At 45.1% G+C, this 501,043-nt stretch overlaps 4 protein-coding genes, 1 long non-coding RNA gene and 1 pseudogene across 9 annotated transcripts; 3 read left to right on the forward strand and 3 right to left on the reverse strand.

Moving 5' to 3' along the window:
- Positions 1-15,490: 15,490 nt before the first annotated feature.
- Positions 15,491-35,977, reverse strand: LOC119952110. Of its 2 annotated transcripts, none has more exons than XR_005457767.1 (4): positions 35,587-35,977; positions 22,041-22,150; positions 19,200-19,266; positions 15,491-16,170 (listed from the first exon to the last, which is right to left on the reverse strand). It is a non-coding gene; the product is annotated as an uncharacterized LOC119952110 (long non-coding RNA). The 2 variants fall into 2 exon arrangements; XR_005457766.1 differs by having other exon boundaries at positions 15,491-16,173.
- LOC119952109 (ecto-NOX disulfide-thiol exchanger 2-like) lies at positions 35,937-372,848 on the forward strand. The gene is made up of 18 exons (XM_038775673.1): positions 35,937-36,069; positions 80,442-80,520; positions 164,460-164,550; positions 220,848-220,991; positions 266,398-266,529; positions 271,951-272,103; positions 289,218-289,424; positions 289,966-290,192; positions 299,743-299,962; positions 311,022-311,128; positions 314,193-314,307; positions 345,349-345,524; positions 347,054-347,161; positions 348,375-348,563; positions 355,971-356,021; positions 358,701-358,806; positions 364,265-364,350; positions 368,988-372,848. Exons 3-18 carry the CDS (start codon positions 164,508-164,510, stop codon positions 369,123-369,125), a joined length of 2,202 nt encoding a protein of 733 aa, XP_038631601.1. The 5' UTR covers positions 35,937-36,069; positions 80,442-80,520; positions 164,460-164,507; the 3' UTR covers positions 369,126-372,848.
- LOC119952505 lies at positions 94,235-94,466 on the reverse strand (annotated as a pseudogene).
- Positions 372,849-386,961: 14,113 nt separating the features above from the next.
- nsdhl (NAD(P) dependent steroid dehydrogenase-like) lies at positions 386,962-453,801 on the forward strand. Of its 3 annotated transcripts, XM_038775099.1 has the most exons (8): positions 386,997-387,087; positions 387,198-387,248; positions 441,635-441,796; positions 443,372-443,518; positions 443,606-443,734; positions 444,393-444,535; positions 445,522-445,624; positions 450,415-453,801. In XM_038775099.1, exons 1-8 carry the CDS (start codon positions 387,025-387,027, stop codon positions 450,745-450,747), a joined length of 1,131 nt encoding a protein of 376 aa, XP_038631027.1. In that variant the 5' UTR covers positions 386,997-387,024; the 3' UTR covers positions 450,748-453,801. The 3 variants fall into 3 exon arrangements, with proteins under 3 accessions (XP_038631028.1, XP_038631027.1, XP_038631029.1); XM_038775100.1 differs by lacking the exon at positions 387,198-387,248 and having other exon boundaries at positions 386,962-387,087; XM_038775101.1 differs by lacking the exons at positions 386,997-387,087; positions 387,198-387,248 and adding an exon at positions 436,267-436,383.
- LOC119951764 (centrin-2) lies at positions 391,249-421,864 on the reverse strand. The gene is made up of 5 exons (XM_038775104.1): positions 421,712-421,864; positions 411,832-411,990; positions 409,651-409,779; positions 404,099-404,236; positions 391,249-396,066 (listed from the first exon to the last, which is right to left on the reverse strand). Exons 1-5 carry the CDS (start codon positions 421,721-421,723, stop codon positions 395,977-395,979), a joined length of 528 nt encoding a protein of 175 aa, XP_038631032.1. The 5' UTR covers positions 421,724-421,864; the 3' UTR covers positions 391,249-395,976.
- A 2,724-nt stretch (positions 453,802-456,525) lies between the features above and the next one.
- Positions 456,526-488,147, forward strand: zgc:66447 (SLAIN motif-containing protein-like). 2 transcript variants are annotated; one of them, XM_038775097.1, is made up of 8 exons: positions 456,527-457,093; positions 463,239-463,384; positions 471,477-471,626; positions 477,867-478,007; positions 479,289-479,594; positions 479,964-480,101; positions 482,239-482,572; positions 485,788-488,147. In XM_038775097.1, the coding sequence occupies exons 1-8, from the start codon at positions 456,624-456,626 to the stop codon at positions 485,852-485,854; spliced, it is 1,752 nt and encodes a 583-aa protein (XP_038631025.1). In that variant the 5' UTR covers positions 456,527-456,623; the 3' UTR covers positions 485,855-488,147. The 2 variants fall into 2 exon arrangements, with proteins under 2 accessions (XP_038631026.1, XP_038631025.1); XM_038775098.1 differs by lacking the exon at positions 471,477-471,626 and having other exon boundaries at positions 456,526-457,093.
- The last annotated feature ends 12,896 nt before the right edge of the window (positions 488,148-501,043 follow it).

Genomic DNA, 501,043 nt, shown 5'->3' on the forward strand with positions numbered 1-501,043 from the left:
TGGATAAAAAAATAAGATAATAATAATCTTTATTATTCCTGCAAGTAGGCTTACATTACCACTGCAATTAAGTTACTGTGAAAATCTCCTGTTCGCCAAACTCCGGCATCTGTTCAGGTACACTGGGGGAGAATTCAGAATGTCCAATTCACCTAACAAGCACGTCTTTTGGGACTTCTGGGAGGAAACCAGAGCACCCGAAGGAAACCCACGGAGACAAGGGGAGAACATGCAGACTGTGCACAGACAGTGACCCACCCGGGAATACACCCGTGTCCCTGGAACTGTGGAGCAGCAAATATTATGCATCTGGTATGCATTACATGAGTGCCTGTTGGAGGCAGAATCAAATCATGGACAGGCACCTGAAGAGAAAAAAGACTGCAGGACTACTTGCAGAAGGAAGGGGCGTGGACTAGCTGAGTAGCTCATACAGAGGGCTGGCATAGACATGATGGATGGAATAGTCTACTTCTGTACTGTGACCTTTCTGTAATTCTATGATTCCAAAGATTTTAAATTGGCGGAATATGGTTATGAAGAAATGGAAACGTGTTGATCCTATATTTTATAAATAGGGACATTGGATTAACAGTAGTTTTGTCCTCTATGTAAATCATCAGTTAGGCTCCAGTGGGAATATTATGTGCAGTTTTTGGTGATCTATTTCACAGAATTAAAATCACAAAATTGTTATGTCGCAGAAAGAGGCCATTTGGCCCATTGTGTCTGCGCTGGCTTTCTAAACAAACAGCATGGAGTAGCACCATTCCCCTGTCTGTTCTCTGAATCCCTGCACATTATTTCTATTCAAGTAATCACCTGATGCCCTCTGAAATACCTCCACATTAAGGCAGCATTTGACGGAGTGTGGTATTAAAGAGTCCTCGCAAAACTGGAGTCAATGGGAAGCAAGGAGAAAAGCATCTCACTGGTTAGTCATACCTAGCACAAAGCAATAGGATTGTAGCTATTGGAGGTCAATTAGCTCAGTCCCAGAGCATTGATGCAGGAGTTCCTCAGGGTAGTGCCCTAGGCCCAACCTTCATTCGTATCATTTAGAACTTCTCACATTGAAGTTGTCCATGTCCATATGTATAATTGCACTGTATTTTCTATGATCACGGAGCTGGCAAGCCACTTAGTGGATGTTTAACTCTCCTGCTATAGCTGGAATAAATTATTTTTAAACTGAAATGCTCAAGTGATGTCTGTCAGTTGGGGATGGTCATGGCCCTCGTGGTTGTGGCCGCCCCAATCACGGCAGATATGCTAACTGGGGTACTGGCTACTGAATTTGAAAAGCAATTTGAAAAGCATTGTGACAGGAAATGGAGAGCAATGTTTGATGCTGTACGTAAATCGATTGAGGTGGTGCTGGGTTCTGTCTGGGAAATGTTGAGAAGACTTCAGAAGTTGTGAAGGAGGACTTCCGGTGGCGGCTGTGAGGGAGTAGGTCGCACATTTGGTGGCTCCCGTTTCAGTCGGACTTTTGGACCTTTCCACCCGACTTTTTTGTGCTTTTGAGCACGGAACTGGAAAGCAATAGTACTCAGGCACAGGATCCATAGAGAATTGTATGGACCTAAGAAGCCGGAGGGACCATAAACAACAGAAGAAGTGGTCGAATAAGGGCACAGTGGAGGCTGTGAGAGGGACCAGCATGGCTGGTGTTCAGAGCAAGGCGCCGACAGCCCAGCCCACAATGGAGCAGCTGCTGCAGACTATGCAGGAGGGCTTTTTGGCTCTGAAATGTGACAACTTGGAGCTGCTACAGAGTCGATTGACCGGATGGAAAAAAGGCTAGATGATCAGGCTGAGAAGTTGGGGAAGTCAGTGGAGGAGCAAGCTGACTTTCAAACGGTGGCGGATGTGGAGATTCGGAGGTTGAGGGACCAGCAAAAAGTGCTTCTGGAAAGGCTGGATGACCTGGACAACAGATCTCGTCGGCAGAACATGAGAATCGTGGGCCACCCGGAGAGGGCCGAGGGGCGAACGCTGCCCCGTTTGTGGAGGGTATGTTTCAGAAGTTGCTGAGGTGTTCCCGTGCCCGCCGGTGGTGGACAGAGCACACAGAGTGCAGGTGAGGCAGCTGTGACGAGGGGTTCCCCCACGTGATGGTGGTACGCTTTCACAGGTACCTGGCCAAGGAACAGGTGCTGCAATGGCCAAAGAGCACACAAAGCTGCACTTGGGACAATACCACTCTGCGTGTTTACCAAGATTTGAGCGCTGAGGTGGCCAGGAGGAGGGAAGGCTACAGGCAGGTGAAGGAGATACTGTATAAAAATAAGGTGAAATTCGGGCTGCTTTTTCCGGCGCGACTGTGGGTTACGTATGAGGGTCAGCACCACTATTTCAAGGAACCCGAAGAGGCGATGGATTTCGTTAAGAAGCAAGGGCTGGCCCTGAGCTGAGGGCGTTTGGACTCATTTTAGAACTTGTAAGTATATGTGGTGTCTCTCCCGTTTTGGAAATTGCCTGTATGTTTGGGTCCATTATTGTCGTTTCTTTGCGTGCTTTGTGCGTGTTTCACCTGAATGTTTCCTTTTTGGGCTCTTTGATGAGTTGGAGCTTGGCTGGGGGGAAAATAATAAAGAAAACAGTTAAAAGGGTTGGGTTAAGAGGGATGCTTCAGGGAAACTTTGTGCAACCTTTTCTGTGTCTGTATGGGAAGGACTGAGAGTGCCTGTTACTTCTTATCTCTTTCTTTTATTTTTTCTTGTTTAACTTGAATTGTGCTATTGTGGGGGCTGTTTATGACTTGTATAGAGTGTTTGCTTAAGTAGGGCTGATCTGGGGAAGTGGTGTGGAGGGGTTGGGGTGACTGGGAACAATCGGTGGGAGACGCGCTGGCGCAGAGGCTGGAGCCCTAGACTAGCTGAGTGGGGCTAGTCAACGAAAGCCGAGGTGGGGGTGTGTGCATATAGTTAGATTAGAACAGGGGTTAGGTAATAGGGTGGTGTTGCTGGGGGAGGGGGGGGGGGAGTCGTTCTGCTGACGGGGATGGAAACTGGGCATGGCAACAGTGAGGAGGTTATGGGTGGAGCTGGTCAGGAGGCGGGCCAGATGAAGCGCGACACATGGCTGGGGAGCTGGCCAAGGAAAGAGGATGGCTGATCAGCAAAGGGGGGGGGCGGCGTGAAGTGCTCCCCAACCAAGCTGATCACCCGGAATGTTAGAGGGCTGAACGGGCCAGTGAAGAGGGCGCGTGTGTTTGCTCATCTGCGGGTTCTGAAGGCGGACATAGTCATGCTGCAGGAGACGCACCTGAAAGTGGCAGACCAGGTTAGGTTAAGGAAGGGCTGGGTCAGTCAGGTCTTTCATTTGGGGCTTGATTCTAAGACGAGGGGGGTTGCGATCCTGATTAATAAAAGGGTACAATTTGAGGCAGGGGGCACAGTCGTGGATGGGGTGGCAGGTTTGTTATGGTGAGGGGTAAGCTCGAAGGGGTGAGAGTACTACTGGTCAGTGCGTATGCCCCTAATTGGGACGATGTGTATTTTATTAGGAGGATGCTAGGGAAGATCCCCGACTTGGACTCGCGTAAGTTGATCATGGGCGGGGACTTTAATACAGTCCTGGACTCGAGCCTGGACCGGTCATGTTCAAGAACGGGCAGGTTGCCAGCAATGGCAAAGGAACTGATAAGGTTCATGGAGCAAATGGGGGGAGCAGATCCGTGGAGATTTAGCCGGCCGACGGCAAGGGAGTTCTCATACTACTCCCGCATCCACAAAGTGTATTCCCGAATTGACTACTTTGTTGTGAGTAGGGACCTGCTGGCCGGAATGGTGGGGGCAGAATGCTCGGCTATTGCCATATCGGACCATGCTCCGTACTGGGTAGACCTGCAGTTTTGTAAGGACAGCTTTCAGCGCCCACCATGGAGGCTGGAAGTTGGATTACTCGCGGATGAGGCGGTGTGTGAGAGGCTGAGGAAATGCATGCAGAATTACCTGCAGGTGAACGATACTGGAGAAGTCTCAGCAGCGATGCTCTGGGAGGCACTGAAGGCAGTGGTGAGAGGGTAGCTGATTTCAATCCGGGCGTACAGGGACAGGACAGACAGGGCAGAGACGGACCCACTGATTAAGGAAATTCTACGGACAGACAGGAGTTACGCGGAATCCACGAGGCCAGAGTTACTCAGGAAACAACAGAGGCTGCAGGCTGAATTTGGGGTGCTGACTACAGGCAAGGCTGCAGAGCAGCTTATAAAGGTAAAAGGTGTGATTTATGAGCATGGGGAAAATGCCAGCAGAATGCTTGCACAACAACTAAGGAAGAGGGAAGCGGCTAGGGAAATCAAGAGGGTAGTGGATGGGGATCGGTGACCCGGCAGGGCTGAACAAGGTCTTTAGGGACTTTTATAGGAAGCTGTACACTTCGGAACCCCCCGGGGGACCGGGTTGGATGAGGCGATTCCTGGACGGGCTGACCTTCCCTAAAGTGGGGAGGCGATTGGTGGAAGGACTGGGGGCCCTGGTCAGGATCGAAGGTCATGCATTTGGGCAAAGCCCCGGGGCCGGACGGGTATCCAGTGGAGTTTTACAAAAAATTTGCCGGGATAGTGGGGCCGGTGCTGGTCAGGGTCTTTAACGAGGCAAGAGACAGAGGGAGTTTACCCCCGATGATGGCGCAGGCCACCATCTTGCTTATTCTGAAATGGGATAAGGACCCGGAGGCTTGTGGGTCATACAGGCCGATCTCTTCGATCAACACGTAGAAGTCAAGTTACTGGCCAAGATTTTGGCGACTAGAATTGAGGACTGTGTACCGGATGTAATTGTGGAGGACCAAACTGGGTTTGTAAAGGGGAGGCAGCTGGTAGCCAACCTAAGAAGGCTGCTCAACGTGATTATGATGCCCCCAGAGAGTAGGGAGGTAGAGATAGCCATGGATGCTGAAAAGGCTTTTGACCGGGTTGAGTGGGATTATCTGTGGGAGGTACTAGGACGGTTCGGGGTCGGGGCGGGGTTCATCAACTGAGTTAGGCTATTATATCAGGCTCTGGAGGCGAGTGTAAGGACGAACAGGACGATGTCGGACTACTTTAGACTGCACCGAGGGACAAGACAGGGCTGCCCTTCTCCCCTCTGCTGTTTGTGCTGGCCATAGAGCCGCTGGCAATTGCACTGAGAGCTTCTAGGGGCTGGAAAGGGCTGGTCCGGGGGGGAATGGAACATAGAGTCTCGTTATACGCAGACGATCTGCTGTTATATATACCGGACCCAATGGTGGGGATGGACGGTATTATGGAAATCCTGAGGGAATTTGGCCGGTTCTCAGGATATAAATTGAGCATGGCTAAGAGCGAGATGTTCGTAATTCAGGCGGGGGTTTTTTTTTTTGGGGGGGGGGGGGGGGGGGGGGGGACAGGAGAGTAGGCTGAAAGGGTTGCCGTTCAGACTAGTGGGGGAGAGTTTCCGATATTTGGGGATTCAGGTGGCATGGGACTGGGGCAAGTTGCATAAGCTCAGCCTGTCCTGACTGGTGGAACGAGTGAGGCAGGAGGTCCGGAGGTGGGATGCGCTCCCACTGTCATTGGCGGGGAGGTTCAGACTGTTAAGATGATGATTCTCCCACAGTTCTTGTTTGTTTTTCAGTGTCTCCCCATCTTTATCCCGTGGTCCTTCTTTAAGAGGCTGAATAAAATTATTCTGGGATTTGTCTGGGCAGGGAAGTCCCCGTGGGTGAAGAGGGTGATGCTTGAAAGGAACAGAGAAGAAGGGGGGCTGGCGTTGCCGAATGTCAGCAACTATTACTGGGCGGCCAACATAGCGATGATAAGGAAATGGATGGTGGATGCGGGGTCGGTTTGGGAGCGGATGGAGGCTTCTTCGTGCAGGGGGACTAGCTTACCAGCCCTGGTCACGGTGCCTCTGCCGCTTCCGCCGGCACGGTACTCCACCAGCCCGATAGTGGTGGCGGCTCTTCGGATCTGGAGCCAGTGGAGGAGGCATGTAGGGGAGGTAAGAGCTTTGGTGTGGACCCCAATCTGCGGCAACCACCAATTTGCCCCGGGGAAGATGGACGGGGGGTATCGACTGTGGAGGAGAGCAGGGATTGTGAGGATGGGGGGTCTGTTCCTGGAAGGGGACTTTTCGAGTACGAGGGCGCTGGAGGAGAAGTTTGGGCTGGCGAGTGGGAACAACTTTAGACACTTACAGCTGCGGAATTTTGTATGCAGACTGGTGCCGTCCTTCCCACGTTTCCCACCGAAGGGGAGGCAGGACAGGCTCACAAGCTAGCAGCACAGCATTCTGAAATGTTTTTCAGTAATGGCAGCGTCTTCTTAGAGGAGAAAGTTCCGGTTGCCGCTCTTTTTCCAAAAAGACAGGAGACTTCCAAAAAAGGTGGGAATGTTCCTGCAGCTCCTTGCACACCAACAAACAGGTTAGTGATCAGGGCAAACTATTTCTGTGTAAAAGATGTGGTCACAGGCACAAATTAAGGCAGTGTCCAGCGTTTGCCAAGTTTTGTTCCAGATACAAAGAAAAAAAAATCACTTTGCTCAGAATTGTTACTCTGAGCTCAGCCCCAGACCACAGTCTTCAGTGAAGAACATCATTGTTTGTTGGAGTAATATCGAAGAGGAAAATGTTTTTGGAGACATCAAAAGATTCTCCAGCACTAAAAAATGGCAAACTGATGCTCCATTTAAAATAAATGCAGTTGATGAGGACAAATGGCTGCTGCCACTTGAAGTGAGTGGTACAGTGGTTCAATTCAAGTTAGACACTGGTGCTAAAGCCAATTTAATCAGCATGACTGATATTTAAAAAATCTAAAAATTCAGCTGATTAGAAGAAATCACAAAATATCTCTGAGAGATTATAATGGTTCAAGCAATAAATGTTATGGTGCTTGTGACCCAAGTGTGGGTGGTGAACAACAAAGTTTATTCCATGCCATTCTGTATCGTATCCGAGGGCTTGGATTCATTATTAGTTCAACAGTCCTGTGAAGAATTAGGTCTGGTGTAGTTGGTGTATAGCATCCACAACTGATTGGATAAACACTCCAATGATTCTGAGAACATTATCAGCAAATTCAGCGATGTGTTCACAGGTTTTGGTACACTACCATTCACCTACAAGATACAACTCAACGAAGATGCAAAACCTGTGATATAGACACCCAGAAGAGTACCTGCACCTTTTCAGCATTGCCTCAAAATTGAGCTGGACAGAATGACAAAATTGAAAGCAATCAGAAAAATAGTAGAACCTAGGGTGATATGCCTCTGCACAGTTCTATAGATAGTTAGCAATTCGACCTCCAACCAGCTGGTGGCGTCAGAGATACATCACATGACTGGAGATACCGGGCTGTTGGTAGTGGGAAATACGAAAGGATAGTCGCAGTTAGAGTAGATCCAGGAAAATTCATGGAATTAATTTAGTAACCTTTGTCTGCATTATAGTTCCTGTGTTATCTTTCCACATTTTGTTAATAAATCATCTTTCTAGTTAAACAACTAGATGTTCTATGTACACCATTGCAATGGTCATAGCACAGAACACAACAGAACCTACCGACTGGGTAAACTCCATGGGTTGTGTGAAGAAAAAGAATGGCAAAATTTGCATATGCATGGGTCCTAAAGCTCTTAATAAGAATATGAAAAGAGAACATTACCAAATACTAAAGTGAGAGGAAATCACATCTGAGATGGCTGGTGCACAATTCTTTATGAAACTAATAATAATAATTTTTACTGTCACAAGTATGAACGGCACTGGATGTCTGTCCTCTTCTCAAAGGCATTGGCACTGACCACTGCTGCCACCACCTATCATGTTGGACTGGTCACCTTGAATGAGGCTCTTCACCCAGATGATGGGTAGAATACATTGTGGTGGGCCTCCACTGCATCCAGCAGGTACTTGAGGGAGGCACTGGCGAATTTTGGGCAGTATGCTACTTATTTTTGGTAGGCATGACTTCCCAGTAGCTTACTCTTACTTGAAGTGTGCTAGTTGGGTGCAAGAGCAGCCTTTTAACAATAATAATTTTTATCATTGTCACAAGTAGGCTTACATTAACATTGCAATGAAGTTACTGTGAAAGTCCCCTAGTCGCCACATTCCGGCGCATGTTCAGGTACATTGAGGGAGTATTCAGAATGTCCAATTCACCTAACAGCATCTCTTTTGGGACTTGTGGAAGAAAACCGGAGCATCCGGAGGAAACACACGCAGACAGGGGGAGAATGTGCAGACTCCATACAGACAGTGACCCAAGCCGGGAATTGAATCTGGGACCTTGGCACTGTGAAGCAACAGTGCTAACCAGTGTGCTACCATGCCATCCAGATTATATATGATAAACATGGGGCCCGGATTATTGAAGTGTTTGTTTGGGGTGGGTGGGGCAATCAGAGGCCACCTCCCAGTGATCCAATGTGAAATCTGTGCCTCGGCATTTTTCTAATTTAATGCCACACAAATGACGTTAAAAGCCACCATTGCCATCAGTGGGTCTACACCACTTCACCCAGCCGTCATCGGACTGTGAAGATTCTGCTCATAAAGTATTTAATGGCACCATTCAAATGAGAGCAACAAAATTCTCTCTGTACTGACCAAAATTTATTCCTCAAGAAATACCACCAAAACATTTTGAGAAATCTTTTAAATCATTGCTATTTGTGAGATTGTGATGTGCACAAATTGTAATAGTGACTTGTTTTCCATTCTTTCATGGGATATGAGCATCACTGGTAAGGCCAGTAGTTGTTGCCCAATCCTGATGGTAAAACCCCTCCTTCTCAAGGACAACTCTAATTGGGCAACAAATTCCAGCCTTTCCTAAGATGCTCTCTTGAACAAATAACACAATTCAAGCAGTTCAAAAATTAATTAATTGGCTTTGAAGTACTTAATGACATTCCGAGGTCCCAAGTTTTATTTTTACTGAGAAGGTACCTACAAAATCTGGTTTTAATTATAAGAAACTTTGAAAAATTCGGTCTGTTTTAACTAAAACAAAAATTAAAGGGATATTTTTTTAAAAAATAATTTTTATTCAAGCTTTTTAATAACAATAACAAATTTTCTCCCCGCAATTTAAAACAAACAAGGCGTGTTTCCACGCCAAAACAAAACAAAAAAAAATGAACTCTCCCTCCCCCAAAATAAATAATAAAAAATAGCAATACAAGAAAGAAAATAACATAACAAACCCACCACCGCAAAACCCCCCCCCCAACCATCACCAACCCCCCCCCCCCCCCCCCCCCCCCCCCCCCCCCCCCCCCCCACGGTTGCTGCAGAGACCGACCACTCTCTACCCCTTCGCCAGGAAATCGAGAAAGGGCTGCCACCGCCGAAATAACCCCTGTACCGACCCCCTCAGGGCAAATTTCATCCTCTCCAACTTGATGAACCCTGACATGTCGTTGACCCAGGTCTCCGAACTCGGGGGCCGCGTATCCCTCCACTGTAACAGAATCCTGCGCCGGGCTACTAGAGACGCAAAGGCCAGAATGCCGACCTCTCTCGCCTCCTGCACTCCCGGCTCCGAAGCTACCCCAAAGATCGCGAGCCCCCAGCCCAGCCTGACCCTGGACCCAACCACTTCCGACAAAATCCCTGCCACCCTCTTTCAAAACCCCTCCAGAGCCGGACATGCCCAAAACATATGGGTGTGGTTTGCCGGGCCACCCGAACACCTCCCACACCTGTCTTCCCCTCCGAAAAACCGGCTCATCCTTGCCCCCGTCATGTGAGCCCTGTGCAGCACCTTCAGCTGAATTAGGCTGAGCCGTGCGCAAGAGGAGGAAGAATTCACCCTCTCCAGGGCATCCGACCAGGTTCCATCCTAAATCTTTTCCCTTAGCTCTTCCTCCCATTTTGCTTTGAGCTCATCTACTGAGGCCTCCTCCTCCTCCTGCATCAGTTGGTAAATAGCCGAGATCTTCCCTTCCCCGACCTACGTCCCCGAAAGCACCCTGTCCTGCACCCCCCTTGGCGGCAGCCGTGAAAACTCCGCCACCTGCCTCTTAACAAAGTCCCTGACCTGCATAAACCTAAAAGCGTTCCCAGGGGGGAGGTTCCACTTCCCCACCAGCTCCTCCAGAGTCGCGAACTTCCCATCCACGAAGAGGTCCCCAAACTGTCTGATGCCTGCTCTGTGCCAACTCCCAAATCCCCCAACCGTTCTCCCTGGCGCATAACAGTGATTACCCCGTATCGGGGCCCAAACTGAGGCCTTCACTTCCCCCCTATGCTGCCTCCACTGTCCCCAGATTTTGAGAGACGCAACCACCACCTGACTCGTGGAGTACTTTGCTGGGGGGAGTGGAAGTGGGGCCGTCACAAAGGCCTCCAGATTCGTACCCGCACAGGACGCCACCTCCAGTCTCTTCCATGTGTCACCCTCCTCTTCCGTCACCCACCTACGAATCATCGCCACGTTCGCCGCCCAATAATATCCACACAGGTTGGGTAACGCCAGGCCCCCTACCTCCCTTCTTCGCTCCAAAAATACCCTCCTTACTCTCGGGGCCTTCCGCGCCCACACAAACCCCAGAATCGACTTATTCACCCTTCTAAAAAAAGCCTTCGGGATCAGCATGGGGAGGCACTGGAAAAGAAACAAAAACCTCGGGAGCACCGTCATTTTAACCGACTGGACCCTGCCCACCAACGAGAGCAGTAGCGTATCCCATCTCCTGAACTCCTCCTCCATCTGCCCCACCAGCCTTGAAAAGTTAAGCCTATACATATCCCCCCAGGTCCTAGCCACGTGGACCCCAAGATACCTAAAGCTCCCCTCAGCCCTGCTCAACAGAAGTTCCCCTATCTCCCTCTCCTGACCCCCTGGGTGCAGGACAAACAGCTTGATTTTCCCCACATTTAGCTTATATCCTGAAAAGTCCCCAAACTCCTCAAGTATCCTCAGCACTTCTGGCATCCCCTCAGCAGCAGATCATCTGCATACAGCGACAACCGGTGCTCCCCCCCCCCCCCCCCCCCCCCCCCGCACAATCCCCCTCCAACCCTTCGAGTCCCTCAGCGCCATGGCCAGGGGATCAATTGCTAACGCGAAGAGCAGGGGAGACAAGGGGCACCCCTGCCTCGTCCCTCTCGAAAGCCGAAAGTCCTCTGACCTCCTCCCATTCGTCACCTCGCCACCGGGGAGCTGTACAGCAACCTCACCCAGCTAATGAACCCCTCACCAAACCCAAACCTCCGCAACACCTCCCACAGGTAACTCCACTCCACCCTATCAAAAGCTTTCATGGACGCCACTATTTCTGACTCCCCAGCCACCGGCGCCATCATCATAACATTCAGGAGCCTCCGCACGTTGGCATTCAATTGTCTCCCCTTTACAAACCTCGTTTGGTCCTCATGAATCACCGTCGGGACCACATCCTCCACCATCCTAGACAGCACCTTTGCCAACAACTTGACATCTACGTTAAGGAGCGAGATCGGCCTATAAGACCCACACTGAAGGGGGTCCTTGTCCCGCTTCAGGAGCAAAGAGATAATTGCCCTGACTTTGTCCCTGTGCGCCCGAATAGATACCATTTCCCATCTAACTACTGCCTTTAGCGCTTCCCAAACCATCCCAACCTGCACCTCCCCGTTGTCATTGGTTTCCAGATACCCCTCTATACCCCTAAGGATCCGACCGCACACTTCCTCCTCTGCCAAAAGCCCCACATCCAACCTCCACAGCGGGCGTTGGTCCTTCCCCTCCCCCAGCTCCACCAAATGTGGAGCATGATCAGAAATGGCTATCGCCGAATACTCTGCCCCCACCACTCTCGGGATCAGCGCCCTGCTAAGCACGAAAAAGTCAATCCGGGAGTACGACTTATGAACTTGGGAGAAAAAGGAGAACTCCCTACCCACCCGGCTTCAAAAACCTCCAATGGTCCACCCCTCCCATCTGATCCATGAACCCCCTCAGCACCAAGGCCGCTGCCGGCCTCCTGCCCGTCCTAGACTTCGAGCGGTCCAGAGCTGGATCCAGCACCGTGTTAAAGTCCCCACCCAGGATGAATCCCCCTGTCTCCAGGTCCGGGATCAGGCCCAGCATACGCCGCATGAAGCCCGCATCATCCCAGTTGGGGGCATAAACATTAACCAAGACCACCCGCTCCCCCTGAAGTCTCCCACTCACCAATAGCGATATTGAAAAAGGTGAAATTTTGAGGTAAATAGGGAAAATAATTTCCACTACAGATGCGAAAAACAGAAAATGCTGGCCTTACTAAAGAGGCAGGGCAGCATCTGTCGCTTGAGAAACAGAGTTCATGTTTCAGATCTGCGATATTTCATCAAAAATATTGGTGATTTGGTAACTGGAGATTTAGGATCATCACTAAGAGGCAGAGAACATTTTACAAGAAGGGTTGTTTGGGAATGGAATGCTCCCTAAGGGACAGTGCTGGAGACAAAATCTAAAACAGCTTTTCATAAGACAGTGTTTTGCAAAAGATCAAAAATGACCATAGAACATTACAGCGCAGTACAGGCCCTTCGGCCCTCGATGTTGCGCCGACCTATGAAACCACTCTAAAGCCCATCTACACTATTCCCTTATCATCCATATGTCTATCCAATGACCATTTGAATGCCCTTAGTGTTGGCGAGTCCACTACTGTTGCAGGCAGGGCATTCTACGTTCTTACTACTCTCTGAGTAAAGAGCCTACCACTGACATCTGTCTTGTATCTATCTCCCCTCAATTTAAAGCTATGTCCCCTCGTGCTAGACATCACCATCCGAGGAAAAAGCTCTCACTGTCCACCCTATCTAATCCTCTGATCATCTTGTATGCCTCAATTAAGTCACCTCTTAAACTTCTTCTCTCTAATGAAAACAGCCTCAAGTCCCTCAGCCTTCCCTCATAAGATCTTCCCTCCATACTAGGCAACATTCTGGCAAATCTCCTCTGCACCTTTTCCAATGCTTCCACATCCTTCCTATAATGCGGCGACCAGAATTACATGCAATACTCCAAATGCGGCCGCACCAGAGTTTTGTACAGCTGCAACATGACCTCATGGCTCCGAAATCCCTCTACCAACAAAAGCTAACACACCGTACGCCTTCTTTTAAAAAAAAATTTGGATTACCCAATTATTTTTTCCAATTAAGAGGCAATTTAGCATGGCCAATCCACCTACTCTGCACATTTTTGGGTTGTGGGGGCGAAACCCACACAGACACGGGGAGAATGTGCAAACTCCACACGGACAGTGACCCAGAGCCGGGATCGAACCTGGGACCTCAGCGCCGTGAGGCGGTTGTGCTAACCACTAGGCCACCATGCTGCCCACCGTACGCCTTCTTAACAACCCTCAGGAGTCAATCTTTAATGGTAAGAGATGAGGAATTATGTAATTTTGGAAGAATGTTGTCAGAAAAGGTGGTGATATGTGGAATTCAGGGTGAGAAGAGTAGCGTTCCATCATATAAGGTAAGGTTGGAAAGTCCAGTGAAGAGTCAGTGGTGAAGTGGTAGTAGGAGTAATAGAGAAAGTATCTTGTCCAGGAATACAGTTTATTTTGGGTAAAGATAGCGCTGGATCGCAGGTGGGAGTGATGCCTACTGTGGTTGATAAGCCAGTGGAAAATCAGACAACTGAAGTGTTCAAGGACGAATATCCTGGGATTTTTTCGGATTGTGTAGTTACCCGGTCGCAAAATCACAGGTTAAGACAAGAGTAGAAATCAAAGAGTTTAAGTTAAAGTGAAGTTTAAGTGCAATTATCAGAAACGATTTTTGATCAGATGGTTGAAAAAGAACAAGAACAGGTGGAGGATGAGGCGGATATTTTTAGTTCAGGAAAATTGGCGGAATTACAACAGAAAGATGTAGAAATAAAACGGATATATCAGAAAGCATATACGGAAGAGGAATCTGAGAGTATACCAGAGTGTTATTACCGTAAAAGTGATGTTTGATGAGAAAATGGGGAAAGGATTTGGGAAAATGGCAGAGAGATGGGATTAAATGGATAGCTGTTTCAGCGAGCCAGCAGTTTGTTGGATTGAATAATCATCTTCTAGACTGTAAAGTATTTTGATGAACGGTTTCAATTTAAACATGGAATTGAATAGATACAATTAATAGTGTCAAGTACATATAGATTCAGAAAGTTCAAAGATGCATTTGCACTCTCACAAAGCTTTGCAGCAAAGTGAATGCTGTAGCATTATTAAAGTGCTTTAAACTTTATCAAAAGTAAAAATCTCCATACCCGATTATTTTGAACCCAAACTGCAGATCACAAACCATAATGTAAATATAACCTGCTGTGGTTTAGATTTGGAAATGCAGAAAAGAGGGATGGTGTGGCTCACAGTTTGCCAGAACAGGTAAAAAATGGAAACTGAAGTTTGTAGAATTTGTTGTTCCTCTTGGGGTAATTCTGTTTTTAATTGCTTATAAAATTCCTGAAATATCCTTTGCGAGTGATGTTATGTTATTCTGCACAGGCAACATTATCATTTTGTACCTTTTTAATAACCTGTCTAGTCTGGAGGAAAGTTGGGGTTCATTTATATTGGGCTGGTGTGAAATTAATTTTGTTTAAATGGGTGTTAACATTAGGAAACAAGTTATTTGGTATGTTATTTTTGGCAATTCACTGGAATACCAGCTGTATTAGAATTCTGTTCCTCAGTTCAGATTAACTTGATGCAATGGTTGGGGTGAGGGTGGTTGTTCGCACATTCCCAAAATGGTGCGCATCTATAATATTTAATAATTTTATTTGGTCAGCCTAGCTAACCAGACAATGCAGTTGCCATGACTCCCGCACCAAAGGGATGGGTATGGAATGGAGTTGGGGTGGTGGTGTTGTTGTTCATTTGAGTTGGTAGTGTTTGATTTTTTCAGTTCAGTGAGCCATTCCTTTGCGAAAGATATGGTAGGCAGAAGTTAATTTTTCTTTTTTCTCTGTGTGCACAAAAATGAAAGTTCAGAGCAATGGGTCTGGTCATGATGATGCTGTGTGTTGATTGTTATTGGGGCCACACTCACCCAGGAAAGTGGAGCGTATTTAATCACACTCCTCACTTGTGTCTTCTAAATGGTTGACAGGCTTTGAGTCAGGGGCAAGTTACTCTCCGTTGCATACCGAGACACTTACCTGCTCTTGTAGCCAAAGTACTTATAGTGCTCCAGTTCAGCTTTTGGTTAATGGCAACCTCACAATGTTGATATTCGGGGATTCAGTGATGAAAATGCCTGCCGTTGAGTGTCAAGGGGAGATGGTTGGATTATCTCTTGTTGGAGATGGTCATTGTCTGTCACTTGTGTGGTGCAAATGTTACTGGCTTTACAGATAGGACAGGGATGAATGCAAATAGCTCTGATTTCTCCTCTCACTGCCCATAAACAGAAAGGCTTTATTTGATTTTCGATTTCCCCTTTTATAAGAGATGGCATATTTTCCCCAACCCTTAAATTTGGAGTGTTCCAATCCTCTATGAATAACTTGCAAAGCAAACTCGAGATAAGACAAAATAAGAGGTTGGTTTATTTCACACACACAGCACGTGGAAAGGGGGTTCACAATGTTGGCCCCTTTTTGCAATCATACAATAAAAGAGGGATAACGGAAAGAATGGGGTACAGGACCAGATCACAATAAAATAGAAGTTAAGGTTTTACATGAGTCCAGAATCAAAAGTCTAATGAAGGGTTTCTTCCAAGGGCAGGTTGGGTGACTGTTGCAGAATGATCTGTCTTTCCAGAAGCAAGACTTCCACGACAGGAGAAGGCATATAGTGTTGAATTAGGCTTGAAGGCACCAGTTCCAATGTTCCTGTAGTCTGCAGTGTACATGAGAACCAGGTAATTGTACCTGGACCAAGTTCTTTCTGTTGCTCCCGGTTTGATGGTAAAATGGCAGATTGCACAGGCTTTTGCCTCGAGTCCTGTTCTCTTCGTAGGTCAAACAGTAACTGATGATAACTTCCAACGGCTTATTAATTAAAGGAATTCTCACAGCTCAAGTCGTAGTCATGTGACAGCTTGGCTTTGGGTAACTAACAAGGCCCTCTGGTTGAAATCCATTGTGCTTGAGAGCAGGTAACAACTGGCCATTAACATCACCGTGGGAAATAGGAGTCACAAATAGCTGCCTTTGTCCAGAGCTGGCTGATACAGACATAACATCTCCGAGGCTGGAGCTCTGCTGTAGAAATGGAAAAAGGGTTAGTGTATTTCTCTGGAATTCCACTGTCGGCAGTCACAGAGGCAAAAGTATCTCTTTTAAAAATAATGAGCTCCCTGCTCATTTTTTGATGGTTAGAAGTTCCTCTGGTATGAGTCATGGCCACGCAAGGAAAGCCTTGTCTATTTTAAAAATTTTTACAGAGTGACATTGATATGTATTTCTTTCTGTCCCATCTAAACTGGGACACTTGCAACTTATTATCCCAAGCCCGAATGTTGTTCAGGTCTTGATGCACGTGGACATGAACTGCTTTGGCATATGAGGAATTGCAAATGTTGTGAACATTGTACAATCATCGGCAAACAACCCCACTACTGATTACGGCAAGGTTATTGAGGAAGCAGCTGAAGGTGGTTGGATCCAGGACACTACTTTGAGGAACTTCTACAGCTACGTCCTGGTACTGAGCTGACTGACTTCCAGCAACCACAACCAACATCCTTTGTGCTATGACTCAAACTAGTGAACAGTTTTCCCCCAATTTCCATTGACATCAGGACTCTTTGAAGCTGCTGCCATGATATCACAGGCAGTCACTCTCATCTCACCTTTGAGTTCAACTATTTTGTCCAGGTTTGAACCAAGGATAGGGTCAAAAGCGTTGTGGCTGTGGCAGAACCCAAACTGGGGAGAGAGCAGGTTCTTGGCGAGGAAGTGCAGCTCAATAGCACTGTTGATGATACTTTCTATCACTCACTTTCTTGATGATTTAGAGTAGACTGATGGGGCGGTAATTAGCTGGGTTGGATTTGTCCTGCTTTATATGGACAGGATATACCTGGGCGATTTTTCACATTGCCGGATAGATGTAGTTGTACTGGAATAGCTTGGTGAGGGGCGCAGCAGGTTCTGGGCACAAGTATTATTGCCAGAATATTTTCAATCCCTCAGTGTTTGCAGTATCCAGTGCCTTCTACTGTTTCTTGACATCACATGGGGCGAATCGAATTGGCTGAAGACTGGCACCTGTGATGCTGGGGACCTCAGGTGATGACCAAGGTGGATTATCCACTCCACATTTCTGACCGAAAATGTTTCAGCCCACATAATGTACTTTGCTCCCCCATCACTGAAGACAGAGACATTCATGCATAAATGGAAAAGACCAGAAAGGAAAAGTAAAATGAACAAATCAGAAGAGGAGTACTTTGTAATCCAGTTGTGTATGGAATTGTATTAATTTTTGAGGAGTAATAGAACAGTAGGGTCAGTGTACAAAATGGACAAACATTCGGACTTCCATCCCAAAACCATTTTTAAGTGATGTGGAGATGCCTGCATTGGACTAAGTTGAGCACAGTAAGAAGTCTTACAACACCAGGTTAAAGTCCAACAGGTTTGTTTCAAATCACGAGCTTTTGGAGCACTGCTCCTTCCTCAGTTGAAGGATCTCTTTCACCTGAGGAAGGAGCAGTGCTCTGAAAGCTAGTGATTCAAAACAAACCTGCTGGACTTTAACCTGGTGTCGTAAGACTTCTTCCTATTTTTAAATTAATCTAATTCATTTGTGGTCAAAACTGCTTTGCAAACTGAAATTGATTGCCTCATGATATTAATAGGAAAGCGATAGAAAAGAAAGACTTGCATTTTTGTAGTGCTTTTTCACCGTCTCAAAGCACTTTACAGCCAATTAAGTACTTTAAAAAATTTAGTTACTGTTGTAATGCAGGAGCTAATTTTCTCTTCACTCGAGCAAACAGCAATCTGACCAGATTGACTCGAAATGTTAACCATTTCTCTCTCCACAGATGCTGTCAGACCTGATGCTATCCAGCATTTCTGTTTTTGTTTCAGATTTCCAGCATCCACAGTAATTTTGCTTTTATTACCAGATAATCCATTTATTTTTGGGCTGTTGATTGAGTGGTAATTTTTGTCCAGGACAGCAGGGAGAATGCCCCTGTTCTTCAAGACAGTGCCATGGGACCTTTTATAACAACCCGAGCTGACGGGCCTTGCTTTAATATCTCATCTGAATGATGATAAAATTCCCTCAGTATCGCACTGGACTGTCAGCCCTGGAGTGACACTTGAACCCATAATTTTGTGATTCGGGGGCCAATGTGCTGCTAAGTGAGTCCCAGCTGACACAAGAAAATACTCTCTGATAGACGAAAGAAAAAAATAAAACCTGGAGGTATAATTTACTGCAGTGAAACTTCACAGCTTCTTTTGTTTCTTTTCTGACCCACCAATGTTGAGTTTCATGTCAATACCATGGAACACGTTTATTGGTCGTTCTGACATGAATTAGCAGCCAAAATGGTATTAGCGAGATTAATTTGTTTTGAAGAATGCAGCGACATGCAATTAATCTCAATGGAGAGCTTCCCATTTTCCGAGCTGGCAGGGGAGTGGCGCAATCATCCAGCAATTTGTGGAGAATAGGAATTGATGGCACTTAAGTTTTGTGAACTAATAATGACATTTTCTGTTAATCTGCCGTTATATATTCAGCAATGCCTGGGCCATTATTTACTTTCTAATGCATTCACAGATTGCTGTTCAAATCGCATGTTAAATGTGTTTGCTGATCAGGACTAAGAGGAATTTACGACCCGTGCAGCCCCAACCGCGACTTTCATTAAGTCTTGATTTAATCATTGATGAGAAAGTTGCTCTCGAATAGCCGGGTGGATACGTTAACGTCTTTGCCTTACTGCCATTTAATTTTAAAAACAGATTCCTCGATGGGTCGTGATCAACTTTCACGTCCAACAATCCCCCCACCCCCCCACCCCCAATTTCACATGCAGAAATGTAGTTTACATCTGAATCTTGGTGCCGCCAGTACAATACTGTGTTTCAGTTACAAATGCAGGATGTTATAGGTCGACCAGCGTATTAAGAGTACGAAATATACAGCACGCGTTGACGACCTCTCCTTGGAAATAGACACTGGAGTATATCACCCGAATATTTCCAGATGCTGTACATTAATTTTGAAAGCGTATGTATATCTATTGGAATCGCTTTGATCTTACCCGCCTCTTTTGCAAAAGGGATGACTTATTTCCAGTGTATCTATCCGGCGAGTGTGAGCTTCGCTTCCTACAACACAGATAGAGGGTCATAAGCAATTTCAAGATTCCTTGCCACTGAATTTAACTGAATTGCTTGGGCTCGCCAACTGGTATGAGCCTGGAGTTTGAGCTTCATCCTGGTAGAAAGGTGGCTTGTGTGCAGGGAGAGTCCGTTGTGTGAAAGAGAGAAGGGCTAGGGAGCAGCCCTGGGGGCGGCGGGGACTACACAAAGGATTGCTCTCTCTACCCAACAGAGATGAGAGATTGTTGCGTCAAACAAGCGCCCAGTGTCATATCGCTCGCTGCTCAACACCAACACAGAGATCGCTCCCAAAGTCAAGGGGTGAACCGGGAACAAATAGGAGTTCAAAATCAATTTTGTCCAAATACAGTTTTTTTTAAAGCGACAATCATTCACAAATTGAAACATCCATTTGTCGAATGCGCAAATAGAGATTCACAAAAATACTTTGAGAACATAAGCTGCTGAATTGACATTTTCTAGGGCTGTCTGGATATGTAGAAGTATCCAGGAATTAGAAATTCATTTATCTTTCTGGTTAAAATAATACCATCGGTAGGTCGGGATCATTGTAAATCGGACCAGGAGAAAGTGGGGATCACCACGATTGGGAGAAGCGCACAACAGGTAAAAATCACTTCGGGAGCAAGGTGAAAAAAAACATGTGCTGTGATAGGAAGCCCGAGTTGGTGGCTACTGCTGTTCCCTTAACTAGATAGTTTAAAAAGCTGGAAAATTAAATATTTCATTTTGAAAATAATGATGAAGTAAAGCATTTCAATTAACTTCCCCATGTTTAAGTGACAACAGAAGAGTTAACTCTTTTCTCTCCGTACAGATGCTGTCAAACCTGTTGAGATTTTCCAGCATTTTCTGTTTCATTTCAGATTCCAGCATCCGCAGTAATTTGCTTTTATTAAGAAAAGCTGGTGAGTCTTTTCTTAAATAATATATTTTGTTCTCTGATAGATGGAAGACTGGCAGGACAGCTCCAGCCCCTGGAATGAATGTGCAAGTATAGAAATAGAAGGACAGAGCAGATGAACAACTGCATGGCTGGGGAGATAGTGCAGGTGGGAGGGCTTGAGATACTTCAGATACAGGGATCAGTTCCCTGGAGATGGGACCTGAAAAGGACAGATGGGCTTCAAACAAAAAACTGCGACCAATTTCCTTGAGGGGCAATTTGCTGGTATTATTGAGGGGGTTTAAACTAACTTGGCAAGGCTGTGGGAACCAGGATGTAATTCTCAACAATGATAGCAAGGTGCAAATAATATTGTGAAAGTCAGAGTAGGATATATTGTGAGCAATTTTGGCCCCGTATTTAAGGAAGGATGTGGTGGCCTTGGAAAGGGTCCAGAGGGGGTTCACAAGAATGATCCCTGGAATGAAGAACTTGTCATATGAGGAATGGTTGAGGACTCTGGGTCTGTACTCATTGGAGTTTAGAAGGATGAGGGGGGATCTTATTGAAACTCACAGGATACTGCAAGGCCTGGATAGAGTGGTCGTGGAGAGGATATTTTCACTTGGAAAAACTAGAACCAAAGGACACAATCACAGACTAAAGGGACAACCCTTTAAAACAGAGATGAGAAGGAATTTCTTCAGAGGGTGGTGAATCTGTGGAACTCTTTGCCTCAGAAGGCTGTGGAGGCCAAATCACTGAGTGTCTTTAAGACGCGTCTAAATTAGGGTTACTGTGTAGGTTTTTGTGAATGTGTGGGGTGAGGTGAGCATGATTGGTGAGTTGAGATAGCCATGTGGAAATAGGGTGTTGTGGCTAAAACAGAAATTGGCTCAAAGAAGAGGTGGAGTGGGTATTAGATATTCCTGGATACAAGGTATTCAGGAAAGAGAGAAAAGGAAGGAGAGGGGTGGCAGTTCTGATTATGGAGAATATTACAGTGCTGGAGACAGAGGAAGTTCCAAAGGGACCATGGACAGAATAAAATATTTTTGGCTAGAAATAAGGAGAAATGTTTTTCTTATATTTATTTTTTGTTCATGGGATGAGAGTGTCGCTGGCTGGGCCAGCATTTATTGTCCATCTCTGAGGGCATTTTCTTTTTAGAGTCAACCACATTGCTGTGGATCTGGAGTCACATTCAGGCCAGACTATGTAATGATTGTAGATTTCTTTCCCTGAAGGATGTGCAGTTACATTGCTCAGTGTAGTTTTTAGGTAACCAAGTAGTGGGAAAGATGTAGAAAAACAAATTTACAAGAAAATAACAGAAATGGATGAATTACAGAGTAGTTATGAAAATGAAATGAAAATCGCTTATTGTCACGAGTAGGCTTCAATGAAGTTACTGTGAAAAGCCCCTAGTCGCCACATTCCAGTGCCTGTTCGGGAAGGCTGGTACGCGATTATAATGGGGGACTTGAATTACCTGAATATATTCTGGGAAGGTAGTAGCGCAAAGGACAGAGAGCGGCAAGATTTTGTAAAGTGTGTTCAGGAGAATTGTATTCCACCAGTTTGTTTCCAGTCTAATGAGAAAGGAGGTATTGTCAGGCCTGGATTTGGGAATGAGGTGGATCAAGCGTTAGTCGGAGAACATTCAGGGAACAGTGATCATTGTACAAGGTTACGGTTGGCTATGGAAAAGGCCAAAGAGCAATTCAGAATAAGAATAATTAACTCAGGAAAACTAACTTCAATGGGGTAAGATTGGATCTGGCACAGATAAATTTAAGTCAAACATTAGCAGGCAAAATGGTAACTGAACAATGGGAGGTCTTGAAAAAAATGATTACAGTAAATTCCTCACTAAAAAGTCGTGGCTGCCTTCTTGAAAATTGCGACTTAAATTGAACGAATCATAGGGTCCCATGGGTATTAATGGCATAGCCAGCTGTAGCTTCCTTGGACATTTCTTACCTGGAGAAAAACAATATATAATTTCAAATATTGTACCATAAATGTGCATTCCTAACTGAAATAACTTGCAACACCAATCAGTAAATATAAAAAGACAATGTACAATATTGTACAATGTAAAACGTTCAAAGGAATTACAGTATACCTCCCGATATCTTGACCACACTCCATCTAGTGGCAGACATTGGCCATTACGTGCAGCAGCTGAAGTCCCAATTGGAGTCCAGAAATTCAGTGCCAATTCAGCAGCAGAACCAGGAGCAAAGCCAGATGCAGAGCAGCAAACCCCGGGAACTAAGGTAAGAATGGGGGGGGGGGGGGGGGGGGGGGGGGGGGGTGGGGAATGGCGAGTACTCAGTGCCTGCCAGCCAGATAATCAGCAGGGAATGCATCCTCCTCAACTGTGACAGGCATTCTGCTATTTATTATACACTCTTGGTTGGAGGTCTTGGAGAGCTGTAGGTTTATCAGATTTCTGACAGTTCTCCAGCCGCTCCAGGCACAGCGGTGTTGTGGTTATGAAGCGTCGTTCCTGAGCCTAAGTTGTGGGACTGCACTTGAGGCAAATACCAGGGATCTTGGGAGTGGCAACCAGACGTTCTCGGTGCAGGTGGGTAGGCCTGGGGGTACAGAGGGCCTGAACTCCCTGAGAGGAGGGCGCCTCAAATCTGAAGGGGTCTTCAGATTGGGCCCCACTTGCCCCTCCCTCCCAAGATAGAGGGATAAGACCTTTTCTATTTGGCACCCTGATTCACCTGAACCCACTAGCCTGAAAATTGAGGCTGGGTGGGAAAAGGCCCTTAAATAACCATTTATGGGCCTTAATAGGGACAAAGGTAACCTTTCCCATCGGAGGCCCTGCCCGTTCCACCGTAAAATTGCATCCTGGTCAGGGCGAATCCCTTCCATGCATTTTTACACTCCATCCCGCCTCAGAATCTGCCAGGAGATGAGCGTACAATTCGGACCAGAGGCCTCGGATGACGAAACAGATCGAGATTAAGGTGAAGCAGAAAAAAAGTGTGCCGATGACAGATGTCAGGTGGATAAGACAGTTAAGAATTAGGTCAAATAGAGAAGATTCAGAGGAGAAATTAATAACCAAATAAAGAGAAACAAAGAGAAGAGACTGACAGCGAACATGAAAGGGAATCCAAAAGGTTTTCTCTTATAGAAGTTCAATAATAAAAGGGTGGGAAGAAGAAGAGGGGGATCAATTGGGGATCAAAAAGGGGATCCGCGCATGAAGTTTGCAGCTTTAAATGAATACTTGGCATTTGTCATTGCCAAGGAAAAAGATGGTGCCCAAGTAACAGTGAAAGAGCAGGTAGTTCAGACATTTGAAGGCTTTCAGATTGATGAGGAGTAGTATTGGATAGGATGTTTGTAATTAAAGTTGATAAGATATCAGAACCAGATCAGATACATCCAAGTGTACAGAAGAAAACGACAATGGAAATCGTGGAGGCATAATTTGGCCATTATTTTCCAATCTTGCATCAGCTCAGGGGTGATGCCAGAAGACTGGAGAATTATAATTGTTGCAGCCTTGCTCAAAAAAGGGTGATAGAGAAGCAGCAACTACAGGCCAGTCAGTTTGACTTTGGTGGTTGGTAAGCTTTTAGAAATTATAATTAGGAACAAAGTTAATAGCCATTTGTGCAAATATGGGTTGAGGAAAATCAGCGTGTATTTGTTGAATGGCAAATTGTATTTTATTGTCTGGCCTGAGTTTGTTGATGAGGTAACAGTTGACAGTAATGCTGTTGATATGATGTACATGGACTTCGTCAAGGCATTTGATAAAATGCTCCCAAAACTGACTTGAGTGAAGTTAGAACCCATGACAGTAGTGATATGGATATTAAATTGGCTTAGTGACAGGAAACCATGAGTAGTGGTGGTTTTTCAGACTGGAGGCAGGTTTATAGTGGAGCTCCCTATGATTGGCTGTTAGGACCACTCCTTGCCTGATATATATTAATGACCTAGATCTGTGTGAACAGGGCACACTTTCAAACTTTGTGGATGATACAAAACATGGAAGTATAGTGAATCATGAGGAGGATAATGTTGAACTTCAAAAGCACAGAGGCAGGATGGTGGAATGCATGGAAAGTGGCAGATTAAATTTAATGCAAGAAGTATGAAGTTCTTCATTATAGTAGGAAGAATGCAGAAAGACAATACAAAATACAGGGAGCATTTTAGAAGAGATGTGAAGGCATTTGAGAAGGTGCAGGCATTTGAGAAGGTGCAGAAAAGATTCATGAGAATGGTTCTAGGGATTAGGGACTTCAGTTACCTAGAAAGATTGGTCAAGTTGGGACTGTTTTCCATGGAGAAGAGTTTAAAAAAAATAAATTTTGAGTATCCAATTCTTTTTTCCAATTAAAGGGTAATTTAGCACGGCCAATTCACCTATCCTACACATCTTTTTAGGTTGTGGGGGTGAGACCCATGCAGACCCGGGGAGAATGTGCAAACTCCACACGGTCAGTGACCTGGGGCCGGGATCGAACCTGGGTCCTAGGGGTTAATCACTGCACCACCATGCTGCCCCTTTGGAGAAGAGTAGGTTGAGAGACGATGGATAGAGGTATTCAAAATCATGAGGGGTCTGCAAAGAGTAGATGGGGAGAAACTACTGCCGTTGATGGAAGAATAGAGAACCAAAGGGCACAGATTTAAGAAAATTGGCACAAAAGCAGCAATGGTGACATGGGGGAGGCGAGGGGGGGCGGATTTCAAACAGCAAATTGTTTGGATCTGAAATGTACTGCCTTCAAGTGTGGCAGAGGCAGGGTTAATTGAGGATTTAAAAATAGAATCGGATATCATCTAAAAGGGAAAAAATTGCAGGGCTACAGGGAACAGGCAGAGATGTGGCACTACTTGACCAATCCTACAGAGGGCTGGCATAGACACAACAGGCTGAATGACCTCTCTTTAACCATTTTCTGATTTATGATCTTATTAATGTTTCATTTATGGCAAACATTTCTCTATTATGGTCCCAGTCACCAGTTTTATTGGACCAGCCTAATTAAATTTATACAAAAAAATTATATTTGGAGTACCCAATTATTTTATTCCAATTAATTCAGCATGGCCAATCCACCTACCCTGCACATCTTTGGGTTGTGGGGGCGAAACCCACGCAAACATGGGGAGGATGTGCAAACTCCACACGGACTGTGACCCAGAGCTGGGATCGAACCTGGGACCTCGGTGCCGTGAGACAGCAATGCTAACCACCGCACTGCCCCCTAATAAAATATATACATTTAAAAAAATATTTTCTTATTCTTCTTTTTTCACATTTTCTCCCAAATTTACACCCAACAAACAATAGTCAGTAACGAATGTAATGTCCATCCCCATATCAATAACAACGATCCCATCCTCCCACCAAACATTAGCCCGCATGTTAACATAAACAAATGACAAAAAGGAATCAGGAATCACCCATAGTCACCATTAACACATACAGTCCCCCTCCCCTCAACCCTCCCAGCCCCCAACCCCCCTGATGTTCAATGTGATCCAATTCTCAAAAGTGCATAATGAATAACCGTAATGAATTTGACCTTTTCAAGCGTCAAGAATTCCAGCAGGTCTCCTCGCCATGCCAGGGCACAGGGTGGAGAGGTTGATCTTCACCCTAACAGGATCGGCCTAATAAAATATTTAAGTGACTTTCTTCTGTTTTACAGAATGAGCAGCTCAAACATACTGGTAGGTCGTGAGTTTTCACATTTGAGTCTTCACTGAACTAGTTCCAAATCAACATTGAAAACCTTTGTTGTAAATTTGAAATCGCTATTTAAGCCATAATTGTTCAGAAAAGTGGCAAAATAGCACCCAAGACCCCATGCCATTGCTTTTTTAAAAAAATAATTTTTATTGAAATTTTTTACAAAACATATAACAAACAGTAACAAGCAACAATAAAACAACATAGTAAGTATAACACCCCCAAGACTGTAGCAACGCATATATCGCACCCCCCCCCCCCCGGCCAAACCCAGTAACCCCATGCCATTGCTGACCGTCTTTTCATTCTTTCTGTGCAGCGAAGGTTGAGGAGCCTGTTCCCAGTGGTGAATAGTCATGGCCATTTTTTCCTTTGAGAGAGAATATGGGCAATTCTCCCCAAGATATTCGAACAAATTAGGGACACATATTGATCAGGGAAGAGGTTGGAGAATTGTAACTCAAACATGGAAAAGAATAAGTAAATTTATCTACTCAATCCAAGAAGCAATGGGTTGAAAAAGCCTAGCACATAAATTTGAAAATTGCCCAAGAACCATTTTCACTGCTTAATTTTTGTATATGAGCAAGCAGTTTAAAACCTGCCTTAATTTTAATACCTCTCGTGCAAGGATAGGCAGGTTAGGTGGATTGGCCAAGCTAAATTGTCCCTTAGTGTCCAAAAAGGTTAGGTGAGGTTATTGGTTTATGGGGATAGAGGGGGCATGGTCTAGGGTGCTCTTTCAGAGGGCCGATGTAAACCTGATGGCCGAATGGCCTCCTTCTGCACTGTAGTGATTCTATAAATCTATCTTAGCGTTTCCTTCACTTTAATAATTGTTATTTCAACAACAGCACATTTGCAATCTCACTAATCCATCATGTAAATTATAAGCCTTCAGTTCTTGCATCCTAAATACATCAATTTGCTTCTAATCACAAAATTAGCATTAATAAGGGCTGTTGCAATCTGATGCAGCTTTTTGAATATAACATTAATTCAGGATCACTACTGCATTAATATTTTACTGAAAATCCAAAATGCAGTAAATTGTGATGACAGGAGTATTGCCAGAAACAAATGCAAAAAGAAATATTGGAGACATAGATGTGCAACAGAATCATTGTTTTATTTGTCCAGAACAATGGCATTGCTGTTAATATAGGATGTCTACTGACCTGGGAGAGCATCAAGAATAGTTTATACTCAAGAGTTCCTGTTTTTATACCAATCTGAATATATGAGCATACTCAATGATAGATCTTGTATAGTTTTTAAATATGCAAAATTTACACATTTGCCCAGAACACAGTGATTGCTAGATTACAGATTTATGATACTCTCAGATACACATGCTGAAAAATTTAAATTTAGTTCAGTACATCTGGGTGGCAGAAATTGTTGGAAGGGCTGGTTCTGATTTTAACTTGATATTTTTAGCGGGCAACAAAGACACTTGTCTTAACCCAACGTGATTCTTCTTTATTAAACAGATGTTGTCACTGGGTTCAAACTGCAATTTTAATTTGGGGCTGAGACACACACGGACAAAGAATGACCTTATTGTGGAGTACCTTCACCACAGAAGTCAAGGTGACAGCTTTCCAACACTTATTTTTAAAAAATCATTCATGGGATATGGCATCATTGGCAGGGACAACATTTATTGACATCCCTAATTGCCCTTGGGAACTTGGTGATGAATTCTTCAACTGCGTTATTCCAGGCGGTGCTGTTAGAGAGTTCAAAAATGTTATCTTAGCAATGATGAAGGAATGGTAATATATTTCCAAATTAGGATGGTGTGTAACTTTGCATTGGATTACATAGGGTACGTGGCAAGTAACAGACTATTTGTCCCAACAAGTCCCAAGTCCATGCTCCACTCAAGCCACCTTCCATCTTTTTTGATCTAAATATCCCATTACAACCATTTGTTCCCTTCTCCCTCACTTGTCTAGCTTCTCCTTAAATGCACCTATACTATTGATTTTGACCACACTCTGTGATTGAGAGTTTCACATTCTTACCACATGGATAAATAAGCTTATTCTGAAAACTCCACTGGGTCTCTTGATCATTTTATATTAATGTTCTCTAGTTATTGGCTTCCTCACAAGAGGCAACATTCTCTCTTTATCCACTCTATCACATCTAATAATAATTGTAAAGACTTCCATTCTGTCACCCCTCAACCTTTTTACAAGAGAGAAGATCCAGCCCATCAGTTATTTCTTGATAGCATACCAATACATTTCTGCTATCATCCTTGTAAATCTTCCCTGCATCTCTCTCCAGTGAGTATGTAACATTGTTATATGGAGACCAAAATTTTACATAGTGCTCTCAAGTATGGTCTAACAAAAGTTCAATAGATGTTAAGCAGACGTTACCTACTTTTCTATTTTATCTTCCTAGAAATAAAACCCAATTTGCTTTTTATGACCGTGCTCATTTGTGTTGAAACTTCTAATGACTGGTGTACTTATATTATTGAGATTCCTTATTGCTCTACCCTACCTAGACCAACATTTTTCAACTAATAAGTGAATTAGCTAATCTTCCTACCTACATGTGCTCCTCAATTTATGTTGAATTTTCTTTGTCAATTATTTTCCCTTTCCTCAAAATTATTAATGTCCTCCTGTAATTTGTTGCAGCCCTCCTCAGTATTGGAGGGGAACTTGGAGATGGTGATGTTCCCACCCGATTCCCTGTCCTGCTTAGATGGTAGAGATTGCGGGTTTTTTCCCCCCGTGGGCGGAGGATAAGTGAGAGTGTTATTCTCGGGGGTTGGCGAATCATACACACATGTTCAGGTCACGTCCGAAACTTGTAAGCTTTTGGGTCTCCTTCTTCAAAACCATGTCAGGGATTCTTGGGATTGAGCTGGAGCCTGGCCCGCTGGTGAGCATCTTTAGGGTCTCAGACTCGCTGGAGCTCCAGATGGGAGTGAAGGCGGATGATCTCGCCTTTGCCTCGTTGATAGCCCGGAGGAAAGTTCTGTTTGGGTGGAGGACTCCAGATGTGCCCAGTGCCTTGTTTTTGTTGAGTGACCTTATGGAGTTTTTGTACTTTGAGAAAGCCAAGCGATAGGTCACAGATTTTTTGCAAGCTGCTGGCTACTTTCCACCTGTTGCAGGGAACATGGTAATGAGACCAGGCAGTTAAAATCCCTGTGGATCTGTGCTGTGCAGACAGGAATCTACTCACCTATGTAGCTCCCCAACACATACTTGCTTGGAATTAAACTTCATCCCACATCTTCAGATTGCATGGAAGAAGTTTTGATTTGTTTTCTCACATGCTATTCTTAGATTGAAGGTCATAATTGACTCAACAGATTCAAAGATTTTATTCCATCTGCTCTTTCTATCAAAGTGTCATCTGATGCTGTAACATAGTTTCATGGCATTATTCACATTCGAAACAATACCCAAGTAACCTTTCATAAATTGTACGTCTCAAAAATATATATTGTAAGACATTGGGCGGGATTCTCCAACGCACCAGATTTCTGGTGCGGCATGCCACCGGGAGTCTCCGTCTCGCCAGCCGGCCAATGGGGTTTCCCATTGTGGGCAGCCCCACGCCCCGGGCAGCCAGCGCAACGGAGAATCCAGACAGTGGAAATTCCAGCCCATTGTGTCCATCACTACTCACTGAAATCAATAAACTGAACATAGACTGGGGATCAAATCTTGGTCTGTGTGACATTGATCCATTCATATCCAAGTCATTGATCCAGCGAGGGATCAGGGCAGACCTAAAAGGTTGTGTTGGAGATGAATAATAGTGACATATGCTGCTTTGTAACACTGAAAGTTAAAGAGAGGGATCAATGGGATGGTGAACATGGAGGGGAAGAAAAAATGGCCTTGGGATAAGAAGTCCATATTTATTTGATATTCATGGAATCCCAACAGTGCAGGAGAAGGGCTTTGGCGAGGCCACATCTGGAATATTGTGTGCAGTTTTAGTGTTCTTACCAGAGGCTACAACGGGAGTGGAGAGGTTTAACAGACTGATTCCTGGGACGGCAGGACTGACATACGAGGAGAGATCGAGTCGGTTAGGAATATATTCACTGGAGTTTAGAAGAATGAGGGGAATCTTATAGAGCCCTGTAAAATTCTAACAAGATTAGACAGGGTAGATGCATGAAGGATGTTCCCGATGGCTGGGGGTGTCCAGAAACAGGTCATTGTCTAAGGATAAGGGGTAAACCTTGTGGGATTGAGGAGGAGGAGAAATTTCTTCACTCAGAGAGTGGTAAGTTTGTGGAATTTGCTACCACAGGAAGTAGTTGAGGCCAAAACATTGTATGTTTTCAAGAGGGAGTTAGATATAACTCTTGGGGCTAAAGGGATCAAAGGATAGAGAGGGAAAGCGGGAACAGATTACTGAGTTGGACGATCAGCCATGATTATATTCAATGGTGGAGCGGGCTCGAAGGGCAGAATAGCCTACTCCTGTTCCTATTCTCTATGAGGCAATTCGGTCCAACGAGTCTGCACCAACCCTCCGAAAGAGCACTCCCCAGCTCTATCCCGGTAACCCTGCTCATTGATCATGCCCAAATCACCTATCGTGCACATCTTTGAAGACTATGGGGCAATTTAGCATGGCCAATCCACCTAAGCCACACATCTTGGGACTGTGGAGGGAAACCGGAGTGCTCGGAGGAAATCATTGCAGTCAGGGTGAGACATGTAAACTCCAGTCATCCAAGGCCGGAATCAAACTCAGTTCGCTGGCACTGTTGAGGAAGCTGTACTGATCACTGTGTCAAGCTCATCATATCCTGTATTATTAAGTTTAAGGTACCTTCCTGTAGATTCCCTTTTCCCCCCTTTCTTTACTTTGCTATCATCATTTTGATCCATGGACATTAATGGACATTTCTTTAAGTCGAGCAGGGGAAGTGAGGAATTCAAAAGTTACAAAGTTACTTCCGGTAACGACATGTAGGAAGAGATCGCATACTGAGGAGCTCCCGCTAGACTCCTGGGTGTTTGTCCTTTCCACCTGTTTTTTTTTTGGGGGTGGGGGTGGGGGAAAGATCTTCAGCAAATTTGTCCTGGGTGAGACTTAATTGGCAAAGAATGTCCAAGAACCAGCAATGGAATATTTCGAAGAAGGATTTGAATGCCAGACCGCCGCCTACGTTGGCAGGGAAGATGGCAGAGGAAAGCTTGCGGTTGGGGCCGCCTTTATAATGGTAGACACACTGGTGGCGGAATTTGAATGGGGGAGGGGAGTGTGAGGTGTGTTATGGTTAAGCAGGTGTTGAAGCGTAAATCAGTGGTTTTGGCGAGCATTTATGTTCCTAACTGGGATGATGTAGATTTTATGAAGAGGAAGGTGGTGGCTATCCAGAGCATGGACACTCATTGGTTGATCTTTGGGTGGTGCTGCATACAGCCTTGAACCTGAACCTGAAGTCAATGGCCATTACGGGGGGGGGGGGGGGGGGGGGAGTATTGGCGACATTTATGCGATGAGGGAAGCGGACCCATGGTGATTTTGCACAAGGGGTGAAATGGGGGGGGGGGGAAGAGAAAGAGTTATTTTTTTTCCACCCGATGTTCAAGGATCTATTCTCGGATCTAGTTTTTTAAAAAATGCGGAGGTCTTTGTTGCTGGAGGTGAGGAAAGCGGAGTATTCAGCGATTGTGATCTCCGACCATGCTCTGCACCTGTTAGATCTGGTTGTGGAGAGGGGGCCGGCCCAACAACCAACGTGGAGTTTGGATGTGGGGCTGTTAGCAGATCTGGGTTGTTGTATATGGATGGCCAAGATGGTGGATGAGTATGTGTGGTTTACCAAGAAAGGGGCCTTTTCGTCCTCCATAGGAAGCTCTGAAGGCAGTGGTGAGGGGGGAAGCGTTTGCACTGCATACAAGGCGCAGGTAATTAGGGAAACAAGAGAGGAACTGAGCAGTGGATGAATGAGATATTGGAGGTGGATGGGAAGTATTTCGAGGACCCTACTCCAGAACTTTTGGCCAGTAGGAAGCTGTTGCAGACAGTTTGATCTGGTTTGATAAGGCAGTAGTTGAGACGGGTGAAGTGGGTAGTATATGAGTACGGGGAGAAGTCCAGTTGTGGCGGCAGGCGACTTCCCGGGAGTGTTTGAAGCTTGGAAGGTGAGATACAGAGTATGCAGTCAGGGAAGGCACCGGGACCAGATGAATTTCCAGTTGGATTTTTAAAAAGCTTGCAGGATGATTGGTGCCGTTAATGATGAACGGCAGTACCCCAAGTTAACCCCCTTTCCTGGTGGAGTGACCGGAAAGCATTCGCTTTTTTTCCAAATTTAATTTGTACCTGGAGAAAGCCCCAAACCGCCTTAACAGTCCCATTATATCCCCCATCGCAGGAACAGGGTCCGCAATGTACAACAAAAGGGTATCAGCATAAAACAAAACCCTATACTCCTCCACCAACCCCCCCCCCATTATTATCCCCCACCACTTATTCGAACTTCAACAGCTCAATTACCAGCGCGAATAGGAGAAGGGACGGAGGGCACCCTTGTCTCATTTCCCCAATTAAAAATAACCCGAGCTAACATTATTCGTCCAAATATTGGCCCTTGGTTCATTGCACAACAGTTTGACCCTTAACACAAACTTAGGCCCTATCCCGAACCACTCCAACACCGCAAACCAGTACCCCCACTCTGACATGTCAAAAGCCTTCTCAGCAATGAACACCACGATCACCTCTTGTTTCCCCTCCCCATGCCTGAGAGGGGACCACATTCAGTAGGTGCCACACATTGGAAGATAATCGCCTAGCATTCAGAAACCCGTTTGATCCTCCCTGACCACCTGTGGGAGAACCCCTCCAAATTGAGGGTCAGCACCTTTGCCAGAATCTTTGCATCCAAATTTGCCATTTGTGCGATTTACCTTTTTGTATGCATAAACTAACTGCCACATCTGCCTAGATTACTTCAAAAAGAGTGACTTTATGAGAGACACTATAAATGGTTTGTATTTTTTGTGTTAATTAAAAGGAATTATAAAGTTAAACACAGACTAAGACCTTTTTTTGTACAGGGGATCGGACAGTTGGACTACTGAGGTGCACTCTATTCTCTTATTCACTCTCACAGATGTCTTGGTTAAATATTATTTGGGAATTTGGTGCATCTTACATGATGTAAGATTGAGTTCACTTTGAAACATTTTTAATTCCTTTGCATAAAACACATCTAAAATGTGTTTTTAAAAATATTGTATATTTGAATATTATTATATAGAATCATAGGAACTTAAACACGGAAGCAAGCCATTCTATCCAATATGTCTGTGCTGGCACTTTGAAACAGAAGTTCTACTAAGCCCTGCATTTTATCCATAACCCTGTAAATTCCTCATTCTCAAGTAAATGTACAACTTACTTCAAAATGGTACACAGAATCAGCTTCCACTATCATTAAGGTAGCATATTCCAGATCCTGACATTGCAGTGAAAAGAGTTCTCCTCATTCCACCTTGGATCTTTTGAGAATGATTTTAAACTTTGACTTCATTTATGTCACTGTCCATAAAAATATAAAAGTAAAGTATGAAGACATTCAGTGGTTTATAATTCCAAACTGATTTGCTGTCTGTGAGAATACTTCAATGTGATTGGCTGCTCAACTAGCTTGATGACATCACTGTTAGGGGATCCCTGGAATGCCTCTCGATTTGATGCCAGAAGCAAATTGCTGTTGCGAAAATGAAGAGTCCATGCCCAGGGATTATTAGACCTACACGGCTATTTTCCTTAAAGGTGAGTGTTGAACAATCGTGCTCGCTGCTGGCCCCAAAATCTGGGCCATTAAGGTTTATAATAATTCTTGATTAGCAGCAAAATAAAAGTAGCATTCCAACCACAATCCCACCATCTATCCTTAACATTTTGATTTTGTGGTTAGCAAAATGAAGCAACCCTAATACTTTAGTATGTTATGAAATTGCATGCTGATCAACAAATACAGGATTCTGAACTTCGGATATTCTTGAAATTAATGATAGACAAATCAATCTGCAATATTGCCACAGCACTTAATAGAATTCATATAATTCCGTCAGCGAACGAGGCGGATTTTTGGCCCATGGAGTTTGCACCGATCCTCTGAAAGAGCACCCTACCGAGGCCCACCCCCTGCCCATCCTCATGACCCCAAGCTTTGGACATGAAGGGACAATTTAACATAGCCAATCCACTTAACCTGCGCATCTTTGTGGGAGAATGGTTTCATTGCCATCCCAATCCTCGCACAAGTGTGGTGATATGCCTATGGGCTATATTATAGATGGATGGTGTGCGACCTCCAACCAGCAGGTGGAGGTGTAGACACACCACGCGGTTTCAAGACCAAGGACCAGCGACTTCCATATAGGGGCGGGGGGGGGGGGGGGGGGGGGGGCACATCCTGCCATCTTCAGAAGAAGATTGAGAGGGTGATAAGACATACAAGTGAATGGTCGGTGCTAGGTGCAGATTACGTGCTCGGTAACAGATTGCTATCTTACCACACGAGACTCAATAAAGAATCTGGTTTGGACAAGTCGAGGTGTTTGCTGGATTTCTTCGTAAGGTATAAAAGACCAAACACAACAAGTAATTAATATGTGCAATCACTGTTGTAGATAACCAACAGCACCAGTTACTGTAGACTTTCCATATTATGCGTATCTATATCACTTTCAAAAACTGAAAGCTGTATTTCTGTTTGCAATGGATATTTGACCCAGCACAAGTTCTTCCCATTCTAAGTCTCTAATGTTATTACCATATATGTCATCCATTAATAAGTCATTTTGGGAGATCTGATTAATTACGTCACAAAAACAGCAACATAAATGGTAAACTGTCACCTCTGCTTCAAACTTGCCGATTGGTGCATTAAATTAACTTCAACCATTTGTGTTTCTGACACTTTGTTTTCATAACCGAACATTTGTTTCTTTTACACAATTCTGCCATAAAAAGGATATATTCCTGTTGTTATCGTACAAATAATCCCAAAACACATGAAAAATGATGGTTACTTATTGATTCTGCTGCTTGTAGTGCATATTTTAATAATAATAATCTTTATTGTCACAAGTAAGCTTACATTAACACTGCAATGAAGTTACTGTGAAAAGCCCCTCGTCGCCACATTTCGGCACCTGTTCGGGTACACAGAGGGAGAATTCAGAATGTCCAATTCACTGAACAACACGTCTTTCGGGACTTGTGGGAGGAAACCGGAGGACCCGAAGGAAACACACGCAGACACAGAGAGAACGTGCAGACTCCGCAGACAGTGACCCAAGCTGGGAATCAAACCTGGGACCCTGGCGCTGTGAAGCAACACTGTGCTACCGTGCCACCCTTAAAAATAAGTCTTACAACACCAAGTTAAAGGAACCTCGTGTGACTTCTTACTGTGCTCACCCAAGTCCAACGCCGGCATCTCCACATCACCCTTAAAAGTGTAGTTGAATGAATCACTTAAGTGAATAAAACTAAACTTTTCCTGAAAAAAACTCTTGCCAAACGTCTGGAGAAGAATCCAAATTGAAATGCGTGTTTAAATAGGTGGTACAATACAGAAGGAAACGTAAAATGGGCATTCAGGTGTATTAACCCTTTTGTGGTGTCGCAAAAACGTTTATAAACAAATTCTCACCTAAGAAAAAATACAACGAGGTGAAAGCCGCTTTACTGCTTCCTCACGTCCCCCTTCGCACAGTCAGAGGCGAGCGGCTGTGTATATTCACCGGAATCATATACAGCACGAAAAAGTTACTGAGCACGAACAAAATCAATATGATGAAGATTAATAAAACAGGAACCATTCGGTGGAGCTCTGCGTCCACCGAAAACATGTCCGGGCGGGGCGGACAGGCGGCCTTCCTGCTGCTGCTTCTCCCCGGCCCAACCGTCACCAAGGCAACCAGACACTCTCCCAGCTCGCCCAGGTGCTGCTGGGGGCTGGAGCCTCTGCGTCTGCGCGGGCCGCTCCAGCTGAGGGGCTGGCGGGTAGTCACGTGACCCCCAGGTTGGCGGGCGGGCCATCTTGTGCTTCCATAGCGTCTTGTCGTTCAGCTGCATGGAAACGCGGAACAGTCGGTAAGGTCGGCTGCCTGTGCTCAGTGATCGGCTTCACCAGGTAAACTACTGATTGTAATTATTATAATGGACGTGTTTTGTTGGATTGCGATCCATTCGCTTTTCATGCCTTATTTTTCTTACTGCCACGCATGACGAAGTTCCCGCATTTGACAGTTACTTTTAATGACAGACGGTATTTTACAAACCACCCTCCTGACTACTCATTTTTTTTCAAAATCTGAAACTTGACTAGCTGGTATTTAATTGTTTTGATCCCACACATCGAACCTGGATGCAGCACCAAGCGCCTCCTGTCGGAAAGTTGGCTGTTAACCGGAAGCGGCTGGTCACCTGCACCACAATTGACGAACTGTTTCAGTTATTGGTCATTACACAGGCCGAAGGTGCAAGAGGATGTGCCTCCGCAAGGCTGGCAGACAGTAGTAGCGTTAACGTAAATAAAAGCAAAAAGCTGCGGATGCTGTAAACCTGACTCGAAATGGGCGTTTTTTTTCGGGCTGGGGGAAGGTTTATAGTGATGTTCGCCCAAGGGTTGGTATTCGGACCCTAATCTCTCCCGCAGGTCTGGCAGCATCTGGAGAGAGAAACTGTTGACGTTTGAATCGCAATTGTTGCAGCGCAGGAGGAGGCCATTTGGCCTGTCGTGTATGCACCTACTCTGAACATTTCACCTTGTGCCCTGTAACTCTACTGATTCATCACCTAATTTCCTCTTGACAGCCTCCATTGTATTTGGGTCCACCACACTCAGGCAGTGAGTTCATTTCAGACCCTAACACTTGCGGTGAGGAAAAGTTTCACATTGCTTTTGCTCCTTTTACCAGTTATCTTAAGGAATCATTCTCGAACCTCTTGTTCCCAAAATGCAGCATACAGAACCGTATGTAGTATTCCAGCAGAGGTCTAAGTAGTATCTTACACAAGCACAGCACAACCTCCTTATTTGGAGGATTTCTGTCACTGTGGTTGTCAGGATAGTTTACCATATCTGCCCCATTTTCTTGACTTTTGCTCCCACTCCTTCCTCTCCCTTCCAGAACTGCAATAGGGTTCCTCTTGTCCTCATTTTCCACCTCACGAGTTTCATTCAGAGGGTCATACTTCGCCATTTGTTATCTCTATCCTAATGCTATCACCAAACAGATCTGGCCATTGCCTGCAGTTCTGGTCACCACATTATCAGAAGGACGTGGTAGCTTTGGAGAGAGCGTATAGAAGGTTCACCAGGATATTGTCAGGTCTCGAGGGTGTTGGCTATCAGGAGAGGTTGAATAAACTAAGATGGAGGCGGAGGGGAGACCGATAGAGGTGGACACAATTATGCGAGACATAGACAGGGTGGATAGAACATAGAGTGCAGAAGGAGGCCATTCGGCCCATCGAGTCTGCACCGACCCACTTAAGCCCTCACTTCCACCCTATCCCCATAACCCAGTAACCCCTCCTAGGGGGTAGTCAGAGGCTTAGGATTTGGCTCCTCACTCTAACTGGATCCTTGACTTTCTGGCCCATAGACCACAGTCAGTAACGATAAACAACAACAACCCCTCCATGATAGTCCTCAATACCGGGGCCCTGCAAGGCTGCGTCCCTAGCACCCTACTATCCTCCCTATATGCATACGACTGCATAGCAAAATTTGGCTCCAACTCCATCTGGGATCAGGTAGAGTTTGGCTCCAACTCCATGTCTTTCAGGACTTGTAGGAGGAAACCCATGCAGACACGGGAAGAATGTGCAGGCTCCGCACAGGCAGTGACCCAAGCCGGGAGTTGATCCCAGTACCCTGGTGCTGTGAAACCACTGTGCTAGTATAAAACTTGCTAAAAAAAGAGAGATACAATGCCAAACCTTTTCATCTTGTACTCATCAGGACAAAAACCAAGATTGCCAAATTTCATCTATCACAATTGATTCGACAGGAGAAAAAGATGCTGATTGGTTGACAAATTGACTCGGATTGGCTGAGTTGTTGCCGTGGACATTCAAAAAGGGCGGAAGGCTTGAACATCTTCCTTTTGTTTGCCGAGAACGGATCCCTACACAAATGTCTGTTGCTTCAAGCAGTTGTAAATTAGGTCAACTGACTTTCTTAAATTGTTTGTTAGTGTAGCTATTAGTACACTCCGGATTGTTCAGCAAGTGCTGCCCAAGTTCAGAATAAGATCTATCTCTGGAATTTTGTTTTTGAGTTTTGCAAGCACCAACTGGATGAATAAGGTCTGCAAACTATCTATTATGAGCAACTGAATGAACATGTTTGATTCGATCAGCCAGTCACTGGGATTGTGTACCTGATTAACTTGTACTTTTAAAAATTTAGTATACAGTATTCCCTGTTCCCAATGCGGTCTCCTCTCCATTGGGGAGACCAAATTGCAGATTGGATGACTATTTTGCAAAACATCTCCCTTCAATCTGCATACATGCCCCAAATGCTTAGCATTTTAATTCACCATCTTTTCTTACACTAACATTTCTGCCCTTAGCTGCAGTGTTCCAATGAAACTCAGTGTAAGCTTGATGAACAGCACTTCATCTTCCCAAGAGGAATTTCAAAGCCTTCTGGAATTGCCGATTTCAGAACATGAATCCTGTCTCCTATCTTGTTTTTGTTTTCTCTTTGCCACATGCTGGTCTTAACCTTGTGTTTCATGTTTTTATTTTTGGACAAAGCTGTTCATTATTCTGCCATTGACATTCACGCTGGACAAATGCTTTGTTTCTTTACTGCAACCATTACCACTCCCTTTGCCTTTTGCTACATGACACCTTTGTCATTTAATCTCTCCTACCCTCTACCTGATCCCAGACCTTCCCATTTGTTCTTTCCCTTCCTTTTCAATAAAACCCATCATATTTCTACCTTCATTCTGAATAAATGTCATTTTTAACTCAAAACTGTTTCCCTCCATAGATACTGCCAGACTTGCTGAGTATGTCCAGCACTTTGTGTTTTTATAGTGGAGTTAACTTTTCAAGTTGCTGACCATCCATCAGAACAGTTTAGCATGAGTGGTCATGGCTGTCATGTTTTTCAGTGATTCTATACATTGTACTGTGTCTTTAAGGTCGAGACCGAATAAATGTTTCACAAACCCCAACACTAAATATTATGAAATAAAATGAAATGGGAAATTATCCGGTAAATGTTCACTGAGATATTTGCGCAGGTGCAGTTAGAATTCAGGTGCAAAATTATATTTATTCTCAAATGGATAGTTATGCTTGTACTCTTTAATCATTCATGTCACGGTTACATGGTTTGAAAACTAATTTCTGGTCAATGTTTGCATGTTTTATCTTTTAAAAGGCTTTAGAAGAGTCGAGATTAGACAATATAGTGTGTTACAAATCTTATTCCAGATGTAAAATTATAATCATCCAGTCTCCTATTGGGCGAATGCTGTAAAGCAAATACTACAAATGGTCTTTTTTTAAAAATCAAATTCAATATAGAACAATGACATAGATTCTTTAACATGACAAAAGAGGGTAACTCGGATGTTTTGTCGTGATATTCTAATTCATAAAATTGTGTTTGGTTCATGTTATTGATGGATACTGTTACGATCCCAGTTGATATAACTGGATGGGGAGATCCCAGAATGGAATCTTGGCTCAAAAGACCGTAATTTTTATTTTGATTTTAGAAAACCTGGAGGAACAGAGTCACAGGACCACTAACTAGTTTTAACAATAAGAAAAAAACATTCATCAAACATGAAAAGTTGGATTATGATACAGTACTGCGGACTTCCGCTGATGGCGGGCGGGAGGCAGCTGCGCAACGGAGGGCTCCCGATCGGGAACAGCATTTTCCGGGCTTTAGGCCCGGTCCCAGGGTCTACGGAGGCGTCAAAGGCAGGGAGAAGGTACGGACGAGGCACAGTGGAAGATGATGTCCAGGATCAGCAAGAAAACGGCTGGTAAAAGAACAGCTGAGGGCCTGTCGGGGAGTGGAGAGGTCACCAGGGAAAAAGGAGGCTGGAGCACCAGGGGAGGTCGCATTGCTGAAGGCTGAAGAAATAACTAAGGTAATGGCTGCAGAATTCGAAAGGCAGTTTACAAAACACCTGGAAGCGATGAGGAAGGAGATGAGGGAGGTTTTGAGTGTGCTGGTGGAGGAGGCGAGTGCAATGGCGGAGGTGCGGGCGCAAGGGGAGGCGCTGAAGGTAGTGGAGGAGAAGGTGGCGTAGCATGGTGATCAACTTACCTCGATGGGGAAGGAGATGCGGAAGGCGATGGAGGTGAACAAGGATCTGCGAGGAAAATTGGAAGACCTGGAAAAACAGGTCCAGGCGACAAAATGTGAGGATTGTGGGGCTGCCCGAAGGAGTTGAAGGGCCGAGGCCGGCGGAGTATTTTGCCGCTATGCTGTGGGGAGGATCCCTCCCGATATGAACTGGATAGGGCTCATCGGTCGAGGAGGCCTGTACCAAAGGCGGGTGAGCCACCAAGAGTAGAGACTTTGTGCTTCCGTAGGTACTGTGTGAAAGAGAAGGTCCTGTGCTGGGCCAAGCAGAAGCGGGTGGTGCAGTGGGCTGGAGCTGGTATACGTGTATACCAGGACTTTACGGTGGAGCTGGTGAGGAGGCGGGCTGCTTTCAACCGGGTGAGGAGGCACTGTACATCAGCAAGGCGCAGTGCGGCATTGTATATCCAGTGAAGCTGAGGGTGATTTATAAGCTCAAGGACTTTTATTTTAGAACAGCGGAAGCAGCGGAGGAGTTTGCGAAGGCAAAAGGACTGAGAAATTGAGAAATGGCCATGTGCCGATTTAACCTCAGGACTGTATTCTTCTTTGTCTCTTTTGTGTTTCTCTGCGTCCGGGTGTATGGGCTAAAGGAGCCAATGGTGTATATATTTGGACAAGGGAAGTGATGGGACTTGCACTCGAAGTGAGGGCTCTTTGGGGTGTAGGTGGATATGCGGGGTGTGTGTGCTAAAAGGGTATTTCTGGGCTTTCCTAGGGCCGGGCAAGGGGAAAAGGGACCTGGGCGGGGGGCCTCCGCGCTGGCTGGTTTAAACCGGCCAGTGAACGGGAGTGAGGTGGGGGGAGGGGCTGCGGCCATCGGAGCCTGGCAGAACAGGATACGAGTGGTCTAGCCAGAGTGGAAAGTTGGGGGGGAAGGAACCGAGGTTGGGGGTGGGGGAAGGAGTTTTACAAGAGGCAGTGGGCGGGAGGAGTTGGGGGGGGGGGGGGGGGTTTACAACTCTTGGGTATCACATACGGTACTCTTTCAGAGGTTGGACGGCGTTGAGTGTGGGGGGGGGTGGATTCTAGGGTGACCGGGGTGGGGAGGGAGGGGGGGGGGGGGGAGTGGATTCTAGGGTGACCGGGGTGGGGAGGGAGGGGGGGGGGGGGGGGGAGAGAGAGAGAGAGAGAGAGGAATGGACTTTAGGGTGACCATGGGCGGTCCCGGACTCCTTTCTTTTTTCTCCTTTTTTTTGTTTCCACTGTGGGAGGGTTTGTTTTATTGGATGCATATATTGACAGGTGGGCTGTTGTTTAGGGTGGTGGGAGGATGGGATTGTTGTTATTGTTAAGGGGATTGACTTTGTATTTGTTACCGTTTACTGTTTGGGGGTGGGGTGGGAATTTTGGAGGAAAATGTGAAAAAGGAGAATAAAAACTTTTTTAAAAATATGATACAGTACTGCTCCCTCTTAGCTTCACAAATATACACAGATTTTAAGGTTAACATGGATTACAAGGTATATCTTAAGCTCCAATGGTCTCAGTAACACAAGTTGCCTTAAAACACATACTGGCTGTGACAAGACGCAATCCTCTCTGAACTCAAGTGAATGACTGTGGATTTCTCCACAAAATCCCCACAGAGGATTGTCAAATGAGAGTTTCCAAACTCCACTCCCAAAAAACATGCTTTAACATCTTCTTTCGCAACAATGTTTTCCATTAGCCTCAATGACTACCGCCCGGTGGCCCTGACGTCAGTTATAATGAAGTGCTTTGAGAGGCTGATCATGAAGCGCATCACCTCCATACTCCCGGAACGCCTTGACCCACTTCAATTCGCATACCGTCGCAACCGGTCCACATCAGACGCCATTTCCCTGGCTCTAAACTCATCCCTAGAGCATCTCGAAAACAAGGACTCCTACATCAGACTCCTATTTATTGACTACAGCTCCGTCTTCAACACCATAATTCCAGCCAAGCTCATATCAAAGCTCCAAAACCTAGGACTTGGCTCTCCATTCTGCATCTGGATCCTCGATTTTCTGACCAACAGACCACAATCGGTAAGAATGAACACCAACACCTCCTCCACAATAGTCCTCAATACCTGTGCCCCGCAAGGCTGTGTTCTTAGCCCCCTACTCTACTCCCTGTACACACACGACTGCGTGGCAAAACTTGGTTCCAACTCCATCTACAAGTTTGCTGACAATACGACCATAGTGGGCTGGATCTCGAATAACGACGAGACAGAATAATGGAGGGAGATAGAGAACCTGGTGGAGTGGTGTAACGACAACAATCTCTCCCTCAATGCTAGCAAAACTAAAGAGCTGGTCATTGACTTCAGGAAGCAAAGTACTGTACACACCCCTGTCAGCATCAACGGGGCCGAGGTGGAGATGGTTAGCAGTTTCAAATTCCTAGGGGTGCACATCACCAAAACTCTGTCCTGGTCCACTCCCGTCGACGCTATCACCAAGAAAGCACACTCAGGAAACTAAGGAACCACGTCGACTGGCGCGAAAACCGGCACCAGCAGCCTTTCAGGCCCCGCGCCGGGGCTGGCCAAAAGGCCTTCGCCAGTTCGCGCATGCACCGGTGGTGACATCAGCGGCAGTCACCACTGGCGCATGCACGCTGGGGGATTCTCTTCTGTCTCCGCCATGGTGGAGGCCGTGGCGGCGGCGGAAGAGAAAGAGTGCCCCCCACGGCACTGGCCCGCCCACCGATCAGTGGGCCCCAATCGCGGGCCTGGCCACCGTGGGGGCACCCCCCGAGGTCCGATCACCCTGCAACCACCCCGGGGGCCCGCTCACGCCGTCGATCGCGCCACCACCAGAGGTGGTTCAAACCTCGGCGGCGGGAGAGGCTTCCCAGCGGCGGGACTTTGGCCCATCGCGGGCCGGCGAATCGCCGCAGGGGGCTCGCCGCTCGACGTGGCGCGATTCCCACCCCTGCCAATTCCCGGGTGGCGGAGAAATTCTGCCACGGTGGGGGCGGGATTTTCGGCGGCCCCGGGCGATTCTCCGACCCTGCGTGGGGTCGGAGAATTTCGCCCCAGTACCTTTTTAAAAAAATAATTTTTATTCTCCTTTTCACATTTTCTTCAAAATTTACACTCACCAACAAACAGTAAACGGTAACGAATACAACGTCAATCCTCTTATTAACAGCAACGATCCCATCCTCCCACCAACTCCCAAACAATAGCTTGCATGACAACATAAACATCAAATAAAAAAAGTGTCTCCCCCCCCCCCCCCCCCTGTTACTATTCAAGGCCATCCAATCTCCAAACGTGTACAATGAATGATACCCATGAATTGTTGAACCCACCCACCTCCCAGATTCCTCCTCCATTTACTCAAGCACCTCACCCAGTATCGGTCCCCTCTTAGAACTTTTCACCCCTCCTAGGCTCATCGAAGCCTGTTCTACCAGACTCTGATGGCCGAGAGGGATCTTCCCCCTTCCCCAACAGCTCCACCAACATCTTGCCAAAATACTCCGTCGGCCTCGGGGCCCTCCACCCCTTCAGGCAGACTCACGATCCTCAGATTTTGCTGCCTCGATCTGTTTTCCATTTTGGCTCGCAGACCCTTGTTGGCCTACACCACCCTCTGCAGCTCCTTACCCATCGAGGTGTTGCGTTAATGCCTCTTCCACTTCCTTCAGTGTCAAACCCTGCTCCCGGACCTCGGCCTACGCTCTCGACACCGCCGCCCTCACCGGGACAATTGCCTCCTCCACCAGCACCTTCAACATAGCCACTATCTCCTTCCACATCACCTCTCTGTGCTTTGTGAACAAGTTCCACAACCATCACCTCGGTCATCTTTTCTGCCATGAGAAGTGGGGCCTCACCCGGCAACCCAGCCTCCGCCTGAGCCGACCCTTCCACTCGACGGCGAACCTTCATTTGCTCCCTTCTTTACGGCCGATTTCCTTTGGGTTTTCGACATCTTTCTTCCTTATGTCTTCCTGCACTTATTTAACCAAAACTTTTCCCTGGCACCGGGCATTAAATTCTAAAAAATCAATCCTCGAGCAGGAGCCCTCCAGTGTGCGACCTCCTCTTACATGCCACCACCGGAGGTCCCTCTGAACAGTACCTTGTTCAACTTCTTTGTACCTGTTTCCATAACTTCAGTCTTTCTAAGACATTCTTTCTGTCCCAGTTTTCTGGATTTTATCTGATTCTTTGGGAAGTCTGAATTTTGCCTGTCCAATCTTTTTTGTAGAGTTGCGATATGGTTACTCCCTGGTGGCCTTTCTGCTTTAAAAGGGCCCCCAGTTGCTAAGTAACAACCACATGCTTCTGTTAGATCTTATTTATTCTTCACGCCATAATCCTCTCAAAGCATCTAAAACCAAAAACCCCCACACGTACAAACACCGTTGTCCAGCATGAATCTAACTCTAGGTTAACTCATCCTTCATCATTACACCGAAAAATTAAATTAAATCCACTTAAAAGTTTACCTTATTTCTAATGTTTACCAAATATAAATCCCATAAAACAACCTTTGTTTTCTTGGCAGTGGAAAAAAATCTTTTGAGCTTGCTATAATGTGTTTTTTTTTTGCATTCTTGAAGTGTGTTTAAAATATCTTGCCTTGCATCAAATGGCAAACAGCCTGTTCCGGGTTTCGATCAACTTTCTGAGAGTTTGACCATTGCCATTTTAAAATTTAGTCTTCCTAAATCTTCGGGGCAGCACGGTAGCATGGTGGTTAGCACAATTGCTTCGCAGCTCCAGGGTCCCAGGTTTGATTCCCGGCTTGGTTCGCTGCCTGTGCGGAGTCTGCACATTCTCCCCGTGTGTGCGTGGGTTTCCTCCGGGTGCTCCGGTTTCCTCCCACAGTCCAAAGATGTGCAGGTTAGGTGGATTGGTCATGCCAAAATTGCCCTTGGTGTCCAAAATTGCCCTTAGTATTGGGTCGGGTTACTGGGTTATGGGGATAGGGTGGAGGTGTGGAATTGGGTAGGGTGCTCTTTCAAAGAGCCGGTGCAGACTCGATGGGCCAAATGGCCTCCTTCTGCACTGTAAATTCTATGATTCTGTGGCCACGTGCCTGGACCCATTCATAGCTAATCTGCTTCAGTTATGTATCTGTTTAGTGACACTGGAACACCTTGGCATTGTCTGGGTGGTTAATTTTAAAAAGGGCATAATCTCCATTTAGTTTATTTACCCAATGATTCCAAAAATGTGGTAACTTGCTGTGTGGTGTGACAACTTTTGTAGGCATCCTCCTACATCATGGCTTAGTTTATTGGGGTGCCACTGTCTGGTTGTTACTTAACCTGTTGTGATAGTAAAATTGTTTTGACTTCTTTTCTCAGTGTGAAGTTAACAGCACTGTTATCTGTAAACTAGATTGTGAATCCAGATAAATTGTGAAGTGATTGCTGCAAATTGACTTCAATACATGAACTTTTAATTTAGTTTTGGTGAGTGCCAGTAATTAAGCAGAAAAAACATTGCTTCTATAATAGACATTAGGCAAAAGCATTTTACTCAAACGAAAGAGAAAATGCTGGAAAATCTCAAGCAGGTCTGGCAGCATCTGTAGGGAGAGAAAAGGGCTAACGTTTTGAATCCGATGACTCTGTCAAAGCTTTACTCTTTTGTTTCAGATTCCAGCATCCGCAGTAATTTGCTTTTATAAAAGCATTTTACTGCTTCTTGATTTCGCAGTTTAAACTTTCACCTTGTTTGGTATTTGAAACATGACAAATTTTCATTGTAATTTGGCTGAACATTTGTTCTTTTTGTGGTACTAAGTGTTCTCTGCAAAGCATGATTCTAAATTGATCTGAACTCTCAAATATTCAGATATGGGTTGGAGCATCTTGGAATTATTATATCGATGTTTGGTGCCAAATCCAATTTGTCCAATGACAACAACTTGTAATGCTCTTACAGCCATTTAATATAGTAAACTGTTCCAAGGCTGCATTACTAAACACCAATTGCCCCTAAATGCATCAGATATTTGTGCAGAGGGCCGAAAGCTTGGTCAATGAGGAAGGTTTAAAGGAGCATATTGAAGGAGGAAAGATGCAAAGGTGACAGAGGTTTATGGAGAGAATTCCAGTGTTTTGGGCATTGAACAGTTGAAGGCATGGCTGCCAGTGGTGAAGCTATTATAAAATTGGGGATGCGCAAGAAGATCAAAATTGAAGGAATGCAGATATTTTGCAGGATTGTGGGGGGCTGGAGAAGATTTGAAAACAAGGATGAGAATTTTAAAATTAAGTCATGCTTATTTTTTAAAAAATTTTGGAGTGCCCAATTTTTTTCCCAATTAAGGGGCAATTTAGCGTGACCAGTCCACCTACCCTACGCATCTCTTTGGGTTGTGGGAGTGAGACCCACGCAGACACTGGGGGAATGTGCAACTTCCACACAGTGACCTGGGGCTGAGATCGAACCCGGGTCCTCGGCGCTGTGAGGCAGCAGTGCTAACCACTGCGCCACCATGACGCATTAAGAAGACCAAAATTGTACACAGTGTGCTAGGTGCGGTCTCACCAATGCTCTCACCGTAGTTTCACAAATGTCCTCACCATGTTGCAACCCCCTTGCAATTGGGTACTCTCTAAATTTAAAAAAATCTATACAAATGTTGGTCTCCTTGCACAATGAAGGATAGACTTGCATTGGAAGCAGTTCGGAGAAGCATTACGAGGCTGATATCTGCAATGATGGAGTTGCCTTATGAGGAACGGTTAAGCTGGTTGCGCCTATATTCATTGGAGTTTAGAAGAACAGAGGTGATCTTATTGAAGCTTATATGCTTCAGAGGGGCCTTTACAGGGTTGACACTGAGAAGATGTTTCCCCTTGTGGGTGAATCTAGAATTAGCGGGCAGAGTTTCAAACTAAGGTGATCTCCCATTAAAGACGAGATGAGGATGAATTTCATTGCTCAGAGCACCTTTATTCTTTCTCTTCCCAGAGACTAGTAGAGGATGGGTTATTGAATATATTCAGAGCAAAGTTAGATGATGCACACTGGAGTCGAAGATTATGGGGGTGGCAGGCAGGTAAATGGATTTAAGGCCACAATCGGAATAGCCATGTTCTTAATGTTGGAGCATGCTCGATGGGCCGAATGGCCCACTTCCATTTGTTATAGTCTTAGAATGCACAGCACAAGTTGGCTCTGAATCTGAGGTCAAAGGTGAAAAAATGACGCTCGCTGGTGACCTTGAAGAAAACTGCTTAGAAAGATTTTGAGATTTCTATAGTACAGGTGTCCACTTCCCAATGTCAGTTTGAATCTGGTGTCAACTTAAGGGGATCTCCAGGCTCCGTGTTGCAGTGATGTCATAAAGTAGAGTAAGCAGGCATGGATGAATTATCATAGCAAACCAGGAAGTGAAAGGCATTGATTATCCTTAATATTGTTTACAACATTTGTACAGAGGGTAAAAAAAAACAATTGGGACAAACATACATGAATAAGGTATAAGCTGAAGTATCATAAACTTCTAAGAAGAAAGTATTTAAGAATTGTGAAATTTTGTTTAACCTGATGGAAACATTTCTCTCAGTTGTGGAAGGGTGCAAACTTGCTTTCTACTCGTTAAGGAGGACTTGTGTAATTTCTATTGAAGTTTTGGAAAGGCTGCACTGCTGTACAGCACCTCTGTTGCTCAAGTAGACTTCAACTCCAAATCTCAGCTTTTCTTGTGATTCAGCAAGAAGGTTACTTGTTGGCTGTTTTACTTTGCTTTGTATCTTTGAATCTTGCTAGGGGATGCGATGGATGTTTCTTGTGAGCCACCGAGTGGAATGGGGTGGCATTCTTACTACGCGAGAGAGGGTGTTGACTTCATTTGGTGTTCCTTTACCACTAGATTTACTTGTGTGTATTTAATGATATAACATCCATGATAAAAATACTTCTGACACAGAGTTTCCATTTTTCTTCAGTTAAATTTTAAGTTTCATTCCCATCTTTTCCATCTTCATTGCAGATTTAGGTGTGAAATGTTTTTGCTCAGTGGGTTGGAATTGCAATTCCACCTTGGGCAATGTGGATGTTTGATTCCTGCTTTCTGAAGCATTGATGCCATTGTTTCTTGCTCAGTGGATAAGAGTGGCTTTTAATTACTCATTTTCCAGTTCTGTATGCTCATTCACAGGTTCTCTGCTGTAAAGTCAAAAGCTTACAGTTTTCCTTCATAATTCCTTGGTATTCCTTAGTTTGGCATGTTCTCCATTTTAATTTCTGGTTTCTGGACCACATTTTGAACTGACAGTCAAGTGTGTAGCATTAATTCCATTAAGGAACTGCTTGTTCTTGAAAATCAGTTTTAAAAAGATATATAAATATATATATATTTGTCTGAGCACAAATATTGTTTTTTAATACTTGGTGCTCTGTTTAATGTTCAGGGGGACCACAACCCCCTATGATTTTTAAAAGCTTTTATCATAATTTAGGGTTCTGACTGGGGTGATTAGGTAACATAAATCTATGCACCACTGTTTTCAACTTGCCAAATAACATTATGTACAAAGCACCACTTACTGTTGTACAAAAATGTATTATTTCATGGGAGTGTTCATCGCTGGCTAAGCCAGCATTTATTGCCCATACATAATTTCCCTTGAGAAGGTGCCTTTGTCATTCTAGGTGGTAGAGCTTGCGGGTTTCAAAGGTGCTATCAAAGGAGCCTTGAGTGTAGTGCATTATGTAGATGGTACTGTTGCCATTGTGTGTCAGTGATGGAGGGAGTGAATGTTTAAGGCGGTGGATGGTGTGCCAATCAAGCTGCTTTGTCATGGATGATGTCATCCATCTTGAACATTATTCGAGCTGTGCTAGTCAAGGTAAATGTAGGGTATTCCATCATACACCTGACTTGTACCTTCTAAATGGTGGACATGCTTTTGGGAGTCAGGAGCTAAGTTACTCACTACTGAACCCATCTGCTCTTACACCCACAGTATTTAAATGGAAGTCCAGTCAGTTTTTGGCCAATGGTAGCCCCGAGGATGTTGATGGTGTGGTATTCAGCGATGGTAATGACATTGAATGTTGGGGGAGATGGAATGTTGGTATTCTGATACCACTCACTGTCCTTAATATACAACAGATAAAGATTTTGTAATTTTAAAAGTGCATTTTGCATAAAACTAGAAGGCATGGGAGGGTTTTTTTGGCAGTTCACTGCTAACATTACACTCTCTGGACAGATGATTATGAACTCCTGTCCCCTATGCGCTCCACCCTTGGCTCAAACACGAAGTGGAACAAGCTCATTGAGCAGAATCAAAACCACCAAGCAGTTGGCTACTTTGCATTCTGGATTGGATTTGGATTTGTTTATTGTCACGTGTACCGAGGTACAGTGAGAATTATTTTTCTGCGAGCAGCTCAACAGATCATTAAGTACATGGGAATAAAAGAAAATACACAATAGGGCAACACAAGGTATACAATGTAACTAGGTAAACACCGGCATTGGATGAAGCATACAGGATGTAGTGTTAATGAGGTCAGTCCATAAGAGGGTCATTTAGGAATCTGCTAACAATGGGGAAGAAGCTGTTTTTGAGTCTGTTCGTGCGTGTTCTCAGACTTCTGTATCTCCTGCCCGATGGAAGAAGTTGGAAGAGTGAGTAAGCTGGGTGGGAGGGGTCTTTGATTATGCTGCCCGGTTTTGGACTTACCTGATCAATATTACACCCTGTATGCTTCACCCGATGCCGGTGTCTATGTATTTACATTGTGGACCTTGTGTTGCCCTATTATGTATTTTCGTTTTATTTTATTTTCATGTACTAAATGATCTGCTCGAGCTTTTTTAAAAAAAATATTTTTATTCTCCTCCTTATTCACATTTTCTCCCGAATTTACACCAACCAACAATAAACAATAATCAGCAACAAATATGTCAATCCCATAACAATAACAATGATCCCATCCTCCCACCAACCCCCAAACATTAGCCCGCATGTTTACATAAACAAATGACAAAAAGGAATCGGGGATTACCCATAGTCACCCTTAATACAAACCCCCTCCCACCCATTCCCCCAACTAATGTTCGATGTTATCCAGTTCTTGAAAATGCATAATGAATAATGCCATGACTTGTAGAACCCCTCCGTCCTTTCCCTCAGTTCAAACTTAACCTTCTCAAGAGTCAAGAATTCCAACAGGTCCCCTCGCCACGCCAGGGCACAGGGTGGAGAGGCTGCTTTCTATCCCAACAGGATCCGCCTTCGGGCGATCAACGAGGCAAAGGCTACGATATCTGCCTCCGTACCCGTTTCCAATCCTGGCTGGTCCGACACCCCGAATATGGCCTCCCGGGGACCCGGGTCCAGTTTCACATGCACCACCTTGGAAATTACCCTAAAAACCTCCTTCCAGTAATCCTTTGGACAGGACCAGAACATATGAACGTGATTAGCGGGGGCCCCCGCACAACGTTCACACACATCTTCTACTCCTTCAAAGAATCGGCTCATCCTTACCCTCGTGAGTGGTGCTCTGTATATCAACTTCAGCTGTATCAGCCCCAACCTCGCACATGAGTACTCTCCGGAGTACCTCACACCAGACCCCCTTCTCTATAACCTCTCCCAGCTCTTCCTCCCACTTTGCTTTGATCACTTCCAGTGGTGCCTTATCCTCTTCCAAAATAGCTCCGTACACCGCTGACACTACCCCGTTCTCCAGTCCCCTTGTCATCAGCACCTCCTCCAGCAATGTGGAGGCCGGTTCCTCCGGGAAGCTCTGTATCTCCTTTCTGTCAAAATCTCAAACTTGCATGTATCCAAACATTTCTCCCTGCTCCAGCCCATACTTCGCTTCCAGCTCCCTCAATCCTGCAAACCGACCCCCAAGAAACAAATCTTTTAGCGTTTTAATCCCCTTCTCTTCCCATTTCCAAAAACTTCCATCCCACCTCCCTGGCTCAAATCTGTGGTTCCCCCGAATCGGCATTTCCCTTGACCCTGCCCCAACCTGAAGTGTTGCCGAAACTGCCTCCAAATTCTCAATGAAGCTATTATGACCGGACTCCCTGAGTATTTCCCCGGAGCTATCGGGAGCGGCGCTGTTGCTAGTGCTTTCAGTCCCGACCCCCTGCACAAACTCTTCTCCATTCTGACCCACTGGGAATCAACCCCTCTGACCCAGCTCCACACCTTCTCTACATTCGCCGGCCAGTAGTAGTACATCAGGTTCGGAAGACCCAAACCCTCTGCCTGCCTTCCCCTCTGTAGCAGCACCTTTCTCACTCTGGCCTCCTTCCCTCCCCATATGAACGAGGTAATCCTTCCCTCAATCTCCCTGAAAAAAGCCTTTGGCAGGAAAATCGGTAGGCATTGAAAAATAATCAGAAATCGCAGCAACACATTCATTTTAACCACCTGCACCCGACCCGCCAGTGACAGAGGGAGACCATCCCACCTTACCAGATCGGCTTTCACTCCCCACCAAACTAGAGATTTTGTACCTGCGAAGCCTACCCCACTCCCTGGCAACCTGCACCTCCAGATACCTAAAGTGAGTCCCTGCCCTACGGAATGGCAGCCCCTCCCAACCCCTGCCCCCACCCCCAGCAGAGACACCACAAAATACTCACTCTTGTCCAGGTTCAGCTTGTACCCCGAGAAAGAGCCAAATACTCGTAGTAGCGCTAATATTCCCCCTATCGACACTTGGTTCCGACACATATAACAGCAAGTCATTGGCATATAAGGACACCCTATTCTCTATCCCCCCCCCTGCACTATTACTTTCCATGCTCCCGAACTTCTTAATGCGATGGCCAACAGTTCAATCACAAGTGCAAACAGCAGGGGGGACATAGGGCATCCCTGCCTGGTCCCACGGTGGAGAGAAAAGTATCTCGAGCTGATGTTGTTTGTGCGGACACTCGCCTTCAGCTCCTTATATAGTAGCTTTACCCAGTTCACAAATCTTGGTCCAGTCACAAACCGCTCCAGAACTGCCATCAAATACCCCCATTCTTGCCGGTCAAACACCTTCTCGGCGTCCAATGCCACAACCACCTGTTTCCTTCCCTTCCGCCGGTGCCATAACGATGTTCAAAACCCTCCTTAAAAAAAAAAAGCCTCCCTCTCACGAACCCTGTCTGATTCTCACCTATCACCTTCGGGAGGCACTCCTCCAGCCTACCCACCAGTACTTTCAACAATACTTTTGCGTCCACATTCAGAAGTGATATGGACCTGTACAACCCACACTCCTTTGGATCCTTATCTTTTTTTAGCTACAGTGAAATCAATGCCTGCCCCAAGGTTTGTGACAACTCCCCCTTCCCTATCGCCTCTTCAAACATCCCCACCATCAGGGTGCCAGCTTATCCTCAAATTTTTTATAATATTCCACCGGAAACCCATCTGGCCCTGCCACCTTACCCGACTGCATCCTCCCAATCGCATCCTTTATCTCCTGCTCCACTATTGCTCCTTCTAATGTAGCCCTGTCGCCCTCCCCTAACCTCGGGTACTCCAACCCATCTAGAAATTCCTGCATCTCACGGTCTCCCCCGGGTGGCTCTGACCTGTACAACCTCTCATAAAACGCCTCAAAAACCTTGTTAATCAGCTCCGGAGCCACCACCAATTTCCCTGCCCTATCCCTCCTGTTCGAGCTTCTTGCAGAAGGATATATTTCACTGTACCTCGGTACACGTGACAATAAAAAAATCCAACCCAAAAGCTGGGGATGGGGCTGGCCGAAGGATAATGTTGCGAAATGCTGCAAAGGGGCAATGCCTCGGGTATGAGGGGGGTGGGGCCGCATCGGGTACTGTTCATTTTCAAGAAAAATATTTTTCAAAAAATAAGGACGTGGTTAAACTTAAAAATGAATGAGACGAGTGTGAAAGTTGATGTCAATCGACAATGAGAAAGAAAAGGAGAAATAATGAAAAGGAATTTATATGTTGACAGGAAGAAAGGCAAATGGAGTAAGTGCAAACAAGGAAAGGAGAACATAGAACGATACAGCGCAGTACAGGCCCTTCGGCCCACGATGTTGCACCGACATGGGAAGTCAAAAACTAAAGGCCATCTAACCTACACTATGCCATTATCATCCATATGCTTATCCAATAAACTTTTAAATGCCCTCAATGTTGGCGAGTTCACTACTGTTGCAGGTAGGGCATTCCACGGCCTCGCCACTCTTTGCGTAAAAAACCTACCTCTGACGTCTGTCCTATATCTATTACCCCTCAATTTAAGGCTATGTCCCCTCGTGCTAGCCACCTCCATCCGCGGGAGAAGGCTCTCACTGTCCACCCTATCTAACCCTCTGATCATTTTGTATGCCTCTATTAAGTCACCTCTTAACCATCTTCTCTCTAACGAAAACAACCTCAAGTCCATCAGCCTTTCCTCATAAGATTTTTCCTCCATACCAGGCAACATCCTGGTAAATCTCCTCTGCACCCGTTCCAAAGCTTCTACGTCCTTCCTATAATAAGGCGACCAGAACTGTACGCAATACTCCAAATGCGGCCGTACCAGAGTTTTGTACAGCTGCAACATGACCTCATGGCTCCTGAACTCAATCCCTCTACCAATAAAGGCCAACACACCATAGGCCTTCTTCACAACCCTATCAACCTGGGTGGCAACTTTCAGGGATCTATGTACATGGACACCGAGATCCCTCTGCTCATCCACACTGCCAAGAATTGTACCCTTAGCCAAATATTCCGCATTCCTGTTATTCTTTCCAAAGTGAATCACCTCACACTTCTCTACATTAAACTCCATTTGCCACCTCTCAGCCCAGCTCTGCAGCTTATCTATGTCCCTCTGTAACCTGCAACATCCTTCCACACTGTCTACAACTCCACCGACTTTAGTGTCGTCTGCAAATTTACTCACCCAACCTTCTGTGCCCTCCTCTAGGTCATTTATAAAAATGACCTAGAGGAGAAAAATAGAAGTTAGACCACGTTCCAACATAATATCCTATGAAATAAAAAAATGAAATGAAAATCGCTTATTGTCACAAGTAGGCTTCAAATGAAGTTACTGTGAAAAGCCTAGTTGCCACATTCCCGGCGCCTGTTCGGGGACGCTGGTACGGGAATTGAACCGTGCTGCTGGCCTGCCTTGGTCTGCTTTAAAAGCCAGCTTTTTAGCCCTGCGCTAAACCAGCCCCCACCTAAACCAGCCCCTATGGAGTGTGTCACGGGCAGGAGGGGTGTCAATTATATCTCTCTTGATTTCCCCACTCTCTACTCATCCATAAACAGAAAGGTGTTTTTAATTCTGAATTCCCCCTTTTATAAATGGTGCCCAGCCCTTAAGTTTGGAAATGCCCCAATCCTCTTTTTTTTTAAATAAATTAACAGTACCAAATTAATTTTTTCCAATTGAGGGGCAATTTAGCATGACCAATCCACCTACCCTGCCCATCTTTTGGGTTGTGGGAACGGAACTCACGCAAACACAGGGAGAATGTGCAAACTCTGCACGTGACCCAGAGCCGGGATCGAACCAGCGATCTTGGCGCCATGAGGCAGCAATGCTAACCACTGTGCCGCCTTGCTGCCCTGCCCCAATCCTTTCTTAATAACTTGCACAGGAAACCCTAGGTAAGGTGAAAATAAAAGGATTGGTTTATTTTTACACATGCAAGAAGAGTTTTGCACCATCCACCCCTTTATATACTCCCACAATAAATGGAGAATAAGGAAAAAGGAAGAGGGTTCAGGGCATGACCGCAATAAAAATACAAGTATTAGTTTCACATGTGTCCAGAATCAGAAATTAACTGGAATTTTCTTTCTGAGGGGAGGTCGGCTGATTTTCTTCCGAGAGTGAGACTTGCTCAACAGGAGACGGCACGTAGAATGAGTTAGTCTGGAGGCTCCAGTTCCATGGTTCCAGCAGTTGGCAGGTTTGATGAGGGGCCGAAGTCTTTCTGCTGCTGCTACTGGCTAAAAGCACAAGCTGTTGCCTGGAGTTCTGTTCACTTTGAAGTCAAACAGGAACTGACTTCCACAGCTACCTCGACTACAGCTCTTCACACTCCACATCCTGTAAGGACTCCATCCCATTCTCTCAGTTTTTTTGCCTCCGTTGGATCTGTTCCAATGGTGCTACTTTCCAAAACGTTGCTGCTGACATGTCTTCATTCTTCCATTAATTGTGGTTTCCCACCCACTGTGGTCGACAGGGCTCTCAACCGTATCTGACCTATCTTCCGCACCTTGGCTCTCACCCCTTCCCTCCCAGGATTAGGATAGGGTCCCCCTTGTCCTCACTTTTCACCCCACCAGCCTCCGTATTCAAAAAAATCATCCTCTGCCAACTCCAGCATGATGCCACTACCAAACACAGCATTTTGCAAGGACCAATCCCTCAGGGTACCCTGGTCCACGGCCCCATCACCCCCAACATCTTGCTACCTTCCTAAGGCACCTTACAAGCAATCACAAAATCTGCCCTTTTAACTCCTCCCTGATAGCCATCCAATGGTCTAAACCAGGGGTGGGCAAACTACGGGCCGCATGCGGCCCGCCAAAGGTCTTTATGCGGCCCACCAAGATCAAGTCATTAAAAATTTTTTTATAAGGTTAATGGGGGGGGGGGGGGGGGGGGGCTGTTGAGTTACTGGTATAGGGTGGATACGTTGACTTGAGTAGGGTGATCATTGCTCGGCACAACATCGAGGGCCGAAGGGCCTGTTCTGTGCTGTACTGTTCTATGTTCTATATGAGGTGTCCAGAATCATAACCGGGTGAAGCGCCATTTTTGAAAAGTAGAGAAAAAGAGGCTAAAGGCAGGATGCCGCCGGGGGAAGCGCTGAGGTATATGCCGCACGCTAATTGGTTACAACCGGGACTATTAATTAATATACTATGCGGCCCTTTAAAATTGTGAATTTCTGAATGTGGCCCTTGCACGGAAAAGTTTGCCCACCCCTGGTCTAAACACTGTTTTCAGAGGAGGCAGCGCTTCACGTGCACCTCCTTCAATCTGGTCTGTTGCATTTGCTGATGCCAGTGTGACCTACTCTACATTGGAAAGACTAAACGCAGACTGGGTGACTACAGAACACCTCTGGTCTGTCTGCAAGCAGGACCTAGACCTTTGTATTGCTTCCAATTTCAATTTCCCATCCTGCTCTCATGTCCGTCCTTGGCCTGCTGCAAAGTTCTAGTGGAGTCCAGCACAAACTGTTGGAACAGTACCTCATCTTCCGATTTAGATATGTTACAGCCTTCCGGACTTAACATTGAGTTCAACAACCTCAGACTGTGAACTCTCTCTTCCACCTTTTACCCTATTTTTATTTCTATCATTTACTTTCACTTCTTCCATCGATCCATTTCCCCCTCACCATTGTCCCCTAACCAACCCCCCACCATTTGAGCCATCTGTTCCTAGTTGTCCTTTACGTAAGTCTTACAGCACCAGGTTAAAGCCCAACAGGTTTGTTTTGAACCACTAGTTTTCAGAGAGAAGCTCCTTCATCAGGTGGGTCTGCGCTCTGAAAGCGTGACACACTCCATAGGGGCTGGTTTAGCGCAGGGCTAAATAGCTGGCTTTTAAAGCAAACCAAGGCAGGCCAGCAGCACAGTTCAATTCCCTTACCAGCCTCCCCTGTTGGACCTGGTATAAGACCTACAACTGTGTCCACCCCAGTCCAATGCTGACATCTCCACATCATAGTTGTCCTTTGACACACTGCTGACCTTTTGTTCTGCCATTAACACAATCTAATCTCTTAATGTGCCACTATTAGCACCCTCCACAGCCTTTTTAAAAAAAAAATGTATTCAAATTTTTGCATAATATCAACAACAAAAAGACAGAATTTAAAAAACAAAACAAAGAACAGCGCCCCCCCCCCCCCATACACAGCGGAAGAGATAAACTAACACCCATCATTCCCCCAAAACATCTGCCCGTCCCTTCAATACACCCTCCTCAGCCTTGATCAGCGCATTGACATCCCCTTTGCCTTTCTGTCCACAGCATCTGTGTCAATCTCCACCTATTGCTGGCCCTCTATCCAGCACCACTGCTACAGGTGCTACCCACCAACCCACAGTATAAATCTGACCCTATTTTCAGTTCTATCCAGCTTTGACAGTCATCCAGATTTGAAACGTTAGCTCCATTCTCTCTCCACAGATGCTGTCAGACCTGCTGAAATTATCCAGCATTTTCTGTTTTTGTTTCAGATTCCAGCATCCACAGTAATTTGATTTTATCTTGAACTGCTGGAATTAAATTCAAATAGACGAGAACACAATGCAGCTTGGGGGAGGTCATGTGACATACATCTTCAATGTTGGACACGGGATATATATTACCACGTCTGGAATCCAAGTGTTTAATTTTCTTTTTAGAATTCCGGGTGTCGGGTTAACTTAATTGCCGCTGTCTTTGTCAAAACTGTGGGGTTAGGATTGCCAATGCCCTGGCCATTAGTACCATTATAGGAGATTACAATTTGCAAAGATTTTCCTTTGTTTGGAGTTAGCTGGACCAGACTGTTCATCCGCGTGACCATTGTTACCTTGAAACTGTTTATCACTTATTGTCACTAGTAGGCTTCAGTGAAGTCATTGTGAAAAGCCCCTAGTCGCCACGTTCCGGCGCCTGTTCGGGGAGGCCGGCACGGGAATTAAACCCGTGCTGCTGCCTTGTTCTGCATTACAAGTCAGCTATTTAGCCCACTGTGCTAAACTAGCCCCAAGGCATTAGGTGACTGGTTGAGCCATTTGTAGCTGAGCAATTCTCCATTTTTAGCCCAGAACAAAAATTGCTTTATAAAATAGTCCAGTTGGTGAATATATATATATTTATTTTCCATCGCATTTCAACTGTGACAAATGTGTAGAACTCCCATTTATAGCATGAATTCCCCACAAAACAAGCCTGTCATCTCAACCACATCACCAGTGATGGCACAGGAGCAGATAAGGCTGCTTTAAAGTAATTTTATTGGTTGAAGATGGAAGTGAATCCTTTTGTAGAGAGGATACCTTTCAGGGAAATATTTGGATAACTGACTTTTCAGAGTGTTTATGTGTGGATTGTCTTCAGAACATGGTAATATTGCTGGGAAATGTTACTATATTCTTTGAATTAATCCTAAACACCACAAGGATGTGTGCTCTACTGTATTCCCTATACGCACATGACTGTGTGGCAAGATTTAACTCCAACTCAATCTATAAGTTTGTGGATGATACGACTGTGGTGGGCCGTATCACAAACAATGACGAATCAGACTACAGGAGGGAGATAAATCATTTGGTTGCATGGTGTATCGAAAACAATCTCTCGCTAAATGTCGGAAAGACCAAGGAACTGATCATGGACTTCAGGAAGCGTAGCATGACACACACTCCTGTCTGCATCAATGGCTCCGAAGTGGAGATGGTCGATAGCTTTACGTTCCTGTGGGATCACCATCACCAACAGTCTGTCCTGGTCCACTCACATTGATGCAACAGTCAAGAAAGCCCAACAATGTCTCTACTTCCGACGGAAGCTAAAGAAATTTTGGCATGTCTGCATCGACTCTCACAAACTTCTACAAATGTGCGATAGAGAGCATCCTACCTGGCTGCATCACAGCCTGGTATGGCAACTGCCCGGTCCAAGATCGCAAAAAACTGCAGAGTGGTGTATTCAGCCTAACTCATCACACATATGCTACCCCCACATTGATTCTGCATGCACCTCCCGCTGCCTCAGGAAGGCAGATAGCATTATCAGAGACCACTCCCACCCAGGCATTGCCTTCTTCCAGACACTTCCATCAGGCAGAAGTCTGAAGACCCGCACATCCAGACATAGGATGTTCACCTGAGGAAGGAGCAGTGCTCCGAAAGCTAGTGTTTGAAACAAACCTGTTGGATTTTAACCTGGTGTTGTAAGACTTCTTACTGTGCTCACCCCAGTCCAACGCCGGCATCTACACACCATCCAGACATAGGAACAGCCCCTTCCCCTCAGCTACAAGACTCCTCAACGACTCCCCCTCGGACTGATCTGTTCCCTATAAGAACATTATTCACGACGCCCTATGTTGCTCTTGCTCATGTATTTGCTTTGTTTGGCCCCTTGTTCCGCACTGTAACCAATCACTGTCGATGTACCATTGACAATGTTCTCTGTTGATTATTCTCTTTATCTACTATGTATGTACTGTGTACGTTCCCTCGGCCGCAGAAAAATACTTTTCACTGTACTTCAGTACATCTGACAATAAACCAAATCAATCAGTTTAACTTGTAAGTTTGAGCGTCAACATATTCTGAGCCACACTTCTATATATCAAGATTTTTAGCCAGCAGAAACCTTTATTCCATAATACGCATTTGGGCTATTTCATCTGGGCTGAATCTCTGCTAGAATTATTCAGTTTATCCGATTCCCTGCCTGTTCAAAACAAAATGCACTTTTCACATATTATTACTTCCACCACTGTTTCTGGTGAAGTATTCCATGTGTTAATGGCTCACAACTGCAAAGTATTCTTCTAATATATCCCTTTGTTCTTTCGGTGGTGACCTGAAGTCCTGTTTTATTTGGTGTTTTATTAATTAGTGGAAATACTGTTTTTCACAACTTCCTTCATCAAAGTTCCTTTTTCACCATTAACACTTCATTTTTTTTTCTGTGTCCGTGGAGAAATTCTTCCTCTCTCTATGGAGAATCTTTGTTTCTCTAGTTTCTTCTATATAAAACATCATCTCTGGTGTCACAACAAGACTTCATAAATTAAAGGATCCAGAACTGGTAAATTAGGCCTGGATTTTGCCAGGAGTAGAGGGAATTGACAGCAAACTTTCAGTGTTCACTGTCATTATCCCTCAGAAATTGATCACAATTTCAGATTTGTGCAAAAATCCCTTTGTTGCAGTTTGCCACTTGGCCCTGATGAAAGTGAAGCTCTACCCACAATCATGAAAATCAGCAAGAACTTCAATTTTCCTCCTCCCACTTTGCTGTTAGAAACCCCATATAAAGGTGCACCTTGTTAAATCAGGTGTTTAAGGGCAGCACGGTAGCATAGTGGTTAGCACAGTCGCTTCACAGCACCAGGGTCTCGGGTTTGATTCCCAGCTTGGGTCACTGTCTGTGTAGAGTCTGCACGTTCTCCCTGCGTCTGCGTGTGTTTCCTCTGGGTGCTCTGGTTTCCTCCCACAGTCGAAAGATGTGCAGGTTAGGTGGATTGCCCATGATAAATTGCCCTTAGTGTCAAAAAATATTGGGTGGGGTTACTGGGTTACGGGGATAGGGTGGAGGCATGGGCTTAAGTAGGGTGCTCTTTCCCAGGGCCGGTGCAGATACGATGGGCTGAATGGCCTCCTTCTGCACTGTAAATCCTATGATTAATTGTGTTTTAACAACGATGGAATCAATCAGATTAACAATCGAACTTGTCCTGAAAATATAATTTGATGTTCATGGAGTGCTGCTAAGTGATGAATTAGATGTTTAAACTAATTTCAGTATTTCAAAATATTTTACCGTCTGCCTTCACCCCACGTGTATGTCGCAAACGTAACTTTTTTTTAACATTAAGCAAATTAAATGGATTTTTTTGTTTCCTGTTTGCACGCCTGTGAAAATTCTTTGATATGCTTGGCTGTTTCTTGGACAGCTTGATGGTATCACTGTTCCACACGGTAAATGTCCAGCAAAAACTTCTGCAGTCAGTTACAGTTCCACTGCATGACAATAGACATGAAATTCTCACTGGTGAAATTTACTTCATGGTCAGCAGCAAGCTGCAGTGTTGCATTCCCTGGCTGCTGCCTAAATTTTTAAGATGTTTAATGTTGCCTCTTGATTTGCACTTGTGTAAAATCCAGGATTTCTTTCAGAAAAAGATTTATCACATTATCCTTCTTAAAAATATTTAATATAAATACATTTTTATTCTTCCACGCAATGGTCCCAAAGCTGACCCCTGGAGGATACCAGTGTTCACATACCTGGCATTCTCTTTTCTTTCAGTGACTCAGGTCCTCAAAGAAAACTTGTTCATGCACCTTGCTCTTTACAACTTCCTGATTGTTAACACATTTAACTATTTTGTCTTGTTTTATGGCCAGTTGTAACTTAAATATATTAATATTAGACTGGATGTAGGATTCTTTTAGATTTTTTTTAGGATTCTTTAGGATTCATAGCCTTTGCTCGATCAAACCAGCAAGGTATGCCTGTGGTAGCTCAGCATTCTTGTCTTGAATTTTGTACATCCTTTAATTTTTTAGTCATGACAAGAGTTGGACGCTGTATTTAGTATCTGTCACTTGAAAATGATCAGTGACAGATACTTGAGATCATGAAGCTAAGTTAAACAATCAGAGTTTCAAATATTAACTTAATCTGAAATTGAAAATATATTTCTAAAACTAAACCACAGTCTCACACTCATTTCTCACACACACACGCACATGCACTCTCACCTCCCTCCCCCCCTCTCTCATCTCTCTCTCTCTCTCTCGGCAGTATTTTCACAAAAAAATGCCAAAGTAGCATTTCGGCACAAAAATCATTGCAACTCAGTCCAGCCCCAGCAGATGGCAGCTAGAAGACCAGCTCTCACTCCATTGTTGGATGCTGTGGAGGAGAGGCTGGTTTAGCTCACTGGGCTAAATCGCTGGCATTTAAAGCAGGCCAGCAGCACGGTTCGATTCCCGTACCAGCCTCCCCGGACAGGTGCCAGAATGTGGCGACTAGGGGCTTTTCACATGAAGCCTACTCATGACAATAAGCGATTTTCATTTCATTTTCAGTTTACTCATTGTTTGGCAGGAGACTTTCCAGCAAAGGCAGCAATCCTGTCTGGGAGACGGTGGCAGCATTGGTTAGTGCTAGCAGCCTGAGCAAGACGACAGGGTTCAATGTAGGAAATAACGGAATGACCTACTACGATCTGAAAGTGTAAGTTCCCCCCGTCTCCCCTTGACACTTCACCATTCCGTTAATCACTGGAATGTCACCTTGAAATCACAACCTTGAACCTCGCAGGTTCCCAGCACCTGACCTCCCAACATCATCCTCAAACCACGCCCTAAACTGACACTCCTCATCCAAACTCCTCCCTGCTTAATCACAGTGACAGTTGTGCTTTGAACTGCTAGGCATCCGGCTCACATTATCCTCTTTTGTGTCCATGTGGGAGTAGATTGCCCATAACCGCAGAGAAAGAGATGACGAGCAGTGAAATGCCTGAACTCCGGATAGAACCGTGAAACTCACAATGGAGAATCAGAGGGGTGGCACAGTGGTTAGCACTGCTGCCTCATGACACGAGGAACTGATTTGATCCTGGCCTCTGGTTACTGTCCCTGTGGAGTTTGCACATTCTTCCCGTGTCTGCATGGGTCTCACCCCCACAACACAACATTGTGCAGGGAAGGTGAATTGGCCATGCTAAATTGCCCCTTAATTGGAAAAACAAAATTGGTACTCTAAATTTATGGAAAAAAACAATGGAGAACCAGGAGCTGGCCTACACAGAGAACGAGGTTGACCTGCAATAGAAAAGTGAGGAGCCGCTGCACCTACATCCAGCCGACCAGTCTCAAGTGAGTTTTCTGTTGTCCAAACCCTTGACTACTCTTGACAGTACCTCGGAGGATACTAATGATGTGTCTCAACTATTTCCCGCAGCATCCACCATCACAGAAATGAGCACCTCGGTGGGTGAACTTAGCAGATAGGCCTCTGGGTTTTTGATGAACATCACACTGCTTCTGGTGCTCATCAGGTGGAGTCAGGAGCGTTCTAGCGATTGGACAGTTGATCTGCTGGATCCTAGGACTGAACTGTGCCCCAGCTAGGTGTCGTGCCTTTGGGAATGTTTGCTCATACTTACGGAATCATACTTTACAGATAATGACCCGCACATCACCATCGCTAACCCTGGCTGGAAAGACCAGTCGTGGCACTGTGGTATACAGTCGGGAGGGATTTGCCATTATGAATCAGTACTTCTCCTTGTTGAACACCATTTGGAGGAAACACTGAGAGTGACAATGGCAGAGAATGTATATTGGGTGGGACACTTCAGTGTCCATCACCAGGAGTGTCTTAGAAGTAACACTACTGGCAGAACTGGCCGATTTCTAAAGGAGACAGCTGCTAGACCGGTGGCGAGGGAACTACTTTAAGAGGGAAAAACCTACTTAAACTTGTCCTTACCGACCTGCTTGCCGCAGATGCACCTTTCCATGACTGTATTGGTAGGAGTGACCACTGCACAGTTCTTGTGGAAACCAAATCCCATCTACACATTGCGAATACCTTTCATTGTATTGTGTGGCACTACGATCGTATAATGTATAGATTTTGAACAGACCTAGCAACTCCTACTGGGCAGCCGTGAAGTGCTGTGAGCCATCAAAAGCGGCAGAATTGTACACAAACACATTCTGAAACCTCATGGCTCAACATATCCCCCACTCTACCATTACCATTAAATCTGGAATCAATCCTGGTTCAACGAAGAATTTGGAGAGCATGTCAGGAGCATCACCAGTTGTACCCAAAATTGAGGTGTCAACCTGGTGAAGATAAAACACAGGACTATTTGCATGCCAAACTGCAGAAACAGAATGGAATGGACAGAGCGAAGCAATCCCACAACCAAAGGATCTGATCCATGTTCTGCAATTCTGCCACATCCAATCATGAATGGTGGTGGGCAATTAAACAACGCTCACTGGAGGAGGAGGCTCCACAAATATCCCTATCTTCAATGATGGGGGAGGCCAGAACATCAATGCAAAAGACGAGGCTAAAGCATTTTCAGCCATCTTCGGCCAGAAGTACCGAGGTGGATAATCCATCTCGGTCTCAGGCCCCCAACATCACAGAAGCCAGCCTTCAGCCTATTCGATTCGCTGCATGTAATGTTAAGAATTGGGGGAAGGCACTGGATACTGCAAAGACTCTGGGCCCTGACATTATTCAGGCAATAGTACGGAATACTTGGGCTCCATAACTAGCTGCGCCCCAAGCCAATCTGTCCAGTATAATTACAACACTGGCATTTACCTTGAAATGTGAAACTTGCATAAATATGTCCTGGCAACAAAAAAGGGAGCAAATCCACCCTGGCCCATTACCACCCCATCAGCTTGCCTGCGATCATCAGCAAAGTGATGAAAAGTGTGGTCAGCGGTGGTATCAAGTGGCACTTAACTCAACAGTAACCTGCTCACTGATGTTCAGTTTGGGTACCGCCATAGCCACTCCGCTTCAGACCGTCTGACAGCCTTAGTGCAAACAAAAAAGGAAAACTCGAGAGGTGAGGTGAGCATGAGTGACTGCCCTTGTCGTCAAGGCAGCATTTAACCAAATGTGGCATCAAGGAGCCTTGGCAAAATTGAAGGAAATGGGAATGAGGGAGAAAGCACTCCACTGGTTGGAGTCATATCTGCCACAAAGGAAGATTGTTTTGGTTGTTGGTGGTCAAACCACCTCAGTCCTGGAGCATTGCTGCAGGAGTTCCTCAGGGTATTGACCTAAGCTTGTCTTCAGGTGATTCATCACTATCCTAAAGTCAGAAGTGAGGTCTTCGTGGATGATTGCTCTATTTTTAGTACCATAAACTGAACATGCTGAACCAGTCCATGTCCTTTTTTTTTTGGAATTTCGAGTACCCAACTATTTTTTTCCAATTAAGGGGTAACTTACTGTGGCCAATCCACCAAACGTGCACATCTTTGGGTTGTGGGGGTGAAACCCACGCAGTCACTGGGAGAATGTGCAAACTCCACACTGACAGTGACCCAGGTCCGGGATCAAATCCAGGTCCTCAGCGCGTAGGCAGCAGTGCTAACCACTGTACCACCATACTACCCGCAGTCAATGTCCAAATGTAACAAGATCTTAACAATATCCAGGCTTGGACTGACAAGTGGTAAGTAACATTCGAGCCACACAAGTACCAGTAATGAATGAACTCTTCCTGCAAGAGGGTATCTAACCAAATACAACTTTCAGTGGCATTACCAGCATTGAATCCCACACAATCAACATCCTGGGGTTCCCGTTAACCAGGAACCAAACTGTACAAGCAATCTAAATGCTAAGAGCAGGTCAGAGGCTGACAACATTTTGTGCGTAACTTGCCTCTTGTCTCCTCAAAGCTTGTCCACTAGTGACAAAGCGCAAGGGTGTTATGAAACCCCTCTGCTGTTATGTTCCGACGTGAAACACTGGTTTTGCATGTATTTTTTTTGGGGGGGAATATTAGTGAGAAATGTCTGTGGAAATGGTGAGAGCTCAAACCTCTCTTTAATTAAACAACAGTAAAAGTATTCATTAAAGTAGAAGGAAGGTAATGAAACACTACAAAGAACATAAACAGTAAGCACTTAGTCCTTCGAAGACTGGAAACCCAAATGCAGCAATTCTCCCGTAATCCTAAACTCCACTGAGACCCTCCATTGCCCAAACAACACCATAAATCTATTGGTCAAGACTAGCCAGTGGCTATCACACCGTACGGCTGAAGTAACCAGAAATTGGGAATAGTCTTTGGTTCAACAAAGAAAGCTAAATTTGCGCAAACTGGCTTTTTGCCTTGAGCATTTTATCTCTATCTAAGCTGTTTCTTGACATTGGCTGCCTCTCTTGCTCTAGCTTCTTCAACATCTCATCTGTGACTAGCCTGCTTCTCTGACTGATAAATGTATCAATTGCAAAGAATATCCTGTTCCTTCCTTTCTCTTAGTTGCTGGCCAGACATGGTTTATAAAATACATGGCAGTTTGATTTTACTTGCGGCATGGTGCAGGTGCGAATGTGCTGTTGGGGGAGGGGGCGCGCGCAAAGGGGTTTGTAGGAGGATTGGTCCAAAGGGGTTGCGGAGGGAGGAGTTGTCAAAATTAATTTCTGTGGGATGTGGGATTCGCTGACTAGGCCTGTGTATCTTGTCCATTACTAGTTGCCCCATAGGAGGTGGTGATGAGCTGCTGCCTTGAACCGCTGCAGTCCGGGGGGAGGGGCTGGTGGTTGAGGGGGGGTTGGTTGAATGGAAGGAAGGGGTGTGGTTGAGGGCACGTGTGGGGGGGGCTAGTTGACAGGGTAGGGGTGTGGTTGAGGGAAGGGCTGGTTGTGAAGGGGTGTGGTTGAGGCCATATGGGGGTGTTGAGGCCATATGGCTGGGGTTGAGGGCAGGAGGGAGAAGGGGTGGTGTAGGTACACCGCTGTGCTGTTAAACATGGGAGTTCCAGGACTTTGACTCAGCAACAGTGAAGGAACGGTGATATATTTCCAGGTGAAGATGCTGAGTGACTTGGAGGTGAATTTGTAGATGGTGGAGTTCCCATCTATCTGTTACGCTTGTCCATCTAGATGTTAATGGTCATGGGTTTGGAAGGTCCTGGTAAGTTCCTGCAGTGCTCCTTGTAGATGGTACACACTGCTGCTACTGTGCATTTTTGATAGAGGGTGAATGTTTGTGGAAGAGTTGTCAATCAAGCGTGCAGGGGTAGTGGTTGGGAGGGGAAGGTTTGGTTGGGATGGGGGAAGGGGATGGTGATTGAGGGTGGAGGTTGGTTGAATTGGGGGGAGGCTGTAGTTGAAGGCATTTGTGGGAGGGGCTAGTTGACAGGGGAGGGGTGTGGTTGAGGGAAGGGGTGGTTGTGGCGGGGGGGTTGAGGCCATATGCGGGGAGGGGTTGAGGGCAGGAGGGAGAGGGGGTGGTTGGGAGAGGTGGTGGTTGTTAAGGGAAGGAGGGTTGTGGTTGAGGGCACCTGGCGGGTCATTGAGGTGAGGAGTGGGTGATGGTTTTTGGTGGAGAGGTGTGGTTTAGGGCATGTGGGAGGGAGCAGTTGAGGATGAAAAGTGGGGTGGTTGAGGGCACAAGGGGGAAGGGGTAGTTGGTTGAGGGGGAGAAGGGAGTTCTTGACGCGGGGAGGAAGGCAGATAGTTATTGAAAAGGGAGACCCCAGGTGGAACATCAGTCTTAAGTAGGATGAATGAAAATTGGAAATGCTGTGACTAGCTAATGGAAATTTCTATTTTTAATGTGCATTTAAGTTTAACTTTGAATAACTTGACACAAGCCCAGCTAGTAACACATGTGATGTTTTCCTGACATTATTAAACTGATAGGAAAAAGGGTTCGGCGAAGTGATAGTGAACTTGCATTTCATTTAATTAATTCTGAATGTTCCAAAATACTAGGGCGGTGCTTTGAAGTCTGGGATAGTGCTTTGCATTTTAAAGTTCTCTGTTAGATCTAGGTTAGGACAACAAGACTTCCTGCTAAAGCAATTTGTCACAAGGATACTATTTGTGGCATTGCTTGTTGTTCAGAGATTGTATCTAACGAGGTTGCTCTCATTATAAATTGTTTTGTGCTACCAGCCTTTTCTTCCTTTGCATCCACCACTCCTATTCCTTAGTCTTTCAATTTTAGCACTCGGACTTGCAAAATGAAACATTTTCAAGCATGTTGATGCAAGCAATCTAACTGATCAGTATAGATGTTGCCAGTTTTAGATACAGCACTATTGAAAAAATGTCATGGGCAAAATTTTCCGTTTGGCAGACTAAAGTGTTGACATTGGGACTGAATTGCATGCGGTTCCCATTGGGAGCACTATTTCCGGAGCAATTCAGGACATTCTAATGGGCCAGCAATCTGCCCATGTGAATCTCGAACAATTTTCATTCCTGCCGGTGTCAGATTCGCTGGTGTTGGAATTAGCATTGGAGAGCTTGACAAGTTGGAACTGCTTATAAGCACTCCAATCCCCCCACTCACTCATTCCAGCAAAGAAGATGGCCCACAGAAGAACAACACCATGCTTTATGGACATGAACCTCAATAGCATATTGGATGAAATGGAGTAGAGGCAGAAAACCCTCTGGGTACTGTGTTGCTACTCGTGTCTTAATAAAGCTCGTAGTCTCAAGTGTGGAGAAGATGCTTTATTGTGAGTTCGTTCAGTTTCCAGAGCTCGACCTAGAACGACCTTCCAGTGCTAACTACCAGCTTTGCTTGCTGTGTGTGTGTCCTGCTTACCAGCCCGCCTGCTGTGAAGTGTGTCCTCACTTCCTGTCCTGATCTATTTATATGGCTCTCCCGTGCTCCCTCTAGTGGTTGCTCAGTTGTGTTGCATCTGGTTAACTTGTGATCACCACATCCCCCTTTTTCTCTTAACATATTTTCTGTACATCGTTAAAGAAAATTGTACATCCTGTCCCGGTGTATTTGTAGCTCTCCCGCTCGTGTTTGCTCTGTTGTTCTGTATCTAGTCAATCTACGATCACCACATCCCCCTTTTTCTCTTTACATAGTTTCTGTACATCATTAAAGAAAAATTATAGAAAACAGTTACTTATGATATGCGTATCTATACAGGTGATGGTGCTATTGCATATTTTACAAAGCCAATGTAGTTATATGTCCAATCTTAATAAAAACATTTATGAGTCCAAACTTGATGAATTTGTTCAGAGCTTTTTTTCTTTTTTGTTGTTGATGACGTGGTGATATTGATATTGCAAGTCCGCTGTGAATGTTGTTGGTGTTCCTTGTTATTTTAAGTACCCAATGCATCATCCCGAGGTGTTTGCATGGTCACCTCACTGATGTTGACTGGCATGGACTTTTTTCTGTGCTTGTGGTATTGATTTATTGTCTCATCCGCCTTGGATGCTGGTGTGCTTGCTCGTTCTGGAGCAGACGTGAGTTTGTGCGATTCGTTGTCATCCCATGACATGTTTGTAGTCTTGTCATCGTTTTGCAGTGTGCTGTGGCATTGTCCTTCATGTGCCGAGTAGTACCATTGCGTACAAGTCGTTGTTTCATTGCTGTTGTTTCTGTCGTTCCTGTTTTTGTTGTTTTCGTTGCCGTACTTGTTGCTGTTTTTGTCGTTTCTGTCTTTGGTGTTGTCGCTATCTTTGTTCCTGACTTTGTTGTTTTCGTTGCCGTTCTTGTTGTTGTTTTTGTTTCTGTCGTTGTCGCTGTCTTGGTGCCTGACTTTGGTGTTTGTCTTGTCGCGCTTCATGTTGCTTTTGTTCTTGCTGTTGTCGTTCTCGTTTCTGCTGTGCTTCTTGCTATTGTTGTTGGTCTTGTCGCGCTTCATGTTGTTTCTGTTCTTGCTGTGTTTCTTTTGACTTTTGTTTTTTTTGTTATACTCTATGAGTGTCCCGAGTGGATAATTTGAGTCATTGAGCATTTCGTCTTGAGAGTGGTGCGAATGATCTGATGTTGCATCGGTGCAGGTGACCTCAATCATTTGTGGAGAATTGGATTCCTCATCTTTGCTTTTGTTGTGCTCCTCTTCCGGAGTCAAATTCTTCTCGATTTCGTTTGACGTGGTGTCTCTGGATTCTTGGCGCTCCTCTTCTGGAGTCAAAACCTCCATGATTACAATTGACGTGATGTCTGTGGACTTCTGGCGCTCCTCTTCTGGAGTCCAAATCTGCATGATTTCAGTTGACGTGGTGTCTCCGGACTCTTGGTGCTCCGCTTCTGGAGTTGAAATCTTCATGATTTCCGTTGATGTTATCTCACTGGACTCCAGGTGCTCCTCTTCTGGAGTCAAAATCTGCATGGTTTCTTCTGGCTTGGTCTCTCTGGACTCCAGGTGCTCCTCTTCTGGAGTCAGAATCTGCATGGTTTCTTTCGGCATCGTCGCTCTGGACTGTTGGGTGGCCCGACTCTGTGCTTCTGTACAGACAAGCTGAGAACTGTCAGTCTCGCTGTGATCCTGTACGTCGAGTGCGATCACCTTGTTACTGTTCTCGCATGCAGTGGGTAGAGGTGCATTGTCTTCTTCTTGTTCATGTGAGCTTGTTAGACTTTCATAGTCTGCTTGTGGTTGCTCAGATACTGCGGGTTGACCTTCATGGTCTTGTGCATGCATGGTGTCAGTGGTGAGATGTACGTTGTCTTCTTCTTGTTCCTGTGAGCTTGGTAGACTGTCATAGTCTGCTTGCGGTTGCTCAGATACTGCGGGTTTACCTGCATGGTCTTGTTCATGCATGGTGTTCGCCAGGGAGTGTTTTCTTGCATCCCTTTTGGAGTCTTTCATTACTCGCACTGTGGAGCCTGTCATCGCTCGCTCTGTGGAGTCTTCCTGTGCTCTCTGTGTGGCGTCGTCTTCGTCTTGGGTATTGCTGTCATCCAATGTATCGACGAGCTGCCATGGCCTCATGGTGTTGGATTCATCTACCATGAGTAGAGTCGTGTTGAGCTTTGCAACGGTGTCGCTGATGCTGTGATCAGCATGTCCAAATAACTCCTCCATGTCTAAGTAGTATTCTTTGATAGCCATTTCATCTTCGTTGGCTTCTTCTACCACGAGTTGATTCGTGTTGAACTTTGCGACCGTGTCGCTGATGCTGTGAGAAGCATATCCGACTGACTCAGCTGTGTCTGAGTAGTATTCTTCGAAAAACAAATAATCCTGGTTGGATTCTTCTACCACGAGTTGATTCGTGTTGAACTTTGCGACCGTGTCGCTGATGCTGTGATAAGCATATCCGACTGACTCAGCTGTGTCTGAGTAGTATTCTTCGAAAAACAAATCATCTTTTGTTGTTTCGGAATTCTTTTTGTTCTCTTCACTTTGGGTGGTGCAGACTGCTTTTTTCAGGGTGTTGTGCAAGTTGTTTTTAACTGTTGGTGTAAGTTCAGGCGTTTTGTTGTGTTCTGAGGCAAGAAAATTTGTGTTTACCACTTTAAGTGTCTTATTTTCAATTTTCGGGCAGTTCCCTTTTAAGTGGGCGTGGTCGGGATGCTCAGACGTCATGACGTCACGCGCAGGAATGCATTGCGCATGCGCAAATCGGCCTTCCTCCTTCACTGTGCGGTTTTGTTTCCATTGCGCATGCGCGTCGTGCGCATGCGCATTACGATCCGCGACCAAAACTTTTTTTGACTGCGCATGCGCGGCTTGCGCATGCGCATAACGATCCGCGACCAAAACTTTTTTTTGCTGCGCATGCGCGGCTTGCGCATGCGCATAACGATCGGCACCGCGATATTTTTTAAACTGCGCATGCGCGGCTTCCGGTTCCGGCGCATGCGCAGACGCCATTTGTAGTTCTTTGCTTACCGGAGACTGCAAAATGTGCTCCAACGCCATTTTTTGGCGTTTTTCGCGGATTTCAGGGATTTTTCTTGCCCACCAGGACTCTCTCTCCAAAACTCGTAAGTAATTTTCTCTTCCCGATTTGGACAGGGTTTCAGCGTTTTGGCTTTGTGAGAAATTCTTGTCATTTCTTCTTTTTGATCTGTACTTTTCATTCGCGATTTCTTGCTCTTTTCGTGATTTTTTAAGTTTTGCATCACTCCGTCTCTGTGCAGTTTGGACTCTGAGTATGTCTTGCTGTTCAAATTTCTCACAGTACTCTTCAAATTTGTTTAGTACCGTTTGTAAGCTGTTTCTGTCTTCACCTTTTGAGTATTTAAATCCATTATAAACTTTCGTAGCTTCATTTCCTTTGATGAGAATTGCTATTTTAATTTCGTCTGAGGCTGCTGCTGCATCATATGCTATGATACCGAAATCGAACATTTGTTTAAACCTTTCCCAGACACTTCTTACTTTTCCAGTCGTGTCCAGGTGAAGTGGGTATCCAAGGCACATCCTCTCATCAGCAATGTCTTCCCAAGTCAAATGTGCAGTAGGAGATTTCCATGCCATTCTTGGTTGAGATTTCCATGCCATTTTTTTTTGTTTTCTGTATCTGCAGCTGAGTTGTCCTGTCATAAGCGTCTGAAATCACTCCTGGGTACCATGTGTTGCTACTCGTGTCTTAATAAAGCTCGTAGTCTCAAGTGTGGAGAAGATGCATTATTGTGAGTTCGTTCAGTTTCCAGAGCTCTACCTAGAACGACCTTCCAGTGCTAACTACCAGCTTTGCTTGCTGTGTGTGTGTCCTGCTTACCAGCCCGCCTGCTGTGAAGTGTGTCCTCACTTCCTGTCCTGATCTATTTATATGGCTCTCCCGTGCTCCCTCTAGTGGTTGCTCAGTTGTGTTGCATCTGGTTAACTTGTGATCACCACAGGTACCTCGCCCCAAGCCACAACCCCAGCACGGCAGAACTCGCCTGGGGATGGCACCGGCGTTCGACACTGCATTCATCTGCATCCTCCACCATTGCAGAGGCTATCACCATGGCGAGGAAAGTAAAGAGGGTCTTGGGTCACCTTTTGGTCCGCACTTCACACATGCTGCAGCACATCAGAGGTAGGGACTCCCAAGGGAGCCCGATTCCAGGAAACCGCTGTCGTTCAGATAGGTATCGTGCTTCGGAAAATGTGATCCCATCTCTGGTGGGGATGCAGATACAGAGCCAGGATCTACAGGAGGAGCTGTCAACAACTTTCCAGCGCCTGCAGTTGCAGGAGATTGTGCCGACAATGAGTGGTACCCAGGCCAAAACTGAAGGGGTGGTGTCCGGAGTGGAAACCTTTGGTCAAAACGCCATGGGTCAAGATGTCCAAAGCTTCGGACACACTGTACGAGGCTCAGGACAGGGGAGCCCAATCACAGGCAACCATGTATTGGGCCCACATGGACATTGCTGTGGTGCTCCAGAATTTGGCTTAGTCACAAAGAGTCATGGCTGAGGTCATTGGCTGGGCGCTGACTGACCTGGGCCAGTCACAGGGGGACATGACTCACTCACAGGGAAGTGACCCAGTCTCTCTGTTATGTTATGGACCAGAGTTCAGAAGTGTATTCTGAAGTCTACCTGACCTACAACGTTTATGTTGAATTTGGCAAAGATGAGCATAAGAGCCTTCCATTCAGGTGTGATTGAACAGTCTTCCTAGGCACTTCAATCAAAATAAGCTTTATTCTGAGGACTTAGTTTACATACACAAACAAACAGCAATATTTTTTATCAATTACAAACATAAAGACACCACCCAGCGAGTAATCTATGTATAACACTTAATGAATTCCCCCTTAACTTCCAACTCAAAACCCCTTTTCAAGGGTCTGGCCCTGCACTCTGCATTCTCACTTGAATAAGGCTGTCTTTCCCTGAGACTCTTACCCTGTCTCACCAGCAGGTGTAAACCCTTCTGGAAACTAAACCATATCGAAAGCCACCACCAAGGTGATTTTTACTGGAACAGATATTTAAATTGAAAATAGAGAGTAACAGACCAAACACTTCTGTTCTCTGTCTGAGTCCACAGCAGCCAAAAACTGCGAAAGTAAAACTCTCAGCCACAGCTCAGCTCCACCCACAAAAATGACATCACTGATGCCATGTGATAAGACAAAAACCTTTCTTAAAGGAACACTGCCATGACAGTTCCATGGTTAAGGGCATTGAGACCCTAGTTGAAACAAGAGCAAACCTCCAGGACTGGCAACGCCAGGTGATGGTGGAGCCTCCGTAGCTCTCTCCAGCCTCACCTCCGTCACATGGAGTAGCCCGGGGACATTGAGCACCTCGAGGTAGGAGGAGGAACTGATGGGGTCAGTATCTGCCTCCTGCAAGGGAGATGCTGGAAAACCTCAGCACTTCTGAATCCCCCCCCCCTCCCAAAACCCACCTGACACTGGCGCATCTGATGTGCAGGGAGCAGAACAGGATGGCACCTTGACACCTTTGACAAGTCAGCCGGGCCCGTCCAGACCCTTGAGAGGACGGCTGCCAAAGGCAACTCCGGTTAGAGGATGAGATGCGCAGGCTGCCTCCATGTCTGACGTGCTGTCTAGGGTCGCATCTAGAAAGAGTAGTTACCACGCAAAATATCGTAGTTAGACACCAGTTAAGGTGGCAAGTGTGCAGTACATACGTTATAGGTATGGGTCAGGGCATGACAATTGTATATAGTCACGATTAAACGCTTTCACACCAACATCCCGACCTGCTTCAATCCTTTGCCTGAAGCATGAACTGGGCTGGGTGTAGAGCATGTACTGGGTGGAGGGTGTGGGAGGTTGGTGATGTGGGTTTTGGAGAATGGTACAGGGCAGGGCCCCCAGGACAATTAAACATTCCACCTGGGGTCACCCTCAGAGGTGGCAAAGAACGAAAACAGAGGTGTGAGGCCACCTTTTAGGACAGCTTACCCAGTGAGTGACCCATCACCACTCACCATCTCCATAACCCCCAACCAACACTAGCCAAAAGAATATGTGGGCCCATGAGATGGACGGACAGTGGAATGTGATCCTAAAGGCAGGAGTCAGACAAAGGCAAGGAGCACTTGAGCTCATCTCGCAGCGAGTCATCATTCTCTGTCCCATGGGCAACATCATCTGATGCTGCATGCCCGGGGCCAACACCCTGTAGTGACACTGGTAGGACCCTTGAAGAGGAGGGGGGGAGGTGGGATGGAGTAAAGGGAGGAGTAACAGGGGAGGATGTGAGCTGCTATAGGGTAGGGGGCACCACGTGCAGGGGGTTTTGGGGAAAAGAGTATGGAGTGGTGGAACAGTGTGGCAGAGCTGCTGGTGGCAGCCAGGTTCCAAGTAAGCAATCTGGTGAGGTTGTCCCTTGTGCAGCGGCTCTGGAGCACATGTTGGGTGAACCTCTGAGCCAGCCCATGCTCCATGCTCGTTTGTTCCTGATCCTCATCAGTTGAGGCCTGGCTTTCTTCCTCCTTCTCCACTATGTCCCACCTCTGCTGCGCTATGTTGTCCATGACACAGCAGGCCAACATGATGTTTGAGGCCCTCTTTGGGGGCTATATTGGAGCAGTCCACTGGAGCGGTCCAGGCATCGGAAGGGCATCTCGGGGATGCTCCGTGACGCTCCTGATTGCTGTATGGGTGTTTTTATAGCATTTTTCCTTATCGGTCTGCGGCCTCAGGACAGGTGTCATTAACCACAACCACAGCGGGTAACCTTTTGTCACCCAAGAGCCGACTCCTCACTGAGGTAGCCGAGAACTGATGAGTGGGCCAGGATGTATGCATCCTGCGCACTGCCTGGGTATCTGGCACAGACATGCATGATGTGCATGTGCACCTGGTGGTTACACACCAACTGCACATTCATGGAGTGGGACTGCTTCTGATTGATGAAGGAAATCCCTAATGAGTTGGTGCTCATAAGGAGATAGATGTGCCATTGATCACCCCTGGACCTGGGGAGTGCCTGCGATGGTGGCAAATCCTGCTGCCTGAGCATTCTGGTGTGCCTTGGCAGACTGAAGTTTCTATAGCCCCCGGATGCACCACAGATGTCTACGAGATCCCAGACAGATCCCCGCTTGGCCCCTAGAAAGACTCAGAGGTATAACAGTTCAGGGCGACAGTCACCTAGACAGCCACTGGGATCATCCTCCCGGGATACCCTGCAGTGCCATGTGTGCCAGCATCTGCCACAAGTGATGCACGGTCTCCTTGGTTAGCTGAAATCTTTGGTGGCACAGGCGGTCTGGCATCTCCTCAAAGGACGGGACTCTTTCACTCCTCATCTTCGACATGTTGGACGGTCGGCGAACCTCACTGGCGGGCCCCTGTTCTGGGCATATATTTCTTGTGCAGGGTCCTCCCCACGGATGGCCTGGTATTCTTGGTTGTACTCCGAAATTCATTTGCTGCAGAGGTGGAAAAGAGAAGATCTGTTCCCTTGCCCATCCAAACCCAACAGGGTACATGGTGAGTCTGTGTTGTACTTCAGCTCCATCCTCCATGTTTCCCCACACCCACCCCCACCTGTCAGCCATTCCCCCAATATGTTGCCTTCCACGCTGCACCCTTGTCCCCATCAGTGAGTTGCACTGGGGAGCCCCTATCCTCACTATCTGTCCCTGTCAACATGATGTGTGACCCATCAATAGGATGGATGTGGCCAAGCTCAATCTATGGTTCTCCAGGTGCTGGCACTCCTTAGTACTGGGAGCGTAGCTGCAGTGTGATGTGGGTCCTGTGTGTGACACACAGGTTGTCACAATCCATCTGGGGGAAGGTTGGATGGGAGCAAGGATGCAGTGAGCAGGCAGGCTTGGAGACAGCTGGTGGTCCTGTGGGGTGGGCTAACTGATGGGGTCACTGGTGAGGCCTCTGCCCTGAGAGGGGCAGTGTGCCGTGGAGGGTGCCAAAGGCCACGGTTCATGTGTCCTTTGTTTGGGGTGAGCTCTGCTATTCCCTTGCAGTGGCATATTGCTTCTGATTGCACTGAAGAGTGCCAGTACCTGGAGAACCACTGATTGTGCTTGGTCGCACCCATCCGATTGATGGGTCAGCAGGGTTATGAGAGTATACAAAGGGGTGGCTGGATGGGCTCCTAAATGACCAGAGACTCTGTGCACTTACAGGGCACTGAGAAGTCAGCAGAGTGTGCAGCCAGGGGCCTGTAAAGGTGTACCAAATGCATTTAAAATGAATACTGCAGCAATGGCAGCCTGAGCCAAGCCATCCTGATCCCGAGGGGGGTACCCCAAATCCACGGAGCTGACATCAAGTCGCTCCCCGCTACTCCCCCCAACACTGGCAGCGACCCCCCAGGAAGCACTACAATCTTCAACCATTTTTTAAACTTTGCTTACCCTCTCTCTCTTTCTCTCCCCTCAGCAACCATGACACTGAAAGAAACCACCTATTTTTGATAGGTAAAAGGATAATTGATTTAGCTATTTTGTTTTAAATACAACCCAGTTTAAAAACCCATTTTAAAATGGTTTCTGTCCTAAACCACAAGAGTTGAATCAGTTTCATTACAATAAAAAAAAAAACACATAGCTTACAGAGAAATCCGCAAAGCATACAGAATTCATTTGAAACATTTGCAGTCTAACTAGAAGCAAATGCAACATTTCTACTGAAGGTCAAAATGAGCACCATAGTTAACATGAATCTACCATTATTCAAAATGTGAATAGTATAGCAGTCAGCAAATACCAGACCTGATAATAAGTGTAAATTTAAATTCCAACACACTGAAGACACCCAAAGATGCAACATACCCATACCTATGTTGCATATTGATGATTGACAACTAATCATCCAATCAAATTTATTGGGAACTCACCCAAACTAATCAGCATGTTACAAGGGTAGGAACAGATGGACTCAGATTGATAACATTTTCCTTAAAGATAGTGTTCCGGGTAGCCATTATCCATTCTAGAATCAGTTTATACTATTTTCCTTCTACCTTTATTTCATATTTTTATATTTCCACTCTTAACTCTAAGTTTGCACAAGCTGTTTTGCTTTGAACAAGAAACCATTACTGCATTTTGAAAGTTCAGATCGTTTGTACGCTACTAAGCTAAATTATATCTCTTAACGTCTTCTGCTGGCAGGGGCTTTATTGAGAATATTTGATTTGTAACCACAAGAAGATTTCAAACTCTCAATTATAATCACTAGACACCCAATAAAGATTACATTTTGCATCATAGATGTGTAGTGCAAATTTCTACCAAGTTAAAGTGTGTACGAGACGACACTTAACCGCAGGATAGATTTCACCAGGTGCCCAGTCCCTGTTTGCAAATACCTTAGGAATTTGTACCCGTATGACTTCTACCTGAGCGGAGCGCAGCATCGTGGAGGCTCGGAGCATAGTGGGTCAAATGCACTAATCATACTTAAATGAATGCAAATACCGGTTTTGCATGCTGCTGATGACGCGTGATGCAGACCTCGTTATTGCCACCACCTATGCATGGACCTCTATTTTGGTTCATGCGGCGGGCATGGACCTCTATATTGCCAGATGCCCGATCTCGGTTCATGTTGTGGCATCGTGAGGCAGAGAATTTCGCTTAAAGTCTTCAAGAGGGTGCAAAATAAATTTCCTAGAATGGTGCTAGAGATTAAAGGTTTTGGTTCTTCAGATCAGAGAAGTTTAGAGGGAGGTTGAAAGGATATTCAAAATCATGAAAGTTTTTGATAGAGTAATTAAGAAGAAACTGTTTTCAGTGGCAGCAGGATCAGTAATCGGAGATAAATTTAGGGTGATTGCAAGAATAAACTTTTTAATACCAAATTATGATGATGGAATGCATTGCCTGAAAGGGAAGTAGAAACAGATTACCAATTACTTTCAAAGAAACTTGGATGAATACTAGAAGAGGAAAGTTTTGCAGAATCGTGGGAGAAGAGCAGAGGGCCGTGGGACTAATTGGGTAGCTTGTTTAAAAGGAAGGAATCTCCGTTCTCATCCGTGGCAGCACCGGAAAATCTCAGCCACAAATGAGGACGGAAAACTTTGGCCAGTATGGATCCAGTATGATGTTTCCAATGTATCATTCTGATGTGCTCCAAAAATGTTAAATTCAGAATGATGCAGCTAAGAAAAACAACAGCTAAGAAAGACAAACCTAATCACTGTGATATCTAATTTTGCTGTATTTGTGCAGAAATGGAAAAATGCAGGTAGAAATGCATTTTGTACAAGAGGCAAGACTGAAACAATACATTTATTCAGGCACCATTGGACATTATCTACAAACCTGAAAGAAGAATACATAATTAGTGGTAATGATAATGTATCACTGAGTGAAATACCTGTAGCCTAAATTTTGTCCTTTATAACTGTCTGATAATGGACCACAAGCCCAAGTAATGTAGCTAATCCCTGCCAATTCTGTCTGCATTTTTACTTTTTGCTTGTTAGTTTGCCCCATGTGAATTTTGAGAGCCTCGAGATCTAAAAGCTGTTCCCATCACTTAATAGTGAGCAAGCAGCAAGGCATCCAGGCGACAAAAAAGGACATAATGAATTACTATCAGGGCAATGCTCCCAACACAATTATATCCAGAATTATAGTAAGGAAATGTAGCATAATGCACTTCATGATTCAGATTTGGTGTTATTAGGAGAATTAGCTCAATGAGCCTCTACCGTTTGTATGTGCAACAATGTAAAAAAAGTGCAGTTTGTATTTTTTGATGCTGTTTAATTTTTACTTGCAATAAACTTAATTAAAAGTTGGTTATCCAAATTGCATGGCCTTCAATTTTACTTGCCTGTGTTTCTGCCTATTTGATCAAGATAGGTGGTACTAATATTTCTTTTTGAGACCTCCAGGCCAGTTTTAAATTTAGGTTCAACCTTGGGGAACAGCTTCATGTATTTTAAGCCTTCGAGATAAGACTTTCTGTTTTTGTTCAGTTACGTTTTTAAAAGTTTCATTATTTTAAACTAACACTAACTTATTCACTTGGCTGCCCACTGTACTTCCCAACCCTGGGAAGGTGCTGTTGTGGACATCCCATCCCTTGCTATTATTATTTTCTTTTCAGATCTTTCTTTCTTTTAGGGTCAGTTGGTTTTTATTCACCGTTATTACAACATTATTGGGAAATACATCAATTAAGCTGTTGTCCATTCTGCACATCAAGCTTCGATCGTTCACGACAATCACGACAGATCTTCAGCTTCAACTGCATTTTTTTGCCTTCTCCCCATATCTTTTGATTCCCTGAGATATCAAAAATATGTCCATTTCACCTTTAAATATGCTTTATGACAGAGCATTCCCAACCCATTGGGCAGACAATTCCAAAGATTCACAACTCTTTTGAGTGAAGAAATGTCTCCATCTCAGTCCTAAATGATCAGCCCCTTATTGCCACTGCTGCTGAAATTGGGCAGAGACAATGTTTTTGTTGTTGTTTGCTAGTCTGTTGTCTGCAACAGAAAAGATTATCTCCAAAGCTAATGCACATATTTCAATCAAATTTGGTACACAGGAAATGGCCCACTGAAGAACGGATTTATTGTTAGCGATGGTAGTCTGCACGTCCTCCCCCTGTGTGCGTGGGTTTCCTCCGGGTGCTCCGGTTTCCTCCCACTGTCCAAAGATGTGCGGGTTAGGTGGATTGGCCATGCTAAATTGCCCGTAGTGTCCTACAAAAAGTAAGGTTAAGGGGGGGTTGTTGGGTTACGGGTATAGGGTGGATACGTGGGTTTGAGTAGGGTGATCATGGCTCGGCACAACATTGAGGGCCGAAGGGCCTGTTCTGTGCTGTACTGTTCTATCTATCTATGGTCCAGATCCTGAAATTTATTACATGACTTTGAAGGATAGGAAAATTTGACATGTTTTTAAAATTTGTGGGTTGTTTGATTTAAAATGTTGATTGATTGTCTCAACTGCTGTGGTGCAATTTGTCATAGCTGTCAGAATGTGAGCAGGGTTTTCAGAGCAGGTTGTTGGATGTAGATAAGCCTGAAAACTTCTCAGTGAGATGGAAGTTCTTATTAAAATGATTTTTTTTTTTCCAATTTTGTACAGAGCACAATACAGGCAGGGAAAAGCCTCAAGGAGGAGCTGTGTAATTGTAATAACGTTGAGTTAACACTGCATGACTGAGGTATGTGCTCTATTGAATGCCAGCTTAATTGGTCCTGAGAATGTGCATCCTGTGTTCTAGATACTCTAGCTGGGGAAACCACTCCTCAGGGATTCTATACAAATAATATTAAAAAAAAGTTCATTCAGGTCATGCATAGTAGGCAAAAATAACTCTATTTTCAGTCTGACATAGTATGTTGGTAACAGTGAGAAGTTTTATCACTATCACTGCAGCCTTGGGGCTTGCCACTCTGCTTTTCAGGCATGTTAATCTGGGTTTTCTGTCTGTTGAAAGTAAGTGGGTGAAAATCTAGCCTAATTTTGTTTTCAAAACCATTGAAAACATCGAAGGAAATGTTATTTTGACAATTAATATCCGTCTTTGGATGCTGCTGCTTGGCACCTTGGTGTCATGCATACTTTAAAAAAAACATCACTTTTATTGGATGATTGCTCACCATTTTGATCTTTTAATATTCTGATTTCTAGTTCCTGTATTCATAAGATAGATGTTATTCTGGATGTGTATTTCGGATTTTACTTTGGCAGTGGCAGGGATGTGGAAATAGTGTACGTAGCTCGTGGATTGTTTATGATTGCTTAAGTTGCGATATTCCAGTCCATTTGGAGGTTTACTGCCAGTTATTCCTCAGGTTAACTTCAGCAAAACGGGCCGTTGTTTTAAAATCTGCATCAAATATTCTTTTCACAACAGATATATTTCAAACTGTCGGAAGACATGGCATGCTTTCCTATCCGGTTAAAGTTCCAGTTGATGCAGGGTTCAGCATCACTGATTTGATGCATGCATTAGTTCCTTTTGGTATGAACTCACACACCATTAGGTTTTGTCCATGGCTGTGTAGTTAGCAACATTGTTTAACTCCAGCTAATAGAAAGAATTTATGAAAAATATCATGTGTAACAGCCTCCCAAACTTGGTATTCCTGGTATGGACTGGCTGGGTCGTAAGGTCTTTTTTTGTTTTGTATTTTCTATATATTCTTTGGTAAGATTTCCTTGAGTTATGCAAGAACACTTTAACTCTTGTCGAAGGTTACCATATTAAATGCCCTGCAGAGGGCACTGTACCAGAATGGCTTTCTAGTCACAACCGGGTCCAGTGCAAAACCCATGGGACCAGGTTTTCTGGTCAGCTGTGAAGGAATGGTGTTGACCTGTGGGGTTTTCTCCGGTCTCTCAATGGGACCAGTGTGAATATGCCATTCAACTGTGTATCTTCTTAAACAATCAGATTAAAGAATAGTTATTGATTGTCATGGAGTTGAAGTGTGAAATGCAAGTTAGAATAGTTAATTCAATGCAAATCACGTGCAGTAAGCAAAATAGAAAAAAGATGGGATTCAGGGATATGAGATCAAAGTGAAATTACTTGTATTTAAAAAAAAAATCTGTATCAATACACCTCCGCACTTGTAAAATTAACTTCATTACCTGAGGGTTTGTTTGGCAGTAATTAAGGCTGGTCATGCTTTTAAAACTTTCTTGTGCTGAAATAGATGAGCATAACATTTTCTGGAGGTTCAATGTCTATCATGTAAATTACAATGCCATGCCTTCCATTTCTTTCAATGCTTTGTTTATTTGCCACAGTATCAGTACAACAAAGCTTTTGGAGGAGCAGCGGAATTTACTAATAACTTCCTGATTTCCTTGATAATGTACAATCACTGGAAGTTGCCAGATGATTTATATTGTAATGGACAAATGAACACTTAGCCTCACAAGTTAATGGTCCACTTAACAAGGCCCCACGGGCTTCATGCCGCAAATGATGGTCCCACTGCTGGCTGATTCACTGGGACAGTGCCTGCCAACAAGGGGGAACAGCACTTAAACCGATCCCACAGAACAACCCCCACACAGTGTGTAGCCATGCCACCGAGGAGACCAGCCCCACAATTCGGGATGTCGACCTGGCCAGATTGTTGGACGTGGTCAAAATCAGATGGGATGCCCTGTGCCCCCACAGGGGCTTTTCACAGTAACTTCATTTGAAGCCTACTTGTGACAATAAGCGATTTTCATTTTCATTTCCGGGCTCGGAGGGTCAGCCGCAGGGCAGGCAATCTTTCCTGGAAGGAAATGGCAGCGGCCGCCAGCTCATGGAGCATCATCAGAAGGACTGGCAACCAGTGGCATAAGAAGATTAATGAGCACCTGGCCGCAAAGGTGGGTTGGCACCAGCACCACCCACCCCCATCCCCCAAACGACTATGCACCTGGCAGCGGCACCACCCACCCCCCTCCCTCCGCCATGAAAGACGCGCGTGGTTCAGGATGCTCTCTCGTGTCCCTGCAGGAGAAGTTGGCCCGCAGCAGGCGGGAGAGGGCCCAGACGGGTGACTGAGTATCGGGCATCAGAGACCTCACCCCCGAGGAGGAATGGGCCCTGGAGTTCATGAGGGTGATTGAGGGCAAATCGGTCGGTCACCGACGTAGAGGTTTGCGTACTGGGCAGAGGTGAGGATCCACTGGCCGCCACCCAGATGACCTGTCACACGGGAGTTGTTAATGCCGTACAGAATGATCCACCCCTCCCACTGACCACTTGTCCATTATTCCGCAGGATCTCTACCCAATGGTGCTGGCCCATGCGCGTGTTCTCCCAAGAGAACATCTTGGAGGGGAGCTCATGCACAACAGGTGAAAGGCAGGAATGCCAAGACAAGATAGCAGTTGGAGGTCTGCTGGGTCCCAGTCAGATGCTGAGCCTCTGGACCAGGTTTACCCGGAGCTGATGCAGTCAATTGGGTTCGGCTATATTATTCAGAGGGGGACGTCAGCGGCACTCCGGGAGTCCCAGAGGCCACGCGCGCAGGGGATACCCTGGTGCACAAAATTAGCAGCATGAGTGATGGAGTCCAAGGCGTGGTTCAGTCCGTGATGGGCATAGCTGAGGGCCTCGGTAGCATGTCCGATTCGCTGGGGGACATGTCCCAGTCACAGGTGGACCTTTCTGAGGCACTGCAGAGAATGTCTCCGTCACTATGGAGGAGGGGGGGGGGAGTTGCTGTGTCGGCTGACCCCCAATCTCTTGCCCAAACCCCCAGGCATGCTGGTTCTGGTGTTCGGATGTTGGCTGCTGCATCTGTGGTGTTGCTTCCTGCAGTGCTCAGGCACAGTCTCCAGGCATCATGGTTTGATTAGGATGCTAGACAATAACTGCCACATTGGGAGGTGTGAAATGTTCACTTAACTACGATTTGAAATTCCTAGTAACAATAGCCTTCAGCTGTGCGGCCAGAGGCCTCTACAGTCAGTGGGAGTTATGAGTGATCGGTGGGACAGACTGGTAGGGGCTGGGGTTGCCCCTGTTATGGGTACACACGATCCACGGGCTGGCATGGCCATGGGCACTTAACCCCCCCCACCCATTGGATGACTGCCCCCACCACTTTCTCCGAGCATTGGGGCAGCAACCCCAGTGTCCCCGGGCTCATTGCCCAGGAGCAAAGATGGCTTCTCACTTGCTCGGACTTCCACAGCAGCCAATCCGCAAGTTCAATTTAAAAAAGGTGTACTAATCGGTGCCCACGTGACCACTTGCTGGGGAGACAGTTAGATCACGGGATGCTATTAGATAGGGTGTTGTTCCCATTAGTTGTATGGAGATCGGCTTTAATTGGTGATTACTGGTTTCTCGCCACATCACGGCGAGGTCCAGATTTCGCCAGTGGGAGCAGGCGGTTAGATTGCAAACCGATCGGGATCTGCCGCAGTTCCCGATTTTGGCCTTCCCTGCAATCTAATGGCCGCGTCGCGCTATCGCTCAAGCATGACGAGCCTTCAAATCATGCCCATTATGTTTGTATGAGCTTCAACAAAATTGTGAAGTCATTCTTTACAGATATATTTGTGTTTTCTTGTATCAAGCATTGGAAATTCCTGTAAACCAACCCTTTATATTCATTGCTGCTTTTCTGCAAACATGTGTCAATCCATTGCATCCTAGATATTTAACAGCCTGTTCCTGCTTTTTCAGTTTGTTCTCAAAATGGCTGCATTGCAATTAACGAGGCATGCTAAAAATATAATGTACCTTGATTCACATCAAAATATCTGACAAGTATAGTAAAGGCACTGCAAAGCTAAATGAATGGGTAATTATTGCCTTGCCATTCATACCTTTCATTTGCACTCTTTGCATTTTTGCTGATCATTCACTGTTAGTCAACGTTGAGACTTTTAGGGCAGCACGGTGGCCTAGTGGTTAGCACAACCGCTTCACGGCGCTGAGGTCCCAGGTTCGATCCCGGCTCTGGGTCACTGTCCGTGTGGAGTTTGCACATTCTCCCCGTGTCTGCGTGGGTTTCGCCCCCACAACCCAAAAATGTGCAGAGTAGGTGGATTGGCCACGCTAAATTGCCCCTTAATTGGAAAAAATAATTGGGTAATCTAAATTTATTAAAAAAAACATTGAGACTTTTACAAAGTGTAACGGAAAATGAATTGAGATCATAGATCTGCTGCTAGCAGTTTTTGCAACCAAGCCTTATTAATTTAGATTGTAGTTTTAAAATGAAAAGAAAATGCCAAAGGGAGGAAAAAATGCTGGCTGCTTTGATATAAAGCATAACTTGATGATCTGCTGAATCAGGGTGATGGAATCTGACAGCTGTGTTTAGATCTAATAGGTTGGATACAACACAGTTGCTGACTGATGATGGGGATTGAAAATCCGATCTTCCAGTCAGTGAATTGATGTTTTTTGAGAGTTCAACCAAGATAATGTTGTAAGAGTGAGTGTGTTGAGCAAAAGCTCTCTGAAATTATGCCCTATCTTAATAATGTGCGGTCCTGTACAAACAATGAACTGGAGTTAGATAATTATGTAAAATAGATGCAGGGAGGAAAAAGAATGAAAAGCAACTCTATTGGCTCCAATAATGAACAGACAGAATACTTTGACGTGTTTCTTCGTAAATTTTGAACAGCAGGAGATGTGAATATTTGAAGACTTTCTTTTGCACCTTGGTAAATGATAGAACTGCTGACATTAACTGGCATTTCAACACCAAAACTACTTATGCTGATATTAAAATGAAAGGATAAAACTCGGAATATTTTCCTTGCGCAAGTTGTTTTCCTACACCCTAATTATAATGGCTTTTAATACTCACAATTTCTATAGTGCAAAGAAACTGTAGGCCAGAAAATACTAAGTGAGACTAGTATAGTGAAAGGATAAGAGATAATTCTTACTGCTGACCCAAACAGTTTTATTCTGCTTCTTGTGCTCTGAACACATGACTTAGGGTTTCTTGATGCTGATATATAATGAAAGTGTAGAAATGGATTTCATTCGTGGTACTGACGTCTCATATTACTGGTCGATGCAGTTTCATCCTGCTTTTAAAAAATAAATTCTTTCTAAATAGTTTGAGTGATGGATTTTGGATGGAATGTTGCCTCCTGTTGAAAACAGTTGACATTTTAGTGTTGTTTATACTCGAGGCAAGATAGTTTCCTACCCTCTCCCCCGACAATTGCGCTGGGGCATTTATACCAATGCAAATTACAGACATTTCTAAAATACTTTTTTTATGTTCAATTTGCAAACTGAATAAAGCGGTAATTTCTTATGAATATTACAATACACCCTGTGGATCAGCAAAATGTCTTTAAATTAATGTATACATATTTGATTTTTGCTTTAGATTTAGAACAGTACAGCACAGAACAGGCCCTTCGGCCCTCGATGTTGTGCCGAGCAATGATCACCCTACTCAAACTCACGTATCCACCCTATACCCGTAACACAACAACTCCCCCTTAACCTTACTTTTTAGGACACTACGGGCAATTTAGCATGGCCAATCCACCTAACCCGCACATCTTTGGACTATGTTAGTATTTGTTAGTATTGCTATGTTAGTATTTGTTGTAACTCGATCCAAGGTCATGGGGTCTGCACCATTAGTTGCCCAGTAGCCTCACCTGAGTATAATCTCCCCAGATGTGGGGGCGGAGCTACACCCTTAACCTAGAGGACACTGGGACATAAATACCCCGGCCCAAGTGTGGGCCAGGCGCAGGAGCACTTCATGGAGTAGGAGTGTATTCGAATAGGTAAATAAATAGTGTACTTTTCTAAACCGTCATTGCTTCTGAGTGGTTGCTTGCCTGGGACTTTACACTGATGACGAGGATGGGATTGGCCAGGCCGACTGTGGTCCTGTCTGCACATGGAGTTTGCGGGACCTTTACAAGAAGCAATGTTTTTACTTGTCGTGAATACCCATTCAAAGTGGATGGACGTCCACTGCATGTCCACTACGTCGCGAGCCACAATTCGGAAGCTCCGCCAAACTTTCAGTACCAACAGACTTCCTGAGGTTTGGAGTCAGACAGCAGCATAGCTTTCACTGGTGCGGAATCTGGGGGTTTCTTGAAAATGAACGGTGCCTGCCATGTGAGGACTGCTCCTTCCTGTACTCCAGTGGGTTGGCTGAGTGGGGGCGGTGCAGACTTTTAAGTTAGGGATGCGGAAGCAGACCTCTGGTTCTCCGGAGACCCATCTAGCCCGATTCTTATTCTACTACTGCGCTATGCTGCACGCCACAACCGGAATAGCACCCTCGGAACTGTTAATGGGTAATCACCTGGACACGTTATGGAGCCTCATCCTACCCGATATTGGGGGAAAGGTCTGCGATCCGCAGGAGCACTCTGATGTGAGGCGACCCAGGTCCTCAGAGGGCAACGTGGTCTATGTCCGGAATTTTGCGCGTTATGGATCCTGAGGATTAGACAGGGTAGATTCAGAAACAATGTTCCCGACGGTGGGGTAGTCCAGAACTGGGGCGGGGGTGTCATAGTTTGAGGATAAGTGGTGAATGTTTTAGGACTGAGGCAAGGAGAAATTTCGTGACCCAGTGGGTGGTGAATCTGTGTATTTCACTACCACAGAAAGTCGTTGAGGCCAAAACTTTGTGTAATTTCAAGAAGCGGTTAGATATAGCTCTTGGGGCTACAGGAATTAAGGGGTATGGGGGTGGGGAGGCTAGTTCAGGGTATTAAACTTGAAGACCAGCCATGATAATGAATCGCGGAGCAGGCTCGAAGGGGCAAATGGGCTCCTCCTGCTTCTATTTTCTATGTATGTTAAAAGTTGTCTCTCGGTATCTACACATTGACAAAATCGAGACAACAGTAGTTCTACTAATATAGATTTTTAAAAATCAACAACTTTTTACATACAGTTTGTGAATCTGGTGTAGGATGGATAGTTGTTGGATTCTGATGACATTTTAATGATTTGTAATCCCTTGAGCAGAGACATGAATCATTTTATTCTGTTACACAAACTTCTGATAAAGTTTGTTGAATTTTGGAAGAAGAATAATGAAGTAGTGGAAGCGAAGGATGGAAACAAGGCATGTAATTTTGATCGTATTCAAGATTTTAAAAATTGAAACGAGGTACAAGGAGAGGCGAGGTATAAGGAGAGGCATTGATCTTAGGAAAATGGAAGTCATATGTGTTAATTGAGTTGTTAAGCTCATTATTGCTACCATTTTCTACTAATAATGATTCTTTATGCTGTTGTGAAAAAACATTTCATGCATTCTTCCTTGACCTAGAAAAAGCTCATTCTCCCATACTCCAATATGGTTTGCTAGATTATTGTTTCCTGTTGAAAATAGTTGGCATTCTAGTGTTGCTTATGCCCAAGGCAATATGGTTTTCTGCCTTCTTCCAAAACAATTATGCTGGAGCATTTATACCGAGGTAAATTACAGACATTTCTAAAATGCCTTTCTTATGTTCAATTTGCGAACTGAATAGAGCAGCAATTTGTCATAAATATTGCAAGACACCACATACATCAGCAACATAAAGATTGCTGTTAATACCGATGACACATCTGTTTAGAATTAATTGTAAGTGGCCTGTGGTACTCTAGATAAAACTTCTCACCATTGCCCACACCTCTTTTTTTTTCCCCCACCCCCGATGCATGTGCACACACATGTCCCACACCTCCTTCCCCCTTTGTCCACTCTCCCAAATTGATAAGTAACATGCTTGTGCTTGACACTGCTTTCTCATCGAAGACCAGAACCATGTAGAGTATGCACATTCCACAAGTCTGGCATTGTGAGATTATTGTACATTTTAAATTAGTTGATGTTGACAATTTCAACATCAGAAATGGTACAAGAGCTTTGAGAGAACTAATGCCATGTCTTTGTTATGTATTAATGAATTCATCTATCATTCTAGTGTGTGCTTGTGTGTGTCAAATGGAAAACAAGCATGTTAAAGAGGAGGTGAGCAAAGCTAAGATATGATACCAGTAAGCAGCATGAATAAAAATTTGAATTGGATGATATGGGGTGAATTGAACTTTAGCTATTCTATTTCAGAAGGAAAGTTTGCAACTGGCAAAGATCATACATGAGTAAGTGTAAAGCAAAGCATTACACTTATTTTTACCCAAAAGCCATAAAAACAAGATAAATTATTTTTATATTTTGGGAAGGGGACATCCAAAGAAATTTAGGAACAGTACATTTAGGCCTGAAAGAGTAAAAACATATTTGAAGAGAGATTGGAAGCTGTGTGGGTTGGAGTGGCCATAATATCCTGAAGAATGTGCTGTGCTTGGAGAAAGCTGTAGAGGAAGCAGATTGAAAGCTACCCGCCCTCACAAAACACTTTTTTCTCTGTCTTCAAGGTTTTGATACGTCTAGAATTTCTATTATCAAGTGAGTGAGAAAGAAGCCCTGTGAAATACTTCCCTTTATAGCACCACGATGTCCTGCGGTAATCTTACTGGGATTTTCAGAGATTAAAAATCCATAGCAACTGTTATCTGAAAAAAGGGTGTTCAGCTCTGAGTTTAACCAGCCAGAAATCTTTTGGGAAATGTTTGGCAGAACAACTTTCAACTGTGTGAATGTGACCGTGTGTGTTTAAGTTTCCTTTTCGTTAATAGTTTTATTTAATATTTAAAATCTCAAAAAGTGGTTTTGCAGTTCTTGCTCCTGACTTTAGAATACATACCTCATTGTAACAAAAAACAAATAGGGAATTGTTGTGATTGCTTATTCAAGTTGTCCTTTAGGCGGCGTGGCAATTGCCACCTGCCATTTTGTAACTTATTTGATGGTAATGATTGAGATTAAAGTTTGTGCTGACCTACATTTTACCATGAGTTAAATTATCTGTTGGTATGGTTTATGGCAGTACTGCCTCCTATTGAAAATAATTGAATCCCTTGCATAATTTCTTGTATGCGAGAGAAGACATACATTTCTAAAATGGCTTTATTTATGTTCAATTCCTGAATGAAGCAGCAGTTTTCTATAATTATTGTAATATATGGTTTAGATGAGCAAATATCTTCAAGCATCTGTAGGTTTTAATGTATGCATCTGCATGTGAATTGAGGTGAATAGAGCACTTTTGTAACGTAATGCTGAAGTTTATTACTAAGCTTCAAAGCTTTCTTCTGCCAGGCATTAATCAAAGTTATTTATGAGTTGCTTGCAGCAACTTTCCTTTAATAAAATACATGGCTTGTAAATGTTTGGTGAGCTGAGAATACTTAGGTTTGGGTTCTGTGTTTTCTAGGTTGCTTGTTATGTTTTTAAAAACCATTTATATGAAAAGAAATGGAGAAGCATTCTGATGGTATGAATTTGCTGGAGCCGGTTATCCCGCAGCCAACTCCAGAAGATTTTCTCTTACCCTCTTTTGCATTTCAAATTGGAAGTGCAAGCTGATATCTTGAGGAGGTCAACAGCATCTGCGACTCTACATAATACTAAAACGGCTCAAGGCACAGGATACTGCAAAGGTTTCAGGCCCAAGCAACATAGTAGTGAAGGCTTGTTCTCTAAAACTAGCCGCTTCCCTAACCAACCTCTGCCAATTAAGCTGCAACACTGACATCTACCCAGCAATGTGGAAAACTGCCCAGGTGTCCAGTCCACAAAAAGCAGGACAATCAAACCCAGTCAATTACCACCCCATAGCTTACACGTTATCATCAGCGAAGTGTGATGGGAGGAATCATTGATGAGAGTGCTACAAACAGCACTGCACACTAATAATCAGCTTACTGATGCTCAATTTGAGCGGCCACTGAAACACGCTGGAATATACATTTTAAATTACGAGTACCCAATCATTTTTTTCCAATTAAGGGGCAATTTAACGTGGCCAATCCACCTACCCTGCACATTTTTGGGTTGTGGGGGTGAAACCCACGCAAACATGGGGAGAATGTGCAAACTCACACGGACACTGACTCAGAGCAGGGATTGAACCTGGGACCTCGGCACCATGAGATCACAATGCTAACCCACTGCGCCACCGTGCTGCCCCATTCATGTACTATTTTTGATTTCAAAATGAGCATTTTAAATTTAGCATTCCAGTGTGAAGTCTTTTTGATTCTTCATGCTTTGCAGTAAATGTCACTATTATCTGTTGTAACATTTGAAACAGGAAAGGATTCTATTTATTTCAATTATTGGTTACATTTCTCCATGCACTTTATATAAAAAGAAAAAAACTGACAGCGCACATAGATATACGTAATAACGATTTAATAGCCATTATGAAGACATGGCTGGAGTAGGACATTGATTAGGACCTAAATATTGAAGGGGACAGGATGTTACAAAAGGACAGGAGGCGAGGAAAAGGTGAGGGTGCCTCTGTTAGGTAAAGATGGTATTAGCACAATCCCGAAGGAGGACCGAGGTCAGGGCATTTGGATGTAGAAGCAGTTTGGGTGGTGATGAGAAGGGGTAAAGTGAAGAAATAAGTCACTTGTGGGAGTTGTGTACACTCTCCTGACAGCAGCTACCAAGTAGTATAGAGCATAAAGGAAGAAATAATTGGAGCAAGTCAGAAAGGTCCGGAGATAGTCGAGGGAGATTTTAATTTAAGTGTAAGTAAGACCCTTTTGGGTTTGTAGGGCATTTCTGGAAAGGGATAGATAATTGGAGTGGGTTGGCACTACCTAATCTGCTGTGTTATTACTGGGCGGCAAACATTGAGAAGGTGCGGAGGGGGGGGGGGGTTTAAGGATCTGGACTCTGTATGGAGGCTTCGTGCATAGGATTGAGTCTGAGGGCCCATGTTACTGCTCCATTCCCGTTCACTCTGGTAAAATATTCATTGAGCTTGGTGGTAATAGCTTCTTTGAGGATTTGGAATCAATTTAGGCAGCATTTTAAATTAGGCTCTATGTCGCTGTTGGCACCAATTTGAAGGAACCACAGATAGGTGTGTGCCTTCTCATTTAGATTCAACGTTCAGAGCACAGGAGAGGGAGCGGTTGGGGAGATTTAAGGATATGTTTTTGGAAGGTAGGTTTGCTGGGCTAGAGAGATTGTACAGAGGTTTCGGCTCTTGAGAGGAAATGCATTCAGATATTTTCACGTGCCTGATTTTCTACGTAAGTAGCTTCATTTGTTTTCCCCTGGTACCGGCACCCTTGCTCATTGGTAGAGTCCTGACCTTGGACGAGCACGGGGAGGGAAGAATCTCAGACAGACGTTTATGGGCAGTTGTTGGCGACTGAGCAGGCATTTTTGGAACGGTAGCACAGTGGTTAGTACAGTTACTTCACAGCTCCAGGGTCCCAGGTTCGATTCCCGGCTTGGATCACTGTCTGTGCCGAGTCTGCACGTTCTTCCTGTGTCTGAGTGGGTTTCCTCTGGGTGCTCCGGTTTCCTCCCACAGTCCAAAGATGTGCAGGTTAGATGGACTGGCCATGCTAAATTGCCCTTAGAATCCAAAAAGGTTGGGTGGGGTTACTGAGTTACGGGGATAGGGTGGAGCATGCTCTTTCCCAGGGCTGTCTCTTGATCCCTTTGGCCTCAAGAGCGATATCTAATTCCTCCTTTAAATTGCATAACATTTTCGCCTCAACTACTTTTTGTGGTAGTGAATTCTACAGACTCACCACTCTCTGGGTGAAAAAATGTCTCCTCACCTCAGTCCTTAAAAGGTTTACCCCTTATCGTCAAATTATGACGTCGGCTCGACTCCCCCACCATCAGGAACATTCTTTCTGAATCTATCTTGTCTCATCCTGTCAGAGTTTTATAAGTTTCTATGGGATCCCATCTCACTCTTCTAAACTCCAATTAATATAATCCTGAACCGACTTAGTCTCTCTTCATATGACACTCTTAAATCAGCCTGGTAAACCTTTGCTGCGCTCCTTCCATAGTAAGGACATGCTTCCTCAGGTAAGGATACCAAAACTGCACACACTACTGTCGGTCTGGCCTCGCCAATACCTTGTACAATTGCAGTAAAAATTCCCTGTTCCTGTATTCTATCTTTGCTACCAAAGCAGATAACATCGCAGTTATCCACATAATACTGCATCTGCCATGCATACGCCCACTCACTCAGCATGCCCAAATCCCGCTGAAGCATCTCACAGGTCACCCTTCTACCCAACTTTTGTATCCTCTACAACTTTGGAGATACTACATTTAGTTCCTTCGTCCAAATCATTGATGTATAATGTGAACAGTTGGGGGTCCTAGCACAGATCCCTGCAGTGCCCCACTAGTCACTACCTGCCAATTAGAAAAAGACTCATTTTATTCCAACCTTTTGCTTCCTGACTGCTAACCAGCTTTCTATCCATCTGAAGACACTACCTGCAACCCCAAGCGCTTTAACTTTACAAAGTAATCTGCTATGTGAGACCTTGTCGAAAGCCTTCTGAAAGTCTAAATAAACCACATCCTCCCCCTGGTCAACTCTACTAGTTTCATCTTCAAAGAGTTCAAGTAGATTTGTCGAGTATGATTTCCCTTTCGTTAACCCATGTTGATTTTGTCAGACCACTGCTTTCCAAATGCTGTGCCATGAAATCCTTGGTGATGGACTCTAGCAATCTCCCTATTGCCGACATTAGGCTCCCTGGTCTATTGTTCCCTGTTCTCTTTCTCTGCCTCCCTTTTTGAATAGCGGGGTTATATTAGCTACCCTCCAATCTGTGGGAACCACAGAATTTTGGAAAATGATCACCAATGGGTCCACTATTTCTAGGGCCACTTCCTGAAGTACCCTGGGATGAAGATTATCAAGCACTGGTGATTTGTCCACCTACAATTCCATTAATTTCCCCAAAACTATTTCTTTACTAATATTAATTTCTTTCAGCTCCTCACTAAAATTTATGTTTCTCAGAACTTCCGGTATTACATGTCTTTCTTTGTGAAGACAGAAGCAAAGTACAAATTTAGTTCCTCCACCACTTTTTTGCTCCCTGTTATGAATTCCTTTGTTTCTGATTGTGACGGAGCCTGTCTCCATTCTTGGGTGTATACACATCTCTGCTCAACACAATGCTTACTTTACAGTCAGTCTCCATTGTCTTTACCCAATGCATTTTGAGTTTACTTCATGTCTTCCATTGGCATCAGTCCCATACATTTACATTGTTGTTACTACATTGTCACTATTACTACTTTTGAATTATCTCCCCTCCTCCAGTTAAGTTCTTGAATTTAAAGGTTCAGACACGGGGCTGGAGGCTTTCTAGCCCTTTCATGTCTTATTTGACGTTTTGTCTGAGGAGTGGTCGGCTCTGTTGTTGCCGATTCTCGCTGTTGGTCACAAGGTTGAGCTGGCATCTAGAACGCTTTCCTTTTCTTCCATTCCTTCATACTGAACTGCACTCGGCCTGTCTGGCTGTTGTGTTGATTTTAAAAAAAAACATTTTTTAAAATTACTTTATCTGAGTTACAAAGCCAGGGCTCAGAATGTGGACAGAGGCAAACCTCTAATCCAGCTCCTTGCCTGCTCCAAAAACCAATTCAAATTGAATCCAATTCATGGTCCCCATAAAGGAGACATACCAGATCTGAGCCAAAAAGCTCAATCTATGCTCAATCTTAGCCAAAAGGCCGAGAAGCGATACTACACTTGATCTTAGCCAAAAGGCCGAGAAGCGATCAGCTGTTGTGTTGATTGGCGGTTGCTGCTACTCCAACTAATTTTTTGAAGGGTGAACAAACATGCTTGACTCGTTGTCACTTATTTTGCTTTTTCCATCGGTGTGTGGATTATCAAGTTCCTGCATCTCTTGTGACTTCTTCGCCTCCCACTGCCGGTACAGTAGTGGGGTTCCCGATCGGGTGAAGAAACCAGTGTTAGCACCAATCACGTTCCGATGCTACAGTCCCCGGCTGGAACTACATGACCTGTGCCAGCCGGAGGATGCTATGATTGACAGCCTCTCATCACATCAAAACAAGCCAGCTGTTTAGCCCACTGTGCTTAGCAAAAGAGTCCTCAAGACTGGAAACGTTAGCTCCTTCTCCATAGATGCTGTCAGACCTGCTGAGATTGTCCAGGATTTTGTTTTCATTTCAGCACCCACAGTAATTATCTTTAATTTATGTCAAAACACTTAGCTGCCTTTGATGTGGTGAGTGGCTACCAATCATAGCAAGTGTTTTTAAACATTGTGGTTAGCATCAAAGCAGGGTACTTGCTACACCCTTCCAAAACTCCCCCAGCGCTGGGCACGCCCAAAACATATAGGCGTGGTTCGCTGGGCTCCCCGAGCACCTAGCACACCTGTCCTCGCCCCCGAAAAACGTACTCATCCTCGTCCCAGTCATGTGGGCCCTATGCAGCACCTTGAACTGTATGAGGCTAAGCCTCGCACAGGAAGAGGAGGAATTCACTCTCTCCAGGGCATCCTCCCACGTCCCCTCCTCAATCTCCTTACCCAGCTCCTCTTCCCATTTACCCTTCAGTTCCTCCACCGAGGCCTCGTCTACCTCCTGCATCACCCGGTATATGTCCGAAATCCTCCCTCCTCCAACCCACACCCCCGAGAGCAACCGATCCCGCACCCCTCGTGGGGGCAGCAAGGGGAACCCCTCCACCTGCTGCCCGGCAAACGCCCTCACCTGCATGTACCTAAACATGTTCCCCGGGGGAGCCCAAACTTCCCCTCTAACTCCCCCAATCTCGCGAACCTCCCCTCCACAAACAGGTCCCTCAGCCTCCTAACCCCTGCCCTGTGCCAGCCCAGGAATCCGCCATCAATGCTCCCTGGGACAAACCGATGGTTCCCCTGTATCGGGGCCTCCATCGAGCCCCCCACTTCTCCCCTATGCCGTCTCCATTGCCCCCAAATTTTGAGGGTAGCCGCCACCACTGGGCTCGTGGTATACCTCGTTGGAGGGAGCGGCAACGGCGCCGTTACCAGCGCCTCCAGGCTCGTGCCCACACATGATGCCGCCTCCATCCTCTTCCATGCTACCACTTCCTCGTCCATTACCCACTTACGCACCATTGCTGCGTTGGCAGCCCAATAGTACCCACAGAGGTTGGGCAACACCAGCCCCCCCTATCCCTGCCTCGTTCCAGGAACACTCTTCTCACCCTCGGAGTCCCATGCGCCCACACAAATCCCGTGATACTCCTGTTGACCCTCCTAAAGAAGGCCTTCGGGATAAGGATGGGGAGGCTCTGGAACAGGAACAAAAACCTCGGGAGCACCGTCATCTTAACGGACTGCACCCTCCCCGCCAGTGACAGTGGTAACATATCCCACCTCTTAAACTCCTCCTCCATCTGCTCCACCAACTTTGTGAGGTTGAGCTTGTGCAGGGCCCCCCCAGCTCCCAGCCACCTGGACCCCTAGGTACCTAAAGCTCTTCCCTGCCTGCTTCAATGGGAGCCTACCAATCCCCTCCTCTTGATCCCCCGAATGCACCACAAACAACTCACTCTTGCCCAGGTTCAACTTATACCCCGAGAAACCCCCGAATTCAGTAAGAATCCTCATCACCACCGGCATCCCCCCACCAGGTCCGCCACATACAGCAACAGGTCGTCCGCATACAGTGACACTCGATGCTCCTCCCCACCCCGCACCAGGCCCCTCCAGTTCCCTGACTCCCTCAATGCCATGGCCAGGGGCTCAATCGCCAACGAGAAGAGTAAGGGGGACAGGGGGCACCCCTGTCTCGTTCCCCGGTACAGCCGAAAGTACTCCGACCTCCTCCTATTTGTGGCTACACTCGCCATCGGGGCCTCGTAGAGCAGCCTCACCCACCGGATAAACCCCTCCCCAAACCTCTCCAACACCTCCCACAAATACTCCCACTCAACCCTATCAAAGGCCTTCTCCGCATCCATTGCCACCACTATCTCCGCCTCCCCTTCCATGGCCGGCATCATAATGACATTGAGGAGCCTTCGCACATTCGTATTCAACTGCCTTCCCTTCACAAACCCCGTCTGGTCCTCGTGAATGACCCCGGACACGCAATCCTCTATTCTAGTGGCCAGGATCTTTGCCAGCAGCTTAGCGTCAGCGTTCAGCAGCGAAATCGGCCTATATGACCCGCATTGCAGAGGGTCCTTGTCCCGCTTCAGGATCAAGGAAATCAGAGCCCGTGACATAGTTGGGGGCAAAGACCCCCCTCCCTTGCCTCGTTAAAGGTCGGACCAACAGCGGTCCTACAGGTCCAAATACCTTTTATAAAAGTCCGCCGGAAACCCATCCGGCCCCGGCGCCTTCCCCGACTGCATGCTCCCTATCCCTTTGACCACCTCCTCCAGCTCGATCGGCCCCCCCAGTCCCTCCACCTGCTCCTCCTCCACCCTCGGGAATCGCAGCTTGTCCAAGAAGCGCCCCATTCCACCCCCCTCCACAGGGGGCTCCGACCTGTACAGTTCCCCATAGAAGTCTCTGAAGACCCCATTAACATCTACTCCCCTCCGCACCACCTTCCCGGCCTTATCCGTCACTCCCCCAATCTCCCTGGCCGCGTCCCGCTTTCGGTGCTGGTGTGCCAGAATCCTGCTCGCCTTCTCCCCGTATTCATACACCGCCCCCTGTGCTTTCCTCCACTGAGCTTCCACCTTTCTGGTAGTCAATAGGTCGAATCTGGCCTGAAGGCTACGCCTCTCCCCCAGAAATCCCTCCTCTGGAGCCACCGCATATCTCCTATCCACCCGCACCATCTCCCCTATCAGTCTCCCCCTCTCCCTATGGGTTCGGATGGAGATCAATTCCCCCCTCATCACCACCTTCAATGCCTCCCAGACCGTCCCCACTCGGACCTCCCCGTTGTCATTGGCCTCAAGGTACCTCTCGATACACCCCCGAACCCTCCCGGCCACCACCTCATCTGCCAGCAGCCCCACCTCCAAGCGCCAGAGCGGACGCTGGTCCCTCTCTTCCCCCAGCCCGAGGTCCACCCAGTGTGGGGCATGATCTGAAATGGCAATGGCGGAGTATTCCGCATCCTCCACCCTCGAAACCAACCCCCTACTCAGGACAAAAAAAATCAATCCTCAAGTAGGCCTTATGTACGTGGGAGAAAAACGAGTATTCCCTGGCCCTTGGCCTCGCAAACCTCCAGGGGTCCACACCCCCCCCCCCCCCCCCCAAAATCTGGTCCATAAATCCCCTCAGCACCTTAGCCGCCGCCGGCCTCCTACCCGTCCGGGATTTGGATCGATCCAATGGGGGATCCAGTACCGTGTTGAAGTCCCCCCCCCCCCCCAATGATCAGGCCCCCCACCTCCAGGTCCGGAATGCGGCCCAACATACGCCGCATAAACCCCGCATCGTCCCAATTTGGGGCGTAAACATTCACCAACACCACCCGCTCCCCCTGCAGCTTACCACTCACCATCACATATCTCACGCCACTGTCAGCCACCACATTTAACGCCTCAAACGACACCTTCTTCCTCACCAGGATCGCCACCCCCCTACTCTTCACATCCAGCCCTGAGTGAAATACTTGGCCCACCCATCCCTTCCTCAGCCGAACCTGGTCCACCACTCTCAGGTGTGTCTTCTGGAGCATGGACACATCCGCCTTCAGCCCCTTCAGGTGCGCAAATACCCGGGCCTGTTTGACCGACCCATTCAGCCCCCTCACATTCCAGGTTATCAGCCGGATCAGAGGGCTCCCTGCCCCCCTCCCCTGCCGATTAGCCATACCCCATCCCTTGCCCACCCCCGGCCAGCGTCCCCCGCTCTGCCAGTTTCCCACGGCGGGAACTCCTCCTCCTCCTCCTCCTCTCCCCCCCCCCCCCCCCCCCCCCCCCTCCAGCACCCCCTGCGTCCTCCAACTCCTTCCTGACCGTTTCAGCAACCCGGTACAACCCCCCCCCCCCCCCCCCCCCCCAGGCTAGGACCCCCTCCTAGACGCGCCCCTCCCTCCATAGCACTCCCGTGAGCCAGCTAACTTCTGATGACCCCGGCGACTCCCGCTCTATCTCCGACTCCTCCCCATGTGGGACTACCCCTCCTCCATCGTGCCCGTCAACAGGTCCCCCCCCCCCCCCCCCCCGCGCCGCTCTTGCGCAGGAAAAGAAAACACTTAATCACAACTTTAGTAGACATTTAATCTGAATACTTTCACATCAAGTTATTTTAATAACATTACTGCAACAGACATATAATACAATATATATATAAACATTTCCTACATTCATCGCACTATTGACCGAAATATCCACATTGCAAAATGTGAAAGCAAGATATTTGACTTTAGCCAGGAAACATGATTGTGTCTCTTCTGGGTTTGCAGTCTCGACCTTGTGGATTATCATTGGGCCGTACATATGTTTCAGAATTTTGCCTTGCACAGTTTCCCAAGTGTCCAATCCTGTTGCATTGGAAGCATTGAGCTGCACTTGCTGGATATTGGTCTTACCTCATGAGTGTGCTTCGTTCCACAGTGCTGTCATTGTCACTTTGGCCTGTTAGGGAATTGCTTTCCCTGTCTTGGATTGTCCCTCTGTCTTTTGCCTGACAAGCTGGATGGAGAGTTAGCCTCTGTACTGTATTTTATTCACTCCCCTTAAGATTGTCCTGCGTTGCTCACCGAGTTCTGACTGCCTGTGTTTCTTTTCGAGTGTTGGATTTTCCTTGCTTGTAGAAGTTCAGAAAGAGCATTGTCTGTTATCCCTACCACTATTCCATCTCTGAGTTCAGATATTAAATCTCTGAATTCACAACCGTCTGTCATTCTGTACTGATCATGGATGAATGAATTAAATGATTCCCCAGACATTCTGATTAAATTAGGCTCTTTTGAGTATTTTATTGTTTCTTTGATTGAAAAAATGTTGAATGATTTTAGTACCACTATGAATTTTGCAGGTGTTAAGTAATTCCTTGTCATATAATTATGTAGTTTGCCATCAGGCATTTAAAGCAAAGCAACATGTTCATCTGCTCGTCACCTGACGTTTTATACAAACCTGAAGCAAGGCTGTGTCTTACAAATCCTTTTTCCAATGTCTCATTAGTGATTGGTTTTGGCCTTGGATCAGTGCGAATTGACTTGGAAGTGTGGAATTGTGATCCATGTAAAAAAAATTTAAAGTTCTTTAGAATTGTGCAAGCGCAGTTAAGAGCTGTCAGAATTTTAAGATAGCATCGCCATTCATTCGGACGGATTGCCACGATTGCCAGTTTTAGCAGTCTCCACAAAATGATGATGGCACCTTTTTTGGAAAAAAAAGTGAACAATGTCTGCCTGGACTGGCTACCTGCCGACTTCTATTGTTCAGCGGTTTACTTTGTAAACTGTTCAGTCAGTTGAGTTGGAGCTGTATGTGTTTTTATTTTACTGAGCTGGGCTCATGCAACGTTCCCAAAACATTTAAGTAATTTGTTCGATTTTCCTTTGGACGAGCTCAGATGCCATGTGCTCGGACTCGGGGATTAGGGTTTAGCAATGAGTTTCTTTCAACTACCATTTCAGACACTGAATTACTTTCGTGGAGTGTTGCAGCCAGGAGTTTTAAAAGATTTAACTCACCCCTGCAGATCTGTCGACTCTGCACTCTAAAGCTGGATTTCCAAAGGAGATTCAATGGACTCTTCTGCGGCAATAAGCAATTGTAAAATTTTGCAGTCAGCTTTCAAGCCTTTCTCTGGAGCATTTTCTGACATTTTTTTCCTCTGCTATTTTAGTAACTTTTTTTTAGTTCAGAATGCTTTGTTTATTTTTTCTCAGCCTTCCAGAATTTGGGTTTGTCAGAGCGTTGTAGTGATCTGGGTTTTTATTTCATTGCTGCCATAATATTGGGAGGGTTTTGGTTACAGATCAGTATGTTTTAAATCAGTCGCCATAATCTTCTGTGGGATAACTGTAAGTCTTTATTAACTGCTGGAACTATTTACACATGTATAGTAAAGGGGACAAGCTTAGCGCTGTTTCCATGTTTAGGTCTATACTCATTTCTGCTCAACAGCACACTGACCCTGGGTCTGGATCTTGTGACCTCTAACATCACTGTGGGGGCGGTAATGTACCCAGTCCCACATTACCCCTACATGTGCCAGACCCTTTTATTAAAAGTTTCACTGAAAACTGTGGCATCTAATACTGGAGTTTATACGTCATGTTCTCTTGGCTCCTTTGTGAGGCAAAGATTTCCACACTGATCTATGTTTGCCTGCTAAATCTAATCGATTTGCAGGCCATTAGGATACTGGACCAGACGCCAACATTTGTTAGGATACTGGATGAAAACCCCAAACAATTTATTTTAATTTGTGAGGAAAGGATACTTCACCCCAGGAGTGATGCTTCTGAACAATAGGTATCTTTTATGTTCAAACAAACTTTAAATTGCACACAGAATTAGTCACCTAAAACATCAAAGAAATAGCTTTACAGTGATCAGTCGAACAGGTCTGCAATAAAAGGAAGTTACTATCGAAACTTACAATTGATATGTGTTACTAACTTCAATTGAGCAGACCAGTATAGTTCAAATGCCAATGCCATTTAAAAAGAAAGTTAACGCAACAGGTTTACTTAGCTTTGTGGAGATGTTTGGAGAGAGTTCCTTTCATGATCCAGTACACTTCAAATCAAACCTAACAGCATTTGGCAAAACTGTTGTTCCATTAAAATCCTATAACAGACTGATAAAATACAGGCATGCCTAGCTCCTCCCATCGATTAGATTTAGCAGGCAAACATAGATCAGTGTGAAAATCTTTGCCTCACAAAGGAGCCAAGAGAACATGACGTATAAACTCCAGTATTAGATGCCACAGTTTTCAGTGAAACTTTTAATAAAAGGGTCTGGCACATGTAGGGGTAATGTGGGACTGGGTACATTACCGGCCCCACAGTGATGTTAGAGGTCACAAGATCCAGACCCAGGGTCAGTGTGCTGTTGAGCAGAAATGAGTATAGACCTAAACATGGATACAGCGCTAAGATTGTCCCCTTTACTGTACACGTGTAAATTACATCATCTGTATTCCATGACCTGCCAGCTGGGATTCAGCATCACTTTCCAACCCCCCCCTCCCATAAATGATCTATTTTCCAGGAAATATCCAGCAATCAAAACACTATTCAATTAGCCCTTTAGCTGTAACCAAGAAAGTGGTTGCAATCATTCATGACCACCCCTTTTATGGCTCCTTAATTTCAGCTTGAGCAGACAGACTGCCTGTATGTATTTTAAGCCAGAGTTTTTAATAACATTACTGCAATAGATATCTATGACAATTTCTACATTCATCAAATGTAAAAAAAAATACACAGCGAGATGCACTAAGTTGTTTAAAAGGACAAACAGTAAGGGATGAAATAGTATTTTAGAATGTGTTTCTTTTTTAGTTTGATAACTAATTGGAGCCTTTTCATTCAACCAACTTTCATCAATGTTCATGATGCAATGTTGAACAACGATGATATGATATAAATTTCCTGTCCCCATGGAATCCCGATCTCTTCAATAGGGTTTGGTTCTCACAATTTTCCTTGACTTAAAACCACTGAAGTCACACCTGCACATATCAAAAAATAGAAACATTTCTTCATCATAATGCAGTTGATTTATTTCTTGATGAAGATGTGAAGCTAATTATTATACAGCCTATTCCTTTGTGGTTTTTTTTAGTAGAAGTGCAGCATTTGCCACCCTCTAGTTCTTTGGTTCCAAAGTATTTTTGATAGAAATTAGTTTCTGTCGCTGTTGTTTAATTACTTGCATGCCTCAATATTCTGGAGTGGAACCTAGTGATTTGCCAATTTTGCCACTACCTGGTTAATTACTCTCCTTGTCATAATTGCCAATTAGCACTTTGTGCACCTTCCTTTCAAGTAATCCGGAATTCTTTCATTCAGTTTTCCCTCTAAATATTCAAGGTAAGTATTTTTGCCATTCTTTTATACTGCACTATAAAATAGCTTTCTTTTCCCGTTCATTGTTCCACAATTTTCACTACCCCTTTGCTTACAAATGCACTTAAAATATATTTCCTGTTGCTTTTAAGTTAGCTATCATCCTTTTTGAGAGTCCTTCTTAGTCAACCTCTCTTTGTGCTTCTCTTGTGTGCTTTTGGCATTTCTCCAACTTGAATCAATAATGTCAGGAAACCGAAGGAGTGGGACTATTTGGATAGTTCCCACAAAGAAGCTGTATGATTCTAGGAAACTTGTGTATAAACAGAATCCAGATGAGACCATAAGTAACTCATAACAAAGGACTAAAATAAATTTGTATCTTGTTTTGGAGTGAAGGACTGCATACTTGGTTTGATCAGGGTGTATTATGGAATATATGCTGCAGTTGAAATTGACCATTTAAAAATTGAGAACGACAAAAGAAATTGCAGCTAAATTGAGTTTGAAAGCTACATTTGAGAGAAGAATGCTCTTTAATGCATGCAATTTTTACAATAATAATCTTTATTCGTGTCACAAGTAGGCTGACATGAACACTGCAATGCAGTTACTGTGTAAATCCCCTAGTCGCCACAGAACGGCACCTGTTCAGGTACACTGAGGGAGAATTGAAAATGTCCAATTCACCTAACAACACATCTTTCGGGACATGTGGGAGGAAACCTGCGTGCCCAGAGGAAACCCACGCAGACTCGGGGAGAATGTGCAGACTCCGCACAAACGGTGACCCACGCTGGGAATCGAACCTGGGTCCCTGGCGTTGTGAAGCAACAATGCTAACCACTGTGCTACCGTGCCACCCATTTTTGTTTTAATTGCCATTTCTGCTTAAAAAGTCATAGTCTATGAAGTTCCTTAAGGTAAACTAAAGCCTAATTTCAGGATGAGAAATTAAATAACTACACAAGCATTCGGGCATTGATGAAAGAAATACAAGTTTTAGCTGGGTCAGATGTTTCTTGTCAGCCCAGAAGCAACCATGAGATTGATTTTGTACTTGGGAGAGAAAAGTGAATCTGGCCATACATCATACTAAATATCAGATGACTTGCATGTAACCCATGTAATCATGCTGGAAGGTTTTTATTAACAATAAGTGCAATTGATGAATAGTTTCTCTCTCCAGTGTTGGGGAGATATGTCCTTGGGATATTTGAGACATATATTGCTAACTGGATTTTAATGATGTGTTCATTTTTTTTAACCGAAGTAAGAATTGCTGATGGTATCTATTGTGTTTTAGTGGTGGAGGTCGCTTCCTTAAGTGGTCTCTTACCTGTATTCTTTCTGCAGCAGCATCTCAATCGATGACTGGGATGACAGGTGAGGGGAGAGGGTGTAAAATTGGGTGCCATGGAAGTTATATAGGTGTCAGATGGTCTGTGCACCTATCGGCCAGTTGAGGTGAATCATTGTGGGAGGGAGTGTGTAGAGGCTGTGCCCTCATCTTTGGACCCATCCGAGGCCCCCTCGAAGCTCATCTCTCCCACATTTTCCCTCCCCTCCAGCTCTGTCAATCCAGGGACTACCCAGCCCACCAAGACATGGCAGCCTGGCTTCAGTTAGACCTTATACTTATCTGCAAGTCCATGCTCCATGGCGTTTCTTCTTTTTGGGCTGGCTTCAACACCACCAGTGGCCACTGCTCCTGGTCCCACTACTGAGACAGAGCTGCCAACAATTAGATTGACCTGCAGCTCTCAGTGGTGGAACTTAGTGGGATTGAAAGACTCGCTTCAAGCTAATTGACTAAATGGCTGTGGGGTGAGTTGGCAATGGTGTGGTGTGCTCACCCTGACATTTACTGAGGAAAGTGAGCAAGGCCACTGCCCCTCTTGTAAAATTCAGCCATGAGTACAAAATTAACAAAACATACATGCTAGCTAATTGGTCAGGCTATGGTGGTCCTGAAAATTGAAATACAATCAACGTGACCAGACTAGTGACTCCATGCTTAATTACTGCCCGTGATATCTTGTACCCCAGATAATCCTTGAAAATGCCTCCCACCAAACACCAACAATAAACAAAATCTATCCACACTTAAGGTGTTGGATATTTCTCAAATGGCTAGACATTGCTGATGAGTCTTTGTAATCTGTGCAAAAATAATTGCCTAGCCAACATTTAAATTGTCTACCTTCTGGTAATAGGTGGCCAATCTGTTTGAGATGAGTTTTTACCAACAATACACATTGGCCAAAATCTTATGTCCTCGTTCACAGCTTGGACTTTCTGGTATCGCTGAAAGTGAATGGAGTTTTAGCTGGAACACCAAATTTTTCGTTCTCGCCTGCAACAGACGAGACTGGAGAATCCCACCCAATATAATAGTTTGTCATATTCTTGAATAAATATGGCCATGGAATCTTGAACTATGAGCCATAGTATAGGATAGAGCAGTTGAGTGATGAAAAATGGATTCCAGTTTCTGCTAATATGAAAATTACCATGTCACGGGTTGATAATGTGACCTGTGTAATAGTAAGGCCGACACATGGTGAAACAGAGAGACATAGAAAATATGAGCAGGACTAGGTCATTCAGCCGATCATACCTGCTACACCATTCAATATGATCATGGCTGATCCTCTATTTTAGTACCAAACACCTGCTCTCGCCCCATACCATAATGTCATTAGTGTCTGGAAATCTATTTCTTTCTTAAATACATGACTTGGCCTTCAGAGCCTTGTGTGGTAGAGAATTCCACAGGTTTACTACCCTTTGAGTGAAGAAATTTCTCTTAACCTCAGCCCTAAATGGCCTACCCAGAATCCTGAGGCTGTGACCCCCTTGTTCTAGATTCCCCAGCTGGGGGAAACATCATCCCTGCGTCCAGTTTGTTCAACCCTGTCTAAATTTTATGTTTCAATGAGATCCCCTCTTATTTTGCTATACTCCAGTGAATACAGGCCTTGCCGACCCAATTTCTCCTCGTATGACAATTCTACCATCCCAGGCATCAGTCTGGTGAACCTTCGCTGCACTCCCTCTATGTCAAGTATATATTTTCTTGGGTAAGGAGACCAAATTTGCACACAATACTCAAGATGTGGTCTCGCCAAGGTCCTATACTTTCGTAGCGAGACATCCTTGCTCCTGTACTCAAATCCTTTTGCAATAAAGCCCAACATACCATTTGCATTCTTAACTTCTTACCGTATCTGCATGTTTGCTTTTTGTTGTCAGCAAATTTGGAAATATTACACTTGGTTCCCTCAACCAAATCGTTGATACGTATTGTGAATAGTTGGGGCCCAAGTGTTGATCCCTATGGTACTCCACTCATCACCTTCCGGCACTCTGAAAAAGACTCTTTCCATACCAGCCTCCCCGAACAGGCGCTGGAATGTGGCGACTAGGGGCTTTTCACAGTAACTTCATTGAAGCCTACTTGTGACAATAAGCGATTACTACTATTATTATTATTATTTGTTCCTACTCTGTTTCCTGCCTGCTAACCATTTTGCAACCTCATGCGGTTTAATTTTGCACTGACTTCTTGCATCGGACTTTCTCAAAATCTTTCTAAAACTACATCCACAGGTTCTCCCTTACCTATTCTACTGGGGATGTCTGCAAAATCTCCAGTAGGTTTGTCAATTATGATTTCCCCCTCATAAGTCATGTTGACGTTATCTAATCCAATTGATATTTTCTAAGTTTCCTGGTGTCACATCCTTTTTAATAGGCTCTAGCATTTTCCCTACCACTGATGTTAGACTAACCGGTCTGCAATTCTCTGCTTTCTTAAATGGTGGGGTTACATTTGCCATTCTCCAATCTGCTGGGAATATTCCAGAATCTACAGAATTTTGGAAGAAGACAACCAACGCATCCACTATTTTCCTGGCCACCTCCTGGGGAATCAGCTTTTAGTCCTGTTAATTTCTCAGGACTATTTTTTTTTTTGTTGCTAGTACTAATTTTCTTCAGTTTCTCTTCACTAGACCCTTGTTTCCCTAACATTTTTGGGAAGTTATTTTTGTCAACTTCCATGAAGACTGGACTAAAGTAGTTACTTAATTGCTCTGCCTCTTCCTTGTTTTTCATTATCGACTCTCCCGTTTCAGACTGTGTGAAACCTACATTTGTCTTCACTAATCTTTTTCTTTCTACATGCTTGTAGAAGCTTTTACAGCCCTTTTTATGTTCTTTGCAAGTTGACTGTCCTACTCTCTTTTTCCTCTTTTAATCAATCTCTTGGTTTTTCTTCGCTGACTTCTAAAACTGCTCCCAATCCTTGCTAGTTTTTCAACATCTTTATATAATTCCTATTTGGATCTAATACTAGCCGTAATTTATTTTGTTAGCCGTGGTTGCGCCAATTTGGCTGTTGTTTTTGCACCAGAAGTGGACTTATTACTGTTCCATGTATTTGTTTCTAAATATCCGCAATTGCCTGTCCACCGTCATGTCCTTCAATGAAATTACTCCATCGCAGCCAACTTACCCCTAGTACAAACTATCTTTGTAGTTTCCTTTGTTTAGATTTGGGACCCTAGTTTCAGATTGTACTACTTTGCTTTCTATCCTAATGAGGTATTCTCATCATGTTATGGTCGTTCTTCTCTAAAGGACCCCGCAAAGCAAGATTATTAATAAGCCCCTTCTCATTGCACAATATTAAATCTAGGAAAGCCTGTTCCCTAATTGGTTCCTCAGCAAACTGGTTCAAAAAAGTCCTGAACGCTCTAGGAATTCATCCAGCACAGTATTATTGCTAATGTGGTTTGTCCAGTCTATATGACCACCCACACAGTGATGTAAGAAGGCACATAACCCAGATCCAGAGGCAGTCTTGAGATGTGTAAAGATATATGAGGGGTTCAGCTCCATACATGTATCCTCTATTATATATATGTACAATATATGTACATTGTTAGGAGTTGTTAATAAAGGTGTTGTTAATAAACCTGAGACTCAAAGCCCACTTCATGGCCTATGAACTTGTAAAAAGAAACAAAAGGGGCTAGATTCTCTGTTTGGGTTACTAAGTGTTCCTGCTGGAATTGAATCGCGTGCAATTTGGGTTTTCGCTGAATAAAATTCAGTTGATACAAATGGGCTGGATCTCTGTCAACATGAATTGCAAGCAAATCCCAGCCTTGCTGGCATCAAATTCATGGTTGCACAGTGGCTAGCACTGTTGCTTCACAGCCAGGGATCCGTGTTTGATTCCCGGCTTGGTCACGTTCTCCCTGTGTCTGCGTGGGTTTCCTCTGGGTGCTCCGGTTTCCTCCCACAAGTCCGGAAAGACGTGTTTGTTAGTTGAATTGGACATTCTCAATTCTCCCTCCGTGTACCCGAACAGGCGCTGTAGTGTGGCAACTAGGGAATTTTCACAGTAACTTCATTGCAGCGTTAATGTAAGCCTGCTTGTGACACCAATAAACATTATAGGTATTAGATTAGACTGGGGCCAGAATTTGTGTTGAAGAGCCTGACGAATTAGAGCTGCTTATAAGTGCTCCACTCACCACATATTCGCATTCCACTGGGGTGTTAGCCTAGATGTGGAGGTGAACCCACACCCATCAGTCTGATGTAGATACAAGCACGTTACCCATTGAGGAAAGGCTACAGAAATGTAGGTTTAATAGCCCTTAATCTTAAAAGTAATCTCTTGTATCTCCCCTCACAAAAGCAATTTTTGTGGCACTCTTTCTGTTTGCCATCCTGCTGATTTTACACAACCAAGGGCCTGTACATTGCACCAAAGGGTTGCATTTAAATAACACACTGCTGCAATGGTGGTCTGAGCCAGGCCACCCGATCCCAAAGGATCACCCCAAGTACACGGACCTGGCACCAAGTTGTTCTCCACTACTGCCTTTGGTCCAGGCAGCCACCGTCCAGCAGTATGACACGTTTCAAGAGTTTTCTTATCTTCTCACTCCCCCTCAACTGCCATGGCACCCAAGCCACGCTTGTAAATACTGGCTCCAATTCACGCCCGTGGAGGGGTGGAACATGTGGTATTCGACCTTGTAATCTTATTCAAATCCATGCAAATGCCAGATTGTATTGGGCTGCTAGCATGGGGTACGAACCTCACTGCCACCGCCAGCGGGGAACCATCACATCAGAATCAGCACTGGGAGCAAATTCACAGTTTTGCTACACCTGATATTCTCCGCCTGATCGTGATTCTCGCTGCCAGTGTTGGGCAGTGGAGAATTCAGCCCAAACTGACTTATTTGTTTAATGAAATGCTATATTTTGAGGGAAAATCACGGTATTTGGTTCTACTAAACTTTGCAGGATGAGGAAATGTTTCAGTCGGCTTTATAAATCTTGGCTGTGTTATAGACACGGGAGGGAGACAAAACTGAACGCCTTTATTTTTGTGCTGTCTGTAACTAGAGGTGTTTTTAATTTTTGAAATAGGCTGCGGTGTCTCCCCAAACCTTCTGATTAGACTCATAGAATTTACAGTGCAGAAGGAGGCTATTCGGTCCATCGAATCTGCACCGGCCTTGGAAAGAGCACCCTACCTAAGCCCATGCCTTCACTCTGTAACTCCGCCTAACCTTTTGGATGCAATTTAGCATGACCAATCCATCTGACCTGCGCATCTTTGGACTGTGGGAGGAAACCGGAGACCCGGAGAAAGTGCAAACTGCACACAGTCACCCGAGGCCGGAATTTAACCCGGGACCCTGGAGCTGTGACACAGCAGTGCTAACCACTGTGCCACCATGATTGTGAGGTCAATTTTTAAAGTGACTCACAGCAAACTCTCTGGGTTAAATCAGAAATATAGTATATATAGTAATTAGGAAAGAGGACATTTCACAACTGGTGATCAGTTCACGTGATTGCCAGAGATGAGAAAGTCAGAGTCCAGGGAGATTTCCTTCACAGAAGATATAGTTCAGCTAGCTCGAGCAGGATTTTGCCGAATTCTAAGTTGTTGTGATGCAGCGAAATGGGGTTGATATACAGAGACTTTGTATGCGATGGCACAAACCGTCCGAGAAACAGACTGAGGAGATTCAGACTTGATGGAGGTTGGTTTGCAGCCTCGAATTTAAAAAAACAGATTGAGTTGCAAGTTTGGAAATGTAATATTAAAAATTTCCAATGGCCGGAAAGTTAGGTCATGTGATGTTACCCATTAATGAGTCAATTGCAGGCTGATGAGCAGTTTCTGTGCCTCTGGTCAAAATCCATTGCTCAATGCAGGCGATAACGGTAGCATAGTGGTTAGCACAGTTGCTTCACATCTCCAAGGTCCCAGGTTCAATTCCCAGCTGGGTCACTGCCTTTGCTTTTGCACGGTCTACTTTGGTTTCTTCCGGTGCTCCGGTTTCCTCCCACAGTCCAAAGATATGCGGGCTAGGTGGATTAGCCATGCTAAATTGCCCTTAGTGTCCAAAAAATGTTACATGGACGATACTGGGTTACGGGGATTGGATAGATACGTGGGCTTTAGTAGGGTGCTCTTTGTAAGGGCCGGTGTAGACTCGATGGGCCAAATGGCCTCCTTCTGCACTGTAAATTCTATGTATAAATGATGGATTTTAGTGTGTCTGTAGGTATAATGATGGTTTCCCCTTTGTTATAGGACCAGGCTTGGGGGGGGGGGGGGGGGGGGGTGTGTGAACCGTCTTTTGGTCCCTCGTTTTGTTGATTGTAATGTGTCCATATATCGAGAAGTGCGAGGTTCTACAAGGATGAGGGTTGCGCTTTTGTGCTGTAACTGCTGTTGGAAATTTCCAGGAACTATAGCCAACTTGGGAATCCTGTGACTTGTGGCCATCTTTTGGTTCAGCAATTGAATGAAGAGAATGTAATGTTGAACATTTTCTGCTTTTTTGAATAATATTTTGTAATGGGTGCCCAAAATATATCTGTCCCATTCATATTAATAAAAACAATCTACCCTTTCAATATACTATGAAACCGCAATAGTTTAAATTCTGTGAAACTGCAATCGTTTAAATTCTGTTATGAGCTATACTCACAGTCCTTGAAATTATCATAATTTATCTCTCGTTCAAAATCTCTGAAATGTTTGGTATCTCTGGGGTAGGAACTCATTTTGTATGAGTTTGCCCTAAATATCAGTACTGTAGCCAAATTACAGAATATGATTTTCATTACATGATTTTATTCAGCATATTTGTTAATGGCTGCAGCTGTCATGATCTGGCATATTGGGGTTTGAAACTTCCAAACCTTATCTGAAGCTACAGGGTGGATAAATTGAAATCATGGTTGGCTCGGTGTCAAATTGCAGACACGTGTCCCATGAGAATGGGTGAAATCAGGAAAGTAATTGGAATGAAAAATTGCAATGCTGCTCGATCATCTTTCATTTTAATTTCAGAAAATTTGTATTAGTTTTGGGTACAGTTGGGTTCAACCCAGAATGAAATGGACATCAGCTATAATAAGAAAAACTTGGAAGAAAAACTGTTGCACCTGCTGTCTGAGGCTGTGCTCTTAGCTACTGCCAGGAAATGACTATTTAGCATAGGTCTACTCATGAGACCAGGCATGTATCAAATATTGTGGGTATTTAAAATGCAGGCAACAAAATATTTCAAGAGATATTGCAATTGTATTTTAGTTTTCATTTGGATATCCTAGAGTCTGTGCAATTCACTTAGGATATGTGTGGTGTAAAATGGATCCTGTACATTTATAAAATTGGGCTTTTTGTGCAATTTGAGCATATTTATGAGCATTGTTGCGCATATTTCTTTTTTCTCTCTCTTCCTCCTGTGGGTTGATTTTAAATGGATTTTTCAGAAGAGGTAGTGAATCAAACAAGTGCTATATTTATTTCGTCATCCCATTTTAAATCACAGTTAAAACACAGTCCTTTGCATGGATCACAGCCTTGAAAAGTTAATTTTTTTTTATGCAGGGATTCCAGAAGACAAAAATAACATTTCAACTCCACTTTCAACACCAGAGTTTACCACAGATAATGATGATGGTCTTTGAGGAGGTGGCATATAATTCTGGTTGTTAGTACTTTATTTTTTCACGAATAATCTTTGCAAAACCCTGTGTTAGAAATGGAAAGAGAAGCTAGCAAGGGAATAGATACACAAGTATAAATGAGGTATGGGTCAAAATTGGAAACTTAGTTCACTTTTAAATTCCCAGAGGAGTGAAGGCAGAAAGTGCCACCAATGTAGTTACTTATGAAACAAAGGCATGAGGCTAGGAAGGGGCCTGAGAAGCAGAGGACTTGAGCGTGGTTCCTATATTGATTGGCATCTCTTACCTGGAGGAATTAAGAAGTTATTCAGATGACATTAAGCTCAGTTATGCCCAGGAGGTCCGTATTGAACGTAGAGCGGCTGGACTGTTGCTCAAGGAGAGAGTGTGCACGTGTGATGTAAGGATTTTGAAACTATTAATTTTGAATCTACCAACATTGGTGTATTTTGAATTTGTGTTCACTTGAGACTATAATATCCAAGGATATTCCATTGGGTATCGGCTGTCACACATTGGGGCATATCTCAAAGTTAGTTGCAGCTTTAGATGAAATGAAATGAAAATCGCTTATAGTAACAAGTAGACTTCAAATGAAGTTACTGTGAAAAGCACTTAGTCGCCACATTCCAGCGCGGCTGGTACGGGAATTGAACCATGGTGCTAGCCTGCCTTGATCTGCTTTAAAAGCCTGCTCTTTAGCCCTGTGCTAAACCAGCCCCTGTTCAAATATGACTTCAGGCTGCTGTTCTGCAGAAAGAGGTAACTCATACCAGGGCAAGTTAGCATAATCCAATGCATCCATCATATTGCACAGACCAGAAGATTGAATTTATTACCACAGCCATGTAAGATAAAACAGCAATTATTAGGATCAAATTTTGAAATTTAATTTTTGGGGAACAGGTGGAAAAGGTGGCATTGGGACTTCTCCATTAATCCATGCCACCTCTGGTCTTGCATCACTAAATTATTGGATATTCTCCTTTTACTTGTAACCCAAATTTGGAGGATATCTACAAAAGAGATTGTATGAGTAAAATTAATTCCTAAATCAATTCCTGAAAGCAGGTAAGTTCAAGATGGTCAGATTTTCAAATTGTCCAAGCATTCCACTTTGTTGTTGGCCTAAAGGAGCTGTACTTCCATAAGGGAACTGGAAGTTCCTTGGATTCCACTCCATCCAGTCTGTAACCTTTGTAACCTTGCATATCCCTCGCTCTTCCATCACCATCTAGTTATATGAACAAACTTGGCTTAATGACGAAGGTAGAGGAGTCAGCAACATGATTGGATCGCCTGAAAATTATTGCCCACCTGTTGAACATAAAACACAGTAGTCACAAGCATCCCAAACAGTAAAAGCATCATGACAGAGCGGAGTGGATCACATTAAAGATTTTCAGCCCTGTGTCATGGGCCAGGGTTTAGAGAACCCCAAAGTGTATCATGGAGTTCACCTGACCCACAACATTTAATAGATTGTGGTATGGGGAGCACACAGCCCACTGTACAGGTGTATACAGCAGAAATTGGAAAGTATTTTTTTAAAGCAAAACAGTGTTTATTCTATGAATTAAAGTTAACCTTTTTAATAATTCAAATACAACCTCCAAAGAATACAACACTAAGTAATCCGTAAGTTGTCCTTTTAACATCCAGAAGACTTTTTTAAAAAAACCTTTAAACAGAAGCACATCAGGTTAAAGTCACTACTGCAAGCAGTTATTTGTTTTAAAACACCAAAGAGTCGATTTACATTCTTTAGATTACAGAGGGGGACTCTAATACACCTTCTGGCTGTGACTGCAGCTATCCACCTTGGAAAACAAAACTAAAACAGCAAACAGCCTAAAACGAAAGTAAAAAGTTGTCAGACAGCCCAGCTCCACCCACTCTCTGACATCACTGCAGTAATAACCACCCATTTCTTAAAGGTACTCTCACTACAGATATTTATATACACACCCATTTGTAAACACTAATTTCTTAAAGGTACTCTCACATGACACCTGGAACTTCCAATTGTGAATGGTGGACAATTAAGTAGCTAATTGGAGGCAGAGGTGTCATTAACAACATCATATTCAGTGCTGATGAAGTCATCACATGAGCATAAAAAAAGCAGGGCCTGAAAAATTTGTAGCCAATTTCAACTGGCAGAATTGATTGCCTCACCATTACAGAAGCTTGTCTTCAGTCAATTTAATTCAGTGCAACATGGCATCAATAATCCACTAACCACAGCAAAAGACATTGGGCCGGACCACAATTTGGCAATAGTGCTGAAGGCAGGTGTCCCAGTTTTGCTACAATACTGCCTTCTGCCCGACTGATGGGAAAATTGCTCGGGTATGTTCTGTCTCGAAATCCTGCCATGCTAATTGCCACTTTGTCATCTTACCCTTAATTATCAGCACAGTAAACTTTAACAGCGTTGTCAAGTGGCATTTATTCACCAGTAATCCGCTCACGATGCTTAGTTTGTGTTCCTCTAGAACCAGACTTCATTATAACCATTATCCAGACATAGACTCATTTGGCCCAGATTTTGAAGTCGGTGACAAAAGAATGTCTTTAGCAGGTCACTATGCTGATGGCTGTCCACAAAGTCTCTGCAGGCTTTTGGGTGTCTACCATCTACCAGGAAGTAAAATTAGATTTAAATCATGAACAGGAATTAAGAGGGGAAATGCAGAAGAGACTGAAAAATGTTTTAAAAAATAATAATTTTTATTTTAAAATCTACAACACTTATTCTGAAGGAATGAGACTCTATACAAAAATTACTTTTCTCATTGTGGTAAGGTTTTGATGAATTATTGCATCATGCTTTAAAGAAAAATACGTACTCCTGAATCATACTGAACTTTTCCCTATTATTAATGAGTAAGTAACAAAACGAATTGTGTGTGGATCTATTGGCGAGTTGTTGTTATGGTAGAGCCTGCAGAGGAGCAGGCTGACTTTGATAGCAACTTCCAGACTTCCATATTTTAAATAGGTAAGTGGTTATACCGGAAGTTGTTGTCTAATTTGCTCAATAATAATGCTGAGTGCTGTTTGCATCTCGAATGCAAAATCTGGACCGAGCTGACTTCCAGAGATGAAGTGAACGTTGACTACCTTTAACATCAAAAAAGCATTGCATTGTATGTGACACCAAGGAGCCTAGGTAAAATTGAAATCAGCGGGATCAGGGTAAATCCTCAACAGGCTGGAATCAAGCCTGACATGTCATCGCTATAGGTGTTCTTTAGGTATTTAGTGTCCAAGACCCAACTATTGTTAGGAATCCTGATTTAGCTGATCGAGTGCCATCCAGGGATCTACAGGTCCCAGCATGCCACGGAGGTTTCGCGCATACACTTGACTGGGAGCAGGTGGCGCATGCACCAGTGCATTATTTGGAGTTCTCCAGACCAAAGGCGAGCTCCCAGTGTGCCTGCCTGAACAGGTTAAAGGAAAATGGTGTAAAAATCCTAATCTTGGGACCTAGGCCATATTGAGATTGTCCCAGGAGAGGGAAGGGGGCATGGGATATGGTCCAAAAAGAGGGACCGAGGGAGAGGTATCAAAGATTGAATGAGCCTCTGAGAGAAAGAGACCACCAGTAGGAATTACTGGGGAGAGGAGCAAAGAAAGAGGATCTGAATAGTAAAGTTGGTAGGCTTCAAGTAGTTGGGGCTCAGGAGAACTGGAGATCTGAGAAGACAGCAGAAGTTTGGTGACTTCATACTGCGGTCAAAAGTAACCGTTTGGAACTGTAGTCCACTTCTCAACGCTACTGAAGAGCTAGAATTGTTTGTGATTTGGTGTTGGAGTGCAGACTCAGGAGATGAGATTAAAACCCTGCAAAGTGACTTCTCCTTGAGGTAGTCCAGTTTTGGAGAGAATTCCAAGGCTAAATCTTTGAAGGCAAAAACGGGAATCCTTTGTGTGTGAGTCTTTAAATGAGATTGGTTGACTCAGTGTTTGCTGGCGTCTAGGTGGGCTGCTGAGAAATCCGTGGGATCTATCTTGGTCACATTTGACATTTATGATACACTGTAGTGTTTGAACACAGCCTGTTAATTCACATATACTTCATATTAATGTTAATGTTAGAACATGAGGCAGATATTGTAAATTACTTTATCTTTCTTTTCGCAAACTATTTTCACAGTAACTTAATTGCGGTGTCAGTGTAAGCCTACTTGTGACTCGAATAAAGGTTAATATTATGTTGATCTTGTGGCATTATTCTCTTAGCAAGTGACTTGAATCAAACTTTGTCTATTTTAAACAAAAGTTCGTGGTCACCAACTGGATTTTTTCAAAAACTTGTGGTTAAGACCTAGTCTATAAAAATTGGGCTGGATTCTCCCTTCTTGAGATTAAGTGTTGATGCCAGGACAGGATTAGTGGACTTCTACGACAACAAAAGTGGCACTGCACCTGGACCAATTCGCTGACCGTTAAGGGGCTAGCACTGGCGCTGTGTGGAACATGATCGATCCCACGGCCCATCCCTTGGTTAAACCCCCTCTCACCCCCACCCCAAACTCAGCCAGCCCGGCCAGTGTCAGGACCAACAGCCCACGATTGTACCTCGATGTCCTACCTCCTCTCTCTCCCCCTCATTAGCTGCAGCAGCTGTTTCCCGATTTTTACAAACACAAGTGAACCTCACCGTCGGGAATTCCCCCCAGCGGAGGCAGGGGATCACGGAGGCCCTGTAGAATACCAGGTCAGGCCCGCTAATGATATGCCAACGCCATTTATTATGCATGTGGAATGGAACACATTGATGCCGCTGTTGAGGCACTGGAGAATTGTGATTTGGTGTGACCCTGGCACCGACCACAATTTCGGTGACAGCTGACAGAGAATCCCACCCACTATCTTTAGCTGTTTCATCAATGATCTTCCTTCAGCATTAGGTCAAAGGGGAAACATTTTGTTGATGAATCCACAGTGATTATCCCCATTTGCAACTCGTCAGGTACTGAAGCAGTCCATGCCCACATGCAGCAAAATCTGGACAATATCCAGGCTTGAACTGATGAGTGCAAATCATATTCATGCCACACAAATACCAGGCAACTCCAATAAGAGAGAACCCAACTAGGTTGCTTTCACTTTTAATTGTATTATCATCGCCCAGTCTCCCACCATCAATATTCTTAGGAGTCACCATTGACCAAAAACTGAACTAACTACAAAATGACTTGTATCTTAAACTCCATGTTCAACATTAATTTGGAACTTGGATCTATTCAGAGTCATGTTCTGCCTATTTAAGTTTTTTGTGACCATTTTAGACCTAATTTGTTTAAAAGGCCAGACATTGTGTTGCAACTAAGATTTATTTGAACTTAAATTATGGGGTACACTTGTTTGCAGTAACTCTTCAATTGTAAATCGCATCAGGTTTTACACATGGCAAGATTGAACACTTTAAATGGTGAATTCAGAAAGTTTATTAAGTAATCAAAAGGTTACAAGTCAGAAAGATAAAAAGCAAAGTCTCAAATAATTATTATAAGCCCCACTGATGTTCAATGTGAGGGCACCCGAAATCCCAAAGGGAAACTTGAAATGCCGGTTCTTAATGACTTATTTTTGCGATTTGGAAAAAATATGGGAAAAGAGATGAAACCATGTGAGGAAAAGAAGTTGGTCATGTTATGAATTATTCAAATAACAAAACATTTATTAACAACAACAAAAAACAGTGAAGAACAGTATTTGCACGTAACTACAGTAATGGTTACCCAGCATGGCTGCGAGCTGTGTGACGTCGGCTGTGCAGGAAAGGTTTTAAATGCTGCTCTCCCTTGTTAGCAGGGGCTGGTGAGCGCCGTCCCAGCAAATCAGCCAGCTGGACAGTCATTTCGGCTGATTAATAACAATCTTTATTATTGTCACAAGTAGGCTTACATTAACACTGCAATGAAGTTACTTTGAAAAGCCCCTAGTCGCCACATTCCGGTGCCTGTTCAGGTACACGGAGGGGAAATTCAGAATGTCCAATTCGCCTAACAGCGCGACTTATGGGACTTGTGGGAGGAATCCTGAGCACCCGGAGGAAACCCATGCAGCCATGGGGAGAACGTGCAGACTCTGCACAGACAGTGGCCCAAGCCGGGAATCGAAACTGGGACCCTGGCGCTGTGAAGCAACAGTGCTAGGAAGAAATAAAAATGAACTTGCATTTATATGGAGCCTTTCATGACCTCACCAAGGTAGCATTTTACCCGCACCAGGGCTTGGGCCTGGGAGTGCCCTGCCCTTGTGAAGGGTGGGGTTCGATGACCCCCTTATAGGTACGTTGGTGGGAGTCCGGAGGCCATGGGGGGACGGGGGGGGGGGGGGGGGGGCAGGGGAGTCTAAAGATAAGGCACCATTGGTGATTAAAGCCTGTCTTGAACTTGAGACATCAAAGACAATAATGTTCAATTGCATAACAATAGTGAAAATCCATTGCTCCAAAATCCACGACCCGTAACTTCCTGTAGGATCCTAGACTTAAGTTGCTGTGCCGCTGATCAATGCGACGACGCGGAAGTGCAGATGTACAGGCATGCACACTAGAAGCGTGTGGCGTTCAAACCCCTGGCCTGTTTTTTGTTTGACCGATTGGGTGAAGCACTGTGCTGGGCATCATGTTAATGTTTGGAGGGGTAATTGTTCTGCAATAGGTTGATTTTTCTCATGCTTGATTCTTGGTAAAATAGCTCCACAATTCAATACGAGGTGGATATTCAATCTCCAGAATTTGTTTCTCTGAGGCAGTAGAAATGCATGCATACAGTCTGCAAACAGAGGAGAGAAAGGAAATACAAATATAGATGAAGAAAATAATGCCAACAACTGCCTGAGGATGAAAGCCTTCATATTCATTTCTAATGGCATTTTTTCATTTTATAAAGAAATATGCATCTTTTTAAAAAGTTCTTTCCTAGGATGGGCATTGCTGGCAAGGCTTTGTTGCTTACCTCTCATTGCCCATGCAGTTAGTGTTGCGTCACATTTTGACACTGGAAGGAGTGAATGCTAAAGGTGGTGGGTGGAGTACCAAGCTGGCTGCTTTGTCCTGAATGGTGTTGAGCTTGAGTGTTGTTGGAGCCACACTCATACATGCAAGAGAAGAGTATTCCATCACACACATGACTACCACTGAAGGTCATACTGCCTTGGAGGTGGTGAAGAAGCTCTGAGAAGTCAGGAAGTTTGATTTGATTTATTATTGTCACATGTATTAGTATACAGTGAAAAGTATTGTTTTTAAATTACTCACTGCAGAATTCCAAGTTTCTGACCAGCTCTTGTAGCCACAGTATTTATGTGGCCTCTGGGTTGACATTATTGTAGTTTCCTGATAATTTCTGATTGAATTTTAATTAAAAATTGAAATATCATGAGCTAGGCACACAACTTCATCGTAAAATTAAAACAAGCTGTGAGAAATTAGTATAGATACTTTCCTTATTGAGCAGTAATGTAGCATTTGTTTCTTCATATACACTTGCATTAATTTCTGCTGGGATCTGGTGACACCGGTATAATCAATCAAGTGCCCATTTTTTGTGGGCTATTGATGATTGAATATGAGCAGTCTGTTGAATTGGTGATCTTTCACAGACATGCCTGACTAAATTGCCTACTATATGCTTTATCAAAGCTGTCCAAGAAGAATTTATTACTGGGAGGGAGTCAATAACGACCAAGATTTTCAAAACTGCTAGTCATTTCTTGCCTACAAATATATACAAACTTGCACACACCCTCTGCATCCAGTTTTCAGTCTCTTACTAGATACTGAACAGATCTTTAAGGCAACTGAATGGAATTGCAGTATTGTATTCAATGGGTTCCTCCTTCATTTCAGGCCTTTATCATTAATATTTACAAATGTATTATTCAATTGTTTTGACTTGTAAACTGGCAATGTTGCCCATTTCCTTTGGACCATTTGTAAGGCGATTTATTTGTTGCAGCGTGACATCTCACATCAAATGCTATAATTTTCACAGATGATAAATGGCTCAATTTGTTTCTTCTCACTGGTGGTTCAATTTTAATCAAAAGCTTGTTTTAAAGTGCAGACAAATGACATCACAGCCAGTACAATAGCCAGTTTGTCTTATGGTTGACAACTGTTCCACTTACTACTCCTCATTGAATTGAATTACCAGTGAAGAGTGTGGAGCTGAGCATCTGCTTGGCCTCAAAGTCCAGCTGCTATGTTACTCGCTGGAAACCATTCATCAATGTACTTGATGGAGGGAGGCAGAGCACCAGCAACAGTGACAACAACTTGCATTCATATAACATCTTTAAGGTAACCAAAACACACGCTTGTTTTGAACGTATGCTTTGTTAAGGAGGTATGTTTTACATAGTGATTTACAGCGGAGCGAGGTTGAGGGTCTTGGAAGAAGTGAGAAGTTTGACATCGGTTCTGTCCACCATTTTGAGTTTTTTTTTCTCCCTGTATTCTTTGTTCCCATTTTATTTTATTTTTGGTCCCTGCACCCAAATTTGGAATTTACCTTTAAGCAGCGGACTCGAGCTGAAGCAGCCTGCTTGTCGGGGCATAGTGTTCTCAGGTTTTATGTTTGGAGAGGAGAGATCAGACGCGTCTGTGCTGAATGAATCTTGGGAACTAGCTTTGGAGAAAGTCGGTTCAGTTGGCTAACCGTCGACAGGTGGGTGGCGAGGGACAGCTCTCTCTCGCTCTGTCACGCTCTCCCGCACTCTCACAGCTTTGAAGGATTCTAACCCCTTTTTATTCCCTTTACTTTGTTTTCTTTTGTTTCGGCTTTTATAATTTTTGTACCTGGACAATTACTGGGACCTACACCTTTAATATGGCCTTTACCTTTAATAATAAAAGGTTTCCAACAGGATGTGTTGGCATCGTTAATTACTCACTTTGACGAACCTCGCTGTTGGCAGTGAGCTGCTAACTTTGCTGGGCTCTCAGCTGATAGTCTATGCTGATTGGTGCAGAATATTCCAGAGTGTTCTGCCAGGGACAGGAAGGCTTCATCTGTTTTTTAGTTTTGGTTCGATCAAGAAGCTGGAGGAGCCATTGCCCTGATCTTTCTCTATTATCTGATTGACTCTGTCTAAATGTTCAAAATAAACACATTTCTCTCTCTACAGTCAGATTGACCTGCAAGGAAGTTCAATCCAGCTGCAGGTAGGGACAGTTGTTTAAAAAAACCCTCTTTAAAATCTTGTGAGGGGAACTCTGCTTTTTCTCAGTAAAGCTAGGGGACATTCTGGTGGAGTTGGAAATAAATAAGAACTACACAGGCCTGAGGCGGAACTTCTGAGTGAAGGCCCAGGTTAATAAAAGTGAAAGTGACTCCCCAGTGGGAATCCCACAGACTGAATGTTCCAATCAGGAGATCCCCTTTAGCCACCCAACGGTGGTTCTCAATCACTCTGCATGCTGGAAGGACAGTCAGCTGACGAAAACAACTTCAACATCCAAACAAAGGCCAATCATCTTCCATTTATCCTCTTTTATTTCTCCCTTCCTCATCCCTCTACATGTGTATGTCTTTGTGTGTTCAGGTAGAGGGAGGGACCCTTTCCTCTTGCATTATATAAGTGTGTGTGGAGAGAAAGTGGAGGTAGTTAGAAAGTGGCTGGGTTGGAAAAGGGAAATTAGATAGTCAGTTTCATTTTTCTGTCAATTTAATTAGAACTGTACAGCACAGTACAGGTCCTTCGGCCCACAATGTTGTGCCGAACTAGTCTGAAACTAAGATCAAATCAACCTACTCCCAATCATTCTAGTGCACTCCATATGTCTATCCAATAACCGCATAGAACATACTGTACATAATAAAAATCGAAGTATTAAAGTTACAAACCTGGTGATGGCAGTTTATTGGGCTCAGCCAAGGTATTTCAAAATTACATCTAATTTCACTTTTATCACGACTTTGGGTCAAGTGGGGTTGGAATTAACCACACAGTAGCCTCGGATGTCGTGACACCGCGCCCCCACCCCCAAGTGTCAGTGAGTATCTTGTTCTCATGTTTTTGCTTTCAGATAGTGCTGACCACTTTCTCTGCTATTAACAGATTCTGCTATTTTGCTTTGAGACAATTCTGAACTTTATTCTGCTATACCCTGGACTAAAGCTTTCATCTTTAAATTCCCACTCCCACTCCTGTTGTCTTGTGTTCTGTGATATATTTGTCATTTAATCTCTCCTGTAATACTTTGGCTCAGCGGAGGAAGCAGTGGACTTCATGAACGAGAATGGACTGGCAGGTGAAGAAGGACTTTGAACTTTGATGGAGGAGAAGTGGAGTGAATGTACGATATTGCAAGAAACTTTGTTTTTGGTGTTTGTTTTTTCGTTTTTCTGCTTTTTGCCTTTAAGCTGGTTTACAGTTCTTTATTAAGAGATATGGGGTGGGTCTATGTGTTAGGGCCTTGGGAGGGACTGTTTGTTTGTTTTTACTTCTTGCCTTTGTCTTGATTGTTTGCATTAATGTTTGTGGGGGGCAGTTGGGGGGGGGTAGGATGCTTGGTGCCATGGGCGGGGGCTGTCAGGCTAGCGGACGGGCTAGTTCACGGAAGCGCAGTTGGGGGGGGGGTGAGCTGGAGATCAGTGGGGGGGGGGTTGGAGGGGAAGTGGGGGTATTGGGTGGGCGGGTGCATTATTGCTGACGGGGAGGGGACTTACAAAGTGGAGGAGGAGGAGGGTAGATGACGGTAGTTGCCCGAGGGCTGACCAGGGGAGATGTGGGACATGGGCCGAAGAGTAGCCTAGGAGAGGGATGGCTAAACGGCAGGGGAGGTGGTGGGGCCCCCCTCCGACTAGACTGGTTACGTGGACTGAATGAGCCAGTCAAAAGGGGCCGTGTGTTCGCGGACTTGAGGCAACTGAAGGCGAATGTGGCCACGTTGCAGGAGACTCATTTGAAGGTGGGGGATCAGATTAAGCTAAGGATGGGATGGTTTGGGCCTGTTCCATTCTGGGTGAGACGTCAAAATAGGGGTGTTTCAATTTTGGTTAATCGGTGGCATTCAAGGTGGGGAATATAGAGGTTGACCCCAGTGGGGTAGATATCTTATGGTTAGTGGGAAACTGGAGGGAATGGCTGTGGTGTTGGTGAATAGATATGCCCCGAACTGGGACAACGTGGAATTTGAAACTCGTACTGGAGAAGGTTCCGAGCCTAGATTCGCATCGACTGATTATGTGGGGAGATCTCAACATGGTTCTTGATCCAAGACTGGATCGGTCGAGTTCTAGGTCTGGGAAGGGATCAGCTGTGGTTTAGGAGCTCCGGTGGCTCATGGAGCACATGGGGGAGAGGTTGATCCGTGGAGATTCGGGAAATGAAATGAACAATGAAAATCGCTTATTGTCACAAGTAGGCTTCAAATGAAGTTACTGTGAAAAGCTCCTAGTCGCCACATTTCGGCGCCTGTTCGGGGAGGTTGGTACGGGAATTGAACCATGCCACTGGCCTGCCTTGGTCTGCTTTCAAAGCCAGCTCTTTAGCCCTGTGATAAACCAGCCCCGAGGAGGCCGAGGAGTAAGGAATTTTCATTCTACTCCCATGGCATAAGGTGTATTCCCAGATAGACTTTTTTTGTGATGGACAAAAGGCAGATGGCAGAGGTGGTAGATGCTGAATATTCAGCAAAAGTGGTGTCTGTTCAAAAGTGTTAAAATTATAAATGCCTTAATAAAATATTTTCCAAAAAAATATATAATCTCCCCTGCCCTCCAACCTGTCTGTTTTTCGCCTCACCTGTCCCTCCCCATTTTTCAACAGCATAAAACCCATCACATTTCTACCGCTCTCCAGTTTGGGAGAGGATTCATATTGAACTTGATGTGAATGCTGTTTCTCTCTCCACAGATTTTAAGAGTGTGAAAATAGGTTTTGGGTATGTGAACTGAAAAGGCTTTTGTAAATAATAAGAAAATTGTTATCTTGTTAAAGGTTCATTATGGAAATTTGCACATGGATAAACAGAGCTCGAATTAAATGTTTGTGAACATTCTTTATTGAAATTTAGCCAGATGTGACACTTTGTTCTCCCAGTATGTTGATGATTTTTAAAGATGTTATTGTAATCAACACCACAATCTGCCTTGTAGAGACAGTAACCTCAGTAGCTATTCTCCTTAACCAATGAGCGCAATGAAATCCAAGATGTAGCTTGGTGTGCTAGATAGCATTGATATAAATAGCATGGCTCTGTTTTAGGGCGGGTATTTACAGATCTCTGAGACCAGCCTAAAGTTGATTTCTTTGCAGGAGATAAAGCACTATTTTCTACAATTTAGCACTTCAAAAACCTGCAAGAAGAACTAGTTATACACATAACTTGTGTATTCCAGTTTTGTTTTAAACTCAATTGTTTGGCCGGTAGGTTTCTGTGTACATAATTGAAAATAGACTTATGAAACTTGAAAAGCGCATTAGATTCTGTGTTTTCCTCAAACAGGGAAGAATACCAGTAATGCACAGGAAAAATTGTTTTGAACAGCTTTGGAGTTGGTTAAGATGCAGAACTTCACCTCAAGCAGTCAAATAAAGGGGATGATCTCATGATCGTAGTCTATTCATATTGCACATAGTTTGCAAAATGTACAGACCCTTTTTCTTTACAAGATTATGTTCTCCTTTTATGAAGCTAGGGATCACTACTATGAGTTTGTTGGTTCGGAGCAAGATTTGTATGATTAGCCAGAGATGCAACACAAAAGTGGAGATATTGCGGGTGCCAGAAATATGAAATAGATGTTTAGAGAAAAAAGGTTCCTGTTTTAAGTTGACCTTTCATCAGCAAATTGGGTACACTATGACCTCTGTAAATATTTAACCAAATATTTTCCCTTTTTACTAGTCCCCCAACGGTTATAGACTTTCTAATTCATAAGCAGTTTCCTACTCTTAAGCAATTTCCTCCACAGACTGTCACTGTTAGGTGCCTGGTGTCGCTGTGAGCCACCATGAAAGCAGACGGCTTTTCTGGCATCTTCAGATGAGCACACCACTTTGAACATCTGGGGTTTGTGGGATTCTAATTGCTGTGTAGTCCTTTCCTTTTAGTGCCAAAGTTGGCTTGGAATGTCTCTGTTTACTTTCCTCTTGCACAACTTGTCATTTTACTCAGCTGAGGTATGGGATTCTCTCAGGCTGATTGTTTGTTTCCAATGCCAATTCAGTTATTAATTGAAGTGCAAGGGCTTCTATGCTTTGCTGATTAGCTTTGGCTGCTCAGAACTGATTAGACGGAAAGAGTTGCGAACTTACTGCTCATGTGAATCAGTTTGCATGAATTAGTTTGATTTATTCAAAAGGAATATCTTGTTTGCCTGCTGTTTTATTGGACATTAAGTTTGTAGAATGTGCATATAATTGTTAAGTTAATTTCAGTACAGATTAATATGAAGTGGTGCATTTTGGTAGGAAGAATAAAGAGGCCACATACTGCTTGGTGGAATCTGAATGGGGCAGAGATGCATATTAACCTCTGAGTACATATCAATAAACCACCAACAGTAGCGGCGCAGGGTAAGGCCGTAAAGCGCTACACTTAATTTCCAGAGAGATATAACTGAAGAGCAAAGAAATTATTTAAAACTTGTATCAAACCTTTGTTGAACCCCACTTTGAATTTTTATTTTTGGTCTCCATGTTGGAAAACAAATGAACATTATAATCTTTTGTTAGAGCCCTGCAATGTTATTCAGACTTTCTCCTCTGCATACTTGCAGTTTGACCTGCTGAATGCTTTGCAGCATTTTCTGTCTTTATTTGATCTTTCATTACTCCCAATCCAACACAATGGACGAGGTATTTCCACCATATTGCGCCCAGCACTGATCCCGTTGCGGCGAGAGTATCGCAGGACAGGCCCAAAATGGGCTTTGCGCTGGCGCTGAACCGTGCGCGAGTCGACCGACCTGCTTCAAGTGGTGCGATCTGGATCATACCCTCACCAGGCGTGATCCAGATGGCTCATTTAAATATGCAATGCCAGTTTGAAGCCACAGTCCTCTGTCTCCCGGGAGTCACCGACCACACCGGCGAGGCCTCACCTGGACAGCAGTTAGTACTGGTCTCCACAAGTGGAGACCAAGCATGATGCCCACTTCGGGGGTCTCGGAGGCCATTCTACTCCCCTGGATGGTCAAGGACTGGGCCAGGTTGTCAGTGGCAATGGATGGGGCCTGGAGGCTACGCCCATGAAAGGGGGGTGTATGAAGGGTGAGGGGGGGGGGGGGGGGGGGGGGGGTGGTGTGAAGTGGGGTATGAAGGGGCATCATGAATGTTGCGGAAGCCTGAAAGGGGGGATTGAAAAGCGGGAGCTCTAAAGGCGGGGTGCCCTCAGCGAGACCATAATGGGGTATGCTCATTGGGGGGTGAGCAGGTTGATGCCCCTCAAGGATGGATGTCAGACTCTGTACCACATGGATGTGCTGGGAGATAATTGGTTTAGAAGAAACCTTGAGTACGATCTATCAGCCTTGCCGCCGCCGACTCGGGACGTGATGAGGCCGGCAATCACATGAGAAGCCTCTCGCGTTTACCGGCCTTGTCATGCCTTGCGAGATTTCGATCTGGATCCCACCCATTGAGGGCTGGATCCAGATTTGCATATTCAAGTGAGCAGCTAGTCTCATTTGAATATGTCTATGCCGGATCTATCAGCGCTGGGATCTAATAGCGCCCCCCCCCCCTCGGAGACCACGCAATGGTTGTTGAGGGCTCCCCCTCCCCCACCTTTAGGGCTCCCGCTTTACAATTCTCTCCCCCCCCCCCCCCCTTTTCAGGCCCACCCCACCCTCATCCCTTGCCCGGGTTTTTTGGGGGGGGGGGGGGGGGGGGGGGGGGGGGGCGGTGGCTCATGCGGACTTTAATGATTTTGTTTTGGGGTGGGGGGGAGGTTGGATATTACTGGGTGGGACTGCCAGAGTGCCAAGATGTCAGTGACATGGTGCCTGTGTGGCAACAGGGTGCGCCAGGGTACCACCCTGCCCAGAGTCCAACCACCCAGGGCTCCCCAATCACCTGGGAGACCTCAATGGACGTGATCCAGCTCGAGATCTCACTAGGTGTGACAATGCCAGTAAATGTGCAAGGCCTCTTCGTGAGATTTATCGGCCTCGTCGCCTCTTGAGTCGGGTGCGGCAAGGCTGATAGTGTTTTTGCTAAACATATTTATTTCCCAGCACATCTCTCTGGCGCAGAGTCTGACAATTTAGGTATAAGAATAGTGAATTACAAGAGAAGTGAAAATCAGAGCCTCTGGTTTATAGCATTTGATTTATTCAGCTACTACTCCTAGTTCATGTAAGTCCTTAAATAATGTTTGATATTTTCATCATTTTTGTTTACATGAAAACAGATTAATATTCTCTGCAAGTTCCCTTTCAAGTCACATACCATCCTGACTTGGAACGGCATCACTGTTCCTTCAATTGTCGCTGCATTAGAATCCTGGAACTCCTTTCCTCACACCACTGTGGGTATACCTACAGCATGTGGACTGCAGTAGTAAAAAAAGGCAGTTTTTCTGAGGGCAATTAGGGATGAGCCATAACTGTTGACTTAGTCCTTGACGTCCACATCCCATGAGAGAATTAAAATATTAACAATTACACACATGGCACACAGGCAACATTTTAGCACTTGCTGACATATTTTCACAAGTGAATTTGACCTTGATAATTGAAATAAAATCTGATTTTTTAATAGCAAGCAGTTCTGTTTTGCCAATCACTGGTATCTTGCAGTTTTTTTTTTAGCTATGAGACTGTGTCAGCATTTACAGAAAGCATCACTGCCAGGGAGAATTTTCTCTCACGAGACATTCAAACAGGCATGATCTCGGAGGTTGCTGCTGGATAGTGATTGATTTTCCCATTGTTGGCTTTATGTAAGAGTAATTGTAGCTGCCCTACTGCATATCTTTTAATTGAGCTCAACTGACTTTGCTCAGTAAGGAAATTGAAGCTCATAACCTTCCTGGTCTTTGCTACTTAATTTGAGAGTGAATTTTGTGCCCATTTGTTAGCGGGAATGAATCTGAAAGAATCATTCGACACTCGGGTCTGCTCCAAAAGTCAATCAGTTTATTAATTACGCCGGCGGGAAGCAAAATGCTGGGTACAACATGCGCTCCTTCACTGAACAAGGCAAATCATAAACACTTATACATTTTCAAACAGTTACTCAGCCCACCTTGGCTGGACACGAGCCAATGGTACAGATTATAGATTCGTACAGATCCAATGAAATTACTTGTTAGACATGCTGGGGCTGCATGATCAGCTCGTGGACAGGCAGAAGTTTCTTAATGATGTTATCCAGATGCCTTAGCAACTGTCCTCTGTCTTTACAATACCGCACAAGCTTTTCTTAACTTTGTTAGTTGGTTCCATTGTTTGTATTCATGCCGATAGTCTGGGGGCTGCTGATACAGGATATTTCTACTAAACAGGCGGTTTCCGTCTGATTCAGTATGGATCTGCCTTCCCCAAGTAATGTGGTCAAGTTAGTTGGCCACGTTCCACCATGCTTTGCATATGTTTCACTGTTACCAAAGGTTTGTATGTTTTTTAACTTGAGAACCTATATTTGCTCATTGATACTTCCTGCAGATATTACAGATATTAAAACACATTTGATATTTATATCCTATTAATTCCGCAGGTGCTGCTGCCCGCGAAGTGCACTTTTAACACATTAGTCTATTGATGTAGTACATCCAGTTACCAATGTGATTTTATATCTTCTAAAAATCACGAAGCATTGTTTATAATGTAAACCACTGTAGACAATTGCTTTGCAACAGGGCACACACAGTGGGCGGAATTGTCTAGACCTGCCCATGGGTTGGTGGGGGTGGGAGCAGAAAATCTCTCTGAATATTTGGAAACCAACTGGCAGAAAATCATGTTGCAATTTGACCAGTGGCGGGTCAGCCTTCCTGCTGGCTGGTGGCATGAATGTCACCTAAATCTCAAATGCTCATTAAAACAGCTATCTGCCAGTGTCCCATCATGCCTTCCGATCTTGCATCATGCCAACGTGAAATTACATTAATCTAAAACCCAATTGCTAAAGAGTGGCATGCACAAGACAATCCTCAGTTTGCAAGAGACTTCAGGTTAGTGCTGCACTGCTTCTGATGTGCTGTACACCATTCTGCTGGAGCAGACCAGTTCCTGCCCTCCATCACCTTGCCAAGCTGCTCTTAAGGGGCAATTTAGTGTAGCCAATCCACCTAGCATGTGCATCTTTTGGGTTGTGAGGGAGAAATCCACGCAAACATGGGGAAAATGTGCAAACTCCCCACAAACAGTGACCCAGAGCTAGGAGCGAACCTGGGACCTCGGTGCCGTGAGGCAGCAGGGCTAACCCACTGTGCCACCATGCTGCCCTGAAGACCTTTTTTATACTATCAATCTTTGAATGTCTTTTTTTTTTGTCATTAGGAGGCAAGGAAGTGATAGAAATGAGTTTCATAATTGTATGTTTTGTGAGTTGATTTTAAAAGTTCTCAAACTTCGACTGCTATTTTAGCATTCCTCATTCATAAATTTATTTCGTTGAATATCACAATAGCATCATATGCGCTGCCCCAGCTGTGATATTTCTGTTTTGCTGAACAAAACATAGTTGCTGCTAAAGTTTTCGAAGTACAATTCTGGTCTCAAACCACAGGAATGATGAATAATTCACATAATCTCAATGCAAGGTTTTGCCAAAATTGGGCAAGTTTGATAAATTAATGGTAATTGGCGTGCCTCTGCTCTGACAGTATCACTTCCATGTTCAGAGATTTATCTTAGCCGGACTTGAATTGTAATCAGACATCAATAGCTACCACAGTATCTTGTCATACAGCCAGCTTTTCAATTTAGTGGAACTGAATGTTTTAATGTTCAATTGATTTGGATGTTTGTGCTATTGTGATTTTTCAACTGGATGTGAAGATCACAAAATGGAACCCTGGCTCAAAAGACCGTAAATTTTACTTTTTTCTTATAAAACGTGGAGGAACAGAGTCACGGAACCACTAACTAGTTTTAACTGGGGAAAAACATTAATTAAACGTGAAAAGTTGGATTATCATACAATATTCCTTTTTCTCCCCACTTAGTTCAATGAATACACACAGATTTTAAGATTAACATGTATTACAAAGTAAATTTTAAACTACAGTGGTCCTATTAACACAAGATCCCTTTTAAGCTCACAGATTAGCTGTGGTCAAATACACACTATACGCTCTGAACCCAAGTTGGTGTCTGTAGTTTTCTCTTCTGAATTCCCTCAGATGATTGTCACATGAGAGTTTCCAGACTCCCCTCCCATAAACACTCATTAAAGTCTTCTCTCACAATAATGCTTTTCCTTCGTGGTTTGCATGCTGAAATCCAGTCAGGTTTTACAAATTACTTTTAAACCGAGCTTCCACTCCACTTTTAACAGCGGATCCAGTCCAGAATTTTACACTAATTCCTTTAGGATTTCTGTGTCTTGACTGCTGTACATATTGTTCACAATTGCTTTAACTCTCAATTCTTCAACTGTATTAAAATGACATCAAACATTCCATATATCTCTGCTGTCCGACTTTAAATCTATTTACTGCAATTGTCTCTCACTCAGAACACTTTATTTAGTCTTCCTTGAATTCTTCTGAATAATACCTTGGGTTCTGTTCTCTTAACATCAGTCGTCTTAAGAAATTTTTTTATGTCCACATTCCCTGATTGTATCTTATTCCTTGTAAGCTTGCAGCTTTGCAAGTTCCTTGACCTGTCCAGCTTCTCCTGGCAGAGTTGAGAGCTGTTCACTTCTCGGTGTTCTGTCCCCAACTACAATCAAATTAGCTAAACTAAAACTAAAAAGCTTCTGTAGTTTACAAGGGCCCAGTTGCTAAACCACATAGTTGCTTCAGCTTAATCATTACACTTGGTGCCTCCCAAGGGTATCTTGGGAAGGGATACAACACTGCTCTCGACAAGATAAGGGAAATCCTCCAGAATTAAATATCAGGTGTACCGGCATCTCTCCTACAGAAAGAAAACCCCAGAGAAAGAGAGGAACACCGGGACCAGCTAATAGAAGTCAGACACCGTCCAACAACGTATACTTTCGCAAAATGGATATCAGGAACAGAACAGCATAACTTATAAGAAACAAGATACTGCTTTGAAATAAAATGGATGAATTAGATGCGCAGATAGACATAAAGGGGTATGATATGGTTGGGATTACGGAGACATGTCTCCAAGGTGACCAAGGATGGGCACTATAGATTGAGGGCTATTCAGTTCTTAGGAAGACCAGACAGAAAGAAAAAAGTGGAGGAATTGCATTGTTGGTTAAAGAAAATATTGGTACAATATTGAGGAAAAATATTAGCACAGATGATGCGGAATCTGTATGGGTCGAGCTAAGAAACACTGAGGGGCAAAAAAATATTCGTAGGGATGGTATAAGCTACCAAACTGCAGTGGTAATGTTGGGAATAGCATTAGTAAGGAAATCAGAGATGCACGTGAGAAAGACTTCTCTGATCATGGGTGACTTTATCCTGCATATAGATTGGGTGAGTAAATTAGTCACAGTACAATAGAGGCGGAATTTCTGGAATGTATACGGTTTTCTGGACCAGTATGTTGAAGAACCAACAATGGATCAGGCCATCTTGGACTGGATGTTGTGCAGTGAGAAAGGATTAGTTGGCAGTCTAGTTGTGAAAGAATCCTTGGGGATGAGTGACTATGATATGATAGAATTCATTATCCAGGTAGAGAGTGAGGTCGTTGATTCTGAGACCAGTCTTGAATCTCAAAAAGGCAACTATGAGACATATGAATCTATGAAAGAGCTGCTTATGATTGATTGGGAAACAAAGGACAAGTGGACAGGCAATGGCAGGCATCCAAGGAACGAATAGGGGAACTCCAAAAGTTGTTTATTCCTATTTGACACAAGAGTAGAAGGGGAACTGTGGTCAAACCATTTGAAGAAGAGGCATATAAATTAATGTGATAAAGCAATAGACCTGAGGATTGGGAACAGTTTAAAATTCAGCAAAGGCGAACCAAGGGATTGATTAAGAAGGGGAATTAGGTAATTTGGACATTCTGAATTCGCCCTCTTTGAACACTAACAGGTGCTGGAATGTGGCGACTAGGGGGAATTCATAATGGTGAATAAAGAAATGGTTGAGGAACTAAATTTGTACTTTTCTTCTGTCTTCACAGAGGAAATCATGAATAATGTACCGGAAGTTCTGAGAAACACAAGTTTCAATGAGGAACTGAAGGAAATTAGCTTTCGACAAGGTATCACAGAGCAGATTACTATGTAAAGTTAAAGTGCATGGGATTACGGGTAGTGTCGTGAGATGGATAGAAAGCTGGTTAGCAGGCAGGAAGCAAAATATTGGAATAAGTAGGTCTTTTTCTGATTGTCAGGCAGTGACTAGTCGGGCACCGCAGGGATCTGTGCTAGCACCCAAATGTTCGCATTATATATTAGTAATTTGGATGAGGGAACTAAATGTATTATTGCCAGATTTGCAGACGGTGCAAAGCTGGGAGGTAGGGTGAGCTGTGAGAAGGATGCAGAGGTGCTTCAGTGGGATTTGGACAGGCTAAGTAAGTGGGCATGAGCATGGCAGATGTAGTATAATGTTGATAAATGTGAGGTTATCAGCTTCGGTAGCAAAATTGGAAGGCAGATTATTGTTTGCATGGGTGTAAATTGAGAGAGGCGGATACTCTGAGACCTTGGTGTCCTTGTGCATCAGTCGCTGAAAGGAACCATGCAGGTAGTAAAGAAGGCCAATGGTATTGGCCTTGAGGATTTGAGTACAAGAATAGGGATGTTTTATTGCAATTTTACAGAGCATTGTGAGGCCACACCTGGAGTATTGTGTGCAGTTTTGATATCCTTATCTGCGGAAGGATGTTCTTGCTATGGAGGGAGTGCAGTGAAGGTTTAAAGGTTTACCAGGTTGATTTCTGGGATGGTGGGACTGTCATATGAGGAGAGACTAAGTCGGTTAGGATTATAATCATTGGCATTTAGAAGAGTGAGAGAGGATCTCCTAGAAACTTATAAAATTCTAACAGGATTAGACAGGGTAAATTCAGAAACAATGTTCCTGATGGTGGGGGAGTCCAGAAATAGGTGCAATAGTTTGATAAGATGTAAACCTTTTGGGACTGAGGTGAGGAGATATTTCTTCACCCAGAGAGTGGTGAATCTGTGGAATTCACTACCACAGAAAGTCATTTATTTCCCCTCACCAAAGAAACCCTAACAGGATGATATGCCCACTGTGCCTTCCATGAGCCAAGTAATTGAGTAACCACTGTCATTACCCATGCAGCCAAGTAAATATGGATCAACCCAAGAAAGAATAAATGTCCAAGGATTAACTGAGCAAGCCTTGGTGTGCACAGGTACATATTTACTCCTACTCCTACTCCAACAGCACCAGAGGTGCTAACAACAGGATGTATGATCCGTCTGTATATTCATAGGAGACAAGCCAGGATTCCTTTATCCTAAAATTACAAAAGCAAAACACGACACCACCAGGGGTTTTAGGCCATACAACCGCCTTTATACCAAACCACCTATCTGCTTCTCTGCTATAGCGCTACTCATTTTATCTATAAATAAAGTGAACGGCACCAAAAAATGTACTCCATGTAAAAGCAAGGATTACAGCACATTTTTTTAAAAAAGGTTGATACTTCAAAGCCCTCATGTCATGCAACCAATTCAGCATGATTTTCGCAGCTAACAGGCGACAAATGTCTCAGTGCTCATATATCATACATCCTTGTCAGGATAAAAGGCCATAAGACAAAATCAGGAGCATAATCATAAGGGAATAAAGTTCAGTATTAATGATGAACTGCAGGATAATATAAACATCCACGGAGCTTGGAAAGCCCAAAGCTATGATGGGATCGTTAAGCATCATCCAGGATCCATCCAGAGTTTCACCGAAGCCCCGGCGGATGGTGCAGACCAGTCACGTCTGGCCACCTCCAGCTCCTCTCTACAAACACCGAGGACAAAACCACGTAAAACAAATGGTCGGAATCTGTGACTGATCCCAGGCCTCAGGAGACTGGATACAATGTGCTCTATCAAACTCGAAGCGCCAAGCCTTCCAACCAAGATTGCAAAAGCCTGGCAACCAGTTCTCATCTGGTGGGGAGTTTATCCCCAGTTTCCCTCGGGAGACCAGGCGAATGCACATTCCTTCTCCGGCCCTACCTCCCCAAATCAACCAGGATGTTTGACATACCATGCAGCAGGATTTCCAAGGACTGAAGGTGAACACCCACCCAGGAAACTGCCCTCCCTATCGACTGACCAGATTCACTTATTTGCTTCGTCTATTTTCTTCAGGATATTCAATGTGAACACCAGTAATCTGGGCAGGGGAGTCAAGACCGGTGTCCACAAGTTCACTCACAGTGGCAGTAATTACCTTGACGCCAAAGCCATCACCGACACATAGGTCCGCTAACAAGCGAAACTGCCAATGTAAACTGGGCTCCATCTGGTCACCTCCAACCACCTCAATTAAACAAGGATTTTCTTGACTTCACTCGGCTCCCCATGACCAAACGTTAGCCAGGATCATCCATGAACAGAGCACAGATTATACACATTAGGATCAACTAATTATGAGTTGTACATTGGGATTTTTAAAAAAAGGATTAAAAGATGAGTAACGTTAGAGGTCGCGTTTATTCCTAATTATTTCTCATGTTTACCAATACAAATATAAATCCCTTTAAACTACCTTTCCTAACCGTACAAATATAGTACTGTAAATTCACCACATTAGAATTTAAATCATGGTGTTCCTTTTGGATTAAGATGGTCCTTTTGGATTAAGACGGTAACTAAATACAGCTCCCTGGGGGTAATTTTATATTCTGTGTTGACTGAGACAAGAAAACCAGCGTGTGCAGCCGGGTTTTTCCTCCAGATCATCCGGCACCCTGTATAGAAAAAATCTGGAGGCGGGGCCCACGCCATCATGCTGGCGGAGAGGGAAAAAGCCGTCAGCCGGGAATCCGGAGATCGGGCTCCCTTTGTAAAGGGCACCCTGATCTTGGATACAAAACCAAGGAACCCCCCAAATACGTGCACAAGGAGCGTTCCCCCAATGCGTGAACAAGGAGAGCTTTTGTTTCCTTCTAACTCTTCAGATAAACTATTGATGTAAAACTGGCAGAACCATGTGACATTACCAATTGTTGGATGCTTCCCAGCTCAGTGAAATGTCATGGGGAATCTTGCACTTCTGGGCAATTGCCGAATAAACTCTTAGATGGAACCTCCAAGAAGAATTCCCCAGCAAATCATTGGAGTACCCCCGAAATCTGACGCTGGGGAGCCAAAGTTATCGCCCATATTGTATTATAAAGTTTCAAAGATTTAACTAAAACAAATGTCAGTGCAAGTAACAAAAAGGATAAACATCATATAATTATAACTCCAAATCTGCATTTTCCCCTGTGCCTGTTATTTAACTTGGCGAAGTATGGTTAGTCCACATCTCGACTACCATCCGTTTTGTTAGCTCTACGTGTGATTCCGTGTTTTAACTCATTTTACGAACTCAAATTTGGTAAAATCTCATTTTGAGACATGAGGTCACAATGACCTCATTGTGTGCCAATAACACATTTCTCCTCTGATCAAAATCTCTCAGCTGCTTCAGGGATGCTATTGAGATTTACTAATGTTCACACAAAAGGGTTTAGTATCATTATTATTCCTGTTTGGCTTGAACATCTTAAAGATCCTGCAGTTTCTCCTGATCCCATTCTAAAGATCCCATCAATTATTTTCCAACAACATCTACTGCTTCCTCATTCTAGACTTCTACTTTTCATTCCTATACTTCCACACAATTCTCGAACCACGTCATCCCAATCCTCTGAATTTTGAGTGGTCTTTTGCAAATTGTCTGGATTCCGGCTGCTTTCTGGCCCTGTTGCTCATCACTGGAAAGCACCTGTAATTCGATGTCCACTGTCACTGACCTTTCTTTGCAGTCTCGATCCTTTCTGATGACAATTGATAATTCTGTAGGCACTTCTGTTGATCCTGGAATGTCCATTGCTCACATCAGTATTGTTACTTGGATCAGGTATTTTGGTAACTGGATTTCACTTATGCAAGGTGTTTTATTCACAGGAATAACTTTGGAACTATGACACTCCATCCCAGGCTGTGAAAAACCATACTGCCCACCAAAACGTTTTCCAATATCAAGTCCACATTTATAATTGGTAATTTTGGGCCCCTTCATCACAAGGCCCCTTCATCAGAGCAGAATTTAAATTTGTTTTAGTCAATGAGTAAGGCATAGTCTTTCGCATCAACACTCCATAGGAAAATATCTCAATCAGCAAACTCTGTGAAGAAAGTTCCATTGTATTGCCAACAAAAAACTCGGAGTTGAACCAGTACCTCTTTCTTCGACAAAACTAGAGTGACTCTTCCTTCCAACATAAATCCCTTTATATATCCCTTTCAGTTCCATCTATTCCTACTGTAAATACATATTGATACATTGGGTTTCTCACAGGTTTTACTTTCTGGTGCAGCTTTCTCTGTGGAAATTCCTGTGCCAGTGTCACTGTTTTAATATCTGTTCCCTTTTCTTGTACTGTCTTTTCTGGAGACTCCTGGAGCGTTCCTATTACTGCCACCTGTTTAGCATTCAGCTTCCAGCAGTGAGCTTCAAAATACCATATCTAATGTTAAATAAAACATATTGGTTTCTTCACATCACTTTTATCCTCTATGCTCTCATTTCTGTTGACGAGAACAACTTCTACCTGCAACGTGACCGTATTTTGTTCCTCCAGCTTCCCTGTAGGTTTACAAATGGAGATACATTATCCGCTAGCTGCCTAAGGGATAGTTCATACCCATCTGCCAGAACCTTGGCTTCCTGTACCTTAGAAATCTTACGGTCTTCCACATGTGACCTAATCGCTTGGGATGCTGTTTTGAAATTTTTCCAGTGTCACTAACTCTGTAACACTCTCAGAATTTTGTTCCAACTTCAGTGATCAAAACCAGCAGTCTCATTTTTTTTATATAAATGTTTTTTATTGGGTTTTTGAACAAAGTATATATACCGTTATGTACACAGAATAAGAAATGTATACATATATAGAAGAAGAGCATACCCAAACATACCAGAAAAAAATAATAAAAAAGAAAATAAATAATATAGAATAACTGGTAGGGTATTATGCACCAGCTCAACAACTCTATACAACTGGCAAAATTATTTACAAGACATAAGTAGGCAACTGTTTGGGGGTGCGGCGGTGGAGACGGGGAGGTAGATATACATTTGGGTGCCGGAGAAACAATTACAGTGGCCAATACTCGAATAGGTTTGGTGTTGGTGTTGTCAAAACCAACAGTCTCAAACATTTCTTTCTACCAAATTCTACAAATTTTTCACTTGTGCTTTTCTTTAAAGCCTGCAATGTCAACTGATGTGCTTCTGTGAAGCTCATAAACATGAAGAGCTGCAGTTTTAACTCCCTCGTAACCACAAAAAAAATCACACCATTGTTACGGTGCAGAAGGATTTCCCATGGTGTCCGCACCAGATCTGTAAATCATTATTCTGAAAGGCTAAAGTAAACGTCCATTGTGTTACTGTCCAAAGTACTTTGCAATATTAGAGACAATGAGGCCTTTGGCCACTTCAGCTTTGTAGCTACCTTTTCAAATTAGATTCAATTTCTTTCAACTCTATCTTCACTAAATTTAGAAAATTGACAAACACTTTGTTATATCAAAGCTTGAAATGGAAATAGTTTCCTCATCCAGACTACTGGACTTTTTTTCACCCCATAACCTCAGCTGTTCTCAAGCCAGTTCATGATGCCTAAGTTATTTCTCTATTTGGAGCTCAAACCCAATCTTTCACATTTTGATTTATTTTCTTTTTTTCAAAGTGAGCTCTTTCATTTCGTTTTCAATTTCAAGCAACTGAATCCTAGCCAATTCCGATGAATTGCTATTGAGATTTAATTTTTCTTCTTCCAATCCCTATTACCTCAATTCTGTCTGCTTTCTCGGTGCTTTTAACTCAATTTTCAACTTTTTGGCTAATGCGAATAATCTAATCCATCTCTTTGTTCCACAGGACCTCCCAGTGTGGCGGCATTTATTGAATATTTACTTGTCAAATTACTCCTTCCAAAGTGTAACACCTCACATTTTCAAGATTAAATTCCATCTACCACTTTTCTGCCCATTTGACCGTCCAGTCTATATCTTCCTGGAATCCAAGACTCTCAACCTCACTGTGGTGCGCCACTGGACACTGAATTCCAGTCACTAAAGCAGCCATCTGTCATCACCCTCTGTCTCCTACAGCTCATCCATCATATCAGGTTCCCCTGTATCCAATGTGCATTTGGCTTCTTTATAAGTCTCCCACGTGGGACCTTGCCAAATGCTTTGCTGAAATCCATGTAAATTACATCAACTGCGGGCAGCACAGTAGCACAGTGGTTAGCACAGTTGCCTCACTGCTCCAGGGTCCCAGGTTCGATTCCCGGCTTGGGTCACTGTCTGTGGAGTCTGCACATACTCCCCGTGTCTGCATGGGTTTCCTCCAGGTGCTCCGGTTTCCTCCCACAGTTCAAAGATGTGCATTTTAAGTGGATTAGTCATGCTAAATTGCCCCTAATGTCCAAAAAAGGTTAAGTGGGGTTGCTGGGTTACGGGGATAGGGTGGAGGTGTGGGCTTAAGCTCTTTCCAAGGGCCGATGCAGACCCGATGGGCCGAATGGCCTCCTTTTGCACTGTAAATTCTATGATTCTATGAACTGCACTATCCTCATGTACGCACTTGGTCACGTGCTCAAAAAATTTCGTCAAATTTGTTAGGCGTGACCTCCTTCTGACAAAGCCACGCTGACTATTCCTGATCAAACTGTGCCTCTCTGCAGGGATTCTATGTTTCTGTCATAACCTCGCATCAAAGTCAGCTAATTCCTTAACAATGTCTGAGCTGTAAAATAGTAAACCTATGGTCCTTCACTGTAATAAGTTGTGGAACGCAGTCAAGCATTAATAATACTACAATGATAACACTTAGAGTTATGTCAACACACAGCTATTGAAACTGCTCAAATCAAGTTACTTCTCTTTCATTCCCCCCACGCAAATCCTGCTCGCGAAAATAGTTTCTGCCAGATATGGGAGCAGACCTCTGGACTGGGTGTTCGTCTGCCATTTTGGATGCAAATCCAGGTCAAACTCTAATAAAATCAGCTGGGGCGATTGTCTGCCCATGTTATCCGTCAGTCAGAACGGCAGTTGAAAATAACTCTGGTTTCCTCCCACAAGTCCTGAAAGACTTGCTGTTGGGGGAATTGGACATTCTGAGTTCTCCCTCTGTGTACCCTAATAGGCGGAGGAATGGGCTGCCCAGGGGATTTTCACAGTAACTTCATTGCTGTGTTAATGTGTGCCTACTTGTGACAATAAAGATTATTATATTACCATGTTTCCTGATTTTCTTGGTCCCTCGTCAGTGACGCAATGAGAATCCTGTCACGGAAGGAACCTCATTTAAATACATCAAGATGTCATTAGTGAGCCCTCCTACAGGGACTCATCTCTCCCCCCCCCCGACATTCTCTCAGTCCTGTGGTGCCTGCGTGAGGTCATCATGATGGTGGCGACATTATGGGTAGGGCGCTAAAGGGATTGGCCGGCCACTGCAGGGGAATAATGATGACTCAGTGAGGACAGAACAATGAACAAAGCAAAGAAAAGTACAGCACAGGAACAGGCCCTTCGGCCCTCCAAGCCTGCGCCGATCATGCTGCCTGCCTAAACTAAAATCTTTTACACTTCCGGGGTCCATATCCCTCTATTCCTATCCTATTCATGTATTTGTCAAGATGCCGCTTAAAGATGTCACTATTGTCCCTGCTTCCACCACCTCTTTTGGCAGCGAGTTCCAGGCACCCACTATCCTCTGTGTAAAAAAAACTTGCCTTGTACATCTTCTCTAAACCTTGCCCCTCGCACCAAAAACCTATTTCCCCTAGTAATTGACCCCTCTACCCTGGGAAAAAGTCTCTGACTCCCATCCTGCCTATGCCCCTCATAATTTTGTAGACCTCTATCAGGTCGCCTCTCAACCCCCGTCGTTCCAGTGAGAACAATCCGAGTTTATTCAACATCTTCTCATAGCTAATGCCCTCCATACCAGGCAACATTGTGATAAATCTCTTCTGCACCCTCTTTAAAGCCTCCACATCCTTCTGGTAGTGTGGCGACCAGAATTGAACACTATATTCCAAGTGTGGCCTAACTAAGGTTCTGTACAGCTGTAACATGACTCGCCTATTTTTATACTCAATGACCCGGCCAATGAAGGCAAGTATCTTTGACTATCTTCTCCACCTGTGTTGCCCCTTTCAGTGACCTGTGGACCTGTACACCTAGACCTCTCTGACTGTCAATACTCTTGAGGGTTCTACCATTCACTGTATATTCCCTACCTGTATTAGATCTTCCAAAATGCATTACCTCACGTTTGTCCGGATTAAACTCCATCTGCCATCTCTCGGCTCAAGTCTCCAGATGATCTAAATCCTGCTGTATCGTCCTCATCGCTATCCGCAATTCCACCAACCTTTGTTTCGTCCGCAAACTTACTAATCAGACCAGTTACATTTTCCTACAAATCATTTATTTATACTATGAACAGCAAAGGTCCCAGCACCGATCCCTGCGGAACACCACTAGTCACAGCCCTCCAATTAGAAAAGCACCCTTCCATTGCTACTCTCTGCCTTTTATGACCTAGCCAGTTCTGTATCCATCTTGTCAGCTCACTCTGACCCCATGTGACTTCACCTTTTGTACCAGTCTGCCATGAAGGATCTTGTCAAAGGCCTTACTGAAGTCCATATAGACAACATCCACTGCCCTATCTGCATCAATCATTTTTGTGACCTCCTCGAAAAACTCTATCAAGTTAGTGAGAAACGACCTCCCTTCACAAAACCGAGCTGCCTCTCGCTAATACATGCACTTGCTTCCAAATGGGTATAGATCCTGTCTCGAAGAATTCTCTCCAGTAATTCCTTACCACTGACGAAAGGCACACCGGCCTGTAGTTCCCTGGATTATCCTTGCTACCCTGCTTAAACAAAGAAACAACATTGGCTATTCTCCAGTCCTTCAGGACATTACCTGAAGACAGCGAGGATCCAAAGATTTCTGTCAAGGCCTCAGCAATTTCCTCTCTAGCCTCCTTCAGTATTCTGGGGTAGATCCCATCAGAACCTGGGGACTTATCTACCGTAATATTTTTCAAGATGCCCAACACCTCCGTCTTTTTGGATCTCAATGTGACCCAGGCTATCTACACACCCTTCTCCAGACTCAACATCCACCAATTCCTTCTCTTTCATTTAGTGCCTTGCCCATTTCTTCTGACTCCACACATAGATTCCCTCCCCTGTGTGCCAGCCTTCAGTGGGCCAACCCTTTCCCTGGCTACTCTCTTGATTTTTATGTACGTGTAAAAAGCCTTGGGATTTTCCTTAACCCTGTTTGCCAATTACTTTTCGTGACTCCTTTTAGCCCTCCTGATTCCTTGCTTAAGTTCCTTCCTACTTTCCTTATATTCCACATAGGCCTCGTCTTTCCCAGCCTTCTCGCCCTGACAAATGCCTCCTTTTTCTTTTTGACGAGGCCTACAATATCTCTCGTTATCCAAGGTTCCTGAAATTTGCCGTATTTATCCTTCTTCCTCACAGGAACATGCCGGTCCTGAATTCCTTTCAACTGACATTTGAAAGCCTCCCACATGTCAGATGTTGATTTACCCTCAAAGATTCGGAGCATTTTAAAATTCAGCACAGAAGGGCCGAGAAACTGATAAAGAAAGGGAAAATAGAATATGAAATAAACCAAGAGAGAAACATTAAAAAAGATTGCAAAAACTTCTTTAGATATGTAAAAAGGAAAGGATTAGCAAAGAGGAATGTCAGCCCACTATAGGCGGAGACAGGACAATTTATAATGGGGAATAAGGATGTTGGCAGAGAAACAAGCAAATACTTTGCGTCTGCCTTAATGGAGGAAGATACAAAGAACCTCCCAAAATTATTAAGGAACCAGGGGACTAGTGAGAATGAGGAACTGAAAGAAATTAGTTTGCAAAGAAAGTAACACTGGAGAAATTAACGGGACTGAAAGTTGATAAACCCCCTGGACCTGATAAACTTCATTCTAGAGTGTTGAAACAGATGTAGAGACAGCAGATGCATTGGTGGCCATCTTCCAAATTCTATACATTCTGCAGATTGGAAGTTAGCAAAAGTAACTCCGCTATTTAAAAAAGGAGGGAGAGAGAAAATGGGGCACTGTAGACCTGCTAGCCTGACATCAGAAGTAGGGGAAATGTTTGAATCTATTATAAAAGATGTGATAATTAGTCGTTTGGTCGTACTGAACTTGAGTATTGCTGATAAAAAGGGACATTTTGTCAAAAGGGTTTTGTTTTGTACAGATATGGACATTTGCAGGACATTTGCAAGAATACAATCAAATTTATACCGTATGACCAGTGGACTCCTATTGGTGGAACTGCTACCATGGAGAATGTATCAGTTGATGGTGACTGCCAGTTAACTGCCAATATTGTTTGAAATTTAAAACGGGCAGCTTGACTCCGATTGGTTAAGGCATTATCCTGAGTGAGCACTTGCGGTTGCGGCGATGCGGAGCTAAGCCGCACGTTCGGCAGCTCCCTCTATTAAAGGACTTTCGGGCCTATTTTAGGGCCCCAAACGGCGCTGTTTCGACGATTCCTGGTGGGGGAAGGTGTTTGGAGGAACATTCCCCGAAATTTATGGTGCTTACCCGGAGTGGGGCAAAGGAAAAGGCTGCAGCAGCTCCCCAGGAAAAGCGGGGGTAGGAGGACAAAATGGAGGCCGGCGGAGCACCGGAGGACTGATGGAAGTGGGCGCAGGAGCAGCAAGCTGCTCTTCTGCGCTGTTCTGCGGAGCTGAAGGCTGAGTTGCTGGACTCGCTGAATGCGACTACCAACAAGCTGCTTGAGACCCAGACGGCCCAAGGGGTGGCCATTCGGGAGTTGCAGCAGCAGGCCGCTGAGCAGGAGGAGGAGGCCGTGGTCCTCGTGGGGAAAGTGGAGTTGCACGAGGCACTTCACAAAAAGTGGCAAGACCGCTTGGAGGAGCTGGACGTTCTCACGAGGCGAAAGAATTTGAGGATCCTGGGCCTAGCGGAGGGGCTGGAGGGGCCGGATCTTCCGTCTTATGTGACCACGATGCTGAGCTCGTTGATGGGAGCGGGGTCCTTCCATTTGCCCCTGGAGCTTGAGGGAGCCCACTGAGTGCTGGCCAGGAGGCCCAAGACAAATGAACCCCCGCGGGCGGTACTGGTGCGGTTCCATCGTTTCAGTGAACGGGAGCCAAGAAAGAGAGGAGCAGCAGGTGGGAGAATTCGGTAGTGCGAATCTACCAGGACTGGAGTGCGGAGGTGGCTAAGCAGCAGGCCGGGTTTAACCGGACGAAGGCGGTGCTGCATGCCAAGCAGGTCAAATTTGGAATGCTGCAGCCTGCGCGTCTGTGGGTGACATACAAGGACCGGCAGAACTACTTCGAGTCCCCGGAAGAGGCGTGGGCCTTTGTACAGTCAGAGAAGCTGGACTCGAATAGGGTCTGGGGGCTGCGGGGTCCGGTGCACTATGGTCGTTGCTGTTTTTGCTGTTGCTGTTTTTGTAACTTTGACATGTGTTTTTTATGCTGGTTTTTTGCTGTTTCCGGGTGGGTCTGTTGGGTATGGTTTTGGGTTATGTGGGGAATGTTGGGGGGTTTTTTGTTTTAATTTTCTCTTCTGTACGGGGCTGGGGGATGGGGTGGAGCTGGAATTTGGGGAGCTGCGTCAGAATGGTGGGGTGGGGCAGTGTGAAAGCGCGGGCTTTCCTCTGGTTTCCCGCGCTGCGGGGCAGGGGGGGTGGAGCTGGCAGTGGGGGCGTGGCCTCTACTGGTTTTTTCCCACGCTGAAGCGGTGCTAAGGAGGTGTGGCAGGAGGGGGGATGACCCCATGTCGGGAGGGGCCGGGTTTTGGCGGGAGTTGCCAGGGTCAGCAGAAGTCAGCTGACTCACGGAAGTACCATGGAGGGTGCGTCGCGGCTAGGAGGGGTCCTAGCCTGGTTCGGGAGGGGGGGGGGGAGAGAACCGGGTTGCTGCTGGAATGGCCAGGCAGGAGCTGCTGTGGGCCGGGGGGGGTAGAGGAGAGGCGTCATCGTCATGGGGAACGGGTCGGGCGGGGTGTGCTGGCCTGGGGCGAGCAGTCGATGAGCTATGGCTAGTCGGCGGGGGAGGGGGGCGGGGGGCGGGGTGCCCTCTGATCCGGCTGATCACCTGGAACGTGAGGGGGCTGAATGGGCCGGTTAAGAGAACTAAGGTATTTTCCCATCTGAAGGCGGACGTGGCTATGCTCCAGGAGACCCACTTGAAGGTGGCGGACCAGGTTCGTCTGAGGAAGGGGTGGGTGGGGCAGGTTTTCCACTCAGGATTAGACGCGAAGAACCGGGGGGGTGGCGATTCTGATGGGGAAGAGGGTGGCGTTCGAGGCGTCTGAGGTGGTGTCGGACAAGGAGGGCAGATATATTATGGTGAAGGGTAGGCTGCAGGGAGAGAAGGTGGTGCTGGTTAATGTATATGCCCCGAATTGGGATGATGCTGGCTTTATGAGGTGCATGTTGGGCCACATTCCGGACCTGGAGGCAGGGGGCTTGACTTTAACACAGTGATGGATCCCCCACTGGACCGGTCCAGTTCAAGGATGGGTAGGAGACCGGCGGCGGCCAAGGTGACGAGGGGGTTTATGGACCAGATGGGAGGGGTGGATCCCTGGAGGTTTGGGAGGCCGTGCGCGCGGGAGTATTCCTTTTTCTCCCATGTTTACTCCCGAATTGATTTTTTCGTCCTGAGCAGGGGATTGATCCAGAAGGTGCAGGATGCCGAGTATTCGGCCATAGCAATTTCAGACCATGCTCCGCACTGGGTCGATCTGGAGATGGGGGAGGCGCGGGACTAGCGCCCGCTGTGGTGCCTGGATGTGGGGATGCTGGCTGATGAGGAGGTGTGTAGGAGGGTCCGGGGAAGTATTGAGGGGTATCTTGAGGCCAACGACACGGGGGAGGTCCGGGTGGGGATGGTCTGGGAGGCTCTGAAACCAGTGATCCGGGGGGAGCTGATTTCCATCCGGGCCCATAGGGAAAGGAGGGAGAGGGAGAGACTGGTGGGGGAGCTCCTGGATGTGGATAGGAGGTACGCAGAGGCCCCGGAGGAGGGGTTGCTGGGGGAACGGCGTAGTTTGCAGGCCAAGTTCGACTTGTTGACCACCAGAAAGGCGGAGACACAGTGGAGGAGGGCGCAAGGCGGGGTATATGAGTATGGGGAAAAGGCGAGCAGGATGTTGGCACATCAGCTCCGTAGGCGAGATGCGGCTAGGGAAATTGGTGGAGTGACGGATAAGGGTGGGAATGTGGTGCAGAAGGGGGCAGAGGTGAACGGGATTTTTAGGGACTTCTACGAGGAACTGTACCGGCCGGAGCCACCGATTTGGGGGGGGGGGGGGAGGATGGAGAGCTTCATGAACAGGCTACGTTTCCCAAAGGTGCAAGAGGAGCTGGTGGAGGGGCTGGGGGCGCCGATTGAGTTGGAGGAACTAGTCGGGGGGATTGGTCAAATGCAGTCAGGTAAGGCGCCGGGGCCGGATGGGTTCCCGGTGGAATTTTATAAAAAGTATGCGGATCTGGTGGGCCCCCTGTTGGTGCGAGCCTTCAATGAGGCATGGGGGGGGGGGGGGGGGGGGGGGGGGGCTTTGCCCTCGACGATGTCACGGGCGCTGATCTCTCTGATCCTGAAGCGGGATAAGGACCCCTTGCAGTGTGGATCATACAGGCCAATCTCGCTCCACAATGTTGACGCTAAGTTGTTGGCGAAGATCCTGGCCACCAGGATAGAGGACTGTGTGCCAGGGGTGATACACGAGGATCAGACAGGATTTGTCAAGGGAAGGCAGCTCAACACGAATGTGCGGAGATTGTTCAATGTTATTATGATGCCGGCGGGGGGGGGGGGGGGGGGGGGGCTTTGCCCTCGACGATGTCACGGGCGCTGATCTCTCTGATCCTGAAGCGGGATAAGGACCCCTTGCAGTGTGGATCATACAGGCCAATCTCGCTCCACAATGTTGACGCTAAGTTGTTGGCGAAGATCCTGGCCACCAGGATAGAGGACTGTGTGCCAGGGGTGATACACGAGGATCAGACAGGATTTGTCAAGGGAAGGCAGCTCAACACGAATGTGCGGAGATTGTTCAATGTTATTATGATGCCGGCGGTGGAGGGGGAGGCGGAGATAGTGGTGGCGCTGGATGCAGAGAAGGCGTTTGATAGAGTTGAGTGGGGGTACCTGTGGGAGGTGCTGGAGCGGTTCGGATTCGGGGAGGGGTTCATCAAATGGGTGAGGTTGCTCTATGAGGCCCCGATGGCGAGTGTAGTTAACAATGGAAAGAGATCAGAGTACTTCAGGCTCTACCATGGACCAGGCAGGGGTGCCCCCTGTCCCCCCAGTGCTTTCTGCACTGGCGATAGAACCTTTGGCTTTGGCGCTGAGGGAGTCGGGGAGGTGGAGGGGCCTGGTGCGGGGTGGGGAAGAACATAGGGTAAAGCTGTATGCGGACGACCTGCTGTTGTATGTGGCGGACACAGAGGGGGGAATGCTGGGGATGATGGAGCTGTTGACTGAGTTTGAGAGCTTCTCGGGCTATAAGTTAAATCTAGGCGAGTGAGGTATTTGTAGTACACCCGGGTGATCAGGAGGAGGGAATTGGGAGGCTCCCGTTTAAGAGGGCAGTGAAGAGTTTCAGATACCTGGGGGTGCAGATGGCCAGGAGTTGGGGGACTCTCCATAAGCTTAATTTTACCAGGCTTGTGGAGCAGATGGAGGAGGAATTCAAAAGGTGGGACATGGTACCGCTATCGCTGGCGGGTAGAGTGCAGTCCGTCAAAATGACAGTTCTCCTGAGGTCCTTGTTCCTCTTTCAGTGTTTGCCCATCTTTATCCCTAGGGCCTTTTTTAGGAGGGTGACTAGCAGCATCATGAGCTTTGTTTGGGCGCATGGGACCCCGAGTGTGAAGAGGGTCTTCTTGGAGCGGGGTAGAGATGGTGGGGGGCTGGCGTTACCCAATCTCTCGGGGTATTATTGGGCGGCTAATGTGTCGATGGTGCGCAAGTGGGTGATTGGGGGGGGGGGGGGCAGCATGGAAACGGATGGAGAGGGCGTCCTGTGGTGATACAAGCCTGGGGGCCCTGGTAACGGCGCCGTGGCCGCTCCCTCCTACACGGTATACCACGAGTCTGGTGGTGGCGGCTACCCTCAAGATTTGGGGGCAGTGGAGGCGACATCGGGGGGAAGTGGGGGGCTCGATGGAGGCTCCGTTAAGGGGGAACCATCGGTTCGTCCCGGGGAACATTGATGGGGGGGTTCCAGGGTTGGCACAGAGCGGGCATCAGACAGCTGAGGGACCTGTTCATTGATGGGAGGTTTGCGAGCCTGTGGGAGTTGGAGGAGAAATTTGGGCTCCCCCCGGGGAACATGTTCAGGTATCTGCAGGTAAAGGCGTTTGCTAGGCGGCAGGTGGAGGGATTCCCTTAGCTTCCCGCTAGGGGGCTGAGTGACAGGGTGCTTTCGGGGGTCTGGGTCGGGGAGGGGAAGATATCTGATATCTACAAGGTAATGCAGGCGGTGGAGGAGGCGTCAGTAGAGGAGCTGAAAGCTAAGTGGGAGGGGGAACTGGGGGAACATATCGAAGATGGGACATGGGCTGATGCCCTGGAGAGGGTTAACTCTTCCTCCTCATGTGCGCGGCTTAGCCTCATCCAATTCAAGGTGCTGCACCGGGCCCACATGTCCGGGTCTAGGATGAGTAGATTCTTTGGGGGTGAAGACAGGTGTGTCAGGTGCTCGGGGAGTCCAGCGAACCATGCCCATATGTTTCTGGGCATGCCCGGCACTGGAGGAGTTCTGGAAGGGGGTGGCAAGGCCGGTGCCGAGGGTGGTAGGATCCAGGGTCAAGCCAGGCTGGGGACCCGCGATTTTGGGGTTGGGGTGGATCCGGGAGTGCAGGAGGGGGAGGGGGAAGGGGGGCAGGGAGGGGAAGGGGGGCAGGGAGGGGAAGGGGGGGGGGGAGGGGAAGGGGAGGGGGGGAGGGGGAGGGGGGGAGGGGGAAGGGGAGGGAGGGGAAGGGGGGGGGGAGGGAGGGGAAGTGGGGGGGAGGGAGGGGAAGTGGGGAGGGGGGAAGGGGAAGGGAGGGGAAGGGGGATGGAGGGGAAGTGGGGGGAGGGGAAGGGGGATGGAGGGGAAGGGGAGGGAGGGGGAGGGGGAGGGGGGAGGGTGGGGGGGAGGGGGGAAGGGGGGGACGTTGACTATGTTTGCTTATTTAATTTAATTTATTTTTAAGTTCTCTTGTTACTGGGTTTGTGGGGGGGGTGGGGTGTGATACATACGTTGATGCGGTCTTGGTGTTACAGTTATTATGGTGTTTTATTGTTGCTTTTCATTGTTTCTTATATTTTCTGTAAAAAATTTCAATAAATTTTTTTTTAAAAAGGCATTATCCTGAGTAATGAACTAATAAATAGCTGTCACTTAGCTAAAGCAGGCGCAATGTGTACATGTTCTTTCTATTTGCAAAGAACTGGGCTCTGTGCATTAATATATGTAGCTTCCAGTGCATGCACATATGCCACACTACAAGCCCAACTGATGATCCTCAGCGTAATTCTTAGCACACTGAGTATTTTTTATAAAATGTTATTCAATTGCGCCACATATAATGTTAGACACTGCTTTGAATTTTGCAAGCTAGGAGTGGTTGAATACAGTTTTTACCTTTATCTATTGTGAACAGTGAAAGGGACATGCTGGTTGATATGAGCAGAACAGTGAAAGGGACATGCTGGTTGATATGAGCAGAACAGTGAAAGGGACATGCTGGTTGATATGAGCAGAACAGTGAAAAGGACATGCTGGTTGATATGAGCAGCCGGTCTCCGGGGTGTATTGTCTGCATACTGAACATCACAATGAAATTAATTACTTACTTGTGTGATAGAATTCCACTCTATCCCCGTAACCCAATAACCCCATCTAAGCTTTTGGTCACTAAGGGCAATTTATCTTGGCCAATCCGCCTAACCTGCACGTCTTTTGACTGGGGGAGGAAACCCATGCAGACACGGGGAGAACGTGCAGACTCCGCACAGACAGTGACCCAGCGGGGAATCGAACCTGGGACCCTGGCACTGTGAATCCACAGTGCTATCTACTTGTGCTAACGTGCTGCCCAGGCGAAATGTCTTTTTTGTTTGATGGCAGCATCCTGTTTGTGGTGAATACCACATGTGTTGCTACTGCGTATTTTTTTTGAGGATGTAACTGGAAGAATAGATGACAAGGAAATGGGTTGCGGATGTGTATTTGGATTTTCAAAGGGCTTTCGATAAAGTCCCACACGGGTGGTTAGTAAGCAGAATTAAAGCACATGGATTGGGTGTAATAGACTGGTATGGATTGAGAATTGGTTAACGGACAGAAAACAATGTAACAAAGAACAGATCATTCTCAGGTGTTCAGACTGTGACTAGGGGTGCCACAAGGATGAGTGTTTGGGCCATAGAAATATACAAACGATATACTGATTGGATGTAGGGCCAAATGTGTTATTTCCACTTTGTGAATTACACAAAACTCAGTGGGAATATGAGTTGTGAGATGCAAAGAGACTTCAAGGAGATTTAGACCAGCTAAGTGAATGGACAAGAACATGGTGGATGGAATATAATGTGCAAAAATATGAAGTTACCCACTTCGATAGGAAACACAGAAATGCAGAATATTTTTTAAATAGTGAGAGAAGGTTTTGATGTCCAAGGGGACCTAGGTGTCCTTGTTCATGAGTCACTGAAAGCTAGCTTGCAGGTGCAGCAAGCAATTAGGAAGGCAAATACTTTATTGGCCTTATTGCAAGTGAATTTGAATACAGGAATAAGAAAGTCTTGCTGCACTTATGTAGCACCTTGGTGAGACCGCACTTGAAATGTTGAATACTTTCACCCCCACAACCCAAAGATGTGCAGGTTAGGTGGATTGGCCACGCTAAATTGCCCCTTAATTGGAGAAAAAATAATTGGGCACTCTTAAGTGTTCAATACAGTTTTAGTCCCCTTGCCTAAGGAAAGAAAGGCTTGCAATAGAGGGAGGTTCACGAGTCGGATTTCTGGGGACGCCAGGGTGGCCCTATGAGAGACTGAGGGGGCTGGGCCTATTTTCTCCGGAGTTTAGAAGAACGAGATGATCTTATTGAAGCAGACAAAATTCTTCAGGGCTTGACAGGTACATGACAGATGTTTCCACTGGTTGAGGGCTGTGGAACCCCAGAATTAGAGGTGAGCTATTTTGGTCTGAGATGAAGAGGAATGTCTTCATTAAGATGGTAGTGATGATGGTGGTGGTAAATCTACTGAATTCTGTACCCAAGAGGGCTGTACTAGCTCAGATGTTTAATAACTTTCTGGATATTAAATATATCAAGTGATATGGGAATTTTGTGGGAAAATGGCACTGAGGTCGAAGATGAGCCAGGATCTAGCTAAATAACGGAGCAGGCTTAATCAGCCAAAAGGCTTACTCCTCCTATTTCCTGTGTTCTCCAGATTGGAGAAGTTACAATGTACTCAGAAAAGAAGGGAACTTCCAGGACTGTCGATTTTGATTTTTCTTACCATTTTGTGTTGTCGAATGCTAATCCCACCTTTATCAGAAACTTAAAAATTAGCTGGATGTGGAATAGGCAGCTTGCAAATGAGGGCGGCACAGTGGTTAGCACTGCTGCCTCGCAGCACCAAGGACCCGTTCAATTCCATTCTTGGGTCACTGTGCGGAGTTTGCACGTTCTCCACCTGTCCGCGTGGGTTTCCTTCGGATGCTCTCGTTTCCTCTCGCAGTCCAAAGATGTTCAGGTTAGCTGGATTGTCCATGTTAAATTTCCCCTAATGTCCAAAGAGTTATTAATAATCTTTATTGTCACAAGTAAGCTTACATTAACACTGCAATGAAATTACTGTGAAAAGCCCCTAGTCACCACATTCCGACGCCTGTTCGAGTACACAGAGGGAGAATTCAGAATGTCCAATTCTCAACTAACAGCATGTCTTTGGTACTTGTGGGAGGAAGCTGGAGCACCCGGACGAAACCCACGCAGACACAGAGAGAACGTGCAGACTCCGCACAGAGAGTGACCTAAGCCGGGAATCGAATCTGGGATCCTGGCGCTGTGATGCAACAGTGCTAACCATTGTTCTAAGTCTGTATATTGCAGTATTCACGTATGATTGCAATAATTGCTGTTCATTCATGATGCATCAACTTATTTCTTGTGTGAAGCACCATAATTCAAAACCAAAATTTTATATATATTTCTTTAATTTTAATAATAAAATGCAACTTTGCTAACAGATGTAACTATGTGGGGTTACTGGGTTATGGGGATGGGGTGGGGGCATGGGGGCTCTTTCAGAGGAGTGGTGCAGACTCGATTGGCCAAGTGACTTCCTTCTGCACTGTAGTAATTCCATGATTCTAAGAGCCCATGAAATAAGCAAGCTCTGTGAAATAGTAAATTGGTCATTTATTAGCCCATTTGTTGCCTTCTTGAAAGACCTGTAAGAGCACTGAAGAAGACTAAAAGCTTGCAAAATGCAATGGCAGTGTAGTGATATGATGATACCAACAGTACATCAAAATAAGATAGTTTTATTAATCAGGAAAGACTTTTAGAGAATTTTGGTTGGACTAGAGCTGATAGCTTTTACTTGCTTAGAATTATCGTTATCCTTGCTGTGCTGTGGGACAGGACAACAACGCAATAGATTTAAATTTATTGTCACGTGCACCGAGGTGCAGTGAAAAGTATTGTTCTGCATACAGTCCAGACGGATCGCTCCATACATGAATGTATAGAACATACTATAAATACACAGTATAAATACTTAAACATAGACATCGGGTGCAGCGGACAGAATACAGTGCTGCAACCATAAAGAAGATGCGTAGAAAGATCAGTTCAGTCCATAAGCGGGCCATTCAGGAGTCTGGTAACAGCTGAGAAGAAGTTTTTGAATCTGTTAGTAAGTGTTCTCAAACTTTTGTATCTTCTGCCCGATGGAAGAAGTTGGAAGAAAGAATAACCCGGGTGGGAGGGGTCTTTGATTATGCTACCCGCTTTCCTAAGGCAGCGGGAGGTGTAGGCAGAGTCAATGAATGGGAGGCGGACTCACGTGATGGACTGCTGTGTTCATGGCTCTCTGTAGTATATTGCGGTTTTGGGCCAAGTAGTTACCATACCAAACTGTGATGCAGCCAGATAGGATGCTGCCTATGATACATCTATAAAAATTATGGACATGCCGAATTTCCTTAATTTTCTGAGGAAGTAAAAGCACTTGGCCGTAGTGTCGACGTGGGTCGACCAGGACCGGTTGTTTTTGATGTTTGCACCTAAGAATTTGAAGCTGCCAACCATCCTTGACTGGTTTAGCTCAGTGGGCTAATTTGTGATGCAGAACAAGGTCATCAGTCGGGTTCAATTCCCGTACCAGCTTATCCGAACAGGGGCCAGAATGTGGCGACTAGGGGCTTTGCCCAGTAACTTCATATTTGTGACAATAAAAGGTTATTATTATTATTATTTCCATCTCGGCACCATTGATTCAGACAGGGGCATGTACGACACTTCACTTCCTGAAGTCGATGACAAGCTCCTTAGTTTTGTTGACATTGAGAGAGAAAATGTTGTCATTGCACTACTCCACTAGCTTCGCTGTCTCTTTCCTGTATTCTGACTCATCGTTGTTTGAGATCAGACCCACTATGGTCGTATCATCAGCAAACTTAGATGGAGTTGGAGCCGAATTCCACCACATGTCGTGTGTGTGTGTATAGAGAGTACAGCAGGGGCCCCGGTATTGTGGACTAATGTGAAGGAGGTGTTGTTGTTTATCCTTGCTTATTGTGGTCTATGGGTCAGGAGGTTGAGGATCCAGTTACAGAGTGAGGGGCCCTAAGTTTTGGAGTTTGAATATGAGCGTGACTGGGGTTATGGTGTTGAAGGCAGAGCTGTAGTCAATGAACAGGAGTCTGACGTATGTGTTCTTGCTGTTGAGATGCTCCAGAGCTGAGTATAGGTCCAGGGAGATGGCATCTGCTGTGGGCTGGTTTTGGTGGTAGGCAAATTGTAGTGGATCAAGGCAATCAGAAAGGTTGGAGTTAATGTGTCTGATGTGTGTGATGACTAACCTCTCGAAGCACTTCATAATAATAGATGTCAGATGTCAGTAGTCGTTGAGGCATGCTGCCTGGTGCGGTATGATAGTGGTCATCTTAAAGCAGGTGGGAACCTCTGAACAGAGTAGGGAAAGGTTAAAGATGTCTGCGAACACACCCGCCAGTTAGTCCATGCAGGATCTGAGTGCGCGACCGGGGACTCCATCAGGACCCGTTGTTTCATTATATCTTTGACAATTATTTACTTGAATAGCCCTGTGCAGTTTCTAGCTATTAGAGACCTCATTAATACAATTAATGAGACTATAAAATTCCTTCACTGCACAGATTTGTTTATTGAAAGTCTCTTTTTTTAAAGTTGAATGCAGGTGAATTATCAATTTTAAATCAGACCTCACCTTTTGAATAGTGCAGGTGAGGCTCACGTTTTGAAATTTCCGTGATACTTAAGCTAGTTCTAGTTTTGTTGTTTTGTTTTTGTATTTATTACTTTTGCTCCTCCTTGTTGATGTTAAATGCAGGAGTAATGTTGCTGGGATATTGGATCCTAACCAGGGATCCATGTTACAATGTGCTTGTCTTTCCCCCCCCCCCAGTCAGTTGGATTTCAATCTCTTTTGTTGCGCAGCATGAAATTTGGCTAAAATATTCCACATTATTGTTGGTTCTCTCGTTTTAAAAAGCTTTGACAAATGGAGAAAAAGATTGTAGCCATTCCATTTCCCTTTTAAATGAATAGAAAATGAAGCTTCACCCTGATATTGAAAGCAGCAGGAATTCCAGCTAGAACCATTCATATAAACTTCTCATTGATTTTCATTCTGCCATTGAAGCAAAGAAAGCTCAAAGCTGTAGCTTGTCATTAAGTAATGAATGATTAAAGAAGCTTAATCTGTTTCTTTTCCATGCAATGTAAATCATGAAAATTAGTAAATGCAAGCATTTAAATGCATTTGTTTCACAAAGTCCTTCAATCTGTAAAATATAAGTGGAGCTTGTAAAAGCTTTTTTTTTTCAAGCTGTGCATTTTCTTGGCACTAGTGGTTATTTACCTGGTCCTGCACAAGTTGAGTATTTAAAACAAGAGGCTTATTGGACTATTTGTGGTTTACTGCTTACAAATGACAGAAATGGTGAAGCAAAAAAGGCAGCGTTTCTTTGGACAGACTAAACACAAGAATGTTTGTGGTGCATACAGTCATGATAAAGATTTTCAAACTAAATTTGTTATCACCAAAACTAAACTGGTTTTGACTTCGATATATATTAATTAATTAATTAATTAATTGAATTTGAATTCTCTAATTTTAAGAACATAGGGCGCGATTTAGTGAAAATGTTTCTAACTGCGGTAGCGAGCGATAACTGCCGTGAACTTCCTGACACTTGGCCTGGCAAGACCATCACCGCAATCCAATATTAATTGGTCCACTTAAGGAGGCTTCACGCTGCAAATCAAGGCTCGGCAGCAGATTCGCCAGGACCGCACTTGGCAATCCGCTGCTAACAAGGTAGGGCAGCCCATAAACTGCTCCTGCACAGCCAACTCCACGAAGCTCGCAGCCAAGGCGCCGAGACGACCAGCCCCACCATTCTGGGATGTAGACCTGCGGAGGCTCCTAGAGGCGGCCGAGGCCAAGAGGAATGTGCTGTTCCCCCGAGAATCCTGAAGGGTAAGCCATAGGACAGCCAATGCAGCTTTAATAGAGGTGGCAGTGGCTATCAGCTCAGGCAGGGTCACCAGGAGGACCAGCACCGAGAGCAGCAAGAAGGTCAACGACCTACACCGGTGGCCACACGGGGAAGTTGACCCCAGAACCCCCCCCCCCCCCCAATGGTATGTAAGCACAGTGGGTAGCACTGTTGCTTCACAGCGCAAGGTCCCAGCTTCGATTCCCGCCTTGGGTCACTGTCTTTGCGGAGTCTTCACGTTCTCCCCACGTCTGCATGCGTTTTCACTGGGTGCTCCGATTTCCTTCCTCAAGCCCCGAAAGATGTGGTGTTAGGTAATTTGGACATTTGAATTCTCCTTCCGTGTACCTGAACAGGCACTTGAATGTGCCAACTAGGGACTTTCCACAGTACCTTCATTGCAGTGTTAATGTAAGCTGTTGCTCGTTTTGGTGAGTTTGCTTTACACTCAATTGGCTCTGTTTTATTCCCTTGCTCTAGAGTCGCCAGGTATCTTTATGATACCACCACGAGGTTCAGGTTCAAGTGCTGATCAATAACTCAATACACCAGTTAGTAAGGTTCAAATCAAAACACATTTATTATATAGACAGTCAATCGCTACTCATGCATAAATACTACAAAACTAAGCTACTTCTACCGCTACAGGCCAATACATATCTTTGGAAAAGAACCCACTGGGTCAGGGAACAACGGCCTCTTGTTTAATCCTGAGACTGCAGGCTTCCAGCTGGTACGGACTAAGGGTCAGGAGCGCCTATCTCGTAGCGTGCATTGACTGGACACTTACTTGGTGGTGCAGCTGCAAGGCAGTTCAGGGTCAAGTGTTGTTTTGAGCTGCTGCGTGACTCTGCCGAGAAGTCTATCGAGTGAAACTGCCAAGAGAGCGAATTGAACTTGGGACCTGTCTTTTTTTTTAAAAATAATTTTTATTGGAATTTTTTACAGAAAATATAAAATCTAACAACAAACAATGAAATGCAACAAAGTAATCCATAAAAACTGTACACCCCCCAAACCGTATCAACACATGTATCCCCTCCCCGCCCCACCCCCCCCCCCCCACCACAACAGGAGAACTTAAAAATAAATTAAAATGAAATAAACAAACATAGTCATCGTCCCCCCTTTACCTTTCCCTCCCCCCTTTCCCTCTCCCCTTCCCCCCTTTCCCTCCCCCTTTCCCTCCCCTTCCCCCTTCCCCCTTCCTCCCCTCCCCCTTCCTCCCCTCCCCCTTCCCCCTTCCCCCTCCCCCTTCCCCCTCCCCCTTCCTCCCCCTTCCCTCCCCTTCCTCCCCCTCCCCTTCCTCCCCCTCCCCCCTCCCCCTCCCTCCTCCCCCTCCCCTTCCTCCCCCCTCCCCTTCCTCCCCCCTCCCCTTCCTCCCCCTCCCCTTCCTCCCCCTCCCCCTCCTCCCCCCTCCCCCTCCTCCCCTCCCTCCCCCTCCTCCCCCTCCTCCCCTCCCTCCCCCTCCTCCCCTCCCTCCCCCTCCTCCCCTCCCTCCCCCTCCTCCCTCCCTCCCCTTCCTCCCCCTCCTCCCCTCCCTCCCCCTCCCCCTCCCCCTCCCCCTTCCCCTCCCCCTCCCCCTTCCCCTCCCCCCTTTCCCCCCTTCCCCTCCCCCTTCCCCTCCCCCCTTTCCCCCCTCCCCTTCCCCTCCCCCTCTCCCCTTCCCCTCCCCCTCTCCCTTCCCCTCCCCCCTCTCCCTTCCCCTCCCCCTCCCCCCCCTCCCCCTCCCCTTCCCCTCCCCCTCCCCCTCCCCCCTCCCCCTCCCCCTCCCCCTCCCCTTCCCCTCCCCCCTTCCCCTCCCCCCTTTCCCCCCTTCCCCTCCCCGAGCACCTGACACACCTGTCTTCACCCCCAAAGAACCTACTCAGCCTCGTCCCAGTCATGTGGGCCCGGTGCAGCACCTTGAATTGAATGAGGCTAAGCCGCGTACACGAGGAGGAAGAATTAACCCTCTCCCGGGCATCAGCCCATGTCCCATCTTCGATCTGTTCCCCCAGTTCCCCCTCCCACTTAGTTTTCAGCTCCTCTACTGACGCCTCCTCCACCTCCTGCATAACCTTGTAGATATCAGATATCTTCCCCTCTCCGACCCAGACCCCCGAAAGCACCCTGTCACTCACCCCCCTCGCGGGAAACAAAGGGAATCCCTCCACCTGCCGTCTAGCAAATGCCTTTACCTGCAGATACCTGAACATGTTTCCTGGGGGGAGACCAAATTTCTCCTCCAACTCCCCCAGGCTCGCAAACCTCCCATCAATAAACAGGTCTCTCAGCTGTCTGATGCCCGCTCTGTGCCAACCCTGAAATTCCCCCATCAATGTTCCCCGGGACGAACCTATGGTTCCCCCTTAACGGAGCCTCCATCGAGCCCCCCACTTCTCCCCTATGTCGCCTCCACTGCCCCCAAATCTTGAGGGTAGCCGCCACCACCGGACTCGTGGTATACCTCGTAGGAGGGAGCGGCCACGGCGCTGTTACCAGGGCCTCCAGGCTTGTATCTCCACAGGACGCCCTCTCCATCCGTTTCCATGCTGCCCCCTCCCCCTCCATCACCCACTTGCGCACCATCGACACATTGCCCGCCCAGTAGAACCCCGAGAGATTGGGTAACGCCAGCCCCCCCCCCCATCTCTACCCCGCTCCAAGAAGACCCTCTTCACCCTCGGGGTCCCATGCGCCCAAACAAAGCTCATGATGCTGCTGGTCACCCTTCTAAAAAAGGCCCTAGGGATAAAGATGGGCAAACACTGGAAGAGGAACAAGAACCTCGGGAGAACCGTCATTTTGACGGACTGCACTCTACCCGCCAGCGATAGCGGCATCATGTCCCACCTTTTGAATTCCTCCTCCATCTGCTCCACCAGCCTGGTAAAATTAAGCTTATGGAGAGTCCCCCAACTCCTGACCACCTGCACCCCCAGGTATCTGAAAGTCTTCACCGCCCTCTTAAACGGGAGCCTCCCAATTCCCTCCTCCTGATCTCCCGGGTGTACTACAAATACCTCGCTCTTGCCTAAATTTAGCTTATAGCCCGAGAAGCCCCCAAATTCCGCTAGCAGCTCCATCACCCCCGGCATTCCGCCTTCTGGGTCCGCCACATACAACAGCAGGTCGTCCGCACACAGCGATACCCGATGTTCCTCCACAGCCCGCACCAGACCCCTCCATCTCCCTGACTCCCTCAACGCCATAGCCAGAGGCTCAATCGCCAGTGCAAAAAGCAAGGGGGACAGGGGGCACCCCTGCCTGGTCCCACCGTAGAGCCTAAAGTACTCCGATCTCCTTCCATTTGTAACTACACTCGCCATCGGAGCCGCGTAGAGCAGCCTCACCCATTTGATGAATCCCTCCCCAAATCCGAACCGCTCCAGCACCTCCCACAGGTACCCCCACTCAACTCTATCAAACGCTTTCTCGGCGTCCAGCGCCACCACTATCTCCGCCTCCCCCTCCACTGCCGGCATCATGATAACATTGAGCAGTCTCCGCACATTCGCGTTGAGCTGCCGTCCCTTGACAAATCCTGTCTGATCTTCGTGTATCACCCGGGCACACAATCCTCTATCCTGGTGGCCAGGATCTTCGCCAGCAACTTGGCGTCAACATTGAGGAGCGAGATAGGCCTGTATGATCCACACTGCAAGGGGTCCTTATCCCGCTTTAGGATCAGAGAGATCAGTGCCCGCGACATCGTCAGGGGCAAAGCCCCCCCCTCCCATGCCTCAGTGAAGGCTCGCACCAACAGGGGGCCCACCAGATCCGCATACTTTTTATAAAATTCCACCGGGAACCCGTCCGGCCCCGGGTCCTTACCTGACTGCATTTGTCCAATCCCCCTGACTAGCTCCTCCAACTCTATCGTCGCCCCCAGCCCCTCTACCAGCTCCTCTTGGAACCTTGGGAAACATAGCCTGTTCATGAAGCTCTCCATGCCCCCCTCTCCCCATCAGAGGTTCCGACCGGTACAGTTCCTCGTAGAAGTCCCTAAAGACCCCATTTACTTCTGTCCCCTTCTGCACTACATTCCCACCCCCATCCGTCACTCCACCAATTTCCCTAGCCGCATCGTGCCTACGGAGCTGATGCACCAACATCCTGCTCGCCTTCTACCCATACTCATATACCGCACCCTGTGCCCTCCTCCACTGTGTCTCCGCCTTTTTGGTGGTCAACAAGTCAAATTTGGCCTGCAAACAACGCCGTTCCCCCAGCAACCCCTCCTCCGGTGCCTCCGCGTATCTCCTGTCCACATCCAGGAGCTCCCCCACCAGTCTCTCCCTCTCCTTCCTCTCCCTCCTTTCCCCATGGGCCCGGGTGGAGATCAGCTCCCCCCGGATCACTGCTTTCAGAGCCTCCCAGACCATCCCCACCCGGACCTCCCCCGTGTCATTGGTATCAAGATACCCCTCAATAATTCTCCGGACCCTCCTACACACCTCCTCATCAGCCAGCATCCCCACATCCAGGCGCCAGAGTGGGTGCTGATCCCGTGCCTCCCCCATCTCCCCCATGATCAGGCCCCCTGCCTCCAGGTCCGGAATGCGGCCCAACAAGCGCCTCATGAAGCCAGCATCATCCCAATTCGGGGCATATACATTAACCAGCACCACATTCTCTCCTTGCAGCCTACCCTTCACCATAATATATCTGCCCTCCTTATCCAACACCACCTCAGCCGCCTCGAACGCCACCTTTTTCCCCACCAGAATCGCCACTCCCCAGTTCTTCGCGTCCAATCCTGAGTGAAAAACCTGCCCCACACACCCCTTCCTCAGACGAACCTGGTCCGCCACCTTCAAGTGAGTCTCCTGGGGCATAGCCACGTCCGCCTTCAACCCCTTCAGATGAGAAAATACCCTAGTTCTCTTAACCGGCCCATTCAGCCCCCTCACGTTCCAGGCAATCAGCCGAATCAGAGAGCAACCTGCCCCTCTCCCCCGCCGACTAGCCATAGCTTAACGACTGCTCGCCCCAGGCCAGCTTGCCCCGCCCGACCCGTTCCCCATGGCGATAACGCCTCCCCTCTACCCCTCCGGCCCACACCAGCTCCCTCCTGGCCATTCCAGCAGCAACCCGATACCCCCCCCCCCCAAGGCTAGGACCCCTCCTAGCCGCGACGCACCCTCCATGGTACTTCCGTGAGTCAGCTGACTTCTACTGACCCCGGCAGCTCCCGCCAAAACCCATCCCATCCCGTCATGGGGTTATCCCCCTCTTGCCACACATCCTTGGCACCGCTTCAGCGTGGGAAAGAAAACCATTAGAGGCCACGCCCCCACCCCCAGCTCCGCCCCGCCACGCGGGAAACCATAGGAAAACCCGCGCTTTCACACTGCCACACCCCACCCTTCTGACACAGCTCTCCAAAATCCAGTTTCACCCCAACCCCCAGCCCCGTACAGAAGAGAACATATAAAATACAAACCCCCAACATTCCCCACATACCCCGCACCCATACCCAACAGACAGACCCACCCGGAAACAGAGCAAAAGGAAAACCAGCATTAAAAACACACATGTCAAAGTTGAACAGCAACAGCGAAAACAGCAACGGCCATAGTGTGTCCCCAGACCCTAGTTCGAGTCCAGCTTCTCCGCCTGTACAAAGGCCCTTGGGACCTGTCTTTTATAGGCCCCAGGGGCTTCGCGCCCTTTTGGGCAGACCCTGTACCTGACTCCAATCGATTGGATCACGTACCAATTGATCGGTTTGAATTCCCCAATACTGGGGCTGTTTCCTGATCGCTGGGCGGTCCTTGGGTGCTCGTTAGCCTCTTTTGTCTTGGACACCTGCTGGCGCCGAAAAGTCTGGTTTTACCTCGATTATCCTAACTGTTGCTATTGTGCCTGGGAATCGCTCATTAATATTCAGATTGCTGCCGGTTTCAGCGCTGTCTGTTTTCTGCGAGTCGAATATACAGGAAAACTTTGCAAACTACTTGCTTCTCTGAGCCTGTCCATTTTTCCCTGCGTTCTTTGCGAATCTCCATTTTAAACTCGGGAAGTGGCCAACCCAGGTGGCTACAAAGCCTACTTGTGACAGTAAAGATTATTATTATGGGAATGTATTTGGCACTGCCCAGCTCTGTGCCCTGGGCTACCCACGCGACCCCTCAACCCCCTGCCTGCTGGGTCCCAGTCCGATGCTGAGCCTCTGGGCCAGGTTAACCCGGAGCTGATGCAGACATTGGGTTGCGGCCTGATATTCGGAGAGGGATGTCAGCAACACTCGAGCAGATCTAAAGCTGATTGGACGAGTCCCAGAGGCTATGGACGCAGGAGATGGTGCGGCCAATGTGTGGCACCGAGGTCAACATTTCTGAGGTGGCAACTGCAGTGGAGAACCTTTTAATGCTTGAATTTACTCATTTTCATGATGCACATTGCATGGAAAAGAAATAGATTAAGCTTCTTTAATCATTCATTACTTAATGACAAGCTACAGCTTTGAGCATTCTTTGCTTTTCTGGCAGAATGAAAATCAATGAGAAGTTTATACGAATGGTTCCAGCTGGAATTCCTACTGCTTTCAATATCTTAAGGTACAGGGTGAAGCTTCATTTTCTATTCATTTAAAAGGAAAGTGGAGAGCCTGATGCACATGACATCAGCAGCATTAGTGGAGGTGTACGTGGCGTGGCTCTGTCAGCGACAGCCATGGCTGAGGGCCTTGCAAAATGTCCATCTCGCTGGGGGACACGAACCAGTACCATTGGACCTTGATGAAGCACCGCAGGACATGTCCCAGTCTTAGATAGAAATTGCGGAGGTGCTGCAGAGCTTGTCCCAGTTTCTGGTGGGCATTGCTGAGGCGCTGCAGAGTATGTCCCAGTTACTGAGGAGCATCGTGGAGGGCGTCGACACCATGGTGCAGACATTGGGGAGCCGTCAGGGCTGATAGGGGCAGACGATGCAGGGCAGCTGGGGCCCAGTCCAGCTGTCGCTCCATCCGGAGGTGAAATGCCAGGTCCCTATGGGCACTGACCAAGAGGGGGTGCTGGGTGCCAACCTGGCCCCGCCCTATGGATTAGTGACGGTGGCCACCAGCTCCCCCGAGTTCCACCCCACTGACGACTGCGGGTCCCGCATTCAACACCCGGAACAGGGTGACACGTCTGTGCATGTGGTGCAGGCAAGTACGCCAGGGCCCTCTGGCCCCAGATTCCCCATAGTATGCCCGCCAGAGGCATCGAAGGCGCCTGGACATGTTAAGCAGCAGGCTGCCACCACCTCAGATGTGCATCCTGGGGAAATACCTAGCCGCAGCAGTAGAGCAAGGAACGCTAAGCACCTCGAGGATCACTGAGAGAGCACTGGAGGGGAGGGGGGGGGGGGGAGGGAGGAGAAGTGGTTTAGTTAGGGGGTATGGGGGGGAAGGGGATATGGGGAGAAGGGAGTGTATCGGGGGTGAAGGGGTGTGGTGCCATCATCGGGAGAGTGGGGCAGTGGTGGACACTCGTGCATGATGCATTGAAAATCATTGTTGTTTGTGCTGGTTTAGCACAGTAAACTAAACAGCTGACTTGTAATGCAGAACAAGGCCAGCAGCACAGGTTCAATTTCCATGCTGGCCTCCCTGAACAGGCGCCGGAATGTGGCGACTTGGAGCTTTACACAGTAACTTCATTTGAAGCCAACTCGTGACAATAAGCGATTATTATTATCATTATTATTATTATTATTAATAAAGTATTGGCCAGGGAACCTGGGAGAATGCCCCTGCTCTTCTTAGAAATGGGGCCTCAGTTTAATGTCTCACTGGAAAGCTGACACTTAAATACTCTGCAGTGCTCCCGAAGTACTGTGCTGGAGTATTAACCTGGATTATATGGTAAAATATTTAAACCCACAATTTTCTTTCTCCGGTGACAATTTTATTAACTTTGACAGTGTGATCGAGCACCAAAAAAATGTAAGTTTATTAAATTCCGTTTCGCAATGCATTGTGGCAATATTTGATCACTCATCTCTGGATTGTTAACCGAGTAACATGCCCACTACCTTCCCATGTCTTTGAGGACTAATAAGTGTGGAGGGGCCTTTGCTGGGCAAAAAAAAACTAACGCAAGGATGGGAAACTGTCATTTCATATTTTGACTTCAAAGGGAAATCGTCCTGAAAGGATCATTTTTGGGTTTGGGAATGCTGGAAGCATTCTGCCGTGCACCTTTGTGAAAATGAGATCCTTAAAAAAAGGGACTCCAATTGCCATTGATCCCATTAGAACCATCAGTTCTCAACCTACACAGCGGATGGGATTCTCCGACCCTCCACCGAAATCGCGCTCGGCACCGGGGTGGAGAATTACCCAAAATAGGCTCCACGCTGGCACGTGATTCACTGCCGACCGGAGAATCGGCGCCAGTCGCGCGTGCGTGATTGACAAAGTGCTGGTCAGGGGTGATTCTCCGCACTCGACGGGCCAAGCAGCAGGCGTGGGGACTTAGTCCCCAGAATGGAGAATCCTGCCCAGCATCTTTGCCTGGCATCCCAAACCTTCTGCAGCCCTGGCGTCTTCCTCAAATATTCCCATTATAATTTTGCCCATTGTCAGCTGATTCCACGGCTGAGTTGCACAATCTTCTTGAACCACTTCAGCACAAAGAAAGAAATACTGAAAATAAAAAAACATAATTTGTGGAGGTAACCAATATACAATTGTTTCAGCCATGCATTCCTTTCATCAAAATTGAAGAATTGAACAAACATTTTAATTAAAAAAACTTTATTAAACCAGGTACCAGAAACAAAAAAATCATAAACACTCTGTAACTGCATGTCTACATCACAGCAGCTTTTGTGATTTATGTTGTTGATATTTTGTGAAAACTTTAATAAAAATTATTTTTTAAAAAAATATTTGAAATTAATTTGTTTTAATAGAACCAGTTCACAAATGTTCAGATTCTAACGTTATAACCTGAACTCGTTATCTTTTGTATGTCTGCCTAACTCTCAGTTGAAAATGAATTTTTCTATTCGCAATTTGGACAATGAAAATTATTCCTCCAGGAAGAAAGAGGTGTGTCAAAGCTGTTTAAACTGCAGGTGAGCTGCTCTGACCAGCAAGTTAAACAACTGATCAATGCACTGTAAAAACCCTTAGTACTGCTGAAGATGCATAATATGCATCAAATATTAACAATATTGAAGGTGATGGAATTTTTTAAATCCATGCAGCTAATTTTGAGCTTCTGTATTTCTGAAATTGAAACTCTCACCATAGCTCTGCTCACCATTTACCATTGCTTTACAATGCACTCTTCTACAAGCCTCTCTACAAGCGAGTTTGGGGATTGTTTTATTAACCACAGCTGAAGGGTAACCTAACTGAGCTGTTCAGAATTATGAATGGTTTGGTAGGTTAAAAAGTATATGATTATTATTATTAATCGAGAACATAGTGGGCCATAATTTATTGCCAAAATAATGGTGAACAAGAGGAAATTGCAAAATTTGAGTAAAATAGGTAAATTGATCATTTACAAAATGCAACTTTGAGAAATAAAAAAGATGCGTTCTAATTGTGCACTTCCAGCATGTATCTTCAAACTATGAATTTTATTGATTGGTTTGTTTTTCTTTCAAACAGGAAACTCACTCATAATTGTCTGAAAAGAGAAGACCACTTGAATTATCAATGGAACAGCTTGCTTTTGACAATAGGTGCCACCGAATGCCTGGTAAATATCTTTCATTGCTCAGTACATGCAGATTAGGCTGCACAGAACACTTTGCAAATAACATGCACTTCTCAATCAGTCTTTACTTCATGTATTATGATTAAGTGATGTTTTATAAATTAACATTTAACATTGAAAATGGACTTTAACATATAAGCGCTCTGTTTAACACTGCTGTATGTTATAAGCGCAATATGCAGATAATATGATCTTCAATAGTGTTACAAGTAGGCTTACATTAACACTGCAATAAGTTACTGTAAAAATCCCCTGTATGCTGGAAATCTGAAATAAAAACACAAAATGCTAGAAATACTCGGTGGATAGTATCCGTCTGAAAAAAGAAGCAGTTGATGCTTCAGATCGATGACCTTTCAATAGAACTGGAAGATGTTAGTGAGATGACAGGTTTGAAGTAAACAAAGTCAGGGAAAGATGGGGGAAGGGACAGAAGTTGAAGAACAAAAGATCTATGATCGGAAGAAAGGTAAGAGTGGTCAAATGACAAAAAGAGTGATTATGCAAGGAAAAAGGTAAAAAGACAAAGAAAGAAACAACAGAAAGATCTCAGAGTAATGGGACAAATGCAGGATTTTAGATATATTGGATTATAAACATTTAAGGGTTAAAAGCCTGGATGTGCTGGACTGCAGTAGTCATGTTTTTAAAATAATCTTGTTTTGCAAGACCAGAAAGCTTTTAGAAGCCAGAGTTGAAATTGACCATTGGAAAAGCCTGGCCAAACGCAAAAATGTTTGACTTGGGGGGAGTCCCTGGGAAGTTTCAGTCTAGGGAGTTGATGGGTGCGATTTACTGCAGCATATGTGCCGTCATGCCACCCTGTTCAGATGCTCACTTCGAGCTGCACTGTTTTCAGGGGGGTGGGGGGCTGATGGCCCTACTCTGTAGGATGGCTCCGTGTTGTCATCCAGCGCCCCCTCCTGGTCGGTGCTACATAAAGGTCTGGGTTTCACCTTGGTTCGGAGGGGCCGCATAGTGCTCTGGGGTTCATCTTGGGACAGAGGGGCAGCTGGAATAAGCCGCGGCTGCCCCTGCATCATCTGGCTCTGTCAGCCCTGGCTGCTTCCCAATGTCTGCAGCATGTGCTGACGCCCTTGGCGATGCTGCTCAGTGATTGGGAGATGTCCTCCAGTGACCGGGACATGCTCTGGTGCACCTCGGCTATGCCAACTTGAAATGGGACATGCTTCACTGCGCCTCATCAAGAACTGCCTGGTACTAGGTCATATCCCTCAGCTACTGGATCATGCTGTCGAGGCGATCAACCATGCCCTTCACTTACTGAGCCATGCCTTGGACACCTCCAATCATGCTGCTGATGTTGTGAACCAGGGTCTCCACTGCGGTCGCTACCATAGCAGTGTTTGCCTCAGTGCTGCGCATTGCCAGCATCATCTCCTGCGTCAGTAGCCTCTGGGACTCCTCCATTCGGCTATAGAATGGCTGGCATGTCGCTTGATATCCCCATGGCTGTATCCTAGCATCTGCATCAGCTTCAGGATAGCATGGTCCAGAGGCTCAGCATGTGCCTGGGACCCAACTGAGTCCTGTGATCCAGCTGTGTGGTGCTCATCAGAAAGTGCCTGTCTACTACATTCACCTACCAAAGTATGTGTCTCTGCGCTGGTGGAGGGTGGCAGTGACAGCTGGGATCGGGACAAGGTGGTGTCCTCGGATCTCTCTCAGGTGTTCTCGTGGGATGCAGAGGGGGGGAGAGAACACTCCGGACGGGCGGGCAGCGTATGATGAGGATCCTGCTAGAGAATAGACATGGTCAGTGGGAGGGATAGGTCAGTCTGTAAGGCAGTAATGACTCGCGTGTGACAGCTCATCTAGGTGGGGGTTGGTGGATCCTCATCTCTGTGCCGCGCTAGTTACGTTGGTTCACGATCTAGCCTCGGCCACCCCAGTTACGTTCAGGGCCCGTTCTTCAGAGGGGCTGAGGACTCGTATGTCCAGCACCCTGCCGCCCGTCTGGGCCCCCTCTCCAGTTGTGGGCCAGCTTCTCCTGTGGGGCTACAGAGAGGACATTGTGAGCTGCACGCATATTTCATCGTGGGGGTGGTTTTCGGTGGAGGATGGTGATGGGCCGTATAGGGAAGGATGGGGAGGAAGGGGGGAATACGGAGTAATAGGGTGGGGTGAGGACTGAGGCTTATGGGGGTGAGAACTGAGGCTTATGAGGGTGGTTAGTATGAGGGGGATGGGGTGGCATGGGTGGCACTGCTTGTCATGAGTGGACCGGGGCACAGAATGGAGCTGGGTGGGAATGGTACCAGATGCATTCTTGGGAAGGTGGGGAGGGGGTCCAGTGCCAAACCACCCATGAGGCCCGGTGGAGGTTATTGACCGTCTTGCAGCATTGTGTACCAATCCTCTTTGTCATGCTCCCCAAGCTGACGGCCACTGACACTTCGTCCCAGGTGGCACTGGCTGCCCTGTGGCTGACCCTCCTGGATCCTTGGGGAACAGGACCTCACTTCTCGCCTCCCATGCATCCAGCCGTCTTCCCATGTCGGTGTCACCAAACTGTGAGGTTGGTCTCCTTGGAGGCATGGCTGTGAGCTGAATGGATTTGGTTGTGCAGGAACGTTTTAAGTGCTGCTGTCACTTGTTAGCAGGAGGCTGGCAAACGCAGTCCCTTTGAATCAGCCGGTGATTCAATGATTTGCATCGAATCCTGTGGGGCCTCGCTAAATGAACCAATTAACGTTTTATAGCGGTGATGGCCTCGCAGGCCAAGTGTTGGGAAGCTCGCAGCATTTCTCACTCATTACCACACTTAGAAGTATTTTGGTGAAATCACATCCATCCAAGATGTCTTCCATTTAAGAATGAGAGGAGAAGATTTATTTCTATGAGGCATGTGAATCTTTGGAACTCTTTTACCAGAGAGTAGTTGGAAGGCTGTAGAGATCTACCATGCGGATCTAGTGGCACTTGCAAACACTAAAACTCAGTAGAAATTTGAGTTAACACTTCTCGGGTGCAAATAACAATCTTTTTATTGACTCTAGTTGATTACAATTGAGAATCACTTAAATCTTATTCTCCACTAAGTCCAGCTAGCAAAAGTACTCAATGAGAAGCAATTTGTAGACAATATAACTTTCGAATAATACAGAAATGATTTTCTTGCTTGCGGCAAAACAGCTTGCATTTACATCAAGAGTCAGAGTTGGAAATTGAAAATATGAAAGATAGAGAGACAGCGAGTAAGTTAGATCAGAATATAGATGATTCATGAATGGAAAATGGCTGAACGATCTATCATGATTATACTAAATCATATCAGTCTTTAGCCATCTATCCACACCCCTATGTGATCCTACTTGGTTTGGGTTAGAATCAGATAAGTTTGATTTGATGGTTAGCTGTCTGTCTTTAATGTGCAACATTAACTTGAAATGTTTCATAAATGAATTCTTATGTGTTATGGAATGTGATTTGGTGCCGTTATCGCAAGCGGCTTGAACTGGATTCTAGCTGACTTGACTGTTAGGACTCCTTTAGGGCTAATGGCTCCTTTAGGTTACTATGGCTCCTTTAGGTTGCTATGCTGTTGTCATGGCGCTGCCCTGTCCTTGGACTGGTTAGTGTAATTTTATCTTGCAAATGTAATTGTTAGCTGAATAAGAATGCTGATTTAATCTGTAATGAATTATGGTGTTTTTGTGTCCTGTGGAAGCTATGTTTTGACATGAATTATGCTGAATATGTGTTTTGAAATGACCTGAGGTTATGAGTGAGTTTTAAAATGGGTATTTAATAGACTTGGGGCTTAATGCAAAATAGCTATCTTTTACCTATCATTTTTACCTATTTTACCTTTCAGGTGTGTTAGAAAATAGCTGGCTTCTACAGAGGCAGGGTCGTTGAATATTTTTAAAGCAAAGGTAGATAGATTTTGAATAACAAGGGAGTCAACGGATAGCATGGTTAGACTGAATGTTGAGCTACAATCAGGACAGCCATAATTTTATTGAATGGCAGAGCAAGCTCGATGGGCCAAATGGCCTACTCCTGCCCCTTGTCCCTTTGTTCGTGTGTCTCCCCGACATACAGGAGATAAAATCGTGAGCAACAGGTATAGTATACTAAATTTTAATAAGCACAAGTAAATCATTGTTGGATAGACTGTTTGCGATCCTGGATTGTGGGAAGGGAGGAAGTGAAAGCAGACATTGCATCTCATGCGCTTACACGGGGAGATGCCATGGGGTGAAAAGTTGGGATGCTGGAGGGAACAATCAGTTCAGACCCCTGAGAGCGGAGAGATAATGCATTTAGTGATGCATCACGCTGCAGTTGATGGACTTGGCAGAGGATGACCCATTGAAATTTGGAAGTTGAGGACAGGGAAATCCTTATTATGGCCCTGGGAAGGAGTGAGAACAGAAAGCATTCCTAAAGGAAAGGCGGTAGTGAATTAAACACTAATATAAAATCAAAATGCCCTGGAAGTTTGAATTCTGAAAAGCTGGCAATGCTCAGATAGTTAGGCAATATCTGTGGAGAGGAAAATGGATCATTTCCGGTCATGGCCTTTCATCAGACTGGAAAAGTTAACCAGTTAACTTTAGGTAAATACTGAGGTGGGGCAGGAAGGAGAAGAAAGAACAGAAAGGCAGGTCTTATGATTCTTTCCTACCTCTGATACAATGGTTGCCAGAAGGGCAAAGAAAGAGTGAGAGAGGGGATGGAAAGGTTGGCACTAAAAGCTATTATCCCCTATATGCTTTCTTAATAGTAGCAGTGGCAGATACTCTCCCCACCATCTACCTATCCAACAGGAGAGAAGAAAAAGATTTGCAAGCATAGATGAAAAAGTTAAATATATAATTAGAGAAGCAGGTGTGACAAACAGACACAAAGTGGTACCTAAGAAAGGAAGCACTATGCAGTGTCACAATTCCCATACGCACCAATAACTTGAAAGAAAAGATGAACTTCCCAGTTACAGATAGATATATTCAAATGACAAGTTTCACATTTTATGACTTTTGCTGTAACAAATTAACTAAAACCAACATAAATCGAACATTACTTAACAGGCAATTAATACACTGAACTAAAGAAAATTAACTAGAACAATCAAAATAGGTCTTGGAACTCCTTTTGCGGTGCACTACACTTCTGGCCAAAATGGCAGCTATACAATATTGCAAGACCCAGTCCGAAGATGCTGCCAGCTTTCCAACAGGATCACCTGTCACATCATGTAAAATTTTGCAGTGCCCTTTGATAATCATCCCACTCAGCCTGAGCACTTCAGAACCAACTTCCAAGTCCGCTTTAGCGACTCCTTTATCCTTATTTTCAAAGTCCTCTCTGCTCTGACATCGTGTTTTCGAGCAGAAAACCAGCTCTCACCACCACCTTGCATGGCTGCTAACGCAAACACTGTCTTTCCCTGTCTTTCGCAGAAGTAGCATTTTCTCTCTCTCTCTCTCTCTCTCGATCTCGATGTCTCCACAAAGCTACTGTCTCTTTTCTGTCAAAGTCTGAAAATGTTCACTTGATTTTCAATAGTAGGTTTGGGTTTCATTTCCTTGACAACCAAATCACGTGGGCCTGCCTTCAGGCAGAGGTTCAGTACGGTCACCCCACCCCACGCCATCCCAAATGTTCTGTTTCATTTTCAGATAAAGAATTCTTGTAAAGCCCTGCATTCATAATGGAGGACAGCAGAGTGATGTTTTCTAATTTATTGTGTGCTATTATGAATCCAACTGATGTTACTACTGGACAGTCGGGTCCCAGAGTAGGACCCGGCTTGATGGATCGTAACTTTTTTTATTATTTGTTTGCAGTTGGCAGTACAAACATGTGGCACGGCCCGGACATGTATGTCCCTCTCCCCTCGGGTTATATTTAACTTTGCGCCCCCAGAGTGATCTCCTCGGCAAACCTAATTCTTAAATGCTGTTGTGAATCTCGCCAACATGATGGAATGTTTGAATATTCAGTGAAGGGGATCAAGTGGGGGTTGGGGCTACATAGTCATACTAATATTTATTCAAATGCATTAGGATGAGATTCTCACTATTTGTGGGCATGAACCTCATGATGTTTCTGGTGAGGAGAAAATTGGGAAAAGCAATCTTTCCAGAGGGAATCGCGTATCCCGATTTCTCTCCGGAGAGAATTGCATGTCTCTATTCTCTATGGACTTTCTGTCTGTGTTGCCGTTCTCGCTGGTGACCGCAGGCTGGAAATGATCACTCCTCTGTGCAAAGCTATGGACTAGCTTTTAATTTTTTTTCATGCTCTCAACTTTCTATCATCACTTATATCACAAGTTAAATCGGGCCACTTGTTTACTTTGCAGAGTCATCCTTCTTTTGCAAGCTGTTCATACCAAGTGTTAAAAATGGTCCCACTGCCTTTCAAAAAGATTGTGATTCCTCAGTTCTATATGGGAGTGTTTTATCTGAACGTATAATTCCTTGTTATAATTAAATCACATTTTGATTATATAAAATATTGCTTACTCTTTGAGAATGTGTGTTCACATGTACCTCATTGTGGGATCAGCATGCACTGTTCGATTCTGCTGATCAGGTTGCTTTGTGAAGCCAGCCAAGTCAGCATGGATTTCAAAAGGTTGCTTGACCGACCTTGTTGAATTTTGAGGCGTTAATGGTAATGCAGTCAATGTAACATATCTGGATTTTGAAAGGGCTTTCGATAGGATGCCCCATAATAGGCTGATGAATAAGGTCAGTGAATATGGAATCCAGGACAAGTGGCAAAATTGATTGCAGGCTGTCTTTGAGACAGAAATCATCGAGTGGGGATAAAAGGCTTGGTATTGAAAATGGAAGAAGACGGGATGTGGTGTTACACGTGAATAGTGCGGAAACCATTGCAGATCATAATTTCTATTAATACTTTGGAATCAAAGCGCATTTTATAAATTTGCGGATAATGCAAAATTTGGGGGAGCAGTCAGTATGGAAGAGGACTGCAGCAAATTACATAACATTAATAAATTTATAAAATGGACAAATAATTGGCAAGTGAACCTCAACACAAATAAATGTGAGGTAGTACATTTTGGTGTTAAGAGTAATGTGCTCACTCATTTGGAAGGTGTAAATTGTATGATGGGGTAGAGGAACAAAATTCTCCCCAAAATAGCGCAAAGGGAACAAAATGTGCTTCTGTCTATATGTCGATGTGCACAAACATGAGGAGCTGAATAGCTACCTTCTGTGGTGCGCTGTACTATACACAATGTATCAACGAGTAGGTTTGCGCATCAGCGAATTTGGCAACGGCACGCAGGGAGTAAAGCGCATAAACTTATCAATCACTAAAATTTGTGCCATACGTTAGCAAAACCGTATAAAAAAGCAAATCAAGCACTCGGCTTGTTTTCTAGAGGAGATAGAATCTGAAAAGTGATACAGATCGGTTAAGTGAGTGGGTAAAGAATTGGCAGATGGAGCATCATGCGGAAAAATATGAGGTCGGCCACTTTGGCAAGAAGAATAGTGAAGCAGAATATTTTTTAAATTGAGAGAGACTACAGAATTCTGTAGTACAGGGAAATCTGTGTGTCCTCGTATACAAAACAGAAAAAATTAGCTTTCAGGTAGAGCATTTAATTCGAAAGGCAAAATAATGTTGACCTTTATTGCAAGGAGGATGGTGCACACACAGGTATGTCTTGCTACAAATGTACAGGGCATTGGTGAGACCACACCTAGAGTGTTTTGTCCAGTTTTGGTTGTATTTAAAAGAGGGATATCCTTGCATTGGAAGGAGTTTAGAGAAGGTTCTCCTCATGGTGAATTTAGAACGAAGGGACATCATTTCAAAATAAATGGTCTCCCATTTAAGATAGTTGAGGAGAAATTTCTTAGAGGGTTGTTGATCTTTGGAATTCTCTACCTGAGTATAGTGGAGGCAATAACATAATCTTTTGACATCCAAAGGAATCTAGAGCAATGGGAACAAAGTGGCGGCATAACTGGCTGAATAGCCTACTTCTGCTCCTATTATTTATGTTCTTCATGGAAAATGCCGCATTGGTGTCATAAAAGCTGATTTTCAAACTTTAGAAAGATACCATGCCCCAAAGTTTTATGCTTCATGAAGTTCTTTTGAAGTGCAGTTAGTGCTATAATGCAGAAAACACAGTGGCCAATGTTTGCAGAGCAAGATCCCAGAAACAGCAATGTTGTGTTACATGGTGAGAGTTGAAAGATAGATATTAGGTAGGAAACCAGGGAGAATGCTTTGGAGTCTTTAGTTGTGCCTAAGAGTCATGTTTCAATCTATGCAAGAAAAACACACTTTTTTCCAAAGAAGTCGATGAAAGGATAATATTGTAGCAAAGGCGCTGTATTTTCTCACTCAAATTGGTTGCAGGATAAGTTTGCTTTATTGTTTCCTTCAATGTATCTGCTGCCAGTTTACAGAGAAGCATTATTGATATCAGGATGCGTTTTGCCACAATAGTGCTAAGTGTTTTAGTGTCACAGACAGATTTTGTATTCTCTTACTGCCTGTGATATGTATGAATGGAGAGGTCTGAGTTTTTTTGCCCTTGGAGTATCTTTTCCAGTTTATAAGGCTAATTTATTCTCACACACTTATTCCAAATTAAATGTGACGTCACATTCAATGTCTTATTCAATGCACCCACACATTTTTAAAATGGGTACAGATAAAGGTCATCCACTTTTACAGATTAGAGTTGCATCAGTCTCTGGTGTATGATCCCTGGTCTCCCTCATGGCAGGTTTTTGGTCTTTTGAATGGATTTGATTATTTAATGTTGAAGTGAGGGTCTTTGAAAGCACAGAGCTCACAGCAGATTGTGGGGTTCTTATAGAATTTACAGTGGAGCAGGAAGCCATTCAGCCCATCGAGTTTGCACCGGCTCTTGGAAAGAGCACCCTACCCAAGATCCACACCTCCACCCTATCCCCATAACCCAGTAACCCCACCCAACACTAAGGGCAATTTTGGACACTAAGGGCAATTGAGCATGGCCAATCCACCTAACCTGCACATCTTTGGACTGTGGGAGGAAACCGGAGCACCCGGAGGAAACCCAGCACACACAGGGAGGATGTGCAGACTACGCACAGGCAGTGACCCAAGCGGGAATCGAACCTGGGATCCTGGAGCTGTGAAGCAATTGCACTATCCACAATGCTACCGTGCTTCTTGTAGCTGAATACTACGAGGTTAGTTGTCTGTGAACTTTAAATTGGGACAGGGTTTTCTAGCTGTCTGATGTCTCGCAGCATGCTTTCAAATCTGGTTCACAGACTGACTAAATTGATGCTTCTGATGGCTTTTATGGAACTGCCTACACTCGCTTTGAACTGATTTTTTTAAACAAAGAAAACATGGCTGTCTCCATGTGGCTTTTCAAAAGTTTCTTCATCTGTGTTGTGGGTTAACACCCCTGAGTGTTTAAGACAATCAGTATCTTTATTTTATAAAGACCCATTCAAATCAAGTAAAACCTGTTGGATTGGCTTCAGGAAAGGGTGTGACTCATCCGTCTGGAATGTTCTTTGATTCCCTCTTGAGACAAGAAGAAGCCTCACAACACTAGGTTTTAAAGTCCAACAGATTTGTTTGGAGTCACTAGCTTTCAGAGCGCAGCTCCTTCATCAGATGAGTGAAGAGGTAGGTTACTGAAGAGAACAGAACGGACTACTGCAAAGAACAACCGACAACTGAACAACCAGGAACACTTCGGACAGTTACTCGCAGAACCGACCGAAGAACACGCCTGCCAACTCAACAGACTAATCAAGACCTTGGATCCAGACCTTCAGAGCACCCTACGCGCTCTCATCCCACGTACTCACTGCGTTGGAGATCTCCACTGCCTCCTGAAAATACACAAGGTCAACACATCAGGCAATGGGACCCTATGTGAGGACCTCTCTGGCGACATCGAGGGCATCTTAAAACCCATTGTACACGGAACCTCCATCTTCTGTCACAACACAACGCACTTCCTACAGAAACTCGACACCCATGCACCAGTTGAACCAGGAACATTCCTCGTCACAATGGATGTCTTGGAGCTCTTTACCAGCATCCCCATGATGACGGCATTACTGCAACAGCCTCAGTATTCAACACCGACTACTGCCAATCTCCAGACATAATTCTACAACTCATCCACTTTATCCTGGATCACAACGTCTTCACCTTCGACAACAAGTTCTTCATCCAGACACACAGAACAGCCATGGGGACCAAATTCTCACCTCAATACGCCAACATCTTCATGCACAAGTTCGAACAAGACGTCCCCACCGCACAGGACCTTCAACCGACGCTATACACCAGATACATCGTTGACATTTTTTTCCTTTGGACCCATGGCGAAGAATCACTGAAATTACTACACAATGGCATCAATATGTTCATTCCCACCATCAGACTCACCATGGACTACTCTCCAGAATCGGTTGCATTCTTAGACACACGCATCTCCATCAAGGATAGTTACCTCAGCACTTTGCTTTACCGCAAGCCCATGGATAACCTCAGGATGCTCCACTTCTCCAGCTTCACTCTAAACACATTAAAGAAGCCATCTCCTATGGACAAACCCTCCGTATACACAGGATCTGCTCAGACAAGGAGGAATGTAACAGACGCTGAAAGACGCCCTTGTAAGACCAGGATATGATGCTCGACTCCTCGATTGACAGTTCCAACGCGCCAAAGCAAAAAAAACACACTGATCTCCTCTGAAGACAAACACGGGACACAATCGATAAGAGTACCCTTCGTCGTCCAGTACTTTCCCGGAGCGGAGAAACTACGGCATATTCTTGCAGCCTTCAAAACAATGAAGATGAACATCTTGCCAAGGCCATCCCCATACCCCCACTACTTTCCTTCAAACAACCGCGCAACAACAAACAGACCATTGTTTGCAGCAAACTACCCAGCGTTCAGGAGAACAGCGACCATGACATCACGCACCCTGCCATGGCAACCACTGCAAGAAGTGCCAGATAATTGACATAGTTATCACCATTACACGCGAGAACACCACCCACCAGGTATGCGTAACATACTCGTGTGACTCAGCCAACGTTGTCTACCTCATTCACTGCAGAAAAGGATTTCCCAAAGCATGGTACATTGGCGAGACCATGCAGATGCTGCGACAATGGATGAACGGACAATCACCAGGCAGGACTGTTCCCTTCCAGTCAGGGAACACTTCAGCAGTCAAGGGCATTCAGCCTCTGGTCTTTAAGAGTTCTCCAAGGTGGCCTTCAGGATGTGCAACAAAGCAGAATCGCCGGGCAGAAACTGATAACTAAAGTTCCGCTCGCATGAGTATGTTCTCAACCGGGACCTTGGATTCATGTCTCATTACATTTACCCCTTATCATCTGGCCTGGGCTTGCGAAATCCGACCAACTGTCCTGCCTTGTGACAATTCATATCTCTTTAACCTGTGATTATCCCTCTCTCCAGCTGCACTGTCTGGAACTGTAAAGACTTTATTACCTTCAAAGACTCTCATTCAAAGTATCATCTTGCATCATTGACTTTGTCTGTGTATAAGTTTGTGGAACCCTCCTCTTCACTCACCTGAAGGAGCTGCGCTCCAAAAGCTAGTGACTCCAAACAAATCTGTCGGACTTTTTTTTATAAACATTTTATTGAGGTATTTTTTGGTATTGAAACAGCAGCAATATAAACAATGTACATGAAAACATAAACATAGTGCAAATACCACCTCCCTCCCCAACAGGTCCCACCATTAATTCACCCCCTAATCTACGCTAACGTAGCCCCCCCCCCCCTGCTGACGATTAATTCTCCACGAAGAAGTCGATGAATGGTTGCCACCTCCGGGCGAACCCTAACAGTGACCCCCTCGAGGCAAACTTAATTTTCTCCAGTCAGAGAAAGTTAGCCAGGTCTCCAACGTCGGGGCTTTGAGTCCCTCCATGCTAGTAATGTCGGCCGACGGGCTAGTAATGTCCGCCTCCGGGCTACCAGGGAAGCAAAGGCCAGAACGTCTGCCTCTTTCTCCTCCTGGATTCCCAGATCCTGCGACACCCCGAAAATCGCCACCTCTGGGCTCAATGCCACCCTTGTTTTTAATACCTTGGACATGACGTCAGCAAACCCGTGCCAAAATGCCCTCCACTTTGGACATGCCCAGAACATGTGGAAATGGTTCGCTGGTCCTCCCACACATTTTGCGCACTTATCATCCACCCCCAAGAATCTGCTCAACCGGGCCACTGTCATGTGAGCCCGGTGAATGACCTTGAATTGAATCAGGCTGAGTCTGGCACAAGTTGCGGTCGCGTTCACTCTACTCAATGCATCCGCCCAAAGGCCCTCCTCTATCTCCTCCTCCCACTTTCACTTCAGCTCCTCGGTCTGCGTCTCCTCTGATTCTATAAGTTCCTTATAAATGTCAGAAATGCTCCCCTCATCTATCCATCCTCTGCAAACTACTGTGTCTTGAATCCCCCTTAGTGGCAGGAGTGGGAAGGTGGGTACCTGTCGACGCAGAAAGTACCGCACCTGCAGATATCGAAATTTGTTTCGCCCCGCCAATGCAAACTTCTCCTCCAGCGCCCTCCTATTTGGAAAGCTCCCCTCTATAAACAAGTCAAGTCAAAGGTGACCCTTTGTAGAAAGTGGGAAATATTTACACTGTGGTGTGAGGGAATGAAAGATGAGTCATAGCCACAGAAACAAAGGGAAAGTGTGCTAATAGCCACAGAAACCACAGGGAAAGAGTGCTATTGGCAGTCCCCAGAGGCGTGAAAGACCAAACAGCAGAGAAACTAAAATCAGAGGGTAAGCTGTGACAGATGTAGGGGGCAAAGCAAAGATAAGTCTTAACGGTCGCTAACGTATCTGCCCCAACCACCTCACTTGGCAGTGCATTCCAGGCCAACACAACCCTCTGTGTAAAAAAAAAACTTCCCCCGCCCATTTCCATTGAGCATATCCCCCTCACCTTGACCTTGTGCCCCCTTTGACATGTAGGTAGTCTTGTATTAAAATGGCAAGCAGCAGGAAGGTCAGGGCCAGGTGACCCTGGGTGGCCATCTTTACTCCACCTAAAGAGGAACAACAGAAGAAGCTATTTAGCTTACTGAACTTGCTTCACCATTTTTGCCTTTTGCTTACATTTCAATTCCCAATTTGTCCAGTTTAAAAAAAAAATAATAAAATTAGCCTGAAGTTCAAAATATGACATGCCATTACTGGGTATGACATCAGCATTTGGAACATATCTTTGTGTTTTCTCTGCTGATGTTTAATGTGCAGTATGACACTCTGTCATTTAGTAATGTAAAATTTATCATGTGAAACCTGGGAGAGTGGCCTTTGTATTGTTAGCAACATTCACAACTGCATTGTAACTGGTATTGACATGTTTCTGGCAGCAAATGAAGCAAGTACATAGTGAAAAGCGATTGAAGTGGCTTTGTAATTTGAGTTAGATCTGAGCATTTTGACATGTATAATGAATACGACTTGTTTGATAAATTGAAGATGGAGAAATGGCATGTAAAGGCACCTTCTTATCTCAAGTCTGTTTATATGAAATTCCACAATATTCAATCTTTCTGAATGGTGCAATGGCAGGTTTTACTCTAAATTTACTTCCCTCAAAGTCTTTTGTGACATTGGATCAAAACCAATATTGTAATCGGAGAGTTAAAGAGCATAAACGTGAACACTCCAGGGCAGTTATTCTGTGCTTATTTCTCCATTCCTCAAAGTCTTGGACTATCCTCTTATGCTTATAAGAGCCTGCCATTTTCAAATTCAATGAAAGATATGACTAGAGAATAGAATACATTTCCCATTGTTTTTCACTGCCTTCTTATGTGTGCTTAAAAACGGAGAGACAAGTCCATTTTGCGAAGGATCCTCTCCTTGTAAGCAACTATTGCCCTTTGAAATTTTGGATCTTCTGCATCACCAGATCATGGGCGGCACAGTGGTTAGCACTGCTGCCTCATAGCTCCAGGAACCCAAGTTTAATTCCAGTCTCGGGTGACTGTCTATGTGTAGTTTGCACTTTCTCCTCGTGTCTGCGTGGGTTTCCTCCCGGTGCTCCGGTTTCCTCCCACAGTCCAAAGATGTACAGGTTAGATGGATTGACTATGCTAAATTGCCCCTTACTGTCCAAAGGTTAGGTGGTATTACTGGGTTACGGAGATGGGGTAGTGGTGTGAGCTTAAGTAAGGTGCGCTTTCCAAGGGCCGGTGCAGACTCGGCGGGCTGAATGTCCTCCTTCTGCACTGTAAATTCTGTGACAAAAATTCTCTAAAAAACAACAAAAGTTAATTGGTTCTACTGTTGGCCATGGATCAGAACCCTGATCATGGGCTGGGATGACCACCCCGAAACCCCATTGCTCCTGAGACCTTTAAAAAAGGGTGTCACCTGTTTATCTGCACCTGGTTGCATGAGCATTGGGCGATGTTGATTTCTGCAGTTATGGAATATGATGGCCACAGCATATTGGAGAACTATCTTGAAGACATAAGGTTGGATTTATTTCTCCTTCCCTTTGCTTCCATTCTGATCTGGATACACTAATATTGATATGTCCCAAGTGGGGGGGAAAAAAGGGGTGGGGAATCTGATGGAGCTGATATCTCTGAAAATTGTATTGATTTGAAGACCGACCCATACTGAATTATCCAAATTGGGAATTGAAATTTAAACAAAAGGCAAAAATGGTGGAACAAGTTCAGTGAGCTAAATGGCTTCTTCTGTTGTTGTTCCTCTTTAAATGAAGTAATAAAAGGAGCTGTGCTTGGCACGTGAAAAATTAGGTGAAGGAATTTAATTATTCAGCTTGATAACTGCCCCGCAATGATATTCAATAGTCACTCAAAGGCAGCACTTATGGCAGAAACTGCTTCTCGTGGATTAGTCTCCTCGGCCATCACCACCATGTCACTATCCTGTCACTAAGAGATTAATTGCATCTCACATAGTTGGAAAGCTGCCAATGAAGAGACCAAATTTATTGTGTCTGTAATTGCTTCCTATGTTTGACCAAATTGTGTATTTTGGATTTGTTACTGAAGCTACAACAACAATTTTGGATGACAGTGTTGTGAATAATCTCTGGACAATGCACTTTTATTTTCCTATCTTCAAGAAAAATGGGGAGCGAGTACGACTGAGTAGGTGCAGCATGAAATGAAGCACGGCACATGTTTTAAAATAATTAATTTTGCTGTTGGAGGAGCCTTTAATGATGCATTTCTACTAGCTCTGCCCTGTTGTAGCACAATAAATATCCAGCGAGACTGTTGAAGCCAAATTGCACTACTGGTGGTGCTGGTTCATTGAAGTATCTCTCCAGTATTAATAAAATGTATTTATTGGTAATGCTCATGATTCTTTTTAGATTGCATTGGATTTCTGAAATACTTTTGAAAATAGTTGTAAATCAGGAAATAATTTCTTAGTAAGGTGGCTGGTAACTTTTAAGCAAACATGTCTCATGTTTCCTTTTGTTTTTTTATGTCCTCAGATCTGTTGAAATATAATAGTTGACACATTTACTTTAGAACAACAGCTATTCTTACAGACTTTGAGTTCCAGTGATTAGAAGGGTACTTGGTAAACAGAAGATTTGAATTTTAGCAAAAGTTATCCCCAAATTGACATTTTTAAAGGCTGTTGGGTGAAACCCCATATTTATTTATAATTTTTGCACAATTAATTTTAATGATGCTATGGAAATATCTTAGAATATATGTCCTTGGAACGATCAATTGTCATTTTTTATAATGCATTTTTATTTAGAGTAGTTTCCCAGCCCCCACTCCTTATCCAATCCATTCAGTCAAGGCTGCTGAATTGAGTATAACAGCTGCCAATTCAGCTTCATGATTAGCCAGCAGATGCTGCAGTTTAAGTATAACGAGTTTGTATTTTTCCTCAGTATAATATAGGCAATTCCATCTGAAATCCATATTGATGACTGGTAAAACATAACTGATGTAGGCAATGAAGTTTGAGTAATAATTATGTCATGGTACTCAAGCCTGCAACCTTCAAATTAAAAGTTAGGCCGTCAATTGCTTCAGTGTGTTCTGAAATAGTTTAGATGCCATCACTTTCAGGATGTGGTTAATAAAAACACTTATAGTGCTTTTTGGTATTGCTGTATTACAAATTGAATGTGTAATATGCTTTGCAGTTACACAATCAGTCTTTACTTGTTTTTATTTGTACTTCCATTCTCATTTCAAGAATCTTGTTTCCTTAGATTATTATTTTGTTCGAATCCCAAGAAGCGTGAACAATTATTCAGTCACAGTATTTGAAATTATTGCTGTAAAGTAAAAGCAAAGGCTCATACTGTATCCTTAAGAAGACAAATAAGCTGTTGTCTAGCTGAAATCCATTAGCTGATGCAGTATTTTAAAATTGAGATTTACCAATTACCGTATCAGTTTAAAAAAGAATCTAGCTTTGGATATAGAACTCAAATTAATTCTGCTATATTCTGCAAAATGTCTTCCTTGACTGAAAGTACTTTGATTGGGTGATCATTGCTCGGCACAACATCGAGGGCCGAAGGGCCTGTTCTGTACTGTACTGTTCTATGTTCTATGTTCAATGTTAAGGTTGTTGTGGGTTCTTGGTTGGTGTGGATTCCAAAGTCGGTATCAGTCATCCTTAAGCAATGAAATGTAGACTGTGTTTATCCAACTTGTTTTGCTTTACCACTCTCTTATTGGATAGCAGCTCAGCAGGCTGTGTTCCGTTTCGAGAAGCTCTTTGCAGGCACGCAAATCATGAGCTCCTGATTTGCTGTCTGTGTACTGCTTCTCAAGGCATTGATGTATGAAATCCCTTATGAATTCACAGATGAGCATTGTGCTAATTGCTTTCCCACCTGCCCTTTCCTTCCCCTGAACAAGTCAGCTCTTAACTGTCACTCACTAAAGACGGGTGATGACACATGCAGCACTGGATCAGAAGAGCCAATTCTAGCCTGTGTCCTGAAGGTTCCTATAATTTCCATTGCTTCCCTTTTGTGTGGTTTTATTAGTAGGATCTCTTCCTTGCCTGTGTTTGCAGTTCGTTCTGTTGCTTGCGTGGTGTTGAGAAATTTAAGAGCATCAAAACACAGCTTTGCTTTGGCAGCTCCTTTTCCCAGCCAATGGAACAGATAACACATTCTAGTCATTAAGAATTGGTTGGGAATGTTCCTTGTACAATATGCAGGTAATTTAAACCTTTTTGATTTATACATTAGATACTGTTTCAATATGTATGCTTTCTAGTTTGCCGATGATATTCCAGTGGAAAGCTGTCTGAATGTCGAAAGGATTCAAAGCGAAAGATGCTGAGAGATAAATAGGCAGATTTGTTGATTTGAAGTACCTTTGTGCTTTTTGTTTTAAACCTTTGCTTGAAACTATCAACATTTTTGAGACTTGGTAGAAGCAATTGATATTTCTGCAGTCTAAGAATTATAGTCTCCATGCTTCTTGAACCATTATCTTTTGTTTTGGCTTTACTCAATCCAGTATTTTTGCAGAATAATTACAAGATAATGTAACATTGTTTGTCAGTTGTTATTTTTAGCCCCAGCTTTGCTCTGAAGGTTAACGGGGATTCATGACTAATAGATTTTTGTTAGAGTAGCTACTGAATATTATGTGTAATTAAATGACGAGGAATGATTGAACTTTATCATTACATGCTAATTTTGAAAAAGGACTGTACTTCATTATGCATTGCAGAGAATCTTTATGAATTATACTGTTCGCGGACTTCTAGATTGGATTTTTATTTGTCAAGGTGCCCATACTGTGCAGGAATGATTGTCATTACCATAGCTTTTTAAAGGATAGAATACACTACAAGGAGGTTGCAGGATAGTTTGAACTAATGCAGAACACATGTATTTTGAAGTATGAGGGTTGATTATGTGTCATTTTTGAATGCTGTACTTGAAAGGGCCACAGAGATGTCTTTGCACTCCTGGCCGGCATTTAGTCACTTTCATAGAATTTACAGTGCAGAAGGAGGCCATGTGGCCCATCGAATCTGCATCGGCTCTTGGAAAGAGCACCCTACCCAAGCATCCGTCCTATCCCCATAACCCAGTAACCCCACTCAACACTAAGGGCAATTTTGGACACTAAGGACAATTTAGCATAGCCAATCCACCTAACCTGCACATCTTTGGACTGTGGGAGGAAACCGGAGCACCCGGAGAAAATCCACGCACACACGGGGAGAACGTGTAGACTTTGCGCAGACAGTGACCCAAGCCGGGAATCGAACCTGGGACCCTGGAGCTGTGAAGCAATTGTGCTAACACATATGCTACCGTGCTTGAATCCTTCTGTTGTTTTATCAGCCTGTGAATTGTGCAGAGTTGCCCATCGACCGCAGAATTATTATTAATAGGTAGGAAATGAAGGTATCCAGAAAAGGCTATTTTACAAATGTATACATCGTGTAATGTGCTCAAACCTCTTAATATAAATATGGTTTTCAACACCCTTCTTTCTTTTTGAGGTTGTAGATTTTTATGACTGAAAATGTTTGATTCTTTGCCAGAATTGTATTGTAATATATATTGTGCTTGGTATTTTGTGATATTCCTCAACACCGTGATGTTGAGGAATGTTGAGGCTTCAAGCAAATAAAATCTTTGAAATCATTCAGACAACTTGTGATTCTGGTTCTGCAATCTTCCACATGGTAGAAATTAAACATAAAAAGCTTTTACAAAAATATTAAAGAAAAGAGTGGCTTTATTTATTATTTCACCAGGAAGGCCAGCATTTGTTGCCCAACCCTCATGGCCCTTGAACAGAGTGACTTGATGGGCAATTTCAAAGGGCAGTTGAGAGTCAACCGCATGTAGGCCAGACCAGTGAAGTCAGCAGACTTGCTTCCCCAAAGGACATTAGTGAACCAGATGGGTTTTTAATGACAATTTCATGGTCACTATTATTGAGACTAGCTTTATATTTCAGATTTAACTGAATTCCAAATCCACCAGCTGCCACGGTGGGATTTGAACCCATGTCCCACATTAGCCTTGGTTTATGGATTACAATTCCAGTGGCATTTTGTCCCTTCGGAGCAGAGACAAGAGAAATTATTCCAGGGAAAGAGGAATTGCAGAGACATGAAACACATTTGGCAGAATTCTCCTACTTTGAGACTAAGTGCCGTGGTGGATACAGGAACATGGAATATTTCTCACTGCGGCGACTGGCGGGAAAACACGTCAAATCTTCCAGTCCCGGCCTCATTAATTATGCACCTGCTTATTTCACACCATATTCTACTAAAATGTAATACCACTATTCAAGAAAGGAGAGAGAGAGAAAACAGGATTCTATAGACCAGTTAGCCTGACATCAGTTTCGGGAAAGTGCTGGAATCTATTCAGGAAGTTTCAACAGTGCACTTAGAAAATCATAGTATGATTAGACAAGGTAACCATGATTTTCTGGAAATAAATTGTGTTTGACAAATTTATTGATGCTTTTTGAGGATATAACTTGGAAGGTAGATAAAGGGGAGCCAGCAAATGTTGTACACCTGGATTTCCAAAGGGCACTAGATAGGGTGTCATGCCAAAGTTTAACACAAAAAATAAGAGATAATGGAGTTGGGGGTTAATATGTCAGCATGAATAGAGGATTGGTTAATGGACAGAAAGCAAAGAGTAGACATAAATGAGCATTTTCAAGATGGCTGTGACTAATGGAGTGCTGCACGAATCAGTGCGGGGGCCTCATCTATTTGCAAGCTATGTTAATGATTTGGATGAAGAGACCGAGAACAATGTATTTAGGTTTGCTGACAATACAAAGCTAGATAGAAATCTAAGATGCGAGGAGAATACAAGTGACAAATGATAAATGAGTGGGCAACAGGATGGCAGATTCAGTATAATGGGGAAGTGTAAGGTTATTCACTTTGGTTAATAGAAAAGCATAATTGTTTTCACAAAGCATGAAATTTGTCTGTTAATGTACAGAGTGACTTGAGTGTGCTGGTATTGTATTTCCATTAGATTAATGTGTTTCTTGGCATTTCAGCAGAGTTTCATTTCAGCGGAGTTACTTTATCTAATTAACTTGTATGAAGCTTGTAAAAGCTAATGTGTATGGAAAGTATTTGCAAAGAATAATTGTTACCCAAGAGTTAGAATCTGTTTCAAGGGGTTATCAACCAGTAGGAGTAACTTTTCAGGCAAAATAGTCCTTTTCCCCCAATCCATGCACATAATAAGACAACTTATTTTTTATTATTAACATAACTCTACTTGCTGAAGATACATCATGTTGTGCATATTACAAATCATCGTGGAAATCCAACTAATATTTGCTGAGCTTTGAAGAACACCAGAAATGTTGAATTGTTTGAGAGCCTGAAAAGACCAGAGTTGCTATAGTTGACCTCGACTTTATCTTGCCACATTTTTCATTTCCCTTTTTCGGCAGATTGTCCATCAAATTCATTTTCACCACCTGTTTCAAATGCAATGCTTAATTTTTCTAAATGTTTACCGTTGGCACCTTAATTGCATGAATATATTTATCGTTTGTAATTTGGTTGTTGGAAACTAAAACTCAACATCAACATTCAGCACATGTCTAGTACATGCACTGAAAAGGCCCTTTGGCCCATCACATCTGTGCCAGTCAAAAACAACCACCTATTTCCGGTGGTGGCCATGGAGTGAGTGGTCGCACAAAGAAAAGCTCCAGCTCAAAGGCGTTGGTTTGAGCTCTTTTTACCCGCAAGGGGGGTAGTTTCAGCAGGTATGAGTAGCAGAAGGTGTGAGTAGCATGTCACCCCGTGAGTAGCATGTCTACTGGTTACCAGCAAAAACAGTTTAAAAACCTGGCCAAGAAACCAGGAGGAAACCTATGACGCAGCAACAATTGTGAAGATGGAGGAGGGGGAAGGGTCGCCACAAATAGGAAAGCCCCAGATGGAGCAGTTAATGGTGCTTATCAGAGAAGAATTCCGCCAGCAAAGAAAGCAGATGCACAAGGGACTGGTCAAAGGTTATTGAGGGGGCAGTAGCACCACTGAAAGGATCGATGGAGCAAGTGGAGAAATGGCTCAAGGCACAGGGATTGCAGATATGGGAGATGGAGAAGATGGTGTCCGATCATCGTGATCAGGTGGTGTCATTGGAGACGGCGGTGGAGATCCTGGGGAACCATTGCAAGTCCACTGAGGGCAAAAGTAGAGGACTAGGAGAACCAGTCCAGGAGGCAGAATCAGGAGGCAGGGGGTGGTTTAGCACAGCTAACTAGCTGGCTTTTAAAAAAATATATTTTTATTCTCCTCCTTTTTCACATTTTCTCCTGAATTTACACCCATCGACAATAAACAATAATCAGCAACAGATATGTCAGTCCCCATAACAATAACAACGATCCCAACCCCCAAACATCAGCCCGCATGTTTACATAAACAAATGACAACAAGGAATCCGGGATTACCCACAGTCACTCTTAATATACACAGCCCCCCTCCCACCCATTCTCCCCCCCCCCCAACTAATGTTCGATGTTATCCAGTTCTTGAAAGTGCATAATGAATAATGCCCATACTTGTAGAACCCATCCGTCCTTCCCCTCAGTTCAAACGTAACCTTCTCAAGGGTCAAGTATTCCAACAGGTCCCCCCGCCACACCAGGGCACAGGGTGGAGAGGCTGCTCTCCATCCCAGCAGGATCCGCCTTCGGGCGATCAATGAGGCGAAGGCTACGATATCTGCTTCCGTTACCCGTTTCCAACCCTGGCTGGTCAGACACCCCGAATATGGCCTCCCGGGGACCCGGGTCCAGTTTCACATGCACCACCTTGGAAATTACCTTAAAAACCTCCTTCCAGTACTCCTCTACCTTTGGACAGGACCAAAACATATGAACGTGGTTAGCGGGAGCCCCCCCGCAACACTCACACACATCTTCTACTCCTTCAAAGAATTGGCTCATCCTCGCCCACGTGAGGTGCGCTCTGTATACCACCTTCAGCTGTATCAGCCCCAACCTTGCACATGAGGTGGAGGCATTTACTCTCCGGAGCACCTCACACCAGACCTCCTCCTCTATAACCTCTCCCAACTCTTCCTCCCACTTTGCTTTGATCCCCTCCAGTGATGCCTTATCCTCTTCCAAAATAGCTCAGTACACCACTGACACTACCCCGTTCTCCAGTCCCCTTGTCGTCAGCACCTCCTCCAGCAATGTGGAGGCCGGTTCCTCTGGGAAGCTCTGTATCTCCTTCCTGGCAAAATCTCGAACCTGCATGTATCTAAACATTTCTCCCTGCTCCAGCTCCAGCCCATACTTCGCTTCCAGCTCCCTCAATCCTGCAAACCGACCCCTAAGAAACAAATCTTTTAGCGTCTTAATCCCCTTCTCTTTCCATTTCCGAAAACTTCCATCCCACTTCCCTGGCTCAAATCTGTGGTTCCCCCGAATCGGCATTTCCCTTGACCCTGCCCCAACCCGAAGTGTTGGCGAAACTGCCTCCAGATTTTCAATGAAGCCATTATGACAGGACCCCCTGAGTATTTCCCCGGAGCTATCTGGAGCGGCGCTGTTGCTAGTGCTTTCAGTCCCGACCTCCTACACAAACTCTCCTCCATTCTGACCCACTGGGAGTCAACCCCTCTGACCCAGCTCTGCACCTTCTCCACATTCGCCGCCAAGTAGTAGTACATCAGGTTCGTGAGACCCAAAGTCCCTGCCTGACTTAGAACATAGAACAGTACAGCACAGAACAGGCCCTTCGGCCCTCAATGTTGTGCCGAGCCATGATCACCCTACTCAAACCCACGTATCCACCCTATACCCGTAACCCAACAACCCCCCCCTTAACCTTACTTTTATTAGGACACTACGGGCAATTTAGCATGGCCAATCCACCTAACCCGCACATCTTTGGACTGTGGGAGGAAACCGGAGCACCCGGAGGAAACCCACGTACACGGGGAGGACGTGCAGACTCCACACAGACAGTGACCCAGCTGGGAATCGAACCTGGGACCCTGGAGCTGTGAAGCATTTATGCTAACCACCATGCTACCCTGCTGCTTCTCCTCTGTAGCAGCACCTTTCTCACTCTGGCCTCCTTCCCTCCCCATATGAACGAGGTAATCCTTCCCTCAATCTCCCTGGAAAAAGCCTTTGGCAGGAAAATCGGTAGGCATTGAAAAATAAACAGAAATCACAGCAACACATTCATTTTAACCGCCTGTACCCGACCCGCCAGTGACAGAGGGAGACCATCCCACCTTGCCAGATCGGCTTTCACTCTCCCCACCAAACTAGAAATGTTGTACCTGCGGAGCCCCACCCCCCCACTCCTGGGTAACCTGCACCCCCAAATACCTAAAGTGAGTCCTTGCCCTATGAATGGCAGCCCCCCCCCCCCACCCACCTTCAGCTTGTACCCCGAGAAAAACCCAAATACTCGCAGTAGCTCCAATATTCTTCCTATCAACACACTCGGTTCCGACACATACAGCAGCAAGTCGTCGGCATACAAGGACACCCTGTGCTGTCCCTGTCCTCTCCCCCCCCCCCCCCCCCCCCCCCCCCCCGCCCACAGTATTCCGTTCCATGCTCCCAAACGGCTCGATCGCAAGTGCAAACATCAGGGGGGGGGGACATAGGACACCCCTGCCTGGTCCCACGGTGGAGAGAAAAGTATCTCGAGCTGATGTTGTTTGTGCGGACACTCGCCTTCGGCTCCTTATATAATAGCTTCACCCAGTTCACAAATCTTGGTCCAATCCCAAACTGCTCCAGAACCGCCATCTGGTACCCCTATTCTATGCGGTCAAACACCTTCTCGGTGTCCAATGCCCAACCACCTCTGTTTCCTTCCCTTCCGCCGGTGCCATAACGACGTTCAAAACCCTCCTAATGTTCGACCCACACTCCATCGCATCCTAATCTTTTTTTAACAACAGTGAAATCGATGTCTGCCCCAAGGTTTGTGGCAACACCCCCTTCCCTGTCACCTCTTCAAACATCACCACCATCAGGGGTGCCAACTTATCCTTGAATTTTTTATAATATTCCATCCGGCCCTGCCACCTTCCCCGACTGCATCCTCCCAATCGCATCCTTTATCTCCTGCTCCACTATTGCTCCTTCTAATGTAGCCCTGTCCCCCTCCCCTAACCTCGGGTACTCCAACCCATCTAGAAATTCCTGCATCTCACGGTCTCCTCCGGGTGGTTCTGACCTGTACAACCTCTCATGAAACTCCTCAAAAACCTTGTTAATCAGCTCCGGAGCCACCACTGCCCTAACCCTCACGTGAAGAATTTCCCTTGCTGCCGCTTCCCTCCGGAGCTGACCTTCTTAAATACGCCTTATCCCCATGTTCATAACCTGCATCCGTTTCTCGTCTCAGTTGGCGCAACGCCTTCCTGGTGGACAGTCGAAGCTCACCTGTAGTTACTTCCTCTTTTCCAGCTTCGATGGGTCCCCATCTTCTGCATAACTCCTATCTACCTCCAACATCTCATCTATTACCCTCTGCCGCTCCAACCTCTCCTCTTTGTCCACCCTGGCGTTAAATAAAATTACCTCACCCCTCACCATCGCCTTTAGAGACTCCGAGACAACTGCCTTCGACATCTCACCCGTACAGTTGATACCTACATATTCCTTAATTACCTTTTCAATTTTCTCACAGAACACTTGGTTCCCCAAAAGCTCCACATCCAGTTTCCACCCCGGCCTCTGCGCTATCCCCTTCTCCAGTACCATATCCATCCAATGCAGAGCGTGACCTGACAGTGCAATTGGCGAGTATTCCGGCCCCTTGACCCCAGCCAGCAAAGCCTTTCCCACCATAAAAAAGTTGATCCGCGAGTATACCTTATGGACGGCTGAGAAAAACGAGTACTCCCGTTCCCTTGGGTGCAGAAACCTCCAAGTGTCCACTCCTCCCATTTCCACCATTAGCCCAGCCAGCGCCTTCACCCCCCCCCCCCCCCCCCAACCCCCCCGATGGGACCAGCCAGCGCGGCCGTGATCTGCCCAACCTTGGCTCCTGCACCAAGTTCCAGTACGTCCCCCCCCACTATCCGCTCGTGTGTGTCCATGTCGGGAATGGGGCTGGTTTAGCTCACTCAGCTAAATCGCTGGCTTTTAAAGCAGGCCAGCAGCACGGTTCGATTCCTGTACCTCCCCGGACAGGCGCCGGAATGTGGCGACTAGGGGCTTTTCACAGTAACTTCATTGAAGCCTACTCGTGACAATAAGCGATTTTCATTTCATTTCAAACACCTTCGCGAATCCCACATTGTCCCAATTGGGACCGTATACACTTAACAGCGCCTCTAATCTCTCCCTCCAGCTCCCCTGTCACAATCACATATCTACCCCCCTGATCTGCCACCACCTTCTCCATCTGGAAGTGTACCCTTTTGCTCACCAACACTGCTACCCTCGAGCCCTTCCATCAAATCCCATGTGACTATTTGTAAAGTGGTTCACCAACCTTATTCGCTGCATTGTGTTTTTTATCTGCATTCTAAACCTATCATTGTGTTTCATGCCTTCCTTCTTCGTCTGCTCCTATATTATATGGTACTATTTTCTCCAATGCTATCAAAGACTCTGCTAATTATGTGCAGGCTAGGTGAATTGGCCACTCTGAATTACCCCTTAATTGGGAAAAATGAATTGGGTACATTAAATTGATACAAAAAAAAAGAAAAAGAAAATAAAATAAAAAGAAAATATGTAATAGGGCAACACAAGCTCCACAATGTAAATACATAGACACCGGCTTCAGGTGAAGCATACAGGGTGTAATATTGATCAGGTCAGTAAGAGGGCCGTTTAGGAGTCTGCTAACAGCGGGGAAGAAGCTGTTTTTGAATCTGTTTGTGTGTGTTCTCAGACTTTTGTATCTCCTGCCCAATGGAAAAAGTTGGAAGAGTGAGTAAGCCGGGTGGGATGGGTCTTTGATTATGATCCTTTACCCAATTAACGGGGAGGCAACACAATATCCAGGATTTAATGAAAGTTACAGAAATGCCTGTCTAAGGTACCTCTAACCACCAACTCCATTTATATTCTATCCCTCTTGTTGTGTAGTCACTTGCCCATTGGTGTTAAGGCTTGATTTTTTTTTCTGTTGACTCTAAGCCAGTCATTTTCAAAGTCGGGGTCATCCATCGCACTGTTCCCGATATTAAAAATCCCAGTTGCGATCGGCTTTAAAAATGATGTCTGTACCAGCTTTCAGAATGCGGACATGGAGTCCAGCAAGAAACACTACCTCCTCGTAAGGTCAGCAAGCTGACCCAGGAGAAGATTTTTATAAAAATTCAATGCAGTCTTCCTGCCTGAAGCAACGGCAGAGAAAAGGTCACGTGCCCCGAACACTGACGTCACGTGCTCTGGGCGCGATTGCGATTCCTCCATTTTGTCAGCAGCAAACAAGCAACAGGACTGAAAAATTTTAAATGGATTGTTTTGTAATACGTAAGCGAGGGCCAGAGACGTAAGCAGGCCAAGATCTCTCAACTAAACCTGCTGGAGAGAGTGGCTCAGGAGAATCCACAGCAGGACAAAGCAGTGGTGGTGTGAGCTCTTTAGGAGAGTTCGTAACACAACAAAGCAGTGGTGGTCTGAGCTCCAGGACCTCTCATGAACTACCCATACAGAAATGTAACATTGACTGACAAAGCAAGTGAGATCGTGAGAACCAAGCCAGCTCACCTGTCGCATTAAAGGTAAGCAAAAACAGTGGCTCGCGACGGTCGGCCAGCATGGGTCATGACGGTCGGCGGCGGCGGCATGGGTCCTGAAGGTTGGACGGTTGGTAAAAATGGGTTCCCGGGAAAACAAGTTGTAAAAACACTGCACTAAGCCACAGCTAAGAAGTGAATTGAGAGTGGCCCTCACCCCCTTCACTTCTGGCCTCTTCCAGATGGCCGGTCATCCACTATCTTAATTCAACAGATTATCCCTCTATGGCTTCTGCAGCAGTTGATGCAGCCAGTCACATGATCATCTGTGTACTAACCCTCCACGAGACCTAGATGGCGCACGCCAATTGACTTCCCCATGGGCCTTGTGGAATACGAGCTGCCCCGCTAGACCCATCAGCTGGGACTGATTTAAAAAATCACCTCATTAAAGCGCACTGGGACCAGCAAGAGTGGTAGTCTCGATTGGAACCTTCGGACTCTCAGCTGCGTTGCGGCCTTTACTTTTGTTGTCAAAGTAAACTTCTTTTGGATTTACCTTCTCGGGCCTCCTGAGCTTTTGTAATCTGAAAGCGCCCTTTCACTATCCAGTGGAACTGTCTTTACATGGTTTTACTCTTCCATATTCAACCATCACCAGAATATCTCCAGCAATGACTTTGCAACTGCTTTTGCATTGTTACCTCTGGAGAACTTCAAAGTTCTGTCAGTGGGTGCCTCCTGTGCTTTTCCTTGATGGCATCATCCATAGCTTTTGCATCATGTATGGTCATAGTAGCTGTACCTCTTCACCACCAACCTTTAATCCTTCCCTGTGCTATGACTTCTTTGGGAAGACCAAAGCTATTGGGCGGGATTCTCTGTTATGCTGGCGCCCAGGGGTTTCCTGACGGCGTGGGGCTGCCCCACAATGGGAAACCCCATTGACCGGCTGGCGTAATGGAGAATCCCACCGGCCAGTCGGAGCAGAAATGTGGGGGGGGAGGGTGTTGAATCCCGCCCATTGTCTTTGGGCCCCATCACAAAGTCTGTACTTTTTCATTGATTCCTTTCTGACCGCGATCAAGGGCTGAACTGACCTTTGAAATCTATGTGCCCTATTTAACCTCCGCTTCCAGCCTCATTGCCTCCATCTTGAAGACCGCTTACTAGCACTTGGATTAGAGCTCATGTTTTCTTTTTGATCTTGTTTATTATTTATTATTCAGTAATTTTGCTTTTTAATTTTGTTGCCTCTTAAGGTAACACTCTACCCTGTCTTTTGTTTTCTTGTTTTTTATAAAATTTAACTATATACTTTCTCTTAATTCCTTGTCATTCAAACTCTAAAAGCTCTTTCATTTTTGAGCTAATTTCAGTTTGTTCTCTTCTTTTCATAGCTTGTGGCGTGTTCTCCTTTCATGGCTTGCTTCTTCCAGGATTCCATCTCATTTTATCTTTCAGATTTTCCATTGTTCATGTATCCTTTGTTTTCCTTTTCCCTTCAGACTTCAATCATAGTTTCTCGCCTCCATCAGTAAGACACTGGACTTACTGCGTTCAGAGTAAGTCTCAAGATTCTTGCCTTTTGACTATCCAAGTCTTGTTTCCAATACCCTGACATGCCACCGAATTAAATTCCTTCGCCAAGCCTCCCATTTGCAACTCCTTATTCCTGGAAAAATTGTGATAAAATTGGATTGTTATCTTCTCACTATGCTACTACTGGATCATGGTTCCAGCAATTTGAACAAAGGTCCTTGATCGGAAGCAAATATTTTTGAAAAATACACTTTCAAGTTAAATAAATTTTAACATGACCAATGTCAATACTGTCAACCGTAGCTGCTACAGGCTAATCAAAGCCTGTCTAATTATTCACCTTTCTTTAATTCTTCTTGGGGTGCGCATCCTTGGTTGCCCTGAGAAAATCGTGATAACGAGCGCTTTCACAATCATGTGACTTGCTAAGTCAATTTAAAGGTCATTAAGAGTCAGCCTTGTAATGTGGAATTGGAGTCACACATCGGTCGTGTCAGAGTGGTAGGTTTTTTTCCCTAAAGGACATTAGTGAGCTAAAATCAAACTGCTCCAGATGCTTGAAATTTGAAACCAGAAACAGAAATAGCTAGAAATACTTGCCTGAAGTGTTGAAAGACTGACCTTTATTTCTCCATAGCTGCTGCCTAACCTGATGAGTGTTTTTGCGGTTTGATGCATGAGTGAATTGATTGATTTTATAACAATTCAGCAATTTTCATGACCACAATTTGACGGTTGGAGGCAAAAATAACCAAATTTATTGAATCAAGTTGTGCAACTTGGGAACTCCCAACTTCTGGATTGCCAAGCCAGTACTATAGCCGTTAAACTATTGTGCCCATACTATCTACAAAGTAAGTTGTCATACCATAAGAGTAGTTGATGTACTTGAAGCTATTTTGAGTCAGTACTGAGCTTTGGCAAGCTTTTGCTATGGATCTGAGTAGCATATTTCGTTACCATGTTATTCCTGGTAACTATTTAATTAAGCAGCTGTACCCTGACCTATGTGTTGCTAAATCCAAGGCATTCAGGATACAATTTCACACATTAATCCAGTTATTTAAAAGACATTTCACAACCTCAAGCGTTTTTAATTCCTTGCTTAAATAATTATTAAAAAGCAACAGATCATTGTGAGGTATGGGCATTTTAGGATGGGTGGGCTGCAGTAAGGTTGCACTTCTCACATCTAGGTGTAGCAATATTTTGGTAATAACTCTTCACTTCTTATGAACAACATATTGGCTATGGTGTTGGTAATCAAGAATTTGGTTAAGTCGTAGAACCCGCTGCTCAAGATATTTTCAGGCAGATTCTTAATAGCATCTCGCGCATTGGAAATATTATTGCTGACCCTTTTAATAAATCTGATTACCCAGAATAAGCTGAAATATGTCCTAAAATTACATTGGCAGAAATTTAGGGACCTTCTGCTATTTTCAATGTTCGGATAATGGATTAACTTCTGGTGTTGGCAGTCAAGGAGAGTCTCAGTAGTCTGCCGAAAAACTCAAGTGTGTCATAAGACCAGAAGGCACAGGAGCAGAATTGGGTCACTCATCCCATTGAGTCTGCTCCACCATTCAATCATAGCTGGTATTTTTCTCATCCCCATTCCCATAACCCCTGATTCCCTTATTAATCAAGAACCTATTTATCTCTGTCTTAAAGACACTCAGTGACTTGACCTCCACAGCCTTCTACATCAGAGTTCCACAGATTCACCACCCTCTGGCTGAAGAAATTCCTCATCATCTCAGTTTTAAAGAATTGTCCCTTTAGTCTGAGATTGTGCCCTCTTGTTCTAGATTTTCCTACTAGTGGAAACATCCTCTTCATGTCCACTCTATCCAGGGCTCGCAGTATCCTGCAAGTTTCAATAAGACCCCCCCACCCCCTCATCCTTCTAAACTCCAACGAGTACAGACCCAGAGTCCTCAACCGTTCGTCATACGACAAGCTCTTCATTCCAGGGATCATTCGTGTGAACCTCCTTTGGACACTTTCCAAGGCCAGCGCATCCTTCCTTTGATTCGGGACCCAAAACTGCTCACAATACTCCAAATAGGGTCTGACCAGAGCCTTATACAGCCTCAGAAGTACATCCCTGGTCTTGTACTCAAGCTCTCTCGCCATGAATGCTAACAATGCATTTGCCTTCCTAACTGCCGACTGAACCTGCACGGTACCTTAAGAGAATCATGAACAAGGACTCCCAAGTCCCTTTGTCCTCTGATATCCTCAGCATTTCCCCATTTAGAAAATAGTCTGCCTCCATTTCTCCTTCCAAAGTGAATAACCTCACACTTTTCTACATTGTATTCCATCTGCCACTTCTTTGCTCACTCTCCTAGCCTGTCCAAATCTTTCTGCAGCCCCCTGCTTCCTCAATACTACCTGTCTGCAGATCTTTGTATCATCTGCAAACTTGGCAACAGTGCCTTCGGTTCCTTCTTCCAGATTGTTAATGTATATTGTGAAAAGTTGTGGTCGCAGCACAGACCCCTGAGGCACACCACTAGTCACCGGCTGCCATCCTGAAAAAGACCTCTTTATCCCCACTCTCTGCCTTCTGTCCATTGAGTAAAGGTCAGACATTTAATGCTGGGAAGGCCGATCTTTGCTACAATACTGGCAATATAGTACAGATGGCCTCAGCACCCTAGGTTATGGAGCAAGAGCTTGCTGAAGGTTCACTTAACTATAAATAGGCTGAGTATCAATTCTACATGGAAAGAGGAACTGCTTCAAATACTCTGCAGAAATGGCAGTACCTGTGGAGAAAGGAAAACATTTGAGATACAACTGTTATTAACTAGAAGCTATTACAGCTAACATAAAATTATCAGAGGAAAGAAAAGGTGAGTGGAGTGAGGGTTGTGAGGAAAAGAGAACACGCACACAAAAACATGGTCTTAAATTAGTTGGCGAACAGGTGATGGTTAAATGACAGACATATTGGAAGCACAACACATAAGGAGGTGGGGTCAGAAAAATTAGAGAAATAAAAAATGCATATGAGATTCAATGTGTATGTTATGAAACCAAGATAGCCAAGTGTAGGGGGAAACATGAAACATTGTCAAAGCAGAGCAGGTTTCAGTTTGGTCGATGAAAAAGGCAGACCAACACCAAGAATGCAAACCACTTTGCCACATCTACCCCAATCCATGAAATGCTGGTACACCTATTCTACAGAGTGGAAATGGGATCTGTAATTCAGGTCTGAAGTTAGGGTCATCATTATTAAGGCCAGAGCGCTCCAAGCTAACTAACGCGAAGATAGGGTGTTATTCCTAGAGCTTGTGCCTAGCTTCGTTGGAACAGTGTAGAAAGTAAAGGGCCAAAAGGTCAAAGTAGGAGTGGCATAATGACCTAAAGTAGTCCCAGAGGATTGGAAAACAGCAAATGTGACGCCACTGTTTAAAAAGGGAAGGAGACAAAAGATGGGGAATTATAGACCAGTTAGCTTAACCTCTGTCGTGGGGAAGATGCTTGAGTCTATTATCAAGAAAGAGATAGGAGGGCACCTCGATAGAAATTGTCCCATTGAACGGACGCAGCATGGATTCATGAATGGCAGGTCATGCTTGACGAATCTCTTGGAATTCTATGAAGCCATTTCGAGCAAGGTAGACAAAGGGGACCCAGTGGATGTGGTGTACCTAGATTTCCAAAAGGCCTTTGACAAGGTACCGCACAAGAGGCTGCTGCATAAGATAAGGATGCATGGTGTTAAGGGTAGAGTACTAGCATGGATAGAGGATTGGTTGTCTAACAGGAAACAAAGAGTGGGAATAAATGAGTGCTATTCTGGCTGGCAATCAGTGACGAGTGGTATGCCTCAGGGATCGGTGTTGGGACCACAATTATTTACAATTTATATAGATGATTTGGAGTTGGGAACTACGTGTAAGGTATCCAAGTTTGCAGATGACACGAAGGTGTGTGGCAGAGCAAAGTGTACTGAGGACTGTAAAACCTTACAGAGGAACATTGACACATTGAGTGAGTGGGCAAAGGTCTGGCAGATGGAGTATAATGTCAATAAGTGTGAAGTCATACATTTTGGTAGGAGTAACAATAGAACGGATTATTACTTAAATGGTAAAAAGCTGCAGCATGCTGCTATGCAGAGGGACCTGGGTGTACTTGTGCATGAGTCACAGAAGGTTGGTCTGCAGGTGCAACAAGTAATTAGGAAGGCAAATAGAATTTTGTCCTTCATTGCGAGGGGATTGAGTTTAAAAGTATAGAGGTAATGTTGCAGTTGTACAAGGTGCTGGTGAGGCCACACCTGGAGTACTGTGTGCAGGTTTGGTCTCCACACTTGAGAAAGGATGTGCTAGCACTAGAGAGGGTGCAGAGGAGGTTCACTAGGCTGATTCCGGAGTTGAGGGGGTTATCGTATGAGGAGAGGTTGAGTAGATTGGGATTATATTCACTGGAATTCAGAAGGTTGAGGGGGATCTAATAGAAACATATAAAATTTTGAAGGGAATGGATAAGATAGAAGTAGAAAGGATGTTTCCACTGGTAGGTGAAAGTAGGACAAGAGGGCATAGCCTTAAGATTAGGGGGAGCAGATTTAGGACTGAATCAAGGAGGAACTTCTTCACTCAGAGGGTGGTTAAAGTATGGAATTCCCTACCAAAAGGAGTAGTAGACGCTACTTCATTGAATATATTTAAAGATAGGGTAGATGTTTTTTTGAAAAATAAAGGAATTATGGGATATGGCGAGAATGCGGGTAAGTGGTTCTGAGACCACGAAAAGATCAGCCATGATCTTACAGAATGGCGGAGCAGGCTTGAAGGGCCGGACGGTCTACTTCTGCTCCTAGTTCTTATGTTCTTATTTGTAAATGGCGTGAAGTTAAGGGCAGACCACAGATGTTCAGCAATGAAATGGTCCAAAACACATTTAATCTCTTTGGCATAGAGCTCATGTCATGAACAGCCATAATTAAATGTCTTTATGTATCACGCCTTTAATGTAACATATTGTCCGAAGGTGTTTTACAAGTGTGAATGGAACCAAAATTGCCGCTGTGCTGTATCAGGAGATATTAGGCCAGAAGACCAAAAACTTCATCAAAAATATAGGTTTTAAGAAGTAGTTTTGAGGAAAGAGAGGTAGAGAGATTGAGAGAAGGAACCATGGCTGCCAATGGCAGAGGGATTAAAATAGAGAAATAAGAACGCAGACATTTTGAAGGTGGTGGGAGGTTGCCAGCCGGGAGGGATGAGGGCATGGAGGTACAGGTATTTCGAAACGGATGAGAATTTTAAAATCAAGTTGTTATTTACCCTGCCACCACTGCAAATTAACCAGCACCAGGTTCGTGAGTGAGTGGGACTTGGTGCAGATTAGTACACAGGCAGCATAGTTTAAATGCCCTCAGGTTTGCTGAGGGTAAGGGCAGCACGGTGGCCTAGTGGTTAGCACAGCTGCCTCACGGCGCTGAGGGCCCAGGTTCGATCCCAGCTCTGGGTCACTGTCCGTGTGGAGTTTGCACATTCTCCCCGTGTCTGCGTGGGTTTCGCCCCCACAACCCAAAAATGTGCAGAGTAGGTGGATTGGCCACGCTAAATTGCCCCTTAATTGGAAAAAATTATTGGGTACTCTAAATTTATTTTAAAAAAAAGGTTTGCTGAGGGTAGGACTAGGGTGGCCAGCCAGGAGTGCATTGCCACAGTCAAGTCGAGAGGTAACAAAGGCATGGATGAGCAGGTAAACTGAGGCTAGGGTATGTAGTTGGACCATGATATAGAGGTGCAATTAGGGGTCTTAGTGATGGTGCAGATATGTTGGTCGGAAGCTCATCTTGGGTTCAACTGTAATGCCAAGGTTGTGAACCTTATTCAGTCTGGCTCAAACTCAGACTGTTGCCAGGGAGAGGATTGGAGTCAGTGGTAAGGGAACAAAATTTGTGTCTGGGACCAAAGACAATGGCTTCTGTCTTCTCGATATATTTTTGGAGGCTATTTCAGCACTCAGATAATTTAGAGATAGTGGAGGACAAAATGTCTCATATGATACCAGTTTAGGTGGAACCATCAATAGTTGGTTTGACTTCTGCTTTTCTGCAAGGTAGCTTGAAGTAAACGAGATATTTGCAGCTGTCAAAGTGAGGTAACAAGGAAACCTTCAATCAGATATTATTGATTGCATTATACTGTAGGTGGTAATTGCTAGGCTGCCCAAATCCCAAAGGGAAACTTGAACAAACTATCACAATGATTTTAAATTTTACATTTAAACATTCATTTTGAAAACAAAAATAAAAATGCACAAAATTAAATCTGTACTGTTAACATTAGTTCTATAAACATTTCCCAAAAGATTTCTGCTTCGTAAAACTCCGAACTAAGCACCACTTTTAGGGAACAGCCCTCCTAGATTTTCTCTTCAAAGATTCCTGTGAGCGTACCACAAATATCCATTGTTGCTACAGAGGAAGTATTACACAAGCTTCTCCCACTTTCATTCTATACTGGAAAACCAAAACTTGTATCAAAACCTTGCAGACACAACACCTGTCTTCTCTGAGGCTGGCTGCAAGCTGCTTTCTTCACACGTCTGTTTCAGCACATGTAATGTAAAATCACCATAGTCCCAGATGACCAAAGGCTGCTCACTCCTTTGAGGGGGAGAGCTGACTGGTGGTGATTTAACCTGAGGATCACAACACCTCGGGCGAAGGGCAAGGTTTGGAAGGCAGTGCCTTAATTAATAACCTCAGTGGTGACGGGAATTGAACCCGCACTGTTGGCCTTGCTCTGCATCACAAACCAGCTGTCGAGTCCACTGAGCTAAAGCGGCCCCAAATGCTCAGCTTCAGCACATATGCTCTTCAGGATCTCATGGCCACACCTACCTATAAAGTATTTAATCTTTCTTTAAATATGTTATTCCTCTTTAATGTTTAAATCTATTTTTACATTCCTTTGGACTTTCCTTTTCCCAGAATATACAGATCTTTTCGGCAATACTTTGCTTTATCAAGTTACGATTTTGGGCAATTGTACATTTTTCTTTTGAAATGCAAATTGTTAAACTACAAGCCACCTTCCTCATCTTCCAAATGCAAATGTCCATTCATGTTGCTCACTGGGCATCTTAGTCCTGTTCATCTCACTTCAAAATACCTGTTTTCACACAAAATCCCTTTTTGATGTTTGTAACCTTGAATTCTGAGAATCTTCAGTTTAATTAAATTAGTCACATCCATATACACATACACCTTGCCTGTTTCACAGATACCACAGTGAAATTTGAAAAATATTGGGGGGATTTTCTGGCCATTCTCACCAATGGGATCTTCTGGTTCCCCCGACAGCGAACACCCGCTTGGGTTTTCCTGTGCCGACAAGTGGGTTCAATGGGAAATCCATTGACAGCAAGAGGACCAGAAGGTCCCACCACCAGCCAATCGTGGGCCGCATCCTGCCAGCAAGAAACAGGCTGTGGAGGGTGTGAAAAATCTCTCTTTCCCCCCCCCCCCCCCCAATTATTTTTTTGTTATCTCCACCAGGTAATCTGGGGGAGGAGGAATGATGGTGCTGTCTTGTTATGCTCTTGGCGTAGCATAAGCTGTTTCCTTGATGTTCACTCTGACAAAAGAAGGTTCCGAAGTGGAGATAACTTCAACACGTTTATTAAACTATTTACAATTCTCCTACTCGGATTCGCCTCTACTGTTAATTCTTCTATAGCTACTCAGACTGACAAACCAGTCTGCTACAATCCACGTGGTGGGTGTAATGTTGAATCAACCCTGTGTCTGTACTCAGAGTGTCTCCACTGGAAAGAGGAAGATCGTGTGTGCTGTGTCCATTATATATGGGTTGGTGTAATGCCCCCCTGTGGTAGTGTCGTGAATGCCCATTGGTCGTGTCCTATCTTACTGATCTATTGGTTGAGTGTCTGTGTGTCATGTCTCTGGTGCTCCCTCTAGTGTCTAGCTAACCTAAGTGTACTTACATTAGCCCCTTGTGTATCTACAGTGATGCATATCACCACAGGTGTCTCTTTCCTTATTTGTCAAATTTCAATAATATATTTCTTCGAATGAAAGGAGAAAACAGTTGCAGAAGAATGTGAGTAAAGTTTATACTTTAAAGCACAATGAAGTACTTTCCTTCAACTCAATGGCCTTGAACTTTGTGATTGTTAATGTGAGCTGACTATGACCCTTCAATTCCCTTTGTGTCCAGTGCTTTCAAATGTGTTCCTGTATCCACTCAACCATGTATAGTTTTTTATTCAGTGCTACTCAATCCTTGAACAGCTGGAGGGTTTTGCTACTGACCTTCACTTGCATCATTCAGTAGTGTTTGTTTAGTGGTGCATGAGATAGTTGTATCAAATTACAGTGGAACACAATTTCGAATATGTGTGTGTACACTGGGCACAAATGGTTTATACTAACATAACATCTGGATTAATCATGGAAGCACTTAAAGTTGCAATTTGTGCAGTGCAATTTAGATAAACAATAACATTAAATCAAGAACATGTCGCAGTATCAGGAGCGAATTTACATTTAAGGCACCTTTCATATCCTCAACATCCCAAATTGCTTTTGAATTGTAATCATCACCGTCAGCACATGTGGCAGCCCATTTGCTCAGAGCAATGTCTTATAAAGAGCAGAATTAAATAACCATATAATCTATTCTGATAGTTTGTGTTAAGGGATAAATATTGTCCAGGACACCAGGAGAATATCTTTTATTTTTGGAATCTGGCTGTGGTGTATTTTTTATACAGTTGAGTGAGCAGTCAAAACCTTTGTTTAACATCTTATCCAAAAGCAGCATCTCTGACAATGGAACATTCTCCAATACCATACAGAAGTATCAGCCTAGATTAGATATTTGGGTTCCTGAAGCAGGGTTAAACCAACAACCTACTGACTCTGACAAGTGTGCTATCACTATATCAAGGCTAACGCTTGAAAGTTAGAAATTGAAAATTACTCCTGCAGGCACTGTGCCTCAAATCCAGCTATCTGAAAACCAGAGTTGTCGAAAACTGGGCATTTTGATAAGCTGCCATGATGAATTTTAATTGTTATTCAGGAGCCAAATAACCGACTGGGATAATTCAACAAGGTGTTGCGTTGCTGTGGTGGCACGCCAGACTAGATATCAGCTTTATGCACTGATCTTTTCCTGAGCTCCAATAGACCTGAGCATTCCTTGACCCCTCTTGAATAGACTTGGCCCGATCTGCCTTTACAAATGTTATTTCTTCATTATTATGTATTCCACCCTCTCGCCTCCCCATCCACACCCGTAAACCAGCAAGCTCTGAAATGTGGCACAGACTTAGTCCCAAAACATTGCATCGCCCTTGGTTTTACGGAAATGAATTTCTTGTATGATTTAAAGAAATATATATATAACTGCTTGTAGGCATTTTAACAGTACAATAGTGCAGTATTTTAAAAACATTTTTTCCTGGGATCCACTTTTGCCAACTGACTCACCTTCCCCACACACGCCGTCTGTCCTTCGTGCCACACGCGTTCAACCTTCGTGACGCACAGGCATTCGCTTAGCTTTAATTTGAAAGGGGAGCCTGCTTGGTCTTAGGATCTCACTCGAAACATTTTCAAAGGAAAAGGCAATGCGCATATCAGGTGCAGACTTCAGCCAGTTCCTTTATGCCATCTTCATCTTTATGAAGACATAAAATCCAACCTCACATGTATAAGTCGTCCTGAAGGGCATTAGGAACAAAATGCGTGTTATACTCCGCACCGGATATTCCTGGGAAATGCTACACCCGAATGCTGACAGCCTCATGGGCTTTTGGCATGTTTTTAATGTGGTAGTGCAGGTCAGCTACAGCAGCGTCGTCTTTTCATTTGAAGTCAACTCTAAGTTAATAACTGACCCTGGGGTCTCATCCCCATAAGAAACTTTTCACCCAGTACTTCTCTTTCAAAATCTGAAATGTCTCTACTCGTTTGCCAGTACTTCCCCGAATATAATAAGGGGCTTTGCAAACTTATTTTCATTGGCACAATTGGCAAAACCAAACCTCAAGAAAACATCGTTATACTGCTTTTTTCCCCCAAGTTAAGTTTTTTGAATGCTGCAGAGGCCCTGGAGCTCTGTACAGAGCTAACACTAGCAGTGCTCTGCTTTCCCTGAATTGTCAAAAACGCCTTTGCCGAGCAGATTCTGTTGTGAGATCCTGTCCAATAGGTAAACAGCCTATTTGAGTCTCTAGCCATCTCTTAATTTTTAGAAAACCATCATCTTAACAGTTCAGTTGCCTTGCTTGCCAATAGTTCCAAAATGGGAGCAACACTGCTCCATGATTTGGGACCAAAAACATACCTGGAGGTCGCTCAAGTGCGTGCAGGGCGCATAACCTGCTCTCTGCTGCCACGTCTGGTCAGAAGACTCCACTTAGCCGAATTTATTTACATTTAAAAGGAGTCAGTAGCCACCATTGTCGATGTAAAAGCCAGTAGCGGCTGTTGGGCCCTTCTTCCACAATTGAGGCCACCGCGACCACTCTGTGACCCTCCCGATACCCACCTGCGGGTCATGATCCGCACTTTGAGAAATCCTGCAAAAGTGCATGCTGTTCTCAAATTGTAGCATTTTGCCTGACTTTGCCTGATCTAACGAGTGTACAAATCATTCCCGAAAGCAAACACTGGGTGTTGGATCATCAGTTGGATCATTTTCTGTTCTATCAGTGAATTTGTATTTTATTTTTCTGTTTTCATTTGTTGCAGTTTCTCTTACAAATGTTGGAAAAAAACATAATGATCATCTGGAAATATCCACATTTCAGCAGTAGTTTGCGTGCTTCACTACAAAGATGCAAGTAACATACCACAGAAATTCAACCACAACAAAAGAAAGATCTATTATGGATTAGAAACTCTTTTTAAAGTAATTGTAAGGGCACGGTTTGGTTTGTTAGGACTATTCCTTACTGTTTCCACTTGTTAATGCCCTCACTCAAATTCTGCTCCTGTGATGTGTTACATCTTCTACTCTGACTATGAAATGACAAAATTTGTAGTTTGCTTATAGGGCAATATGTAATTTATCCTGTTAGACTGCTGCTTGGAGAGCAAGGAAGAAAGTTGACCCGAGGAAATGAGGGCTCTCCACTTCAAAAGCAACAGTTATTGAATTGTATCACAATGTACTGATTTTAAATTCCATTCCAGGTAGCAGGCATACCTCCTACCAAAATACAGGAAAATTGAATATGCCATAAATTAAGATTTAGTGTATTTTCAGAATTTCAATGTTTGATAGCAGGAGACTTGTTAAGCTTAATTCCATAATGTAGACAAGATACTTCCAGGGAAATAAAATTATATTTCAACAAAAGCACTGAGGTGGAAGTGAAACTTTTCTCTTAAGGGCGCGATTTAACAGAAATGAAGCAGAATCCTATGTCGAGCGCGTTTAGCCAGGTGTTTCCTGGTGCTGGCAGCGCTGAGAACTACCCCGCTATTAAACAAAACACTGCTTCATTTCTGGGCCTCGGTGAGGAACGCCACACCAAGGACACACTTAGTCCAGTTTCCTGCACGAACAGGATCCGCTCACCATTGGATCCCTCGACCCACCACTGTGGCCTCCGGGGATCCCTCCCCCCAGCCCCAACACAAGAATAAGGAGGTCATCGAGCCATTGACTCCATTTACACCTCCCGCTGCCTGGGGAAAGCGGGCAGCATAATCAAAGTCCACTCCCACCTGGCTTACTCATTTCTCCAACTTCTTCCATCGGGCAGGAGGTACACAAGTCTGAGGACACGCACAAACAGACTCAAAAACAGCTTCTTCACAGCTGTTACCAGAGTCCTAAACAACCCTCTTATGGACTGACCTGATTAACACTACACTCCTGTATGCTTCACCCGATGCCGGTGTTATGTAGTTACATTGCGTACCGTGAGTTGCCCTATTATGTATTTTCTTTTCTTTTATTTTCATATACTTAATGATCTGTTGAGCTGCTCGCAGACAAATACTTTTCACCGTACCTCGGTACACATAGCAATAAACAAAATCCAAATCCCCCTGCATTCCACCTCAAGAGCAGGGCACCCCCCCCGGCCCAGTCCCCAGCATGGGCATGATGCCACATGTGAGGTCCAGGCTGCTCTGGAAGTACCATGGCACCTGCAAGGCATTGAGGGTGCTAGAATACTACCCTGCCCAGAGCCCGACCGCCCAGGGGCCCTCAATCGTCTTGGAGACCCTCCAAGTGCTTGGTCCACGTTTATGAAAACCAGTGATAAACGGTGCCTGCTTGGGGTCTCCGAGGCGAGGCTGTTAGGTCCCGGGCGCTGAGTAGATTCAACGTAGGCATATTCAAGTGAGACTAATTGCTCACTTAAATATGCAAATCTGGGTCACGACCTCAATGGGCGGAATCCGTATCACAATGCCGTTGCGAGATCTTGTTAGGGAAGCCTCACGTGGGATTTACCGGCCTTCCTCGCGTACTGAGTCGGGCACGTCAGTCGCCCATGAGGTGGTTCCCGCCTGAGGATTTGGTTTTTTGGCCATTTCTGCCTGATTTTTGGGAAGAAATTGGTACAGTTGGACAGAATTGGATCCCTCCTGTCAAGTGATGTCTGGGGGGGATAGAATACAAGGCATAAGTCGGATAAGGGATCTTCGTCCGATTCGGAGTGGCAAGGTCTTTGTGGCATCATTGCTCCCTCTGGATGACTGAAAAGTTGGTGGACTTCTTGTCAGGTGATCTAGGGAACAGCGACAAGCTGTTGTGGAGGCGATTGAGAGGGCCGTGGCGCCAATTCTTACGACCTTGGACATGTTGGATCGTCGAATGGATGTATGGGGACGACAGTTAAGAAGGTGGCTCAATGATCTCAGCGATCGGATTGTCTCTTTGCAGGCAGAGATGGTGTTGTTGGTGGAGGAGCAGAAAACCAGAACAGGTTGATGACAAAATTTAAGCATTGTTGGGCTGCCGGAGGATCTGCGAGATACAAACGCCACTGATTATGTGTCTAAAGATGTTTGGGAAGTTGGTGGGGTCTTTTTGACCTCTCCTGAGTTGGATGGGGCCCATGATCGCTGAAACAGAAGCCGAGATTGGGGAAAACACCATGGGCGATTATTGTCCAGTTCCATAGATATACTTTGGTAAGGAGCGGTTCCGGAGATGGGCGAAGGACAATTGAGAGTGTAGATGGGAGGGCCATCCCATCAGAATATATCAGCATGTCCGGGCAGAGTTGGAATAAACGTGCGTGGCATTTAATAAGGCTAACGCGGCTCTCTACAAGAGCAATGTGCATTTTGGGATGGTAACCGGCTCATATTTGTGTTACCTTCAGAGACAGAGATCATTGTTTCGACACTCCAGAGGAAGTTAAGAATCACGGATTGGGGGTAACTGAAAGTTTTTTTTGTTTGGTCATATGGCGCATTATTGTTGCTACGGTGTTTATTGGTGGGGGTTGCATCAGGGTGAATTTTGGGGTTGTTTATTTCATAGAATTTACAGTGCAGAAGGAGGCCATTTGGCCCATCGAGTCTGCACCGGCACTTGGAAAGAGCACCCTACCCAAGCCCACACCTCCACCCTATCCCCATAACCCAGTAACCCCACTCAACACTAAGGGCAATTTTGGACACTAAGGGCAATTTTGGACACTAAGGGCAATTTTGGACACTAAGGACAATTTAGCATGGCCAATCCACCTAACCTGCACATCTTTGGACTGTGGGAGGAAACCGGAACACCCGGAGGAAACCCACGCACACACGGGGAGAATGTGCAGACTCCGCACAGACAGTGACCCAAGCCGGGAATCGAACCTGATATCCTGGAGCTGTGAAGCAATTGTGCTAACCACAATGCTGCTGTGCTGCCCAAAGTGTGTTGTTGGAACTGTTTGGGAGAGGGGACTTGGGTGGGATTATCTGTTTTCTTCCTATAAAGTTTGATATTGAGGTTGGGTATGAGTTTGGGGCTGTTTATAGATTCATTGTGTGAAAGACATTGAATTTTACTGTGGGTGGGTGGGTCACCCTGCTAGCAATTTTGCTGGTTAATGGGAGCAGAGAGGAGTTGGCTGCAGCTGGTTACGTATGGGGGAATTTTCTTTTGTTCCTTAAGGTTAAGAGAATCGATTTTGGTATTTGTTTTGCCAGGGAAGGTTTTTTCTATGGTCACTTGGTATCCAGGGGAGGGTCGTGCGGTTGTGCTGGTTGAGGGGGCGAAGTAGTTTGGTGGTGGGGGGGGGGGGGGGGGGGGGGTGTTGTGCCAAATTGGGATGATATGGAATTTATTAAGAGGGTACTGGTTGCTATTCCCGATCTTGACTCGTATCGGCTAATTATGGGGAGTGGTGGAGACTTCAATTGTGTTTTGGACACGAGGCTGGGCAGGTCAAGTCTTTAACAGCATCAGGAGTGACAACAAAGCTGTTGGTGTTCATGGAATAGATGGGGGTGGGGCAAACATGTGGAGATTTAAGCATCCAAGTGACAAGGCGCAGGGTTCTCCGTTGGTTGATGCCAAAATCACAAAACACGATTGGGCGGAGAATAGGTTCCAACGCTAAAATCACGGTGGGCGCCGATATTATGCCGTCACCTTGACAGCGGCGTCAATGTGAAAGCACGTACAGCAAATAAAGTTTGCATATCGTTAGCAGGCCTGACCGCGATGCTCTGCCTCCGATGGGCCGAGCTCCTGACGGCGCGATTCACTTGTGCTTTTACAAATCGTGAAATTGGCATAGTGGCTGCTGAGGGAGACAGAGGGGGTATGGAAAGTGTCCAACATCGCCATAGATTTCTGACAGTTGTGCTGCTGGGGGCTTTTGGGCCGGGCGTGATGGGGTTTGGGGTGGACGGACGGACACGGAATACCATTGTCACAGCCGGAAAGGCAGCCATGCAGCTGTGCATGCCGCTGATAGCCCACTGTGAACTTCGGGCCATGTGTCGTATAGGTGTCCTCCCAAGCCATACCCCCTAGCTACCCTCTAGCCCAGCTGACTCATCAACTGTATGGTGGCCACTTTTGTGGCTGTAGGAGAGGAAAAAGATGGATGTCTTGGCCTTCGCCTTTCTAATACCCAGAGGCTAAATCATGCTCGGGTGGAGTCTCCGGCACCTTGGCTTCTGCTTGGGGACCTCGTGGAATTTCTGCACCTGGAGAGGATCGTACATGCCATGAGAGGGTTGTTGGATGGGCTTCAGTCAAGGTGGCAGCCTTTCATTACCTCTTTTAAGGAGCTGGTAATCGTCAGCTGTTGTGGGGAGCAGGGGTTGATCAATATAGTCAGGTTAACTTTGTGGCGGGGAGGGGCGGAGGGGGAACTCCAGAGGGGTTGGGAGGGTTAATCTGGGTACAAAATTGGGTGAGGATGGGTTGTGTTGTCATAGAATTTACAGTGCAGGACGAGGCCATTTGGCCCATCGAGTCTGTATCGGCCCTTGGAAAGAGCGCCCTTCTTAAGTCCACACCTCCACCCTATCACCGTAACCCAGTAATCCCACCTGTGTCGGGATATTTGTGTAATAATGAAAAGTTTGTTTGAATAATTTGAATATTTTGGCTGTTATAAACGAGAATTTTTGAATAACATTTTAAAAAATGATTCATAAAGGGGTAAAAGAAAAGCCTTATTATATCTTTAGAATTTTTTTAGTTATGAGATTGGAGTTTAATGATTTTAAAAAGTGAAAAATTATTGTTGTACATTACTGGAATTCAAGACAAAAGAAATGTAAAAGCCTATAATTAAGTGGTGAGAGCATACATGACCAGGTTGTAAGTGAGAACTGACAGGTCAATTGTATTTTGTTCTTCTGTTATTAACTCCAATTTGCCATTTCACATTGTTATCATCTTGTAGCAATAACATTTATTATCACATGACATGTTGTTAATCAGAGGCAGCTTAATTGAACTGTAAAACTGCTATTGATCTGTCATTCTTAACTTGCAACCTAATCATGTATGTTCATTATAATTTATTATAACCCTTTGTTACTTTATCATGAATCGTAATGTTTAATGTCTTTTTCATTTAGTATCATTAAACCGTAAATTCATAAATGAGGAAAAAAAAGTTCAACCGAATAGCTGAGGAGTTAATGGATCTTTACTTGGTGCAGCTGATATGGATCATTGCTAATTGTTTCATAATGTTGATCAGTTTAATGTATTTGGTTTGTTACACTCTCAGTTGGTGTTATAACTGATGGGAAGATCCCAGAATGCAACCCTGGCTCAAAAGAGCACTAATTAGTTTTAACAACAAGAAAAAGAACACTTATTAAATATTTTTTTAATGGATTATGGTGCAATACTCCTTTGCTTTCCCCTTATATTAACAATTACACAGATTTAAGATTAACGCGGATCACAAAGTACATCCTAAATTATAATTGTCTCCTCAACACAAGCCCCTTTCCAGCACATAAGAATGACTGGTAAGACATACTCCTCTCTGAACCCGAGTAAATGTCTGTAGATTCCTTCTCAAAGATCCCCCCAGATGATTCTAATACCATGAGCCATCTTGTCTCACTGAACTCCGGCTTCCACATGAGTGATTTCAAAAGTCTCTCTCTCAAATCTTCTTTTTAAGTTATGCTGCTTCCATCAAGGTTTCACTTTCAGGTTTCATATCCCTCCCTTCAGATTTCCTTTGTCTTAACGGCTTTTACATAAACTCCAATGTCCACAATTATTTTAAATAATGTTTCCCAAACTGTAGTCAAACCCTACCGTCACTGCAGATATCTTTCTGGCCTATCACGATCCAATGCCTTTTCAACTCTTGTGATTTTACGGAACAGGAATCTGTTCTAGTTCCCAGTTTCCTCTATTCCATTGAAAACTTCTCTTCATTTCTCAAATTTTTTTAACTAATTACTTTGTCGCAATATAAATTGGTGGCACCACTTATATAAATAACCTTGCTGTTAGATTGTAACCCTTTTTATAGCCATGGTAGATATTAATTGCTGAGAAAACCAAATCTCAGAGAAGCTTGGCTTAGGAACAATAACCCATTTTAATTAACTGGTCTTTAGGTTTCCGGCATCTGTTTTCTTAACCATTGCTCCATGGTATGACTTTTCTTTTTGCAAGGCTGAGAGGTGTTCCCCCTTTAGCCTTCTAAAACCAACTGCTTCGAGCAGAACTGAGAGCTGCCTTCTCTCTCACTACCTATCTCCAGCTGCAATCAAATTAGTTGAACTAAAACTTAAAAGCTTTTCTACTTAACAAGACCCAATTGCTAAGCAACACATTGCTGGTTTATTCACTCATCACGTAGTAGCCCTCTCTAAGCACAATAGAATCATTGTTGGAATTGAAACCAATCCCCGCACATAAAAAATACCTTTGCCCAGCAATGAACCTAACTATAGGTCTTGCCCTTTCAGGCTCAGAAATATTAAATGAAGCCCACTTAAAACTATACCTTATTACAAATATTTACAGATATAAATTTCTCAAAACTAACTTTATTTACCTAAAAAGTTGAATTCATAATACTCTTCCTTTGTTTCTGATAAGTCTAACATGCAATATTGGATAAGCAGAAATTTCCTCCAATTAAATATTGAGAAGAAACCATTATTTTAAGTTCCCGTTGAAAATTCCGATCCCTAGCTACAAACTCCATCACTCTCCGTAGCATGTGTCTGAGTCCTAACCGTCAGTTGACAATTCTTGGTGTCGCATTTGACCCCAAGATGAACTCCTGACATCACACTTGCTTTCCCTGAGACTATTTCAATCTCCATGACATCACTCAACTTCACTGCTATCACTGCCAGTCTGGTTCTGACTGAAAGGTTTTTAATGTGATTGGTTGTTTGAATGATGACATCACTACAGCTTGATGCTGGAAATACCCAGTAAATTACACTAAATAAAGTGCATGGCAAGTGGCATATGTGTGATGAAGTCCTGACCACTGAGATCATGAAAACTCTGCGCACAATTTTTTTTAAAAGGTCTGTGGAGAGTACGCTTAATAATGAAAATGAAAATCGCTTTATTGTCACGAGTAGGCTTCAATGAAGTTACTGTGAAAAGCCCCTAGTCGCCACATTCCGGCGCCTGTCCGGGGGGATAATACATCCAGCCCGTGAACTCTTACTTCTCTCACCACATGTGGCACCTGACTTGTTGGCTATTTTGATTTATGTTTGAATTTGTCGCAATAAATAAATATGATATCACAGATGTAAATTACCTTGCTCTCAGATTGTTTCCGTATTATGACCACTGCAGTTGTTAATTGCTGGGGAAACCAAATCCCAGAGAGAAAGTTGGCAAAGAGGCCATACCCCATTTTTTTAATTCTGAAAATGAGATCAAATTTACTAATCTCTGCAGCATAGCATTCCAGTCCTACTTTGGGGTTTTAAAAATTGAAAGGTTTGTTAGGTAGAAAAGAAAACATAAGCACACAAGATCATAGTCACACAGTTAAAATAATCTTATAAAACATTCCTCAAAAAAACCCCTATCTAGTCAGACCCACAAGTAAACATCACCCAGACAATACTGATTCATGGGTGTTTAACTATAAAAATCCAGTAATATTACCCAAGGCAAAACCACTGTCACTGTTAAAGGTATACCACATAATCTCTCAAACTCTCCCATTCTGTTGAGGGAATTCAAGAAACTTCAGAAGCAAGACTGCTTTCTGAAACCCAAGCTTTACTGGGCGGCTGATGCAAACGTTGTACCTTCTCTCAGCACTGAGCTGTTTTCAGGAGGTCTCCCCCATGAAGTTAACACAAGCTCGACATTTTTCCTCAAATATCCTTTTTCCCTTTCATCTTTGATTCAATTTTCCTCAGCACCCCTGTGAACTTGACTTTTCCAAAATATAAAAATCATTTATGTTTTTCCTAATGCCTTCCCTTACGAGTCAAATAAACCTTCCCTTGTTTATTTATGCAACGTTGCAAGCTGAAAAAGCCTTTTACTTCGCTTTGAAATTTTAGAACTGTAAAAACAAATCCCCCTCTATTTCATAATGCAAATTTCTAAATTTTACTATAAACCCAATTGATCCTAGTTTCATTACAAATGCATGCATTTAACACCTCTGCTCCTTTCATCTCTCAATTCTTCCTGACAAGCTGTCTCCATTATCATTTACAAACGCACAAACTTATTTACAGCATAACACAATATTCCCCAGAAATAACATCCATTTCCGTACCTGCTATAACTGGTTCATAACCTTACGTCAAAACCTGACCGAAGAGTTAACAGCTGACCATGTTGTCTCAAACATGATTATGAAGGAGCATGAATTAGCTGGTTTGTATTGTTCAGCTCACTAATATTAAGATGAAAATAATAAATTTGAATCTAAATTTAATTTGCAATGAGGATTAATCAATAACCTCATGCCAAAGGAGTGCCTCCAGGCAACAGCAATCATAACCTTTCACATTCAGATTGAAGGTGAGAAGTGTCTGTCTAAAACTGGTTTAAACTTAAATAAAAGCCATTTGAAGGGTATAAAGACGGAGTTGGCTAAAGTGGAACTAGGTGAAAAAGTAGGACAGTAGAGATGCAGTAGCAGATTTTTAAGGAACCATCTTCAGTTGCTTTATCAATGAACTCCACTTCATCATAAGTCAAAAGCGGGAATGTTGGCTGTTTTACAGTGTTGAGCACCATTTGCGACTCGTCAGACCAATGCAGGACAACATTCAGGCTTGGGCTGATACGTAGCAAGTAACATTTGCACTACACAAGTGCCAAGCAATGACCATCTCCAACAAGAGAGAATCTAACCATCTCATCTTGACATTCAAGTGGTACCACCTGTAGAATCCGACGGGCGAGAAATACTCACCAGGCACACGGTAGAATACAAAGTAAAGAGATTTCTTAAGATACATTACTAAACTCCCATGCCCCAAAAGGTCACCCTCCCCATCATACCCGTGACGCAGATAGCCATAAAATCCAGGAGACGTGCGGGCAAGGGTACCCAAGCAAATTTCTTCTATGGCTTAGTGGCATGCCAGTGATTTGAATAGCCTTTACAACCATTAACATTGAGAGGAATGTTAGCATTGGGCCTTGAACCTTCAACACTCATGTTTCATTAGGCCCTCATCTATGAAAATGTCAATGGCCAAAGCTGTATCTAGCCACTCTAGGAAGTGAAAGGCCGCATGCCACTTGATGCAGTCATTGTCTCCTAAATCAGATGCTACTTGCTGCCACAGAGATGCACACATAGTTGGAGAAACCATCATGGCTGCAGGTCTTGTGCTTTGGCATAAACAATGAAGCCATCTATATGTTAATGAGGCAACTTGAATGGTAACCCTCCAATGCAACTGAGCAAGCATAACTCCATGGTGTATTTTAATTTAGTAGTGATATGTAACTTAGTCACTTTCAATAAAGAGGTTGACATGTCTCCCTGACATTAGATATGGGTGAGTAGCTAATGTGAATCAGTTTGGCATCACATGAATGTGAGAGTCACAAAGGGGGACCACATAGATGCGTATGCATGACACTTAAAATGACAAGACCATTGTCATGAACAGTAAATTTATTTATGAAGGTGCAAGATAAATAGAGTGAGTAAGCACTCATTACCAAGAAATGGTATCAAGGTTACATAATCTTTCTAACCCTACTGCTTTGTTTTAATAGATCCCCAAAGTTCACAGCACAGATGAAGGCAGCCTGCTCACTGCTTTGTCTGATGTCTTTGATTTTGGCGGATGTTCTCTGCAGGGCTTGGCCTGCTTTGGGTCTCCCGCTGTGAAGCATATGCACCCTCCTTGGCCTGTGCAGCGTAAGGTGATGGGTGTCACAGGCAGGGGGAATTGGAATCAGCTGAACATTTGCAGAGTCCTCTGAGTGGATGGCCCCCAAATGTCCAGCTGCTGATCCTCCCCCTAGTGGGTGCTTGAGGGCCCCACCTGACTTTTCGAGGAGATGGGGCACCTGGAGGGAGGACGATGCACATCACTCTCCTCCCCCGCCTAACCACAAATGGATTCCACCAATGTGCTAGTGAAGATACGAGCGAAAATCTAGCAGAACGTGCCGGATCAAGATCTACAAGGCAACCAGCACCCTTCCCATGGAGACCTTGAGGTGCTCTCATGTCAAAGCCACAACATCAGGCAGGATGTGGAGGGACTCCGCCATCCTTCATTGTAGTCTGTTGGCTGCCACTCGCAACTCTACCCTCTACCTGTAGTTCTGCTATCAGTCTTTGCACCTCCAGCATGTTTGCAACAACTGCTTCCAGAAGTTCATCATCTGACCTAGGCTCAGTGGGTGCTTGTTCTCCAGCAGTGAATGCTGTGATGGGTCTTTTTTCAAATGGATCCTCAACGTCCTTCTTGGATGTTCCGGAGGGTAGGGCTTATGTTGCCTGTGCTGGGTTTTCTGGGCCTGCTGTTATCTGTAAGAGAAAAAAGATAGATTTAGTTCATGAACAGGACGAATACAACATTGAAGGTCACTCACTGTGAATGTCAGGATATGATCAACTCATGAAGGAGTAATCCATACTTGGCTTGCTGGCAGAGGCTGATATCACCTTCACCACAAGAGCGATCTCTGTCCTCCCTTGCCAATTCAAAGGTATCTTCCTCAAATTTGGAGATGCTCCTCGATGATAGGGGCTGGTTTAGCTCACTTGGCTAAATCGCTGGCTTTGAAAGCAGACCAAGCAGGCCAGCAGCACGGTTCGATTCCCGTACCAGCCTCCCCGGACAGGCGCCGGAATGTGGCGACTAGGAGCTTTTCACAGTAACTTCATTGAAGCCTACTTGTGACAATAAGCGATTTTCATGTTGCCCATCCCTCCACCAGTCCCTGATTTCTCCCTCTTGTTGTGGGCAAGTTTGTCCTGCAAGAAGACAAATAGATGGGATGTGATGAGAAGGGATGGAGCAGAGGTTGGGAAGCATGCATGCCTGCCTGCTGTGTGTGCTGAGTCCTGCCCACCCCGCTTCACCCTGTCCCCCAGTAAGGGTTTCAGATGCTGTTTGTACAAGATGATAAGTGAGGTGCTGGTGAATAGGCTTTTACTGCTGATATCTCCCCTGCTAATATGGTGAACGATCCCTCAGCTGCATGATGCTTTAATTACATAATGCCGTTATGAGTGAGAGAGTTTGGAATGAGCTGAAGGTTGACTTACCCTGGCAGTGCAGTTGAGATAATTCACCCTTTCCTTGCTGCCATTTTTTTTGGTGGTTGCCCATTTAGCTGACCTCCTTCGAGATCATGAACAGCTCACCTATATATAATCAAAGTTTCAAGTAGAAGATCAAGCATGTGAACCCGACTCTCTGATCAGCAGGAAACATGCCGCTAATTCGCCTACAACTGCATTTGGACTTCGGAGCGGAAAATTCAGCCCCTTGTGTGAATTTGCCGTTTAAACATTAGGAAGCATAATTAATAAATATTAGCATCAGGAAAGTTGCAGCTTAAATATAAATTGTCAAACATAACATTTTGCTCATGCTGAAGCAACTTACCATTTAATACTTTTTCCTCAGGATCTGGAGGTCGTTTGTAAATTAGTTCTGGTATTCTCCAGCAATGCTGGAACCCTGTTACTGATCAAGAAAATAAAAGTACTCTTCCAGTGCTTGGAATTAAATACAGTCTAATCAGTGAAAATAAGCTAACTTGGGTGCCAATTTGGAGAATCTGCCTCCCGGTACCAACAAATATTAAGGGCAATTATAGAATCCGAGAATAGAATCATAAGAATAACTACAGTACAGAAAGAGGCCATTCGGCCCATCGGGTCTGCACTGACCCTCTGAAAGAGTACCCTATCGAGGTCAGGGCCCCAGCCTAACCCCTTAATCCAGTAACCCGACCAAAACTTTTGGGAACAAGGGGCAATTGATCATGGCCAATTCACCTAACCTGCACATCTTTAGATTGTGAGAGGAAACTGGAGCACCCGGCGGAAATCCACGCAGACACGGGGAGAAAGTGCAAACTCCACACAGACAGTCACTCGAAGCCGGAATTGAACCCGCGTCCCTGGGGCTGTGCGGCTACAGTGCTAACCACTGTGCCACCGTGCTGCGAAGATTAGGAGTAAGGAGTAAATAGATTTTAATTCAAATGACAAAATATCATCCCTTTTTTGATTTCCTTGCTTTTTTTTCCCATAAATTGTAAGATGCATCTGCTTTGAAATTTAAAACCATATTAAAAGGGGTGACAAGAAAGGACAAGGGTCATGTCTAGTTTATTTGATAAGTGGGCCTTCAGCATTTATATTTTGATGCTGTTGAAGTGTTCTGACATTTCTGTTCATCGGTGCACTAATGCCGACTAATTCAAGCTTGGGTGGGGAAAATTTATTATGTCAAAGTGATTGGAAAATATTGCAGGAGCAAATTCAGCAAAGGGAGCAATTTTAGAACCTGAAGGAATTTGAGGTTGGTTTAACCACATTCTGGATTGATTTCTGTGATTTTCATCAGTTATCTGTGAGAACTGAAACTCCATAGCCTTGATTATTGTTATATGTTCCTTATTATTATCTGCACTTAATTACTTACTTTGTGCTGACAGCTGATCTCTCAGATTTGGGGTGCTGCAGGTTTTTTGTTTAAATAGTGTACACAAGAATTGATTAAAAGTTCCACTTCATGACGACTCATTTTGAGATATGTGCTGCCATTCATTAAGCTCCTTTACACTTTCAGCCTCTATATTCTTTCTGTTAATTTACTGCTGGAGTTGACGGTGCTTAATCAATAAAAGGAGATTAAATCATTAAATGGTATTGAAGAGAGGCCTCATTTATTTAATTTTAATTTGTTCAATTTTAAAAGGAGTTGGGGTAGTGGGTCTATTTCATTGAGTTTTACCAACGTTTTATAGGCCATTTGCTGTGGATACAAATCTCTTATGGCTGCTAACTCTCATGAGAGGACCATAACAGGATTTGCAGTGAGATCATAGAATGCGCCCTTCCCTCCGGAGACATACTGGTTTTGAACCTGCTTACCATAAGTTTAAACGTGTTTTAATTTTCAAAAACAACTTAACATCAGATGTCCCTCTGTAGACAGGAATCACCAGTTGCTTCTAAAAATGGACACCAATCGTGATAACCAAGCCATAGACTCTGAGTTCAGTATAGCCCCTGGGTGCTGAGGGAAATGGCTGGACAGTGCCCTGGCACAGGCCCGACATTGCCAGGTTGGCATTAGGGCCTCTAGGGAATCCCATTGGGGGGGGGGGGGGGGGGGGCGCAAGGGCAAGGGATGGAAGTGTGTTCCCATTTATGTGGACGGAGCGCTGGTGGAGGAGGGCTTATTCCTGCATGGCAGGAAGGGAGCGGAGGAGAGTTAAAATCGGTGCTTGCCCCATTGCTGGTGGAGATGTTTGGGGGGGGGAAGGGCAGGGAGGGGGGGGGGGGGGGGGGGAGAAGTGAGGTTTAGGGGGGGGGGGGGGGTTGTTCAACTTGTCTGTCATAGGGAGGACCATTAACTGCACTTTGAGATTGGGGCCCCCTTTAAAATTGGTGCCCCAATCTCTGAATCCCAGCTTTGCCAGAAAATATAGCTCCCCACCCCCAGGTGGCTATGTGATAACAGCAGTTTGATCTGGCTTGAAAAGGTTGCTGTGAAACCAGCGAGTTTTATGCTGCTGTCCTCACCTGATCCACCATTCTGTGCAGTCATTGGAAAATTTAGCCTTAATTTCTCAATTATATATTCACTCCTTCCGCGCGCACCCCCCCCCCCCCCCCCCCCCCCCCCCGGGCAAACTCCCCATTATGTGCCAAAAATTGTATCCTATTCTTGATGCTTTCAGTAAAAATAGAACTACAATTTTATTAGGGCTCCTGATGCCACACTCTGTTAAATTCTGTCTTGATGTCAAGGGCAGACACTGTCGCCTCATCTCTGGCAATAGCTCTTTTGTCCGTTTTTGGACCAATGCAATAATGAGGTCTCAAACCGATGTTCCTGGCAAGACCAAAACTGAGCCTGCACATTAGGCTCATCAACATTTGATTAAAATATTTAATATTTCAGGTGTAAACTTGGATCCAAATTGGAAGATTGACCTTCTTTGCTCTTCAACAAACTTTAGGTTAAAGTGATTATTTTATTATTCGTTCATGGGATATGGATATCATTTGTAACCAATATTTATTGCTCATCCTGAGTTGCCCTGCAAATGATGAGTTATGTTCTTGAGTCCACGTGCTGAAGCATCCACAGTGAAGAGTGAGGATTTTAACTCCACTATGATGAAGGAAAGGTGATACATTTCCAAGTCAAGATAATGTTTAACTTGCAAGGCAATTTTCATGCCGTGGTGTTCAATGTGCCGGTTGCCTTTGCTCTTCGAGGTGATAATGGTTCTGGATTTGGAAGGTTCTGTCGAAGCCTGGGTGAATTACTGCAGTGTTTCTTATAGATGGAGCACATTACAGCCACAGTACATTGGTGGTGGAGGGAGTGAATGTTTACATTGGTGGCTGGGTTGCCAATCAAGCAAACTATGTACTGTGTGGTGTTGAGTTTCTTAAGTGTTTTTGACACTAGTTATCCAATCAAATGGGGGGTATTCCCATCACATTTCCTGACTTCTGCCTTGTAGATAGTAGACAGGCTTTGGGAAGTCAGGAGGTGAATTACTCAGTGCAGAATGCCCAGCTTCTCTTAACCTTCTGATGTGAATCGTCAAGAAGGACGTACTTAAGCTCCCTCCTTTTGGAGATGGTCAATGCCTGGCTCTTGTGTTCCACAGATGTTACCTGGCTGACTGTGGTCAGGCACACTCCACTCTGAAACCAAGAAACAGACATCACCCAAGTGAACTTCTGTGGATTTCTCCTCAAATCCCTCCAGATGATTGTCAAATGAGTGTTTCCAAACTCCATTCTCAGAAAGATATGCTTTAAAATCTTCTTTCAACAATGCTTTCCATCAGCTGTTTTCATCAAGGATTCACCTTCAGGTTTTCCAACTAGTCTTTCAAACAAAGGTTTCTGTCAGCTTTTCTGGCATTCCCCTGCGTTTCCCAATTCTCCTTTCAGCGTTCCTTTGTCTTGAATTTCCACAGTAAGAAGTCTTACAACACCAGGTTAAAGTCCAACAGGTTTGTTTCGAATCACTAGCTTTCGGAGCACTGCTCCTTCCTCAGGTGAATGAAGAGGTGGGTTCCACAAACACATACGTAGACAAATTCAATGATGCAAGATGATACTTTGAATGCAAGCCTTTGCAGGTAATTAAGTCTTTACAGGCCTCTGCTTTGAACATACTCCATGACTGAGCCCCCAAAGCTCAGGGATAGATAATTCCAAAGATTCACTATCATCTGACTGAAGAAGTACCTCCTCCCCTCGGTCCTAAATGGACTGTCACTTATTTTGAGACGCTGGTCTCTAGTTCTAGATCCTCTCAACCAGGAGAAACGTACTTATTGCATCCACCCTGTTGAGTCTTATAAGAATTTTGTATACTCAATTATATTTGAAGATAGATTTATACCACTGTGCTTTTGGAACCTAATGTTGTTGATGCAACATGGTGGCACAGTGGTTTGCACTGTTGCCTCATAGCGCCAGGGACTGTTCAGTCCCTTGGGTGACTGTTTGAAGTTTGCACTTTTGTTCCGTGTCTGCATGGGTTTCCTCTGGATGCTCGGTTTCCTCCCACAGTCCAAAGATGCACTGGTTAGGTGGGGTTATGAAGTTATGGGGATAGGTAGGGGGAGTGGGCCCAGGTAGGATGCTCTTTCAGAGAGTTGGTGCAGACTCGATAAGCCAAATTACCTCCTTCTGCACAGGAAGAATTCTATGGCATGCACACACTTGTGCTCCATTATAATCAAAGCTCCGCCAAAGTACACAAGACAAAAGTAGTTTGGACAGATGTAAAGTAGGCACATGTATAAATATTAAGCTACAGATTTTGCAGAGTGCACCCACTGACCAATATTGAGTTTCACCCAGTTAACACTACACATTGATTGGTATGTGTTATTTATGTCTCGATCCCTGGCGGAGTGTGCTTCCGGATTAGGTTTAATTTTTTTCAAGGGTCCTAATAGGCGGCGGTACAAAATAATTATGAACATTTCTGTGCCAATTAGCAGTATATTTTTTCAAAGAACCCCCTTCTTGATTCTGTTAGGTTTAAAAATATTGTGGAATGTGCAAACAAATCAAGAGCTGCATTGGCAAAGTCCTGGTAACTAACCGGGAAATGGTGTGTGATATTCAGAAATCCAAATAAGAAATTGTTGACTTAAATATATATGAATTAATGGAGCAACAACTGTAAATATAAAAAAATACACTCTACTCTGATCTTGCCCTTTAATACTACTTAATTAAAGTCTTGTATTTTTCTGGTGGCTTTTTTAAAAGTCATGTAACAAGTTATTCCACCAGTGCTTGCTATTTAGAATAGTGGGCTGAAATTTCAACAGGCAAATGTGAGTCAGAAGAGAACCCTCAGCCCATCAAATTGATCTTGTTTCAATTTGTGGTGATGACGTCTTTAGCAGCTGGCACCACCAAAGGTAAATTAGAGGACCTCTCCTTGATCCACCTGCCCATAGATGGAATTTGCCTAGCTACTCCACTTGATCCTCCCTGATATTCTTCTCAGGATGACATATTGAAAGATTTTTGGTTTGAATGGGAATCCTAACTCTGGCCGCATACAGTAACCTATCCTCTTTGAGATACATTATATTTTTCTGGCAAGGTCTGGAATCTTTCCAGGTGCCTCAGCAACACGACTGTAGTGGATTATCCTGAAGCTCTTTAGACCAGAATTTTCATCATGCTTGGCACTTAACTCTGTTTGAAGTGGTCTCCCAAACGTCGAATCATGGCCATTGTCTCAATTGTACCAATTGACTACTCATTAATTAGTTCTCTCTCTGGAAACAGAGGCTAATGTTCTCCCCTTATTCTTTGACTTCAACAGGGCATGGCCAGTTGCCCTACGACCCTGCAAACAACGATGAGCCAATTCAATTCGATAGTTCGAATGGTCCATTGATGTCAGAATGTTCCATTGATCGTTTTGATGATCCAATGAAGAAAAGGAGGCGGAATAATATAGCTGCAGGTAAGGAAAGCCCTATTCTTTCCATTCCAGCTTCACGTCAAGTTATGCAGAAAATGTATAGATCATCAAATTATCTTTATGTATTGTTTGTTATTGCTTTAAACCTGTAGTAAAGATTATGCAAGAGGGAAGAAAATAACTAATTTCTATACTTTATCAGGTCATCAGAATTTGTGAATAGGCTTCACAACTTATTTATTATTTTTGAACTAAGTTTATATTAAGCAGCTGAGTGCAGCAGCTAATTTGTGCACAGCATGGTGCCATAAACAAGGAACAAAATTCTCCATCCTGCTCGTGGCAGGTTTAGTGTTGAGCAGGGGCGGAGGATCTAGCAGGAGCCAGAGAGACGGAAATCTGCCAGTTTAAATTCAGGTCTGCAGTTCTCCCAGTAGTAGGTTAATGGCGGGTCGGGCTTCCTGGTAGCATGAGCGACATTTATTTGCATCTCATGAATACTCATTAAAGCAGCTAGGGACCGTTGTTCCATCAGGCCTTCAATGTTGCATCACGCCATAGTGAACTCGTATCGGTCTAAAACCCGATTGCTAAAAACCTGACAGACCTCAGTTCACAAGAGACTTTGAGATGAATGCAAAAAGCCTTTCTGCCATAATGCTGCACTGCTTCTGATATGCTGTACACCATTCTGCTGGGGCAGACCAGTTTCTGCCCTCCATGACCATGCTGAGCTGGTCGCCATGGACGGCATCGTGCTGCTTTACCCATGGACCTCCTGTGTCACCAAATTGGATTAAGACAGTGCCTGGGGTTGGCAAGTACAGGGACTTCCTTCCCCCAGTGCCTGTCTGGACAGCACTTTGCTGCGGGACTCATTCAGCCACTGACCGGAGTAGAATGCAAGGTGAGGCCAGGTGAAGTGTAGTCTAACAAAGACAGGGGTGTCAACGTGGATGGAGAGCTATGCAAGGATTGGGGTGGTTCTGGCAGAGGGGCAAGGAGGTGGATGAAGAAGGCAAACAATGAAATGCAGAGGGAAGACTGAGGGGAGGGAACTGGACCCCAAAAAGCTCCCAAATAAGGGGGTCAAAGGGATACCACATCATTTACTGGAAGATGGTGCATGAAAACTCCAGGCTCAGGGGTAGTGCTCCAAGTGGGCATGAGCACCTCAGATGATGGGCTCAGGGTGGAGGGGAGGTTGAATCGAGGAAGACTTCTTGAGGCTGCTAGCCTTCGGTTTCTGACATCCTGCACAGTCTGGTGAAGGCAGGTAGACTGGAGTGAATTATATTACTGCCTGGACTAGTATTTTAAATAATGCACCGGGACCTTCAAACCCACCAGCTGACAGTGGGCCGAGGAATCAGCTGCCGGCCCACCAGGTGATTCGGAGCGGGAACTCGTCTTTGCATTATTAATGAGGGCCGCAGTCAAAGCCCTCAAGCTAACCCCATACAAGGTGCCTCTTCCACCTGTACCCACTCCACCTCTTCGCCTCCCCACCACTGGTGAACCTTCTCTGCAATCACCACCCAAGAGTATTACAAAAGATTAGGGAGCACCCCCCCCGCCCCCCGCACCACTTCCTTTATATAAAAACCTGCTAAACCCGCGGTGTCTTACCAGTCCATACGAAACCCAAAATTATTCTGTCCATCTTACAGAAGGACGCCTTTGGCAGGATATCGGGAGGGACTGGAATACAAACAAAAACCTTGGCTATCTACACCCGCACAACCAATGAAAGCGGAAGAGCATCCACCCTTTTTAGGTCCTCTTTCACCCCCTCCAACAGGCCTGCCAGGTTCCAGTTATACATCGTGGTCCAATCAAGAGCCACTTGAGCACCTGTATCTACTTCTGGCCAACTTGAATGGCAGGGTACTCAAATCTGCCCCTCTCACCAGGGCATTTACTGGAAACAATGTTGGTTCAATTCACTTTGTAGCCCAAGAATTTCTCCAATGTACTCATTTAAAAATATATATATATTTTATTCCAAACTTATATAAAAGATAACAAAACATAGACAATTCGGGGAGTGAACTCCCCAACACAACTCTATAGTTGGTACAAATGTTTCCCCCTTTTAACGCCCCCCCCCCCCCCCCCCCCTCTCAAATACGGCCACAGACATCCCCCACCTTGCCTCAAAGCCCTCCACTGAATGCCTCAATTCATATTTGATCTTTGTCACCCGATGAAATTCATATAAGTCACCCAGCTGGGCCGCAACCCCCGGTAGTGTTGTCGACCACCATTCCAGTAAGATTCTTTGCCTGGCAATCAAAGAGGCCTACCTCCCCTCCATCATTTTGTGATTCTTGCTGTTACCCTTGTGGGTTTGTTTGGGGGGTCTTTCTGCCTGTCCCCCCTCATTTTTTTCCATGTCTCTCCCTGAGACTTCCCTGGGTTCCTTCCTTCTCTCTCCCCCCCCCCCCCTTGTTTCTCTCTGCTCTGTGGGCTCTTGTCTGCCCTCATCAGTTAACCCCTCCCTCCTTTCTTTCTAATCACTATTGGCTTTGAAAGGATCTTGGAATTGGCTGATGAATTACCCCCACACTTTGTGGAAGCCCTCATCTGAGCCTCGGATGGTGCACTTGATCTTGTCCATGTGGAGAAATTCCAACAGGTCTGCCAGCCAGTCTGCAGCTGTGGGTGGTGCTGCTGATCTCCAGCTGAGCAGGCGTGCGATTAAGGAAGCAAAGGCCAGGGCCTTGGCCCTCTTCCTCATATGTAGTTCTGGTTGGTCTGAAACCCTGGCAACTGCCACTCTCAGGCACATCCCCACAATCTTGGACATCGCCTCGAAGAAAGCTGTCCAGAACCCAACAAGTTTGGAGTAGGCCCAGAACATGTGGGTGTGGTTGGCCAGGCCTCCATGGCACTTTTCACATTTATCCTCCACCTCCAGGAGGAACCGGTTCATTTGGGTTCTGGCTAGATGCGCTCTATGCACCACATTAAACTGCATGAGGCTTAGCCTTGTGCAGGAGGAGGTGGATTTGATCCTGCTCAGTGCTTCGCTCCAGAGTCCCCTCTCTATTTCCATCCTGAGTTTGTCTTCCCATTTCTGTCTTGCCCTGTCTAATGGTGTTCTTGCCCTTTCCAGAAGTCGTCCATAAATGTCCCCACAGTTCCCCTTCTCCCTACTGTCCGTGCCCAGTAGTTCCTCCACCAAAGTGTCTCTTGGGGCCCCAGTGTACCTCATTGTCTCCTTACGGAGCAAGTTTTAATTTGTAGGTCTTAAATGCACCTTAACAACATTTGATAGATGTCTAATATTACTCGACAGCTGCCTCCCCCTCACAAAATCTATCTGATCCTCCGACACCACGTGCAGAACTCACCCCTCAAGCAGTCATGCGACTGCATTAGCCAGAACTTTAACGTCTGCATTTAACAAGAGGATGGGCCTCTATTTTTTTTAATGAACAATTTATTGAGGTATTTATGGTTTTATAACAATAACAGAAGAAACAGTGTACACCCTCTCCTCCCCCCCCCCCCCCTCCTTTTCTGCTGGCGGTTAATTTTCCCCAAAGCAGTCGGCGAACGGCTGCCACCTCCGGACAAACCCGAACATTGTCCCTCTCTGGGCGAACTTGATTTTCTCCAGACAGAGAAAGCTAGCCATGTCAGTTAGCCAGGTCTCTGACTTCGGGGCTTTGGATCCCTCTAAGATAATAATATCCGTCTCCGGGTTACCAGGGAGGCCAGTCTACCTCTTTCTCCTCCTGGATTTCTGGGTCTTCCGACACTCTGAAAATCGCCACCTCTGGACTCAGTGCCACCCTTGTTTTCAACGCCTTGGACATGACATCCGCAAACCCTTACCTGAATCCCCTAAGCTTTGGGCATGCCCAGAACATATGGACATGGTTCTCTGGTCCTCCCTCACACCTTGCACACCTATCTTCTACCCCAAAGAACCTGCTCATCCGGGCCACTGTCATCCCACCCACATTCTGTAAACTACCCTGTCTTGTATCCCCCTTGGTGGGAGGAGCGGGAAGGTTGAGACCTGCCTGCGTAGGAAGTCCGGCGCTTGCAGGCACCTAAACTCGTTCCCTCCCGTCAATTCAAATTTCTCCTCCAACTCCCTCAGGCTGGGAAAGCTCCTCTCTATAAACATATCTCCCATCCCCTCGATCCCTGCTCTCTGCCATCTCCGGAACCCTCCATCTAGCCTCCCCGGGGAAAACGGTGATTGGAGATTGGAGACCAGACTCCCTCTGCTCCCACATGTCTTCTCCGTTGTCCCAGACTCTCGGGGCCACTACCACCACGGGACTGGTGGAGTACCGTGCCAGCGGGAACGGCAGAGGCGCCGTTACCAACGCCCCCAAACTCGTGCCCTTACATGATGCCGACTCTACACGCTCCCACATCGAGCGCATCCACTTCCTAATCATGGCTATATTCGCCGCCCAATAATAATTACGAAAGTTCGGCAGCGCTCTAGCATCACCTTTTTAGCTTGCGGGGTCTTACCCGGCCATATAAAGCCCCAGATCACCTTATCGGCCCATTTAAAGAAGGACCATGGGATAAACATGGGGCGACACTGAAATACAAACAGAAATCTTGGTAGGACCGTCATTTTCACTGTCTGCATCCTCCCAGCCAGTGACAACGGGAGCATGTCACACCTACGGAAATCTTCCTTCATTTAGTCTACTAGCTGGGCCAGATTTAGCTTGTGCAGTCGTTCCCATTCCCGCGCCACCTGGATGTTAGGTACCGAAAGCTTCCCCCTACCCCTCTAAACGGCAGCTCCCCCAATCACCTCTCCTGCCCCCCGTGCCTGGATTGCGAACATCTCACTTTTCCCCATGTTCAATTTATAATCCGAAAACCGGCCCAAATCCCCCAGAATCCTCATAATTTCTTCCATCCATTTAGTGGGTCCAAAACATATAAGAGCAGGTTGGCTGCGTATATTAAGACTGTGTCCCGTCCCTCCCCCCACACCCGGACTAGCCCCTTCAAGTCCCTTGAGGCTCTCAACGCAATTGCCAGCGGCTCTATGGCCAACAGAGTGGGGAGAGGGGGCATCCCTGCCTCATCCCCCGGTGCAGCCTAAAATAGCCCAATGTCAACCTGTTCATCCGAACACTCTCCACGGGCGCCTGATACAGCAGTCGATGAAGACCCGTCGAAATCCAAACCGCCCCAGTACCTCCCACAGATAATTCCATTCCACCTGATCAAATGCCTTCTCTGCGTCCATTGCGACCACCACGTTCCTCCCCTCTGGGGCATCTTAATTACATTCAGCAGCCTTCTTACGTTGGCCGCCAACTGCCTACCCTTAACAAATCCCGTCTGGTCCTCCCCATTCACGTCCGGAACGCATTCGTCAATCCTTGAGGACAAGATTTTGGCCAACCGTTTGGTGTCAATATTTAGTAGGGAGATCGGTCTGTAGGACCTGCATAGCTTCAGGTCATTATCCTGCTTCAGGATCAATGAGATAGTGGCTTGTGACATCGTCGGGGGAAGCCCCCGTTCTCCCTTGCCTCATTGAATGTCCTCATCAGCAGCGACCTCAGTATCCCAGAGAACTTTTTATAAAACTCCACTGGGTACCCGTCCGGTCCCGGGGCTTTACCCGATTGCATGATCTTCAGCCGTTCTGCTATTTCTTCCAACCCGATCAGGGCCTCCAGCCCTTCTGCCACCCTTCGTCCACTTTCGGGAACCTCAGACTCCCCCTGAAGAATTGCCTCATCCCCTCGGGTTCCGACTCATACAGCCTGCTGTAAAACTCCTTAAACGCCTTATTAACCGCCGCTGAACCTCCCACCAGGTTCCCTTCCCTGTCCCTTACTTTCCCAATTTCCCTGGCTACCTCCCTCTTACTGACCTGCTGCGCAAGCGTTCAGCTGGTCTTCTTTCCATATTCGTACATCGCCCCCCCCCCCCCCCTCGCCTTCCTCAGCTGCTCCACCGCCTTCCCTGTAGTTAACAAGCCAAACTCCGCCTGTAGCCACAGTCGTTCCCTGAGAAGCCCTGCCTCTGGGGCCTCCGCATATCTCCTGTCGAACTGAAGTATTTCCGTTATCAGTCGGCCCGTCTCTGCTCTGTCTACCTTCTCCCTGTGGGCCCGTATCGAGATCAGTTCCCCTCTAACCAGCGCCTCCCAGACCATTGCAGCCGAGACCCCCTGTGTCATTAACTTCCAGATAGTTCTGGATACATTTCTTCAGCCGCCCACACACCACCTCATCCGCTAAAAGTCCAACATCCAGCCTCCAGTGTGGGCGTTAGCCACCCTCCTTGCTCACCTGTAGGTCAACCCAGTGCGGGGCATGATCCGAGATCGTGATCGCTGAACACTCGGTGTCCACCACCCCCGTCAGTAAAGCCCTTTTCAGGATAAAAAAGTCAGTCCGGGAGTACACTTTATGCACGCAAGAGTAGAAGGAAAACTCCTTCACTCCCGGCTGCCCAAATCCCCATGGGTCCACCCCCTCTTTCCCCCCCCCCCCCAATCTGCTCCATAAACCCCTTTAGCTCCTTTGCCATTGCTGGCAGCCTGCCTGTCCTTGAGCTAGACCGGTCTAGCCCTGGGTCAATGACTGTGTTGAAGTCCCCCCATCAACCTCATGACCAATTTATGCGAATTCAGGTCCGGGATCGTCCCCAACATCCTCCTTCTGAACTCCACATCATCCCAGTTTGGCGCATAAACATTCACGAGCACCACCGGCAGCCCTTCCAGCTTCCCACTAATCATGATGTGCTAACCTCCCACATCCACAACTATTCTTCCCGCCTCGAATGACACTCGCTTGTTGATCGCTTGCGACTCCTCTTGTCTTAGACTCCAGCACTGAGTGGAAAATCTGTCCGACCCATCCCTTCCTTAATCTGACCTGGTCAGTTACTCTAAGGTGCATCTCCTGCAACATTGCCACGTACGCCTTTAGTCCTTCAAATGCGCAGACACGCCTGCCCTCTTAACCGGCCCATTTAGCCCTCTTACATTCCATTTGATCAGCCTGGTTGGGGGACTTCTTCCCCCCCCCCCCCCCCCCCCCCCCCCCCCCCCACCCCGCTGATCAGCCATCACCTTTCTTGGGCCAGTCTCCAGCCCGCGCCCCATGCATTGGCAGGCCCGCCCCCAGTTAGCCTCCATCCCTGACCTCCCTATTGTCCCACAGAAAACGTCGCTCCCCCATCAGCAGAACATTCCCCCCCCCGTAACAGCATTATGCAAACCACCTCCTTCAACAAGCATAACATCTGCTCACCCCCCCCACTGCGCCTCCGTGAGCTAGCCTGCCCATCTAGCTTGGTGGGCTCCGCCCATGATGCCAGGCATTTTCCCACCTATCGTTCCCTCCCAAACTTGACCTTCTTCTTGAAAAGGGTTGACTTTATTTGATTGAACCCTACTCTTCTGGCCATGTCCGCGCTCAGATCCTGGTATTTATGCAGGATTCTGTTCTCCAGTGGGGGAGGGGGGGTCCCTACACGCAGCTTCCTCGCGAGCGCTCTGTGTGCCCTGTCCACCTCTAAGGGTCGGGTGGGTGAATGTCCCCTCCCCCAGTAATTTCTTGAACGTGCCCACAATGTATGCCCCTACGTCCGTTCCTTCGGATCCCTCCGGGAGATTCTCAAGATCTGCTGGCAGGACCTGTTCTCTAGATCCTCCATCTTCTCCTGGAGCCTTTTCTGTTGGTGTCTCAACATCCCCACTTCCAACTCCACTGCTGCTTGGTGTCCCTCCTGCTCAATCAGTGCCCTTCTCCACTTTCTGGATCGCCTGATCCTGAGCATCCAGTCTAAGTTCCAGCCGCGCAATCGATTCCTTAATCGGGTCCAAGCATTCCTGTTTCTGCTTGGCGAAGCACTCTTGTATGAACTGCCTCAGCTGCTCTGTCGACCGCTGGGTCGTCGTGCCAGGACTCTGGTCGTCCGCCATGCTTTCTCCCGCTGCAGCCTCAGCCCCAAACCTTCTCTGTTCGCCTATTTCCTCCTTTGCGAGCACTCCTGGTCCACCTCTCCAAGCACTGATGTAGGATTCCTCTTCACAATTGCATCCACCATCAGATCCGACAGAAAATCGGGGAAAAAAGTCCAAAGGTCCGACCCGAGCGGGAGCAGCAGGGGCAGCAGGGTAGCATGGTGGTTAGCATAAATGCTTCACAGCTCCAGGGTCCCAGGTTCGATTCCCGGCTGGGTCACTGTCTGTGTGGAGTCTGCACGTCCTCCCCCTGTGTGCGTGGGTTTCCTCCGGGTGCTCCGGTTTCCTCCCACAGTCCAAAGATGTGCGGGTTAGGTGGATTGGCCGTGCTAAATTGCCCGTAGTGTCCTAATAAAAGTAAGGTTAAGGGGGGGGTTGTTGGGTTACGGGTATAGGGTGGATACGTGGGTTTGAGTAGGGTGATCATGGCTCGGCACAACATTGAGGGCCGAAGGGCCTGTTCTGTGCTGTACTGTTCTATGTTCTAAATGTGCGCCCTACTCCTTCTTAGCCGCCACCGGAATTGAGGATGGGCCTCTATGACCCACACTCAAACGGGTCCTTTTCTTTCTTGGGAATTAACAGAATAAATGCCTGAGTCAGCATGGCTGGTAACTCTCCCATGCCAAGGAATCAGTGACCCTCTCCAGGAGATGCTGGGCCAACTCTGTTGCAAACCGTTTATATGCAGCTAAAGGCCGTTATATAGGGCGCACGAGGATGAGCCGAATCTTCGAAGAAGTGGAGGATGTCTGTGAGCAGTGTGGGAGGGGGCTCGCAAACCATGTGCATATGTTTTGGTCCTGTCCGAACGTGGAGAGGTATTGGAGGGAGGTCTTTTTTTTTTTTTAAATCATTTTTATTAAAGTTTTCAGAAAATATCAACAACAGTATGGAAAAAGAATCCCACAGGATTAAATACAAAACGAAACACCCCAGTACACCCCTCCCCCCTATACATAAATAATAAATTAACACCCGTCAAAACACAAACCAAACATAGCAAATATGTACACCCCCTCAGATCCCCCAGTGAGGAAAAGTTCACCCTACTGAGGGCCTCTGCCCACGTCCCCTTCTCGATCTCCTCCCCCAACTCCTCCTCCCATTTACCTTTCAGCTCCTCCACCGAGGCCTCCTCATCCTCCTTCATCACCTGGTATGTTGCCGAAATCTTCCCCTCTCCGACCCATACCCCTGAGAGCACCCTGTCCTGTACTGTGCGTGGCGGCAGCAGCGAGAATTCCACCTGGCAAACGCCCTTACCTGTAGATACCTAAACGTGTTCCCTGGGGGGAGCCCGTACTTCTCCTCCAGCCCGCCCAGGCTCGCGAACTTCCCATCCACAAACAGGCCCCCCAGTCTTCTTATCCCTGCCCTGTGCCATCCCGCAAACCCTCAATCCATTCTCCCCGGGACAAACCGGTGGTTCCCCCGTATCGGGGTCCACACCGAGGCCCCCACTTCCCCACTGTGCCGCCTCCATTGCCCCCAAATTTTGAGGGTAGCCGCCAGCACTGGGCTCGTGGTATACCTCGTTGGAGGGAGCGGCAGCGACGCCGTTGCCAGCGCCTCCAGACTCGTACCCCCACAAGATGCCGTCTCCAGCCTCTTCCATGCCGCCCCCTCTCCTTCCATCACCCACTTGCACACCATCGCCCCATTAGCGGCCCAGTAGTACCCCCAGAGGTTGGGCAGCGCCAGCCCCCCCCCCATCCCTGCTCCGCTCCAGGAACACCCTTCTCACTCTCGGAGTCCCTCACGCCCACACAAACCCCGTAATGCTCCTATTGACCCGCCTAAAGAAGGCCTTCGGGATAAGAATGGGGAGGCACTGGAACAAGAACAAAAACCTTGGGAGTATCGTCATCTTGATTGACTGTACCCTACCCGCCAGGGACAGCGGCAAAGCATCCCACATCTTAAACTCCTCCTCCATCTGCTCCACCAACCTCGTGAAATTAAGTCTATGCAGGGCCCCCCAGCTCCTGGCCACCTGGACCCCCAAGTATCTGAAGCTCCTCTCCGCCCTTTTTATTGGGAGCTCGCCAATCCCCCTCTCCTGGTCCCCTGGGTGAACCACGAACAACTCGCTCTTCCCCATGTTGATTTTGTACCCTGAGAAATCCCCAAACTCCCTGCGGATCCTCATTACCTCTGGCATCCCCCCACCGGGTCCACCACATATAGCAGCAAGTCGCTCGCATAGAGCGACAACTTATGCTCCTCCCCACCCCGCACCAGCCCCCTCCATTTCCTCGACTCCCTCAGTGCCATAGCCAGGGGTTCAGTCGCCAATGCAAAGAGCAGGGGGACAAGGGACACCCCTGCCTCGTCCCACGATGCAGCCGAAAGTACTCCGACCTCCACTTGTTCGTGGCCACACTCGTTACCAGGGTCTCGTACAACAGCCTAACCCACCTGACTAATCCCTCCCCAAACCCAAACCTCTTCAGCACCTCCCACAAGTACCCCCACTCTACCATTCAAAGGTTTTCTCAGCATCCACCGCCGCCACTATCTCAGCCACCCCCTCCCTCGCAGGCATCATAATAACGTTCAGGAGCCTCCGCACATTCGCGTTCAACTGCCTCCCCTTCACGAACCCCGTCTAGTGCTCATGGATGACCTGCGGCACACAATCCTCAATTCTCGTGGCTAAGACCTTCGCCAGCACCTTGGCATCTACATTTAACAGCGGGATCGGCCTGTAAGACCCACACTGCAGGGGATCTTTGTCCCGCTTCAAAATCAAGGAGATCAGTGCCGGGACGTCGGCGGGGGCAACTCCCCCCCCCCTTTCCTTGCCTCATTGAAGGTCCTAACCAACAACGGGCCCAACAGGTCTACATATTTTTTGTAAAACTCGACCGGGAAACCATCCGGCCCCGGCGTCTTCCCCGCCTGCATACTCCCTATCCCTTTGACCAGCTCCTCCAGCACAATCGGGGCCCCTAATCCCACCACCAGTCCTTCCTCCACCTTCGGGAACCTCAGTTGGTCCAGAAAGCGGCCCATCCTTCCCTCCTCCACCGGGGGCTCGGACTGATACAGTTCCTCATAAAAGTCCCTGAAGACCCCATTGATGCCAACCCCACTCTGCACCACACTCCCTCCCCTATCTTTAACTCCCCCGATCTCCCTAGCTGCGTCCCGCTTCCGAAGCTGATGTGCCAGCATCCGGCTTACCTTTTCCCCGTATTCATAAATCGCCCCCTGGGCCTTCCTCCACTGCGCCTCCGCCTTCCTGGTGGTCAACAGGTTGAATTCGGCCTGGAGGCTACGCCTCTCCCTCAACAGTCCCTCCTCCAGCTCCTCCGCGTACCTCCTGTCTACCCTCTCCCTCTCCGCTCTGTTCTCTCTTCTCCTTGCGGGCCCTAATGGAGATCAGCTCTCCCCTAACCACCGCCTTCAGCGTCTCCCAGACCGTCCCCACTCGAACCTCCCCATTATCGTTGGCCTCCAGGTATCGCTCTATGCTTCCTCGGACCCACTCGCTCACCTCATCCGCCAACAGCCCCACCTCCAAGCGCCACAACGGGCGCTCGTCCCTCTCCTCCCCCAGCTCTAAGTCTACCCAATGCGGGGCGTGATCCGAAATGGCTATCGCTGAGTACTCGGTATCCTCTACTCTCGCAATCAGCGCCCTACTCATGACAAAGTCGTCGATCCGGGAATAGGCCTTATGAACGTGCGAGAAGAATGAAAATTCCCTAGCACCCGGCCTTGCAAATCTCCAGTGGTCCGCCCCTCCCATCTGGTCCATGAACCCCCTCAGCACTTCAGCCGCCGCCGGCCTCCTACCCATCCTAGACCTGGAGCGATCCAGTGCCGGTTCCAGCACCGTGTTAAAATCCTCCCCCATTATTAGGCCCCCCACTTCCAAGTCCAGGATCCGACCCAACATACGTCGCATAAAGCCCGCATCGTCCCAGTTCGGGGCGTACACGTTGACCAGCACCACCCTCTCCCCTTGCAGCTTACCACTCACCATTGCGTACCTACCGCCATTGTCTGTCGCAATGCTCGACGTCTCGAACGACACCCTCTTTCCCACCAAGATCGCCACCGCCCCGGTTTTTGGCACCCAGCCCTGAATGGAACACCTGGCAAACCCACCCCTTCCTCAATCTTACCTGGTCCGCCACCTTCAGGTGTTTCTCCTGGAGCATTGCCACATCCGTCTTCAGCCCCTTCAGGTACGTGAACACTCTGGCCCGTTTAATCGGCCCATTCAGTCCCCTTACGTTCCAGGTTATCAGCCGGATCAGGGGGCTGCCCGCCTGCCGACTAGCCATACCCCCTCCTCGGCCAGCCACGTAGCCACGCCCCACGCCCGGCCCGTTCCCCACAGTGGCAGACCCCCATCCCAACCCCCTTTACTTAAAGTCAGCTGACTCCTGCTGACCCCGGCCACTCCTGCCTCTTCTTCGACTCCTCCCATTGTGGGGCTCCCCCCAACCCGCGCCCCACCCCTCCATTACCCACCAGCAGGCTCTCCGCCTCCCCCATCCATCCCGAGCGCGGGAAAAAGCCTGCGCTTCCCCGCCCCGGCCCCGCACCCTTCAGCACGGGAAAAAGCCCACGCTTTCCACCTGCCCGGCCCCGCCTCCTCTGGCGCAGCTCCTTTTACAGGCCCAGCACCGCCCGTGGCAGCTCGTTAGCCTTGGGCCTCCTCGCCAACACTCTATGGGCCCCTTCCAGCTCCAGGGGCCCTTGGAAGGACCCCGCTCCCATCAGCGAGTTTAACATGGTGACCACATAGGCCCCCACATCCGACCCCTCCGGGAGGCCCAGGATCCGCAAATTCTTCCGCCTTGATCGATTCTCCATCTCCTCGAACCGTTCCTGCCACTTCTTGTGGAGCGCCTCGTGCGCCTCCACCTTTACCGTTAGGCCCAAGATCTCATCCTCGTTATCTGAGATCTTTTGCCGGACCTCGCGGATCGCCGCTGCCTGGGTCTCCAGCAGCTTGTCAATAGAAGCCTTCATCGGCTCCAGCAGGTCCGCTTTAAGCTCCCTAAAGCAGCGCTGAAGAACCTCCTGCTGCTCCTGCGCCCACTGCATCCATGCTGCCTGGTCACCGCCCGCTGCCATCTTGCTTTTCTTCCCTCGCACTTTCTTTGGCTTCACCACCACTTTTGTAGTCGCCCCGCTCCTGGTCCAAGCCATACAATGTCGGGGAAATGTTGCAGTCTCCTTCCCACACCGGGAAATGTCGAAACAATGCCGTGGGGGCCCTGAAAAGAGTTCAAAAGTCCGTTCCTAGCGGGAGCTGCCGAACGTGTGACTTAGCTCTGCATAGCCGCAACCGGAAGTCTGGAGGGACGTCTTTAGCAACATCTCGGGGGTACTACTTGTGGACTTGGAATCGGGCCCCTAAGAGGCCATTCTCGGGGTGCGGACCTGCCCGAGCTGCAGGCGGGTGCGGCGTCAGATGTTTTAGCCTTCGCCTCACTGATTGTCCAGAGGTGGGTCCTGTTGGGGTGGAGGTCAGCTTCTCTCTACCCTGCGCCTCGGTTTGGCAGGGGGAACCTACTTGAATTTCTGAGAAGGTGAAATTTGAGTTGAGGGGCATGAAGAAGGGGCTCTCCAATTCATGGGGACTGTTTATTATACTTTCAGGAATGGGTTGCCATTGAACATTGTGGGGGGGGGGGGGGGGGGCGTTGTGTTTACTGTTTTGTTAACTTTACCTAAAATGCACAAATGGATGTATTGGTTTGTAAATTGAGGGGGTTGTTATTTCTGGGGGATTGTTATCGTGCTTTAGTTTTACTATTGCATTGGATTGAAAGAACAGCAGACTGGCAAGATGCCAACCTGTGGGCTGGGTGTGAAAATATCTGTTTGGCCAAGAACAAGTCATAGAGAGAAAGAGAAATGTCAAAATAGAAAATATAGATGAAGTTGCATAGAAAATACTTACAATGCAAAATTAAATCAACTTGAAAGTTACTTTCAAAGCCACATGGAGATGGAAAAAGAATAAATATGGTCAAGGAGATGGTTCTTCAAATGTAGTTTAAATATCAATTTTAAGAACGGATAAAATGCTCCCAAATTACTCTGCTGCACAGGGAAGTATATAATATTGGCAAATTTAGAGCAGAGAAAAGGATTTCCTGCTGCTCCACATGACCTCTAGCGAACACACAAAACTGGGAAACTATTCTAGCATCATAGACTTTTGCATAAATGTGAATAATCATGTAAGGCAGATGATACATGGTATGGAAACTTTCCCTCATGCTCTTCCTCCACATCCACAAGTCCCCACCCTCTTCATGCCCACCACCCCTACCTGCTCTTCCTCTGGCACGAGCCACGTACCTCCCTCCCACTCCCTTTCCCTTTTGCTGAGGGTGTTTAATTTCCTGCTTATTGGCCCTCTGCCATGGGCATAATTTAATTAGGGAGACATGTAGAAGCGGGTGCTTCATCTTGAGGCTGAGACTTTGTAGCCTATAACAGTCATTTAATCTGAGATAGGCTGACCAAGCATTGATGTCTCTCCTTCCTCTGACTAGTATCAGCGCAGAGTCCGTTAAGTGAGATCAATTGAACACTATTAGTGGCAAATGTTCATTTCTGAAAAAACTGGCTGGCAGATTTAAAAAAAACTGAAAGCAGAAATATACCTTGCTGACATACAACAACTGCTCCTCCTACTATTCTTATACAATCAACTTGTGCAAGTCTCAATAGAGCAAATGGAAGAATGCTGCTGGAAGGTTAAACAAGTGTCAGCCTCGTCCCCCCCCCCCCCCCCCCCCCTGTTGAGAAAGCTCACAGTGCTGCCTTTTTATGAAGAGAAATGCTCACTCTGCTACCAGCAGGTCAACGTTTCTGTAAATGGGGGGGCTTAATTAAGCATGGAGTTTTGTAACAGAAATAAAATTTCAGTTCTGTGCTAGAAGTTGGACATCCTGCTCGTCAATCATAGATAATGCTGCGGAAAAGAATATCATTCTGTGTTTAGCTTTTCTGTTTTACATGAGGAATCCCCACTCCTTGTATGTTATATAAGCAAATATTTGGACAGGCAACTTCTTTCCAGGCCTCTGCCAGTATCTCTCCAGAGTTGGCTGGATGAAAATGTTCCCACCATTTCTCCTGCAGAGGAATTTCTTTACTGGTGACCTAGTTACATTTGGGAGCTTGCTAAGTGAGAAATGTTGGATATAAACTCACCATGAAGTTTTTAGGGACTTATCATAATCAGAACTTAAGGTTCATGAAGCAATCCCTCGCTGCCTCTGATGGAACCTTTTATATTCACAATATTATGCAATTATGCTGAGCAACCAATCATCCTTGTAGCTGTCATGTGCTCATGGAAATGATGTGGATCTCTTGTTCTTTTAACATTCAGATGTTATGATGCCAGTTGATATAACTGGACAGAAAGATCCCAGAATGGAACCCTGCTCAAAAGATCATAACTTTTGTTTTTCTTTAGAAAAAGTGGAAGATCAAAATCACACGATTCCAATCAGCTTCTAAGAACAAAAGAAAAATTATTAAACATGAAATGTTTGACTATAATACAATACTCCTTCACTCTCCCTTATCTTCACAAATATACACTGTTTTGGAAGATAACACAGGTTATACAATATATCTTACACTATAATGTTCTCACTAAACACAGAGTCCCTGTAGCCCAACAGGCTGACTGTCGTCAGGCAATACACCACTTTGAAACCAAGTGGCAGATGCCACTCAATTGATCTTCCATTGATTTCTCCTCCAATTCTCCCCAAAGGATTGTCATACGAGTGTTTCCAAACGTCACTCTCATAAAGGCAATGATCCATCTCCAGGTTTTCCAACTCTCCTTTCAAACAAGATTTTCTCTCCAATCCGCTACAGGGTTTCTTTGTCTTGAATGTTTTTGCGCTTTTTCACAATCTTTCAAAGACCCAGCCATGACTTGAAAGGTTGACTCTGTTTTCTCTCCCTCCAGATGCTGCCAGACCTGCTGAGTTTTTTCAGCATTATCTGTTCTTGTTTCAGATTCAAGCATCTGCAGTATTTTTCTTATTATAGCTTAATCTTTGATATAGATTTTGAATAGCTGGGGCCCAAGCACTGATCCTTGTGGTACTCTACTAACCACAGCCTGCCAACCTGCAAAGAACCCAATTATTCTTTTTTCCATCCATCAACTAGTTCTCCATCCATGTCAGTATATTTCACCGCCCCCACCCCAATTCCATGTGCTCTAATTTTGTTTACTAACCTCTGGTATGGGATCGTTCTGAAAATCGAAATATACCACATCTACCGGTTCCCCCTTATATATTCTGCTAGTTACATCCTCAAAAAAAAAAACTCCCAACATGTTTGTCAAACATGATTTCCCTTTCATGGATCCATGTTGATTCTTTCCAATCCTACCATTATTTTGTAAGTGTCCTGTTCTCACACCCTTTGTTATAGATTCTATCATTTTCCCTACTAATGTCAGGCTAACAGATCTGTAGTTCCCTATTTCCTCTGTCGCTCCATTTTTAAGTAGTGGGGTTCCATTTGCCCTTCCAATCTACCTCCACCCTATTCATGTAACCCAGTAACCTCCACTTAACGTTTTGGACAGGAAGGGCAAGTTAATGTTGCCAATCCACCTAACCTGCACATCATTGGACTTTGGGAGGAAACTGGAGCACCCGGAGGAAACCCACGCAGACACGGGGAGAATGTACAGACGCCGCACAGACAGTGACCCAAGCCGGGAATCGAGCCAGGGACCCTGTAGCTGTGAAGCAAGATTGCTAACCACTGAGCTACAGTGCCGTAACATGCTAATCTTTTCATTTTTACATAATTATAAAAGCCTTTACAGTCCTTTTTGTTTCTTTCTAGTTTACTCTCATATTCTATTTTCTCTTTAATCTTTTTCTTGGTCTTCGTGAGCAGAGTTCTAAAATGCTTTGAATCCTCGTGTTTACCATTTTTTTGGCAACTTTATACGCCTCTTCCTTTGATCTGATCCAATACTTGATTTCTCTTGTTAGCCATGGTTTTTTTTAATAAATGTTTTTTATTGAGTTTTCATATTTTATATATGAGAAATTACAAATTATTAGAGAGAAAAAAAGAAAACACAAAAATTTAACATGTATATTTACAGGTAAGCATCTTCATAACAACAATTGTGGCCGCCCCCTTTAGCCGGCATACATATTTTACATTCCCCAATATGGCCGAGGCACATGTTTATAGGCATTTATTTATAGTTTGGTTTTGGGCCTTAGCTTGCCATCAAACCCCCATAACGAACCCGTAACCCCCCCCCCCCGGCTACCTTCCCCCGATTCCCGTCCATTTTCCCCTGATTCTTGGCCACCCGACTATTCTTCCTCTTGTACGTTGGCCACAAACAGGTCCCGGAACAATTGCATGAATGGCTCCCACGTTCTATGGAAGCCGTCGTCTGACCCTCGGATGGCGAATTTGATTTTCTCCATTTGGAGAGATTCCGAGAGGTCGGACAGCCAGTCTGCAGCTCTGGGCGGTGCTGCTAACCGCCAGCCAAACAGGATTCTACGGCGGGCGATCAGGGAGGCAAAGGCAAGGGCGTCCGCCCTCCTCCCCAGGAATAGATCTGGCTGGTCTGAATCCCCGAAGACCGCCACTATCGGGCATGGCTCCACCCTCACCCCCACCACTTTGGACATAGCCTCGAAGAAGGCTGTCCAGAACTCCACAAGTCTGGGGCAAGACCAGAACATGTGGGCGTGGTTAGCCGGGCCTCTTTGACACCATTCACATCTGTCTTCCACCTCCAGGAAGAACCTACTCATACGGTTTCTCGTTAAGTGGGCTCTATGTTCCACTTTTAGTTGCGTCAGGCTGAGCCTTGCGCACGTGGAGGTGGAGTTGACCCTATGCAGTGCTTCGCTCCAGAGTCCCCACCCTATCTCCATCCCCAGGTCGTCCTCCCATTTCCTTCTTGTTGCGTCCAGTACGGTGTCGTCCCTTTCTACCAGTCGGTCATACATGTCGCTACAGTTCCCTTTCTCTAGGATACTTGCGTCCAGTAACTCTTCCAGTAGTGTCTGTCGTGGCGGTTGTGGGTATGTCCTTGTCTCCTTTCGTAGGAAGTTTTTGAGCTGCTGGTACCGTAGCTCGTTCCCCCCAGCTAGCTGAAATTTCTCTGTCAGTTCGTCCAGTGTTGCGATCCTGTCGTCCGTGTATAGGTCCCTGACTGTCAGTGTCCCCCCGTCCTGCCTCCACCTTTTGAAGGTGGCGTCAGTCAGTGCTGGTGTGAACCTATGGTTGTTGCAGATGGGAGCCTTGTCCGACATTTTGGTCAGGCCAAATTGCTGCCGCAGTTGGTTCCAGGATTGGAGGGTGGCTGTCACCACTGGGCTGCTGGAGTGTTTTTTGGGTGGGGATGGGAGTGCTGCCGTGGCGAGGGCCTGGAGGGAGGTCCCCATGCAGGAGGCCTCCTCCACACGCACCCACTCGGCTTCTGGCTCCTGGATCCATCCCCTTACTCGCTCGGCTGTTGCCGCCCAGTGGTAGAATTGTAGATTCGGGAGGGCTAGCCCCCCCCTGGATTTCTGTTAGCCATGGTTGAAACACCTTCCTTGCGGATTTCTGAATGGTTGACGAATCATTGCTTTGGTATAACCTATGAATCTAGTTTATTAAATTAAATATTGCCATTTAAATGTTAAATTTAATAAACAAATATAAAAACAAAAATAATAAAAATTGCAACATTTAATTTGCTCTTCAATAGCACTGAACCTGGACTAGTTCTGTACCACAAAGCATGCACGTGAAGTTTATTCTACGTTTATTCGCTTGCTCACTTCCATATAGGCTGCTCCCAGGTAGACTAGGTAGAAATAAAATTATTGCAAATTATGAAATATGATACCTTCTCATTTATGTTCAAGTTGGGGAAATTATGGATTTCTATTTTTTTTAAAGTAAGGCTGTCATTTAAAGCAATGATTGCATGCTGACCGCATGGCTCTGGATGGTGAACAACCCTCAACTATTCGATTAGTCTGTGTCCTCTGCTCCGACTTAGCTTGATTTACTCAATTTTATAGCACAGAAATTGATCATTTGACACTGGTGTTTAGCTCCATAAACCAACTGGTGGCCGTAACCTCTGGGCTCCCAAGTGTCAGATTTGGGAGTAAGCATTTGAATGGCACTTATCCAGAAGTGTATACTTCCCCTGGGCAGTTGTGCTGTGAACCATCTGAAAATGCAATTAAATCGCAAATTACGGACAGTTCCGCCATAAATAAAACCTCTTCTAAATTGTGCGACGCGGTGGCGCAATGGTTAGTACTGCTGCCTCACAACGCAAGGGACCAGGGTTCGATTCCAGCCTGGGGTGCCTGTGTGGAGTTTGCATGTTCTCCAAGTGTCTACGTGGATTTCCTCTGGATGCGCAGGTTTCCTCCCACAGTCCAAAGATGTGCAGGTTAGGTGGATAGGCCTTGATAAAATTGTCCCTTAGTGTCCAGGGATACGCAGGTTAGGTGGAGTTACAGGGATAGGGCGGGGGAGTAGGTAGGATGCTCTTTCAGAGTGTCAGTTCAGACTTGATGGGCTGAATGGCCTCCTGAACTTTAGAGATTCTATGGTTCTGGGTAACTATTTAAACACCCAGACCAATCCCTGCACGGGTCCTCTCCCAAATCCTATCCACGGCTTAGACACTTGCCTTCTCCCTGGCCTGTCATTTTCAGTCGGACCTTTAAACCTTCCTGCTTTATGGTAGCTAGTGCAGTAAAAAAAGTGGGAGTGTTCTCCTTCACTCCAACTCTCTTAGATTCGATGCTGGATTCCAGGGGTGCGCTGCCTCAATATCGCCTAGCCTGAGTCACAAGGCTGGTCGAGTGAGGCACAGAAATTTGTACAGCTAAGTGGGTTGAGTCGGAGTGGCAATCTGATGCTGATTGCCACTCCCAGGAGGTTTTGGCCCAGTGTAATCCCACACTGCAGCTTACTCTCAGACCAACTGATTCCAATTTAAAAGAATTAAAGGAATCAGTAAGAGTCTGAGACTTAAATCTGCAGTGCTGTCAGACCCCCCCCCCCCCCCCCCCCCCAGGGCCAGCCCCAGCTATCCTCAAGTCTTTCTCTCTAGATCATGAGATCGCTTCAAAATGTTGGCAACCACTGAAAGCAGTTCTGCGAAGAGTTCCAAGATCTTGGTGCCATCTCCGTTCTGATAAATCAGTATACCTGGAATTATTACTTGACCAATACCGTTCCAACTCAATGTGAATAATTGCACAGGAGATCTGCTGGTAGGTAAAAGTCAACTCTGGATTTCTTCCTGCATTTAACAGCATTTTATCAATGCAAGTTGTCTGATTTTTTATCTTTTCTTTTCTATCTGACCTCCTTTGGCATTTATTTGCTCCATTTCTGAAAATGCAGCTGATGCAACAATAATCCCTCTGTGCAAAAGTGCAGCTTTATCTCATCAGAAAGTACAATCCCAGATCTCACTGAAGCGACCAGGAGTAGAACAGTATTCACTGCAGGGGTGTCTACGGTTGAAATGACAATCTGTAGGTGCTGAGCTGCTGACATTTTTTAAATGTTGATGAATATGTAATATACTGGGGTTCCTAATTAACTGGATCATTCAAGAAGCTAAGAACGTGTATTCCAGTGGACTAAAGTAGATTGAATATATTAGAACAGTTTTAGAAAAGGCAGCTATAGGCTTTGTTTTCATTTATTTTATTTTTTTCCAGTCCTTTCCGGTGATACCCCACAAGGTCAACCTTTTCGTTTTTGCATTAGATGAATGGCAACCATGATGTAAAGAGGATATCTCTAATTTCTGTACCAAGTGGAAAATGACAATGTTAGTGTTCAGGTTGCTTTGCCACATTCAAGTAGTTAGCATTTTCCACTGTGGCCAATAAACAGCATTGATAGGTTACACTGCTGGAGTATTAAGTACCAGCGGGACAATTGTCAAACAAGGATACAATTAACAAACGTAACATGGTGCATTTGATATTTTAAGCTGCATATGCCGCAGTGCAGTGAAATAATTTTCATTCCCTCAACACACTTCGGGTTTGTATCTGTTAAAGAAAAATCTGATAGTTTGCAATATTTTTGTAAATCAGGGAAATCCAGAGGACTGAAAACCTAGCAGAATGGAAGAGCTATGAAAAAACCATCCAAGGAAGGAGAAAGAACAGCAATAAGAAATTAAAAAAAAGAAACTTGCAAAGGATGTTAAGGCTATAATTATTGTGAATATTATTAGAGAAATCGGAGGGCTTTTAGGATAGGACCTTGGGGGATACCAAAGAGAATGGTGAGGGAGAAGGAAGAAAACCATGAAAAGTGTTATTTTGGCTACTATTAAATAACCAGGTATGGAAGTAGGTGAGACCATTCCCACCCAGCTGGACAACGGTGGCTAGGTGTTGGAGAAGAATGATGTGGTTAGTTGTATCAAAAGCCGCAGATCAGGAGAAAAGAACGAGGAAGGATAGTTTACCTTTGCCTAATCTCACAGAATGTTATTTGAGATTTTGAGAAGGGCTTTTTTGTACTATAGCAGGGTTGGTAACCTGATTGGACAGATTCAAACATGGAGTTCAGGGGAAATAGGCATGGATTTGTGAGGTTTTGCAAACTTTCCTCAGAGATAACCTTGGAGAGGAAAGTGAAGTTGGAGATGGAGCAGTAGTTTACAAGAATGGTGAGGTAAAGAGTTGATTTTTGGAGGAGAGGTGTGATGATAACCGATATAAAGGAGAGGGAACCATTAGCTTTATCAGCTATCAGTAGTAAAAGTTGGATGGTCAGCGGTTTAATGTTTTGTGTTGGAGGCGAGGGTGGAGGAGCTGGGGAGAAGAATTGAAGACAATTTGTAGTGTTTACATTACAGGATGATCCTGAAATAATAGTTTTAGCAGATGAGAGCAGGACCCAATGTTCTTTATGTGGTTCATCCCAGATTTGCCTGTGAATGGCTAAATAGGTTTTTTGGGAGGACAGCCAGGGTGAGAGACAGTAGTGGTTTTAAAGATAACCTTGTTGCATGGATTGGAAATTAGGTGGGAGACTGGATCAGTGGTGGGATGTGACAAGTGTGTTCCCCAGGGGCATTGGTTTTTCATCATATTTATCAATGACTTGAATGTAGGAATAATGGCTTGTCTCAAGCAAGTTACAAAGGGACATAGACAGAATGCGTGAGTCGGAAAACTGTACCAAATAAAGTTCAATGTGAAAGAATCACTCTGAATTCAAGGAAGGCACAGGATGAGAAACTTGCATGGATGAGCAAAGAGATTTGAGTGTCCATGTGCACGAATCACTAAAAGTTAGTGAATATGTGTGAAAGAATAATCAAAAAGACTCATTGAATGTTACCCCTTATCCATTGATGGTTGAACTATATAAATTATTGGGGGTGGGATTCTCCCTCCCCCCGCGCCCCCCCCCCCCCCCCAGCATTCTCCCAGCCCCGATGGGCTGAGTGGCCATCCGTTTTTAGCCAGTCCCGCCAGCCTGGGTTACATATTGTCCCCTACGGCAGGACCTGGCAGATAAGTCGGCTGGGGCGGTCCTAGGGAGGAGACACGGGGGGAGGGAGGGGGGGGATCTGACCCCAGGGTGGGCCTCCACGGTGGCCTCACCCCCGATCGGGGCCCACTGATCTGCGGGCGGGATTGTGCCATGGGGGCACTCCTTCTTCTGTGCTGGCCCCTGTAGGGCTCCGCCATGGCCAATGCGGAGAAGAGAACCCCCCACGCATGCGGCAAAATACGCCGGCCGGTCTGCGCATGCGCGAGATCATGCCGGCCCTTTGGCCAATGCGCGAACTCGTACAGTCCTTTCGGCTCCAGCTGGAGTGGCACCAACCCCTCCGCCGTTCATCTAGCCCCCGAGTCAGGTGAGAATTCCTCACCTTGGGGCCCGTTGACGCCGGAGTCATTGCCGCTGGTTTTCCCACCGGCGTGGGGACTTAGTCCCTGGAAAGGAGAATCCCGGCCAAGATTTTCAACTTTTTGATAAAAGTACTACCCTGGAAAGGAGAATCCCGGCCAAGATTTTCAGCTTTTTGATAAAAGTACTATGTTCAGTTTTGGGCACTTAACCTAAGGAACAATATATTGGTCTTCGAAGGGATACCGGGAAGACTGATACCAGGGTCTTAAAGGGTTAAATGGGCATCAATATGTTCTGTATTTCCTTGTGTTTCGAAGATTGAGGGATGATTTCATCGATGTCTTCAAAATGATGAAGGGATTCAATACAGTAGAGACACAAACTATTTCCGAGCTGTGGAATCCAGAACAAGGTGGCATTATCCTGAAGTCGGAGCTGGGCTGTTTAGACCTAAAATGAGGGAAAAGATTTCAATTAATGGATCCTCCAGTTAGTGCATTGCCACTGTCTGAGCAGTTTTCTGCACCTGACAATAGAATGCATTTTCAGCCAGGACTTCTGATCCCAGCAGCAGCAGAAATAGGCCAGGACAGACTCTCCAGGGCAAGAATGACGAGAGTAGAAGATGATGGACGAAGAGCAAAATGTCTCCTTTTTACCACAGGAGCTGCTGTGCTCAGGTAAATTTTTACAAGGCCCTCAGTCTTTCAATGAGTGAGTGAGTGTCGGGTTGGGTCGGAGGGGTAGTTGAGTTGGGTGGGAGGGTAAGGTGGAAGAGTCGGTTGAGGTGATTAGTACAATTGCACTGGTTAGTCTCTGAGTTAAACTGTGCAACATTTCATAGAATCATAGAAGCATAGAATTTACAGTGCAGAAGGAGTTCATTCGGCCCAACGAGTCTGCACCGGCTTTTGGAAAGAGCACCCTACTTAAGCCCACACCTCCACCCTAACCCATAACCCAGCAACCCCACCTAACCTATGGGCAGTTTAGTTCCTGGGTAAGTATCCAGGCCCACAACCCCAGCCCTGAGCTCAGGGTTAGAATTATTATTGAAGAAGTCCAAGCTATAGCAGGAGCAGTATAATGGCACACTCTGTTTCGTGATGCCACTTGGAGTGAATCAAATTGGCTGAAACAGGCATTTATGATGCAGGAGATCTTTTGGAGAAGGCTGAAATAGGACATCCAATTGTAAATTCTGGCTGAAGGCTGTCGCAGGGCTTCAGCCTTATCTTTTGCACTGATGTGCTGGGCTCCCACATCTTTTGAGGATGGGGCTATCTATGGCACCTCTTTTTCCAGTGAGTTGTTTAATTGTCCACCGCCATTCACAACTGGATGTTGCAGGACTCCCGAACTTAGATCTGATCTGTTGGTTGTGTTTATCACTTGCTTCTTATGTTGTTTGGCATGCAAGTAGTTCTGTGTTATAGCTTCACCAAGTTGACACCTCATTTTTAAGTATGCCTTCTGCTGCACCTGGCATGCTTTCTGCACTCTTCATTGAGCGAGGGTTGATCCCAGACTTGGTGGCAACGGTAGTGTGGATATATGCCAGGCCGTGATGTTACAAATTCTGGTTGAGTACAATTCTTTTGCTGCTGGTGGCCCACCGCAGTTCTTGGTTGCCTAGTCCTGAGTTGCTAGATCTATTTGAAATCTATCCCATTCAATACTGTGGCTGTGCCACATAGGATGAAGGAGGATATTGTTAGTAATACAAAAATAGTTTTAAGGAATTTATTGGTAAACATAAATATGGTACAGTTTTAAGTGTGTTTAATTTAATGTTTATTTGCCTGGAAGGGTAAAACCTACAGTTAGATTCAGGCTGGACAACGGGGTTTGCATGTGTGGGGATTGGTTTCAATTCCAACTGTGATTCTATTGTGCTTCAAGAGGGTTACGGTGTGAAGACTGGAAGAGTGATCATTAGTAGCAGTGGTTGCTTAGCAACTGGAAGCCCTTGTACTGTAGGAAAGCTTTTTAAGTTTTAGTTAGATATATTGCAGTTGGAGACAGGACACTGGGAGTGAATATCTCTCCGCTCTGCCAGTAAACTGTAACAGTGGTGCAGGTGAAATGTGCTCTTTTAGAATCAATGAGAAAGGGGGTTAGATCTCAAGATAGTTCAGTTCAGAGAACTGGTGAAGAAAGTTAGGCTATTGGAGGTTCTGCATGTTTAGTTTCAAAGGAAGAAGTATTCTTTTACTCGGCTAACAAAGTAAGAAAACAAATTAAAATTTGAAGAGGCACAGGAGCAGATCTATTATTGATGTAGGTGATGATACAATTCATGTTCCAGGATGTTTTATAAAGGACAACATATCAGAAATGGAAATTAATGGAATGGATCAACCTGTTTATTTGCGCAAAGTTAATTTTGGAAATAATTTTATAAATGGAATTGTTTTGTGGGAATTTTCCCTACATCACATATTGGATTATCAAAATTTCACCCGAGGTAATGTTTGCCTTGTGGAGACTGCAATGTGAGAACAACTGTATAGCAACAGGTTGTTGATCACGGTGCTCTTAACATACCTTTAGAAACTACTGTGCAGAGAAATAGAAATGCATTGCAGATAAGAAGCAATTGAAACCTGATTAATACAGAAAACCAACTTCCACGTACAAAAGAAGGATTTGGAAATGAAAAAGAGAACTGATGAGAACAATTGAGAATCAGTCGGGAAAAATTGAATATTTGGCTGAGGACTTAAACCGTCTAAAGATGAACTTGAAAAAACAAATTTAGCAGATCTTCAGTGAAAACACGATGAACTTCAACCATCAGAAGTATTTATAAAGTATTTTGAAGAATACCTTGAACAAGAAGACGAGGGGCTGGATTCTCCATCCTGACACGCCAGATTTCTGGTTCAGCATGCCGGCGGGATTCTCCGTTTCGCCGGCTGGTCAATGGGGTTTCCCATTGTGGGGCAGCCCCACACCATCGGGAAGCTCCCAGGCTGCCGACATAATGGAGCATCCCGACGGTGGAGAATCCAGCCCGAGGTTCTGGTAAATCAAAATAATTGGTTGAATGCTGAAGAACAAAGCGAAATTAACGAACTGTTAGAACTTTGTCATGAAGACTTCCGGTGGCGACTATGAGGGAGTAGGTCGCACATTTGGTGGCTCCCGTTTCGGTCGGACTTTTGGACCTTTTCCCCTGACTTTTTTGCGCTTCTGAAAAGCAGTAGTACTCAGTAGGAACTGGAAAGCAGTAGTACTCAGGCACTGAACCCATAAAGAGTTGCATGGACTTAAGCCAGAGGGACCGTAAACAGCAGAAGAAGTGGTCAAACAAGGGTACGGTGGAGGTTGTGAGAGAGACCAAAATGGCCGAAGTCCAAGCAAGGCGCCGACTGCCCAGCCTACAAGCCATGCAGGATGGCTTCTTAGCTCTGAAGTGCGATAATTTGGAGCCACTCCAGAAGTCGATGGACCGATTGGAAAAAAGGCTGGATGATCAGGCTGAGAAGCTCCAGAAGCTGGAGAAGATGGTGGAGGAGCAGGCTGACTTTCAAACGATGGCGGAGGGGTTGGATGCTGTAAGAATTGTTGGCCTCCCGGAGGGGGCGGAGGGGCTGGATGCTGCCGTATATGTGGCAGATATGTTCCAGAAGCTGCTGGGGGACGAGGTGTTCCCTCGCCGGCCGGAGGTGGACAGGGCACACAGAGTGCAGGTGAGGCAGCCATGACGAGGGGGCCCCGCACGATTGATTGTCTCTCGTTTTGGGAGATGCCTGCATGCATGGGTCCATTCTTTTCGTTTTTTCAACCTTTCTAGGTTGATGTATTTTGTTGTGATGTGTTTTGCTTGTTCTTTTTCGTGGTTTCCCTGAATGTTTCTTTTTGGGCTTCTTGTTTGGTTGGCGGTTTGGTAGGGGGAGAATAAAAAAGAAAATAGTTAAAAAGGTGTGGTTATGATGGGGGTTTCAGGGGAATTTTTTTTGCAATCTTCTTCTGTATGTGGAGGGAAAGGCTGAGAGTGCCTGGTACTACTTATCTCTATCTGTTCAATTTAAATTGCACTAGTGTTGGGGATGTCTTTGACTTGTGTAGAGTATGTGCTTAAGCAGGGCTGGTTTGGGGAAGTGGTATGGATGGGCCACGGGGAGAGGAATCAGGGAACAATAGGTGAGCGACACGCTGGCGCCGAAGCTGGGAGCCACCAGGCTAGCTGGGTGAGCTAGTCAACGGAAGCCAGGTTGTTGGGGGGGGGGGGTTCATTTAGTTAGACTAGAGCAGGGGTTAGATGGTAGAATGGTGTTACTGGGGGGGGAAGGGGGGGAGGAGTCCATCTGCTGACGAGGATGGAAACTGGACATGGCAACAGTGGAGAGGTCATGGGTGCAGCCGGCCAGGAGGCGGGCCAGCGAGGCGCGACACATGGCTGGAGGGCTGGCCAAGGAAAGGGGATGGCTGATCGGCAAAGGGGGGAGACAAAATGCTCACCAACCAGGCTGATCACCTGGAATGTTAGAGGGCTAAACGGGCCAGTGAAGAGGCCATGTGTGTTCGCGCATTTGCGGGTTCTGAAGGCGGACGTAGTCATGCTGCAGAAGACGCACCTGAAAGTGGCAGACCAGCTTAGGTTAAGGAAGGGCTGGGTTAGTCAGGTCCTTCATTCGGGGCTCGCCACTAAGACTAGGGGTGTTGCGATCCTGATTAATAAAAGGGTTCAATTTGAGGTGGAGGGTACAATTGCAGATGGGGGCGGCAGATTTGTTATGGTTAAGGATAAGTTCGAAGGGGTGAGAGTAGTCTTGGGGTCAGCGTGTATGCACCTAATTGGGACAATGTGGATTTTATCAGGAGGTTGCTAGGGGTGATCCCTGACTTGGACTCACGCAAACTGATTGTGGGTGGGGACTTTAACACAGTCCTGGACCCAAGCCTGGATCGGTCATCTTCAAAAACGGGCAGGTTGCCAGCGATGGCAAAGGAACTGAGAGGGGTCATGGAGCAAATGGGAGGAGCTGATCTGTGGAGATTTAGCCGGCCGCTGGCAAGGGAGTTTTCGTACTACTCCCACGTCCATAAGGTGTATTCCCGAATGGATTTCTTTGTCATGAGTAGGGACTTGCTGGCCGGGATGGGGGGGGCAGAATATTCGGCAATTACCATATCGGACCATGCTCCGCACTGGGTAGACCTATGGATTTGTAAGGATAGCTTTCAGCGCCCACAATGGAGGTTGGAAGTTGGATTGCTAGCGGACGAGGTGGTGTGTGAGAGACTTCGGAAATGCATGCAGAATTACCTGCAGGTAAATGATACCAGAGAAGTCTCGGCAGCAGTGATCTGGGAGGCACTGAAGGCAGTGGTGAGAGGGGAGCTGATCTCAATCTGGGCTCATAGGGACTGGACAGATAGGGCAGAAACTGACCGACTGGTTCAGGAAATTTTAGGGATGGACAGGAGCTACGCACAGTTCCCAAGGCCAGAGTTACTCAGGAAATGACAGAGGCTGCAGGCCGAGTTTGGGGCACTGACCACAGACAAGGCTGTAGAGCAGCTTAGAAAGGCAAAAGGAGCGATATATGAGCATGGAGAGAAGGCCAGCAGAATGCTCGCGCAACAACTAAGGAAGAGAGGAGCAGCTAGGGAGATAGGAAGGATAGTGGATGGGGAGGGAAATTTGGTCGGCGACCCGGCAGGGCTGAACAAGGTGTTTAGGGACTTTTATAGTAAACTGTACCCTTAGGAACCCCCAGGGAACTTGAGGGGATGAGGCGATTTCTGGACGTACTGACCTTCCCAAGAGTAGGTAGGGGGTTGGTAGATGGACTGGGGGCCCTGTTCAGAATCGAAGAGGTAGTGGGGGGCCTGAAGATCATGCAGTCGGGTAAAGCCCTGGGGCCGGATGGGCATCCGGTGGAGTTTTACAGAAAGTTTGCCGAGATAGTGGGGCCGTGCTGGTCAGGGTTTTCAACGAGGCAAGAGACAGAGGGGTTCTACCCCCAACGATGTTGCAGGCCACTATTTCGCTTATTCTGAAACAGGATAAAGACCCGGAGGCTTGTGGGTTACAGGCCGATCTCCTTGATCAACGCAGACACTAAGTTACTGGCCAAGATCTTGCCGACTAGAATTGAGGACTGTGTACCGGATGTAATTGCGGAGGACCAAACTGGGTTCGTAAAGGGTAGGCAACTGGTGGCCTATCTAAGAAGACTGCTTAATGTGATCATAATTCCCCCGCAGAGCAGGAAGGCAGAAATAGTGGTAGCTATGGATGTGGAAAAGGCTGTTGACCGGGTCGAGTGGGACTATCTGTGGGAGGTGCTGGGAAGTTTTGGGTTCGGGGAGGGGTTCATTGACTGGATTAGGCTGTTATATCAGGCCCCAGAGCTAGCGTAAGGACGAATAGGACAACATCAGATGACTTCAGACTGCACCGCGGGACAAGACAGGGTTGCACTCTCTCCCGCTGTTCCCGCTGGCCATAGAGCCGCTAGCAATTGCTCTGAGAACTTCAAGCGACTGGAAAGGGCTGGTTCGGGGGGGAGAAAGAGTAGAACACAAAGTCTCGTTACACACGGATGACCTGCTGTTATACGTGGCAGACCCAATGGTGGGGATGGACGGTATCATGGAAATCCTGAGGGAATTTGGCCGGTTCTCGGGATATAAATTGAACATGACTAAAAGCGAGACATTCGTAATTCAGGCGAGGGGGCAGGAGAGTAGGCTGAAGGGGTTGCCGTTCAGGCTGGTAGGAGAAAGCTTTACATACTTGGGGATACAGGTGGCACGGTTACATAAGCTCAACCTGTCCCGATTGGTGGAACGAGTGAGGGAGGAGGTTCGGAGTTGGGATGCGCTCCGGCTGTCATTAGCGGGGAGGGTGCAGACTGTTAAGATGACGATTCTCCCAAGATTCTTATTCATATTTCGGTGTCCCCCCCATTTCATCCCGAGGTCCTTCTTTAAGAGGCTGAATAAAATTATCCTGGGATTTTTCTGGGTGAGGGTGATGCTCGAAAGGAACAGAGGGGAGGGGGGGCTGGCTTTGCCGAACTTTAATAACTACTACTGGGCGCCCAACATAGCGATGATAAGGAAATGGATGGTGGGCACATTGTCGGTTTGGGAGTGGGTGGAGGCTGCTTCGTGCAGGGGCACCAGTTTGGCAGCCCTGGTTACGGTACCGCTGCCACTCCCGCCGGCGTGGTACTCCACCAGTCCCATAGTGGTGGCGGCTCTGCGGATCTGGGGCCAGTGGAGGAGGCATATAGGGGAAGTGAGAGCATCAGTGTGGACCCCAATTTGCAGCAATCGCCCATTTGCCCCGGGGAACATGGACGGTGGATATCGACTGTGGTGGAGGGCGGGGATTGTGAGGGTGGGTGATCTGTTCCTGAAAGGGAGCTCTCCGAGCATGAGGGCATTGGAGGAGAAGTTTGGGCTGGTGGCAGGGAATGACTTTAGATACTTACAGGTGCGGGATTTCCCACGCCTCTCGCCAAAGGGGACAGGGTAGTTTCTAGGGGAGAGGTAGTTGAGGGTAGAGTCTCAGATATTTACAAAGGGCTAATGGGAGCAGATTATACACAGACTGATGACCTGAAGCTTAAGTGGGAAGAAGAGTTCGGGGGGTGGGGGAGATGGAGGACGGTATTTGGGCAGAAGCTCTGGGGAGAGTAAACACGACCGCAACATGCGCCAGGCTAAGTTTGATCCAGTTTAAGGTCGTGCACCGGGCCCACATGACAGTTGCCCGGATGAGTAAATTCTTCGGGCTGGAGGACAAGTGTGCCTGATGCGCTGGTGGGCCGGCTAATTACGTGCACGTGTTCTGGTCGTGCCCTAGACTCAGCCGGTACTGGCAGGGATTCGCGGACATCATGTCCCGTGTTTTGAAAATTGGGATGGTAATGAGTCCTGAGGTGGCAATCTTTGGGGTATTGGAGGACCCTGGAGACCAGGAGGAGAAGGAGGCCGACGTCTTGGCCTTTGCTTCCTTGGTAGCCTGGCGACGAATACTGTTGGCATGGAGGGACTCAAAGCCCCCGAAGACCGAAGCATGGCTATTGGACATGCGAGCTTTCTCGGTCTAGAAAAGGTTAAGTTCGACTTGAGAGGTTCACTATCGGGGTTCGCCCGGAGATGGCAGCCATTCATTGACTTATTTGCGGAGAATTAATCATCAGCGGGGGGAGGGGGCTAGGGTAGTGTAGAGTAGGGTTGGTTTAAGCAGGTCCTTGCGAGAACTGAGTTGTGGTTTGTACTATGCGTTACTTGCTTTTCCTTTTGTACAGTACTATACAATGTCATTGTTTTATATGTCAAAAATACCTCAATAAAATTTTCTTTAAAAAAGAACTTTGTCATGAAAAAAACAGTGAGATTTTTGAACTTCAGAACAAAATGTAGGAAATTAAGATGGTTGCTATGGAGTGTTGCAATTCAAAAACTGTTGTTGTGAATAAAAATTCATTGTTGAACAGTAATCCAGTTTAGCAAAGAATTGATCCAAGTAATATAACTGATGTGTCAAAATCAGTATTGGGTAATAAGAAAACAACTGAAGTACCTGCAAAATTGGACGTTACAAATCATCAACCAGAAGTACTGAAATTGCAAAGTGATCTTTGTGTCAATGACCAGAGGCCCTGATTTAAAAATACTTGTCAGTGATACGACACAGATGTAACAGTTGAAAGAAAAACAGGTGAACAGTTTGCCAATACCATTCAAACTCTGCTGAGAACTGGGCTGACATAGCTCAGAAATATTGCAAAAAAGTGAAGAATTAGCATGAACTTCATGAGGTGGAGATGGCGATTTTGGACTGGGATGGGCACAGTAAGAAGTCTTACAACACCAGGTTAAAGTTCAACAGGTTTATTTGGAATCACTAGGTGTTGTAAGACTTCTTACTATTAAACTTCAGGGAGAGAAAGTGATCAACATGGCTCAAACAGAACTGAAAATAACTCATTTGAAATGGGACTGGGAAGAACAACAGAGTCACTAAGTTAAAAGCACAAATAAAACAAATGTACTATACTATTTTACATGAACATAAGAAATATCTCAACAACATCTTGAAACAGCTAAAAGAGATTTTGACAAACGAAGAAATGAAATGTTAATGCACAAAAATTACATTTTAACTTATATTTGTATTGGCAGACGTTAGAAATAAGGTGTTTTAAGTGTGTTTAATTTAAAGTTTCTGTGCCTGAAATGTTGACGCATGTATATGAGGGGGGGGGGGGGGGGGGGGGGGGGGGGGTTTAAATTCCAACTGGGATTCTATTGTGCTTCAAGGCTACAGTATGAAGATTAAATAGTATTAGCAGTGGTTGCTTAGAAAACTGCAGGCCCTTGTAAGGTAGGCAAACTTTTACCAAATTGTAGTTGGAGACAGGATACCGGCAGTGAATATCTCTCAACTCTACCAGGAGAAGCTGGACAGGACAAGGAAGTTGCAAAGGTGGAAGCTTCCTGAGGAACCAGTTGCAGTCCAGATAACCAGGGAATTGGGACAGGACGAATGTCTTGAGTCGACTGAAGTTAAGTGAACGGAGACCAAGATATAATTCAGAAGAATTCACAGAACAGTTTTTTAAAAGTGTTCTGAGTATAAGAGACAATTGCAGCTACTAGATTTAGAGGAGGAAAGCAAACCGGAGGTAAATCAAAAGTTTGATGCCATTCTAGTACAGTCTGGGAATCGAGCATTAAAACAATTGTGAACAGTTTGTATAGCAGTCAAGCCAAATACATCCTAAAGATGAACTCCTGGATTGGATTTGCTGTTAAAAGTGAAGTAAATGCTTTGTTTAAAATATCATTCGAAAAACCTGAACTGGATTTTGGAATGCAAACCGCTAAGGGAAATCATTGTGGGAAAAGATTTTAAAGCATATTTCTGGGAGTGGAATTTGGAAAGTCTCACGTGACAATCATTTGGGGGAATTTTATGGGGAAATCCACAGACAGTATCGAGTTCAGAGCAAAATGTGTATTTGACCACAACCAATATGTGTGCTTAAAGGGACATTACTGAGTGTTAGTAAGGTCATTGGATCTTAAAATGTATTTTATAATCCATGTTAATCTTAAAAGCTGTGTGTATCTTTTAAGATAAGAAAGAAATAAAGGAGTATTGTGTCATAACCCAGTTTATCATGATTAATCATTTTTTTCTTATTAAAACTAATTAGCAGTCCTGTGATCGTGTTCCTCTGCATTTCCTAAAAATAAAATTATGGTCTTTTGAGCCAGGGTTCCATTCTGGAATCTTCCCTTCCAGTTATAGCATCAACTGGGATCGTAATGATATCTTCAGTGTGAAGACGGGACTTCGTCTCCACAAGGACTGTGCAGTGGTCACTCCCACTGATACTGTCATGGACAGATGCATTTGCGGCAGGGAGGTTGGTGAGAATGAAGTCAAGTATGATCTTCCCTCTTGTTGGTTTGCTCGCTACCTGTCACAGACCCAATGTAGCATCCAAGTCCTTTAGCACTCTGCCTGCTTGTCTGTAATAATAATATTTATTATTGTCACAAATAGGCTTACATTAGTTGTGCTACTTAGTCACTCTTGGGACATTGAAGTCCCCTCTCCAGAGCCAATTCTGTGCCCTAGCCACCCTCCGTACTTCTTGCAAGTGAAGTTCAACATGGAGGAGTGCTGATTCGTTAGTTTAGGTGGGTTTGGGGAGACATAATCAACAAGAGGTTTCCTTGCCCAACAGTGGCCTGATGCCATGAGACATTGTGGGGTTTGAATGTATGTTGAGAACTCTCAGGGCACCCCAACCCCGTGGCATGCCCTTCTGCATTCTTCATCAAACTAGGGTTGATCTCCTGGCTTGGTGGTAATGTTGAAGTGGAAGATGCGTTTTGATATGAGATTACAGATTGTGGTTGAGTAAAATTCTCTTGCTGGGTCTGTGTTGCTGGCGGGATAGAACATGCCTAGGATTGGATATGGTGGTGTCTGGGACATTACCTGTAAGGTATGATTCTGTGAGTATGACTGGCAGACTAGTCTGTCGGACAGCTCTCCCAATTTTAGCACAATCCCCCAGATGTTAGTAAGAAGGACTTTGCAGGATCGACAGGGCTGAATTTGCGGTTGTCATTGTTATTCATGTCGGTGTTATTCATGAAGCTACCAATTTTATTCCAGGTTTATTATTTAAACTTGAATTCCCCAGCTGTTGTTGTGGGAACTTGTCCAGTGCATGAGTCTGGTTCCTGGATTACTGGTCCAGTGACATTTCCACAATTCTACCATTCCCCAACTGAGGAGCGCAGAGCCTGAACCAGCAAGTGCAAGCTTGTGGAGAAACTGGGCATATCAGACAGCAACTTTCTAGTTTCCATGTTTAAATGTGTGTGCAGGTGCCGGAGGCTCGTGTCTGATTTTCTCCTTAAATAACAGTAAGCATTATTCTTACTGCAAAATCAGGCCAATATAAACATGGTGGGATTTATGTGTTCTAGTTGCTGACTGGCAATGGTTTAGTCTATTTATTTTAAGCTTCCTCTGGCATCACAATGTTAAAGTTGTAAAAAATAACCTGGTAGCATATCTGGTTCAGTATTGCTATCAATGTTCTAAAATGCACCTTTCAATGTAATCGGGGTAATGTATGTACAATATAACAAACCAACTGGATCGATAAAGCTTTACCAGTCAGATTAATTTATCTTGCGCACATCAACGCTAGTCTTTCGCAACTCCGGTCTGTTGCAGGCGAGTGCATTTGTTGCTTGAGTTCGGCCCCTGTTAAACCATTTTGATTCTCTGCTTAAGACATCTACACTGCGAAGCCTCCCAGCAAGACTTTTTAGTATTTTTAGGATCTGTGTTTTTAATTCTGAAAATAAAGAAGCATGTTGGAAGAGAAAAATTTGTTTTAACTAATACCGAGCTGTCAGTGGTCTGTTATATAGTCTGTTCTTCACACCCCAACAGTCTCTGCTCTGCAGTGGATTTTGCACAGAAAGATGATCGCACATTGAGATTTGATACTGGTAATAAAACTGGAAACTCGAAGATTCCGCAGTAGAAATAGATCAGCTAAAGTGTTGACCTGGCAACTTTGCCACAGTTATCAGAAACACATACTGTCACAATAACATGGTTACCTGATAAATGTCTCAAAGGAATGTAGAAAATGGCACAGTCAAATTGTAAACTCCAGCAAGAGACAGATGGCAGATGTGTAAATGGGATTAACCTCCACCTGAGCTGAATTTAAAAAGAATAAATGAGACAAAATAATTGATGTAGTCCTTAGCTTCCCTCTTCTGTTAGGGAAATACATGGACACAAACCTTCAGAACCTTTCTGCTTTGATTTTCACATTGATGGGACCATCATTTTCATAGTGTGCCATCGAAATTATAGAATTCACTTTTATGCATTGTAATTTATACCACATACAGTACTTTCAAATGTTTTGTTCTTTATCTGACTCCATATTTATAAACTGACTTAAACTTTGCATGTTGTTTATGATATCAAATCAGTTGATCAAGGTTACAACTCAATTATTCTTCTGGTGCTGGACACAAATTATGTTAAACTGCTAAACTTCTGGGTATATTCACTATTTTATCTAAAGAGTCCTTCATGTGAATCTAGTTGTATTGATTTTTTTTAAAATGAAGCTGGATAGTGTCTGTTGCTGACATTTGCTTTGATGCTAGAATGATGGCAGCGTACTGCTATTGTCACTAGACCAATAATGCAGTGTAATGCTCCAGGGACTTGTGTTTAAATCCCACCATGGCAGATGGTGAAATTTGAATTAAATTTTTTTTAAAATCTGGAGTTAAGAGTCTATTGTTGATTGTCATAAAAACCCACCATCTGGTTCGCTTAATGTCCTTTAGTGAAGGAAATCTGCCATCCTTATTTGGTTTGGCCCACATGTGACTTCAGAGCAACAACAATGTGGTTGACTCTTAATTGCCCCCTGAAATGGTCTAGCACGCTACTCAGTTTGTGGGCAATTGGGAATGGGCAGTAAATGGTGAGCCAGACCATGATGCACACATCGCATGAATGAATTCAAAGATGGTAAAGCCAGGCATTGGACCATCATCAAACAGACACCTACGTATTCCAATAGCCGCCTGATATTTTGCTAGCTTGAGTCTTTACTTAAAATTGTATTTAATCATTTTGTTTTTGGGGTATTTGTTATGGAACAAATTCACAGAGTTCAGACGTAGACTACTTTAATGAGGAAGTCAGAAAAAATTTATTACGTTTTCAGGTTAACCAAGCAATATGCGCAATGATTTATAGTCTATTGCAAGCTTATATACTTCTCGTATTCTGAATGGGGTGTACACAATGAGTTCTCTTCCTGCAGATTTTGATCATACTCTTTTTTTTTGTTCTTTCTCCTCTTATTTTGTTCTCTTGTCTGTAGTTTTCTGCACTTTTTCCACCAAATGAATCTGAGTGGGAGACCCTCTTTAATCCTGGATCTTGTCCTACTCCTCCCTCTCCCCAATCATGTTCAGCCCCATGGTTGAACATGTTGTTCTTGACCAATCAATAGTTCATGTGTCTGTTGCTAACCTTGTATAATTACACAATGCCCTTTGTATTTAACATTGTTTCTCAAGGCGTTTACATCCCATGGCCTCATTGCTTCGAGGAGAGACATCTACATTACATTCTTGTATTTATCTCACACAAACCATTCTTGGGCAGCTTCAGGTCTCAGCTTTTGCTGCAAATATGATTTTAAAAACTTGACAACTTCTGTATGGTCCTGCTATTTTGATTATACTTTACCTTATTTCTAAGGTTTCCAACTACAATGCTACCAAGACCATTTCCGGATAAAGTTAGATATTAGTTTCTAATAGTTACATTATAACCATTAGTATTCGGGTTAATAACTAATAATCTTACAATTCAGCACTTTTTGTTTGTATTACACGTTGATAGAACATAGAACATGAAAATCAAAATGAAAATTGCTTATGGTGCAGAAGGAGGCCATTCGGCCCATCAAGTCTGCTCCGACCAATTTAAGCCCTCACTTCCACCTTATCCCTGTAACTCAATACCCCCTCCTAACCTTTTTGGACACTAAGGGCAATTTATCATGGCCAATCCACCTAACCTGCATGTCTTTGGACTGTGGGAGGAAACCGGAGCACCCGGAGGAAATCCACGCAGTCATGTGAAGAATGTGCAGACTCCGCACAGACAGTGACCCAGCGGGGAATCGAACCTGGGACCCTGCCGCTGTGAAGCCACAGTGCTGGCCACTTGTGCTACCGTGCTGCCCACAATAAATAATCGTTTTCAATTCCAGAACTATTAATTAAACTTAAATTCTTCCAGCTGCTGTGGTGGGCATTGAACCCATGTCTGCAGAGTATCAGGCTGGGCCTGTGGATCACTAGACCAATAAGTTACCACACCCACCATCTCCTCAATGTCACAATGATGTGACTAGGAATTAAATGAATGGTATAATGTTTGCTCTATTTGTATTAGAAAGTTGAAAAATGCGTCACGATTTCAGCTTGGATCACTCTAGGCCTATCGTTTGGTAGCCTGGCATATCATAGAATCCCTACAATGCAGAAGGAAGCCAATCAACCCATCAGGTCTGCACCAACAGCCAGAAAGAGCACCCCACCCAAGCTCACTTCCCTGCCCTATCCCAATAACCCCCTAACCTAACGTACACATCCATGGACGCTACGGGTTATTTTAGCATATAAAAGAATCTCATGACTGAGGAATGGTGTTTGGCATTAGGTTGGGTGTGGGATTTCAAGAGAAAACTTAGGCAGCACTGTGGTGCAGTTGTTAGCACTGCTTCCTCTCGGTGCTGAGGACCCGGCTTCGATCCTGGCCTCTTGTCACTGTCTGTGGAGTTTGCACATTCTCCTGTGTCTGCATGGGTCTCACCCCCACAACCCAAAGATACGCAGGGTAAGTGGATTGGCCACGATAAATTGTTCCTTAATTGGAATAAAAATTAATTGGGTACTCTAAATTTATTTTTTTTTAAATAAAACTTGGCTTCTTGCGTCTGTTCTGCTGAGTGGATTGGATTGAATTTGTTTATTGTCACATGTAACGAGGTACAGTGAAAAATATTTTTCTGCGAGCAGCTCAACAGATCATTAAGTACATAAAAAGAAATAAAAGCAAATACATAAAAGAAAATACATAATAGGGCAACACAATGTATACAATGTAACTACGTAAGCACCAGCGTCGGATAAAGCATACATGGGTGTAGTGTTAATGAGGTCAGTCCATAAGAGGGTCGTTTAGGAGTCTGGTAACAGCGGGGAAGAAGCTGTTATTCGTGTGTGTTTTCAGACTTCTGTATCTCCTGCCCGACGGAAGAAGAGTGAGTAAGCTGGGTGGGCGGAGTCTTTGTTTATGCTGCCTGCTTTCCCCAGGCAGTGGGAGGTATAGATGGAGTCAATGAATGGGAGGCAGGTTTGTGTGATGGACTGGGCTGTGTTCACAACTCTCTGAAGTTTTATGCGGTCCTGGGCCAAGCAATTGCCATACCAGGCTGTGATGCAGCCAGATAGAATGCTTTCTATGGTGCATCCGTGAAAGTTGGTAAGAGTTAATGTGAACATGCCGAATTTCCTTAGTTTCCTGAGGAAGTATAGGTGCTGTTGTGCTTTCTTGGTGGTAGCGTCGATGTGGGTGGACCAGGACAGATGTTTGGTGATGTGTACCCCGAGGAATTTAAAACTGCTAACCATCTCCACCTCGGCCCTGTTGATGTTGACAGATGTGTGTACAGTACTTTGCTTCCTGAAGTCAATGACCAGCTCTTTAGTTTTGCTGGCATTGAGGGAGAGATTGTTGTCGCTGCACACTCCACTAGGTTCAAGGCAAAAGTTTCAACAGCTTGCCTCTTTTTCAGCAATAAAAGAGAAAACATAATTCAAATTGAAAGGAACAAAAAAAAGATAGTGCTAATGTTCATATCTTCTTGACGTCTATCGTTATCCCACTCACAATTCATAAAGTTCCCAGGTTTCATGTCTCGTCTGCAAATTTTGAATTGCTGTCATTTACAATCAGGTAATTGGTCTGAATCTCCCATTGACTAGCAATTATCATTGGATTGAAACTCCGCTTCGTTTTACTTGCCTTATTCTGGAGCCGCACATTTCTTGCATGGGATTTTGACCAGGAGGTGTTGAGAAATGCAGTGCAGCACCAAGGGATGAGTGAAGCCACGCCCCTTTTTACAACAGTAGCTGCGTTAAATTTAAAGGTCCCAGCTACTTGACAGGAGAGAAGGTAAGTGGGTGGTGAGGGTTATGGTGGTCGATGGCTGGAGTTGATAGGATCATAGGCGGTGAGTTGGGTGGTCAGGGAGTGATGGTGGGAGGGTTGGGGGAAGTCAGAATGCAGGGAGGATCAAGAGGGGTAGAAGGGTAGGGGGATCGGGAGGGTAATCGGTTGATTAGGGTGGGGGGATGGCGGCTTGGTCAGGGACTTAGCTAAGGCAGGTGAGTTGGGGTAGTGGGCTGTGGAAGTTGGTTGTTTAGATGGCTGATACATAATACCTGTTCAATTCATCTGACATCTCCTTGTTTTTCATAATCAAATCTCCAGACTCGCTTTCCATTGGACCAATGCTCACTTTGTCAACTGTTTTCTTCTTTGTATATTTATAAGAACTCTTACTGTCTGTTTTTATGTTCCTGATTGGTTTCTATTTTACTCTAAATTTTCCCTCCTTATTAATCTTTTAGTCATCCTTTGCCTTTCCTTATATTTTGTTCAATCTTCTGACCTGCCACCTGTCTTCGCACAATGAAATGCTTTTGCTTTTTTAAAATAAATAATCCTAGACCCATTCCCCTCTCCCTCAAACTGAATGTAAAATTCACTCATTATGGTTATTGCTACCTAGCAGCACCTTTACTATGAGATCATTAATTACTCCATTTGGTTGCACAATACCAGGTCGATTAAAGCTTGCTCCCTGGTTGGCTCCAGAACATGCCGTTTTAAGAAACTATCCAAAGAACATTCAATTAACTTATAATTTCAATTAACCTTTCACCATCTGACCTTTTCAGCCTATGTTTAAAATCTCCCGTGACTATCACTGGACCTTTCTGACAAGATCCAATTATTCCTTGCTCTACCCTACTATGTAGCTGCTGTTAGGAGGAGTGTATACAACGCCCACAAGCGATTTATTTCTTGCCTTTACCACTTCTCATCACTACCCAAACTGTTTCTCATCCTTGTACCGTCAACTTCGGTCCTCCCCTCTGTTCTGTATTGTGCTAATACCGTCTTTAACTAACAAGGCGTCCCTTCACCTTTTCCCCACTTCCTGTCCTTTTGGAAGTTCCTGTCCCCTTCAATATTGAGGTCCCAATAAATGTCCTCCTGCAGCCATGACTTCATGATGGCTATCAAATTGTACTTACTTATTTCTAGGGGCTTTTCACAGTCACTTCACTGAAGCGTACTTGTGACAATAAGATTATTATTATCAGTTCAGACAGGATATTTTTTAAAGTGCATGTACAAATGTAACCAATAATTGAAATAAATAGAATCCTTTCCTGTTTCAATTGTTACAACAGACAATGATGACATTTACTGCAGAGCATGAATTATCAAAAATACTTCATACTGGAATGCAAAACTTAAAATACTCATTTTGAAATCACAAATAGTATCTGAATGGGCTGAATATTACAGCGTGTTTCCGTGGGTGGGACTCGCACCACGCCAGAAGTGGCTGGATTGGCAACTCCCACCTTTGCCACATAGCCCGACATCATTTAAACCACCCCCCCCCCCCCCCCCCCCCCCCCCCCACCACCACATTCCGAGGGAGAGGTTGGATGTCTCATGCACAAAATCGCAGGCAGTGACCTGGAAAGAGATTAAAACCACAAATTTAAAAGGGTCTTCTGGCACGGGACAGTTTCAGGTGCCACTGTGATTTACTGCAGTTGAAAGCAAGAGGGAAGTTGTTGAATTCTGCACGATTGACGAGCATTGGTTGAAGTAAGTCTTATTAAACTGAATAATGTTTGAAATTCTGCAGAGGCTTAGAGTTAAGTGATTTTGACAGGTAAACCTATGGCATGGATTCTAATCATCTACAGTTGATTTGTTCTAACATGGATTTAACATTGGTCAAGATTCAACAATGTCTAAGGTATGGAGAACACTAGTTTCTCAGTGAGATCACATCATGGATGAATGACATAGATGTGAGTACAGCCTGTCTCTGAGAGGCCAAAAATAGCTATCTGTGCAGTCGCAGGACAGACTCTTTCACTGAGAATTATTCAGTACACTTTGTCATGGTGGAAATCTAATTACTTAACTTACATTTTATTTGCATGGTTAGCATGTTGCTTCACAGCGGCAGGGTCTCGGGTTCATGTCACTGCCGTTTTAGGTCACTGCCTGTGTGGAGTCTGCACATTCTCCCTGCGTCTGCGTGGGTTTCCTGTGGGTGGTCCTGTTTCTCCCACAAGTCCCAAAAGACATGCTTGTTAGGTGAATTGGACATTCTGAATTCTCCCTCGGTGTACCCGAACAGGCATTGGAATGTGGCGACTAGCAGATTTTCACAGTAACTTCATTGCAGTGTTAATGTAAGCCTACTTGTGACACTGATAAAGATTTTTATTATTATAGCATTGTTTTACAAACTCAGTTGAAAACATAACATACTTTTTTCACCCAATGGATAAATGGAACACACCTGTCAATCTCCCGAATCTTAACCGTCACTCCTATTATAATATTCATTACAGCTGACACAAGCAAGTTCGAGGAGACCGATTGCAAATATATAGATCATCAAAGGCATCAATATTAAGGAATTCCTTTAAAATCAATCTTCACGTTTTTGCCATATGGATAGCTATGTAATGCTGTCAAGTCAGACACCTTTGAAATGTGTAATAATCCACATGATGCATACAAACAACAACAACTTTAATAGATTACTGGCTGGGATAAGAGGGCAATGAAAAGAAATGTTAACAAAGTTGGAAGAAAGGCACATAATGAATAAAGTTTTAACATTGAAAAGGATTTAGATCTTTCAGATAATGAAAACATTTAATGAAAATCGCTTATTGTCACGAATAGGCTTCAATGAAGTTACTGTGAAAAGCCCCTAGTCGCCACATTCTGGCGCCTGTTCGGGGAGGCTGGTACGGGAATCGAACCGTGCTGCTGGCCTGCTTGGTCTGCTTTAAAAGCCAGCGATTTTAGCCCAGTGAGCTAAACCAGCCCCTTGGTTAAACCAGATAACTTGGTTAATAGATGGGGAGATGCAATTCACTGCACTTAAAACATTAGCATGTAAACAAGGAACCAAAAGAGGTACAATAGTTGAAAATGAAAGTAGTAGTGTACTGAAGAAATAAATGTGTAACCACGGAACTGGTGTCACAATGCTTGAATAGACATAGATGTGTGAGCAGCGAACGTGGGGCTGGGTCCTCCATCCCGCTGCGCATGGGGTTTCCCCGCCGTCGGGCAACCCCTCAGGCTGCTGGCAAAACAGAGCATCTCGTCAACCGACAATCCAGCCTATGGTATCCTTGGAAAACCTTTGTTAAAAATACAAGCCCTGAAATCTGACCTTGACCACAATTCACAAGTGCAAGAGGGGTTTGTTAGTGTGTGGTGGTAAAACCCAATTAAGTACTAGGCAGTTATTTAATATTATTATCCTCAGTCGCTTAAAAAAAGTCCACTTCCTGTTGTCAGGTCGGTGAAGAAGGGATGGTAGTGGCATGTGGTGCAGGGCAGAGAACAGGGAGGGGGTTTGTGGGTTGGCAGGAATTACTCCGGGTAGCCAGCAGAATTATCTGGAACAATCTATTATTTAATGCACTAAGTTATGATTTTGTCTGGCTTGCTCAGCATTACCATCAGCTGTGATCATAACACTTTCTATCTTCTTTATCATTCCGGGATCATCTTTTCCCCCTTATGATAATGTTCCTCGATTATACCTGAATCTCTTCTCTTTAAAGGTAGCGCATTGTTCCATTAGAATTTTAAGAGGAAGGAGGTGCGTGCGTGTGTTATAAGAGTTACACATTCGATGAAAACAGTTAGCTAGTGTATTAATGCATTTGAGGCACCATTTCCCCGAAAAGGTGCCGGAATGTGGTGACTAGGGGCTTTTCACAGTAACTTCATTCAAAGCCTACTTGTGACGATAAGCGATTTTCATTTCATTTCATTTACACCACTGAAAGAGCTGTACAAAGCTGCTTATCCTTGCAATCAAATGTGCAAAGGAAAAGAATGGGGGAATAATATTTTACTGATGCATTGTCTATGTCAATGCCTCGGCCAATCAGAGTCAACTTGCCAACTAATCGGCACCTTTTCTAATGCAGCTTAAACTGTTGCTTTCTGTGACATTTGGCACTCTTGCATTTGCCTGATGTGTGCAAGTTAAAAAGCTTCGACTTCATGTCCGTTTACAGCAATAATTAAAATGTTATTGTCTAGAACATAGGTTTCCAGACTTTGTTGAGTGATCATCAAATTCTCATTAACCTGGAATTGGGCCCTTCTTATTTGTGTTAAGGAATCTATTGGTATGTGTAAGTGTAAAATTTTGTCAAGATTATAAATACTAACCATTGTCATCAATGGCAAAAATTTGAGAAAATGTTTATTTGAAAATTTAAATACCTATTGCTTGTTGTTGTTCAGGTTGTTGAATTGTTGTCTTTATCTTCAATGTCATTTGCTCGAAATGCTGTAACATAGATTCCTATGGACTTAGTGGTGTGTTGTTATCTCTTGTTTCATAATGGCTGATGCGGGGCAGCTGGTGAAGCATTATTTTGATTGCAGCCCCTCCATTTGTTGCAAATTGGCTCCTTATACCCTGCTGATTAGGCTACATTGGCATTGTATTTTTGAACATGTGACACAAATATCAAATCTAATGTTAAAGTTATGTGTCAATTCATTGATTGCCGATCCTAGTGGAAAGCTGTGCCCAAAGGAAATGCAAGTTTTAAAAATTAGGGTTAAAGTGCGGTCATCAAGCTCCCTACTCAGATTGAAAAAAAACTGAATGTCCTATAATAATTTGCCATTGAATGAGCTTTACCCTGATGGTTTACTACAACTCTGAGGACCGTCTTCTTTGAAACTTTCTCAGACTCCCAACCAACTTTTATTTTAAATATTGATGTTTCATTCTACTTTATTTAAAATAGAAATGTAGATTTGTTTCTAAATCAGTGACTATCAAAGACAATGCATTGGTGTTGCTTCATGTTATTGACTGATACCACATACCAGCAGAACACAACTTTGACTACTTGAAGGGCTGGTTTAGCACAGTGGGCTAAATAGCTGGCTTGTATTGCAGAACAAGGCATCAGTGTGGGTTCAATTCCCGTACCGGCCTTCCCGAACAGGCGCCGGAATGTGGCAACTAGGGGCTTTTCATATTAACTTCATTGTAGCCTACTTGTGACAATAAGCGGTTATTATTATTAGCTGAGTTTTCAAAATCAGATGCATGGCTGAAGGAAGCTGATACAAGAAGGCCAGCTACTTCTTTGGAATGAGTTGTTATTTGTTGCACGTATAGTCATTATAGCACCAAAGGAGACAATTGGGACCATTGAGTCCTTCCTGGCTTGCTGCAGAGCAGCTCATTAGTTCCATTTTCCCCCATCAATCCCAGTAGCCCTGCAGGTTTATATCCCTCTAGGACCTATCCAATTTTCTTTTGAAATAATTATTGATAGCATCGGCTTCCACCGCCCCCAATTGGCTGCAGGTTCCATATCATAACTACTTGCTGCATTGCGAAGTTCTTTCTCACATCTCCATGCATGTCTTGCCCAGCACCTTAAATCTGTCTCCCCTAGTCTTTTCATCATCAAGTAATGGGATCCGTTTGTATTTGTCTAAATCTGCGATGATCTGAAATACCTGCATTGCTTTCACACTTTTCTGTATTCCTTCTCCTTCATGTCTGCCCATAGTCTAACTATGTCCTGTTCCAGTTTGTTGATATCATCCTGAATGTTTGACATACCTCCAAGTTTGGTATCACAGGCAAGTTTTTTTTTGCAGCACATTCACATAAATTTGACAGTTGGAATTCATCAGTCTTTACACCACAGAGACCTCCACATTTAATCCAAAATATTGTGTTTTATTTAATTTCATGGACCAAATCTGCCCTTTTTATAGTCCTAAAAGGTCTGAGATTCCTTTGCAAATTCATTTCCCATCTGGTGCTTGGAAGAAAGTGTCAGTTGCTTCTCTGGTGGCTGAGCTCAAATGCATATGAAGATGTGCACCTTAGTTATGCAGGTTTGGAAGGTCCCACACTTTGTCTCTGGCCTGTGTTCACAAATCTCAACTGGGGTGGCAGCTGAGGTACTACAATTGGGATAATTTTAACAAAACAGTATTGTTTATTCAAATAGTTGAAAAATTAAGATAAAGACCCTTGTTAGTTTATGAACAGTTACACTTTATAAATTTGCAACATTGTTTCTCTTCTTCATTTGTAACAGATGGTTTCAAAAACCTAGCCTTAGACCACAGCCCACTAGGAATGTCATTATCGGACTCTACAACCTGGGGAACAGCCATGAACAACCTGGGAATGGGACCAATGGGAATGACTGGACAGCCGCTTATGTCAGGTATACTTGCTTCTTTGATTATGTCACCTGACAGAACCCTTCTCCTGCCTCTCCCAAATATGTTGATCAATGCTATGGGTTTAATTCTGAACTTTGACCATACATCATTTGGAAGCAACCTTTGAAGGATAAATATTTTTTGTTATTGCTAATAGTAATAAATCTGTTTCAGTTGACCATTGATTCATTTCAGAAACTCCTGGTGGTCAGGTTTAATAAAGTGGGTTATGGGTGGACTGGTTGAGCTAAATGCAAAACAGTAACACTTTTTCAGGCCCTGGTGTATTTACTGGCAGCTTTCATTAAATTGCACTGGTCCACTTTCAGGCATCAGGACTGCCTAGCAGAAGGTGTGAGTGGGTGTCTAGGTGGTCTAATGACACCTTGGGCTAGGGTGCAGTTAGTTGCAGCCCCACTTGACCCGGAGTCACAACGCAATTGAATTCGCCAATAATTCTTAGAAAATACCTAAAGTCTATGCCCAACAATTGCAGTTACCAGGTTTGTAAATTTTATCACAATTACTTTTTATTTATCACAAGAACTACAATGAAATATGCAGCAAATACAACTGGTTCACTGTTATCTAATTCCTAATCCCCACTTTAACTTCTCACCACCCTCTACACACAGACACAATCCATACAAACACAGTGGGGAAGAGGGGGTGAAAATAATAAGTAAAAGGATAAAGAGTCTTTGTTTCAGATGTTTGTCTTTAAACACCTTCCTTCAAACTTGGCTATCAGGCCGAGGTCTCTGTCTTCAGACTGTAATGGTTTTCACTGTAGATTCATTGAGGCCTCTGCAGTTTCAGAAATTCAGCAGCTCACAACATTTCTGGGAAGGGGGAGAGCAGGCCATAACAACCCTTTCTTCCTTGAGCATCCAGGACCTAACTCTGCTTTCCTTGGGTCTCTAGAAATCATCCCACTCGGGTAGGTCCGAATCACCCAAGTGCTATTGGACAGAATATGGGGCGGGATTCTCTCATGACCGGGGCGAATCACGCCACGACACCATCACACGATTCAACCACGCCGGCCATCGTAAAAACGGCGAGCCCTGCCAGCACCGTCCAAACCCGCTCTCAGCCGGCGGGAACTCGGCATTGAAGGGTCGGGGGGACGTTCGATGTGGCCTGGCCCGTGATCGGGGCCCACCGATCGGCGGGCTGGCCTCTCTGGCTGGGGGCCTCCTTTCCTATGCGGCGGCCCCTTTAGCCCTGCGCCATGTTGCGTCTGGGCCGGTGCGTTGAAGGAGGTCACTGCGCATGTGCGCGTTTGCGCCGGCGCCACTGCACATGCGCGGATCCCACAGCGCACAGTTTGCGCCGGGATCAGCAGCTGGAGCGGCGTGAACCACTCCAGTACCGTGCTGGCCCCATTAGTCCTCGGCTCAGCCCGTTCACGCCGTCGTAAAATGCGAAGGCATTTACTTCGGCGTGGACACTCTGCCGTGGGATTAGAGAATCCCGCCTCTGACCTTTTGGGCAATTCATTGGCCACCAGCTAACCAATTGATCCAGGTGCCACAATGTCAGAGTCTTGCTGCTCGAAAACTAGCGCTATATACAATGCTGCAACTTTTTCAATTCCTCATTCTCTCTGCTGCTTGAGAAAGATACACATGTCCATTAAGCATCCATGGATCGGGGTGGCACGGTGGCGCAGTGGTTATCACTTTTGCCTCAAGGCGCTGAAAACCCAGGTTCGGTCCCAGCCCTGGGTCACCGTGCCTGTGGGGTTTACACATCCCCTACGTGTCTGCGTGGGTCTCACCCCCACAACCCAAAGATGTGCAGGGTAGGTGGATTAGCCACGCTAAATTGCCCCTTAATTGGGAAAGAAAATGTATTGGGTACTTTAAATTTATTTTTCAAAAAGCATTCATGGATCAAAATGATACTCCTCTTGGTCCCACAAATTAATTTTTTTCACTTTACTGAATGGCTTCCTCAACATCACTAACATGAAAGTCATCAACCTGAAATGTTAACTCTGTTTCTCTCTCTCCACAAATACTGCCAAGCATGAATATTTCCAGCAATTTCTCCTTTTTATATGCATGTATTATGATCCCAGACCAGACCCCAATAGTGGCTAGGATACAGGACTGAAATGACAATATTTTTGTTTATTTTAAGACTGTACGGAAAGAATTATTTGCTCCAGAAGTGATTGTATGAAAGAAATAGGGCTTTGGTATTTCTAAATCAAATCTTTATTATGAATATAATATTAAACCTTTAACTTTGCACCTGGAAAGACCAGCATACAATTACTCCTTAACACAACTATACAATTTCCCATTGAACAACAAGCAAAGAAACACACAGCTCTTAATCCAGTTTACAAGTAGCAAGGCATAGAAAAATACTTGCTTTATAAAACAGATTTGGCTCTGGTTGGAACACCTTCAAACGTTGGCTGCATGTTTTCAAATAACTGCTTCAACTAGGTTATTTCAGCCTCTTCCTTGTCTTCAGACAAGATTGCTCTACTTTAAAATATTATTACTCTTTTTTTTAAATTATCCGCCTTGGACAGAATTATGGACTAGAGTTGGGCAGATCAGAACTCTTCTCTCTCTCTGTCAAAACCTCTCTAAACTCACTGCCTTTCTGACCTCCACCAAGAAATTACCTCATCTCCTCCAGCTGAAAACAAATTGGCCGACATCTACCATTTGCACTGCTCTCGAAAAGCAGTGGATGCCGGGAGTTTCCACTTCCTGGATCTACTCGACTCATCTCGCAGGCTCTGATGCGATCTCGCGATGAGAATCCTGCCAATTGTGGACGGGTCACTTTCTGGCAAATCAGCATATTGGTCTCATTCTAATATGTGTTCCCAAGATCTAACCAACGCCTGGGACCTAGCCTTGGAGACCTCCTGCAGTGGTCTCCATAAATGGGGACCAGACGGAACGGCACTCTTGGGGGTCACCTTGGTTTTTGCCCTCTGGAGAGGGTAGCACCCTGGCTATGCCAAGGTGCCAAGCTGGCACTTTGCATGCAGTGGTGATCGGGCTGGGGGGTGCCCTGCGTGGGGGGTGGGGGATGGCCAAGGACCCCCTTATATGTGAGTTGGGGCTTGAGGGTTTCGGGGGTCACATTGGGGGCTCAAGGTCAGCTTGGCACTTTTAAATGGCATCCCGATTTCCCCCTCCACTGAGGAGTTCAAGCAAGTGGAGCTGCTCTGTGCAGGGAAAGGGGCAAAGTGCAGCCTTGGCTGCACATTCCCAGCTGAAGCCTCTGAACTACCCGGACAGGCGTTAGATAGGAGGGTGTGCGGGAAACACCTAGCTAATCGCGCTACGAGACTCTCTTCCCATTCGGCTGGATCACGCCCATTATCTCTGCAGGCTGCAAAAGCACATTAACTTCCGAGGGACTTCCCCAGGCAAACACCTAGGCATTAGCCCAGGCTGAAAAATGCATTCCTTGGTTTCACATGCTGGCTACTAAAACTAATCACTTGAAATGCTGCAGCCAATTTTGCACACAGCAAGGTTCCACAAGCTGTAATGAACAGATGATCTGTTTTAGTGATGCTAATTGAGGAATAAATGTTGGCCAGAGAACCAAGAGAGCTTCCCTTCTCATTTTAGGAAGATACCATGGGGTACTTAATGCACACCTGAGAGAACATAAGATGGCTTAACACCTCATTAAAAAGGCAACACCTCCCTTAGTGTTGCACTGAAATCTAATTTTGGGTTATATGCTCAAGTCTCTGGAACAGAGTTTGAACATATGCCTTCTGACTTGGAAGTAGGTATGCTGCCACTGAATCAAGGCTGACATCTTTATCAATACTATCTTGCCAGCTTCAATGTGGTAGTGTTTGCAGTTTCAGTGCCGTACTCCCACTTGTAAACTTAATATGGTACGGCGAGGTAGGGTCTGAATTGTTTCCCTCCTTAACTTCAGTATTCAAATTATGCTTTTGATCTTGGATGTGACTCCAAACAAACCTGTTAACCTGGTGTTGTAAGACTTGTTACTGTGCTCAATTGCATGGGTTGTGCTTTTTCTAAAATGCTTTTTTTAAAACTTTCATGTTATGTTACCTTTTTAATTGGCCATACCTTTTTGGCAAGTCGAGCTCTTGCCCCTTAAGGCATAAATCTCTTCTGTATAACCACTTATTTTTTTAAATTCCTGCCACTGAACATCTGTTGTTTTGCCCATTAACAGATTTTCCCAGTTTACTGTGGCTAATCTCAATATTGAAGTCAATTTAACATAAATCTAGCATTTAAGCTGTTTAGCTCTTTTTCTTTTCAAACACAATGGTGAACCCATTCATATTATGCTCACTATTGGAACAAATGCCCACACATCATTAGGAATTAGCAGAAAGAGAAGAAATTAGGTCAGAATCAGAGGTGAAGAAGATAGGACTGTAGGAAAAAAAAGGCTGAGTATTAGTTTGTACTTAAGGATAAAGATTTTGACTTTAAACATACAAATGAATGCTGAAGAAAGACTAATAAAAATTTATCAAAGTGCAAGTGTTTATGATGATTATTAAACATAAGGCCACAACTGGAGTATTGTGTGCCGTTCTGGTCACCACATTACAGGAAGGACGTAATTGCTCTGGAGAGAGTGCAGAGGAGGTTTACAAGAATGTTGCCAGGACTAGAAAAGTGTAGCTATGAGGAGAGATTGGATAGGTTGGGGTTATTCTCCTTGGAACAAAGAAAGCTGAGGGGTGACTTAATTGAGGTGAAAAAATAATGAGGGGAAGAGATGGAGTGGACAAGATAAAATTGTTTCCCTTGGTGAAGAATTCTTGAACCGGGGGCATAGATTCAAGATAAGTGGCAGAAGGTGTAGAGAGGTCATGAGGAAGAACTTTTTTACGCAGAGGTAGTGGGAGTCTGGAATTCTCCGCCCAATTTGGTGGTGGAGGCAGAGACCCGAAACTGTTTTTAAAAGTACCTGGATCTAGACCTTAAGGGCTGTAAGATACAAGGCTATGGACTGGGTGTAGGAAGGTGGGATTAGAAGGGACACCTGTAGTCCGCAGTTTGGTATGGTCAAGATGGGCAGAATGGCCTCCTTCTGTACTGTAACGTTTCTATCAAAGGAATGGCAAAGTGGTTAGCACTGCTGCTTCACAGGGACCTGGGTTCAATACCGGCCTTAGATGACTGTGTGGAATTTGAACTTTCTCCTTGTGTCTGTGTGGATTTCCTCGGTGCTCCAGTTTCCTCCCACAGTACAAAGATATGCAGGTTAGGTGGATTGGTTACACAAAATTGCCCCTAGGTGGGGTTTCAGGGATAGGGTGTGGGATTGGTCCTAAGTAGGATGCACTTTCAGAGGGTCAGTGCAGATTGATGGGCCGACTGGCCTCCTTCTGCACTGTCGGAATTCTATGTTTTTCATTTCTGTATCTTTCTTTGCAGAGTTTGACCGAGGCCTTCGCATGATGACTGGAATTGGACCAATGAACCCAATTATGCCTGGACTGGAATTCCCACCTGGAATTCATCCAGACATGCTTGTCATCAAGGAGATCATCCATTGTAAAAGCTGCACACTTTTTCCTCCAAATCCAAGTAAGTGTATAAAAAACAAGAGAGTAACAAATTGTTATTGGAAATTTTTTGTTATTTTTGCAAGAACATTTAGCCAATCACAGCTAAAGGATGGTGCAGCAAAAGGCTTCAGTGCATTGATTATAGGAATGTCCACTTTTTCATCTTCTAGGCTAATTCAGCCAGTTAGAACTTTCCTTCTTCCCTTGTAAAAATATATTTTCTGAAACATGTTAAAGAAATGAGCTGAGTCTACTAAGTGATATTTGTCTAGAGCTTTGAATTGGGGAAATTTCTGACATTTGGTAATCCAGTTGCTTAAAGTCATCAAAACTTCAGTTGATGTTGACACATATTGGAAATATTTTGGTATGTTTTGAGCAACCTGGGTTTTGATTCATGTGCCATTGGCATTAGTACTGGGGAAAATAAGAGCCGAATCACTGGAATGGCCTTCATTTTAACTGTAGTAGGACCAGTGTTCCAATACTTTTCTCTTATTATGTGGCAAGAGCGGTTAAAAAGGATTTTAATCCAAACAGTGAGCCGAGGATAGATAATGTGAGGGGAGATGTGGTCATTTCATGAGAAAGGACAAGGCAAGAGACCACGGTAGCAACATGGGTAATGATAACCAAAGTGCGGCAAGAGGAACAAACTATAAATGTAAGTGTGCAGTAAATGGTGAAAAGACAGAAAGAAAGCTCTAGATCTGAATATAAGCAGCGTTTGTAGCAAAATGGCTCAATTGGTTGTTCATATGATCCTTGAACAGAGAACGGTTAGAGACAAATAACATTTTGTTTAAAGTTTGAGATTTAAGACACTTGCTCAGTGAATAAAGCACAAGACAGCATGGCTTTTGAACAACCAAAAATAAATTGTACTGTACAGGGTCAGAAAAATTAAGCAATTTACAATATGTATCTTGAACCTAATACATACCTTGATTGTTAGAGTGTATATGAATTAACAAGCCAACTATGGTTGAACAAACCACCCTGTGCAATAATTGGCAGATAAACCAAGACAGAGTCCATGGATTTCTCAACATCCTCCCCAGACTTCGGTAACACTGAGTCAACCAATCTCATTGAAAGTCTGGCTCACCTTTTGAAGATCTAAGCTGGGAATTCACTTCAGAAGTTGCCCCAGCTCAGACAGCAGATGCCCACCATGCAGGATTTCAATCTCTTCTCTTGACATTCCATTCCCCTGGATTCCAGAATCTGTACTCAAGCAACAACTCACAGGCACAGCTTCAGCTCTTGGACCACAGTCAGCAGAACAGTACTGCTTTTCCCCAGCAGCCCCCAGGACGGAGTCACCAATCTTTGGCTGCCTTCTTCACTTAAAGTCTGCTCCCCACTGCCTTTTTCCTGCTTCTCTCTCTTGGTGAACTAGGATCTTTTTCTGATCCTGTCCCCTCCCTGTCAATTATCTGTTGGATCCTTTTCTCATCCACTGCCTAGGACCCTTCTCCTCTGGTAGTCTGCTCTCAGACACCTGTCTTGGGTTTTCATGCATTTGTTCATGCTCAGGCACGCTGGGCTGCTTCTCAGCCCAAATAGCTTTTTTAAAAATGCATGTACTGCCCACTCCCAGTGTGCATTGTGCAAAAGCTCTGAGACCCTTAAGGAGTTGAAGTTTTGACTTCCACTCTAAATTAGGTACGGGTATAGATTTAATAACAGTAACACAAATAAAAAATAAATATTTACGACCCAAAAGGTATTTCCAAGATGTGGTTGCAAGGTGACCAAGGATGGAACTTAAATATTCAAGTGTATCTGATATTTCAGAAAGATAAGAAGCTAGAAAAATAAAGGTGGTGTGTGTTATATGATGTTGCATGTGCCTGCATGCTATTGTAATGTAAAGGTGCTCAGCAGAGCAAGTGTTAACGTGAGACTGCAAAATAGCACCTCCCATTGGGTGATGTATAAACTCGCATGGTAATAGTAGCACTGTTGCTTCACAGTTCCAGGTTTGATTCCCGGCTTGGGTCACTGTCTGTGTGGAGTCTGCATATTCTCCCCGTGTCTGCGTAGGTTTCCTCCAACAAGTCCCAAAAGAGGTGCTGTTAGTGAATTGGACATTCTGAATTCTCCCTCCATGTACCTAAACAGGTGTCGGAATGTGGCGACTAGGGGCTTTTCACAGTAACTTCATTGCAGTATTAGTGTATGCCTACTTGTGACAATAAAGATTATTAAATTAATTAACTCTGGGAGAACAGTCTGGAGAGTACACTCTAGAACAGGGGTGAACAAACTACGGCCCCAAAGGTCTTTATGCAGCCCACCAAGTCATTAAAAAAAAAAATTATTAATGGGGGGGCTGTTGGGTTACTTACTGGTATAGGGTGGATACATTGACTTGAGTAGGGTGATCATTGCTCGGCACAACATCGAGGGCCGAAGGGCCTGTTCTGTGCTGTACTGTTCTATGTTCTATATGAGGCGCCCAGAATCATAACCGGGTGAAGTAATTATTTTACTTAATATACTATGCGGCCCTTTAAAATTGTGAATTTCTGAATGTGGGCCTTTGCACGGAAAAGTTTGCCCACCCTTGCTCTAGAAGCAGCCTGCTTGCAGAGTTCAGAATCAGGCAAGACAGTAACCTGGGATCTGTAAATAGTTAAAGATTACCAATAAACGGTTCATGTTCATAAACGGTCATCTCAAGACCTCATTATTGAGACATCAAAAGAACTCGTATCATAACATGGTTGGCAGCGGTGGGATCGATGGTGAGGACCAGCAAAGATTGTACCATGGTGATCAACAACGAAGAATCTCAAACCTGTAAGACAAGGGCTGAGACTCCTGCACGCTACTACCTCTTGAATCCCTCTACCTGCTTCAGGTCACACCCTTCTGTCCCTGACCACTGGCCAAATTCAAGGTAGTTATTCTGAGGGGTGTGACTGACTCATGAAACGGTGTCCAGGTAATTCTTCCCCCACCCTGAGCCAACAGTTGCTATAGATGAGTTCGGTAGGAACCACAATGGGGTCCACCAGCTCCAACAATGTGCAAGCTCATCGCATCACCTAGCCCTACATCTCTGTTTGATTTAATTAGTTTCTATTTGTTTTTTTAATTTCTGACTGGTCTTGTTTTTAATCTGTGAAATATTTCTCCATTTTAACCGTTAATCAGAAAGCAGTTACTTACCAGCCAATGAACCTACCGTTTTCCTGTGATGTCACTCATCGTTTTTCCCACTCTATTTATGGTGAGCACCTCCACCCAGCCCTACCTTATCCCGTTGTTCCTCACCCTGAAGCTGCTCTCCCTTCCCCTGCTGTTCTAACTGGCTGGTTCCACCTCTCTCCATGCTGTTCCTCACTCTGAAGCTGATCTCCCTTCCCCTGCTGTTCTAACTGGCTGGTTCTGCCTCTCTCCAGGCTGTTCCTCACCCTGCAGCTGCTCTCTCCTTCCCCTGCTGTTCTAACTGGCTGGTTCTGCCTCTATCCACGCTGTTCCTCACTCTGAAGCTGCTCTCTTTCCCCTGCTGTTTTAATGGGCTGGTTCCGCCTCGCTCCACGCTGTTCATGACTCTGAAGCTGCTCTGCCTTCCTCTGCTGTTCTACCTGGCTGGTTCCACCTCTCTCCATGCTGTTCCTCACTCTGAAGCTGATCTCCCTTCCCCTGCTGTTTTAACTCGCTGGGTCTGCCTCTCTCCACGCTGTTTCTCAATCTGAGGGGAGCAGCGAGAGACTAAGCAGTTGAAAGATCAATTTGATTTTCCTTCAAGATTGAATGCAAAAGCAATCTGTAACCATTCAGCTGCATGAATAAATGAAAACTGCCTTAAACAGCAGGATGGAAGCACAGCAGAAGAAACCAAATATGACTCTACTGAATTACAGGAAAGCTCAAGCAAGTTGATATGTAGATGCAACAAGTGATTAGGAAGGCAAATGGAATGTTGGCACTTATTGCAAAGGGAATTGAGTGCAATAGTAGAGAAGTGTTTCTGCAGCTGCACACAGGGCCTTTTGGCATACGATTTTGTTCTTACTTAAAACCGGATATGATTCCTTTAGAAGCAGTTCAAAGAAGATCCACTCAGCTGATCCCTGGGAAGAAGGGATTATTTTATGAGGAAAGGTTGAGCAGGTTGGGCTTAAAATCACTGGCGTTTACAAGAATGAGAGGTGATATTATTAAAACATATAATCTTCCTACGAAAGGAGACAAGGACGTACCCACAACCGCCACGACAGACACTACTGGAAGACCTACTGGACGCAAGTATCCTAGAGAAAGGGAACTGTAGTGACATGTATGACCGACTGGTAGATAGGGACGACACCGTACTGGACGCAACAAGGAGGAAATGGGAGGACGACCTGGGGATGGAGATCGGGTGGGGACTCTGGAGCGAAGCACTGCATAGGGTCAACTCCACCTCCACGTGCGCAAGGCTCAGCCTGACGCAACTAAAAGTGGTACATAGAGCCCACTTAACAAGAACCCGTATGAGTAGGTTCTTCCCGGAGGTGGAAGACAGATGTGAACGGTGCCAAAGAGGCCCGGCCAACCACGCCCACATGTTCTGGTCCTGCCCCAGACTCGTGGAGTACTGGACAGCCTTCTTCGAGGTAATGTCCAAAGTGGTGGGAGTGAGGGTGGAGCCATGCCCGATAGTGGCGGTCTTCGGGGTTTCAGAACAGCCAGATCTATTCCTGGGGAGGAGGGCGGATGCCCTTGCCTTTGCCTCCCTGATCGCCCGCCGTAGAATCCTGTTTGGCTGGCGGTCAGCAGCACCGCCCAGAGCTGCGGACTGGCTGTCCGACCTCTCGGAATCTCTCCAAATGGAGAAAATCAAATTTGCCATCCGAGGGTCGGACGACGGCTTCCACAGAACGTGGGAGCCATTCATGCGACTGTTCCGGGACCTATTTGTGGCCAATGTACAAGAGGAAGAATAGTCGGGGGAAGGTAGCGGTGGGGGGGGGGGGCTACAGGTTCGTTACGGGGGTTCGATGGCTAGCTAAGGCCCAAAACCAAGCTAAATAAACATGTTGAGGGGGGGAGGGGGGGGGGGGGGGGGCGCAGTTACTACTACGAAGATGCTTACCTGTAAATATGTGTGTTAATTTTTGCGTGTTTGTTTTTGTTTGTTTTTTTTTTTTCTCTCTCCTAACAATTTGTAATTTGTTCAATATAAAATACGAAAACTGAATAAAAACATTTATAAAAAAAAACATATAATAAGATCCTGAGGGGACTTTGCAAACTGGATGCGAAGAGCATGCTTCCCCTTGGGGAGTCGAAAACTAAGGAACACAGTTTAAAAATGAAGGATCTCCCATTTAAGACTGAAACTAGGAGAAATGTTTTCTCTGAGGGTTGTTAGTCTGTGGAATTCTCTTACCCAGAGAGCAATGGATGCTGTCTCATTGAATATATTCAAGGCAGTTAGATAGATTTTGTATTGACAATGGAGTCAATGATTTATGGGGTCGGAAAGGAATGTGGAGTTGAGGCCGCTATTGGATCAGCCATGATCTTATCAATTGGCAGAGCAGGCTCGAGGGGATCAATCGCCTACTACTCCTAATTCTTGTGCTTTTAACCTTGCCACATGCAAGATTTCATAATGAATTGTAGTACACATAAGACTGGTAAATTGGTTGTAATGTGAGCCAGCATGCACGTAAATTGGTTGTAATGTGAGCCAGCATGCACCTGGTGAGTGTAGTATACGGGTCTGGCATCTAAAGGATTAATGTGAAACTGAGTACAGTATCATTCCACAGCAACGTAAGAGAACACATGACCTGCACTTCTGGGTTGGTGTTATGCAGAAACCAGCATGGCGACAGCTGCTACGTTGGACTTTTACTGTATCTAGTTTCTAGTAGTTAATAAATATACTTATTGTTGAATTAACTAAGACTGCAAATATCTTAATAAGATCTATCAAACTACGTCCAGCATCTTACAACAGTGAGACGCAGATGAGTTCATGTTGAATTTGCATACCATACTTTTTCACTTTCCCAATATTGACTAATGTAATGTAATATTCGTTAATTGAATTTGACCTAAGAATGTGTAATACAAATACAAGGTCAAAAAAGTTCCCCAGTCCTGTAATCACTCACAGGTAACTCCAAAAAAAAAATAGTGTCAGTGAATCATGAAAATCTTTTCAAGATGCAAATACAATTACATGTTCTATACTGTATTTAAGTAATTTCTGTTTTCTGTGCACTGCCAAGGATATACATAAGAACATAAGAACTAGGAGCAGAAGTAGACCGTCCGATCCTTCGAGCCTGCTCCTATAATATTCTATAATATCATGGCTGATATTTTCGTGGTCTCAGAACCACTTACCCGCATTCTCGCCATATCCCATAATTCCTTTTTTTTCAAAAAATCATCTACCCTATCTTTAAATATATTCAATGAAGTAGCGTCTACTACTCCTTTCGGTAGGGAATTCCATACTTTAACCACCCTCTGAGTGAAGAAGTTCTTCCTTGATTCAGTCCTAAATCTGCTCCCCCTAATCTTGAGGCTATACCCTCTTGTCCTACTTTCACCTTCCAGTGGAAACATCCTTTCTACTTCTATCTTATCCATTCCCTTCAAAATTTTATATGTTTCTATTAGATCCCCCCTCAACCTTCTGAATTCCAGTGAATATAATCCCAATCTACTCAGCCTCTCCTCATACGATAACCCCCTCAACTCCGGAATCAGCCTAGTGAACCTCCTCTGCACCCCCTCTAGTGCTAGCACATCCTTTCTCAAGTGTGGAGACCAAAACTGCACACAGTACTCCAGGTGCGGCCTCACCAGCACCTTGTACAACTGCAACATTACCTCTCTACTTTTAAACTCAATCCCCTTCGCAACGAAGGACAAAATTCCATTTGCCTTCCTAATTACTTGTTGCACCTGCAGACCAACCTTCTGTGACTCATGCACAAGTACACCCAGGTCCCTCTGCATAGCAGCATGCTGCAGCTTTTTACCATTTAAGTAATAATCCGTTCTATTGTTACTCCTACCAAAATGCACGACTTCACACTTATTGACATTATACTCCATCTGCCAGACCTTTGCCCACTCGCTCAATGTGTCAATGTTACTCTGTAAGGTTTTACAGTCCTCAGTACACGTTGCTCTGCCACACACCTTCGTGTCATCTGCAAACTTGGATACCTTACACGTAGTTTCCAACTCCAAATCGTCTATATAAATTGTAAATAATTGTGGTCCCAACACCGATCCCTGAGGCACACCACTCGTCACTGATTGCCAGCCAGAATAGAACTCATTTATTCCCACTCTTTGTTTCCTGTTAGACAACCAATCCTTTATCCATGCTAGTACTCTACCCTTAACACCATGCATCCTTATACAACTGTCATTCCAATGACAATAATAGAATAATACTGAAAGAGTCTTGAAAAAGTGATTGCTGATGCAATCAATGCAAGATTTAAAAAATTCTTCCAAAACTGCATAGTGAAAATTACTACTGTTACAAAAACAAAGGTAGTGTTGAGATTTATATTTGTATTGGTAAATATTAGAAATTAAATGGTTTAATTTAATATTTCCGTGCCTGGAAGGGTAAAATCTAGAGTTAGATTCATGCTGGACAAGGGTGTTTGTCAATATGTGTGGGGGTTGATTTTACTTCCAACTGTGATTTTATTGTGTTTAGAAGGGGTTGCAAAGTGAATAATAAATAGAACTAGCAGCAGTTGCTTAGCAACTGGAGGTTCTTGTAAGGATAAAAAAAGCTTTTAAGTTTTAGTTTTGGCAGAATTTGTTGGCATTCGGAGACAGGACATTGGGGAGTGAACATCTCTCAACTTTGCAGAAGAAAGACTGGACAGTACAGGAGCTGCAAAGAGGCAGGCTTCCTAAAGTTACAATCCAGATAACTGGAAACGTGGGACAGAAAGAATGTTTAAGATGATTAGAGTTAAGTAAACAGAGGCCAAAGTATTGTTCAGAAGAATTCAAGGAAGAGTAAACAAAGTGTTTCAAGTTAAAGAGACAATTGCAGTCACCAGATTTAAAGTGGTGGCAGCAGCCTTCAAAGGTAATTAAACATCTGATGCCACTTTAATACAGTCTGGGAATCGCGAGTTAAAGCAATTATGAGCAGTTTGCACAGCAGTCAAGACAAAGAAATCTGAAAGGATTGGTGTAAAAATCCAGGACTGGATTTCTGTTTAAAATGGAGAAGAAGCTTTGTTTAAAAGTGTCATTTGGAAAACCTGGTCTGGATTATGTTTGGTAACTCTCACGTGACAATCATCTGGGGGGATTCTGATGAGACATCCACAGTCACCCAGGGTTCAGACTGGAAAGTGTATTTTCCCACAGTCAACTTGTGTGCTTAAAAGGGGCTTGTGTTAATGAGACCATTGTAGATTAAGGTGTACTTTGTAATCCATGTTAATCCTGAAACTGTGTAATTGTTAAACTAACGGGTGAGTAAAGGGTTATTGTATCATCCAATTTCTTCATATTTAATAAAAACATTTTTTCTTGAAACTAATTAGCAGTCCTGTGACTCTGTCTAAAAGTTACAGGTTGTGATTTACTAGTCTCAGCACGCCTGATTTGATGTCACCGCGACGCTCAAAATGTCTCGCAAGATTCAACGTATCTTGCGAGACATCACAAGCTGGATCACGCCCGTGCTGGGCAAGATCCAGATGAGTATATTTAAATGAGCCATTAGGTTAATTTAAATATGTGTTCCTTTGATTCTCTGAGCTCCTGGGGTCTAACAGTCTCTCCAGCGAGGCCTTGACCGAGTACTGCTCCACACAAATATGGTCCAGGCTTAATGGCACCTGGGAGGCTCCTGGGTTGTCAGGGGCAGGGCAGTGTGGCACCAGAGGCCTTGTTCATCATGGCCAGGGACTTCAGCCAGGCCAACCTCAAGAGTATACTGCCAAAATTCCATCAACACATCTTCTGTCCCACTTGGGGCACCAATACTCTAGACCACTGCTGCACAAAAATCAAGGGCGCCTACTGATCCATCCGCACGTTGGAAAATCGGACCATAAGACTTTGCTCCCTCTCCTGGCATACAAGCAGGAGAGTTTGGTTAAGAAGGTCGTGCAGTGCTGGTCCGAAGCAACAGAAGTGCTCCCACGTGACTGCCTGGAGTCAGTGGACTGGTCCATATTCAAGAATTGAGCGACCAACCTAAACGAGTATGCCACCACCATCACAGACTTTATCGGCAAATGTGTAGAAGACTGTATGCCAAAGAAAGTAATGCATACGTTTCCCAGCTGGAAAGCATGGCTTAATCGGGAGATTGACTCCCTACTGAAGGCCAAGTCTGAGGCATTCAAGTCAGGCGACCCTGACCTATACAAGAAATCCAGGTACGACCTCCTCCGCAAAGTCATCAGGGATACCAAGAGACAATATACGACCAAGCTAGAGTCACAGACTAATGTCACGGACTCTCGTCAGTTGTGGCAAGGCTTAAACATCATAATGGGCTACAAATCGAAGCCGAGCAGAACCTCTGGCAGATGCGCATCCCTCCACGATGAACTCAATGCATTCTATGCTTGGTTCGAGCAGGAAACCATCAAACAGCTGTCAACTGCCCCAGCAGTCCTGGCCATACCCATACCCACCGTCACAGCTTCCAAAGTTGAACCCTCAGAAGGCAATGGTTCCTGGCGGGGTCATAGAATTTACAGTGCAGAAGGAGGCCATTCGGCCCATCGAGACTGCACCAGCTTTTGGAAAGAGCACCCTACCCAAGGTCTCCTGGTTGTGCACTCCAATCCAGCGCGGACCAGCTGGCAAATGTGTTCTCAGACATCCTACTCTGTTCTGAGGTTCCCACCTGCTTCAAGAAGGCCACCATTATACCGATGCCAAAGAAGAACCAAGCAACGTGCCCATGGGTGGGGTGCTCTTTCAGAGGGTTGGTGCAGACTTGATGGGCCAAATGGTCTCCTGCACTGTCGTGATTCTATGATTTCCCCATTGCTGAAACGTGTGGCCTGGACCGATGGAAAACTCCCCAAGGCCGAAAGAAATGATGGTGTGGATGAATACCAGTGTGGATCTCACCCAAAAATACAGAGGAAACCCCACCAAACTCACCCAAAATAGCACTTAAGAAATTATTTGATTGAATTCAGCCCACAGTCTTTTGAGCCAGAGTTCCATACTGGTATGGTAACACTGTTCCTTGTCAGCAAGTACATGAAGGAAATCTTCTGCATTATAATTTCATGGAAGTTGGTATACGTGAGAAACTGTGATCTGTGCTATCCCTCCCTGTTAAATATCCCATTTTCAGCTTCTACAAGACTGTGTATCCTTTTCCCAGGGCAGAGAGGTCAATTACTAGGGGGCATAGGTTTAAGGTGCGAGGGGCAAAGTTTAGAGGAAAGGTACGAGGCAAGTTCTTTACACAGAGGGTAGTGGGTTTCTGGAACTCGCTGCCGGAGGAGGTGGTGGAAGCAGGGACAATTGACGTTTGAGGGGAATCTTGACAAATACATGAATAGGATGGGAATAGAGGGATACGGACCCCGGAAGTGTAGAAAATTTAAGTTTAGACGGGCAGCATGGTCGGCGGAGGCTTGGAAGGCTGAAGGGCCTGTTCCTGTGCTGTACTTTTTCTTTGTTCTTTGTTGAACTGGGTGAAGCAGATTCCAGCTACCTTTTTGCTGCCAGCACTTAATTGACATCATGCTTTTTCTTCCAAATTAGAGCCAAGTAACTTGACCAAATTGACTTGGTATTTGGCATCTTCTCATGTATTTGAGAGCTTGCTGAAACAAACTGTCAATCAACGATAGTCTCTGGGGATTTACCAATGTATTTTGATTGGAAACTGTTTCCTTTCATTAATCCATTGAAATGGTTAAAAGATAAATAAAAGTAACTTTCTTTACATTCTAGTTGTTGATTTACTTGACCTGTCTGATGCACCGATTTGACATTCTATGTACATCTAACCGTTACAGCCAGTGTTACCAGAATGCTCAAAAGTAAAAGTTACTCAGATTAAGACTTTGTGAAAAAATATAATTGAATGGATATTGAATTACAGTGAAAATGCATCTCTGTAATAATTAGATTTGATTTTGAGCTTTCTTATTTCCAAGATAACAGATTTAATTTGTTACTCAGCCTTCAGAGGTTGTCGAGACTGCTAGCTTATTTTATTGGAATATCTTTCTTCTTACTGGGTGGTGAATGAGTATGTTAGACTTGTATCCAGTCAGAATGGGTAAACACCTTCAGCCTTTTAACATAGAACAGTACAGCACAGAACAGGCCCTTCGGCCCTCGATGTTGTGCCGAACAATGATCACCCTACTTAAACCCACGTAACCCGTAGACCCATAACCCAACAATCCCCCCATTAACCTTACACTACGGGCAATTTAGCATGGCCAATCCACCTAACCCGCACATCTTTGGACTGTGGGAGGAAACCGGAGCACCCGGAGGAAACCCACGCACACACGGGGAGGACGTGCAGACTCCACACAGACAGTGACCCAGCCGGGAATCGAACCTGGGACCCTGGAGCTGTGAAGCATTGATGCTAACCACCATGCTACCGTGAGGCCCCCATAGTCTAAATAGTCCCCATAGTCTTTAGTATCACAGTCTAAATTTGTTTCCCATTGTACATCAGTGCAGAATATAGATGTATCTGATTTTCACAGTAACTTCATTGCAGTGCAATGTAAGCCTACTTGTGACACTAATAAAGATTATTTTCATCAAACATGGCACTAATTTGGCAATTTCACTCCTCAGAAATGAATTAATGAAAGTGATTGCTTATATGCAATTAGTTTGAGAATTGTTAGAAAAATGTTGAATAAATACTTGTGAAACTGCCTGATTTAGTGAGCAAAATTAAACATGATCATGCTAAGCCATAAGGTCCTGAGATGAAGTTCCCATAATACTTAAGTTCATAGAACAGTACAGCACAGAACAGGCCCTTCGGCCCTCAATGTTGTGCCGAGCCATGATCACCCTACTCAAACCCACGTATCCACCCTATACCCGTAACCCAACAACCCCCCCCCCCCCTTAACCTTACTTTTATTAGGACACTACGGGCAATTTAGCATGGCCAATCCACCTAACCCGCACATCTTTGGACTGTGGGAGGAAACCCACGCACACAGGGGGAGGACGTGCAGACTCCACACAGACAGTGACCCAGCCGGGAATCGAACCTGGGACCCTGGAGCTGTGAAGCATTTATGCTAACCACCATGCTACCCTGCTGCCCAAGTTGATTTCAGACTGCCAATAATTGGTTGCTACAGTTAGTCCAGTTCCCCAGCTGGAGAGGGTAAAATTGGGACAAGGTTACCACACCTAATGGCTATTCAGTGATCACCTGTAAGTGCCCATGGAGCAATGTAGTTGACGTACAGCCTTAACTCGAACTAAGTCTGCAAATTTTGTCTGCTTGCATATAGTACTGGAGTGGGATCGAGTGAGAACTGGTGACCTACCTCTAAAATAAAGTCCACCAGTTTCTGCTGTTCTAACTTCTTTACCTTTAGCACATGTGTGCTATTAGAAATAATTACCCCGCTAAGGATGGCCTTAAGAGCCTCCCATTACGTGGAAGGGGAGATTGAGTCGGACCTAATAATTTGATTTAGTCACTTACAGAGATGGATAGATGCTTGCAAAAATTTTTATGGGCAGCAAAGTAGTATCCAATCTCCTGGGTGGGCGTTGGAAGGGGCCAGACTCCAGCAGCAGATGAACACAGTGTGGGCATGGTCAGAGATTACAATTGCTGAGTATTCAGCCGCCACTACCAATGGGAGGACAGCCCCACCTAAAATGAAAAAGTCAATGCGGAGTACACATGGTGAACATGAGGGAAAAAAGGAGAAATCCTTGTCATTCGGGTTTAGAAAATGGCAGGGATCTTCTCTCTTCTCCCCCCCCCCCCCCCCCCCCCCCACGCACACACACATGCACACGCGTACATGCACACACACACACACAAACACTCTGAGCCATGAAAGACAAAGTCCTAGCCATCCCGATGGGACAAACATTGGGAATTCAGCAATGGAAATGTCATTCAATGTCAAGGGATGATGGTTTGATTCTCTCTTGTTGGAGATGGACATTGCCCGGCACTTGTGTGACATGTATGTTACCTGCCACTTGTAAGCCGAAGCCTGGATATTGTCCGGGTCTTGCTGCTTATGGATATGAACTCTTCAGTACCTGGGGAATCATAAATTGTGCTGAACATTGAGCAGTCAGCAGCAACCATTTATCGGGGCGGATGTTCATTGATGAATCATCTGAAGATGGTTGGGCCTATGACACTGCTGGCACATTCTTCTTTCACCTCGTTATTTAATTAGTTGGCATCTTCTGGTTTCCCCTTTATCTGTAACACACAATTTCTGATTACACTACTCTCCTACCTTGTTTTAAAAATATTATTTCTACTATCTTTTACATACTAGCCCTCACCCTCACGTTTGGTTTAAAGTTCTCATAACTTCCATCTTTATCCTTTGTAATAGAATCCTCGCCCAGCCCAGTTCAGATGGGACCTGTCCTAATAATGTAGTTGCTTCCCTTCCAATTAATAGTGCCAGTTGTCCCATGAAATGGAACCCAACTTTTTCATAAAACCCCTTGAACTCTTTGCTTCCCAATCTGTTTATTGCATGCCAATTTGCCTGCGGTTCAGAAATCCAGAAATTATAACCCTTGAGGTCCTCTAATTTGACTCTTTGCACTCTCCAAACAGCATCTCTTGCTTACTCTTTCCTATGTTGTTGGTCACCACATAGACTAAATAACTGGAAACTGGATCCTTACTCTTCCATCGCACCCCCTCCCCCACTTTCAATATTCTCTCAGGCTGCTTCAAGGTGGCTCTCACCTTGGCACCAGGTAGGATATATGTCACATGGAACTTTCAACCTGTTGATAAAGGATCATGCTTGCAATGCTGTGACCCCAGAACCACCTCAGCTGTACATCATTGGGTCTAGAGACCACTGAACGAACCCTAGTCCCAAGAGGGCGGAGCCTGATACCAGTGGGAAAGGAGTGCTGCACAGTATCAGGATGGCCAGAACGGGGAGGTGACTAGGAAACTAAGGTTCATCCTATACCTAGTGCCAGAGGTTGGCACAGTGGATAGCTCTGCTGCCTCACTGCGCCAGGTACCCAGGTTCAATTCTGGCTTTGGGTCACTGTGGAGAGTTTGTTCTCCCCCGGTTCTGTGGGGTTTCCTCCGTGTGCTCCCGTTCCTCCCACAGTCCAAACATTTATCGGTTAAGTGGATTGGCCAAGATAAATTGCCCCCGAGTGTCCAGGGATGTGCAGGTTAGATTATGTGGTTACGGGGATAGGGCTGGGTGGATGGGTGAGTGGACATTGGTAGAGTGCTCTTTCGAAGGGTAGGTGTAGACCCGATGGGCCAAATGGCCTCCTCCTGCACTCTAGGGATTCTGAGTTCTTAGAAGTCGATTATAGTGGAGCAGACCCAGATCTTAGTCATCAGTATCCTGCTTAATGCCGGACCACTTGGTGTACGTGTGTGTAAACCTCACCAGGTTATTCCCTGTGCTTTATGGAGCCATTTTATAGGGTGCTTTCTCAATAAAAGAAAAAGATCATAATTATTGAATTACCTCACATTCTGCTTCTCATCCTCTCACTTAGCATTCATGCTGTCCACAAACTCCTATACTGCAGTCCCAACACACTATCTGCGCTGTCGTATTTTAGTGTATGCTACTTATATCTACTGTTAAGCTTATTTTGACAACTTGCACTAAAACAATGAACAGAATTTTAATATTTAACTGTCATAATCTGACATGAAGCACAAGTATTGAAAGTAAAAAGTAGCAATTCATTCCCCTTCTGCACCCAGTTCCCATGCTAACCAAATCCCTAACTTTACATTCCCTTTTCAATACATTCCATTTATAACAAGATCTGACCAAGTGTCAGAGGAGACTGTTTTTAATGCATGTTTTGAACCACATCCAAGTTACAAGTGTTCACTCCACTTCCTGATCGTTCACAACTTTACACTCTTTAGGTGCCCTCCATTTATTATAACTCTGTACCACTGAGTTCATCAGCAGAGAACTCTTTACATTGACCCGTGGAATTGTAGACACAAAGCTAAGATTGAAACATACAATTAAACTTTTATTCAGTACAATACAATCATGATCAGCGAGCATCAGTGTAAACTAGTTAGGGACAAAGAAATAGTGTCATGCAACTGAAATATTTTAAAACCAGCAGTTAAAAACAGTGTGTTCTGCACCGCTCTATGTACAGGATGTTGGACAAGAATATAGCACAGGCAACAAGGAAGGTGGCCAAGACTAAAAGACCAGTTGTGGTGACACAGGTTGAGTTGGCCAGTTATACAGTACTACACAATATTAGAAATGTACAAACATTCTCTTTGTAGCACTTTAAATGAAAATTTGGCAACTATATTAAAGAACTTTGAAAGAACAAGTACAACTTAAGAAAAAAACTGAGGTTAAATTTTGAACTATTTGCCAACAAACCTGCAAATAATTATAATCTTTCTTAGTGTCACAAGCAGGCTTAAATTAACACTGCAATGAAGTGACTGTGAAAATTTCCTAGCCGCCTGTTCGGGTGCACTGAGGGAGAATTCAGAATGTCCAATTCACCTAACGAGCACATCTTCTGGGACTTGTGGGAGGAAACCGGAGCATCATGAGGAAACCCACGCAAATCCAGGGAGAACGTGTAGACTCTGCACAGACAGTGACCCAAGCAGGGAACGAACCCGGGTCCTTGGCGCTGTGAAGCAAAGTGCTAACTACTGTGCTACCGTAGTATAGGTTCACTAAGGTACTACTCAGGATAAGGAGAGACATGAGGATGTGGTTTATGAAGGCAGGGGACCATGCCTGCTCATTGATGCCCGGAAGAACAGAGAAGAAGAACAGATAAGTTGTTTTTAAAAGTTGTAGGTATCCAACTGGCAGGAGACTGCAGGCATTGCAGTATGTTCTTCAGATATTAAGCTGTCAAACACATCAACAGCCCACTTTGTAAAAGCTATTTTCCCTGGGAGATGATTGTAATGACTTTAAATTGCCTTTGGGTTCTGTCGAGAGTTAGCAAATGCATTTGTCTGAAAGCATCTGATCATTGCCCTCATCTGCAAACACTGAATTATAATTCAACCTTTTAGTAAAAAACCTTGCCTTCACTGAGGTTCCAGGCACAGTTCCAGGCACTGATCCCGCAAAACTGGAATGATTGATGTTGCCTTCCTCCCTCCATGTCACTTGACTCAACTTGTGGGAAGTCCTTACCCATGGTATCCCTGGAAGTTATAGTATCATGGAAAGTTTATGGCACAGAAAGAGGCCAATTGGTACATCGTGTCTGTGCTCGCAGTCAGTCAGGCTTGCCAAACAAGAAACAATGCAATGAGACAATACTTTTCGCTGTAAACTAATACAAGTGACAATAATAAATCAAATCAAAGCTTCAATTTATCTAGTTAGTTGAGCACCTAATGCCCAAAGTTCAAACCAACTTCTTTAAATCCTTTTGGAAGATTTCTGGAGATAAGGGGATGTACAACTACAATATCAGTATTTTACAATTTTTTTAAAAACTGGAATTGACTTTAGGAAATTAATTTAAGCTGATTGAAACAAACATGCAGCTCGATTAACAGTACATATGAAAACACAATCCGAATTTTGATGTTTGTCTTCAGGTTTTTATAATGCTATTGGTTGGCCTGCATGGTAAGCCATTGGATGTATGAGAAACAAGATCCCTGATTTATCATTGAGCTCTCAGCATAGTAGCCGGATCGATTAACAGGCAAATTGTGGCAGTGTAAGATGATCAGAGAACACAAATGCCCAATGAATGCCTTCTTCGATAATCGCACTATTGCAACAAATTCCAACCTCAAATTCTGTTTTCTTGGTAAAGCATTGAAGACTACAATCTATGAAGAGAGCAATTTTGATGTGTGAAATTGTTTTGGCTAAGGCTTCATATGATTGTGTTTATTTCCAATAGTTTTAACTCTTGAAGCTATTTTTTCTTTAGATCTTCCACCTCCTGCTATGCGAGATAGGCCTCCTGGATGCAAAACTGTCTTTGTTGGTGGTTTACCAGAGAATGGTTCAGAAGACATGATCACTGACGTTTTTGGACAGTGTGGTGAAATCATAGCCATTCGTAAAAGCAAGAAGAACTTTTGTCATATTCGGTTTTCGGATGAATACATGATAGACAAAGCTCTCTTTTTGTCAGGTAATTTTTGTTGTCTTCTTAAACAATTTTTTTGTTAGGTTTTAAAATGCTGTTTTTTCGTATATTTACTTAATTTTGCCTTATATAATCATGATAAGTGCTGAAGACTATGAACATATTATTTCATAATGGAGTTTAAGCGAGGAGCACAGATTTCAAAAGTCAAAATATTATTCTGATTAACTAAAATCTTTCTTTCCCTAATATTAATGAACAAATGGTTAGACCTGGCATTTAATTGTCTCTTGTAGAATCTTGGGCGCGATTCTCCGACCCTGAATTTTCATGTCTGTTGAAGCAGTCAGTCAGGTTCATAGTCTTCCTAATTTCAACACTGTGTAAGTTGATTATCAAATACTATTGAATTTGGTCCAAGGAAAATTTCCAGAAAGAGCGATTCGGGTTGAAAAAAAGAAACATTTCTAAGAATTTTCTGGATGTTGCTATAATTTTTAGTTGCTGAAGATAGCATGTTCTGTAGTCTTTCAAACCATTTGCATTTCCATGTCATGGTATTTTGTATGCTTTTGTGCCTCAACAGGTTATCGAATAAGAATAGGCTCTAGTACAGATAAGAAGGATACAGGCCGCCTTCACGTTGACTTTGCTCAAGCTAGAGATGATCTATATGAATGGGAATGTAAACAACGTATGCTGGCAAGAGAGGAACGCCATCGTCGAAGAGTAGCAGAAGATAGATTTCGACTACCTTCACCTCCACCAATAGTGCATTATTCTGAACATGAAAGTGCTATGCTGTCAGAAAAAGCTTAAAGGGTAATTTTAAAGTCCCGCACAATTAGCTTTTTGTCCTTAGTTGAAAGCTTCTGAGAGCACCATTTTATTAGGGTTTCAAAATAGGAACATTTTCACATCTAGCTATAATAAAGTTTCGTACCTAACAAATGCCAGTCACAGTTTTTTTCTTTTTGCACATGTCTACCACAATAATAAATTATAAATAAAGTGCTAGAAAAAGAGGGGGAAAAAGAAAATCAGTATATTTGCTGATTGTTCCACTGATGACCTAACCTTTCTTCGCAAGCACAGGTCAAATATCTAGAAACCGATCCACAGAAACTTCCTTCGATAATTGCCTTTTGTGATGTGCCTGTTTCATCTATTTCCCTGTGGGAGGGTACCAAAACAGCAGTTTCCAAAGCGCAGTATTGAAAGCGCAGGGACTACAAGTGAGACAAGTATAGGGATTGAAAAGATAGGAGTCTCAGTCCTCGCATTTGTCCAGCAGGTTCTTGCAGCTGTGTAGATGAAAACAGGGAATGCAGGGAGGATGTGCAAAATGACCACAGCATCATATTACAGGAGCATGTCAAATGTAGTGTTGACAAGATCAAGGTTGTCACCTGGGGCGGGCCGTACCGACGCCAAGGTGTGGCGTGAACCACTCTGGCGTCAGGCCGCCCGGAAGGTGCAGAGGGGTGTTAGGCCGGCGCAGGCGGGGTTGGCGTCGCGCCAGCCGGCGGCGAAGGGCTTAGCGCCACGCCAAATGGCCTCCGCCGGCCGGCTCGGGTTGATGCATGTGTGGGAGTACCAGTGTGTACTGGCGTCATCCCAGCGCATGTGCAGGGGGGGGTTCATATCCATGCCGGACCGTTACACCAGCCAGCGTGGAGGGAAAGAGTGCCCCCATGGCACAGGTCCGCCGGGCGGATCGGTGGGCCCCGATCGCGGGGCAGGCCACCCTGGGGTCACCCCCGGGGCCAGATTCCCCCCCGTGCCCCCCGAGGACTCCATAGGCCACCCGCAGAGCCGGGTCTCGCCGGTACGGAGCTGGTGTAATGTACGCAGGCAGGACTGGCCGAAAACGGGTGGCCACTCGGCCCATTACGGGGCGGAGAATCGTTGGGGGGCCGCTGCCAACGGCCCCCGACCAGCGTGAAGCGATTCCCGCCCCCGCTGAAAAACCGGCGCCGGATTTTGGCGGGGCGGGACTCACCAGCAGGGGGGTCGGAGAATTCCTCCCCTGATTTGCGATGCTTTCAAAGGGCTTCTCCCTTCTAATAATAATTCTCTGCTGTATCACAAGATTCCAGAGGTCAGAAAGATGGTCTCAATGGCTTCTGTATGCTCATCTAGCTTCTTTCGTATGAAGTGCTGCGGGCTCTTCTTCAGCCTGAAAGTATTCCTTGCACCTGGGTGCACAAGTCAGTCGAAGAAATATTGCCCTACGAGACAAGGAACCCCATCCTCCTACACCTGTAGGTTAAGGGAAACAGCAGAAATGTTAGAAGATGATCTATCCAATATGGTGGTTGGTGGGAAGGAAGGTAAAGTCAAGGGAGGAACCTAATCATTTTGGGAAAGAAGAGAAGAAGTGAAAGCAGAATTGTGGGAAATGGTTCAGATATAATAGTCCTGTCAGCCATTGTGGAGGGCAGTCTTAGCTCAGGAGAACGGAAAACAACTGCAATGGGGATTGTATCATTTTTAGAACACATACAATGGACACAAGAAACAATCGTTATGGGAAGTGTAGTCAAAGTCACTGTGGCCATCTGCAGACTTTTAGTGGATACTGGTCAACAGCCATAGTTGGAAACAGAGAGGTTGAGGAAGGGAAAAGAAGAGTCAGAAAAGTGAAGATGAGGAAAGGGTGGAAATTGGGAATGAAATTGGGAAAAAAAAATTGATTACATTTTCCAGTTCAGGGTGGAATCAAAAAACTGCACAATAAGTCATCAATACACCAGGGAAAAAATGGTGCATTTGGAACTGAACTAATAAAAGACACAACCACACGGGTTTCCATACCAACATTTTTTATTTGTAGGAAATGAGTAGAGCCAATGAGAAATAAAAACAGAAAATGTTGAAGATACTCAGCAAGTCAGCCAGCATCTGTGGAGGGAGAAACAATTTTCATGAAAGATCATCCACCTGAAACGATAATTCCATTTGTCTCTCCCCTGATGCTGTCTGGCTTGCTCACCTTTTTACAATATTTCCCTCTTTAAAAAATTTCAGACTTCCAGCATCTGCGGTATTTTGAATCATAGAATCACAGAATTTACAGTGCGGGAGGAGGCCATTCGGTCCAACGAGTCTGCACCGGTCCTTGGAAAGAGCACCCTACTTAAGCCCACACCTCCACCCTATCCCTGTAACCCAGTAACCCCACATGTTTGGACACTAAGGATAATTTAGCATGGCCAATCCACGTATTCTGCACATCTTTGGACTGTAGGAGGAAACCGGAGCACCCGGAGGTTATCCCCATTGTACTACTTTTCTATGGCTCCCTAGATATCTCTTGCTTAAGGCGCACTTGTTTTCTCTGTCAGACTGTATCAGTTGTCTGTCAGCATTTCCATTTGTGACTCCTGGCTTCACTTAACTTGTCCACATGTGTTTAACTATAACCTAAAACTGTTGCTTTTCAAATTTCAAGCAAATAACACCTCAACCACTGTGGTTCCCACTTCTGACACCAATCAGTAAGATTGCTTTTGTATTAAAGTCAAAGTAAAGTTGCTCAATGTAAGGCTGTTAGTGGTGGTGGATGGGGATTGATTGAACTTCTGTTCAAGAAAGAAACAAAGGGCTCTCAGGTTGTCCTGCTGGGGAATGGTGATATCGAGAGATTGGATGTCCACGATGACTTCACATTGTAACAATGTTCTAAGCAACAAAAATCTCTGGAGCAGAAACCCAGTACCTTCAGGTCCACTGGTAATGGGCGATCACAGAAAAATAATGAATAATCTAACCCACATAATTTTTTTTAAAAAATACATTTAGAGTACCCAATTCATTTTTTCCAATTAAGGGGCAATTTAACCTGGTCAATCCACCCGGCCTGCACATCTTTGGATTGTGGGGATGAAACCCACGCAAACACTGGGAGAATGTGCAAACCCACATGGACAGTGACCCAGAACCTGGGACCTTGGCGCCGTGAGGCAGCAGTGCTACTCACCGCCACCGTGCTGCCCAGCTAACCCACATAATTAATGCTGCTTTCATTTGGTAATTTGTCATGTCAAAGAATTATTGGCTTTGGTTGTGGTATTGTCACTGGACTAGTAATTCAGAGACCCAGGGCAAGATCAGCACCTGGGTTCAAATCCCACCAGTGCAGATGCCGAAATTTGAATCAAATAAATATCTGGAATTCAAAGTCTAATGATAACCAAGAAGTCATCACCGATTCTTGTAAAAACCCATCTGGTTCACTAATGTCCTTCAGGGAAGGGGATCTGCCATCCTTATCTGGTCTAAGGATGGCCTTCCTTTCATTGTGAAGCAGACTTCACCAAACGTTCGATTGTTCACCCACTTGTAGGAGCGTAAACTGGATTTAGACCATCGTGAAAAAGGGTAATTTTACCCTACTGATGATAAATGGGCCATTGAAATAGTAACACTATTAGGCTATATATGATTCCAGATCCACAGAAATGTAGTTGATTCTCAAATGCCCTTTGAAATGGAGGGCAGTTAAGGATGGGCAATAAATGCAGGTCCAGCCAGCGACACCCACATCCCGTAAAATGAATTTAAAAAAATTTAAAGCAGGCATTAATTATGATCAAGTCAACAACAAGAGCAGATGAAATATCACTGGAAGTAGCAGAAGCTTCAATCTCAATTGCTAAAAGAATTTGAGATGGGTGTGAGGCCCCGCCAGAGTGTCGGCGTAAACCACACCCATTCATTTTGTTTTCTCTCAGAGGCTCAATATCTGGAGAAAAAACTGATCTGTGCAACGGGGGAGTTGCACGCCAGTTTTCAGTCAGCCTGACACTTTGCCAAATTCTGGTAAGATTCCGCCCATGGATTATGGAATAAGAGGTGAAACAGTTATTTAACCTTAATTAAGGGAAATGACCTCGATAGCAAGTAAGAACGCAGCAATCTTTGTGCATTTAAAATTCTGATAAACATCAGTTCAAGAAAGGCATCGGTATGAAGGGTGACAATGTCTTCAAAACTGACTAGCCAATGCACTCCCGGACCAAAGAGATCCCGCAGTGTGACTAGTTTGTAACTATGTGTGACAAGTTGTGACATAGAATTCAATAAATTCAATTTGAGTGCTATTATGAGAATAACGTATTCCATGGAAACAGCACATGACAACCCCACTCTGGCCTACACATGACTTCAGTTCCACACAGCGAAGTTGACTGTGTCACATCAAGCCATTTGATGATCACAACTACTAAGCAAAATATAATCCATCAACACCTCAGAGACTTTATGAATGAACCCTTGCCAATGTTGCCCATATCCTGAGAGAACAGAGAACATAGAACGATACAGCGCAGTACAGGCCCTTCGGCCCTCGATGTTGCACCGACATGGAAAAAATCTAAAGGCCATCTAACCTACACTATGCCCTTATCATCCATATGCTTATCCAATAAACTTTTAAATGCCCCCAATGTTGGCGAGTTCACTACTGTTGCAGGTAGGGCATTCCACGGCCTCACCACTCTTTGCGTAAAAAACCCACCTCTGACCTCTGTCCTATATCTATTACCCCTCAATTTAAGGCTATGTCCCCTCGTGCTAGCCACCTCCATCCGCGGGAGAAGGCTCTCGCTGTCCACCCTATCTAACCCTCTGATAATTTTGTATGCCTCTATTAAGTCACCTCTTAACCTTCTTCTCTCTAACGAAAACAACCTCAAGTCCATCAGCCTTTCCTCATAACATTTTCCCTCCATACCAGGCAACATCCTGGTAAATCTCCTCTGCACCCGTTCCAAAGCTTCCACGTCCTTCCTATAATGAGGCGACCAGAACTGTACGCAATACTCCAAATACGGCCGTACTAGAGTTTTGTACAACTGCAACATGACCTCATGGCTCCGGAACTCAATCCCTCTACCAATAAAGGCCAACACACCATAGGCCTTCTTCACAACCCTATCAACCTGGGTGGCAACTTTCAGGGATCTATGTACATGGACACCGAGATCCCTCTGCTCATCCACACTACCAAGAATTTTACCATTAGCCAAATATTCCGCATTTCTGTTATTCTTTCCAAAGTGAATCACCTCACACTTCTCCACATTAAACTCCATTTGCCACCTCTCAGCCCAGCTCTGCAGCTTATCTATGTCCCTCTGTAACCTGCAACATCCTTCCGCACTGTCTACAACTCCACCGACTTTAGTGTCATCAGCAAATTTACTCACCCATCCTTCCGCGCCCTCCTCTAGGTCATTTATAAAAATGACAAACAGCAACGGCCCCAGAACAGATCCTTGTGGTACGCCACTCGTAACTGAACTCCATTCTGAACATTTCCCATCAACTACCACTCTCTGTCTTCTTTCAACTAGCCAATTTCTGATCCACATCTCTAAATCACCCTCAATCCCCAGCCTCCGTATTTTCTGCAATAGCCGACCGTGGGGAACCTTATCAAACGCTTTACTGAAATCCATATACACCACATCAACTGCTCTACCCTCGTCTACCTGTTCAGTCACCTTCTCAAAGAACTCGATAAGGTTTGTGAGGCATGACCTACCCTTCACAAAACCATGCTGACTGTCCCTAATCATATTATTCCTATCTAGGTGATTATAAATTGTATCTTTTATAATCCTCTCCAAGACTTTACCCACCACAGACGTTAGGCTCACCGGCCTATAGTTACCGGGGTTATCTCTACTCCCCTTCTTGAACAAAGGGACCACATTTGCTATCCTCCAGTCCTCTGGCACTATTCCTGTAGCCAACGATGACCTAAAAATCAAAGCCAAAGGCTCAGCAATCTCTTCCCTGGCTTCCCAGAGAATCCTAGGATAAATCCCATCCGGCCCCGGGGACTTATCTATTTTCACCTTGTCCAGAATTGCCAACACTTCTTCCCTACGCACCTCAATGCCATCTATTCTAATAGCCTGGGTCTCAGCATTCTCCTCTACAATATTATCTTTTTCTTGAGTGAATACTGACGAAAAGTATTCATTTAGTATCTCGCTTATCTCCTCAGCCTCCACACACAACTTCCCACCACTGTCCTTGACTGGCCCTACTCTTACCCTAGTCATTCTTTTATTCCTGACATACCTATAGAAAGCTTTTGGGTTTTCCTTGATCCTACCTGCCAAAGACTTCTCATGTCCCCTCCTTGCTCGTCTCAGCTCTCTCTTTAGATCCTTCCTCGCTTCCTTGTAACTATCAAGCGCCCCAACTGAAACTTCACGCCTCATCTTCACATAGGCCTCCTTCTTCCTCTTAACAGAGATTCCACTTCTTTGGTAAACCACGGTTCCCTCGCTCGACCCCTTCCTCCCTGCCTGACTGGTACGTACTTATCAAGAACATGCAATAGCTGTTCCTTGAACAAGCTCCACATATCCAGTATGCCCAACCCTTGCAGCCTACTTCTCCAACCAACACATCCTAAGTCATGTCTAATGGCATCATAATTGCCCTTCCCCCAGCTATAACTCTTGCCCTGCGGGGTATACTTATCCCTTTCCATCACTAACGTAAAGGTCACCGAATTGTGGTCACTGTTTCCAAAGTGCTCACCTACCTCCAGATCTAACACCTGGCCTGGTTCATTACCCAAAACCAAATCCAATGTGGCCTCGCCTCTTGTTGGCCTGTCAACATATTGTGTCAGGAAACCCTCCTGCACACATTGTACAAAGAATGACCCATCTAATGTACTCGAACTATATCTTTTCCAGTCAATATTTGGAAAGTTAAAGTCTCCCATAACAACTACCCTGTTACTTTCGCTCTTTTCCAGAATCATCTTCGCCATCCTTTCCTCTACATCCCTAGAACTATTAGGTGGCCTATAGAAAACTCCCAACAGGGTGACCTCTCCTTTCCTGTTTCTAACCTCAGCCCATACTACCTCGGAAGAAGAGTCCCCATCTAGCATCCTTTCCGCCACCGTAATACTGTCCTTGACTAGCAGCGCCACACCTCCCCCTCTTTTGCCCCCTTCTCTGAGCTTACTAAAACACCTAAACCCCGGAACCTGCAACAACCATTCCTGTCCCTGCTCTATCCATGTCTCTGAAATGGCCACAACATCGAAGTCCCAGGTACCAACCCATGCTGCCAGTTCCCCTACCTTATTTCGTATACTCCTGGCATTGAAGTAGACACACTTCAAACCACCTACCTGAACACTGGCACCCTCCTGCGAAGTCAAATCTGTGTTCCTGACCGCTATACTCTCAATCTCTCTCCCGTACCCCAAAACTACAATCCAGGTTCCCATGCCCCTGCTGAATTAGTTTAAACCCCCCCAAAGAGCACTAACAAATCTCCCCCCCAGGATATTGGTGCCCCTCAGGTTCAGGTGTAGACCATCCTGTCTATAGAGGTCCCACCTTCCCCAGAAAGAGCCCCAGTTATCCAGAAATCTGAATCCCTCCCGCCTGCACCATCCCTGTAGCCACGTGTTTAATTGCTCTCTCTCCCTATTCCTCATCTCACTATCACGTGGCACGGGCAACAACCCAGAGATAACAACTCTGTTTGTTCTCGCTCTGAGCTTCCATCCTAGTTCCCTAAAGGCCTGCCTGACATCCTTGTCCCCTTTCCTACCTATGTCGTTAGTGCCAATGTGGACTACGACTTGGGGCTGCTCCCCCTCCCCCTTAAGGACCCGGAAAACACGATCCGAGACATCACGTACCCTTGCACCTGGGAGGCAACATACCAAACGTGAGTCTCTCTCGCTCCCACAAAATCTCCTATCTGTGCCCCTGACTATTGAGTCCCCAATTACTAATGTTCTACTCCTTTCCCCCCTTCCCTTCTGAGCAACAGGGACAGACTCCGTGCCAGAGGCCCGTACCCCATGGCTTACCCCTGGTAAGTCGTCCCCCCAACAAGTATCCAAAACGGTATACTTGTTACTCAGGGGACGACCGCAGGGGTCCCTGCACTGACTGCTTCTTCCCAGTCCCTCTTACAGTTACCCATCTATCTCCAGTCTTTGGTGTAACTATTTCCCTGAAGCTCCTATCTATGACCCCCCTCTGCCTCCCGAATGATCCGAAGTTCATCCAGCTCAAGCTCCAGGTCCCTAACACGGTTTTTGAGGAGCTGGAGTTGGGTGCACTTCCCACAGATAAAATCAGCAGGGACACTCTCGGCGTCCCTCACCTCAAACATTCTGCAGGAGGAGCATTGTACTGCCTTCCCTGACATCACCTCTAGATTTAAAAAAAAAAAAAACAAGAAAAAGAAAGGAAGAGCTTACCTGATATTACCTCAAACCCTGCTCCCGCTGAAAGGTAAGCAAATTTAAAGGCACTCACTCACCTTCACGACAGGCCCCTGCTCCCGCTTCCCAACCACCGTGGGGTGGGGGGTTGGTTAGAGGAGGAGGTAGGGTGGGGAACACTCATGAAGTGTTTCGGGTTTAACTGTCACTTGCCAACAGCCTCTCCACAAACCACCTTCAACTTAGGCTGACCGCACTGCACGTATGCAAATTTCCCCAGAACAGCTGATTCAGTAGCTCTGCTCTGCTGCCCTCTGCTGGATGATTGCCTTCACTCAAACTCCTCGGTCTCCTTTGCAGATTCACCTTCACTTAGGCTGACCGCACTGCTGTATGCAAATTTCCCCAGAACAGCTGATCGAGTAGCTCTGCTCTGCTGCCCTCTGCTGGATGATTGCCTTCACTCAACTCCTCGGGTCTCCTTTGCAGATTCACCTTCACTTAGGCTGACCGCACTGCACGTATGCAAATTTCCCCAGAAAAGCTGATTCAGTAGCTCTGCTTCTGCTGCCCTCTGCTGGATGATTGCCTTCACTCCAAACTCCTCGGGTCTCCTTTGCAGATTCACCTTCAACTTAGGGCCTGACCGCACTGCACGTATGCAAATTTCCCCAGACAGCTGTCAGTACTCTGCTCTGCTGCCCTCTGCTGGATGATTGCCTTCACTCAAACTCCTCGGGTCTCCTTGGCAGATTCACCTTCAACTTAGCTGACCGCACTGCACGTATGCAAATTTCCCCAGAACAGCTGATCAGTAGCTCTGCTCTGCTGCCCTCTGCTGGATGATGCCTTCACTCAACTCCTCGGGTCTCCTTTGCAGATTCACCTTCAACTTAGCTGACCGCACTGCACTATGCAAAATTTCCCCAGAACAGCTGATCAGTAGCTCTGCTCTGCTGCCCGCTGCTGGATCTGCTGGAGCAAATGTTTAGAAAAGATTTGTTTTGAAATAATTCAATACCAATTCAGTTAAAGGATGGAGAGCACTTTGCATGCAAGTATTCCGTTCAGATTGCTTTTGAAAAATTAATCGTAGTTTCTTCATATTCTTGCCTTTTATTTGATTTATTTTATCAATCTCTTGTAGATGATGCAAAATTCTCTGAAGCTGTTCAGACCCTTTATACCTGGCTAGAACGAGGTGAAGTGAACCGTCGATCAGCAAACATCTTCTACTCCATGATCCAGTCAGCTAACAGCCATATTCGAAGGCTTATGAATGAAAAGATTCTACATCAAAAGGAAATGGAGGAAGCCAAAGAGAAGTTTAAGAATGCTCTCTCAGGGATCCTGGTTCAGTGTGAGTAACAGCTTCATTCTTTAAAATTTCATCATAGAAAGCATGAGCACTTTCCATCTTTTATCATTCATGCATTTTCTTTTTGTTCAGTTTAATTAAATATGCAGAATTGCTTCTATAACAAGACAAGTGTGGCTAAAACATATGTTATACATCATAAAAATGTACTAATACATCAAATGGAAATTAATGCTTGACCAAAAGTTTTTTTTTAATCAAAAGTTTTTTTTAAATAAACATTTTATTGAGGTATTTTCGGTACAGTAACAACAACAAAATAAACAATATACATGAAACCATAAACATAGTGCAAAAGCCATTTACCTTTCGTACAGGTCCCACACTTATTAACCCCCTAATCTAATCTAAACTAATCCCCCCCCCCGGTCTGCTGACGATGAATGCAAAGAAGTCAACGAACGGTTGCCACCTCCGGGTGAACCCTAACACTGTTTTCTCCTCCTGGATTCCCGGGTATTCTGACACCCCGAAAATCACCACCTCTGGACTCAGCGCCACCCTTGTTTTTAACACCGTGGACATGACATCTGCAAACCCCTGCCAAAATTCCCTAAGCTTTGGACATGTCCAAAACATGTGGACATGGTTCGCCGGTGCTCCCACACATTGTGCGCACCTGTCCTCCACCCCAAAGAATCTGCTCATCTGGGCCACTGTCATGTGAGCCCGGTGAACAACCTTAAATTGTATCAGGCTGAGCCTGGCACATGTTGCGGACGCATTGACTCTACTCAACGCATCCACCCATTGACCATCCTCTATCTCACCTCCCAGCTCCTCCTCCCACTTGCGCTTCAGCTCCTTGGTCTGCGTCTCCTCTGACCCCGTAAGTTCCTTGTAAATGTCAGAGACGCCCCCTGCTCCTACCCACCCTCTGGAAACTACCCTGTCCTGAATCCCCTTAGCGGTAGGAGCAGGAAGGTTGACACCTGTTTACGTAGGAAGTTTCGCACCTGCAGATACCTGAATTCGTTTCACCCTCGCCAACCCAAACTTCTCCTCCAACGTCCTCAAACTCGGAAAGTTTCCCTCTATAAACATATCCTCCATCCTCTCAATCCCTGCTCTCCTCCATATCCGGAACCTCCCCATCCATACTTCGCGTGGCAAACTGGTGATTATCACAGATTGGGTCCCAAACCTAGGCTCCCACTGCCCCCACATGATGCCTCCACTGGCCCCAAACTCTCAGGGTCGTCACCACCACGGGGCTGGTGGAGTACTGTGCCGGCAGGAACGGTAGAGGCGCAGTTACCAACGGCCCCAAACTGGTACCCTTACATGAAGCCGTCTCCATACGCTCCCATGCCGACCCCTCCCCCACCATCCACTTCCTGATCATGGCTATATTAGCCGCCCAGTAATAATTGCTAAAATTCGGCAGCGCCAGCCCGCTCTCTCCCCAACTCTGCTCAAGCATTACCTTCCTTACTCGCGGGGTCTTGCCCGCCCTGACAAAGCCCGTGATCACTCTGTTGACCTGCTTAAAAAATGATCGCGGAATAAAAATAGGGACACACTGAAATACAAATAGGAATCTCAGGAGGAGCGTCATCTTTACCGTTTGCACCCTCCCAGCTACAGACAATGGAAGCGCGTCCCATCTCTGAAAATCATCCTTCATTTGGTCCACCAGCCGGGCCAGATTCAATTTATGTAGCTGGTCCCATTCCCGCGCCACTTGGATACCTAGGTAGAACATAGAACATTACAGCGCAGTACAGGCCCTTCGGCCCTCGATGATGCACCGTCCTGTGAAACCCCTCTAAAGTTCCTCTACCCTGTTCCCTTATCGTCCAGATGCCTATCCAATGACCATTGTTGCAGACAGGGCATTCCACGCCCTTACTACTCTGAGTAAAGAACCTACCTCTGACATCTGTCCTATATCTATCTCCCCTCAATTTAAAGCTATGTCCCCTCGTGCTGGACATCACCATCTGAGGAAAAAGGCTTTCAATGTCCACCCTATCTAATCCTCTGATCATCTTGTATGCCTCAATTAAGCCACCTCTTAACCTTCTCTCTAACAAAAACAGCCTCAAGTCCTTCAGCCTTTCCTCATAAGATCTTCCCTCCATACCAGGCAACATCCTTGTAAATCTCCCCTGTACCCTTTCCAATGCTTCCACATCCTTCCTATAATGTGGTGATCAGAACTGCACGCAATACTCCAAATGCAGCCGCACCAGAGTTTTGTACAACTGCAACATGACCTCATGGCTCCGAAACTCAATTCCTCTACTAATAAAAGCTAACACACCGTGCGCCTTCTTAACAACCCTCTCAACCTGGGTGGAAACTTTCAGGGATCTATGGACATGGACACCGAGATCTCTCTGCTCGTCCACACTACCAAGAATCTCACCATTAGCCCAGTACTCTGTCTTCCTGTTATTCCTTCCAAAATGAATCACCTCACACTTTTCTGTATTAAACTCCATTTGCCACCTGTCAGCCCAGCTCTGCAGCTTATCTATGTCCCTCTGTAACTTGTAACATCCTTCTGCACTGTCCACAACTCCACCGACGTTAGTGTCATCTGCAAATTTACTCACCCATCCTTCTACAGGTCATTTATAAAAATGACAACCAGCAGCGGCCCCAAAACAGATCCTTGTGGTACACCACTAGTAACTGGACACCAGTCAGAACATTTCCCATCAATCATCACCCTTTGTCTTCTATCAGCTAGCCAATTTCTGATCCAAACTGCTAAATCACCCTGAATCCCATGCCTCTGTATTTTCTACAATAGCCTACCATGTAAAATAACGCTTTACTGAAATCCATATACACCACATCAACTGCTTTACCCTCATCCACCTGTTTGGTCACCTTCTCGAAGAACTCAATGAGGTTTATCAGGCACGACCAACCCTTCACAAAACCATGTTGACTATCTCTAATCAAATTATTCCTTTCCAGATGATTATACATCCTATCTCTTATAAACCTTTCCAAGAATTTTCCCACAACAGAAGTAAGGCTCACTGGTCTATAGTTACCGGGGTTATCTCTACTCCCCTTCTTGAACAAGGGGACAACATTTGCTGTCCTCCAGTCTTCTGGCACTATTCCTGTAGGGAAAGATGACTTAAAGATCAAAGCCAAAGGCTCAGCAATCTCCTCCCTAGCTTCCCAGAGAATCCTAGGATAAATCCCATCCGGCCCAGGGGACTTAACTATTTTCACACTTTCCAGAATCGCTAACACCTCCTCCTTATGAACCTCAAGCCCTTCTAGTCTAGTAGCCTGTATCTCAGTATTCTCCTCGACAACATTGTCTTTTTCCTGTGTGAATACAGACGAAAAATACTCATTTAGCAGCTCTCCTATCTCCTCGGACTCCACGCACAACTTCCCACGACTGTCCTTGACTGGCCTTACTCTTACCTTAGTCATTCTTTTATTCCTGACATATCTATAGAAAGCTTTGGGTTATCCTTGATCCTACCTGCCAAAGACTTCTCATGTCCTCTCCTGGCTCTTCTTAGCTCTCTCTTTCGAGCCTTCCTAGCTAACTTGTAACTCTCAAGCGCCCTAACTGAACCATCACGTCTCATCTTTACATAAGCCTCCTTCTTCCTCTTGACAAGTGTTTCAACTGCTTTAGTAACCCATGGTTCCCTCGCTCGACCACTTCCTCCCTGCCTAACAGGTACATACTTATCAAGGACACGCAGTAGCTGTTCCTTGAGCATGCTCCACATTTCCATTGTGCCCATCCCCTGCAGTTTTCCTCTCCAGCCGATGCATCCTAAGTCTTGCCTCATCGCATCATAATTGCCTTCCCCCCAGCTATAACTCTTGCCCTGCGGTGTATACCTATCCCTTTCCATCGCTAAGGTAAACGTAATCAAATTGTGGTCACTATCACCAAAGTGCTCACCTACCTCCAAATCTAACACCTGTCCTGGTTCATTACCCAGTACCAAATCCAATACGGCCTCGCCTCTTGTTGGCCTATCTACATACTGCATCAGGAAACCCTCCTGCACACATTGGACAAAAATGGACCCATCTAAAGTACTCTATAGTGTTTCCAGTCAATTTTTGGAAAGTTAAAGTCCCCCATAACAACTACCCTGTTATTTTCACTCCTATCCAGAATCATCTTTGCAATCCTTTCCTCTACATCTCTGGAACTTTTCGGAGGCCTATAGAAAAGCAGTAACAGGGTACCTAAAGCTTCCCCTTACTAACCTAAACGGCAGCTCTCCCAGGCGCCTTTCCTGTCCCATCGCATGGACCACAAACATCTCGCTCTTTCCCATATTAAGCTTAGACCCCGAAAACCGGCCCAATTCCCCTAGAGCCCTCGTGATTTCTTCCATCCCCTCTTTTGGGTCTGAAACGCACAGAGGCAGGTCATCCGCATAGAGGGAAACTCTGTGCTCTCCAGCCCCTCGAGGCTCTCAGAGCAATTGCCATCGGCTCTATAGCCAGCTCAAACAACAGTGGGGAGCTCAAACAACAGTGGGGAGAGGGGGCATCCCTGTATCCTCCCCTGGTGCAGTCTAAAACAGTCCAATATAGTCTGTACACGTGCCACAGGAGCCTGATACAGCAACCTGACCCAGTCGATAAAGCCCCACCCAAATCCGAACCGTCCCAGTACCTCCCACAGATGGTGCCATTCTGCCCAATCAAAAGCCTTTTCTGCATCCATTGCGATCACTACCTCCACCTCCCTACCTTCCGGGGCATCATGATCACATTTAACAGCCTTCTTACATTGGCCACCAACTGCCTGCCCTTAACAAACCCCGTCTGGTCCTCCCCAATAACGTCCGAACACAATCGTCAATCCTGGAGGCTTGTCCAAAAGTTGATAGCATCGAACATCCTTGAATTGAGTTGCTATAATGTTGACTTCATACACACCAGTCAACCCTGAATGCATGGGATATCAAAATCAGCAAAGAAGATTCATAAGAACTAGGAGCAGGAGTAGGCCATCTGGCCCCTCGAGCCTGCTCCGCCATTCAATTAGATCATGGCTGATCTTTTGTGGACTCAGCTCCACTTTCCGGCCCGAACACCATAACCCTTAATCCCTTTATTCTTCAAAAAACTATCTATCTTTACCTTAAAAACATGTAATGAAGGAGCCTCAACTGCTTCACTGGGCAAGGAATTCCATAGATTCACAACCCTTTGGGTGAAGAAGTTCCTCCTAAACTCAGTCCTAAATCTACTTCCCCTTATTTTGAGGCTATGTCCCCTAGTTCTGCTGTCACCCACTAGTGGAAACAACCTGCCCGCATCTATCCTATCTATTCCCTTCATAATTTTAAATGTTTCTATAAGATCCCCCCCTCATCCTTCTAAATTCCAACGAGTACAGTCCCAGTCTACTCAACCTCTCCTCATAATCCAACCCCTTCAGCTCTGGGATTAACCTAGTGAATCTCCTCTGCACACCCTCCAGCGCCAGTACGTCCTTTCTCAAGTACGGAGACCAAAACTGAACACAATACTCCAGGTGTGGCCGCACTAACACCTTATACAATTGCAACATAACCTCCCTAGTCTTAAACTCCATCCCTCTAGCAATGAAGGACAAAATTCCATTTGCCTTCTTAATCACCTGTTGCACTTGTAAACCAACCTTCTGTGACTCATGCACTAGCACACCCAAGTCTCTCTGAACAGTGGCATGCTTTAATATTTTATCGTTTAAATAATAATCCCGTTTGCTGTTATTCCTACCAAAATGGATAACCTCACATTTGTCAACATTGTATTCCATCTGCCAGACCCTAGCCCATTCACTTAACCTATCCAAATCCCTCTGCAGACTTCCAGTATCCTCTGCACTTTTCGCTTTACCACTCATCTTAGTGTCATCTGCAAACTTGGACACATTGCCCTTGGTCCCCAACACCAAATCATCTATGTAAATTGTGAACAATTGTGGGCCCAACACGGATCCCTGAGGGACACCACTAGCTACTGATTGCCAACCAGAGAAACACCCATTTATCCCAACTCTTTGCTTTCTATTAATTAACCAATCCTCTATCCATGCTACTACTTTACCCTTAATGCCATGCATCTTTATCTTATGCAGCAACCTTTTGTGTGGCACCTTGTCAAAGGCTTTCTGGAAATCCAGATATACCACATCCATCGGCTCCCCGTTATCTACTGCCCTGGTAATGTCCTCAAAAAATTCCACTAAATTAGTTAGGCATGACCTGCCCTTTACAAACCCATGCTGCGTCTGCCCAATGGGACAATTTCTATCCAGATGCCTCGCAATTTCTTCCTTGATGATAGATTCCAGCATCTTCCCTACTACCGAAGTTAAGCTCACTGGCCTATAATTTCCTGCTTTCTGCCGACCTCCTTTTTTAAACAGTGGCGTCACGTTTGCTAATTTCCAATCCACCGGGACCACCCCAGAGTCTAGTGAATTTCGGTAAATTATCACTAGTGCATCTGCAATTTCCCTAGCCATCTCTTTTAGCACTCTGGGATGCATTCCATCAGGGCCAGGAGACTTGTCTACCTTTAGCCCCATTAGCTTGCCCATCACCCCCTCCTTAGTGATAACAATCCTCTCAAGGTCCTCACCTGTCATAGCCTCATTTCTATCAGTCGCTGGCATGTTATTTGTGTCTTCCACTGTGAAGACCGACCCAAAAAACCTGTTCAGTTCCTCAGCCATTTCCTCATTTCCCATTATTAAAACTCCCTTATCATCCTCTAAAGGACCAATATTTACCTTAAACACTCTTTTTTGTCTTATATATTTGTAAAAACGTTTACTGTCTGTTTTTTTATTCTGAGCAAGTTTACACTCATACTCTATCTTACTCTTCTTTATAGCTTTTTTAGTAGCTTTCTGTTGCCCCCTAAAGATTTCCCAGTCCTCTAATCTCCCAGCAATCTTTGCCACTTTATATGCTTTTTCCTTCAATTTGATACTCTCCCTTATTTCCTTAGATATCCACGGTCGATTTTCCCTCTTTCTTCCGTCCTTCCTTTTTGTTGGTATAAACCTTTGCTGAGCACTGTGAAAAATCGCTTGGAAGGTTCTCCACTGTTCCTCAACTGTTCCACCATAAAGTCTTAGCTCCCAGTCTACCTTAGCTAGTTCTTCTCTCATCCCCTTGTAATCTCCTTTGTTTAAACACAAAACACTAGTATTTGATTTTACTTTCTCACCCTCCATCTGTATTTTAAATTCCACCATATTGTGATCGCTCCTTCCGAGAGGATCCCTAACTATGAGATCATAAATCAATCCTGTCTCATTACACAGGACACGATCTAGGACCGCTTGTTCCCTCGTAGGTTCCATTACATACTGTTCTAGGAAACTATCGCGGATACATTCTATAAACTCCTCCTCAAGGTTGCCTTGACCGACCTGGTTAAACCAATCGACATGTAGATTAAAATCCCCCATGATAACTGCTGTACCATTTCTACATGCATCAGTTATTATTCCTTAGGAAAAAGGAAGGATAGGAGAAATGTGTGCTGCAAGTTTAAATATTTCTAACAAATAGAATAGCACAAGTTGAGTCAAGCACTCGTTTACCTAGTAGGATGAATAGACTGCCAAGGTTCTTTCTGTAGCTCAAACTAACTGCTTAAACTCTCGAACAAGCGTATTTAGAATTCCCTGTTGGCTGCAGACATGAGGGCAAATTGCAACTTTAATACAGTGAAGGGTGCAGTTTGATTTTGTGCCTTCCAGTTGTTGATGCATAAGAATAGAGGGAAATTAAAAATGGCAGGAATTAAATCTAATAAATATATCTACCATTGCACCCTGAGGGTAATTTGTGGATAGATCAGGCAATTTAGTGTTAACATGTTAAGAGGAAAAATGTAAATAGTTTATTGTGCAGGAATCCGTCTGTAATGGCTACTTAGTGGTAAACTTAAGTTAAAAGAAACTTGGAATAAAATAACCTTAATTGTTAGCCTCCTTTTTCTAGACAAATCAGCTGAATAGTTCATTGTTAGCCAAAGCTATATTGAAATACTATAAATAACTGTTACCATCGAGACAAATTAAGCTTGTTACACAAACATTCTGGAACAATTCAGAGATCTTCTAAATGTAGTAAGTGCATCTGTATAACACCCTATGCATTAGTCAGGTAATAGCACAATACAGAAGGGAGCAACAATGTGTTGCAAACAGGAAACAAAAATAAATAGTTGTAAGTGCAATACTTTGTGAGGTGAAAACATTCCAAATGTTGTTTTGGCCATAGAACAATGACAGAGTTTACAAAGTGCAATCAATATTGAACAAAACTGTTAAGTGGTTTTCCATACCACTGATTTCTCTTTCACAGCTTCATTTGGTTTTAAATGCAAGATTAGCTTAGTTCCAGATTTAAACTTCAGTGCACTGAAATGTTTATGTCATAATTCTACACAAATTTTGATGTTTCTGCATGTAAGAATGGTAATCCCCTCTCCTCACCCTGTACTTTTAAGGTTCCTCTTTTATATATGTAATTTCTCACCCAAGAGAATAGCTGTCCCCCACATCTCCCATACTTCTCTGAATGCCAATCTACTTCTAAAATAAAAAAAATGTGCCACTCAGTGTGAATTCTGAAACACTGAAAATGCAGACAATCTGAAAACATAGGAATTCCGCAAAGATGGAAATTTCACCATTAGACATAGGGGGCGAAATTCTCCGACCCCCGGCAGGGTCGGAGAATCGCCCGGTGCTGTCGAAAATCCCGCCCCCGCCATGTCCCGAATTCTCCCACCCGCAAAAAGTCGGCGTGCCGCCAATCCCGCCGCCCACCTCGGAGAATGGCGGGGGCCAGCGGGAGGCTACGGGTTTCTGTGCTGCCGTTATTCTCCGGCCCGGTTTGAACCACCTCTGTGCCGGCGGGATCGGCGGCACGAGCAGGCCCCCGGGGTCCTGGGGGGGGGGGGGGGGGGGGGCGATCGGACCCCGGGGGGGTGCCCCCACGGTGGCCAGGCCCGCGATCGGGGCCCACCGATCGGCGGGCGGGCCAGTGCCGTGGGGGCACTTTTTTTTCTTCCGCCGCCGCCACAGCCTCCACCATGGCGGAGGCGGAAGAGAATCCCCCAGCACGCATGCGCCAGTGGTGTCGTCAGCGGCGTCGTCAGCGGGAGCTGACGCACCGGTGCATGCGCAAACCGGCGAAGGCCTTTCGGCCAGCCCCGGCGGCGGGTGTCAAAGGCCGTTGTTGCCGGTTTTGCCACCAGTCTGTGTGGTGCCAACCGCTCCAGCACGGGCCTAACCCCTGAATGTGAGGGCTTGGCCCCTAAAGGTGCGGAGAATTCCGCACCTTTGGGGAGGCCCGACGCCGGAGTGGTTGGTGCCACTCCGCTACGCTGGGACCCCCCGCCCCGCCAGGTAGGGGAGAATTTCGCCCAGGGTTTGTCATTACTTGAAATGTTTATTAATTTCTTGGTGTGTGTTTATATTAACATACAACTAATAATTCTAATTGCACTAATCACAGGCAATTTGAAGTTGTTTATCTTGTACTGAAGTGATATCTAAGTTTGGTTAAAGTTATGGTGGAATTAGGAGTTGGATCCTTGTGAAAGGCCATTTGATCTCACAACATAGGAAGTATATGACCATAAAAGATTAAGAGATCCATCTGATTGTTCCTTAAATTAAATATCTGTCAATCGCTCGCTCACTGAAAGATCTGTCTAATTCTTCCTTGATGTTTGTATTTTGTTTTGTCCATTTCCACTTCCTTTCTCTTTGACAAATCTTATCATACATTTATCTTATACGTCTTATTCTAAATTTGTAATTTGGCAAACACAATATATACACTTAGCTTAAATCGGATGTTTCCAGCGGATCTCAAACCTCTGTTCCCAGATTTCTCCATGTCCTCACAATTCCTCAAACCATTGCAATGCTATGCCAACCTGTGCTCTTCAGTTTTCCAACTTTGGCCTCCTGTACACTACACTGCTTCCCTTCTGGTTCATCAATGGTGAGGGTTCAGCTATCTTGGCTCTTCTCCCCGAAACTCCCCGTAAACATCTTTAACATCCTACTTTTCTGCTGCTTTTCAAGTTTCCTTAAAAATCCATAATTTCTCCCATGCATTGTTATCTTAGTAAGAGGTCTTACAACACCAGGTTAAAGTCCTACATGTTTGTTTCAAACACTAGCTTTCAGAGCACTGCCTTCCTCGGGTGAATTGGAGCAGTGCTCCAAAAGCTAGTGTTTGAAACAAACATGTTGGACTTTAACCTGGTGATGTAAGACTTCTTACTGTGCTCACCCCAGTCCAACGTCGGCATCTCCACATTTTAGTTATCTTGTCTCTGTTTTTACCAGCAATAAATGTGTGTTCACCGCTGGGGAAATTCCTTATGATTTTCGCAAGAAAACCCTCAAACGCAAGTTGTGGGATCTAAAAGCACAAATGTTTTTGCAAATTAAGTAGAATAATATATACGACAAAAAGACCAATTACCTTTGTTTAACTAAAGTTATAAGAATGTTGTGATAATCTACAATGTGATTACGAGCAATGATTCCAACTGGTATTCTTCTATTTAAATTGTCATTTTTGCCTTTTGTCAGACTATCCAGTCTGTGTTTTAAAAATGTACATGAGCCCACAGTCTCAGAAAGACCCATGTCTGTCTCCTGTGGATTAATTCGAACAACTCCAAAGACGGGACTCTTGAAAGAGGAAATATATAGGTTTGAATCTTTTTAATGATATCTAATTTATTTAGGAATGGAAATAAATATACATATATAAATATATATATATATAATATATATATATATATATAATATATATATATATATATATATATTCATATTTATAAGAAATGGGCAATGAACCTGAGGAAGGTACACACTACAAAATCATTCAAAGTAAGTACTAGTAGGGGGTCACTTTACACTGATCACAGAACTGCACAGAACGGTAGCCTGCTTGCCTGCCTGACTCCCTTCCTCTTTTACTTCTCTACTCCTCAATAAATGCCTGGTTGGACCATAAACTGGGTTGTTTGACTTCCTTGTTCATCAAAGTTGAGCAGATTGTCTCCGTTTTCCAATCTTCCTCCAAGCAAAAGGCGTGGGACCATTTCTCAAAAGCTCAACGCAAGAATCTACATATGTGGCGCAAACAAGCAGAGGTTGGTGTATTTTTTATTCACTTAACTTTTGTGAATATACAGTTTCAATAAAAGTGTCAATAAAAATGCTTGTAGTTAGAAGTGAATCTGGCATTTATGTTGGGAGGCGTTTAGTAATTTTTTTACTTGCCCAACTCACAAATGTCTGTACTAGGGAATGGAAAATCTTTTTCACTTTTGTTAGCCGTTGCTAACATCATGTACTCCAAGATCAATTGTAGCATAACCAATGCAGTATAAAATATCTTCTACTTTTACTTCAACAATTTAATCTACTTTGGATCAACATTGTCCATTGGGAATTCCCTTTTTCTCAGTAGTACAGACAATCCCATGTTCTAAAGGTCCTAAATCACTGTGCCACCATCCCTCCAAAATGCTTTTCTTTTAAAATTAGTGTTTTCATTTGGAGTAATATAAGACTCGAGAGAGAGAAAAGAACCCCAAGATTAATTTGCATTGTTTTAAATACAGTCACATTGAATTAAAAACACACTTATGTTCAGGAGGATTATAACAATTACGGTAAGTTTCTTCAGACTATTTACCAGATGTCGTAATGACAGATCCACAGTTAAGTGGTTGGAGATGGTATGGTATATGTTCACAAACATTCTTTGTCATACTTCACATTAAGCAATACAGTAAGTTCTCACTTAGTTGTAGTAGCATTCCTAAACATTGCAACTTTAAGTGAAATACCCTTAAGTGAATTGTAGGTGGTGCAATAATGTTAAGTGAATTGTAGATTCCCATAAGAAATTATATTAAAACAGAAATTTGTTTTTTCCGGTGAGAAATGTCCAAAAGAACCTCTGTACATGTTGAAATACTGGATTGTGCAATACAGTGCATTCCTATCTGTAATAACGTGAAAACTAAAATAATTCACTAACTATAAAAGAAGTACTGTATAAATTCAAATTAGATAACACGTATCAGTCTCTCCTTCGGCAGCACCTTGGGTTTGGGGATGACTTGCTTCCACTACAGTTCAATGGGTTCAATTATTTCAATGCGTCATCTGCAGACTGCCACACGTGGGGCTAGTTGAACTGTTTGGAGAATTTTGCACCTTCCACACCTTGACTTTGCCTGCTTTGCATGTTCCTGAAGAAGTCTGTGCATTTGGTTCCTTTCGAAATGAACCTTCTCCTATTTTGGTCGGTCACCATAAGTCGGTGCAGATGTTTGATCCCTTCAGGGATGCTTTGAGGACATTCTTAAAGTGTTTCTGTGGCAGTGGCTTTGAGGGATTAGACCTTGATGCTGGCTCTCTCACTCGCTTTAAAATGGCCTCTCTGCCTCATCTGCTGCAGGGATCAAGAAAGGCCGGACTTGGGGCTCCAAAATTAATCAGAAAATTGCAGAGCCAGGCTCCTTGAATATAAGTATTACACCCTGTATTTATCATCCAAACAAATCCTGTGGCAAGAAAACTAATTTTACTGTACAGTAACAAATGCTGTGCCTCTCTCTCAAAGACTATAAAATAAAATGGCCTCACTGCCTCATCTGATGTATAGCTCCACAGCAGGCACACCTGGGACTCCAAATTAAAATTAGTTTTCAGAATCAAGCGATGGGCCTTTTCTTTACAGAAATGATCAGCCCAGGCTTCAATGTCTTCCTTACAAAAAAGCTTTATTCATTTAGGTATTCTTGGAAAAGTTTGTTTCAGAGTTTTTGGGGAAGGAAATCCTACGTCCTTTGAGTGCAATCAACGACTCTCCTTGCACTCAATTCAGGATTGTGTCAATAAGGTCACAGGATCCTATTGCGAACCAGCACAAAATGGCGATGTGAAATTACACAAAACAACATAGAGCAATGCTATGCGACAACAACGCAAAGCGATGCAAGATCTTAAGTGAAGACATAAATCGGGAATTTCAGACCTCAATGTTAAAACATGAGTTAAAGGAGGGGAAACCCAAAGCGAGGACTTACTGTATCTGTCTTTACTTGTCAATGTTATCTCCATAAACTGTCTCAGTAAAGTAGACACATCTTCATCTATGAAAATTAATTAATTAATGCCATCGTAGTCAGCTCTTCCCATCCGCACTAGAAAATTGGTGAGTACAAATTGTGGAATTTCTCAAATGCATAATTTACAATGCATAAAAGTGGCCATATTGTTTTAAAGTAAGGTTTGCTTTATTCCATTTAATTCTGGGGCTATCAACCTGTGTTCCTCTAAAATGACCTGTACATCAAAGGTAAGCTTATTTTCTATAACATATATAATCTGCAGAAGTTCAGAGGCATCTTTAGGAAGATATAGGGTGTACCAGGTTTCTTGACCAAAGGAATGTGCGGTAAGCAGATTGTCCACCTATCCCTAAGGAGTAAAGCACAACTGCTGAAGGACTGCACACAAATTAAATTTATATGTAAAATTAGAGTAATGAAGAGCAGCTCCAAGCTGAATTTGTACTCTTTAGGGGCAAAAAGTCAAGTGAGTTTAAGTAACTGCTCAACATGGTATATCATATATCTCATTCTAAAGGCGGAACAAAGAACAATTTCTTAATGGTTTGTTCTTTTATTATGCTTTGCTGTTTAACAAAACTGTATTAATTATATAAAAGATTCTCAGAATCTGATACCCATTCCTTTAAAGAGACTGAAGTTTACCAACCTTAAAATATCTTGTCGAGAAGCATTATGAAATCACTGTGCTGAATAACAGTTTTGAATAACCTAAACGATTTTTACATAATTATTTAGCTGTTAACAGTCATCATAACATCTACTTTTTAAAATTTTTAACATTACAATGTGATCATATGAATGTTTGTGGTCTGTGTTAACACTCACTTTCTTTAATTGTTTTTCTTTAAACTTCACAAATTTTGCTCTACATTTTTCAGATTTGAAATTTAATCTGGGTGTATTGTTTTCCAAAGTAGCAAACATTTTGAAAATTGGACCCTTAGTTCTCTGTAAATTTACAGAAAACATACAAAGTGGCAGGTATAGGTCAGTGGTATACCAACCATTTTTTGCTTGTGAAGTACTCCTTGTGAAATCAACCAAAAGCCTCTATCCACATTCTCAGGAAATTCGTAACATCCATAATGATGAACTCATGAGCATTCGACGTGAAGAAGAAATGGAGATGTCTGATGATGATATGGAAGAAATGCCAGAGAACAAAATAACAGATGAAGCAGGTATGAGCTGCAGAAATAATGTAAAATTCTAACATATATTGTCGCTCAATTTTTAAAATTCAGGCAGATGCTGAAAGACCTAGTCTTCCTAATTATTGTGTTCTTGCGTTCATTACGTGAACAGTGCAGTCATACCTGAATCTTGCAGATCGTGAAGAGCACTCATCACATTTAGCAACAAGTTGTATTTATATTTCACCTTCAAAACACTTCAGGGACTGTAAGCAGACAAAACATGACACTGAGCCAAATGATATTGGATGGATGGTCTCAAGCTTGGTGAAAGGGGAGGTTTTTAGGAGGATCTTGAAGGAGAGTTGGGCGCAGAGGTTTAGGGATCAAATTCCAAAGCTAAGTCCCCCTATTGGGAGCAGTTGCAGCCTGTGTATAAAATTGAGCAAAGAAAACAAAATTATGGCAATGGCTGGATTTCAGAGCAGAGGGAAATTACAATGAATGTTCCCTTTATTCAGTACTAAGACCCGTGCTTTCAATATTCCTTGATGCCTTGGACTTGATTTCAATTTTTTTTCATATTTGCAGATGAGACAAATCCTGGAATTTTTGTAAATAGTGAGAAAGATGGGAACAGACATCAAGAGCATAGGTTGGTGGAATAGCTGGACGAGTGACAGAGGCAATTCAGTGTAGAGACGTTTGAAGTAATGCATTTTGGTAGGAAGATTGAGGAGAGACAGTACAAGACAAATGGTACACTTTTAAAGCGGGTGCGGAAAAGAGACCTGGGTACATTTGTGCACAAATCATTGAACGTGACAAAACAAGGTAACAAAGCGGTCAATGAAGAATATGGGATCCTGAGGTTTATAAAAAGAGTTCAGTACCATAGGCAGGAAGTTATTCTAAACCTATATAAAATACTAGTTTAACTCTAGCTACAGATATGTGTCCAATTCCAAGCACCACTCTTGACAGAATGGATACAGAAGAAATTTACTACAGTGGTTTCGGTGCTAAGGAATACAGTTACTTGGATAGACCGGAGAAGGTGAAGTTGCTTCTCATTAGAATAGAGAATGCAAGGAGGAGATTTGATGAGGCATTTAAAATCATTGAAACATTTTCCAATGGCTGAAGAGTCGATAAAAAGACACCGATTAAAGTGATTGGCAAAATACCTCTCAAGGCGTGACATTAAGAAAAGCTTTTTTACGTTATGATTTCAAATGCACTGCCTAATAGGATGATGCATGTGGAAAATAGCCTTCAGAAGAAAGTTGGATAAATTCAAGAAGAACAATATTTAGGGAATGGGGGAGTGAGGTTAACTCGACTATTCTTTTAAAGAGTGGCACAGACTCTAAGCTGAATGATTTCTTTCTGTAATATACCATTCTATGGTTGCATGCATATCCAATCAAAATGTTCCTAAGTCTATGATAATTACACTATTCGTCAACTTTAATTTCCATGAAAATAATTTTATTATGAAGCTTTGGACCATTGCACTTGGAAGAGGTAACTGATGTCAGATTAGAACAATGATAGCACTTCCACAGTTGAGTTACAAGATTGTGGGTCCAGTCCCAGTCCAATGGTCTAGATGGTGGTTAAAGACTCGACGCACTAATATGTGTCCTCATAAGCATTATTTCCCTTCAACGTGACTAAAAGCAGATTAACTGGTCAATCATTTCCTTGCTCGAATACAAAATGATTGTCCTTATTTGTCTACTTAGCAACCGCATTTCAAAACAATTTCTTGTATATAAAGTAAGATTTTCTGGAAGACATAAGTTACCACATCACTTGTTTTGTTTCTTCTATTGATATCCAGTCCTGCTTTTCACATTACCAGTTTTTTTTTTTTAAGTTGTAGCCCCCAAAATTGGGGGGGAAAAATTCCTTTGTTGCAAGCTTTTAAGCATGATTTTTTTTTTTGGAATATAGCATGCAGTGTTTTAATAGTGTGTATCTCTGTAGCTGTTCCTATGAAATATTAAGTTAAGACTTTTAGCTTGAAAATTCAGCCACAGAGAATATTCTCTCTGCCTGAATGGCGAGGTCTGAGCAACCCCCAATATTGCATCTTGGGCCTCGTTTGAATTGAGTCAGTAATTTGCGAGAGAGCAGCAAGCAGCACACCAGTAAAGCACAGTGAAAGATTCACCAATTGCAGGGGCACTACACAACACCTTTTTTGGACCTTTACCAGTGCTGCCACGTGGCTAAAGGTCTTGACCATTATCTGTGCAACAAATGGAATAAGAAGGGTCTTTTGGGCCATTGAGCTGGTTTGTTTCATATACATATGCCCCATCATGGATTCTATCCACATCAACTCCTGAAAGATCTGACGAACCACAGTAAGAACATTCGATAAAATTACTTACTGTAAAATTACCTGTAAGCATTACTCTATAATTATCCACACTAAAATCCATTTGCTAATTTGCCTGAATGCGCAGTTGTTAAAAGCAACACCTATGGTTGCATTAAGGCATAGAGATCAGGGAGATCCCAATTTAATCTCTGATTGGCGCAAAGTTGTTTAGTCTCTAGTGTTAACTTTTGTGCCCCAGGATCACAGAAGGAAAATTATGATCAACATTCCATTGCTTCGGATATCTAAGTAGATACCCTCTGTAGATGACCAAAGGAATATGAAAACAAAGAAAATATGTCAAAGAATCATAGAATATACAGTGCAGAAGGAGGCCATTCGGCCCATCGAGTCTGCACCAGCTCTTGGAAAGAGCACCATACCCAAGCCCACACCTCCACCCTATCCCCATAACCCAATAACCCCACCCAACATTAAGGGCAATTTTGAACACTAAGGACAATTTAGCATTGCCAATCCACCTAACCTGCACATCTTTGGACTGTGGGAGGAAACCGGAGCACCCGGAGGAAACCCATGCGCACACGGGGAGAATGTGCAGACTCTGCACAGACAGTGGCCGAAGCCGGAATCGAACCTGGGACCCTGGAGCTGTGAAGCAATTATGCTAACCACTATGCTACCGTGCTGCCCAATGGCATGGCAGAATGCAACCCTGTTTGACCCCACTGCTGATCTCAAAATATTCTGATGTTAACTCATCATAGCCGATCTTATCCATCATGTTGTCTTGGAAAGAGAAGATCACACAACTTGGGAGAGCAACCAGTTTTTCCGAACAGCTTAAATGGACCGCTTCCGCTCCGTTGAATGCTTTGGTTATATTGATGAAGGTGCGATATGGTGGTCTGAACATGGCATTTCTCTTGAAGCTGCTGGGCTGAGATCATATCAGTTGTGGATCTTCGAGTTCTGAAGATCCACAATTTATGCAGTAGGTCTTCCATCATATTAGGAAGTAAAGCCAACCATATCAACCACAAGGTGAAAGCACTCAGATCAAAAGAAAAGTAGCGAATGCCAGAAACATGGCAACATCTACACCTCCTGCTGCCGGGGGAAAGCGGGCAGCATAATCAAGGATCCCTCCCACCCGGCTTACTCACTTTTCCAACTTCTTCCATCGAGCAGGAGATTCAGAAGTCTGAGAAACGCACGAACAGACTCAAAACAGCTTCTTCCCCACTGTCACCAGACTCCTAAATGACCCTCTTATTGACTGACCTCATTAACACTACACCCTGTATGCTTCAACCGATGCCAATGCTTATGTAGTTACATTGTATATCTTGTGTTGCCCTATTATGTATTCTCATGTATTTTCTTGAATTTTGTTTAATTCCCTTTTCTTCCATGTACTGAATGATCTGTTGAGCTGCTTGCAGAAAAATACTTTTCACTGTACCTCAGTACACGTGACAATAAACAAATCCAATCCAATCCAATCCAGCATGGCCCACTTCTCCCACAGTGCTCAGCAGGGAGATTCCCCTCTTGTTGTTGCAGTACTGGGCACCTTTCAGTCAGCTGAATGGCATGTTTAGCGGTAGCAGGCACCGAGAACCATCCAGCTATCTAACGGAATTGTCTCAAGCCAGGACAATTCACACCTCTTTAACCTGTGATTATCCGTCTCTCCAGTCGCACCGTTTGGATCTGTAAAGACTTAATTACAGGCAAAGACTCGCATTCAAAGTGTCATCTTTTATCATTGACTTTGTCTATATATGTGTTTGTGGAACCCACCTCTTTATTCACCTGATGAAGGAGCTGTGTTCTGAAAGCTAGTGATTCCAAATAAACCCGTTGGACTTCAAACTGATGTTGTAAGACTTCTTAGTGTACCCACCCCAGTCCAAAGCCGGCATCTCCAAATCATGCAGCAAAGAAGGTAGCTTTGATATGTGCTCAAAATCTTGGAGCTGTTTTGGTTGAATAAAGTTTAAAAAGTTGAATTTTTTTGCCAGTGGTAGAAGGGTCAGCCCAAAGACCCACATTTAAGGTAGTTGGTAGAAGAACCAAAGGCAACACGAGGAAGCAGTTTTACATAATTTATGATCTGGATTGCGCTGCCTGTAATGGTGGTGGAAGTAAATTGAATTATGGCTTTCAAAGGGAATTGAATAAATACTTGGAAATGAAAAATTTACTAGGCTAAGGGAAAGAGCAGGATTTATTTGATGGATATTAAGATAGCACAAATACGATTGGCCAAATGGCTCCCTTCTTGGATATATTGTGCTATGATTACATGGTCCATGCAAATGTGTGCAGCACCTTCAAATACTTCAATTTGTTTCACCCAGTTAGCTAATCAAAGAGAAGCCTGACCTCCGATATCCAACTCCATTTTATTTACAACAAAGTAAGAACCAAAATCACATGCATTATAAAAAAGCTATCTTTGGTGTCTTTCAAGAATGTTCTATCTTAGTTCAGAATTATAAAAAAGCTATCTTTGATGTCTTTCAAGAATGTTCTATCTTAGTTCAGATTTCTGGCATTCGATATTTTTCTTTTGATCTGAGTGCTTTCACCGTGTGGTTGATATGGCTTTACTTCCTAACATGATGGAAGACCTACTGCACAAATTTGTTTCTTGCCTTTAATGTGGAGCATGTACATTTTTAAAAAATATTACTTTAAAATAACCAGATCTATTTGCAAAATACTGAAAGAAAATCAAATTGTTTGATGTCTTTCAAGAATGTTCTATCTTAGTTCAGATTTCTGGCATTCGCTATTTTTCTTTTGATCTGAGTGCTTTCACCTTGTGGTTGATATGGTTGGCTTTACTTCCTAACATGATGGAAGACCTACTGCATAAAATACTGAAAGAAAATCAAATTGTTTGGACAACTTCAAAAATATATTTCAGTGGATTAAGATGGTAGTTGCATAAAAAAAATCAAAAGCCATCAGTGAATGAAAAACAGCCTGCTGGATTAGGAAGGTGTGTTTCCGTTCTGAGGCACTGAACTACAGTCACAGAGCTAACTCCATGGCAATGCTACAGATTATGGCATGTGCCAGAAAACTCTTTTCGCCCCTTTCATTCTTTCACCATACTTATCCATTTCCTTCATTGCATTGCCAAATTTCCTAGATATATTCAGTAAAGAACTGGACTACACAGATCATATTCTCCTAAATCCTGCAAAGTATCTTTACAATATATAAATCATATTCTACCAAATTCCAGTATATCCAAAATTAGTTGAAGGGTATATGATAGATTTTCCATCTATAAAATACTAGTCAGTTTCCTGTAAAAGGGAATTAAAATCAAGTGTTGCACTTAGACAAAATTATGCCTTCACTGACGAGGAGGCTATTACACTAATTCAAGCAAGGCATTTATGCCTCCCACTCATAATGGTGCTGTAGTGCCATCGCTGGGATTGAAAATAATTATGGCATGATGAGCTTATACACGCCATTCCTATTATAAATATGGACGTAGAAATTTATAATGGAAAAAATATACTCATAAATGCAGTTGCGAAACTTTTTATCACACATCCCCTGTGGCCTTTGCGAATAAAAAGTCAAGAAAAATTGATTGTTAAAGATGATATTGATGTGGAGACCTGGAACTTCTGCCCACACATTTTTTTTTTTTTTTGGATCCATTTGTAATACTGGCCTGGATTTTACAGGGCCCCAGGCATGATGGATTTAAAATTGGGTGCGACGGCAGGGGATGGCATGCCAGTCACCCTGCTGCTGCTGGCATTTAACCAATGCTGGAGAAGGTGGCGAATAACCTGCCCACTGTCCTTTAAGGGCCGTAAGGGCATCTTGCAGCTGTCACTGATGTGGAACCTCATCCCTTAAAAGACCACAAGCCTTGCCTACTGGCAATTAATTGCACAAACATCATAAAATCCGGTCAGAACCCGTGACCCGTCACGATGAGGTTGCAACCAGGGGCTGGTTTAGCTCACTGGGCTAAATCGCTGGCTTTTAATGCAGGCCAGCAGCACGGTTCGATTCCCGTACCAGCCTCCCCGGACAGGCGCCGGAATGTGGCGACTAGGGGCATTTCACAGTAACTTCATTGAAGCCTACTCGTGACAATAAGCGATTTTCATTTCACCTGTCTTTCTGGTCACCGGACCAGGCCACTTTTTCCAGATACAACCCTGACCTATCTTACCATGACAAATTTATAAATGTATCTTTGTATTCAATTAGTGAAGTATTACTGGTAGTGTTCTGATTTTCTAAAGCAAATATAAGAATGAACAGGTATAATTAACAAAACAGTAGATAATTAGTTATGAGATTCTCATGGCTCAATTTATGGTTGTGTTGTTCAGTGTGTGTTGGGCCTAGTTGAATCTCTACTCTGTGCTGAGTTAGGTCATCTCACTTATAGGTAATGGTATCAGAAGCCCTGGTTGCAAAAAACAATGGAGGGAAATTGACTATGGTCCTATTTTATTGCTGTTCACGGATTCCTGCCAGAAAGTCACATGCAGATTTTAGGTAAAGATGGTATTTGGCTGAATGATGATGCTGAACACAGTAGGACTGAAGTGCATGTGTTTCAAGGACTTGGTGGATAATGAGTCTGGGGAAGGGTGTGTAGATAGTCTGGGTCACATTGAGATCAAAAAGGAGGAGGTATTGGGCGTCTTGAAACACATTAAGGTAGATACGTCCCCTGGGCCTGATCAGATATACCCCAGAATACTGAGGAAGACAAAGGAGGAAATTGCTGGAGCCTTGACAAAAATCTTTGTAACCTCACTGCTGCAGTGAGGTCCCAGACGACTGCCAAATAACTAACGCTAACGCTGTTCCTTTGTTTAAGAAGGGTAGCAAGGATAATCCAGGAAATTACAGGCTGGTATGCCTTGCGTCAGTGGTAGGGAAATTATTGGAAAGGATTCTTCGAGGCAGGATTTACACCCATTTGGAAGCAAGTGGACGTATTCGCGAGAGGCAGCATGGTTTTGTGAAGGGGAGGTCATGCCTCTAACTTAATCGAGTTTTTTGAGGAAGTGATGAAGATGTTTGATGATGGTAGGGCAGTGGATGTTATCTACATGGACTTCAGTAAGGCCTTTGATAAGGTCCCTCATGGCAGACTGATACAGAAGGTGAAGTCACATGGAATCCTAGGTGAGCTAGCAACATTGATACAGAACCGGCTCGGTCATAGAAAACAGAGGGTAGCAGTGGAAGGGTGCTTATCTGAATAGAAGGCTGTGACTAACTGTGTTCCGCAGGGATCAGTGCTGACCTGTGGCTGTTTGTCATATATATAAATGATTTGGAGGAAAATATAACTGGTCTGATTAGTAAGCTTGCGGATGACACAAAGGTTGGTGGAATTGTAGATAGTGATGAGGATTGTCAGAGGATATAGATCGGTTGGAATTTAATCTGGACAAATGTGAGGTAATGCATTTTGGAAGGTCTAATAAGTGGGAAATATACACTAAATGGCAGAACCCTTAGGAGTATTGACAGGCAGAGAGCTCTGGATGTACAGGTCCGCAGGATACTGAAAGTGGCAACACAGGTGGAGAAGGTAGTCAATAAGGCATACGGCACGCTTACCTTCATTGACCGGGGCATTGAGTATATAAATTGGCAACTCATGCTGCAGCCGTATAGAACCTTCCATCTGGATTACAGCTCTTTGCACCCTACACCCTGTAAGGACTCCACAGCTTTCTCTCAGCTCCTTTACCTTCATCACATTTGTTCCATTGTTACCACTTTCCAAAACGGTTCTTTGAAAATGTGTTCCTTCTTCCTCAACCGTGATTTCCCACCAGCAGTTATTGACAGGGCCCTCAAAAGTGTGCGGTCCATCTCCCGCAGCACTACCCTCGCCCCTCCCCTCCCTCTCAGAACAAGGATAGAGTCTTCCTCCTTCTTACATCTCACCCTACTAGCCTCCATATGCAAAGCATAATCCTCCACCATTTTCGCCAACTCCAGCGTGATGCCACCACCAAATACATCTTTTCACTTCCTCAGCATTCTGCAGAGACCGTATCCTCCGAGATAATCTAGTCCAATCCTCCACCATACCCAACGCCTCTCCCATCACCCATGGGGCCTTCCCATGCAATCGCAGAAGGTGTAACACCTGCCCCTTTACCTCTTCCATGCTTAACATCCCAGACCCAAAACACTCATTCCAGGTTAAGCAGCGTTTCACTTGCACCTCTTTCAATTTGTTCTATTGCATTCGCTGCTCCCAATGTGGCCTCCTATTTCAGAGAGACCAACGCAGACTGGGTGATCACTTTGCTGAGCACCTTCGGTCTGTGCGCATTCAGGATCCTGACCTTCCTGTTGCTTGCCATTTTATCACAAGACCCTCCTCCCATGCCCATATGTCTGTCCTTGGCGTGCTGCAATGTTCCAGTGAGCTCAACACAGACTGGAGGAGGAACATCTCATCTTCCGTTAGGCACGCTACAGCCTTCCAGTCTCAACATCGACGACAACAACTTCAAATGATTAGCTCTAACCCACCTCAACCCCTTTGTTTTCAGCCCAGTTCATTTTAACTGTCTTTACCCATTTCTTTCTTATATATCCCTGTCCTTACCTTTTCTCCCCTTTACTTCCCCTTCCCCTCCCCCCAATCTACATCCGTCACAGTTTACCCTCTGATTTAGTTTCTGTGCTGTTTGGCCTTTCACCCCCTTTGTTCTCTCTGGGGACTGCCATTAGCACTCTGTTCCCTTGGTTTCTGTGGTTATTAGCACTCTTTCCCCTCGTTTCTGTAGCTATTAGCATTCTGTTCCCTTGGTTTCTGTGGCTATGACTCATCGTTCATTCTCTCACCCCACAGTATAAAAATGTCCCACTTTCTATGTCTTTTAGCTTTGACAAAGGGTCAACAGGTGTCGGAATATGGCAATTAGGGGCTTTTCACAGTAACTTCATTGAAGCCTACTTGTGACAATAAGCTATTATTAATAATAATATAACCATAATTAATTATGGTTGTCACAGTCCCAGGAGGATGTGGAGGCATTGGAGAGGGTAGGGGAAAGGTTTTCCAAGGTGGAGAGCATTAGCTATGAGGAGAGGTTGGATAAACTCTGTTTATCTCACTGGAACGACTGAGGGGTGACCTGATAGAAGGCCACACAACTATGAGGGGCATGGACAGAGTCGATCATCAGCTTTTTCCCAGGGTGGAAGAGTTAATTACTAGGGGACATAGATTTAAGGTGCCGAGGGGCAAAGTTTAAAAGAGATGTGCGAGGCAAGACTTTTTACACAGAGGGTACTGGGTGCCAGGAGCACGTTGCCAGAGGAGGTGGTGGAAACGGGTACGATGGTGATATTCAAGAGGCGTAGACAAATACATAAATAGGATGGAAATAAAGGTATACAGACCGGCAGTGTAGAAGGTTTTAGGTTAGACAGGCAGCATGGTCAGCGCAAGCTTGGGGAGTCGTAGGGCAAGTTCCTGTGCTGTACGTTTCTTTGTTCATGTTGGGTATACCCCGAGCCAGTTTAGCTCAGATAACTGGACAGCTAGTTTATGATGCAGAGCAAGGCCAACAGTTCAATCCCTGTACCCGCTGAGTTTATTCATCATGAAGGCCCTGCCTTTTCAACCTTGCCTCTATCCTGAGGTGTGGTGATACTCAAGTTAAATCACCACCAGTCAGCTCTCCCTCTCAAAGAGGAAAGCAGCTTATGTCATCTGGGACTATGGTGGTGGATTAAGACTGATTGAAATGCTAAGTGTTTTAATCAAACCTATTATTAATCAAACTGCACCAAGTTACTACTCTTAAATGTGTCAAAAGAAGATTTCAAAAGCAACATTAAAAAAAAATAGTGCTGTCAAGTGGCACTTAGCCAACCTTGCTCATTTGACTCTCAGTTTGGGTTCTGCCAGGTCGACTCCGCCCCTGACTTCATTGCAGTCCGGTCTAAACATGGACTAAAATGCTGAACGCATGAGGTGGGAGTGAATGCCCTGATATCAAGGTGGCATCATGGAATTCTAGAGTCAATAGGAATTACCCCCCCCCACTTCTCTCCACTGGTGGGAGTCACACATAGCACAAAAGAGGATGGGTGTGGTTGTTTGAGATCAATCATCTCAGTCTGGGACATTGCTGCAGGAGTTCCTCAGGGTAGTGTCCTAGGTCCCAACCATCTTCAGCTGCTTCACCATCAAAAGGTCACAATGGGGATGTTCACTGATGATTGCACCATGTTCAGCACCATTCGTGATTCCTCCGATACTAAAGCAGTTGCGAATCGGCACCAGAGTCACCAATGAGTGGAATACTATCCCACCAATCGGCACCAATAATGTTGCCAAATTAACTAGATATGGCAGTTATTAATGATATTGCTTTTCACAGTCGCCAGGTATCAATGATACCACCACAAGGCTTTACCGGATATCGATCAAAGACCAAACAACCAGTTAGTCAGTTCAAGTTCAAACATAGTTTATTTACACACAAGGATTACTTCGACAGGCAACATAAAACACTACAAGTTAAACTACACCTAACAACTACATTAACCTATACTTAACTTTAGGGCTACCAGCTCTTTGCAGATGAACAAGGCCTTTGCTCGGATCTTGCGTGGCTGGGCAGAGGAAGTGGCTTCATTTCTGCTGGGCTCGTCCATCTGGTAACGATCGTTGGTCTTGAACTTGTCTTCTGGTCGTAATGCTACACTTGGTTTTAGGCGTAGGCCGGGCCAAGATAGACCGAACAGGTGGCTGTGTCTCTTTTTATCCTTCAGGGATTTCGCGCTCTTTGGGGCGCTCCTTAGCTTTGGACCCAATAATTTGACAGGCTTCGATCACTGCCTTCGATTTTGGCCAATAAAGGGGCGGGTGCCTTAATGGCTGTGCTTGTCCTGAGCAGTCATTGACCTGGCTGTTTGGACTTTCTTAGCAAACGAAGTGGCGCTGGTTAATCTACATCTGTATCGGTTACCTGAGTACAGTCCTTTTGTTCTGGGGAAATGGGCCATTAGAATGCAAACGAGCGGGGGTTATGATCGCATCTAGCTATCTGGGTTGGAAATATACACACAAGCTGTGAGTGTGTCTGAGTCCTGGGTTGGTCATAATTCCCATGGTCCTTTGCAGGTAGCCATCTGAGTTGGCTATACATATGCAGCAGGACCTGGGCAACATTCAGGCTTTTGCTGATAAGTGGCAAGTAACAACACAAGTACCAGGCATTGGCCAACTCCAACAAAAGAGAAACTAACCATCTTCCTTTGATATTTAATGCATTGCCATCACTGAATTCCCCCCCGCTATCAACAGCCTGGAGGTTACCGTTAACCAGGAACTGAACTGGATCTACCATATAATTTGCTACAAGAGGCTGGAAATTCTGCATCAAGTAACTGACCTCCTGACACCACGAAGCCTGTCCCCCAAGTCAGGAGTGTGATGGAACACTCTCCACTTGCTTGGATAAGTGCAGCTCCAACAACACTGGAGAAACTTGACACCATCCAGGACAAAGCAGCTGACGTGATTGGTGCTCCATTCACTCCCTTCATCACTGTGTACAGCGGCAGCAGTGTGTACCATCTCCAAGATATACTGCAGCAACTCACCAAGCTCCTTCAACAGCACCTTCCAAACCTGCAATCTCTACCACCTAGAAGGCCAAGGACAGCAGATGCATGGGAACTCCACCACCTGCAAATTACCTCCAAGCCACACCATCAAAACTTGTAAATATATTGCTGTTCCTTCACTGTCACTGGATCAAAATGCTGAACTCCCTTCCAAACAGCACTGTGGGTGCAACTAAATCACATGGACTGCACCAGTTAAAGAAGGTGGCGCACCAACATCTTCAGTGAATTTGGAGATGGGCAATAAATTGCAACGGTGCCCACACTCCGTGAATTTTATTTTTAATCACAATTTAAAACACCAGCCAGTGATGTTCATGGGAGATTGTGGGCAGAATTCTCCCCAAAAATAACTTGTCGATTCAGATGAGAAAACCAGTGTGAATCACGTCGGCTGTTCCGGCACATATCCCCACGCGATCTTACCATTTTTTGGAGCAAGGGATGATCACGTTGGAAATGTGATGTGTGGGATCCGAAGACACAGGCAAGGCTGGGTCCTCCAAGATCGGGGCGCTGTTTTAAAAGTGCGTCGCAATCTCAGGATAAACCTACAGCCCCTTCCCTTCTTGCTGGCAAAGACCCCCTGTCCCTTCTCACCAGGCACTGCCCCTGACTCCCTTGTTGTTTCTGCCGGGGCCCTGTCGAGCCATGTCCCTGACCATCCAGGTTACAAAGGTCTCTGAGCGCTCCAGCATGAATATCATGCCTATCGCGAGAATTCAACAATGGCTGTGAGAAGGCCCTTGTTGAGGAACCCTTGCCGTTGATGCCTGAGTGATGCTAGCTGTTTATGTGGTGGAAAATACCTTCATTGCAGGCGTGCTTTTCAGACCACCTGGTCTTGCTGGGAAGTACTTCGGAATCAATGAATCATGCAGTGCTATAATAACAAGCAAAGCTAATCCCTCCTTTGATGCCACCTTCAGCTGTCAATCAAAAGGCAATGGTGTGTGAAATTCAATGTAAACAATCATGTACAAAGGGATTAAAGAAGGCACACTGCAGCATTGAACCCACAGAGCCTATTGAAACTTCAAGGGCAGTGAAATGCTTCTGCAAGAAATAAGCTGCAAAATGTCCTGAGAGGATTTCAGTGCTTTCCCCTGTTATGAGGTGTTCAACATGAAAGAAAGCCGATTTCATTGGGGATGTGAGAGCATCGGTATGGATCCCAATCTGCGGCAATCACCGATTTGCCCCGGGGAACATAGACGGTGGGTATCGACTGTGGCGGAGGGTGGGGATTGTGAGGGTGGGTGATTTGTTCCTGGAAGGAAGTTTTCCGATCATGAGGGTGTTGGAAGAGAAGTTCGGGCTGGTGGGAGGGAATGACTTTAGATACTTACAGGTGTGGGATTTTGTGCGCAGACTGGTGCCGTCCTTCCCACGCCTCCCGCCAAAGGGGAGGCAGGGCAGGGTCATTTCTAGGGGAGAGGTAGGTGAGGGTGGAGTCTCAGATATTTACAAAGAACTAATGGGAGCAGAGGATACACAGACTGATGATCTGAAGCTTAAGTGGGAAGAAGAGCTCGGGGGGGGGAGGGGGGGGGGGGGGGGGGGGGGGGAGATGGAGGACGGTATTTGGGCAGAATCTCTGGGCACAGTAAACACGACCGCAAAGTGTGCCAGGCTGTCTGATCCAGTTTAAGGTTTTGCACCGAGCCCACATGAGTATGTTTTTCGGGCTGGAGAACAAGTGTGCCAGATGCGCCGGTGGGCCGGCTAATCACGTGCACATGTTCTGGTCGTGCCCTAGACTCAGTTGGGGGAGGGGGGGGTACTGGCAGGGATTCACGGACATCATGTCCCGGGTTTTGAAAACTGGGGTGGTAATGAGTCCTGAGGTACCAATCTTTGGGGTGTAGGAGGACCCGGGAGTCCAGGAGGAGAAGGAGGCTGATGTCTTGGCCTTTGCTTCCCTGGTACCCGCCGACAAATACTGTTGGCATGGAATGACTCAAAACCCCCGAAGACCGAAGCATGGCTATCGGGCATGGCGAGATTTCTTGGTCTAGAAAAGGTTAAATTTGCCTTGAGTGGTTCACTATCGGGATTCGCCTGGAGATGGCAGCCGTTCATTGACTTCTTCGCGGAGAATTAATCATCAGCCGGGGGGGGGGGGGTAGTGTAGAGTAGGGGGCAGGTCCTTGCACGATTGGAGTCGTGGTTTGCACTATGTGTTATTTGCTTTTCCTTTTGTACGGTACTATACAATGTCACTGTTTTATATGCCAAAAATACCTCAATAACATTGTTTATTAAAAAAAAAGAATGGCGATTTCAAGGTTTCACAGACCCAAAGCGACCCCCATCCCAGGTGAGACCCCTGACCTGGCCCCTCCAGCCCAATCCGAGCCCTCGGCTCCCTTGAAGGTCCTCCTTCCCCCCCCCCCCCCCCCCCCCCCCCCCCCCTCATGGCATCTGGCTAGTGGCTGCTGTGCCCTTGTACTCCCTTGAGATAAGTGGAGAGGGGCATTCAACTTCTTGCTCCCCCTCTAAGTCCATGGAGGCACATGGTCCCTGGGTTTAAGGAGTCGTAGTGATTTGCGCCTGGATGGTTTCCCGCTTGGGGAGTGGGGTGGAGGGGCGCTGCATTTGACTTTAATCTCACTAATAAGATTAAAATAGATGCAGATTACATGTGATAATATCTCATCCTTTCTTGACCATGCCAGCTGGAGCCGGCCAGTAACATTGGAAACTGTTTGGCACCTGAAGCAAATCCCGTTTCAGGGCTCTTCCGACATAGCAGGATTTGTGCTGGGTGCAGTGTGGCTGGAGAATTGCCCTCTTTTGTGATGAATATACAAAAGTAGTTTGGATGGAAAAGGGGCATAATTTCTGCACATTTTTCACCAATTGATCATGAGCAGAAATTCTTTCCTTTGCTGTCTGGCTCACATATGAAGAATGACCAGTTTGTGCAGCACAGTGGTAAGCTGCCTCACCAAGCCAGGGACCAGGGTTCAATTCTGGCCTCGTGTGACTGGGTGGGATTTTCACATTTTCCCCGTGTCTGTGCGTGTTTACTCTGGCTGCTCCGGTTTCCTCCCACAGTGCAGTGGATTGGCCATGATAAATGTGCAGGGATAGGGCATGGGAATGGGCCAAGGTAGGCTGCTCTATCGGAGGGTCGGTGCTAACTTGATGCGACAAATAGCCTCCTTCTGACTATAAGGATTCTATGAATGAGATATGAGGTTTAACTGTATTCATGGAACAGTCCCCAGAGCCAAATAGCGTTTTCAGAAAAGAAAAGGAAGGGAAACATTGGACTAAGGAAAGGAATTAGTTTCCTGATCACATTTTACTTTGGCAGAATATATAAATTTTGGAAAAGAGAAAATATTGTTTTGCAACATGGAAAAATAATTTTGTGACAGTCAATGAATTGATATAATTTGAGTGGGTTAAATAAATGTGAAGATTTATATTGACGGGAAGCAATGTGATGAATTACAGATCACTGCAACATGAAGTGTTGGGCATGTATGTCACTGCTTTGATTTCATTTGCATCCTGAAGCAGTTTAATTGTTTCCCATCTGGCATTTCTGCTCAGCTGAATGATGCCTTGGCTAATGCTCAGCAGTTCATCTTTTCAGCATCTGGAAATGCCCTGACAGATATTCTTGCAATTATTCTTAAGTGGTTCACATACAAGGACATCTTGTTGATGAATAAACCTATCTACAATCGGCTTAATGGAGTCTGCAAAATAGATTTTCTCCCAGAAGGTTTCAATTTATTCTAAACTGTCAGCTTACACACTGATTTCTTCAATCCACTCTGACCGACTTGAAACAAATCATCATGTATGCACAGATAATTGCAGCTTGTGTTACTATGGTAACCATTTACCAGCAAAATGAGCAGTAATCAGTAATCTTGGAATGCTATTTGCAAAGCCCTCTAATTATATGAATTATATGAATACAGTTATACATTCCCCCCACACACACAGGTTTCCCAAGTTTTAGACTTTTAACCTCTCTGAGTTGCAGCACCTTACCATGTTTATCAATGGGATCTTAAATTGAGAACTTTGAATACTCGGTTATTTGTTGTTGGAGCCGCACGTTTGCATCGAAGTGTAAATTTCCATCACAGATGAACTTGGTTCTCTAAGTCTAAAACTTGTAGCCACCATTTGCCATGATTTTTGGTGTCTAGGAAACTTTATTACCAAAAATCAGTTAGCAAATTGAATAGCAGACACTGGGATTCTGAAACAAAAACAGGAAATTTGATAAACATTATTACAGCATTAGTAAGAGAAGATATTGGGGCCTCACGGTAGCATGGTGGTTAGCATCAATGCTTCACAGCTCCAGGGTCCCAGGTTCGATTCCCGGCTGGGTCACTGTCTGTGTGGAGTCTGCACGTCCTCCCCGTGTGCGCGTGGGTTTCCTCCGGGTGCTCCGGTTTCCTCCCACAGTCCAAAGATGTGCGGGTTAGGTGGATTGGCCATGCTAAATTGCCCGTAGTGTAAGGTTAATGGGGGGATTGTTGGGTTACGGGTATACGGGTTACGTGGGTTTAAGTGGGGTGATCATTGTTCGGCACAACATCGAGGGCCGAAGGGCTTGTTCTGTGCTGTACTGTTCTATGTTCTATATAGAAAGCAATCAATGGAGATTCTTAGGCTTAGAATAGGAAAGCACTTCACTGAAATGCGAGTGTCTTCAAGCCTGCTAATAACAGTAATGAAGTGGCAGAATGTATTAATTCAGAGATTGGAGAAGCTTGTAACAAAAGCAAAGTTTTAATAAGAGACTTCAATTTTCATACAAAAAGAGCAGAGTATCTCGAGTCAAAGAGGTGATGAATTCCTTGAATGCAATCAAGATACTTTCTGGATCAAGACGTTCCAGAACCAGCGAGAAGACAGGTCACACTAGATTTAGTAATGAATAATGAGGCAGGCAGAGTTACTCAATCTAATAGGAGGAGGACATTCATATCACAATCATAATATGATTAAATCCAATTTTAACAACTTAGCATAGTTACTAGATTCTAGATTTTGGCAAGGCTAATTTTTTTAATTATTAATTTGCGGGATGTGGGTGTTGCTAGTTATGCCAGTATTTATTGCCCATCCCTAGTTGCACTTTAGAAGGTGGTGGTGGTGAGTTGCCTTCTTGAACCGCAGCAATCCTTCAGGTGTAGGTACACCCACTGTGCTGTTAGGGAGGGAGTTCCAGGATTTTGTCCCAGTAACAGCGAAGGAACTGCGATATATTTCCAAGTCAGGGTGGTGAGTGACTTGGAGGGGAACCTCCAGATGGTGAGATTCCAGGTATCTGCTGCTCTAGTCCTCCGAGATGCTTGTGGTCGTGGGTTTGGTAGGTGCTGTCTAAGGAACCTTGGTGAGTTACTGCAGTGCATCTTGCAGATAGTACATAAGGCTGCCACTGTTTGCCGGTGGTGGAGGGTTTGAATGTTTGTGGAAGGAGGAGCAATGAAGCGGACGGGTTTGTCCTGGATGGTGTCGAACGTCTTGAGTGTTGTTGGAGCTGCACTCATCTAGGCAAGTGGGGAGTATTCCATTACACTCCTGACTTGTGCCTTGTAGATGGTGGACAGTCTTTGGGGAGTCAGGAGGTGAGTTACCTGCCGTACAATTCCCAGCCTTTGACCTGTCCTGGTAGCCACAGTATTAATGTGGCTGGTCCAGTTCAGTTTCTGATCAATGGTAACCCCCAGGATGTTGATTGTGAGGGATTCAGCGATTGTAATGCCATTGAATGTCAAGGGGCGATGGTTAGGTCTTCTCTTGTAGGAGATGGTCATTGACTGACTCTTGTATGGCGTGAATGTAACTTGCCACTTGTCAGCCCAAGCTTGGATATTGTCCAGGTCTTGCTGCATTTGGGCATGGACTGCTTCATTATCTAAGGAGTCGCGAATGGTGCTAAACATTGTGCAGTCATCCGCAAACATCGCCACTTCTGACTTTATTAGAATCATAGAATTTACAGTGTAGAAGGAGGCCATTCAGCCCATCGAGTCAACATCAGCCCTTGGAAAGAGCACCCTACTGAATCCCACACCTCCACCCGATCCCTGTACCCACCTAATCTTTGTGGACACTAAGGGCAATTCAGCATGGCCAAGCCACCTAACCTGTGCATCTCTGGACTGTGGGAGGAACTGGAGCATCCGGAGGAAAAAGTTGATGGAAGACAGGTCATGATGGTTGGGCCGAGGACACTACCCTGAGGAACTCCTGCAGTGATGTCCTGGAGCTGAGATGATTGACCTTCAACCACCACAACCATCTTACTTTGTGCTAGGTATGACTCCAACCAGCGGGGAGTTTTCCCCCTGATTCCCATTGACTCCAGTTTAGCTGGGCTCCTTGATGCCACACTCTGTCAAATGCTGCTTTGATGTCAAGGGCAGTCACTCTCACCTCACCTCTGGCATTCAGTGCTATTGTCCATGTTTGAACCAAGGCTGTAATGAGGTCTGGAGCTGGCGGAACCCAAACGGAGTGTCCATGAGTAGGTTATTGCCGAGTAAGTGCCACTTGATAGAACTGTTGATGTCTCCTTCCATCACTTTGCTGATGATGGAGAGTAGACTGATAGGTTGGATTTGTCCTGTTTCTTGTGTACAGGACACACATGGGCATTTTTCCACATTCATGGGTAGATGCCAGTGTTGTAGCTGTACTGGAACAGCTTGGCTGGGTGTGGCAAGTTCTGGAGCACAAGTCTTCAGTACTATTGCCGGAATAGTATCTGGGCCAATAGCCTTTGCAGTATCCAGTGCCTTCAGCCATTTCTTGATATCACATGGAGTGAATCGTATTGGCTGAATACTGACATTGTGATGCTGGGGACCTCCGGGGGAGACCGGGTGGATCATCCACTCGTCACTTCTAGCTAAAGATTGTTGTGAATGCTTCAGCCTTGTTTTTTGGACATATGTGCTTGGCTCCTCCATCATTGAGGATGGGGATATTTGTGGAGCCTCCTCCTGCAGTGAGTTGTTTAATAGTCTACCACAATTCACGGCTGGATGTGGCAGGACTGCAGAGCTTAGATCTGATGTGTTGGTTTTGTAATCACTTAGCTCTGTCTATTACTTGCTGTTTGGCACACAAGTAGTCCTGTGTTGTAGCTTCACCAGGTTGACACCTCATTATTTGGTATGCCTGGTGTTGCTCCTGGCATGCTTTCCTGAACTCTTCATTGAATCAGGGTTGACCCCCTGGCTTGGTGGTAATGGTAGAGGGGGGAAAATGCCAGGCCGTGAGGTTGCAGATTATGGTTGAATACAATTCTGCCGCTGCTGATGGCTCATAGCGCCTCATGGATGTCCAGTCTTTATTCGGATAAGACAGAGACTGACAACCAACTAGGCAAAATCGGCATCCAGTAAAAGTACAAATAACCAATAGGAGCTGTTTAAAAAAATAACTGCTCAATACCGGACCAATGTACCTAGAAAGTGATCGAGTGCGAATTATTATACATAAAATGTCCCTGGTTGACAAAAGGGGTGAGAGATAACAAACCTAAAGGAAATATCATTTAAAAATGTGACGTGCATTGTAAACCCAGTCACTAGGAAAGATGTAATGAAGACAAAAGACGTAAGTGATTAAAAAAGGAATATGGAAAGAATCATGGGAAGGATATCAAGATTAACACATTGCTTTTACCACTATATTGGATAAAAGTTAGTGCAGGGTAATGTGGATTCTTTCAAAACACACATGGGGCAGCACGGTAGCATTGTGGATAGCACAATCGCTTCACAGCTCCAGGGTCCCAGGTTCGATTCCAGCTTGGGTCACTGTCTGTGCGGAGTCTGCACATCCTCCCCGTGTGTGCGTAGGTTTCCTCCGGGTGCTCCGGTTTCCTCCCACAGTCCAAAGATGTGCAAGTTAGGTGGATTGGCCATGATAAATTGCCCTTGGTGTCCAAAATTGCCCTTAGTGTTGGGTGGGGTTACTGGGTTATGGGGATAGGGTAGAGGTGTTAACCTTGGGTAGGGTGCTCTTTCCAGGAGCCGGTGCAGACTCGATGGGCCGAATGGCCTCCTTCTACACTGTAAATTCTATGAAAACAGCAGGCTAATATTGCAAATGAAAATAAGGAAATTGAGTGATATTGAATACAGTTTGTCAGCCTCTTTTCAATTTCTTTCTCCTTTGCTCTTGTAGAATAAAATTGAATAAATGCAGAAATTGATGAAAATACACAGTAAGTCTGTAAAGAGAAAAGACAGACCAATATGTTCAGAACTAGATAGATTTTCCTGTTTTAAGATGTGTTGGCCAGTTCGTTGTGTTTGTCCATTTTGCAAATATTTTTTTTTCCACAACAGGAAAGAAAAGCTGGATGAGTTATATTTAAATGCAATGTTTTGATTTGTTAATTATTTGTACTCAATATTTCACAAAAAATATTTTAAATCCATTTGTTCTGCTTGCACCCTCTAACAACCTTAAGTGATTTTTCATTCTCATCTTTCTCATCAAATCAGATACATCTACAGAAATGTTCAGTGTTTCAGTACATTAAAAAAGATGGTCTCTTGGGGCCCAGGTGTAATATTTAGATTAAACTTTGGAAGGCTGCAAGTGTATTTTTATATCAGGAAAAGCATTGCATCAATTTCATAATTTTATTTGTTCCAAAAATTCACTGGGGAATTCCCTGTTGTTCTGAATACGTACAACCATCTCTCTCACATCAGTTTTTGCTCACATGGTTTTGTTGCCTTACCAGCCTGGTGAGTGCAGCAGATTATTTGACATGGGTGAGTCGAGTCGCCCTCATCATACATGCATTTGATCTTCCACTGTGATAGAATAAGAAATCTAGGTTATTTTTCCACCCAAACTCAGGAACACTGAAGCTAATTATAGCAGATGTTATTGTTCTCCTAACAGAAGTCAGCCACCTCAGCAGACCTGAGATTGAACTGGAGAGCTTTCAAGTCTTTAACACATGTTACTTGCTCACTAAACTTCATGGGTGGAATTTTCCCTGTATTTGGCAGCGTTCTATGGCAGGCAGGAAATGTGGCATGCAGCCTGCCAGCGACAATGGCGGGTTTTCGTGCTGTATTTTTCAACAACGGCGGGGTGGGGGAGATATTTTCAGTACAGGATTCATGCCTTGTCCATGGTGAGCAGTCTCTGATTCGGCCGCTCTGCTATCAGCTGAGCTCATTAATCATCAGGCGGCTCCATTTAAAGACTGCCTCAGCGCTCGCCTGCCACTTCCTCCTGCTCCACAGATATTCATGGCTACAAAGAAGTCTGCCCCCAAGTTCTCAGAAGCCTCCACCACCAGACTGCTGGATGCAGTGGAAATGTGTTGCATATCATCTAATCTCACACAGGGAGGAGACCAGCTAGCAGGGACACCAACCCAACATGGGAGGCAGTGGTCAGCATTGACTCCCTGCAAGGTGATGCAAAAGAATGAATGATATCCTCCATTCTGCCAGGATAAGTTTCTCCTCCCGTCACTCTCTTACTCGCACGCCCGTCACACATCCACACTCACTGTCACCTCGAGTGACATCACCACTCGCCCTCTCACAAACATCATCTCCCCTGCAGATTGTCTCCTCATTACCTCACTACTCCCAATCAATGTCCACTCAAACGTGGCATCCTTAGCATTTGCCCTGGCCCTCGTCCTGCTTACTCTCCCCATATGTTTTCATGCAGGACAGGTTAGCTCACAATAGGAGGGAGAGATCCCATATGGGAGAGGGATGCCCAAGTTGAAAATTCTCTTTGAATTCGAGGAGGAGCCCTTCCAGCTGGCTGCGGAGGAAGTCCACTGCTACTATGATGACAGTGAAGTGAGCAGCGATAAACCAAGCGAGGATCCAATGCAGCATCATCACACAAAACTGACGTGAGTCATGTCTCCTGTATGTGAAGGCCCCTCAGGGGAGCAGCTCAGAGAATTCACCAGCCAGGTCCAAGAAAACTCTCACACCAGCGAAGGGATTTTCTGACATGACGATTGAAGAACTATCACCGCTTTCACCCACTCCCTCCACCAGCCAGAGAGAGAGAAACCTCAGTGGGACCTTTTATTTTTTTGAAGAGGCCTCAGGTTCACAAACCAGTGAACACCTCACTCTCTGCTCCACAGCAGGCGGAGGCAAAGACATCCAAGGTGCCAGCACTGAGGTTTGCTATGACTAGGAATCTGCTGAGCCCTAGTCAAATGATATGCCTCTGGATTTGGACATGCCTCAGTTGCTGGAGCTCCAAAGGCAAAGTCAGGAACATCAGGAAGGGATATCAGTACACTCCTCGGATTGAATGGCAAAATGGAGGAGTCCTACTGCGTTCTGTCCGAGGAGGCAGTGGCAGCACTCTGCGGGACCTGCACTCCATGGTGTAGGTACTTGTGGGTATCCATGAGTGCCAATGCCAGAAGATAGCAGGGCATCTCGAGCTCACTCCAAGTGCCCCTCCTGAAGGGGTCCTAGGCCATCCATAGGGAAGAGGAGAAGCTTGTGCACAACCCAAGGACATCCATCCAGATGACTCTGGGAAGGTCCAGCCCATCCCAATCTCCTATTCTTGTGATCGTTCCAGCTCCATAGACCGAGGAAGGTAGCACTGCCTCATAACAGCACCCCCGAAAGCAGGCCGGAGCCCCCAGGTCTCAGCCCTTCAGGGACGCCTGCTATGGTCATCACAGACAACAGGACATGGCAGACATTACACTGCCTCCACCTCTGCTGAAGATCCTGGGCCTACACCAAAGGTTAGAAAGATTATGAAGGGCTTGTTGCATAGTGCGAGCATGGTTGTTAGACACGTAGATAGCATCCATCTCTGTAAATAATCTTTCACTAATTGTCATTATGTGCTCCCTGCACATGTTACCCTGCTGCTTGCCCCATAAAACAGAGACACTGAACCTCCAGAGCACATGTCACAAAGGAGGACCATAGATCTCTGCGCAACATTGCCACGATAAGATCCAGGCCACTGAAAGTAAGTGAGCTGTCTTCAGCCCGGTAGGAGTCCGCCATTTGCAGTAGCTCCTTCAGGATTTATGCACTGTTCCCACTAAAAGTCATCATCATTCTCCTGCAACGCTGGGACTATGGGCAACAGATTCCTTCCCATGGCACAAGCCTTATCTGTGCGGGTGTGCACTGTCAGAAGTCAGGCGGGAGAGCAATGCTCATAGAACGGATGTGCTCAGTGGTTCGCACCCCTCGCCAACTTCCTCACCCCAAGACCTTCACCAATGTCCTCTCTCCCTTCTGAAAAAATGGTGCCGTATGATGAGCTGTGTGCTCCCTTTGAACTCCCATCATGGATGATCTCACCAGGTTCCTGTTTTTGAAAGCTGTTGCCATTCATGTTGATATGACGTCACGCAGCCATAGGCAGTCTTTTACACATGGGTGTGATTGTTGCGGAGTGATCCGATAATGACGTGATGCATTTAAGTAAGATTTCTAACAATGCATGGTGGAAAGCCTGTTACGTCACTGATGGTCGGGAGCAGATGACTGTGGCGTGACTTCACGCTAACATAAGATGCGATTTGGGCCTTGTTGCTCGTTATGCTTTCCCTTAATTTGCTCTGTTTTAATTACCTTTGCTCAAGAGTCGGCAGGTATCTTTCTGATACCACCACAGGGTTCAAAGCCAAGTACTGATCAATGACTCGATACACCAGTTAGTAAGTTTGAAATCAATACACATTTATTTACACACACAGTCAATTATTACTCATGCATAAACTCTACTCGCTAAACTACAACTACTACTAAAAGCCTATACTTAGCTTCGAGTGGCCCACTCAGTCAGAGGAACAATGGCCGTTGTCCGGTTCTGATACTGCTGGCTTCGAACTAGTACCGAATAGTAGCTAGGAGCATCTATCTCGTAGCGTGCGTTGACCTTAGACTTACTTGGTTGGTGCTTGGCGGCCTCTCGTTGCTGAGAGCCAAATGCCAAGTTGAAGATGGAGAGGAGTCAGGGTAAGAGAAGAGAGCAAACTGACCTTGGGGACTCTGTTTTATAGTCCCCAGGGGTTTTGCGCCCTTCTGGGTGGACCCCGGACTTGGTACCAATTAATTGGACCATGTCCCAATCGTTCGTATTGATTTTCTCCAATACCAGGGTTGTTCCCTGATCGTTGGGCGGGCTCTATGTAACCGTTTGCCTGCCTTTATTTTAGCTCCCACTGGCGCCGGGGAGTCTGTCCCAGCTCCGATTGTTTCAATGCTTACTTTTTGTCCCCGGAGATAGCTCATTAATATGCTAATGGCGATGGATCCAGGAGCCAGAAGCTGAGTGGGTGCGTGCGGAGGAGGCCTCCTGCATGGGAACCTCCCTCCGGGCCCTCGCCACGGCAGCACTCCCATCCCCACCCAAAAAACACTCCACCAGCCCAGTGGTGACAGCCACCCTCCAATCCTGGAACCAACTGCGGCAGCAACTTGGCCTGACCAAAATGTCGAACAGGGCTCCCATCTGCAACAACCATAGGTTCAAACCAGCACTGACCGACGCCACCTTCAAAAGGTGGAGGCAGGACGGGGGGACACTGACAGTCAGGGACCTATACACGGACGACAGGATCGCAACACTGGACGAACTGACAGAGAAATTTCAGCTAGCTGGGGGGAACGAGCTACGGTACCTGCAGCTCAAAAACTTCCTACGAAAGGAGACAAGGACGTACCCACAACCGCCACGACAGACACTACTGTAAGACCTACTGGACGCAAGTATCCTAGAGAAAGGGAACTGTAGTGACATGTATGACCGACTGGTAGATAGGGACGACACCGTACTGGACGCAACAAGGAGGAAATGGGAGGACGACCTGGGGATGGAGATCGGGTGGGGACTCTGGAGCGAAGCACTGCATAGGGTCAACTCCACCTCCACGTGCGCAAGGCTCAGCCTGACGCAACTAAAAGTGGTACATAGAGCCCACTTAACAAGAACCCGTATGAGTAGGTTCTTCCCGGAGGTGGAAGACAGATGTGAACGGTGCCAAAGAGGCCCGGCCAACCACGCCCACATGTTCTGGTCTTGCCCCAGACTCGTGGAGTACTGGACAGCCTTCTTCGAGGTTATGTCCAAAGTGGTGGGGGTGAGGGTGGAGCCATGCCCGATAGTGGCGGTCTTCGGGGTTTCAGAACAGCCAGATCTATTCCTGGGGAGGAGGGCGGACGCCCTTGCCTTTGCCTCCCTGATCGCCCGCCGTAGAATCCTGTTTGGCTGGCGGTCAGCAGCACCGCCCAGAGCTGCGGACTGGCTGTCCGACCTCTCGGAATCTCTCCAAATGGAGAAAATCAAATTTGCCATCCGAGGGTCGGACGACGGCTTCCACAGAACGTGGGAGCCATTCATGCAACTGTTCCGGGACCTATTTGTGGCCAATGTACAAGAGGAAGAATAGTCGGGGGAAGGTAGCGGGAGGGGGAGGGGGCTACAGGTTCGTTACGGGGGTTCGATGGCTAGCTAAGGCCCAAAACCAAGCTAAATAAACATGTTGAGGGGGGGGGGGGGGGGGGGGGCGCAGTTACTACTACGAAGATGCTTACCTGTAAATATGTATGTTAATTTTTGCGTGTTTGTTTTTGTTTGTTTTTTTTTTTTGTTTCTCTCTCCTAACAATTTGTAATTTGTTCAATATAAAATACGAAAACTGAATAAAAACATTTATAAAAAAAAAATATGCTAATGGCTATTGGTTTCAGTTCTGTCTGGGTTCTGCAAATCTTAATACACATGAAACCTTGCACCTGCTTGTTTTCCCTAGTGCTGTCCGTTTTTCCCTGCACTCTTTGCGAGTGTCCATTTTGGAATTGGGACGTGGCAACCCCAGGTGGCTACAGCCTCTAGTGAGATTTTCCACTCTCATTGCCAAAGCCACCCGAAAAGAACAGGAGCAGAATATCCTGGCCCATGTGTCAACAACAAAGGTCCTTTTTGTTCATTTTTCAAATCAATTAAACTCCAGTTTCCTGTCATCTGTGTCTAAATAAAGGGACTTGCTGTTTGCTTCATCATTTTGAATGTCTTTCCCTTAGTCTTGGTTTCTTTCTCTGTTTAATCTTCGAACTGGAACCAAGAGGGTTGAATGATCACCGCAAAACTGGTCCCTGAACCATCTGACTTTCTCTCCAACCCACAAACACCCTGGTCTTGGCTTGGTGCCTGCTAAAGAGAATCTATGGTTAAGAACTACAAAAGTTGATCATTTGTTCTTGAATGTTTTGCTTTGATTAGTTTGATGTACAATCCACTCCCAATAATCAGAAGATAATTTTTTGCCTAATTCAAATTATTGAATAAATATATTCCGTGGAAATGTATGTAACATGGCAAAGTAGTTATTTGATACATTAATCTAATTAATCATATTTTAATTAAATGATCATGAATTATGTAATAACACCTTCAATACAGCAAATAGACATAAGTGAGACTTTAATTGCCTGCAGGTCATTCATGAGTAATGGATTAAGTTGGCCATGGGTGTAGATGTACCAGAAATTCTTGTGCAATTTGATAAGTGCACCGGTACAATTCTTTAAAAAAACAAAAACTTAGAGTACCCAATTTTTTTCCCAATTAGGGGGCAATTTAGCGTGGTCTGAGGGGAGGGTACCCTGTTTCTCCAACACAAAATTAGTGTTTGTACCTGTAGTGATCTCTGTATGTGTATGTACATAAGGGGTTAATATGTGATCAGTAGCACCAGATGATCACTAGGGGGCCGGACCAACAGCGGTATAAAAGAAATCACATTGGGTCTCTCTCTCTCTCTCTTTCTTTTGGATGTACTGTGTCCAGGATGTACTGTGACCAGGACAGGTGTATCAGATTAGCTCAGGTGGTTACTGTAGTTACGCATAGTTACTGTGGTTGGATCTTGTTAACCTCATCACTAGTATCAGTGTTAAAATAAAGAACTTACTCAATAAACCTCTTGTTACTACTGGACGTGTTTGAGTTTTTATCGAGATTCAGAAGACCTCATCAGTAACCAGGGTTTGAGTAACACATATTATACTGCGTAGTATATCAAAACACACAGGAAGTGTAATCAAAGGTAATACAGGAGCGTAATAAAAGATGGAACCAGGTCTGGTGGCTTTAAAATAACTAGTTAGATTAGGTTAGACAAAAAGAGAAGAAAATTCAAGCCGGATATTCGACTGTGGAAGACATCACAGCATATGGATCCTCGACGGCTAACTGATTCGATGGAACTCTATGGAGCTCCATGGCAGCTGGAAACAACCGGTAATTTAAGTAATGTTTGAACAGATGTTCCAAATATTTATTGCAGCTAATGATTTGAGCACAGTCTCTGACGCAACAAAAATATCGCTGCTACTAGCAACAGCAGGACATGAAGCTACAGAAATCTATAATTGCTTTAATTACTTAGAAGGTGAAGACACCACCAAATTAAAAGTAATACTCAAAAAGTTTGAAGAACACTAAAAGTCAGTCTGGTGAGATGCTGGAAAGATTTAACTTTTGTCATAGGTCCCAGAGAAACGGAGAGCCCATCACTAATTTTACTACAGACCTCAAGTTAATAGCACGAGGCTGCAATTTTGCTGATTTCAGAGACTCGATGATAATGGATCAAGTAATTTTGGGACTATCTGATAAAAATTTGAGGGAAGAACTTTCACAAAAAAAGTATCTAACTCTAGAAATCTCTATACAAAAATGCCTTACTTATGAACAAAAACAAAATCAATCCTTTGAATCTTTACAAACAAAGAATCAGTATCTAGAAAACAAAATCTGTAAAACTGGCGTGAATACTCACCACGAGGCAGAGGCAGGGTTGAAACTTAAGACGGAAGTTCTGAGCGGCAGCCATCTTGCGCTTGTGCAGTCTGACCAGTCCGCACATGCGCACTTCCCTAAAAGATGCAAACCGGCAAAACAGTGAGAAGCCGTGGATGTGCATGTACAATTGATTCCTACTAGGACGTCACGAGCGTCATGACGTCAGAAGACCCGGACCACGTCCACTTAAAGGGGAAATGTCCGAAAATTTAAGAAAATAATTTTAAAACTACAGGACCCAATTTTTTTTACCTCAAAAGACAGAACAATGCCTGAACTTCTACCAGCAGTTGAAAATAACCTCCGCAGCACCCTGGAACAAGCAGTTTGCATCACCCAAAGTGAAGTGCACAATGGCAAACCCGAAACCAAAGAAGTTGATGTGTTCATTGAACATGAAGAGCACAATAACGAATGCGAAACAAAAAGAGATGATTTGTATATTGAAGAATACTACTCCGACATGGCTGAGTTCTTTGGATATGATGATCATAGCATCAGCAACACGGTTGAAAAGTTCAACACGACTCTACTCATGGTAGATGAATCCAATACCATGATGGATTGGCAGATCATTGAAACATTGGATGACAGCAACCTGTCAATCAGCCAAGAAGAAAACAACGCCACACAGAGAGCACAGAATGACTCTATTGAGAGAGCACAGATTGACTCCAAAGAGAGAACACTGCACGACTCCACACAGAGAGCGATTAAAGACTCCACAGAGAGAGCGACGCAAGCTTCCACATAAAGCTAGTTGACAGACTCCAGAATGGAAGCAATTAAAGACTCCAGAGCGTCAACCATGCACGAAGAAGACTATGAAGGTCTATCCACCTTATCTGAGCTAGCAGAAGCAGACTATGAAAGTCTACCAAGCGCACGTGAACAACAAAAAGATGATGAAAGTCCACCCAGCTCATTTAATCAACAATAAGACATGAATATCTACCCACTGTGTGAGAATAGTGACAATGTGATCACAATTGACATACAGGATGGGCAAGATCACAGTGAGACTGACAGATCTCAGCTCGTCTGTACAGAAACACTCAACGATCCAAGTAAAACTACTCATGAGTCCCAGTGAGACCATGCCAATTAAAACCTCATCTACTCTAAGCTACCCACCAGAAAATGAAATCTTGAAGATTTTAACTCGAGAAGAGGAGCACCAAGAAACCAAAGATGATTCAAGTGAAATGACTCCAAAAGAGGAGCACCAAGAAATCAATGATGATTCAAGTGAACCAGAAATGACTCCAGAAGAGGAGCACCAAGGAAGGAAAGAGGAATCAAATCAACCACAAATGACTGATGTCACCAAGATCAATGCAACATCAGATCATTCTCACAATCCTCAAGAAGAAACGCTCAATGAAACATCAGATACCACAAAGGACATTGACACCAATAACTTTGAGAATGACTCAAATTATTCACACGGAACAGTCATTGAGTACAACAAGAACAACAAAAACCACAAGTAGCACAACAGAAACGACAACAGCAACAAGAAGCTCAACAAGAACAACAACAACTACAAGCACAACAACAAAAACAACAAGCACAACAACAAAAACAACAAGAAGCATAACAAAGACAACAACAGAAACAACAAACACGATGAAAACAACAGAAACAACAAGCACGACAAAAACAACAACAATGTATGACATGGTACAACTCTGCACATGAAAGACAATGTAACAGCACAGTTCAAAACAATGACAAGAGTACAAACATACCATGGCATGACAACAAATCTCACAAATTCATATCTGTCCAACAACAAACAAGCAAACCAGCTTTCAAGGCAAATGACATACAGAATCAATACCGCAAACACAGGAAGAAGTCCAGGTCAGACAACAAAGATGTGACACAGAATCATTACCACAAGCATAGAAAAAAAGGTCAAAATCAGGCAACAAAGTGATTCGACCATTCGAACACCTCATGATGACTTGTTGATTACATAAAAACAAGAACACTAACGACGTTCATAAAGAAATGACAACATCAACATCACCACTTCAACAACAGAAGTAGAAAGGAACTCAACCGAATAAATTGATAAAGTTTGGACTCATAATTTTTTTAAATTAAGATTGGACTCCTAAGTATTAATTGGCTTTGTATAATCATTAATATGAGCACAACATGTACATATCATCATTTATCTACCTGTTTCAAGCAAACAAAAAAAACCCTAAAAGACAAAATGTATTAACATTTGACTGATTAATTCAGTGATTTTGTGTAATGCATTTGCAAACTGCATCCATTATGTTTTTTTATATTTTCTTTACAACATACAGAAAATATGTAATACAAGAAAAAAAAAAGCGGAATGTAGTGATCTCTGTATGTGTATGTACATAAGGGGTTAATGTGTAATCGGTAGTACCAGATGATCAGTAGAGGGCCGGACCAACAGCGGTATAAAAGAAACCACATTGGGTCTCTCTCTCTCTCTCTTTTGGATGTACTGTGACTAGGACAGGAGTATCAGATTAGCTCAGATGGTTAGTGTAGTTACACATAGTTACTGTAGTTAGATCTTGCTAACCTTATCACTAGTATCAATGTTAAAGTAAATAACTCACGCAATTATTGTTATAGTTACTCAATAAACCTTTTGTTACTACTGGACAAGTTTGAGTTTTCATCAAGATTCAGAAGACCTCATCAGTAACCAAGGTTTGAGTAACACATATTACACTCCGTAGTATATCAAAGCACACACAGAAGTATAATCAAAGATAATACAGGAGCATAATAAAAGAGTACCGTTTGGCCTTGTATATATTTTTTACTGTTTTATTAAAAAGATATGGTCAATCCACCTAGCCTGCACATCTTTGAGTTGTGGGGGTGAGACCCACGCAAGCATTAGGAGAATGTGCAAACTCCACACAAACGTGACCTGGGGCCGGGATCAAACCCGGGTCCTCGGCGCCGTGAGGTGAGCTGAAGACCTGGCCAGATTCTAGACATTGACTGCTTTAAAATTGGCCTTTGGTTCCCTATGAAAACATCAGAGTATAAGTGGTTATAGACATTTAATGTTGTAAATTCCACAATGTTTTATACTCTTTCAATCAATTTGTCCAGATTTCATTGATAATTGGGTGGAAAATATGTGAAAACCCCACACCACTGTATTTAAGAATTTGATTTTAAATATTTTTATTTTACCATCATTATAGCTCAGGCTGAAGCACTTAAACAAGAGAATGACAGCCTCCGGTGGCAGTTGGATGCCTACAGAAATGAGGTAGAATTACTAAAACAAGAGCAGGGTAAGCTCTACCCTACTGAAGAAGAGACCACAAAGGACCAACAGCTAAAACTACTGCAACAGACATTGCAGGGGATGCAGCAGGTACTGATGTCTCTTTTATAATTATTGTAGAAGTGCAGGATATGGTCCTTAATGTAGCCTCTGAAAGCATTTGAAGTAAACAAAGCTGTCACCAGAGTGTTCACTTAGAGTGGTTGTTGGAATTATTCCAGCTAATATTGTCATCTCACTTTCCTAACAGACTATAAAAATTGAATATATCCTGCAGAAGGACTCTGTTATTTTCCAAGACATAAACATTTTATATTTAACTGATTTCAATTTATCCCATATAAAATAAAGGGAGAAACTCTCTAAAGGAGATGCAGGAACAAAGGGACCTAAGTGGATATGTACATAAGTCATTAAAGGTGGCAAGGCATGTTGAGAGAGCAGTTAATAAAACATATGGTATCCTAGGTTTTATTAATAGGGGCATTGAGTACAAGAGGAAGAAGGTCATGTTGAACTTCTATAAGATACTAGTTAGGCCTGCGTCCAGCTTTGGGCGACATACTTGAGGAAGGATGTGACATTGGAGAGAGTACAGAGGAGATTCACAAGAATTATCCCAGGGTTAGAGAACTGTAGCTATGAGGATAGATTGGAGAGATTAGGTCTGTTTTCCTTGGAGAAAAGAAGGCTGAGAGAAGATTCTGAGGAGTATAGGCAGGGTAGTGAGAAACCTTTACATCAAGAACTAGAAACCACAAATTCAAAATAATGGGTAAAAGGAGTAGAAGTGGTGAAGAACGATTTTTAATCCAGAGCGTGGCTGGAATCTGGAACAAACTTCTTGAAAGGGTGGTGGAGGCAGGTTTGGCTCGATCAAGATTTCCACTGGGTAATTGGATTGCTATCTGAAAAGAGAGAATGTGCAAGATTACCAGGGTAAGGAAAGGGAGTGGGATAAGGTAGTATGTTCATTCAGCAAGCCAGCACAGATACAATGGGCTGAATAGCCTCCTTCTGCCCTGCAAAGGTTCTGATCTGCATGCAACACATTGTGTAGCTACTTATTTGACTGGCTTCACCTTGGCACATAATTTCATTTCTGCTGTTCAAGAACTGGCACTTGTTCCACAATAGAAATGGAAAATCCCTGTTTGTGACTGTGTCATCTGAATTAACCATGATTATCACACCACTTTATACTTGCTGCATTGATCTGGCCTGTTACTTTACTTAAATGCTTTCTGGTAATGCATGTAAGATTGCAGCCTGACCTGAATATCTTAACTGTGAATCACCATTCAGAGCCAGCTATAGCAACTGATTTATCTTAAATGAACAAGGCCTAAAGCACAGAATACCACCAATATTAGCTGGGTAACCTAAGGATTCTGCAGTACTGTGATGCAAATAGAAACTTGCTGGCATTAAAGGTGGTACCTTACTTGCCCATCACTAATGCAATCTTTACTTGTGCAATAGGCATTATAATCAACAATTTTATAAGTAACATCCTCTGGCTACGTAAAAGAAGAGATGAAAAATAAAAGATATGTATTGGTGAAGAATAGAATATGGTTTACTTTGGTGAATTTTCTCTGTTCCCTCATTATTAACAGCAACTTCTGAATTTGCGAGAAGATTGCAAGAAGAAAGAATCTGAATTCCAGAAGGCAAAGGAAGAAAAACAGAAAGCGGAGCTATTATTGGAGACTCTTAAAGGAAAGGTGAGAGCATGGGAACTGCATCAGCAAGCTTCCAGTGGTTCCTGTTTTTGAGCATATCCATCAATATTAATTTTTTCAGTTATTGCTCCTTGGCCTTATTTAAGTAGGACTCAATGATAACCCGGGAAGAATCCATTTTGATTGTTTAGTTAAAACCTTCCAACCCAGACTGCAGTCCATCTAGACAGCTATAATGAGGTATTTTTATCATCTTTGACTTTGTGGTTCTTAGATAAACGGTTAATGTGCATGTGATAGAATCTTATAACTGTTAGAAGTCAAATTTCAATGCATTTAAGTGAAGCTTGGTTGTGTGCTTCCCTCACCAGCAAAGGCTTTAATGGATAGATGAGTTGATCTTTTTTCATTCTCACTTTCTTCCCCCTAACCAGCTCATGAATATGGAGCATTTCACTTCTCTGAGCTAGTGGAGGTTATGTGCTGTGGACCAATTCTCTCCTAAATAGAATGACTCTTTTATTCTTTATTTCTCTAAGGCTTTCTGCATTTGACCCTGTCCCACAACCCCCAAAAAGGAAACAAGGGCACGATTTTTCCAATGCGTTGCGTCCAGCGCTGATCACATGCCGCCACGGGCATCCCGGAAGAGGCCCAAAACGAGCTTCACGCCAGACAGAGGCTCAATCTGGATCATGCCCTCGTGATCCAGAAAATAATATTTAAACGAGCCATTAAGCTCATCAAAACATGTGCAGCCTGTTGGAGGCTGCATTCTCCTGGCTCCCAGGAGTCACCAGCCACACCAATGAGCATTCACCCAGGTGCCGAATAATACTGGTCTCCATTAGCTGAGGTCAGGTATGATGGCCACTCCGGGGAGGGGGCTCAGAAAGAAATTCTGTGTGTGGGAATTACCGGTGAGTAACACCCCACGCCCGAAAAATATGACCAAGGGGACGACTTAACGGAAACATTTCTAAATGTGTTCGCGAGCGGGAACAGCCTCGAACTTCCCGATGGATGACCTGGCAAGGTTGTCACTGGTATCAAACGTTAATTGGTTCACTTGATGATGCCCCACCGGCTTCATGTCGCAAATGACTGTCCCATTGGCTGATTCGCCGGGACCACGCTCACCAGCCCCCCTGATTATGAAGGAGAGAAGCGCTTAAACCAATGCCACAGAGGTAATGTAACACAGCATCCCAATGCATGATACGTGCAGCTCACAATGTCCTATGTGTCCCTGCAGGAGAAGCTGGACCATAACAGACGGGAAAGGGCCCAGACAGGAGTGCCGTACATCAAAGTCCTCACTCCATTCGAGGAACGGGCCCTGGAGGTTGCAGGGATGGCCGGGGATAGATCGGTCACCTCCATTGAGATTGGCCTGCGTGCAGAGGTGGATAACTACCGGCCCCAGCCAGAGGGCCAGTCACATGTGAGTTGTACATGTCAGCATGTTGGTCCCGCTCCTCACTGACCACATGTCCATTCTCCCACACGACCTCCATCTAATGGTGCCAGCCCATTCAGGGTGGTTTTCTCGCTCTCTCTTTTCCCCCCCTCCTTCCCAATCTATACCTTCCAACAGAACACTAAGGAGGAGAGCACCGAGGATGTCACCGTAATAGTCACGGCACCTCGGTGGGCAAACATAGTGGACAGGCTTCTGGGGCACACTCTGGTTAACTCCACACAGTTGCTGATGCACATCAGTTGGAAACATGGAGCTTCCAGGCGAGACAGCAGTTTCAGGTGTGCTGGATCCCAAGACACAGCTGGTTCCAGTCAAATACTGAGCCTCTGGACCAGGTTTACCTGGAGCTGATGCAGTCAATAGGGTGTGGCCGTGAATTTCAGAGGGGGATGTTAGCGACACTCCAGCAAGTCCACAGCCAATTGGAGGACTCCCAAAGGTGGAGAGCTCAAGAGATGGAGCCGACAATGCATGGCACCGAGGCCAACACAGCTAAGGTGGCAACCGCAGTGAAGAGCCTGGAGCACAACGTCAACACCATGAGTGGTGGTGTCGAATGAGTTTTCCAGTCAATGATGGCCGTTGTTGAGTGCCTCGGCAGCATGTCCCAGTCACTTGGGGATATGTCTGTAGCAGGTGGACCTTTCTGAGGCACTGCGGAGTATGTCTCAGTCTCGGGAGGGCATTGCCGAGGCGCTAACATGTCACGGAGTCAGCACCCGGAACAAGGTGGCACGGCAGGGAATGTTCCGCCAGCGAGTGGGCTAGGGCCCTCTGGCTCCCGGGCCCCCCAGGGGATACCCACTAGGGGCAGCAAGAGACACAGTAAGCAGCTGTCTGCCTCCGCCGCTGATGTGCATCCTGGGGAAACATCTAGACATAGAGCAGAGAACGAAGGGCCAAGCAGATAGCGGATCACTGAGAGGGTGCTGGGAAGAGGGTGGGAGCAGCACGGGAAAGGGGACGGAAGGGAGCGGCACCATCGGTGGCTTGGAGTAGGGTCACTGTTGTACAACAATAAAACACTTTGCACCAGAGGCATGTGAAGCCTCAAACCCCCTGCCTTAGTCTCCCTGGGCACAGTGGTCCTGGATCCCTGCCCCCCGCCCCCGCCCCCCCCCCCCCCCCCAACCCTACCCAAGGCATACCACGTGCAGATGATGGGTGCGAGCGTTCACTTGCCAGACAGACTGTGACATGGTGAGGAGCACCAGTGTCCAGCTTACAGTGGATTATCATCATCGTCCTTCCGTTGATATGGACCCGCTGACGGTGCCAACACAAGCCCAACACCCAGGAGTGATGTAACACAGATACTGGGTGGGTGGAACAGGGCGATTGGGGTTAAGTGAAGCCGGGTGGAGAATAGAGGAACAGATGAGGCGGGGTACTGGTTGGGATGACAGATGTATCCACATCCTATGTGAAGTGAGTGAGAATGAATGCCTCCCTGGCCCTCTGGGCATGCTACCTGTCCTCCATTTGCCAACTGGTCTTGTGGGTCCTCTCTGGGCTCGTCCTCCAGTTCTCCTGGTCTGGTTCCTACTCCTTGGTGGCTGCATGTTCCTCCTCCTCCACCTCCAGCTGCTGTGCCAGATTGAGGAGAACACAGCAGACCACCACAAGGCAGGCAACCTGTGCCAGGTTGTGGAGGGCACAGCAGACCACCACAAAGCAGGCGGGGTGCACTGCAGTGCACTACCAGAGTGGACGAGGCATTGGAACTGCATTGCTGAGCAGTCCAATGCACCGCTCAATGACAGCCCGGCCTCATTATATTGGTTCCCTGCATCAGCCACCAGCCTCCACACTGGCATCATTAGCCAGGTTCTAAGCAGGTACCCATCCCCCAAGAGCCAAACTACCATCCTGAGGTGTCCCTCGAAGATGCCAGGGATTTCTGAGTGTCCCAGGATGTATCTGGCATGCATAATCACTGGGAAGCGTGCGCACGTCCATTAACTTCATGTGGGCGGACACAAATTGGAATTTCAGGGAGTGGAACTCCTTTCCTATTGATGTAGGGTGCTCCCTGACACCCACGTACGTACAAGACAACATGCATGCTATTACCCCATGGACCGGGGCATCCTGGCGATGGTGGAGAATCCTGCTGCCCGGGCATCTGTTGGGTTAGGTCCATGTCAAAGTTTATATAGTTGGCTGCTCGGGCAAACAGGGCATACGTGACTTCACAGATACACTTGTGGGCTGTTGCTTGGGAGATGCCACACAAGCCCCCGCTCGAGAGCTGGAATGAATCTGAGGCATGAATGTTCAGGGCTGCAGTGACCTTGATGGCTACCGGGTATGGATATCCTCCTCCACGTGATGCCAAGTCCACAAGGACATAGCACAGGTGCCGCATCGTCTCCAACGGCACATACTGTCCATCGTCCATATGACCGAACAGCGACGCCTGTACACCTTGGGCTGTCGCCAGCCTCCGCTCTGGGACCCTCCCTGGCCTGCTAAGCTGCCGGGTCCTCCGTGGGTGGGCAGGGCCCTGCACATGGGCTGCCACCTCGAGCCTGTCTATGCTGCTGCCTCTGCCTTCTCCAGGTTCTGGCCATTTGGCCTGCCAGCAGCACTGCGAGGGCAGCCTCCGCAGGGCCCATTATATCGTCCATCCTGTGTAACATCTGTAAAGAATTGACAAGGTTGAGGGACAGTCAATCAGCAATGACTTCCAGCCCAGCACCCTCCAGTCCCCCATGGCTCCTCCCCCCCCCCCCCCCCCCCCCCCTCACATCCCATGCCATCTCTCAGGGTGCCGTCCAACACTCCCTGCGCACACACCCCCAACCACAGCAGCAGCCTCCGCTGAAGCCCCAAGTCTACCCGATCGCGCCCTTAGTCATTTTTTTGGGTGAATTGTCCCCCAGTCTTGCAATGGCTGTAAGCAAATAAAAGGTAACCCTAAATCTAAGTCATAAGACTTTACAGGGAAGTTAAGCATTCAATCTTATGGGCTATTGGCAATTACTTATAGTTTAACTCAACAAATACCTAAAGTTTAAAGATTGCTCAGCCTAGCCCTTTCACCACCGTGTTCAGAATCAAATGATTTCTAAATAAAGATAAAGTCCACCTCAAGTTTGTCACAATAATACGGTGATTGTGGTAATGGACTCCAGTATTAAATACAGTACGGTATACTCTGTGTGCTACCTGTGATCACCTGACCTGGGGTCCGACGGTCAGATAGCACATGTAAGAGAAAATTGTGACAAAGCTGCAAACTGCCTTGCTGTTGTGTGTTCATATGCTGAAAATGTGTCAGTAATAAAGTTAGTTTATAGCAATTGTGTAAGTCATCCTGCAAGATGAAAACAAGACAAAGTATAGCTGCAGAAATACAATCAAAAATAAAAGGAGAAGAGTCTTTATTTTGATGGGAATGATATTGTCATATATCACCTACAATAATTGTATGTGGCCATCAGCTTTCACAACTTTTGAACTGAGAATGTAGACAAATGGAATGTTACAGATAGTTTCCTTTATTAAATCTGCACCTAATTCTCTCCCACTCAAAGTAGCGCCAGTATCTTGTGCCTGTCCTTTAAACTATAGTTTCATATCCCTAGTGCATCCTCTTGTGCTCATGTCCTTTCTATAATAAAGTGCCCCAAAATATGACTTGTTCTAACTGAACTGTTCCCTAAGTTTGCCCTGCACAAATTTATAATTACTTCTGGACTTATATTTTATGTTCCTACATATAAAATCTAAAATGCTGTTGGTGCATTTGTTCGGGTTCTAAAAACTACACTTTGAGAAATGTTTATATTTGAATCCCTGGATCATTTGTTCTTCAGTATTGTTCCATACTCCAAACCTTTGCTTTCCTTCCAAAATATATTGGATCCACCCGAAAAGAAGCTCACCGCAGTGCAGCCTGGGCAAAATCCGGGAGACTCCGTTTCCGGGATCTACCCAGGTCGCAACGCCTCGCGAGATTCAACACAAGACTTTGCAATGTAAATCCTGCCCACAATGGGTGGGATCACCTTTTGGCAAATCTGTATATTAGAGCAAGACAGTTCTTCTCACTCTAATGTGCAGATTCCTGAGGTACCTGAGGCTTTGCCTCGGAGACATTGGCGAGAGCCGTACAGCGCTGGCCCCCATAAACGGAGACTAGACTGAACAACAATCATGGGGGTCTCCCTGGGGATCGGAGATACCCAGCTGCATTCCCCTCGTACAGGGTGGTGCCCTGGCACTGCTGGTGCCAGCCTGGCACGCTGGCAGTGCCAACCTGCCTCCGCTAAGGTGTCCAGGTGGCATTGCCAGTTGGCATGGGATCTGCCAGGGTTTCAAGCTGACATTTTTTGCATGCGCGATCGGACCGGGGCAGTTGGGGGAGTTGTGGGGGGGGGGGGGGGGGGGGGGGGGGGGGTGCAGGGTAGGTCGACAATTGCTTCGGGAGGCCTCGGATAGAGTACCATTTTAAAATGACAGCTCGATCTCTCACTACACTCAGGAGTTTCAGAGTGGAGATCCCCAGTGTACAAAATGGGGCTGTGTGACCTCAGCCAGCTGGTCCCAGCTGAGGCCCTTGTACAACGTGTGTGGGGTTGAATATCCATGTGTTTCTCGACGCTGCGAGCACCGGGAAACACATGGCTAAAAGTGCTCGCTATGGGACTTTTTTCCCATTTGGCTGAGTCGAGCTCATTATCTCTCTGGCTAACCCACATTCAGTTAGATTTACCATCTGCCTGTTCATTCTGTGTCCTTCTGAAGTCTTTTATAGTCCTTGCTGTTTGCCAAACTCCTTACTTTAGTTTCATCAACAAATTTTAATATTGCCTTCATACAAACATGCAATTTAGGAGCAGGAGAAGGTAATTCAGTCCCTCGAGCACACTATCATTTATAAAGATTGTGGCTGAACTGATTGTGGCCTGTGTTGTCTGCCACATACAGGCTTTGACTCCCATTTACTCGATCTTTAAAATATTCAATGACTCCACTTCCACTCCTCCCTGGGGAGGAGAATTCCACAGACTGGCACCCGTGAGGAAAAAATATTCTCCTCATCCCTGTCTTAAATGGAAAGCCCTTCATTTTCAAACTGATATCCCCTAGTTTAATCTGTCCCATAAAGGGAGACATCCTTCCTGCATCGTTCTCGTCAAATTCCCTCAGGATATTTTGTTTCAATAAGATTACATCTCATTCTTCTAAATTCAAATGGATACAGGCCCACCTGTCCAATCTATCCCCTTAAGATAACTCCTTCCTCCCAGCAATTAGTTGAGTCAAGCTTCTGTGCACAGTGTTTAATGCAAACATGTCTCCTCTTAAATAAGGGGACAAAAACTGTACACAGCACTCCTGATGTGGTCTCAGCAATGCCCTGTGTATTTGTAGCAAAACTTCCCCACTTTTATATTCCATTCCTCTTACGATAAATTACAACATTCCATTTACCTTCCCAATAATTGCATGCCGCAGGAGTGCCCAAAATGTTGATTGTGTTCAACTGTTGATCTGGAACCAGTTTTTAGTCGACTGCGACTTTTTACGTACCACACACTCAGCGAGTGTGAGGTGTGCTTTTCTCTGCACTGCGCATGTGTGGTGTACACTTTCTATACCTGCTTTCTCCATGCAAAAGGTACGTAAATATGATGATGCAATAGAAACTAAGTAATACTGTTGACTGTTTTAGGTGAAGGCAGCTACAAAAATCCTGCATGTTGAAAGCAGAATGCAGTGAGCACATATTGAGAATAATTGTGCCTGTTAACTGGATTGGCAACTGAATATTGCCCAACATTAAACTTTTGCTGCATAGGGTATAGACGTATATGCTCTGTCACGGTATTTGTAATCCAGAGACCTGGACTAATGATCTGGAAGATAAGATTTTAAATCCCAGCACTCAGCTAGAGAATTTAAATTTAATGAATTAAACTAGTTTAAAATTCTGGAACTGGTGATCACAAAGTTACCAGATTTTTGTACAACCCACCTGCTCTATTAATGCTCTTTAGTGGAGGAAAGTTTTTCATAATAATGTGCAGGAGTGTGCTTGGTGCAATTTTTAACTTTAAGCATAGACAGCAGTTACTTGCTCAAAGAACTGGAGTAAATTAGTCAAACCCGATTTCCATTTCATAGAACCATGTTGACTCTGCCTGATTGCATTAAATTGTGCTAAATTCTGACATAACCTCCTTAATAATAGGTTCCAGCATTCTCCCTATGAGAGAAGTTGTACTAATGCGCCTATAGTTTCCTGCTTAGTGTCTCCCTCCTTTATTGATTAGAGAAGTTGAATTCACTATTTTCCAATCTAATGCAACCTTTCCTGAATCTAAAGAACTTTTGAAAATTAGATTTGATGCATCACAACAGCCACTTCTATTAAGACCCCAGGATAAAGTGGACCTGGGACTTGAATAATTTTCTCTGTACCCTTTCTCATTACCTATGCTGTTGCCTTACTCGCTTATCTTCTCTCCCTTTAGTTTATCACATCTCCTATCACTTAATCGCTTAATTCCCCCACTATTTAGTTTTAACACCACTTTTTTTTTAAAAAACATTTTTTTTAATTTTCAGTGCTCAAGTCTTTTTTATCCAATTAAGGAGCAATTTAGTGTGGCCAATCCACCTGCCCTGCACATCTTTTTTGGGGGGGACCCACTCAGACATGGGAAGAATGTGCACACTCCACAGGGACAGTGACCCAGGGCCAGGTTCGAACCCGGGCCCTCAGCGCTGTGCGGCAGGAGTGCAAACCATTGCGCCAACGTGCCACCCTAGTTTAACACCTCTCTACCACGCTAGTTATGTGACTCACCAGAACAATAGTCCCAGCACTGTTCAGGTGAAGACCATCCCAATGGTAAAACTCCCACTTTTTCCAGTACTGGTGTAAATACAATTTGTTCTTGCTATGTCCACAGCCAAATTGTCAATATCTTATTTCTTTGGATTTTTGTCTTAAAATAAAATTATAATATTTGTCACAAAGATGCAACTCTATTTAACAGCAGACTCACCTTAACAGCAGTTAATGTTGAATTTTACTTCCAATGTTCCTGCTGTCATTCAATTGAGTCTGCTGTAAAGTGTGGTTTATTTGTCTGGAAATTCATTGTATCCTACCCAGACAGCTTGGAAATGAGCTTGTTTGTGGAAATTTCCCCTGTAGAAAACAAGTTGCTAAAAATCCTGTTATTTAATTGCTTTTGTAATTTGGCCAGACTATATATAAAAGCATATCAGCCGCATGTTAGCCACATGGAAACAATCAGAAATTTGTAATAATACATGGGAGTAGATTGCAAAACATGACTGTGTGTTATTTTCTCAGTCTGTCAAATGAATTGTGCTGTTTCAATTTAGGAGGACAGTGCAGGTAGACAAGATATCGAGGAGAGCAATAACCAGGGAAATGTGAGTGCCTTTATTATTTAAAAAGATCCTTTAGTTTGCTAAATGTTACAATTCGCATTTATTCATTTTGGAAGCAATCCACTGGATGTTAATTTTCTCTTGATGCAAATGAATTTGCAGTTGTTGACTCATGGTCCAAGTTCCACAAAATAGTTTGAAAATACATGACAATCTGAAAATTGCATTTTAAATACTAAGTTCAATTCTAATTACCTTGGAAACACTATCAAAAGGGCCTGATGTTAATCAGAAGTCAGTTATGAGCAACGGTTTGAAGAGCACAGTTTCAGTTTTCATATGGGACAAAATAGAGAATGTAACATATCCAATTGAATAGAAAAGATTAAAATTAAACCAGGCGTTCAGCATAAGAATGCATAAGCACATGTTACACCGAGGCATGAAGTATGTTTCACAATTATTATTACTACATGCAGTGGTTTTCCAACCAGAGTTGTGAAATCCAGTAACCTCATAGACTAGTCTTCATCATCAAAAGAGGGCATAGAGAGATTTTTCTCCCCTAATTGTTTTGAGATTTTTTTCCCCCTCCCCCAATGGGCCTGGCTTGACAAGTCATAGATTCCCTACAGTGCAGAAGGAGGCAATTCAACCCATTTAGTCTGCATCAACCCTTCAAAGGAGAACCCCAGGCGCACGCCACTGCCCTATGCCCACCTAACTTTTCTTTGCACACTAAGGGGCAATTTAGCTTGGCTAATCCACCTAAACTGCACATCTTTGGATTGTGGGAGGAAACCCACGCATACACTGGGAGAATGTGCAAACTCCACACAGTCACCCAAGGTTGGAATTGAATCCGAGTCCTTGGAGCTGTGTTGTAGCAGTGCTAACCTCTGTGCCACCATGCTGCCAATAAGGAAAAGAAAATTGATGAACCACCTACTGTTGAGAATGTGTGAAAAAACATGTATCAAACAAAAAAGCAATAGAGTACCAGGGCTCAACAAGATGACTGCAACAGTGTGCAAGCACAATGATGATTCTGTTACACAAAGTTTTAGTTATTACCAGTAATAAGTGGAAAAAGAAAAAAACATTTGACTATGGTAATTACCACATTCTCCTGAGCAGGGAAGATGCTCAATCAAATGATAAATAATCTTTTGATAAACGTTGCAGAAGTTTTGAAGCAAATTACAGAAGAATCAACATGACCTTCATAGAAGGTCAGAAAGAAGACGTAGAACAATAACTTGCATATACAATTTATTGGTATCACCAAGATCTTCATTGTTACTAGTAGGCAATGTTATTCCTGGGCAAGTCCAGTTAATTAAATAAGATAATTAACATAATCAGACATGTCCATGAATTTTCCATTTCATCCAACACATTGTTTGTTGTAACTTAAGACAAATCCACTAGCTTTTATTGGTTATTTTCAAAGCTATTGAGGATAATGAAACAAAAGGTTCCAGCACAATTATTGGTGTAGAATTTTGAACCACAGAAGAATGGAATTTAAAACTGCACTGAGGCAAAATATTGGTGTGCTTTTATTTTTATTGATGAATGCAATACTCTCACTTATTTTGAAGCTACAAGGTATTGACCAATTTTGCTAGGTAGTATTTATGTCATGAACTAACCATGGCCTTAACAGATCCAAAGTTGTAAATCATACTGCAACTAACCTGTAAACCAGTCATCCAGTACATTTGTGATCTCGATAATTTTGGAAACTTGGAAAGTGTGCCATTAGAAGATAAAGCAACTGAAATAACATCATCAAATATGTATAGAATCTTTTATTAAAGTTATATAACAGTCACAAAAATGCTGCAACCCATCAAATTCATGGGCTAGTCAGGAAAAAGGACAGCAAGGGGGTTTGAAGAAAGATTTCAAAATATCCTGAAACAGACGAATGAATTGTGACATCCGTTTGGAATCTGATCAAATTTAACTAAAGGTTGCCAGGTTGAAAATCCTCCAGGAAGTGTTGCACTACACTCTTTCATCAATAGATTGTGAACAACAAATAAAAGTATTGTCCCAAAAGAGCCAACAATCAATGAATGGAAGCAACAGATGCACAATACATGTTACTATGTTCCATAACACGTTATTTAGTGAAGTCAATCCCACTGACAGTGTAGACTGCACCCCTTGTCGCTGGGAAACCTGTCCACCGGTGGGAACAGCCGGTAGATCGCCCCCTATAACTCATGCTTATGTGTCACAGTCACCTTCATTTTGAAGTGACTTGCATTGTTATAAACCTCATACTGACGCCATTAATTACTGTAAGCTAAATAATTTGCTAAAGCCCATAAGTATCCACGCTCTCAACCACGATATTCCAAACCATGAACTGGAAGCAAGAAACAAACCATGTTGACTCTCAATCTAATTCTTTGACAAAAATAGACTGTAGAAAGTGCTAGAAATGCACGAGTTTCAATGTGCATTTGATTTTTCTGTGGAAAGACTGGACAGGTTCCAATCTGTTACCTCGTTCGGTGCTATTATTGGGAACTTCTAGGTTTCGACTAGCCTTTTCTGATGGCCTGTGAAGTATAGGTCGCTGCTTACCAATGGTAAACTGATTAATAGGCAATTGGACTTTCAGTTTTTATGGATTCATGTAGAACTACAAACTGTTTTAATGTCAGCTAAGTAATGTTTAATGACTTCTGTTTCGCTCTACCACAGAACAACAGAGATTGTATAATATTGAGTTCCAGTCAAGAGAAGGATGGAGAGTTAGACAGGGTCATCACAGGGCCTGTCCGATCAGAGCGGGAAGCGCTACTTGTGGGTAAGAGACAGTCCAAGTGCAGCACAATCATTTTATCCTTTTAGAAGTGTTTGCGTTTTTCTAGATGTCCTGTTATTACCTTCTTGAAAATGGATTCTAGCAATTTTCCCAGTGACAGATATTAGACTAACTGGTCAATAGTTTCTGGTATTCTTTCTGGAATAGTGGTGTTACATTTGTGGTTTTCCAATATATTTCGATCTTCCAGAATTTAAGGAAATTTGGAAGATTGCAACCGTCTCTGGAAAACAGCATATAACGATCTTTGCAGCTCAGCAGTATATCTCACTCGGAGCTTTTCCAGAAGAGGCCGCTGGCTTCAGATCAGCTTGTTCTTAGAGAGTATTATCAGATTCTGGACTACGCTTGCATATCTGTCTCTCTTTTGCAGAGAGAGAGTTATCAAATTCTGGATTCTGCCTGACATCAGCCTTTTTATTGGAGAGAGAGAGAATTATCAGAGTCTCACAGTGGCCTTTTGGTGAGAATTAACTGGATATTCCAGGAATGAGTTGGTCAGATTCTTTCACCCAGCTTGCAGAGTTGAAAGTGAAACAAACTCCAGTGTTGTGACACTGAGAAACATCACCACTGGCCACCAGGCAGGGACATAAACATTTGGCCAATTCATTAGCCTCCAGCGAAGTCATTCAAACTGAGTCACACTGATGCCTTCTGGATTCTTCCTGTTTGATTTAAAGATACAGGCCATTGCTTTTGCTTGAGTTAAAGATATAGGCTGCAGCAGGCAGATTGGTGAGGATGAGGTCAAGTATGTTTTTCTGTCTTGTTGGTTCCCTCACCACCTGCTGCGGTCCCAGTCTCGCAACAATGTCCTTTAGGACCCGGCCAGCTTGGTCTGTGGCGGTACTACCGAGCCACTCATGGTGGTTTCATTGAAGTCCCCCACCCACAGCATATTCTGCACCCATGCCACCATCTGTGCTTCCTCCCAAGTGGTGTTCAACATGGAGGAATACTGATTGCTCCCCCTTGCACAAATATTCAAACCGTCCATCACCGATGAGCAGTTGCAGCCATGTGTACCATCTACAAGATGCACTGCAGTATCTCACCAAGGTTCCTTAGACAACACCATCCAAACCCACAACCATTATCATCTAGAAGGACAAGTGCAGCAGATACCTGGGAACCCTACCACCTGAAGGTTCCCCTCCCAAATCACTTGCCACCCTGACTTGGAAATATACCACCGCTCCTTCGCTTTCACTGGGGCAACATTCTGGAATATCCTGCCTAACAGCACAGTGGATGTACCTACACCTCAAGGGCTGCAGCAGTTCAAGAGGCAGCTCACCACCACCTTCTGATGGGAAATAACTGCTGGCCTAACCAGCCACACCCATAGCCTGTAAATGAATTTTTTTTAAATTCCAGTGAGAAACTCCCCAAACTCCAAAAAGATGACTTAAGTATGGGTGAATACCGGTCTGGGTTGCATTCAAACACCCAGCAGGAATCAGCCCGCCAAATCTGCCCAAAATGACACTTAGTTATTTTTTGGGGAGAATTGTGTCCACCATCTCTCCAGCAACTTTCTTTAAGATCATAGGATGCGTGGTTAGCACTGCTGCCTCACGGCGCTGAGGTCCCAGGTTCAAGCCTGGCTCTGGGACACTGTCCATGTGGAGTTTGCACATTCTCCCTGTGTTTGCATGGGTTTTGCCCCCACAACCCAAAGATGTGCAGGGTAGGTAAAGTGGCCATGCTAAATTTCCCCTTAATTGGATGCAGGGTGCAGGTCACAGACCCAGAAGACATGTCAGCTTTTAGTCCCATTAGTTTTCTTGGTACTTTTTCTCAAGTAATCATGATGGATTGAAGTTTCCTTCTCCCTTTTGCCCCCTGCTTTCCTATTATTTTTTGAATTTATTATGTATTTTACTAGGAAGGCAGATACAAAATAATTGTTGAAAATCTGCCATTTCCTTGTTTCCCATGATTAATCCCCAGTCTCACCCACTAAGCAACCTGCACAACTGCTGGTACTTTTCTTTTTAGGTAGAAACTTTTTACTGTCTGTTTTTCTATTTTTTTTCCAGTTTTCCTTAATACTCCACTTTATTTATTTTTTAGTCATCCTTTACTGGTTTCTACTTTTTTCCTCAATTGTCGAGCTAATTTTTGCAGCATTGTATACATTCTCTTTCAATTTGATACCATCCTTGACTTCCTTAGTTAACTACAGATGGCGCATCCATGCGAGTGCTGCTTTAGCTGAGTGGGAGTGTTTTTGGAGTAGGTGGAAATAGGGAGTTAGGTGGAACTGGGAGAAGGTGAAACTGGTAGCTGAGGCTACAAGGGAGAGAACTGACTGATGAGTCTTCAGGGGGCAGGGTCAGAGAGAGGAGTTCCAGACACCGGTGAGTAAACAGAGTAACTAACATGAGAGTTTTTTTTTAAATTGAGGGCAGTGGCGCAGTGGGTTAGCCTTGCTACCTGATGGCACCGAGGTCCCAGGTTCGATCCCGGCCCCGGGTCACTGTCCGCGTGCAGCCGCCGATCCTGTTTTCTTCACAACGCACAATTCTCCACCGCATCGGAAACCCCTCAACCGGGAGCGGGTGGCCGAGAATCCATCCAGCCCAATACCAACCCAGAGCTGAAATCCATATCTTCATTCTTTGGTTTACTTTATTCATGGGTGTGGACATCTCTGGCAAGGCCAACATTTATTACCTATCCCTATTGTCTTTGAGAAAGCATGGTGTGGACCTTCGTGAACTGCAATTGACAGCTTTCTAAATGCCACTGTCCTAGAGATGTGGGTATAGTGTGGGAAAATGGCATTGGTGTGGATGATCGACGATGATGGTAATGATTGGCAGAGCAGGATTGATGGGTTGAATGGGTTAGTCCTATTCCTCTGTTCCTAATCCACATGAGGAAAACCCCCACAGTGCTGTTGAAGGAATACCAAGATTCTTAACCCAATGAAAATGAAAAGAACAGCAATATATTTCAAAGCCAGGATGGTGAGCGACTTGACAGTGAGCTTAGAAGTGGTAGCGATGTTCCATGAACCTAATGCCCTTATCTTTCTCTGTGGTAGAAGTCAGGGGTTTGGGAGGCATTAATCCACTGAATCGTTAGAGGGCTGGGATAAATCTACTTTTAAAAAGTGAATAAATAGAAGAACCAGCAGATTCTGTAATCTGTTTATTATCCAATTGATACTGGAAATGGAACTGGATCTGACTTTAACAAACTGTCTTCTGACACCAACTGTAAATGCCTAACCTCGACCAGTTTTATGACACCTGAGTTAGTTTCATGTTGATGCCTGTTTGATTATGTGACAGTAAGAATGTTTACTAGAGTTAATATTGACCAGTCTTTCCATCAGATTGAATATTCTTTGTGTCATTTATTTAATTTGTTGATTTTCCCTGTATTATTATGCTGGACAATGCAATTTGTTTTAATATATTTACTGTTGGATGTAGGTTACATGAACATAATATTCATGAGCTTGACAATATTGTCCATCTCTAGCTGCCCTTGGGGCGTGTTGAGTCAACCTCATAATGTGGGGCTGGAGGATGCATGTTGGCCAGGGTAGGTTGGCAGTTTCCCTTCATTGAAAGGCATTACTGAACCAGTTGAGTTTTTTTACAATGATTCAGCTGCTTTTCACAATTTTCTGGTGGGTTTCCGGATGTTAATAGATTTACCGAATTCAATGTAAAGGTCATCATTACTTCAATTTGAACTCAACCAAAACCACTCGGCTGCCCAAACCCTTATAAAATAACCAATAGTATTCTGATTTCAAGCAGCGCTAACTTAGATGCGTGAGGCGTGATTACCAGCCATGTCCTGCTAGAATTGGAAAGGGTCACGGCCGGTAAATTCAGAGAAGACCTCCCTCCGGATACGCCTCGCGAGATCCACGATCTGAGTTAAGTCGGCTTAGAATCTGACATAGCTCTGCCTTCACCGGATCAGACGGCCACGCGGCATGTATTGGCCTTGCTGAGGATACCCCAGCCGGGCACCAATCAGCCACATAAATGTGGACCTGGGATGTCTTCCAGGCCATTGGAGGCTCCTGGGTGGTCAGGCATAGGGCACGATGACGCCCTGGGTCTCCCCTGGGCACTTGGGCAGTACCAAGGTGGAATTGCCAGGCTGGCACCTTGGCACAGCCACCCTGGCAGTGCCAGGGTGCCCAGTTGACAGGGTGGCAACTGGGTCCGGTCCAAAGGGGGACAGGCCAATGAAAGGAGGGAAGGGGGGTAAGAAGAGTGGGGGATGAAGGACAGGTATGAAGGGGCCTCTGAAAGTCTGGGGGTGTGAAGCGTGGGGGCACCGAAAGGGGGCGTGAGTGGGCCTGAAAAGGGGAAGATCTCAGCAATCCCTTACTTGGGGGTTGTGGAATAGTGCCCATGTGTGCAGGGGGTTGACACTGCCCATGTGATATAGTAACCCGATCATAGAACATAGAACACTACAGCGCAGTACGGGCCCTTCGGCCCTCGATGTTGCGCCGACCTGTGAAACCATCTGAAGCCTATCTGACCTACACTATTCCATTTTCATCCATATGTCTATCCAGTGACCACTTAAATGCCCTTAAAGTTGGCGAGTCTACTACTGTTGCAGGCAGGGCGTTCCACACCCCTACTATTCTCTGAGTAAAGAAACTGCCTCTGACATCTGTCCTATATCTATCACCCCTCAATTTAAAGCTATGTCCCCTCGTGTTGGTCATTACCATCCGAGGAAAAAGACTCTCACTGTCCACCCTATCTAACCCTCTGACTATCTTATATGTCTCTATTAAGTCACCTCTCAGCCTTCTCCTCTCTAACGAAAACAACCTCAATTCCCTGAGCCTTTCCTCGTAAGACCTTCCCTCCATACCAGGCAACATCCTAGTAAATCTCCTCTGAACCCTTTCCAAAGCTTCCACATCCTTCCTATAATGTGGTGACCAGAACTGCATGCAGTACTCCAGGTGCGGCCGCACCAGAGTTTTGTACAGCTGCAGCTGAGGAATCAGTCTGGCCAGCGAGTTGGAAGAGTGAATACCTGGGTGGGAGGGGTCATTGATTATGCTACCTGCTTTCCCCAGGCAGCGGGAGGTGTAGGTAGAATCAATGGATGGGACATGGGTTCGTCTGATGTACTGGGCTGTGTCCACAACTCTGAAGTTTTTTATGGTCTTGGGCCAAGCTGTTGCCATACCAGGCTGTGATGCAGCCAGATAGGATTCTTTCTATGGTGCATCAGAAAAAGTTGGTAAGAGTCCGTGTGGACATGCCGAATTTCCTTAGTTCCCTTAATTTCCGTTAAATCATGCCCGTGGTCTTTCTAAGTAACAGTATTGAATCTTGGTGCATCTTTCCTTATCTGTACCAGGATTTTATGGAAACAGTGGTTGTTTACACCTTTTAACCTTTTGCCCTAAAAAAATGTGTGCTTTTTAATGCAGGTATAATTTCGACTTTTCTCCATGTCCACCCATTTGGAGCCAGCATAGATTACATATGTTCTTATCTACAGCGACTGGATGCCAAGGTAAATTTGAAATGCTGCCTTGATGTAAGTTATTTGCATGAACCTCCTAGAAACCCAGAACCGTTATTCCCGCTATTTTCTGTGAATGTTACATTCATTCTCAATGCAGTAAACATTTTTGGTCAGGTGCCGTGGTCCGGTAGTTAAACAGAAATCTCACTAGCCTTTTCTCCATGGAACCCATGTTCAGTTTTTTCATCCCTCTCTTGAAGTTCTGCACCGCTTGACCCGCCAGCGCATTCAAGAAGGGTCTTGCAAATGCAACACATCCCATTTGTCTTCACAAAGTATTCAAACTCGACACTGGTAAAGGGGGTGCCATTGTCTGCGACCAGCGCCTCCAGAATGACGGATGGATGCTGAAGGAGAGCCGTAGCTTCTTAACCATATCAATAATCCTGACGATGTTAACTGCTGCTTCACTCTAGCCAGACCTATTGTTGGTGCTTCTGCAGCATTGCGTGTAGTGTGTCGACGATGGTCACTATGCCAAGAATCAATTTCCCATAGTACTTTACGAAACCTAATATCTAAGACCATAACACTGTTGCATTTTCCAGGCTCGCCTTATCTCCCGCACCTTCTCCTCAACTGGGTGTAGTCCATCCCAACTCACAGGATACGTCCTTGGTGTAGAAAACGCACTTTCAACTTTTGAGGCGGACCCCCATCTTGGAAATCTGGTGGAGTACTTCCTCCAGGTTGCTCAGATGCTTCCTCTCGGTTGCTCCTGTGGTCAGAACGTCATCCAAGTAGACCACCACACGCGGCAGCCTGTCAGGATGTTCTCCATAATGTGCTGAAATATTGTGCACACCAACGACAGTCCAAATGGTAGCCTCGTGTATTCATCGAGGCCCCTTTGAGTATTAATGGTTAGATAATGCCTGGAATCGGCTTTCAGCTCCAGTTGAAAGTAGGCATAGCTCATGTCAAGCTTGGGAAAGGAATGACTTCCATCTAACATCGTGTATAGGTCTTCTATCCACGTCATTGGGTACCTGGCCAGACGGGAGGCCTTGTTTACAGCCAATTTATAATCTCCGCACAGGCGTGCAGTTTTGTCAAGTTATCATACCGGGACTACCGGCACTGCCCAATCAGCAAAATGTACCAGCTGGATGATACCAAGGCCTTCCAACTGGCTGATATCATCCTCAGATTTTGCCAGCAGCACATAAGGAACTTGGTGGGCCTGGAAGTACTTCGACTGGGCCTGAGGCTCCACATAGATCTTGACTAGGGTCCCCTTAATTTTGCCCAGGACCTCCTGTAAGACTTCTGGCTACTTCCCCAAGACTTCTTAAAAATCCCTGGTTCCCATCTGGAAGACTTTGCCAGTCCAGCTGGAGGCGTTGTAACCAGTCACGGCCAGTAGACTCCACCCAGGGCCCCTCACTATTATAAAAGGCAGCCTTACGGGCTGCTGCGCATAAGTAATCAGGGTCATAATCATAAGCTATGAACAGGGGCCCCTCATCGCTAGTCACAAGCTTTGCCTCGGTGTCCCACAAACCCAGCTGTTGAACTCCAGCCCTGATTTTCTCGAAGGTCTACTTTCCTATTACCGAAACTGCTGCCCTCGTGTCCAACCCCATCTCTCTCAGGTGGCCACTCACATGGACAGTAATCCTGAGGGGGACAACTTGTGGTGTAGCAATATAATGCATCATCACCTCCTCATCATCAGTGGGCTGGCACCTCCCTTGGGTAGGACAGCGAGTTTGCTAGCTGACCTGTTGTTTCTTTCCTCAGTGGTTTTGGCAGCCACAAGTGCCCCACCGCCTTGGATCCTCCTCCGTTGATTCCGGGGAGGTGTCCTGCATGGCTCTAGTCGGCCTTGGCCAGTGGGCCTAGTCCCGACGGTTCTCAGACCAGGACGTGATTAGGGTGGGGGGTCTCAGTCCTAGGGGCTGTTCACGAGGATGTCCTGCACTGGACCTCCATCCCTGACATCCCCTGCGGTCCCTGGACTTTGCACTCTCCCATGAGAGGGAAATCACGATGGCCTTCTTTCGATCCAGCGAAGGCTTGACCAGAAATTTTTGTTGGGTCGCCATATTACTTACGCCAATTTGTTCAATCGCGCCAAAAACTTGATAACGGACTCTTCTCGAGTCCTCTCAGCCATACTAAATCTGTGCCTCTGTCCAATAACCCAAAACCTTGGGGTTGTAGTGGTTTATCATGAGTGCCACCAGCTCTTTGTATGTCTTGGAGTCTTGGGGGGGGGGGGGGGGGGGGGGGGGACGCCAGGCTCTTTATGATGCCAAAAGTGGGTTCCCCAGAGGCAGTCAGAAGAATTACCATCTGCCGATCATCCCCAACGATAGTGTTTGCCTTAAATAAAATAGCATATAAGCTCAGCGTACTGGCTAAGTCCTCTATACCCACATTGAATGCATTGAGTCTGCCAAAGAGCGACATTTTCAAAATGGTGCAAACCTTATTCCTTTGTGAAGAGAGCTGGCTGTGCTCCAAATGGTTAGCAGCACCGACTGTAGTTCAGCTTTATCCTCGTCGCCAATTTAGTAGCCATGGAGGAGTCTGGAAACAACAGCCAAAATAAGGTTTATTTCAAAAGAAAAGTATTTGCAAGTAAAAGTCCCAATCCCTGTCAGGACAACCATTCAATTGTGCTCCTACCTGGCACGGCTTTTATGGTTATGAATTTAACAATCCCGCTATGGGGCCTCTATCCCCTTGCGGGGGAGCTCGTACTCCACGAGGCTCACAGGGAGATTAATTGGATCATCCCCATGGCTCTCGTGGGGGTTATAACAAAAGGTATCTTGAAAGATGGCCGATTTGGGGCAGCATATGGCGCAGTGGTTAACACTGGGACTGCGGCACTGAGGACCCGGGTTTGAATCTCGATGTGCTGGTTAGTTGGATTGGCCATGCTAGATTGCCCCTTAATTGGAAGAAAAATAATTGGGTACTCTAAATTTAAAACAAAAATGGTTGTTTTGGGAAATACCACACTGATAATTTTATGAGTCTATGGGGCAGGTTCAATTAAAGATTGAATCTCCTTGTGGTTCAAGCAGTACTTGATATGGGAGTGCTTCATGCAGAAACAGTGTACTCAAAGCAGAAGAGTTTTCTCCAGCATCTCCTTCATTGTAGAATCATACAGTTCAGAAGGAAGCCATTAGGCCCATTAAGTCTGCAACGACCCTCTGAAAGGTAACCCTACTTAGCCCCCTACACTGTCCCATCCCTGTAACCCCCACCTAACCTGCACATCCCTGAACACTGAGGGGCAATTTAGCATGGCCAATCCACCTAACTTGCACATCATTGGACTGTGGGAGGAAACCGGAGCACCCAGAGGAAATGCACGCAGACACAGGGAGAACGTGCAAACTGCACATAGTCAGTGAGGCTCAATACCTCTACCATTTGGACAGCATGAGTCGGTTGCACCGTATTTCTAGTTTAACCCAGTACCTGATTCTCTGTGAGGAGGTGTCATAATATACACACAGGTATATGATGGTGCACAGACAGGCAGTGATTGACACACAGGATGACCAATGAACACACAGAACACAGCAGCCAATCACCAGACAGGACACGACCACTGTAAAGCCAGAGGGCACTAGTTTTCCCGCTCTCTTGGAATCCAGCCTCTGAGACAGTCAGAGCCCGTGGGGAACATACACCATGTGGTAATAAGATAGTCTGGTCAGGTTAGCCTCAGATCTCCAGTCAAGTCAGCATAATGTCAACCCACAGTTAAAGTATGTATGATAGTTAAGAGTTCAATAAAATCGAGTTGCATTTCTTCAAGTGTTGGAAGCCTGTCTCTCTCACTGCTACAGTAAACACAGTCCTCGCAGACCCAGCTTACCCAACACATCAGGAGGGAATCCGCATACCCCCGTCAGACAAGATCTGAATTGAACCTAGGTCCCTGGTGCTGTGAGGCAGCAGTGCTAACCACTGTGCCACCGTGCCGCCCCATTGAATGAGCCCAAAACATCTGTACCTTTAGAAATATTTCTGAAAATTCAAGACATTTGTTTCTGCTAATTACCCTGTTTGTATTGCATTACATTGGACTTGTTTTACTAATGTTGTCTTTCAATATGTATTAATGCTTACTGCCCTGTCTGTAAGATGTCACAAATTCAATTATTTCTTAGCACTAATAGATTTCAATGATGTTGCTCATGAACTCTGGAGAATTTTATGACTACTTTTCATGTAGGTCCTCGGGGATACTTTTTTAGAAATTGGATGTGACAAATAAAGAATGAGTGGAACTTAGCTAGAACATTTGGGATAAGCCTGCAAAAGAGAAAGTAGCATTGGAGCACCTTAGAACAGATATGTGAAGGAAGGTGCCAGCACAGGGTAGTATGTGAGTTGTGGAGTGCAAGACACTGTTAGTCTGATGGTATGAAAGTCTTCTCAGACCTGTATATATAAAGATTCGATATAGAATTAGTCGGTGAAGATCTCAAACCATTATTTTATTTAATTCATGAATTCTTAGAGTCTCAAATTTGTGGAGACTCTCTACATCACACTGTTTGCTTTATGCTTTGTCATTTTTAGTGAGAGAATATGATCACCCATTCATTGCCCTAGAAACAAGCAATTATTGTTACTGTCTGTTCTCTGTGCAGATCTCTCCCAGTGAAATAGAAGGTCTCCTGACAAGGCTACAACATGTGTTCCAACAGGAGATAACTGGAGTTGGCGCAAGTTTGGAAAAACGGTGGAAATTTAATGGCTTCGATGGAATCAAGGCCCTCCAGAACTAGTAACTTAGTGACAATTCAAACAAGATCACGGGACTACTCCATACCCCACTGTACCTTTTTGTACTGAAGTAGATGCCAGATTTGTTTTTGAAAGATTGATTTCAATTACCCATTAAACATTTAGAAATCCTCAGGCTTGTTGAATATGGGCTGCCCTGGAAACGGGCTTAAAGAACAACTTTGTGTTTATCAAACCCCCAAATCTTGGGTTATAAATTGTGCCATTCAGTTATAGTTGATGTACTTCTACGGCTGAAGAAGTAGTACGAGACAAGTTATTACTGAGGGCCAAATAGAAAAGCAACAATTTATATATGAAGCATCCTTTATCCCATAAATACCGTTACAGCACTGTATTCCTCCTCCAATCCAGCTTAATATTATAAATACAGTACATCTACCAAAACATTTGTTTTCATTTTTTGCTCATAACAGGGTTTATTTTTCAAATTCCTAACATCTGTAAAAGCTTTAATTGGTCCAATTTCTCCTATCTTAATGAAATGCAAGTGGGAATCAAAAAGCAGTAACAATTATAGTAGCTATACACACTCTTTCTCTCCCCCGCCCCACCCCGCACACATACATACATACCCTTCACAAAAAAAACATTTGCTGAGAAACTACTGATTTTATTTATTTTGTGCAATGGCTCAGTTCCAGTGTCTGAAGGACCTGCATGCAGATTGTTTATTCATTCCCATTTTCTCATCTCCGCTTTTCTAAAAGTGGTCATGCAAAGTAGGTAGTTGTTTCATGGACGTTAGCAGTTCCACAGTGCCCTCACTTAAGTGGCAATTCTTTGTGTAAATTTGGATAGTGAGTCACGACAGGCTGTTTGAATGTGGTCTGTGTATCGGAACTGAGCTTGATTTTTGTTCCTTTGTAACATCCACACAAGTGCACTTTGAATAGGACTCACTGAATGCTGAGTGGGAGCCTTGCCGGAGTTTTCCATTTCTTAGTTTAGAGACAAAGGTCAATGCACCCATAACTGACTGAGCTGAAATCAGCTAATTTGATGGAGCTTGGCATATTCTTGGTTTATGCAGCTTAGTTCCATATCACATGGGAATGAATGCCTTTAAAACGATTTGGGTAATCTTCTGCAAATCCATCTTTGTCTACAGCTGAATATATTTGTTCCAGCAGCATGTAGCAGAGATAACCTCATTTCAGAACATTCTTTCGTCCAGAAGTAGCAGGGTTTCAGATAAGTTGAAGTTTTATTACATAAAAGGCTGCAAAACAAAACCTGGATTTTTCTATTACCTGATCATCTATGGCAAGTGGGGAGCACCAGTTTGCATGCTCTGCTATTTCTAAGGATTAATGTTAGCGACATGCACCTTACTAAAGAGACAAAATGTAGCATGGGAAAGGATGATTCATTCTCAGTGTTTAGAAGGCAAAATTGGTGCATAATGTGCTAGTACTTTTGTTTGAAAAGAAGAAATGTCAAGATTGTTAACATATATTCAGGTCAGAAGTGCTATATGTTTAAACTGATCCAGTTTCGTGAAAAAAATGGTTTACATCAAAATCTGGGTAAAAAACAAAATCTCCCTGTTGTACTTTAATTCCTTTATATCTCTGGAATCAATCTAGCAGTACATTTCAGACAATATATCTAGTTTGTACAGGTTAAGCTACACTGTATTGATAAAGTTGTATTTTTAGAGAAATTATTTTTTACAAAGCTTTAATACTTGATAATTTACTTGTTTTTGTGTCACCACGGGTGAAGAACATGAACAGTAACACCTACTGTTAGTCACAATGAAAAAAGCTGAGAATTCTTTCTGCTGTTTTATGGTTTATACCACCTGTGTGATGTGATGGACAGCATTCTGCTGCTGCTATTTTATGGGTTCAAATAAGCCTGATATGCTCACTGATGCTTGTTAAAGTTTTTAATGTGTCTTTTTTAATTGGCCCAAGCTATATTATTTAGGTCAGAATTAACAAAGTGCTAGTTTCCATGACATGCTACCATATGGTGATGGTGAGTTGCCAATATTGTTTGTGTTGTAAGCTCATAATTTAATGAGTGCAGAGGTTTAGCACACAATAATATCTGGAGCTTAAAACTTCCAGTAAGAAGCTCTATTTATTCTGTGGGCACAAACGATCCCTAAATTTGTAACATCTTGACTACTGTGAACTACCTGAGGGACTAGTAACCCATGCAGTGATTATCTGCATATGCATTACTTAGCTGTGCAAAGTGAAAATTAAGAAAAGAGAATTGAAAATATCTGGTAAATGAACAGCTTGAAGATCTTTGATTCAGATATGGTCCGGTACTGAACTACACAGGCTAATGAGGTTTCAGCTTCAATCCTGGTGTCTGCTAAATTGGTTGATCTCAGCCAGTACCTATTTGGCCTGATTCTGATTGCTGCCTCGTTGCTTTCACTGAAACGTGTACGGAATTACAAAGAATTACATAAAAATTGGAACACAGAAGCAGACTGATTGACTGTCCCAAGTGGTTGATGTTGGTGTTCACATTCCACACAAGCCTCCTCTCACTCTAATTACCTGGTCCCAACCTGCCGCTTAATTTGCTTCTCCCTCACATCATGATTCCCCTCAAATGTGTCAGCCATCTTTTTAAATATAAGAAATGGAAGTGAGCTTTGCTTTTGTGTGCCAGGCATGGTTTGCCACCATTTGCTCTCCAGCTTCATTTTTCAGGACCATATTTATTCCTCAAAAAGGTCACTAGCAAAGGGGTAGCATGGTGACGCAGTGGTTAGCACTGCTGCCTCACGGTGCCAAGGACCTGGATTCGATCCCAGCCCCAGGTCACTGTCCATATGGAGTTTGCACATTCTCCCCTTGTCTGCATGGGTCTCACCCCCACAACGCAAAGATGTGTAGGGTAGGTGGATTGAAATGTTTTATTACAACATTTTTTTTAAAAGGTCACTAGCAAAAACAGATTACCTTGCTGTCATGGAACTTTTCAGTGTGCAATTCAGTTCCTGGAATTACCTACATTCTCACACCTCTTGGATAATACAGTTCAAAAGTTAATTGGCCGTAAGCGCTTCAGACATTTTGACACCATGAAATGCTAATGATTCTATTTTTGAAAAGTGGCCACTTTGATGACACCACAGATTTGAAAACCCATTAGCAGGGTTCTTCGACTTCATGAAAGTGGAGAAAATTAGAGGGAAGCTTTTTTAATTAGCAAGTAAGCTGAATAAAAGAATTTTCTTAATGCATATTGTATTCACTTTTCCGAACCAAATCATTTCACAATTTATACCTGTTAAATGAACCTCTTTTTGATGAAATTCGACAACTGAGATTTATCTAAAGTTTACAGTTGAGAACTGATGTTATTCATGGATTGTTATTTCTAAAGTGTCCTAAATAACATCAATTTACAGATCTTTTGCAAAAATTGTACAACAGAAAATGATTACTAATATTTTGAAGAATTCCTGTTCATTTTTGGAACACCTTGTATGTGAAAATAAAATAAAATTATCATTAATGCCCATGGAATAAAACCTAACTTGACTGACTGGATATGCTTTGTTCCTAGGCAGTTCTACAAAGTTTTAAGCAGGGAGAGGGACTGTATATCTGAGTGCTCTGTCATTTTGCAGTATGTTCTAAGGATTAGCAAGTTGTACTTAAGTCTTGTTTTGTGATTTATTAGAATGAATTTCTAAAATGTTTTATAAAGAAATTATTTAAATGGCTGATATTTGTTTTGTATTTTATTGAAAAGTTAGTTCCTTACTAAAAACTGATTTTTGCTTTCAGAAATCCAATCAATGCTCCTTTTTCTTGAGTTCTCTGCCTGAAGGTAGATCCAACCCATAGTACCATGACCCCCAAAATGGGTAGGGCAAGGAACATTAAACCCGTGCTGCTGCTATCAACCTCATCCACACCAGTCATCCAACTAACTGCTACCCAAAGGGAGCCGGAGTTGCTGTGCCAGCATCCATGAAGCAGTCCTAACAGCACTTTAAGTGCATCACATGGACTGCAGAGGTTCAAAAAGGCATCTCACTACCACATTCTCAACGACAATTACGGATGGGCAATAAATGCTGGCCTGTTCCAGCTGCACCCACATCCTGTGAACAAATTTTAGAAATATATGCAGCAAGACCTGACAATATTCAGGCTTTAGCTGATAAGTGGCCACACAGGTGCCAGGTGTTGTCCATCTCCAATAAAAAAGAATGTAACCATCTCCCCTTGATATTCAGTGGCATTAGTATCACTGAATCTCCCCCTGTCAACATCCTGGAATTACCATTGACCAGAGACGAACTGGATCACGCATATAAATACTGTGACTCCAAGAGCAGGTCAGAGACTAGGAATCGTGCAGCAAGTAACTCACCACCTGAATAGCCAAAGCTTATCCACCATCTACAAGGCACAAGTCAGGAGAATGATGGAATACTCTCCACATGCTTTGATGAGTGTAGCTCCAATAACACACTTCGACACCATCCAGGACAAAGCAGCCCACTTAATTGGCACCCCATGTACCACCTCAGCATTCACTTGTTCCACCACCAACACACAGTCGCGGGAGTGTGTACCATCAACAAGATGCACTACAGCAACTTGCTATGGCACCTACAATGGCACATTACAAACCCACAACTTCTACGACCTAGAAGGACAAGGGCAGCAGGTGCATGAAAACATGCAAGTTTCCCTTCAAGCCACAAACCATTCTGACTTGGAACTATATTGCTGTTTTTTTCACTTGTTGGATCAAAATCCTGCAATGCTGTTACTAACAGCACTGTAAGTGCATCACAGAAGGCATCTCACCACCACATTCTCAACAGCAATTACGGATGGGCAATACATGCTGGCCTGTTCCAGCTGCACCCACATCCTGTGAACAAATTTTAAAAATACACTTCTACATTGTATCGTTCCTGCTCTTGCCGCCTGCTATTGGCGTATGTTGGAAGGATTTATAAATTGATACGAGGCCTGTGCGGGCATATTATGATGCACCTTCCTTGACCATCAATTTGGACTCAGAGGCAGGGGCATTACCTGCTGCGCCACAAGACCTCTAATTTAACTACTACAAAAGCAAAAAAATTCAGATGCTGGCAATGTCAAATAAGAACAGAAAATACTAGAAATACTTATCCAGCCAGGCAGCAAAACAGTTAGTGTTTCAGGTCAATGATCTTTGGTCAGAACTGGGAAAGTTAGAAAAGTGGAAGGTTTAAAACAAAGAAAGGGAGTTGGGAAGGACAAAAGGGAACGGTTGAATATTACCAACATTTCTGATTTTATTTTAGTTCCTACATAGAACAGTACAGCACAGAACAGGCCTTCGGCCCTCGATGTTGTGCCGAGCCATGATCACCCTACTCAAACCCACGTATCCACCCTATACCCGTAACCCAATAACCTTACTTTTTAGGACACTACGGGCAATTTAGCATGGCCAATCCACCTAACCCGCACATCTTTGGACTGTGGGAGGAAACCGGAGCACCCGGAAGAAACCCACGCACACACGGGGAGGACGTGCAGACTCCGCACAGACAGTGACCCAGCCGGGAATCGAACCTGGGACCCTGGAGCTGTGAAGCATTTATGCTAACCACCATGCTACCGTGCTGCCCTTCCTGTTTAACTCTCTGGTAACTAGCTTACCACAAACCTCGCAGTAGAGGCGGGGCGGTTCTAAACTGTATTGATAATAGGTATTCACAGTGCACAGAGAAAATGTCCTCCTCCAGTGATTCACCGACTAGATTAGTTCAGATGAAAAGAGCTTAGGATCCATCTGGTCTTGCCCTTCTGAAAATCAACCCAGCTAGTTTGCGAGACATCTTTTTAATAGGCACTTAAACAGGCAGGCGGGTTATTAGTTTAGTGTCCCTTCGGTAGATTGATGCTTCCGAGAATTCATCACTCTCTTAGACCTTCTAGTATATGCTCAAACACTGAACTACTGATGAGTGCTGTCAAGCTAGCACAGAACTCAACTATAGTCATTTCCAAGATGCACTGATTTTCAATCGATGGGGCAGGGGCCATGGTAATTGTTAAACCTGCAGTGGACCATTCAATGATGGGGTTAATTCAAATAATTGATCTAAAAGGGTATTTGTTTTAATTTGGCTCACTGGGTCACTGTAAAGTAATTTTAAATAAAATGAGCTGACATAGCATAGGTTAATCAGATGGTTGAATGATTATCTTAAACCTGTAAATTGTCTCGTTAATGTGATAAAAGCTTCCCTAATGGCTTATTTCAGTAGAGCGGTATCAAAATTTGGTTTGTCAGTTAAATTGGTTAAAATATAAAACTGCGGAGCTAATTAAATGCAAAACAACTAAGTCATCAACTTTATGATGCATTGCTATTAAACACAATAAATTTAACTTGTAAAAGATAGACCAAGTGCATATTCCTGGCTAGTTTCATAATCATGTGGACTAATTTCTGGCACATTGGTCCTGCATCTGTGTGGATATAAAGTACTACAGGTATTTGATAATTTGGGAACGTGTATGGGAATTTTCCAATAAATTAGTTTCTTGGAGGGGGAAATGTGAAGAGGAAGTGTCTGGTTGTGAGCCTACAATAACAAAGGAGATTGGGCATAGTAAGAAGTCTTACAACACCAGGTTAAAGTCCAACAGGTTTGTTTCAAACACTAGCTTTCAGAGCACTGCTCCTTCCTCAGGTGAATGAAGAGGTATGTTCCAGAAACATACATATAGACAAATTCAAAGATGCAAGACAATGCTTAGAACGTGAGCATTTGCAGGTAATTAAGTCTTTACAGATCCAGAGATGGGGTAACCCCAGGTTAAAGAGGTGTGAATTGTCTCTAGCCAGGACAGTTGGTAGGATTTCGCAAGCCCAGGCCAGATGGTGGGGGGTGAATGTAATGTGGCATGAATCCCAGGTCCCGGTTGAGGCCGCACCTATGTGTGCGGAACCTGGCGATAAGTTTCTGCTTGGTGATTCTGTGTTGTCGCACGTCCTGAAGGCCGCCTTGGAGAACGCTTACCCGGAGATCAGAGGCTGAATGCCCTTGACTGCTGAAGTGTTCCCTGACTGGAAGGGAACATTCCTGCCTGGTGATGTCCGTTCATTCATTGTCGCAGCGTCTGCATGGTCTCTGGGATGGGGTGGGTGGGGAGTAGAGTGCTGACAGTGACTGGGGTTGTTCTTTGTCCCATCAGGAGGGTGGAGCTGGTTGTCATCTTGGGTGGGCTCTGATTTTAGAAATATGGGGGGTGGAGGGGAATTTCCTCGCGGTAGAAATGGCTAAATTGAAGCGATGCGGGGGGATGGGAGACCCCTAGTTGGATTGATTATGTGGAATGTGCAGATGTTGGGAGTCCCAGTGAAGCGAGTCATAGGTTTCTCCCAATTGAAGAGTTTGAGGGCTGATGTGGTGCTTTTGCAGGAGACCCACCTGCGGGTGAAAAGGTCGTAAGGGATGGGCAGGTTAGGTGTTTCATTCAGGCTTTGACAGCAGGGCCCTGGGGGTGGCGATAGAAATTAATGAAAGAGTTTGGTTTCAGATGGGGAAGGTGGTGGTGGACCAGAGTGGCAAGTATGTCATCCGTACGGGTGAAGGGTTATTGGTGGTTTTAGCCAGTGTGTGCGCTCCAAACTGGGGTGATGTAGAATTCATGAAGGGGATGTTGGCAGACATGGCACGCACCTGTTGACTTTAGGGGGAGATTTGAATTGCGTTATGAACCCTAAGATGGATTGGTCTAAACCAAAGTTGTTGGCCCTTTTGGGGGTAGTGAAGGTACTGTCGGTGTTCATGAAGGAGATGGGTGGGGCGGATCCATGGCGGTTTTTGCACCCTGAGGGCAGGCTCCTTCTCTCTGATACATAACATGTAATCACACCTCAATGTTTTTGAGTTGGGGAGATCTCTGCCGCCAGGGGTAATGAAAGCTACGGTAGTACAAGTGATTAGCACTATGGCTTCACAGCGCCAGGGTCCCAGGTTCGATTCCCTGCTGGGTCACTGTGCAGAGTCTGCATGTTCTCCCCGTGTCAGCAGGGGTTTCCTCCGTGTGCTCCGGTTTCCTCCCACAGTCCAAAGACGTCTGGGTTAGGTGGATTGGCCATGATAAAGGGGTAAGGAAAGCAAAATATTCTGCAATAGTGACTTCAGATCATGCTCTGCACCTGGTAGATATGGTTTTGGAGCTGGCTCAGCAGTCAGCATGGTGTTTGGATGTGAAACTGTTCACAGATTCGTGATTTTGTGTGAAGATGGTCAGAGTAATTGAGTGTGGCGTTTAACAAGAATGAGGAGGTGTTGCCATCGATGCTGTGGACGGTGGTGAGATAATCTCGCACAAGTCGTAGGTGGATAGGGAGGCGAGGGAAGAGCGGCAATAGTTGGTGGACGGGATCTTGGAGGTGGACGCACGGTACTCGAGTGCCCCTCCGCCCACCCCACCCCAGAGCTTCTGGCTAGTAGAAAGAAGTTGCAGATGCAATTTGATCTATTATCTACTGATAAGGCGTTGTGCCATTTGCACCATGCAAATATGGGGAGAAGGCCATCTCTTGGCGGGTCAGTTGAGGCATTCGGCAGCCTCCCTAAAGCTTGTCCAGATTTGGGATTCAGATGGCGGATTTGTGTCTGCGCAAGTAAGGTCAATGAGCTTTTGAGGTGTTTTACCGCTGTAGGTTTGAGGAGTCGGATATGCAGGAATTTCTGGAGGGGTTGGAGCGTCCGAAGGAAGAGGAGATGGGCTGGGAAGGGCTGGAGGAGCCACTGGGGTGGAGGAGGTCCAGACAGCGATTGAGCGAATGCAGGCAGGAAAGGCGTCAAGGCCGAATGGGTTCTCGGTGGCATTTTATAAAAGTTTCGCTGATCGACTGGTGCCATTATTGGTGGTGATGTTTGAGGACTTGGTAACGCGGGGGTCTCTTCCAAGAGACCATGATGCTCGCGTCTATCTCACTTCTGCTAAAGATGGATAAGGACCCGGTGGAGTGTTTTAGAACACCCGATTTAGAAATTGACATAGAATTTACAGTGCAGAAGGAGGCCATTCAGCCCATCGAGTTTGCACCGACCCTTGGAAAGAACATCCCACACCTCCACCCTATCCCCGTAACCCTCCCCCACTTACCTTTTTTGGACACTAAGGGCAATCTAGTGTGGCCCTTTGGACTGTGGGAAGAAACTGGAGCACCTGGAGGAAACCCACGCAGACATGGGGAGGACATGCAGACTCCACCCAGACAGTGACCCAAGCCAGGAATCGAACCTGGGACTCTAGAGCTGTGAACAACTGTGCTAACTACTGTGCTGCCCAATTTATTTATTAAATATGGATGCCAAGATTTTGGCCAAGGTTATAGCACTGAGGCTGGAGGAGTGGCTCCCTCAGGTTATTGGGGAAGATCAGATGGGGTTTATGAAGGGGCGGCGGAGCAGCATGGTGGCGCAGTGGGTTAGCCCTGCTGCCTCACGGCGCCGAGATCCCAGGTTCGATCCCGGCTCTGGCTCACTGTCCGTGTGGAGTTTGCACATTCTCCCCGTGTTTGTGTGGGTTTTGCCCCCACAACCCAAAGATGTGCAGGGTAGGTGGATTGGCCACGCTAAATTGCCCCTTAATTGGAAAAAAAATGAATTGGGTACTCTAAATGTATTTTTTTATTTTAAAAATGGAGGGGGCGACGGTTGTTGAATATGAGGTGACTTTTAAACGTGGTTATGTCCCTGGCAGATGGAAGAGAGCAGGAGGTTATTGTAGCATTGGGTACAGAGAAGGTTTTTGATAGGATAGAATGGGGGTATTTGTTTGAAGTGTTGGAACAATTTGGGAAAAGTCTCTGACTATCCACTCTATCCATGCCTCTCATCATCTTGTACACCTCTATCAAATCACCTCTCTGCCTTCTTCGCTCCAGTGAGAAAAGCCCTAGCTCCCTCAACCTTTCTTCACAAGACATGCCCTCCAGTCCAGACAGCATCCTGGTAAATCTCCTCTGCACCCTCTCCAAACCATCCACAGCCTTCCGATAATGAGGCGACCAGAACTGGACACAATATTCCAAGTGTGGTCTAACTAGAGGTTTATAAAGCTGCAGCAAAACCTCGCGGCTCTTCAACTCAATCCCCCTGTTAATGAAAGCCAACACACCATACGCCTTTTAAAAAAATATTTTTATTCTAAATTTTTACATCATAAATAACAGAAAATAAAAATGGAACACCCCCCCCCCCCCCACCCCTGTACAGAACAGTGAAACAGCAAAAATAAATAAACAAATAAACAATGAACGTTAACCAATGAACAATAACCAATAAAAAATAATAAATCTACAACCAAACCTAAACAAACCCCCCAGGTTGCTGCTGCTGCTACTGACCATCTCATAACGCTCCGCTAGGACGTCTAGGAACGGTTGCCACCACCTGAAGAACCCCTACACAGATCCCCTTAAGGTAAATTTCACCCTCTCCAATTTAATAAACCCCGCCATGTCATTAATCCAGGATTCCACACTTGGGGGTCTCGCATCCTTCCACTGAAGCAGAATCCTCCGCCAGGCTACCAGGGACGCAAAGGCCAGAATACCGGCCTCTTTTGCCTCCTGCACTCCCAGGCTCCACCACCGGGCTTGTAGTGTACCTCATCGGAAGGAACAGCAGCGATGCCGTCACCAGCGTCCCCAGGCTCGTGCCCACACAGGACGCCATCTCCAACCTCTTCCAAGCCGCCCCCCTCCCCCTCCATTACCCACTTGCGTACCATCGCCACGTTGGCAGCCCAGTAATACCTGCAGAGGTTGGGCAACGCCAGCCCCCACCCCCCCCCCCCCCCCCAATCCCTGCTCCTCTCCAAAAACACCCTTCTCACCCTCGGGGGTCTTCTTAGCCCACACGAACCCCATAATACTCGTTAACCCGCTTTAAAAAGGCCTTGGGGATCAGGATGGGGAGGTACTGAAACAGAAACCTCGGGAGCACTGTCATTTTAATGGACTGTACCCTACCCAGGGAGAGCGGTAGCATATCCAACCTTTTGAACTCTTCCTCCATTTGTTCCACCAGCCTCGTTAAGTTGAGCATATGTAGGTCCCCCCAGCTTCTAGCCACCTGCACCCCACGTATCTAAAACTCCTCTCTGCCTTTTTTAGCAGAAGCTCACCAATCCCCCTCTCCTGGTCTCCCAAGTGCACCACGAACAGCTCACTCTTCCCCATGTTAAGCTTATACCCGGAGAAATCCCCAAACTCCCTGAGGATTCTCAACACCTCCGGCATTCCCCCACCGGGTCCGCCACATACAATAGCAGATCGTCTGCATACAATGATACCCGGTGTTCCCCCCCACACCAACCCTCTCCGATTCCTAGACTCCCTCAAGGCCATGGCCAGGGGCTCAATCGCCAGCGCAAAGAGCAGGGGGGATAAAGGGCACCCCTGCCTCGTTCCTCGGTATAGCCGGAAATATTCCGACTTCCTCCTGTTCGTGGCCACACACGCCACCGGGGCCTCGTACAGCAGCCTCACCCAGCTGACGAACCCCTCCCCATACCCAAATCTCCTCAACACCTCCCACAGGTATCCTCACTCCACCCTATCGGAGGCCTTCTCCGCGTCCATAGCTACCACTACCTCCGCCTCCCCCTCCACCGCCGGCATCATTATAACATTTAGGAGCCTGCGTACATTGATATTCAGCTGCCTCCCTTTCACAAAACCCATCTGATCCTCGTGTATAATCCCCCGGACAGTCCAGCAGTTTCACATCTACATTGAGAAGTGAAATCGGCCTACACGACCCGCACTGCAAAGGGTCCTTGTCCCGCTTCAAGATCAGGGAGATCAGCGCCCCAGACATCATCGGGGCAGGACCCCCCCCCCCCCCCCCCCGCCCCCCCCCCCCCCCCCCCCCCCCCCCCCCCCCCTGCCTTGCCTCATTGAAAGTCCTAACCAGCAGCGGGCCCAACACGTCCACGTATTTCCTGTACAATAGGGGGGTGGGGGTGGGGGGGGGGGGGGGGGGGGGAGGGGGGGGGGGGGTGGTGCCTTCTGGTACATGGCCCCAGTTGGTGCTGCAGACTGAAATTTATTGCACAGCTGGTTTTCTTCATTCTAATAGGAGCTAGTTACAGTGCAGACTTTGTTTGCACTGAGTGCTGAGCTTGTGGCATTTGAGTGCTACAGTGAGAGTTTGGTGACTGAGGGAGTTAGGTGAGGAGGCAGTAAGGTGCTCCTTACATTTCATTTCCTATATTTATCAAAGAGCGTGAAGGGAGCCAGGAGTTTAGAGTACAGCTGACTGGAAGTAGAGTCGGAGGGCGGAGGTCCAGTTGGTCCAAGGGGCAGCTAATTCTGTAAAGTAAGAGGGGATGGAGGCTAGGGCAGTTGCATGCTCCTCCTGTAGGATGTGGGTGGTGAGGGATACCACTGGTGTCCCCGCTGACTATACCTGCGGGAAGTGCACCCAACTCCAGCTCCTCAGAGATCGTGTTAAGGTACTGGAGCTGGAGCTGGATGAACTTCGGATCATCCGGGAGGCAGAGGGGGTTATAGAGAAGAGTTACAGGGAGGTAGCCACACCAAAGGTACTGGACAAGAGTAGCTGGGTTACAGTCAGGGGAAAGAAAACTAACAGGCAGACAGTGCAGGGATCCCTCGTGGCCGTTCCCCTTCAAACAAGTATACCGTTTTGGATGCTGTTGGGGGGGATGACCTACCGGGGGAAGGCCCCAGTGGCCAGGTCTCTGGCACTGAGTCTGGCTCTGGGGCTCAGAAGGGAAGGGGGGAGCATAGAAAAGCAATAGTAATAGGAGATTCAATGGTTAGGGGAATAGATAGGAGATTCTGTGGTCGCGAGCGAGACTCCCGAAAGGTATGTTGCCTCCCGGGTGCCAGGGCCAGGGATGTCTCTGATCGTGTCTTCAGGATCCTGAAGGGGGAGGGTGAGCAGCCAGAAGTCGTGGTGCACATTGGTACCAACGATGTAGGTAGGAAAAAGGGTGTGGAGGTAATAAACAAGTTTAGGGAGTTAGGCTGGAAGTTAAAGGCCAGGACAGACAGAGTTGTCATCTCTGGTTTGTTGCCAGTGCCACGTGATAGCGAGGCTAGGAATAGGGAGAGAGTGCAGTTGAACACGTGGCTGCAGGAATGGTGTAGGAGGGAGGGCTTCAGGTATTTGGATAATTGGAGCGCATTCTGGGGAAGGTGGGACCTGTACAGCAGGACGGGTTGCATCTGAACCAGAGGGGCACCAATATCCTGGGGGGGAGGTTTTCTAGTACTCTTCGGGAGGGTTTAAACTAATTTGGCAGGGGAATGGGAACCGGATCTGTAGTCCAGCAACTAAGGTAGACGATAGTCAGGACGCCAAAGCACATAGTGATGCAGTGGGGAAGGTAACAATGACAAAGGAGAGTACTTGCAGGCAAGGAGATGGGTTGAAGTGTGTATACTTTAATGCAAGAAGCATCAGGAATAAGGTGGGTGAACTTAAGGCATGGATCTGTACTTGGGACTACGATGTGGTGGCCATCACAGAAACTTGGATAGAAGAGGGGCAGAAATGGTTGTTGGAGGTCCCTGGTTATAGATGTTTCAACAAGATTAGGGAGGATGGTAAAAGAGGTGGGGGGGTGGCATTGTTAATTAGAGATAGTATACAGCTGCAGAAAGGCAGTTCGAGGGGGATGTGCCTACTGAGGTAATATGGGTTGAAGTTAGAAATAGGAAAGGAGCAGTCACCTTGTTGGGAGTTTTCTATAGGCCCCCCAATAGCAGCAGAGATGTGGAGGAACAGATTGGGAAACAGATTTTGGAAAGGTGCAGAAGTCACAGGGTAGTAGTCATGGGTGACTTCAACTTCCCAAACATTGAGTGGAAACTCTTTAGATCATTAGTTTGGATGGGGTAGTGTTGTGCAGTGTGTCCAGGAAGCTTTTCTAACACAGTATGTAGATTGTCCGACCAGAGGGGAGGCCATATTGGATTTAGTACTTGTAATGAACCAGGGCAGGTGATAGATTTGTTAGTGGGGGAGCATTTTGGAGGTAGTGACCACAATTCTGTGACTTTCACTTTAGTAATGGAGAGGGATAGGTGCGAGCAACAGGGCAAGGTTTATAATTGGGGGAAGGGTAAATACAATGCTGTCAGACAAGAATTGAAGTGCAGAAGTTGGGAACATAGGCTGTCAGGGAAGGACACAAGTGAAATGTGGAACTTGTTCAAGGAACAGGTACTGCGTGTCTTTGATATGTATGTCCCTGTCAGGCAGGGAAGAGATGGTCGAGTGAGGGAACCATGGTTGACAAGAGAGGTTGAATGTCTTGTTAAGAGGAAGAAGGAGACTTATGTAAGGCTGAAGAAACAAGGTTCAGACAGGGCGCTGGAGGGATACAAGATAGCCAGGAGGGAACTGAAGAAAGGGATTAGGAGAGCTAAGAGAGGGCATGAAAAATCTTTGGCAGGTAGGATCAAGGAAAACCCCAAGGCCTTTTACACATATGTGAGAAATATGAGAATGACTAAGCGAGGGTAGGTCCGATTAAGGACAGTAGCGGGAGATTGTGTATTGAGTCTGAAGAGATAGGAGAGGTCTTGAACAAGTATTTTTCTTCAGTATTTACAAACGAGAGGGGCCATATTGTTGGAGAGGACAGCGTGAAGCAGACTGATAAGCTTGAGGAGATACTTGTCAGGAAGGAAGATGTGTTGCGCGTTTTGAAAAACTTGAGGATAGACAAGTCCCCCGGGCCTGACGGGATATATCCAAGGATTCTATGGGAAGCAAGAAATGAAATTGCAGAGCCGTTGGCAATGATCTTTTCGTCCTCGCTGTCAACAGGGGTGGTACCAGAGGATTGGAGAGTGGCGAATGTCGTGCCCCTGTTCAAAAAAGGGAATAGGGATAACCCTGGGAATTACAGGCCAGTTAGTCTTACTTCGGTGGTAGGCAAAGTAATGGAAAGGGTACTGAGGGATAGGATTTCTGAGCATCTGGAAAGGCATTGCTTGATTAGGGATAGTCAGCACGGATTTGTGAGGGGTAGGTCTTGCCTTACAAGTCTTATTGAATTCTTTGAGGAGGTGACCAAGCATGTGGATGAAGGTAAAGCAGTGGATGTAGTGTACATGGATTTTAGTAAGGCATTTGATAAGGTTCCACATGGTAGGCTTATGCAGAAAGTAAGGAGGCATGGGATAGTGGGAAATTTGGCCAGTTGGATAACAAACTGGCTAACCGATAGAAGACAGAGAGTTGTGGTGGATGGCAAATATTCAGCCTGGAGCCCAGTTATCAGTGGCGTACCGCAGGGATCAGTTCTGGGTCCTCTGCTGTTTGTGATTTTCATTAACGACTTGGATGAGGGAGTTGAAGGATGGGTCAGTAAATTTGCAGATGATACGAAGATTGGTGGAGTTGTGGATAGTGAGGAGGGCTGTTGTCGGCTTCAAAGAGACATAGATAGAATGCAGAGCTGGGCTGAGAATTGGCAGATGCAGTTTAACCCTGACAAGTGTGAGGTTGTCCATTTTGGAAGGACAAATCTGAATGCGGAATACAGGGTTAATGGTAGGGTTCTTGGCAATGTGGAGGAGCAGAGAGATCTTGGGGTCTATGTTCATAGTTCTTTGAAAGTTGCCCACTCAAGTGGATAGAGCTGTGAAGAAGGCCTATGGTGTGCTAGCGTTCATTAGCAGAGGGATTGAATTTAAGAGCCGTGAGGTGATGATGCAGCTGTACAAAACCTTGGTCAGGCCACATTTGGAGTACTGTGTGCAGTTCTGGTCACCTCATTTTAGGAAGGATGTGGAAGCTTTGGAAAAGGTGCAAAGGAGATTTACCAGGATGTTGCCTGGAATGGAGAGTAGGTCATACGAGGAAAGGTTGAGGGTGCTAGGCCTTTTCTCATTAGAACGGAGAAGGATGAGGGGCGACTTGATAGAGGTTTATAAGATGATCAGGGGAATAGATAGAGTAGACAGTCAGAGACTTTTTCCCCGGGTGGAACACACCATTACAAGGGGACATAAATTTAAGATAAATGGTGGAAGATATAGAGGGGATGTCAGAGGTAGGTTCTTTACCCAGAGAGTAGTGGGGGCATGGAATGCACTGCCTGTGGTAGTAGTTGAGTCGCAAAATTTATGGACCTTCAAGCGGCTATTGGATAGGTACTTGGATTAGGGTAGAATAAGGGAGTGTAGGTTAACTTCTTAAGGGCAGCACGGTAGCATTGTGGATAGCACAATTGCTTCACAGCTCCAGGGTCCCAAGTTCGATTTCGACTTGGGTCACTGTCTGTGTGGAGTCTGCACATCCTCCCCGTGACTGCGTGGGTTTCCTCCGGGTACTCCGGTTTCCTCCCACAGTCCAAAGATGTGCAGGTTGGGTGGATTGGCCATGAAAAATTGTCCAAAATTCTATGATTAACCTAGGACAAAAGTTTGGCGCAACATCGTGGGCCGAAGGGCCTGTTCTGTGCTGTATTTCTCTAATCTAATCCCACAGGTCGCGTTTCCAGCTTTCATAATTGGCAAACAGCAGAGAAACGGTTGGGTGGGGCATCAGGGCTTTAAGATTTGCTCTACTGGCGCTAACATCAATTGAAACATTTTTAATTATTTAATGTTTTGTGAGGGTGAATGGGGGAAAAAACTTCTATTTTTAAAACAATAGTTTTGATTCTTGCTTTTCATGTTTGAAGTATCTAATAACATGCTCAGAAACTGGTAATGGTAACCATGCCCACAAGGCTCTGCATTCACCTAAACCTCACTGTCCCAATGTTACCATTTCCAAAATTTCTACTGGCTAGTTCTTTTGGTAACTACGCCAAGTTTAAGAACAAAATTCCCCTTTGAATGCGGATTCAACTTATCATGACTGCACAGCATGTGAGTGTAACTAGGATGACACCTTAACCCCGTGAAAATAAATATTAGCCATGTAATATAATCCTATATACATACAGCATGAAGAGTGCAGTGTAGCAGCAAGAGTGCCCTCTGGTGGTCTTCATGACGGTCCACAGATATTCAGTCACTAGACAACCTGACGATTGCAGTTTATCATTTAGGTTTTTAATTGAATTATCATCCAGATGCCTGTGGTGCAGAAAAATAATTTGCCTGACGCACTATCAATTACGAGACGAGAGTAGAATGTAATTGAGGCTTTATTACACAGAGATGTGTGGCCTCCTACAGCAGCTGATGAAATGGCTGCTGTACGGAGAGCACACATATTTATACTCCGCCTACTGGGCGGAACCAGCAGGCAGGGATCTACCCCCGTACCTGTAGTACAGGGGCCTTTCCATAAAACCCATAATATACAGTATAATACATCAGTGGTGTGAATAAGACACCTTAAAGTCAACCAGAAAGTGACCTTTGGCTGCAATGGTTTTAAAGACCAAAGAGTTATTGACAATGCATCTGTTCCTTTGGCTGGTTCTCGTGAGAAAGCCGCAGACTGGGAGAACACGTTGATAAAGAGAAAACTATGGGGTGATTATGACCCCGCACTGCCCACTCGTGAAAAACTCAGCAAGCTCAAAACCCGGAGAGAATTGAACAACGCAATTCTGTCTGGTGTGTCTGGGTTTTTGAATTTCCACCCTCCTCTCCAGTGGAGGGTGCCCGGGAAGCTCATTTTAATACATTGGTGATCACTCACTCCAGAACTCCCCCCACCCCCCAACCCTGAAGGAATAGTCACCAGGTGCTGGTGATGTCACTCCAGTGTCATTTCCAAAAGGTCTCAAAAATCAGGAGGCCTCCTTGTGAATTTGTATTTGGGCTGGGCTAAAGACAAATGTGGTCCAAGTTCTGTCAATCATAGCTAGATGTTTATTTCACAGCTGACGACTTGAAATCCACTCAAGTATGCAAGAAAATACGATTAAACAATTCAGACAGCTGGCTGTGTGTGGGAGCTGTCTATCACAGGCAAGTAAAATCAATTTCACATTGATATGAATGAAAGCCTTGCAGATCAAAGATCTGGGGGGGGGGGGGGGGGGGGGTTAAGCCCAGCTGATGTAGTTTTCTCTTTCCAGGAATTGACAGGTGTTGCTTCCACTGCCTGCACCAGTAGGTTTGTTGCACAGGTGAGTTTTAAAGCAGTGATTTTTTTTCACTGTCTCTGTATAGACTGCTCTCCAGCTTCCAGACAGGAGTCTCTCTTAATGGGGGGGGGGGGGGGGGGGGGGGGGGGGTTCTCTTCTGGGCAATTGCCAATAATGGGGGCCTCTGGTGGGTCATCACCCTTGTACTGTGGGGTGGACCCAGAAAATCTTGTTGTGGGGTTAGGGAGCCAGCTGCTGGACCCCACTACCGGGCCACCAGCTCTAAATGGCGGCCCAATAGCAGGATTCACGAGGGATTCCCTCACAATCCTAGTTGTTGTGGTTTTTCCCTTTTACACAAAATAATCAGAGGAGTCTCAGGCACAAACGATCATCTATTGACCAACTTCTTGGTAGCACAACTTGAGAAAGACATCCAGAGCTATTCTGCCCAATGCAAGAAATCAAGTGACATTTGTACACTGCTAGTCACATAAGCAAGAATATTATTTACATTTGATCATATGTTTTACACTTTACATTAAACAAGTTACATATGTACACCCAGGCAGAGTGTTATCTACTTTTATCCAACCTTCATCTTTCTATGGATTCCTCCCTACTTGGTGCCAGACCTGATAGATGTTGTTAACCTTTATGCTATTTGTGTCTTAAGAACAAGCTGTTAAGGTCATTGAGAACCAGTTGAACTGGAATATGTTGCCTGACCCTTATGCTGTCTACTGCAAATGGTGCCACGTCAGCTTTTAGCTGATATCTTTGTAAAATTGTCCTTTTCTGTACTACACTATACAAATTCAAAAATTCCCAAGAATAATTGCTAATTGGCCTAATAGATTGTTGTAAGTAAATCCTAATCATTTGCCTTCCCACCACACTGTCATGCATAAATGTGCATGAATTTGCATGGCAAGGAACAGGGAATTGCCTCTGGATTTATGCTGATTAGTGACAAATCATCTCTGGTGGGAGAACATCACCACTCCCCCCCCCCCCCCCCCCAAACTGAGAATTCCAGCCCATAGATCACTTCATCCAAGTTCTTAATATAATTTGCAAATAGGGTAATTGCGATTCAGTGGAGTGAAAAGTTGCTATCTGTTTGGGATTAAAGACCAGTTGTAGATCCACAGACATCCAATCCATGCGTTCGTTGTTGCCTTCATAGCCCAGGATCATGCAACTCAGAAGGAAATCATTCAGCCCATCAGGCCCGAGTCAGCTCTCTGAAAGAACTATCCAATTAGTCCCACTCCCAGCCTTTTCCCCCTCGTGAGCTATTTTTTCCCAAGATCTCAGAAGACCTATATAAGTCATTAGATTCAGACCTAATTGTTATCTTAAAATGACTTTATTGAAAGATGTTTAATAACTTTAGTATGTAAGCACAATGGACCATAACTTCCAAGCTCCCCAGCATCGGATTGGGGCTGTACCCCAAAGATGTACTAGGGAATCGATCTTGGAATGTCACAGATAACCAGAAGTGCAAACTTCCTGTGGACAATTGTCGTGCACTGTGAGCCATCAAAAAATGTGATGCCAATCGCAAACTTTGGATGGTTGTGCCAGGGTTCTATCAATACTTAACTCAGAAAAAGTTAGAATCATAGAATCCCTACAGTGCAGAAAGAAGCCAGTTAGCCCATAGGGTCTGCACCGACCCTCCAAAAGAGTGCCTCAGCCCAGGCCCACTCCCCCATGCTATCTCTGTAACCCTTCCTAACCTTTGGACACTAAGGGGCAATTTAGTCTGGCCAATCTACCTAACGTGCCCATCTTTGGATTGTGGGAGGAAACCAGAACTCCCAGAGTAAACCTCTTGTAAATTCTGGTTAACAACTGTAAAGATCCAGACCGACTCCCCATACCTCCTGGCCCTGACGGGACTCCTCCTACCACAATATTCCCCACCTCCTCAACAAACATGAGACCCCCTCAGCAACCCCCAGCCCGTTTCTCACCTCCTCATGACTGGATCCTTCACCCAGAAGGCACAATCTCTCTCTCCCCCCCCCCCCCCCCCAACCCCGACTGAGGTCCAACCCAAGCCCCACCCCCTTCAGGCCCAACCACCAACCCCAAGGTCTGACCACACTCCTGACCCCCCCCCCCCCACTAGACAGCCCAAACTGACACCCTCCAACCACAGCTCCATGCCAAAAACAAATGACCCCCCCCCCCAAATCATACTCATTTACCTTCACTTAGGCTTGTCAATTTCAATCAGACCTTTAGATTTACCTGTTTTGCAAAAGTACACGGTGTTTATATTTTCCCTGCTGGCAGCTTTACATGGAATTTAGAGCACAGAAACAGGTCATTTGGCCCACCTTATCTATGTTGGTGTTAATGTTCCAAACAAGACTCCTCGCAACTTTCTTGATCACGCTATCTGGGTAACTTTCATTCTTCCTCATGTGTTTATCAAGTTCTTTGAATGTATCTATACTAGAATCATAGGAGGCCATTCAGCCCATTGTCTCCGTGGCAGCTCTCTGCAACAGCAACTCAGCTGGTTCCACCTAGCCAATTTTCAATGAAGCCCTGTAAAATATTTGAGATAATTGTCTTGTTCCCTTTTTAAAAATCACAATTGAATCCGTCTCTGCCACACACACTCACTGCATTCCAGGTCCAAACCACTTGTTGCATAGAGGTTTTTTCCTCATGCTGCTTTTGGTTCTTTTGTTAATCATCTTGGGGTTATCGACCTTCTGCCGATGGGAACAGTTCCTCTCCATTTATTTTAGACAGACCCTTCTTGATTTTGCTTACATCTAAGAAATCGTCCCTCAACCTTTTCTTCTCCAAGGAGAACAGCCTCTGCTTCGCCAATTTATCCACGTTGCTAAAGTCATCCTCGGAACCATCTCGTAAATCTTTCCTGCATCCTGGCTCAGTGTTTTATGAAGGTCCAGAACTTACTTGCTTTTGTCTCTGACCCTATTTATAAAACCCAGGATTCAGTATAATTTATTCACTGCTTTCCCAACCTGCCTTGCCACTTTCAATGATTTATTCACATATCCACCCGGGTCTCTTCACTCCTGCATGTCTTTAGACTTGTATGTTTTATTTTATGTCACCTCTCTTCTCTTTTTTAAAATAAATTTAGAGTGCCCAATTAATTTTTTTCCAATTAAGGGGCAATTTAGCACAGCCAATCCACGTACATATTTTGGGTGTGGGGGTGAGACCCACGCAGACATGGGGAGAATGTGAAAACTCCACAGAGAAAATGACGTGGGGGCCAGGGTCGAACCCGGGGCCCTGCCGGCGTGAGGCAGCAGTACTAACCACTGTGCCACCATTCTGCCTCTCTCCTTGTTCTTCTGACTAAAATGTATCATCTCACACTTCTGCACATTAACTCCACCAGTCTGTCTATATCCTCTTGATGTCTATCACCATCCTCCTCATAGTTCACAATGCTTCCAAGTCTTGCATCATCTGCAAATTTTGAAATTGAGCCTGGCACATCCAGGTCTAGGTTAGAAATATAAATCAAGAAAAACAGTGTGCCTTCTATATACTATTTCTCAGTCAGGAGTAAATTAAGTTTTCTGTAATTCTTGTTTTATTAGGCTTGAATTATATAATTAAACTGTTTCATAATGAAATTCTAGCTCTGCTAAAGACTAGTGACGTGAAGTACCAAACTATCCAAAATAAAATTCCTACCTCCTACCAGCACTAATATTTTTCACTGGAAAAGCATAGTTTATTAATTTTCGGTGACAAATTAATACATCGGAGAACAACGTAATAGTAGAAATGAGATGGCACCATTTTCTTAAGAGTTCTTGCTCCTCAAAATCTGCCACTACGCCACTGTTGGGGAACTCAGAATACCAACCACTAATTTACCATCCTTCATGGATATCTCCTAGTAATGGGATCATCTGAACTGCAATCATTTGCATCATCCACTTATCTAACATTTATTTTTGTGATTTATTTTTAATTTTTTTTTAAGCTTGGTGTTGCAATACTTTTATTCATGACTCTAAGCACTATCTTTGTTAAAATTATTTGGAGTTTATTGTGGAGTTCTCTGTACTATCACAATACATCTACAAAAGAATAAAGCAACTAATATGGGGAATTCTCTATAATTAAACCAATGATGGTTGTACAAATTTAATACTTCTGACTACAGAACACACAAATGACTTTTACAAGTACAGTACTTGCCTTCTTAAAAAGGTGCTTAAACATGCAAGTTAAAAGATGAAAAATAGATGTTAAAGTGAAAATCTAAATTGCCGGACATTATTATGCAACAGTTTTGTAATAATAATTTAGCTTATAATTTTAACAACCATCTTGCATCAAAATATTGTAAGAACAAAAAGTACAATTGGAAAGCTAGAAATGTTCTCAATCCTGAACAAATGAAATTACAAATAATTGGATTTACAAATTAAATAATGACATTTAATACAAAGTATACACCCAATTTAGGATGAATAAGTGCACTGTTCTTGGCTGAATGCAATACAGATTTTCTCCTTCTCTAACATCATGGTGTAGTATGAAATTTCCTATCAATGGTATAGTCTTCATTCTTTGAATGTAATTTCAGCCTTCAGTAAAATTGCCATCATCCAATAACAGAAATATACCTCAGATAATGACCCTTTAAGATATTTGTGTAATTGCATAATCACCTTACTTTGGTGGTGTCATTCACTCCATTTTTTTTGTAAATGTTTTTATTTTTCCAATTCAGGGGCAATTTAGCGTGGCCAATCCACTAACCCTGCACATCTTTGGGTTGTGGCGGTGAGGCCCACACAGACATGGGGAGAATGTGAAAACTTCACCCAGACAGTGACCCAGGGCCGAGATCGAACCCGGGTCCTTGGCACCGTGTTAATCACTGCGCCACCGTGCTGCCCCATTCACTCCATTTTGTACAATAGCTCCATTTTGACTATGCATGTGGTTCTTTAAGATAAGGCAACCAACAAACCTAAGTAGGGACATGGAATGTAAATGCATGCAAAGCAAGTGAAACTAGATGAGATAACCAAGGGACTAATAGAGAGGAGCTTTGTTGAATTATGCATATCCAAAGCCGCAGGAAGACTATACCAGCTGTTCACAATGTAGCATCCTCCATCATGAACTCAACCGCTAAACATCAATAATTACATTAAGATTAAAAAAAGTGTGGGGCAGAGGCCAAATATCAAGGCGACCAGCTTGAAACAAAGCAATTCCAAAATACTTTTCATTTCAATGGTTACCAAGACAGTAGTGCTGTGTAAATTGTCTTCTGTATTAATGTTTATAAAAAGCTGAAGCACTGATCATCAACAAGCTCATGCTTCATTTCAATAGTTGACAAAATGGCATATAACATTTTGGCATGGATTTCTCAAATCAAAATCACATGATTTTTGGTTAGAACAATGAACTTTATCTTATAATTGCTTGATCTGAATACTAAATGAGATAACGTAAGCATGCTAACAAGGGAACACATTCACAAATCTTACAATCTCATGATTGGGCAGTAATCCTCAGTAATAAAAGTAAGCCTATGAGAAAACATAGGTTTGAACAATTCGACTTTGATTTGCTCAGAACAAGATTCAAACCATGGGTAGAGAGTTTATAGTGCTCATTAATGAACCACAACATGATTGGATATTTCCAACAAAAATTTCTGAAAGATATTTGATAAACCTGGAGGGCTTGGGTGAGACATCCTCATTAATAATAACACTGAGATACACAAGTTGAAATGATGCATCTTATTAGCCTAGTTAGGATGATCTTCTTTAATGTAGGATTAGATTTCTGCATGACAACAGTGACCACACTTCAGATGTACTCTATTGGCTATAAAGGACTTTGGGACATTGAGAGTTGTGAAAGGCACTACTTCAATCCAAGTTATTTCTTTGTGTTCTTAGTACATTGGACAAATCATTTTTCACACCATTACAAACCCTCAAATTTCAAGCCCTCTATAATGCTGGAAAGCATTCAGTTGAATTAAAGAATCTTTTTGTAAACTTGGTCTGTAAATTGGATTGTTATTCAGGAATTTTATCTAATTTGCACTGTGTTAATGATCCTGATTAAATGGAGTTTGCCCAGATTCATGTCTCAAGTAAAATGACTGTAGAAACTAGTTTTCATGACTAAGAGGTTATTAAAATTACTGTAGTTCCCATCATTTTGATATTATCATTGATGCTGCCGTTAGCTTTGGATAAAACAGCACTCCTGGCCCTCCTATTAACCCAGAGACAGGATCGGAGCATGTTGGGAGTATGAAGTGGATAATGAGGAAGAGAGGGTTTCATGCCTTCACCACGGTGAGTGGCGACAATGGGGCATATGAAGCATTTGTAATACCCAAAGGCTCAGTGTAACACAATCTAGGCAGAAGTTTAGAAGAATCTTGACAGTGGAAAAGAATGTCAAAGAGAGAGGGATGGTCCACCCCAAATCAGTAGCATAAATGTGATGTTGAAGCCATGGTTACAGTGCTGTAAATGCTTCACTGAACCCTATAAGGTCAGCTGGCAGCAATATTTTGCCAAAGCTTGCAATCCTGTTCTATTCAGGGCATTCAACATTTTCACATCACTTCCATCAGTGCTAGCCGATGAACCTCCCCTCACAACCCCACTTTCTTGGCCCTTTCCATTACTGCCAGTAACCCCAAACCTCTTTTCATCTGACCATATTCAGTCTACCCACTCTTATTACACAACTTTAATTAACACCAGATCATTCTCGCTTCTTATGCTTAACTTTCACCCTCACCATATGCACTGTATCCATCGGTTCTTTGTATTCCTGAAAGCCACTCATCACTGTACACACCCTTGGCAGAGAGTGCAAAATGCCAGGAAGAGAGCCAAAGCAAATCAAGAATACCAGCGCAGATCAGACCCGTTACATAGATATGCAAACCTGATGACTCATAACGCAAGTGAGCAGGAACAACCAGTGATGTTCGGGACAGTTAAAAAGAATAACTTCCTTCTGGGCCTTCCTCCACAGAACAGAGATCAGAACTTGGTGCTAATAATTAAAATAAGATTGTTTGAGGCACAGCATCAATTGTCTGAGGAATCGGCAGTCCCAGGTACACTGTTCACATGGAGTTCAATTTAACCATATGTGCAGTAATGTCTACAATGAACCTTGGAACATCTAAACTGGAAATGGGTACTCACAGGAGTAGATGTTACCGGTTGTTGTGGCTTGCCTGTAAGCTCATAAGGCAGCTGAATAGACCATGGGCATAAGTGGCTGGTGCAGACTAAAAAAGTTGAAGATTCACAGGGGGGGGAGGGTCCACTGATCATCTCCGCTTTGAAGCAAATAGGACGTGTGTCTCCTTGTTCCTGGAAAGAGAGGATGGCAGAACATGCAAGGCAAGGACAGCCCTTACTCAGGATGTCACATCCATTTTCAGGATTGACAGGTTGACTGACTGATGGATTGGAAAGCATGTAGCACGAGCCCCTGCCTAGGAGTTGGGGGCGAGGGAGAAACCGTTATCAGGTTGGGATGGGGGGGGGGGGTGCAGAGATCAATGTTGGGGAAGAGTTGGGCAGGGGTATGTGCACAGATTGGGTTGAATTAATAGTGTGGAGCTGGAAGCAGGTAAGCTTGTTGGGTCTGGTGGAAACATTCCTACTTGTCCAGTCAGAAAATAAAAGTGCTGTAAATGCATAATGCATTTACCTGATGGATCTGCCCTGCTGACCTTATACCTGCTGGATTTCCTGAGTCACCAAAAAGGGTTAAAAATAAAAAGCTTGTAAAAATAGAGGCATACAGCCTCCTGAAAAACTTCTCCTGACTGACCCACATTCTGCCAGCAGTTTGGTCACTGCTTCCATTAAAACCGGAAGTCGGCAGATTCTTAGTGAGTTGGGCTACGCTTGAAAATTTTCACATTTTCAGTTCTCACCTGACCCAAATGCACTTGTTTTGGGGATTAAAATTATCCTCTTAGTTATATCACTTGCTTAGCTTTTTCAGTTTTGTTACTGGCAATTCCCGTACCAGCCTCCCCGAACAGGTGCCGGAATGTGGCGACTAGGGGCTTTTCACAGTAACTTCATTGGAAGCCTACTTGTGACAATAAGCCATTTTCATTTAATTTCATTTCAACTCGCTTTCAGAAGGTTCTTTGACATAATGATTTCATCCAACTGGAGTTGTAAAACGCATATATTCTAAATGTTTTCCCTAATAGGTCCCCGGTGCAGCTTTCAAATGAGTAAGTGTTCCTACATCTTTATCCAACTTCCTCAAATAGGCAGAGTATAAATGGACTCCAGAGCTAGAAATCTAAACCAGCTCATTGAAAATTTAAAGTATGCTAAACCCGCTTAGAAATTTGAACAATACCAACAGGGTTCTTCATGGCAACTGAAGTCTTGGATTGGTCAAAGCTGCTTCACAAAAAGGCAATGAATGGTATTAAGGCGCCATATTTATAACAGATACAAATAAAAACAAAATACATCTTTTTAATATCACTTTTACATCTCGTCCTATAAATGTAATTGTCAATGATATATTTACCTCAGGAGGTAAAAACACAATTTACTTAATTAACCTGTCTCCTCTTGTATGCAATGGAAAGCCATTTAAGTATTCACTTCCACATTCATCATCAGGATACAGCTGCCTTTATCCACTCGTTGTTCAGTAAGCATGTGCAGAGCAAAATAATGAAACACCAGGGACTGCGCAAAACTGTAAATTAATATAAACTTGTCTTTTTCATGATTCGGAGGAACTCTTGCTCATTCACTTCACCATCTCCATCTCGATCTGCTTCATCAATCATTTCCTGAATACGGACAGGGAGATCAAAAACAACATTTTAAAAAATTTGTTGCAATTTGCTTCGTTGCAATTTAAATATAAAATTGAAAGCAAAGATTGTTGGTGTCAGGATAGAAAAAAAGAAGTTGGAAAACTAAATTATACCACTGGGCAAGATTTACCTGCCACGTCACACCCGACTTGGTGTCAACATGAGGCTGTTGAATCTTGCGCGAAGCCTCTCACGAGATTTTTGATGCTTGATATGTCTCACGAGACGTGGCAATCTGCATCTCACCCTAGCTAGGTGAGATCCATATCAGTAACTCATTTAAATATGTCTGCGCCGGATTCTCCCAGCGTCTGGGAACCAATGGCCTCCCTAGCAATGCCTCGACTATGTGTAGTTTAGTATTGGTCCACACAAACGATTGGGTCAATCATCACGGCATCTGGGGGAGGGGGTTTCTCGTCAGGCAGGCCATTGAAGACCCTAGGGTGTATAGGCTCTGAGCAGGTTGGCACCCCATTGGCACCCAAGACCTTGGCACTGCCAGCCTGCTACCTTGACTGCCACCAGAGCACACTGGCAGTGTGGGTGCCAGGCTGGCAGTGTCATGGTGCCACGTTGCCCATGCCAGGGGTCAGGCCCGGAATGCTGTGCCCTTAAGAGGTGGGGTGAGGGGGAACTCAAGGGCCCTGGAAGAGGTAAGGTGGGTGAGGTAGAAGGTTCCGGAGACCGCAGTGGGTCACTGGAAGGGTCAAAAGGTCACAGCTGCCTTTAAAACTGGAGCCCCGATCCCCAGGCAGTCTTCCTGCACTGGCGTTGTTGAGGGTTAAAGGGATATGGGGACCAGGTATGAAGGTGGATCTGAGACCAGGAAGAGATCAGCCATAATCTGACTGAATGGCAAAGCAGGCTGGAGGGGCTGAATTACCTACTTCTGCTCCTAATTCTATGATCCCAAGTGTATCCGTGAGGTCACAGATGACCTGAATGCCTGGCCATCAGACTTTATCAAATTTGAGCTGGACCAGTCAATCAAGATACCTGGGCTGTAGGATTCTCCACCATCGATGGGATGCCCCACTTCCAGGAAGCAATTGATGGTATGTCACTTTGCGTGCACTGGGACATCAGGGAGTGCCCTTCATTAGCTGGAAGGTGCCCCCCCCAGAGAGTGTGCATGACAGCCAAATCCTGGAACACTGAGATCCTCATCTTGCATGACCACTCCAGGATGACTGGTTGATTCTTGAGGTTCTGGTTGATGGCGCCAGTGCGGACGCCAGAGGCGAGGCGGTGACGCTATATAACAAGACCTATGCTGCCACCCGTGCGGTCATTGAGCGGTGCATTGGACTGCTCAAAATTCAGTTCCGATGCCTGGACCGCTTTTTTGGTGCCCTGCAGTACACCCCTCAAGAGGGTCTCCCACTTTGTGGTGGTCAGCTGAGTCCTTCATAACCTGGCACAGCAGCAGGGTGACATGCTGGAGGTTGAGGGACATGAGGTCTTGTCTGAGAAGGAGCGAGTGGAGGGCGAGCCCCTGGAGGACTCTCAGGAGGATGGGGGTCATGTGGCGGCAAGTGGCTGGCATGTCCGGAAGATCAGGGAGGCCCTCATCCTCACCAGATTCTCATAGGTTGAAGCTTTGTTTGTCAGTTCACCCACTCTTTCCCCTTAGGTGGAGGTGGGCACATCCATGGGGGACAGCCGTCGGAGGTCTGCTGGATCCCAGGACTCAGCTGGGTCCCAGCCAGGTGCCAAGACTCTGGACAAGGTTCTCCCAGAACGGAGGCAGATAATAGGACACAGCCGTAACATTCAGGAGAGGGTGTCAGCAACACTCAGTGACTGCGAAGCCGAGTAGAGTCCCAAAGTATGCAGGTGCCGGAGATCATGAAGCCAATGTGTGGCACCGAGACCATCGCTACTCGGGTGGTGATCGCAATGTAAAACCTGGAGCACGGCGTCAGTGTCTTGAGTGGTGGTACCGGAGGCTCAGTCTGTAACGACCATGGCTGAGAGCCTTGACATTATGGCCTAGTCGCTGAGGGACATGTCCCAGGCACAGGTGCACATTGCTGAGGCACTGCAGAGCATGCCCAGTCACACAGTACCATTGCTGAAGGCGTCGCCACCATGGTGCTGGCAAGGGGGAGCCGCCAGGACTTGCAGAGCCAGATGACAACAAGGTCAAAATGGGATTAGCAGCAGACGAAACAAAGCTCAACTGCACTTCTAAATGTTACAGGTGGTGGATGGGACACCAATCAAACAGGTTGCTTATCCTGGATCATGTCGAACTTCCTGAGTGTTGAAGCTGCATGGATTTGGAATGTGGAGAGTATCCCATCACATACCTGACTTGTGCCTTGTAGATGTTGGACAGTCTTTGGAAATCGGGAGTTTATTAATCAATAGCCGTGAAAGATAAAAGATAGCAAGAAGGAAATCGCACTACTTCTAGATTGGAAGTTTTCAAGGGCCAGGTTAGATTAAAGAAGGGGTGGGTCGGGCAGGTTTTTCACTCGGGGTTTGATTTGAAATCGAGAGGAGTGGCGATTTTAATGAGCAAAAAATGGGATTTGAGAGTGGGAAGGTGGTGAGGGATCCGGGTGGGAGATACGTGATTGTGAGTGGGGTGTTGGAAGGGGCACCGGTGGTGTTGGTAAATGTGTATGCCCCAAATTGGGATGATGTGGGTTTTATAAGGGGGGGGGGGGGGGGGGTTGCTGGCAGCGATCCCGGATTTGGCCACGCATCAGTTGATCATGGAAGGAGATTTTAACTGTGTCCTGGAGCCGAGGATAGGTCGAGCCCCAGGTCGATGGGCAGGGTACGAATGGCAAGGGAGCTGGCAGGGGTTTATGGGTATGGTGCATCCATGGCGCTTTCAGAACCCAGGGGGAAGGGAGTATTCCTCCTTTTCACACGTCTATAAAAGATGTATTAGAGGATTGATTACTTTGCAGTGAGTCGGGAGATTTTGGTTGGGGTGAAGGGGCAGAGAATGCGGGGATATTATCTCGGACTATGCGTCCCATTAACTGGAGATTCAGTTTAGATCAGGACGCGAGCGGAGGCCACGGTGGAGGTTTGACATGGGGTTGTTGGCAGATGGAGGTTTTGTGGTAAGGTGAGGTGCGGGCGGCGATTAAGGAGTATGTGGAATCAAATCAGAATGGGAGGTGTCGACGGCTATTTTTTGGGAAGCACTGAAGGCAGTGGTCTGGGGGGGGGGAAAATTATTTTGTTTAAGGCTCATGCGGATAGGGAAAGGAGGGAGGAACAGGACTGTCTCGTGAGTAAGATAATGGAGGTGAACACGGGTGCCCACCGTGGAGGGTTGGCGAGGAGGAAAAAGATGCAGGGGCAGCTTGACAGGCTGACAAAAGGTAGGGCAGACGGGCAACTGCAAAGGGCAAGGGGGGTGCAATATGAGCCGCATGCTGGCACACCAGCTGCGGAGGCAGGCTGCATCCAGGGAAATATTGAAGATACGGACTGGGGCTGGAGATGTGGTTTCAGAGCCAGGGAAGATAAATGAGGTATTTAGGAAGTACTATCAGGGACTTTATGAGGCTGACCCGGGGAGAGGACGCATGGGGCGGTTTCTGGATAAGCTGGAATTTCCTCAGGTGGAAGAAGCAAAGAGACAGGCGCTGGAGGAGCCCCTGGGGCTCAGGGAGATGTTGGATAGTATCAGGGGTATGAAGTCGGGAAGGCCCCTTGCCCGGATGGGTACCCGGCAGAATTTTATACGGAATTTGCGACGGACCTGGCAAAACATCTGTTGGGGTTATTTAATGAAGCACTGGAGAAGGGAGAGTTGCCCGAGACGATGACGCACGCAGTAATCACACTAATCCCGGAAAACGGGAAGGACCCAGTGAAATATGGGTCGTACAGGCCCATATCACTATTGAGCACGGATGCGAAAGCATTGGCTAAGTTGTTGGCGTAGAGGATGGAGGATTGTGTCCTCGGGGTGGTTGCAGAAGATCAAACAGGCTTCGTGAAGGGCAGGCAGCTCGCGAGTTACATAAGACGGCTGTTGAATGTGGTGATGAATCCGTCGGGGGCTCTGGTACCGGAAGTGGTGATGTCCATGGACGCAGAAAAGGCATTTGATCGGGTATAGTGGCGGTACTTGTTCGAGGTTTTGGGACGGTTTTGGTTTGGGCTGAGATTTGTGGCACGTGTACGGTTGCCATATGTGAGGGCGAGGACGCATGATATGAGCTCACAAAGCTTTGACTTACACAGGGGTACAAGGCAGGGGTGCCCACTATCACCACTGATGTTTGCGTTGGCCATTGCCGATAGCTCTCAGGGGGTCGGTAGAGTGGTGGGGGATATGAGGGGACAGAGGGAGCATTGGATGTCACTCTATGCTGATGACCTCTTCCTGTTTCGGATCCGTTGGAGAATATGGGTAGGATTATGGGCGGAGATTTGGAGTATTCTCGGGTACAACCTGAATGTAGGGAAAAGCGAGGTATTCCCGATGAATGAGCTGACACAGCGGGCTAATTTAGGGGGATGGGAAGGAGAAGGGGTAGAGTGGGTTCGGAGGGAGGAGGAATTTGTAAGGGGCCTAATTTGAGGGCTATGGTGACGGCAGCATTGCCAATGGCTCCGAGTAGGTATTCAGGGAGCCCGGTGGCGCAGTCCACGGTGAAGATATGGAATAAGTTGAGGGGGCATTTCAGACTGTATTTGGAGGAAGGGTTCGCCAGTCTGGAGGAGCTAAGGGAGAGGGTAGATCTGTCGAGAGGGACTTTGCGCGAAAGGTCTGGAGGGGGTTCCCTAGGTTTCCGGGATACACCCTGCTGCAGCAACTCCTGCTTCCGGATGTGGAAGGGGAGGGAAGAAATGGGGATATATATAAGTGGCTGGGGGAGCAATGAGACGAGCGGGTGGTGAAGATCGAGGAGAAATGGGAAGCGGATTTGGGAGTGGAGATCAATTGGGGAGTATGGAGTGAGGCACTGCATAGAGTAAATAGGACCTCCTCTTGTGCAAGGATGAGCCTGATAGTTTAAGGTGGTGCCCAGGGTGCATATGACTCGGGCGAGAATGAGTGGGTTCTTTAAGAGGGTAGCAGATGAGGGTAGCAGATGAGTGTGAGAGGTGTGGGCGGGGGTCAGCGAATTCTACGCACATGTTTTGGGGGTACAAAAAATTGGGAAGATTCAGGGCGGTGGTGTTCACAGTCTTAGCTAGGACAGTGGAGTAGGAGGTGGACCCCGACCCTTTGGTGGCGATATTAGGGGTTTCAGAGAAACCATGGCCTTCACCTCTCTGATTGCACGGTGGCAAATTGTGCTGGAGTGGCGGTTGGCATAGCCACCGGGGGTAGTGGCTTGGTTGGGTGACCAATATGACTTCCTGCCGTTAGAGAAGATAAAGTATGAGTTAAGGGGCTCTTCAGGGGGCGCTTGAGGAAAGGTGGGGGATGTTTGTGACCGTGTTTGAGGGGCTGTTCGCGCGCAGGGTTGGGGGGAGGGGTGAAAAAGGGGAAAAATCTGTACAGACTGTATAGTTGATTGTTGGGAAGTATTTTTCCCGGGGTGCTTATTCACTATAACCTGTTTTGATGCAGGTTTGTAATAAAATACATTTAAAAAAGAAATAGATTGGAAGTTTTCAACATAAAATGCCAAAGCAAAATCTAGTTCTGCAGACCAGGGCCTGAATTATCCACCTCGCGCTGCTGGTAGTGGAGTTACCGATGAGGCAGATAATTCTGCGTTGTGAAGAAAAGGGTACCATTCCAATGCTCCAGCCCCCGCTGGCATCGGGATCGAGATTATCGCTCCATGCCACTGGGAGGATGAAAATGGGTCGTCGAGACCCATGTGCATCATCTTAGCGTGCCGGGCACCATATTCCCCGAGCCTGCTTGATTCTCCGGTCCCCGTGGCCGGGAATCACATGGGTGAGAATTACTAATGGTCATGACAAACACGGCCTTGGCGTGACGGACCTTGCGGTGGGCCAAGGGGGTAACTCTTAAGGACCCGAATCCCCCCCCCCCCCCCCCCCCCTTCAAACAGAATTAAGAATCACCTGCCCTCACCGTTGAGTGATTTTAAAGCTCTGTTTGAAGTGGTCCAGGAGCGGTCATTCAAAGCTTGGTGTTTATAACATTGCGATTAGACCACTTCAGAGTTGCTCAACTGAAAATGTATGGAAGAATGCTGACAGCTGAGCTGTGTTGAAGCTGTTAATCACAGCTGAGTAAAATCAAGAGCAAGCAGGTGTGTTACCCAGGTGAGAGTGTTAAAACAGTGATTTATTTTTTTGCTGGCTCTGTCTAGACTGCTCTCTAGCTTCCAGACAGGTCAGTCTCCTTATTTAGGGGGTCTGTACGTGTTTGTGGAGAACCAGAAAATCCAGGGGTTGGGAGGAGGAGAGAAAGAAAGAAGAGGAGAGGGAGGTGCTGAATTGCGCTTTGGCAGGCCCAGCTCAGGGACACCATTATCGAGTCGTTGCTCAAAATGGTGGTCCGATACCGGGAATCCCTCACAATCCTCACCATGCATAAAGTTGCATAACTAACATGGGTGTGCAAATCAGGAAGAGATCAGCCATGATCTGATTGAATGGCGAAGCAGGCTGGAAGGGTTGAATTACCTACTTCTGCTCCTAATTCCTATGTTTCCAAGTACATCCGTGAGGTCACGGATGACCTACATGCCCGGACATCAGACTTTATCAAATTTGAGCTGGACCAGTCCACCAAGATGCCTGGGCTGCAGGATTCTCCGCCATCACAGGGATGCCCCTCTTCCAGGAAGCAATTGATGGTATATCACTTTGCGTGCACTGGGACATCAGGGAGTGCCCTTCATTAGCAGGAAGGTGTTCCACTCCCTGAATGTTCAACTCTAAGTGCACTGCTGTCAAGAGGGGCGAATTCAGAAGCACTGGAGACCGCTGTTGTCTCCTTGGTGGCAGGCTCCAGCAGTTCCACCTCCCTTACGGTGCCTATAGGGCCCTGGGGGTCTACATAGGACAGAAGGGCAGGTCTGTGCACTGCCATGCTTGTGTGTTGATAGGGAATGAGTGGTGAAGGAGCATTTAAAAACAGCTCCCCCTTGTTAGCGGCGAGCTGCTGAAGCACGAGTCGGATGAATCAGATGGAGAGGGAGCCAGTAATGATGAGAATCTCGTGGGGGCTCAATTTTGGCACTAAGTGTAATCCAAAACAGGCCGCGATCTCGCCCAGCGGCCATCATGAAACACCCTGCCAAAGGCGCCCAAAACCAGACTCTGAATTATTTTCAATTGAATTCCGTACATGACAACAAGAAGTGATCCCCGCTGAGGCATTAAAAAATTTTGTCTCTCTCTTTCTCTCACACTGTTACTGGAAGCAAGGGTTAGCAGAAATAAACACAGGAAATAGCACAGACTGTTCAGTACTCTGCAGAACCTGGATCTCTTCTTCTGGGTAAGCCAACAAGTGTCTCCAACTGACTGTGGGAAGGGCGCAGATAGAGAGATTGGCATCCCGGCCTCCTCCTGCACGGGACTAAATGCAGCCTCGTGTGGGTATTCCCCACTGAGGCCCCGGATTGCAACAAAGTCTTTCTCGATGCTGCAAGCGCCGTGAAATACCCGGCTAAACATGCTCAACATGGAACTTTATTGCAATTCGGTTAGATCGCGCCCAATGTTTCTGGCGGATGACCATTCGGCATTAACATTTTTAACATTTCAGAAACTGAAATGCTTCAATGCCCTAAAGATAAATTTAAATGTTTAAATCAATCTTTTGGATGAGACATTAAACCAAGAACCCCCTGTGCCAGTACACGTCTCCATATGTACTGGTCATCATTCACCCCAACAGCTCGGAAGCAGATCAACAATTTGTTAACCTCATGTGTTTTTGCAGTGTGCAAATTGGCTGCCGCTTTTGCCCAAATAAAAGTGACTGTATACAATCAATTCATTACATTAAGTAAAAGTTACTTGGAGGTTGTGAAAAGTGCTGTATAAATGAAGGTCCTTTCTTCTATAAAACATGCAACAAGCTCACCTGCAACTCTTCATCTGTGAGATTTTCTCCAAGTTCCTTTGCCACACGCTTCAGATTTTTGAATGAGATTCGTCCAGTTTCGTCATCATCAAACAGCCTAAAGGCTTTCAGAATTTCCTCCTTTGTATCTTTCTCAGCCTGAATAAAGCAGCCAAATGCAAAGATTCCATTTACAAGTTTGTTATTAAAATAATTTCCAAACATCAGATAAGCTTTCCATGCATCGCCACACAACCGGGAACCTGGTCAAAGTGGGATTAATAACGGAAAAAACAAAGCTCAACTGTACTTCTCAATGTTGCTTTCCAATAAATGAAGGTTAACATCATACCAAACCCTGCACAATTACAGCAACTTGACATTTCTTCTCTATGATATAAAATAAAATTACGTGGTGAAGGCTGCAGTGGAGTAGGATTAATCGGCCATTGCATATGCAAACTTCTTTCCACAATTCTTTTGTCTGTAGTGGCTGCGGATTCAGTCCAGAGCCACCACGCCAGGTTCACGAAAATAAAAAGGACAAGTATTCCACGCCGTCGAGAACTCAGCCCATTGGGGGCAGAGCATCAGGTGAGGATCCCAGGTAACCTCCTGAGGCCATCCTGACACCGTGCGTCTTACTCTATTGAGAACGCTGTTTGAGGGGGCGGAGCATTGCAAAATCGGCGCTGCTCCCGATTTCGGCGCGAAAGGGGATTCTCCGGCTGGTCGCCGAACACGGTTTTGACATCGCCGACCGGAGAATCCCGCTCACAGTCTCCCAAACGGAGAACATAGCCCCAGCTTAATTTTTTAAAGAAAATAATGCAACAGTCATTTTTGCTTTAAAAATGACCATCTTTTGACTTTCAGTGGTAACCATGGAGTGAGTGGTTGCACATTTGGTGGCTTCCGCTCGTGGCAGTTTTTCGGACCTTTTCCCCAGCTAACAAGTGGATGTGAGGCTGAATAAAGGTGCAGGAGAGTGAGAGGAAAAGATTTACCCTCTGGTGAATGGAGCTGAGGGGAAAGGGAAATCAGTCGTTTGGAGTTGGTGCGGCACCTGTGATGCACGTGGAGATGGCGGAGGGGAAGGGAGCAACCCTGCCAGCTCAGTGGTTGACGGAGAAGCTGGTGAGCTTCTTGAACAAGAAGTTCACCTATCAATGGAAGGAGAGTCTGGAGGACCTTGCTCGGGCGGTGGATTCGATTAAGGTGGTGGTTGACCACGTTGAGACAAGGCTGGCGGTCCAGCGTCAGGCGATCCAGAAGATAGAGGAGGAGGTGGTGGGGAACATGAGGAGCAATTTGCCTCGATGGCAGTGAAGATGGTGCTGATGTGCGATCGGCAGAAGCGGCTCCAGGAGAAGGCCGAGGACCTAGAGAAACGGTTTCGCAGGCAGAGTATTAGGATGATTGGCCTGCCAGAGTGGAGTGAAGGAGCTGATGCTGCCGCGTTTGTGGGGAGGATGCTGGAGAAGCTGCTTGGAGAGGGTGCGGAGGTGGATCGAGCACACAAGGTGCTAATGAGGAAGCCCCAGGGGAGCGAGCCACCGAGGGCGATGGTGGTGCGGCTACACCGGTTCCTGGACAAGGAGCAGATTGTGAGGTGGGCCCGGCAGACGAGGCGCTGCACCTGGTAGGGCAATGAAATTCGAATATACCAGGACCTGGGTGCAGAGTTGGCCAAGAGGAGGGTGAGTTTCATCAAGGTCAAGACAGCCCTGTACAATCATTTTACTCCCATGTACACACGGTGTACTCCCAAATAGATTTTTTGTGCTAGATAAGACGTTGCTGGCAGGAGTGGTGGACGTTGAGTATTTGGCAGTAGTGGTGTCGGACCATGCCCCGCACTGAGTAGATTCACAAGTGAGTAAGGGGGGGGCAGTGCCCGCAATGGAGGCTGGATGTGGAATTGTTAGCAGAGGCGGTGTGTGAGCGGGTGAGGAGGGCCATACGGCGGTATGTGGAGATTAATGATTCGGGGGAGGTTTCGGCAGGTATGGTCTGGAAGGCACTGAAAGCAGTAGTCGGGGGGAGTTCATTTTGATTTAGGTGCATTGGGAAAAGGCGGAGCAGGTGGAAATAGAAAGTCTAGTGGAGGAAATCCTGCGGGTGGACCGGAGATATGCAGAGACCCCGGAGGAAGGGCTGCTAAAGGAACGCCAGAGACTGCAAATGGAATTTGAGTTGGTAACCACTGGCAAGGCGGTAGGGCAGCTGCAAAGGGGAAGAGGGGCAGTATACGAGTATGGGGAGAAAGCGAGCAGGATGTTAGCGCACCAGTTGAGGAAGCAGGAGGCGGCGAGAGAAATTGGGAAAGTGAAGGACATGGGACGGAACACGGTCTTAGACCCGGTGGGAGTGAATGGGGTGTTTCGGGAGTTTTATAGTAAATTGTATAAGTCGGAACCCCCGGCCGGGGAGGAGGGGATGAGGAGGTTTCTGTGAGGGTTGGAGTTCCCGAAGATGGACGAGGAGTTGGTGGAGGGTTTGTGGGCCCCAATCGGGCTTGTAGAAGTAGTGAAGGGGTTGGAGGCGATGCAATCGGGTAAGGCCCCTGGACCGGACGGGTACCCGGTGGAATTCGAAAAGTGCTTCCCCCGATGTCACAGTCGTTGCTCTCCCTCATTTCAAAACGGGATAAGACCCGGAAAACTGTGGGGAAAAAATGCCGATCTCCCTGTTAAATCCGGATGCCAAACTGTTGGCGAAGGATCCTGCCCACAAGGATTGAGGATTGCGTCCCAGGGATAATTGGGGGGGGGGGGGGGGGGGGGGGGGGGGGGGGGAGAAGAGGTGGACCAGACATGGTTCATTAAGGGGTGGTATTTGGTGACCAATATTAAGAGGCTGTTTAATGTAATCATAATGCCTCCAGAGGGGCACGAGGTGGTGATGAACGCAGAGAAGGCCTTTGATCGGGTGAAGTGGGAATACTTGTGTGAGGTCCTGGGGCAGTTTGGTCAGGGATTTGTGGGTTGGGTCCAGGTTGCTATACCAGGCACCGGTGGCGAGTGTGCAGATGAATCGGGCGAGATCGAACTACTTCAGGTTACACCGGGACACAAAACAGGGATGCCCACCTTCCCCACTGTTGTTTGCCTTGGCTATAGATTCGTTAAGCACAGTAAGAAGTCTTACAACACCAGGTTAAAGTCCAACAGGTTTGTTTCAAACACGAGCTTTCGGAGCACGGCTCCTTCTTCAGGTGAATGGAAAGGCTTGTTCCAGAAATGTTTATATAGACACAGTCAGAGATGCCCCGGAATGCGAGCACCTGCAGGCAATCAAATCATCAAAGATGCAGAGAGAGAGGTAACTCCAGGTTAAAGAGGTGTGAATTGTCCCAAGCCAGTTCAGTCGGTAGGCCTCTGCAAGTCCAGGCTTGTTGGTGGGGGCCGAATGTAATGCGACATGAATCCCAGATCCCGGTTGAGTCCGCATTCATGCGTGCGGAACTTAGCTATAAGTTTTTGCTCAGCAATTTTGCGTTGTCGCGTCTCCTGAAGGCCTGCAGGTGCTCGCATTCCGGGGCATCTCTGACTGTGTCTATATAAACATTTCTGGAACAAGCCTTTCCATTCACCTGAAGAAGGAGCCGTGCTCCGAAAGCTCGTGTTTGAAACAAACCTGTTGGACTTTAACCTGGTGTTGTAAGACTTCTTACTGTGCTCACCCCAGTCCAACGCCGGCATCTCCACATTATAGATTCGTTGGCATTGGCATGGAGAGCGTGGAGGGTCTGGCAGGGAATAGTACTTGGGGGTTATCGCTTTACGCAGGCAATCTGCTGCTGTACATATCGGACCCGCTGGGGGAATTTTTTGATTTGATTTGATTTATTATTGTCACATGTATTAGTATACAGTGAAAAGTATTGTTTCTTACATGCTGTACAAACAATGCATACCGTACATAGGGAAGGAGAGACTGCAGAATATAATGTTACAGTTACAGCAAGGTGTAGAGAAAGATCAACTTAATACGAGGTAGGTCCATTAACAAAGTTTTAAAAGCATAGAACGAGTGTAAAAGATAGAATTAGAGGGTATTTTGGGCACAGCTTGCAAGAACTCGCCTCGCTCCGGCACCATCTGGAAATTGGTCGGTTTTCGGGATACAAACTGAATATGGGTAAGAGTGAGATCTTTGCGATCCAGGCGATGAGGCAGAAGAGACTGGGTGAGATGCCTTTCAAGGTGGTGGGAGGGAGCTTTTGATATTTGGGTATCTAGGTGGCGCGGGAGTGGGTGCAGCTGCATAAACTGAATTTGGAGCGGCTGGTCGAACAGCTGAGGGGGATTTTTCAAGGTGGGATGCGTTCATGTTGTCATTGGCGGGGAGGGTACAGTAGGTTAAAATGACGGTTCTCCCGAGGTTTTTGTTTGTTTTCCAGAGTCTCCCAATCTTTATTCCCAAGGCATTCTTCAAAAAGGTGAATACAGAGATCTCGGCATTTGTTCGGGCGGGTAAAACCCCGCGGGTGAAAAAGGTGCAGTTGGAGCGGGGGATTGGGGGGTCACGGGTTTGGGGACATTATTGACGGCACCTCTGCCATTCTCGCCAGCTCGGTACTCTATAAGCCCGGTAGCAGTGGCAGCCCCGAGAGTATGGGGACAGTGGAGGCAGCAGATGGGATAGAGGGTGCATCGGTGTAGGTGCCGATATGTGATAATAACCTGTTCCCTCCGGGGGGGGGGCAATCGGGGTAGATGCGGGCAGGGATCCAGAGTTTTGGGGATCTCTTTGTTGATGAGAGTTTCCTGAGCCTGGAGGAGCAGTTTGAGTTGCCAGGGGGAATGGGTTCCGGTACCTGCAGGTAATGAATTTTGTGCGGAGGCAGGTTTCGACCTTCCCATATCTGCCGCCCCAGGGGCTACAGGAGAAGATGGTGTCGACAACAGGGGTAGGAGAGGGGAAGGTAGCTGATGGAGTGGGAGAGGGCCCCAGTAGCGGAGGTGAAGAGAAAGTGGGAAGAAGAGCTGGGCGGGGAGTTAGAGGCCAGGTTATGGGAGGAGGCCCTGAGGAGAGATTCAGCCTGATACGGTTTAAGGTGGTCCACAGGGCACACATGACTGTGGCCCTTTTGAGCAGGTTCTTTGAGGAGTTGGGAAGGTGTGGGCACTGTGCAAGGGGGTCCTGCGAACCATGTCCATATGTTTTGGGCATGTCCAAGGCAGAGGAGTTTCTGGCAGGGGTTTGCTGACGTCATGTCAGAGGTATTACAAATGAGGGTGGTGCCGAGTCCAGAGGTGGCGATCTTCGGTGTGTCGGAAAATCCGGGAGCCCAGGGGGCGAGAGAGGCCGACGTCCTGCCCTTTGCCTCCCTGGTGGCCCAGAGACAGATCTTACTAGGGTAGAGGGATTCAGAGCCCCCAAAGTCAGGGGTGTGGGTTAGAGACATGGCGGGAGGGGGGTTTGTTGGGTATATTATTGTGGTTTTGTTTTTATTGAAATTTGATGTTTAAAAGTTGTTAAAATAATAAATGCCTCAAAAAAATATTTTCTTAAAAAAAAATTAAATTGAAACATTGAAATTTACAGGAAACTAAAAAATTTTTTACCATCTTTTGCGTAATCACAACCAAAAATTCATTAAAGTCAATCTTCCCAGTGCCTTCCTTATCAATTTCTGCAATCATCTTCTTTATTTCTTCTTTCTTGGGTTCAAATCCCAAAGCTCTCATTGCCACCTGAAAAAGGAATTAAATTGAAAATTAATATACTTGTCATGGTCAATTGATTGTTGAGATCAATGACTGACAGGGGCTTATCTAGCCAAGTGCATTCAATCAACAAATTGAAATTTAAAACATCTCTTTACTTATAAGGAACAGGGTGCATAAGTAACCAAGAAAACTCAAGTTCTTATAATCCAAGATAGTTAGGAACAAACCTGGAAGCCACATGATTCATTTGTGTCGACCAAGAGTAGGAGAGCTGGTAATGTTACTATTATAACCCCCACAAAGACCACAGGGGAATCGTCGACTGACCTCGCCGTGGGGTTCGTGGAGTATGAGTTCCCATAATTGAGCGGACGGAGGCTCGCTCATGGGACCTTAAGTACGGTGACCCAGATCCAGACTGGCAGTTCCTCATGGTCCCGGGCTAGGACTAGAGCATTGTACACCACGGCTGCGGCTTTAATTCTGTTAAGAAATAAACCTTTATTTTGTCTAGCCTGTCCTCTGCTGGGGTTATTACAGTTACACTGCTGATGTTATGTGAGACATTCAGTTCAGCAGTACACAAGAATGACCTGCCTATTGGTACGAGCACTGGGATTTCTAGTTACATTGAGATTATCTTTCAAGAAACATCAACATCCTAAAAAAAAGGTTAAATACAGGTTTTTTTTATTCAAACTTGTCAGAAACAAAATTTTTGCTTACCCGTACGTAACAATTAACAGAACAAAATAAATGTTAACCATATATACAAAGAAAAGAACAATACAACTCAACAATCCCACCCCCCCCCCCCCCCCCCCCCCCCCCCCAGAATGCTGCTGCTGCTGACCTTTACTGCTCTCCTAGAAAGTCGAGGAACGGCTGCCACCTCCGAGAGAACCCCGCCATGGACACTCTCAAGGCAAACTTTAATTTCCAGAGACTGAGAAACCCAGCCATGTCACTAACCCAGGTCTCTACACTCGGGGGCTTCGAGTCCCTCCACATTTAAGAGGCCAATACGTTGGCCTCTTTCGCTTCCTGAACTCCCGGATTGTTTGACACACCAAAGATCGCTATCTCTGGACTCGGCACCACCCTAAGATCTAGGACATTGCCTTGGCAAAACCCTGCCAGAATCCCTCAAGAGCCGGGCATGCCCAGAACATATGGACATGATCTGCAGGGCTTCCCGCACACCTCGCACATTTATCCTCAACCCCAAAGAGCTTGCTCATCCTGGTTGTCACCCGGTGGACCACCTTAAACTGGATTAACCTAAGCCTGGCACATGATGAAGAGGAATTGACCCTATTTAGGGCGTCCGCCCACAGGCCCGCATCCAGCTCCCCACCTAGCTCCTCCTCCCATTGGCCCTCAAGCTCCTCCACTGGGGCTTCCTCCACCTCCTGAAGTTCCCGGTAAACGTCCAAAACCTTCCCCTCCCCAACCCATGTGCCGGAGACCACCCTATCCTGTATCCTGCGTGGGGGTAGCAGCGGGAATGATACCACCTGTTTTTTCAGTAAGCCGCGTACCTGATGGTATCTGAAAGTGTTTCCAGGGGGCAAACTGAATTTCTCCTCTAGCGCTTTCAGGCTGGGAAAGGTCCCGTCAATGATCAGGTCCCCTATCCTTTTAATGCCTGCCCTATGCCAGCTTTGAAAACCTCCATCTATCTTGCCCGTCTATCTGTGATTATAACGTATCAGGGTCCAGACTGAGGCTCCCTCCACCCCGCTGTGCCTTCTCCACTGACCCCAGATCTTTAATGCCGCCACCACCACCGGTCTAGAGGAGTAGTAGGCCGGCGAGAACGGCAGAGGTGCCGTTACAAGTGCCCCTAGGCTGGTACCTTTACATGTGGCCGCCTCTAACCGCTCCCACATCGACCCCTCCCCCAATACCCATTTCCTAATCATGGCTATGTTAGCCGCCCAATAGTAGCTGCAAATGTTCGGCAGCGCCAAACCCCCCCCCCCCCCCCCCCCCCCCTCCCGACTACACTCTAGGTACAGTCTCTTTTACTCGCGGGGTGATTACCTACAATTTAACCACTAGAACAGCCAATACCTTTAATTCTTTCACATCAATAGATCCAGCGCCATCTGTGTCGAACAGGTCAAATGCTTCTCGGATTTCCTGCTTTTGTTCTTCGGTAATTTCTGGTTTTGGTCCAGGTTTCTTCCTCTGTGCTGTTGCACTCAAAGATGTTTTTTTATAGGCAGAGGTCTGCAACATTGGAAACAATGTTTTTTTTTAAATTAAAATTATATTGAATATCCCATCAATACTTGTGAATAGAAGTATGTTCCTTTACATGAAACATCCCAAGGTAGCAATGACAAAGAATGGAAAAATGGGTGTCGAGCAACAGAAAGAAACAGGGGTGACCAAAAACACAGTGAAAGCTAAAAGTTTAAGTAAGGAAGGTCTTAAAAAAGGAGAAGTCGGGAGAGGTCTGGGTTAGGAATCCAGAAACAAAGTTTTGGATGAACTCAAATGTGAGGGTGGAAAATGGGCATGCTGGCCAGGAATAGATCAGAATAGCTAAATCTGGAGATGGTAAGTGCAGGAATGAGAATTTTAGTCGCTGATGGGCTGAGATTAGTAAATGTAGATGGTCCTTTTGATGGAAAGAACACGGGGTGCGATTCTCCCAGCCCCGCGCAGGGCCGGAGAATCGGCGCAACCGCGCCACGCCTGCAATTCTCCGAGGTGCGGAGAATCGGCGCCATTTGCGCCGGCGCGGCGCCTGTCGCTTCGAGGCCGGGCCACCAATTCTCCAGCCCGGATGGGCCAAGCGAAAAAGCAGAGTCCCGCCGGCGCTGTCCACACCTGGTCACTGCCGGCGGGAACTCTGCGCGAAGGGTCGGGGGGCGGCCTGTGGAGAGAGAGGGGGGGGCCTCCGATGGGGTCTGGCCTGCGATCGGGGCCCACCAATCGGCAGGCTGGCCGCTCCCCCCCCCCCCGGGCCTACTTTGTTGTGCGTCCGGCCCCAGAACCCCTGTGCATGTTGCCTCGGGGCCAGCGCGTTCCATAAAGCCACTGCATATGCGTGGGTTGGCGCTGCGCCCAGTGCGCACCAGGAAGTGAGGCTAGAACGCCGTGAACCGCTCCAGTGCCGTGCTGGCCCCCTATGGGGACCAGAATCGCGCCGTCGTGAAACGCGACGGCGCCGAGATTATGTCCCGCGATCGGAGAATCGTGACCATGGAGTCAGAATCTTAACTCAGGGTTGAACAGGACATGATGGGTGTGTACAGTATGATTCAATCTCAGACTATGGTTAAGGAAAGGGATGCAGTCAGTGGCTTGGGCAAGGGGTTATATTCTTTTCGGCATTTTTAAAACAAAAACTCAATGTGACATCCAGTCCAATTATTCAGATACAGAACAATGCTTCGCAAAATATAGAACATGCATAAACATATCTGGAAAGGTAATATGATGAAGCACTTACCCCTCCGTTCACAGATGAGGCAGACAGAATATACAATTGTACTACAGAAGATTCACTCAACAAAACATAGCTACACTGGAAGGTGTAATGTTGGGTGTAAGATAATACTACAATTTTGCATGCAAATTTTATTCTATATATATTCTAGAATTCCTCTAAATACAATAATTTGGAAGTGGGCAGGCAGAAACCATAAAACCTTTCACTAGAAATGGACAGGGTAGTGAAATAGTTTCTGTGTTTTCCCTCTGGAAGGAACCAGCTTGATGGGCCTGGAAGCATTCCCCAACCTCTCTACACCTCGTTGACTGTCTGCCAATTTCACACCCTACCCCAGTTCTCATTAATTGAGTCTCTTTGCTAGGGTGTGGTTTCATGAGCTCCTGACAGCCCCTCGTACCTTGCTGATGTGGCTATTGAATGATATAGCACAGACCATTCAACTCAATGGTAAAACTATCCGATTGGTACCACCCCCCTGCTCTTTCCCCAAGCTCGGTAATTTATTTCCCTTTAAGCATTTACCAGTTCCCTTGTTGAAAGTGGTTATTAAATCTGCTTCCCCCACTCTTTCAGACCGTATATTCCAGCTCATGACAACACAATGTATAATTTTTTTCCCTCATGTCACCTCGGGTTATTCTGACATTCATGTTAATTCATGACCTAATCATAGCCCCTTCTGTAATTGGAAAGATTTTCCCATTTATTCTTATCAAAATCATTTATGATTTTGAATACCTCTATCAAGTATCTTAACCTACTCTACTCCAAGGTCCAGTTTCCTTGTCTTTCTACCATGTGTCTCTGTATATTTTAACAACTTTCTCAATTTGTCCTCTCGCCATCAAAGATTTGTGTACATAAATGTCCAGCTGTTCCTGTTCTTTCACTCCCTTTCAAATTGTGCCATTAATTCATATTGCCTCTCCTAATTTTTCCTACCAAAATAATTCACTTCACACTTAGTGTGTGTTTTTAGTTGTTTTCTCATGGAGACGTCACAGTCAACACAAATTGCTTCGCCCACAGGCAGTGACTCATGGAGGAGAGCTGCTCCACTTACAGCAGTTACTGTCCAGTAACCTGCTGTTGACAATGCTACAGAATATTAACACTCTTCAGCCATACAGCCAAATCTACCCCTTTTGCCATAAGGATAATTCTGGATAGTAACAGGAAAGGGAGTTGGAAGGCGTGGATGAGGGGGACTCGAGGGAATGCGGTAGATATTATTTCCTAAACTAGAGGATATTAAGGATATTGTAGCATAGTGCTTATGTTCGTAATCCTGAGACGATCCAGAGACACAAATTCAAATCGTACCACAGCAGGTAGGGAAATTAAATTAAATCTGGAATAAAAAGCTGGTATAAGTAATGGGCACCGTGAAACTATTGGATTGTTATAAAAAAAAACTCATTTGTTTCACTAATTCCCTTTAGGGAAGGAAATCTGGCATCCTAACCCAGTCTGACCTGTGTATGACTCCAGGCCTACAGTCATGTGGTTGACTCAAAATGTCCTTTGAAATGGCTAGCAGACACACAGTTGTATGAAACTGCTATATTAATAATAATGATAAATGTTTATCGTCATAAGTAGGCTTATATTAACACTGCAATGAAGTTACTGTGAAAAGCCCCATGTCACCACATTCTGGCGCCTGTTCGGGTACACGGAGGGAGAATTCAGAATGTCCAAATTACCTAAAAACACGTTTTTCAGGACTTGTGGGAGGAAACCAGAACACGGACCCACGCAGACACAGGGAGAACGTGCTGACTTCCTTGCCACTCATCAGAAGGAATGTCCACCCAAAATTGACCTAGGCAGGACATGACAAAGGCAGCTCAGTCAACATTTCATAGTCTTCCTCGCTAACTGGTGTCAAATAGCAACACTCTCCAAATCCCCAATTTTAGTCAACATTCCAGACTCCATGCTCATCCCTGGATATATCCTCCCCTACCAATAGGATGGTAGAATAGTGATATACAATCAGGAGGGAATGGCCCCGAAAATGCTCACCATCGACTCTGGACCGCAGGAAATCTCATTGAAGCCTCCGTATTACTACCTACTTCCCTGCCTCAGCTAATTAACTAGTACTCCTTCATAAGAACTGGAAATAGGCAATTCAGCCACTCAGGCCCAGTCCGCCATTCAGTATGATCATGGCTGATCTCCTCTCGGTCTCAACTCCACTTTCCTGCCCGTTCTCCATAACCCTTCAACCCATTACGAATTAAAAATCTGTCTATCTCCTCCTTAAATTTACTCAAAGTCCTGGCATCCACTGCACTCTGGGGTAGCGAATTCCATAGATTCACAACCCTTTGAGAGAAGTAATTTCTCCTTATCTCAGTTTTAAATCTACTACCCCTCATCCCAAAATTATAACCTCTCACTCTAGATTGCCCCACAAGAAGCACCTGCTCTACGTCTACTTTGTCAATACCTTTTATCATCCTATATACCTTAAATAGATCTCCTCACATTCTTCTAAACTTGAGTGAGTATAGGCCTAAGCCTGCTCAATCTACCTTCATAAGACAAAACCCCTCATCTCTGGAATCAATCTAATGAACTTCCGCTGAACTGCCTCTAACGTAATTATATCCCTCTTCAAATAAGGGGACCCAAAAATGTACACAGTACTCCAGGTGCGGTCTCACCAATGTCTTATACAGTTGCAATAACAATTCCCTACTTTTATACTCTATTCCTATAGCTAGAAAGGCCAAAATTCCATTTGCCTTCCTTATTACCTGTATCTACGTACTAGTTTTCTGAGTTTCATGCACGAGGATGCCTAGATCCCTTTGCACAGAAGCACTCCATGAAGTTTCTCTCTATTTAATTTGCCTTTCTATTTTTCCTGACCAAAATGGATAACCGCTCACTTACTCCATGTTGAACTTGGGAAACCCCCTGATAGCAGCATGGTGCTCTGGGGGTCTTCAATATCTGTTACCAAGGTGACTCAATAGCACTACTACTGTCCCAGCTAGCAACACAGCTGCCAGATTGGGAAGCAAGAGGACCAACAAGAGGGAATAAAGAACTACTTGGCTTCTATCTGTCGCAGATGCATCTGTCCATGACAGCACTGATAGCTGTGAACACCACACAGGGTTTGCGGAAGTGAAGTTCCATCTTCACACCGAGGACGCTCTCCATCGTGTTGTTTGGCACTTCCACCGTGCTAAATAGGAAACATTCAGAACTATATAGCAGCTCAAAACTGGGCTTCCAGGAAGTGCTGTGAGCCAGCAACAGCAGAATTGTAAATAAACCCATTATGACCCAGCAAACTCTTCACTCTACTATTACCAGCAAGCAAGGAACAAACCTTGGTTCAGCATGACAAAAGTAACATGCAGGTAAAGCAGTGGAAGCAATATGCTATAACTAGAGCTGAACAACCCATCAACTATTGATTAGATCAAAGCTGTACTATCCTGCAGATGAGTTATAACTAGCACAAAGAAAAATGCTTGTGGTGAGAGGGACACACAAAGCCTGCTTGATTGCATGCATCATGGTTGCAGTGTCTGCCATTTACAACAGCGTTTTCAAACTTTTTCTCCAGGGACCCACTCCAGCCAACCTTCGTGACCCATGCCACGGTTGCTGATCTTTAATATGAAAGCGGAGCCAGCTTGGTCCTCACGACCACACTTGAATCAGGTTCAAAGGAGGAGGGCAATGCGCAAATCAGGTGTAGACTTCAGCCAGATCCTTTGTGCGGTCTTTATCTTTATGTAGAACTGAATATCCAATCTCGCATACTTAGGTCATTGTGCAGGGCAATAGCAACAAAATGTGTGTTTTACTCAGCATGGAAGATGCCACATCAGAATGCTGACACCTCATGGGCTTTTGGCATGTTTTTAATGTGGTCATCCAGGTCAGCTACAGCAGCATAGTCTTAAGTTAATAACTGAATCTGAAGTATCAACCTCAAAAGGAATTTTTCACCCACCACCTCGCTTTCAAAATCTCATTTTCCAGTATTTCCCTGCGTATAACAATGATGGGCATTTGGATTTGGCACAATTGGCAAAACCACACCTCGAGAAATCATCTTTATACTGCTTTGTTCTTGAGTTAGATTTCTTCTTTGTAGGCTGTTATTCAGAGTCCCTGGAGCTCTGTACAAAGTTAACACAAGCACTGCTCTGTCCTGGACTCTCCAGTGCAGCTCTCTCCAGAAGATTCTGTTGTGAGATCATGTCAAATAGATAAACAGCCTAATTGAGTCTCTGGCCATCTCTTATTGTCAAGAAAACCATTTACCTCCACAGTTCACTTGCCTGGCTTGCCAGCAGCTGAAAAATGGAAGTAACTCTGCTCCGTGATTTTGCACCAAAAGCACGTATGTGGATGGCGCTTGGCGTCAAGAGTGTGTACAGGGCTGGTGACCTGCTCTCTGCTGCCACTTCTGGCCAGAAGACTCCACACAGCCTCATTATTTACATTTAAAAAGGCGGTAGCAGCCGCCATCCTTGATGTAAAAGCCAGTAGCGGCTTTTGGATACTTTTCCCGCAATCGGCACCACCTCGGGAACGGCGCAACCGATCACTCTGCAACCCTCCTGACACCCGCCCGGGGGTCACAACCTACAGTATGAAAAACCCTGATCTACAAGATTCACTCTAGCAACTCATGAAGGCATCTCCTGGAATGAATTAATAATTTTGACATCAAACTATAACCACTTGTCCAGCCATATGAATACAAAACAAAATTAAGGCTTCTTCAACAGCACCTTCCAGCATCACAAACTACCAAATAGAAGAATAAGTGCATGGAAACATGACCACCTACAAGTTCCAAACAAATCACATACTGACCTGACTCAGAAATATACTGCTGCTCCTGCTTGGTCATGGAGTCAGAATCCTGAACAATTAGGACAGTACCTTCATTACAAACTGCAGCATTTCAAAAAAGTACTACCACCTTCTCAAGGAATTGGGTAATCAATGCTGATCTTGCCAGCAGCTCCCACATCTCATGAATGAAAAAAAGAAAAGGACTTAAACCCACTGATCCCCAGTTAATATAGGGAAACTCAAACAAACTCTCGATTTTCCTGTGCTGTAAGGCACGTTGCAATGCAATTACTCGGATTATTGCAGCATGTTTTGAGATTCTTAATTTGGACAGCTGTCTGTTAATGACAGGGTGATATAAAATGTTTAAATAATTTGCTAAGAGTTTGTTCTGTAGGTATGGTTACTTCAAAAGGTGCATGAATCACAAAATGTTAGTATGCAGGTACAGAACGTGATTAGGAAGGCAAATGGAATGTTGTTTATTGCGCAGGAAATGGAAATTACGCCTTTAAAAATTATTTCAAGGAACGTGGATATCGTTGTTTATATTGTCCACCTCTAAGTGCTGCAGTCCATATGGTGTAGGTGCATCCTCACCTATATTAGGCAGGGAGTTCCAGGGTTCTGACCCAGCGACAGTGAAGGAACGTCGATATATATTTCCAAGTCAGGATGGTGTGCAGTTAGGAATGGAACTTGAGGTGGTGGTGGTGTTCCCTTGCATCTGCTGACCTTGTACTTTCAGGTTGTAGAGGTTGCAAGTTTGGAGGTAGGGATGTTTTGTTTCAGTTCATTGAATCATAGAAACGTTACAGCACAGAAGGAGGCCATTCGAACCATCTTGTCCATGTCTTGTACAGTTTTGGTCTCCTTATTTAAGAAAGGATATAAATGCAGTAGAAGCAGTTCAGAGAAGCTTCACTTGGCTGATTCCTATGTTTCTATGCAGGGTTATCTTATGAGAAAAAGTTGGACAAGTGGGGGTCAGTGTCCATTAGATTTAGAAGATTGAGAGCTGATCATAGTGAAACATGCAAGATCCTGACAGGAATTGACAGGGTGGTTTCTGAAAGGATGATTTCCCCTTGTGGGAGGGACTAGAACTAGGGGACACACAGTTTAAAAGTAGTGGTTTCCTATTTACGATGAAGAAGGGATTTTTTCTTTCAGAGGGTCATGAATCTCTAAAGTGTTTTTCCCCATCGAGTGGTGGAGGTCACTAAATATTTTTGAGGTAGATAGATGTTTGACTAACAGGGACGTCAAATGTTATCAGGGGTAGGTGGAATTTGTAGTTGAGGCCACAATCAGAACAGCCATGATCATAATGAATGGCAGAACAAGCCTGAGGGACCAAATGGCCTACTCCTGCAGTGTGTCATATTTGAGTGTACTGGAAGCTACATACATTAATATACGGGCCCTGTTCTTTGCAGACAGAAAGAACATGCACACACATGGTGCCTGTTTCAACTAAACAAAATAAGCGATAGCCATTCACTGGATCATTCCTCAGGGCAATGATTGGACCAATCTATCAAGCTACCTGGTTTATATTTTCAAATTATGCCTGGCATTTAACAATCAGTCACCATTAACTGGTGCATTTTCCATAGCAACACCTCTACCAATCAGTTTCCACCTGCCACCCAGACAGCACTTTCTTCTCATACAGTATAAAGTTGCTGTTTCCTCTGACATTGGTATTCTGCAATTGTCCTGGTCAGCGCAACAGAAAGTGCCTCTTTTCAGCAATACTCTAAGTTCTGAACTACCAAATGACTATTGGCAAGTATGTAGTGTGGGAGAATCTGCTGGTTAACATCTTTACCTATTTAAATGGTTATTCTAGAGAATCTAGAACCTAGATAGAAGAATGCAGATTCTCTAACCATTTCTTGAGGATTACACCAAATCTGTCTCCTTATCAGGCATTTCTTCCTCACTTTTAGCTAGATGAATGCAAAAGCAGGTGGTGAGGTGCATTGGCTCAGACCAAGTTCTTTATTGGCATAAGCTTCAGGTGTAGATAGGATTTAGGAACAGTTGTAGGCCTTTTAGCCTGCTTTGCCATTACCCTCCGAGAGAAAATATTTCTCCTCAACTCGGTCTTAAAGGGAGATATCTTATTTTTAAACCATGTCCTCTGCTATAGTCACCCCACAAGAGAAAACAGCTGCTCAGTATCTACCCTATCAAGTTCCCTTAGGATCTTGTTTGTTTCAATAAGATCACCTCTCCTTGTTCTAAACTCCAATGGGTATAGGCCCAGCTTGTTCAAATTTTCTTCAAAAAAGGTCTTCACCCAAGGAATGAGTCACATGAAGCTTCACTGAACTACTTCTAAAGCAGTTATACTACTTTTTTGTGATTCACATACTAGGACACCCAGATCCCTCTGTCCCACCAGGTTCTGCAGTCTTTCACCATTTAAATAATATACTGCTTTTCTATTCTTCTTGCCCAAGTGAAAGTTCACATTTTCCCTCAGTATTCTAAGTCTTTGACAGTAAATACAGACACAAAATACCTGTTCAACACCTCTGCCATTTCCTTGTTTTCCATTATTAATTCCCCATACTGTCAGTAGGGCCAACACTGGTTTTAGTTATTCTTTTCCTATTTAAATACAGATAGAAACTCTTACTACCTGTTTTATATTACTAATTTTTAATTTTTTTTGCATACTCTAGTCAAACAAAAAATTTACATCAGGTCACTGCAAATGGAGATGGAATTATTAGCAGCCATCTGGAACTTCAACTGAGTAGATGTTATGTTTGTGTATTCACATCGCCTAAGTAACAGCGTTAATTGTGAAGGACCATCAGTGTCAGGTTGCAACATGAAAAAAATAACGATTCCTGGTGCATAATTGAATCCTTGACATTCAATGGTATAATCTTTTGTACCATTAACGTAGAGAACAAATATACTATTGTACTTATGATTAATTCCAAACGACCAATATTAATATTAGATTTTGGAACACAGTCTAGTCTAGTCCGATTCCCCAGCCAACTGTTGCAAAAAGGTCAATGCGACTAATGGGATTTTTCGAGACGTCGCAAGCTTTTGGATGAGATGCATTACCGTTTGCTCTATCAGATGCATGATGATTCAAGGTAGAGCACTCTCAGGAACTGGGTCGTCGCTCTTCCTTCAAGCAATGTCAGGGAGAGTGGATGGACTAGTTACCCATTTCAAGTTCAGATCGCGCAGCGAGACAGCAGTGACTATGCTTCCGTCGGTAAACCGTGCTTCTGCTGGCAACACAATTAATAGTGGTTCTAACCTTCATCAGTTTATGTGGGATGATTCAAAAGGAAACTAAATTATCTGACCACATAGAAAAATATTTTTTAAAATCCTGTCCATTCAAGAACATGTTTGGTGGCTGGCGGGGATCAACTGCAGGCCCCTTTAGTTAGAATATTAAACAGAATCTAATTATTGACATTCATCGTCTTTTCTTGGTGATGTGCAGGCCAAAAATTACCCCCCAATCATCCCATCCCATTCCCACACGTCCGTCCCCCTGGTTTCCAATTCTCCCCCCTTCCTCTCGCTATTCACCTGCCGGCTCTCCGGCAATACTGTGCCTTGCTGGCCCGAGCGTAGGGTCAGAAAACGCTGCCCACTCACCTTGGCGGCCATTTCGCAGGCTCCGGACGGTGTGTGGAGGAGAGCGGCTTTGCCCTGCCCGAGCTACCGCATTGCCAAGGCGCTCCAGCAGCATAACAACCGCCCTTCCGCCAATCACAACCCGGCATAACCTCCCCTCCGTGGGCGGTCAGCCGTCCATCATCCTCACCTGTGGGCGGGCTCTAATAGCCTTCCCGCCAATCAGTTCGCAGCTCCCGCCTGCAGACGGCGTGGATTGGCTAGCAGCTCCACCCCCGCCTCCCGATTGGTCCAGGTTGTGACGTGTATGTGAATACTTAATGTCGAGCTCGCGGTGGAAAGGCGAATTTGAGAGAAAGTGCTGGAAGAGCCATGGGAGTCTTTTAAAGACCAGTTGATTAGAGTGCAAGATAGGCATGTCCCTGTGACAATGTAGGACAGAAATGGCAGGATTAGGGAACCGTGGATGACGGGAAATTGTGAGACTAGTCAAAAAGAAAAAGGAAGCATATGCAAGGTCTAGGCAGCTAAAAACAGACAAAGCTTTTGAAGAATATACGGAAAGCAGGAACAAACTCAAATGGGGAGTTAGGAGTGCTAAAAGAGGCTATGAAATGTTATTGGTAAACAGGGTCAAGGAAAGTTTCAAGGCTTTTTATTCATATGTAAGGAGCAAGAGGGTAGCTAAAAAAAGAGTAGGCCTACTCTAGGACAAAGGAGGGAAGTTATACGTGGAGTCAGAGGAAGTGGGTGAGATCCTACTCTACGACATGTCAGCATAATGAAGGAGGAGGAAGGGTTGGATATCTTAAAATGCATTAAGGTGGACAAGTCCCCTGGGCCGGATGGGATCTATATCCGGTTACTGTGGGAGAAAAGAGAGGAAATAGCTGGCCCCTTAACAGATATCTGTGCATCAACTTTGACCAGGCAAGGTTCCAGAGGACTGGAGAATAGCCAATGTTATCCCTTTGTTTAAGAAGGGAAGAAGGAATAATCCAAGTAATTATAGACTGGTGAGACTCAGGTCAGTGGTGGGAAAGCTTTTGGAGAAGATGCTGAGGGACAGGATTTATTCACATTTGGAAGCAAATGGACTTGCTAGTGATAGGCAACATGGTTTTGTGCGGGGAAGGTCATGTCTTACCAACTTGGTAGGGTTCTTTGAGGAGGTGACAAAATTAATTGATGAGGGAAAGGCTCTGGATGTTGTCTAGATGGACTTTAGTAAGGGGTTTGACAAGGTCTCTCATTTAAAAAAAAATAATAATTTTCATTCAAATTTTCAATACGTTTTAACCAACAAAAACAAAAGAAAAAGCGAAACAACAGTAACCCCCCTCCAAATACAGAAGCAATAAATAAACAAACATAGTTAACATGGAAACAAATACACATATCCAGTACAGGAAAAAGGACAAGCCCCCCCACCCCCTCCCCCCAGGGTTGCTGCTGAAATTGACCATCCTCTACTGCTCCGCCAGAAAGTCTAGAAACGGTTGCCATCGCCGGAAGAATCCTTGCACCGACCCCCTTAGGGCAAACTTGACCCTCTTCAGCTTGATAAACCCAGCATATCATTGATCCAGGATTCCACGCCCGGGGGCCTTGCATCCTTCCACTGCAAAAGGATCCTGCGCTGGGCTACCAGGGACGCAAAGGCCAGAATACCGGCCTCTTTCACCTCCTGCACTCCCGGCTCCGCTGCAACCCCAAATATTGCGATCCCCCAGCCCGGTTCAACCCTAGATCAATGATATGGCTGGGTTTATCAAGCTGGAGAGGGTCAAGTTTGCCCTAAGGGAGTCGGTGCAAGGATTCTTCCGGCGGTGGCAACCGTTTCTAGACTTTCTGGCGGAGGAGTAGAGGATGGTCAATTTCAGCAGCAACCCGGGGGGGGGGGGGGGGGGGGGGGGGGATGGGCGGGCTTGTCCTTTTCCCTGTATTGGATATGTGTATTTGTTGCCATGTTAACCACCGTTGACAACGTCTCCGCAACGCCCCTCCAGTGCCGGGCACGCCCAAAACATGTGGATGTGGTTCGCTGGGCTCCCAGAACACCTGACATGCCTGTCCTCACTCCCAAAGAACTGGCGCAGCCTAGTCCCAGTCATGTGCGCCCTATGCAGCGCCTTTAGTTGAATTAAACTAAGCCTCGAGGAGGAGGAATTCACCCTCCCCAGGGCATCGGCCCACGTCCCCTCATCAATCTCCTCTCCCAGCTCCTCCTCCCACTTCTCTTTCAGCTCCTCCACCGAGGCCTCCTCCCCCTCCTGCATCACTTGGTAGATGCCGAAATCCTCCCTTCACCGATCCACGTCCCTGAGAGCACCCTGTCCTGAACCCCCCTTGGCGGCAACAGCGGAAACTCCGCTACCTGCTGCCTAACGAATGCCCTTACCTGCATGTACCTGAAGGTGTTCCCTGGGGGGAGGCCCAGCCTTCCCTCCAACTCCTCTAGGGTCGCAAACTTCCCATCGGGAAAGAGGTCCCCCATCCACCTGCTACCTTCGGAATCATAATAGGGAGGAACTGGAAGAGGAACAAGAACCTCGGGAGCACCGTCATTTTGATAGACTGAACCCTGCCCGCTAGGGAGAGTGGCAACACATCCCACCTCGTAACATCCTCCTCCATCTGCTCCACCAGCTTCATAAAATTGAGCCTGTGCAGAGCCCCCCAGCTCCTGGCTATCCGGACCCCCAGGTACCTGAAACTCCTCTCCGCCCTTTTCAGCAGGAGCTCCCCAATCCCTCTCTCCTGGTCCCCCGGCTGCACCACGAACAGCTCACTCTTCCCCACATTGAGCTCATAACCGGAGAAGTCCACGAACGCCTCAAGCATCCTCATCACCTCCGGCATCCCCCCCACCGGGTCTGCCATGTACAGCAATAAATCATCCGCGTATAACGACAGCCGATGCTCCCCCCACCGCACTATACCCCTCCAGTTCCTCAACTCCCTCAGCGCCATGGCCAGGGGTTCGATTGCCAACGCGAACGGTAGGGGAGACAGGGGGCACCCCTGCCTCGTCCCCCGGTACAGCCGAAAATACTCCGACCTCCTCCCATTCGTAACCACACTCGCCACCGGGAGCTTCATACAGAAGCCTCACCCACCTAATAAATCCCTCTCCAAACCCAAACCTTTTCAACATCTCCCAAAGGTATCCCCACTCCACCCTATCAAAGGCCTTCTCCGCGTCCATCGCCGCCACTATCTCCGCCTCCCCCTCCACTGCCGGCGTCATAATGACATTCAGCAGCCTCCGCACATTACCATTCAACTGTCTCCCCTTCACAAAACCCGTCTGATCCTCGTGTATGACCTGCGGCACGACGTCCTCTATCCTACTGGCCAATATCTTTGCTAGCAGCTTCGCGTCAACATTCAGGAGCGAAATTGGTCTATATGACCCGCACTGAAGGGGATCCTTATCCCGCTTCAGAATCAGTGAAATCAGCGCCCTAGACATCATTGGGGGCAAAGCCCCACCCTCCCTTGCCTCATTAAAGGTCCTCACTAGCATCGAGCCCAGCAGGTCTGAAAACTTCTTATAGAATTCAACCGGGTAACCCATCGGGCCCCGGTGCCTTCCCTGTCTGCATGCTCCCCATCGCTTTAACCAGCTCCTCCAACCCAACTGGCGCCTCCAACCACCCCACCTGCTCCTCCTCCACCCTCGGAAACCTCAGCTTACCCAGAAAGCGGTCCATCCCTCCCTCCTCCATTGGGGGCGCTGACCCGTATAGCTCCTCATAAAAAGTCCTAACACCCCATTGATGCCCGCACCTGCCACCCCCGGAATCAATGCCCTACTCAAAACAAAAACATCAATCTGGGAGTAAGCCATGTGGACATGGGAGAAGAACGAAAATTCCCTAACCCCCGGCCTCATGAATCTCCAAGGGTCCACCCCTCTGGTCCATGAACCCCCTCAGCACTTTGGCCGCCGCCGGCCTCTTACCCGTCCTGGACAGAGCAGTCGTATGCTGGGTCCAGCACAGTGTTAAATGAAAATGAAATGAAAATCGCTTATTGTCACGAGTAGGCTTCAATGAAGTTACTGTGAAAAGCCCCTAGTTGCCACATTCCGGCGCCTGTCCGGGGAGGCTGGTACGGTAATCGAACCGTGCTGCTGGCTTGCTTGGTCTTCTTTAAAAGCCAGCGATTTAGCCGAGTGAGCTAAACCAGCCCCTCCAACCCCTCCCATTATTAAACCCCCTGCCTCAAGGTCAGGAATCCGGCCCAACATGCGCCGCATGAAGCCCGCATCGTCCCAGTTTGGGGCGTTCACATTGACCAGCACCACTCGCTCCCCCTGGAGCTTACCACTTACCATCACATATCTGCCACAGCCATCCGCCACCACACTCGACGCCACAAACGATACTCTCTTCCCCACCAAAATCGCCACCCCCCGGTTCTTCGCATCTAACCCCGAATGGAACACTTGCCCAACCCACCCCTTTCTAAGCCTTACCTGATCCACCAACCTAAGGTGCGTCTCCTGGAACATGGCCACATCCGCCCTCAGCCCCTTCAGATGCGTGAATACCCGGGCCCGTTTGACCGGTCCATTCAAACCCCTGACATTCCTTGACAAGGTCCCTCATGGCAGACTGTTACAATAAGTAAAGTTGCATGGGATTCGGGGTTTGCTAGCTAGATGGATAAAGAACTGGCTTGGCAACAGGAGAGTGGAAGGGAGTTTTTTCAGAATGGAGATCTGTAACTAGTGGTATTCCACAGGTATCAGTGCTGGGACCACTGTTGTTTGTAATATATATAATGTGTGTATGTATGTGTATATGTAGATGGTGTGATTAGCAAGTTTGCAGATGACACTAAGATAGGTTGCAGTTGCAGATAGAGAAGGGGACTGTCAGAGAATACAGCAGAATATAGATAGATTGGCGTGTTGGGCAGAGAAATGGTAGATGGAGTTCAATCTGGACAAATGCGAGGTGATGCATTTTGGAAGATCAAATTCAAGTGTGAATTATACAGTAAATAGCAGAACCCTTAGGAGCATTGACATACAGAGGGATCTGGGCGTTCAGGTCTATAGTTCCATGAAAGTAGCAATGCAGGTGGATACGGTGGTCAAGAAGGCATATGGCATGCTTGCCTTCATTGGCTTAGGCATTGAGTACAAGAGTTGGCAAGTCATGTTATAGTTGTATAAAACTTTAGTTAGACCACATTTGGAATATTGTGTGCAGTTCTGGTCTCCACACTACCAGAAGGATGTGGATGCTTTGGAGAGAGTGCAAAGACGGTTTAACGGGATGTTGCCTGGTCTGGAGGGTATTAGCTGTGCGAAGAGGTTGAATAAACTCTGATTATTTTCGTTGGAAAGATAGAGACTGAGGGGAGACAGAGCGAATAGTCAGAAGCTTTTTCCCAGGGTGAAAGACTCAAGGCGGACAGGTTCAAGGTGAGAGAAGGAAAGTTTAGGGGAGATGTGCGGGGAAAGTTTTTCTCGCAGAGGGTGGGAGTGCCTGGAACGCATTGCCAGTGGAGGTAGGCATGATAGCAACGTTTACGATGTATCTTTTTAAAAAATATTTTATTGAGGTATTTGAAAATTTTTATAACATAAACAATGACATCAACATGGTAAAATAAAGGGCAGCACGGTGGCGCAGTGGGTTAGCCCTGCAGCCTCACGGCGCCAAGGTCCCAGGTTCGATCCCGGCTCTGGGTCACTGTCCGTGTGGAGTTTGCACATTCTCCACGTGTTTGCGTGGGTTTCGCCCCCACAACCCAAAAGATGTGGATTGAACACGCTAAATTGTCCCTTAATTGGAAAAAATGAATTGGGTACTCTAAATTTATTTTTAAAAACATGGTAAAATAACCATTTCCCTCCCCCCAGCCCAATCTTCACACGCCTCAACCATACAACAACAATCCGCACCCCTCCCCCCTAGGAATACTGTATCAGCTGACAGAGAAAGTCGACGAACGGCTGCTACCTCCGGGTGAACCCGACCATTGACCCTCTTAAGGCTAACTTTATTTTCTCGAGACTGAGAAACCCAGCCATGTCACTAACCCAGGTCTCTACGCTCGGGGGCTTCGAGTCCCTCCACATTAACAAGATCCGTCTCCGGGCTACCAGGGAGGCAAAGGCCAAGACGTCGGCCTCTTTCGCTCCCTGAATTCCTGGAACTTCCGACACTCCAAAGATCGCTACCTCTGGACTCGGCACCACCTGTGTTTTTAGCACCGTGGACATTGCCGTAACAAAATCCTGCCAAAGCTCTCTAAGCTTCGGGCATGCCCAAAACATGTGGACATGATTTGCTGGCCTTCCCGCGCACCTCGTACACCTATCCTCAACCCCGAAGAACTTGCTCATCCTAGCTGCTGTCACATATGTGCGGTGGACTACCTTAAATTGTATCAGGCTAAGCCTGGCACATGATGAGGAGGTATTAACCCTGCTTTGGGCATCCGCCCATAGACCTGCCTCTATCTCTCCTCCTAGCTCGTCCTCCCACTTGCCCTTAAGCTCCTCCACCGGGTTTTACTCTGCCTCCGAAAGCTCCTGGTAAATATCCGATACATTCCCCTCTCCCACCCAGGCACTGGAAACTACTCTATCCTGTATCCCCTGTGGCGGCAGCAGCGGAAAGGCCAGCACCTGTTTTATCAGGAAGTCTCGCACCTGCAAATACCTAAAACCATTCCCTGCTGGCAATTTAAATTTATCCTCCAAAGTATTCAAGCTGGGAAAGCTCCCATCTATAAATAGATCCCCCATCCTTCTAATTCCTGCATTTTGCCAACTCTGGAACCCGCCATCTTGCCTACCCAGTACAAACCTGTGGTTATTATAAATCGCAGTCCAAATCTTGTATCTCCTCCATTGCCCCCAGATTCTCAGAGCCGCCACTACCACTGACTTGTAGATTATCGGGCCGGCAAGAATGGCAGAGGTGCCGTTACCAATGCTCTCAGACTGGTGTCTTTATATGACGCCGCCTCCATTCGCTCCCATGCCGACCCCTTCCCCACTACCCACTTCCTGATCATGGCCGCCCAGTAGTAATTGCAGAAGTTCGGCAGCGCCACCCCATCCTCCCCCCGACTGCGCTCCAGCAACACTTTCTTCACTCGCGGGGTTTTACTCGCCCACACAAAGCCCAAAATAATCTTATTCACCCGCTTGAAAAAGGTCTTGGGGATGAAGATGGGGAGGCATTGAAAGACAAACAGAAATCTGGAGAGGACTGTCATTTTAACGTTCCGTACCCTCCCCGCCAGTGATAGCAGGAGCATGTCCCATCCCGTAAAGTCCCCTTCCATTTGTTCTAGCAACCGGGATAGGTTTAACTTGTGCAGTACCTCCTATTCCTGGGCCACCTGGATTCCCAGATATCAAAAGCGCTTCACTACCATTCTAACCGGCAGCTCTCCCAGTCTCTTCTCCTGTCCTCTTGCCTGGATCGCGAACATCTCGCTTTTCCCCATGTTCAATTTTTATACCCCGAAAAATTGCCAAATTCCCCCAAGATTTGCATTACTTCCCCCATCCCCTCCAACGGGTCCGAAATGCACAAGAGCAGGTCATCTGCGTAGAGCGAGACCTGGTGTCCCCCCCCCCCCCCCCCCCCTCCTCGAACTACAGTTCCTGGAAGCTCTTAACGCAATGGCCAATGGCTCTATGGCCAGAGCAAACAGTCTCAGGGAGAGAGGACACCCTTGCCGTGTCCGGGACCTCTGAGTATCTCCTCCACTAATCTACCCTTCTCGGCCCGTTCCACCTTTTCTCTGTGGGCCCGTATCAAGATTAATTCCCCTCTGACTACTGCCTTCAAAGCTTCCCAAACCGTCGCTGCAGAGATCCCCGTATAATTTGTTTCCAGATGGTTCTGGATGGACTTGTTAACCAGCCTCGTGGCACCAAAGTCCCAGGTTCGATCCCAGCTCTGGGTCACTGTCCATGTGGAGTTTGCACATTCACCCCGTGTTGTGTGGGTTTCGCCCCCACAACCCAAAGATATGCAGGCTAGGTGGATTGGCCACACTAAATTGCCTCTTAATTGGAAAAAATGAATTGGGTACCCTAAATTTAAAAAAAAAAGGATACCTAATATCCAGTGGGATAGAAACATAACGAATAAAATTCTGAATAAGTCTTAAATAGTTTAGACTACCTCCAACAACAAACGTGATACAAAGAGTAAAAATTGTACTCCAGGGTCTTGGGTTGATAAACATAAATTCCTCCAAACTAAAAAACATCATTATCAAAACGGAAGGCCTACAGAATAATGGAGATAACATGTTGCTCAAGCAATTATTAATCTGACCATATTTCAAGATGTCTTGACATCAGGACCAATAAACTGTCCGGTGAAGGTCGACCATCCTTAAAAATAATAAAACTCCAAATGTAAACAGCAGTCTTCAAAACAGCCCACTGTAGGCCAGTGTAGGAGTGGTTTCAAGGCCTGTGTATTGAGTCGGCTTCCATGTGGGCTTTTCTCCTGTTGCTCAACTCAGTACAAAGAGCAGCAGACACATCAACAATCTGAAGACGGTTTAATTTTCTACAAGCTTGCTTTACATGAGAGATAAGACCTGGATAGCTGCCAAGGTCCTTCTACAGAACAAAGACACAAACTCAGCACATATACAACATTCAAAAATCAATAGCCCTCCCCAGTTGGATGTGATCCAATCCCTGAAGCTGCTATGTTTAAACTTCACCCAATAGAATTGCAAACAATGTTTAAACTTCACCCAATAGAATCACAAGCAATCCATGATTGATGCCAGGATCCTCATCCTGACAGCTATGTACAATCTCAACATCCTGTGCTCTTTGTTTGTGAGAAACAGAACAACAGAACCAGCACCTTGGATTGTTTCACAAAGACAAGATGTCAGAACTAATGTCCTTTTGGTCAAGTTGTCTATCCTAAATCCCATTTGATTACTTCTTATTGCTATGTCCTAAAAATACATGTTTAATGGTTAATAATGATTACTCGATACTCTTGCTATAATTCATCTCAATCCTTAATAAAGTAACTTTTGTAAAACTACTCTAGTGGCATGCTAACTATTTAGTTTTAAGAGGTATCGTCGCTGAATCCCCCCCCCCCCCCCCCCCCCCTCAGCCTGCACCATCAGGACTAAAAGATAACAGGCTATACCAAAAAGTATTGAAAAGACAAACTTTTTTCAAATCATGGTTCCTCCTCCTGCATCTCTTGCAAGAGAGCAGTCATAAGTTCTGTTCCTTACTGTTCATCGAACAAGTTATTTGGACTCGTAAGTATGTCTTTCTTACTTTGATAGAAAGTTTTGTAGTAGAGATACTCTTTGGATACCCATGATTATTATATCTTTTTTCGTAATGACAATCTGTTACAGGACCTATATTCCGTTAGCTCTGTAAATCTGTCTTGTATTTTGTAAGTTTATAATAAATCCCACTAAAAATATAACTGTTGCTGTGTTATATTGATTAAGCCTCAGTTTCTAGATGCTTATTAGGAAGTCCTAGAGACAAGAACCTACACTGAAAATGTATTGATTTTGTTTGAGCAACTTATCTGGAAAATTCCCATTAGGAAGTAACTGAGAGTCGTTTGACTACTCAGGGCTCTGAAGGTCATCTTCCCGTAGTGAGAGCCGCTCATTGTTGTCTAGGAAGATAGCTTTCCCTCTTTTAGTGGCTAGTCCTCAATAGACTAGTAAGATTAATGATCCAGCTCAGAATTCCTAAATCCTTCATTTACAACGTGGAGAAACAGGCTAAAACTCTATGATGTGGAGAAACAGGGTTTAAACGTCTGATGACCTGAAACATTAACTCTGACAAGCATTTTCTATTTTAATTTCATATTCAGCCACTGCCCTGCAGAAATTTAACCTTTCCCTGTAAACCCTCCAATGTTGTCAGCATTTTCTCCAGACATTTTAATTGAAAAGGAAAATCAGTTAGGGTTTTTTTCTATTTTGGTGTGAAATAATCCCATTGGGAGCAACAGAAAACTTTGGACCAGTTTCAGGTGAGTTGCTGGTCCCTGGTAAACTGCACTATCTCCTGGTTACTCTGCAAGCATACTTGGTACATAGGTTTAACTTTATGAAATAATTAAAAACCAATAGTCTTTCATTGAGCCGGGGCCAGACTAGAGGGACAGGGGTTGGACCAGAGGGGGTGCTCTTGGTGTGCAGGGGGCCTCATGTGGCATCTGGTCAATTTTTTTTTAGAAAATATTTTATTAAGGCATTTATAATCTTGACATTTTAAACAAAGAGATCCAACAGACACAAAACCCCCAAATAACATGCCCACCTCCTCACTTGCATAAACCCTAACTATCATGGTCCCTGTATCTACTCCAGGTCATTTAAAAAAAAATAACTACTCTGGATTTGCTTCTTTCCTTCTAACTATCAGGGTAAAACTGGCAGAACCTTAGTTACTTTTGCGGCCAACAGAAACACCCCCGCCAACGCTGCCCGGCCCGCGCTGCCCTTTGTAATGCTTGCGGCAAGAAGGGGCACTTCGCTGCGGTGTGCCAGGCCAGTGCAGTCACTGCTATCGTCCCCACCCCCCTCATTTACGGACAATGGGTGCCGCCATCTTCACCTCCCCGGACCATGCGCGGCCAGTGGGCGCCGCCATCTTCCCCCTCTCAGACCACGCGCGGCAAGTGGGCGCCGCCATCTTATCCCCCTCAGACCAAGCGTGGCCAGTGGGCGCTGCCATCTTCCCCTCCAAGCAACATGTGCAGCCCATGGGCGCCGCCATCATGTTCAACACCCGCCACGCGCGGCCCATGGGTGCCGCCATTTTGTCCTCCTCAAGATCTTCAGGTGCCGCCATCTTGCCTCCCCACGGCACATGGGCACCGCCAGCGTTCCAGGACCTGTGCCCCCTGGGCTCCCTATCATCCGACACCAGCGACGACCGACCACGACTCGCCTCAGTGACCATCGACCAGTCTTGCCCGCACAACCTGGCCACCGCATCGACCACCGTTAAAATCAACGGACACGTGACCTCTTGTCTGCTGGACTCCGGGAGCACCAAAAGCTTCATCCACCCGGATATGGTAAGGCGCTGTTCCCTCGCGGTACACGCCGCCAACCAAAGAATCTCCCTGGCCTCCCGATCCCATTCCGTGGCGATCCGGAGGTACTGTACGGTCACACTCACGGTCCAGGGCATAGAACTCAGCGGCTTCCGCCTCTACGTCCTCCCTAACCTCTGAGCTGCCCTACTACTCGGCCTGGACTTCCAGTGCAACCTCCTGAGCCTAACCCTGAAATTCGGCAGGCCCCTACCACCCCTCACTGTGTGCGGCCTCACGACCCTAAAGGTCGATCCGCCTTCCCTCTTCGCAAATCTAACCTCAGATTGCAAACCCGTCGCCACCAGGAGCAGACGGTACAGCACCCAGGGCAGGACCTGCATCAGGTCCGTGGTCCAGCGGCTGCTTCGGGAAGGCATCATCGAGGCCAGCAACAGCTCCTGGAGAGCCCAAGTGGTAGTAGTTAAAACTGGGGAGAAACACAGAATGGTTGTGGACTACAGCCAGACCATCAATCGGTATGTGCAGCTCAACGCGTACCACCTCCCACGCATATCTGATATGGTTAATCAGATTGCACAGTACCGGGTCTTCTCAACGGTAGACCTCAAATCCGCCTACCACCAGTTTCCCATTCGTAAATCGGACCGTCCATACACTGCCTTCGAGGCAGACGGCCGCCTCTATCACTTCCTCCGGGTTCCCTTCGGCGTCGCTAACGGGGTCTCGGTCTTCCAAAGGGAGATGGACCGATTGGTCGACCGGTACGGTTTGCGGGCCACCTTTCTGTACCTAGACAACGTCACCATCTGCGGCCATGATCAGCAGGACCACGAAGCCAACCTTGCCAAATTTCTCCACACCGCCACTCTCCTAAACCTCACTTACAACAAGGAGAAGTGCATGTTTAGCACAACCCGCTTAGCCATCCTCGGCTATGTGGTCCAAAACGGAGTTCTGGGGCCCGATCCCGACCGCATGTGCCCCCTCATGGAGCGCCCACTGCCCCAAGGCCCTCAAACGCTGCCTGGGGTTCTTTTCGTACTACGCTCAGTGGGTCCTAAACTATGCGGACAAGGCCCGCCCACTCATACCCATTTTCCCCTGACGGCCGAGGCACAACAGGCCTTCGCCCATATCAGAGCCGATATCGCCAAGGCCGGGATGCACGCAGTAGACAAGACACTGCCCTTTCAAGTAGAGAGCAACGCATCAGACGTCACACTCAATCAGGCAGGCAGACCCGTGGCATTATTTTCCCGCACCCTTCATGCCTCAGAATTTCGGCACTCATCCGTCGAAAGAGGCCCAAGCTATCGTTGAAGCTGTGCGGCATTGGAGGCATTACCTGGCCGGCAGGAGATTCACTCTCCTCACTGACCAACGGTCGGTAGCCTTCATGTTCAATAACACACAGCGGGGCAAGATCAAGAATAATAAGATCTTGAGGTGGAGGCTCGAGTTCTCCACCTACAATTATGAGATTTTGTATCCCTCCCATTAAGCTCAATGAGGTCCCAGACGCCCTATCCTAAGGTATATGTGCCAGCGCACAAGTAGACCGACTCCGGACCCTGCATGACAGCCTTTGTCACCCGGGAGTCACACGGTTGTACCATTTCATAAAGGCCCGCAATCTGCCCTACTCCGTCGAGGAAATACGGACAATCACCAGGGACTGCCAGGTCTGTGCGGAGTGCAAGCCGCACTTCTACCGGCCGGACCGTGCGCACCAGGTGAAGGTTTACCGCCACTTTGAGCACCTCAGCGTGGATTTCAAAGGGCCCCTCCCCTCCACCGACTGTAACACGTATTTTCTCAGTGTGGTCGATGAGCACTCCAGATTCCCCTTCGCCATCCCATTCCCCGATATGACATCTGCCACTGTCATCAAAGCCCTCAACACGATCTTTGCTCTGTTCGGTTTCCCCGCCTACATCCACAGTGACAGGGGATCCTCCTTCATGAGTGATGAGTTGCGCAGTTCCTGCTCAGCAGGGGTATCGCCTCCAGCAGAACGACAAGCTACAACCCCCGGGGAAACGGAAAGGTAGAGAGGGAGAACGGGATGGTATGGAGAGCCGTCCAACTGGCCCTACGGTCCAGGAACCTCCTGGCCTCCTGCTGGCAGGAGGTCCTCCCTGATGCACTACACTCCATTTGGTCACTACTGTGCACCGCCACTAACAATACACCCCATGAACATCTTTGTGCCTTCCCCAGGAAGTCCACATCGGGGTGTCACTCCCGACTTGGCTCGCAGCTCCACGACCCGTCCTGCTCCAAAGGCACATCCGACTCCACAAGGTGGACCCGTTGGTGGAGAGGGTGCAATTGCTCCATGCAAAGCCCCAGTATGCCTACGTGGCGTACCCCGACGGCTGCCAGGATACTGTCTCCCTCGGGGACCTGGCACCAGCAGGTGCCACACACACACAACCCCCCGGCCCGGCGCCACCCTCCCCTCCCCCGGCGCTCCCAGCAGCAACCACCCCAAGACCATCCATCCTCCCCCTGCCCACGCCCGAAGATGAAGAGGATTCCGGCACACTCCCGGAGTCACCGGATATCAGACCAGCATCGGCATTGCCACCACCACTACGTCGCTCCCAGTGGCACATCAAGGCCCCGGACCAGTTAAACCTCTAACGGGTCCACTGGACTTCAAAAGACACTTATTTTTTCTCTCTATCAAATATTGTAAATGTAAAAACCATTTGTTGTATATAGTTCTCCACCACCCCCACCGGGCTGAATTTTATCAGGGGGTGAATGTGGTAAACCACTGTTGCATCTCTATTAGAGGATGTATGGTAGGACCTGTACTACAGGTACGTTGGTAGTCCCCGAGTATAAATATGTGTGCCCTCCATGCTGCAGCCATTTTGCCAGCTGCTGTGGGAGGCCACACATCTTAGAGCAATAAAGCCTCAGTTGTATCCAACTCAAGTCTTTGTGCAATTAATCGTGCATCAGTCATATGGTTTCCAATTGTCTGAGGGAAGTTGGCCAACCCTTATGTGGGTTTCCCCAGTGCAGAGGGATTCCCAGTGAATCATTGGGGTACCCCCAAAATGCCACGTGGGGGAACCAGGAAGTCGTAATTCAATTATACCTGCACCTCACCCATCCAAAAAGACCACCAAATGACCAGTACACAATTGGCCAATAGCCAATTCAGAAAGAATGAAAAGCCTGAATAACTAAGTTATTTATCTCAACAACAAAACAAATCTCAATTTTTAACATTCTTGACATTCTCAATGTCGGAAGTACAGTAGTTGTACCTGACCCACCCATCCCCATTTCCAGTGCTGTGATCAGAATGGGGTTAGGCGATGAACTGGGTTGCTCTCCTGAATTGGAGTCAAAGCCAACTCCGATTGGTCATTGCTTCACGTGCCATCACCAGCCCATGGTCATCCGATAATCTGATTGGATGATGAGTCTGTCACCCGGGCAACATTCCGCCGGAAGGGAGCAGCCACACCAATCAGGAGAGGCAGGATTGTTGTCCAATCGGGTGTAAGAGGCGGAGCTGCCGGGGTTTTGTTCGAGGTCTTGTTCACAGCCCGGCATCCCCGAAGAAAGTCTTGTTCGAGGAGAAAGATGAACATTCGCTCGCGGGTGTGTATTGCATTTCCAGTGTTTGAGTTAATGTCGTGTAAGAGTACGGGATACGGATGTTTATTTGGGCACATGATAAATGGCTGGGAGATATTGTGCAGACTGCAACCTGCAGTGATCTCAGGACTGCTTTGGATAGGATCTTGTGATCTAGCTGAGCTTTTTCACATAAAAGCAGAAAATGCTGGAAATATGCGGTCCTCGCAAATCTATGCGAGAGGGAAACGGATTTGACGTTTCGCATCCATGAAGGCTACACTCTGAAAGCAAAAAAATCCATTTAAATGAGAGAAACACAGAAACTAGTAAAGATAAAGAAAACAAAATAAAGGCAGATGGGTGGCAGAGTGGTTCGTACTGCTACCCCACAGTGCCAGGGACCCGGGTTCGATTCTGGACTTGGGTGACTGTGGAGTTTGCACGTTCTCCCCGTGTCTTTGTGGGTTTCCTCTGGGTGCTCAGGTTTCGTCCCACAGTCCAAAGGTGTGCAGGTTAGGTGGGGTTATGGGGATAGGGTGGAGGACTGGGCCTAGGGCTCTTTCAGAGAGTTTGTGCAGACTCAATGGGCCGAATGCCCTCCTTCAGCACTGTAGGATTTATAGGGTTTGGATCTAAAATTATTGAACAATGTTAAGTCTGGAAGGTTGTAAAGTACCCAGTGAAAAGATGAGATGCTGTTCCTCAAGTTTAAATTAAGCTTGATTGGAATACTGCAGGAGGCTGATGACAAAGTTCAGACAGGGAATATGGATTAAAAATGATAGACAACTGGAATCCCGGGGTCATGCTTGTGGACAGAATGAAAGCTCTACAAAATGGTAACCCATTTTGTGTTTGTCCTGTTCCAGTAAAGAGTTGACCACATTGTGACTGTGGTATACTACAATTACTGTTACGCGTTTGGAACCTTGGATGGTGCAAAGAGAGGCGATTAAAAAGGCAGATGTTGCATCTCCAGCAGTTGTATGGAAAGGCCTTGTGGAAAGTGGGGCTGTTGGGGTTACTGAGGAGTGGACCAGAGTAATGCAGGGGTCAACGGTCCTTTCAGAATGCTGAAAGGGCAGGGGAAGATGTGTTTCTGGCATCACACTAGAGGTGGCAGAAATGGCAAAGCATGGTCTGTTGAATGTGGAGGCTGGTGCAGTGCAAGGTGAGGGCAAGGGGAACCCTGAAATGCTTCTGGGAGGGAGGGGAAGGGGTGACAGCAGGAGTGTGTGAAATAGTACAGAAATGTTGATAGCCCTGTTAATCACTGGTGTAGGGTGAGTCCTTGGTTGCAGAAAAGGAAGAAATATCAGAAGCGTTGGTATGGAAGGTTGAATCGGCAGAACATTAAAATTGACCAATTTTAAATTATAACCACTGCTCCATTTTGTTTCTTTGTTTTTGTTTTATTCTTTTGTTTTTCCCTTTTTTATAGATGGTATCTGTTCATGATTCTGCCATTCACGTGTCCTCTATTCACATCTTTTGTTCCTTTACTTGCCCCAATATCACATCTTTTAGCCTTGCATCATGAGCCCTTCTGTCATTTAATCAGTCCTTTCACCATATCGCTGATACCCAAGAAAGACAAAGACCCAAGGAAATGCGGATCATTTCGATCCATTTCACTTCCTAACATAGATGCGAAAATACACGCAAAAGCCCTGGACAAGAGACTTGAAGACTGTGTGTACCTGAAGTGGTTGCAGAGGACCAGATGGGCTTTGTCAAGGGTAAACAGCTAACTGCAAACATCAGACGGCTACTCAATGTGATACTAATCCCATACGGGGAGTGAACACCAGAGGTGATCGTCTCCCTATTTGCAGAAAAGGCCTTCAACTTGGAAGTATCACATAGAGGTACTGGAGCAGTTTGGGCTAGGGGTGAAGTTCACCTCGTGGGTGAAACTCCTGTACAATGCCCCAAGGTGAGCGTTTGGAACAACACCACCAGCTCTGAATATTTCCAGCTGCGCAGAGGCACCAGGCATGGATGCCTGCTGTCCCCGCTCCTCTTTGCCATTGCAATTGTACCCTGGCGATCGCTCTGTGAGATGCAAAAGGCTGGAAGGCTATCCGAAGAGGAGGCAGAGGATGACCTGCTTCTCTACATTTTGGACCCGCAGAACCGCTTAAAGGAAATCATGAAGCTCCTGAAAGAGAATGGGGTCTTCACGGGCTACAAACTCAACCTGGACAAGAACCAGATATTCCCGGTGAACCTAAATGGGGGAAGGACAGAGCCTGAGGGTCTACCATTCAAACTAGCCCAAAGCAAATTCTACTACTTGGGGTCCAGATATTCCACGACTGGATACGATCCACAAGAGAATCTGACCATGGTTATGGTGTTTTTGTGTGGGGGAAGACTCCAAGTAGCAAGGAATGGGTGAAAATGGAGGAGTCTTCCAGTACATGAACGGCCCTCTGAGCCCTAGCCACGACAGCGCTCCCATCCCCAACCCGGCAAAGTACACATGCAGCCCAGTGTTGGTAGCTATGTTAAAACTTGGAACCAGATGTGACAGCACTTTGGCTTAATCGAGGTGTCCACCATGGCCCCCATCTACGATAACCACAAATTCCCACCAGCCATGCAAGGTGCCACTTTTAATAAGTGGAGACAGGATGGGGACACTAGTGATTGGGACTTCCACATGGGGGACAGACTTGCAACCCTGATCAAGCTGACGGAAAGACTGGAGCTACTGAACGGACAGGTGCTCTGCCATTTACAAATCAAAAACTTTCTCCGCAAGGAGATAATGCGGTATCCTAGGGCCCCGAGAGACACTATGCTGGAGGCAGACGATATGGAGAAGGGGAACTGGGGGGACGTTTTCGGACGACTGTTGGATAGGGGGCGGACACCACTAGAAGGAGCAAGACCAAAATGGGAGGACAGACTAGGGACGGAGGTAGGGTGGAGTGAAGCACTAAGCAGGGCCAATTCCACCTCCTCCTGCACAAGGCTAAGCCTCTTGCAGTTCAAAGTGGTGCATAGAGCACACCTAACCAGAACCCGAATGAACAGGTTCTTCCTGGAGGTGGACAAGTGTGAACCGTGCTAGGGAGGCCCGGCCAACCATGCCCACATGTTCTGGGCCTGCCCCAGACTTGTCCGGTTCTGGACAGCCATGCCCAATGTTGTGGGGGTGAGGGTGGAGCTGTGCCCGAGAGTGGCAGACTTCAGGGTTTTGGACAAGCCAGAACTTCATATGGTGAAGAGGGATGACGCTTTTGCTTCCCTAATCGCACGCCGGAAAATCCTGCTCGGCTAGCGATCAGCACCACCCACCGCTGTGGAGCGGCTGGCAGACCTGTTGGAATTTCTCCACCCAAGGCTCGGACAAGAGCTTCCACAAAGCGTAGGGGACAAGAACTTCCACAAAGTGTAGGGGATATTATCAGTCTGTTCGAGGTCAATAGCGGATCGAAGGAGGGGGGAGGTCGGGTGCGCGAGGTCAGTGAGGGCAGACAGAACCACACTGAGCAGATAGGAACAAGGGAGGGAACACAGGAAAAGACTGAGGAAGAGGCCAGAGGGCCTTCCTCCAACAAAGCCATAGGGGCAACAGTAACAAATCCAATATGAAAGAGGGCATCCAGCACCTACGACGGAAGAAAGGACCCAAAATGGAGCCTGAACAACGAAAGGGGGGGGGGGGGGGGGGGGGGGAAGAGGTGACCAATGAAAGGAGAACATGTAAATTGTACATATGAACCGTCTTGCTCACCTATTGTACAGTGTACAGATGTGAAAATTCAATGAAAATATTTTAAAATAAAATAACAAAAAGGACAGGGTGTTGGGGGTTATTTCCAATGTTTGTTTTTGTAAATTGTATCTGGTCTACACAGACTTGTTGATTTCGTACTGTAGAAAATGTAAAAACCTGAATAAAAACATTTTTAAAGGTCAGCACTTTCAGCAGTGCGCCATACCCTCAATATTACAATGAAATGTCAGCAGGGGCTAGTGACACAATTCATGCAGGGGAACTTAAACTCTCAACCTTCTGACTCAGGCAAGAACGTTATGATTGAGGCAAGGCTGATAACTAATTGTTAATGTTGTTGTTTTCTTCTCTAGTTTAATATAATTTCAAAGAAGCCATTATTTTGTATATTTAATAAATATGCATCATCAAAAAAAAATGTAATTATCCTTCTCACCCTCTACCCTATCACTGACTTCCAGATACAAGCGCAGGAGATGCAACATCTGCCCTTTCACTGCCTCTCTTTACACCATCCAATGCCATAATCACGAACAGCGATTTACTTGTACCCCTTTCAATGTACAGCATACTGTATTTCTCATCTTCACTTGCTTAAAACCTATTGCATCTCTGACTTTTCCCTGAAAAGTCATGACTTGAAATATTGGGCAGAATTCAACCAAATAATTTCAAGTATCATTTTGGGCGAGTTTGGTGGGAGGCTTCTCCCTGTCTTTTTGGTTGAGATCCAAACTGCTACTCAACACACTTAGTCATTTTTTGGGCCTTAGGGAGTTTCTCCCCAGTCTAGCCCACACTTCGAAATGTTTTGATCACTGGGGAGCTGAATTTGCCAGCGAGACCGGCTCCGCCGAGATTGGGCTGTGATTTTTTTTGAAAGGGTACTTTTTCTAAGTGAGCTTGAGGGTTATCCACCCACAAGCAATGTCACCCTGTACAAATGGCCATTATCCCCCACACCTCCAAGTGAGGAGACCCTGTTATGGGGTCGCTGAGGGCCCCCCTTTATCGGGCCTCTGTTCGCTCACACTTTCAGGACCCCCCCCCCCCCCCCCCCCACAACCTTGATGAGGCCCCTTCATATCTGCCCTTCAACCCAACCCTTAATAAAACCCCTCATGCCCCCTTTCTTGGGCATGGCTCCCCCGCAGTGCCACCCAAGCAACTGGGCACCTGGATACTGGAGAGTGCCAGGGTGCTATAGGGGACCGCCCTACTCCGTCCCGATCACCCAGGGGTTTCCAATGGTATGGGAAAGCCCCCAGGTGCCATTACACCTGGTCCAGGTTTGTGTGGTCCAGTACTAACCGGGGCCCAGTTGAGGCCTTGCTGGGGAGGCTGTTGGGTCCCGGGTGCCAGGAGAATATTTAAATGAGCCATAAATATGCTAACCTGGATCTTCCAGCGCAGGTGAGATCCAGATTGCGACGTCTCACAAGGTTCGTTTTTATGTTTGTTTTCGATTTCCAGCACCTGTAATATTTTGCTTTTGTCTGATTTTTTTTTGTTTTTGTTTTGTAGCACAGTAAGAAATGTACTGTTATCGGGGGCTCTGGTTTCTTGGGCCAACATTTAGTGAGGACGCTGCTGGAGAAAGGCTACATTGTTAATATTTTGGATGTCCGGAAACCATTTGAGGATGAAAGAGTTCAGTTCTTCAGTGCAGATCTGTGCTCTAAAGCGGTTGGTATAAATAATATTTTTAACACTACAGTATTGAAGTCTCTATTTCTCATGGCATGATGCCACCTGCATGCGAAAAGAGAAAGCGCCTTCTGACATTTGGAGTTGTAAATGAAATGATATTCAAGGGGCACTGCTCCTTTCTGTTTGAATACAATTTTGTTAACTGATGGCTGACTCTTCTTTCCAGTTATGATTCACCTCTAACAATCATAATATTTTTCAAGCAGTTATTTTGATGTTCTTATGGTTATCAACTTTGGTTTGACTTATACCTGGAGAACATTGTTAGTTTTCACATATAAACTCCTGGCACCCATCTCTACCTCACTACTACCTCCCTCCACTCCACTGATGAGAAATTATCAGAATGACTGATAGTTCAGCATCCAGTACTGGATGAGTATCAGTGAATGAGCAGCAGTGTTAAGATTTGATCTGAGAACAAGCGGTTTATTGAGAAGCAATTTCGTGTATTGGAATCCTAAATGACAGACCCCAAAACTCAGGATTTCCATGCTAATCTGTGCATATGTGATATCCTTAAGTTATGGTGCATTTCAGAAGATGCTGTCAATCCCTGCACCTCTATGATCACACACACTATGTGTGGACTGTGGTAAGAATGTATTAAATTGATCTAATGGCTTGCTCTTTCCAAATCATGACTTTTTTTGGAGAGTGATTTCATGTATCACAAGGTTTATATTCCTTAGGAGATTGATGCGGTGAATCTATATGAACTTTTACCCTTTTGGTATAATGGAGCACTCCCTCAGCAGTATGTAATACAGTATATCAAGCACCACCTTCCGAGGCCAGATATTTGTATCTGTATTAATCAGGCGGGATTCTTCAGCCACGCTCGCCTGGTGAGCAGAAATTCTCACCTGAGGTCAACGGACCTTTACATGGTCTCCGTTCCGTCCGTGGCGATTGTGCAGCAGGCGCGGCTGAAGAATCCAACCCAACTGACATGATTATTTGATCAGTCTACCATATTTTAAGTGCGCTGTTCGATGGTATCTGAGCATCTGCCATTGCCTAGACATGGATTTGAAAAAATTATGCCAGAGTTAACACTTTTTTTCTTCTTTAATAAATAAGGCAACCGTTTAGAACCAAGAAAACAAATCAATCTTTTTTAATTCAAAGTACCCAATTCATTTCTTTTCCAATTGAGGGGCAATTTAGCGTGACCAATCCACCTACCCTGCACATCTTTGGGTTGTGGGGGTGAGACTCATACAGACACTGGGAGAATGTGCAAATTCTACAAGGACAGTGACCCAAGGCCAGGATCAAACCCGGGTCCTCGATGCCATGAGGCAGCAGTGTTGACCACTGCGCCACCATGCCACCCAAAACAAACCAGTCCTGATAGATTTTATTTTATTATAACCTTGTTCCTCACTCAAACTCTGAACTTACAGGCTATTTGCAGTTTAGAGAAAGCTATTGTCCAGTAAATCTCCAAAGGTTGTCAGTTTAAATTAATTTAAATTTATGTCTTTATCTATTTAAATGAAAACTTTAAACAATGGAATTTCACATTAACAAATTGTGATTGTTTAGGATATACTGCCAGCAGTTCAGGGTGTGAGCATCGTATTTCACTGTGCCTCTCCAGCACCTTCCAGTGACAACCGAGAACTATTCTATAAAGTTAATTACACAGGAACAAAAACTATAATCGAAGCATGTAAAGAAGCTGGTGTTCAGGTAAGAAATGGTCCAACTTTAGTACCATTTGAATCCTATTCCCCGCCCTGCCAACTTTTCATGACTAACTTATTTTCTCGCACACAGAAACTGGTGCTGACTAGTAGTGCTAGTGTTGTATTTGAAGGCTCAGACCTCAAGAATGGCTCTGAAGACCTACCATATGCTAAGAATCCCATTGACTACTATTCGCAAACCAAGATCTTACAGGAGATGGTAGGTTTAATAGTTTTGACATAATTTTGTACTTAAAAGTGAAGTTATGTATTTGTGATGGCCTGAGCAGCTGAGTGGTGAAAACTTGTACATTTTAAAGTTTAAAGTTTTGACTTTGTTTTTTTACATTATGGGAAAGCGTGCAAATACCTTGCTCCATGAAAAATATAATCACCACACCAATGGCTCTGATCGCTTCCCATACCTCTGCCACAACAATGTGCACACAACCCCGTCATGGGAGACATAAACAGAACTTCTATTTGCCACACCAGGCACCTTTTTTGAACTCTGACATTGTTGGTCTGTGCTGCTTTGTGTAGTTCAACATGCAGCCCACTTGATATTGAATGTCAAAGCTCATTACCTGCAACTGGGAGACTCATCTTATCAGTGTGACCATCCAGTAGACCTTCCAGTAGAAGTAATATTCTGTTGCTGGTAACCAGACATATTTGTGTAGTTTATGTAGGGGGACAGAGAGTGTACATGCTTGCTCTCTCTTGAGCACTCATGCACTCTCAGTTGACTGTCCAGTAACTGCAAAACATTGTTCTAAGTATTTTGGCAACTGTATTGGTTGTATACCAATACAAATGAATGTTGTATTTTCTTCCCTATTTGATGTTCACAACTAACATTTTTTTATATATGACAGGAAATTCTTGGTGCTAACAATCCAGATCAGAACTTCATGACCATTGCAATTCGTCCTCATGGCATTTTTGGACCTCAAGATCCGCATTTAGTACCTGTCCTTGTACAGGCTGCCAAGAGTGGAAAGATGAAGTTTATGATTGGGTGAGTACTGTATAGATGGAACAATGGATTTTGTACTGAAGTGTTTCATACTATAATTGAACTTGTGGTAAAGAACAGCGACCAATCACTCATTGACAATGTATTATGTGACTTGTGTATTTTTTTGGGTGTGGGATGATCAGAGTGCCAAATTACATGAAAATACAATTCACTTTGCAACATAATTCCTTCCTACTACTCCTCCCTTTGTCATAGATTATCATAGAATTTACAGTGCAGAAGGAGGCCATTCGGCCCATCGAGTCTGCACCGGCTCTTGGAAAGAGCACCTTACCCAAGGTCAACACCTCCACCCTATCCCCATAACCCAGTAACCCCACCCAACACTAAGGGCAATTTTGGACACTAAGGGCAATTTATCATGGCCAATCCACCTAACCTGCACACCGTTGGACTGTGGGAGGAAACCGGAGTACCCGGAGGAAGCCCACGCACACACAGGAAGGATGTGCAGACTCCGCACAGACAGTGACCCAAGCCGGGAATCGAACCTGGGACCCTGGAGCTGTGAAGCAATTGTGCTATCCACAATGCTACCGTGCTGCCCCAACTGATAAATTACTGATAAATAGTACCACTTTTGATCTGTATTCAAAATAATTCCTAGTTTTTCTGGAAATATTAGTGCCTAAAGTAGGGTGGTGCACCATCAGTTGTGGAAATGGGGAGCATGTTTCCATTTTTGTGAATGAGTGGGTGGATCACATACCTGATATTAGGGCAGAATCAATTCTGACTTAAAGATTTTTCCGTTAAAAACTCTGGATATTGAGTTGATGGTACAGTTTAATTATTAATTATCATTCCTTGGAATTTTCTGGATGTAATAATAATCGCTTATTGTCACAAATAGGCTTCAATGAAGTTACTGTGAAAAGCTAGATTACTGTGAAAAGATATGATTACAATATTCTAATTGGTTGGTTAATTTCTAGGCCTAATAAAACTGCTCATACCTTTTACAGCAATGGCAAGAATCTGGTAGACTTCACCTACGTTGATAATGTTGTGCATGGACTGATCCTGGCAGCAGAGAATCTTCACCCAAAGTCACACATCTGTGGAAAGGTAAATGTTGATAGTAGTCTGGTTCTGTCTATTCAACCTTTCTTTGATCGACCTTGGGCGCGATTCTCCGGTGTGTGGTAGCAAGCGTAAGCTTCCCTGTGAGGCTGGCAACGCTATTCAAAATTGGTCCACTTAACAAGGCCCCATGGGCTTCTCGCCTCAGATGAAGGCTCGCCAGCCGATTTTCCGGCACTGTGCTCGCCAGATCCCTGCTAACTAGGTCGAGCAGCACTTGGGCAGCATTTGTTCAGCCAACCCCAGCCAGCTTGCAACAATGGCACCCAGGAGACCGACCCCAAGATTGGGGATGCAAATCTTAGACACAGTGGGTTATCATCACCACCCCCTAGCCCTCGACAGTGACCCGCTGACACATTCCAAGCACCCTGGAGTGATGTAACACATAGCCTGGGAGTGTGGGTGGGCAGTGGGTATGGTAGAAAGTGACACACCAGGCCATGCCCTAAGTGATTTGGGCGAGTATGAGTGCCTCCCTGGCTCTCTGGGCTTGCCGGACCCTCACCGCTGCCGTCTGTCCTCGAGCCTCTGCTCCTTAAAAGTGGCTACATGTTCCTCCAGTTCATCGCCCCACTGCTGAGCGAGGTTGTGGACAGTGCACAGCAGACCACCACAAAGGCAGCCCGGGGGGGGGGGGGGGGGGGAGAATCTGTACTGGAGTGCGCCACCAGACCGGTCGAGGTATCGAATCTTGAGGAGTTCGATGCACCACTCGATCACAGTCCGGATGGCCACATGGGCCTCGTTGTACCAGATCTCCGCTTTGTTCTCTGGCCTCCAATGTGGCTTCATTGGCCAGGTCCTCAGCTGGTAGCCCTTATCCCCCAAGAGCGAGCTGACCATCCTGGCGTCGTCCTCGAAGAAGCTGGGGTTGACCAACTGCCCCAGGATGTAGCTGTCATGGACGCTCCTGGGAAGCGTGCACTCCGGTGCATGATCTTCATGTGGTGGTCGCACACGAGCTGTAAGTTGAAGGAATACAGCCCCTTTCTGTTAACGAAGGCGATGGCGGAGAAACCTGATGCTTGGCATCCCGATGTCAAAGTTGATGTAGTTTTCTGCCCGGGCAAACAGAGCATCCGTTATCAGTCGGATGCACCTGTGGGTTGTAGCTTTCAAGATACCTCACCTCACAGGTCCCTGCTCGAGCCCTAAAATGATCCCGAGGCATAGTTCAGGGCTGCGGTGGCCTTGACAGCCACCGGGAGCGGGTGTCCTCCTCCATGTGGTGCCAAGTCCGTGAGGACAAGGCACAGATGCCGTACTGTCTCCTTCTTGAGATAAAGCCTCCTGCTGCACACACTGTCCATCATCTGTTCAAAGGACCAGTGACTCCTGTACACTCTGGGCTGTTGCGGGCCTCCCCCTGGTGCCTGGTGGGCGGCCGGTCCTTGGTATGGGACGGTGTCTGGCACATGGCCCGCGACCTCGAGCATCTGCAGATGCTGCTGCTGCCACTGTCTCCAGCGACTGGCCGCCTGGCCTAGCAGCAACACCACTAGGGCAAGTTCTGGGTTCAAACTCCCTGCCACAGCGTTCAATATCTGTAAAGCATTGGGGGAGGGTGTTAGACTGGCAGACAGCAGTGGCTGCCACTCTGGGACCCTCCATTCCACCATTGATTTCCCCCCCCCCCCCCCACCTGGATTGGCCTGCCCATGCACTCCCCTCACTGACCCAGACCCTGTATCCCAGACACTTGCTCATGACATCACCTGGTCCGAGTGCTAGTCCCCTCCCCGTGTCACTCTCCCAACTTCCGGCCATGGTCATGTCCCCGGAGTTATGTCCCACTCCCCGAGTGTTCAGGTGTTGGCAGACCCCTGATGTATGGTGTTGCCTCCCGCAGTGTTTAAGCACAGTGTCAAGGTATCATGGTCTGATTGGAATGCTAGGCATTGATTCCCACATGCTAAATGGCCTGCCCATCCATGGGATTGCACTTGGGTTGTGTGAAGTTCTCACTTAACCACGATTGCCAATTCCCTCTTAGCAATAGCCTTCAGCCACATGGCGGAGGCCTCGGCAGTCGGTGGGGGTTATGGGTGGTCGATGAGGCAGATGGGCAGGGACAGGGGTTGCCCCCAGAACGGATACACACGATCCAGAGGTGGGCACGGTGGTGCCATGCGGGGTTGGCTGCCCCAGCCCTCCCATGGCGGCCCACCCCTGTGGAGGGTCCCCCAACCCACACCGAGCACTGGGGTGGCCCCGGGATCTTTGCCTGTGAGCAATGATGGCTAGTCACCTCCTTGGCTCCAGGCAGAAGTCCTTCCAGCAGGTTCATGTTGTTAAAAGAGAGTACTAATGGCACCAACATGACCATTTGCTGGGGAGGCCGTTGAATGACAGGAGGCTGTTGGATTATGGGGTCACTTCCATTAATTGTATGGAAATAGGGCTTAAGTGGTGATAATTTGTTTCACCCACGCTACGCCGAGATTCCGAGCTGGCTGATTGGATTGCAAGCTGCCTGGTGCCTGCACCAGTTCGAGAGTGTAACGAGGTCGGCTATTAGATCTTGTGTAATTGTTACCCATTCATGTTGACTGCTCCATTGATGTGCAGGGACCATTTAGTAATAGATGGGTAGTATCCCTACAGTGCAGAAGGAGGCCATTAGACCCATCGAGTCTGCACAAACCCTTCGAAAGAGCACTCTACCCATGTCCACCCAGCTCTAACCCCGTAACCCATAACCTAATCTGCACATCCCCGGACACTAAGGAGAAATTTTACCATGGCTAGTCCACCTCACCCGTACAAAATTTGGACTTTGGGAGGAAACCGAAGCACCCGGAGGAAACCCACGCAGACATGGGGAGAACGTACAAACTCCACAGACAGTGACCCAAGGCTGGAATTGAACCCGGGTCCCTGGTGCTGTGAGGCAGCAATGCTCACCACTGCGCAACCGTCAATAGAAATTTCACCAGTGTCTTTTTGTTGTCTGACAGACAATATCACTGCAATTTGAAAAATGGCAATGGTCTATCAAGAGATCCATTGTTGTCTTTTAGTTGTTTGTTGCGGGGCTCCCAAAGGGAGATTTAACGATGGCCATTAGTGGGAGCCAATTGCCAAAGCAGCCCGCTACAAAGTTTTTGTTTTTTCTTCTCTCTGACAGCACTCTTACTAGAAGAAGTGACTTTGTCGTATTGGTGGTAAAATCATAGAATGGTTACAGCACAGAAGGTGGCTATTTAGCATGCTGTGTCCATGCGGGCTCTCTGCAAGGGAGTCATCGAATCTCATCTGGCCACCTTTTCTCCATAGCTCTGTAATTTGTTTTGCCCTCGGATAATTATCCAATTCTCTTTTGGAAACCTCGATTGAATCTGCCTCCCCCACAATCTTGGGCCGTGCATTCCAGATCCTAACCAGTCACCACCTGAAAAGCTTTTTTTTTTCCATGTGTCACCGTTGGTTCTTTTGCCACTCCATTTAAATAACTGCCCTCTGGTTCTCCATCCTTGTGTCAATGGGAACAGTTTCTCCCTATCTGTGCAGACCCCTCATGATTTTGAACACCTTTATCAAATATCATCCGAGTCTTCTGTTCAGGAACAGCCCAGCTACATGAATCTAACCCCGTTCTGCTTCTTCATCCCTAGAACCATTCTTGTGAATCTTTTCTACATCCTCTCTGATGCCTTTCCATCATCCCAATATGTGGTGCCCAGAATTGGACAGAATATTGCAGTAGAGGCAGAACCAGTGTTCACACAAGTTCATCATAACTTCCTTTTTAAATAACTCATTTGTAATTAAATCTCTAGATAGCTGTAACACAGTAGCTGCACACAGACTCGGCATAATATAGCCCTGGAGATCACCAAAGGATTAGTTACTGATGATTTTGCATTAATACTTGTATGAATATTGGTAAATATATTTATAATCCAAGTACTTCAAAATGAACTGTCCGTGCCATTGTATCGGACGAGAACTTTTATTTATTTATTTATTTATTTATTTATTTATGTACCTATGCTTCAAAATAATATCCTGGAAGCTTTTACATCCACCTAAGAACACAAACTTGTTTAACATATCATTCAATAGATGGAAAGTTTCACTATGCAGCACTCCTTTGGTACTGCACAGCCAACCAATATAGATAGACTAAGTGCTCAAATCTCTGGAATGGCTCTTGAACTCCACAAAACTTTTGAGAGCTGTTTCTCTTCCCGCACTTAGTAGTGCACAATGCAGATTTTCATCTGTTCCATTAGTGAGTTTTGTTTTTCCCCTGGAACAGGTCGCTCGCCTGTCACTGGAGGCTTGAGTGGCACCACTCCGCATCAACCATGGCTGACTAGGAGTCTCTCCCACTCTTACCTCATGCCATTGGTGTGCTCAAGGATTTTGCAGGTTGACACTGTTGACCATGTTATGAACTCATCTTCCTTGGCCATCAAGTCCTGGGGTGGGACTCAAACCTGGAGCTACTAGCTCAGAGGCAGGGACGCTACCCACTGCCCCACAAGATCTCCTTAGTCTAGAGTGCTACCACTGAATTAAATACCACACAATCATGTTTTCCTAAAATTAGTTTGGTCGATCTGATGTTCCTCTCTCTTTTCACCCCATCCCCTCCACACAACCACCCCCATCTAAAAAACCTTAAAAAGGGGTTAGTTAGAAAATATTATCATAATCCATGTTGTCATTGAAAGAAAATCATTTTAATGTTTGAATTAATGTGTAAAAACTTGTGTTTTGAAATAAGGGCTTTGTTTTCTTGACTTCTTTCTTTTCAATTCCAATAGGCTTATCATATCACAAATGATGAACCAATTCCTTTCTGGACCTTCTTGTCTGAGATTTTAGTTGGACTAAATTATGATCCTCCAAAGTATCACATACCCTATCTGTTGGCTTATTATTTGGCCTTCTTGCTTTCAATGTTGGTGTTGCTATTAAAGCCGTTTGTGACCATTAAACCTACATTCACTCCCATGCGAGTAGCACTGGCTGGAACATACCACTACTACAGTTGTGAAAGAGCAAAGAAAGATCTAGGATATACACCCGTTGTCAGCCTGAGCGAAGGAATCAAATCTACAATTCAAAGTTTCACATATCTCAGTAGATCAAGATAACTATGATTTATCCCATTATTTGTTATACTTTTAATTTTCAATCTGATGGCAGAAAGTGGATTTGAAGATCTAAATTTATCATTATTCTTATTTGTGTCATGATTGAAATATATTTTGCCATTTTTGACTAGGTTGCAAGGCATACAACCCAAATAAAATGCTGATATGGTGACTTCTGCAATTTCTAGGAGTGGAGGGGAAATAAGTATGTATCTTGTTCATTGGTAGTGTTTCCATGGCAACAAATGCAAATCCTGTACTCCCTATGGATACTCTTAAGATAGATAGAAAATATTTGGTGACCAGAGGCCTGGGGCGGGGGGACTTGCACTTTACAGTATCTATTTTGATTACATTTTTTGCTGATCATTCGAGGAAATTATTGACTATTCAACTTAAACTGAAAGGGGCATAGAATAGAATCACAGAAAAGTTATAGCACAGAAGGAGACCACTCAGCCATCTTGTTCATGCCAGCCTGAGGATACCCAGGTGCCCTTTCTAATCCCACCTTCCTGCACCCGGTTCATAGCCCTGTATCTTGCAGCACTTAAGCTGCAGATCTAGGTACTTTTTTTAAAAGAGTTTCTGCCTCCACCACATCTATTGTCAGTTTTGACTTTATTAGTAAGATTTTCCAAGTACAAGGTCTGGGATTTTCTTGACTCTGTTGCCTTTTATTTAAAAACGGTATCTCCAGAGGTTGACATTATGGTGTGACATTAGCTCCTTGGCATTGCATGGTTTTTATTTTAAATTACACAAAAATATTCAGCCTCTTGTACACAGTTTTCGTCTCGTGTTGTATTCTCAAACTGTTTTTGGTAAACTTCGTTTTGGAAGATTTACTGAAATTACGGAGTTGAAAGTTGTTTTTTTTAGCATCAGCACTTTTACAGTTTATATCAATGTCGATATAATTTCTGACCTTTCAGATAAGTAAACAGAAAATGGTCCACTTTTTCCCTTTTGCAGTGCTGTGCTTAATATCTAAATAGTTTGGTCTAAACTGGGTTTGTTATATGGCCATGAAGCTTTTGGTAATAACATTCCTCATTAATAACTATTCCTCCAGAGATGATGCCGTTATCCATATTTGTGTGTCAAAACATCAACCTATTGATCATGTTTTTTCTTTAATGTATGTAGCTACTGGAATTTATTTTTAAAAATACTTTAAGGTGGAAATGCATTCATTTAAGTACTTAAATTTTAAAAAACAATTTCCAATTTAAGGGGCAATTTAACGTGGCCAACCCACCTACCCTAAACATCTTTGGTTTGTGGGACTGGGACCCATGCAGACACAGAGAATGTGTAAACTCCACACAGACAGTGACTCAGGGCCTGGATCGAACCCGAGTCCTTGGCGCCATGAGGCAGCAGTGCTAACCTCTGTGGCATCATGCTGCCCATTCATTTATATAATAGCATGGTTTAAAATTAGATGGCAGGACTATATTAAATCTTTCAAAATACTTAAGGATCCTTAACTAATATTTAGGATATTAATTGTCACATGTTCCATTTGAACATTTCCTGAGTATTATTCAAAAGACTAGTATCTTCTAAACCATTGGCTCATTATTTTGCCATTCTCATTAGAATTAACTGCTGCTGGAAAAGGAATCCTTTATATGACTCTCTCCTACTCCAACTCTTAGTTTGGATTTTCTCTGGCTGGGTAATCTGGCTTCTTGGGAATACACCAATGGAAATCATAAAAGTAGTTATTCTGTCTCTTGAGGATGCAGTCTGCTTATTCCAAGTCTGGAATAAATTTGTGAAGTGGTTTCTGATGCTGTACTTCAACTCACTTTACAGAAGCAGCAGTATTGGTGGCATGTTTAAAGAGCTCTGTCTATATTATTATCCAGTAACAATAAAAAGTTTGCTATTATGAAAAAGGGTTATTCTATGAAGATAGTCACATTTGTGCATCTCGGAGAACAGGGTCATGTCTATGGAAGAAGACTTTTACATTGCGCATGAGAAGTATATGCAGAGCTACTGAATTATCATTTCAGAAGTAATCCCCAGCAAGCATCCTTTAACATAATTTGTGCTCTGAAAACAAAGCATAAAATCCTCTTTTTGGACTTGGATATAGCTTGATCGTGTTGTAAATGTTTATTTTTGCTGATGTATTATACAAGTAAAACTGTATTAATATCTCGTTTGCATCTTTTAATAATCCTCATCAGAAATCTCTGTGGGACCAAGAGAGAGAGAAAACTGTTCTTTCAGTACTGTAATGTACTTGCAATTTTTTGGGTTGGGAGTAGATTAGCAGAATCTCTATTCTGATGGGAGTCTCCAATGTCCTAAGTGGGCCATCGAAGATTTACCTAATTCTAAATGTTTAGTACTGTGTGTGTAATCTTGGACCACTATGTTGACAAAAGGCCCTGCTTACTGTCATTTTTCACCTCCACCCTCACAATTGCCCACTATCCAAGGGATCCATAAGACGTCCAGCACCCTGCACCCCCCCAACTCACCAGACATGAGTTTTTTGCAAATCGCAATTAGCGCTGCTCACCACAATGCAGGTGTTCAGTGCCATAGTAGAGATGTCTACTTATTTAATAATGGAGCCTGGTCATGATAAATATTGACCTCCAGCAACCTGGCATGTCCAACTGTTACAGTATCTATTATACAATGAGAAACTTCCTTTAGCAGGTAAAAGGACTTGTACAATTTACTAGCCGCCTTGATGTTCAAGCTGTCCAGTACAATGCTGTACAGCCCACAAAGGGATTTCAGCATTTAGATCTTCTATCTCCTGTTGGTGCTCCAGCTACTCCTCATTGTATTCCAAAATTGTGCAAACTATAGTGCCTCTAGAGACATTGGCATTGTACACTATAGCCTGGCCTATGCTTCAAGATGCTCATCATGCATTGTGAAATTAGTTTGGTAGTTTTGAGCACGTCATGAATTTGTATTCACCAGTTGTCCATGTTTACTGAATATCCTGTATTTTGTGGGAGGTGACCTTCCACTCTTTGTGGCGGACAGCATTCAATAAAAAAATGCCTGTTTAGTATATTTGAGATTTGTATTATCTGCAATGGTAATTGTGCTCTGTATACTCAATTCCAGGTTATTAATGTATATCAGAAAGAATATATACTGACCCCAGGGCATACCATTGCATACCTCTCTCCACTCTGAATCATTCACCATGACCATAGATGATGCTAGCAGAATAGAACTTGGGAAAATAAAATAGGCAGCAATATTGGCAAGTAATGATGTGGAACAACTGTAGCAAACATTTAAGATGGTATTCAACAGAGTGCAGGAAAAATATGTTCTGCTGAAAAGAACAAACAATACTAGCTGGACTCCATGCGTAAATAAAAACTTAAGGGAGCAATTGAGGGATAGCAGGGTATTATTATGAAAATGGTATAGTGTCAGAGGACCATTAAATGGCTAACAATTTTTAGATTTAAGAAGGGGAACAAAACATGCACAGGGCACTCAGATTATTATTTTCACCTGTCCATCTCTGGAGACGAAGAACTAGGCCTATGATGTATGCCACTTCTGTATCGAATTTGTCTGTTATTGTAGATTTTTGAATGGTAGTCCTACAGCAGCACAGGTGAATTGCTTTGGCCTGAGGTCTACTGATATTTTCGGTCTGACAGATTCTCCTTTTTGCTATCTAGTCATTTATTTTGACATTTGCTTATTCCTTGCCGTTCTTGATAATTTGTCTACTGGCACTCTGGTCAGCAGCTAGAACTTTGTATGCATCAACCATGATCCCAGTGAACTTGAGGTTTCGCTTGCAGACATCCTTGTATCTCTGATGTGGATGAACTGTTGGTCTCGTGTCAGTAACAAGCTCACCATAGAGCAGTAATTTTCCAATGCAGGGGCGCGACCCGCGAGCTAGTAGCGGTAGGGCCATGCGTTGTGACGTTTCTGATCGCAGGAAGTAGCGCCCAAAGACGTAACTGGCTTTTAAAATTGCCGGCGCGGCGGGCTTTCAGAATGCTGGCCGTTCCATGCATGTGTGGCCCCTCAGCAGTACGCAGGCCCAGAGCCCAGCGCACTGAACCAGGAGCAGACTTTTTTCTTAAATTGCAGGAATCTTGAGAGGAGGTCAAGTGCCCCATATGCTGATTCCTCCATTTTGCAGCTGCCAGCTGTGCTGGTGTGAACTCTCGGGCCTTTCGTGAACAACCCATGAAGAAAATACTGAAAACAGGAACAAAGCATAAACATGATTACTGGAGTTGTGGGTTTATTAATTGTGCTCTTGCAAATCAGGATTCGAAGTTCATGTGTCTGAGATGCAGAAAGCACTGACAAATTAAAGTTTTAAACCTTCAATAATTCAGACATTTGAAGACTAAACGTGGGCAGCACAGTAGCATAGTGGTTAGTACAGTTGCTTCACAGCTCCAGGTTTGATTCCTGGCTTGGGTCACTGTGTGGAGTCTGCACGTTCTCCCCGTGCGTGCGGCGTGGGTTTCTTCCGGGTGCTCCAGTTTCCTCCCACAGTCCGAAGATGTGCAGGTTAGGTGGGTTAGCCATTCTAAATTGCCCTTGGTGTTCAAAAAGGTTAGGTGGAGTTATGGGGATTAAGGGGATAGGGTGGAGGCATGACGCTTAAGTAGGGTGCTCTTTCCAAGGTCCGGTACAGACTCGATGGGCTGAATGGCCTTCTTCTGCACTGTAAATTCTATGATTCTAGTGAGTTCAAGGACAAACATCTTGATTTTTTTCAACGGATGCAGTGAGATTTTTAATCATCGGCTGAAGTCATTATCAGAAATGTAACATTGAATAACAAAGCAAGCGAGAGCTTGAGGACCGAGCAGGCTCACTTGTCACATTATAGGTAAGTGAAAATGGTGGGTCGTGAAGTGTGGGTGGCTTGGGTCACAAAGGTTGGCTGGCTTGGCTCACGAAGGGTTGGCTGGCGTGGGTCGTGAATGATGGCCGGTTGGTAAAAAAGTTTGAAAAACACTGCCATAGAGCACATCTTTGAGGATGCAGCAATTAGCCATTCTGCTCACGTGACCCAGCTAATGGTGTTGCCACTGACTCGAGAGCAAAGATGCTGGGGATCCGTTGCACTTCCATATTCGGCACTCTTGTCTTGCCAGGATATTCTTACCAGACAGCACAGGGGAGCACTGTTGCTTCACAGCGAAAGGGACCCTAGTTTGATTTCCTATTTGAGTCACTGTCTGTGTGGAGTCGGCACAGTCTTCCCGTGTCTGCATGGGTTTCCTCCGGGTGCTCCAGTTTCCTCCTACAAGTCCCGAAAGACGTGCTTATTAGGTGAATTGGACATCCTGAATTCTCCCCCGAACAGGTGTTGGAGTGGGGTGACTAGGGGATTTTCATAGTAACTTCCCTGCAGTGTTAATATAAGCCTACTTGTGACAATGATAAAGATTATTATTCTTTATCTGAGGCAAGAGGTAGAAGCTGCTCACGACCAAAGCCCCTTCATTAGGGATTTCAATTTTATTATGTTATGTTATGTGATGTATTAGCAAAACACCTTCTGAATGTCCATATTCGCAACATCAACCACATTATCCTCAGCAATCTGTTGGAAGTGGGCTCATTAGTCAAACATTTTGTTTGCAGCAAGCGCAATGATTGGCTGAGGCGCGGTATTAGCGCCCGCGGTTCCTGATTGGCTGATGCCCACACATTCATTCATATTTTGAAACCACCGCCACTTTGGCGCCAAACCCAACCGGTGCGGACTGCGCAGGCGCGCCGGGTGATCTGCGCATGTCAGGGGCGGGGTTAGAGGCCGCCTTTATCTAAGATGGTGGCGAGAGCGATGCGGGCGGTTGGACAGTGAGGAGTGCGGGCGCCGCCGACTCTCATAAATGGTGGGACCGAACGCAGCCGAGCCCGAGGGGGGTACCGAGACCGGGCCACCCGTCGGCTCAGGATGCGCTACCGCTATCGTCACGCCGCTGCCCGATGCCGACAAGGAGGTGAAAAAGCTGCAGAATTTGGTCAAGAAGCTGGAGCTACAGAATGAGCAGCTGCGGTGTCGGAGCGGCCGCGGGGGAAAGGGGCTCGGCGGCAGCGGCGGGCCCCCTCCTCCGGCCAACGGGGCCCTGAGCGAGCGTGCGGGCGACATCCTGGATGTGGAGCTGAGCCCCGGTCACCCGCTGCTGACCGACTGCGAGGCATTGCTGAACAGCTGGACGGCGGAGATACCGAGCAGCCTGCTCCCGGGCGGCCCCAGGTGCTGCCCGGAGGCGAGGGAAGAACAGCCGCCGCTTGCTTACTTGGAGGAGGATGTCCTGGAGCTGGAGCCGGACCTGGGTACCGTGGAGGAGGACAGCTGGTAGGTGCTGTCCATACATTACTGCATGGGTTGCACTAACCAGTCTGTACTCTCACTACTACTTTCCCGACATTTTCAACAGTCCTATAAAATCCCAATTGTCCAAATGTTTAATGTTTTAGGTCATTTCTGCCGAATACATCCTCGAAAGTTCCAATCGCAGCGATCAAATATTTGGAGTTGCCTCTGATCATTTCACTTTTAAACGTCCCACATAATCTTCCTATTAAGCAACTAGAGAATAGCGTGTTCCATTCTGCACTATGGTTTAATCCGGTTGGAGATCTTGACGTTTCATTTCATAGAAAGCGTAAGTTGGTCTTTATGAGGCAAAATGTTTTAATTCTGAAGTATTGGCGGGAAAGTCGTCCTCCTTGCGGTGTTAACTTTATTGGTGGTAGTTTCCAGTTCATGAATTACGCTCAAGTATAACAATGTGGAAGAAGTTTGGCGAATAAGTCAATTGGGCAATCGATCAAAACGAAAGCGAGTTCTCTCCCCCCCCCCCCCCCTTATGATGTTGGAGATGTACTTGCTAAAATGTTGGCGAGACTGTTAATTCAACTTGACTAAAGTGGGGATTTAGAACTAAAATTTAAATTAGGATGATACTAATTGACAAGTAGTTGCTTGAGTGCAGCAGCTTGTATTTCCATAATGTTTGCAAAGTAACATGAGTGACATGGAGACACTGAAACAAGTGACTAAAAGCATCGTATAAGAGTATCTTAAAGGGAGGGAGATATGCAGCATGTATCGGGAGGAATTTCCATAGACTATGATGTTCTTTGGAAATGTAGTGATCATAGTAGCCAATTTGTTCAAGGGGTCCAGAAAAAGCTGTACAAATTATCTGATTTATTTTCTGATGGTAGTTAATGGATCAATCTTGAACAAGGCACGAGGATGAACTTTTCTGAATAACCTGATGTTGGCTCCTGTTCACATGTAAGTGGACATTCCAGAGGGAAATGGGGAGCAGAATGATTGGTGATTGTTAGCGTGCATGAAGTTCAAGGTTGCAGGTTGGGTGAGCTGGCAATCCAGAGCGACAGTGTGGGTTAAGGAGGAGGTTGATGTGAAGTTGTCCCACAGTCATGTTGGGTGGAAATGGTGTGTGAAGGCTAGGACAGTTGACATTGGTGCTTTAAAGGGAGTTGGAATGAGTGTCTTGGTAGAACGTTGAACTGTCGTTGAGGCCAGTCTGCTTTTAGTACAAAATATTTTTTTTTCTAATGGTTTGCCCTTCAGTTGGTTGCTCTATTATTCAGATGTAGTCCAGAAAATTATAGCTGCAAAATTGTGCTTTTTGGGGGAAGGTGAAGTGATGAAGGTAATTGGGAGGACATAAAAGACAAAAACTAAATTAAATGTTTTCCAATAGAATGAAAGTTTACTGTAAGAGTTAATCCACCAATTGTAGTTGGGTGGCAGCGGTTAGCATTTATTTCCAATTCCAGTTATGAGTATGAAATCTAGGTTGTGTTTCATGCAATAATGAAGAAGTAATAGCCGAGATCTTCCAAAAGCAAAATGGCAAATGTTAAGTCATTTATCTCTATTGCATGCAAAAACCTGAAGCAGCCTCGACACATGCACATGTAACACTGAGCTGGAAAGTTTAACATTCCATTGGGCAGAATTGCACTGCCCATGCCCCTCTGAGAGTGTCCCTAACACTGATCTTTGTATCAGGGTAGGTAGTAGTATTGTCACTGGACGAGTAATCCAGAGACCCATAGTAATCCAGGGTAATGCTCTTGGGACCTGGGTTCGAAATCCGCCTTGGCAAATGGTAACATTTGAATTCAATTTTTTTTAATAAATATTTTTATTCTCCTCCTTTTTCACAATTTTTCTCCCGAATTTACACCCAACAACAATCAATAACCAACAACAAATATCTCAAACCCCATAACAGTAACAACGATCCTAGACATCAGCCCGCATGTTAACATAAACAAATCACAAAGGAAAAAAAAGAATCGGGGATTAACCATCTTCAACATACACAGCCCCCCCCCCAACTAATGTTCGATGTTATCCAGTTCTTGAAAGTGCATAATAAATGGTGTCCATGACTTGTAGAACCCCTCCGAGCTTCCCCTCAGTTCGAATGTAACCTTCTCAAGGGTCAAGTATTCCAACAGGTCCCCTCGCCACGCCAGGGCACAGGGTGGAGAGGCCGCTCTCCATTTGAATTCAATTTTAAAGAAAAATCTGGAATTAAATTCTAATGATGACCTTGAAACCATTGTTGTAAAATCCCATCTGGTCACGAATGTCCTTTAGAGAAGGAAATCTGTCATCCTTACCTGGTCTATCCTACATGTGATTTCAAATCCATAGCAATGTGGTTGACTCTTAAATGCCCTCTGAGGTGAGGGCTATAAATGCTGCTCTGCGATGCTCACAACCCATGAATGGGGAAGAAAAGACACTTGAGTTTAATGCCTGGAGGTTGCTCAGAAATTTAATGCAGGATACTCTCGCTGTTAATCGTAAGCATAGGACGTACATTGACAAGTTACTATTTCTGTTGTTAAAAGGTTTTCTTTTTAGAGGGATGGTTGAGCATTGTCTGGAGTGGGTGGGGGGGGGGGGGAAGAGAGAAGAGTTGAACATAATCTGGAGCGGGGTTGAACATCGTTCGGGATGTCTTGTAGAGGTTGAGCACTGTTGGGAATGTAGGAATAGGGGACGGGTACTTAACAGAGTTCTGTTTAAAAGCAGTGAAATTCAAGGAATGGAAGACTGATCTCCGGGGCATGTTTTCAGTTCATGACTACAAAGGGGCCTGGGTTCGCTGCAGTTGTGCTTTGATTGGCCTCCCGATTCAGTTCTGGAATTATGCTGGAGCCAGGACAGTCCAAAAGTGCCACCATAGAAAGATACACTCCTGATCACTTACTTGAAGACCTCGGCCAATGTGGTCTTCGGTGTGTGTTTTAGCTGCGATACTAAATTAAAGCTATGCATACTTATTCAAATGGAATTTAAATTTTTTAAAAAATCATTTACAATCATTTACAGGATGTGTGTGTCGCTGGCTAGGTCAGCATTTATTGCCCATCCTTAATTGCTCTTCAGAAGGTTGTGGTGAGTTGCCTTCTTGAACCGCTGCAGTCCCTGAGGTGCAGGTTAACCCGCAGTGCTGCTGGGCAGGGAGTTCCAGGAATTTAACCCAGTGACAATGAAGGCAAGGCCAGGTATCCCATCTGGTTTCATTCCTTTTTTACATGTTTTTATAGCAGTTGAATATAACTGAGTGGCGTATTAGGCCATATCAGAGAGCATTTAAGAGTCAACCATATTGCTGTGGTCATGTGTATGCCAAAGGAGCAGAGCAGGTAAGGATGGCAGATTCGGTCCCAAGATCATTACTAGTGCAGCGACAACACCACTACGCCGTCGCCTTCCTAGTAAATATTTTGCCCATTTACTTTGAAGAGCAGTGAATTCACCCAGAACCTTTTTCAACATTTGTCCAGTTCTGAAGGTGTCAAATCGGACTCTAATTATTTCTCTCTCCTCGAATGCTGCTATACCTGCTCAGATTCTCCAGTACTTTGTTTTATTTTTATTTCTCTTCCTCCGATTAATACCGTATTCCATCAACATTTAAACGGATAGCGCTAGTCAAATCAGACATGAACTGCTGAAAATGTTAAATCCTTGGAATGAAAACTTATAAATAGAAATAATCTAAAATTGGGTATTAAAGGTTTTAAGTGATGGGACTGTGACTACTTCCTTTGGCAGCTTGTTACCAATTGTCCTTGGGAATAAAGATTGTTGCTACGCTTACTTGGAAGCAAATGGGCCGGGATGTTCCAGTCCTGTACACGGTGGGAATTGTCGAGGGCAGGACAGAAAATTTGATGGACCAGCCAACAATCTGTTGACTTCGGGCTGGACTTTCCATGGCCAGTGGCTTTTCGTTTGTGTGGGTGGCTGCCTCATGCTTTCTCATTGCCAGAGGGCCGCAGTTACTTGTTTCTGTCAATTCCCAACAGTTCACCCCATATTTTGTAGACCGTGGTAAGTCTATTTCCTCCCTCCTTTGCTGTAGTGATTCCCATTCCACATTGTTGATCAAAGGTATGACAGTGGTGTATTTCTCACACTTGATTTGTGCAGCACCTTTTTGGATTGTTTCAATCTTATTTATATCTCTCACCATATAGGGATTGCAAACACAACTTGCATTATCTCCAAAGCAGATTATTGTCTTGTTGTTTCATCATTTAGTTGTTTATTGGACTCATTGTATGTTAATTGGTGACTGAGTTTACTTTTTAAGAAAAAACACTGGTGCCTGTTCATCAGAAATCTTTGTTTGTAAAGTACTTTGCAATTTCCTGGGGATATAAAAACTAGTTGATCAGGTTTGTTTTCTTTTCCTGGTACTATTCCTTTGCGGCAGTATTGTCCTGGATTTTGTGATCAGTAGGAAAGGAGCACTTGTAGATCGCTATCTGAGCTGCCCACAGTTTGTCCATGGGCTTTTGAGCATGGACAACATCCTCCACAGAATCTGGCAAATGTGAGATGGGCAAGAAACAGCGATGCTCTTCAGACAACCAGGTTGAAGAATTCTCTGTGAATTCAAGTGTCTGTGAAACCAGGACATAACACAGCACATACAAATTGGATTTAAATCATATCGAGAGCAAAATTAAGTATAGAGAAATAAAGATGTGATTGAGCGAGATGAGACCAACAAAAACAAGCTTTTAAAATCTTCAACACAATTAGATTTTTAAAGAATGAGACTCCATACTTGTCAAAAGAAACTTGCAGGGCCAGAAAGATTGACAGTAATTATGACCGATCATGCCATTAAAAATTCACTTGCACATGAATGTGCCAGTCCTAACATTTTCTGCTGTAATTAGTTGGTAAGTACCACAATGTCATGTCTTGTCCATTAATGTCACTGTTGTGTCTGTTATTATCCATCCCATGGAGAGGGAAGAATACTTAGAACATAGAACAGTACAGCACAGAACAGGCCCTTCAGCCCTCGATGTTGTGCCGAGCAGTGATCACCCTACTCAAACCCACGTATCCACCCTATACCCGTAACCCAACAAACCCCCCCCCCCCCCCTCTTAACCTTACTTTTTAGGACACTACGGGCAATTTAGCATGGCCAATCCACCTAACCCGCACATCTTTGGACTGTGGGAGGAAACCAGAGCACCCGGAGGAAACCCACGCACACACGGGGAGGACGTGCAGACTCCGCACAGACAGTGACCCAGCCTGGGACCCTGGAGCTGTGAAGCATTTATGCTAACCACCATGCTACCGTGCTGCCCAAAAGATGACAATTGACAACTTGGACCACAGTTTCTGGATTTTCTGGTTTAACTGCACTAAGTTCCTGTCAAATTTACTTCATAATCATAGCTGAGTGTTGAAGGCCTCACTTAACACAAAATCATATATTTTTTTAAGGAAACAATGAGTTTAGGTAGTGATGAAGTTAAGTGTATGTACACAATTTTATTCCAAAGATTTTAACTTTGTAATAATGTTCCGAAAAGGTCTTCTGATATAGTAAAGTAGTAGTTTCTGATCAAATGTAACTCAGATTAACTTTTGTAAAATATCCAACGGTACCGTTAACAAGTAGCTTCAATGCGCTTCAAAACCTAATGTAATGTAAGTCTTTAGCCTCCGTATGCTCTAACCTCCTTGAAACTTTTTTCCCCTCAGCTTTGGCATGAATACATATATGTAGTTTGGAATGTACACTGACCATCTATTGTATGAGCATTGTAATCTCTTAATATATTCCTGTTAACATTGCACTGTTCCAAAAAGAGTCCTTTGGCAAATTTTAAAAGCTTAAAGCACGTTGCAACTTTTCCACAATCTAGTTTAATTGTGTCACAAATTGAAATCATTTTTGAAAGTTATAGTTAATCCAATGTCAGGTCTTAATCTTTTTTGGCTGCACAATTGACAATTTAAAGTGGATTAGCAAATCAGATTATATTGGCAGAGATATCAGGATATTGGGTTTAAGACTAATTCCATGGTTATCCTCATACTTTCCTGCTGTCTGCACCTAATGCAAGTTACTCTAAAGTTGACTGGGGAAGGAGTTTTCATGATCTTTTTTTTAATGAAAAAGGTTGTATGTTTCACCAAAGAAGACAGCAGCAACAGACGCAGATCAGAAGACACAAAACCCTCTGAAATGGTGCAGACAGGTACTTGATCATCCAAGTCCAGAGACTGAAGCTGCCTGCCGCAGTCTCATATGCAGACTTGATCAAGGTACGTTGTGTGTGTGTGGATGAAATACTTTGTTCATGTACCTTTCAACAGATGATGAGTTCCATTTGTATCTTTCTAGGTGAATTTGTGGGTCTTAAAGGGGAACGTGTTGTGTTTTATTGAGACTTGTATTTAATCTCCTGAGAAGTTACAGCTGTGGCTTTATGGTTACTTGTAATTGGATGGTTGATCAAATCTAGGAGTGTGTCTGAATTGCTGTAAGATTTTACTAAATGACGATTCCCTTTTTAAGATGTTTTTGACTTCATGATTTGTAGAGCAGTGGTGTAGTGGTATTGTCACTGGACTAGTGATCCTGAGACCCATGTAGAATTTTTTTAAAAAACCTCTTGTCTCCTTCATCTTTTTTTTAAAAAAAAAGTATATATATATATGTTCTCCTTTTTCACATTTTCATCAGATTTACACCCACCAAGTAATCAAGAGAAGAAAATACAATGGCAATCCCGTGGCCAGCAATCACTTCATCCCACCCACCCCAAACACCAAAGAAATGAATCAGGAATTCACCATACCCCATACATAATCACCAATAACTTATACACTCCAACCCCCCAGCGTTCAGTGTCATCCAATTCTTGAAAATGCATAATAAACAAAGCCCATGAGTTGGAGAACCCTTCCATTCTTCCCATCAACTCGAACTTCGCTTTCTCGTGATAGGAACTCCAGATCCCCCTGCCGTGCCAGGGCACGGGGTGGCGAATCTGACCTCCACCCCAACAGGACCCACCTTCGGGCGATCTTAAAGGCAAAGGCTAAGACATCTGCCTCTGCAACCGCTTCCAACCCTGGCCGGTCCAACACACCGAATATGGCTTCAAGGGGATCTAGTTCGAGTCTTGCATGCACCACCTTTGAGATTACCCTGCAGACCTCCCTCCAATACCCTTCCAGTTTTGAACAGGACCAAAACATGAATGTGAAACATCCTCTACCCCTCAAAGAGTGCTCATCCTCGTCTTGGGTGCGCCCGATACACCACCTTGCGCACAAAGTTGAAGCAATCACCCTCCAGACCACCTTGTCTCCTTCATCTTAATTATGTAAATATCTATTCTATTTAATCACAGTTCTGGTACTGCAGCAGATATTTGCAATTCTAGATTATCTAATAATTTTTTGGCAAGTGAATTTACTTTATCTAGTCATTCTGTCTGGCATTTGATCCTTGTACAAGTTACTGTGAAACTTTTTTCAATTGTTAGTAAAAATTTAGTGACCACTGTGTATATTTAGTGGAATTCCTTGAGTGCATTGAGCCAATTCTGAAGTTTTCACATGTTAGCATTGCACCTTCTGTGGTGTCAGGAATGAATCTGCTTGCTTTGAAATTCCTGATAGCTTTTAGCAGATGTTCTTTTTATTTAAAATGAGTTTTCTTCTTCAGTTCCGTTTAATTTTTATGCTGACTAGGATGTAACTTTTTTAATTTTTTGTATACCAAGATCTAATTCCCCACACTCTTCTACAGCTCCTCATTTCTTCCCATTAGAAAATAATCTTTAGATGGGCAGGTAGTTAGATGTAAATTTTGGAACCGTTGGGAACGAATTGTGCACTGCCAAATCCCACAAACAACAAATGAGAAATTGGTAGTATTCGGGTAGTACCATAGTGTTTCTTGCCTCTGCATGAGCAGGTATAGAATAGAATAGAATAGAACAGTACAGCACAGAACAGGCCCTTCGGCCCTCGATGTTGTGCCGAGCAATGATCACCCTACTTAAACCCACGTAACCCGTATACCCGTAACCCAACAATCCCCCCCATTAAGCTTACACTACGGGCAATTTAGCATGGCCAATCCACCTAACCCGCACATCTTTGGACTGTGGGAGGAAACCGGAGCACCCGGAGGAAACCCACGCACACAAGGGGAGGAGTAGTGGTAGGGGACCTTTAATCCAACAATAATAATCTTTTATTAATGTCACAAGTAGGCTTACATTAGCACTGCAGTAAAGTTACTGTGAAAATTCCCCAGTCGTCACACTATGGTGCCTGTTCAGGTACACTGAAGGAGAATTCAGAATGTCCAATTCACCTAACAGTCTTTCAGGATTTGTGGGAAGAAACTGGAGCACCTGTAGGAAACCCAAGCAGACACTGGGAAAACGTGCAATCTCCGCACAGACAGTGACCCAAGCCAGAACCCGGGTCCCAGGCGCTGTGAAGCAACAGTGCTAACCACTGCTACCGTGCCGCCCATAACACATTATTGCACTACAGAGTCAGCCTAGTCAATGTCCTGAAGTGGAGCCTGACCCCATCATCACCTGATTTAACAGTAAGGATGCTATTAACTGCGCAAAGTTGGCAGAAACCTTCAGTTAGTGTTATGGATGCATAAAATAATTCCGACTGTGACCTTTTGGGAGTCCTGATGATTCAAAAATGAGAAGTAAGTGCACTGGCCGTGATAGAACTGTCAATGAATTAAAATTATGTATATAATAAAGTGACTACACTTTATAATGTACTCCATTGGTTGTAATGCAATTTGACACCTGGTGGTCATAAACGTGCAATTATAAATGTAAGTTTGACGTTGTCTATAGTTCCCCATTTTGCCCCTCCCATCTTTCTTGAAGAGTGAATTTGCTTGATCCAACTCTAATGACAATATGGGCTTTTTAAAGCTTTCTGGGTTGCCTACATTTTGTGTATTCTGGTCATTGAGAATCTTGAGTGGTGACAGTGCAAGCTGGAAAGGTATGGGAATGCTGTCTGCAATGTTTCAGTGCATTTTGTTTTCTGCGTTGTACAATTTGTATTTGGGGTGCTAGTGCCTACGTTTTTGTAAATGGAACATCGACAGATTATTTTAGGCTAAACACAAACCACTAATTTAGGAGTATAACCCCAGCATATGTTGCAAACATGTAAATGCATGTAAAGAATATTCAAAACAACTGGATGAGAGCAGTTTGGTCAAGTGCAGAAAATGTGTAGAAAATTTAATTTGGCATAATGTACAAAATATATTTTCAAAATTGTATATGGTATTGGGGAAAATGTAATAGTTTGTATTTCTTCACGTGGAAGGAAGAACGGCTCTGGGTCTTTGTTGGATGACCAGCTCATTAGATGTCGTTGCTAAATATGCAACTTTTATTTTTCAATTAAGCGTGGCCAATCCACTTACCCTGCACATCTTTGGGTTGTGGGGGTGAGACACATGCAGACACGGCGAGAATGTGCAAACTCCCCACGGACAGTAACCTGGGATCGAACCTAGGTCCTCATGGCAGTAAGGCAGCAGTGCTAACCACTGTGTCGCCCAAAATGTGCAACACACTTAATGAGTATTTGTATGGACATGATATTTTACTTGATTAGAGCACACAATTAAACACAAGTTAGAAACGTATGGAATATTAATTGTAAACATTGGGCTTCAGATTTTGACTAGCTTAGCTTTAAATGTTTTTTACATTGATCTTTTAATACTAACAGAAAACACGTGATATAGGTGAACCAATTAAAGCTGATGACTCAAATTTTCAAAGTACAAGCTATCGCAGCGTCACATTGCTAGTTTTCTGTAGCTCCTGTTTGGTTTAGTGATAGTACAATATAACTGAATCTTGCAGGAAACAATTGTAACGCAAGACTAAATTATGCCCTAAACTCCGATTTCCAAAAACACTGAACTAAAGGAAACAGTGATAGACAGTAGTTCTTAATAACTGAAGCTGTGATTCTTGGGTGGAAGAGATGCTAGTGCGACTCTCAATGGTAATTCTGCACATCATATGGACTGTGCAAATGTAGGCAATATGGCACCCATGACTAGAAAACTGGTACCTAGTTCTTGATATTCTCAGTGGAATTACCATCTGTTAGTATTTCTGCATACACCTTTGGTTTGCTTGGGTACATTTAACAAGGATTTGTGTCATTGTAGAACAAGTCTCCAGCATTTAATATTCTATGTTATTGACTCCTCTTTTGTCAGAAAATTTGGAGCAAGAAGGATTGCAGATAAATGTTTTCCATATATTTTCTCCTCTCCCCACTGACCAAATGAATGAACATAGAACAGTACAGCACAGAACAGGCCCTTCGGCCCTCAATGTTGCGGAGCATTGTCTGAAACCAAGATCAAGCTATCCCACTCCCTGTCATTCTGGTGTGCTCCATGTGCCTATCCAATAACTGCTTGAAAATTCCTAAAGTGTCCGACTCCGCTATCACAGCAGGCAGTCCATTCCATCCCCTAACCACTCTGAGTAAAGAACCTACCTCGGATATCCCTCCTGTATCTCCCACCCTGAATCTTATAGTTATGCCCCCTTGTAACAGCTACATCCACCCGAGGAAATAGTCTCTGAACGTCCACTCTATCTATCCCCCTCATCATCTTATAAACCTCCTCCGCTCCAAAGAGAAAAGCCCTAGCTCCCTCAACCTTTCCTCATAAGACCTATCCTGCAAACCAGGCAGCATCCTGGTAAATCTCCTTTTCACCCTTTCCAATGCTTCCACATCCTTCCTATAATGAGGTGACCAGAACTGCACACAATACTCCAGATGTGGTCTCACCAGGGTCATGTATAGTTGCAGCCTAACCCCGTGGCTCTTAAACTCAAGCCCTTTGTTAATAAACACTAACGCACTATAAGAATCCTTCCGATTACTAAAACACTAATTTATAATTTAAATATATAGCTTTTTCAAAAAACGGTCACTTAATATATTATTTTTAAATCACCTGGCAGAGGAATGGAACTGTTTACTAGGCTTCCTGAACATTGGCATTGCATATCTGATGTAATCGGTGCAGATTAAATTTCATATTACTCGCCTCAAGTCACGGGATATTGATGGAAGTTGGTCCCAAAGTAAAGGTGGTCTGTTTTGTTTGGAAGGAAATAGTGTTTGCTCTTAATTGGCCACTTGAGGGTTTGGCCATTTTGCCTCTTTAAAGCATATTTTCAGAACATCTAATTAGACATGAAGTACTGTGTACTTTTTTGGCCTCTGTACCTAATGGATTATGCATTTAGATGAGATGCAAAAATTATTCATGAGACTGATTTCTAGAACGAGAGATTGTGAAATGGGCCTATACTTTTAAGTTTGCAAAAATAAAAAAAATCTCACTGATAAGGATTCTGATGAAGCTTAACAAGTTTTATGCTTGGAGGCTGTGACCCCACTGCCCCCCCCCCCCCCCCCCCCCAACCTTGCAGGTGAGCCTAGAACTGGGGATCATAGGGTTGATCATTTAGGACTGATCAGATTTCTGTTCGTTCTGGGGTTGATGAGATTGATAGATTCTTGAAATCACATGTATTCATTTTGGCAACAGTCTTATTCCCAAAGCCTGTTCTTGCCTCTGCTTCTTGTAACTCTGATTGGCTTCAAGTGCTAAACTACCTGATGCTTAGCCAGCTACTTGAACAACTTCTAAGAGAAGCAAAATATTGCTATAAATCGAAAATAAAAGCAGAGAATGTTGGAAATACTCAGGCCAGGCAGCATCTGTTGAACAAGGAAGAATTAACTTTCGCGTCGATGACTTGATCTGAACAGTTAATTGTTAACTCTCCACAAATGCGCTACCTGACCTGTGTATTTCCAGCACTTTCTGTTCATACTGAGCTTTTTTCATTTTCAGGAACCCAAATCTTATGAGGGGGCAGCTGTGAGTTGACACAAGTAAAATAAAGTTGAAAGTGAAGCTTAAAAATTGTAGAGCCCCAACTTTCTGATGGAAAAAGTGCCTGAATGCATAAAAGTTCTGGAGGATATCTTCCATGAGCTACAAACAAACTTTTTGGTTGATCATAGAGTGAGCTTTTGTTATCCTTTGTTTGCCATCAAATTGTTGCTTGAAATGGAAAGTTGCTAAGAAATAGAAATGCTCCTCAACTGGAAGGGATATCAATCACCCAAAGACTGAGAAGAGTACAAAAATATTATTTGAACATGAAAAGAAGTATTGGTTAACTATTCGGGAGTAATATATTGAGAGCATAGGGTTTTAATTAAATCGTTTTGATGGTGTGCAAGAGTACCTGTGGCCTTGTTGGTATATTTGGAGACATTTTTGTTTCATACATATTTTTCCTTGCACCACTTTACAGGAAATGTTCCCAAGCAATACTGTTAAATTCTGTGAAAGTGCTTTAGTAGCAAGGGGTGGGTTTCAGATTGCTGACATAAAACCATAAACAGTAATTTCTCTTGTGTGGGTAGATTTTTTGGGGGAAAAACCCTCTAGCTGAATTATAAATTGCGCAGCTTCCTGTATTGGTTTAAATGGGCGGATTAATTCCATATTGAAGCTTTTGAGATCAAATTTCACATTGTGTGTACATTTATGCTTGGATGGCACAGTGGTTAACACTGCTGCATCACGGCACCGGGGACCTTGTTTCAATTCCAACCTCTGGTGACTCTGTGGAGTTTGCATGTTCTCCCCGTCTGCATGGGTTTTCTCTGGGTGCTCTGGTTTCCTCCCACAGTCCAAAGATTTGCAGCTTAGGTGGATTGGCCATGGTAGATTGCCCCTGACGTGTCCTACGGTTAGGTAGGATTATGGAGATTGGGCCTCGGGTTGGTGCCGTCTCAATGGTCTGAATGGCCTCCTGCACTGTAGGGATTTTATGATTTAGAAGACTTGTGTGATAATATGAAGTGTCTATACGGTAGTAATTCAACACTAAGAGAGTTGACCGGTCTATTGTTCTGGTGCAAGAAAGATTAATTTAGGACCACTGAGTAATGCAGAAAAAGTTGTCTTTGCTTTGCTGCACACCTCAACTCTCAGTTCCCAACTGCTTATATGTTGTCAAAATACTTCTTCAGTGTTGGCTCTTGGATGATTTATAACATTTAATGTTTGAACACAACCTATGTATTTTGATACATAGGCAATGGTGTACACTTGGTTTAAATACAAATAAAGTTAACTTCTTTAAATAAAGGAAAACTTGCACCTTGTTAAATCTTTCATAAATACTAAGTGTTTTCATTACTTTTGCAGCTGTGTCCATCATAGAGGTGAATGTAACATATTTTGTGCGTCTACAGTAGCTGTGACCAATTAATTTATTATCGTTGTTGACTTGAAGGAATACTGTTGGCCTGGATGTCAGGAGGACTACCTGGCTCTAAAGGATTTTTAATGTCCACTTGTGCAATCAAATGGAGCATTGTTTCCCCATGTTGCACCAGTCATTTTAGATTTTTAAAATTCAATCATGGGATGTGGGCGTCACTGGCTAGGCCAGCATTTCTTGTCCATCCCTATTTGCCTTTTGAAGAGTTTGGGGTTAGCTTAGCTGCAGCCTTGAACTCCGCAGTTCAGGTCGTGCAGACATACTAAAGCTACTGCTGGGGAGGTATTTCCAGGATTTTGATCCAACGACAGTGCAGAAATGACAATATATTTCAAGTCAGGATGGTGATGACTTGGAGGGGAACTCCAGGTGGTGGTATTCCCAGGTATCTGCTGCCCATGACCTAGATAGCAATGATCATGGGTTTGGAAGTACTGTCGAAGGAGCCTTGGGTGAGTTCCTGCAGTGCATCTTGTAGATGGTGCACACTGCTGCCACCAGTGGTGGTGGGAGTGAATATTTGAATGGGGAACAATTATTCCATTAAATCTTGGGAGTGGGATTTGAGCTGGCAATCGTTTAGCGGTGCTACCATTTAAGCCAATCTGAATTGTCACCAATATATATGGATGATACATTTCCAGTGGTGCATGGGGTACAGCTTCTAAGAAGTATGTTACCTGGTGTGATAGATTTTGTTCCATTGCTTCACCATTTTCATTGAGTGATGATCTGGTGGGAGTTAATCCACCTCTTTCTAACAATCCATTTTTCTCAGCATCTTGTAAGTTGGCAGTAAACGGCAAATGCTAGATTTTTCATCCAAACATAGCTTGCCATGCCAATCATGAATTGACTCCGCATAAGAGGCAGCCTGAGTGTCTCCACACTAACCTAAAAGTAGATCTGGTTACTTTTTGAAGTGCAGTGTCGTTGCAACCTTCATGCCTGTTGCATTTGTGTCTAATTGTGCATGCATTTTTGATTTTCCATTCTAGCCAACAGATGGAGAAACATCTATTGCACCCCGTTTTCTTCAGCCTGTGCTTATAACTCCAATACAGATGTCACTTCGTGTAGCAATCTTTTAAACTCTTCTGGTTTCCTCAAAACGTCTACTAAACCAGTACTAACCCATGGCAGTTCAGGTATGGTGCACCTGTCCATTTAATGAAGTGCAAATTTTATTAGGTATTTTAAACTGTTAACGATGCTTTTTTAAAAACTTTGTACAGACTGACGCATGTTCTGTTTGAGCTTCTTCCATGTTTCATCATGCATGATGGCTGTTGTTTGTTGCTTCGCTGCATGGCTTTCATGAAAACACAGTCTGTTAGACCCAGAACATTTGTATATATTACTTTCAAAATAGAAAATTATTCCTTTCAGAGTTTGCATAATATATTACTTCCAAAGTAGTCTTAAATTAGAAGCTAACGGTACAGATTGTAACAGAAATGGTTAGTAGTTGGAACTTTTCCTTTTAGATGTACTGGGATTCAGCTTATTTAACAACATTGCCAGACGTACATTAAGTGGAATGCATTTCAGTCAAAATAGCTATATACAAAGTTTTATCAATTTCGTGGCCAGTTCCTCCATAAGGAGAATTATTTCTAAATTGAAAATGATTGTGGAAACCCAATACTTGTATATCTGATGCATTTATTAATTTTCTCGTCCTTCCAAAAGATTCTTAGATGTAAATGTTAATTTGCAAGAGAAAATTGTTTCCCATTGTTCCCTTGGAACAATGGTTGGCAAGGTGGTTTGACCTGTACACTTTAAACTATCTTCACTTAGAAGCTCTTTAAATGCAGGACTTGTGTTGCAGAAGTTATTTTCTCACCTTTCCTGAAGGCGCTAACTCATATATTAAGAGTATAGTTCCATGGCTGTCCTCCAGTGCCTCGTTCAACTGACTATTTGTTCAGTGTTGTGAATCTCCGAAATGCTGTATGACCATTGGGAGGTATTATTTCTGAACCTTATCCTGTCCTCACCAACATGTATGTCGACATGTAGTTTCTAGCAGAGAATGTAGGCTAATGAACAAGAACAGAATCCCTGACTTATTACTAATGCAAATTACCGGTATGCTGTTTCCATCGCTATTCTGCTGTGCAATGAACAAAATGTCAATTTCCAGAATTAAAATTAAATGTTGGGCTTTTGTGGTTGGAGTAATTCAGTGCTCAAGCATATAATGCACTGAACTATTGAGAACACAATGGATAGCTATTGTATCAAAATTAGACATTGGATTTAAAAGTGGCAACAAGCTGTGTGATATTTTTGTTATTTTAATTCTAGAATGCTTGCTCGCATTCAATGGCCAATGCATTAAAGCAAATTGTTGAGTTATGTTTGAAGGGTTAATCAAAAATATGTTCAAGGATGGCTGGTGAAGGAAGCAAAAAAAAGTCTTGTAAAATTGCTATGTCTATATATTGTGTATTATCGTATGTTTGTATGGAACGATCTGTATAGACTGAATGCAGAACAATACTTTTCACAGTACCTCAGTACACGTTACAATAAATCCAATCCAATAGGGCTGCTCTTGGGGTGGAATTAAGAGGTGTGCGTGGATGTCATGTATGATCTCTTTACTTTTGTGTAATTAATGAACAAGTGCTTTAAGATTGCACTTTTACGACAGAATTAGTCTTGAAACTAACAGTGAGTGGACAGGATCATGGTTCTATGTTGCTATGTGAAGAAGAAGAATTGACAATATCTCACCTCGTATATAAATAACCTTTATTTTAAAAGCTTCCCTCCCCAACTGAGATTTTTGAACTGTCTTGATTCTATTGATTCTAATGTACAGGAGAGTTTAAAGAATGAGAACTTTCAACATTTGATTTTGTGGTACTCTTGCTTGTAGTATGGTCCTACAGTCAAGGTCATCATTAATATGTCAATGCATTCCTTCTTCTATGAACCTCAGTGGGAAAAATCTACATAACTCAACCCAGCATAATCTTTGTCCAACTTTCAAAAGTTTTTTTAAAAATAGCAGCCAATAATTCCTGCTATTTGAGGTTAGGGCCAAGTGTACCAGTGCCACATGTGGCTCTTTTAACATCTTGGTGGCTCCCAAATTAAAATGGAAAAAAAATGAAGTCAAGAAAAGTGAGAGCGGTGTTTTTATTGTGGGATAATAGACTAATCATTTTGCTGCACATTTAAACCTGAATGAGTGGTGTAGCTAGTTATAGTTGATTCTCAAGGAACAGATTTTATGGTTGGGGCCATTAATTGGTTTTGCTACAGCTGAGGTTATAAATTCTTTTGAATGTATAGTAGCATTTTTAATATATTGGGAGTCAGTTGCCAAAATAATTGTCATAATTCTACACACCTTTGGTTAAAATTAATTATAAACTTCACTGATTAAAAATTAGTTTAATGGGTATGATGATTCAGAGGTGGAACGATTTTAATTTTTTTCTGCAGATACATAATTCAGTTATTCATTCTGCCACACACACTTGTCAAACTGCAAATATTTAATTTTTTAAATGCCAAATTTTTGATTTGTGGCTCTCCAGCTTAAAGGGGGCTACTTGACTAAGATTTATGTCCTCAATTTCTCCTGAAGTTACTGACTTTTATAAAAATTGTTTTCTGGTGTCAGGAACCCTCCAATAACTACAGTAACCGTATCAAAGTTGTAGCTCTGTTGTTAACATTCTTTTTGCCGCACGTGATTCGGGGAGGAAAAAAGGTACACATTGCTTGAAAGGAAAGAAATTATTTATTTTAAAGCACCTGGATTAAAATATAGTAACTAAACAAGTCATTCATTAGCAACATAAGCCAAACATTGGGTCACAGGCAGGCAGAAGATTTTCAAAGGTAATCATAGAATTTACAGTGCAGAAGGAGGCCATTCGGCCCATCGGCCCTTGGAAAGAGCACCCTACTTAAGTCCACGCCTCCACCCTATCCCAGTAACCTCACCAAACCGTTTGGACACTTAAGGGGCAATTTAGCATGGCCAATCCAGCTAACCCGCATATCTTCGGACTGTGGGAGGAAACCGGAGAACCCTGAGGAAACCCACGCAGACACGGGGAGAAAGTGCACATTCCACACTTGAGGCTGGAATTGAACCCGGGTCCCTGGAGCTGTAAGGCAGCAGTGCTAACCACAAGCAGTGCCAACCACTGTGCCACCGTGCTGCGCAAATGTAATGTTACCATTGGCCATGCTCCGTCAGGAATACCAATGGTAACAAATTCTGCTCACCTATCTTAAACATGCATATATCTAAATTACTAGTTTCAATCATTCTAAATAGTTACTAACAGTTCCCTGTAATAACATTCTTAAACATTGTGCTTTGCTTGCATTTACTGGAAATTTGGGCTATTCCACTTTTGGTTAGTGATCCATGTTCCTTTTGAGTTTGAAGTTCATTAGAGGCAGCGTCTAAAAGCTGGTTCATGTTCTAAACTGTTACCATTCTGCTATGGAAATATTGGTCACCGGCTAGAAGCCTAGAACAATTGTGTAAGCCAAGTACGCAATAATGCTGTGAAAGAATAGACTTTGTGAAAATTCTGAGATTCTCCCTAACATCACTGTGGGTATATCTGCACCACGTGGACTGCAGTAGTTCAAGTGGGTGGCTGTCCACCACCTTTCCAAGGGAAGCTGGGTATTCGACAACAAATGCTGGCATTTGCATAAAAGAACAATTCTTTTTTTTAAAAAGGATGAAATTGTGGTCTTCTGGATTAACAGGCAGAGGAGAACTCCATTCCATGCAGCAAGGACACTGGTTAATAATTTATTAGTGTCACAAATAGGCTTGCATTAACACTGCAATGAAGTTACTGTGAAAATCCCCTAGTCGCCATGCTTCGGCGCCTGTTCGGGTACACTGAGGGAGAATTCAGAATGTCCAATTCACCTAACAAGCATGTCTTTCAGGACTTGTGGGAGGAAACCCACATAGACTATGAGAACGTTTAGACAGTGACACAAGCTTTGAATTAAACCCGGGTCGAGCTTCTGATCGTTTTCTGTTAATTGCCCAGCACTTCATTATGTCTTCAAACACAGCTTGCTAGTTGTGCAGTCCAGACACGCACTATGGAAGTCAGCTTTTCAATAAATTGAATGCATTTTTCAAAGCCAGATGTGTTTTGTATTGCAACGATTAATCATAATTGTGTAAAGAATTTTGAATTGCAACAGAGAACAGCATAGTACAGGCCCTTCAGCCCATAATGTTGTGCCGACCATTTATCCTAATCTACGTTCAACCTAACCTACACCCCTTCAATTTACTGCTGTCCTACAGCAGTTTTATTTACCAAGCTATTCAAGTCTGCCTTGACTTTCAAATTCCTGTCTGAAGTTGAACTTGACACTAGAGATCATCGTTCTAATGCCTCTCTCTTCATTCATGCCTCACCAGGCGGAAGGGAATCCAAGGTTTCTAATACATCAAGGTGCATAGATTTTGAGTTTATCAAATCAAAATAATTCCCAAATTGTCAATGAGGATCAGCATGTTTCAAAATGGAAACTAGCAAAGGGAAAAGTACCTGGACCTTTTTAAACTCTCATCAGTATTCACATCAAAATCACTGTCCGGTTAATGGCCACCCACTAGAGATGGAAATTGACATGGGACAGTAAACCTACTAGAAAGCTTGTCCAGGGATCCAATCCTGGAATGAAGGGCCACTTGAGGCACGATTAGTGACATATAACTGAGAACTGCGGCCATCACTGGCACAGTGATTGCCCAGGTTGCCTACAGGCAGCAATGTTTGTTTGCCACTGATAGTGGTCCTGGTGTGGAAGCCGGATAAAACCATCAGCCTGTGTGATTACAGATTGACGGGTCTCTTGGTTGGGTGGGTACCAATGCCACGTGTGGAGGACCTTTGTGAAGTTGGCTGGCGGTCACTCCTCTAAATCAGACATGAGCCACATATACCTCCAGTTGGAAATATGCAATGAATACCCACAGGGGTCTCTAAAAAATATGCCAGGCTTCCATTCGGAGTATCATCTGCCTGTGTGATCTTCCAGTGGGAATGGAAAGCATGCTCCCAAGGGCGGCTATTTACTTGGACAACATCCTAATTAGAGCCATCGACAAGGAACACCTGGATAATTTAGGGGAAGTCCTTCACCATTTCTTTGAGGCAGGCATCTCTTGTAGGATAGAAACCAAGGAATTGACAGTATGAAAACTTGAACAACCTTAAATTTAGGTAGCCAGGACCAGTCCCACCAGATGAGTCATCTCCTCTTCGTCCCTGCTGTCCAGGGGCCAAGGAGCAACACCCCCTCAGAACCAGGACGTAGATATGCACAAGACAGAAGAGTGTGTCAGACGTGGGAACTCCATGCCCCAGCCACGGGCGATGTGACGAAAAAGACCTTCACGTCAGTGGGATTTGGGTGGGGTATAATAACCCTCATGAGACCGGCACGTGGAATACAAGCTCCCCTGCTGAGGTATGGCTGGGGCTTGTTGAGACAGGCATTTAAAAGCCAGTGTGGATTGGAACCAACACTTTGGATGGTCCCGGCATTGCAGCTTTGATTTTCTTAGACGGAATAAACCTGAACGTTTATGCCTTCTTGGGACTGCTGTGGATGTTATAGTGTGCGGTTATGTTTGATTTATAATGTGTTCATGATCTTGATACAGGCAACAATTTACATTTGATACACTAAGAAATCACACCTTCGGTGGATAATAAAGCTCCCTCTACTTTACTGCTTATCTCTGTGAACCTGAGTTGCTGCTGCTTCTCTCTGAATGTTGTTTTCCTCTGATTGCTGACTGAGCTTGTCAAGATTATTAGTAGCAGTTTATTCTCTAGGCTCTTGTCCTAATAGGGTGACCATGAACGGTTCACATGGGGAGTCTTCTGATTGGAGAAAGCATTTATCTCTCGTTTGGATTGCGACTTGAACTACGATCCTTGCCGTTTACTATTGAAATCTAACTAGTTTCATCACCCAACACTCCTGTTCCAATATATTTCTTATTGTAAATATTGGTAGCTACATTCTGATGAGAAAAAGTAAATGGAGATTGATGTGCTGTGTGGAATGGTCTCGTTAATCAATGTTTTTAAAAAATGACCCAAACAGTGGAACTTAATGAATTTGCCGTGTTTATTTCATTGTTACTAATCGTTTTAAAGGCTAATTTGAACAAATGTTAGAACCAGCAGGGAAATTGCAAACTTAAGCACCTGACTGCATTTGCATAGAAATATATTTGCATCTGCCTCATTTATCCATTGGATTTGACTACTTCTGTAAATTAGTTCCTGTAATTCTGATTTTATTGGCTAATGATTACCTTTCATGTTTTTGTTCTGTCCATCTCTTTAATCCTGAAGGCTATCCAAACATTCATTCAGCACTGAGTTCCCAGTCATCCATTGATAGTGAGTTAAGTACTTCTGATGACTCAATCTCCATGGGGTATAAATTGCAAGATCTGACAGATGTCCAGATCATGGCTCGATTACAGGAAGAAAGTAAGTGGAAATATACAAGTAGTAACTATTCATTGTGTATTGTGTCGACAGGGGGCAGCCTGGCTGTGGCAGATGTGGAGTATTGCATCGGAACATATTAGAAGCAGGTGGAAACCATATGGCCCATCAAACCTGCTTCACCTATCCATTCAATCATGGCTGACTTCTTCAACTCCATTTCCCTGCTCACTCCCTGAATCCTTTGGGTGGGATTTTCCAGTCTCCAATGCAAAAGCGCAAACGGCGGAGAACCCCATTGGCGCCGAAATGGGCAGCACCGCTTTGCGATACTCTGCCTCTTCCAAAAAGTCCGCCGCACGCTGACTGGATGGCCTCATGAAGTCATCGGAGGCCCTCCTCAATGCTCCTCCCTGATGGGTTGAGTTCCCGACATTGATCTTATTTATTTGCATGAACCCGCCGCTGCCACAGTCGGGTGGGAGTCGTTCGGGGGGGGGGGGGGGTGTTTGGCAGGGGCTGGGGCACTGGTGGGGGTGGTTCAGGGGCGAGCCTGGTCAAAAGGGGGCAGTTTTTGACAGACCAGGTCCATGTTGCATAAGCGGCCACTTAAGCTGCCGCTGTGCACATGTGTGGCCACGGACCAGGCCATGCCCGCAGCTACCAGGGGCTCTTGTGCTGCGTGCCTGCTAGCTCTCCACCAGACACAGGATCGGTGGAGGTTTTGCGCCGTTTTCCCCAATTTTCTCCGATTTTATTCCTAAATCGGAGAATCCAGCCCCTTATTTCCCCGAGAGAGCAAATATCTGTTGATCTCAGCCTTAATTATATTCAACAATGAAACAATCACACCCTCTGGGATAGAGAATTCCAAAGATTCACAGCTTATTTTTGAGTCAAGAAATTTCTCCTCCTCTCAGTCCTTATCTCGAGACTGCTCCTGTTTACTGTATTTCCCAGCCAAGGGAAATAACCTCTGTCTACCCTGTTAACAGAATCTTGTGTTTCAATGAGATCACCTCATTCTTCTAAACTCCAGAGACTGTGGGCCCAATTTCATCAGCCTCTCCTCATAGGACAGCCCTCATCCCAAGGACCTGTTTAATGAATCTTCACTGTACTGCCCCCCAGACAAGAGTATTTCATTCCTTGGAAAAAGGAAACCAAAACACACACTCTTACCAAACCCCTGTACGAAAGTAGCAAGAATTCCATATTCTTGTATCTTATATCAGTGGCTGTACTTTGAGATTGCAATTTGCTGAGGGAGAAGAGAAACAAAAATGTACTTGTTTGTGGAACTATTGTGCTTTATTTTTAAAGGTCTTCGTCAGGATTATGCCTCAAGTTCAGCATCAGCTTCCCGCCGTAGCTCCAGTGCCTCTCTAAATTCCCTGAGGAGAGGTACTTACAGTGATCAAGAGTTTGACACTTATAGTCTGGATGATGAAGATGAATGTGATTACGCTTTATCCCAACATAGCATGCACAGATATTCACCTTCTCCACGAAATTCACCTCGATCGCAGTCTCCAGTTAGAGGAGCAGCAACTGCTGGCAGAGCTCGCGCTTCACGACGCTGTTTACAAGGTCGCATGTCTGAGCTAATGAACTACACGAAAAATCAAGGTACCAAATCTATAGTTAAATTGAAAGGTTCCTGGAATTTTTATTTCAAGGGAGTAAAAATTTACACAAATAGTTTTCAGTATAATTCTTCCTTTCTACATTGGACTTGTCATTACGTAATCTGAGATGCACTTATCTATATTAAACACCCCCACTTTTGAATTATTTTATGGACAAACTGCTCTTTTACCCTAGGTTTTTTATATTGCATGTTTAAAATGTCACACTTTTTTTAATGGAAAGTAGGCAACTCTGTCATGGTAGCATTTATTGTCCATCTCTGATCACCTTGAGAGCATTAAGATACATGGTCTTGGACTGGAGTTAGGCTGCATTAGCTAAGTCTTGCTTTGCTTCATTCCATCGCAGAGGAAATGCGTCGCAGTATGCCCAACCTGGCTAAGTCTGGAATTCGTTGCTCTGACCCGGGCAGAAACAGTCGAAGCTTTGAATCTAATTTGCAAGTGCCTGGCAGTCGAATTTCAAGGTTACAGCAGTCTCCTTCTGGTACGTTACTTTGGATCTATTCCGAGGAATAGGACAAAACTGTAACTGATCAGCTAAGCGAAAACAGTTTTCTCAAACATGAAAGTAGTCTAATAGATTAAACTTGTGGTATGTTTGACTTCCTTGCCTTCTGTTTTAATGCTGAAAATTTCAAATTAAGGTTAAATATCAAAAAATGTTCCTTTTTCATCTCCATAACAATGATCAATCCAACCAAGTCAAGACTATCCGTCTATTTGTGGTGTCTTAGCGTGGAGTCGATATCTGAAGGATCTGGGGCTGTTGTGCAGCTTCAGGTTTAATATGGTCTTCTCTTCCTGTAGCAAAGCTTATTCTTTAGTTTTCCTTTCCGCAAAGCTAATAAATATTGCGCTGACTAAATTTGCATCAAACAATTGCAAAGAGTTCTGAATATCTCCCTTGTTGATGGACTAGGTTTTTTTTCGGGCAAAACTGGCTCAGCATTATTGTGTGCCAAATGAGAGTGCAAAGTAAGGCACTATGCCAGCTGACATGGCAACTTTAGTTTGGATGGTGTGTTCAAGGCATGGTATCTAGTTACCACAGCAACTAACTTGTGATCTACAGAAGAATGTGTGCAGCCTTGGTATCAGCTAGTGGCTCACATTGCTGTGCAAATATATTTGAAAAGATATTGGATATCAAATTGGAGAATGCAGGGTGTGGTCAAATTAAATTTGAAAAAATAAAATGTGGCAAAGGGAATGTTTTTGAAATAGAAACAAAATGCTCAGCATGTCGGGCATCATCTGTGGAGAGAATCAGAGTTAACACTACATACTCCTGAGGAAGGGTCATCCACCTGAAATTTTAACCAATGCTGCCTGACCTCAGTATTTCTGGCTTTTAAAATTTCAGATTTGCAGCATCTGCAGTATTTTCCTTTCTTTCTCCTAGTTGTCACCTTAAAAAGTTTATACTTAACTGTCATTCTGTATGTTTCCATAGACAAATGCACTTCTTCATCTCTTGCCCCAAAAAACTGTTGAAACTAATTCTCAACTGGGAATGTTCGATTTGTGCGAGGGTATCGAGGTATGGAACTAAGGTGGATAAATTGAGTTGAGATGCCATTCATTTGAATGATGGAACAGGCTTGAAGGATTGAATGGGGCTTTTCTGTTCCTTTATGATGAAAGCAAAATACTGTAGATCTGAAATAAAAACTGAGAAAGAGATAACATTTTGGGTCCAATATGACTTTCGGAACCTCTTTTCTTTTCCTATGTTCTGTGATTATCACATTCTTTGCATTCTGCCAATTGTATAACCACAGTGAGAAGGACTCCCTGTCAGAATTATTTTGCATCAGAACAGGTAGTGAGACAAACCACGTCAACAAGGTTGCAGATGGCAATTCTAGATGGATTTGAGAGAATGACAAACTGCCTTTTGAAATTTTGCAACAAAAAAAACAGTACCTATCTATAATAATGAAAAGATCAGGATAAAACCAATTGACCATTCTAACCAAGAAAAACTACACTGTAAATAAATCTATGTACTATTAATAATTGAAAATGAGGATCAGCAACATCAGTGGAGAGAGAAACAAAGGAGTCTCAGGCCAATGGCCTGTCATCGCTTTATCTTGTGCTATAGTCAATGTTGTGCCGTGAAGCCACACCCACTGAGCTAGCAATGGGAGTATCACCTCGCTGATTTGTATGGATTCAAATTCAGCTCCCTCGTAACCTATTTGAGTAACATTTGTGATAGTATTTCAGATATTATCGGCATGTATTTATATAACATATTCAAAATAAAATAGTATGGTTGTAATATGGGAAACAGTGCTGGCCAGGTGAAGAATAGTTTCAGGAAGACATGCGTGTAAAGCAAACATTTTTTTTGTACTATTTTTGCAAAGACGCGACAAGACCCTACTCTTGAAAATTTAATTTCAAATTGTGCGGAAGCAGCATATGCTATCTAAATCAGTAGAGCTGAACGGATACGTTCAATTATGTTTGCCTTATTTATGGTGGGGGTGGGACTTTAAAATTTTTTAGTTCTTTGATCCATTTATTTTTGGCTTTAATGTTCAAAATTATGCGAACGGTGCTCCTATGGAGAACAATAATGAATGCCTTGTTAATCATTTCTTTATGTCTAGGTCCATCTGCTGGTAAGCTCAAGTACACTACTGGTAACAGCAGCCAGATTTCCCCCTCAAACAGACAGCCAGTGAAAGCTATAGCAAACAATAACTCTCCCTTGACGACAAGGCATCCAGTGAAAACAACAGGATACCCAAATTCCGGAAGCACTGTTCGTAGAATCCAATCTCCCACTTGCTCAAGCACTTCACCAACTGGCATTGCCTCAACTGGGAGATCCTTTAGCTCAGCTCCTATCCTTCGGAACACCCCCACAAAGTCCCGAGTTACTAGCACTTGCACTGCCACTACCACTGTTTCCAAGAGCAAGCTTTTGCAGCCAGCAAGGAGGCAAGTCTAATATATTGGTTATTTCAGATTAAAGATAAAAGGAATATAACTGGATGGTGGAAGCTCTTGGGGAATACCTTTCAGTGTTGTCTATTATTTAGATGTCCTGATTGAAGCCATTTTACCTTGTTTTCCTTTTGTTACAGTTGCCTTTCTGATACTAGCTTTATTAAAGATTGTGAATAACATGCTAAAATGTCTCTGTTCTTGGGAATAAGAATAGGAAGCGATAATTTTATTCTAGATACATTTGGTGAATAGCAAATTTCCAAATCTTTCCAAATAAATATTTTGGTGACTAACTTGAGCTTAAGTAGTTAAAAGTTAACTATATTCATTTTTCTGTCTTGGTCAAAAACAACTGGAATACCCAGGGATACTTTTTCATTTAGTGCATGATGTGAATTCTTGGAGAACATTGTAGTTTTCCCATATTAGCCCAGCTGGACATTCTTAAAATACAACCTCCTGGATCCAACTGCTTAGATAAGCGGAACAGCCTGTTTATTGTCTGCACGTTCTCCCGGCCAAGGGGTGCTCCGGTTTCCTCCACAAGTCCCGAAATGCGTGCTTGTTATGTGAATTGGACATTCTGAATTCTCCGTGTACCCGAACAGGCGTTGCAGTGTGAAGACAAGGGGATTTTTACAGTAACTACATAGCAGTGTTAATGTAAGCCTACTTGTGATAGTAATAAAGATTATAAAAATATTATAATGATCATTGATGCATTGCCACTTTTTATAGACATTTTATCCAAGTAAGCATGGGGCTCTTTAGAAAATCACCACATGGGGGTGGTATGGTGGCAAAGTAGTTAGCACTGCTGTCCCGGGTCAATGTCCTTTGAGTTTGCACATGTGTGGATGTGCAGGATAGGTGGATTGGCCACACTATGTTGCCCCTTAATTGGGGGTGGGGGGAAGAATTGGGCACTTTAAAATTTATATTGAAATCACATGGAAACTCTACTTTCCAAAAGACTGCTCAATTGATAATTTCAAAACATCAGTATACTTGATACTAGCAAATAATTTCCACCTTTCAGTGTGCATAACACTTTTTCCCCCTTGTTTGTTCTGAGCCATTATTTAAAAAAATAAATATTTATTCTCTTTTACATTTTCTCCATTTTTTACAACAAATTAACAATAACAAACAATAGCAATCCCCTTATCACCCACCGTCAAACAGCTCCCAACATTTCGAATACAAAACACCAATGGGAAAGAATCATCCACCTTATTCAATTCAAACCTCTGCCCTCTGAATGTTCGATGTCATCCAATTCATGAAAATGTATGATGAACAAGGCCCATTAGTTGTAGAACCCTTCCATCCTCCCCCTCAACTCAAACTTTACTTTCTCTAGCGTTATGAACTCCAGCAGGTCCCCCTCCACACCAAGGCACAGGGCAGAAAAGCCAACCTCCATCCGAACCCACCTTCGGATCAGCGAGGCGATGGCCAAGACATCTGCCTCAACACCTGCTTCCATCCCCGGCCGATCTGAAACCCTGAATATGACTTCTTGGGGAGATGATTAGAGTCTCACGTGCACCATCTTTGCGATTACCCTAAAGACCACCCTCCAATACCCCTCTAGTTTTTGGCAGGAGCAAAACATATGAACGTGATTTACGGGCCCACCCCACAGCATTCACAAACGTCCTCCATCTCCTCAAAAAGCCAGCTCATCCTCACCCTTGAGGTGCGCCCTATGCACCACCAGCAACTGTATCAGCCCCAACCTCGCGCACAAAGTTGCCGTATTTCCCCTCCGTAGCACATCACAATAATACATAAATTTTGGGAGAACCAACCCCCCCTGACTGCTGTCCTCTCTGCAACAGCACCGTAATCCGAGCCACTTTAAATCCCCTCCCATCTCAAATAAACAAGGTGATTATTTTATCTACTTCCTTAAAAAACACCTTTGATTTTTTTAAAAATCGTCAGGCACTGAAAAATGAACAAACACCGCAGCAATACAGTCATCTTAATTGCCTACACCCAGCCTGCCAGAGATAGAGGAAGACCATCCCATCTTGCCAAATCCACTTTTTCATCCTCTCCACCAAACCCGGAGCCCCCCCCAATCTCGTGCCACCTGCACCCCCAGGTATCTAACCCACCCGACGGAATGGCAGCCCCCACCTCTGCTCTCACCCCCGGCCGGGACACAATATTTGCTTTGGTCCAAATTTAGTTCATACCCACGAAAGACCCAAACACTTGAAGCAGCTCCAGTATACCACCCATCAACGCACTCAGTTCCAGCAAGTGATACCCTCTGCTCCACCCCCACAACGTAACACGATGACCAAAGGCTTGATCGCAAGTGCAAACAACAGGGGGTTGGACATAGGACACCTCTGCCTGGTCCCTTAATGTAGAGCAAAATACTCAGAATTCATATTATTCGTGCAGACACTTGCCCACTGCTTCCAGTAAAGTAATTTTACCCAATCCACAAATTGTGGGCCAATCCCAAACCGCCATCAAATACCTCCACTCCATCAATGCCTTCTCGGCGTCCAGTGCCACTACTACCTCTGTCTCCCTCCCCTCTGCTGGTGCCATAACTCTGTTTGAAAAAAGCTGCCCCCCTTTTACAAACCCTGACTGATCTTCCCATATCACTTTCAGGAGGCACTTCTCCAACCTTCACTGGTACCTTTACATCCATATTCAAGAGTACTATGGGCCTATATGATCCACACTATCGGATCCTTATCCTTGAGCAACGATGCCTGCCTCAGTCAGTGGCAACACCCCCCCCTCCCCTGTCGCCTCCTCAAACATCCCAACCATCAGCAGCACCAACTTATCCCTACATTTTTTGAAGTACTCCACTGGAAATTCTGAGCCATTATTGGTCGATAAAAGTTTTTACATAAATGGAGATTAAGGAAGGTGGAATTCAGAAATGGCAAAGAATATAAAAGGCTCTAACTGGGGAATATCCAGATTAGTCATGTAATTGATGTACAGCAAGTTGCTTTGAGATGCAAGGAAAAGTAATCCAGCAGGTAATTGCAGGAGGGGCTGTGGTGGCTCAGTAACAGACTATCCCCAGTGGCTTACGACAATACTGTATACTGGACACGCTTTGTTTATTGAAGCCAGACATGCTTCTTTCAAGTCTTTTGAACTTGTCTTTTTTTGTTCTAATTTTAATATAATTGAAACTAACTGAACTACTCTATTATCAGAACTCTGCAACTACCGAAGACACACAGCACTGTGACCGAAGATAAGTGGAAAGAAGGCTGCTATTGAGGAAAGCCCAAAGATCCACAAACTGCTGGCACCTGATGGAAGTAAAAGCCCAGCTGGCTGGGCAGAAGTCCAATTTAAATCAAACACCGTAAAGAACATTCCATTTTCTGGCAATGGAACAATATTTTGTAAAGACTGGTTTTAAATGCTGGTGGCCATCTGTGCCAGGACTTTGACAGCTGGGCTATTGTTGATTTGTATCAGCCCAGTTGTATAAAGCAAGTTGTGCCATGTATATACCTTCAATCTACTAGTTTACATATTTATGCATTGCAAATCCAAACTCTCCAACTGACTGTGAACTTGAGGTGAAATTATGTAACAATCAAAACCTTTAAATAGCAAAAGCAATCACTAATTGCCTTGATGCTTTATCATCTAAATCTTTTTTCATTCCTTTTTAAAATGAAAGTGCATAACAGGACAAAATAATTGGGGTCAGGGCTTGGAGGTGTCTGTAGTTGCCAAGTGCTTGAACATTCCCTTTCTATGAGGCTTGCGATTTATGTAAAGATTGTTTCACAAAAGCCACAGCATTCTTTGGTAAGTGTTAGTGTTGCAATTAGCCAGGATATGTTTCATGAACAACAGGACTTTATGTTCGAATGTTTGTTACATTGTACAGGAGCAACTGGGAACATTCCTTAACTTTCACAAAGTTGAGGCCTATGTAATAACATACTTTCAATGCACAAGACTTACAATGTTTAATTCAACTGTTGACCACTTCCTTGAGGTATAGAAAGTGTGAAGAAGTTCAAAAAACAGTATTCATTGAGAGAAATGGTGCAGTAAATTTGTTCAAAAACATTAAACTACTGACCTCCTTAGTGATTCCAAGGGCGCTTAAATCTACTGAATTGTTAAATAGGGGATTAAATGATGTATTATATCCTGAATTCTGTGGTGACCAATCGAAGTTAGTTATTTTACACTTCCAAGCAACTGTTATTTTTATTTGGCATGGCAGGAAAATTAGCCTCTGGTTTTCCTCATGCCAAGACCCTTGCTCCACAAACAATTAAGATGTTTCATGTTTGTAGACCATTTTTGTGAAGTTGTTTTCAACCCATGGGGAAATTGACTGCATCACACATCTTAAGTTGGAACACATCTGGGGAAGATCAGTTGGGATAACAAATAAGGTTAGGGTTGAATGAAGAATTGGGAAAGATCGAGAGAAACTCCAGCCCAACGGTCTTAGTGTTAAAATTAAATTACATTTAAACTCAAGTAATTGACCCAATACCATTTCAGAAAATAACAGTCCAACATCAAACTTTTGTTGTTTTTGGCAAATATTTAGACTGTTTCTGAAATGGGCTGTATTAAAGCTTTGTGACTAATGGACTGTCAATTTGGTATCCAGTTTGAGGTACTTTGTCCTGTTTGAAGATGCAATATTTTAGACGGCCTCTCTATCCCATCTCCTCTTCTCCACCCCCCCATCACCACATTCCCATCTCCTCCAACCAACATTTTCACAGGATTATTTACAGGATTTGATGCAAGAACCATTTTCAAGCTCATTTGTTGTCTCCTACACTTAGGCAGTCGAAGAAGCTGTTATAAGTTTGGGAATGAGTAATGAAATGCTGAAAATATCTCGTTAAAAGCACTGGTGCTGGACTTGAGCCATTAATGAACTTGACAAGGAGTCTGTCAAGCAGACAACTTGCTGCAGTTGGGAAATAGTGCAGCTACATTGCTTAGTGATTTTGAACTTTTCAATCAGCTTGGCAGAAGAGAATATTTTTGATGCAGGAGTCTATAGCAGGTAATCCTAAACCGATCAACACAGGCTTTAATTTGGTCATTATGGCTGTTCACTTTCAACTTGTCTAGTCGGGTTTGAAGGGTAGACTGCCTCAATTACACTATTTCCTTGAAATCGGGAAGTATTAAAGTTGTGTTGGCCAGTAGCAAATTAGCTGAAATATGGGATCCAGTCTTAAACTGTTTCTTATGCAACTAATCCCCCTTGTGAGTTAGTAGTAAGGTCTGTGCTGTGATGTGAATTCTATTATTGCCACTCCCAAACAACTGACTTACCCAACTAGCTTTGTTTTCTATTTTAGTTCTTAAAGGACGTTATTGAAGAATCTTTGAATGTGTATTGCAGAGTCTTTATAAGATAGAAGCGTTAACCGTTTGCTTACATTCAGTTGTATACTAGCATGAGGTCATGTATGTTTTTATTTCTTCACTATGCTGGCATTGATTGGGTAAATGTCAATAAGTGTAAACTGCATTCCACTTCAATTTCTTAATTAAATGAACTTTTTAATTAAAATTTTCTAATTGGTCTGCCTTTTAATTTGACGTACAGCAATGACTTTTCACTCTTTCGAACCCTTCAGTTAGACTGACAAACCCAATTTCCACATGACGATGGGAGCAAACAATAACTCTTCCCACTTATTCTCTGGTTACTGCTAACACTGGAAAGGCTGCATTTATTGCCCAAATCCCGAGCTGCCTTTGCAAAGCTTGTCTTTGCCTTGAACTGCTTCAGTCACTGGAGCTCCCAGTATGTACGGTTGGATATTTACCCTAGAAGTTATGGTCTTTGAGCCAAACCTGCAATATCTACCAACTAGAATCATAGAATCTACAGTGCAGAAGGAGACCATTTGGACCATCGAGTCTGAACCAGCCCTTAGAAAGAGCACCCTACTTAAGCCCACTCCTCCACCCTATCCCTGAAACCCAGTAACCCCCACCTAACTTTTTGGATACTAAGGGACAATTTTGCATAGCCAATTCATTTAACTTGCATATCTTTGGACTGGGGAAGGAAACTCCCAGAGGAAACCCATGCAGACATGGGAAGACTCCAGTCACCCGAGACCGGGATTGAACCCAGATCCCTGGAACTGAGGCAGCAGTGCTAACCACTGTGCCGACCAGGGAAGCCGCATGTATCCGAAAAACATCTCCTGCATATTTCCCCCCCAATTTTGACTTGGAACTATCATACGAACCAAGGAGTAGGCCATTCAACTGAGCCTGCTTCTCATTAAGATCATAGCTGATCTGATAGTAACCTCATGCATCGTGCTTGCCCCAATAACCTGTTACCCCCTTGCTTACCAAGAACCTATCAACCTCTGCCTTAAAAATATTCAAAGATTGCTTCCACCAACTTTTCAGGAAGAGAGTCCCAAAGACAATGGTCCTCAGAAAAAATTCACCCCTCCATTTTAATTAGGTGACCCACTTATTTTTAAACAGTGACACCTTGTTCTAGATCTCCCACATCAAACCCACTCACAATCTTAGGTTTAATCAAATCGCCATTCCTTCAGTCACTGGGTCAAAATCCTGGAACCTTTTAAAGCACTATGAATGTATCTAGAAAGTGAAGTATGTGGAAAAAGCTCGCTAGTAATATAAATGGAAATAGGAGTCTATAAAAATATTTAAACAGGAAACTATAACTAAAGCTAATGTTGGTCTTCTGGTGCAAAGTGTGTGTGGGGGGGGGGGGGGGGGGGGGGGGCAGGAAAAAGGTTACAATCGCAGTTCTTATACAGGATGGGAGGTCCCAGAATGGAACCCTGATTCAAAAGACTACAACTTTAATTTTTTTGAGTGTGGATGAATTGAGTCCCAGGACGCCAATTGGCTTTTTACAAGACAAAATTAAACAGAGGTTTGACTAAGTCCTTCACTTGTATTTATCTTCGCAAAAGGATTACAAAAATATCATATAGCTATGACGTTCTCAGTAAATACAGTCCCTGTAAACCAACAGGCCAACTGTGGTCCGATACACCCACTCTGAAACCAAGTAGCAGATGCCATGCAATCAGTCTTCTGTGAATTCTCTCCCTCCTGCCACCCAGGTGATTGCACAAAGCCAACCACACACCTCTTCCGCATGAGTGTTTCCAAACTCTGCACTCAAAACGAAATGACATGCCTTGGAATCTTCTATCAAACAATTTTCTTCCACTGTTTTAGCAAGTAATGACTATACAGGATTGTTTTCTGGACAAATACATTTGAGGAACCATCAAGAGAATCAGCCATCCTAGATTGGTGTATTGTGTAATGAGAAAGAAATCCTTGCAATCCAATTGTAAGGGACCACTTGGGAATGAGCAACCATAACATGATAGAATTATTCATCAAAATGGAGAGTGGCTTGTAAACCATGGCTTACAAGGACAATTAGAGATAGTTTTCGATCCAAGGAAGAGGCATATAAATTGGCCAGAAAAACAGCAGACCTGAGCATTGCGAGCAGTTTAGAATTCAGCAGAGGGGGGAAAAAGTGTGAATGGAACGTTGTCATTTAAAGCTAAAGGAAAAGAGTATAAACTATACAAGTTGCTGGTGAGACCACCTGGAATATTGTGCACAGTTTTGGTCCCCTTATTGAGGAAAGATCTAGTGGCATTGGAGCAGTTCAGGAGAGGTTCACTGGGTTAATTCCAGAGATGAGGGGTTTGTCGTATGAGGAGAGATTTGAATAATTTAGGCCAATACTAGAGTTTAGAAGAATGAGGAAAGATGAAATTGAGGTATACAAGACAATAAGGGGTATGGATAAAGGAGACTGAGCGGATGCCTTCTCTTATGGGACATTCTAGAATGAGAGGTAGCAAACTTAAAACTGAGTTGAGTAAAAAAAACTACTTCCTAAAGGGTTGTGAATCTGGAATTTTCTACCCCAGAGTGCCGGCGGGGGGAATGCTGGGATAGCGAGTTGAAGACATATAGGTCCTTTACTGTCAGAAACAAGGGAATTTATAACAGGAAACAAAAATTACTGACCAACGAAATACATACCTTGGTCTGTCTTCACAAAGGAGGATACAAATAGATACCAGAAATGTTGGAACACTGGGTTTAGAGAGAGGAACCGAAGGAGATCAGTACTGATGGGATTGCAGGCCGATAAATCCCCAGAGCCTGATAATCTACATCCCTGGGTGCTTAAGGAAGTGGCTCTAGAAACTGGTTGCATTGATGGTCATCCTCCAAGATTCTATAGACTCTGGAACAGTTCCTGCAGATTGGAGGGTAGCTGATATATTTTCACAATTTAAAAAGAGCCAGAGAGAAAACCGAATTATAGACCAGTTATCTTAACATTATAGTGGGGAATGTTCTAGAATCCATTATCAAAGATTTAATGGCAGAGCACTTGGTAAACAGTGGCAGGACGCATAAAGTCAGCATGGATTTATTTATTTAAAATTTAGAGTCTCCAATTCTTTTCTTTTCCAATTAAGCATGGCCAATCCACCTACCCTGCATATCTTTGGGTTGTGGGGGTGAGACCCACGCAGACACGGGGAGAATGTGCAAACGCCACACGGACAGTGAACCAGGGACGGGATTGAACACTGGTCCTCAGCACAGTGTGGCAGCAGTGCTAACCACTTTGCCCCGTCAGCATGGATTTATGAAACTCATTCTTCGAGGCAACAACTAGAGTTGATGATGGGGAGCCTCTGGATGTGGTTTATTTGGACTTTCAGAAGGCTTTCAAGAAGTCCCACAAAATAGATTAGTGTCTAAAGTTAAATTGCATGGGATTAGGAATGGTGGCTGGAATTGGATTGGATTTGTTTATTGTCACGTGTACCAAGGTGCAGTGAAAAGTATTTTTCTGCGAGCAGCTCAACAGATCATTAAGTGCATGGGAAGAAAAGGGAATAAAAGAAAATACATAATAGGGCAACACAAGGTATACAATATAACTACATAGAAATCGGATGAAGCATACAGGGTGTAGTGTTAATGAGGCAAGTCCATAAGAGGATAATTTAGGAGTCTGGTAACAGTCTGTTCGTGCGTGTTCAGGCTTCTGTATCTCCTGCCTGCTGGAAGAAGTTGGAAGAGTGAGTAAGCCGGGTGGGAGGGGTCTTTGATTATGCTGCCCGCTTTCCCCAGGCAGCAGGAGGTGCAAATGGAGTCAATGGATGGGAGGCAGGTTCGTGTGATGGACTGGGTGGTGTTCATGACTTTCTGAAGTTTCTTGCGGTCCTGGGCCAAGCAGTTGCCATACTAGGCTGATGCAGCCAGATAGGATGCTTTCTATGGTGCATCTGTAAAAGTTGGTACGGGTTAATGTGGACATGCCGAATTTCTTTAGTTTCCTGAGGAAGTATAGGCGCTGTTGTGCTTTCTTGGTGATAGCGTCAACGTGGGTGGACCAGCACAGATTTTTGGAAATGTGCAGCTCTAGGAATTTGAAACTTAACCATCTCCACCTCGGCCCCGTTGATGCTGACAGGTAGTGTACAGTACTTTGCTTCCTGAAGTCAATGACCAGCTCTTTAGTTTAGCTGGCATTGTCAGCCGGTTGGTAAAAATGGGTCCCCAGAAGAAAAGTTTGAAAAACACTGGCCTAGACGATTGCGAGTGGTCCTGGCTTCCTGCCATATGCTGACAGATATCTGGCCTAGTGGACTCTGTTTTTGGTTGGTTGCTCACTCACCGTCCTCAGCAGCCCTGGAGATCGAGAGTTGTCCTGTTGCTCCATGGATGGCTGTTGGCCAGAGTCTCCTCCTCGCCTCACTCAGGCTTCAAGGCATCCACCCCGATTTCAGTCGGCAATCTCACTTTTGCCTCAGGCTGCCCACCAGATAGCTGGCTGCTGCTTTGAACCTTTACTCAATGTAAGTTAGAATTTCAGAATTTCAGAAATTTCACACTAATTCCGAAGATCTGTGTCTGAACTGTTACAAGTCTCCACCATCTCTCAACACCTGGCAATACCCATTTTCCTGCTGTAAAGAGGAGTCCACGAATGTTAGCCCGATGTTGTTCTGTATTGCCTGATGGGCTTGTTCAAATGTCTTGAGCTATCAGGCTCGGATCGGAGCGCTGATGGCAACCCCACCACAATAGTCACTACTTCATATGGGGCCCCCCAGTGACCAGGTCCCTGCACTGTATGTTTCACTAAAAATCCACTTCTGCCTGTTAGAGCCAGCAAGGGTAGCTCCACAGAAATCAGGGTATGTTTATAAAGAGCACTCTGATCAGCACTGAAGTGTGTGGTAAACCGCTGTATTGTATTATACCTGCTGTATGTAACATGCCTGGGCTTGCCCCTGCTGGCTCCGCCTGTGGCCCCTCCCCTCAGGCTCTGGTATAAAGGTGGCCAACCTCCGGCTCTGCCTTCAGTCTGGGGCCGGCTGCCAGCAGGTATCTTTAAGCTAATTAAAGCCACAGTTTCACTCAACTCGTCCTCTGTCGTTATTGATGGTACGTCAATTTAATTAGCTTGAAGTTTTAAGATGGACCAATCACGCAAACCTGATTGCCTGGAGCTGGACCCCCAAGCAGCCACGCCACTACCACGTTCGAACACTGGCTACGCTGCTTTGAATCCTACATCGAATCCTCCGCTGTCTCAGAGACCCACAAGCTGCGAATTCTCAACTCTTGGGTGAGCCCGCAAGTATACCTTATTATCAGGGACGCTGCCTCGTACGCAGATGCGATAACGCTGTTGGAAGGACAGTATGTCAGGAAAGTCAACGAGGTGTACGCTAGGCATCTTGCCACGAGGCGACAGCGTCCCAGAGAATCACAAGCTGAACTTCTGCGTGCATTGCGGGTACTTGGCCAGAACTGCAATTGTAAGGCGGTATTGGTTGTCTAGCACAGAGTTGTTGATCCGGGAGGCCTATGTCGCAGGCATAAATTTAAATTACACCCGCCAGCGCCTACTCGACCTCCAAGAGACAGTATAGCTTTCGGACTCGTTAGAAGTGGCTCTCCACAACATGGATGCCCACACCTGACCATGCGGCACCCTCGTGGATGTCGTGGGCGCCGCCATCACCCGACCCGGGGGCGCCACAAGCCTGGGCTGTGCAGCAACCTGCCAATTCCGGTGACCTAAAGTGCTACTGGGGCTCGTTTTCCAGTGCCATCTCAAAAGTGTTACCTTGGAGTTCAATGGACCCCTGCCCACCCCCACCATCTGTAGCCTCTCGACCCTTAAGATCGCCCCACCCCCGCTCTTCGCTAACCTCACCCCGGACTGTAAGCCCGTCGCCACGAGGAGCAGACAATAGAGAGCTTTATCAGGTCGGAGGTCCAGTGACTCCTGCGGGAAGGGATCATAGAGGCCAGTACTAGCCCCTGGAGAGCCCAAGTGGCGGTCAAGACTGGAAGAGAAACACCGGTTGGTCGACTACAGTCAGACCATCAACCAGTACACGCAGCCCGATGCGTACTCCCTCCCCCCCGCATATCTGACATGGTTAATCAGATTGCGCAGTACCGCGTCTTCTCCACCATTGATCTGAAGTCCGCGTAACACCAGCTCCCTATCTGCCCGGAGGACACCCAATACACTACCTTAGAGGCAGATGGCCGCCTCTATCACTTCCTCAGGGTCCTCTTCAAAGTCACCAATGGGGTCTTGGCCTTCCAACGGGAGATGGATCAAATGGTTGACCAGTACGAGCTGCGGGCCACGTTCCGGTATCTGGAAATGTCCCCATCTGCGACCATGACCTGGAGGACCAGGACGCTAACCTCCAAAAATTCTTCCTTTACAATAAAGGAGAAATGCGTTTTCCGCACAACCCACCAAGCCGTCCTTGGCTACATTGTGGAAAACGGAGCCTGACCCCGACTGCGTGCGCCCCCTTCTGGAACTTCCCCTTCCCTACTGCCTCAAGGCCCCGAAGAGATGCCTGGGGTTCTTTTCCTACTACGCCCAATAGATCCCTAATTATGTGGATAAGGCCCGCCCACTCATTAAATCCACCCTTTTTCCCCTGACAGCCAAGGCCCATCTGGCCTTCAACCACATCAAAGCAGATATTGCCAAGGCTGTAATGCACGCAGTTGATGAGACCATCCCGTTCCAGGTGGAGAACGATGCATCGGACTTTGCTCTGGCTGCTACCCTCAACCAGGTGGGCAGGCCTGTGGCTTTCTTCTCCCATACCCTCCAGAGCTCCGAAATGCGACACTCCATCGAAAAGGAAGCCCAAGCCACTTTGGAAGCTGTGCGACATTGGAGGCATTATGTGCCAGCAGGCGATTCAGTCTCCTCACTGACCAACGGTCGGTTGTCTTCATGTTCAATAACACACAGCGGGACAAGATCAAGAATGACAAGATCCTAAGATGGAGGATGGCACTCTCCACCTATAATTATGATATCTTGTATTGACCTGGGAAGCTCAATGAGCTCCCAGATGCCCTATCCCGCAGTATATGTGCCAGCGCCCAAGTAGAATGACTTTGGGCCCTCCACAATGACCTCTGTCACCTGGTTTTTCCATTTTATCAAGGCCCGCAACCTGCCTTACTCCATCGAGGAGGTCAGGACCATGACCAGGGACTGCCAGGTCTGCGCGGGTGCAAACCACACTTCTGTCAGCCAGACTGAGCACACCTGGTAAAGGCCTCCGCCCCTTTGAGCACCTCAGCGTCGATTTCAAAGGGCCCCTCCCCTCCACTGACCGTAACGTGCACTTCCTCAGCATCATTGAGTACTCACGTTTCCCTTTCGCCATCCCATGCCCTGACATGACCTCTGCCACAGTCATCAAGAGCCTGCACGGCCTCTTCACCTTGTTCGGTTTCCTCAACTCCATCCATAGTGTTCGGGGTTCCTCCTTCATGAATGATGAGCTGCGTCAGTTCCTGCTTAGCAAGGGCATCGCCTTAAGCAGGACTACCAGCTACAACCCCCGGGGGAACAGACAGGTGGAGAGGGAGAATGCAACGGTCTGGAAGGCCGTCCTTCTTGCCCTACAGTCTAGAAGTATCCGTCTCCCGCTGGCAGGAGGCCCCCCCCCCCCGATGCGCTCCACTCCATCTGGTAGCTCCTGTGTACCGCCAGGCACTTATCTACTTGGTGAAGCAAAGACAACACACTCCTGGACACGTAGGCCTCAACACTTCATCCGACACCAGCATCCACACCACAGCCGGGACTGCGACGGTCACAGCGGAAAGTCAAAGCCCCCGACAGACTGATATATAATTCAACCCATCCACTTCACCCCCACTGGACTCTTTTTTTAAAAATAGGGGGTGAATGTGGTAAACCGCTGTATTGCATTATACCTGCTGTATGCAACATCCCTGGGCTTGCCCCTGTTGGCTCTGCCTGTGGCTCCTCCCCTCGGGCTCTGGTATAAAAGGTGGCCAACCTCCAGCCCTGCCTTCAGTCTTGGGCCGGCTGCCAGCAGGTATCTTTAAGCTAATTAAAGCCACAGTTTCACTCAACTCGTTCTGTCGTTATTGATGGTACATCAGAGAGCAACTCTTCATCCCCTACCCCCTCTCCTCTCCTCCTCTTCTTCTCCTCCTCCTCCTCCTCCTCCCCCCCCCCCACCACCACCACCACCACCACAGCCCCATAAAGATATCAGGGGCTTCCTACCCACCCTGCACCATTATTGGGGACCCTCTCTTTCTCCCCACCCAAGCACCTTGATATCACGTCAGCAGAGTTCGAGTATTCAGTGAGTGGATCATGTAGAGTGTAGACCATTTAATAATTTGTAAATTAATTAAAATGCATTTAGATGGGCTTCCTGCCCTTTGTGGGCAGGAATCTCGCTAAGTCACCAGCAAGGAAAGGGAAAATCAGGAAATGACCTCACATCGGCTGAAATCCTGTTCCCGACTCTTGGGGAGATTTTGTGCCAGTGCCACAGTTTAGGTTCACAGGGAACGCAAGCACAAAATCATCGTCGTCATCACTATTGTAATGTAGGAAACATGGGAGCCAACATTTGAACAGAACAAGGCCAAAATGATCAATTAACATTGCCAAAAAGAAAGAAACCAGATTGAGTGATAGATTTTGATTTGGACATTGTCATAATATACACACAAGTATATGATGGTGCATAGACAGACACACTGAATGACCAATGAGCACACAGAACACAGCAGCCAATCACCAGACAGGACACGGACACTATAAAGCCAGAGGGCACTAGTTTTCCCACTCTCTTGGGATGCAGCCTCTGAGACAGCCAGAGCCCGTGATCAGCAACACAAACATCTACCATGTGCTAGTAGTATAGTCTGGTCAGGTTAGCCTCAGGTCTCCAGTCAACCTAACAGTGTCAACCCACAGTGCTACTATGTTTAACAGCTCATAGTTAAATAAAATAGAGTTGTACTTCTATAAGTGTTGGTAGCCTGTCTCTCTCACTGCTATGGTAAATGCAGTCCTCACAGACCCCAGCATACCCAACACATCAGACACAACTGCTCTTCAAAATAGTGCCATGGAATTTCATAGAATTTACAGTGCAGAAGGAGGCCATTTGGCCCATCGAGTCTGCACCGGCTCTTGGAATGAGCAACCTACCCAAGCACATACCTCCACCCTATCCCCATAACCCAGTAACCCCACCTAACACTAAGGACAATTTGGACCCCGAGGGCCCTGAGATCCTGCTCCTAGTTATTTCCACAATACAGGCAGGCTGTTGGGGCCTTGGTTTAATGATACGGCGCTGAGGACCCGGGCTCAATCCCACCCTGGGATACTGTCCGTGTCGTGTTTGCACATTCTCACCGTGTCTGTGTGGGTCTCGCCCCCACAACTTAGAAGATGCGCAGGGTAGGTGTATTGGGCACGCTAAATTGACCCTTAATTGGAAACTCTATTTTATTTTATTTTTTTAAAAAGGGCACCTCTAATAATGCAATATTCCCTCAGTCCTGAACCAGAATGTCAGGCCTAATTTTGGTACTCAAGCCCTTAAGTGGTAGTTGAACCCAGATTTTTGTGACTCAGTCAAGAGAGCTACAAACCAAGCCACAGGCAATTAAAGACATAAAAACAGTAAACAGCCAACTGTCAGATATTTTCCTACCTTTTTCCGACATTATGAATAACAGGCGGAGAGATCTTGGCAGGAGTTGAGATATGGAGAAGACTGACAGTCATACTGTGAACTTGTTTGGACCGTCTGCAGTGCGCACAAAGTGAAGTTCTGTTTGTGGACGAATGTCTCCCGAGACCACAACAACCACTGGAAACAGGGTGATGTTCTGGAGGTTGATTGTGAAGGGTTCATCTGGCTCTGGGGCCAATACTTTCAGATGTTGATTGCTCCAGTAAGGAGTGCAGCACAGGAATGGAGGTGTAGATACATGAAGTGGCTGTGCATTGGACAGGGCATCTCCAGCGAGTTGAGGATGTGGATTGGAAGGGCATGCTGTAGGGGATCGAGTGGGAATGTTAAGAGAGCATCTCATAGGCAGAGAAGGTATTACCCAGTTGAAAGAGAAAAGGGGTAATGTCAGAAGTTCTGCTTTGTTGAGACGTCTTAAACATCCATGCCCTCAAAGGCAGTACCTATGGTGTAGCTGTGGTGGATCTGTGAAACACTACAACAGGAGTTGATGCCAATGATAAGTGACACACATCCAATGCCTATAGCATTAAAGATGGTGTTGATACTTAACTCTTTATCTGTGATTAGTTCTGTGGATTGTCTAGAGAACCACGTGGCATGGCTGCTCACGGCCCGTTGCCATATGAAGGAGTATATGGGTGCCATGTACCGTTGGGTTGGCCAATATATCATGTTCGCAACCAATCAGGCCAGACGGCTTCAGGGCCAAGGCCGGATTTTCCTACATGTAGTGGATCATTGTTCGCTCTCATGTGCTCATCACGACTCCCTCAGGGTGATTCTTGCGAACAAGAATTAGTTCAACTCCCTGAATGTTAAATTTAACAGGGTCCAAAGTGGTTCATGCAGGTGTGTGTGTTCGGGGTTTCTGGGAAGCTGCCATGATTCTGTAGGCCACCCAAATGCCATCGTAACTGGATCCTGGGGACAAGGGGTATCCACTTAAATCATGGCGAGAATGTGCAAGAACCCTTAGGCAAAGGACACATACAACCATTGAGATGTGGCTTTAAGTGGCATTATCAAGCACAATCACCACTTCAGCAAACCTCTCTCCTTCAGGGAGAGGCAGTGGCATAGTGATATTGTCAGAGACTCAGGATAATGAAACAAACACAAAATGGTGGAAAATCTCAGCATGTCTGACAGCATCTGTGGAGAGAGAACAGTGTCTGGATGACACTGGGGAGTGTCAATATCAGCCCCTTTCATATCTCGCTTGCAGGTGACCTTGCAGCAGAGGTATGAATGCTCAGGAGATCATGACACAGTGGCCAAATTCACCACACAGGAAGTCTTTGCTGTTACATAGGAATTAGGGGAAGTAGGCAATTCAGCCCTTCGAGCCTGCAACACCATTTAATCAGATCATGGCTGATCTCTTCCTGGTCTCACATTCACTTCCCTGCCTTTTCCCCATATCCCTTGAACCAGTTTAAAAAAAAAAAAAATCAGAAATATATCAATCTCCTTCTTGAAACCATTTAACGATTCAGATTCCCTGCACTATGGGGCAGCGAGTTCCACAAACCCACCACCCTCTGCGAGAAGTATTTCCTCATCTCAGTTTTAAATCTACCACATCAAACTATATTCGTGACCCCTCATTTTAGATTGCCCCACAAGGGGGAACATTTGGTCTACGTTGTAGCCACCTGGGGTGGCCACTGCCCAACACAAAATGGAAGATTGCAAGGAATGCAGGGAAAATGGACATGTTGTAAAGCAAGCAGCTTGCAAAGCGATTGTATATTGGGACGACTGCAGAAACCAGTTTTGACTGTTGCAGAAACCAGACAGCACTGTGAAAAGAAACCAGTTAACATACTAATGAGGCGATACCAGGCGATCCCCAGATACAATGGAAACAAGTTAAACACAGATCGATACATTCTATGGAAGGCCAGACCCTTTGGCGCCAGAGGAGCCCAAAACAATAAGTCCCAAGAACCGCCCCAGTGACCGAGGAACTGCCCCATGATTGGGGGATTGGGAAGAGACCCAATCAATTCCAAGCAGGTAAAGGAATCCGCCCAAAGGGGCGCGGATCCCCTGGGACCTATAAAAGAAAGGTCCCACACATGGTTCAGTCTCCTGTTCCAGCCTTCGGACAGCAGCCACCAACAAGTAAGTGCCTCCCAACGACCGCTACCAGAGATGGGCACTCCTGACCCCCTTTTTAATTGATACCAACCTGAAGTCTGAAGACCAGAGCAGAGCAAGAGGCCTTGTTCCCTGACCCAGCAATTCCTTCAAAATAAGTATTAGTTGTTTAGCGGTAGGAATAAGTTTAATCCTTTTAGCGTGTGCATGGGTAGTTATTATAATTGTATTATAATAAACTCTAGTTGTTTGGACTTACTAATTGGTGTACGGTTTTATTGCTTTGAACTTCACCTTTAAGCTTGTGGCGGTGTCTTAACGACACCTGGCGACTCCAGAGCTTAGACAAGAAACAGAGCCAAATTGAGTGTTCAGCACACTCACCACAGAACAACGTTTACTTTATCAATCCCTTTTAGTATCTTATATACCTCGGTCAGATTCCCTCTCATTCTTATAAACTCGAGTGTATAAGCCCAAACTGTTTAATCTCTCCTCATAAGTCAATCCTTTCATCCCTGGAATCAATCTGGTGAACCTTCTCTGAACTGCCTCCACATCCTTCCTCAAATAAGGAGACCAAAACCGGACACAATAATCCAGATGTGGTCTCACCAAACACACTATACAATTGCGACATTTTTCTACTGCAGCTCTTTTGCAATAAATGCCAAAATCCCATTTGCCTTTATTAGCTACTGTATCTGCATACCGACTTCCTGAAATTCATGAACAAAGACACCCAGGTCCCTCTGCCCAGACACATTTTGAATCTGCTTTCCATTTAGCCAATAATTTGCCTATTTTTTCAGCCAAAATGGATAACCTCACACTTACCCACATTAAACGCCATCTTCCAAATTTGGATCCATTCTCCTAGCCTATCCAAATCCATCTAAACTCTATGTCGCCTCTTCACTGCCTGTTTGCCCACCTATTTTAATATCATCCACACATTTTGCTATGTCACACTGTCCCTTCTTGCAGATAACTTATACATGTTACCGTATGCATTTAGGTTATCTACAGAGGGTGTCTACTTACGTAACAGAACTGATGGAAAGTTGTTCAGCTTTGTCTTGGATCTCAGCCGTGCAAAGGAGATAATGCACTAACATTTCAATGTAATTAGTCCAATAATTGCTAACAATCAATAAGTCTCCAATGGTATATTGCCTAATTATGTAACCTAATTTAATCTAAGTTATTG

This window comes from Scyliorhinus canicula, chromosome 17 (assembly GCF_902713615.1).
Source record: "Scyliorhinus canicula chromosome 17, sScyCan1.1, whole genome shotgun sequence".
NCBI lineage: Eukaryota > Metazoa > Chordata > Chondrichthyes > Carcharhiniformes > Scyliorhinidae > Scyliorhinus > Scyliorhinus canicula.

What these genes read in the sequence shown, in the direction of transcription:
- zgc:66447 (XM_038775097.1), top strand. Translation starts at nt 456,624, where the DNA reads ATGGTGGGACCGAACGCAGCCGAGCCCGAGGGGGGTACCGAGACCGGG. An exon ending in ACCGTGGAGGAGGACAGCTG is followed by an intron (nt 457,094 to 463,238) that starts GTAGGTGCTGTC and finishes TTAATGAAAAAG; the next exon opens with GTTGTATGTTTCACCAAAGA. An exon ending in CATATGCAGACTTGATCAAG is followed by an intron (nt 463,385 to 471,476) that starts GTACGTTGTGTG and finishes TTTCCATTCTAG; the next exon opens with CCAACAGATGGAGAAACATC.
- nsdhl (XM_038775099.1), top strand. Translation starts at nt 387,025, where the DNA reads ATGCAAGAAAATACGATTAAACAATTCAGACAGCTGGCTGTGTGTGGG. An exon ending in GTGGGAGCTGTCTATCACAG is followed by an intron (nt 387,088 to 387,197) that starts GCAAGTAAAATC and finishes TTCTCTTTCCAG; the next exon opens with GAATTGACAGGTGTTGCTTC. An exon ending in AAGATGAAGTTTATGATTGG is followed by an intron (nt 444,536 to 445,521) that starts GTGAGTACTGTA and finishes TACCTTTTACAG; the next exon opens with CAATGGCAAGAATCTGGTAG.
- LOC119951764 (XM_038775104.1), bottom strand. An exon ending in TTGTGATTACGCAAAAGATG is followed by an intron (nt 404,237 to 409,650) that starts GTAAAAAATTTT and finishes TGCTTTATTCAG; the next exon opens with GCTGAGAAAGATACAAAGGA. An exon ending in TCACAGATGAAGAGTTGCAG is followed by an intron (nt 396,067 to 404,098) that starts GTGAGCTTGTTG and finishes GTCCGTATTCAG; the next exon opens with GAAATGATTGATGAAGCAGA.
- LOC119952109 (XM_038775673.1), top strand. Translation starts at nt 164,508, where the DNA reads ATGGAACAGCTTGCTTTTGACAATAGGTGCCACCGAATGCCTG. An exon ending in AGCCAGAGGGCCAGTCACAT is followed by an intron (nt 348,564 to 355,970) that starts GTGAGTTGTACA and finishes GTTTCAATTTAG; the next exon opens with GAGGACAGTGCAGGTAGACA. An exon ending in AGAGCAATAACCAGGGAAAT is followed by an intron (nt 356,022 to 358,700) that starts GTGAGTGCCTTT and finishes GCTCTACCACAG; the next exon opens with AACAACAGAGATTGTATAAT.